Here is a 543,385-nt window from a genome sequence, read left to right as displayed (position 1 = left end):
ACTCTGCTTGCTGTCAGTTAAGTCTCTCCATTAGTTACCTCTACCATTATGGATTCATTTTAAGATCCAGACTTCAATATACATAACTTTAAATCACTAACATCCTTCATGGCTCTGTGATTTGCTGGTTCCATATGTAGCCTCTTGGCCCATTGTGTTGGCACAGGTTCAACTCTTGTTCTTCCTTTGGGTTATGGTTTCCTCGCTTTGATGGGGGGTTGGGAGGGGAAGAAGAGGGAGAGAGCAAGACAGGGATGGTGAGACAGAAGGTAAGTGATGGTAGAGAGGGAAGGGATGGGAGGAAAGGAGAAGAGCACAAGGAAAAGTAGAAATAATACGAAGAGAGAAACAGCTTAAAATAAATTAGAAAAAGTAAAGAAGCAGAAAGAGGAAAACAGTGAGAGGTGTTGTCATGAGCAGCTATCCCCACCTTGCTGCTTGTGGCAGTGCTGGGATGCTGTGGAGTGGGAGGAGAGGGCTGATACAGCCTTTCCCAAGCTCCTGGAGTGGCAATGCCAGCCTGCCGCTCATCCCAGTGTCAGGCTGCCCTCGTCCCCTTGCAAGCAGGTTCAGTCTGTGCCTGAACTTTATAATTAAGCTCGCTGAGATTTTGCTTGGGGTCTGGGCTGACAGCTGTATTGAATTTTGGTTTATTGTGTGATTTATCAGGGCCATCGATGGGTGTTTGGATGATTTAGTGCTGCAAAAATACCTTGGAATGCAATGCACAGCAATATCTGCATTATTAATAACAATAATAATAAAGATAAATGTCCCTCCTCAGAGCTTGCAATGGCTGTGCCACTCAATTTAACATTTTAACAGTGGCATGTGGCCTCTCCATGGCACCTGGTAGCGTCTGATGGATTTGAGCAGGCAAAGAAAAGATTATTTGTCAAACACTCTGCCTCAACTGTACAGTATTTTGAAAGCTCCAGGTCAGAGCAGCCTGAGCTGCATTCCTGTCCCTGACATCCATCGAGACTGAACTTTGTCATGTTATTAAGCTGTCAGCAGTGCTGGGGTGTTATTTGGATTTCTGGTGGGAACTCCTTGCACATGCTTGGGGTGCTCTAGTGGGATTATATCAACACCATTGTAAAACACACACAAATGAACTGTGCTGTAATTACCACATGAAGACCTCACTTGGCTGGGTTAATCAGCAGAGAATGGAAATACCAGATAAACACAAATGGCCCACCAGGATGTTTATTTCAGGGGCAACAATGCCATTGTTTCCTAGGAGACCAGCCTGATTCTGGGGCTCCTCTGTCAGCCAAACCACTGACTGCTCATCTGTGCCATGGAGGAGCAACATGGAGCTCTGCTCCACCCTCTGCACCAGCACCCAACAGACCAGCAGGACCAGGGCTGGGAAGAGTAGAGTGACCAGAGTATTTACAGGTATTCCAAATATCTGTGATGCTTGATTAAAATAAAATAAAAGTTTTCTCTACACCCTTGCACCAGTTCCACTCAAAATCTGCTTTGCATGAGAGTCCTGTGCCCACAAGGTAGGACAGAGGCTGCTTTCTGCCCACCCCTCCTCACGATGCTCTCTGAAGTGGAAGGGGCAATTATGGCTTTATCAGTTCCAGCTGCCTGTCGGGAAGGGAAGGCTTGGGAAAAGCAGTTGTCTAGGGTGGCTTGTTATGTTGCTCACCATTCAACAAATCACATTTTAACATACTTCTACGATTTGCTTTTTTGGGAGAGACACAACCTGAATTAAATTGACTGCACTTCCCAGTGCCACAAGTCACAGTGGCCAAGTGGGACCTTGGTAGCACCAACCACCCTGGACAGTGCAGAGATTGTCCCTCCTTTCTCTGCCCAGTATGCTGGTCTTGTTTTACCTACAGAGCCCCTGGGGTCTGTGACCAACACTATGGAGGTTGGTTTGCTAAGCAAATACTGAGCTGCTGGAAAATGTCCTTGTCCCAGCTGTTTGCTACAACTTCCACAACTCTGTCCACGAGTTTAGGGGTTTCCTGAGCACTCCTTGACTCAAGGATGGTGTTTATCCAGAGTATTTTGCATGAGCAGTGAGAACCTGTCTGGCTCTGTCAGGAGGTGATGGCAGAGCACATGGTTAATCCCTTCCTCTGAAAAAACTACAGGAAAGCATAAGGGATGGTGGCAAATAATCCATGGGTAACGCCAGCAAGCTTTGAAAGAGGTTTTCCACACAGTCTGACATCCTGTCATAGTAATAGCAATAAAATAATGAAAATATATGACACTATATGCAAATAATATAGTAAGTTCTTGAAGCCACTTGCTACTCCCATGACTTTGCAATCCAAATGAAATAAAGATTTCATGCTGGAACCTCTATTTGCAGAGAGACAATTGTCCAGAGATGTTCACTCATCACTCAAATGGTCAGGTTAATAGTTCTTCTGCCAGATACCATATGAAGAACAGGACCCTCAGTCCCTTCCCATTCCTGGCTCACAGGAGGGTTTTCTCCTCCACAGAAAGGAAGGAGAGGGGAAAAGGTGGTGGCTGTGTCAAGAGAAACCTAGGCGCAGTGAGCTAGGGTGACACAGTCAGAGCCAAAGAGAATGATGTTTCCTTACGGCCTTTTTTGGCATCTGCTGGTTCTCCAGGAAAAAATGACCATGCTCTGACCATTTTCAGACCATGCTCTGTAAACCTCCTCTCTGAGTCCCCAAGTGCTCCATTATTTCTGGGACCATGTAGGACACCAGACACTGAATAACCGTGATAATCTCATTGCCATTTCTTCCTTCCTGACGTTTGCCACATCTCCCTGTGCCATGTTCCCTTTTAGCTCTTGATCTCCCATCTCATGCCGAGGGTTGAGGTCCACCATGCATTGGGGCTAAATAATGCAATTGATAAATAACACTGACCAAGAAGCCCTTATCCCTTCAGTGCCACCACCACTGCAGCAGCCTGTGGTGGTTTAGTCCCAGCCAGCTGCTGAGCACTGTGCAGGCATTCGCTCAATCCCCCAGTGGGGTGGGGGAGAGAATCGGAAGGGTAAAGTGAGAAAACTTGTGGGTTAAGAAATAGATTCATTGGTAAATAAAAACCCATGCACACAAACAAAACAAACCAAGGAATTCATTAACCATTTCCCATGGGCAGGCAGGTGTTCAGCCATCCCAGGAAAGCAGGCCTCCATCACATGTAACAGTGATTGAGAAGACAAATGCTGTCATTCCAAACATTCAGCCTTCCTTCTTTCTTCTGAAACAGGATGCCTTATGATCTGGGATATCCCTTGGATCAGTTGGGGTCAGCTGTCCCAGCTGTGTCCCCTCACAATTCCTTGTGCACCCCCAGTCTCCTCACTGGTGGGGTAGGGTGAGGAGCAGAAAAAGCCTTGGCTGTTGTGTAAGCCCTGCCCAGCAATAACAAAAACAACCCTGTGTTGTCAACGCTGTTTCCAGCACAAACCCAAAACAGCCCCATCCTAGCTACTGTGAAGAAAATTAACTCTATCCCAGCTGAAACCAACACACAGCCAAAGGGATGGACATTGCAGGTCTGCTCCTGCTCCTGCTTTTATCCACTCTGTAACAAGGCCAGGGAAATCCTGATGTCGTCGCTGAGTGTGGTCCATCACCTGCAGAGACCTAGTCAGGAACATCTTGCTGCACAGGTGACTTGAGGTCCCAGGGGAACAGCTAAATGCTATCGTCACGTTCCAAAAATTTGAATGCACAGCTCATAGATCTTGTATGTGTGGCTCCCAGTTAAAAGATCTTCTGAGCAGTGTGTATCCAAGATGAAAACATTTTTCAGCCCAAAGGAAATTCCCACTAAAAAACGTAATCCTGTCAAAATTTTCCAAATAAAATTTCTGGTTTGGACATGCACTCAAAACCCCACCAAAACAGTTAATCTTCATTTACTAACCAGGATACTAAAGTTGGATATCTCGTTGAAATTCAGCATTTGGAAATTAAATTACATTTTTAAGTGAAACAGCATCTCGAAAGGAATTGTTCCTTCCAGGGCACCAGAATAGGCTATGTTTGGTTGACAGTTGTCACCTGCTTGCTTTACTCATTTGCTGTCCTCTGGCATGTGGCAAACATCTTTTGTGTCTCAGCAATATTGTGGCCAGCAGGACCAGGGAAGTGACTCAGTCCCTCTGTGCTGGGCAGTGGTGAGACCACACCTTGAATCCTGGGTTCAGTTTTGGGCCCCTCATGATGAGAAAGACATTGAGGGGCTCGAGCATGCCCAGAGAACGGAACGGAGCTGGGGAAGGGTCTGGAGCACAAGTCTGATGAGGAGCAGCTGAGGGAGCTGGGAGGCTCAGCCTGGAGAAAAGGAGGCTCAGGGGGAACCCTCTTGCTCTCTACAGTCACGTGAAGAGAGATTGTGGAGAACTGAGTGTTGGTCTCTTCACCCAAATAACAAGCAAGAAGATTAGGGGAAATGGAAAGTTGCTTCAGGGGCGGTTTGGATATTAGGAAAATTTTCTTCACAGAAGGGGTTGTGAAACATTGGAACAGACTGCCCAGGGTAGTGGTGGAGTAACCATTCCTGGAGGTATTTAAAAGATGTATAGATGTGACACCTTGGGACGTGGTTTAGTGGTGGCATTGGCAGGGTTGGGTTAATGGTTGGACTTGACCTGAAAGGTCTTTTCCAACTTAAACACTTATTCTATGACTCTGTGGTAAATGATTACTGTTTTGGTCTCAGAGGGGTGGGCACAGGTAGGCCACAGCTTTGTTTTGGACGTGATAAAAGCTGGCCAGATGCAGCTTGGATCACATATTTTGTTTCTTTGACTGCCGCCTGAAAAAATGCATGAGCACATAGTTATCCTTAAATCCATGATTGAAGTCAAGGGGATTATGTGGTCTGTTATTTGGGATAGAGTTTAACATGTGCTTTAAGAGGTGCTCATTTGGTGTAGTGAATAGGAGCATTTCCACAGAACTTAGAGAGAGAGGTTCATGTAAATAAAAAAAAAAGTCAAGATCATGTGAAAGGTCAGTGTCACTGGACAGGGGTGACACAGCAAGAGAAGCACCTTCAAATAACTTCCTCCTCTGAACAGCACTGACCAGCACCTTCAAAAGTAGTTCCTTTAAAGTCCCCACAGCTGGGTGCTAAAAATTAGAGAAAAATAAATTATTAGGGATATTTGAAACATAAAGATATGTAGACAACAGAATTTTGAATAATGAGGAGTCATGGGGTGATGAATTGTTCACTATATAACCCATGTTTTCCTTGTGGTTTTATGAAATGTTTTAAGCAGGAAAATAAGAAAGTAAACACCTCTGCTCCCAGTATTCTTGAGAGTTGCATGTTTCATATCCTGCAGTACCAAGATTTCTTGTTTGGTACTTGCTTTATCTTTGCCATCAGTCAAGATCTCTGGCAGCCTCAGAAGGAAAGACATTGCATATTGTATTCCTCATAGCTGCAAAACCAAAGGATTTCAGAGAAAATGCAGAGCTCACTTGTGAAAGAGGGTTGAAAGTGTTCCCCCACAAAAGAGAAAGTATTGTGACATTTGAAAGATTATTCTTCCTGGGACTCAAGGTTTTTACCAGTGATCTGCATCTGTAGCCTTTCCCAAAATACTCTGTCATCAAATGATTCAATGTCATCATCAAAGAATTTTTGGCTACTGACTTTCCTTAAATAATAGTTGAGAAGTTTAATGAAAGGAAAGGTCTGCATAGATTTCTTCCTAAATTGGATGAAATCCTGCCTTTTTTCTTTTTCTTTTTGGTAATATTTCTGCTCAGAGAAAATTATAGCCTCTGGTGCCAGTGATGTGCTCTGTATGATTTGTTTATTACAGCAGTTTTAACTGGAACCATGGGTGAGGGAGTATCATTATAAAATTCTTGATACCCCTCATATATTTGTGCAAACATAGTTGTGGGCACCGAAGGCAGTGGTGGAGATGCCAGTTTCAAAGCATTCTCTCCTTGTTTTAAAAATGTGGTGCATGCCCACATGCTCTCTAGGCAGGGAGAAACCCAGGTCCTGGTTCATACCGGACGTCTGACCCTGTGTGTCCAACCCCACCTGGGGTGAAGTTGGATTTCTGCAGCTGCCTCTCCAGCTGAGCCGTGGCTTGGTGGTGGTACCCAGTGGTCAACCCCTTCCTGGTGTTTGCCATCAGGAGCATCCTGAGGAGCTGTGTGGCTTCTCACAGAATGGCAGCCTGGAGTGGTACGAACCCAGAGTTGCTGCAGTTTGTAGTAAAAACCTCTTGGCCGTGTAGGTTACACACATGCAGTGGTTGAGAGGAACAGGTCGTTACCCAACTTTGTGAATAGCAAGTGTTGGGTCCCAGAGAGTGGAAAATTCATGCCATGTCTGCAGTACCAGTGAATAGGAGCTCTGAAAAAAAGGCCTGCTGGTCCTTTCTTTGCAATTCTCTGTATTTCTTTATTTACTACTTTCTAGCACTGAATTGCTTCTGACTCCCTGCAGGACTTCAAGAGGTGACAGCTGTGGAGGAGGTAAACAAGAAATTGTTTGAAATGCAAGGGCCTGGGTTTTCTAAAGATCCAGGAGCTGGGTTTCTTGCCATTTGGTGTCTACAGTCTCGAGCAGATTTTCCAATTAATTCAGCCAGCAGCTCTGGATGTCTCCCACCAGGACACTGGTATCCCACTCTGCAAAAAGCTTGAATCACAAAGATGTTAAACTGTCTTAGAAACCTGGCACCAGTGAATCACAGGTCTGCTAATTTATTTGTATTACTTTGTTATCAAGCCCTGGAACAGCCTGGCCAGGGAAGTGGTGGAGTCCTGGAGAGGTTTAAAAGACATATTGATGTAGTGCTGGTGGACATAGTTTGGCAGTGCTGGGTTAATGGCTGGATTTGATGATCTTAGAGGTTTTCTTCAACCTAAATGATTCTATGATTCTATGAATCATGAGGATCACTTAGTTAATGGAGATGCAGAGCAGGAGGGAACTGAGATGTTTATTTCTCTTTAGGAACTGCCATATCAGTAAGGGCTGTGTGGCCTCTGCAGAGGCCTGTGAGCCTGTCAAGATGAGGGCTTACACCACAACCTTGGAGTGGGCTTGTCCTCATCTAAGGTTGGCTACCTCAGAGCAAGGTGTCTCTGCCATCAGTGGTGTGAGATGAGCACCCCCACAAAGCTGTTTGCTTTTCTGGTTGTGGACACATCCCTCTAGGATGGGAGGAACAGTGTTCTTTTCCAGAGGACCATCTCAGACCATGCATTTAGCTTTATGATGGATGAAATCAAGTGAGAATTATCTCATGTGCACACAAATGGGACTAGGGGTGGCCTGAACTGAAGTACTGGGCTTGCACACTTTGCTGGATCGGGCAGTCAGCAGCTGTTACAACCAGCCCCCAGGAATATCTGTACTTCCACTGACTGAAACACCCCTCTGAAGGGGACAAATTCTGCTCCAGCCCCACAAAAGCTCCTCTCATTGCAGTGCCATAGGCCAGTGACTAGGCAATAACTGAGAACACATTTGTCCCTCCAGGGGCAGAGGCAGCTGCCAGCAAAATGTGATGAGTAGGAGGCAAACCAGGCAAGAGCCATAGACATCCTCCACTGGAGCCAGGAGCTCATACTGATCTCTCTGCAAATCAGGGCTGAGCCAGATGAAAGCTGTCAAGTGACAAACCTGTGTGGTGTGAGATTGTTTTGGTCTACAACTGAGGAGAGGAATACTCTGTAGTCTACAAGACCCTCCTGGGCAGCACCAAGACAAATTTTTCTTTCATCAGCACAACTGGGATTAATATGAATTAGTTCTTGTGTAAAAAAAGAAAAAAATTCACTCTGTACATTTTCCCTTTTCTCTCCTTCCCCCACACCCTGAATATGCATTAAAATTGAGTCCTGAGCTCTGTACTGCAGCAATGACAACTTACAGTGCACATGCTGGGAGTGTTTGGGAAATGTTTATATGGCAGGGTCATCTGATACAAAGAGGAGATGGGGAGATGGAACAAAACTCTCACGAAAGGCAGGAAATCAATAAAAGATTGGTCACTCAACCATGGGATAAATATAGAACAAATTAGTGAGTAAATACCTTGTTGACTCCAGGCGTCCTGTTAGGAGGGATTCTGACAGCAAAATGTAGATGTAGACCACAGTGTCTTGGGAAGCAAGAATGGGTTTGGTTGCTTTGGTTGATCCATATTTTTATGTTGCTGCTGCTATTGTTTTTTGGGGTGTTTTTTTTGTTGTTGTTTTGTTTTGGGGTGGTTTCTTTGGTTTGTTGTTTTTGTGGGTTTTTTGGTTGGTTGGTTGGTTTTTTTTTTTTTTTTGGTTTATTTTTTGTTTTTTTTAGTGAGAGATGCAGTGTCTTCACCTATGTTTACAGATTAAACAGTGCCAAGAACCATTTCATGTGCAGCCCCTTGGTTGTCTATGCTGTTAAACTGCCTGAATTTCCCCCAACATGCTTCTGGCCTGATCCCAGCAGGGCCCAGTTGTGAGCTGGGAGCTAGCAGAGAGCTCAAACTGTTCCCAGTAGCAGTTCAGATGCAGCATGCCACTTTTGGGGAGTATTTAGCAGTGTGGACATGGACATCCAGGAAAGCATTGCTACCATGTTTATGTACTAGTATAGGTGCAGTCGGTGTGTTTCTGTTCAAAATAAAGTAAAATATTTAACCATATATCCATCACAAACAACTACTGGCAGATTTCTGTATGTAGCAGGGTGGGAATCCATGGGACAGGAAAGCACCAGAGTCCTGCAGTCCTGCACCTTCCCTTGGGTGGCTCTGCTGCATGTCCAGTTTCCATGTGAGCTGAGCTACTGCTGTAAAATGGCAGGAAATGGCAAATTTCCTCACTTTTTTTGTTGGATATATCTTTGTCACTTTAATAAGCTGAATTAGCTGAGCAAAAAGTGAGCAAAGAAGGCTAGGACAAGAGTTACAGGGCTGGGGGTGAAGGAGAGAGGGCAGGGATCCAGCACAGGAGGGATTTCCAAGGGTCTCAGTGGGACTTGAGCCTGGGCCATCAATATCTCTTTGATGCTGGTGAGATCCCACAGACAGGCTTACACACCTTCCTCACCTGGGACTCGCCATCTGAGAGGCTCATTTTGTTGTGTTTTGGCTCTTTTCTTCCATCTCGCAACTTATATAATATTCCCATCCCCCTTCTGTTCTCTGTTGTGTCTCTTTTCCCATGTTTTCACAGGGAACGTGTATTCCGTGAGTGTTCAGTCTTGCACATGTGTTGCTCATGCCAAGAATGAACCATTCCGTATCAGGAACAGTCATTAATGGGTCAGGGAGTAGTTAAAAGATATTAATAGTAAATCCTGGCATTTGGCAGTGAGTGTTCAAAATCCTTGCATGCATATAATTCGTAGCAACAGCCTCAGACTCACCCACGTGAAGAAACCAAGTTTTCGTACAATACAAAACTCCCTATTCTGAGGTTGCATCCTATTTATTTTAAGGGATTTTCTGTTCTGAAAGTCCAATTATATAAAAAAATAAAGGTAGGAAAAATGCCTATTGTCTGCTGTCTCATAGCCATTTCTTATCACAATAAGGATAGGGAAAGATAAGCACTTTCCATGAGAAGTGACCAATTTGATGAAAAAATACTGGAAAGGGAAAAACAAAGTAAGTCAACCGAACACATAGGCCTTATTCAACAAAAAACTAGGAATGAACAAAACCAGGAAAATTACTATAAACTTAAAAAAAAAAAATCTATAAAAAGAGGGTTTAAAATCAAAGGAGAAAAAAAAAAATGTCTTAATTCCCTTTCAAACAGCCCCCAGTCCACTATTTTGCAGAGTTTTAGTCCTTTAGGGAATTCTTGAAAATTCAAATTAGACTTACAGGCATGTTTATGAATGTTGAATATCGTTTCTGTTTAAGAATCTGCTAAATAAACAGAGCTGGTTAATTTTACTGTACTGCCTTGTGTTGATAATACTTCAGGATATATTAATGCTTAAGAATAAGGGACCTGAGGCACAGAGAAACATTAATAAAACAAGTACTTAAATACAGAATATCTAGACTATATCTCCAGCTCCTTCACTGATGAAATATCCATGGGACAATACCACCTACTTAAATTTACATAGTGTTTAAGGAAACATCTTTTAAAGGAAAGTAGATGGAAAGTCACTGTTTTCCTCTTCTGCACTCGAGGTAAGTATTTGACTCCTGGCAGAAGCTGAACAAGTTAAAGTAAATGAATACAACTGTGCACAGTGGGAACAGCACGGCAGTTAATTAACTTTCATAACCCATGAACTGTTGTCACTTATGGATTCAGTTGAAAAAGAGGTATTTTTCTTTGGCCAAGATTTGAATTCTTCAAATTGAAGATTTGAAGAAAATGAATATTCTTCCAAAAAAATTTCAAAAATTTTGAAATGTGGACAATGTCAGTCCAAATGTGGACTTACGGGACTCAGTCGCTTAGGGGAATTTGATCACTTAGGAAGGTCAAAATATCATTCAGAGTCTTTTACTGTTACTTCATGGATCTTGCTCTACCCAGGAGGTCCTACCTTCTTCCTATCCTTGTTGATAGTTCCATCCACACCAGCCATTATTTTTATGAAATAAATGCTTTTAATGAGCTTAGTGTCTTTGTGATATGGATCCTCCAATGGAAGGTTGTGCATCCTGATTTTCTGTGTGTGTGAGGGAAAAAAGCCCCATGAATTGATGTTCAGCATGAACACCAACAGATGTTAAAGATGCAGTAGCAGGGACAACTTGGCCTTGGACACTTCCAGGGAAGAGGCAGCCACAGCTTCTCTGAGTAACCTGTGTCAGGGCCTTACCACCCTCACAGTAACGAACATCTTCCAAACATCTAATCTAAATCTTTTTCTTTTAGTTTAAAGCCATTCCCCCTTGTCCTCTCACTATATTTCCAATTAAAAAGCCACTCTCCCTCTTTTTTCAGGCTCCCTCCAAGGACAGAAAAGCTCCAATGGGATCTCCCCATAGCCTTTTCTTCTCTGTGTTGAGCACTCACAGGAGGGAAGAGTATGGTCCATCCCCGCCCAACCTACTTTCAGTGGCTCCATATTCACACCTCTCAAAAAAGGGTGGAATTAAAAGTTTTGGGAAGTGCGTTGTCTGCAGAGAGCGCGCGGTGCTCTACAATGCCCAGCGCCTGTGGTTCTGGCAGCAGAGGAGCTGACTGCTGCACTTTCACCAGCAGATCACTTAAGGCAATGGAGAATTCAATTCAGGGGGAATTCAGGGAAATTGCTTTTTTAATAACAGGGCAGGAGTTTTCACCCACCTCTTTCACCCTAGCCTGAGTGCTGCAGAGAGTAGTTATCTGTATGAATTGGCTTCCTCAGCCAGTCTGAGTCATTTTTCTGAGTCTTAAGTTTTAAGGGATTCTTTGTGGCCACACATTGACTCTGGTTTCATCCCTGGCATTTCTACAGGAAACTCAGTTGCACAGTTTTGGTGTCAGACTCAGCAAAACAGCCCTAGACTGAGTGGGAAGAGTTGGACCCTCTGGGAGAACGGAGACAGCAAGAAGAGGCAGGGTGAGGAGAGACTGCCCCGCTGCCCTTGTTATTCTAGTTCTGTGGATAACCAGAAGGTTACGGCCTTCAGCACTTCTGCCAGTCAGAGCTATTTTTGATTAAATAAAAAGCCAGGAAGTTTTTAATATGGGCAAACCAATAATGGATTGTGTCACTGGCAAGTTCTAAAAATTATAATGCTGAGTCTTTGTTAAAAGACAGAACAATTTGCCTATGCTTTTCTTTCTTTTTTTTTTTTTTTTTAAAATCTTATATTTTGTTGTTTTAGATTCATTCATGGGTTCAAACATTAAAAAGTATCTTTCTTGATAAACACATTACCTATAAACTTGTGTAGAAGCTGACAACCTGGTCTGGGACACTAGTACAACTCAGACTTTTATGCATAAACTGAGTATGGTCAGCAATATGTTCCACACTAAATGACATTGTCCTGCTATTACAGTGTGTTTATATCTTGCTGTGTGCTCCAAAAACTCCACAAGAAATCTGAATATATGTGGTAGTGATCAGTGATCAAATACGAATTAGCTGGAAGATGTGTAAGGAATCAGCTCAATAGAAAGAAATATTGAATGCACTGAGAAAAAATTATGTGTTTGGCTGCAAGGAGGCTACTAGATCAGTTTTTTTCAAGAATTATGCTTGTCACTAAGCATTTCTTAAGAATGAGCACATTTAATATGGTCAAGAGGCTGTTGATTTCCCAATCTTCTCTTGTGAGACTCCACCTGGAGTGCTGCATCCGGATCTGGGGCCCTCAATACAAGACGAACGTGGACCTCATGGAATGAGTCCAGAAGAAGCCACTAGGCTGATCACAGGGCTGGAGCACCTTTTCTATGAAGACAAGCTGAGAGACTTGGGGCTGTTCAGCCTGGAGAAGGGAAGGCTCCAAAGAGACCTTAGAGCCTCTTCCAGCACCTAAGTGTGGTGGCCTATTAACCCCCTAATTTTGTATGTTCCCCCTGTTCCCTGCCCTAGCCCTGGCCACTCCCTCGATTTCTCCCTATTGTTCTGTACCCCAACCCCGCCCAGGGACCGCCCCTGGGCCCTTGACAAAACCACCCCGCACCCAGACCACGCTGTCTCTCTACGTCTGAACATCGTGGGTATAAGGTGTGATGAAAGCCATCTCAAACCCTCATGAGGGACCCTTCTCTACCTTCTTTACCATCCAGTGTGTTGTAACGCTGCTGGCTGCTGCAGCCAGATCACAGGGCTGTCCGAAATGGGCTCTGGGATGCGATTAATCACGTGGCCCCAGGAAACCCTCGCTGAGCTTTCAGGCCACAGCAGCCTGCTAGGCAGAGTCCAGTGGTTACAACATAAAGGAGCCTACAAGAGAGCTTGAGAGGGACTTTTCACAAGGACATGGAGTGATAGGACAAGGGGGAATGGCTTTAAGCTGAAGAAGGGTATGTTTAGATTAGATATTGGAAAGAAATTCTGAGGGAGGTGAGGCTCTGGAACAGGTTCCCAGGCAGGCTGTAAATGCCCCATCCCTGGATGTGTTCAAAGCCAGGTTGGATGGGGCTTTGGACAACCTGGTCTAGTGGAAGGTGTCCCTGCCCATGGCAGGGGCTCAGAACTGAACGGTGTCTCAGTTGTCTTCCAGCCCAAATCCTCCTATGGTTCCATGATTCTATGTTTTGCTGATGTCACAAAGAGAAGGGTTACTGTGAAGGGAGATCTGGTATCCTGAGGGTGAGAAAAGCAGAAATAGTATGATTTCCAGCAGAGAAAAACACAAGTATTTCACTTCAGAATTATTAATGAGAATTTTTTGCTTTAATATCAGTCATCAGCTGGAAGCCACTGAGATGTGAAAGGCATTAGTTTATTAGCTGATAGCACATTTATTCGGAGCTGCCAATGCATTGGACTCAGAATAGCACAAAAGTCTTCCCAAAATGGAACATGTCCCCAACAAGGAAGATGTTTACCACTGCTGGAAAAGATCTGCAACATTGCCTAATTCCTGGGTCCCTGCTGTTGTGTGGTCAAGCCTGAGCAAACCAACCCTGTGCAATCAGACTCAGGGGTTTCACTAAAGGGACCTGGTTGGGGTGCAAACAAAGCCTCACCACATTTGCACAAAACCTTCTCCAAGCCAAATTGGCTTTCACCTGGCACATAATTGGATCTGAAGTACCTCCTGCAGAGCTGTGAAAACAAATATCTTTGTAGGCTCCTCTCCATTAACACCTGGAGATATGGCAGCACTTTTTCAGTGCTGCTGCCATGCAGCTGCCCAGGACCATGTGCCAGCAGCCTCTTCTGAAACATCTGATACCAGTCACACTCTGAGACGAGGCCATGGTATTTCCAGTTTGGCAGCCTGGCAATTCTTGTTTCGCTGGGAACTGGCAACTGCCCACATATGCTGAGCCACTGTATAAGAATCCATAATTAATGTCACATTTGCTCTACCATCAGTCTAGACACATTTGTCTAAACTATTGTTTTTAAAAAAGAAACAAAAATATAAAAAATGTCAATCCCCAACAGACAGAGAGTAGAGAGTAAATAAAGCCTGGCAGGCTCTTTTGCCTTTGATCACTTTTGCTACATTCCTAGTTGTCTTTTGAAAGAGTCTGGCACATATTTGAAAAAACGATTTCCTTTATCCTTTTTGACTTTACAGTTGCCCTGCATTAGTTGGCATCACATAACAGAAATGCTGTTGGAGTTAAATAAAGTAGACACCATGTTCAAGGTTTAAGAGAGCTATGTTGTATATTATTTGGGCACCTTTTGCTGTTGTGTTTCCACATTTTCGTCAGCCTAAAAATGTCCAGAAAGGTTCAGAAATAGCTTCAGTTATCTCTGAAGTTTAATCATTTGTGAAGTGCTATACTGAAGGAATAACGTTACAGAGGCTTTTGGTTAAGAAGTATATCATTAAACATCCAGATGAAAGCACAGGAAAACAGTCAATTTATAGGATCCTGATTTGATATCTTGCTTTATAGCACATGGTGATTTGTTCCCTAAAAATGCCAGTAAACATATAGTTTCTTAATACATGATGCTGTTTTCTAATAAAAAAAAGAAATCTTTCTTTCTTTTTCTTTTTTTTTCTTTCTTTCTCCTTTCTTTCTTTCTCCTTTCTTTCTCTTTCTTTCTTTCTTTCTTTCTTTCTTTCTTTCTTTCTTTCTTTCTTTCTTTCTTTCTTTCTTTCTTCTCTCTTTCTCTCTCTCCCTCCCTTCCTTCCTCCCTTCCTTCCTTCCTTCCTTCCTTCCTTCCTTCCTTCCTTCCTTCCTTCCTTCCTTCCTTCCTTCCTTCCTTCCTCCCTCCCTCCCTCCCTCCCTTCCTTCCTTCCTCCCTCCCTCCCTTCCTCCCTTCCTCCCTTCCTTCCTTCCTTCCTTCCTTCCTTCCTTCCTTCCTTCCTTCCTTCCTTCCTTCCTTCCTTCCTTCCTTCCTTCCTTCCTTCCTTCCTTCCTTCCTCCCTCCCTCCCTCCCTCCCTTCCTTCCTTCCTCTTTTTTTCTCTCTCTCTCCCCCCTCCCCTTTTCCCCATACCCTCTCTCTCATCTCACTCAATTTCAGTCCTCTAAAGCTGTGTGGATAGCTTAAATCACTCAAGTAGGTTTCCTTAGAATTTAGTGGAGTATGACATCCTACCTGTTACTTTGCAGTTGCCTCTTAGGGTGGAATAAGGAACACTCCTCTCCATCTCTTATATAGGGAACACAGTGAAGTTACTTAGGGGCCACCTTAATTCATAATTTCAGGTGTCTACATATGTCAATATCCACCAGTGAATTACTTGTCTTGACTCCCACTATAGTCAAAACCTTATTGATCTGGTTAGTGGAACCTTGGGCAAGGAACATCTGACCAGATGTGGGCATCTACAGCCAGATGAACCTCACTGACTACTGGGATGAAACCTCCAATGACTAAAACACAGGTCAGATGCCCAGCACACGTCTAAATGTGTCCTGAAAGCACTTTGGACATGATTCATCCCACCCTTCATGCCTAACTGTGGTACTGATCTGTCACTCTGGAGCAATGACTCCTCTTGCTGTTTTAGCTGTTTGCCAAACGTTATGTGATCTGCAAAAGTTGCCTGCAGTGAATTTCTTTCTTGAGATGGATGAGTTAGAATGACCTCAAACACATTCTTTAGAGATCCTATCTACTTATTTATAGCATTTCAAAGTTCTTATCAACATGATATCACCGGAGAAGGCTTTTAACTGGAGACAGAGGAGAGCTGCCTTTTGGGTTTAATGCATCCAAGCATTTATGCCACCCTCATTCACATAGTTTCTGAGCATTTAACAAAAGGATGCAAACAGTCTGTATATGTGCTGTCTCCAGGTTTTGTCTCCTCTGACAAGAAATACAGCTCTAGAAAGCTGTCCACACAGCTCTCATAACCATACTCCTGTAAATACATGGTAGAATTATTATTGGATTAAAGAGAAGGATACACCAACATCAAGTGTCTTGCTAAAACCTGTCTTGAAGTGACAATAAGGCAAATCATGTAAAATTAGGGGAAAATCTGTTGTAAGCAAAGGTTGTGCCTGTTTTTCATGGCCAATTATTTTTATTTTGCTATGTGATGACAGCCTTTCTATATTTCTGTCTGAGTGAAAGGAGTTTAGAAAATAAACTATTATAACAGAAATTTTAATAACTGTCAAGGTGAAGGAAGAAAAGTCAGAAGAGTGAGTGAATGGCAAGAAGCAGTATGCAGAGGTAACATCTTCCTGATTCAAATAGTCTAGACCACACCTAAAGAGGTCAGTTGGAATAAATTAGTTTTTCCCTATTAAAGTAGATATTTTAATAAAAGCAATGATTCAGTTCTGTTCAAAATTTGTATTTTGACTGGTGAGCTCAGATTTCTTTAGACTCAAAGTCTGTTTGTAGATTTTTGAGGCATTTTTTGGGGTAAAACACCCTCAGTGTGGGTGCAGTATCATATAACTGTTGCACGTGTTTGACATTGCTTTTACACCATCTTTCCAAAAGCAGAGCTCAGAGAGTGTGCTGAAAGGCCAGGGCCTATCTTTTAAATCTCAGTACAACAGAAACCTACTGCTGTACACAACTTTCATCCTGGAATTTAAGCATGTCCCCACTCTTCTACCTCATGCAGACACATGTGCTCTGTACTCCTATTCCCTTTCCCTGAGTGAACATCAGCAATCAAACAATGACCTGCAAGGAATGAGACACACAATTAGCAGTGAAATACAAAACAGCTGGTGCAGCTGAATAGCTGTTATTCTGAGCACATGAACCTGAAAAGATACTGTTTAGCTCATAAGACAAACAAAATTTCCTTTCTGTTTGATCTCTGAGACCATCTACCATCAGGAGCTGTCCATTTTCATTTAGTCTTTCTGATGCCAGGGCCGACAGTGCAGGGTTATAAACAAAGAGCAGAAAGTATCACTTTCCTTGTTAATTTGACAGTAAACAGTACTAATTTGACCATGCAGCTGTTTATTGATACCGCCTCCCCAACAATTTGATATACAAAACAGTAGCCAGTGTGCTGATACTGCACATAATGTTCAAGGGGCCAGAATGGGCACAATCTCTTGCTGTAAAGCAGACGTCAGGAGGGACTCCCATTGTGCATTTGACTTTGTGGCAGGGAAGGCCATGGAAATCAAAGAATCATGGAATCACAGAATGGTTTGTGTTGGAGGTGACTTTAAGATCATCTTGTTCCAATCTCCTGCCATGGTCAGGTCATCTTCCACTAGACCATGTTGCTCCAAGCCCCGTCCAACCTGGCCTTGGACATTTCCATGGATGGGGAAGCCACAGCTTCTCTGGGCAACAAATGTAAAAAAATGCATTACTGGGAACAAGATGAGCAATTTTTTCTTCATGGGTGTCTTCAAGATGGTGTTTCCAGAAGCATTTCTTATTAGTCTCTGATTTCTATGAGGTCAATGAGAACAACCATCTGCTGCTGTAGCATCTGCTCAACGTGCTTGCAATGGCATGACGCTGAAAATAGGTCTTAAATGTTTGTTTGTAATACATTCTTCGTATTAAGAGATGAAATGCTGTATTACATGAAATAGTAACTGGTGACACCTACAAATAGTAGTATCTTCATGCCTTTTTATTTCCCCACCCAAACTTATGTCCCACCTTTTTTCATTCATGCTTGTGGTTTTGACCTGCAGCTGCCAAATGCTGAGAGAGATCATCAGCTTCTCCAGGGACAGGAAGGGAGAAATTCCACGGCAGTGCCATCTTACTGGTTTTATTTCTCAAGAATAGTCTAGACATGGCTTTTATTTGTGTGGCCAGAGTCCTGTGACACACAGCCAGGATATAAAGTGTCCTGCTGAAAAACTGATGCCCCCATCCAGAGAATACTGAACCTACACAAGCCTAAGCAAACAACATCAGCTGTCATATTTGAGAGGAAAGTATAGCAAAAACAAAGTTAAGATTTTTTCTTGTCCCATTTGCATGATTTTTAACAAGAGCTTCTCGCTTTTGCCTTTTGTTATACCTATTTTTTTTTAATTCTTCCTGGGAGTGATGACTGATGTTCTATCGGCTTTTTGGATGAAGGATTGTTTTAAAGATTGTAGTGAATGTTTGGAAGAATTCATACTACTTGATTATGCCAAGTTTTGATTGGATCACTCTGACTTGGCAGAGATGGTGATATCAGCTTTGATTTTTATTTTAAATCACTATTACCCAATTTTCAAATTCAATAGTTTATTAATTAAAAATACATGTATGATTTTCATTGGGCTGAAAGGGAATTTAAGTATATATATAATATTCTTTTGTGCATTGGCAATTCTAGGTGTAGCAGAGGGAGATGAAAACTGCTTGCCACCAAATTCACAGAAATTGGAGGAACAGTATGGTTGTACCATCAGAAATACTATGGCTCCACTTGCTTTGGGATTTTACAAAGAAATTGAATTTTAAAAAAAGTGTTTAGTGTCCATATATTCCTCCTAGGATATAAATAAATATCTAAGTATTTGATATTACATGCTGACACTCTTTTTGATTCTCACTGCATGCAAAATCAGAAGCTGCACATATCTGTGGTGCTCACAGCTGCCTCATGACAGGTAGCTGCTGAGATGTTCCTGGGTTCTGTTGGGTCAGGATATTAAAATGTCACCTCTTGTGACATAGCTGGGCAGAACTGCCGGTTCTCAGGGTGGTGGAATGTTTGCAAACAAGTGGGGATGAACCTTGCACTATACACACCCTGGGCATGGTTTCAATAGTGCTGTAAAATCTACAAGTGCTGCTGGGAATTGTTTTTCCATGTGGGCCTGAAAAATGTCTTCTTTTCACTGAGCTCAAGCAAGCTTACCTTAGCTGGGAAATGTGCTTCCTTCCTCTTCTGGGGTTTGCAGCCATACTCAGTAAAGAATTCTGTGTCCAGCATATCCTGAACTGGCATGAAATCATAGAATCATGGAAACACAGAATGGTTTGGGTTGGAAGGGACCTTAAAGATCATCTCATTCCAGCCCTCCTGCCATGGACAGGGACACCTTCCACTAGACCAGATTGCTCCAAGCTACATCCAACCTGGCCTTGAACACTTCCACAGCTTCTCTGGGCAACCTGTGCCAGGGCCTCACCACCCTCACATAAAGGATTTCTTCTTAATATCCATTCAAACCCTGACCTCTTTCAGTTTAAAGCCATTCCCCCTTGTCCTATCACTACCTATCCTTGTAAAAAGTTCCTCTTAGACTTTCACTTGGCACCACCAAGTTAATTTTGTGGTTTTGTGTTTTCCCTATATGATACCACAACTTCAACAAGGGAGCTATGTCTGAAAGGCAGAAAGTGGCCTACAGCCACAAGCTTGCTCCAGTGCTGCTGACTTGCTCTTTCATATCACTTTGTGTGTCGTTTTGCATCTGCTGGGCTGAGGTAAGGGGCAGTACCAGAAAAGCCATAATGTGGCTGTGGGTGGTCTGGTGTTAAATCTAAATAAATCACTTGTGGACCACAGTTAATAAAAGCCAGCCTGAAAAAGTGGCACAGCACTTCTCTGAGGCAGTTGCAGAACAGCCCTTGCACATCCCTTTCCCCTTGTTTTTCTTCTGTGTACATTGGCCCCTCTGTTGGCTCCAGACATGAAGACCAGTGCTTGCACTTGGTGAACCTGGCTTGGGTTTGCTCTCTCTCCAAGTTTTCATAGAAGCCAAGGCCTCTTGAAGGTCTTAAAGATCTTTGCCAATGATAAATGACATGCTTTGTTTCAGTACTTTGTTGTCTTGAGCCCGGAACACAGTTTGCAGGTTTCTTGAGTTCCTGTAGATGGCAACTGCAGGACAGTTGTCCTTGGCTCTAAAATAACATCTAAATGGTGAGATTTAAGCTCAGGGAGCCAGGAACAGGAAGGGTCCTCCCAATTGAAACTAATTGGATCCATGCTCCGATATCCGTGCCTGTTTCTAAAAGGGTATAATGATTCCAGCCAGACTGTTTGCTCAGTGTCAGTCTGAATTTAACTTTATGCTACTTTGCTTTATTTTAATTTGACATTATTTTCATGTTTATTTTACCTAATAAGTGAATCATTTAGCTATAAAAGACTCGTTTTGGAGGGTTAAGGGTGGAATCTGGAATGGGTGAAGCTTGGAATAACCACTGACCTGCTCGATTATGCCGGAGTAGGGCATGAGCAATGATGTCACGTCAGGGAGCCAAGCCAGACACGTAGGGGTGAGCAGGCCTGCCATTCTCGCTTCCTCGTCATTGGAAATGTCAGTAGACTTGCTTGAAGGACAGATATGGTTGAGTTTGTGATAAAGACACACTGAACTCTTCACCAATCAGAACACATCGATGTTATTGTTGAATTTTACTTTGGCGAATGGATTCTAAGAGAAAACTAATGGCATTTGTACCACAAAAATACCATTTCACTCAATCTGCAATATCATGATACAAATTAAATATGAGGGGTACACAGTATGTGATTCAAAAAGTGTACTGTGAAACCAGGAAACTGTTTTTGAGAACTGGGCTCTTTCATAATTTCTCAGACTATCTCCCAATGTAAGTTGTCAGTTCTTTAACAGTGAATTGATCTATTCCTGATTTATGCTGTTCTGAAGGTATAATTTAGTAAAAGATACATTAATTGATATTAATAGAGGGAATTGTTTCCTTTGTTCTCACTTGAGGTGGGATTTATCTTGTATAACTTTAGAAAGCTACAGTGAGGATGCTCACCCAGGCATCTATTGTAAGCAAAGGAAAGAAACAGGATCCCTTGGGGATTGCTTAATCTAGTGTGGTTTTATTATCTATATCTGGAAGAGATACATCATGGATTTAAAATACATCTCCCCCTGAGAGAGCTGGGGTGGTTCTGCTGAGAGAAGAGAAGGCCCCAACTTACTGTGGCCTTTCAATATCTAAAGAGGGCTAATATGAATAATGGAGAAAGACTTTTTATCAGTGCCTGTAGTGTGTCACTACAAGGGTCAATGGTTTTAAACTGAAAGAAGGGAGATTTAGATTGGAAATAAGGAAGAACTTTTTTGTGATGAAGGTGGTGAGACCCTGGGTTGGTCTGGATGGTCTTTGAAGGTCTTTTCCAACCCAAACAATTCCATGTTTCTATCGCTGTGACTATAGAGTCCAGAGCGACTGCTTCTATGCAGAAGAGTATACCTGTAGTCATATGAACTTGGTTCTTGTGGTCTAAACCTGAAGATTTGGAAATAATGTTGTCTGACCCACATCTTGACTGGACAAATCATAACTTTAATGTAACTACCTGTATTTTCTGGAAAAGCATCCGTTGCTGGTATGGAGATCTTCTGCACTGTTTGAACTATTTATTTCTAGAGCTATACTTCCATTTTTACCTGCCAAAACATCTCTTGTTGGACTGGGAGGAGGTTGCTGACTGATCCAATTCACTTGGTTATGAGGCTTAGTCTTCATTTATTATTTAGCCACCTGGAAAACTTTGTGCAATCTGAAAACTTTATGAACAGCAATATTTATACTTGTTCTCAGAACAACGATCAAAGCACTGGATGCCATGACACAATACCAATTCCTGTAGGAGCCCAGAGGGGGTACCAAATTAAAAACTAATTTCCTGTTGACAGTCCTATTTCTGAGATCTCTTAGCTCATGATTTTTTAATTCATTTTACTTATATGCTGTTGAGACTGTGCAAAGTTCACGGTTGCAGAAGAATGGCGATGCAGTCAACTGACCTTGCAAAAGCCTATGTACCTCATATATCTCAGAAGATATTTTTATAGACCAAATGTGTTGGTTCAAAATAGAATCAGGTTAATTTGAACTTACTGAGCAGCCCTAATTACATATTATTTCTAAATTCTTTGCTTATTGAATCACTCTTCTCCATTCCTTTAATTTTGCCATGAATTAAGTCACATCAGTCAGCTATCTGCATTATCTCACTTTTCTGTCTTGGAAAACTTGTATATGAATTTTAATCTTCTGGAATTCTGAGCTTCTATGGTTATTAAAAGTAAGTATGAACCCATCAAAATCTCTCTCAGGTAGTTTTTAGGTGCAAATGACCAAGATCTATTGAATTAAATTGTTAATTTCTCAGATTGCCAGAGCGTGTTTCTTGAAGACAGTTAGGCTGGAATCCAAACTCTCTTCCCACCTACAAACTATAGGCACCTGAGCTCAAGGAGAACCTCTGTATATGAGTCTCATGCAAGCCTTGGCTGAAACACGTGACATGAGTTGCTGTTAACAGCATGCAACACTTCTTGTACTGGAAGGAAGATGATGCAAGATCAATATGATTTGAGGAATGACTGACCATGAGATTGAACTCCCGGAAAAAGGACTGCACAAAAAGACCAAGTAACTGATGTGCACAAATCCATATCCTGACCATCTTTTTCCTGTTATTCTTACCTCTCAAGTGCTGCATACTGAAATCCTTTTGTGGACCAAGTAGCAGAAGGGCAAGTTCTGACCTCATTAATACCAATTCAAGCCCACAAAAGCCATTAGGATTGGAACACTCCCACTGGCTTCTACTTTTAGCCCAATGCTGATGCTTTTCTGCTTATGCAAAACCTCATTGATGAGATTTGGGATAACCAAAACCAAATGTGACTGATTTAAGAGAATGATGGTGTTGTGGTCAAGGCACTGGAGTTGGGTATTGGAGACATAAATTCAATTTCTGATCATCTCATGGTTTTGCTGTTTGATCATGGATAAGTGGCACTGTAAGAGTAATACAGTAATGGATGCTACACAGGGGGCTTGGCTAGCTCTGGATCATATTTTAACTGAGATAATGAGGATCTAAGCCAGCTATTTTCATTTCACAACTGTTACAGGCTTGACAGAGAATTTCTTTGCGCTGAAAAGGAGTTACTCAAAGGATAAAGAGGTAAAGAATAGAAAGTATTAGAGCACAAGTCTTGTCAGTACATGATACCTGAGTAATAAAGAGTTGATGAATGTTTAGTCATTCATAAACATCTTTCTTGCAAACATTTTTTTACACTGTTCTTCCATATTAATAGAAATACACTATCTTGAGGAAAAAAAAAAAAGATTTTGCTACAAGATTCATTCTGTTGAGCTGGAAAACAGCCATATAATTTTCTTGTTATTAAGCAACGTTGTTTTCTTATTGACAGGGAAATAAGGCTTTGTGCAATTGTACAACCTGTATCAAATAAAATGAGTTGGGCAGACTTGTCTAAAGTTGTCTTGGGCTCTCACCCTCTCTCCACCACAGTAATCTGATCCTGCAAAATTTCACAATGAGTTTTTGGCAGTTGTTCCCCTAAGGTCCATGACTCTTCCGATAAAATCCTAGGCACTGATCAGAAAAAACCCCTTCAAAGCTAGAGAGAGCACATTATTACAGTGGTTGACATAATGTCATCTGGAGGAAGACATTACCACTCAAAATTAACCATGGCTGTGTGGTGAGCACTGTGGCTTCTCCTGACTTCAAAGCTCAACATGGTAGTTAACAGATGACAATACCCACTTCCTTGGGCCTTACTGAATTTACTTACTGGTCTTCTTGAAAATTGTCTTCCCTACCACATGAGCGACCAAAAAAGTAAACCTCCACAGAAACAAAAGGTCATTAGCATCTGTACAATGGAGTCAAATGTGCCCATGTTTCTACGGGGCTTTGATGTGTGTGAACAAGTGCTGACTCCAGAGTTTGTAAATTTGGTATAATGTGTCCCTAAATACTTTTAATGAAGTTTTTGGACATAGTGAGGACATGAAATCTGAGATCAGATATTTTGCAGGTCAAACAAAAGCATACCTCTGCTTGTGCTAGTCCACATATTTAGGAGCTTTTGTCTATTTGTGTCTGTCTTGCTGTTCTTCAGTCTGTTCATCCAGGGAATCATTAAATGCCCACATACTTAATTTGACTCCTGATGTTTTTCTGCTGTGTGTTGAGCAGCTGTATTTGAGTCTGTCTAGGGTAGAAGGATGGAATTAGGTATCCTCAGAAGTAGGAAGGAGACTGGGAGAGGTGAGAGAGGAAGGGGAAGAAGGAATGAGCCCTGGTTTTGTGCTCACTGCAGTCTGGATGACTCCCAGCATTTCTATTGCTCATTATTCCTTTGAAGTCAGTAAATGTCTGTGAAAATTACTGCTGAAGTTTTCTCACCTCCACATAACTCTGGTAGAAGAGGACAGTTTACTCTCACTGCTGCTTTCTCTTTTATCTTTAATAGAGGTTGGTCCACAGACTGCGTCAATAGAGCCCAGTCCTTCCCACGTGAATGTTGGCATGGTGGCACCTGATGAGCCATGAAGGGGGAAGATAAAATGGTTTTTTTTTGATACCTAGGATATTATTTTGAAAATAAATAAATAAATAATCCAACCAACCTGAAAGAACATTTTATAGTTGTAGAATCAAGCACTTAAAAGCTGGTAAGTGCCAGAATTAAGGGTGTCAATCAAGCTCCAAACATTGCCTTCTGGCACTGTAAATTATGATAGTCTTTAGTTATCTAATCATATACATTTTTCCTCAAGGCTTCTAGTAATTTTTTCCTCAAGGCTTCAAGGTCCCTAGTAATGCACATGTAATAATACGGAGCAGAAAAAGAAATGGAAGATTTGCTTATTAAGTTTGCATCAAATGAAGCATGGCTGAGTACAGAAGTGGAGCTGCAAAAAGAAGGAGCTAATAGCTGTAAAAGGGGAGTTAAACCACTAATTTTGAGATCATAAATTTTTGCCAATTATTATGATGTCTTCTTCGTCTCTGTATCTGGAGAAGCGTTGACTCAGATTATAACTAACCATCTGAGCAGTCATCACTTTGATAAAGTGGTTCCTCTGAGGCATTGCAGATTCTAGCTGGTTGTGAAACCATAAATGCAATCTTCACACACATTCAAATTCAGATTTATAGAGATGTACCAGAATTGCTCTTGCACCTTTACTGTTTTGACTGAAACGATACTGATACACGATTAAACCTTTCAAAGGTCTTGTCCAGCAAACTGAGAAGTCCTTCAAATTTCTGTAATCTCATTCATTCCTCTCTTGCTGATAGAAGAAAAAAAGTTAGAATTTCTAATTTTGAAGGCATTTTATTATGGACAGTCAAGGAAAGCTGTATTCTGACACATACAAATCATGGACATAGTGGTCTTCTTGACCTGTCCCAAAGCAAGCACACTCATGGTAGAACTGGTGATCTCTGCCTAAGCTCTGCTGAAGAAGATTCAACTCAAAGATTACCTAAGCAAAATGTCTATAGCATCTCTTCAGTCTCTTTATATCATTAAACACCTCTGGTCTCACCATTATCAGGAAGGAGGTGAAACATGATTTCACTTGTATCGACTCAAAAACTGGTCTTATATCCATCCCACCATAACATCCAGCAGAACAAGGCTGATTTGGCAGCACATCTGGAACAGTTGGTAATGCACTGCAAAGGTCAGTTTACCCTTCAGTCATCACTTAGGTCTGCAGTAGAAAGAGACCCGGTATTTAGTCCCCCTGCCTGTACAAACCAACCCCAATGCCCCTGCTCCTAATGAAAATGGCAGTCAGGGAATGATGATGCTGCTGGCCGTCTCATCTTGCATGTGTGCAGGGGCTAAAGATAGGAAAAGAATAAAGTCTAGTTTCTTCTGTTTTGAAGCCTGCTTTGTAACCTTAGTGATGTCTTTCCAATGTAGTTTTACGTGTCTGCACGTGACATATCAGAATTAGAGGAATATTAAGTCAGGAAGTCTGGAACAGACTTCATGAAGATGTTGAGGACATGAACATCATCCATGTTGTTCTTGACATTTTTGCATGTTCTAAAAAACATCCTGTAATGACAAAATCAAATTCCTAATCGATATATTTTCTCAGCTTTAAGAAGTTTATTCTCTTGTCAAATCTAAATTGTTCTTGTTGAATTTCGAGCTTATTGTTTCTTGTTTTTTTTCCCTTGCTCCATGTCTGCACCTTGTGTGTCCAAGCTCATAAAAATTCTGAACCGTCCAAAGCAAAGGTTTTAATTTCTTGGTCTCCCAAAGAAGGTTTTAACTTCAGTTATGTATCCCTGTCTAGGAAGATATGGTTTAAAGTAATTGGATTTTCACTTTCATCTTTGAATATTTTTTTGGTTTAACCTGGTTTTCTTGGTTGAAGCTCTAGAGGAAGCTTTGGTATTTTCCAGCTGTGGAAGAGCTTATTCTACTCAGTGACTCCAAGATCAGCCCTGTACAGCCTGGTGAGGAGTTGCTCTTGAGGTGAGGGAATGGTGCTTTAGTCCTCTCCCAATTACCAGGAGTCATTTTTGAACACCTCTGTTCCCTATGGATCTCAACAGGCAAGTCTATCTCACATGGTATCCAACCATAAAATCTTTTACCTTTACTATTAGAAAGGACTTCAGACATTGTGCCTTCTTGTGGCGAGAGATACTTACCTAGAAAGCTACTGTAGTGAAATTCAAAGTGAATCTAGCCATCTGCCACCCTATGTCACAACTACATATAATAAATGTGTTCCCTTTGAGATTTACTGAGAAATTTCAATTATGTGCATATAAAATTTTATGACATTTCAGACAGGTTTTTTCAGTTCTGCCTACTGTCTCCATTTTAAAAAATGCTTTTTCATTGCTTGATAGGTTTTCTTCTCTTTTTTTTTCATTTTACATCTAATAACATTACTGAAAAGTGATGTGAAATAGATAAATCTGTCAGTTTCCTCTTTCATTCTCAGACTCAAACACGTATGAACCAGAGGACGTGCATGAAGTGAAGGAGATGGAAAGAAAATTTAGAAAATCATGTGCATGCCCTTTTTTACTTCTGTGGTGAATGAAAACCTGAAGTCCTGAAGTACCAGAGTCCTACAAGACTTGCAAGGCCGGCACACTGCTGCCAAGAACATGCTGTCATTTGTGGCTCCTCACACTTCCTTGACCACAAGAGAGCCTGGAGACGGGAATCCACCACTGAGGCTTTGAAAAAGCTGCATTAGGTTATTGAGCAACTGGATTCATGAAACTCTTCTTGTTATCCTATTTGTGGTGTCTCTCAGCTTTGCAGCCCATAGCCAAATGCCAGTTTCGGACAGCATTTTTACCTAGGATAGTGTACGTTTTCACACTAGATGGTCTGGTGTCTGTGTTATTCCAGACACAAATTAGCTGGGAAAAATGGATATTGCATACAAACGCATGCATACATCCTTCTGTTCTTCAAGAGCTTTAGGTCACAAAGGCAAGCAATAAATTAGGAAAAACCACAGTTTAGGTAGCTTTTGTAGTCTCAGTTTTCTTTCCATGTGCAGAAGATGTATGGAGGTATTTAAAACGTGTAGACTTGGTGACATGGTTAAGTGATGGGCTTGTCAGAGCTGGGTTAATCATTGAATTCAAGGTTCTTAGAGATTTTTCCAACCTAAACAATTCTGCAATTCTGTAGTGTCTCAAATTAAATGGTCATATCCTGTCTCTTCCCAATTATCTTGGTTTCATTCAGTGCTCAGGATCAGAAGTCTCAAGACCCAGGAGATGCCATGTGGCAGTACCATAACTTGTGTGAGGATGTTGGGAAATGGAGTAAGGGACTACAGGGGCAGAAAAGAGAGGTGTAAAAGAAAAGATTTCAGCAAGAGAGGCATCTGCTCTCTTGCTGAAATCCCTGCTCTTGGTGCTGGGAACACTTGTGCTTACATCTCCCTTTGTAATTAGAATAACTTTCAGCTGACAGCACAAAAAGCTTGCACAGAAAGTTCATTTTTCCTTTAAAAACTAAATTGCCAACTTCTATAATTGTGGGAAAAGCCTTAACAGACAACCCTTTTCCCTTGCCCTACATATACCCACACAGCTGATGCTTTACCAATCTCCCTCCCCAGAAACCTCCCTCATGCTGCTCAACTCCAGCAGGAGGAGCAATGGGAGCACACGAGAAGCATCCCGTCTCCCAGCTCCCCCAGCATTACCAGCACCCCTTCCACAGCCAAGAGCAGCAAATTATCTAGAAACTCGTATTTGGTTCAGGGCTGGAGGAAACTCCAAAGCTGTTAAACTTGAAAAAAAAGTCTCTGTGGAGTGTGTGCAACCTCAGAGTTCCCAAAGGCTCATTTCATAGGATAATTTCACTGGGTAATTTCACCGGAGTAGGTTTTCGCAGGAAAAGGCATGTCTCTGACAGTAGGGTAAGCCCCTTGCTGAATTCCAAATCCCTGCTCCGGAGAAGAGGGATAGTAGAATTTTTTAATGAAACACCTATTTAGATTCTGTTGTGTTTTAGACTGTGAGACAATGGAACTTTTTTCCTTGGGCTTTCTTTGGAAACAGGTGAACCGCATTTATAAAATTTCAGCCCAAATGGTTAAATTCACAAAGTTATGAAGATGTATAAAAGGAGTGTCATAATGGGATGAAGTACAGACTTCGCTTACTGTAGACCAGGATATGAAAGGCTCATATAGGACAGTGTTCTCTGAATAATGGTATGGAGTTAAGGTCTCTTAATGCAGTTCTGCAGAGGGCTGTGCTCCTGCCAGCTTCCTCCCAGTGCTGTCACAGAGGGCATGTCCCACAGCAAGTGGCATTAAAGGAGGGCTAGAGTTTCTTTGTTCACCTGTCCTCCCCCCTGTTAAGTAGATTCCTGGATAGATACAGCTGTACCCTTAAAAGGGGATTGGCAGCATTTAGAAATGACACACATTAGACTCTTTGCTATTTAGCAGTGCCAGGAGGAAGGATTTGTGGCAAATTGAGGGAATACTGCTGATGGTGCCCTGGAGGCACCTCCAAAGTTAGGTGGGAGGTAATTCAGGGATTTGGATCTTAGAAGGATAGTGAGGACAAGCTAAGCACACAAAACCTTTTGTGGCACTGGGCCCCAACAGCTGTGCAATGAAGAATATTGTTAAAAATCACAGAATGGTTTGGGTTTGGAAGGGATCTTAAATATAATCCAGTTCCAATCTCCCTGCCATGGACAGGGACACCTTCCACTAGGTTGCTCCAAGCCCCATCCAACCTGGCCTTGGACACTTCCAGGGATGGGGAATCCATAGCTTCTCTGGGCAATCTGTGCCAGGACCTCACCACCTTCAAAGGGAAGAATTTCTTCCTTACACATAATCAAAATCTCTCTTCTTTTAGTTCAAAACTATTTCCCCTTGTCCTATCACTATTTGCATCTTTCCCTCTTTTTAGTAAGTCCCCTTTAAAAATGGGACATTTGAACTGGAAACCACCCTTAAGAAAGCCAAGAGAAAGGTCTTGAAAAACTCTAGAGAAAGCCAAGCTGTCAGAAAGTAAGAACAAACACTGGTGTTGTCCTCCTGGATTTCCGGTGGTGTGTTTCGGGGTGGAGCAGTGCCATGCAGATGACACATCCATCCACAATCTTGGCACTGAGCACAGCAAGAGATCCGCGCATCCGTGACGGAGGGTGGTCCAAAGTGCATGGCTCTCACGCTTCAGCAAGTACACTGCTAATCACCTCGATGGCCACAGAGGCAGAGGTCAGATGGTCATCAATTATCCAGAGATTCCTGAGGCTGGAAAGGGCTGACGGGGTTGAGGTTGAAGAATGCACTGCGACTCTTTTGCCCTGCTCCACCAGGAAAATAGCAAGACTGGCTTGGTACCAGCCACTGTGAAATGGCAGGACATTCTTGTTGTTGGCTCCATCATAATTTGCTTTGGGAATATTTTGGACACCCCTCTTCTTTGTTGGGCAGGGGAGGAGGAAGTGTTTGAACCTTTAAACCCAGTGTGTCTAGCTCTGTTCCTATTTATTGCTGTGTGACAGAGTGAAGGCAACACTTGAGCTTAGGACATGAGTAGAGCTGGTTGAGTGTTTCATTGATAATTGCTTTTATTAATTTATCTGTCTAAATGGTTTGTGCCAATATGTTGTGTTTCCCTATTTCACTATCTCTGAAGAACAACAGTTCTTGGGATGGTTAAGCAGTTTAGAAAAGGTGAATTGACTGCACAAGTGATATTGCTCCATTAAAAAAATCTATCCTGCTTTCTTTTCACCTGCTTTTTTCTCTCACACAGCTTTGGGCAAAAAACAATATTCCATTAACAACTAACTGCTTTCTTTTTAGCAACCAGCCTGAGTCCTTTATATAACACATACAAGATATGTACCAACAGATATTATACATAAAATATTGAAAGGGCATTGGAGTATATAAAGACATGAATTCAGAATCTGCTGGTCCAAAATGTGGATTTAGCATCATCAAGAAGGCAGTCTGGTGTGCAGGGTGTTCAGATCTTTGACTGTGAGTCCTAATGCCAGAAGTTTCACCTCTCTGTGCCTCGAGTTATTATCCTATAAACTGGAGTTAATTTTACTTGTCACTTTGTAAAATACTTTGAGGAATATTGGCCAAAATTACCATCTAGGAAAAAAGTGTTATTAATATTATTAGGACTGATGACACAAAGTTAAGCTGTTCCAATTTTATCCAATGGCCAAACACACGCTCCAGTTTTACAAATTACAGTGTGGGCTATCCAATTTCATGAGCAGCACACTTGCCACTCGGTGCCACAGCTTTATACCTCTGGCTCCACAGTTAACATGAACTCAGTATAATCACCATAGAATTTATGTCAATTTTGTGGAAATGTTATGATTATTCACAGCTGAGACTTCAAAGGCACTTTAAAGCACTTCACAGCCATAGAGTTTCCTGTCATGAGTCTCAGGAGATCTACCTGCTGCACTCGCCACCAAGCCTGGAAATCTGCCCACTGAGCTTCAAGCTGTGCCCACACAGGGAGCCTAGCTCCTGCATTTATGGGAGTGAATCTGGGACAGGAACATTCACCTCTGCTTCCATTAATTGGCTCAAACGTGAAATTTTCTGGGTCTGTGCAGAGATGGACAGGGGATTGTCCATAGCTGAAGTAAAAAAACAAAAGGAGGCTCTTTGGACTATCAGTCTAGGATTATATTTTATTCAATAATGTAAACAAGCACAAATCCCCAAAAATCTGGGAACAGAACCTTTGCTAAACCTCTGCACTGAAACTCAGCCTGTGCCAGGTGCTCACTGGGTCACTTACCTGGTCTGTGCTGGCTGCTTCATGGTGTTCCTGAGAAGCACTGTAGGAAATGACACTCCAAAATTGGGATTTTTGGGAATGAAGAACCCATGGACATGATCTATGCTGTGCCATCTGCTCTTAGGACCAGAGAAAGGGCTTGACCCCATTTAATTAATATTTTAGTAAATATAGCTGTTCTGAGCAGGATCCTTTGGCCTGTCTTGTAATGTGTATCTTTAAAAAGCCATTTCCAGGATGGGAAAATCAGAAAATTGCCTAAAATTAGCAAAATAACTGAAAACAATACAGAGAGTTGTCTCTCATGTGGATGCAAGTCATGCTTTTAGAACCAGAAATATCATCATTAATATCTAGTCAATCACCTTTCCTACAGTAACTAAAATTTCTGCACACGCACTCTTGAGATTGAATGACAAATATTTTTGTTAATTTGTTGTCAGAAATGAGAGCTTTTATAATTATTATTATAGATGTGGTGCTTAGGGACATAATTTAGTGGTGCACTTGACGTTGCTGGGTTAATGGTTGGACTTGATTATCTTAAAGGGTGAGTAAAATGGGCTGAGAACCCCTAGGACATTTTACAAAATGTTTCAAAACAAAGGCAGTGCACATAAAATAATGAATCATATAAGATATATATAATTTAAGTAAAACACTTTATGTTTGAGCAGTAACTATCTGCTTTTGATACCATTTTACCACCTATATGAGAAAAAAAGTGAGATTCTGTTGTGTGGGAACTTGTTTAAAGTCTCAAAATAATCTTTTTTTTCTTTTCCATGGCGAGGGAATGAGAGATCTGAGTCAAAAATCAAGGTCTTCTTATGCTGCATGTTGTACAGAAAGAGAGGAAGAAGGAAGCTCTGATGATGAGAGATAACTGTCTGGAGAGATGAGATTATGGGCACTAAAATGCAAGTACTGTTTTCCTGACATTGTAAAAGGGGAACTAACAGCTACATGCATCATGCAGAGGTTTGAATATCAGGTTTATCTGAGATGAGAAACTTCCAGCTTGGAAAGAAGTCTATTCCAAGGATCATAGGCCTCTGTAGCCTCTCCAGTATCATCTGGTCTTATGTTGGAAGGTACAGGCATCAAGACGACCTTGTGGTTACACAGCTTTGATGCAAAAATGGCCACGGGCAGGGTTATCATCTTGTGGGTTTGAGGTTGACTTCCAGTTCTGGTCCATCACTCTGCTTTCACCTTCCTGTGGTGGAGAGGTGCTGGGCTCAGTTTCCTTTTTTCCTTCCAAGAGTTTGCTCAGTGCTCCCTGCTGGCTGCTGCTTCTCCCTGGGGTGTTTGAAACTGAGGGCGCTGCTCCAGAAACGAAATGGAGCAACCACCTTCTGGTCTGAAATCTATCTGAAAACTGAGCTCCACGTTGCCAGGGATTGCGCTCCCCCTCCGCTTGGAGGAAGCTCGTCTGCAGCACTGAGGCCTGAGGCTCACAAGTGTCAGACGGCTCCTGCTTACCTGACACGTCAGGGTGCAACTCAGGAGCCTCCAGAGCAGAAAGCCACACCAGGAGTTGCAATAACTCATATCCTCTGTGGGTTGATGGAAAGAGGACCTGAAACTCAGGTGCGCCAGGGTCTTGCACCAGCCACACACTCTTTCTCAGCGCCAAATTTTGGTCCTCATGCATCACTGGAGGTTTTGCATGAGAATTAAGGTTTGGTTTATTAAGCAAATAAAATTTCTACCTCGTGTCAGGTCTTCACCTGCATTTTTTTACCTTTTTTTAGCAGTGAAATGGTGGTTTATGCATTTGCAGCTGAATAAGGCCATGAGATTAGGTAAGCACAATAATAAAGGGTTATGGAAATGCACTAACCACAACTCAAAGCCACCGTGTAGGAGAATGCACATGGTTGGGAGTTAGGTTTATGAGAAATAAAAATCTGAATGATGCTGTGCTTGAGAGTCATGGGCCTTGTGTTTTCTTAATGCCAGAAGTGATTTATTTCTTGTAAACAGCTTTGCTCAATTGGGGCATCCAGTTACTACAGACCTTGTTTGGTATAAAAACTAACGGCATAGAAAAATATTGCTCTAGCAAGGTTTAACTGGTTGTCAACCCAAACATGTGGCTGAACATGAATTCCACTGCTTGAAATATCCTCTGGTCACTCAGCAACATCTTAATGTGAAGAGGAGATTATAGTCAGCGTTCCCATTGAGCCGTGACTCAGAGGTACTGTATGGAAAGAGGATATTTCCAGCAAAAGCTTGATACGGAAACTAAACACAGTGCTGGAAATCTTCCTTCTCATTGAAGAAAAAGATATGTGAAAGGCTAGCTCTTCTGAAGTGGAAGTTTGGCTGCTGCTGGGAACGTTATGAAAATACACATTACATGCCTGGTTCCTCATATATAACTGTGTTTCACAGCACGTTTCATCACCCACCTTTGCCCTTCCTCTTTTAATTCAGAAAAGGCGCAGGAAGAGACCTTACTTCTCAACAAAAATAAGTGAAAAACCTTGGAAAGGTGACATTTTTGCTAAGCAGGAACTCTGATAAGTTGAAATGGTGTCGTTTTGCTTGTGTTGCATAAAAGCTGGCTATTAACATACCTTAGATACTTTGAGAGGTATGGAAATGTTTAAAAAAAACATGGACTGAAGAGATTGGCCTCAGTGAAATTTACATTAAAAAACCCAAGGAGACACTTAAATATTCATAGTTTCCATTTCTAATCTTTTTCCACGTTAGTTTCCTGACATACATAATTCTCAGCTATGTTTGTGAGATGCCCGGCATCCCGAGGTCAGATGCATATTTCTTGTTGGGATCCAGATTGGTTATTTTAAATGTTCTGTTCCTGTACAGGCTTGCACACAAGAGTAACTAAAATGATCAAGACTATGTGCAGTTTTAAAGCCAGCCACATAACCATGAATATTTATATTTTCAAAAAGATAGAGATATATATATATATACACATACACACGTGTGTTTGCAGGATTGTGTGATATAGAATTTAGGGGAGAAAAATAAAAGTACCACTGAGTATTAATACTTGGTTGATGGGGGTAGGGGGAAATAAGGTGGAGCCAGGCTCATGTCAGTGGAGCCCAGTAAATGAAGAAAAGGCAGTGGGCACACACTGAAACTCAGAAAATTCCACTTAAACATAAGAGAAACCTTTTCCACTGTGTGAGTGGTCAGACATAGAAACGGGTTTCCAGGGAGGTTGTGGAGTTTCCATCCCTGGATGTATCCAAAACCCAACTGGACAGAGTCTTGAGCAACTCGCTGTAGGTGACCTTGCTCTGAGCAGGGGCCTGGATTGGGCAATCTTCAGAGGTGCCTTCTAGACCAAGCAGTTCTGTGATTTTGCAATTCTGTTGAAGAGAACACAATTACTTGGATTTATCTGAAGAATGATTTCCTCAGTTGCTTAACTTCATTAAAACCCATAAAAGTTTATAGAGAAATTAAGTGATGGCCTGTGTTCCAAAATAAATCTGCTCTACTCATACATAAGATTGCTTTAAAATCAGTTCTTTGGTTTAGGTCCTTAGGTATATTTGGTAATTTTATGCAAAAGTAATGAATTTCACAGGTTTATCATTCAGTTTGTTAAAAAGTTCTTTCCTCTCGTGTTTGGAAAAACTGTTTCCATTTTCTTTATTCTTTTAGTTCTTCCACTATGAGGGAGAATACATAGCAAAACTTTGCTTTGTTTATTATCTCACATATCTTCTCATGGAATTGTACCTATGCAAAACCAGCATGTGACAAATTTCATTAGCGCTGGAATAAAGGTTGGAGAAAATAGGGTGAAGTAGTCTAAAAGGTTATGCAAAGAGTACCCAGGTAACAGCCTTTTGCTGAAAGGGTTGTCCATTAGCATTTTTTTTAGTATATTTCTCTTCACTTGACAATTTTCCAGTTTTCTTTGTGCAGTGATTCAGTTCCTAGCAGAGAATGGCCTGGGTCCAGTTATGACACTGGCCTTAGAAATGATTTGCCATGAGAATCTGAGCTGAATCTCACAACTAAGAACAAAGCTTATGGACATTCAAATCCTGAACTGGATATGAATTTTGTGGTTGGGGTTGTCTGAAATATTTGTTGCTGTCGCAGGAGAGCTGGACCTCACTGTTCATGCTGCATAGACTGCATTAAAAGTGGCTTCTTCCTTTAAAAAGCCAAGAGTCTTAAAAAACCCCACTCTTCTGCATTCAAAAGCCAACCGTTCATCAGAATAGTCTGAGACTATCCACCCCTGTGGTGTACCAATGCAGTAGGAGTGTCTGGTGTCTGGAGCTGGAATAAATCATCCAGCGGGATAGAACTGACCACTGGCCACCCACTGGATGAGGATAAGCCAACAGATAGCCCTGGAGTAAAAGTCACTGAGGCATTGCTGGTCACTATGATAAGGACTGGGATAAGATTTTTTTTTTTTCAAGTTGGTCATCTTTAGACAGTGTGGCAAAGGAGGTGTTTAAGAAGGGAACCACAGTAATGGAAATAGGGAAAGTTTAGGGATATTTATGGTAAACTTCTTACAAACTTAAGGGGAAAAAAGGTGTGAATATATTAGGAAAAAATACCAAATAAATAACAAAGATTAAATTCACAGGCAGTTCAGAGCCTCTACTTCCTACCAGGCAAAGAGGTGCATTGAAATGATGCTGACTCTTGGAGAACTGTAATTTGATTTGTTGTGCTGCAGTTCAGTGGAGAATCCAGGCTCTGGTTACTGTAGCACTAAAGATCCTCTTACTGCTGCCGTAAACAGGAACCTCTTCCAAGTACAGATAAGCAGCAGAGGATGTAATATTGAATTATTCTGCCAGTCTAGAGGTGACCCTTCTGCAGCATGCTTGGGGCCCACATGTGCATGGCAATGCAGTGAGGTATTTCCCACTGCTGCTTTCACTGTGTCTTTTCTGTGGCTGGGAGGGGGCTTTGGTCCTCAGGGCTATCAGATGGGTGTTTCTCCTGAGCACTACATTTATTTTAAGAAGTAAATATCACTGGGCCAATGTGTGCACTTAGCCTTGATGAAGTCATTAATGTGGTTTCCAGCATACTCTTCATAAAATTCATGGCAGCACTTAATTGTTACCATGTTCTTCCTCCTCACAGGCTCTTATATTAATAAGAAAAAACGCTGAAAAGCCTAATAAGCTACACACAGTAGAGGAATGCTTGAAATGCTGTTAGCTGGTCACATCACCAGAGACATGCAGGCCAGTTGTCAAACAGGGGATTATGTGTTACTTAAGGCACTGAGTAACAGCACAGCCAGAGAGGTTCTCCCTGTTCTCCTGACCCAAATGATGCCAGCATGATGGCTGGGTGGGGAGAGGGGAGGGATGCTGCTTATTTATTCTTAGAGTTCTGTCACCTTTTTGGTTGGCAACTCCTGTGATGCTGAGCTGGGTGCTCACTGAAGAAGACAACTCTGATATTCTCCTAGGAAAAAGTAGAATGGTCCCACCAGGGACAGCTTTTCTTCCTGAGAATTTCTGTGTGATGTTTCTGAACTTACATTTCTGCAAAGAGCCGGGACAATGCCTGGGTTCTGCCCAATCTGCTTAATTTGGGGCTTTCTTTTGGGAAAAGGGAAAAAAGGAAGTAGGACGTTAACTAGCTATTGGATGGATCAAATCATTTCAGGTATTTTTTCCTTTGAAGAGTTGCATTTATCTCACTTTAACTCTTTAAAAGTTATATTTCTTTGCTAAACAAGTTGTTTATTCTCTTGTATGGTTAGCACCTTCACAGTTCATCAATCCCCCCCTGTTTAGGGATATGTTATCCCTCAGTAATCTCTGCCTACTCCTGACCTTAAAGGTCTTTCCCAACCTAATGCTTCTAACATTCTAATCTCTCTCTGACCTTTTTCCCCTGAGTTCAGAAAGAATCTCAATGGCTTGCCTAGGTTAGGTCACTAATTTTTGGAGAGCCAAACTGGAGATGAATCCCACTGCCTGTGATCAAATCCCAGCTCCTCAGCTGCTACCTGGCCCCAGGCAGCATTGCCAGGAGGAGCTGTGCTGTGCAGGGTGGCAGTGCCTTGCACTTGCAGTCCTGTTCCTCTAACCCAAGTCTCCAGAGAAAGTCTGAGCAGTGACTCTGCACACACATCAGCATTTCAAGGGCATTGCCTTGATACCACACCCAGTGAGAACAAGATCTTTTGCTTTGTAGGCATATCACAACGCAGTGAGGTCAGGGGAGTTACAACAAGCAGGCATCCAACCTCAAGTACCTAATTTAGGCCAACACAGAGGTTGCTGGAGGATGTGGTCAGGGAGCCAGGAACCTCCTCCAGCTGGGTTAGCTGGCCTGTGCTGCAGAGTGGACTGATGGGTGCACAACTCAAACTACCGGGATGGGTTTTCTTTGAGCCAGTCTTTCACACTGGCCTGGAGTTTTGGCTCTGTGGATGGTCTGGTGCTTAATGACTGAGGGACTTGCCACTCTCAGCTGCCAAAATTGTTTGGTCCACTACTGGCTTGGGAAGCACCTGGGTGTGCATAACACAGTGTACCACCACTAGACAAGACTGGAAACGTGCTTTCTCACCCACCATGGTGGGTGAAACAAGCTGCAAGCAGAGCATAACTGTCCTGAGCAGGATTTAACCAGAAGTTGGTGAATGGGATCTTCGATTTGAAGTTCTCTGGTTTTAGCAGAACCAGGAAACAAACCTCCTTTGTTCCCATCTTCCTCTAGAAACTGACATTCAAAGCTTAGCAAGAAGCATCGACAAAATATTTGAGGGCTAAATGTATCACCATCTGGAATGGGACTGCCAGAAAAAGAGCAAGAGAAAGACTCCTTTTTCACATGTAACTTGTTTAATAAAAATAAAATTCCTCTTGCGTTTCTGACATGGCACTGTAACCACTCTACCCTAACTCGCTTTGTCATGCTCAGATCTATGAAGTAAGAGGAAATTATGGAAATTTATCATGTCTGGGTTCTCAGGATTGATTATGACTCGCTGCTTTTATCTTCCAAACAGTCACTAAATCTAATTGCCTTGTTGTAATGGATTAACCCCTGTGGTCCACAGTAGCATTTATATTGTGTTCAAAGAGACTGTTACAGAGTTAGGGTACTTTTTTTCAGCAATATACTTTCATAACATGTAGGTGCTCTATGGACATAACTCACCCTTTGTGGGTCTTGGGGGTCTAATTGGCTCATTGTTCTGCCTTTCCGCAGGGGATGAATTTCACATCACATTGGGAGCAAGTATAGATGGGTCAAAGGGCCTTCCACAGCATAACCATTTCTTTTAAATTACAATGCAAGCAGATTTTGAAATCCTGTTTCAAACATCAGCATCTGTATTGTAATCAAAAACATTCCCTTGCTGATATTTGCGGGATTAGTATTATTATTAGTCATTGTGCCTCAGCCCCTGGGGAACCTGAACTCTGGGGTCAGGTCCCCAGTTAGGAGCTGCATAAATACAGAACCTGTGTTAATAAAGTTCCCACTTAAGCTGTCTTACACTGTGTTTGCCAAGGGCTAATGGCTCATACACAGGCCCTCCTGGTCACTCAGCAGGTCCTGGTGACTCTCCAAGTGTTGGTAACGAGGTCTTGTAGGTGTGAGGCAAGGAACGAGAGGTGGCTGTGGACAGCCTTGGTGGGGTAAGGTGACAGCTGCTCCTCAGTGTGACAATCAGCCATCAAGGTGTGCTGGCATACTAAATCCTGACCAGTATCTTTGGAGGCGCAATAGGAGGACGGTGATGTAAGAGAGGTGTGAAATGCAGTAAAAATTAAAAGCAAGTGAAAAATTCAGAGGTAAGAAGGACAGGATCTGCAAAGGTATCAGGCGGCAAAGGGCTGCCAGTGCTAAGGGAGGAACACACATGTCCCTGTTTGTATCAGAAAGAAGGAAGGAGAGAGCTCTGAGACAGAAAGGAAACAAAAGAAATGGCACTAAAAACCAGAGGAAGGTGATGCTGCAACTTTGAAAGCACTAGTGAGACCTGACTTGGAGAAAGTTCAAGAAGAAAGGAACTCAAAAGTGGAGATAGTGAGGCAAAAGTGAGGCACAGGAAAACTGCACTGAATGGTTTGGTAATATTATGATGTAGAGTTGTCTGGAAATAGCTAAAAAATATTTAGCTAGAATGCCAGCAAAATTACAGGAAGATGTACTGGGTAAGAGGAAAATCATCCAAGTCTTGGGCTCCCTGAGAGTCTCTGTACCCAACAAGGGTGATAGAGAAGCAGCTGAGGATGAGTTCCATTTGTAGGAGGTAGGGTAGACATGAAAAGGGAGAGGAGACACCAAAGGAAAGGGTAGGAGTGAGGAAGCTGGGGCAGAACCAACCATCACCAAAGCAGAGACCAGCAAGAGAGATGCTCAGGAGAGTATGGAGCAGGAATCTGGCAAGGGATGTCAGGAGAGAGGTTCGACATTGAGATATGCATTTGTAAAACCCCCTAATAATGAGACTTGAATCAGGTTTGAGGCTCATAAAATGACTTTTAAAGGAATAATTTTGGATTCATTCTGAAGTGAATGGGAAGCACTTGTGATCCAGGCTCCCCAGTCAGTAAATCTAATCTAACACATTTCATCACACCAGACACGATCGCAATCTCAGATCAGTGTAAGTGAATGTTTTATAGCTTCAAGCAAAAGAATAGAGCATGTGAACAAATGTCTTTAAATTGCTTGCTTTAAAGAAGGGCAAATTGTCTGATACATTTTTGTGGGTGCACAATTGCCAATATTATTAGTTTTATTTGACTTTTTACAATGTACGCTTAATTAAAATTATTATGGAAATTCTTGTCTTAGCCATTAGCAAAATAATTGCTTTTAGAGATCTCATTCATTCTCAAGTAGGTTTTATGTCCTGTTTGTCATACTGATAAGTGTTTAAATGAGTTGCTTCACAAAAATTGTCATTGGAAAATGGAATCTATTTGAAGTCTGTTAAATGAAAATACTTTTTAATTACAGAAATTGCTATGAAATGCTTTCCTGCTGTCTGTACAGCTTGAACAGCACAGTTTAGGTCGTGCTGAAATGGCTCAAGATGAACTTTTTTTTCACCCCTGAGCTTGGTACAATGGTTTCCAGAGGTTAGTTCAGGAGACTGAATTGCTGATCACTCACTCGACATATTCTGACCCATGTTTAACTCCGATATTTTCCCACTGTAGCAAGTCACGAGGATTCACACGAGCAGGCTGAGATTCCTGTGTCTAGGGATATGCTATTACTGTGGGTAAAACCATGACATCTTTGCAAACAACAAACCTTTCTTATCTGGGATGAGCTTAACTGTACTACTCAGAATCTGTATTGCAGAATAATTTATAGCAGTTCATTGGGACACAAGCTGATACAGAGAAGGAAAACAACATTTGTACATTTTTGTGCACAGTTTCTGCAGGGAGCTGTCGCCTTGGTTAACTGTTTCACTGCCTTTTAAGGCAATTTGTTAATGAGTGTAGACCGCAGAAATTTGCCTGTTAGGAATGTAAATTCACTGCTGCTTTCCCTATGCACATATTTTTATGCAAGCTAAGGTACTTCTGGATGTTTCTGTGGTGTGCTTCAGCAGCCATATTTTGAATAGCACTGCCACCTTGGTTTCAATTCTGTCTAGTGGTGGTGAGTTCCCCAAGTTAATTGTTCATAGAGGTTTTTGGGACGGTGCTAGCCATGCTTGAGAAATCTTTCTCTTCAGAGCCCAGGCAAAGGGCTTGTGGCTTCTCCACAGCCTCCCTAGAGAGAGCCCGGAGCCCTGTTCCAACACTTTCAGGTGTGCTCCCACAGTGAAAGTGTTCACATGCAAACCCACGAGCTCATGGCCTGAGGACCTGACCTTCTCCTTGGCACGTGGCCACAATATTGTTTCATGAACTTATGCATGTGTGTGGGTTTCTGCATGTCACATGTAGAAGGCTGATTCCAGTGAAGAGAGTAAGAATATTAACAAAAAAAATCAATAATGAAACAGAACAACAACATTACCAAAAAAGCCCCATCGAAACAAAACAAATGACTACTCTCAAAATGAATTTGACACCAAAAATCTTCTCTCATGTTCAGACTTTTGCAGAAGGCCCAGCCACTGGCAAGATGAGGATTTAAACAACAAACTAAACAGTACAGTATTGTATTTATGAGGGAACAACATGACAGACTCTATTTGGGTTTTATACCAAAAGCTTAACCTTTTGCAGTCTGTGGGTTTGAGCTGCACTAACAAGAAGCAATTACTGCGGTGGATTATATTTTGCTTACGGTGTATGGCCCCAGGCTTCTCAGTGTGGCTTCTCTCAGAGCTGGCACACAATAGCAGGGGTATACGCCAAAGCTGCTCTCACTTCTCCAAGACAATGAATCAGAAAGGGCTGTGGTGTTTTAATCAGAACGTTTTTTTTCCTAGGCTGGGAGTCCATTGCTTTCTTAGAAACCAGGCAGACATAGCAGTCCCTCCTGCTCTCTCTTCTGTTCCCTCATAGATAGCTCACTGGAGGCATATGAACACATTTTGGCTGAGCAGTATGATGGATGAGGAGCCTGGTGGCATACAAAGTGCAATTTTCTTTATTTAGATGTCTGCACCTCTCCCGTAGAGAGAGGATTACAAGGATGGGCAGAGAAATCCTTCCTTTCATGCTGGTTGTTGGCTCCCAAGATGTCTCAACACAGAAAACAGCTCCAAGCACAGATTTAGGGAAAGAATAAAGGCCAGAGTTGACAGAAGTTCAGATTCAACAAGTTATTAAGAGCTGCTAAGTGTGTCTGGGCTCCTCACTTTCCCTTGCAGTCTCAGGGTTGACTGGGTGCCCTGAGATTTCATGATCTTCTGTCAACAATTAGCCAGAAAATTAAAACTCATAAGAGCGTAACAGCATGTCTTTACATGGCAGGGAAGTCTGCTTCCATGCCAAGAAACAGAACTGGGGATTCTGTGGGAACATTGCCATTTGGAGGCACCTGCCATAAAACTATTTATATGCACATGGATGTGTGTGTGCATGTACCTGGCTCTGTGCATTCGTGCAAGTGTGTGTAGGTGCACACATCTACCCATAAGGGGATATGCTTGATACATTTGAGGCAAAACAATGTATTTCTTCTCCAAATTTTACCTTTGTTCAGTTTTTGCAATGCCCTCAGGTGATTTGTTCAACAAATGTTTAAAAACAATTCCCTTGTGTTTGGCTTCATTTCATGGATTGATCATGACCACAAGGTCTGAGCTAATATTCCACCACCTCAAAGAGAGGTTTTCCATTGGAGATACTGCCTAAAGACTAAGGGGACTGGAATGTCAATAATCTGATTGTTGAATGGGTGCACATACATAACGTGGAGTCACAGCTCCTCATTCAGCAGCAACAGCATAGGTGAAAAAATAAATAGAAGCTTGAATTGTTTTCATGGAGATAAAATCAGTTTAAACAGCTGGAATATTCACTATAGTTCAGGTCTATCCTAAGACTTCTCTTCTTGGAAAATTAGTTTCTTTAATAAAATATAAGTGCTATGTGCAGGCTGCAGGCTAATAATTCACAAAAATATGTAACCAGTAAGTCCTTTCTCATTTTTCTGGCTTCCATGATTCCCTTGGAATTATTCCATATTAATGATTACTTATTAAACAATTTTCACAAATTATTCTGAACTCTCTGGTCAGTCATGGCCAGGCTTTTCAATGGGAGTGCCCATAATGTACCCAGTTCAGTGCATCTCTTTCCATACATTTGTACACTTTTTCCTACATCAAATATTCTGCTATGAAAATGTATCTTTAGGGTTTTTTTGGACGGTTTAGTTTTTTTTTCTGTTATTGTTAGTACCTTTGCTTAGCACAACAGTAAGTGTTGTAATGGCAGTGCACATGCTCCTGCAACCTTCACCTGTTTTACCCTGCCTGGTGCAGAGGAAATTCAATTAATCACAGATTTCTCCATGGCCAGGGAGCATCAAAGACTGGTGTAGCTCAAATGCTACACTTGTGGCAGAGGCTGGATCCCAATACCTGTGCTTTTGCCTATTCAAACAGGAGCATTTTCAGCTTCACTGAATCACAGCCCTTTTTAGGAAAGTATATGTTTTATTATAGTTAATTTTATGGCCCTGAAGATGAGCAGTTGCTATTTTGTGGATCTAAAAAGGCAATGGATCTGCATTTATAGCTTGTAGCTGCCTTTTTTCCTGCAATCTTAGAGGAAAATAAGAGCTCTTGTAATTTAGCTGGGAAGACACTGCTCCACAGGGGGAAAAAATCAAGTACATGTTGATGCCTAAACCTAAATTATTTTGTACACAGAAGGCAGGGCCCAGCCAACTCCCCATCTAGAAGCTGTAAGGCAGCTCACTGGGGAGAGCCCTGACCTGCTGGCTGACAGGTTTGGAGCTGTCTAAAGGCTTGAGATGAGGAGGTCAAAGCCAAACTTGGAGGAGGCTGAGTGAGCAGGCACAGGACTCTATGGATCCCTGGGAGTTTTCACTGATGGGAGCAGAGGGAGATGTGTTCATATGTGGTGGCTAAAGTAGGAAAGTGAACACATTCCATGGACAATGAATGTGAACAGGAATATATGGAAGATACCTTCAGGAGCTGCTTCAGGTTTATTGTCTTCTTAAAAATTGTTCTTTCATTTTTTTCTCCCAGACCAGGTTTTCTAGCCATTCTCCCATCCTCAGGGGAGTTTCTCTGCTGTCCTGGTCACTGTATGTTCTTCCCTAAGAGAGGTGTCAGAACTGGATTCTGTAATCAGCTGGGAACATACTGATACTGAAGAGAGCAGGAGGGGTTTCATTGCCTTGTGTTTGCCTTTTCTCAACAGCATGACAGCATTGATGCACCTTCACTCAGCCTCTGATCCACTGTAATGCCTTGACACTTTTCAGTAAAATTTCCAGTCCTCATCTTGTACTTGTACAGTTGATTATTCATCCTTCAATCTGGAATTTTGCATGTGCTGCTATGTGTTCTTTCAGACAATTTCTCCACTTTGTTCAGTTTATCCTGATCCAAATCCATTCCATACTGAAAGTGCAAGACCAGACGCCTCTGCAAGAGGCAGACGCCTCTGTAGGTTTTACCTACCCAAACCTTGATTTTCATGGAGAAGGTAGAAGAATTACTGAGTTCAACTGCACTGAACAACCATCATGGTTTCCTTAAAGAAATGCAGAGAGTTCAGCTGAAGACTGAATGAGTGTTGAGGGTGCAGAACAATTTAGAGCTGTACATTCTTCTGGACTGACAAATACTGCAAGAGAATGCACAAGAGCAAGATACCTCTGGGCATCTTCTCTTGTTTCTCTCTCTACCCACAAACACTGCCATTAAGTGACCAGATGGGTCCAGAACTTCATTTTGTGTCAAGATCTACCAGATTACAGCAGCTGAGCCTCCAGATTCCTCAGTGTCGCAAATCTGAAGCCTTTCACATAAACAAAGTTGAGCTGGAAACTGAATTTCTTCATGAAAACCCACAGAAGTGCCAGGGGTGATGTGGTCAGGATTTTTTTTCTTTATATGTCAGAAAGGATTAGGAAGGTCACTTTGTATAATAAAGTGGAAAATTTTCACCTGCAATATTCTTCCTGGTCTGATCCTAATATACCTTGTATCATCCAATAAAAAAAAAATTAAAGTGATAGTGGGAGTATTTAGAGGGAAAAAAAAGCTCCAATTTGGAAGTGAAATGAAAACTTCAAGTAAATGCTTAAGAGTGTTACATGTAATCCTGAGAAACTTTCTATGAAATCTTCAGAATTTTTAGAAACCTGTTGATTCCTTATAGCAAGTGCTTAATGTAAAGTTATGAACATTAGTGTAAATAGGGCCTTTTAATGGTAAAAAACCCCAGCTACAAAAAAATTTACTATAATATATTTATACATGTATTTGTGTATTTCATAAATGGTTCACTGTAACATGCAAATTCCTTGGCTCTCAACACAGCTCTACACAGATGGTGAACTTTAGTCAGTTTAATAAGTGCAACACTTCATGTCCCATCCTTTTATCTTTCACCTTTCTCTGCTGTTTCCCTCCCATCTTTTCTGCCAGCTACTCCACAAAGAAGCCTGGGAATGACTCTAAGGCAGTCTCCTCAAATCACTTAATATTCCTACTATGAAGACAGCCTGAATTCAAAGGGTCCATGTGAGAGACGGGCAGATCTTTATTTCTCCCTTGGCAGTTCTTTTATGCTGATAAATCGCAGTTTGCTCTGCACGTTTCAGTTCAGAGGGAAGATCTGCACAGGCTGACAGCATTAACAGCCTTCTCAAGCGGTCAAACCCCCTTTCACCTCATTTGGGGCATCACATACGTGAGCTGTATGTATCCTGCATCAACTTTTAAACTAGAACCATGCAACTTACTTCAAATTTTAACACCATAATCATAGGATCACAGAATGTTTTGGGTCAAAAGGAACCTTAAAGACCACCTAGTTCCACCTCATGTCATGGGCTGGAACACCTTCCACTAGACCAGGTTGCTCCTGTTCAACCTGGCCTTGGACACTTCCAGGGATGGGGCATCTCCACAACTTCTCTGTCAAACCTATTTCAGTGCCTCACCACCCTCAGCTGTGTCAAGGCACCACAACCGTGTGCTTTTTCTGCAAAGGTTAGGTCCATGGCTTCATAGATGTTCAAGGCTGGAATCTACCACAGTAGATTAATTTAGTCAGTAGGTTTAAGGACAGAAAGGTGATGAAGACATTTAATATGGAGATGCATCTATCTGATTATCCAAACGAGCCTGGCTAAATACTCCAGTAATTTTTGTTCGATAAAGCCATAATTTGGTTATAATAGATCTTTGACAATTTTATAGCGCCTTGAAAAGTTCCTCAGGTGAATATTTCATTGCTTTCCTTGTAGTTTGTAATTATGAATAATCACTTCCATTGTCATATTTATATTTGTAATTTTTAGGGCTTCCATTCCCATTATCCCTTTCTCTGATTGATTAAAGACCAATTGTATGCTGAGGCTTTCCACCTTGACAGCATTTTCACAGACTCTAGTTGCATCACTGCTCAATTATCATCGTGATAAACTCCATGGACTGAAGAATTTTGACTGAGATTGAATTTCTCACTGAAAGCCATGTCTAGTAATTTATTTGCCTTCCAATTTTTCAAAATTTATTTAAATATGAAGTCACTAGGAACTTATGTAGGAAATATTCCATAATTTTGTGATCTAATCTCATGCAGAAAACTTTAACTTCACCTGTCAGACCAAGCTGGAATCTTATCTCGTTTCTAATATTAGTAATAGAAAAATGAATCTGTTTTGCTCTCTGCTGCCAAGGAAAGTTAGAAACAGAAACAGGCATAGGCTATAAGCTGTGTTTGGATTTGGATGCAAACCTTCATATGGCCTAAACTAATGGATGGAGAAGTTACTTGGAGTCATCTGATCGCTGGTCCACCTCCACTGAGGCTTCTGGAACTGCTATAGAGCTGGAGGTGAAAGTCAATGAGATAAATATGTCTAACCACTGCTAGCCTGAGTGAGGCATCTGCCTGTTTCCCCTGCCCCGAGGAGACCTTTGTATTAGTAAGCAATTTCTGTTTAGAGAAATAAATTTGTCTCATTGCCATTTTTTCTTCTTCTTTTTACAATAGCCTTGGGTATATTTTCCTTTTTCTTTCACAAATGGGTCCAACTCCTTTTATTTTACTCCCCTGATTTCAATAGCCTGATTACTACCAGTTGTTTGGTACTCTAACATGTGTATTGTTTTATTCCATATGCTTTATTGAGCATGGGTTTTGGACTCTGGGTTTTGTCTGGGACTGACCAGCAGAAGGAAAGGAAAGAAGGTCTGTTAGTTTATGATGAAAAGATGAAATTTCCAAGTGCTCTGGGTTTTGTTTAAAAATATGCTCCCTCCCACGTGTGAAATTTACGTTAAATTTAAAACCAAAGTCAAAAAGGAAAGATAGCAAACCAGTTTCTTTTATTATTTCCTTTGCAATATTGATTTTCTTTTCTTCTTTCTCTACTTCATGTTACTCCCACAGATGCTCAGTGCAATGGGAGACTCATAACATCTACTGATCCTTTTATTTGCCTTATTGCAAAGAAGTGCACAGTGAGCGAGGTGGTAACCCTAATTCCTGCCCTTTCTTTTCTACTATCCTCAGTGAAAAATGTCTATTTCATATTTCCCAATCAGATGTGGTATTTCCCTGCTTTTGGATCACTGTTTCTGTCAGTGAACAGGACAGGAACTCAATGAAATTAATAAATACTCCCCAACTGAAAAGACGGCTGTTCCTGCTTCATTATGACAAAAATTCCTTAAATTACATGCTGAAATTTGACTAAAAGTGACAAAGGTTGCAGAAGGAGTTATGAGGCCTGGTTCATGCAACTACATAATGCCCAGGAATGTGACTTTCCACCAGTTTCTCTATCTCTTTGCTTTCAGGTTCCATAAGGACACAGCCTGAACCATTTCACCCCAGAGTTCCTATTTTAATTTTTCTTGGTTTTATTTTTCAACAGACTGTCTGGTCTAAACCCCCCTCCAGTCACTCTCTCCTTGTCTTACTTGACAGGAGTAACTATTTTTTCTGTGATCTGTACTTGCAAGTGGATAAAGTATTTTCTTGACACTTCCAGAGAAATCCAGCTTGAAGGGCAACCTGTGGCATGGAAAATGTTCAGATAAATATTCAGGGACAAATAAACACAGGATCCTATGATGAAAAATACCATGCAGCATTAAGGCAGGCAGAACAACTCTAAAAAACAGAAGTTAGAATCTGCTTTATAGGTCTTATGGAAGACAAGGTACATCTGACAGTAGTTCACAAGGTGATGTTAGGTCATAGGTCGGACTCGATGATCTCAAAGGTCTTTTCCAACCTAGTTGATTCTGCAGTCTTCATGAAATGCTGTACCCCTTCTTCCTTAATATCTCTTCCACTACTGCCAGAAAGATACTCGAAAGGCCCCTGGGTGGTCCCCCTCCAATTACCCTCTTGGCCAGCCTAAAATCCAATCTAGCTGTAGAAAGCTAAGAGGAACTCAAAACTCATGGACAAACTGAGACATGATCCTGTCCAAGGTGGATTTTCAAATGCCAGAAGTCAACAAGTCTGTGACAACTGCTGTGAAGCCAGTCTGGGGCTAATCTGCTTTAGGGGCTAATCTACTTTAGGTACTTTGAGAGATACTCTGGTGATATGCCCCAGCATAACACCCTGACACTGATAGGCAGATTTTTATAAATGATGAGAGCTACATGCTGCCCTAAGGTTAGCAGAAGTACAACATGCTCAGTTTTATTGATGTTGTGTTACTTTTCTTTTCTTTTCCAGCAATGAATGCTGTTTAAATTACAGTAGAAACCTCCACCAGCCCTGATAATACGGGCAGGGGATAAACCTGGCTTGTATCTCTGAGTAATATATATCCTTTACCCCAACACTGCAAGATATTAGCTCAAGGCTTGTCAGCCTTTTGGGTTTTAATTAATGAAGTTCTTCTTAAGGACATTTTTTTCATCACTTGCTCTATTCCAACACGTTTCTTTCATTTGAAACCTGCGTGTTCTGCCAAGCAGGCCCACAATGTCAGAAGGGGAGGGAGTGCCTGTCTAAACTACAGTCGTCTCTCTGTTCAACTTGATTCAATTTAGTAGAATTTCACTTTGTTGGATGACAAGATGCTGTATTTTGACATTTGCCTGTTTATGCTAAAGTAGAGGAATAATAAAATCAGTTTGGCATCTGGCTTGCTCTATCTGTAGCTTTTACTTAAGAATGATAATTCTTTTTTTTTTTTGACTGACATTACTGTTTAGTTTCTGATTTTTTGTGTTGGACTGTTCACCCGTGAGCTTGTTGACTTTTGTTTTGGTTGGGGTTTTGTTGGTTTTGTTGTTAAATAAAAGCTTTCCTAACAAACAGGCATTCTCTTCCTCGAACACACTCTTCCTCAGCTGCAAATCTAAAAAAAAGGAGACAGCTCTGTAAAAGGGAAGGAATTTCTTGTACATTTTTTTTCCTTTAAAACTTATTGGAAAAAGTAAAAGGCAACAACCAAAGAAAAAATGTCTTGAGTTTTAGAGCAACAAATGATGAGGCTGTGAGTAAGAGGCATGCTGTTACCGAGGCAGAATCCCCTCATGGCTTTGGTATGAAGCTGGGGTGGTGCTGGACTGGCAGACTCTGGGATGGTATGTTTGTTTTTATGTTGGGGTCCCCACCATAATGCATGACCACCTTCCAGGAGCCCACCGAGAGACAAGAATGACGTTTGTCATCTGCTCTGTGTCACCCCTTCCCCAGGAGACATAGGTGTGCAATCGGGGATTTTGCTTTCCCAAGGAATATTTTCAAGTCCCATGTCAGAAGAGGTACCACAGAGGGAGAGGTCTTGCATTTCACCAGAGGACAGTGAGTTTTGTTCATTAGTTCCTGAGGAAATTAATTCCACAATTCATCCCAGGAAATAAGAAATCTTACTCCTTACCCTTATTGCAAAAACTTCACTTGAGCCAGGAAAGTTGTTTTTTGAATAGGGAACCCTAAGAACACCAAAGCCCTGAAAGTCACACCTGACAGGATGCACTAACAGCAATCATTTTCCTTCCTCCCCAGACCAATATTTCTGGCAGAAAAATGACACAGCCTTTGATCTCAAGCAGGCCCTGGAACGTAACACTCTACATTGAACCTCATCACAGCATTTGCAATCCCAATGCAGTTTGTGAGCTGAACCACAGAGAACTTGTGTCAGAACATTTCTGTCATCCTCTCTACCTGAAGGTGGGAGGATTTTGAGAAGGAAGATTTAGTGACACTGGTCCTAGGCTTAATTCAAAGCAAGACCTGCCTGATAAATTAAGGTATCCACAGGGTAGAACCCAGAAAGATGGACTGTTGAGGAGCTATGCTGCTCTCTCCCTACATCCCTTACCTGGACAACCAGAGCATTGGCCCGGACCCCGAGGCTCGAATAGGGCCCTGCTCTTCAGTCTAAGGCATTGGCTGTAGTCTCAGTTGTTCCAGTGGGAACCAAGCTTTGTCTTGTACAGAAAAAGAATGATTTCAAGGCATTTCTGCAATTCTATCCCTGTGTTATTTATGTCCAAGGTTGTCTTGGATGTTGATCTTTCTTCTGGGACTTTCTGAAGAATGTGTCTCTGTGTTGATGTACATCAAAAAAAACCAAACAAAAAACCAAATCAAAAGCAAAGTAGAAAAGCCACATTTAAACCCTTTGATCAATAACATGCTTTATTTCTAAAAAAAAAAACAAATATTTTTTGTTATCTGTATATTAGTTCCACTGCAAAACTGGCTTTTGGGTGCCTTCTGAACAAAGTAGTTTGTCACAGTCCTAATTAATTATGGCCACCACAAATCTCAATCCATGCCTGGGTGCCCTGTTGTCCCAGCTCTCATCGCAAGGTTTTCTTTCAAGCTGAGCACTCAGCTACAGCCCTGTCACACAGAGGGAGGACAAGCAATGGTCTCCTGCTTGTTTTCATGCCAGCCATGAGGAGGTCCCACCCTCCATCCCCAGCTCTGCTCTAAATTATCTTTCTCTGCAGCCAGGTATAGCTCTGCCCCATGGCTCAGTGTTAAAGCCCTTAACAGGATGGTGGCTGCTACAAACTGTAATGGGAGCCTATAATTTCTTAAATATATCACCTATCTTTATTGAGCCCAGCATTAGAATCTCTTTAAATTTGTGCCTAGTTGTCATTTGAGTAGTTTGCCTTTTTGTAGATGCATTTTTCCCAAGAATTATGAGCATAAAGCAATTTTAAGCTCTGACTTCATGCTCAGCTCTCTCAGGGATGTCAGAATGGAGAGCATTGCCTGGGTCAAAGAATCTACTCCCCTGTAAGAAAGATGTAACAGATGCTAAGCCTTGGAGGTCCCCCAAGGGCCTTTTCTCTGCACAAATCCAAACATCGTTGACTACATTGCCCAACACACAGAAAAAAAAAGTTAAAAATTAGATCTATAGAGCAAGAAAGCAAAACAACCTTAAAACTGTAGCGTTGCACATGATGAGCCCAGAACAGACTCAAGTCATCACCACTGATTTTGGCACCTTCAATTGCAGGTCACTGGCCAGGTGAATCCACCCAATGCACAAAATTGTTGCAAATCTAATATGGAGAAGATTTTCCTGGCCCTGATGAGTGTTTTAAGTGTGAACACAGGAGCAAAAAGAAGTCAAGAGGGAAGCAGTACTGCACCCGACATCATGTCCCATGTCAGAGTGCAGCCAATCTGTGATGAATCTGAGAAAAATAGGGAAAAAAATACCCACCAAAAATCAGCAGCCAAGTTGTTCATCAAAGGTGGGAAAAAAAGTCTTCCTGGCCTCTCTAGGCCTCCAGTGGAAACCCTGAAGCATGGAATTAATTAAATACAAAGAAACATAATTAATTTAATTAAATACAGTCCTTTTAGAAAGGGTTGCTCTGATTAATGCCTGCTTCTGCAAACGTTTCTGAATATATTTAGTCCCATTCCCAAAGACAACATTTGCAGGATCTTGATTAGAGAAGCTAAGAGCTCACAAGTGTAAGTGCAAGTGGATGCTTTGCACTTATGGTGTGAAAACAGACACAAGAAGTAAGTTTTAAACAACATAGAGATCAAAACATCCCTTGGTTTAATATCTGCTGGGGTCAGGAGGCACCATTCAGATCACCTAGACTGACTCCCTGCATAATACCAACCACAAAACCTCACCATGTGATTCTCACATTAGGTCCATCAGACTCTGATCCACCCAGATCCTGCCATCCATTTCCATAACACAACATTTGGTGGGGCTTTTTGATACATTGATTTCACCCTCTGATAGCACTTGGCGGTTGCTGAGCTCAAATTCATTAAGTCAAACCATTTCCTAATTAAGTGGCAGACCTTATCATATCACTGGTCTTAATCAGTTCCCACACAACAAAACCCATTAAATAAAACATCCCAGCTGAAAGCTTCGGAAATGGGTCTCAGTCACCCCCGACAGAGTATGGGAAACTAAGGCTCAGAGACTGATAGTTTGTTACCATTTTGTGGTCATGTATTCCAGGATTTAGTAGAGGTGCTGCATTTTCTAACCTTCAAAAATTTGGTAGAAATGGCTGTTCTTTATGTTTTTCCCTGACAGGTGTCTTAGAGAGATGTTTTCCTGAAGACTGTAACTCTTACTTGGAGAGCTGTGTTAAGTTTTATGGAAGACTGATCAGCTTGTCACTTGTTTTGTGAATTTCAGATTTTAATATTCCTAGGTTGTCTCCTCAACACAGCTGACATGCATCATCTGCTGCTCTCAGAACTTACAGTCCTCTGCATCACCAGTCACAGGGCCAAGAAAGTTGTCTCCATGTCAGATTCGTCCATGAGTTTGGGTGTTGTTATTTTAGCTGTTGCAAACAGTGAATATTACTGGAGCAGAATTCTTAGCATTTCCCCAGTTCAACACACTTAACACCAAGAATGCTTGGAATTCTTTCCTTCTTAGAATGGGATTAATAAAGGTTTAAAGAATGAGTATTGTCATTCTGTGGAAATACTGACAGTTTTATCAAAAGTTTACTTCGATGTGAGAGACACTATAGATATGAGGAGACTTGTGATTTTTATCTCAAGTTTATATTTTTTGTGCTAATTAATCTTTTTATTTTATCATAGTCAGAAGTAAAGCAAAGTTAATAACCTCTACCTCCAGATAGGAAGCAGATGCAGGAGATCTTAGCTGCTCTTTCCAAGGCCTGTTACGAGTTTTGGCTCAAATGTCAACATGAGTCAACGTTTTACTTTTAGTGACAGGTTGGTTTAGTCTCCTATTTAGTATTGGTTGAAACACTGCAAATCCCTCTTTTTGGGGGGAAAAACACTGCCTCCTTAACAGAAAGTTGTTCTAAAAGCCTTAGTGACATTTTCCAAAGAATTTTGTGTGTTTTCTCCCCATTTCCTTGAAACTGCAGTGAGAAGGAATTTTATCATCAAAGTGAGCAGAACTGGCAAGGCATGAATGAACACAAACCAAAGAGGCTCCCGGTCGTGCCTGTCTTTGATGAGATCCATACCCTGCACCTTCGCCCTGTCTGTGGGGAGATCCCAGCTGTCATGAGAGTGTTCTGCAGATTTCAATTCCCATCCAGATCTTAAAGAAGTGACTAGAACTTGCCTGGATTCATACAGTTCATTGGGTCACTTCTATGAAATCCTTCAATCTTTTCTCTTTCTTTGCTAAAGGTTTTTTTTTGTTTCCTACTGGCCATATGAGCAGCTGTTGTTGTAGGAGTACTAATGCTCACACAAGTACTTTAGCAGCAGGGCACTAACTCGAGCTAGGCACATACAATTCTTTGGCAAAAAAAAGAAATTAAAAAATGCAATTAAACAGCTAGGAAATTGTCCAGAGAAATAGGAAAGTGCAGGTTCAAATCTTAATTGTGAAGTAGGCAGAGCATGGATTTCAGCACAGCTTTTGCACTGCTCAAGCAATAGCTGTGAGCACTGGACAGACATTGGTTGCCTTCACCTATTTGTGATCAAAAGGGACACACTTCTTCAAAGCACTTACATTTTTGAAGAGGCAGGTCTTGCTGATGAAAAAGATACTTGCTTAAAGTGGATCAACCAAAAATCGCGGTTGATCAGTCAAATCCTTGACATAACCTCTTGGCAGTGGGGCAAGGACTGGTGCCTTTAACCAGCCTATACTGTGCTTGTCTCACCTGAACTAAGGTGGTAACTTCTCCAGGTATTACCTCCAGGTACCAAACACATAACATAATAACAACAGGCTCTAGAAACACCAGCTGGACCATTGTAACCTTTCTGAGACATCCACATTTACAGGATGTAACTACTGTGTAGTTACTACTGAGGCGTGGAGAGATGTAGACTTCTGTCAGGTGGACTCAGATGTGTGAACACCACAACAACACAAATTATTCCCAGCTATAAGCTAAAGCAAATTCCCTTACCCACATTTCTCCCTAGCTATATTTCATTATCTGCTGACTCCCTGATGCCAAAGGCAATTTTTTGCATATCTGCCTCTGCTATCTTGTTTCACTTTCCACTCCCTCCAAATGAGTACCAAATACTGAACCCTGCTGTTCTTAATTCTGGCGTACCTGGGGCTTCTTTCTGTTTCATTTGTTCCAAAAGGACCTGGCAAATGGTGTAGAAGAACTATTTAATCAGTCAGCCTTTCCTATGCATGTGACTACAGGGACAAGGATTTTTTGGGCTGAGTCACCAAGTCCAACCTGAGCTGAGGATCTTCCATTGACATGGATGGGGAAGGAGATATGAGTGTGCCAAGTGTCCTTTCAGTCGATGCAGGGTGTACTTGGAATAGACTCTGACATCATTTGCCTGCCCAAAGCCTTGAAGTTTCAGTGCCTGAGATCAGAGACAGGATTAAAAGAAAAGAGAAGTCATTTTCCCTCTAGCTGTTAAAATCCCACATAAACTTTCAGGTTACAGGAAAAGCATCCTGTTCCTCTGCTGAATTTGATCAATCCTTATTCTTTTTCCAGAACTTCTAGATTTAAGTGAATTGTCTTCCTGGGTTTAAAAACAAAACAAAACAGAAAGCAGGACACAGATGTGACATGGGGCATTCATTGCACAGAACATTGCAGGGACCATGACGTACTCTTTCACATAGACACTGGAAACATCATATTTATACCCAGACTTTGTCAACAGGATGGCAAGACCTTAATTTTGAACTACAATGTCCAATCTATATGATCACAGCAGAGTGGTGAACACTATTTGCCTTTGCTATAAATTCAGAGGCTTCTCTACACAGGGCTTCTCTGTGAAGCAAATTCAGGTGTGAGTTTACAGCACACACCTCCTTTTGCACTGCCATCTCGTCCAGACACAGTTCACACAAATAAGTGTGGATCTGGTTGTTTTACTGAACTGGGCACTAGGAAGAGACTTTAAAATCCCCAAAGGCTTTGAACAGCTGTAATGCTTGTGCATACAAACTGCCTCGGGTTAGGCACCTCACTCCATTTATGCCAATGAAAACCTGTTCCAAAATCTCAACTCTATCCCTCCTGAATTCTGTGCTTTTTGAAGACAATGGAAACATGGGATAAACTGGACATATAATATAGGGTTGCAGTAAAGACTGTACTGGGATTAGAAACTTGACATGCTTATTCTATATAAATAAAAATCAGATTTGCCATTGAATTGGCTGTGGTGAAAATGCAGGAAAGCTTCTGAGAATATTTGGAAGTTTTCCCTCACTAATATATAGAAAGCAGATACTGATTCCTAAATAATTACTGAGACAAGAGGTACTTTTCAGCTGGAAAGCACAAAGCATCTGACTGCAAATATGATACATGGGAAGAATGACTCACATACAAAAGGGGGTGATTTAAAATGGAATTATTTACTCTTGAAAGTGTCTGTTTATGGGATGACTTGAATGAAATATTGAAACTAAGGATTATAATGCATTTACGCAAGGCAGGAGGTTCAAGGACAGACGTTTGAGGGAAGAAAGGAAAGTATTACATAGGGGAGGGAAAGTGTTGTATTACTACTAGAAAATGGACTTGAAGTCCAGAGAACAAATAATGACTGTGTTTGCTAAGGCCTTGCACTGCTAATACTGTATGTAGCTGTCTTTTGGGTAAAGAGATTTTTTTTGCTCCATCTCAATTCCCACTCTACCAAGTCAGAAATATAATAATTCTCTGTTTTCTAGGGTCATTGTGAGGTTTAATCCATCAGTTTTTGTAAGCACATCCTGAATGCCTCAGATGACATCAGCATAAAAATTGAAGGAGGCATTGTTTTAGGCAAAGAATAAATAGCCAGGAAGGATTTTGGTTCAAAGGATTTGGAGGCAAATAGTATGAGCATCCTTATGCAAAATTTAGATGACTTCACTGCTGATGATAAGGGAGTATTCAATTGTTTTACTCTTGAGAGCAATCAATATGTTAGAGGAAGACAGGACTTTTTTTTTTTAATCAGAAAACTGTTCTGGGTCAGTATTATAAATGAGAGTTAATTTTTTATAACATTTGAATTTTAAAAAAGAGAGGCTGCCTTTCTCTAGCTGAAAATGTTCAAAGTATTATAGAGATGACAAGATCAGCATCAAGATATTGCAGACCCAAAGCACCTGGCTCCTGGTCCCAGTCCTACACAACCTTGTGTCCAGCTTGAATACACATTTTTTCCATGACTTCCAATGGACAACAGCTTCCAAAATCATATTTTCCTTCTTACAGTTGGTGGAGAAGGTATTTAATTTATGGCAAGGGTTTTGCAAAAGGATAAGCCTTTAGAGGCAATACAGAAGCTAAAGGCAGTGGGTCTGAGATGCTCTTTCTTATTTTAAATTACAGCATCTTTCATCTCTGGCTATGGTTGGATCTCATTTTCCCTCTTGGTCTTCCTTGTATCTGTTAAAGTATTAAACAAATCAAAATAGTAAATATTAACAAATCACAGGGGCTGACATATCTTAAAGACATTGAGCACTAGGGAAAAATTTATTTCTATGATAAAATACTGCATGACTAGCAAAAGCATTACAAGTTCCTCCAGAGAATTCCTCTAAGTCTACTTCAGAGAGACAGTAGCATCTGTAGTGATCGCTGCCCTATCCCTGGAAGTGTTCAGGGCCAGGTTGTATGGGCCTTTGAGCAATCTCATCTAGTGGAATGTGTCCCTGCCCATGGCAGGGGGTTGGAACAAGGTCCTTCCAACCCAAACCATTCTGTGATTCTGAGATTCCATCTCTCTCAGCTCCTAGTTGGGGTTTCATTTGTACAGGTATTACATAGGTATGTTCATCCTACCCATATGATGTGTTTAATGTAGGTATTCTCCTTCATTGTTTCCTAAATCATCTATAAAAGAGAAATAATGTGTTGACAGCATCAGGAAGCCCAATCTAACTACCTACATACCTCACCTTGCAGTCTTGAGAGTCAGGTGAGATGGTCCGGACCCATGTGCTTAGGTTTAATAAAATTCTCACAAAGCTGGATCTGTTCTTTTAGGGCCTGATCCCATGACCAATAAAGTCAGTGGAAAATGCCTGCACTGACTTAAAAGCACAATCCCAAAGCCAGCAGGATCTAGAGCCAATACCTAAGGCAAAACATGGGGCATCAAAGTGATGCTTATGAAAAACAGCAACTGAACACCTCTAAGGTTTAGGAAGCCACTCTAGGTGAGGTTCATTTTGGGGTAGTACATTCTGCAGGATTTATTTCTTTTGAAATGCTGTTTCAATGTTTTCTGCTCTGTCCTGAAGGATATAGGGGATTCCTGCAACATGCTGTGAGAGCAGCCAAGGAAGACTTTGGTTAATCCTTCTGCCTTGTGGTATGTGTCCCAAAGATTAGGCTTTTCAATCCAAAGGAGTGTATGGAAAAAAGTTCTGCAAATGTGAGGAAAAAAATCACTCTCATCTTTATTTCTTGAGATGATGTGTCATAGTCTTTCTAGTTAAAGTGCTTTCACTAGCAATCTGCTAAGGAAAGTATGAAATTAGAATATTAAAAAGCAGAAATTAGACATTTTCCTTTTCAGATACATATTAAACAGTCAAACTTAATTAGTTTCAAAATAAATGCTAAGTATAATCTACCAGTACTGCATCCAAAATGAAAAGAAAGCAGGGAAAAGATCTGCAGCGCAATGTGTTTGGCATCCACCCTGCTCCTCAGAGTCACTCCTCACAACTGTTCAGGGCAGGACATCTCTTTGTGTTTGCACAGTAATCAGTCACTCCAATATGCAAGCAGTCCTCAAGAAGAGAGGAATTTCATTTATGGCATGAACTCCAGGTCACACAGAAAAGGACCATGTTTGGTTCATCCAAGGAACATAGATACCAATGTTCAACTAAGGCATATCTACGGATATATATACACAGCACTAAAGTCACATCCTGTTTAATATTATAGAAATGCATTGCCTTTTGCATTCTATACTTCTGCCAAGGTCTGCAAAAATCATGGGCTATGCTGTCATGGTTTTGTCCTGGCTTGTGGGCTGAATCTTCTTTGTCCTTGTTATATTGACTTTGCTGCTGCAGCACAATGAAATTTTCAAGTGTTCTCTATGTAATAAGTTGAATTTTCAAGAAGAGAGACTGAAGGAATAAGCAATGTAATTTAAGACGTGAACAGTATTATCAAGGAGCTAAAACTTTTATTCTCAACTGGAATATTTTAATGGAAAAGGTCTCTTAAAGGGGAAGGAAATACAATCCTTAGTCTTCATATAAAATTGTTATTCAGCATAGTGGGGATTTTAAGAAATGAATATTATCTTCTGCTAAACCCCTCATGTTATTTTATACCCTAGCTGATATCATACCGGTCCATATAATTGGCTGAATGGTATGAAAACTTGCAGAGAAGAAATTTTTGAATCAAAGATACTTAAAAGTACAATACAATAACTCAGAGGATGACCAATTAAAAGTTAAGGAAGACTATTGTGGAAAAAAGAGTATTTTAATCAAGTCACATGTTAAGAGTATAAGAATGTTCTTACAGCTCTGCTCTATATTTACAGTGCTCTAGTAAACACATTACACCTTATTCCCCACTCAAAATTGTAAAAGGATGGAAGGAGCCTTGGAAAGTCATCTAGTCTATTGTGAGAAACCATCCTTAGGTAAGTGATAGCTGTATTATTCCCAGAAAATGCTTGTTTTACCTGTTCTTGAACACCTCCAGTGCTGGAGATTCCACAGTCTTGCAAAACAATCCATCTCAGTACAGTACTTAATTACATTTATGTTTACATTTTTCCCCACAGGCTATCTTAAATCTTTCTTGTTTCAATTTAAATCTATTACTTCTTGTTCTACCTGTACTAGGATGTAAGGATATTTTATTCCCTTCCTCTTTACTCTTAATTCACATATGTGAAGAACAGTATCATATCTCCATTTTCTCTAAAGAAAAGTCTACATAATCCTAATTCCTTCCACTTGCAGGTCATGTTTTCTAGCCTTTTTACTGTTCTTGTTGGACTTTTGTGTGTCTTCTGTCACTGGACTACATCTCTCTTAAATTGAACAGTGTAATTCAATTTAAATTTCGCCAAACCAAGTGGAGCAGGAGTATATCATATTTCATTAATAGGATTCCCTACTGTCCTTGTCAAATAGTATCCTATTTTTTACCAGTCATTTCTTTATTTTATGAAAATTATTTTAATTCTACTCTGGTCCCTGAATATAGTTTCAGAATTCACTTTTGGATGCGTGCATAATTTATCAACCTTGTGCTTAATGAGTTTTCTCTCTCCTCTATCACCAATTAATTCATGATGGGGTTGAATATTACCACAGCAGACTACTACAAAACTCTGCTCTTGACATATTTCTTGGTAGAGAGTGTAGTATTGGCAGCCTTTAGCTTCTCAGCAATTTCTCCTCTCCCATTTTTTATCCCTTTGACTTGATCCAAAGAATAGTGTTTAGAACAATATCAAAAGCTTATTAGAGGCAAGATAAAACATCTATGCTTCTCCCTTATCCAAAAGGTCTGTTGCTGTGCCAGAAAAAGAGTTTAGTTTGGTTTGGCAAGATTTCTTCCAAAAAAAATCCACAACAGCAATTTTAGCTCTCGTGCTGTTTCACAGGCGCTGTAATTCCCACTTAACAACTCTGGCCCACAGAGTCACCTCGTTTTAGGATGTGATGCAAATACCTTGATTTGCAGAACAAGGTCCTGAAGAGCGTGGTTTCCTGCCCCCACCTTATCTACCTGGGCTGTAGCAGTGTTGGCAGACTGGAAGCCTCTGTATTCTCCTTATTTGTCTACAGATGATGATATGGACATTGTTTCGATACCAGCCACAGTCCAATCTCTGAATCCCAAATGTGGTATTAAAAAACCAGTATTTTTAAAGTTTATTTTCTGCTTTTCACCTACGCCTCAGTGATGTAGGGTTGTAAGTAACATCTGTGCAATATTGTAGCCCCAGCAGCTGACCTGGGTTATGCATCTTGTTTGGTGCTGTGAACAAGGTGGCTCCTGTCCCTGGTCCCACCCCAGGAGCACCAGCTGTGGGGTTTTCTGCACTGGCCTCTGCAGAGCTGCAGGCAGAGCTGCAGTTGCTCAGCTGGACAGGAACCAGATTTGAAAGCTGAGCAGCTTTGATAGATCCCAAAGTGTGCTGAAAATGCTGGGCAGGGGTCAGAGACCCCCTTGCTCTTTGGGATCAGAGCTGCTTCAACCATGCCAGAGTCCTGCTGTCTGTGAAAGGCCGTGCTGACAAACTCACTTTGTAATGCATATTCCAGCACTGGCTGCACCTTCTCTTTGGACAGGAAAAAGAATCTGTACCCATTATTTTAGTATATTTTAGAATCATAGAATCCTAGAACAGTTTGGGATGGAAGGGACCTTAAACTCATCTTGTTCCGACCACCTGTCCTGGGCAGAGACACCTTCCACTCAAAGCTCCATCCAACCTGGTCTTGAACACTTCCAGGGATGGGGCATCCACAGCTTCTCTGCCCAACCTGTGCCAGTATCTCACAAATCTCACAGTAAATAATTTCTTCCCAATAGCTCATCTAAATTTACACTCTTTCAGTTTAAAGCCATATGTAACAGGTCTATTTAAAGCTCTTTTTCCAATGTTACCTTTCTGTGTCCCTAAAATTCCTTTTAGGCAACCAAACAAGTGTTAAAATCTTTTGGTTTTTTCCCTAGTAAGTGAAGATAGTAAAGGGAAATAGGACTTACATTGCAGTGTGATTTCCAGCCCCGGTCTTCAGTAAGTTGCCCTACAACATGCAACTGCTGGAGTGTGGGAGAGATTGAGCTATTGGGATAACCCCGTGTGGTTGACAGGAAAAGGAGAAAGCAGAGGAAGACAGCCCAACTATCCTGAAGATATGTGCAAACCGTGATATTCTTGGATTTAACCTGTATTTAATGAACACACCCTAAAAGTCTGTGTAACCCACCGCAAACCCACCACAATAAGCCACTTCTTTCCAAATATCTTGACCCAAAATCCCCAAAGAGCCACCAGTTACTTATCACATACTTTAGAAAGCAGAAAGTACCCTCCAAAAGTCCTTAGGAGGCAGAGAAGCCAATAGGTCCCAGACGTCCCAATTGCTTCCCTGCAGAATAACCTCGACTGGGTGCTCAGATGGCTCTGGAGTAGTAATTTTAGGTCTCTTGGCACCAGTGTAGGAAGGCAGCTGCCTGTCACATGCAAGGTAGAGGATCTTCACCTGGGAGCTTGCAAACTGTAAGTAAATCAGGAGGCTACACTGCCACAAAGACACTGTGCAATGTGTCTCTTTACTCAGCATTATTGCTGAAATAACTTCCACTCTTTGTATTTCACATTCTCACCTCATATATTACTGCTTGACTTGCCAACAAAGCCCAGGAACAGGAAGATGAGAAGTTTCTGTCCATTATGAAATGGCTACAGAGGTGGGTCTGTATTAAACTTCTTATTAACCCTGGGACTCCTCCTGTTTAATTCTCAGAATGTAAAAAACAGAGAAGATTTAGTTCACGGTACATTTGCGATAAAGCTCAGACTATACAAATAAGCATCTTGCTGCAACTGCAAGTAGAGGCAAGTTCCAGAAAGAGAAAAAAACCAGTCTGATGCATGTCATCTTGTGGTTTTTTTGCTAGATTAATGAAAAGCCCACACAGCATAATTATGTTTACAATAAGCTTACAGGAGTTTTCCCACAAGGTAGAGTCATAGAGGGATCAGGTTAAACCAATTATTTAACCTTTACAGAGCTAAACTTGCAAGTGTTTCAGAGCTAAGGAAAATGGACTATTTTATTGGTTGCTTACAACCATGTATTAGTGGGGTCTTTTTTTTTTTTATTCCATTACTTTGCAGGAGCACATCCTGGCAGATTCAATTCAGATGACTGGGAAACAAATTGTTTGGTGCCTAGATGACTTAAATATTCCACTGCTAGAACAAATTTTCTCTTTGCTACCATGAATGATTCTCCTCACAAATAATCTAACAGTCTAGTAGGGCTCTTCACAGAACGTGGCATCCAGATTGAGAGGTTTTAATGACAGAGAGACCAAATAAATCATTGAGCTCCACTGGAAGATATTGCATTCACTTACATCAAGATTTCCTTTTCTGGAGCTGGTCTTGAGGGCTTGAAGCAAGTGGGCAATGGTGGGAAGCACCGAAAAGAAAACAATGTAGTATCATTTATCAGGCCTTTTGCAATGTCAGCTCTCCATTGTTCTTGCTTAAAAAAACCGTACTTCTTGGCTTTCCTAATGCATCAGAGAGACATGCAGTTGTTCTGGTTTAGACATTAGTACTAGTTTTATTTATTCCAGTTCCAGTGGGCAAAAATCAAGTAAACCTGATTAATTCAGTGGTCTACCTATGGTTTTTCCAAAGGATATTGCAATCTATGATATAGTAGAGCTTGAGAAACACAGATGTAACACCCTAGGGAATAAATTCTATGGATGTTGTTGACAAAGGATCTAGATAAATGATCTCCCAACTAGTACAAGGCAAAATCAATTTTTTTTTTGTTTGCTTCAATTTGAAAATGTGGGGGGAAAAAAATCATTACTGCTCAAAATTCCAATACTTTGGCAAACTGCATCATGGGGAAAATATTCAGAACACTTGATGTGTTTAATCTGAATTTGGGAATGTCTTATTTTTCACTGAGATAAAAAAAAGGGATTTTGTAACAAATTTTCATTTCTGTCACAAAATACCAAATGAGTTCTTTAAAAAATGCTTTCTAACCCCCACCTGATTACCAGCCAGCTGCAGCCAACAACGTGCTTTACACATCCAATAATAATCAGCTGGCATATGAGAAGAATGTAAATGAAATTAATATCCAAATGGTCAACCTGGGGCTCTCCAGTTACTCACTCCAAAGCCATTCCCAGGTGACTCCCATACTGGCACTGCACACAGGGTTGGGAAAGCCAACCCCCTGGCTGCAGAGAAATCCATCATGGGCACCCCAGCCTGTGCTAGGATTGAGCACCCTGTTCAGAAATGAGCAACAGGACCCCACAGGGAGATGTTAACCTTTTCCACCTGCAAATACCTCCTGGCACTCCTCTGCTCCCTGCTCTGTCTGCTGTGTGTAGGGTAGGTCTCATTGGTATGGTGATTTTGGCAGGCAGCTGATGGGGTAAGGGAGGTGCCACACCTGGGCGTGCGTGGACTGATCCTTCCTCCATGTCCTACAGGAGGTGACGTTTGCTCTTTAGAAGGAATCCTAGTGGCAACAACAAATGAGCCCCTGACATACCTTAGAGCTACCTGGCCAGGCATCAAAAAGTACTTAAATTTCTCATTGGCTTTTGCACAGTTTAAACAAGATAATGCCTTGAAAATCTCAAAAACAAGGTCAAACATTTTCAGTCACAGCATTTCCAATTCAGCAACTCAGCTCATATTTGAGCAGCAAAGATGTGTAATTTTCCAGTTGTGCTACTCAAACGTGGGGGAATCGTAATCTTTTCACACCTCTGAAAATTAAACCAATTATCTGGAAACCATAAAGGAATTGGCTGACTCAAGGTCTCATCCAGGAGTGGGAGTGGGAATAGATGTAGTAGAGATATGAGGTTTTTCATTGCATATACTCCTATCAACATTTTAACCAGAGAATTCAAAGTATCACAAAGTCAAGCAGAGATACTGAATCACCTGATAAATGGATCACCTTTTCTGATTCGTCTGCGTTGCTTCAAGCAAGCAAAGCACAGGTAAAAGATAACTTCTGGTGACATGTCATCTCTCAGGTTACGTCCTTGTTCCTAATAACAGGAAAACTTATAAACATTCTCTGTCACAATAACATTTAGGATTGTGCAACAAATACTATTAAAACACTCTAATTTCCAATTATTTGTGACTTGCCCAAGATTCTGTGTTGGGACTGAAATTTTCCATCTTGGTTGTTAGTTTATATTTGATTTTTTTTTAGCCTTTTTGGAGGGGAGAAATTTAGGGTGAAATAGCCATTTGCAAGAAGACTAAATTATTTTTTGGCATTATGTTCTGGACACAACTGCCTTTGATTTCTAATGGGAATCTCAACTTTTACAGCTGGATGGCTGCTATGGTTGAGATGAGTCTTTTGAATTCCCTGTGAGAATCTGCCCAAATTTGGCAAAGTTTCAGGCTTTTGAAAAACCACAATTCACACAGTTTTAAAGACGTTAAGCAACCTCTCCAAAGCCTTCTTCTGCCCAATTCTTCTGTTATCTCAAGTAAAGAAGTCCAAGAGGGTGCTAGAGAGGCTCCAGCCCTGCTGATGGCCTGTGTGGGTGCCAGGACCATAATTCCTTTCAGCCAAGTCAATTAACCAAGTTAATTTGGTTTCTTAAAATCCTAGGAAATAAACCAATAAATGTTAACTGCAGGATGATGCAAAGATTAGGAATCACTGAATTTTAATGGACTTGGGCAACTTCAGTTTGGTTTCTTGTGTCTAAGTGGTGTCCATGCAAATTTTATTGGCTTGAGGACTTCCTGCATTTTCCCACAGCCCTCTGCCTCACTCAGGGCAGGGAGGGTCTGCTCTGGGACCTGACATCCTGAATGAAGGAGACATTTTCAGTCCTGCTCTCTCAGTGCTTTCAAAGCACAAAAAGGGTGAGAGACTAGAAAATGAAGGTTGCAAGACAAGAATGGATGGTCTCTTTGATAAATTACTTGAATTGGATTCACTTATCCTGGTGTTTGTTTAACCCATCTTTGGTCACTGAAGCCAGAGTCTTCCTACAAGCCATTAACTTTGCATTTCTCATCTTCCAGGTATCTGATAAGATCGTGGATTCTGACTTGCAGCAGCAACTGTCATTCCCAGCTGCAGCCAAGATAAGGGCATGTGTCTCATACTGCATTCCCCTAAATCCCATTTTCCATCCCCCTGTTCTTTGCTTCTCTGACAGACCAGCAAGGATGGGACCCCCTCCTCTGTTTTGGGAAGAGAGGAGTGAATGTTTGTGAGTCCCTTGGATCCTGTGGTGATGAGCCCCACAGGAGAAGCCACAAGGAAATTAATAATTCTGTCTTCAGAATGAGGTTTTTACTGTAAATAAGGCCTGGGGTCACACTTCAGATAATAAGCAGAGAACAAAATATTGTATTAGGAGAGCACCATCCACTCTGAATGAGGTGGTGGAAAACATACTAGATGTTCATTTAATTAAAGACTTATATAATTCATACACACAAGGAAAATGATTTAAGGTTCATTTTTGAGTTAAGAATTGATTTGCAACCTTAATAATGCTCTTTTAAAACAGTGTGTGGGTGGCATGTGTGTTTGTTATAGCCTGCCAGCCAGGTAATTCAAGGAAAGAGGGAAGCTTTGAGCTTTCAGCCCCTGGTCATTTCTTATGGATAATTCACTACCTGCACATCCTTCCTGGAAGCTGCTACATGTATGTTACTGATGGCTTATAAAAACAAAACAAAACCAAACCAGAAAGATGTAATGCAATATTTATTTAAAATCCCTGTTTTGGGAAATCATTGAATCATGTCTGTCTTGAGGCATTGTGGTTCCTTTTCTAAATACTTCTTACTGAAGATATTTCATCATAAAACAACCAGTCTTAGGGCTACCCGTTCCAGGGCCAGGGAAGAATTATTTGAAAAGCAACTTTCAGCCTTTCAAAATTAGAAATTCTTTGTTAGAACACCTTTTATTTTCTTTAAGATCAAAAGCACACTTTGTTTGAGAACATCAGTTATTATTTCAAGGGATTTAAAATACTTGTCCTGGGTAGACTAGTGTGGATCACTGGGGTTTTACCTGTGAGGGTGGGGTTTATTTTAATTATGACAGCAGGCACCTGGAGTCTGTCAGGGCTTTTGCCTGAACCCAGCTGCATCTGTCATTCTGAATGCACTTCCCCTTCAGATGTGGTCAGACACTATAGGAACAGAAAATTGATGCTGCACTGTGAAGCTGACATGCTGGGAAGGTTTCTTGGCTGGAAATAGCTGGATCCCAATTTAGAGACACTTATAGGGACTGTAACATGGATCAGAAAGCTCAGGATTTAACCGTTGAGGACATTTGGGGACAGGGCTGAGGGAAGTAGAGGTGGAAACCCTGACTGAAGGATTAAAGCCCTGCTTGTGTCACAGAAGGGAAGGGTCAGATCAATGCCACCAGAATGGGACTGCTTAAAATGAGCATATTTGGCCAATATCTGCTAGCACAGGTCTCCAATTATCATCCCCTGTATCATGTGCTCTGTAGCATCTGCACAGTTCCAAGACACTATGGGGTAGAGACAGGCAGCTGGGGCAGTAACAAAGCAGTGGATCTTACCATTCCCTATTCCTGTAATTATTAACTGTGCACATTTAGATGAAGAAAATCCCCAAGAGGCACAAATCAAGAGGATCTCTTGTGTAAGTGTCTGGAAGCCAATGAAATGAAACATATTTTCACTAGCAGTCAATCAGCTTGGGGACGGGAGAGGATTGGGGCTGTTTTGGGCTTTGCAACAATTGGTGCCTCATGTCAAGCACCTACATCTCTTTTGTGAACATCTAAAATTGACAAAGATGAGGATTCAGCAGAAGTCACTAAAATTCAAGATCTGATCCTACAACCTTTGACTTTATCCACCCAGGGCTGTATAATTTGCTCTACCAGGAAATTAACACTTTCTTGCCTTAGTGATGCAGCTTGAGCTGTGCTGAAAAAAAATATTTTCTACTGACAAATACAAGAGTCAGAAGGAACTTTAATGAGAGGAAGAAGCTGACTTCACACCACACACAAAGTGCCCCCAGATCCAAGAGCTCAGTCTTCTGGCTTTCTGGAGGAGGGGCAGGGGGGGAAATTCTAACCCTCCCTGCCCACTCATTCTTGTCTCTTTTCTTCTTTTTTGCCTCTCTCTTTTCCTCTTACTAAATAAAAGATGAGTTTGCTTTCCTTAACCTCACAGGAGACTTTAAAATTATCTTAAAATTCCACCAAAAGGACTGTAAACATATCTCTCCCTGGGCTTTAATTAGTAGAAAAAGCTGTGCAACCACCACATGTGTATTTAAAGCAATCTAATAGCCATTGCCATGATGAAGTTTAACAAGCCTGTTTTTGCCTGAAAAAGAGAAGGGGTCTGGACAACACCTTCGCTGTCAAAAAAATAGCCAGTGAAGGCAATAAAAATTTCCTCTGTTGCCAGCTCATCAGTTCTTATTTAACCACCCAATGCAACAAAAGCTTAATGCAAAAATGTGCTGCAATCTTCCTCTATCCCTCCCTCCCTCTTCTGCTCTCACTCTTCCTCTCTCTGTCTCTCTCTGGGATTGGCTTATTTAAAAACTGTATTTCTGCCTAGGCATTCAAAAATGCTGAATGCCTCAAGCAAACTAGTAGAATAAGCATGTTTCTCTACTGTTTCTTGGCAGGGTCCACTGCCTGAGTCCTGCTTTAAATTAAAGCACATGTGGCTTGAGTTTAGCATTATCATGAAAATGAAATTACCACTTTAGAAAAGTCAAGTTATTTTGGAAGTGAAAACTGCAGGTCAGAGCCCACCAAAATTCCAAAACCTTGCTCAAAAAATGTCTTGTTGAAGGTTCAGAGCTGCTGCCGTGGACAGTGCATCCTTTTGGATCCTGATTTAGAGTCTTCCCCTTCATGTTTTCCTACATTTGTTACATGCTCTTGGGAAAACCTTACAGACCTTGGCTCTGTCACTGGCTCCCTCTGCAGCTCCTCCCTTGGAAAGGGGAGAGACAAAAAAGTTATCTATCAGAAATCAGCTGCATTGTCCTGAGGCTCATCCTACTGTTTTGAAGTGCCTTTGAAAATTGCCCTGGCACTGGTAAACAAAATGAAGCCGTGTTGAAGTGCTGCTTGTTTGCTCAGCTAAACCCTCTCTGTACTATTACACTAATTTTCTTGCCATCGGATGAGGGTTGTGTGGAGAGGAGGTAGGAGCCCAACACTCTCACAGCTTGGAATGAATTCTCCTGTGCTGTTTTACATGCCCAGAAATTTCAGTAGGTGGTAAATCTCATCTACAACATGGTGGTTTGAACAGGATTTGGGGTTTACATCTGTGTGCATATGTAAAGCTGTATTTTACCTGTAACATAATATTTAGGTTAACTAGTTTGTTTTTTTTTTTTCTCTTCTGGGCTTGTTATCACACAAAACTAGATAAATCAAATCAAAAAACTGACAGGTCAAGTCCCATTGCTGCTATTGAGAAGTGGGTATTGACTTGTCATGTTGTGGTAGTAATGAGCCATCTAGAAGCTGTCACTTGCCAGAACCTGAACTCTACCAAATGAGTGGATTGTTAAAGAAATATCATCAGATGGGCTTGATTCTTCTACTCCACAACACTGTTTTTTACTTTATTGCAGTTCCACTGGCTTTGGTGAAGTGAAGCCAGTCTCTGGGATTTTTGGGAAAAAGGAGGAGTCAACCATCAACATGCCAAATATTGCAGCTGAGTTGGAATGGCCAGCATGTTGTATAATCCTGTGGAAACATGTACAGTGATTGTGCAAAAGGAGCTGATGATCTGGCTGAGAAATCATGCTACAATAACTCATCCTGTTTCCTACACACACAAGTATGGACACTCACACACTCAGAGCAAAACCTGTGTCTGGAAGAAAAGAATTCTTCAGCCAAAACTTCAGAGATGTTTGGAAGGACAGGAGAATGGTGAGTGCCAAGAGAATTTTCCCCAAGCTAAGAATTAGTAACATTGCCTTCCCTGTTAAAGTTTGCCAACATGACTGGAATTGAGGGTGAAGTGACTACTGATGTTCAGAGAATTTGAATCAAGCCTTTCATGGAACATTTAGAATCAAATCAAAACGAATAGAAGAAAAGAGAATAGAATAGAATAGTTCAGCTGGAAGGGGTCTACAATGATCCTTTAGTCCAACTGTAAAGACCTTTAGTAGGTACCTACTCCTAACTTTAAGTCAGCCCACCTACAGCCTGAAGAGCTGGAGTTTGGCCAAAGGTCTACTATGATTTGGGAAGTAGTCATGAGCAGAGCCTCAGGTCCAAGTTTTTTTGTGTTGCACTGTCAGGTAACACCATTGTTCTCATCAGGTGATGCACAGGGGGCCAAGGGATTGGTCCTGATGCTCCTGTAGACCTACCTTCAGACACATTCCTTTTTTTCTCCTATCTCTATCTATTCCAGGATTATTCATAAGAGCAATCATGACCAGGCTTTCCAAGCCATCACAATGAGTGGAAGGGGGATTTTGCTTCTCTGGAGAGATCCAGGACAAGAGGTATGGTTTTGTCAGTCACAGTACCTCAGGGCCTGGGGGTGAGGAGGAAGGGACATTGATAGTTTGGGGTAGAGGACATGAATTCAATTCCACCAAGTGCAGCAGCAGCTCGGGGTCAGCAGCAGGCTGGAAAGGGACTGACTGAGGTCAGAGGGTCTGTGGAAAAGTCTTGATGGGCAAGTGGATTGTAGTGGATGTGGCAACCAACCCCACACTCAAACAAATCACTGCTGTACTTAATTTTGATCAGACCCTATGGAAAAACACCTCTTCAGTGAGGGGTTTAGATGACGGGTCATTTAGGCAGGGTGAGGATTGCCAGGGACTGAGGATGCAGCTGCCTGTGGTGGGCTCTGAAACGGCAGGGGGTTGGTTTGTGGGGAAGGGAACACAAGAAGCACAGTTTCATGAGGCAACAGGGATGAGTACAAGGTAAGGAAGAGACCAGAGGTTCACCACATGTCTTCCCTCCATCTCCCTGCCTGAGTATTGTTAATCGAACTTTGTGCTCAAGATCTGCTGCTGCTATTCCTGTAATTAATCCATATGGGACCCTTCCAACTCGAGATATTTTGTGATACTCTGACTCTACCCCAACATGTCTCCATCCTCTCACACATGATTATCCCCTCCCATCCCATGTGCCAGAATACCCTATAGTCAGTTGAACACACTCTGTACTCATTATGTCGTTTTCTAACACAGAGGTCAGTTCCAGGTAGGTGTCACAGGTCTCTTACTGCCAACAGAGAGCTCCTATCAATGCTCATAGGATACAAAATGTGCAGCAAGTGGACATCTCTGCTCAGGTGTGCTTCCAACCAAGTACCAGTCTTCTGCAACAAACAAATAAATTAGTTTTAAGAAAGAGGCTTAAGTTTTATATCTGAATATATGATTTTTCACAGGTAAAGTGAGGCATCTGGTGAAAAAAAAGTAGTTCTCAGTGCTCATCAGCAATAAGAGGCTCTAAACAGGCTATTGTCAATTCAGGAGAGAGTTCCTGGAGTCACTCTTTGAAAATATGAGCAGCGGTATCAGCAGTCCAAAACGTAAACAGAGATAGACAATTAGTTAGCAAAGACTAAACTATAAATCAGAAAAATCACATTTTAATTACATGCATGTCCCTTGAGCTCATTTCTTGAAAACTGTGCAGATCTGCACACAACAGGGGATCAGGAATGGTGAAAAGAAGAGTGATCAATGATGATCAGATGTATGTATGATATGGTATCTGCAAAAAGAGAAGTTGAAAAAGAGACAGCTGGCAGAGGCTTGTAGAAATGGAGTGTTATGGAGAAAGTAAACAGAAACATTTGCTTTCCATTTTGTAGAGGATAGGAAGTGGAGAACACCACCATCAGTCTCCAGGTTTAGATCAAAAAGAAGTATATTTTTATCAAAAATGTAATTAGGCAGAGGAACACATTGTTGTAGGCTTATACAGAAGCCAGAAGTGTGAATGAGCTTAAGGTGAGATTCAAAAATCCAGGAATAATAATAGGTGTACTGGTGAACAGACTGTAGCCTCTAACCCCAAAAAAACCCTCTGCTGAACAGTGTGTGGGACAATGAGTGGGCACACTACAAAAACTCCTTCTATTTTCATCTGCTTATCATGAGCTTTACCATTACTCTAGCACAGAAATTATGAGGGAGGATCTCCTTTAATATCATTATGCCTGGGTTGGTGCATTCGGGATTAGTGTGGAAAGCCCCACACTTGAATCCTCTCCTTGGCTTTCAACCCAGACCTTTTTTTTCCTTCCTGCAGAGTGCTGTGTATCTGCTGACCCATCCTCTTCCCTGAGTGCATCTGCACCATTGTGTTGGCTCGTGTCTCAAGTTTGTGCAGGACCCCAAACTCTCTGATCATCAGTGCCAGTGTTAAGCTCATTTTCTGACTCTCATCTTCATTGAGCTAACTGGCTCTCCAGGCAGAGCAAATTTAGAAATCCAGGAGCGGAAAAGTAGGTGAGAGATGATCTTGTCTAGTGGTTAGCACATGCATTTCAAACACCCACTGCCAGTTCTGCCCCATGTATACCAGGAATAGGTATCAATTTATTTTCCTATAATACAGACTCATAGAACATAAACATGAGAAATATTTGTGTTATATATTATTTCTTAAGTACATGTCTAATGAGAAGAGTAATAAACCTGAGGGAGGGCAAGAGTGGGAAATTCTGTCTGAATATCTTGTAGACCTTTTCTGCATCAAAATGAGGTGGTTCCACTTTGGATTCCCATTACAGATTATATAAAATGTCACTAAAACTAAAATAGACCCTAAACAGCCACACTGAGAGGCAGAACTTCAGCCTTACTTCCTTCTCCCACACTGACCTGACTCAAACTTCAAAGGGGCCCCTAAAGCCAGAAGAAGGGAATCACTCATCTGGGGAGAGTTAAGTTTTAGGCTGCCACATGAATGTAGCTCATTGCCCAAAGACCTTGATGGTGTTCTAGAAGATTCTAGAAAGTAAGATGTCTGCCAGGATGTGGTAGAGGTTCAGATTAAGACATGTAAATGAAGATGAATACCTGAAAGCTGATCTCTAAGCTCCAGGTGTAGTTCATGGAGTTCTAGCTGGCGGAGCTAGAGAGGTCTTTACACTGATTCAGCTGACCAGATTTAAGTGTCCTAATCTGCAAATTGCCTCCCATCCTGGCTTCCTGTAGCAGTGAGAATCTACATTTCTGAAGGGAATATATCTTTCTAACATTAGATTTACAGTAAGACTCTCAAGGATCTAAATTTTTTTTTTTTAGACCTTAAAAAATTACCAATTCCTTTACAGATCTCTTTCTCTCTCTCCTCTCTGTCTCTCTGTAATTCCCCTGTTTTAACAAGGTGACAAGGTTACTTCTTTTTTCTATAGGATATGGTGAAGATAAATATAGCAAAGGTTTTTAAACTTTCACACACTGTAGTTCACCACAAAATACTTTAAGTGGATATATGCTAAGTAAATAAAGTGTATAGCAGTTCTCATTTACAAAGATAAGAAAAAGATTGTTTCAAATTTTTTATGTATGGCCCAGAATTCCACTGCCCTATCTCCATACTTATTGTGAAAGTGTGAGAAAGAAATATGTGTTTAAAGATTCCAGTATCTGTTATTTGGTTAATATCCTACAAGTATTTAAATGAGTCATTTGATGGCTCTGCACTTCATGATTGGTTTAGCTATTTAACATACTTTATTGCTTCTGTGATTTATTGCCTGATGAGGACACTCAAGAAAGTCTGAGAATCTCTTTGGGGTTTATTGAACTGGTACATATTTTATGCTGATTTCAAATAAATCAATGTCTATTACAGCATAAAAAATGGGAACATTGGAAAGAACATTGAAGAGAACTATTTCCGGAGCTTTGTGTTCTGCTTCATGCATAAAGCATGAGGGCTTCATTAACATGGAAGTATGTGCATGTGAACCTTTGGGTCTTTATTAATCATTTTGTGACTAATACATGGAGCTCAATGATTCCCATAAGCTTCCCTAAAAGAAACCATAATGTACACACTGTGTGAGATGGTTCCCCAAAGGAGCATGTAACTGTCTCAGACACTGCATGTAGGAATCCCTTGATAGATGTGCTGTTCAGTATGTCCTTCCCTGCCCTACTCATTGCTTTTCAAACAAGACCATCAAGAAATAAAGCAGAGCATCACCAGTCCTCGTTTTGTTCAGCTGGCACCTTGGTTGTTCACAGCCCTCAGGAGTTCTGTCATTGATTAAATGAGAGCAGGTCTGAATCAGAAAAAATCCCCAACTATGTAAGTTTATTGACCCTGTGACATAAGTGCTCGTATGGATGGAGTTGAGGTTTCAGGATGATTAAATCACAACTCCCTTGGCAGTTATCTGTGGGCTGTGAGGTCTTCTCTGTGCACCATCCTGAGGCTGGAGAAAAACAAGACTCCTCGAATGTCTAGTTTGTGCTAAATGAGAATAGTGGGATAAACTAGAAAAGCATTCTCCCAATGTTTCCTAGGGTGGTCATTCCCAGTAGAGGACTAGAACGAAAATGTCATGATAGTGCTGAATGTTCTTTCAAGAAGTCTTTTGTGGTCTCTTCCAGTCTTGTGCCCTCTGCAAATTTAATATATCTACTCTCTGCTTCATTGACTGACCTTTGTGGAAACCGCTAGACAAGTTATATTTTCTGATTTTGGCAGATTCCTACCTACTCAATGGATACAATAATTCGGTCAGTTTTTCACCTGAACTAATTTCACCTGAACTGTGTCTTTAGCTTGCTTATGAGAACAATGTGTGAAAAGACATCAATTGTGAAATCCTTCAACTTTCCCAAAAAAGAAAGACCTGTTTTCCTCTTTTGAAAAAATACTAGATTGGTTTATTCTTGGCAAATACCAGCTGCTACTCATGTCCTTAGTATTTTCCAGGTGTAATAATTTGTTCACTTGTTCATTCCAGAATTTTTCTGGGACTAAAATATAAACTGACTGGCCTACGGTTCCTTGGCTTGTTTTCTTGCCTCTTTTTATAATGGACACTATTTCCAATTCCAGTTTTTCACCTTTCCGCCAAAGGCTTGTCAAAGATAATTGCTAACACTTGTAAGTCTGCTTTGCTCTGTTCTTCCAGGCTGTGTCTGTTTCTGCAAGCACTGTGCTGCAAAAGCAGTGGATCAGTCATAAGAAACACTTACTCTCAGTGACCACACTCTACTTGTTTGTTTTTTTCGTCAGACTGGCTCTGGTTTGGTCCCAGGGACTTCATGCCTGTTAGCAGCTACCAATTAACACTCCCAAAGTGTGTCTTCCTGTTTAGTTTCATTCTGAGGTCTAAGCCTGTCTGGAAAGAAAAGCAGAGCACATTAAATGGGGCTGATTAGGAGATCGTCTATAACAGTACATTCCCCAGACAAACTCAAGGGATGTGAAGCTGCACTCTCAGCACCCTAGACCAGAGTTCATCAGTCTCAACCAATCGGAGAGCAAATAAATCATGGAACTACTCATTGTTTGTGATGTTGATCATTTTAGGCCTTTAAATGAAAACTTATTGGAAAAGGTGTTAAATGTATCCTTGTGTCAGCATCATCTGACAATAGTCCTTCCTCTGCTGGTAAAAGGCCAGCTATCCTTGGTTCTCTTCTTACTGCTGATGAATCTGTAGAAGGATTTCTTCGTACACTGTATGTTTATTGAAACTTTAATCCTATTTTGTGTTTTGACTTCCCTGAGTTTATTCCCTCATGCATTTCTCCTCTTCCCATATACTCATCCTGGTAATCTGCCTCCTGTATCCACTTCCACTTCTTGTGCTTGAGATTCCAAGGGCTCAAGCTTTAGCCAAGCAGCCTCCTGTGCTTCCTGTTGCTCCCCTGCACAGGTTAAGACATAATTTCAGAGCATAAGTTTGGGCACTATGACCTCTTAAGATCTCCTGAGAGGACAGGCCGAGAGAGCTGGGGTTGATCAGCCTGGAGCAAGGAGACCTTATTGTGGCCCTGCAGTATTTAAAGTGGGCTTTTTAGAAAGTTGGGGACATACTTTTTATCAGGGCTTGTTGTGATAGGACAAAGGGTAATGGTTCTAAACTGAAGGAAGGTTGATTTAGATTAGGTATAAGGAAGAATTTTTTTACAATGAGGTTGAGGAAACACTGGCACAGTATTGGAGTTGGTGGATGCCCCATCCGTGGAAACATTCAAGGTCAGGTTGGAAAGGGCTCAGAGCAACCTGATCTAGTGGAAGGTGAGCCCTTCATGGCAGGGGCATTGGAGTAGATGACCTTTAAAGATCCCTTCCAATCCAAACTATTCTGTGATTCATGATTCTGTAATCCCTTCCAGCCCTTTATTTACATGATGATATGACGTTTTTCTTTGTGATGCCATAGCAATAATTTATAAATATTGCTGGAACATTGCTCCTTGGAGAACCACAATCTATTCCAGTAAGACTGTTGCTTCCATGCACAAGGAAGGAAGAAGAAGAACATGACCTTTGTCCAGTCCTGAAACCAAAGACTATCCAGGTTTTTCAGGTCATTTAGGAAGCAGGTAGGATGGCACATACAGCCACAAAGCTCTATGTGCAGAACAGCACTTCATAGCAGGTCGTGAATAGACATGATAGAAATTTAACAACTGGTCTGGCTGAAGATTAAAATTTCTATGAGTCAACAGACTGGCTTTTAACCAGAGGCAGTCATGTCTAGCATCCTGCAGGAGTTGAAAACCTACTGTAGCCTTGTAAGTATCCAAAATGTTATGCAAAAGCAGAGACTTTTTTTGGTGGTGCTCTGTGTGTTTGGTTTTTTCTCTTTTCTTTTTCTTTTTTTCGCACAGAAGTTGTTCTGAGGACACAAAGTTCTCATCCAGAATCAGAAGTCATGGCTTGTGTTACAAGAATACAGGAGAACTGGCAAGAAACATGGAGCCCATGAAAACAAACTAGCAGCACAATGGATTTGTAATATTTAATCAAATTCTTGATGATCACAAATCTTGCAACACATTCCAAAACTACTAAAAGTGCTATACAGAAAGCAGCTGAGCCAATATGTAAAGCCTTTTTAATTTAACAGGACCCATTTTTTATAGTATCCAGGATATGTTTCTGGCTTTCCTACTTGTCACATGATCTCCTGTCCAGATGTGCTGGTGTATATCTAGTAGTGGACCAGCCAAACCACAGCTCTTTCCTCCTGCTTGTAGCATGTCACTGTAATTCAACCATACTTCTCCCAGCTACAGAAGCACTACATTAATATGTGGTATAACAACAATAACACAGGAGGGGATAAAGCTAACCATAACTTTAACTATGTATCTAAAAATAATAATAATAATGGAATGACCCTATTCAAAGAGGTTAATTTGTGTGCAGGATATAAAATCCAAATATGCAGTTGTTTTGCAAACTCCCCATTTTTCTCACCTGCAACAGAGCATTTGTGCTGAGGAGAAGATTTCCTTCAGTTTTCTACAGGAAATTAGGCTCCCCCTTTGTTTAGATCCCACAGATTGTACTGTATGCTCATGGGCAGCCGGCTCAGGTCTCCGACATTTTTGCTGCTTTTTTTTCTCTCAGTGGTGGCTGCCACGCAGAACAGAAGGAGAAGGGAATTCCAGGCTTGTGGGTTAATTATTAACACGGTTAAGCCTGGCAGCATGCTCAGAATTAGAAAGGAAAAGCCTCAGGGCTGATTCTTCCCTCACGTTCACAGGATAACCCCACTGGGCTGACTTCGACCTCCCAAGGCAAGGGCCATATCCACACTCCCCCATGGAAAGTTAGTGGGATTCTTATGAATGGCTCCATTAGGAGGTGGGTGGGCTGGATGCCAAAGAAATCAGTGGAGTTGCTTCTGATTTACACGGGGATAAGCATGTGGGTGTATTAAATCCGTAATCCTCGCCTCCACCGCAGCCAGGAACTCAGCAGCTGGGTGGTGCAAAGTGCCACAGAGAACCCTCCAGTGTCACAAAACACCAAGGGCCACATCCATGTCAAACAGCCTTGGGGGTGCTGATTCAGGGGCATGGCAGGCATCTGAGGAGATGATGAAAAGTGGGCTCAGCCAACTCAGTCCTAAACAGTGATTTCAGCTCCTGTGCTTGCGCAGTCTCCACCATTCCAGGATCCCAGGACATCATCTTGTAGATCATTACTGTGCCTCTGGAAGGTGGAGTGATGTTATTTTAAAGAAAATGAGGTCCAGGCTCTTCCTGCCTTGCCTGGCATGTGCATCTTAGGTGGCAGAGGAGTCTAAATGAATGAGACATCGCCTGCAGCCAGCACAGAAAGGAGGCCACCAAGACCTCACTGCCTTCTGAAGGTGACCTAGAGCTACTATGCTAATTTATGTCCCTTAATTTAGATGGCCTGGCTCCAGCCCAGAAATACAATGGGCATATTTTAAGGGTAGTGAAGCATTTCTTGAGGAAGAGTTAAGTACCTGATTCCTGCTGAAAACAGGAAATGATGAGTCAAACCCATTTGGGTGATGTGTTAAAGCTCAGTGATCATTTCTTCACTTTTGCAGAACTGCCTGCCTATTATCTGGCTTTGTCTTGGAGGTGTCCTTGGCATACTGGGAGGCTGAACAGAGTTCCCTGGATGTCACCCTCACCAGTGACCTGTCCTTGCATGATCACAAAAGACAACCAGTGGCTCCCACCACTGCTGGGCCCAGAATTAACCCCATGGTACAAAAACTCCCCTTCCTGAGCCTGAGTCAGTCTGGCACCTCTCTGGCTTTGGTGACCTCTCCACTCCAGGTCTTATTTCTGAAGCTGTCCTGACATGGATTTGAGCTGCTGCCTACTGGGCCAAGGAACAGTAACATTGGAAAAGCTCTGTGTGTCCATTTCCCCACTAATACAAATGACACCTTACTCCCAAAGGAAAAGATAAACCTCTGCAAACCAGGGACCAAAGACTTTCTAAGCCCCATATATCCCAGAAATACACATTGATACCCACACATCATCTGCCTGCTTCATTTAATCCTCTCCTCTCCTCTCCTCTCCTCCCCTCCCCTCCCCTCCCCTCCCTTTTATCATTACCTCTTCACCTTTCCTGACTGACCTCCATCTGATACCTTAGTTCTTGATTACCAATAAGTTCCTGCCTGAGCACTGATAAGAGAATATTTATTTCTCTGTTTTCCTGTTAGGAGGAGTGTTCTTAACAGGGATTTTTTCTAAAAGAGGAAAAAAAAAAAAAAGACAACAACTAGATAAAACAACAACTAGATATTTTGTTTGGTTGGTTTTTGTTTGTTTGTTTGTTTTTGTGAAGTGACTGACATTTAGACACCTCCTGGTTCCCATTTATTCCCTTAATAAAACAAATTTAAAGAGTCTTTCACCCACCACACAACATTAAACTTCAAGAAGGAAGGGGATTGACTGCTTTTATTATTTCATAATTTTTTTCTAGCGTGGCCAGGCAGTTAGTGCTGAGAGGATGTGTGTAAATATACAGTATAATCACATTACAAATCACTGCCAAACAGAGCAGACGCAGACTAAAGGATGTCTGCAATCAGAAAAGGGATTGCAGAGTGGGTTCCTGCCATCCCAGAATCAATGTGAAGGTATTTTCAACTTGAATTTACAATAATTTTTATGGGAAGGTGACACCTTTAAGGTCAATGCATCCCTGCCACTGTGCTGGCACAGTTATCCCTATCTAGCTGGTAAATTCATAGAATCACAGAATATGCTGAGCTGGAAGGGACCCATCAGGATCATCGAGTGCAACTCCTTGTCCCACAAAGGACACCTCAAGAGTCACACGCTGTGCCTGAGAGAATTGTCCAAGCACTTCTTGAACTCCATCAGGGTTGGTTCTATGATCACTGCCCTGGGGAGCCTGTTCCAGTGCCCAACCACCCTCTGAGTGAAGAACCTTTTACTGATATCCAAACTAAACCTCCTCTGACTCAGCTCCAGCCATTCCCTCGAGTCTTGTGATAGGTCACAAGAGTGAAGAGATCAGTGTCTGTCTGTCTGCTGTCCCTTGTGAGGATGTTGAAGACCACAGTGAGGTCTCCTCAGTCTCCTCTAGGCTGAGCAGACTAACTGACCTCAGCTGCTTCTCATGTGACTTCCGCTCCAGAGCCTTCACCATCTTTGTGGCCTCCTTTGGAGGTTTAAACTGTATTGATAAAGAAACCTTTATTGTTGCATAAATTACAGAATGAACACTACCCTGGGAATGTAAACTGAGGCAAATTCTACCTTGTGCATTGCCAAATCAGAATTTAAGTTCCTAAATCAGTCATGAATTTGATGCCTTCTCTGTAGGAGAATCACAGAATGGTTTGGGTTGGAAGGGACCTTAAAGATCATCGTGTTCCAACCCTCTGCCATGGGCAGGGACACCTTCCACTAGATCAGGATGTTTAGATCCCCATCCAACCTGGCCTTGAGCACTCCCAGAGAAACCGTGGAGTTATCTGGATATGGCCAGGGCCGTACCTGGGTCATGAGGGAACACTGAGCTCTCCCAGCAAATCATCTTGGTTTCCTCTTGGTTTCACCCACTTCAGCAAACATGAGATAAAGTATCAGCGTTACCAGTAAATGATTGTTATTTGCACAAGGAAAAACCCTGCAATGCACTGTACCGACGCCATTGTTTGCTCAGCTCTAGATGGCAGAGAGTTAGACAAAAACAAATACAGACACCCCAAAAGCACATCAATATCTGTCTTGTTATCACATTTACATGCTTTTGAAGAAAGTTTATAGCGCAAAAAGACATTTTCCACTCTACCTTTCTTCTCAGACACAATGGATTTTTTAAGTGATGGGAGTCAGATGGTTATTCATGATTATTTAATGATTTAAACACAATTTGAACTCACCATAAGTTCTTGCCTCAATTCTCAGTGCTAAAACCAGTCTTGACTCTGTGCCTAGCCATCTTATTCTAGACTTCTTTACATGGAACTATGATGCCTATAATCAGTATGCTATACCCATGGAAGCACGTCTCTGGTCTAGCAAGGCTTCCTGAAGCCTGTTTTAATATCTCAGTTCATCTGAACCATCTGTATTCTCAGTTGGTTCATGTAAAAGGCAGCTGAAATGGAGATATGAGCAGTTCAGATGCACAGAGCACATCTGGTTTCAGGTGCCAGTGAAGAATTTGTCATTGAGAGCCAAGGCCATGATAAAAGATCTCTCTTGCTACATAACAAATACTTCATAGAAATAGTTAAAAATGGAGTTCTTTCCCCAGAGAAGTCATGGTCCAAAATAGGGTGTCCATCATGAATGTACATTATGGGCAATGTACAGGGAAAAGGGACAGTGGGTAATAACTTTTGAGACCCTGAATGTGTCTTTATTCATAATTTGTGAAGAAACTGGAATTAAGGCTATTTTTGCATGACTGGGATAAGGGAAGGCAGCCTTTTCTGAGATTTTAGGAGGTCTTCAGCTCTGCAGAGAAGGGTGTCTTGATACAGCCGGGCTGGGAATAAGGTCGAAGCTGGGAAATGGCGTCAGCGAAAGCCTAGATGTTGCTGTCATCTGCAGCTGCTTTGGTGAGATGAGGAGGTTACTTCAGAAAGAAAGCCAAAGACCTTCCTGTAGAAGTTGAAGATGATTTCTTCAGCTGTGATTTTTATTAGGATACCATTTGGTCATGAATCTAGACAAAGCAAACATTTTATAAATTTGATCTAACAAAGTTACCTCTCATAAACACAGAAATAAACTCTCAGTGTGTTCCCATTTCCCTTCTCATTCACATCCTCACCTCACTCTCTGCTCCAGCTCCACCCCAGACGATCTCACTGGATGATGCTCAAATCACAGCATCTTTCTGACAGTGGGACACAGATAGAGATGCCTTCTCCTGGCAAAGCAGGCCCCTGTAAAAAATGCTGCTTTTGTCACCATTATTTTCATTTCCTAGATCCTCTTAGTTTATAAAAGGCAAGATGGGCTCTAAAGGTATTTCAAAGACAACAGTCCTTCAGAGGTATTTCCTCATGCAGCATGAAGGATAGATCCAGCAAGGGTGTGAAGGTGTTTCAAAGGGATCGAAGCAAGGAAGTTATGTAAGGCAGGGAAAAGGATACCCCTGCAGGCTCCCTGGCTGTTCCCTGAAATTGCCAGAGACTGCAATCAGAGGGAGACATCTTAGTACATGGTTTGAGAATAATTTATAAAACTTGATTTACTCCTTTTAATTTTTTTTCCTATAGCTCAAACTATTTATGTGTTGTGATAAATGATCAACCAGTGTCTCAAAGTGACCTGCAAAATTACACAGGCTGGACTGGCCAGGCTTTCTGAAGTGCTGAGTCTGTTTTGTTTGATCACATGGTTCAGACCCAGAAATGAGAAAAACAAGACCAAGATCCCAGACCTGCCACAGTTTTGACTTCTGCAAGCCTTTGCTCTCTGCAAGTTGTAAGACATGGGGGAATTGTGGCTGCCGGCAGCTGATGCTCTGTTTTACCAATCCAACACAGTAACCAGCAGCCCTGGCCAGTTTGTTTTTCTGTTTGTTGAAATCCTATCTGCCCAAGCTTCTGAAAGATGTTTTTAAAGGATTTTAACAAAGGCCTTTCGCATGGGAGTAATTTTGTATTTTGTGGGCATCATCACATACAGAGGTATTTTCTTGATTAAGTGTAAGTTTTATTAAGCTCTCTCACTAAATTTTATTCCTTCTTCTTCCCCACATTTTTTTTTCCTCTGTGATCTCACTTTAGATTACTAATGCAGCCAGATGCATCCTGGATAATTTGGCTTCGTGCAAAGTGTCGTTTCCCTGTGATCTCTCTGTTGATACAGTTGTTGCTACAGTTCAACATTATCCAATCATTGAACCAGAACCAAATCACATCTCTGCATTTGTGAAGGACAATTCTGCCATGAAGTGTCATCATGTGCAAGAATGGCTCCATTGTACTCGGTAGATACCCTGCTCTGATTTTGATGACATTCCCAGTTCCCTTCAGGCATGCCCTTGTGATGCTGGCCAAACCTGGCTGGAAAAATCTTCCCTGGCACAAGCATGGTTTGAGGAACTCAGTCCCACTGACTATTAAGGGTGCTCAGAGCTTTACTGATACATTGACAGAGGGTCCAAGTAAAAAAGAATTTTTAAAAAGTGAAATGGATTTGTCATCATGGTGTGATTAAAAAGAAAACATAGTCAGAGGGGAAGTGAAAAGTTTAGGAAGTGTTAATATCATGGTATGGCATGGAGTTTCAGTAGGAATCAAGAGATTCATGCTGTTGCATACAGGTGGACCACAAGCATGCCATCAGTTCTGACTCACATCTGCAGTGATCCATGTCTTATGTCAGAGGTTTTACCACTTGTGGTGAATAGAACAGTTGATACTGCAGTGAAGCGACGGCACAGTTTTTAAATGGCTCTTTCTTCCCTCCTCACTGTACAGCATGGATTTGTCTGCAGCAAAAACACATGTTCTTTTAATTGAGTTCAAAGTGGGAAAGGAACCAGCAAAGGTTTAAATTACAAGTGGAAAGAGAAGAGTTTGCAAAGAGAGGCCAATTTCATGAACCACTCTCCCAAATCTCCCACTCCCTTAAAAAAAAGTTCAAGTTTTTCTTGCCCCAGACTCTGCAAAGTTCAGCCCTTCCTAATTTAATCACTTAAACTCTGGTAAACTGCAAACTCCAGCATACTCACAGCTTTCTGTAGATAGTTATCACATCTCCCTCAGCCCTTGTTTAGCCAAGCTGCATACACAACATTCTTTTAATCCTTGTAAAATCAAGGCAAACCAAGCTATCAGTTTTGAATGTACACAGAAATGCATCTTCTCCCAAATCTATCAGTGACCCACAAACATTTATTAGCTGCCTTAGCCATCTACATAAATCCAGTAGAGGGAGGCATTACACAGATGCGGTTCTACAGCTGAGGAACTATCTCCAGATATTTGGGGTCAATAAATTGAGGCAAGGTCACAAACAACCAAAGCTCTGTCTGCTATAGTGGCCAGGTCGATGTGGAAAAGAGAGGAAGTCTGTAAAAGAAGGGGAAACATACTTCCCAGGATGGCAAAAATTAATCTCCGAGTGCTCAAGGTGTTTGAGAGATAGATGAAATTACCCTGAAGGCAGGTCACTAGGGGAGAAATAATCTTTGATTTAGATGTTCCAGAAAATATGTGAAATAAAGCTTTTCCACAAAATCCATGCATGAAATCTGAAGTGTCTCATGTTGATTTAGCAACTGTATTATATGAGATGCAACCCATGTAAATCCACATGTTATTTTCTCATCCATTCAGCAGAGGCCTTAAAAAACCCCCAAAACATAGCCTTGTTACTTATTTTGACTGTTCTTATTTCTACTCTACCAGTTTAGTCGCAGCTGTGGTAGCAGGAAAAGTTGTTATAAACACAGGACACTTACCCTGCAACTTGTATGCTCCTATCGGGAGCCCACGGAATCAAGTTCTCATTATGAACTCTATTTTCACCTCCCACATTGCGAACACTAAAGTAGGGGGAAAAAAAAATGCTTCTGGCTTGTAAAAATATAGGATTTCTTCCTTAGGAGAAATGAATTGAAAACTAATTTTCAAGGAAGCAAAACTTTCTATCAGCAGTACTGTTATTTCTTATTATTGGTTTGAATGGCTTTAGCACCTGGAACGTTCATCTGTGCTGAGGATTGTGCATTGCTGCCTGCTGCAGGCTAATCCAGGGGAAAAAATCCCGCTCTACATCAGCAAAGGAAAGGAGCATGGTTTGCTCCCATTTTACAGATGGAGACCTGGTAAAAGAAGATTTTGAGGCACTTGTCCGTGTTTATTCTTCCAGCAATGCAACCCAGATCTCTTGAATTTGAGTCCAATACTTTAACCACAAAGCCATCCTCTCTCCAGTTTCAGTGTTTAATTAATGATGATGATGTCTGCAGCTTCCTCTTATCAAGCCATCCTTTCATCAATGATGGTATTGTGGTTATTTCCCTGCCATGTGTGTGGCTGTCTTCCAGTTATTTTACCAGCTCCTGAAACCATGTTCACAAGTAGAATTTGCTAATATTTCCCAAGTCCCTTCTAAATGTGAAGCTGAACTCTGCTTTCAGTGCACACTAATTTTATGCTACTGATGCATGTAAAGCAGTGATGGTAAAACCTCCTGGGATACATGGATTAGCTGAGGTTTCCAACACCATCTGTGCTGCCACCTGAAGTGTGAGGTATGGTTCTTTCTTCCTACCACCAGTTAAGCACCTTAAATGGTTTTACCAAGGAATTTGAACATAATTTAAATGGCCTGTGAATATCATTAAAATGGTCCTTCATGCCATTTCTGGTTGAATTGGGAAAAAAATGTCACTTGGTCCTGGAGGTTTCTCAGATGTGGGGGGCTTCAGATTTTGTCCCCTATTATGGCAAGTTCCCTTATTCCATGGTTCCATTGAAGGGTTTATTTGCCACCTGCACCACTTTCCTCTTGTTAAAACAGGACTAGGGTCATGATTACACAGACCTGACTCAGGACCAGTTGTAGATCCTTCCATCAGCTCTGCATCAAGCTGAATGAACTATACAGAATGTCAGCAACATTATTTTTACTGTTCTTTTCTGGAGGTGATCAAAAGATATGATGCTATTGTAAGTGGCTTTGTTTCATTATCCACCTTATCTTGCTTTAGCTGACCTTTTCTTGGATAATCTGCAGTCTGGGGATCTGGTAAGATCATGCTTCTGTCAGGCAGTTGGATTATAGGGTTGCTGTAAATCCTTCTAACTGAAATAGTTCTATTCTATTCTATTCTATTCTATTCCATTCCATTCTATCACTTCTTGGTGAAATTAAAAATAAAATGATCAAGCTTCATTCCCACTTGTGATAAGAGGTGAGTTTGTAGGAATGCTTTAGCTTGTAGCTGACACTAACTCCAACTGCATCGCCAGGATGTTATTCTCCATGTTCTGTAATCAAAAAGAAGCAGAAGAGGATTTAAAATTATTGAGTGAAGTCTCCACAGCTACTGTACAAATAAATAAAACAGGCCAGGACTCGAGCCCAGTGGAAGATCCCACAATGGCACAGTTCAACTCACCTCCAGAGCAGGGTGGCTGCATCCAAACAGTCTGTTGGGAGACATCCTTGATCCACACCAAGAACAAGACCTAAATGCTCCTTAGCATGATGCTAGGTGGCCTGGACAGAAGTACTTCCAGGTTATACACTAACAATTTATCAGTCTGAAAAGTCATATGCCAGGGCTTGTGCCCATTCCCTGGCTCTTTCCACTTTAAGATTAAATCAACCATGATCCAGGAGGATCTGTTTTATTGTCCACTGATGGTTAGTTTGGGCAGCTAACTCAAATGGAGCCATATGGACAATGTGGATTGCTGGATTAATGCCTGGCTTACAGGTGGAGTGGAAGCAGCAAAATGTGTGATAACAACAATAAACCAAGGTGGGGAGAAGTGAAGAAAGGGGGCAAGCTGCATCCTATGGAGACATTTGTCCTCTGGAAGTGTTTGGATCCATTCTGAGATATCCTGGCCAAGATAGTGGGAAATCCAGTGTTTTCTTTATCAACTCACCACTAGTAGGTTTTTTCCCTGAATTAATGCCATTTAATTATTAGATTCTATGTTTATGAATGGGAAATACTGGCTAGGGTACCTGTGGGAAGTGTTTGGTTTCTTAAGGTTTCTGGGCTATTTTTTCTGAGCAATTTTGTGTTGTAATTTTAAGAAAAAATTTAGGTACTCAGTTTGGCCTTCATTACTGCCAGCAACACCTGGCAGGCTGGTTACACATACAGAAAATCTCATCTGTCATTAGTAAAATTCAATTGTGCAGTCCATGCTGGGGCAGAATTCCCACCCAAGCCACTATAAAACCCTCAGAAACAAGGAAGACTGAACCGGAATCTTATTTTGTTCAGGTTCATCTCTTATTATGTTTTGGTTTTCATCCCTTTTGACAGAAAATAAAATTCACTGTAGTTGACCATTTGAGCATCAGCCTTTGTCTAGGTCTGAGACTGGCACACACCCAATGTTTCAATCAAAGCCAGAAGACTAAAGGAGAGGGAGAGAAAGTGCAATCCTTGTAAAGACTCTGTCATCCAATTTTGCAATATTCCAGAGAAGGAAAAAGTTACTTACAGACCCCCATGGTTACCAGCTTATACCTTGAAGCATGAAATTTTATTACCTTTCTCCTCTAACTGGTCATCAAATAATCCTACTGGTTTTTAACTCCTCTTCTACAGAATGATTCCATCTGTCTTGCTTTGTTCTTCATATGTTTTTTGCACTTTCTTTTGCATCTGTTAAGAGTCCCAGTTTAGCCTTAATGCACTGCTTTTTAGCACTGCTCATAACACTCAGACATGCATTAATTGATCTTTGGACATGCTCTCCTTCCCTATCTGCTTCACTGATTTGTTCCGTTTAATTTCATCCAACACATCTCGCATCATATTGTGCTGTAATTTCCTCTGCTGAAGTTCAGCATCCTTTGTGTTTAACTCCTGGGTCTCTCCATAGTTCTAATTACAAACCTGGAGGATTTAGTTGGAATTTTAATGGCAATATAATAGTAAGCCTAGAGCCAAAACAAGTACTCCATATTTTGGAACTGCCATGAACTGAGAGGCAGACCAGGCAGCAAGCTTTAAGCACAAATGTGCAAAAAACATTTACGGAGACTTAACTTAAATTCCTTCTTTTCTCCTTGACCAACTCATTTTATTAGGGAAGGTTTAATTTGTTAAATTGAAATGCTCAGACATTTTAAAGAGAAAAGACTCCAAAAATGTAGTGTGTATTTCATGCCAAAATGTTATTCCAGAGTTTGCCACCCATTTGTGTTTCAGTAGAAATACTTGCCTCCCACTCCTTGGCACTGGCTCAAAACTCTTTTTCTCAAAGGAGGTGCTGAAAAAGCATCTGAGTATTAATTTGTCTTTTGTGGGAGGTTTTAGTGTTGTTATAAATCACTATAAATCACAAATCAGGCTTTAAATGGGAGACTTCATAAGCCGCTCTCACTGCGTAAGGCTGTGAAAATGAAAAGCTTAAAGCAAATGTTATCTCGATGTGTTGTATTTAAATTGCCTCTAGCAGACTTGGTGGCCTGGTTTTGCCAGTGTCTGACCTGCTCTTCCAAATGGCAAAGAGAAGTGTGGTGGGCAGCTCCTCCGACAGTGATGAACGTGATTCAAAGCTCTGTTTGTCAAATTAAGCTTCTTCAAGTCCTACTTTAGAATTTGTTAAACTGACTTTTCTCGAAGGGTCTCATATCTTTGCAAGTATTACTGGTAACTTACCCAGAGCACAATCTGATTTTAAGATCTTAAACAACAAGACAGCACTTCTTGTTCTGATAAAAAAAGTGTGATTCCATACGTACGGTTCTGAGTATTTCAAAACCCCAGCCAGAAACTTAGTAACACCCTATATTTACATGACATTTTTCATTCTGAGGTATTTCTCTGAGTCTGGTACACCAACCATGTGTAGGTAATTATCAGTAATCATCGCTAATTATTTTTACAATTCTTTTTCCATTTTGGCATCAACTTTGAAACGGCAGCTTAACATGAGCTCATCTAAACGTAGACTTTGTGAAGACAACATTTCTGAATAGGAGCTGTATAGGGAGTCCAACGAGACAAAGCGTTCCAAGTTGGAGCGTGGCCAGGACACCAAAGTCATTGCTAGAAGTCATGGGATCTTTAATGCCCACAAAGTGGTCAGGACCTCCACTGAGTTTTATGAGTGTAATGTCTCACCCGAAGAACAACTTCTTCAGCAGCACAGTACCCCATTGTACTGCACTGGACTCGTTCATGTGCAAGGAGAAGAGTCCCATTCACTGAACTCCTCATGCTGGCCCGTCTGGCTGACCAGACTGTCTTAGTGTGTCTTCCAGCCCAGCAGACCACCTGTCTTGGCTCACCACATGTGGCTGGGTGCCAGTGGGAGATGGCAAAGCTCTCAGCTGTCTCAGATAAAGACATTTTTGGGCCCTCATGGGATTTGTCCATCTCTCCTGAATTTTTTTTATACCTTCGTGCTTCATCTCAACAGTTTGCAAAGTAGAGGGGAGTCCAAACAAGGGCTGGAATGCTCTTCCTTTGGGTCTACAGCAGCCAGGGTTGGTATCCCAGCGCTCCAGGTGGTCCAGTGATAATAGGCTACTGAGAAAACTCAATGAATCCAACATGTCCTAACACTGCCGAGGCCAAACTGTCTTTTACCACATGGGGCCATACTTCAGGTGACTTAAATACACTTGAAAAGCTGTTGAAATTGCAACTGCTTTCCCACCTTTTCTGGTAACGCAAATCCATCTCTTTCTGTCAATGTGTGGACCCTGCTGTGAGTTTAGCCAAGCAATGCTGAACAGGCACAATTTCCATAGGACGAGAACACAGTGCAGCCCAGCATAGGTTAAAACACGTTTTTTTCAGTTTCCTTTGCTATTTAGAGTTAGCCACAGGACCCTGCTGCCTGATCCTGTGGCTTTTGAGCACTTCTCCAGCTTCATCAAACAGCCTTACAACAGCTCTGTGCAGAAAAGAGGAAGACAAATTGAAACCTTTAGGTATGTGATGAATCTGTAGAGTTGTTTTAGGATGTCAAAGCAACTGCAATAATTATGGGACCAAATTCACCACAGACAGTTCAACTCACTTTCCCAAGTCACTGCTCACGTAGCTTATCTGTGCACAGCATCTGTTGGTGGGACGAGGAGTGAAGGCTGGGCCATCGTTTTCTGCAAAGGAAAAGGTGAAAGATTACCTCATTATTTAAATAAAAACAGTTTTTAAAGATTCTCTGGGGGATTACACAAAGGCTAGAGGCCTGTGTACATAACTGAGTTCTCACTGACACCCAGCCAGAGACAGGTCCTGGGAGCATGAATATCTGAGTAGCTACAGCTAAGATTCTAAGGAAGTTTCAGGCTAAAAAGGTGTGGACAGTAGATGAAGTAGAAAAACAAGCAGATTGGAGGCTAGCTTGGTCTGAAACTGGATTTTAGATATCTAAAACCTACTGGGGTCTGGATTAAAACTGACCCAATCCTACCCAAAGAACATAAACATCATAAAACATGGGTGGATCTGGCTTAGCAGGCATTGCTTCCAGATAAGGTCTGGAAATCACAGAGAATCATCTGAACATGAGCTAACCATGATGCAACACAAAGAATAGACTCAGAGCCTAGATTTAAATAAGAAAATTGTGAGTAAGAATAGAAAGTGTACTTACTGTGGTTCAAGACATGATAGAAAACTTGCAGGTTGCCTTGGCTTTTTGTGTCTGGATCTGGTCTCCAGCCTTCCACAGTGAAATAGAATTTCAAGAAAGAATCATGTGTGACATGTGATTAGCTTTTAAGACCTGTGATGGAACTTCTTCACTGGAAAATTAAAACATTTGGGTACTATTTTTTTCAAAGAAAATCCTTACCTCAAATACAGGTCTGAATTAGAAGGACTACTAAAAACTCAAGGGGCACTCTAAGCTGTAGAGATAATTGCAGATTTCCATGCCTCCAAAGTCCATGGAAAAGGGAAGGCTTGGGTTTCCTTCTGTCAGACGACCATACAGAAGTTATGCACTACTATGAAAAAGAGAATTCTTAGTATGAAAATGGGTTTCTTCCTTATGCACACTGTCAGTGGTATGAAAACAGGGCCAAAATTATGTTTTTGCAACATCAACTGAACATCCATGCTGCATGTTATTCATTTATTCAGGCATTTGGAAAGAAATCCGGATAGCTCGTAGGAAGGAGGATGTAGAGGATAGAGAGAAGAAGGAAGGGAAGGAGGACAGTAAAATATTGTTGATTTTAATTTTTGCTATGGTTTGTTAATTTTGGCATGTGGGAGGTGGAATAGCTCCTGGCTTTTCTTTTATTGTGATTATACTTTTTAATGTTGGCAAACACACCTGGAGCTGACAATAGGCATTTTTCAGTAGCAAATAGTTATGAATAAAACTAAAAATAAAATAATGAAGCTAAACAGAAAACTGAGTGTGTGGTTATCTTAAAGTGACACCCTAAGGCCTTACTGTTGTACTCTCAAACTGCATAAGCCTGTCACCCTGGCAACAAACAGATAAAAGAACAAAGACATATATTTACCTCTTGGAAGGGAGGAAACCATTTGTAGGGCTAATTCCTGTGGTCTTTCTGCAGGTAGAAGTCCTGAGCAGTTTTATCTGAGTAAGATCTAAGTAAAGACATCAGGGTTTGGCCAGCCATTATATCCTGATTCTGTTCTTTCTTCTACCACTTAAAAAACAAGTCAAAATAAATGCCTATGAAATTATGACTGCCTGAAATAAGGTACAGGAAGTAAGAGTGTAAAATAAGGAATGCTTTTGGGTGATAAATATGTTCTTGAATGGTACATATCAACTAAATTCTGACATATACTACATGTTCAGAGATACAACACTGAGGCTACTGTTTTTAATTCCATAAACTTATGTCTTTATAAGAAGTATTTGTATAATAGTTGTCTATACTTTTATTCATATATTCATGCACATGCTAACATACACAAGCATGCACATTAATAAAATGTCGTTCCTCAGAGGCGAAGGCGTCTTTGCTTAAGGATTTTCAAAGGCAAAAAACTCTGTGTTTAACCCATAGACAGATTCGAAACCAATTTCAAAGACCACATTGTCTTTCACATTGGTTTGTTAAAATCTATGGGTCTCAGTTGGTTATTTCATGGTTGTAACTCAAAAACCAAGACAAAACTGAGTGCATATACTCATTGATTTGGAAGCTGTCCCAGACTTGATGAGTATAAAAGATGAAAGCCACTTTTCTTCTTGCTTTCTCTCAGATTACTATTTCTACAAAAATTCCAGATTCACTCATATGTCCCAGAGATGTGGGGGCACTTCATCTCAAAAGACCCACGTTGCATGGGCTGTGGCAGTGGGGAAGAGGTGGGTATCTTCTCTGTGAATCTTTGGTTAGAAGTTACAACTATGAGAATAGTGGACAAATGCAAACTACCAACTTCTGATGCTATGTTAGCTGTCTTTTCCCAGTGTGCAGGCTGTCACGATTTCATGGTTTCAGTCATTGCTTCAGCAAATAATTCTGGATATGAAAAAAGGAATTACAGTGACATTGGAGATGGAAGCTAGTCTTTTACTGGAAGACTCTCATATACTTAGTCTTCTAAGTTTGGGAGGGTCTTATACAAGACAGAAAATGTGCCTGAATACACATTGTTAAAGATAAATTTGAAAGTTATTTTACTCATGTTCGAACAAAAAAATATTTAATATGTGGTTTATTTCCTTAGAATGGATTTTATTTCATTAGAGCTGAGTAACAGCAGTGGTTAGGTTTCTGTGAAGACAATAAATTTCAGAATTTTGGAGCTCCTGAGAAGTGGGCACTCATATTTTTGATATTTATTACTTTTCCTTAGGAAATTAATCCTGAAGAAAGAGTCTCTGATTCTGAGCAATATCCTGAAGAGCTCTATCTTCACATTCATTATTAGCAGGTGGCATCTGGCTCAAGACCATAGGAGAAGAATTTAGCAGGTGGTCTTGTGAGGTGACTCATATCACTTCTGCTTTCTGCTCATAAGAAGAAGTGAGGGAGGTTCAGCAGAAGAGCAGCTCCTACCAGGAGGGGCTGTGCCAACAGGAAGCAGTACCAGTGCCTCAGTGGGTGGCACACTCTCCATCTGAGCTGGTGCTGCTCCCAGTCATCACCCCAACTGATGGTAGGAGAAGTTGAGAGGTAAAGATAGCATCTTTCAGACACAGGAGACAGATAATAAACTGAGTTCTCATGATCTGTTTTCCTCTCATTATGATTTTTCATCTTATTTTACTGTTAATTTTGGAAACTGCGGCTTCCTAGACTTAGCAGTCACTGACAAAATCAAGTCTAACTACAGGAGCCTACCAGGCTACGCTGTGAACAGCACAGAATCACAGAATGCTTTGGGTCAAAAGGGACCTTAAAGATCACCTCCTTCCACCCCCCTGCCATGGGCAGGGACACCTTCCACAACTTCCAGGTTGTTCCAAGGCCCATCCAACCTTGCCTTGGACACTTCCAGGAATGTGGTGGCCACAGCTTTTCTGGGCAACCTGTTCAGTGTCTCAGCCGTATTGCAGTAAAGAATTTCTTCCTAAATCTGTTCTAAGTTGACTCTCTTTAAGTTTAAAGCCGTTACTCCTTGTACTGTCACTACATGCCCTTGTAAAAATCTTCAGCTAGACCAGGTTGCTCAGAATCCTGTCCAACCTGACCTTGAATGCTTCCAGGGACAAGACATTTACCACTTCTCTGGGCAAGCTTTTTCCAGATATCCAGATATTCCTTTCTATTCAAGAGGCCTCTTCTCTGTATCATGACTATTTACGTATATATACACACCACAATGGAAAAATAAAAATATACCCTTCAGAGCCTTGTTGAGATCTCTTACAAGGAGGAGATCATATTGAAATGTGTCTTTTGTCTTGCCCTTTTATTCCATTATTGGACTTGTAATACTTAAAGGGGGCTTTAAAGAAAGATGGGGGCAGTAGCAATACAAGGGGTAATGGTTTATAAATAAAAGAGGGCAGGTTCAAATTAGATATAAGAAAAAAATTTTTTATGAGGCAGCTGGTGAAACACTGAACAGACTGCCCAGAGAGGTGGTGGAGGCCCTGTCCCTGGAAACACTGAAGATCAGGTTGGACAGGGCTCTGAGCAACCTAGTCTGGGTTAAGATGTCCCTGTTCATTGCAGGAGGACTGGACTGGATGACCTTTAAAAATTCCCTCCAACCCCAACTATTCTAATAATTCAGTAATTGCCACTGTAGAGACAAATCCTCCATGTTCACTGAAATTTCTGCTTTAAAGAAATGTAAATGAAGAAACTACAAAGAGAGAGGGCGATCCCTCTGATTTCCAAGAAATACCAAGAACCTGTCAGATAATTTTCTCTGTCGTGTAGAGACAGACCTCCAGGCAGCACAAATTTCCATTGCTTCCTAGAAATCAACAAAACCATGGTGATTCTACATCATAGCTTTCTATAGTAATGAATGAGATATTTAAATAAATTCAGAATACCTTTATCCAATGTAAATTTGATTTGATACCTTGACTTTGGTGTAAAAACAATAATTATAGCCAAAGCTATGGACCAAATATTTGATTATGCCTTTCAGTCATTAAAGGTGCTCTAGAAAGAAATCTCTAAAAATAGAAATATTCTTCTAGAGAGGAGTGAGTGTAAAAAAAGCCTAAAGATGAAGCTGAAGCTGATGAAATAGATCTTTCTTTGCATGAGCACAATACAAAATATTCAGATTTTATATATATATAAAAGAATTACTGTCCTGGAATAGCTCCAAACTGTTTTTTCTTTCCAGGATGGATATCTGGGATATTTTTGTTCACATCTTGATAGTTTTTATTGGGCGATAATTTATAGGCCAGCTGATGTCAGCATAATCAGAGTTTAGTACAATTTCTTCTTCTTTTTCTTCAGCACTGCTGTATTTATTGGTCTGTTAAGTTTCATTTCAGTGAGGTGCAGCCTGAGCCAACAGAACATAACTTTGAAAAACTCCCACAAACAGGGTCTCTCCCTGCACTTTATACTCCCCCTCATGCTTCATATTCTCATAATATATTAAAGGATTCTAGTGTCACCTTCCAAGAAATATCCAACTTTTTCTCATAAATAATTTTTAGCAGTTTTGACTTTTCTAAATATTTGTGGGTTTTATTTTTTTTTTTTATTCCCACTTTGTCTGACAAAATGACAAGTTCAGGGGCAAAGCCTGATTGACTGCCCCACATTAGACATTTCACAATTGTCTAAGCATAGTTCAGATGTCACAAAACCCAGCCAAGAGGCCTCTATGGAGTTCAGCAGGTTATCATTTTCCTACTGTTTGATTTGTGGTTACTCTGCTTCAGTAACTGTAAAGAAATTAGTTCCCGGCTAGACAGGAACTGGTAAAACGAAAGTGGTGTTGATAGAGGTGTTACTGATGTGGACAGGTTTTTTTTCCCCTGTAAGTGATATTTGTCCTGTCTTGTCCCAGTATGTTTTCTAAAGTCATTACTTCTACTGACTCCATTGGCTTTTTTTTTTTTTTAACACATAGAAGTAATCACTTTGTCTAGAAGCTTTTTTCAGGCATTTCTTCTTTGCATTTTCATATCTATTTTTATGGTCTGCAGTCAGGTCCCAGTGAATACAGAGCTGATTTGCCCTTCTCTTCCCTGAAGCTGTTCTTTCATTGTTAGATGTCCCTGCATTCATGCACATACCTCGCACAGAGAGGAAATAGATGTGAACTGAGACTGCAGAGATAAAAACTGCTGAGGCTGACGAAAAGAAAAACTAAATCCAGCTTGCAAAAATGAAGTCTGTGTCAGAAAGTTACACAGCTCCTCCAGCTTCATTCATGGTACACTGAATTTGTCTTATAACATAACTATTATTTTTTCAAAACATGTGTTTTCAGGGCCATATTTAAACTAAGAATAAATACAGGTTTTCCAGCAAAGGCACAGGAAAAAAAAGGCCTTTCATTATCTTGCCTATATTTTCAACCAATTCCTGCTCAAACAATAAATAAGCCAAAGAGAGAGGTATTTTTCTCTTCTATGGAAAAGTTGATATTTTTATTTTTTTTTAAGGAGATAAAAATACTCAGACACAAAGATCACTGTAGTTGGGCATATTAAACCATTCTTCTGAGAGGAAAAGAAAATCAGCTCCCCAAGTTATTACAAGAGTTCTTTTCATTTACTCTAATTAGTTAAAATTTGAAAAGACAGCCGGCTTTTAAATCAAAACAGAACAAAACAAAACAAGAAACCATTATGATATTTCTTTTAAAAAATTATAAAAGATGCCATTTGGAGTATGAGCATTTGGAAAGTTTGGGTGAACTTGTAATGAAACTGGCCCTTCCTGCAGAAGTCTATGGCTGTTAGTGAATCAATTTTTTGATTTTTAAGAAGATTTATACAAAAACTTTGAGGAACTCTACCAGAAGATCACTGATGTTTAAACATACAGGATTCAAGGATAAGAAGAATAACTCTTCCTCATTATTGGGAATCACATTTGCTTTGACTGAAGTAAACCCTTTAACAGCATTCAACTATTCCTTGGCTCATCCAGTCCAGTTCAGTCTGGAAAATGAGGACATGAGAGTTGCATCGTAAGCTGGTTTGGCACCTGAAGTTCACCTTGTTGCTCTGAAGTCTCCTGGTTTGGTTCTGGGTGTCTGCTACTGTGACAGCTGTCACATGGGCATCACCAGGTGCTCAGAAATTCCACCTCTGTGTCAGGTTTCTGTGTAGCTTGAGCTTGTCTCTGAAGCAACTCAGTGATTTCTGAGAATGAAAAGCTTTCCCATATAAGACGAAGAAATCATGGGGAAAAAAAGGCAAAGAAAAGTGAAGTTGAAGAATGAAAAAGTCCAGTTAAAAATGACCTGTGTTCATGAACCCTCTGGTCCCTGGGTAGCCAAAGGTCCCAGCAAGAGCAACCTATGCCTGGTGGACCTCAGTGAAGAAGCCTGGAGGTCAGAGCTCTGGTGTCCTTTGCATCCTGAGGACTGGCTTTGTGGGAAATGCTCCCAAGCAGCACTGATGTGGCGGAGAGCAGGAGTCATATACTCTACACTGTACCCTTGCAATGATTGAGTCAGAGAAATTAGAGATGGAAAATGCACTTAGGTCACTTGGTCCATTCCCCAACTGTTTAAAGGTTGCCCCCTACAATGTGTTCTTCATTGCTTTGTCTAGTCAGCTTCCCCCTTTTCCCTGGGGGGAACCATTTCATGTAGTAATAGACCTCGTTGTTAGGAAAATTTTCCTGATGCGCAGCCTAAATTTTCCTTGGCTCACGTTCATCCCACTACTTCAGTTAAAACCTCCTAGTCAGCTCTTAACTTCTCTCCACCTCAGGCCCTTTTCTTCCATCAGAGGAAACAAATGAGTCTGATCGAGTAAAGCCCTGTGTGTTTAAAAAATAATGACATCCTTACCTCCCAAGAGTGATAGTCAATACAGAATTAACATTAAATGTGCAAATAGCCTTATTTTATATGGAAGAAATGAATAAGCCCCTGGAAGCTTTAATCACGTGTCTGTTGGCATGGCTTGAAAAGTCCAATGTCTACCACCATTTACTAAAACACATGGAGCCAGGTCCCACCTGGAACAGATCAGACTGGCCTGGTTGGTCAATCCAAGCTCTAAGTCCCATGGAAATTTATATCACCTAAAGGTCTGTGAGTTCCCTTCCCAGTCAAGGTTGGGAATAGAGCCATATGCCACCTCACTGGTGACATGTGTCATGGACCGTGGGACACCAGACTGGTATCACCAACACTTTCACTACTTTGAAGAATCTGGGAGAAACTGTGGGGTTTGGATTTCCACTCACAGATAGCCAAGTTAGCCTAAGAATCCACTGTACTCTCCTAGCAGAACCACATGAGTATCTGATGTTTTGATTCTGCTGACAGGGAGAAAAAAAGTCATTTTCTATTGACCCAAAATAAATACTGTCAAAATAATTTGAGGAAATGGGTAAAGTAGCAATGCAGAAGAAGCTAAATGCTTCAATTATTTCTTGAGCTACTGGTGTGGCTTGATATCTTTAATAAAATAAATATTAAGAAACAGAAACAGTCTTTGGCATTTTTCAGGCTTTTTCAGGAGCCTCTTATTTTTGTTTTGTGACAAAACCAATTTGTTGCCATCACCATGAATCACCAAGGGCTTCAGCTGGTGGAAATCCACAATTTTCTGTTCAAAATGTGCTTTGAATTATAGTTGTAAGTAGTAAGCTCTTCATGAAGGCTTTTCCAGTAAGACCTTTCTCTGAATAAAATGAGATTTCAGCCAAAGTTCAAGATAAATGGGAAATCCAGGCTAGTGGTAGATGAGAACGATGTGGATCAAATCAGATGTTGACATTATACGATGTACAGCAAGTGTCTGGGAACCACTTCCACAAGAAAAAGCAGTAGTGAGAAGTTACTGTTTCAGCCTGGCTTATTTTAGAGAGCCTGGAACAGAACCCAGCAAGGGGTTGTGGTGCACTTCTGTCTTCAACTTCTACATCACTGAATTCCTCTTTGTTGAGAGGAAGATTTCGGTTTCATGATATCGCTTGTTATTAATAACTACCTTCTGCTGTTACAGTGTTTAAAATCCCTTTCCATGCTAAGCTTTGAATGATGGGAGAACAAAAACATATTCCTTGCTCTGGAAAGGTACAGGTTAGGTGCAAAATGGCAGGGGAGCAGAGAGCAATCAGGATTACAGAGGAGCAGATGGATACCTTCACTCAGTGCTGCAGTTCTGGCACAGGAGAAAGGACAGTCTCATCCTTTAATGCCAGGTTGGATGGGGCTCTGAGCAACCTGGTCTCATGGAAGGTGTCCCTGCCCATGACAGGGGATTGGAACTGGATGATCTTTAAGGTCTCTTCCAAGCCAAACCATTCTGTGATTCTATGACATCTGAAAGTCCAGAGTACATTACCTTTATTTCCTGTAAGACCAGAACTGACTGTCTCATGTCCTATAGCCTCTTTATGGCTAAGCCAAGAGCAGAGTTTCAGTGTCTGTCAAGAGGAAGAAAAACTGCATGTGGGAGATGACCAGAAACACCTGAGCAAATACAAAATATGGTGGTTTTTAACTTTTTAAAGCAGTCTCCCGGCTCAGCCATGACTTGGAAAGACCCTTGTCCAGTTTTATTCAGCATTGTGCACTTTGGGAACAGTGCTGCCTGCCTGCGTTCCTCTGGCACAGTGGGCTCCACAGCTAGCTGGGGCTGGGCAGACCCTGCATTTCTATTGCATCCTTGGGTGATTTGAGCAGAGGTTCCCCAGCCCATGGGATGAATGTGGTGTATGTGCCTTTGGTCCCTGGATGGGTGACTCAGTTGTCCCCTCCCAAGCATTGCCATGCACCAGAATAACCACTGCACACATAACCCAGGACAGGGACAGTCAGGGCCACAGGATACCCTTGCCCACACTGGTGGCATAGCATCTTTTATCCTGTGGCATCCAAAGAGGATCTCCCACCAGGCTGGCAGCTGTGGACTCAGGATACGGCCCTGTGGTTATGAGTGCAGCCAGTCCCTGGCACAGGTGTCCTGGTTAGTTGTTCACAGACTGAAACAAATTGAACAGAAACCCAAAGAACTCTGCAAAATGCTGTAGTGAAAGGTCTGGAAGGAAGCTGGAGGCATAGACCCTATGGCTTTGTGGGTAGACGTGGGTGTCCACAGGGGCATCTGGCAGAGGGTACCTGCTTTGTGCTTCCCAGACAGAGCTGAGATGGAAAACGGTCTTGTCTGGAGGAGGGAGCTCAATCCCAGGCTCTGAGCTGCCAGCTCGCAGCTGGGCTAATGGGAAGGAATGCACTCCCCAGCAATGTTTCTTTATAAATTATTTTTACTGGGAGATTTGAGTGTCGTTACAGTGAATGTGTGTACAAATATTGGAAGAACAATGTGTGCTAGAGAAAACAAAGTGAAAAACCACCCGGCTTCCTATTTCTCCTGTGTAAACCTGTGATTTCTCCCACCTTCTTGAATTGCAGTCTAATACAATATTGTACAGCCTGCTGCCTCCTTAAATAATTCCTGCTGGAGTAGCAGACACTGAGTACATCACTCAAACCCCATGAAGTTGTTTTGCTTTCAGTTCCACATCCTGAGGACTTAATTTTCTGGGAGAATGGAATGATCTGGATGTTCCTCTGGGTGCTCTCCTGGCACAGGATAACTCCTGGCATGGGTCTGGAGCTGGATATTTTGTGGGGGCTTCCAGTTTTACTGTCAGTCCTATTCTCTTGAGCTCCCATTTCCCCTCTTCCAGTTCCTCACACTTCTATTGTGATTGAAATAAATGTGATATATTATTGTTTCACTGGTTTAAAATGAACTGCAATTACCAACAGAGGATTTATTTCATTTACTTCCAGTCACCTAGAAGTCAAAAATCTGGCTTACATGAGCCATCTATAGTCTGGGGAGAGGGATGGGCATTGCCAGAAGTCAAATGCCTTCCCACCTATTTTAAACACCTTTTTTAGGTTGAGATGAACAGCAAGTTGAAAACCCATGCCTGTAGAGGAACTACAAAACCAAGGTTTAGATGATTCAGGTGTGGTGACTTGAAACCCACCCTCAATGTTTGCTCAGGAGGAAACTGTGAAAGATGGGATCAGTGTGTTTGGGATTTTGATGGAAGGGCCACAAGGGGTTGTGTTGGTCACAATGCTGACTCTTAACAACCTGGCCTCCAGCCTTTAAATTTTCTCATCCATAGTGTTTCAGGGTTTTTTAGTAGAAAAGGAAAGCAGCATCTGTCAATTTTAAAATAAATCTTGCCCTATAAATTCCTGCCTTGGAAAATAACAAGGCTGTGGAAGAGGAAGAAGAAAGCGAGACTGAAGATGTCACAAGAGAGAGAAAGCCAGCAGGGGAGTTTTAATATTTTAACAGCCCCTGGAGTGTAAGATGAGGTTATTTCTACACAGGACTTTGAACATTCACTAAGGCACTGTAACTTTCAGCCCCTCCCCTCACACTTTGAGCTGAATCAAAATGAATAATTTAGAGAAGAAAGTCTCTTGAACTCTTTTCCATGGGTTATGTGTCTCTGTGGCATAGGAGCAACCCGGACTTATCATTTCCACAGGGGCTGGGGAACTGTGGGGACACAGTGCCAGCTCTACTGAGGTTTCTGCCTTTCTTCAGCCATTCTGCTGTCACTTTCAGGAGCTTTAGGAGACTTTTTTGTTGTAAGCTGCACTCCAGCTTTTGACTGGCAGCATAGCACGTGTGGAACAGCAGCTCAAGGGTGCCAGTAAAGCTACTGAGCACACAGAGAGTGGCAATGGGGCTGCTAGAACCAAGTTGGATGAAAGTCAAGAAGGGCAAACAAGACCTGAAACAGAGTAAAACTCTTGCCAGAAAAGTGATGCAGTCAGAGCAACCACTTGTTTCTTGCAGTGTTTAAGTGGTTTAAATTGAGGGAGTAATTCCCAAGGGACATGAGTGTTGAACACATCGAGTAGAGAATAATGCACTTTGCTGAACGAGGTGCCCATGGGCAGGAGTCCTCTTAGCATGGCAGTGAAGCCCTTTTGTGCCATGGTGAGGCTGTGCAGATGTATCTGAGCTGGGTTTTTACTCACATGGGCTGGGCACAAACCCTGCAGGAGACCCTGCAGATGGGGACCTGTGGCATTAGAAGAGCCCTGGCTGGGCTCAGGGTGGCTCAGGGTGCAGGAACTGCCCCTGTCCACAGACAGCCTCTGTCTGCCTCACTGGCCCCACAGCCAGTTGCTGTGCCCTGTGGGAGCCAGCAGTGGTTACCAAGTCAATCCAAAAGCTGCTACTCCTGGCTACAGGCTCAGGTTCTGCTTTGTTGTCAGTGTGCCACAGGACCAGACAGCTCAGAGTCTAGACTGCAAAGGTGTTCAGCATCTAATATCTTTGGCTATGAGACCACAGAAATCTCGTTCCTTTAGGAAGAGGCTCAGGAATAGCACTTTTCCCTCCCTGCCAGCTGGATTACACTCATAGCATCTTTGAGAATGAAGAACACTGCCTTTGCAGCTGAATATAGGCAACTTTTTCAGGCTTTTTATGGATTTGCGTGCCATGGAAACTGTTCCCAAATCCCTTAGACACCTAAATGAAGTCAGTTCTAACCTTGGTTGATAAAGCATCAGTAAGACTTTCTGAACCTATGGCTGCGTGTCTTGCACAGATCTAGAAAACACCACTGATATTTTCATCAGCGTTAGGCCATGAAAGATTACTATTGGGAAACAGCAGGATCAAGCAAGCAAAACTATTAACAGTGGGGAATACGGTATTTATTTACTACTTATGTGAAGTTGAAAGAGGGAAAGATGGTAAAATTGGAAATAATTCCTTTTAATTTTTTTTTAATAATAGAGCTTTCCCCTTTCTTTCCTGGCCTATATTTTATAATGAAAGGAGGAAAAGTGATAAATTTCTCTTTATTTTCGCTTTTTTATTCTAAGGGAACTGCAATGGACAAATCAAAAGCCATAATGTTTTAAAGATACTCCTTATATCTCTTTTAGTTGAAACACATATTTAAACACAAACTTAAAAGGTAGTGTAGGGCATCTATCAAATATCTGGGTTTTTTTCACCTTTTTGCTAAACATAGCAGAGGAAAAAGTCTGATCAGGCTAGAAAAAACCCCATGATTGAGCAGGACAATTCCTTTGTCTTTCAGGCACAGACTCAAAAGTATGGATAGGTTTATATATAAATACATATGCAGTAACCAAAGCCTCAAATTCAAATACACCTGAGCTTTGGGGAAGTTTGTATATTGATTTAATCTTTGTGGCTTAGGCTCATCTGTAACAGAAATATTTGCAAATAGACTGAATACTTCCTCTTTAATCTTATCTAGCGATCTCTCTGTTTGTCTGAGATTTTCCTAGAGATGGCCTCAGATCCTGATATCTGAGGCCTGCGTAGCTAAATTAAGGCGAGATCATACACAGCTTCACAGAGACCTTTATTTTCTTCTGTTTGCCATGAGCATGTGTTTCATTTTAATTCACTGGGATGAAAGGCAGAGCAGCAGCATAGCCTGGCTCAGCCACCACTGGGCCTGTGCTTGGCCCACCTTCAGGAAAAAAATATTTTGACTGGTGGTTCATAAAATCATAGAATGATTTGGCTTGGAAGGGACCTTAAAGATCAGGGACACTGTGGACGTGGACAACCTGGTCTGGTTGTTTGCACTATGGGCAGACCAGTTTGCACTATGGGCTGAGATGCACAGAAAAAGCTCTGCAAGAGCTGTTCTTTCCAGGGACTCTCCCAGAGCTCCGAGCACATCCCAACCTTCATCTCCCTGCTCTGGTGCCTCCACCTGTCCAATGGTACCTCACCAGCTGCTCTACAGGTCAAACACCTGGGAGGAGCAAATCCTGGATTAATGTACAAGAGATCTTTCTCCATCTACAAAGAGGATTGTTTAAGGTTTCACACCTTCAATGCCACCTTTAGGCAAACTGCTGCACCTTGGCAATAGGGAAAAGATGGTGAAATGTTGGGATTTATCCATGTGCGCCTGGCTAATTGTTGTAAATTAGCTTGGCCTATTTATGCCCAGGCACCACTGGCAAATAAGACAGATTGACTTGAGCTAAGCACCTTCAGTTCTCACCTCTCTTGGAGGGCAGGAGGTGGATGAGGCTGTTTGGTGGCTGTTCAGCCCCAGTGCTGCTTAGACAACTATGCTGCTTTGTATTCTGAACAATTTATCATGATGTGTACCTGCGCTGGTAATTACAATTACCCCTGAGATTTAGTGCATTGGGAAGGGCTCCAATTTCAACAGAGCTGTGCCATGCAGCATGGATGGGGAGGGACAGGGAAATTTTTCAAAGTTTCATTGTGTCCTTTGCTTTCTGTGTCCCCTCACATTGCCCAGAGTGGTTTTGTCACCTCCTCAAGCATTTTCTCATGGGTAACTTCTCACCACTTCAGATTCCCAGCATTTTCTGTGTGAGACCTCACCAGCTCCTACCAGTGTTTATGTGGTTAACGGGTGAGAGGAGGGGAGCGAGTGCATCTGAAAGGAACATGAGAAATATAAACAATTTTATTAACAAGAAAGACCACAAAACTATTTTTTAATATATGCAGCCATTTACAAGGGGCAAACAAACAAACAGAAAAACCCACTGGGGAGACGCGGTCGGTGTCTGCAACTGCAGCGAACCCACTCTGATGGTGTGGGCAAGTTTGGGGAGGGTCCCTTTCCTCTGGGCAACACCATTCCCTGTGAAACCTGGCACTAAGGAGGGGAGGTGCCACTAGCATCCTGCTGGGGTGCCAGGGATGATGCCAGCTGGGTCAGGGCTCGGGCAATGGTGGAGAGGTGGCTGTTCATGGTCCGCAGCTCCGCCAGGATGTCGCTCACATTCGCCGACGCCTCGGAGCCCACGGGCACAGCCTGGGCAGCTGGCGGTGGGGAAGCAGGCCCCGGAGCACTGTTTCCCATAAGTGCTGCCTGAGGATTTTCCTCATGGGAGGGGGGTGGGGCTGGGCTGCTGCAAGGCTTCATGCCTTCCAGGGAGCCTGTGCTTATGGGTGGCTGGTCTTCCTCCTTGCCTTGAATGGTGGCGAGCGTTGCCGAGGCGAGGAAGGGCAGCCAGTTGATGAGGTGGGTGGCACCACTGGGTGGGACAACCGGCAGATAAATCCCAGGGTGCAGGGATGGAGTAGAGGCAGGTGGGGCAGGAAGAGAAGGAAGTCCAGGGTGAACAGTGGCAGCAGGAGTGGATGTTGATGGTGAAATAGGAGGTGGTTTTGGATGTAAGGCTGCAACACACGTGCGTAATGGGGGTGAAAGTGATGCGGTACCAGTGTCAGAGGAACAGGAGGGTGATGCTGGAGCTGTGAAAGGTCCAGGTTCTTCAGAAGTTGGTGGTGAAGTGGCAGCAGGTGGAGCATCAGGAGTGCAAGGATCTGAATCTGCAAGGAAGATACATCATGAGCCTTGATTCACAGATGTACTTACGTACAGGCTGTTGCCTGCTGTCCCCTCAATGGGACCAAGCCTTCCTTGATGAAAGGGGAAATTTCATCAGCTGGCAGTGATACTCTCTGTAGGCCCATTAGAAAAGAACAGATGTAATCTAAAACAAGAGCCTATTGTAGGTAAGCATGAACTAAATATTATAAAACTAAATTATCTTTCCACTCTCATTCTTCATAAAGCTTCTGGACAGGCCTGAACATTTTTCTGGTTGGCATCTCATAGCTATGAATCAGCTGGTAAGTTACCTACTGTGTTTTCCTGGCCAGTCATGGAACCATGGTAATGTTCTAAGTGACTCAGATGTCCTGTGGAGGTGGGAGAGCTGGATGGCTTCTGCCAGAGCTAAAGTTAATTGCTACTTTACAGGGGGTCTCAGTTTTCAACATTTTGGTTTGAACAGACAGCTCAACACCAAACACAATAAGAGCTACCTGGTGGCCTAGACCCTTCAATATTTTCTTTTAATGTGTGGAAATGTGGCAGTGTTCACACAATCAAACTTTGATGTAATACCTGCCTAGATCCCTTCAGCAACTTCAGATATGAAAATCAAAAAAGAAGAGATAGAAAGAAATTGTTGACACTGGGCATCCAAGCCTGACATTTGTGCCCTCTTGGAAGTAGTTCAGTAGAACTCATTCGATGTCCACTAAGGTCATTAGAAACATTCTTTCTTGGACTAAGTCCATCAGATGCAGCATAGGAAGAAAGAGCAGCCTCTGGAGGATATACAAGGGCTTGGAGAGCCACATGATGGTCCAAGGTGCTCTACTCATCATGCCCAGTTGTTAAATACCTTGTGGTAAGGATGATCCTACTTTTATAATAATTCTGAAAGCCAGAAATATAATAGAAAATTTTACCTTTTCAACAGCCTCAAAGATCTGCATAAGTGGAATTACTATACCACGCTGTACATCTTTATTTTAGCACTGAGAACACATTATACAAAAGGTGGTGAGATGCTACAGGAGTGGTCAGTGTAAGACAGATGGATTTTAAAACTACTTTTGCTGCAATTAAGTGCAAATTTTAAGGCAGTGCTGTGGATACAAAGACACAAATTAATAAATTTATCTAGGTTAAAACAACCTAGAGAAAGCCAAGTGCTGAGGTGTTAACACTATGCTGTTATTATTTCTGGCATCTAAAAAATCTGATGTGAGAAATCCACTTTCATTACTGGCTGCTTTGGTGTTCCAGATAGCAAACTAAAATTCTGACTCAAAACCAAAGGTTTTCCCCTGTCATTCCTAATACCAAACCAGTTGGACATGCAGCCAGAAAAAGTCCATCTTTGTCTCACATGGGACTACTATGTTGTTCCTAACCAGACACATATGTTGCTTGGAGAGGATTATGACACAAAACTCAGGCTGCCTTTATGTCCCTGAGATTTTTATGGAGACTTACGGCAGGTTCCTTGAAATGGTTTCCTTCCTTTGTGTATTGGCTTTCTTCCCAATGTGAAGTCCCTGCCTACACAGGCACTCGATCCCTGTCCACTGGAGGTGGGCTGAGAATCCTGGATTTTGGGCTTCCAAAGTGCTATTGATTCACCTTTGGTTTTTCAAAACAAAAACAAAAATAAAGCACAGCTCAAATACTGGTTCCTTTTCCATCCAAACCACCAAAGTTTGCAAGGACTGAGATGAAAGTTTCAGGTTTGGCTGTGCAGTGGTGTTAACCAGAAGTGTTTATGATCCATATATAGCATGGCTAATCCCTGTCCACATTGCCTGAGCAAACCAAATTAAGTGTAATATTTTTCCATACATTAGAGAGCAGAGGAAGCTTGACAAACCTTGATGTAATCTGGTTTAGCACCATGGCAAATAACTGTCAAAAACGATTCTTAAATGGCCAAAGAGATACTGGGGTTGATACGCAAAGAGTAGCAAATAATACAGACAAAAATAGAGGCAAAAGTCTGGATACCCAAGGCTCTTCCATTTGGCTGAAACCTTTCCAAACAGTGTGGTTTCCCTATCAGAAGCCACAGCTTTGTCATCCCCCCAATCCCTATTTAAGATTTATTTATGTCATGCAGCTTTTAACACAACTTGCTCAGCTTGATCAGGCTCCTGTACTTCTATCTAAGAAATTCCACATGGGTGTCTGGACACCTCCACATGGATCCTGGTGTATCCAGGATGTGTTGGAGCTGTTGCAATGCTCAGATCATAGAACCCAGAGTGATTGATGGTTGGGATGGGTCTGACCCAGCTGTTCAGCACCCAAAGACTGCAGAATCACAGCATCACTGAGGCTGGGAGGGACTCCTGCAGACTGTCCAGTCACAAACCCTGCCCAAAGCAGTGTCAACAATTTTTTCTCCATGGTCAGAATCGCTGGAGTGTGTTTAAGAAAGCCCAGTTATATGGGAGGTCTGAGTAGGAAGAAGCATGGAGCAAGCAACTACAGTTGTGTATGAGATATAACAGGATTTCTCTTTATTTCCTTCCTCTCTAATGCTGGTTTTTCTTCTCTCATTGCAACTCATCACAACTTTAATGTTTGATGATTTTCACTTTTTTTGTACAGCCGTCACAGAAAGAGTCTTAACTGGAGCATCCAGGTGCACTATCACTGGTGGGGGTGTTCAATCCACATCTAGACAGAGCTGGAGCTAATTGGGGTTGGATGGATGCCTGCAGAGAAGAGAGATGTTGAACACAGGGTGCTCAGACTAGTGCAGCTACCTTCCCTAAAGGTATCAGCCCACCTGTGCCTGGTGAGTCAGCATCCTCCAGAACACCCAGTCTACAGAAGCTGGGTGGATGCTGTAACCTACTCCCACATGCAAAGACTGACTGTTCAAGGCAGGCTTGTAGCTTAGAAGAAAATTTATATCACCAACTGGGGAAGTTAATACAGGACTCAGAAAACCTGGGTTGGGATCAAATTCATGCTAAACTAAAAATGCTTGGTGAAGAAATTCCTTGGAAGTCCCTGCATTTTCTATGTTGCATATAGAGGGAAAGCCCCCTAAATGAAGGCTTAGACACATAAGATGTACCTCTCTGAGCAGCCTCAAGAGTCACTTCTTTTATATTGAGTGCACAGGCAGCTTTGCCTCATACTTCAGGAGGATTATTTTACTGAGATGGGATTCCAGTCACAAAATCACAGAATATCCAGAGCTGGAAGGGACCTACAAGGCTCATTGAGTACAAATCCTGATCCTGTACAGGTCCACCCCAAAAATCACACCATATATCTGAGAGTGTGTTGTAGGTTTTTTTTGAGCTCTGTCAGGCTTGGGGCTGTGACCACTTTCCTGGGGAGTCTGTTCCAGTGCCCAACCACTCTCTGGGTGAAGAAACCTTTCCTAATATCTAACCTAAATCTCCCCGATACAGCTTCATGCCATTCCCTCGGATCACCTTTAGCTTATCTACACAGTCACTTCCCAAGCCTTTCTTTGCAGCCAGTGGATTAAATAGGTCTATCATCACTATTGCCTGAATGAGAGAGGTTTGTCCTCATCACTTGGCTGGGAATAATTTTGGATAACTAACTTGAATGTGGATGTCATGATCTGAAAATGCCTACATTGCAAAAGAGAACTATACCAGTGCATAAAAATGACCGCCCATCTTAAAAACATTCCCTACCTTCCTTATCTACTGTGGATCTCCCAAAGGGAAAGCCATTGTACATCCTTGTGTTACCTATTTGAAAGCAGGAGGAACTTCTGCTCTGCCACCTCCAAGAGGATCTCAGGGTGTCCAAAACTCATGGGACTGTAAATAGGGCAGGTAATTCACTAATGAGAGGAATCAGACGAGTACCTCCAGGAGAGGATTTCCTGGTACTTGTCGTGCTCATGATGATGGATGTGACCAAAAGATTAATGGTCTTCCCTGTGAGAATGGCAAACTAAAGTTATTTTAAATGCATTCAGCTGTATGAGATGATCACATATTTAACTTTAGAGGCAGCCTTGGCTATCTAAGCTGCTTTTGTTTGACTACTGATTTTATCTGCCTTGCAGCCAAATTGCTGTAAACTCTGATTCCTTAGTCTTTTGTCAGCTAACAAGGGAAAGGTCTGTGAAGAAGAATTCTTGAGGGAAAAGAAGGAGCATGACTTTCCACGGATTCAGCTCATCTAACATTAGCCCTTTAGCTGGCATCTAGCATGAGACAGTTGTCTTGGCTCCAGTCAAGAAAGAAACACCTCTGGGGTAAAGCCATTCCAAACTATCAAGTCCCTAAGTGGGGTGAAGGATCATGCTCTGAAGTGTCCCTCCCCTCCCAGAACTTCTGGTAAGAGTAAGTCAGCTACCTTAGATGGGCTTCTAAATGGCTCAAGTTGGGTGAGCTGGATTCCTCACTTTATTTGTAGATGTAGCAAGTAATTTCACAGAATCACAGATTGGATCAGGCTGGAAAGGACCACGGTGGATCATCTTGTCCATGCCCCCTGCTCAAGCAGGGTCATCCCAGAGCACAGGATTGTGTCCAGACGTTCCTGGAATATCCCCAATAAGGCAGAATCCCCACCCTCTCTGGGCAATCTGTTCAGTGCTTGGTCCCTGCACAGGACAGAAATTCTGCCTCATGGCCAGGTGGAGTTTCCTGGGCACCAGTTTCTGCTCGCTGCCTCTTGTCCTTTTTCTGAGCCCCACAGAGCAGAGCCTGGTTCAGTCCTCTTGGGATTGCCAATTTCCTATCAAATCTCAAGAGCAGATGGTTAATGCTGGCTCTGTGTTCCCTTGGAAAGCACAAAACCATGTAGATAGGGTTTAAGACACAGGAGAATAGAACCTGAAGCCCCCAGAGTGCTTCAAGGAATCAGCTTGTGGTTGAGAAGGTGATAATCTTTCAAGTGAGTCAGGACCAAAAAGCAGTCTATTTCAATAGTGCCAGTCCTTTTTTTATTTATTCAAATAACCAGTACTTCAAGGGGGCTTATAGAAGTGAGGAAGAACAACTTTTAAAAAGGGAAGATAATGATAGAATAAAGGGGAATGATTTTAAACTAAAAGAAGGGGGATTCAGACGAGACATCAGAAGAAATTTTTTATTCAGAGGGTAGTGAGGCACTGGAACAGTTTGCTCAGAGAAAATGTGCCTTCCCTGGAAGTGTTCAAGGCCTGGTTGCATGGGGCTTTGAGCAACCTGGTCTGGTGGAAGGTGTCCCTGCAATGAACAGAGAGGTTGGAACGAGACAGTCTTTAACCTTCCTTCCATCCCAAACTGTTCCATGATCCTATGATACTGTGATTCAATGATAAGGGTATTGAGATGCTGAAATGAGCCTCTTTGGTGAGACAGTGACCTGCAGGAGGCCTCTGTGCCCTGTCCTTTCTGCTCAGGTTTGTGCAGCTGCTCTAAAGCTGTCGGTGTCTGTGTGCGTGCCCACGGGACTGAGTGCGTGCACGCTCCCCCTGCATTTCGCAGCTGCTTCCCAAGAAAGTCTAAATATACTCCTGCCTCCGCTTTCTGGTGAGAAGTGAAACTCAAGTCCCAACAGCTTGTGGTAAATGAAAGCCCAAGAGCAGCATGTGCGTCACTGAGGGCGGTGCTGCCTTTGCAAGGAGAAAATCCATCTTTGGGATCTGAATCTGAAGCCAACCCTCCTGCGCTGCTCAGGTTTGATTCAGACGGAGTGACATTGCTTCCCACTGCCAGGCTGAGTGAAGCTTAGAAGGGTTTTAAGCAAGATTAGAAGGGATTAAGTCACCATCTTGGGTGAAGAGGCCACCAGACATTACAGTGGAGTAGGTCTGAACAGAAGCATCAGTGTGAGCACTCCAGGATTGGTGTTTGCATACATGTGATTTCAGAAGCTGAATTTGGCTCTAGATATTATTTTGGCTCTAGTCTAACCTTTAATTAATTAATATAAACTAACTCTGAACACTCACTTGCTTTTGGGTGAGCTGCTTAGAAGTGCACAGAAAATTCATAAAAAAGTTAGGCAAGCTTATTGTTAATTATTTTTTATATAAAGCAAATAACATCTGTGTCCTACGAACCTGCTTCTCTCTTAGTAGGTAGAAAAATACCAAAATATTTTATATATTGAGATGCTGCTGCCTTTAATGACAGAAGTGTTTTTATGTAATTAAACATGCCTGTTCAAGTCAGGAGTTTTGTGCAAAATATTGATTTGAAAAGAAAAATAGATCAGAGTATTCCAAATCAACCCTATTCCTCTGGTTTATGGCTTCTGCATTAAAATTATTTTTAAAGGGGTTTTGCAAATAATTGCAAATAATTGTAGGTTACGAGAACAATGCTGTAATGGAGCACGTGGCAAAGTCTTCCAGAGTCCATGACATTTCACCAAAAATACCCCAACTCTGTCTCTGTGCTGTCAAACTGGTTGAGTCATTTCAGCAAGGCTTCTTCCTCTGGCCTCTTGCTTTTTAAGCAGACTAATAACAATCCATCTACTCTACAGATTTTAATTCACTTAAAAGTTTTTCTGACTTCATAAACTTGTGCATCTCTTTGGAATTTGTTTCTTTTTTTTTTTAATTGTGGTCTGTTTTGGGGTCTGTTTCTCTTCTTTCAGGTACAGTACACCAGGCTTAGCTGGACTGAGCTTTATGTGACTAATCCCATTATGACTCCTGTGGAGTTGTGCTCTTTCAAAATTTCTTGAGTAATAGTCTGTTATGAGTACATACTTATTCCCATGTCATGCGAACAAATTTGTTCTCACAGTTTGTCATGGGCCATCTGCTTTTTCATCTTTGTCCCTGGCTTAATTTCAGTGAGATTTTATTCACTTCCTGACAAAATGTGTGTTTTTACACTCATTTGGGACCAGATTTTCCAGGAACCTGAGGTCCTTCTTTGACACCTAAGGGACAGAGCCAGACATTTTGAAGTGCTCTGAAGCTCCTGTTATTTCTGAAAACAGAAGAGTCCCTAATGATGCCCTGACATCTCAGTGTGGGGAGGGAATGGGAAAAGAGGAGGTAAGCACGTTGGAGAGGTAATATTGCTGGGCAACAGGCAATTCCTCATGACAGTGCTCATTGCCTAACATATTTTTCCTGGTGTGCTCAAAGCCCTGCACAGATGAGTCCCACACTGGCTGCACTTTTTGGGGGCCAGAATGAAGCACATAAAAAATGAAATGGCTTGATGGAAGTCCATCATGGAGCCAGGAGCAAAGGCCACTTTCATCTTCCCCATCAACCAGCATTGCCAATGCAGCCCTCTGATGGCTCCTTTGCCCTCTACTTCTATTAATGCAACTTCTCTCCCCTTTGCAGCACAGAAAAAAAAGCACAGCAGAAAAATCTGTTGTGCCTAAGGAGACTGCCAGCCCAGCCCTCCCATGACCATGCAAGAACATCTTCTCCACCCACATGTGCTCCCTTCCCAGCAACTTATAGAGGATGGCAAAGTCACTTAGGAGACTTTTTAGGTCCTCTGAAACTAAAATAAGACTGACAACTACTTCTGGAGAGCCAAAAGAAACAGGAAGGAGAAGAAAGTAGTATAATTGTTCAGACCACTTTGTCCAGACTGCCTTGTATTTTGCCTCTGTCAGTAAATGCTGCCTCCAAGGAGGTATCAAAAAATCTTCAGTAACAGCTATACCATAGTCCATTGCAGGAAATTTTCCTCATGTTCCATTAATGAATCAGGTTTTTGGCCCAGGACAGATGTTTACACTATCAACAATCACCTTTGATGAAGGCCAACAGATTTGATTTAAGATCAGGCTCAAAATGGACTGCAACTGCATGGACTGCAGCTGAAAGAGCTTGTGTGTAATTACATCTCTGGATCTGGCTATTAGCTACACGAAAGGGTTTTTCCTGTTTTGAAACAGACAGCTTTTCCAACACGTGTAATTCTTCTGAGAGTCTTGTTTTCTTTCCTTAATAAGTACTATTGTCTTTCTAAATGTCCCTATTATGGTCTTATTGGCATTGTAAACATCCCATGTTTTTTTATTATTTTTCTTTTTCCTGTTTCTTTTTTTCTTTTTCTTCTTCTTTTTTTTTTTTCTCATCCTTTGGCAAGGTTTTGGCAATTAAATCCTACAGCAGTGAGTTTCTCAGGTTAGTTTTGCATTGTGTGAGGAAGTTTTTCCATTTATGCAGCAAATTTTTGATGCTGATCAGCCAGGAACATTTTCTCTAAAACCACCTGTGTGCCTACTCTTTGTGGCTTTCCCAATTGCACTTCCTGCCACATATGGCCCTAGAATAAGTCCATGATCCCATGACATCAGCAGGTACTAAGAGGTACAAAAGAGATTTGACAGGATGTGTATCTTTTACCTTTAAACAAAAGGATCATAGAAATCATTAAGGTAAGAAAAGACCTCTAAGATCATCAAGTCCAACCATTAACCTAATAGTGACAGGTCCACCACTAAATCTTCTCCCCAGCTGCCACATCTACACATTTTTTGAATGTTTCCAGGGATGAAGATTCCACCACATCCCTGGGCAATGTTCCAATGATTGACAACCCTTTCAGTGAATAAATTTTTCTTAATGTCCAATCTAAACCTCCCCTGGCACAACTTGAGGCTGTTTCCTCTCATCTTATTCCTTGTTACCTGGAAGAGGAGGCCAACCCTCACTTGGTTACAACCTATTTCAGATTGTTGTAGAGAATGAGAAGGTCCCCTCTGAGCCTCCTTTTCTCCAGGCTGAGCCTCACCAGCTCCCTCGGCTGTTCCTCATCAGGCTTGTGTTCCAGATCCTTCACCAGCTCTGTTGTTCTTCCGTGGACACACTCCAGTATCTCAGGATGAGGCAACCAGGAACACTTATAGAAACAAATCTTGATGGTCCAGATATTTTAAGTTTATTTTTCTTTGCTGGTTTGAGATTGGTTTAATTTCTTTACATATATTCTCTGAAGGCTTCAAAGCAGATTCAGATGTTAATTAACCAAAGATAGTTATATTTTCCTGCTGGTTTTTTTTCCAGGAAAAATATGAGACACACCATGCAATCTTATGGTTTTAGTAGCCAGTGAGTCAAGTCTGGAAATTTGGTTCACATGAGTCAACGAGATTTCAGGTTCCTACAGAGAGTCCAGCAAGGACAATGTCCAGCCAGCAGTGGATAGGCCTCTTTTGCAGACACCATATGGCTTTTCTTGGGCTGATTCATGAAACAAACTGCATCCAGGCTGGGTTACCTTGAATCTCTTCCATGCTGTGCTTTTTGATGGTTTGTCTCTCTCAAAGGCTTGTCACAGCTGTGTTCCCCACTGACACACAGGAACTATGTATTTTCCTGGGTATTTACCATCCAACTGCCCCAGCACAGGGATTCTGCTGAGCATTAGAGTCTACATAGCAGAGCAGTGGTCTAGCAGTCCTTATCTTGTACTATCTCTCAAGCTGTGGAAACTCACTACTTAAATGGAAGAGACAGTGAAAAAGAGAGCAGAAAGTCCCCTCTCCCACCTTAGGTTCTTTAGAGCAGAACCAAGGTTGTTGGTTCTCCTTAGCGAGGAACTTTTACGTGGAACAAAGGCTGAGTAGGAGGCCATGATTAGACACATCACAAAAGACTGTCTCTGCAAGATGAGCTTGGCTGTTGCTCTGCCTAAGAGTTTGCAGGCCAAAACCTGTTTGTCAAGCTAAAAGTGGACACCTTGACTATACAATAAAGAGCCCCTCAGTGATCTGAGGATGACAAGGGAATGATCTTGCCACAAATATGCAAGAAAAGTAGGAACTAACTCATATAATTGATTAAATTTTCATATATTTCCCAGCATGTTTCACCCCAGAGGCATGGTGCCATTTTTAGGAAAATAATCTTGTAACGAAAATCCCCTGAAACTGCACAGCCTGAGGTGATTTTTATCGTCTTCATACACCAAGGAACCACAGAGACCATATCTTTTCTGCTGAGTTAATCTGGGTGGGAGACAGCCATATCTGAACACCTGAGTTATGCCAGTCTGGACATGAATTATTTCCCTGAATGACCCTACTGCTCCTTTGCTGTTTGTGAACTTTCCTGAGTGTACCAGGAGTTTCAGACTGGAGGAGGAATATCTCATATTTTTTTGTGCTTAGATACTCTGCTTTCCCAATCTCTTGAGACAGATGTGGGAGAACTTGTTTACTCCAAGGAAAGGCTTTCAGGAAAGCCCTGAAAGATTCAACTCACTCGTGATCAAATCTGAGTCCTTACTGCAAAAAGGATGAGTGCCAACCCATGGCCAGACCCAGGCTGCTTATCCCCTCTGCAGAGCTCCCAGCCTGAACTGAAACTACTTCCCAAGCCTGAAAGAAGTTTGAAATGCCCATGGAGTCAATGCCTTGGAGATGTACCTTTTATCCTCTTTCACTTCAACTGCTCAATATGCCCAGGCAGTTGTGGCAGGCATCATGGAAATGCTGTCTTCACAAAGACATTTTGTCTCCAATAACATTTTCATTTTACACCCAAGTCTAGCCGGAGGTGAATTCTTTTGTTTATTGAAGAGCCACAGCTCCTTTGGAACAAAATGTTCTCCTGTAAGCCGGGTGAGACGCTGGTTTTATTGAAGAACAGTCCTGCAGACCAAGACAATGCTGTACTTCACTACCCCTTTTGAATTACTACTCTGTCATTTCCCAGAGGAGCATGATCGGCTGACCACTAAACTCTGCTTTAAGATCTTATGCCCGATCTAAATGAGACAGAATGAAGCCCTGGAGAGATTTCAACCCTTGCTTTGTTGAAACAACATTGCTTTGTTTGGAATGCATTTGCCTTTGTACTGGGGAATGAAAATGTAACCCAGTGCCCAGTTTTGAAATACATAAATACAACACTTTTGGTAACGTAACATATATAAAGACAGCCATAGCATATGCTTTTTCTTACACTTCCTTTTTCTTGGGGATCTTCAACCAGTTTTGAAACCATCAAAGCCTGAGCTCTGTAACATCTCAGTGGAGGATGAACATATCATGTCTGTGTTTCAGGCTAGCATGGTGACCCAGTTAGGAAATCTGTAGCAGACATGAAATGAAATCCAGACCTGTGCTTGCAACAATGAACTTAGCCTTCCCCTGTGCCCAGTTGGATTACACAAGCCAGGAGCCACCCAAAAGTTCATGACACCCACTCACATCTCCAGTCAGTGGTCACCACCATTTGGCTCCCAGGTCTTTCCTGGGCTTTACTGTAATACCCTTAGATTATGAAGAGATTTAGAGTTATGATCCAAATCATCCAACCCAGGTTGAGTCCTGGAAACAACTGAGACAGTTGGACTTTTTCCTACTCCTTTCTACAAATTCACTGTTACTTCAGTGCATCTTGGGGCAGAAATTTCATGAATGCAGGCCCTTGCTGCACCATTAACTGGTGGATGAAACCACACCATCAGCAGCTGTGGAACAGCAGTCAGAGAATTTGAGGGGTGTTGCTTGTGACAAGAACAAAAGAACTAGACTAGGAGGTTCCGAGTTCCTCATCCCTCCATCCTTCCCACAATGTGTCCTCCCGAATAACTAAGTGGAGGAGGCATTTGCCCTCTCTGAGAGCAAACAAACCTGTCAGTCCTGCCCAAACAGAGGTGCTCTGTCTCTCTGAGTCCATGTCCTTTGATCACCATGGGCACCAACTCCTGTCTGATATTTTGGGCTGTGCAGGGTGGGCTTGTTCGCTCGCTGGGCGGAGCGAAACACCTTGTCAGGACAGGAAGGAGTGATTCAGCCACTCCTCACTCTGAGTCAATATTTACCCAGAGGCTCTGGGTTTGGGGGAGGGATGGTCTCTCTCCAGGGTCACATTCCCACCCTCCTGAGTGAGGTGGCTGGAGCCACCAGTCTAAGAGGGTGCTAGCAACCTTCTCCTGGGAGCTCAACTGCTTTTTCTAGGCTGTCTTTGGATGCAAACTGGCATGCTGTGGCTATGTCTCTTTTTCTTCTAATTGTAGTCTGAAGCTTTCCTTAATGGGACAGAGAAGTCTTTGAGACTGGAAATGTGCTTTTCTCTTTGTTTCTGGTAAGACATAACACTGTCCTCATGGGACCGCACTCCAACAGGGATATTTTAGTTCTGCCTGGCTCCACTTCTTGCTGGCCCGCGGTCTGATTGCTGTTTGTCACTGGGACTGCAAGCGCTGGGGAACAGAGACGGCCCTCACTGCAGCTGCTCTAGTAGGCTGGAGCCCTGAATTTGGCTGGGCTTCCCAAGCATTTCCACGAGGCAAATAGTAACATTTCAGCTGGACACTGTATTTCTTGCTAACATTCCTAAGGGGCCGTGTTGTGCTGCCTTTGCCTTTTCTCCAAGTTAGATGCATTGCTAGATTTCACCCCGGGGTTTGTTGTGTCCTGCTGGTGGATGATTATATTCCTCTATTTGAGACATTGAAGATGAAAGAGCAGATGGAGATACCCTTTTGCTTGGACCCTGATGTGATTTTGTGAAGATGTTGAATATGTCCCATCCTTAAGAACTTGGTCTCTTTTATACTGGTGTAAAACAGGAATAATCCCATTGGCACCAGTGTCATTTACACCAGCGTAATCATGGGAGAAGGAGAAGAAATAGGCCTGCAGGGATTTTTTGTTTCTTTGGGGGGAACCATGCTGACTGTAAAACCACAGCAAAATTATTTTTAAATGAGAAAAATTTCTTTAAGACAGATCAGCCTCTTAAAAAGAGAGACAAATGGAATGAAACTCTGCAGTTCAGAAAGTCCTGCGGTATTTGGGAAATGGGGCAGTTTGCTGTAAAGGGAGGAGTAAACAGCCAAAGCCAGGAGAGCTGCAAAAAGAGAAAGACCCAGAAAATGAAGCTGCTTATGAATTACATTATCAAAATTTCTCAGAGCACAAGAGATGAGCTTGTAAAGGCAAGTTTGTTCTCAGCACATGCGTGGAAAAATGTAAACCTCAGTAAGAACCACTGAGTAAACCTGAGAAAAGAAAATGACTGTGCCTGGAAATGTTTAGGGGATGGTGTTTGTCAATTAATGAACTGAGAGGCCACCGTTTGCAGTTCACTACACAGCAAAGGCATCTACAAACTAAGCCCAAAGAAAGAGATTTTTTCTTTTTCCCCAGTAAGAGGAATGCAGGGACACTTTGCTCTGTGTTTCATCTACAACTCATTTTTTTCTTTCCTAAAACATGGTGATTATTGAGAAGAGAAAGTTTGCTCCAAGTGGCTGGGCAAGGGGTTATGATTACTCACACCACCAGGTTCCCATTTGCCTTCAGGTTTGTTGATTTTGATGACAAGCCTTTACCACTCAGTTTCTCAGTTGTGTCAGCAGCTTCCCCCAACAGCCCAGTGATGCTTTTTGTGTTAGGCTGTGCAGACAGGAGAGCAGCTCCAGCCAAAAAGCACACATCGAGTTCATACTCCCTACTGTAAGAAACCTTGGAGTATGTCTAAGTTTGGATCCAGCCTCATGGTTTGGACTCATCTCTAATAGAAATACGTAGATATCTCCAAAAACGTATTTAAATGGGAAGAGGAAGTTTTCCAAGGACACAGTACATGTACCTTGTTAGGGAACAGCTCTTCTCCAGGCCAAGAAGCTTCTTTCTGTTCTGGGGAAAACACTTGCTTTATGTACAGAACTGCCTTAAAAAGGGAAGGGAGGGGGATTCTGGCAGCATTGGGAATCTTCAGCATGCTGAAAGGAAGAAATGCCAAAGGGTCGGCTGCCTTGTAAAAGGAGGGCTGCTTGATTAACTTTATGGAAAGAAACTGAGCTGTAAAAAGACAGCATTTTGTGTTTAACACAGACTGCAAGCTGGGAGCACAGCCAGCTGGGTAGCCTAAGCTATCCCAGGACTATCAGGAGACCAAGGTCAGAAGGAGCCTGGATGTTACCAGGAATGCAATGAGAGACAGGCTGGTGAAGGGGGGATGTGGAGGAGCCAAGGTGCAGTTGCTGAAATTCATAAATGACTCAACAAGGAAACAAATTCATGTAGGATCCTGACTTGCAAGGGAAAGCATTAAGTCTTGCAAGGAAAAAAAACAAAACAAACCAACACAAAACCATAGTCTGTCCATCTATACCTCTGTTCCATAGGCTTAACGGAATCGTCACGGAGGAAAGAAGCCCATTTCAAGACCAGCATTTCTGCTCAATCTTTCTGGGCCTTGGGAAAGTGGTTACGCCACTGGAAATGACCAGAAGAACCCCAAACCATCCCTGCATGGCTCACACTATGGCTAATGCTTTCACTGTAACAGCAGTAGAGGTTTGGACAGAATTACACAGTCCAACACACTCTGTACAACATCAGACAGAGGTACTGCACTTGGCCAGTCCTTGTGACATTATAATTAGACACAGGGCTTGAATCAGTCTCCAAATGTGCTGTGAGTCAGTTGAGATGTGCCCACCAACATTGTCATTATCTTGAAAGTTGTCATTTATGAAAAAATCCAAGCACTGCAATCTTCAGGGCATTCACAATTTAGGGGAGTGAATACCCCAAATTTGGTACTAATATCTGCTCTCCAAGGCCTGAAGTCAGTAAATTGTTTAAAAACATAGCTGGAAGACACAGATTTTTGGGAGCTGCACCTGTGAAAAAGCAGGCTGAAGTTGAGCATTCCAGAATAGAGACGGACATTAATTTTTAGGAGATTTGAAATGAGCACATGACCCCAATTGAAGCATCCCTAACTTGTCATTAATAAAAAATAACTGAAGGTCCGTGTCTATCTCTGACTAGAATGTCTCTGATCAGAGAAGAAAAGTTAATGTGTCACAGGACAAAAACAAACAACCAGACAGCAAACAAAAATCTCAAAGAGGAAACTGCTCAAAGTGATTTAAAAATACGTGACTGCACCAGGACAGTTGCCAGTGAAACCAAGCATTTTAGGGTAAGATCTGCCAATCCTGCTGAGCACCCCATGTATTACAGCTCCCTTTGTCATGTTGCTGGAATATTCCCTGAACAGCAGCATGAGTTAAAAGTGAGTTTTGAATTGTCATCTGAAATGTCCTGGTTCAAACTTTCCAGCTTCTTATTCCAGGTCTAGCAAATCTTTGGGTTTGATCCTTCTCAGTGCAAGCAGGTGCATCAGCATTTGGCCTTTGCACTTCTTTATCCTGAATTTTTCCTCCCCATTTGAACCCTCAACTCCAACTGTTTTATGGACAAATTTGCAAGCACAGTTTTACTAACTTCTGCCAATATAGAATCTACACAGGAGATAAGGGGAGCATGCATTCCCTCTTCTGCTATTAAATTAGATTCATTTAGCAAACTTGCAAGTCAACTTAAATGCTTTGTAAAATCTTTGAAAAGATAGATTTTTATCCACTGTACAGTAGGAGTGTGATCAGCTCTTAAAGTAACAAATTTTAAGAAAATCCTAAGAGATGTGTTGGTCAAAGGTGGACCCAAACAATTATCTCAGCATCAGCAACCTGAAACAGTGGCGCTTCAAGGTTGTGGGGACTAGTTTCTCCACTTCCCAATGCTGTTGATATTCCTTACAATTCTATCATGATCTACTGATTGATAAATAGCTCCAGGGCCATACTTAGCCATCAACTACACTTACAAGTTCAAAAACTGTGCAAGAAAATCAGAGAGGTCAAATTCAACCAAGAGTCAATGAGACTGAGAGTAGCATTTGGCTGCAAAATGAAAGCAAAACATTTCCCTGATGCATAGGACATAGTGCATTGCCCAGGATTCCTTCTCCCTGAAGAAGGAATGTGTGTTTCCATGAGTTTGAAAAAAAACTCAATTACATCTCTCTGATAAGGTGGAAATGCAGAAAGGTCTCTATGTTGGTTCACCTGTATTTTCTACAGATTTAAAAAAAATCCTAAAATCTGCTGCTAATACTCTACTTTGTTATAACAGAACCTCCTGCCCACTTGGAGTACACTTAACTATGATACATCATGGAATTATAGAATTATAGAAGAGTTGGAGTTGAAATGGGCCTTTTAAAGGTCATCTGGTCCAATCCCCCTGCAATGAGCAGGGACATCCTCACTAGATGAGGTTGCTCAGAGCCCTGTCCAACCTGACCTTGAATGCTTCAGAGATGGGATGATGTTCATGTTATTTCACAGAAGAAATAAGATGTAGTATCCATTTCTTCTGAAAGAAATAATGAGGCTGATAGGTGGGAAATCTTGAGGTATTGTACACTTCAGTGCTTAAAAAGCAGATAAAAAGAGAGTCAGCAACTCAGATTTTAATTCCTGGCTGTCTAATTGATTTGGTTGGATGGTCTTGTGTATCTCCATTGCAGTCAGAGTCCTCAAGCCACTAAGAGCTTTGTCTGAATGAGAATGAGGATTTCCTTCGTAATTTTGCTGTCTTCCAAATTCTTCCTTACAAATACAGTAAGGATAATTCTTCCCTCCCACTGATATGGCAATTCTTAACCATGTTTGTTAAACTCATTACAAGTTTTGGATGAAAGGTGTTAGAGGGGTGCAAAACAGATTTGACACCTTTTTTCTATAGAGGGCTTTTGAGGTTTCCTGTGATTGTCCATGTTTTAGAAGATTAGTCAGCTTTTCTACAGGATTATGCAAAGTGAAAACCTGCAGCAGCAGGAGGTTAGGATTAGTGACCCAGAAGGTCCTTCCAGTCCTGTGGAGGATTTTCCAAGCTGTACCAAAGAAGTTAAAGCCTACTTGTGTGGTCTGAACTTAACACCTTCAATACACAACCCTGTTGAAATTTTTTGTTGCATCCTTTTAGCAGGGTGGAAGCAGGGCCAGGACTGGGCCTCTGTGTGAAGTTAAGAGAAAGCACCTGCCACAACAACGATGGAGAGCACCATACGAGCTTACTGAGAGCTCAGGAAATGGGAGAGGTCAAGAAACACCTAAAGAGACACAAACAGCCTCATCTCTCTGGCCTTGAAATGCCACCTCTAGAAGCACCACTTGGGTTACCACTGCCCAGGCAGTCCTGGACCTCCTTTCTGAAACCCACCAGCAGCTGGCAGCAGTTGTGACTGTGGTTTTGTGGTGCAGACACCTGTCCATGTGAAACTAATCTGGGACCACCGAGCTCATTTTCTTGTGGCAATTTACCAGCTTCCCATATGGTAATAATTTTTGACAGGCATTGTCTTGGGCTGGAATAAAATCAGTGATCCAGTGATGGAAGCTGCTTTGGTCATGCTCTTAGCCAAGATTGTGTTTTACCTCACTGGAAGGTGGGCAGTGGTGTTGCTTTCCCATGTTGGGGAAGGTATGTGTTAGAAGTTAACTCAGTCTCAACCCCCCACACCTCCAAGCCTTTATGAGGAAACCAACAGTTTCTGGTGTTCAAATGTGCTTTTCCAGCCAAAATGTCAACCGCATGCCACCTCCAAGGCGGCCACAGTTCAGTGGTTGCACATCAGAGCCACTGGTCCATATTTATAAAGTGCTTTGATATCCCAGATGAAAGGACAGTATATAAATGCCCCATTCATTTAGGTGACATACAGTAGCAGCAAACAGAAAAATCGTTACCCACAGGTTTACAAAGGCGTATTCCTGTTTATTAATTGAAGACCACATAAAGAATGCTTGGTTAAAGAGTTCCTCTTGGAGTGGACATTTCAGTGCTGGTCCAGCGAATGAAAATAGTCTGCATGGGCAAATGTCATAAACATCAAGTTTGAACAACTCAAAACAAAATTCTCCTTAAAAATGCAGAAAAATCTTTTTAGATGGAACTATCCTTGTGCCTACAGACCTGGGAGTGTGCCAGGTCAGGACTACAGTGAAATTATTATCCTAGAGAAAAATAATCTAAGTTAGAAAAGGAATAATCGTTACAGTGTGAGCATAAGCTGTTCTACAGGTTAGTATCTGTCGTATTAAGCCACCTATGGGTTCACCAGTTCTCTCTCTTTTATGCATATAATGGAGTCTTTGGATTTCTAGACTTGTATTCCTCACTTCTTCCTCTATGTATCTTTGAGATACATGACCCCATTGCTTCATTTGGAAAATTATGTTAAATAAAATCTTTTCTGCCTGTCATCCCAGTACTCAATTCAAGTGCTCAGCAGATACCCTTCACAGTTCCTGGGAGCATGCAGAGTCTTTCATATATCATAACCATAAAAATAAATAAATTACAAAGCAGAAAGGAGATAAGGCACAGGTTTAGGCTGCCTTTTGAAGATTTATTAAAACAAACTGATATTTCTTATAATGTGCATGTAACCAGAATATATAATTGACAATGATAATCATTAACAGGTACTAATGTTATTTCAGAACAGAGGATGGAACGAGACAGACTAAACCTCCATGCATGCAGTAGAGGAAATCCAAACTGTGATAATTAAATACAAATAAAGCCTCGGGGCAAAAATTCCTGGTCTCTCTAAGATAAGAGAAATGTATTTCTACCATCTATAGTTCATTTATTTCTCTTGAAGACTCTAATTTGTTTTTAAGCTAATAGATCAAACATTCTTGTCACAGATCGTGCAACTGTCTCAAATATGTGAGAAGTACCCGCCAGGCAAGGACCACCAGCAATTTTTATGATTTCTTTACACTACAAATATTTGGCAGAACTGAAATCACCCAATAAAATAAACCTGCGGATTCATCTGCAGTTTTAGACTCTCTCCAAGTATTTTTTGGACTTCTTCCCAAAATAACTGATGCTCATGATATTCCAATATCAAATGAAAATACGTCCTAATTTTCATGTCTCACTACCACCATCTGTTATTAAAGAGAAAGTCGTCTTTTTCCTAGTGGGCCAGGTGGTTTGGAGACACCCATGTGGCCATAAGCAGAGCTCTCATCCAGCAGCTCTTCTGGTCCTCCACATTGCTGGGTTGGTGGGATTTGGACATAACAAAGGGCAAAGCCATGGAGCACTGTTGGTGGAATATAATTTCGTCCAGTACCAGCATCATCTGCCAACTGGTTCCCAAGGAGCACCACGTCTCCCCACCTCTCCAGGGGAGAGGAAGATGGAATTTAATTGTGTGCAAGAATGGCTTAAGGGAAAGGTTCAGTGTCCTCTTTGGGAAAGCCTTTGGCAAAAAGGAATAGATCAAAAATACCATGCTTGAAAACTCAGCTGTACTGACATGGCAGAGGTCTTCAATGAAAGCCACTCAGCAGTACACAAATGTTGCAGTTACTTCTGTGAGGTTCAGATTAGCTGTCTGACACTTCAGAAAGTCAGGCACTGAGCTTTGTAGACATTCAGCCCTTCTTAACATGCTGCAAGAAAAAAAGTGAAGTCTTTCTCCTCCAAAGATGAATTAAGTTATAAACCACCCCAACCTTCTTCCTCTACTGCTGTGTTTGACAACCAAACCACATCACCGCTTATTCACTCCACCAAGGCATCCCAGAGAGCCATTCCTAAACAGCTGATGCTGCTCTTCCCCATTCCTGCAGATATTTTTCTTTCCAGACATCTCGAGCTGTAGTTTTAGCAAGTGCTACTTGCAGTATGTCTTGTAAATCCTACAAACCACTATAAAATCACACAGTGTCAAGTTTACATGTTTTTTGTTTCCACCAGTCTCTCAGCTGTACAGTGCCTTGTAAGCATTCATTTTTAGGGTCATCACCCACTCTGATTTTTGTAAAACTCTCCAATTTTACAAGGTTTGTCTCACACTATGCTAGACTAGCTGGCAGCTGGCTAATATTGCCTAGGTGGTGGAAGACAAACCTCTTTATTAGTGTAATGCTGAATTCAAACATTGCTGTTTCCATGGATTGAAATCACATCCTTTTAGATATAGTAGTGTAGCAAGTAGAGCCACTGAGAGATTTCCATTTTATTTGTTTCTTTTTTAATACCAAGTTTGTTTTTTACAGAGACAGAGTTGCCCCCAGGAAAAGCTTGATTTTCCTGAATTGTTTCCATTTTCCATCAGGAAAGCTGAAACAAAGCGTTTAACTCAGGGTCAACGTGATCCGAAAATTGTTCAGGTCAGGTCTAAACAAATTAAAACTCTTGTAGGTCAAGTCAGCCTGACATGGATCTGCTTTAGCAGGAGTTACACATACATGTTGGGATCTGCATATCTGTTGTGAAGCAATGGAGATTCTCTCCAACAGGGAAGCCCAGCCAGCAAGAAAACAACAGGAAGAAACTTCACAAGGTGAATGGAGAAAAACTGTAAATATAGCTGAGTGTTGAAACTGCCCAAAACCCCAAAATATTTCAAAATACTTCCCACATTCACAATAAAAGATGTTTCTACAAATACCTCATTGTACTGTAAGTTTCCAACAGTTCAGCTTGGGACCCAAGTCCAACGAATGATTAAAGGCAGGACACAAATCTAGTTCTTTGTAGGGACATGTCTGCTCAGAGACATAAAACTATTTTGTTAACTGGCAGGGAATACTGGATCATGGTGGGATTTGCTCTGTTTCATAATTCCATATGTATTATATGATAGTGTACACTATCATCCCCATCCCATAGACAGGAAACAGGGACTGTGTGAGCACTGATACACGAGCAATACAGCAAACAGTGAGAGGACATTGGAGAGTCTCTAGCTATTGAAACTAAAAACCAATCAAGAAAAACTCCCTTTGAGGTAAGCTGTCTTCCAGGACAAGACCACAAAGGCACCACATGAATCTACAAAGTAGAAAATTAAAAATAAAAAATGAAATACATTGGTCTTCCCAAAATGTGTGGTCAATCTGTGAGGGTTGTGCAGTGAGATGCTGTACAAGAGAAAGCTTTTCATGAGGTCAAAAAGCCCATTGATCAGTTATTGACAGCTTTTGTAGACAGGGGATGAAGAAGATGGGGAGCAATTTTTAAAACCAGGGTGTTATTCATGATCCTCTTTGGCTGAACAAGGATCCCTTCAGAGAGGGGAAGGCTGTGTGAGAATCCCATCTCTCTAGATCTGCCCAGTCTCACCACGTCTGTGCTGTTCTTGACCCAGGCTGCCAGCAGACCATTGAGTCTTTCTTGTTCTCAATCTGTGATCCGTTTTAGCTGCTACTCTTGATTTTTCATTACAGATCTGTTGATGGCTGTAGGGGGCTGGGAGAGGGGATGTGTTGAGGCCTGGGCAGCAAATGTTCTGCAGACACATCTGAGCTTACCACCAGTGTACATTTGCCTGTGATATGGAGGACTGGATGTGATGACCAAAACACTCTCTGCTAAATTCGTGTTTCTACTCTCATGACCTCACAAATGCAGTATCATTCACAAAGGTCCACACCAGGAAAATACTTGCCAAAAAAGGGCCCTTCTCAGGCCTGGCTAAATGCTGAAGGACCTACTTCCTAGGGGATGTTGTTTTTCAGGAAAAAATCTCACTGTTCCCTCATCTACTGTCTACACAAGCTGTCTGTGTTTTCCTCCCCATGTGACTCAAATAATATATAACAGAAGTTTGACTCTACTGTGTGCAAAAGCAAATGGTTTTATGATAGAGGAAGAACTCAGCCATGAAGGCACAGTGTAGAAACACATAAAGAACTGAGGAAAGCTGAAGTACAGAAAGGGACATTATGAGCTGAGTACCCTGCAGGTCCAGAACAAAGCAAGCCTACACATTTCAAAATGACATCCCTGTTCCTCTACTGGGTTTTGAGGAACATCATTTATTTCAGTGCCAACACCAAGTCAGCTTTTCTCCACGACACAGACATCACAGGTGGAAATGCATCCACCAAGAGCCCATCTGGACCAGCTCACTGAAGACTGGTCTCCTGCAGATTATCTGAATAGACAAAAGCTGGTGAGGGGGAGTTGTGTTAAGTCTCATATCCTCGACACAGCTCCAGTAACCCACTCACCATCGGGTTAAGCTCCTATTGAACATGAGCAGAGCTCCTTACATGTTGTGCAACACAATGGAAAATTGAGACCATACCATAGATGAGGACATAGGAGTTACGTGGTTTGCCTGAGGCCACACAGTGAGTCAGCGGCTAAATTATAAACTTGGGAGTCCCTGGCTCCAAGTCACTTATTCAATCTATGCTGCCTCTAAGGCATATTACATTGGGGGTATTGTATGGAAATGACATTAACTTTAAAGAGCAGTGTACAGTAGAAACAAGCAAAATAAGAGGGCTTTATTGTGGGCTGATTTAAAAAAAAATATGAAAAAAAGTGACATGAGCAGTTTTGCAAGCATACAGTGTAAATTAATTTTGCACAATTTGATTTTGAAACCACCCTCCTGGATTAAAAACCTAAACACCAAGTTTCATCTCATAATCGACCCTTCTTTTCCACGCTTCTTTTTTTTTTTCTTTTTCTGGCAATTCTGTTAACCCCTGAAAATAGTGGTTTAATATGGAAATGCTGACAGCTCCTTAAAGTAGAGCATCACATTTGCAACACTGTAATTATGCCTACTTCAAAATGCTCCAAAGAAAACAAGATTTTCCTGTTCAAACAAATCTTGAATGGCTTTAGCCTCAGAATTAAATCATTCAGACCAAAAAGGACTGTGTTAAACATGCTGAACCAGGGCTGTACCAAGGAGATGTGGAAAGAGATAAATGCAAACTGATTTTACAGTATTTACGTAATTAGAGCCACATCTCTGCGTTTCTCTATTGAATGAGTAAAGACCAGATTAACCTTATTATTATGATGTTTATTTGATTGACTTAGGAATTCCATCTGGATAAAAGAGAGCCTAGATGTCTTTCTCCATGCATGCCCAGCGTGAAGCCAATCAACATGCCTCTCTAAGTAACAAATTTGGTTTATGTCATCTATCAGCAAGATACTGTAATATTGGACATAGCTTTAGTTCAATGGATGACTGCTCCTTAAAGACCATGCAGCTTAGAGGTTTCCATCCTGCATTTTTAAATCCCCACAGAAAATTACTTGTCAGATTTTCCACTCTTGTGAAGAGGGTGGTAAGGAAATCTGTGGTGCAGAACTTGTGCGTGGCACATTTAAACAAGAACGCGACCAATAGCTCAGCACTGCCTTTTCGGTGGAGGATGTTTGCCTGTTTTGCAAGACTTCCTTGCATCTCTTTTCTGCCCTGTAGAATAAAGGCAAAGATATGAGAAGATACAGGATTCCTGTGCCAGTGATGAGAGAGCAAGAGAAAACAGAAAGGTTTCCTCCACTGCTCATAACTTTGATTGTTAGGACTGCTTCATGCAAATTTTCCTTCCTAACAATATTTACTATATCTCCATTTAGCGCAAGTAATGTTAGAGTAAAAATCAGGAGGAATTTGTTGTCAGTCTCATTGCATTTATATGGGGAAAAATGTTTGGGTTAATAGAAAATCCCTGCTGATGGATTCTTATTTCCTTTGAAAAGCTCTCCCACCAGTTAATCGAAAACCACTGTCAAGGACCTTCTCCTTGTAGGAACCCTCAGTTTCCAGACAAGAGGATAACACAGCAAGCTGAGGCTGAGACAGGTTGGATTAATTTTCCAGCTTTGTGTAACCAAGACAGACCCACACAGTCAATCTTTACCATCTCCAACCAGCAAAACAAAAAATTTATTCTCCATTTCGTATAGGTCTTGTTTACTCAGGTTGCCATCATTTCTGGGCAGAGTCCTCTTTTGACTACATGCAGGTATAACATGGAGAGTTCAGGCTGCTCAGAGCAACTCAGGGGTGAGCAACTAATCCAAAGAGTCACAGAGTCATGGAAGCACAGGATGGGTCAGGTTGGAAGGGACCACAGTGGGTCATCTGGCCCAACATCCCTGCTCAAACAGGGTCATACTAGACCACATGGCACAGGACTGTGTCCAGGCAGTTCTGGAATATCCCCAGTGAGGGAAACTTCACACCCTCTCTGGGCAATCTGGCCAGTTGAATCTGACCAAGAATATTTCTGTCATCAAAGTGGCCATCTTTTAACTGTAAATGGACATACTGAAAATGTTTCTTTTTTATCTGATTTCCCACTTCTTGCTGTAATAGACACACAGGAATTTGTCATCAGGCTGCAATCTGACACGGCTGGGGTACAGGAGACTCTGCCTGTTATCTCACTGGTACCACACAGACTTGCTCTTGACTTCCTCCTGCACGTTATCAAAACAGACTCCAACTTGTGCTTTGCTTTTCTGTTGGGAAAAGATTGTGCAACCTCCAACACTCACCCAGAAACCCTTCCCCCACAGGGAAGGAAGCCTCCAGCCAAACGAAAGCTTTGATATTAAGAGCACAGTGATGTGTAAACTCATAATAATGCGCTTGGATGGCAGCTCTCCTTCAGGAAAACAACAAAACAAAACACTCCTAATTAAGGTATTGGCTCAGAGGAGGTACCGAGTCCAAAATTATTTTGACTCCATATGGAATTTATACGGAATGCAACATGCTATAAAACACCAGCGCACCCAGATGTGGATGTTCCCCAGCTGTCTGTCTGCCTCCTTTGATGGCAAGCTATAAAGATCCTTCCCAACACAGCCATCTCTGCAGGAAGCAAGAGGTGACTCCACCATGCTCTCATATCAAATTGAGCAGTGGAAGGGAAATTTTAGAAAGAGAAGGTTTAAGTTTACAAATGTAAGTTGCTCTCAGCTTTATTTTCTGTGTGTTCACAACAGTGGGCTCTTGGAATTGATGACACTTGTGGGTCCCTTCCAGCTCAAAATATTCTGTGATTATGTAGTTCATCCCAAACTCAGGGAAGGGCCACACAATGCCAAGGGAAACTTTTGGGAAGCACAGCCTGGGGCTCCCCAGGGTTTCTGCTTGGGACTGTGGATTCAGATGTTATTTTTCCCTGCAGCTGTTGGGGGCAGTAGACAATCAATCCTGGGTTTCTGTAATCTGTATGACCTGGGTGTGGATCACATATAGTCCTGATGCCAAACAGAATTGCAAGCCACCTGGCATGTCTGGGAATAAAGGCAAAATGTAAGACCTGCCTTGAGAAATGGCTGTTTTGGTGGTCCTTGAGACTATCATGCTCCTGATCTGGGCCAAATTCTGCTATCATAAATTGCAATATGATGTAGCAAATGCCAATTGATTTTGGCTAGAATTTTCCCATTTTCAAGCCATGAGTATACTTATTTTAGATGTAGCTGAATTTCCAAACAAGTTGCAGGAAATGAGTAGTTTAAGTCTGAGAGTCAGGAAAACAGATTTTCTTTGGACAGAGGCAGGAGGCAGATTACAGGCAGAGGCCAGAAAGACAAAATTTTGTAGGTTTTTTTTACACTAATGGTTACCAAAGATCATGTTTTACCCAAACAATCCACTCTACAGCCATAGGCATGCTGGGCACTGTTAATACCACAGCATGTGCTGAGGTGCATGTTGGGTTGCGTGGTGTGGGAAGGCCACAGCAGTACTTGGAAATAAATGATCTTTAAGGTCCCTTCCAATCCCAGCCATTCTGTGATTCTATGATGTGAAGCAGGAGCAAGAGGCTGGGTTCAATCCGTGCATCAGCCATTAATTATTTCACATTTTACCCATCGTAGGATTCCCTTGTCCGCACTGATACCTCATAACTTTTAAATCATCCAGAAGCCCAAAAGCAGAACCTCCACCTTAGGCCCCAGAAATGAAGAGCCTTGTCTTCACCATGAACCCTCAGTAATCCATGGGGAGGGGGGCAGCATCCTAGTGGACAACTTAACACAAAATCTGAAGGGGTCAGAAAAAGCAGCTTCATGGTCCACTGCTGAAGGACACCAGGCAACTCCATAAAAAAATTTCTCTGGAAGAGTGGTTGGACATTGGAATAAGTTGCCCAGGGAGGTGGTAGAGTCACTGTCTCTGGAATTTTTCAAGAGATGTGGCACTTGGGGATGTGGCTTAGGGGGGGATTATGGTGGTGCTGGGTTGACAGTTGGACTGGATGATCTTTAAGGTCTCTTCCACCCTTGATGGTTTAGTCATTATGTGATTCTGTTCATGATGTTTCAGGTGCTGCTTCTTACAGCCAGCGAGCTTAACACAATGAACAGTGAAGATCTGCAGTGCAGCTGTAGAAGGCTGTAGTACATGTGAGAGTCAGTGGGAAGAAATATGAACATTTAGGGTACAATTCACCTTTCCTAAAAGAAATGGTTAAAATAACTCAGGCTTTGTGAAATTTTCATGGTTTTTAGGAAGCATTAAATCCGTGTGCCTTGCCCTGACCTTCTGCACTCATTTCTGTTTTAAGGATCAGGGATGGGTTTTTTATTTTTATCTCTAGGCTACTCTTATTCTGAAAAGTGAGTGCTCTGTGGCATACTGGTCCCCAGTGTGCCATACTGGGGACCTGCCAGAACAGCTCCAGCTGCCTTCTGGCCTGGGTTGGGACAGGGAGGTGGCTGGTGCACACCAGAGTCTTTTCCCATATGGGACTTCACCATGGTCAGGTAATTGTAGATGTCTGGTACAACAGGTGCCAGAATACTCCTTTAATAAATTGCTAGGAATTAATTATTAATTGATAAGAATAAGAGTAATGAGGAATGCCCAGTAGATAAATGGATAAGCCTTGATCCTGAAAATACATGCTCACATGCATAATTATGTGCACTTAGCAGTCCTCCTGCAGTGCTCTGAGAACATCAGAATGGGCTGCTCCAGTTCCCATTGGCTGTAGAATGGACAGGACACTCCTCATCCCACACAGGAAGTGACCTGTGTTCCTGGGTGTATTGGGACCAGGCCCCCTGCCAGACTGTACCTCAGATATACCCCTTTTCAGTGGCAAAAATGGAGTTCTGTGGGGGCCAGATGCCCAAATCAGGATTTTATTAGTTAACGGGACATGGTTCAAGATTTTCACATCCTGCAGCTTCCCAGGTTCCACTGACCTGTGTGATGCCTTGAGGATCGGCCGTTTCTCAGGAGATTTAACAGGGATTAGTGGTTCCCATGCTGGAGCTATAAACACAGTCCTGCCAATCACTTCACCCTCCCTATTCATGCCAGGAGAATAATACAAGGTCCTGCTCACTTTCCTATTAAATTTCACATTCTCATTTAGAATATTTTTCCTTTTTGAAAGATCATCAAGGGATAAGCAGATAGGGGATTATTTTAGCAACTGAGCTCCAATATTGGACCATTTACATTGCTTGTTTCTCACTGGCCTTCTTGTTTACAACAGACTGAAATGGTTAATACAAATTAGTAACATATGATATACCTAGATGTTTCATACAGTAGCCATATTTTTTTCCCCTGTAATTATCAGGTTACTACAAACAGCACTGAAATGGTTGAATATCTGTATCAGAGAACTTTGAGGAGTAGAGAGATCTGACTGAAGGAAAATACTCTAACAAAGGTTTTACTGTACAGGCAGTTGCCCTCTGACACTAACACAGCTCCTTATAGCTTAAGATTTTTAATGATGGGTTTGTGAGCAGGGCTAAGGAAAGCTCCAGCCTGGAGAACTAGTATTGTAGGGAAGCTCACAGGGTGGTTTCTCTGTTCCACCCTGGAGGTAGCTGCATTTTCACTCAGTGACTAAGTGGATGATACGTATTCAGGGCTAGATGGGTTTATTTTTCACTCTTACAATGTCAGAGCAATTCCTCAACCTGTAGTGGAGGAACCGGAGAGTACAGGAGACAAAGTGTCTCACAGTGGGTAAAGGACTTTTCTCTTGACTTAGTGAATACCTATAATGATATGTAGATGTATATGCTGCAGCTTGGTCCTTTTCTGCTAAACAGGATATCTTCATAATTCTTCCTCAGACCTCAGGATGGTGACAAGATGGATGAGGGATGTGAGAACTTTTTGTGAGTTAAATGTACCCATCCTCTTATTCTCCCAGATTGCATAATAATCGGCATTTAAAAGAAAATCAAAACAAAATAAACCAAAAATCTCTCACATACTACAGTGTCTGAGGGGTGTTTGTGTAAGTGGAGGATGTGATGGATTCATGGATTCCATCGCTCTTTTTCCTTATGCCTCACGTTGCCAGATGGTTGAGAGCAACCTAGATGGGCTCCAGCATGAGAAGACAACATTTCCACAAGGAATAATGCTGCTGGCCAAGTGTACAACCAGTTCTCCTGCAAATTAGGGGCCAAAGTAGAAACGGTCATATGTTTTCATTACAAAAAGCAGGAACTCCTGGCTTGTACCAGCTCTGCAGCATTGACAGAGAATTCCCTGGGAGAGGCAGCTTGTTGGAGCCACATTTCTTGCATGCACACACTTATCCATCTTATAATCAATACCAAGTTGCCACTTCAAATAATTTCATTCACATTTTCAGAGCTTCCCAGCATGAAGGATTTCTTGGGAACAGCAGGCAATGACCCCCGTGCTTGCACTGTACTTGGAATCTCAGCAAGTGCTTTTGCAGCATCTCTTCCCCACGGGACTAAGCTCTTATTGGTGAGGGATGTTTGCTCTTGAATGAGTACATGCAGGACAGATTTCCAGCTTCCTGCAACTCCCTTTATAATTAATCACACCCTAGAGGTCTGCACACATGTCAACATCCTGCTGAATGGGTGACTGCAATGGCCACACACTTTTAAGACCCTTCAGCACAAATCACTTTAGGAGAAGACTTGATATTTAGTAATATTTTTGTTTGGTTAGTTCCACCTTAGGATTCCTACAGTGTTTCTAAGTCCTCCTTTGGCAAATACCCACTTCCACGTGTCACTGCCTATTGATTTCCATTTGCCCCAATTGGCACAAATATTACAGGTGTCAGAAATGGTACCTACTACTTAATTGCACTGAGTGAAAGGAATAGGAGTGGTACTGCTGCAAATTCATTATCTTGTTTGGATTTTTTATATAGAAAAAGTCTTTGTCTCCCTACCTATTCATATAGTTTAGTTAGAATTGTTCTTCTTCACATTTCTCTGCTCTTGGTGTCAAAATTAGCATCAGAGAAGCTTTGGTTTGTTTACCTTCCCAGCAGAGGTGTAGAAGGGTTGAGGAGAGAGGACAGGAACATGACATGGACCAACACTGCTCCCTGACTATGAAGACTCTGGACTGGGTGGTCTGGAAGATGCCCTCCAGGTCTGTGTTTCTGTGAAGAGCGAGCTATAAAGACATTTTTCTACTTCTGGGCTTTACTCACAGATAAAGGCTGGTAGTAAGGGCTCGAAGTGCTGTACAAAGTCAGACCTACAAGAACGGACAAGCCCTTGTACCAGGGCAAGATACCTTTGGATTTACTCTTCAAACTAAAATTGCCTTTTTCCACCACTTCATAAAGTACAGCCATTGCCTAGTCACTCTTAACCATCACTGGTCGCTCTTTTAGAACATCAGTGGGGTTTTTTTCAGATCTCTAACCCTCCTATTAAATAACTGTATTTTGGATTATTCGTCTCAGAATTATTAGTTTGCCTTTTCCCAGACAGAATCTCATTCTGTTTCCTGCTCATATTTCTAACCCCTGGTTCCATTTGCGTTATTTCTCTGTCTTCACTTGGTTTACAGTTCTTTCCAGCACAGTGTCATGTGCAGATCTAGTTAATGTACTTGGTTACACCTCCTTCCAGACCATTAATAAAAGTATTAAATAATGTTGCTGCTAGTACAAATCCATGAAGCACCCTGCTGTTCACCTCCATCATCCTCAAGACCACAGCCATCCATCATGAGCACCATTTATCACGGGCAAACACACTTTGCAAGCTAAAGCTGTTCTGTTTGAATTGCGCTGCCAGCTCTGGGTGAGGAAGAAGGGAAGAAATGTCAAGTGTTAGTGGTGGAAGGAGGTGGAACAAGGGCTGATGGTGTTGCTCAAAGCCACTCCTTATCAAGGAATCCAAATGGGCCAATGGAGAGAAAAGTGATCTCTCTCTGCATCCTGCAATGTCCTGTAGCAGAGGTTTGCCTGATGCACTGGTCTGGCAGTGCCAGAGACCACATATTTGAGGGAGGAACTATATATTATCCCAAGAGTTGCTCCACCAGCCAGTGCACAACAGGAATAGCAGTCATTGGCAGAGGGGAGATACTCTTTGTTCCCACATAACTATTTCCAGTAAGAAATAATCCCCTATCCAGACATGAACTAAAACAAGGTGAATTTCAGAGCCCCTCTCTGTTGCTGGGATTTCTAATGAGCTGGTAAAGCTGAATACCAAAAAATCCTGGGCTCAAACAGGAAACCGACTTGGGCTTCTGTCATTTCTGGGCATCTACACTGAGAAGAAGGTTGGAAGGAAGGCAGGAGAGGTTCTTTCCATCCAGGACCTTAGGAAAGCAACATATTCCCCCTGTGCTTGTCTAGATGTGTGGCATGTACAGTAATGTAAGTGTTGCCACACCAAATTTGAGACCTGAGGTCCAAGAAGCTCAAAATCCTGACTCAGAGAGTGGACAGTATCATGTACCTCTGGGATGGGGTGATGTTCTCCTGAAGCACACAGAACTGGCACAACCCCTGTGAGCTGCCCCAGTCCTCCTTGTAGGGATTCAAGAGACTTCAAAAAGCAAGACTATTTTAATCCCTGAAGCATGAGGTGTAGTAGTTTTTCAAACTGTTTGATACAGATGCAAGATCTCTGGATTCACTGACCAAACCACAGAAATGTCCCAACCTCGTGTGTAGGATAACAAGCCCCCAGATGTCCTGACAAAGCCAGTGGGAACAATGGAGGTTAAGCAAGTGAGAAAATCCCATCCAATGATAACACATGTAAACTGGAATGGCTGCTCCGGCTGACCACTTAGTTGACATCTTGACTCCTGCAGATCAGTTTCTATTAGAGGGAACTTTTCTGTTTCTCGAGTGTAATCCTGTTGAGCTAAGAAATGGGCCTAAAAAATCCTGTTTCATTGAATGCAGTAGAAAAACAAGGAAAAGAAACCATCTGTTTTGCTTTGAATTACCCAAACCTGTTCCTGTAGTGATTTCTGTGTCCCCATCAAGAAATCATTTAACAAATACAAGTGAAATAAAGAAGTGTATTAGGTAATGGAATTAGGTAACGGAAGTTCACTTTGTCTGGACAACAGGTAGCAAAAAGCACTTAAAGAGAATACAAAGTGAAATTATACTTGAGTGTACGCACATCTTTAGCTCTTAAATTGAATACACTGACAAAATTTTAAGGGAATTGGCTCAGCAGCTTACCAAAGCACTGGGAGTTCAGTTTTGAACAGTTATAGAAAATAGAAGTTGTAGGACATTTGTAGGTGGAAATAGGAGAGAAGAATATTGTAATTATTGTGTGTTTTTAATTAAAAATAGCAGTTTGGACAACTTATTCTTCACTGCTCAGATACTGTAATTATGGTTATAATAAGCAAGTCTGAACAGAAAAGCAAAAGAGAAGGATAGGTAGCAGAGCCTAAGGTTGAAAAAGGGATAATAAAAATATGAGCTATAGAGAATATGGTTTCAGACAGAGAACAAGAGACAATTTCTTCACTAAAACTTCAGAATTGCTGAGTACAGAGCTACAGAGACTAGAGTAGATATAATGAATTTTAGCACAACAATTTCAAAGAAATAGATCATTTATCACAAAGTTTCTTGCAGCAGGTCAGATTCTTGAGTTCACACATGCACTCCTTGAACCAGTCCTTGTTTCTTTCCCAGTGTCAGGCCATCTGTCTGTTTGCAGATCACGTGCTGTGATAACATCAGGTCCCAGGGACTGGTGTGCCATACTACTTCCACTTCACTTTATCCCACACATGAAGGAAGTGGGATTCATCCTCTGGAGTCTGCATGGAGATTTTGTGCATCCCAGAATGGTGCTTTTGATGGCTCAGTGCTTTGGGATTGGGCACAATGGCTTAATAATAAAATAATAATTTTTGTCTTCAAATACTTTCTTTGCTCACAGTGCTGAGCAACAATTAAAAAAAAAAAAAAAAAGGTTTCTTTCATAATTTTAGGTATTGAAACTGCCTTTGAGAGAAAAGTGTTAAGTCCGATGTGCTGCCCAGATTCCAGAGGCTCCTTCACCTGCCTGACAACTGCTTCCATCTGCCTGATGATTAAACGTGCCAAGGGAGCAAGCCACTCACTCAGCCCACGCTGGGGTGCTGAAACATCGAGTGCCAAGAGCAGAGAGAAACATTTTGTCTTGTTTTTTGCATAATACAAGGTTGTGGCTATGGTTTGTTGGTGCTGCTATTGGTGATGGGCACAACAGCTCTTCAGGAGTGAAACTGCTGTGGAATTTAGATGCAAAAGTGTTTGTTTGCATTAGGACAGACACCAGGGCTGGGCAGGCAGGGCAAAATGAGTAAGCACTTCCTGTGTTTTCTAGTGTTTTTCTCTGTTTTAACAGGCCAGTACACAGGTGTGACAAACAACAGTGTTTTAACCACTGGCAAAAGGAACCATTCCCTGCTGCCCATCTGCCAGGAGTATGGTTTTCTTCCACACTAAAGTGTTTGCAGAATGTGAATGCTTTGTGCAGGGAATCATGGATGAGTCCACTTCTTAATTCAGGTCACGCAAAGTGGGATACAGATGTGTGTGGAAGGGCCCATGCAATTGTGTGAAGAGGAGAGAAGGTAAAATAGCATCTCCTAAAGCCAGAAGAAAATCACTGCTGTCCTCTAGCAAGGAAGCAGGGAAGCCAGGGACACCCTAACCATCCAAAATGAAAAGGTTGTTCAGACAGAAAGGTTGTATCCTGTTCAATCAACAGCCCAACAAGAAGAAATTTGATTTCTTTAATCAGAAACCTGCCTGGACCTTTTCTCGCTTTTAGGAAATGTCGGGAAGGGTGTGAACACACAGTCTAATACAGAATTTCCTGTTCTTTTCTTTGTTCCTGGCTTCTTTTGGCAAAAGGCAGGGTTAAAATTATAAACTGAGACACACCAAAATCCTACACTGTCTTGAGCAGCTGCAGCTGGCTTGCACTAGTGTGCATACAAATTCTCATTTGCACAACTCCCATTGAATTCACTGTGACTGTTCAGGAAAATCCATTAACAATGCATAAGATGCAAGATCTGGCTGCTGTGTAGGGTGTTTGCTCCAGCATGTTCCAGAAAGAGTTACACAAGGTTATTTACAAATACACATTATAATTTCTAATCTTAAGGTATACTGCCTTTGAAGTTTCAGAAGCTGCACAGGACCAGATCCAGAATTATGTGGGCACCTAATTCCCATTTAGATCCCAATTGATATAACTGGAGCTCAGTGCCTGGGTGCTACTAGGGTATGAACCTTAAAAGTAGTATTATAAATTTCATAGTAACAAATCATAGAATCACAGAATGAGAGAGTCATTAAAGTTGGAAAAGCCCTCTAAGATCATCAAGTCCAACCATTAACCCAGCCCTGTCAATCTACCACTAAACCATGTCCCCAGGTGAAACATCTAAATAACTTTTTAATATCTCCAGGGATGCTGACCTTTCCCTGCACAGTCTGTGCCAGTGCCTGACCACCCTTTTCATGAGCACATTTTCCCTAATATCCAATTTAAACCTCTCCTGGTGCAATATGACACCATTTTCTCTTACCTATTGCTTGTTACCTGGAAGCAGAGCCTGACCTCCGCCTGGCTGCACTCTTCTGTCAGGGAGTTGTAGAGACTGATAAAGTCATCCCTGAGCCTGCTTTTCTCTAGGCTGAGCCCCCACCAGCTCCCTCAGCAGTTTTTGGTGCTCCAGACACACCACCAGCTCCATTGCCCTTTTCTGGACATGCTGGTAGTGTAAATGTCATCTCACTGCAGTGCAATCTTTATCCCCAGTCATCTTAGACCATTTTTTCAGATAGTGGAGAGAAGCTGGCAATTCCCAATTTACCTTATCCTAAAACAGATAATTTTCTACACTAGGCAGGAAATTCCATCCAAAAGTGTTTGCTTTATTCCACAGAGTATTCAGGCAGCCTGGGATGACCAGCTCAGCTGTGCCCACCTGGGTACAGCCTCAACCTAACATTTCCAGTTTCATATCAACTCAGGACAGAAAAGCTAGTTTTGGGGGAGCAACGATATCTTTAAACAGCTTGTAAAAAAAATACAACACAAAAGGGTCCCAGAGTTATGTTTGTGTAAATGCAAGCGTATGTTTCTGCATTTGTTTTCATATTAATGTTATTTTAGTATCTATTTCATTACTAGCATTCGAAAGGACTTAACAATACACTGATAGTGCACATTACAGTCCTCCCACATGAATTGTTTCTGAACACAACGATAATGCTCTTCCAGCACCATATGCATCAGAAGTATTTATTCATTTGCCTTCATGGGAATATAAGGCAAAGCCTATTAAATCAATAGCTATGCAGAGGGTTTTGTTTTTCCATTAAGTCTCCAAAATAAAACTGACAAACTGATTAAATGGATCACATCTTGCAGTTCCCAAAGTCTGCTTTATGGGCTGGTCCATCATATTAATCAAAAGCTGAGCCAGAGGAAAACATTGATCAAACTCTTTTAGAAAGTAATAGAGTCAGACCCTTCAGTGGTGTAAAGAGGAATAACTCAGTATCTCTATCTCAGTTTATACTGGCTGGATGTCTAGTCCATAAGCTTTATGCTGACAGCTTTTTTTTTTAAAAAATCTGTGTACTAGACACTACGTATTTTCACTTTCCTATTCACATTGTAGTAAAAGATTTAGACAGCAAGTTCTTTGAGGCAAAGATTTCCCCAGCTGTCTACCACAGGCTGTGTGAATATGTAACATCCATACATTGGAGGAGATGGAGGTTTTCCCACTCCCAAAAGGGTCATTCTTGCTGAAGAGTCCCTGCACCTGTTTTCCATTGTGCTCCCAGCACAATGCGCTCTGCGACCGTAAAAACACAACTCTGGGCTCCTCAGAGTGAAACTCTGCATCAAAGCTGTGGCCTGGGAGGAATTTCCCAGGAGTCACAATGACGGGGCTTTTTTTCTCTTCCTTTGTGGTAAGTGGCATGGTCTGCTTCAAGGATCACCTGAGATTTTGCTGATCTCACCAGCTCACAGCACCTGTGTTCGCCCACGACCCCTGGCTATTCCAGATCACAGGGCATTTCCCCAAAGCCTAAAATATAGAATATAACCCACAAATGCAATGCAACAACAGGAAGAAAATAAGAGACGCAAGAAGTCTAAAGTACCTACAATAGGTAGAAACTAGCTTTCATGCCATCTCATCAAACAGGGTATCTATGTCCCTGCTGTGCCTGTTATCTATAAAACCATAAGCACAGAGTCACAGAATGGTTTGGGCTGAAAGGGACCTTAAAGTTCATCGAGGTCCAATCCCGATTCCACAGGAAGGGACACCCTTCCACTAGACCAGGTCATACTGGAAGTGCTGGCTGGGACCTGGCAGGTCACAGGTGAGGGCAGCAGCCAAGTGGGGGATAGCAGCAAGGTGAGATAAGATCCTTGTCACCTTGACTGCACATTGAATTTCAGGATGCATGTAGCCTCATGCAGAAAGCCAAATTAATTACTCAAAAGGGTCCTGTGAGTAGTTTTCCATAAACTGGTGCTTATTCTCTTATCTCAGCACAATAGGATTCATCCAGCACAATAATTAGGAAGACAGATTCCCCTTGTAAACATTTTCTGCACTCGTGTATATTTTTTTCCCTGTGGGACCATTAGCAACAGAGCAGTAAATCTACAAGATATATTCCCCATATGAGCACGAGTCTCTGTAGTTTGCTACGTTACAAGAAATATAATTAGGACTCCTTCACCTGACAGATTAATGAGTTGAACAGCAAAGGCCAGATAGCAGTAAATTAAACACCTAAACACTGTGATCTCCGCATGTAATGTAATAGTGAAATAATACATCTTTTGTAATGGCCTTGGCCATTTCAACATATAAATTCCTTATAACATATCAGTTTTATGGTACTTTTTTATTGTATGTTGGTATAAATATTTATACTTTTAGCTTGCCTTGCCAGTAAATATTTAGCATTTTGTTTTAAATGGTGACAGCCTCGGGTTCGTCCACACAAAATGTTGCATGGATTTGTCATGTGAATGCATTTAATGAGCCACTGAGAACGTGCATTTGGCAATAATCACCTTTTAGAAGAACTAACAAATGCTCAACAAGCTGCTTGTTAAAGACAGAGCTTCCGATGTGGTGAGAACACAGACGTCTGTCCTGAGGCCAGCCCGTGTGATTAGATCAGATTAACACGCGCTTGGGGAGGAAAGAATAAAAGACAATGAAGAAACACATCTCTGCTAAAGTGTTTAATCCTGTTTCAACAAGAAGTAACGGGATTATGCGATTTTAGAGGAAAATTAAATAATAAAAGCCTTGATCGAGTAATTTTGTACTTACAATGAGGTTTTTGTCTATTGATGCTGTTAGCAAAACTTAACTATTTTATTTAGTATTAGATACAGAATTCTTGTTGTCTGTAGAAATTAGGAAGAAAAAACGGTTATGGCTTAATTTTCATCATAATGATGCCAAAAGAACGAAGTAAGAGCAAGTGAGAGGTGAAAAACAGAGACAAAAAGTTGATTTCTTACATCTTTTAATATTCCCCAATATCTCAAGATTTAGGTGTAAAATGAGATGCAACAATCTGACTCAGAGGATGATCAACAGCAAAGTGGCGTAATATGGCTATAACAATAACAATAACAATAATAATAATAATGAACTTGCTTGTAGCACTCAGCTTTTCAGTCCTCATCTTTCAGAGCAACCCAAAGAGACCCCGCTGCGGTCACGCTCTGTGTGGGCAAGCTCTCCGCAAACACATACTCCAGCAACTCATTAGCTATTTTGATTTCCTCGGGGTGGGATTCATCTCACCTGATTAGCCATCCCCACGCCAGTAGTCTGCACAGACCCCCGTCTTCAGGCTCCCCACCAGCCACAGGAGAGCCAAGTACCACCGGAGAGTGATTTGTTTTGCCCGAAGACAGAGTGAACGCCCCCAAGAAGGTGCCTCCATGTCCCCAGGGTCGTTAGTGGAAGGCCGAGTGATGGTTTTAGACCAGACACCTTGGCTTTAGACAGCTCTGGTTAAGTGAGAGAAACCCTACCCTGCGTGTGGGAGCTGATCCTGCTTCCCTGTGCGGCCACATTGTTCTGCTCAACAAAAGGGTCTTTCTTTGGGGTGAGGCTCAGAATGGATGCCCCAATGAAGGGAGGCCAGGAGCACTTCCACTGGAAATTGTTTAAGGAGAAAGACCTTTTCCAGATTTCTCAAGGCAAAAAAAGTTCCCTTCAAACTTCTCTAAAAAAAACCCCAAACTCAAGGTCAGCATTTAATTTCCCATCCACTCAGAGCCAGGTACTTTAGAGGCCTGACAGCCCCAAGGGCTCCATGAGAAAAAAGTGAATTGATGTTCCTCCACATACAAAGTTTCATGGTTTACTGAGGTTTTCATGCATATGGTGACAGTGTGTGTTGAGTAGATGCACAGCAAAGCAGTTCTTCCAACCCTGCTGATACTTTTACCATTGATCACAGAATTAAAATACAGCAATTCTAGTAAAAAGTGGGGGGGTTGCACTTGCAATTGATTTGGGTTGGAAGAAACCTTTTAAAAGGTCATCTAGTCCAAGCTCCTTGCCATGGGCAGGGATATCTTCCACTAGATCAGGCGGTTCAGAGCCCCATCCAACCTGGCCTGGAACATTTCTAGGGATGGGGCATCCATCACTTCTCTGGGCAACACTCAACACCGTAATTGTAAAATAATTTCTTCCTTATATCTAGTCTGAATCAACTCTCTTTCAGTTTAGAACCATTATCCCTTGTTTTATTTCTACAGCCCCTGCTAAAAAATCTGTTCCCATATTTCTTATAAGCCCTCCAGGTAATGAAAGGCTGCAATAAGCTCTTCTCTTTTCCAGGCTGAACAACCTCAGTTCTCTCAGACTGTTCTCACAGGAGAGGTGTTCCATTCCTCTGACCATTTTCTTGGCCTTCCTCTCAGCCAGCTCTGACAGGACAATGTCCTTCTTGTGCTGGGATTCCTGGGCTGGAAGCAGCACTACAGGTGGGAAAATGCCAGTGAAGAGGGACTACCTTTGAAAGTGCCAGTGGAGAGGGACAATTAAAGCACACATGATAAGTTTTTGTGTGTTTTTTAATATTTGGGGCATGAACTTCAGAGGACTGTTCCTGCCATGCATTTGGAGCCCATGAAGCATTGTAGAAATGCTTTGCAGGAATGTGAGGGTGTGGGAAGCGAATAGCTCAGAGTTGAATCCTTTTCGGTTCAGGGATGGATGTGCCCCCATTCCTCACAGAGCGAGGCACTGCACAGCCTCCTGGGTATTTGCAACACCCTTTAAGCTGTAATTGGTACTTTGCTTAAACCCAGAATTCCACTTTTGGAGGTGTTTAGGTGCCTGCTGAGGTTGTCTAGTACAGAAAACACCTGTCTCCCTTTGATGCCACTTGGGTTAGTTCCCCACCTCCACTAATACTGGGTTCTGAGGGCAGCCCAAGGGAAGTGGGTTCCTGTTCCTGCTGTGGGAAGCTCACTAACCATGAGCTGAACCATCTGCTGGAGCCCTCCCAGAGCCAGCAACCACCACACCACAGGCCAGAAGCTGTAAATGGGGGGTGAAAGGGGCCCCAAAGCCCTAGGAAGTGGGGAGAGGAGAGAAAAGCAAAACTGAAAGAGAAGCCCATCGTATCTGTGAGTGTTGGGGTTAGATATCTGTAAGCAAGCAGGTCTCCTGAGGAACCCCTCAGGCAGGCAATGCTGGTGGGATGGGGGCACCCTGCAGCCTAGGGGTGCTCCTGGGGCTGTGGCAATGCCATGCCCTGGTGTTCCTCCTCAGCGGAATGGCAGTAGGGATGCATCCAGAGGGATTTAAAGACTCCATGCCACATCTGGGGGTGCTGCCTCAGAGACACCACAGCAGCTTGCACCGCAGTGCTCTTCTGCTCATTGGCACCAGCAATGTTTTCTGAGTGAAGTGGTTGGAAAAGGATTAGACTATCCTTAGAAAAGAGCAGTGTGGCCACCAAACAGGACAGCACCACATCCCTCGCCTGCACCCATGCCCTGCAGAATCTGCAACAAGCATCCTCTGCACAAAGTTCATTGGACTCTCCCCCCAGACAAACAGGGGCAATTTTTATTGCTATGACTGATCTATATAAGGCTGGCTTTAAAAACAGTCTCTTTATCTAGCTGCTAAAAGAGCAAAGGGTGACCACCAGCATTTTAACAATCCTGAAAAACCAGGAGTAGATGGAGTGGGATTTATTCAGCATTTTGCTGAGATTTTGTGAAATAAAACCAACCAATCCCTGGACAGAGGTATAAGGGCTGCCCTCACCAGCAGCTTCTGGAGACCAACCCTGCAAAACCCTGAGCAGCTCAGGTTGTGCTCTTCTCCCCTTTGATGCCGGGATGTTCACAGATTGTGGTGGCGGGGGGAGAACATGTGAGACCAAAGGGATCTGTTTTGTCTGTGTCCGCGTGGGCGACCGGCGGCGACCGTGGGTTTCGGTTTGTGTGAGCCCGGCTGATGTCGGGCCCTGCTGGCGTAGAGGCTCTGCAGGAGCGTGGGTGGCACAGAGTGCCTGTGTGTGACAGACTGTGTGGGTTTGTGCGGCTGTGCTACAGGCGAGCTTGTCTGCGAGCATGTCCCGTAAATGCTTCTACTGTTAAAGGGAACCGTTTCATAACACCAAGAAAAAAGTAAATAATAATAATACGCATTGTCTGCTGAGGCTGCAGGCTGGTGCCTGGGTGCTCCCCAGCCCAGACCGTGCTGCTGCAGAGGCAGAACATTCCCCAGCTATAAAGATGACCAGAACGTGCAGTTGTTTCTCCCCAAACCAAAAGCTTGTGCTTTGAAACAAGAAGCACTTTGTTGTATCATCTCAGCTTCTGACCTCAGACAGCTTTAAAGCAAATTAGTTAGTGTCCCTTTTTTCTTTTTTTAATGAAAAAAATAAAAAAATCATCCCATCCTCATTTCCATGAACGTGAAGAAGAATAAATTTTCCCCACTTATGCCCGCTGTCATTTTCATGTAAATGTCAAAGCCAAGAGGGTTCCTTGGATGTGTGTTAGCACAATTGATGGGTGAAGTCAAACTTACTTCTCCTGGGCCTGAGGGCAATAAAACCTCTGCTGGCTCTGCTGAGCAAGGGGAAAGGGAGGAAATCTTTAATTTCACAGTGTGCCCAGCTGTTGGAATGGGATTGAGATGATTAAGAATGGCAACACCTCTGAGATGCAAGTGGGCATAGCAAGATTTTCAGGGACGGCTTATCCCCAGTTTACCCTCACAATGCTGGCCCTTTTATTCACCATGAACACTGGGAAACCGAGTTAAGCCGTAGGAGCTAATGCAGATCACTGAAAACCCAAGCAGTGAAATATGCCTCATTAATCAGCCTATCTCTGTCTCCGTATGATCTACACGATAGGGATGAATATTAACTTCCTTTGAAGAAAATAAAGAGAAGCAGCCACATGTTTTACCTGGCAAACGTATGCAGGGGTGATTCATTCCAAGAACACTCTGAAAAATCCCCACCTCACTTTTACCTCTAGGAAATTCCCTTTTCATGGGAATGAAAATCGCAGCTCCCACGCCCACAGATCGCAGGGCTTTGGCACTTCGAAAGGCAAGAGATGCTTCACCACAGCCTTGCTCATTGACATCTCTCTGCAATGAGCAAAGCATCAGCAATGCTTTCCCCTAACCAGATCACGTATATTTTTTTTAACCAGCACATTTTTATGGTGGGTTTAAACAGCTTCCTATGCTCCTGTTGTTGCTTTTAATTTTTTTCATGATTTTGGGTGAAACCCCTGCAGGGGGATGAAAAAAAAATAAAAAGAGAGAAAGAATAAATAAATAATGAAGAAAATGTTTCTCTTTCCCTCTCAATGTCAGGAATGTATGGAAAGCTTTAGGCTGCAGCAGTATTTTGACACTGCACACAGTATTGCTCCCCTCCCCTATTCCTTTGAGGTTCATCTTTCAGACCACAGCTCTGTTCCGCTGCCAACTCGTTGGAAGTGTTTAGTGACTGGAGAACTGTTGCCTGCTCTCTTCAGAACTTCACACTTCATTTTTCCAGATCCCTGCGAGCAGCAGCAAATATTTCACCAGCCTGGTTTGCTGGCTACCACCATAAATCAGACTTAGGACCCAAAAAAATATCCAGGCCTGTCAAGGCATTAAGCTTTTATTTTCAGGCTGGATCCAGTGGTAAATGAGGGCTTGTATTTTCATTTAAAACTGTAAAGGGATTTTAAGGATTGTCGTTGGACAATGGCCAGATTCAAAAGATACAATGCAGAGTGTAGCTGGTTAGAGGAGATTTGAAAAATCTTAAGTATGAAAAATGGCTTTTCTTAAAGGTTTTTCAATGAAATGTGAAGCCAGACTTGAATTTCATAAAGGCTTTGGCACACGCTGTTTATGAGGAAATCAATTGGGAAAAGGAAGAGGATGATGCTCCTGAGCATTTGAGCAGGTATTTGTCCCTGCCCGCGCCTTCAGATTCACCAGGATGAGACTCCCTGCAGATATGATAGGCACAACAGCTAGGAAAAATGTGTGTAATGCTTATTGCCTTGATATGAATCGCTTAAAAAATTAGAAATAAAATAGGAACCTGTATAACACTGTGGATTTGGGGATGTTTGCAAGGCAAAGATGCTCAGGAAACTTGCTCTTCACTGCCCAGGCCAGAATTAGGTTGCAGTAGGGTTTTTATAACAGCCTCTTGAAGCAAACAACCCCAATCCCTCAGTCTGCTCTTCATTATCCTAAAGAAGCAATGAATAGGAACGAGGTGGGGAGCCGAGCAGTGGGGCTGGACTGCCAGCATTGTCATAGCCCTGCTCCACGGCCTCGCGCTGCTGCGGTTCAGCGAGCTGGGAGCTGTGTACAAACTGTCTCCTTTTTGCATGATAATAATGACCAGACCCGTTTACACAGTTTAGCTTTAAAACATGCCACAAAGCTCCAGGCAGGGCAAGGTGAACATCGGCAGAAATTACCAACGGAGGCACTGACATGCATCCCGTGCCTCTGTTTCCCTCACATCTGAGGAACCTGGAGAAGACTTGGGGCAGACAAAGTCATGATGAGTGGAAATGTTGCTTTTCCTCACTGCTCCCATCCCAGACTACCTTCTGACGTGGGGAGAGCAGAAGGCTGCGTATCTTTGCTGCATATTCCCAGGATTATCCAAAGCAGGTGGGTTTGGTATTCCTGCCCTGGAGGGAGAGTTGTGTCTTTCCCCATGGCAAGGTGTTTTAAGGACAAGCTGGTTGACTCTTTCTTGATGACATAGCTATACAAAACTGTCACTAACTCAGACCTATTTGGGGTTCTTTTTTCCCCACTGGGCAAGTATCCTGTCTCAACATTAGCCTACACCATCCTATTTTTCAGTTCCTGAGATGGCAACTCTGGCTCCTGGTCCCAAATAAACTGAGGATAAGACACCAGCTTTTGCATATGGTGCCTCTCTGTTCCCCTTAGTACCTGTGGCATGGCTAAAGATGAGCACTGGCATTCACAAATATCAGCTGCTCAACCCCCAGAAATGCCTTTCCTTTGGGAAATGTCAGCATCCTGCCCATGGTGTGGGCAGGAAAGGTTGAAATGTGTAGGGGAGTGATGGTGGCTTAACAAATCACCTCTCTGCCAGCTGAGCCTCCGTAACTGTCTGTGCATGTGCCCCTGGGCCACCTTGGAGGGGAATTAATGGGATTTAGCATGTTAACCTGAATTAATGTGAATTCATTTAGTCAATTAATTCACTGAGGGTTGAGGCTGTGTCTCCTTGCCATACAAGCCAGGGCGGATGGAAGCACACTCAGGGATCATTCCTGTCCGCCAGCCAGCCGTGAATGGGAAGGGTTGTGCTGCCAGCACCAGATTGCATATCTGAGCCATCCCTCTGCACGACCAGGGTTACACAGAGATGGGCCCTGAAGAGCAGCTCCACAGAGACATTTCAGTAACTAAGGAATTGCCATGGGATGTCAGTCCCCAGATACTTTTGAAGAGGTAAACCTTGATATATCAGGGTTGGATGAAGTTTTGGCATACTCTGGCTATAGGCATATTCTGAGAGCTCTTTTTTTCTTCAAAGATTCATAAAATGAGGGCAAAAGCATTGAAGTCATAGGAGAAAAGCCATGACAGAGCTGTTCCCAGCCCTTGTTCCATTTTTTCTCAAGGAACTGACTCCCAAGCAGATGGCACGTCTGAGATAAACTACATTATTTTAGATTCCTTTACAGAGCAAAGATGCTGCTCTCTGCAGTCACAGGAGAAGGTCCTTAGGGTGCTTTTTTCGTATTCTGGCTCGAGGCAAGGGGTCTCTGGAGATCCCCCACCTCCCACAGAGAGCCAGGGGCATTCCCCGCCACAGGCATTGCAGTTCCCCCAATAAATACCAGGGCTTCCCAAGGTCCCATTGCCTTGTCTCCCATGGCTGTGTCTAATCTGAATGGTTTCCTTTTACACTTCCCCACCAGTGCCCGTATTCTGCTCTGCTTATTGCTCACTACCTGTCTCACAAAATTTCCCACCTCCTCTGACCTTGCTACCGCTGCGTCTTGGGTGTTCTGCATTTGAGGCTGCTTCAGCAGTAGGCTCCAAGTCAATTAATTTTCCAAATCGCAGCTAACTCAGCAAGGCATTCATGAGTGGCAAGGTGGGGAGGCCAGCCGTACACCAGGGAAAAAAAAAAGTTTAGTTCCCCCATTTAGCCTGGTGTGTAGCAGGGGTGGCCAGGAACCGGTGCTGGCTGTGAAGCAGGATAATTTTCCAGGTATGTCAAGAGTGCAGCCACCATGCTCAGAGCAAAACAGAAACAAAAGCACCAGTCCTTTCCCCCGTGGCAGGATCAGACCCCCAGCAAAATTACTTCCTATACATGAAGCTGACATAAGACTCCACACTTCCAGGCAAATAAACACCTTTTCATTTCAGTGGCTATCTGACACGGGTGGAACAGAGGGCAGGGAAAAACTTATGTCTCCTTTGTATTTTTAATAGCTATGAACACACTGCTGGCATTTAAGAAACGCGCTTGTTAATAAGTGATGAGCATTAAAGGGCAGCTTGGTGGTTAAGGTTAGAGACCAGCTCCATCTTTGCCTCTGCTGCAGCCTCCTGGGGTGATCCAGGGACAACTCCCCACAGGGTGGGCTGTGGGGGTAGCTCCAACTGCATCTTTGCCATCCCAAGTGTACACCTTGGCCTCCCAACACCCTGGGAGCAGGTGGCTCCTTGCAGCACAGGGCATGGGGACATGGTCCCCAAAACACCATCAGTGCCTGGGGTAAGCAAGCACACACAGGTACAGATGTGGAGGTGAAAGATCACACCATTCTTTGGCCTGCAGCAACTTTTTCGTGTGCCCACACTCCCAGATGAGCATTGGTGTGGTTGTGGCACAGGCGGTGCATCCACACTGCTTTGCACAGGTCAGAGCCACAGTGAAGATGTGACCACTGCTGTCACACTGGGAAGCTACGACCTGAATCAAGAAACCTGCAAACACTACATTTTTGAGGTCAATGCCTCATCTTCACAATGTTCAACCTCATTAACTTTCCTGGAGCCGGTTTGGTCCGACCATGCTGCTGTGTGTTGGTGTGCAGACACTTTCATCCACCTCCGTTCCTCTCCCTTCAATAATGTTAATGCCTCTCTCCTCCCTACGAGATGGGCTGCAAAGATAAATACATCACAGATTGGGAAGCATGCAGACACGCTGAGGATAGGGTGCAGCTAAATGCTTTGGAAGGATAACAAAATGAATACACTTGGCCACAGAAAAAAAAAGGGACCAGGGCCCATTCTTTGGACAGAAGGCCAACAGGCATGGTGTGACCACGCCCACCATATTCAGTTTAGCCTCCAAATCACAGTGATCATATCCAAACTGCCCAATGGGAACAGTCCCTGGCCTGTCCAGCCTCCTGAGCTGTGCCAAGAATTTTGTGGGAGAGCCCTGGCCAAAAGCTTGCCCAGGCCTCTCCTAACGATTCTGTCAGGGCAAGTCCATGCTAATAACAATAATCTGTGTGTCCATTGAATTGTTTAATTTATTCATATAAATGTCCCCTTTCAGACTGGCTTTCACTATTGAGGTTCCTTTTCTTTGGATAACATCTTCATTGTCATCTTTTCATTGCCCATCACTGCTCTGTGCTATGGACATTTGCAAGAAAATGCAACTTTGTGCTCATATGGCATCAATTATTTCTTTTAATCTCTGCCTTCTCTCCCAGATGGACCGCCTCTTTTCCCCTTCTCCTCACCTCCTTCCCTAAGGATCTAAGGAAAACAAGAGTGATTTTCAGTAGAGGATCTGAGACCTGTGCACAGGTTTGCTCCACCTGATCATGATGAGGTGGGTATAAAACCAGAAGAATTGAGGTCTGCTTTGAGGAAGTGGCAAAAGTCTGTACTATTGCAGCCCGAGGCAGTGGTAAGGAGCTTTAACTCTGCCCATCTGATTTTGGGAGCCTCAGCACTGAACCAGTTCACAGCCCAGACCCAGAGGAAGCCAGATCCTTCACACCTGCCCCATCCACATCATTGTCACAGACCCCAGGTGGCTTGGGCAGGGACAAGACAAATTTTAACCTTATTTGCTCCTATTTTCAACATTGCAGAAAGTGTAAATGAGGTTGAGAGCTGGAATTCTGTTTTGTCTTAATTTTCTCTGAAATTGGTCTGCTTGTTGAATGTAAATGCATTGAGTTCCTTTCACATGTCCTGAGCTAGACACACTGGTATAAATGTTTGATTTGAAAGAATTTCCAGTTGATTTCTGGGATGGGATGGCATTGGTCAGCAGTTTTTCATAATACTAGGAAGCCCTAAGGTAAAGGCAGACCTAGAACTGGAAAAAAATCCCATGAAAATGTCTTCCTCTCAGAAACTGTGGTTCAAATAGACTTTCACTTTTTAAAATTCCTCTGACAAGACTTTGAGGAAAAAAAAGACACTCTACTGAAACAAAAGAATTTCTATCAGAAATGCCTCTTTCCTAAGGCAAAATAGAAGAATTTTATGTCATATTACATCTGCTCTTTTCTTTATAATGTATTTGGGTAACTGATTTCCTAATGCCTAATGGTATAAATATAACACGGCAGAGAGATTAAGTCATTTGATACTATGGCAAGATGTCAAATAAGACCTGGTGTAAGTAGATAAAATAGCCTATTTCTTAATTGTCTATAATTTATTTATTTATTTCTTAAAATAAACATTAGAAGCAGCTGTTAGCACAAACAACAGTTTATCTTATTCCTTAAATCAAATTCTACCCTTTTGGTGATATCATACAACAATTTGACTCTGACATGTAGTATTGGCATTTCCTGCTAAATGGAAATAATAAGAGCATGGTTTTTGCTGAGCACTTCCTCCACACACACTTAGACACGTGTTTCTCCTCCTACCTCCCTACTGTCTGTAATCACTGCCCTGATGAAGTGTGACCAATCCAGAAAAAAAATACAGTGTGGGATGGTGGGCTCAATGGAAAATCATAACTTATTTTCCAACCAGCAAAATCCTTTTCCTTCCTGCTCTTTGATAAACCATGGTTTGTGTTTTCTTCAGAAGCCTTGACAATGGCAGACTGTGCCTTTTCATCACTCAAGTGCTTTTGCTTTCGGTCTCTCTGCTATAAATAAGAAAGTCTTTGTGCTGGCCCTTTTGGATCACAGGCACGACCCATGGAGGACACTCCAGCCTTTCCATGCTTCCCGGTGGTTCTCCCGCGAGAAAGCAGCCACACAAACAAACAGGCTGCTCTGTTTGGACTTTCTCCGAAGTCGCAATTTCTTCCACTAAATGTTTACGCATTCCAAAGCTGAGTGACTGGCCTTGCATCTTGGAACTCAGTGCTGGGGATTTGCGTTGCTTTCAGGAAGACTTGGAGATGTGTATTTAATGGCTTCAGTTAACAAGTTAATTAGCATGCACTTTTTTTTTTGTTTTTCTTAAGCTTCTGCTAAAATCAAAACACAGCTAGCATTTATTTTGGTGCTAATGGGAACATTTTCATAAGCTCCACATTTAGAGCCAGTAGAAGGATCCTGGCTCAGCACATTTTCAAAAGAAGGGCTTGATCCAAAGCTCTTTACAAAGTCATTTTCCCTCTGTTTCAGTAAGTTTGGAATCAGCTGCTCACTTTAGGTGTAAACTGCAGAAGAGAGGGCAATCTCCCACTTAGGGTCCCCAGTGTCCTCAAGCCTGACCTTGAGGGTCTGTCTCTAGGATTCAAAGTCAACAATACCCTTAATGGTACCTTCAGTCCCTGATATCCCAGAACTGGATTATGTGCTGGGCACGCGCAACAGGCTGAGAGGAGAGGAAGCTCCTGAGAATCCTGATGCCTGGTCATGACTGGCTTGGCCCAAGACTGAACCACAGAGCAAGAGGAAAACAATCTGTTCTTCGCAAGTGTCTTCCCTGCCTGGCCAACCTCATCAGTTACTCATCTCTGAAGCTTCTACCCGCCTTGCTTTTATTTCTCTTTCAGCTCAGCCTGTTTCTCTTCTACTTTTTTTTTTTTTTTTTTTTGGTACAAATGAACTAAATTCTCCAAACTCATCTGCATTGCTATCAGACATTGTTCTTTTAGAAAATCTTGGCATCATTTCTGAAGTTTCTCTATGTACACTTTCCTCTTCTTGTATTTCCGTCATCCAGGTATCATCACTCAATAACCGTACTGAGGCTGTAATGCTTTTCACATGGAAGGAATTGTGTTTTATTGATGGCAAATGTTGTAATGCACTTTCATGTCAAGATGAAAATCCGAAAAAGAAACTTTTTATAGTGTATGCTACATGAAACCTCTACGCTGAACCAGGCTGGAGAGAGAGTATGTTCCAGTACACATATGCTATGACTATATATAGTAAATTAAACAGTCTTGGCATGCAGGAATGGGCATAAGAACATATTCATGCTGCAAAATTTTTAGCATGGGCACAGTCAAGTAGCACTCTCCCAAGCCAATTTCAGGCACAGATCATATGTTAGCAAAGCCAAGAACACTCTGAATAGGCATTTTGGATGTGACTGTTCCCTTCTAGGGGCTCAGGGTGCTTAGTGTTGTGAACTAATGGAAGAAAAGCCAAGTGGCTTCAGGACAAGAGTGTGAACCCAGGCACTGCTTGGTTCATGCAACCACCATGATCAAACCTACAATGGACATCTTGGGGATGTCATTCTCCAAACTGCCACCTGATTTCTGTGGTCACAGTAGGAACCAGACTCTGTGTGGGTCATTTTGATGATGGTTTTATTTGCAAAGGGATGCCTGGCGAAACCCCTGCACCTCACAGAGGGCGGATTGGAGCAACCTGCTTCCAGAGAGGGAACAAATGCTTGGTGTGCAGTGGGAGAGGAAATGGGAGAGGAAAGCCAGAGCCTACATGTCCACGGCTGGGTTCTTAACCCAGGGACAAATCAGGATAACACTACCAAAAAACTCCAATAAGCAAACAAAAAATCTGCAAGTAAAACAAGACAATTTTTGGTGGAGACTGTGGGAATCAGTGTTTGCAGCATTTGGAGGTTGGAGAAAATGCAAGGTCAGACTGGAGGCAGAACCAGCTGTGAGAGTTTGCTGGTTCCCCAAAATCAGAGAATTATCCCTTCCAGAATCTCCACCAGCACCGCCTCAGCTCATTTCTGAGCACAGATGGAGGCAAATTTTTCCTGGAAGGCACACGCACTACCCTGGGTGGTGGACATCTGGGTGTGTGGCACAGCCAGCCCATACAGACACCTGCTTGGCATTAAGGATCTGAGTACATGACACAGCTGGGGACAGCAGAGCCTCTTGGTAGTCATTACCCCACCTCCAGTGGGACTCTTTGCACAGCTGGTTGATGCCCTTCCTCTCACTGCTGATGGAAACACACAGCCTGACAAGAGCCCTTGGGTGTGTGCCACATGCACTCCAGCCGTGGCTGTTACTACTGCCAGCACTTGACTCTTTTTCTGGTTATTTTTTAGGTTCCCTCACTCTGGAGGTGGTGTGGCTGAAATGCAGAAGGCTCATCCTCAGATTGTTTTTGTCTCACTTCATACCCTGCTGCCACCTGCCATTGGATCCCCTCCAATTCCACCAAAATGAGTGAGAGTTAAAATCCTGGAGTGATTTTAGCCCCATGGGAGCAGGAAGGTCTGGACACCTCTTCAGAAAAGCTTGTTGGGTGGTTTCCAACTTTGTGTGGTGTTTTTTTTTTTTTTTTTTTTTTTTTTGCTAAGGCAAATTGTTTAGCTACACTTTGGGAAAGTATCCAAGTCTATGGCTCCTTGCCTGAAGGAGCCTTGAAGCTTTTTCAAGGTTGAATTGTCTCCTCAGCTCAGTCACCATGTGTGCAGTGATGTTGTGAATTTGCATCTGATTTATGTACTGGAGAAACAAGATTACCACACATCCCAAACACAGGAGAAATGGCCTTCTCCTTTTTTCTTATTTGACTCTTGGAGCTTTTTTCTGTTTGCCACTAAGAGAAAAACTGGAAAACTCAACTCAAAGCCCAGCAGCTAGTGGGTCAGGTCTCAGGTGTTGCTCACTCCTGTTAGTCACTGAGACCAATTCAAAGGCTTTCACTATTAATAGTTATATTAACTCCTGTGCCAGTGCATGGACCTGACAATATTTTGCAAAAAAACCACTTTTCTGTTCAAAAATGTAGTGCTCTCACTGATTTTGTGCACAACCATGAATTTAAAGAACTGAAAAATTCAGACTTCCACACCCAAAACCATTTTCCAGCCATGAGGTGTATGAAATCTGCTGGCAAACTGGCTCCAGGGACACAGGTTTTTGCACCTCTTCATGATCCAGATACCAGGGCAGATGCTTCTGAGCTTCCTTTGCAGGCAGGAAGGAGAAATATCTTTTTAGAGTATGTCCTCCTAAAGTGGGCAACTCAGCTGGTTCAGATAAAAGCACTACTTTCCCTCTATTGACTCTAAAGGGAGCAAACATAGGGTAGGTGAGATAACCCCTATCCTACCTCTTTGGGCTTCAGCACTGGTCTATTTGCAGATGTTCTTCTCAAAGATCTCATGCCCACCTTGGGGTGGATTTTGGGTGGGACGGCTGATATGTGTATTCATTAATTAGCCAGGTCCTGAAAAGATTCACACCTGGCAAAACCAAGATGGAAATGCACTCCTGCCTCTTTCCAACGACACATCACTGTTGGTACATCTGCTTTCTTTCCACTTTATTTTCTTCCAGGCTTCATAACTCTCACTCTCCTTTCTGCTACCCAGCATCAGGTGTGAATGCTCCCACTCGCTCAGCTGGAAGGGAAAAATCAGATTTATACAAGCTCAGCTTTGCTAAGGCAAATGAGCTCTGTGAGTTTGGAGGTCAGTGCACCAGGGTGGGGGTCCAGGTAGATGTCAAAATTGCAAAGGACAGGCCAAAATAAGCCCAAACTGTGCAAACACCTGGACAGACAATCCTGATAAGGGAAAAGCCTTCTGCAAACTAGCAGCAGAGCCAGGAGGAAAGATCTGCTCTCACTCTATATTATTTTCCTGTCTAGAAGTCTGGGCTACAGGAAAACCCTTCAGAAAATAGCCAAACATATGTTGCTGTCAGTTATTTTTTGTTGACGGAAAAAGAGAGCTCAAACTTTTCTCTGAAAACACCTCCCGCTCAGGGTTCCTGGAAGAGGCTGAAGTCTCTGGTTTCTACCGTGGCTGCCTCTTACTGAGGGCTCAGGGTCATGCATGATTCCAGTTTTAGCTCTGGTCTGCAGAAGATCTGAGGCATAACCCCAGAAGTAAAACAGGGTGCGTATGGATGCGCAACGTGGCTGTCACTGGTCCAGGAGTATCATGTTCCCAAGGATATGGAAAGTGGGAACTCGAATTGTTTTAAATGGAGCATCTTCCTATCTTGCTTCCACACTGCTGAGAATTCTCTTTTAAAATCTCAATTTTCTCCTTTTCTGGTTTCTAGGGCTTGAATGAGAAGAGTCATCCTCTCCTATTTTTTAGATGTTTATGTTCAACTTCCTGAGTTTATTCACAGAGCAACAAGCCTGCCTTTAAAAATCAGGGCCAAATCTAGGTCAAATCTGATAAACATTTCATCCTTTGCTCTGCAGACTCAGAGGGCTCAGGCACTTGTCTGTGTCACTGCAGGTCAATGACTGACACCATATCACCAACAGGCCATGAAGGCCAAGCCCCAAAGGTGAGGCCAAAGACTTTAGCTTGAAACCTCTTTCTCTGGGTTTTCAGCAAATGCATTTTATGTCACATTTGCCAACAGTCACCATTTGAGTTGCAGTATTTCAGTGTTCATGAGACCAAAGATTCTTCACAAGCTCTTAGCTTTCTACCCAAGAACATTTCTAGAAGTATTTAAGAAGGGACTGCAGCACAGCATGTCTTGGGTGTTCTCTTTGCTGTGCAATAAAGGTGCCATCCAAACCAATGCCTGGACAGAAACATCTCTGCTAAGTGGGGAGATGTCATCATGAAATGTGTTCAGTCATTCAGGAATTCTGAAATTACTGAGCTTCACTGACTGACCATGTGACTGAAAAGCTACAGACAAACATTGCCTTTGTGTCACACAGCACAATCCCAGCAGTTCTGCCTCATACCAAAGGGGGCTGCAAATTAAAGTTAGATGCTCCCAAAAGTCCAAGATAAATACTTAAACTGAAAGAAGACTCTTTCAAAATTACTCACTTTGTCTATCCTGGGCTTCATGTTCACAGAGCTCCCTATCCATGGAACAGCTCCACGTGGCAGTGGCTGCTCACAGGAGTTGCTCGTACACGAGTCAAACAAAGCAGCTGCAGGATCATAGAACCATAGAATCATTAAGGTTGGAAGAGGCCTCCAAGTACATTGAGTCCAATCATTAACTCAGTTCTGCTAACTCACCACTACACCATGTCTTTCAGCACTACATCTACAAATCTTTTAAATCTCTCCAGGGATGGTGACCCTTCCACCTCCAGGAGTAGCCTGCTGCAATGCTTGACTATGTTTTCAGTGAAGATATTTTTCCCAATATTCAATCTAATCCTCCCCTGGCACAACTTGAGGTCATTTCCTCTCATCCTGGCCCTTGTAATTTGGGAGAAAAGAGTAAGCCCCACTTGGCTACAATCTCCTTTCAGGGACTTATAAAGAGAAAAAGGTCCATCCTGAGGCTCCTTTTCTCCGGGCTAAACACCCCCAAGTCCCTGGACTTGTGCTCCAGACCCTTCCCCAGCTCTGCTGCCCTTCTCTGGACACTGTCCAGGCCCTCAATGTCTTTCTCACATGAGGGGTACAAAACTGAACACAGGATTCGAGGTATGGCCGCACCAGTGCCCTGTGCAGAAGGACAGTCCCTGTGCTGGTCCTGCTGCCACACGACTGCTGGTACAAGCCAGGGGCCATTGGCCTTCTTGGCCACCTGGGCACACTGCAATCAGGATGTGACAGCCCAGAAAAGGTCAGAAAAAATTAAATGCAAATAATGAAACTAGATTCATGTGGTTCAGCCCTTTTCCTCTGTGCTCTTCAGCATATTTGCAACACTACGGTGATGGCTGATAAGAAAACAGGGGGTCAAAGTGTCAAGAAAACAGGGGTTGTTTCCTTTCTATTAAATATGAAAAGCAACATCTCCCAGCTTTCTCACAGCTCAGCCCAACCCAGAGAGTGGCTAAACTTTATTCAGGTGCAACTGAGAGATGCTGGCTTCACAACATCAGTAAAACAACACATCACACCCATTAATATGTTTCAAAGCCTGGGACACCTCTTTTTCCCCAGATGCTTTTCTGCCTTGAGCAACAGCCCATGCACCATTTCTTTCACTCCAGGAAAAAAAAAAAACCAAAACCAAACCACTTATCAGTAATGATCAATGCACCAGTTATGTCTTTGTAAGAAGAAGACAAATGCAAGATGAATTTGGGAACTGAAATTATTAACTGTACCAGATAGCAATCATTATGGATACAATAGAAACACTGTTTTTATGGCACTTAATCTTTTCCCTCATCTCTCCCACTGCAAAGTCTCCCTCTGCTCAACTATCTGTCTCAGATAATTTAGAAGATTACAGGAAACTTAGAGCAATTTTTCCCAGTTTCTCCAAGTTGGGTTTTTAAAAAATTATTTATTTCTAGTCTTAAAAATTACTTGGCCAAGAACTTGTGATTTTTTCCAGCTGTGTTGGATGGTCTAGCAAAGATATTGCTTTGTCTATCTTATATCCAGTGGATTGATCTCTAGCACCAGCACTGGAATTACAGAGGGGCAGTGGGATATGTTCCATCTTGAATGACCAAAGCACTGACTAAAGAAGAAGTCTTCCTCCATCTTCTGAAGGCTTCAAAACTATATGAAAACCTCCAGTCCAATCACACACACAATTTTGGGACCAGGGAGGATGCTCTATCTGGGGGTCTGCACACAGGGGCATCTCGCAGCACTGAGCAACAAAGACTAAAGAAATTTACAACTGTCAGCATTGCCACTACTTAATTATCCAGATGACCTTCAAATCCAGAGGCCAAAATTCTTGGTTTTCCTAGGAAACAGAAATCCTTTCTGCACAGAGAATGGGTTTTCCCATGCCAAACCAGAGGCAAATCCCACCTTTTCACTGGCATTCTCTCATCTTCTGTTTTCCTTGGGAGAGCCAATTTGCCCTGACTCACACACAGAGCTCCATAAACACGCCCAGGTACAAGATGCTGATCTGGTCACATGCAAAGAAAGCAAAGATCCCCAAAGCCTAAAGGTGCATTTTCGAGTTCTTCTCCCAGTAAAGAAGCTGGAATTTTATGTTCCCCTTTGAGTATAATGTAATACAACAATAGTGCACAAATACAAATATCAGAAAAATAAAACCCCTCAATAAACTACTGGCCCTAACTTTAAATCTCAGGGAGTTAGCTCCTGACTTAGGGAGATCAGCTTTGAGGACATCTTTGGCCAAACTATTTTCTCTTGGTCATCTGCAGAGTGGGGGATATCCCTTCCAACATCCAGCTTCAGTTTCTGAATTAACAGTCTGTGTAACACTTCTTGTATAGTCTGTGAAGCCTTTTAATGACAATTCAGGCATTAAGTTCCTGCTTTAGGAACGACTTAGCCATTGTCCCTAGCCCTTGACTCACTGGGAGCTATGAGGAGTCATCAGGTGAGAAAGTCAAAAGCCATGGCATTCAAGGCTCTGCTTCTCACTGCTACCTTTGCCTCAAACATCCAGATGGCTTTTATGGCTACAAAAGGAAAACCAGCAGGATTCAATTCTACCATTTATTACCTGAAGCAAGTCATTCTTTTGTATATCCTGCTAATAATGTTTTTTAAACCTTTACTATGAACCTAAAGAGGGCAAAGTAGATTGCACATCTACAGCAGCTGTGGCAGAAAAAAGAAATTCTCAAACTGCAACCCTCCTTTTCCTTTTAATTTGGATTGGTATTGACCTGCTAAGGAGAAATATGTTTACTGACAAAGAATAGACCTTCTCTGGAAAAATGGCATCACAGCCTTTCAATTCTTTGAAATTTTCCTCATCACAAATATTAACAAATGAGTACATATTTTATGAAGAAATACTGATTTCTTAACAACAGCGGTAAAGCAGCCAAAAACCCTTGGAAGAAAAGCAGTAACTGCATTTTAAGCTATAAAAAAAGAAACTAAATAAACCAGGAACTGCAGGATTCATGGCAAGATCAGCTCCCTTGTTCCATACATACTTTTACCCATTTCTGATACTATTTCCTATTGAATAATATTGACTCAACAAGGCGGCAAATACAGAGGAAAAATCATATTCATACTCACATTCATATCCCATATTTTCCCCAGTGCCTATCTAAAGCATTACACAACTTTTATTAAGTACCCACCCGTTCTGGACCCTTGAGAAGAGAGTGAGTTTAAGAAAACACTCTCAGAAGTGAACTCCTTCTCATTCTGGGAGACAGCTGTAAACTTGGTTACCCCTTTCTCGTATTGCACGTGGATGTGGGTGTGTTTCTGAGCTTCACATCTTCCGTCTCTGAGGTTTGTTTTCTTATTTGCAGTTGTTGTGGCAAAGAAACACTAAAGAAATGACTTTGACACCTCATTTGCAAGGCCTGAGTTCTGAGGCCGTTCTCATCTTTAGCACCAAACCTTTGCAAATTCAGTATTATCCTTGTCTCTGTTGGGTGCACCTTTTCACATGTCTCCAGGACCAAGGGTCACCAGCCAGACTGCTACAATTTTGCCTGATTTTGGTCCCCAACCCCATTGTGAGGCTGAAAGGATGCAAGAGAATGGGAGAAGCCCTGCAGGTACCAGTGATGAGGTCAGTTATACAGCTGGGGAAGGGATGGATCCCTTCATGCAGCTCCTTTGGGATTATAATTAAAATACTTTAACATGGCAGTAACTGAAATGCCAAAGGGCCAATAGTGACATTAAATCTGGCAGCAACTTCAGCAAATCTACACTTCCTCAAAGTACAAACTGGATCAGATTTTAGCTTTGCTTTTTGCTGAGTCAAATCTAAGATCTGCACATTGACCCTATGCATTCAACACCTTCTTGGGGAGCTGGAAGAGAGGGTGCCTTCAGGGCCCTACTACTTTCAATGTAAAGCCAGGATCTGAGCATGGTGATTTGCATCTGAGATGACTTTTTTATGGTGTGCATTAATTTATTCATCTTCACCAGGGTTTCACCCCTCAGCCGCACAGCAATGGATGCAAGTCCCCAGTAACCCCACCCGTACAGCCTTGGGGAGGTGTCATCTCCTGCACACCAAGGTCAGTTCAAGTACCAGTGGTTTGTGTTTTCCTGTCTCTTGGTTGTCACACTGCAGATGACCTAAATTATCTCTCTCTATTTTAAATTTTCTCCAGATGGTGAGACATGATACAGGCAGGTGTCTCTAAGCAGGAGAACATGCCCTCACCCATGAGTGGAGGATCCTTTTTCCATCCTTCACCACAGGTGCTGCTGACATAGCATCGGCACTAGGTCTGTCCCTCTGTGCCACACACACCTGGCTTTGTAAATCCACAATAATCAGGTGATGCTGCAGTACATGAACACATTATCTGTTAGTATTTTCTGGCATGGAGGAGCTCATGAGCTGCTCCAGGGCAGATGCCCACAATAAAATGCCAGTCTTGACATGACCATTGCCAGAATAATATACTTTATAAACAAAAGCAGTGCACAGAAAAAATAAAAATGTCCCTGTGCCCTGTAAAATGGAACAATCAAAATGAGTTCCTCGTTGGAAACCTATGAAAGTAGCAGCTGGGGGGATCCTCTTGGTCAGGCAGATACAAGGAGGTTTAAAACAGCACGTACCAAACCTTCCCTCGTTGGCAAGGAAAGGGGTTGCACAAGTTCTTCAGAAACATCTTTATCTGCAGTCATTAGGCAGCAATCCTAAACATTGAATGTGTTCTTCCCATCGTTTCACAATAGGTTTTTTTCTAGTTTCTAGGAACTGTTTTCAAAGACTGCCACTCAGAAACTGAGAAAAATGTGTGGCCATGATACATAGGCCAAGATACAATTCTTTTTCTTGGGCATTGCCCAATTGCAGAAATACAAAACATCATGTCACTGTGTACTCTACTTTTCTCTAACACTTTTTATCCAGTACCTGTAAGCACATTACAAACATGAGTGATTTTACTATGATTTCAAAGATCCCTGCCCAGAAGGAAAAACAGTTTCTGTGCTGAACATAAGGAAATGAGGATTGAATGAGCAGCGTGAGGAAGGGCACAGGTATCTTCCTTAATGCCCAATACAATGCCTTGTGAAACCCCAATCCCATCTTTATCTAGTACTTTGAATTGATGTCTTCCAGGGAAATAAAAAATACTGAGAACAAAAACAGGGCAGAGGAGAAAGTACAAAAAAAGATGGAACAAAAATGGCATTTTAAACCACTGGCCCCAACTCAGCATGGAACTATTTTCTATTGCAAGGAGCAAGTCAAACAAATTCCTCGTTGAATTGGTATTTTCTATAGCTCCCCAAAAGCTGTGACTTTTGCAGCTCTTTAAAACAGAGGGTGAGATCCCTGCCATCACTGCTCCAAATCCCCGGACAGTGCAGGAATTGCTGCTCCACACATGGCAACCGAGCAGCAAAGGGACAGAAGCACAGGCTGGATTTTCAGTCCCGACTTTTAAGATCCAGCTGCCAAGTGGCGTTGCAAAGACAGACCTCTGGAGATTTCTCATAATTTTTTTGGCTTATTTTCCTGGTGTGTTCATCTTAACAGCAATCAGCTGTTTTCCTCACTTTTACAGTATTTGCAGAAGAGACTTTAGCATCTGGCCTGGCTATTATTAAAAGATCAGAGCATCCTGCTCTTTTAGAAGAACATCACTACTGGTAATAAATGGACAAAGATCCTTTGCATCCAGGTTTGTTGAGATCTGTCTGGATTATTTGGGCTTTTTATCCCTTCTGCTGCAGCCTGTCCTTCCTATTTCCTCACGTTTGCCAACCAGCCTCACACATCCTGGAGCAGGGATAAAAACTGTGTTTGCCTGGAAGAAGCTGTCTCAGAGGGTTTGGACGTAGCAGCATCATTTTCAGCTACCAAGGACTTCTTTGGAAATCAAAAAGTAAACAAGCTGTGAGGGGTTGAGCAGCTGCCCTAGTGTTCATGCTTTGATTTTATATTTAATAGTGCCCTAAAGTCACAGCCTGGAGTAATAATCACAGCACCTTTCAGTACCTAAAGGGGCTCTCAGAGAGCTGGAGAGGGACTTTGGGCAAGAGCATGGAGTGACAGGACAAGGGGGAATGGCCTCACACTGCCAGAGGGTGGGGTTAGATGGGATATTAAGAACAGATTCCTTGCTGTGGAACAAGATGATCTTTAAGGTCTCTTCCAACCTGAACCATTCTGTGATTCTATGAATACACCTGAAGGGGAAAGGAGAGGTCGCTAAGCACTGGAGCCCTACAGATGTGCAACAAGATTTTAAACCTTTATTGCACCTTGTGTGCCCAAAGTCAGAGGCAGGGACAAACCAAAACCCTAATGCAGATGCTGGGGAAAAAGTCACCAACTGCACTTTGGAAGGTTGGAGGTGGACATCAGGAGAAGCTTGGAGATAGAATGCTCCACTAAAGCCCTGGCTTTATCTCCATGTTTAGAAGATACCAAGACTTGCTGGGCACAGCCCTGCTGAGAGGACCTGGTGGCTGCGGTCCTGCATCGAGCCTCTCTTGAACCAGGAGACCAACGGAGACTCCTTCACTTCACTCAGCCAGCACTTCAGTGACCCTTCATTGATTACACCCACACTTATGGGTAGGAAAATGCTGCGTCCAAAACCACAGGACTATTAATAGAGGGACTTCAGCTGATCTCTCCTGGCGTAATCACCATCTGAATTTGGCCTCGTGGCAAACATTAATCACTGGCAAGTTGCTGTGGTGTATCAACGTTAACATGGGTTGTTTGCTTTTCTCTAAGTGTTGGGACATCCCACAAGACCCAGCTGCTCATCCCGAGCGAGCTGCCGGGAGGGAGCAGCCAAGGGCTGCCTCCACGGATTGCAGAGATCTCTGCTTTTCTTCCTGCCCCACCACAAACCCTGAGTAAATCTGTTGAGGCAGCACAACTTGGGCCTTAGCTCCACATTGTTATTTGACCAGATCAGCAGTCCAGAAACTGGGTCATTTTTTCTAAACATGTGGTTTAGAAACGTGCTGTTTCAAAGGACACTATCCAATGGTGTGAGACCAAACACTGGATTTGTAGTAAAAAAAGCTAAACAACAACAACAGCAACAACCAAAGTTCAAAGTTCTCTGTAAACATGGAGCCCATAGGATACCCCGAGAAAGTAGGGAAATAACAAATTCCCTGATCTATATTTAGGGAAACTGAGGCATTAAAAGAGGAGTCCGAAGCTGTCTGGAGAATCACGGATGATGCTGAAATTTCTCAGCTACAGAAGTAAAACTAATTTGTCTCATATTTAGAAGTTCTTACAAATACACCTATAGGGATTTTTTAAACTCCCACACAACTGGAGTAGGGAAATTCATGTCTGCTTGCTATATAGGTAATGCCGTCAACATTCGAAATGCAGGTTGCATCTACACTAAGTAACATATGCAATAAATGTGCACAGGAGTAGCAGGGCAGGCCTGAGAACTTCAATTTTAAATTGTGTTGTACTTCCCAAGTTATTTGTTTGCACTTCATCAGATCCCCAGAAGCTTTTGGAAGTTTGGGCTTTGCTCTCTTTCTATCACGTGGTCTTATCTGTTACTGGCACCAACAGTTTCGTATTCCCAGAGGCGTAAATGCTGAGAGTCCCCCCTCCAAAGCCATACAATTATCACAAAGAGTCCTCATGGGAATATCTCCACACATCCCAGACTGACATTACATTAGTAGATCTAAAGGGAAAAGATAATCACAGAAGGCCCGAGCTAAATATTTAATTTCTTGCTTTAAGCTTGTGCTAAAACTTTTCTTCAAGGTGTTGAGTAGAAATGCTCAATGTGCTCCCAGAATTTTATCTGTCACAGTTGCTCCTATCACCTGTCCAAGGATTATAGATTTCTAACAGATTGGTTTATAATTTTTAACCCATCCAACAAATGTTTCTGGTGAATAACGCTTTTGGGCTGTCCTCTGCAAGTATTCATCTGAGTGGTGAGTGCCTGAGCTGGACACCCTCACTGCACCCTTACCCAATACATGATCTACTGTGACCCCCCACATGCTGCAGAACATTGGTCATCTGTTAGAGATTTCCCAGAGGAAGAATTTCACCCCAAAACATTAGTACATTTCCTCCTAATCATGCAGAAGGTAACTAGGCAGTTCATGTCAATCCTTGAATATATAACTGAGGCTATTTCCTTCTTTTCCCCAATAAACAGCTTGATGAATGTTTTATTTGGTGTCAGAACAGGGCTTGGTGCTAAACCATAAAGTCAGACCCTGCTCCTTCTCACCCCCACCTCTCCCAAAGAGCTTGTTTTAGGCACAAAAAAGGCTGATTTAGGCCTGTGGCTGCTCTGAGCCTTTCCAGTGCTGCTCACAGCCACAGGAAATTAAAAAGTTAAAACCGAGGCCAGCAGGGAGAGGCAGTGTAGGACTGCATGGGACCAGCAAGCCCAGACTCCAGTGATCCAGAGTTGATGCTCAACCCTCACAAACTAAACCCAAGAAGCTATTTATTGACACCAAAAGATGGGGAAAACAACAGTCACCACCCCTTGCAGGAAACATATCTAACTGTAGTCTCCTAAAGTAGTTTGAGTTTTATCTACCCCCACCACTCCACGTCTCTGTACAGGGCTGTCCTCCATGTTCACCACTGGTGGTCACTTTGCCTCCAGAGTGGTTGATTTTTTTGCTAAGGTGAAAGAGTTGCCTTCTTAAGCTGCAGGGTAAATGAATCAAAAAATCAAAAAAAACATCCCCCGAATGAAGTTCAGTGGGAACTACTGTACTGAATCAGAGGGATGGTTTAGCTGTATCAGCCCTTGTGCTGACCATGTCTGCTGTAGATATCCCAGAGAAATGTGCAGAAACCAATAAAAATTGATCTTTAAGGTCTCTTTCAACCCAAACCATTCTATGATTATATGAAAAGAGAGATCACTGTGACCCCTCAAGAACCTGCCTATGTATGAATTTAATCTCGTCCAACCTCTTTATTCAGATTTCATTTAGCTGAATATGTGTTCTCCATACATTCACACAAGCAGTTTTTATCTCAGACAACATCCTGTAGCAGGCAGCTCCCAGCCTGCCTCACAAGGCCATGGGATAATTTGGAAAGGATAATGAGAGGCCTCCAGATAAACCTCCTGCTCAAGCAGCCTCAACTTGGAGATCAGATCAGGTTGTTCCATGCTTTACCAGTTGGGTCCTGTAAATCTTCCGGAACAGAAGTGCCACAATCTCCCATGGCCCCTGTTCCAGCACTTCACCATATAAAATGGAGAAAATTTTTTTATTTCCATTGATGAGAATATGGATTAAGTGACCCTAAAAGCAAGACTATAATGAGGGTGCCTCTGGGCTCTGAGTAGCTGAGACAGGTTAATCTGTGTGCCAGAGGGCAGCAGAAATTCTTAGCATTAATGCTTGTAGCATGAGTCCCCCACAAAACAATTTCTATAGTAACTACACCACAGAGCATTGGTTGGTTTGCTTGGTTCCTCACTGTTGGATCAAGCTTCCCTACAATCAGGACTCAGATTTTGAGCTGGAATGAAAGACCCCTCAAGCTTTAACCACCACACAAGAAATGTGTAGATCCATGATAAAGCCAACAAGATCTCACAAAATCAGTATCAGTGACATTTAAACTTCAGAGCCAAAGGTTTCTCAAAACAATCAGAACCTCACACCTCTCTGTGCTACTATTTCACAGACTCAAGAAATAGCTAAAAAGGTTAAGAACTTACTATGAAACCAGGCACAAGCTTGCAAACAACCCCTGTCCTCTCCTCCTGCAGACAGCCTTGGGTGAACTTAACCTCACCTTCATTAGCTGCCTCTCCTCCTACACCTGACACTAAGCTGGAGGAAAAAGCAAAGACTGACTCCCTCAGTCCCCTCCCAATCCATATATCTTTTGCTGTTTGAAAACTATTCTCGCCTCAGGCCATGCAAATCACAAGATTATCTGTAACTGCATTCCTCAGGTCTGACCAGGAAGAGGTGGGGATAGTTCAACCCCCATTATGAAAAAGCATCATAAATCCCAATCCCTCCCTCCCAATTTAGAAATCTATCCAAGTTTTCCCTGGGAATGTCCCAGCTAAAGCCAGTTGTTTGGTTCCTGAATTAACGAAATAGCAAGATGAACAGAGCAGTTTGCACACTAAGAAACACAGGTTTCAATAATTTGCAGACTCAGGAAAAGAAGTGACATTTGAGATCAGATTTAGAAGGTGTCTTTCACCACCCAACGGCCTGGAAACTTGCTTTTTATACTTAGTTGAAAACTCAAGTGTTGCAGAAATTGATGGGTAAGCCACAGATGGGCCAGTCCCATGTCCTACCATGTGCTCGCTTTACCCTGCCTGGTGCCAAGAGGAGACAAGGAAGAAAAAGAAGCATAGAAGAACATTAACAAAAAAAAAAAAAGCCATTTTATTGAAAATGAAATTAAAACTTCAAATTAATATTACAATCATGAGAAAATGCCAAACAATTCAATTTACAGTTGCAACATACAATACAAATAGTCCCTTTGAAGTTGAAGTAAACTCATCCACAATCATCGTCTGTGGCATAAAGCAGAGTGTGTTTGTACAATATGTGCATGAAAAGCAAATCTTGGGTGACAGCATTTGAAAAAATAAAAAATTAAAGCTTGTATTTACACAAAATGCTACAAATATTTTGTTCCAGCGGAAATTCAAGATTGGTAAAGCATATTTAACAATAAAAAAAAAATTGGAATGTCACTCATATTACCTAAAGTTACTGTAAAAGTATGGTCTTGGCTGATATACTTAAAAGTACTGCATTAAAAAAAAAGCAAAGAGTTATCTGTAAACATGGAAGTAAACAAACATCTAAAAAAAGTTCTCAGAAAATGTTAAACTGAAATGCATTCTATTTAAAAACAACAAGAAATTCAGGGGGGCAGAGAATGGGGCTTCTTTGAGCTCATGGCTGATCCAGGTTCAATTATTGCTTTTGCTCATGGCTTGCTGCTGCTGCAGCCCAGCACAGGGCTGAGCCTTGCTTTGCTCAGGGTGAAAGTGCAAAATTCTCCCCTCTCCAGATGGTACTTGTGGAAACTGGCAAATCTTTGCTCAGGGGACTTCTGGCAACAAAGGTTCAATGCTAAGAAAGATGCAGCAGCTGGGCTTTTAAAGGAATTGATAAACACCACGTGAGTGATGCTGTCGGATAAAAAATTTGCTTTACTCTTCTGTCCCAACCCACTGCACCTGATCTGGTTACCCTTAGGAGGAGGGAGAGGAGGATTTAATCCTCCATTCAGCAAAAGGGACATTGTGCCTGTTGTGCTGGAAGTAAGTCTTTGGTAGGATAAGAGAGCTGGAAGGTAAAAAAGGCTATTTTTTTCTTTAAATCTATGACCAGTGCCGAAGATTGCCACTGCCCGAAGGGAAGGGCTGTCGTACCTTTGAGAAAATTCCATTCTGCAATGCCAAGCACCTCACAAAAGCTCAGATAAATTGATATGATTCACTACATAGCACCGGTTGAGTCTGACTATCTGATTCAAGAGTATTTCCAAGTGAACTCAAAAGCATTTTCTGAAAGCTTTGATGAGCCTCTCTGCCTCAGCCTGTACGACTCCCTCCATGACCAGCCTGATGTACTGGGACAGATTTTCTGAAGGCACCAGGAGGGTTCAGGAGCATGGGGGTCTACTGAAAGTCAAGGGGCTGGTGCTCCTCTGTCCACAGGTACTTAGAAATCCTTTCCTCCTTATCTCAAGCAGGCAGAGCCAGGTCAGACGAGGGCATGGATTGACTGGATCAGGCACGTGTGCCTCGACTGGGCGGAGAAAACATTTTCAACGTTTGTCCCTAAAGGTCCAGTTGAAAAACCACGGGGACACAAACAGAGCCCTGTTTTGGTATTGGGCAAAACAAAAGTCTGGTCTGTGCTGGATTTATCCAGAAACAAAAACCAAGTGCTTGAATTTTACAACAAAGTCTAAAGGAAAAGAAAAAAGAAAATCTGGGTTGCTGCCTGCAGCCACTCTTAACAACATTTCAACACAAAAGCACCCTAAAAATTACTTAATATGCATACAGTAAACCTTAAAAAGCCCTTCTCAGCAATAACAAATAATGTACAAATATAGTACCTTTTATTAAATAGGAAACAGCTTGCACTGGCAGTACATCTCTTTTTCTCTTGCTTACTAAACAAAAAACAAAACTGAAATGTGTAACCAGACACTGGCTTTTTAAGTGCTGCTGAGACTAACAAACATTACTTTACAGTTACAAATAAATGGACAGTGGTATGCTTCAAGCTACCACAAACCAACAATAAATAGAATCAATTACAGCTTCCATCTTTGAAGGAAAACTAAGTATTAGAAGAAAAACAAAGTGTCTTACTTATACTTTAAGCATACTTGGTATACAACCTTTAGAAGGCTAAGACTTTATTAATTTATTATTTTTAAGAGCACGTCATCACGCAGATTGGAGAGATGTACCATGCTAATGGCAGCTCGTTTAACAGCTTCGCTGTTAACGAGCAGTGAGGGTGGTGTCCGGCTCTGTGTGGCTGTGCCCAACATTGATTTACTGCCATGCTTGGAGGTAGCCAAAGATCACCCAAGGAGCAGCTTGGAGGAGGCTGCAGACAGTGGTGACTGAGGGAATGGAAGGAAGGAGCTTTGGCCAAGCCCACAGGCACGTGCTGAACATCCCACTAAGCCAGGCTTAACACCTGCCTGGGGAGAGCATGGGGAGGATGGCTCAGCTCCCACCACATCCAGCAGATGCTATGTTACCTCCCTGCTTGCCATGGCAGCCCTGGGCTGGGCAAAACTGGGGCCTCTCTGGGGGGTAGTTTGGCCACAGACAGGTTGGGGTTTGTGTGCAACCTGCTCTCCTTGTATCACACCTGGGAGCCCCAGGGTGGCTTTGAAGGTGAGTTTATGTCTTCAGCGTGGGCAGAGGTGAGTTTTGCAGCCCTTGTGCTTGTTTCTCTAACACAGCAACAGCCACATCAGCTTTAGAGCCACCACCGCATCCACATGGCTCCCGCATTTAATGCTAATGGGTGGTGACTCGCTACCAGGCAGTTTCTGTCTCAAGTTTGAAACCTTTTAATTCCACCAAGTGGGCTGAAATTGCAAGGGGAGGGGAAAATGTTTCACCATTTCTCCCTTAATCCCATTTCTGAGATATTTAACACGTCATCATTTGCAAAATACGGGCTTTGAAATGGTTTTGATTTTTCTTTGGGAAAAAAAAAAACCCTGTCGACATCCAAATTATGCTGTCAAAATAGACTATTTTAAAAATGAATCTTTTCAAATTTTGAAGTTCTGAGAAAAATCCTTGGAGAAGAAGAAATTAGGGGAAGGGTGGAAAGTATTTCATCCTTCCTACCATTTTTCCAGTGTCTCCACAACTACTGATTAAAAGGCAAGACTGTGTTGAAGGCAACCAGACAGCTAATAAAAATATTTTAAACACAATATTTCCTTCATAAGTTATATAAAAAGATCCTACATCCAAAATCATTTGATGTGGATGCATTTGGGTTGGGTTTGTTGTTTTTAAGTCACATTGTAAACTGGTTCACACTGGAACTGCTTTTCAGAGTTCAGGGTAAAGGTCTGAGGTTTACACTATTGCAGAAATGTAAAAAGTAAAAAAAAAAAATAAAACAAAAAACACTTTTAGAGACCGAAGTCAATATATCATTACATTAAGAAACGTTTAAAGGGTCCAGATGTCATTAAATAATTATAAATATTCTTTTAAAGTTATATGATGATTCATGTTAGCAAGCAACCTCAAATTTTACACATTTATAATTTAAAAAAAAATAAAAAAAGAACATAGCCGAACACAAATACTATGTATACCATTTTGGCTCTAGTAATATATATTGCCATTCTCATATTTTGCATAAGTAATAACATTTTGTTTTTTTGTTTTACAAGGTTTTGGTTGTTATTTTTGGTTTTTGGCTAATCGAAGGCAAAACGAACGGATACAAAAGCAAAAAGAAAACCCCGGGGTTGGCTCACCTAACTTGAAAACTCATTCTCTTTAAGAACCCAAAAACAAACCAAAAAAGCAATGAACACAGAGAAATTCCAACCATTATCCGCAGCAAGGCTCGGACAGAATATTTTGGGACAGCTGTTTTCATCTGAATGGATCATAGCAAAATGGAAGCAACTTGCTCTTTGTTTTCCTTTTTATGTGCGCCAATACAAACCAGGTGAATTGCACTACAGGTGTGGAGAGGGTCCCATACGTTGTATGATTGCAACTGTATCTGGAGTTCATGGTTAGTTTTGGTTTTTTATTAAAATAAAAGGGAATGCAGCCTTTGCCTTGCATCACCATGTTTCTCCTGATAGCCGGGGAGTCCGTTCTCTCCTCGTTGGCAAAAGTACTCACTAGTTATTACAAAACTCTAGGAAAAAAAAAAAAGAAGGAAAGAATTCCAAAAAAAAAAAAGAGGGGGTGATTTTTGTGTGTGTGTGTGTGTATGTGTGTAGAAAGTACATTTTAAATATAAAACAAGGTAAAATGGTTCCAAGGGGAAAAAAAAGAAAATATGTGCTTTGATTCACATAATCTGAAACATGGGTTGTGGTGTGTTGGTAACTCTTGTGTTATTTATGGCCATTATCATCCCATCTACACAGTCGCACATATTGGTAAAATCTGGTGTTTTTAAAAAAAATAAAACAAAAACCAGGCACTTCGTAGTTAGTCGACCGTTTGGTGGTTTGGTTTTTTTTTTGGCTTGCGGAGGTTGGGCCGGCTACGGAAGAAATCTCAGTACGGCCTCCAAACAGACTCATCCATCCTGCCACTAGAATTCAAGACGGTTGGGGAGCTGCTGTGGCTGCCATCCGCCTCCACCCCGTCACTCTGGGTGGGCAAGTTAGGGTTTAGCAGCGTGCTGCCGTTGGACGTGGTGGTGCACGGCGGGAGCATCCTGGAAGGGGAGCGGTCCCCTCCCGGCACCATGGGGAACTGGTATGATCCTGATGAAGTGCCATAGTAGAGATATGGAGTGCTGCTGGTCTGGAAAGGTCCACTTTGGTTTTGGGAAGAGCCGGGGTAGGGTGGTGGTAGGTAGGTGTGGTAGTGAGTGGTTGCGGACATACCCAGTGACATGCCTGAGGTGACTGGCGGTGTATAGGTAAAGGTGGCTGGATAGTGCATTCGTGGGTTGGAGAAGCGGCTCTCAGTGAGGGATGAAATGCTTGTGAACTGCCTGGGATCTGAAAATGGGCCCAGCTCTGAAGCACCTAAAAAATTATAACAAAAGACGGGGGAAAACAATTCTGTAAATACCATTTTTTGTATCACGTGACGATAGAATTTTATTTTTCTAAGATAACCCACTTCTTTTGGCCCCCAAGAGAACAGCAGATCATATCAAGCAATACATTGCAAGGAACAGTGTTATACATCTATCTTTTAGAAGCGCTGGGCCAAACTCATCCCTGGTCTAACTCCACTGATGCCAATGGAGGGAGCAGCATTGCCAACCTGAAGTGTTCAAAGGTCATGAGTCAGGTTAGGAAAAAAAAAATCTCAAAAATCAAGAGATTGAAAAAGAGCCAAAAAAACAAAGGGAAAAAAAGATGTCTAAAATCAAGAGAGTAAAAAAGAGCCAAAAAAAGAAAGGTGGACTTGGAGTTGATTTGCCTTCCAGTTTCAGAGTTTTGAGGGTTGTGTGTCTCTGTTTTTTTTCTAGAGCCTCTTGAGAAACTCAGGACTGGTTGCACATGAAAGCTGAGATTCCCACCTCAGCACAGGCTGTCAGGAGCTGGGATTTCCAGAAAAGCAGAAATCTCTGTGCAACTTGTAATAAATCTCCAAGAGCTGGCAACATCGAGTTAACTGCACCACTGACACCAGGGGAGTTACACTGGGGGAGACTAAGACCCACTTCTTGCTTTAAATCAATTTATTTAGGTGAGAATCCACTCAGCTGATTCCTTTGGCTAAAAAACACTGTTTGCTCATCCGAAGGACCTACAAGGCCATTGAGCTGATAGCAAAGATGCAGATTTTACTCTTCAGAGCAGTCGATGGAAAATTACAAGCCCAACACTCTTTTGGCCATTGAAAAAGAATTTGTTTTCATATGTAGTCTCTGCAGTCTGGTTGAAAAAAAAAAGACCACACAGTTTATGACTACTGTGAACGTCTGGATGGTAACACTATGAATTGGAGTCTAACGCAAAACAGGGATGGGTAAACTCATTTTGCCTAATTTCTAATCCCACATCAAACACCCAAAGCTTTGGAGCAGAACTGGAAAGCAAACCTTAGCTTGGTGATGTGCTTAGGAGACTGTGGGATGGACAGGAGTAGAAGACAAAGATGGTGAAATCTTGTACTGAGAGCCAGAAGAGTGGAAAACAAAGAGGGTGTGGGAAAAGGACAGGGGAAAAGAGGGAAAGCCTAATGAAGAAGTACAGAGTAGGAGGAGGCAAATGCGATGGCCAGTATGCAGCAGACACATATACAGATATTTATAGAGAGCTGGAAAGAGCAAGGTACAAATAAAAGGGGAAAATTATGAAATCAAATGGACCCTCCCTGCACTTCCCAGCTGACACTCCTACAGCTTTACAGCCCTTCAGATCCAAGGGTTCACTCACCTCTTTGTCAGTCTGCTGAATCTGACTTAAGGGAAAATACGGCATCTTCTAGATGCCAAACTGACATGCTAAACACTGAAACACTCTGTGTATCCTCAGTTTAAGACGAAGCAATGATTTTCCTTGCAGACAGGCTTCAGATCTGACCTGCTGACATTGCTGTGTAAAAGGAAGGTCTCTCCAGCCCTTCTGTTCCTTGTCCACTCTGCTATAAGCAACAGACTCAACAGCCCCTGCCACCTTGTGTGGCACATTTTGGGATTTAGATCACTATTCTCGCTTGTTCTCCCAGGTCAGTGAACTCATGCCTACAATGATATCTAAAAGCAGCAGCAGGGCAAAGCTCAGGCACAGTTTGGGTTCAGGCTGGAGGACCTGGGCCACACCCAGTCAAGCCTCCAAATCAGCCTGAAACCTAGGGGTTACAATACTCCATCTCTACCAATATTGAGCACAGAGCTTTAAGTGGGCAGTAAAAGCCCATTCTAAACTCTGATGACAATGTGATTACTATTGTCTTTATCTGGGACTGAATCAGTGACCTACAGGTGAATGGGTCTGTCTCCATCATCAACCCCTCCAACCGCAGCACCCTGGAATGTAATATAACTTGTACCTTTACAGCAAACACTCTACTGCTTAATGCAACTTCTTTCATTCCCAACTGCAAACAATAGCCAGAGGCAATACCACCCAGATTCAAAGCTGTAATTTTGGAACACTATCCTTTATATTGTGAACAGGTCTGATATATATCTGGAAATATAAGGTTAGAACATAATTTCCTCAGCTGCTCAAAATACTGACTTTCAATCTGCTACTGCTTATTCTCTTTTTTTTTTTTTATTTATTGTTATTGCAACTCTCCCAGCATGAACAGAGTTGCTCTTAGTTTACCCTGATAGAAGCTAAACAAGACTTTTACAATCAAAGGTGGAATTGATGTCAGCGTACAGGTGTAGAAAAATATCGGTATTTTCGGTTTCTTTGCAACCAATATTTTTTCCTTAATACAAAGCTCTCCACACAGTTTTACACATTAAAAGGCAATCTCCCTTTCAGAGCTAGATCCAAATATTATCTGCATGGGTGCTGCCAAGAGATCATGTCTGTGTGGAATGACTGGGAATATGCACACCACACATAGGCAACTCAAATGTGGGGCTGCAGATCTCCTTATGTACCCTAGTAAATCCACACTCATTTGTTTTTGCTGTTGCTTGTAAAGCACAATCCTATTTACCCAAAGGCCAAACAACCATAACCCTGTCTTATCTCACTCATGGCTGTGCCTGCACAGCTCCTGCACACTCACTTCTTCAACTCCCCTTTTGCCCAAGTGCCTTTTGCTGTCTCCATAACTCCCTGCACACGGCTGTGATTTGTTCCCAGCCTTATTGGATCTCCATTGTGTAAAAATATTTTTAAAGATCAGAAAAAGTTCTCTGAGATGCCTGTTCTAAAGTCTCATTTCTAAGGGAAACGTACTAAAAAGTCAGCTCTAAACCTCAGCTTCTTGCCACCCTCAATGCTGTTCAATCTTGCTGATGCATTTTCACCCTCCTCCTCCTCCTTTCTCTGTGCTACCTCCTTATGTTAAGGTTGATTTTGCTTCTAACTTGGAAATCCCAGATGCCTGTTCATTTATACATGTTTAGCTCTGTGCTGGGCTGGGAAGATAAATAGTCCTACCAGGTATGGCACCCATCTTGTATATCTAGCAGTGCACAAACAGTGATGTGGATCAGCAATATAGTAACATGACAGTGCAAGTGTACAATTCATTATATAATAATTATAATATTATAATAATTTATTTATTCCTCTCCCCAGGAGGATTAAAAAATTATGCTAATTTTTCCTCCGTCAGAGCAAGAAAACCATTTGCATCTGTGAATTCCCACTCTCGCGATAGCTCGCACTAAATGGGTGAAGCACAGACCCTCTGCCCTATGTTGTGGCCACCACATTGCAAGACAACACTTGTATAAAGAGAAGAGACTTTATTTTGTGCCACCAGAAAGAGAGACATGCCAAAGAGCACAGTAAGTGGTCTTCTCCCATGTAGTCTCATCAGCTGACTGGGCTTAACAATAACAAATAAAATTTTAAAAGGTGTATTTTTGAAAAAAACCAAAACACTTTACATCTGAATGAGTCCAGGTTAAACTATTTTTAAATTTTCCAGGTAGATTCCTCCCTAACATAGCCCAGCACTCCAGTTTTCTGAGACCTATATGTTTAGAACAGAAAAGTGGTCGTGTTAATATGCCAATATATATGCTAACATCCCAGATTCAAGAATACTGCTCCAGTGTGTTTCATATTTAGAATAAGAACAATTAAAATTCCATGTGGTTTCACTTATTTTGATGCAGAAGCCTCATTAAAAACCCTAGATCTGGGCATTTGCCAGCAGCCAGCTCAAATAATTTTGCATTTGTGCTTAAAACCCAATTTTACCTGTTGCAGCTTTGCAGCTCTACCATTTACAGCTGCCTGTGTGCCATGATCATTTCTCTTTTGCAGTTTACAGATGCCAGCTAGTGCCAATTAATGCTCAGGTCTCAATCAATAAGCTGTGCTTGTGGTTTGCAGAAAATCAGGCAACAAATTTCTGTCAGGTTTACAGCACTTTGGCCAATTGTTCCCAATTATTAAAGATCATAATGTACTGTGGACAGATTAACTCCTTGTAGGTACAGCCAGCTGACATCTACTTTAAAGAGTTACAGGATATTTTTTATAGCTTAAAAATATTGCAATTTGTTTCGTTATTTAATGCTATAACATTAACAAAAAAAGTCCCCTTGGCTTATTGCATATGTTTCATAGGGAAATTTCTAGCCCATCAAGTCAATGCAGAATTGTTTGATGCATGAAACCAGAGTGATGCTGTATTCACTGAACAGTCTGTCTCAAGGAAATTCAGCAACTTAAATTTATTTACCAGTAGCTAAATGATTCCCTTGTGTTTTGGGGAACTTCAGTGTTAAGACATTTGCTGTAGTTGAAACTAGATTTGGTGGGGTTTTGTTCAACAGTTCAATTCAGGCTGGGACATTGTACTAATTGACCTATTAAAATTGTTTTTTCCTTCCCCAACATCTATGTCTCTGAATTATAAGTGCAGCCTGGATTACTTACAGCTGATAATATCGCCTTGGATGAAACATGCCACACACTTCACATGATGAGATGATTTCAGTCTCTTACAGCTTTGCCAAACTTTAAACGTTCTGGCTCAAATTGTCCATGCTGGGCGTCTGTCTCAGGCTAAATTTTGATTTATGCATTTATTTGTTTTTAAAATTTCAGCTGAAATTCTTCTGCTGGGAAAAATATATTGTTTTACCAATCTTAAACTCTGAGGAGCCTTCCTTTGAAAAGCTGTACCAGTTCCATGCTTTGAAGTAAGGACTTGAACTTTGGAATAGGAGTGGTTTTTGTGTGAGAGATGTTGCCATGAAAATCCAGCCAAATATGAACAAATCATAAGCACTCTGACTAAAAATGGGCAGAAGAGTCTGTGGCCCTACAAAGACACTTGTCTAGAGACTAGAATGAAATCCAGGAGTCACAAATCCTAGCATTTTTTGTGCAAGCATTGCTAAAACACAGGGACATTGCCACCTGTCCCCAAGCCAGCCTAAAAAAGGATCAGTCCATCGATGGCTCCATTCTTTGGGATGGCAGAGCCTGAGCGAAAGGAGACCATGTGGGTGTTCATATAATATCGCAAAGTAAAATTTGGGAACATGGGGTTATTTGGGGTTTGATATTTTTAGAAATCTGAGAAACTATAAACACAACCGGAGGCAAACAAGGGGATATTATTAAGGTTACCATGTGAAGAGTGAGAAACTTTGGAAACACCAGCATTCAAGTTATTTCTCCAAATGCACTATGACAAAGCATTCAGCTACACAAGATGCTATTCCTTTCTTATTAACCTGCCCAAGCTGGCCACCTCAGGAGATATATCCGAGTTGAGGAATAGAGAAGACCATTGTCTGTACATCCCCCAGATCCACTGCTCCAAGAAATCAGAAGGGGTGAAGTGAGCAAGGCGAGAGAGACCTAATTATTTTATATGGATTTTATATGTATTTGTGCCACATGGCTCCTACATGACTCAATTGAAATGTCTCCAAATCCCATTTTCACTTCCCTCATTTTCTGTGTGCAGCAAAGATGTTGGCTTCTGATTTGCACGTGTGCTAAATACTCCCAGCTGCAGCTGAAGCCAATGGGATCACAGGTCTGAACATAAGGCTACAGACAGAACAGAAATTGTGCTGTAGGTGACACAGAGACGGTGCACTGAACGACACGAGACCTTAGGGTCAGTCTCATTTCTCTTTCTAAAGTGGATCCTTTTTTTTTTGGGATATTGCACTGCAGTGAACTGTACACAAATGCTATGGCAGAAATATTAGAGAAAAGCCAAGCAAGAAATTAAGGATTCCTTCTTCAGAGCAGCACTTAATGCTCTGCAATAAGCAAGGCCTGAGGAAATGCAAAGAACAAGAAGCAAAATATTGAAGAGCTGCTCATTAAGTTAGCACTGTCCATCCTGTGCACTGAATGAGACAGGAATCCCGTGGGAAAAGTATCATGTGATCCTGTAATTAAAATTTGTAATATAATGCATAAGCAGAATGAGGCTGATTTAAAGTTGCACAGGCAATGTTGGTACTGAAATTTTCTAATTTCTGAGCTCCTGGTTTCGCCAGTCTTAAGGATTCTTTGCAGTGTGTTTTAATGGGGTGGTGATTATTTTCTAGCTGGATCTCTTTGGGTTTTCCCCCAGCATCCTTCTGTATCAGGGGGACAGTGTTACTTAGCTCTTCATTTTGTTAAATTCTTGTTCCCTGTGTCTGCTAATAAGTGTTTATTGAATCACACACAGCATGATCTTTCTTCTTTCTTCCAGGCAAGCCTTTGGCTGTCCAAAGCTGCTGTTCCACCTTCCCTCTGTATGCCACTGTAGAATGGAGCCTGGGACAGCAATTCCTAGGGATCCCAAAACACCTCCTCCTGTATCTAATCCTCACTGTACATATTAAGTCCTGATCCCACAACCTGCGCTGGTGCTGGCGCTCAGCTTCGGGCCGGACCTCAGGGACATTCCTCCCACACATCTAGCAGTGAGTGTCTACGTGCTGGGAGGGCCACGCAGCACCACAGAAATAATGCACTGGGTTTCTCCCTCTCTGGTTTACTTTCCGGATGAGCATGTGTCATCTGGATGTTTGGAACAATTTATCATAGATAATGGTATGTTTTGAAATGGTCTTTTCCCTCCCTTTAGTTCAGAAGAAAAGAAAAAGTAAAAAAGCATTTGACATTATTTTTTTTTCTCAATTCCCCCGCCCCAGCTCACCCCAAGAAGGTCTCCTGGCAAACAATAGCTGCAGAAAAGGCGTGAACTGGTGCCCCCTCCTCTTTTCTTCACCTCAACAAGGTGTTAACTTCAAGGCCTAGCTGGGACCATTTAAACTGCAACATTATTAAGCACAGCAGTCTCACAAAAGTCAGAGGGAGGAAGGAACACTTTAACCCTTTCAGAGCCTTACACACAACAGGCAAGACCATAATTCCAGTGCATCCCTTCTCACAGTCCCTCAGTACCCCAGTTCACACGATAAACTGCACACTGGTGCCTCCTGGTATTTAGGTAACAGGTCTTTGGCACCTAAAATACCACGGATTAATTTGCAGATAGATGTTTTCACTGAATTTATGGCACTGCACCTAAGCCCTTTGCTGGGAGAAACACCCCATAAATAACATAGTTAGCAGTGACCATTAAAGTAACAGTTGTGCAAATAAAGGAGAGCATTTCTCAAGCAGAGATATTATATTGCTTAACAGCAAAATTGGGGTCTCTTTGCATTTCTTCAGCCCGGGCTCTGTCATTACCTGTCCTGCTCTCTCAATCGGACTTTTCTGCTGCATTAAGCTGCTTTCCTTCTAAGGCACTGAGGTCTTGCTGGGTGACATTACACGCTAAAACACAAGTGGCTGCTCACCGCACCCCCAGAGACAGCTCATCTAAAATTTAGGGAATATCAACAGGTAGAAAAATGTAGAAACCAACCCCTCCTAGATGGACTGTTGGGAACAGAAATGAAGCTGTGGAAGCTTCAGCCATCACAGTCTCATTTATAGACGTTGCCTCACTTATACAGGATTCATAATCTTTCCTAATGAGAACCACAGGAGGGGGACAAATGGTCACATTACAGAAATAGGTCCTGGGCTGGTGGTTATGACCTACCACCCGTGGATGCCTGTTGACCTGGTGTGATGGGGAGCCTCTGAACTTCTCAGCCTTTGCTATCTTATCTCAGTGACTCCAGTCTGGAGCTGTCACGGGTGATAGGGGTGTAAAGGAACTGGCAGTGTATCAAAAGCCCCCTGCTTGTTTAAAGTCTCAGGCCATCTACGAGCTACATGGGAACCAAAAAGTAAATAAAGTTTCCTGGAAATAAGTCCAGGAGCTCTGCAACACCACATGGCACAAATACACACACAGGAGCGCAGTGCTCTCCCTTCACTTTTCCCCAACTTTTCCTGCTTGAATTTTAGCTGTCACTGCTTTTCGCCAGCCGAAAGGCATCAGCAGGAACACTTGAGGCTTTTCTTGGAGAACAACCTCAGACTTTTGTATACAGCAAGGGGGTGAAACCGCAGGGCTGCGGAGCAGGCACGGTGATGGTGAGCAGAGGGGCAGGAATCCTGAATAAATCCAGTGAATGGGAAGATAATATACATCATGGCTCACAGGCTACTTTATTCCTTCTTTTGCTTTTTTTTCTTCTTTTCAGAAAAATGTGCCTTAACTGTCCAGTATAAATATTTGTTTCCAATGTTGTCATGAATTGTACTTTTCCACTGCATGCTACTAACTCAGAAATACCATCTGATCCTCAAGCAGACACAAAGGAACTATGTTTTGCAGGGACAGGGAAGGGGGGAAGCCCTTGGCATTGCTCTGTTATTTCACCCTTTAAACCCTTCCTTTTCCCTCCCCATCCAAATTCTCCTTTCGCATCTCATTCAGCTAATGGACATCTCTCCCGAGGACAGAGAATTCCTTGCTGGTTCTTGATTGAGAGTTTTTAAGAAGCCGGGAAGGAAGATATTCTTTGAAACTGGATCTACTGTAGGATGGGAGCCAGCACACAGGACACCGTGTCTTTCAGAGAGGGCCACACACAGTGCCACTCCAGTCATATGACTTCTCTGTCACATCCTGAAGCCATTTCCAGCTCGTGTGCGAGTTTGTACTCCCATTTAGAAAAGGATGGGATATATTGGGAACACACATATGGAAACACTTTCAGGGAATCAGTTTCCATGAAATCCATAATAAGCCAAGTGGCTTCAGATGTGGCAGTGTGCCTCAGATTAGCCAAAAAAAAAAAAAAAAAAAAGAAAAGAAAAAAAAAGGGAAAAAAAAAAGAGAGGGGAAAAAGAAGGAAAATTCTACCCTTTCAGTCCTTGTTTCAGTTTCAAGGGAGAAAAAAAAGAAAAAAAAGAAAATTAAAACCAACTAATGACTTATGGCTACCAAAACAGAGGGTCACAAAATAATACAAGAGCACTCCTCCTCCCCCAACTAAGGACACTGCTATCAGCATTCCTGCAGCTCCCAGAAAGCTCTTCTGGCATCTGCCAAGCTCACATGGGATCGGCAGAGCCATGGCCCTGCCTGTGCCAGCCTGTGTGGGTTGGGCAGGTGCCCACTGTCTGGTAACCTGTGCGAGCAATTTTTTCCTTCCCTTACAAATTTTCCTTCCTTTCCTTTCCTTCCTGCTCTTCCAAAAACTGCAACTTGGTGCTAAACTGTCCATTTAGTAAATCTCCCAGAAAATGCTGGATTCAGGAGGGGATGGGGTTGGCTGTACCCAGGCCATACTAAAAGCAGGGTCTATGGTGGGATGGTGTATTTGGTTTGCCAGGTGGTGGATATCACCTGCCTGCTGTGCTTGGAACTAGAGCTCAGGAGCAACTCCCAGGTGCCCTCACTGATGGGTACCAAAGATCAGGAACAATCCTGAACAGCACAGAAAAGGACTGGAGGCCACCTCAGTGCCAGGCAGGAGGGAAGAACCCAGCTCATCTGAGCTACTGTGGTGCTGGAATAATCTTTGCATGGCTGAGGAAGTGGGAAGAAGTACGGATCAAGTGGCAGGAGTTCAAATGGGAACTGGAGAGATGCTATGTGCATCTCTGCGACAGCTACCTGCCTTTTTATCACGGGAAAATAACCAGGAATTTGGCTGCTAATTGGGGCTGTATCCTACAAACCCTACTTTTCCTGACAAACAAATGACTCCACAAATTGTCCCTCTGTTTCCAATAGGGTTATTTGTGGTAGGAGGGACCACCCAACATGAGAGGATCAGGCCCTCCACTCCCTCACTCTGCCGCTTGCTTCAACCTTCCACAGCCAAATCTGAGCACAAAAAAAGACCCACGAACTGCAAAGGCTTTTCCTCACTGCTGCTGGAAAAGCCCTGGACTAGAACGGCTGTGGAAAGGTCTCGTGTGCTATTAATACGATGCTCCTCCTGGCTTCCGCTGCCGAAATGGGGATTTGCCATTTCTTTCTCAGGCTGGCTCTTTCCACTCAAGCCCCGGCACAGTAACTAACTGAAAACTTCTGCATCAAGGAGAAGGTCTCTTTTAAAGTTTGGCTTGGCTTTGCTTTCAAAGGGTTGTCTGTATATTTTAGAATATGTAGAACTTGCCTTTGATTTAAACCTTGCTCTTAACAATAGACAAGAGACTATTTCTCTACTGAGCGATTTAAACAAAAACAAACATATTTTGGTTACTCGGCCTTGTTCTCAAAACACTCTGTTTTCTTTTTTTCCCAGAGAAAAATCAAACCCTACAAATCGTTGCACTTCTGGCCAAAAAAACTTAAATTCACAAATGTAGATAATCCATTTTTTTTTCCCTGAACAATATTGTACACAGAGAAAGAAGAGCACCTCCCCCGCCCCCAGACATCCATAAAACATGAAACCCCCTCATCTAAACAATTAAAACCATACTTTTCTCCTCCAAAATAATGTCTCCCTTCAAAGAACATTTTCAGCCTTGGTCCCTGTCCACAAGCAGGGCCATGATGTTGATTTTTAATCCTCCCCGGCACGAAGTCCCGTGTCCCCAGAGGGTAAACAGCCGCACCTCGTCCTGCGGAGGCAGCGGAAAGCGCTGCTTGTGTTCGGAGCCGGGGCTGTGCAGGAGCAGCCGCTCCGACGGGATGAGGGCACTTGGCCCATGGAACTTCTGACTACTGGAGAAAGAAGAGGGGAGATACCAGGGTGGCATTTCCATCTTAGGTTAAGGATTTTAGCAGCAGGCGCAACAATGCTGTTGGAGTGAAAGCAGCGGAAAATAACTCACCCAGCGATGGCCAGAGTTTTTTCCCTTACAGTGAGAACACGTTTCCCCCAAGTAACACAAACAATAGTAACATTGGGCCCTGTGATAAAATGGTCAAACATGTCAGCGTGACTCAAGACCCGCTGTCCAAGGAAATTTGAGGAGGCTCAGGGTGAGAGGGAGCCCTGTGGGGAGAGCCATGGGTGAACACCAAGCCAAATTCTGCTCCCATGTCATGGGGCAGAGTGAGAACAGCTCGGGGATGTCACAACCCTTGGCCTGGCAGGAGTGAAGCTGTGGCTCTCAAGCCACAGAGCAGGACTTGCCACCATCACTGTGAGCTTCAGGAAGATGGAGGAAAACCTTGCACAGAACTGCTGGGTTGTTTTCACTGGAGCTCCTGCTCTCATAGCTAAGAGTCAAAAATACTGAGTGGTGTAAAGACCTACAGAGGTTTTCAGTGCATGGATTTAGGCTCTCAGTGCCTGTTTATATATCAAGCTGCCACAAAATTCAGAAGAACACAGCTAAACATAGCTGTAAAGCAGGGCTAGAGGCACTGTGTCCCTTCTTATATTCACTTTAGCAACTTACAATTTTCAATCTAATTTAATAAAAGCTGTGTAAATCCCTCTGTATATTTTTTTTCATTACTTTCAGACCTAACCTGAGCTTCCTACTAAGTTAAGGCAAACTACTGTAAGCAAAGTTTCAATCCATTATAAGATGGTCTACACAGCATACCCATTCATCAGCTGAGCTAAAGCTTAAACCAGCCCAACTCTGAACACCTCTAAATAAATGCTTCTTCTCCATGGTGTAAAGTCTGAATATGGGTTTTATCCTCCCAGGAAGGTGGTGATGAGAAAAAGAAACAGACTTGAGTCTGTAACAGCTCACATCATAAACATACTCGAGGCTGTTTGATGTACAGCCTCTTAGGTTATACCACCAGCATCTCTTTAGACCATCAACAGAGATTTATCTCAGATATAGTATCTTGGAGTTTAAGTTCAGATTATCAGTAGTAATTAGAAATAGAAAGCCCACTTAACCATTAAAGCTGTTACAAGGGAAAATGTGATACAATGCTTTCTGGCTTTTGCTATTGATTTATTTTGTGAATCTGGGCAAATAATTTGATTTTTCCTGTGTAAATTGGCTTACTATACAATGGATATTTCAATACTTTGTGTTAGCCAAGTGACAAAATTAGTAGTACAGTTTAGAAAATACTGTGAAATCCTTTGTTGGAAAATGTTGTAAAGTTACAGACATTAAAGGTACAACCCAACAGACATTTTTTTAGAAGCTATTCAATGGGTGAAGACACAGAAAAAGTGGAAGTCAGACAAAGACTTGAAATAAATTTTCAGATGTGATCCCAATTTCTGAGATAAAAAAGATGCATATAAAGTCAGCCTGAATTATCACCTTCAGTTGTCTTCATCTGCTTGAGAAAGCAGCAGCAGAATTGCTTTAAACCAAACCTCCAGCGCATCTGCAGTGCAGGCTGGTGAGAACAGGAGCTGGCCTGGCTGAGCACCAGGTGCCGGCTCCAGCCCCACCGCGGCTGGAATGGCTTCCTCCATGGGCAAGCAGCCTGTCCAAAAAACAGCTCCAAACCAGTCTGGCCCACCTACGTGGGCCAGGCCAAATGAGGAACTGGTTGGGTTTGGACTACCCTTAAACCCAGCTTCCTATCTAATTTTGGAATCGAATACAGTGGCTCCCAATTCAACTCTGCTGCTGCTTAGATCCTCCCTATGCTCCTCTTCACCCATAAAAAAGAAAACAACATGGGTTGGCTTTTAGCAGGAATCAAAATGAAAACAAGAACAAAAAATCCCTTTAGAGGGAGATATTTGAGAGAGGAAGAGGGAAGAAAGGGGGAAGAGAGGTGCCTTTTTCCCATTGCCAGGATTCCTCTGTGGCTCCTCCGGCCATGCCAGCATCCACATCACAGTTCCCGGGGACTTCCTCTGAGCAGCTTCTGTGAGATGGCTCTTCCAATGAGCCATTTCATCTTGGTCTTATGTTGTGGAGATTTAGGGTCAGCAGCCCTCGTGGTGTTTTTGAGGCGCTTGCTTCGCTTCCTATTTGGCCAGCCAGTCACCTTTGCAGAAGGTCTATTTTTCGGTGGTCCGTCCCTAGACTGGATCCCATGCCTTGCAATTTTCACCCTTGAGGGTATCTAAAGGTTTATGATTTTTTTCACAGATGTCTCTATACTTTCCCTCTTTCAAGACTGACAAACCCTATCCGGTTCTAGTCTTTTAACTGCACTCAAATTAGCTATTTCAACTTTAATTAATTTTTTTGGCTGGGATGCCTTCTTTGGGACATAGTTTTATTTTTGTTTTCAGTGGCAACAACACACATAACTAGCTGGCTCCACTCAACAGGAATGATCTGCAGATGTTTGATCCTATTTCTCTACACAGGAGCACAGATCATATGATCTCACAAGGTCCCTGTCAGTCCTATAAGACTATGACACTACAGATCCATAGGAAATATAATTGATCCAGCAGCTCCTCTGGGGTAATTCCCGCCTACCTAAGTTTAAGCAGATTAACAGAGCTGTGTCAACAGATATTAAATACAGTGATCCAGATAGAAACCCACAGCAATACATATTCTGGTTTTGCACTTCAGGGGAACTGAGTGACCACTTTTGGCCAAGCTGAGAAGGTGATGGGTCCTGGATGGTCCCTTGGCCTAACCTGACCGACACCGTTTTCTTCTTATTACGAGCTGTGACAAGCAGCTTTGTCCTTTCTTTCCTGCTTGTCCTGAAGCCTGGAAGGAGGTGAAGAGCCACAGATCTACCTCAGTACCCTTCTTATAATTTCATTCTTGCACTGCCTTCTGACCCACACTCAGTACTACAGGGTCTAGTAAGACTGCAGCCACTTCTACCACCTCTCTGGTTCCCTTCATGTTATAATTTCCTCCTGTACTCCATTGCATATCTTGTAACCAGCTCTACTGTATCTAAGAGTGCAAATTCTTAGGGGACAGGCTGATTTCTCTTTTTTCCTTCTCCTCTTTTACTGTATAGTCCTTAGCACAAGGGGGGTGCGACCTCCAGACACCGTCACAATAAAAACACTGTCAGCAGCCTGCGGTGATTCCAGCAGAGGTCCATTAGCTATTCCCGAATATAACCATTACTTTGATCACTGAACTGCACCGCCTGCAGGAGCCAAACCTGGATGCTCCAGCTAAAGCCAAAAACCTCAACTGATGCTTTGACAAGGGGACTGATCTCCAGTTTGTAGAAATTTTTCAGTCCCGAGTTCAGATTTCAACACAACACAAAACATCATTTCAGTGCAAAATTAAATATGGCAAGCTGTGTTTTTACAGACATCTATCCAATAAAAATGATGTGCCTCATAGATTTGGTCCTGTACCTGTGCTTCAAACTGGTTTTCCAAGCAAGCCCATTGTGCAGCCTAATTATATAAACTTAACCAAGGTGGGCATACCTTTAGCTGCTGGCTTTATAATATTCTGCCAATTCTAAACAGTACCTGTTTAATAGGAAAGGGCATTAAAAAGCAATGATGCCTATGGATCAGACAGTGATAGCTCAGTGAAGCATTAAAAATAACAAGTGGAAACCACACGTGGCATCACTAGAGCTTGTGTAGGGGCTTTTCATCTCAGCTAAATGAAAGAGGCTTTGTGGGTGTTGCTCCTAACCTGAGCATACCACCTTTCACTGCTCACTGCCAGAGATTTGTGATGTTAAGAGATGGAAAGATTTCCATGAGATTCCCTACCTCTCAATTTTGCTTTCAGAATTGATCCTTGGTTTAAATCCTTCAGGCTGTTTTCTCTCCTGGTGCTCCCCTTCTCTCAGCATGGTTGCTCCTCTTTCTCACACAAGCTCAAGGAGGCTTCCTCTAGCTGCCTATCCCAGCAATCCCAAATTACAAAATAACATTACAGCAAACACTCATGGCTACCACAGGATGAAAGATCAAATGGATGATTAGAGAGACCTTTGGGAACGACTGGGAAGTTTGGAGATTACATGGCCCAGACAGGGCTGAGTATGCAGCACATGGACTCTTCTCCTCCTCCAAATATACCTTTAAACCACCACAAAATCCCCTGCATTAAGTGTATGATACCTCTTTTGCCAGAACTAAACTTCTTCACACAATGACAGCATTGCCTGATCCAAGTAATCCCAAGGGATTAACACAGTTTCAACTCTCTATTCGCAAATTTGCCTGTGGAATAATAAGGATTGTGGAGAGCAAAGAGGCTGCACTGGCTGGGTGTCTGCTCCCCAACGGGGCCACAGCATCAGCTCTGAGCTTTGCTTTTGACAGTGCAAATGCAAAATAAACCTGGGGGAAAAAACCCCCGCGACTATAGTTGTGTTTCTTACAATGAAAGATTAAACAGTGCAGGAAAACTAAGGGAGAACCTGCATTCCACTGTTTTATTCCTGTACCTCCATCTAGGGTGGTGTGTGAGAAATTAAATTAATTTTGTTAGGACTTTGCAATTGGGAAATACAAAGGCAGAAAAATTCCTAAAGGAATTGCAGAAGCACACAAAGTCAGTGAAAAATGCTTTCCCAGTGCGTTTTTTCAGGTGAGTTGGAAAAGTAGAGTGCCATTAGTAATTCAACCAAAAATAACACCTTTTCAGTGGATACGGTAGGAGTTTGGCTGATTAGGAAACGGAACTTCCATGATTTGATAGATTATAGTGAACCCACAGCAAACTGAATTGACCAAAATATTTTTTCACAATCCCTCTTCAGACTCCTAGCAAGTCAAATCAGTTCTGTGCCACACCAGCCAGTTCCCTGTGGCTTCTGCCACCTCCCTGAGATCCACCACAGCCACCTCCTGTCCTACCCACCTCTCTGTACCTGTCACCAACACAGGAACCCACATGAACCTCAGAAATCAAAATTGGTGTTATGTTCTGGCAGACAAAGTAATAGTAAAGTTGTAGCAAGTTCAAATGAGTGGAAACTAAGACAAATTCAGACTGGTAATAAGATCCACATTTCAAAGTGAGATTAATTAGCATCTGTAACCAAAGGCTGTAGTGGGTTCTGCTTCCCTGGAAATTTTTAAATGAAGACCAACTGAGTTTTTGGGCTTGCTTCTTTTCTCAAAGGTTGCCCTCAAGTTTAAATGAGAGCTAATTTGGGGAAATCTTACACCTGGGTTCAAAGGAGATGTTCACATGGGCTTCAGTGTACAATAATTGATGAATTTATACATCCGTGGAGATGTGCTTCTGTCAAGTTATTCTTCCTTGTGCCTCACAGATGAAGCTTCACCATTGCTAAAAATCCTCACGCTCCACAAAAACTCCTTGGACACAGCAGCACCATCAGGCGCTGTGTGGGTACAGGGTTGGGTTCTCCCTGAGGGGCCGCTTCACCACCTGCACACTGCACCTGGGGTCATGGGGAAACTGTCCCAAGCTCAGGAAGGCATCTCCTGCTTTTGATCCCTTCCCTCACTCTCTTTTGAGTCAGTCTGAAAGCAAATATTAAGAGATTTCCAGATTAGTGTCCCCAGATACACTCCCTTTATGCATATGAAATAGTTCCTTCTCCCTTAATAACATCCTTCGTGAGCCATGTGAAGGTATGCTCCCTCATTTTATCTCATCCATCTTCCTCTCCTTCGCTGCCGACGTTGTTTGCTTTTGTACAACCACAGAAAAACTGAGCCACTTGCATGGCTCTTGCCTTCCCTTTTGGTCACCAGTATCAGCCCAGTATCACCAGTATCAAAGCTTTTTGAAATCTGACAGCCAAGCTGGCAGGACACCAGGTTCTTTTCTGCTAAAACATCCATCAAGAGGGGAGGAGATTCGGTCATGTGTAAAATGGGGCCAACAACCGTCACTAAACCACTTCAAAAAGGTGTTTTTGAAGCTCTGCTGGGCTCTAACACTCCCTTGCTGACCAAATTCAGTGTGGTCAAATTCTGCGTGTCCAGAAATGAGAAGAAATTTCACTGAAAACCAAGGCAGCTCCAGCTTCTACCAGCAGCAGTCTTGTCCCCTTGAATTGTATTTTTTAGGGTAAAATTTGCAGAATTTAAACCATTCAGCTCCTGAAGGGCATATGATACTCCTTTACCTTACCTTCCGCCAAACACAGTTGCAGTCTGAGAAGGACCAAATTCTCCTGCATTTTATGGAACCATTTAATAAATACAGATCAGCCAATTAATCAAACCCAATTCAATGCAACAAAGATGCAAGGCCACAAAGACTTAAGGGCAACATCATAGAATCACTGAATGGTTTGGGTTGGAAAGGGCCTTTTAAGGGTCATTTAGTCCAACCCTCCTGCCATGGGCAGCGACATCTTCAACTAGATCAGGTTGCTCAGAATTCCATTCAACCTGGCCTTGAATGTTTCCAGAAGTGGGTCATCCACCACCTTACTGGGCAGCCTGTGCCAGTATTTCACCGTCCTCACAGTGGTGATTTCTTCATGTCTGATCTAAATCAACTCTTTCAGTTTAAAGCCATTCCCCTCTTGCACTGTCACTCCATACTCTTGTCAGAAGTCCCTCCCCAGCTTCCTTGTGGGCCTGTTAGGGGAGGGAGGTAAATAACTGAACCTGACCACCCTGTATGCACCAGAGAGCTTCTTCACACATGAAGATCCATTTCCTCTCCACATCAGCACACATGTGATCCTGCCTCAGCTGCCATCACTGGCTCCATCCTAGGTAAAAAATTAACAGCAATTCCACAAAGGGAATGGAGAAATCATCAAACGCCTTTGCAGAAAGATGAAACAAAGAGCTCGATCCCACAGCCTTCCTGTTAGAGGCTTATTGACTTTATTGGGAACACACATCTAGGTAGTGGCTCAGTATCTGGCCCTTTGGAAGTCTGGAATTGAGGACCCGGTTGCCCCACTAACAATTAGCATTCTGTTTACAAAACCCAGCAGAGTCAGTAAGAATAATCATTACAAAACATGCTCAGACTGTGATTCCGGTTTAAGTTAATATAATTTTAATGAGTTCTTCAGAAAAAGCCTGGCACTTATGGAAAATTTCCTTAATTAATATCAGACCCTAAATTAGTAATAAAAAAAAGCCCTGAATATCATTTGGTCTCAAGCTGGAACTAAAGTATGTTTTGGCATCATTACTAACTGTTAGCAGCAAGTTCTGGAAACAGATGCAAATCTTGATATGTGTCCTAAATATAAAACACATTGCAAAAAAAGCTCAGATAAAAATATATCTATACATCCACATATATTTGAGTGTGCTATTTCCTGCCTGTATCAGCAACAAATTTATTCCATTTCAAAACATTCCACTTGTTTCTTTTCAGTATTTTTAAAAATCCCTTATTTCAGGAATAAAACTCCTTCCCTCTGCCTTCATTCTTCCTGTTTATTTCCTCTCCCAACAGCCGTTTTAAGTAAATGAAAAGGGCTTAAAGACACACATTGTAACATTCAAACATCTGAAAATCAGCCCGCTTGTTTTACCACCTAAATATGGGCATAGGTGCCTAATTTGAGGCCACCCACACTAGAAAAATTTGAGGTAGGGATCATGCAACGCATCTTCTGGACAATTACTCCAATGAGAGATTCAACCCAGTGGAGAGGCTGCTACTGAAAGCCCACAGAAGAGTGCCAAGGTGCTGAGATTCCCAGGTGGCACCAAGTGGGCAGGAGACTAAAAATGGAAAATCTGCGGTAAACAAAATAAATAGAGCCACTGAAAAATAAAGAAAAAAAAAAAAAAAAAGGAAGGCAAGTTACAAGTTTAGGGAAGGCAGCAAAATGAGTGGGTTGTTTCTGAAGACCTGAGCTCCCCCAAGCTCTTTACTTCGCCTTGACTCAGTTTCACCTCGCAGGGAAAGCATTGAACATTAGCGAGGGGAAACGGAGACAGAGACAACCTTGAGTCTTTCAGCTTCCATTTAATTAAAAAAAAAAAGAAGAAGAAGACAGAGTGAAAATTGTTATAGTCACCAAGAAAAACATCTCAGCATAGCGAGTGCACCAGAAACCAAGCTGGCTTCTTGGGTTTGCCAAGAGCCTGAGACAATATTGCTGAAGCGTGAACTGCTCATTCATTGCAGGGGCTGCTCACATCAGGGCCATGCTGGCAATAGCCACAGCATTAACTGTTTCTCTGCTTCCCAGAGCACACAAAGAAGAAAGGAATTGTATTTTGAAGACAGCACTAATGCCTTCTCTTATGAAAGGTCCTGTCCTGAAATGTGCTTATTGCCCACAATATTTAATCAAGTTAACAGGAATTAAGGGATGAAAGCATAGCTACTTCCATGGACACAGTTTCTACTTAGTTGCTATAAGGTTTTCTGAGCTCCTTAGGAGAAGAAACAACTTTTATTTCTAAAAGTTGTTTCAAAGACCAAATTCCTCCCTAAAGGAAAAATCCTTGTTACAAAAATCATGTGAGTACATGACGCTAGCGAAATCCAAGGTAATTCAGATATAGGGTGAGAAACCCAAAATGATAACCAGTACAAGACCCCAAGAAAAATAAAAGCCCATCACAGTCAGCCTCTTTCTCATTGACATACAAACACTAAATCCAGAGGTTCAGCTGGAGCTGCTTCCATTACATGTGGTTTTTTATTACATGATTTTTCTGCTAACAAGAATGAAAATCAAATTGTGTAAAATAACAGTATTGCCCCTGATTAGGGCATGGCTGGCTTTACATTTATACTTGCCAGCCATCAGTGAGCTGGGGGAACACGAAGATTTCTTAAATTTTAATTTGTGATGAGAGTCCAGGATGGCCCAAAATATTGTGGTGATTTATCTACAGAGTGAGACGAATTAATGGGAAAGTTTGGCCATACACGAACTAGCAAACAGGGTCAGGGCATATTCTCTGGCTCTCAATCCAGTCAGGATGGTCTGGCCACAGATGTAATGTTAAATCCTGGCTCCATAACGGGGTCGCTGACTCTGAGCCGCCCACAGGAACAGGTTCAGGACTCTGCTCATTTCCAAACCACAGTTGGGACCTGTTTGTGACCATGCTGGCCAACCCCACTCAAAACCAGCCTTGCTGACAGTTTAACAGTACTGATATTTAACAGTCCAGCCCTACCACTGTGTAATTTATTGGTGAAGACACCACTTTCTGGCCATTTTAGTTCAGAGGGAGAGGTCTGCAGACTTTTGTTTAGGGGCTGATCCCAGCATCTCCCTCATCTACCTCAACATGCCCCTACTCAATGACACCGTAAATATAAAGACAGCAAAGTCCACCCTGCATGCTGTGGGGACTCCAGCTAGCGGGACAGCAGTCTCTGGGCATGGTGGCGCATCCCCAACTGATAAATATCTAGGAAGAACGCAAGCCCAGGGCTGGAAAAGGCAGGTTTGGTGATTTGTCCTACTATTTAGATTCAGTTTTAATTTTCTCATTTGTCATATGGCATCTGTCAGACACAGACAGGATCTTCCACAGTCAGCACTGAATGTGTTTGTGGTACACCTGCAGGACAGGTCCTCCAGCATCTGAAGATCTTCACCCTGCAAGTCTCTCTCAAAGGTGAAGCAAAGAGACTCGTGTTTAGGCAGAAGGGGGAGTAGGTCCAGGAAAAGTGTAGAGGAAGATAAAGCCTTCCCATCTTCCCCTTCTCAGGATTCTCAACAAAATTAAAATCAAGCTCAAACCCTGCAACAGCGGAGAAGGTCGAGGTCAGGGTGAGGTAGGGTTAAACCAGGACTAGAGTGTAATTAGGCTGTGATATGCATATGTTTACGGGACAGTTAAATTGTCTCTTAAATCACCTCAGCAAAGGCAGACTATCAGATCATACGTGCCTGTACTTGAACTACTCACCTAGGTTCGCTTCAGAGACAAACAGGCTCTTCCCAGGCACTGCCAAGGACCAGCACAGAGCACCTGCAGACCCGTCAAGTCCTGAAAATGCCAGTTTGTCCCCACTGACTCAAAAGGGAGTTGAAGGTGAGTGTCTCAGGAATGAATGTCTGCCCTGGGGACATCTATACCCACCCCTCCTTCACCTGCCTGGGAGCAGCCCTCTTGTGACTGCAAGAACAATTCGACCTGTACTCCCTGCCCTGAATCTTCCATGTGGGGAGGACTTGCTGGATCAGCCCCAAAGTGTTATGTAAAATGGCTGTGATGTGTATATTTATATGAATCATATACATTAATTACATAATAGTCACCCATGCTCCCCATCCCACATGCACTTTGGTTATGCATAGGACACAAAGACTGAGTGCATTCACTATGAACCATGAAATAAGACTACATCCCTCAGGCAAAGTCTCTCTAAAATGACCCTTTTCTTATATTCCCATGGCTTCCACTACAATATTATTTAATTAAGAATATTAACGTGCTGGGCCACCAACTTTCACTGTCTTCTGGGGAAGTCAGAGCAGACAGACATTTTAATAAAACATGGGGAATCCTGCTCTTTTTATGACTGAGTTGGAATATTAAGGTAAGGCAATTTCATGGCATCATAAACTTGTTTTTTTTTTTTTGTTCTTGATATGAATGTGAAACTTCTGGACCAGAGAGATCATGGGTTCAAAAGCTGCATGTGTGATGCCAGATAATCTTTTTTTTGCTTTGCTTTTCAGCTCATGCTGTTGAGCACTGCTCAAATACCTGGGACATATCATTATTTGTTGCAGAGCAGTGCAAACAGAGCACTGATCCCCATTTGGAGAACAGAAGATGAACGCTTGCAGTTTGGCAGCCACGGGCACACATGTGCACGTGCCTGCAGCACGCATGCAAACCTGCCAGTTGTGCAAAGCAATCATTCAAGACACTGACACAACCAGTTCAGCTGCATTGCAGCAGCTGTCCGAGGAACTCCTTGGGGTTGCAGCCTGCTGCCCTTTTCTCCTCTCCCATGGGATGAGGAACTGCATGCACTGCTACGGCAGTGGCCGATCACCTCCTGTCCTGCAGCCCCAAGCCTCTTCTGATGCTCAGCCTAATCTGGGGTTGAAACATAGGCAACCTCATGACCAAGAATCATCGGGTCCAACCCAGCAGCACCATGTTCAACATTAAACTGTGTCCCTAAGGGCCACATCCATGTGCCTTTTGGATACTTCCAGGGATGGTGACTCCACCACTTCCGTGGACAGCCTCTTCCAATGCCTGACCACCATTTCAGTGAAGAATTTTTTCCTAATATCCAATCCAAACATCCTCTGGTGCCACTTGAGGCCATTTTCTGTCATTCTGTCACTTGTGACTTGGGAGAAGAGCCCGATCCCCACCTGGCTGCCCCTCCTGTCAGGGAGTTGTAGAGAGTAAGAAAGTTCCCCCTGAGCCTCCTTTTCTCCAGGCTGAGCCCCCCCAGCTGCTCCTCACCAGACTTGTGCTCCACCCCCTTCCCCAGCTCCATTCCCTTTTCTGGACACACTCCAGCCCCTCAATGTCCTTCCTGGATTGAGGGGCCCAAAACTGAGCACAGGATTTGGGGTGTGGCCTCAGCAGGGCCCAGCACAGCGGACAGTCACTGTCCTAGTCCTGCCGCCACACTACTGCTGATACAGGCCAGGTGCCATTGGCCTCCTTGGCCACCTGGGCACACTGCTGGCTCACGTATCCATCCCAAGATGGGGAAGAACATCACCTCTTTGGCCATAGGATGAGTGTGTTTTTGGTCAAAGGAAAATGCTTAAAAGTAGCTCTTGAGGGCTGCCAGTGACAATAAAATCAGGAGCCACTTTTGCTTTATTGGATGGAATATTTTCAACATCTGGGTGAGAACAACTTTAGCAGTTGTCCAGGTAAAGCCATGGAGGCTTGTGGAAAGGCTGGGTGATGTGAAATCAGGGCAGATAGGAAGTTCTATGCCTGTAGGTGTGACAGCCAAGGCCTAAGGGGGAGGTTTTGCTCATTTTTCCTCCTGCATGATGTTAAGCAACAGGCAGTAAATATGGCATTCATTAAAATGACCTTGTATACTTTTAACAGCCTCGATAATCAGATTTCTGCCACTGTATCGGAAAGCGACATTTTTACTCAAGGCCTTATAAAACTCTAATTTCTCCCTCATGCTTTAGAGACGCCTGAAGTTTGCTAAGGATTTTAGTGTTTCTTAGCAGTCATTTTCTACCCTCTTCAAAGTTCTGGTCTCTTCCTAAATACACATTAAGTAACTGAGTGGAGATTTGCATTTCTTTGACTGTGAGGGATAAACTGTTTGCTGTACGGGGCAACTTAAAACTTGCATTTCTCTCTCTCTTTCGACATGGGAGGGGTTGGATGCTGCCCTCCCCCCGTGTGGCACTGCCAGTGAAATCCTTGAGAGGCACTGTCAGGCTTGCAGCTGGGACTGCAATGTGCCTCCTTGCATCCTGAGCATCTGAGCGGGTCCTTTAGTCAGGAATGCCGCTCTCTAGTTCTGAGTAGAGCATTTCTATTCTGAATTTCTATTTCTGTCAGCAAACACTGCACATGACCTCTGGCACTTGTGGAAGATCAAAGCCCCCTTTTTCACTCTTGAACCTAACTGGAAGCAAGATCCCCACACTGGGAAAAGGTCAGGGCATTGCAGAGGCATCGCTCGAGCCCTGGAAAGATGAAGGACAAGAAGCACGAAGGCAACTGGCCATAGAGCACGGCAGGAAAGTTCAGTCCACGGCCACACAATGTACACAGCCAGGTCTTTTAGTCACTCTGCCTGTGCCCACATGCCAGGCACTCACGTCTGAATACACACAGACAAGCAAGGGCTGCAGGGCAAGCATGCAGCGTGCAGCTGCCAGGTCCCAGCCGAGCCTCTCCTGCAGGTATTGCCACAGGCACGATTGCAAAAATAACCCATTTGACAACACAGACCATCAGGAGGCTCTGACTCAAAGAGAACCTGTTTCGGGCCAAACAAAGCATTTCCTCAGCATCAAGATGATCGGGTTTTTGACCCAAGTCAGGGCATTGCATGGAGAGCCCGCAGGAACCTGCTCCAAAACCCCCCAGCCCTCAGCCCACGTGGAGATCTTTGGCATCTCCGTGAAGGCAGAGTGCACGAGGGCTGCAGAGGGGTTTGCAGCTGTTTGAGAAATAACGCTTCCCTCCTCCAAGATGAAAGGAATCAAGGAGTCTACGCTAATCAAATCCTCCGTGCCTGCTGGCTGCAGTTCAGCTTGACAGGGATGCAGCTCAGTGGAGTGATCAACATTTCCAGTGTTGTGAGCTTGGTGGAAGGGGAAAACACGACAGCAAGAAATTCACCTGGCTGGGAGTCAAACAGGTGTATGGCAGCAGCATCCAAGATTATAATAATATCTTGCAAACATGCAAAAAATAGATGTAATAAGACTGATTCTTTGGTTTTCATTAATGAATCATAAAGGCTCTCTTTATATTACACATGGTTTTTTGGCATACGCTGCTAATATTTCCACACTTGCAAGGTTGGAGTTTTAATACTGAGCCTCCCTCCCCTAAGGTTCCTCATTTTTGGCAAGAGGTACAAGGTGACTGTGTGCCATGACAGGCTCTCTCTTACTTTGGGGCAATCAGATTACTTTACACAGATGGTTTTATCACTGACACCATTAGAGGTGAATTGTGCAATATATAAATGTGCATTTGTTTGGTAAAAAAAAAGTCTCAGTTCCTCACTGCTGTCTTGTCTATGTTCCTAAATGTATTTCCTCTCTCCTGCATCATTCCAAAACACAATTTGTCCAATCTTTACCTTAAAGTGACTCAGCTTGTTTCTGATAGGCATCTTAAGTACATATTAACTAAGGAAACAGGCTTTCTTGAGCTACTGGATTGAAATGCAGGAGAATGAACCTCAGCCTTAACTACTGAAGAAATAAAGGCATCTATTTGTCAGGATGCCTAACAACACACACACCACAAAAGTAAAGCACCAACAAATAGAGAGTATAACATTTACGTTAAAACACAGAATCACAGAATAGTTTGGGTTGGAAGGGACCTTAAGATCATCTTGTTCCAACCCCCTGCCATGGGCAGGGACACCTTCCACTAGACCAAGTTGCTCCAAGCCCCATCCAACCTGGCCTTGAACACTTCCAGGGATAGGGCAGCCACAGCTTTTCTGGGCAACCTGTGCCAGTACATAATTACATGCAAGTAAACATCCTTTTGTAGGGGAAATAAAAAAAAAAACCAAACCAAAACCTAGAGAATTTGTTCAAAGAATCATGTTCACAATTTAAAAATAATCTGATCTGAAATGGATTTAAAGTCATTCGAGAGATACATGCTCAGAGCAACATAGCAGCTCTTCCATGTTGAAAAAAAAGGGATTTTGAATCCTGCCTGCAGTGCAGGAACCCTGGTACCACTGCTGAGGTTTGCTCTCCTTGCCAAGGTTTGTCTGAGGCCACGGAGGCAGCTGCTGCCAGTCCTGTTCCTCTCTGCATAATTGTTTTAGGCAAAACAGAGTCTTTACCTGAGAGGCGTCTGGGCACATCGGTAATGGCTGGAAGTCCTGTGCCTCGAGTGGAGGACAGGGGAGTTGTGGAGTGAATGGACGGTGAAGTCATCTGGCTCAAGTAGGATGGGTAAGACTGGTCATAGGACCATGGCGGGGATGACTGCGCCTGCCTGGGGTCTAGGGGGAAAAAAATCAAAAAAAAAAAAAGAAAAAGAGAAAATTTTTTTAAAAGGAAGAAAAATTTTAAGGTATCAACAGCCTAATTGAAAGAAGTGGGATTACTGAACATACACACATCAGTGCTATGAGGAATGAGAATGCAATGAAACACAACTTGCTCCTCAACGACTCAACCCTTTCAAGTCTCTCTCTGTACTTTTCCCTCCTCAGAATAATTTCTGTGGGAAATGAACAGACCAGAGAGCAGGGTTTTAAAAATCTAGAAGTTGTGCTGCAAACTCCTGGTGTCTCTCTTCCAACATGTTATAGCAAGAGTTGCCAGTCCTCAAAGAATCAGAAAGAGAAGCAGACAGCAAGGATGAGCCCCAGGTCTGATCTTAGGAAGTGGACTTCATGGAATCATAGAATCATTAAGGTTGGAAAAGTCCTCTAAGACCATTGAGTCCAACCATTAACCCAGCACTGCCAGGTCCACCACTAAACCATGTCCCTAAGCTCCACAGCTACATGTTTTTTGAACACTTCCAAGGATAGCGACTCCACCACTTCCCTGGGCAGCCTGTTCCAAAGCCTGAACAACTTCTGAGTGAAGAAAATTTTCATAAGATCCAATCTATATCTCCCTGGCACACCCAAAGGCTGTTTCCTTCAGAGGTGGGGAGACTCTACAGTCAGCACTCGGCACAGCTGTCAAGCTGTTATCCAGTTCAAACATCACACAATACTGTTTTCAGTGCTGAAAATACTAGCCAAGGAGAAAAATGTCATTATTCTTATCAGCATCCATCAAAAAATGTCACATTTGGATGCTGGCCCAATTACCTACAGTCCCCTCAATTACAAAATATGAAACCAAATGGTTTGGTATAACTATCGGAAGCTAATGATAACTTTTGATGTATTTGCAACATCAAAATGATTTTAAGGAGGAAACGATTTTAAGGATAAACACAGCTTAATTTTTGCTGAAGCACTGGTGGAAAGAGACCTAGATTTGCTCACTTATGTTTGGATTTATAAACTATTTACTCTCAGTTAATATCTGATGATAAAGATGCCACTGAATACCTCATAAATTATGATTTTTATTTCTTTACATCAATAAAAGCAATACACTTTCAACCCCAAAGTTTGTTTTGGGCACTGCACAATAAACAGAAAACTATCTCTGAACCAGCTCATAGAAATTGTAGAACATCCCTTCAAATCCTGCCCAGTATTTTCAGGGAAGCACACCAAGCCCATTCAGTTTGGAGAACCTGCTCTATCAAAACACTGTGCTAAAGCCCTGCTTTGAAGACAGCAATGTGACAGCCACATGTCATAAGAAAAGGCTCTTTTTCAGGAAATTCAACTTTTTTTTTCTTTTTTTAACTCCTTTCCCTGCTTTTCCACACAGCAAAACCTTGTAGCTTCAGCTACTTCTTGTTTATTATTTCTCTTCAGACATGATTTGTTTGAAGAGATGTCTGGAAAGCAGATACTTCCTTGAAGCAAAATAACCATATAGATATATATAAAAAAAACAACCTTCCAACTTAATTTTAAGAGGATTTTCCTGGAGTTTGCCATGTATATTAGAGCTGAGTAATATAAATGGTTAACATAAACTTCTCAGAAATCCAAAGGACACTTGATCATTAAATGTAATGAACTTCTTTGTTTTAACAATTTCAAGGCCAGGGTTGTATAGATTGGCACAGGTTCAAATCTGACTGACTGCTCATTGTTACATCTGATATTGACATATTTCTCTGCCTCATTCCACTACGATAATTCACCATTCAGTCAATGGTAAATGATCTTCAACTGGGAACAGAAAGCCTAGGCTAGCTGGGAAAACAATCTTAAAATTAATGGTGTGTTAGGAGCACAATCTCAAATCCAAGATCCTTCAAACTCCAGGAGCTTTTCAATCTCTACTTCTGAATCGAAAACAGAGTCCCTTGAAGTTTTAGGTTTAGGTCAACTCCAATGCTAGGAGGAAATAACATAGCAGGTAAAGACTGGGAAAAAAATCATAGCAGAGGATATTTTTACATAAGTTTGGTCTAAGATGGTGGAAATTTCAGAAAAAGACGTGCCTTTCTGGAGGCTCATGGCACTCCTGCTAGTGCAATCCTCATGGCACAAGAAGTCCTTGAGCACCTCTGGCACTCTAATCACTTTGAATACCCATGCTAGACTTGGTTTTACACTTAACACCCTTAATCCAACAACTGTGAATGTCTGTGTGGACACAAGAATGACAAATAGCAAAAAGTGGTTTTTCTAAGGCTCATGGGCTATTTCAAAACAGTATCACATACTGCACTGTGAGAAGCAGGATAAGGGGCTGGATGGACCATCACTTGACCCCAAAACATATCATATATTCTTGCAACAGCTACCTTAAATACATCAGTCTTCCCGGGGAATAGGAAATAATGAAGAGGAAAATCTTTAACCAAATTGAACATTAGATGATTCATCAGAGCTCAGTGACTGAGGAGAAGGTCACAGTATGTCAGGCCAGAGGGTTACTACAATTCCTCCACACAAAGGCATGGCTGAGGTCATGGTCGAGGCAGGGTGGGAAATCTTGCCCAGGGGCTGACTGTCTTGAGATATTTTTGACCCGTTAGGCAACCGGAAAGTGAAGATACAAGTTTTACCAGATCCCAGAGCAAATGCCCTAAAGCCAACCCTTGCTGCCTGGTGGCGGTCAAGGTTTGCATGGATGTGAGAGAAGAGGGTGGTTAAACACCATCACCTTGCCAAGTCAAAGGTGACCTGTGAGCCCACAGGGCAAACATCACTGCTCAGCAGCATTGCCCAATCCGCAGTGAAAAATGCCACGAGGAAGAGCCCAAAGCTGCCTCCAATAGGCCCTGAAGGTAGACATCCTGTTCCTGTGGCACCCTCTGGTCCCACCAGGAGATGGTCTTTGCAATGGTGCTAAAGCAGTGACTTCAGCCACTGAGACTCACCATACCATCTCTTCTGGTCCCACACACAACCAAACATCCTGGGGGAAGGAGGGTGCTGGAGGCATGATAGGGATGTACCAGCTGCCACAACAGTGCTTCCAGGGCAGATCCACATGGATACTTCTGAGGCAAACATGATGAGGCCCTTAGGAGGGTCACCTCCTCCTTGCTCTGGCCCAGAAGGGGTGGGATGACTATTTAACACATACTATTGGGGAAGAAGCTATGAGGTGATTTGTGAGAGGTTTTTCTTGGCCTCCTACACCACAGACCAGCTTCCCTACTGGCTCTGGCTGGTGGGCTCCCATGTGTCCACAGGGACCCAAAACACCACATGCTCTGCAGGCACGGCACATCTTCCCCATCACAAAAAGCCCAGAACAGATGAGAAACCTTAAAGTGCTGAGGCAGAGTGCATGTGGATTCCTCCCTAAAGGAATCCCTCCAAAACAAGGAAAAATACTTAATATAAAAATAAAATGAACTGCCCAGGAGAAAGCCCCCCACATTTCCATATTGCAGACATAGGGAAGGGCTAACAGAGCATTCAACTACAGTGAAGAAGTCAGAGGGCCACTCTGAGCTGGCATTTGCACTCGAACACTTTGGAGTGATTACTAAGAGCAGTCCTCCTTTTGTAAACATTTCTGTTATGCCTGCGTGGGTGTGAGGGGAAGTGCAGCTCTCAGCGTATTCCTTCACAGCAGGCATATCGTGGGTATGCTGAGACAGCCTGGGCACAGTTCAGCTGAAACAAATCAGCTGGGCGAGGCCTAAACTAATGCGCAAACAGTTCCATCCTGTTTGCACTTCCAGGTGAACCTCAACAAAGCAGGAAATACTGAGTATTGCATATTATTTTGTGTCTAGGTTTTGCTGTCACATTTATAGTCACAGGAGATATGCAGGTTTCTTGACCTTTATTGTCTCTGACTGATTATGTCAAATGGACTGTGGATATTGATGCTTAATGGACAATAAGAGTCCTTAAAAATTAGTCCAAGATTAGATGCACCACATAAAACTAAAATTAAAAAGGAAAGAATGAAAAAGCCTGTCTAGTGACCCATTCTCCCACCACTGACATTGGCTCTCCAGTATCACAACTTCTCTTCTTCCAGCAGAAATCATCATAGGATCACACAACTGTTTGGGTCAGAAGGGACCTTAAAGATCATCTAGTTCCAATCCCCCTGACATGGGGAGGGACACCTTCCATGTTCTGAAGTGTCAATGGAGAGAAGAAAAAACCTGCAAATATCCCCAAAGAACAAGTTTTTCCAATACTTTGGCATTGGACTGTGAAGCACACTAATTTTCTATAGGAGAAAAACCAATTCCCCGTTTTCCAAGCTGAGTTACATGACCAGAGCAAGATCACAGGCTGGCAGCTCCTCAGTGTACTGTCTATAACACCCAGACATCACATGCATCATACTCTCATTTAAACCCAGCCATCAGCTCTAGTGCTGGTTGCTGCTGGTTGGATTAGTGCTACTGCCAACAGTAAAAAACAAACTGTCTGGAGCTATCTTTGGTAAACACTTAGAGCAAATATCCTCACTTCTGATCTTAACAAAGCCAAGATGACTTTCTGCATGAGTAACCCAACTATTGTTGTAACACCAACCCCCTCAGCAAAACAACAACAGCAAAATGCAACTTTTTTCTCTTCTCTAACTCTTTCATGGGTATCTTTGAAAGCCCAGGGCTTCATCTGAATTGTCCAGTTCAATCAACAAAGTCAAATCCAGTGGGGTTACACCCCAATGTACAGAAAAGTAATTGAGACCAGATTTTGGCCTGAAGAAGCTCTAAGCCCATTTCTCCTCCCATCCCTCCAACAGTCACATTTTTGAAATACAAAAAAAAAGATCAACTCAACAAATCATGCCAGGAGGGCAGCTAAGTTTTAAAAGGGGGATGGGGGAAATAAAGTTAAAAGAATAATAGGAGGGACACAAGCTTTATGAAATTGAGGTCCACAATGGCAACTTGCCAGTCAACCAGAGGATGCAAACAATTTGCATAAAATAGAGCAGGCTGCAGATTCAGTTTACACTGTCCCTGAATCAGTCCCTGTCTGCCAGTGAAGATGTATCCCCTCTCTACCTTCCTTAAGCCAGCTTTGAAGACCTTAGATCTGCTTAAAAAATGATAAGAAATGGAAGCGTAACAACCCTGAAGTGCGTGGAGAGGGGGAAGAGGAAACGGGGGAAAAAAAGGTTTCACAGGACCTGCCTTTGAGGGCTGTTATTTCAGTGATGAAAGTCACAGGTTGCCTATAGATCAGCCAGTGCCACATTGGTGATGGAGCATGAAACCTCACTTAACTCCCACTTTGCTTTCCCTGCAGCCCAGGCGATGGGGTCCTCACACCGACCACATTCCTGCCATTACACCCACAGCTTTTCCCGGCCTACAGAAGCTAATCCTCACCAGTTGCATCTTAGAAAAACAAGTTTTTGTTGTCTCATACTGGAACACTGATGCAACAGCTCAGTGTCTGAACAGGAATGCAATTGGATACTTGAGCAAGTTGCATGAGCCCGTTAGGGAAAGGGGAAAAAAATAAAAAAGCAAATATACCAGTAACCAAATGTGAATGGACAGGATTCCTGATTTATGGGCAGCAAGCAGGGTTCAAATTGGATGTGCACTGCCTCAGCAAAGGCAGCTGCTTATTGGACCATTTGTTTTTTAATCACCCTTCGATGTAGCTTTTGCTGAATCCTAGTTAAAATGCCATGTTGAATAAGGCAAACTCTGTGCCTTGTCCTGCCACAGCCCGGTCCTGTGGTAGGTTAAGGACTGAGCTGTGATTTGTTCAACCTGTACTCTGATACTTCAGGAAAATAAACACAACCTAGACAGAGAAAAGAAATATAAGAGTGAACCCCAAAGTGCTGAGTTCTTTCAGACTCAGGTGTGGGTCAGCCAGGCTTTAAATAATATGTCTGTTTAATCATGCAATAGTTATGCAAGACCTCTAGTGGAATAAAGCAAAACGTTTATGTGCTTACTAGCAATAATATGGATTTTGTGTAGGAAACCAGTATTTACTGTTCAAGTTATTAGGAATTCATTATTTCCCTAAATAATAACTAGGTAAAGAGATAATGAAATCACAGCATTTCTAAAGGAATGCTTGGTTAATTCCAATAAAGGTAATAAAAAAATCCTGTTTTTCAGAGAAGCGTCTATTCCCCTTTTAATGCATACCCAAGGCAGTGCTTATGTCAAGAAGCCAGTGGCATTCTGAGTATTCCACCACAGCACAGAAACTGGTGTCAGAGCACAGCCCAAACACCTCACTCCCCACCACCACACCAAACAGGGGGATGTTCAGCAATTTCTCACTCAACACCTGATCAAAGTGTGCCTTGTCCATGGCATCACCTTTGTCTCTCACTGACATGGTTTGTGTAGCGAAGAGTATCCATTCATCCCACAAGAAGAATCCCAGAATAGGGACTGCCTGCAAAAAAGCATCCCAGCACTTTGGTGGAACATCAGAGCATGCTGAGCTTTACAGATTACAGTCAAGGTCTCAAAGAGCACCAAAAAGCCTGGTGGGAAGCTAGTGCAATTCCCAGAGCTTGCATCCATGTAACATGCTCACATCAATCAACTTTTTAAATGGGATGGCCACCAGAGAGCAAATGGAGAGCTGGCTGTTGGACTTTTCTAAACTGAGGAGGAGGCAAGGGTGAGAAATAACATCACAAATACTGCATCAGACCATTTATTCACTACAGACTCCTCACCATTTTGGGCGAAATGAGAGCAATTTGGGATTCTAATGTATCGCATGACCTTGAGTTTATCCAACAATAAAAGCACGTAATCCATGAGAGATGGGAAATCCAGCCTGCCTCCCTTGGCTCAGCTCACTTCCCTCTGCCCTACCAGCACTGCATCTTCCCTCTCTTGATGAAGTCTCAGCTGGTGCTTTGAACTGCTGACTTAAATTTGCAGAGAAGGCAGGGAATGCCACACAGCTTTGTTTCCAGTCAGGCTTATTGAAAGCTCATCTGAAGTTTTCACCTCCCAGATCTGTAAATGCTGCTGCTGCCTCATAACGAGGCAGAGAAGTAGTCTATTAATCAAAGCCAGCAGAACATTTTCTACAGGAGGCATTTATGTGAAGGAGAGCAGCATATGAGGTTACACTTAGTTAGGAAGAAAATTACAAGGGGATCTCAGTTCTTGTGCTTCAGGGCATAAGCTGATCGCCAGATGGGGTCAGGAAGAATTTCACCCTCTTTCGTTCCTAGATATAGTGTTGCACAATAGGTAAACTATGGAGGCACAAGGAAGAAGGAAAAAAAAAACCTGCTTACAGCCTGGATTTCCCCCCTGCTTTCTTGGGAACTATGTCTACAAATACTGCCAGACAGAAGAATTGGTTAGAAAAAAATACTGTGTTTTAGTTCGGCAGCTCTTACCCAGAAAATGGTATGCACAAGAACCCTGAATTCACATGTCCAATGAACAAAACACGAAGCCTGGCCAAAGAAACTGGAAGCTGGGGGGCAGAAAGTACCATGTAATGGGTACAATCAACATATTTAATATATTATAAACATTTTAGTTAGACTTCTAGATCTCGGAGAACTTTGCCACAGCTCATGGGAACAATTTTTTTGTTGCAATTCCTTGAGTGCTTTGGGTTCAAACTAAATCACTTACTTCTCTTTCTTACTGCAAATTAATAAACTGGTTAAACTTAAAAAAAGAAGGAAAAGAAAGAAGAAGAAAGCCACAACACTTTGTTAAAACCGCTAAGTTTCAGCTGGTATCATGTCAAAACCACTTGAAACATGAAACTAGAAATCTTCCTAGGTTGACTCAAAGACTATGTCTCTACTAGGAGTGCTTTACCAGGAAAGGAATGCTGGTGTATAATACTGGCAAAGGCCTCTGCTGTGGATGCAACTGTAGCAGCAGAATTGAGTATTAAATTGGTCTAGGGAATTGAGCCAAGAGCTTTGTTGACAGACTTGCATCTAGGTGAAGTTCTCCAACAGTACTAACAATTGGTCAGGGGTAACACCTCTTCACATCCTGGATAGACACAAACATGTCAGCACAAATTTAGAATCTAGAAATGCCCAAAGTTAGGTAGAAGTTGCTTTGAAATTATTTTGAAAAATTTAACCAGCTCTGACTTCAGAAAAAAAACAACATTGGTTTATTTTGTAGGCTTCACAGTTTTGCTGCAAACTTCTGGCATAGCTGCAGTTAAACATCTTATTTCAGCCTTCTAATCTGTGACACATGGTGGGTTCTTTATGATTTCTCTCAGCACAATGAAATCTGTCTCTCAGCATGCAATCATAAATGTTGCATACAACCCTCATGAGCAACCTTTGGAGATTTCTCCATAACCCAGTTCATTTATTGTAACCGTGGTCAGCACTGGTGGTGGAAGGAAACCACCATGTGAGAAGATTGTATTATTATCCCAATAAAAAGACCATTAAGTGCTGGCTGCTTCCCTTAACATGAGTGCAAAATAACAAGGCTGAATAAAAATGTTCATTCTATTATACTCTAATATGTACTATCGCAACACGGAGAAGGCAGAGCAGCATGGCATTTAGAATTTCACCAGATCCCTACCCAAATGACCTGGATTGACTATTTTAGATTTATGGCAAAAAGATATTAAAAAAAAAAAAAAAAAAAGACATTTTCAGCTTCAAGCACTATAGCAAAATCCACTTCCCACCTAGCTTTGCTTGGAGAACATCCCCCACTTTGTAACAGCCTCTTTGACTGCAGCTGAGACACAAATATCCATAAGCAATTACTACCAATGCCTGTGCAAGTCAAACCTATGGTTCTATCTCTTACCTGTAATCTGACTCTGTCCTTGTGGATTAAAAGGACTTGGTGCAGAGTTCAGAGAGGGCCGTGGGCTCTGGGTCGGGACCCCTACTCTCATACTGGGATGAGGAATGCGCCCTAAATCACTGAGGCGTTCAGAGAACAAACTAGGTTTAGAGTCATCAAGCTTCTGTCTGTGCCCTGGAAACAGCAAATCATAAAATAAAAGCGTTAATAACAAGATTTAGTAATTTAACACATCCCCAAAAAACCCCAAAGTGGTCTTTAAGGACCTGTTATTAGATTTAATGGATCTTCAGGTATCTCAGTTACCCCCAATAACACAGAAACATTGTGAGGGGCTTGTGTTTTGGACATGGTTGCACTGGTGAAAGCCTTATCGAGCACAACTGTGCCCATACAGGGGTAACATGTTACAATTTGGATCAAAATAAGCACTTCTCAGGACACCCACACAAGGTCTTTTTTTGTCTTTTTTTGTCTTTTTTTTTTCTTTTGCTGCTTTAACTACCCAGGGTAGTTAGAGAGGCAAATTTTCCCTTCCAGAAGCAAGCCTCATATGTACATACAACTTATCAACTGGGACAATTACTCCGTGCCTGGTTTATATGTTGTGGATTTTTGCTAAGAAAATGCAAGCTTTTCTTCTCCCCTTATTTTTTTTTTTTCTTTAACTCTGTCATAGTCAGTCATTAGCTTTCATTCCTCCGTGAGATTTTCCAAAAAGTAAATAGTCCCTGTCAGTTGAGAAGAGCAGCACACAAGGAAAGCCTCCAAGGCTGCTGGCCAGGACTGGGCCCTACACACCCTTGCATGGTCAGCCTTCCTCAGTGCTCCTACTGCAATCACTCAAAACAAGCCAGCTGCCCCTGGACATATTTGGAACACTCATTTAGGGGTGTCTTGCTGTCACAATATAAAGGGGAAAAACAGCAAAAGCAGCAGAATGCCCCCAATGGTCCTGCTCATGTTGTCATTGAGTTGTATCAAGAGCAAAGGCTTTGCTTCTCTAATGGTTGTATTTTTACTCCTAGGTTTAATTTCTTTCCAAAGGAAGCTCCTTGTCCAATGATGCTCTCGAATGTGAGGCGCAGAAGGTGTTATTTCTATCATTCAGCACACAGAGAAACAGGCATGTATAGAGATTAAGGACAGGACTAATTTTACTTAACTTCAGCCATTCATAAATCAGGCATCTAGTCTAAACTCTTCTAATGTAGATTTCCTCTTTGGTTAATGGAAAGAAATAGCTACTTCCAGAGGGCAATTCATCTCATTTGTCTCTGACACTTGCCTTAAAATGGCATGATTCACCTCCTGAATTTACTTTCTCTTCCTTCTCTGATCAGAGAGGGAGCACACATGACTGGTTTAATTAGACACCCTCACCATTAGTCAACGTTAAATGGAATGAAGCTTACCCTAAGTTACAGATCAAGGTCACACAAAAAGCCTCTGGCAGAGCTGAAAGGGGGCCCTTGACTGCAACCCAGAACCACATCTGCCTCCATCCCTCTAAGCAGTGCAGGGCCACTGGCACAAGCAATAACTGGATAGGATATCTTAATGCTTTTAACAATAGGAAGGGTCCCTGGTAAGGTTTGGGCTTGAACCCTTCCAAATAATCACCAGTGGCTTGAGATAATCCATGTTGTCCCTCAGTGTGAACACAGCCATCTGTCTGGAGCCTACAATGGTTCAGCTCTGCAGGCATGAGAAGATTGTCCCATTAGTCTTTGGGCCATAGAACCAATTCCAACACTGTTTAATTTATTTTAGAAGCAGAAATGAGGCCACCAAATCTTGGGATTGAACTATCAGGCTGCCACTGCTAAAAAAAATGTTTTTTAGTAGTAATTCTCACCAGAGTACTGAGTACATGGGTTCACACCATCTAATTGGTACCACAGTGCCAACATGACACATAGGCAATGCAATATCCAAACTAAATAAATCCAAACTGGATTCAGAGAAATCATAGCTCTAGACAGAGAAGGATTCAGGTTGGGAGATGAGGGGAAACTTGATGAAATTTAACTTTGGAGAAACTTCTCTAGCAATTTAAAAAAATTTGTTAGTTGGCCCATAATTTGGTGCTTTGAAGTCTGGGTTTTCTCCCCTGTAATGACTCAGTCTAAAAGCATGGGGTAGGCAGGAGCCTTCTCCTTAAGGAGAAGGTGCTGCTCCATGTTAGAGCTGACATGCGTGGCTACTCTCTTCAGAAGGAAGGCATCAATCACTTTAAATGGGGATTGATTTTCGGTGGGCTTGTAAAAACTCCATAATAGCAGCTTAATTAACAGGGTCACATCCAAGCTATACTCCTTAGCATTATATTCTCAATCTATTTAAACTAAAACTTGTAGAAACTGGATGCTGCTAAATCTGAAGAAACTACATTCACATACACATGCAGTCAGTATTCTCTTGGGATTTCTCCATCTTCTTTTGCTCCACAATTTTTATGTATTTGCTTTTCTCTTTGCCAGTCATATTTTCCACTCTGTTTTTTAAGGGCATCTCCTTCCCCTCCCTTTTTCTGTTCTGCTCATTCCTAATCATGCTTTTGCAAATTGAGCAACCTGGTCTAGTGGAAGATGTCCCTGCCCATGGCAGGGGATTGGAACGAGATGATCTTTAAGGCCCCTTTCAACCCAAACCATTCTGGGATTCTGTGAAATTCAAGAGGGCACAAAATAAGGCAAACATCATCAGCCCATCTCTGGTCTCACACATCAAGGTTGATTTTAGCTGCAAATGAATCCAACCCCAAAGTGAATCTTATTTAGAATTTTTGTAGAAAAAACCCTGTGCTATGTTCATATAATACCCTTTATAACTAAAGAATCACTAACAAACTAGTGTACAATCTATTTCAACTGTCTTCAGAAAACTCAATGAACACTTATTATAGGTTACCACCACTACTGCACTAACCTGTGCCAGATAACCCCCATCCTTGTTTTCATCATGTCCTGTTTGGTCATACTTTATTTTTGAAAAGAAGTAAAATTTTTTAAAATTTTAATTGTTAGAAATGTTAGTTAGCTTTGTTAGAAAAGAGTTTATACTTAATTACATGTATTATAGCAGAGCTCTGGATAGCAGAGCACTTTAGGATAGGCAGGAGGAAAAAAAGGAAAAAAAAAAGAAGAGGGGAAAAAAAGGAGAAGGGGGGTACAGAAAGAAGAAAAAAGATTTCCACATCTGGTTGAATTGAAATGATCTATAGATGTGTGAGTTTGGGTGTTACCACTCTCCCCCCTTCCCCTCCCCCAAAAAAAAAATAGGGAAAAGAGAGCTCTATGCACATCTGGAAGACCCCAGGCATCAATGGAACTGCAAGTCCCCAGAAACCAGCAAGGGGCCAAATCAAGACTTGCCTTCCCCTTCTGGACATTTAAAATTTAGAGTTGTAACATGGAGTCATGTTGTGACAAAGGGATCCACAGAAGGAGCTACAGTCCCCCAGTGAAATGTCCCAGGGAGACAAGATGACATCACAGCTTTGCACACTATGGGTTACTCTGCTATGATAAAGGCTCAGACGTGTTCACACTGAAAGTAAGCAGGAAACTCAACAAAACCTTTGTATTCAGGAGGTGCTCACAAAGGCGTGTGGGCAACTTAAATAAATCTCCTGCCTTGATTTCTGTGCAGAAGAAAAAAATCCTGTTAAGTATGGAGGAGCCATGAAGTATGGGCTGAAAACACTCAAAAAATACCTTCTGAGTAGCACATAAGCAGCAGCAATGAAATATGTGATACATGTTTAAAACTCATTCCACAAGCTGCTTTTCATCTCTCATTGATATATGTGCCCGTTGACAGAGAAATTCCTGATCCCAGGGGAGTGTGCTAAGAAAGGCTGTATTCCTCAGTCTCAGTACTGAGGCATAATTTTATTTCAGGAAAAAAGATTAGGGTAGCAAGTGTGGATAGCTGAGGGACAATCCATGATCTGCTGCAGCAGTGAGTACATTAAAAAGCAATATAAAAACTATGTGAAGAGTAGAATAAAATAGTGTTACAGCTATCCCAATGCCTGCAACACTGCATTTAGTGCCTGTTGCTCTGTTACAGAGATGAATTTGTAGAATGGATTGGGCTTAGAGGGAAAAAAAATGCTTATGGACATAAACAGTCTTGGATGTGAAATGTGGTCAAAAAAAATGGAAGCTGACCCATGAATCTCTGACTAAGGATGAGACCCAATGGCCACTGGAACAGATCAGGTCACAGGTGAGAAGATGGGAAAGAAATTAGAAAAATTGAGAGTTCATAGCCAATAGCTAAACAAGCTGTTCTTATTTGTCTGCTGGCAGAGTACAAAACAAGCTGGATATCAGAAATCCAGTGCTCACTCCAAAATAACAGGAAATATTCTGATCTTTCACCACTACTCAGCTGTTTCAAGCCAAACACCAACCTGAGTATAAGTTTCTGGAGACAGAAGCATTGTCATTAATCCTCTCCAGTGCCAATTTTGGCCATTTTACATGAATTAAACCAGAAAACAGTACTGAGAGAGTGCAATAAGGTCATGAAAACTGCAGCCAGCCAGTCAGTGCCTGTGCTGCTGCTTCTGCTCGCCAGCCCAGCACAGCCTCAGAACATGTTCATGTGGCCCAGGGAAGCTGATGTTCAATTATCACATCCCAGGCATGGCAGAAGATGTGAGGAGTCTTCATCTCCAGCTTAATCATTTCAGTTTAAACTAAGCAAAGGACTGTCTCCCAGATCAAAGCAAGGCAATCTCGAATCTGCTGGATGTGGTAACCGGGAAGGGACGTGAGCTCGTCTCTCATCACTGAACTTCCACCGCTCTGCTGGAGAAGGCAAGATGTAAATCGGGCTGTGGAAGAGGCTGACTTGCAGAATGTAAATGTGGTGTTGATGCTTGAAGATTTTTACCTCCTCAGGGAGGAGGAGTGTGCATTTTTATCTTTCAGCTTGTGGGTGTGGAACTGAAAACTAATCAGATTATGCTACACGTGGCCCTGCCAGATGCTGACACTCAGGGACTCCCTTTCTTTGTACCGTGTACACCACCCACCAGCTTTTTTGTGTGGTTTTTTTTTTTTCCTGGTACCAAGGAGATCTGGTTACCAGATTTTCAGCAGATGCTTTTATGACTCTCCACTGGGTTAGCTATTTTCAGTCATCACCCAGCTCTATCTTTTTCTGGTTTTGCCTTAACAAGGAGAAGTATCGTGGGAGTCAGATGACTCCACAAAAAGAGCCAAGGGAAGGCAGAAAGGTCATGGCAGTAAGAGCCTGGGTTGTCACCTGCTGGAGGCACATTTTCTGGGACATCCCAAGCAGAATGGAGGATGATGACCCATTGAGAAATGCCAGCATGGCTTCTGTTTGCTCTATGTCAGGAGTGCACTCTGTACCAGATAGTGAAGTTCAGAGTCATTCCGTGGAGTGCCTACAGCTGGAAAAGGCAAACAAAATTCTTTGAACACCAGGGCTAGTAAGCAAGGATTTCTACAGCTCTGGATTCAGTGAACCCAATGGAAAATGGAGTTTCCTTCAGGTTAACGGGTGGCAGAAAGAAGAAGAATCACCTAGTTCATGACCTGTGACTTTGTAGCCTGTGCACCTCTGCCTCTTGACTCCAAGAGAAACACAAGAGAGATCAAGAACCCAAATTTTGATTATTCCCACTGTTCTCCAAAGGTGAAGTGCTCTAAAAAGGTAAAGAGTGGGCACATTTTTTCCTACTAACCCTGTATATCTTTGAGACAAACACTCTGATTTGTCTCTTTTAACACTGGAACACCAGCAGCATTCTAGTGTACATTCTAGTGTGTACACTTCTGCATACACATTGTAGAAGACAATTTCACACCACAAAAAATACAAGCTACTTGTCCTCTGAATTTCATCACAAATTCTCCCTAAATTGTCTTTGCAGGCCTACCTGCATTTCATCCCATTTGGTCCCATGGATGAGGTGTAACTGGAAGATACTGATATGGGCTGGGATGAATTCAGCTACAGGCTGATAAAGCTGAAGTCAAGGGACCCACATTTATGCCAGGAAAGGACTTGAGACCTGAGCCTAAGGCTTCCTAGCAGCTGTTATGCAGGGACTGAATAATGCTGAGCATTCAGCATGAAGCAAACATATTCATTGTTCTGTTACAAATTTCAGACAATACTTTACTGCAGCAAGATGTCACTCCAAAGTAGTGTCAGTCTAGCCACTGGAGGTAAAAATAAGGGAGCCATAAACCAGAAGCACAGAAGATTCACATCAGCACTTTGCAAGGAAAAAAATCTCCGAAGAAAGTCATGAGGGTCCCTCTTGTGTCCCTTGTCTTGCGACAAATAGCCATCCAGGGCTGGTTTCTCCCCACCCAGTCCTACTGAATGCAACCAATCCAAAGTTCAAGGGAAAAAACCCAAAACACAAGAGCCAAACAATTTTTGCCCAGGAAAGGGGAAAGCTTGGAACCCTTCCAGTCTCTTGGGTAAAGAGACAATTATGAGAAGAAAAATATAATCCACCCAAGAGACATAATTACATAATTAGGCCATAAGCTGTGCATAGGAAAGGTTCTTATAGTTCATAGAACAAGGAGCTACATAGGTGCAGTAACTGTAGTTAATTCACTCAATGGAGAAAAAAAAAAAGTTTGTTTTTTAAATAGCTGAGGGCACCAGTTTGCATTAGACTGGGAGGTTATTCTCCCGACTGTACACAGAGCCCTGTTAGTGACAACAGGAGTCACTCAGGCGCAGGCAGAAAACAAGCCCCTGTCTCTTTTTGTTCGTAAAAAAGGCAATTTTTTTTACCCAAAGCAGCTGAGGCCAGTACCTGAAACAACTGCAGAGAAATGGAAATAAATAAAGACAGGGGAATGCATTCGGTGGAGGGGCTCGGTTCCTATGAAACAGATCTAATGTGTATCCATTTGCAAAAATCCTAATGAGCTCCTCTTCCCTGACCACAGGTATGGGTCCAAAAGAGCCAGATCTAGATCCTGGGGGAAACAGTGACATTGCCATCTTCCCAGAGCTGTGGCTCCTACCCAGGGTGAGCCAAGGCAGGGGGAGGTTGGAACCTCAGCGCTGAGGCCAAGCCTGTGGAGCACCTCTGGTGTTGATCATCTCCCCACTGATTTACTGGGAACAAAGGGAATGTCCTCTCAGCTCATCCCGTGGGCAGCCTGCCCAGCATAGGACAAAAAGAGCAGGTTGGCAGGAGGAAGGGACAGGAAGGGTGAGAAGAAATGACCCGTGGGGGTGTAACCTGTGCCTCTTAGCACCCATTGGAATGACTAAATCTTTTGAGGATACAAAGTGTGTTTTAAAATTCAGCTGGGGGCTGTGAAGAGCATGGATCCAGCTGAAAGATAGACCCAGAGGTCGGGGGTTTTCAGCAAACTGCAACAGCTGCAAAGGAGCCTCCTGCTCACTGAATTTCTCTATACAGAGTTGAAAAATGCCTCCTTGGAGCAGGGCTCCAGGCTGCTCATCTGTCAGACAAGGGACTGATGGGGGCAGGTGTCAGGGGCCGAGCTGGCCAGACACTGCACAGGGAAAGGTGTGTTAAAGCAGAAAAATCAGAAGATTTAACAAATGAAACCGAAATGGTGCTTTGAGAAAAAGGACAGGCTGAGCCAGAAAGAGCTTGAGTGGGTTTGCCCTTGCACCATTTTCCTCCTACCCTCCAACTCATCCCAGCGTTGCAGCCCGCTGCTCTGACCCTGTACTCCAGGTGGATGAGCCAGGTCTCCCCTTGCTGCAGTGCTGGCATTGTTCCTTTCTCTTTTCTTTTTGAAAAGCTTTTGAATTCTGATTAGGATTTTGAAGCTTGTTCTGCAAAGTTGAGCAACACCCCATAGGAGTATCAGCCCAAACTGGCCAGGTCAGGGAAGGAGCAGGTGGGACCCCCTTGTGCCACGATGCTCTGCCTCCACCTTTATCCATCCTTCATGAACATAAAGGAATCTGTGTTCATGTGTGCCAGGAAACCATCTAAACATTGCTGGCATGGCCTCTTGGAGACATTAAAGACAACTCATATAAACAGAGACTGTCACGCAAGTCTTGGTCCCTGCCTTAGCTCCCTTTGCATGCTGGTATCTGTTACACTCTCCCCCTCCTCCTCCCCCTTTTTTTAGCAGAAACAGGGATGAGGGAGAGCAAGGGCAGTCCCGAAAAGCTCAAGAGCTCCTCATTCTGATTTATCATCCACATGAACCCAGAAAAATCTTTGAGGAGTAAGGTCTTCTCCTCCAAAAAGCTAGCTATCCTGCAAAGATCCCACCAATTTTTGGTGCTTCCTTGCTGCAGCACCAGGCAGTAAAGATCATAGTGAAGAAGGGGGCAAAGGTGGAGAGAGAAAAAAAATGTCCTTGAGATGGCTTCCCTCCAGCTGGCAGGAGGGGATGGTTTTCTCAACACTTTCAAAACCTGATTACTTTAAGAGAATGAGAAGCAGGGGGATGATGTAAACACTGCCATTAAACCAGACTTAAGGCGCTTAGTTTAAATCTGGTGTAGAGCTCTCCGATGCTGCTCAGCTCTCTAGAAATCATTAGGTGCATTTTCATTTTTGGTTTTGTTTTACACCCCCAAAACCAGGAGCGCACTGCACACTGAACGCTGCGGTTACAGAGGGAATTCAGGCATGGAAGACACAACAGTTAAGCAATAATGGATGGATGTGTGTGTGTTTGCTCTCTATCTTTCAACAGATTGTTTTGCTGTGTTAGAAAACTACTGTGTTTATATCCATGCAGCAGTTTTTAAGCAGACTGTTTAAACTTGAATAAAGCGGGATATTTCTAAAATAACCTTGCTAATACAATTCAGATGGCTAAAGAAACCTGAAAACGTGGTTAAAAAATAAAAAAAGATGCCATTTCAATCTACACTGGTGGGTAACATGATCTAAACTCTGAAAGAAAACAGTCTTTACAAGTTCAGCTTGAAGGATTATCTTGTGTATCAGCACCCTCTGTGGCAGAGTAGCATTTATCCACGTATCCACCCATGTTAATGCTGTTGCACAATTTACTACAGCTGTGATAGACAGATAATTGCTTTATCCACCCAAGTGTAATAAACGGAGTCTACTATGTTAATCCTTGTGTTCTTATTGTCGGCAAATGCCAAGTAAGGGAGAGACGTACACTGAAAACTCCGTCCTCTCCTTCCAAAACTACTGGAGTTTACTCACCCTCAGACCTGTTAAAGTGTTCTTATTGCATTCCACTCCCCTGCTTGCAGAGCCAAGTATTTTGAGTAGTATCAAGATATTGTTATATAAAGGGCACCTACACTCAGGCTATATGGAGTCAGAAGCCAGGATGTAGCAGCCTTTAGGGAAAAAAAACCACCCAACCAACCACCCTCAAACATCTTTTCCTACTCAGTAAGTAAAACAGGCCAAGTATTTTCTGTTCCTGGGCATAGCACAGAAAGTAATTACCTGTCCTTCTAAAACTGGACATCTATTCAGTTTGTGTGGAGTCTGTCTGACTGTTGAAAAATGTCATTTAGCTGCTGGCCCATCAGTGTTTTCCACAAAAATCTATAAAGATTTTTTATTTTGAATGTCAAAAACAGGCGTATCCTTTAAAAGTTTTACAGATTCCTGGCGGCTCCATGAGCTTAGGTTTGTGGCATCAAGTTTGTAATGACAGTTTGATGGATGTCTCCCTTTCTTCCTCCTGAAAGGTATAAGGAATTGGTGGTTTCCCAACAAAAATTACACTTAACACTATTCTTTGCTCTTTTTTTTCCTTTCAAGTGTGTAAAGAGTCTGGTGCTGCTGGCAATGAGTGGGTTATTGGGGCAACTTTCATGCTGCAGGAGGGATTCAACTTTCTGTGTACTCAGAGCTCTTGCACAAGCACCTACACGATGTGCAAGTTCTGAAGAAGGACAGCCTTAAGCAGCACATAAACACTGTAGCTGGGCTTAAGAGAAGAAATGTTGGCCCGAAGATGCTGCCAACAATCCTGCAGGTGAGTCGCAGTTTTTAACCCCTTGTTACGCTCCACCTTTCCCTGCCAATGCAGCAGGGGCATTTCCGGCTCAGTTGAGGGCTGAGATGGATTAACCTCTGCTTTCAGGTCTTTATGAGAAGGAAAAAGCATAGGTTTAGATTAGATATTATGAAGAAATTATTTGCTGTGGGGGTGGTGAGATACTAGAAAAGGTTGCCCAGAGAAGCTGTGGCTGCCTCATCCCTGGAAGTGTTCAAAACCAGGGCTTGGGACAACCTGGTCTAGTGGAAGGTGTTCCTGCCCATGGCAGGGTGCTGGAGCAAGATGGTCTTTAAGGTCCCTTCCAGCCCATTCAGCCATAGAGGATGAATGGATGGGGGTTAGGTGTTACAAGGTTGCCTGCTGACTATCACTACTGATATTGAAATGGAAAGTGTTTTATGCATCTTCAGCCAATTAATAGCTAATACTTTCTTTAATAACTTGGATGATGCAATAGAAAGCATGATTATAAAATCTTTAGATGATGTCCAGTAGGATGGAGCCTTCCAGACTTGGAGAAATGGGTCAGAATTCAGAACAAACTTAGCATGGAAGAGAAATTGTACTTGACACATCATTAGTAAGATGACATGCAAGTAAGAATTAAGTGCTTTGTGTTACACTTTGGAGCAAGAAGCCAAATGCACCACAATGACAAACCTATTAACCAGCAGCACTGCAGAGGGAGATCTGGGGGTGGTGGGGAGTTGCAAGTTCAATGTGAGTGAATAATGGCATTTTGGTTTTTTTCAAAAAAGTGAAGTAAATTCATTTCTGGGAAAGACTAACGGTCATGTTGTACAAAAGACATAGAAGGTATCTATTACAGGCTGCTCAGAAGTGGTGAGACATCAGCTGGACTGCTTTATCCAGGGTGGGACACCACCCTCTAAGAAAGATGCAGACAGATGAGAGAGAATCCAGAGAGGAGCAACGGGAGCGATAACAGATTTAGAAAGCATGAGCAACATGGAAAAGTTGAAGGAAATGCATTTGTTTAGTCTAGAAAAGAGACAAGCAGGAAAGGACATGATAAGAATAAAGTGTTTTCTACAGAAAATGATAATCAATTGATCTCTGTGTCAGCTGAGAACAGCACAAGAAAAAGCTGCCTTCAGCTGAGGTAGAGGAGATTTAAGAGATTAATGTACAGTATTAGCAAACTCCTTTTTAAGTATAAAGGAAAAAAACCCCACAAACTCCAGACTTGGTAAGTAAGTGGAAGGCTCAGTACTGGAGGATTTAAAAATTTGGACAGATGTCAGTGATGATCTAAGTATATCTAATACTTCCTCTAAGGAAAAATGGACTAGGTCGCCTGAGGTTTCTTTTAGCCCTACTGTTCTGGGGCTGAGTGATTGTCTATGCTTGGTGAAGTCACGTACACAATACTTGGAACATGAGTACATGCAGTCAGCAGCTCCTGCTAACTGAGGGCCTGATGCTGCAAAGAGCTCAGGACCTCGAGCTGCCATGAAAGGGCACAGCAAAATGCAGGCAGTGTCTGCTCAGATATTCCTGACTACAGAGAAACCATGGGGGTTTGGAAATGCTGGTCTTAAACCCTCTGTGCCATGGTTTCCTACAGCTCTAACTTCAGAATAATTATCATTTCTTTGCCTCACAGTGGACATTACAAGATTGATTTCACCATTAATATAGAGAGCAGAACTCTGAGGTTCCACTATAGTTTTTGAGGGAGACACAATGAAGTAAAACTAGAATTTCACACTCAGTTCTTGAGAGTATTCCTGCAACCCCCAGCAAAGGTCCAGATCCTAATCCATGATTGGTTTTGGTTGTTACTTTCTTATTTGTGTGTCTGCTGGTCACTCAAAGACAGATGGTCCCACAGAGAGTAGCCCTGGCCATTCTCTTGTTAAAACTTCTCTCCATGCCAGTGTGAAGAACAAGAGACACCAAAATGACAAACTTCTTGGGGAAAACACCCAAACAATAAACGCAGAAGGAAAGGTTTTGGACAAGCTATGTCTTCTAGGAGAGTGTAGGGAACTCCTTAATGCAGTGGGCTATAAAATCCTGGGATTTTCCAACAAGACAGCCTCATTACTTACATTATTTCTTCCTGAAAGTGCTTAATTCAAAATTATCTCTGTTGGGTTTTTCTGGCGGGGTTGGTTTTTTTTTTTTTTGTTTGGGTTTTGGGGTTTTTTTGGTGTTTTTTTTTTTGTTGTTTGTTTTTGTTTTTGGTTTTTTTTGGTTTTTTTTTTTTTTTTTTTTGGTTTGTTTTTGGTTTTTTTGTTTTTTTTTTTTTGGATGGAAAAGAAAGTAAAGCTCCATTCTGCTGTGAGCTACACAAACCCAAATCCCATCCTTGCTACAGAAGCTCCATCCCTGCATACATTCATCTCACACCAACCCCCTGAGCCCTAAGGATGGCTGCCTCTACCCCAGACCAGCTGTTTATTAGCATCATGCCCAAAAATCCTGAGATGCACATTGCTGGCCAAAGTTAAGCCTGTCCTTATGGGCTCTGCAGGTCGCTAATTCAGTGTCTCAGACAGGTGTTCAACCTGCTCAGGGGCGATCCTACAAAATCCCCAGGGGGGCAGAAGGGAGGGGAGTGACACAACTGTATTCGGCCGAGAGGAATGTGAGATTTTTGTGAAGGGCTCTGGCAGGGGGCCGACCCTTCTGCCGACAGTCGTTAAAGTTTGTTTAGTGACAGGGAGCCTCCCATGAACTTAAAAACAATAGGAAAACAGAGTTCTGGAGAATAAATCTCACCCCCTGCCCCGGTTGCCTGCGCGTTTGGCTACCAGAAGGTAACAAATCCCCAGGAATGCGGGCGGTGGGGGGATGCGCCTGTGAGGCGGAGCTGGAGGGTAGCCAACACAAGCAGCGGGTGATGCCATTCACAGAGCGGAGAACGGCGTGGATGAACACCGGGAAAAGCCTGGGAAAGGCTGCGGCTACTGCAGGAAAGATGTGCCCTCTGACAGCTCTGGCTGCTCCTGCAGGGAGCTCCTCAGGAGCTCATCCCACAGAAGCCCCAAGTACCTCTTCTACTGCTCCCAGCCATATGAGATCAAGTAGAAAATGGGGGTGTCCTCAAAGCATGGCAGAGGAGATCAATCCAAGAAGGACCTGGGTTTTATTTATGAATTCACGAGTCTCCCTTGCCCACACACCAGGGGAACTCAGAGAGTAATAACTTTTGGTCACCGGACAGGACACAGCATATGAAACAAGGAAACCACTGACTTGTCACCAGGCCCCTGACCTGCACAATCCTCCCCCAACTGGATTTTTGAAAGTAGATTATAGCTCACAGGTGTTACTTTGACCCTGCTGTAACTACTTCAGTATCTTACTGATAAACAGGATTCTGCTTGGGCATGACTGGAAAGGGACTTTAGATGAGGGTCTGGAGTGATAGGACAAAGGGGAATGGCTTTAAACTGAAAGAGAGGAGATTTAGATTGTATTTTAGGAAGAAATTCTTTCCTATGAGAGTGGTAAGGCCCTGGCACAGGTTGCCCAGAGAAGCTGTGACTGCCCCATCCCTGGAAGTGTCCAAGGCCAGGTTGGACAAGGCTTGGAGAAACCTGGGATAGTGGAAAGTGTCCCTGCCCATGGCAGAGTGTTGGAATGAGATGATCTTTAAGGTCCCTTCCAACCCAAACCAGTCTGTGATTCTATGACGCTGTGGGTGCAATCTTCTGGAAAAAATGGAAAATCCAAGAAACAGAAGCTGTAAATGCCTAGTTATAAAAGACACAAGTTGTCCAAATGTGCTGCTGTGTAGCTGGTGGCTTTCAAAGATGTACATTAGCGCATACAGCCATATACATATATATATATATATATGCACTTCCAACTTGGAAAGATGTTACAACATATTGGATCATCACTGGCAGGTGTTCTGAATAATTTCTATTTTATTAATATTTTGGTGGGACATTAAGTTTGGACACCCACTACAGAGCACCAGTGGAAACCATCCCTGCAATGCAAGAGTGGCAAGGATATTTTATTCTGCTCTCCTAAAGCAGGCAGAAATAACATTGAAGTACTTAAATTCTGGAAATACTCATCATCCCCTTGCTATTAATATCACCTCAATAGCCCGTTCTATTTAAAGCAAGTTTCTTTCTTTGGCTTTTATTGTGCGGGTGGCAAATCCTCATTTAATTCAGAGGATAAAAATGTATGAGCCTACAATTGGAAAAATGGGATTGTCTGGGGCCCAAGACATCTGCCAGAGCCATGAACAGAGGCTTTGCCACCATCTTCAGTGGGAGACAGCCTGGCCCTAAAGACTTTACAGCTTGTACAGATTCGAATTTTAGTATTTGCTTTGTTTTTAATGTCATATGACTCATTTTAAGGAATAATATAACTGCTTCCACTGTAATGGTTACAGTTTTGTCTCTGCAGGGCCAAAACTTGATCCTCAGTTATGGAATTTAGACACGAGCTCTCTAGACTACCTTTTAGCCCCACTGTTTGCTTTTTTTACACAAAGAAAATAAGGCACACTCCAGCCATTGGATTAGAGGACAACACTCATATAGGAGAGTTTCCTTCTTCTTTAAGTTCAACCCTGATTATTTTATTCCATCAAAGAATGTCAGAAAATAGAACGCAAAGTGCTCTTCCCTTTTGTCCAAGAAAAGTAAAGCAAGCAGCCCTGGTGATGTTGAAGAAATTGGATATCTTCTAGTGGTGCCTTGCCTTGGTTTTTTTAATAAGCAAAACTCATCTGTCTTAACCAATTTAAATGAAGTAAAAAGGCAACAACAGAAAAGACGGATGGAAAACTTTTTCCAGCTTCAACACAAACTCTGAGGAAGTCAAAGCTTAAAAAAAGAAAGATATTTTTTCACTAAAAGTCTGCAGAGAGCTCAGCACTATGAAAAAGGAAGAAATCTGGTTTTTAACTCTTCTCCAGGTAGGATGGATCATTCCTTGTCCTTTCATTCCAGCTTCCCACAGGGCCCATGGGATTATTCTCCTTTTGGCAGCAGAAGGGAGTTTGGCTGTCAGTGTTCCTATCCTTGACCAGTTTTGATACAAATATAAGTTATTCCTCCCTTGACAAAAGATTCCACATGCTAACAATCCCCTTTCATCAAAGGACCAACATTAAATTACACTGAATCCAATTTCTAATCTCTGACGGATTTAGATGGCCAAACTACTGCTAAGGGTTATCTGCCATCAAGTCTAACCCCCAGCAACTGGCAGCATTTCTGACATGACACTGGTTTAAAATTACATGTCTTGTGAGATACACCCCCTTCTTCATGATACTGATATTTCATGGCATCATTTGGACAGGACATCCATCCCTACCCTCACTCTCTTACCAGGTGTGGGGGTAATTTGCTTCCAAAACATCATTTGGATTTGAGACTGAAAAGTCTTTTTTCCTGTTTTGCTTTTTTGTGATAAAGTTTCTTGATAGCATCTAAGAATGGCTGGTATTACTGTTTTGCTGACATTTTGATTATGTTTCTTGCTTTCTTGTTGATTGGGATATAAAACCTCACTAAAATAAATAGATGCACACTGTGGCTGGTGAACTTAAAGTGAAGGTCACAGCTTGTTCACTCGGCAGTTAAGACAACTGAACCGCTACCAAACTCTGAGATTTTCACTCCTTGGCATTTACAGAATCACAGAATCAACTCGGTTGGAAAAGACCTTTGAGATCATTGAGTCCAAACTATGGCCTAACACCACCTTGTCTACTAGACCATGACACTAAGTGCCACATCCAGTCTTTCCTTAAACACCTTGAGGAGCGGTGATTCAATCACCTCCCTGGGCAGCCCATTCCAATGCCCAATCACCCTTTCTGTGAAGAAATGCTTCCTAATGTCCAGCCTACACCTCCCCCGGCACAGCTTAAGACTGTGTCCTCTTGTCCTGTCTCTGGTTGCCTGGGAGAAAAGACTGATCCCCACCTGGCTGCACCCTCCTGTCAGATGGTTGTAGAGAGCAATAAGGTTCCCCCTGAACCTCCTTTTCTCCAGACTGAGCCCCTCCACCTCCCTCAGCTGCTCCTCACAGGACTTGAGCTCCAAGGTGCACTGTAATTAAAACCTGCCCTTTGCATTTCACTTTGCATGTGCATTAAGTGCCTCATTTAAAGCCAGGTAACATCCTTTCCATTGCCTATGGTCTCTGAAAGTCTGTTGCTTATCCCAAATTTAAGCATAACTCATTCTGATGGCGTTTCTCAGTTATGCAGGATTGCTGTGTACACATGAAGGTACATTCCTTCCATGGCTCTAATTTTGTTCCAAGGCAGCCCCAATTCTTGCTGCTTCAGTACACTGAAAGGAAGAGTACGTGTGTGTGTGTGTGTGTGTGTGTATGCAAACAAACACACCAGCACCCTCACACATGCTAAAAATGACATTTTTGTGTCTGCTCACAAGGAAAAAGAAGGATTAATTATGCACAAACATAGCAATTTTCTCCAGCTCTGCCTAGAGATGTGAAAGAGAAGTGGCCCTGTACTCACGTCTCTTCTGAGAATTCTGCCATATGGTTTTAACAGAGGTTTATTTCCTGCAGCAAGAGAGGGCTGCAGATTCTCAATCCAACCAAAATAATTATGCAGACAATTTCACTCCATTACTTGCAGTGGAACCCAAGCTGTGTGGTCCTCACATGCTTGCTGACACCTTTAAAGAGACATTAAACCATTTTTACATAAAATTCCCTTAATGGGTGGGATGTAGGATGAATTTCCTGGAAGATTAGCACCTGTCGTGTTGCATAAGGCTTGCCTCTGACTGCTGCATGAATTCCTTCGGTTGATAGACAGCAAAAATGTGATTGAAGCCTCCAGAATACAGAAAAGAATCAACCATATCTTTATGGAGGGAAATTTGTCCCCTTGTTGAGATTTCCTACACAATTTTTTTACCTCCTACATTTGACCCTGAAATAGCACAGGACATAAGTACAATTGGGTGCCCCACATCAAGTACAAGGAAATGGAAATATGGTTTTAAATTTCAGTGTTGGGTTGTGCTACAAGCACAACGCAGAGACTTTTCTGAGAATGTTTTTTTCAGAGCCACCCTGGGCTGCAGATCTTTTCCCTCAACTAGCCAGATCACAGTATAAAACTTCCAATCCTTCAATCAACAGTGGGTAAAGAATCCAGGGAAAATGAAACTGCTTTCACTCGAAACAATAAAATGTGTATTAAAATATCACCTATCCAACTCTGAATGTAACGTACAGGAATACTGTAAAAACAGGGATGTTAACCAAGACACACAGTGATTAAAGAACATTTTAAAGGGAGAAGGGAGACCACCCTTAAAGCATGGAAATATCCTTTTTGGACAAAAATGCAATCTGGTTGGGGGTTTTTTTTGCTTTTTTTTTTTTGGGCAACTGTGTCTGATTTTAGTTACAGTAGCTCGTTTATGGAATTAGCAAACATATTACATTTCAGACAAGCAAATCCAATTAAATCAGAAGAAAGCACACACATACTTTTAGCATGCCAATCCGTCTATGGTGTCAGAAAGACACAATTCCAGGCAGCAAGGGGGGTGAAGGAAGGGGAGAAAGTTTTCCACAGGATTGCAGGATTTTTCATAATGTAAAATGCTGATTGCCTCAGATCAAAAAGGTAAATGCAAAGAAAAAATCAGCCAGGGCAATGAGAATAGAGCAGAAATCAGGTATATACCAGCAGCAAACCACAGGGTATGACTGAATGGTGCAGGGCATTGTTTTCTTGATGGTTGGCAAATCTTGGTGCAGCTAGAGGCCAATGCACAAGCACCTTCCTGCCCTGGGCACGGGAGCTCTGCAACGGTTAATGGCACACGCTGCGCGTGTGTGGCCCCGAGCAGCGAGGAAACCCAGCAGGAAACATGGTTCTAATCTTTTTCTAGTGGCAATTTCAACATTATGCTACAGATAAATTATGGTAATGTAAATAAAAAAATCCATTTCTCAGTTCCTCGGCTTGGTGCCTGCAACTACCTCAGGTTTCTGCGGGTGGGATGGGCAGAGGACACTCTGCTGAGGGGCAGAGGTTTTGTCTCAGCTCTTGATGGTGCCCTATACAGGGCAGCCTCCCCTCTGCTTTCCCTTCCATGTTCTATCCCTTTGTGTTGTAAGCTCTGGGGAATTTTCTCCCATTTCAAGTCTGGGGAACATGGTACTGAAAAATCCCCTCCTAGCCTTGGAGTCACAGAATCACAGAATGGTTTAACTTGGAAGAGACCTTGAAAATCACCTAGTTCCACCCCCTCTGCCATGGGCAGGGACACCTGCTACTAAACCAGGTTGCTCCAAGCCTCATCCAACATGGTCTTGAACACTTCCAGGGATGGGGCAGCCATAGCTTCTTGGGCAACCTGTGCCAGGGCCTCACTACCTTCTGAGTAAAGAATTTCTTCCTAACATGTAGTCTACATCTCCTCTCTTTCAGTATAAAACTGTTCTCCCTTGTCCTATCACTATCTGTGTAAAATAATCCCTCTCCCTCTTTTTTATAACCCCCCTTTAAATACTAGGTTGCAGTAAAGTTTCCCTGGAGCCTTCTCTTCTCCAAGATGAACAACTCATCCTGTCCTCACAGCAGAAGTGCTCCAGCCCTCTGAGTGGCCTCCTTTGGACCTGCTCCAACAGGTCCATGGTGTGGACCCCAGAGCTGGATGCAGTATTCGAGGAGGTGTCTCACAAGAGCAGAGTAGGGAGGCAGAATCCCCTCTCACCTACTGCCCAGTCCTCCCCAGGACACAGTTGGGCTACTGGGATCAGAGTCCACACTGTTGGCTCATGTCCAGCTCTTTGTCCACCAGAGTCACACGCCTTACTACAAAGCTATTGCACCTCTGATAAAATTACAGAAGTGTACTGACCATTATCAAACTGCCCTTACTAATACAACCAAATAAGGTTGGTTTGTTAAGCTCAGACTTTCTAGGTCCCACATCTGAGCAAAATGCTCTGACTGAGCCTTTCAACACTGCAAAGAACCACTGAAGACGTCAGCGATGGCATTGTCTTTCTGTGACACACTAAAAAAAGCTACAAATGCATTTTGATCCAAGCTGGATTTAACAATGCTCTCTCCCCCCCAAATCCTCTGTTTTCAAAACAAAACCGAAATTTCAGGCCAACGTTTCCTGTGGTGATCGTTGTGGTTAAACACTATTTGTCAGTTTTTCATGCTTGATAAGGTCTCTCAGCTCTGTGGCGGAAGAATTGCTGTCAACTGAGCTGTGGAAACTGGAGACAGAGGTTTCACCCAGCAGGAATGACCAGATCCAGTTCTCCTCTGAGTTTATGGCAAAACTCCCACTTCAAGAGAAGCAAGATTTAGGCTGATACAGCTATTCCAGCTATTGGCCTTTGGTTTTGTGGGGAGAAGGGCAGCAGCTTATGTTATTCACCAAAACAGGAGGAAAATGTTCAAAAGGATAAGAGTGCCGGGGTTTGGCCAGCTGCACCTACTCTTCACACTACACACCACAGATGTCTAAAGTGGATCTTGGGGGAATTACCCATCGTGGTTTTGAGGTTTTAAGGAAGGACAAAAAAAAAAAAGAAAAAAAAAGGACAGGAAAAGTGCACTCAAACACTGATTCACTCTATAAATTGATATAACTTTCCGACAGGTTAATTGAAAGTTCAGAGATGCAACCTAGTTTATCAAGATGCAGCTCTGCTTTGAAATCATTTAGCCAAAAAGGTACCCTTCTAACAATAACCATTCTATGAGTCTATGAAATATCACCTTCTTCCTTAAGACAATTCTAGCTCTCCAAAAGCATTACTTACTAATTTTGGAGTATTATGACTTCATGTATTTAACGCACTTTCTTCCAGTCTGACATAGAGAACTAAGACCAAACCTGCACAGAAACCTACTCAATAGGCAAGACCATGACTATCTAAGGAAATTCAGTCTTAGTTTGGCAAAAAACAAACACCAGTGATGTAAAAACCACAGCAAGAATTGTTGTCCTCACCAATGAATCACATCAGGTAATTTGGGGACTTTGCATGGAAGTCAGAAACTCATCAATCAGATCAAAACGTGCTAATCACATGAAGCAGCAGTGAAAACTCCCCTGTGTAAGGTTGTACTGGCTGGCATTCACTGCCCAACATGAACATGCTGGTGAAAGTACAATGAGATCTCTGACCACAAACGATAACAGCCTTAGCTTTTTGCCATGTCCTGGAGGCAAAACTCTGGAAAATGCCAGTGATCCGTCTGCTTTTTTATAAATGGCACAGACTGTTGGTTCCTTATCTTGATGGGGATTTCCACTCACCCTGGTTCTTTAAGATGGAACCTCTAAAGCTTTTTTCCCATACTTGCACACACTGGATGCCTGTTTACCTGAGTACTATATGAAGGTTTGGACTTTCTTGTCCGTGTCAGTGGGAAGAAACTGTATTAAAGACATAGAGTCACAGAATGGTTTGTAGAAGAGACCTTAAAGATCCTCTTGTTCCAATCCCCTGCCATGGGCAGGGACACCTCCCACTATCCCAGGTTGCTCCAAGCCCCATCCAAGCTGGCCTTGGACACTTCCAGGGATGGGGCATCCACAGCTTCTCTGTGCCAGGGCCTCCCCACCCTCACAGTGAAGAATTTCTTCCTACATCACAGAACCACAGAATCACAGAATAATCTGAGTTGGAAGGGACCCACAAGCATCGAGTCCAACTCGTGGCCCTGCACAGGACCACCTCCAAGAGTCACACCATGTGCTAAGAGTATGGTCCAAATGCTTCTGGAACTCTGTAATGAACTACATGGCTCGTAGCAAAATGGGTAATAATTCTGGAAGGCCAAAATCCTCTCAAGAAGGGAAAGGTGTTTATCTGCTCTGTACTGGGGTCTACAGAAAATTATCAGCACAGAAAAAAACAATTTAATGGAACATTTTTTCAACTAATCTTGAAAGGATGGGCTTGTTAAATATCAGTCTCTTCCATCAGCACTGCTCCGAATTTATTGGTAGGTTCTAGAGCACTCTAGGTTCTGCTCTGTCCCATGTCTTAGAAATGACTGAACTTAAATCAGTGTGATGAAAATGATCATTCAAAACATGCTGGATTCTTGGCTTTTAATGAATCAGCTAAGAGAGAAACAATTTATCAGCTAGCAGCACAAATAAATAATATTCACACATTCCTTTTCCTGCCTTCTTCTCCATTTGATTCCTTACAAACTAATCCATTTTTTTTCTTCCTCTATTTTATTTTCTGGTGGCTTCCTGCAGAAAACAAACCAACAGAGACCAGAAACACTGCTTCTTTAATGTCTTTCATTCATCTCAATTTTCTTGTCTTCCTCTCATTTACTAACCTTTCACTGCCCTACCCATAAGAGCACTAGACATTTAAGCCTACTTTCTCAAAAATTACAATTTTAGTAATTTGCTGGGCTTCTTTGTGAACTGTAAGCATTTAGAGATGGGAATATGGGGACATTAGTTACTTCTTGGCTGTACCAGGTACTCTTTATGGTTGCACCCTGGCCAACAGATGTGGAGCAGCAGGAGAGAATTCCCCATTTCCACATTTTTTTCTTCAATGTGAAGGTTTTCTACACAATTTGAGTGAACAGGAGGGATGTTCTGGACAGTAACACAGAGAGGAACACACCTGGCATCCCAAATTACTCCCATGTGTTCACTGTTGCTAATGAACGATGAGGTTAGCAAATATGAGGAGCTCCATTTCAGAAATATTTATATAGGCAGCATAGAGAAGTGACAGAAAATTAAGCTATTAATTACAAAAAACAACAAAAAAGGTCACTGCAATACTGTGAGCCACAGTGAAAGGGGATTTCACAGTGACCGCGCTGGTACCTTGCATTTAGAAATGCATCGAGCCAAACTTTTCACAAACAGCTTGACGATTTATTACTGTCTGTAATGTAGAAATGAAGTGGCCAAATACTGGCTAAAAAAAAAAAAAAAATTCTCATTAATGTCAGGCTTCAGGACTCCAGATTAAAACAGCCTGGAGGCTTTCTGCCCTCTAATAGATCTCAATTATTTTCCCCCCGTGAGGGAGAAATGACCAACAAGGCCTTGAAGCAGCAGGTTTATGGCCAGTACACTGTCAACTTTTCCAAGAAAAGCTTCTGTTTTCAGAGATTTCTGACACTGTTGTAGAGCTCACTCAGACTAAAATTTTTCTTTGCCTAACAAACTCTATAAATTTTTAAATAACGCTTTAAAAAATAAATCTTGTTTAGGCACTCAGCTAATGGGAAATTACTTTTTTGGAGCTCACTTTCCATTCCCAAAGCAGAAGCTGATCTAAGCAAGATGTTTAATGGAAACCTGGTCAGTGTTCACTCCACAGTCCCAGCTATCCATCAGACAGCTCGGACGTTCCCTCAGCCTGGGGGGGTAGCAGTCCAGCACAGTCAGGGCTGTGTTCACGTGGCCTCTCCAGGCTGCAGCTGTGCCAGCTGCTGGGGTTATCACACCCTGCCTCTCACTCACTCATCCTCCACCACAGCTACTGCTGATTTGGAGCAGGACTCTGCTAAGCCAGCTCATTTTGACTGATGCTGATTAGAGGAGCACTGGGGAATGGTATGATACCGATGAGAAGAGCTCTGGGGACTGTTGTCCTCCACAGACAGCACAGCTGTGGCTGGAAGGGAACACCCAAGCAGCCCTCAGGTCCCCCAGCCCCAGGGATTCCTCCTGCCTGAGGCTGGGCAAGGCAGAGGAATCCTCTGCCCCCGCACAGATTTATTGTCACACCAATCTACAGGGCTCACAAATTTCCCAATTTTCCTGGAGACCTGAAGTGGGGACTCTGAGGCACTTATGGCAGATGCCTCTTCCATGACACCCTCTGCCTTTCCTGTTGTATCTGCAGTAGGTTCCAATGTCAGCTTCTCCCACTGGGCATGGCCTTGACAAATCCTGAATGCAAAGTCCACCTGAGCTCAGGAAGGAGCTGGCCTACCTTCCTGTCTTTTTTCCTCCCTTACAAACTTCTCATCTTAATCCACAGGAAAAAGTTGGGAGATTCCCCATGGACATGCATGTTTATAACCAACCATGGACCGCCCATATTTACATAAAATAAGAGCCAAATGTCATTAGGGACACCAAGAATCACTACAGGGACAGACACCACCTGCTAGACGACCACAGAGTAAAGGAAATACCCTGAGGATTATGAGTTAAGGAACTGGAAATCCTGACTGTTCAAAGGGGCTGCAGAAAGGGCAGAAAGCCATGGTAGGGGGCCTGGAACTAGATACCTTTAAGGTTGCTTCCAACCCAAACAATCCCATGAATGGAAATTCTAAGTGGAAAACCCAAACTCACTACTTTCTCAAATCCCTTGTCTAAGGAGGTCATAACCTGCTAAGGAAGAACAGCTTAAAGGTATGTTGCTATAAATCCAGAGGTACAAGTTTAGATAACTCACTCGGAGGTGAAACAACTGAATGAGTTCTCATTCACACCAGAAGTCAGGATCCAGGCCCACAGTCTGCCCTCACACACAGAGCTCATGATCCTGCTTGTTGCCTATGCCCTGGAGAAGTGTTGCAACTTCACCCTCCTTAGCAAGCAAAAGAGGCCACAGGGGATTTAAAAGCAATTTTCTTAAATCAGCTCTAGGTTGTTCTATACTAAATATTATAGTCTGTGGGAATTATGGAGTTGAAGGTAACCAAATGCAAGCTATTTTTCTGTATCCAGAATATCTAAGCAGTAAAGACTGGTAAAATTTAGATTCTAAAATACCTGTCAAAGTGCCTCTAAAAAAGCTCTCCCCAACCAGACTGAGAAATAAAATAATTTCTGTTTCAAATGAGACCCTCAAAACTCCCTTATCTGTGAGGAACAGTGTTGTGGGCTGCATAGAGAACTAACAAACTGCGTTTATGCAAACAACAAACCCAGGGATTAAGGGGATTCAGCAGGTATGGTAATACAGGTCTAAAAATGTCAATTTTTGCTTGGCAATTGCCAGTATAGGACCGTACAGACACACAGCCACTTCCCAGGGTGGAGTGGGTTACCAGGTCCCGATCCTGGATGCTGAAGATCTGCACATGTACTCCCTGCCTTGGTGAACGTGCAGTGATTCTACTTATCTTAAGCCTCTTTTATTGAGGGCTAAGCTAAATCAAATCAACTTACATTTAGGGGGGGGCCAAGAACACCTACCAGGCAGCTGCTATAGCTCAGCCGACACAGGAACACAGACATCCCCTGTAACTTGATCGTGCAACTAAGCCCTGAAATTTTCTTGGTATGGACGCAACTGGAAGCTGAAATTAAGTGCAATTTCAGGTCTACCTTCTTGAAGAGTGAAGTGGGGCACAGGTCTAGTGTTAACACTTCACAGTAGGGCAAATTCCATGCATACATACCAAAGCTATAATGATTCTGTAAGTTAAATATAATATAAACAGCTTTGTTTGTGTTGAAATATTTGAACATCTATCTACAGGGTTGAGAGTCTGAATAAAAGAAGCACACTACTGCACAGGAATGAAAGGATGATAATCATGGAATGGACAACAAAAACAGGTGACAGGCTGTTTCATAAGCACGCTGTACTATTATGTATGTATGTGCATATGTAGGCAAATAACATAATAAAAGAAAATGCAAAAAACTATAAAACACCAATAAGAAAAATTTAAATGTTAAAAGTCTGTCTCATTGAATAAGTGAGACTGTGGTTGGAAGTACAGCAAGAGACATTTATACTAGTCTTCAACATTTCAACTCTCTTTGCAACACAAAAACCAGGAAAAAATGGTGCTCTCATGAAAAGGACAAATTCAAACTGCAGAGAGTGCTCCTCCCCATCAGACTGGGTATTCATTATTATTTCACATATGCTGTGTCTAAAAAGATATAAAAATATGTCAGGGTGGTGTGCATCCTTTTAATTCTGCATATACTCAGCTTGTTGTTCCATCAAGCTCTGGATCAAAGGTTTTCTTTATGTGCAGGTGTGAAAGGTGTGTACAAATGAAGGAGTATCTCCCTGGCTATTCAGTCTGTAGGAGTACATGAAAGAACCCAATTATGACAACCCAGGTGATTCATTTTTACTCTCAACTAGGATTCCTGGGCCACAGAGCTGCTTCTTCCCTCTTTGAACGCCCAAGACTCACAATGACTTCTGCAGGGTGCAAGTGATCTGTTTAAATTTACGAATTTTTTCATTTCAGGTGGGGAAATTGCCTTCCGCAACAGTGTGAGGTTTGCCAAGGTCCATGCCCTCCCAGCTCCATATGGCAAAGACTTCAGGCAGATATTCTGGCCCATAGTCTCAAGGCTGGGGTTAAACAAGCAGTTTGTTCCCCTCTTACATAAGCACCGAAAGACAATACTACATTCGAGCTCATAAAAATATTTTAATTGGTGATGATTTCCAGACAACTATGTCAAAATTAACTCAGAGTTGATGCCCACTTGCTAAAATTTCATTCATCTGGGTTCAAATTATTTGCTTAAAAGAAGAAACATTTCCTTTTATACACACTTTGGTTTCAACCTCCAAAACCATTGCTAGAAATTAGTCCCAACCACCCAGTCAGCTGCCTCAGAAACCAAGCTCAAATGCATCACTTTAATGACATCAATAACAAATACACAACTTTAAACCCTATTGTGAACAGTGGCATACCAAGAAGCATGTGTAGCTGTCATCTCGTTAGTCACTAGAAAAACACCAATGAAACCAAAAGAGCCTAACCATGACAAATTATTCAAGAGTTTAACCTGAGACATTAATGAGTGCTAAATAGCTTGTTTTCATGCTTGCTTAAGGAGATTTGTTTAAAATCCCACCAACCTCCCCTGAATGTCGCTTGGTGAAGCCGTTCATTCTTGTCAAGCTGGTTTTCCTATTCCAGCTAAAACAGCAGGTTGCAAATGTTTGGTTAAGGATGGCTGCCTTCCCCACCCCTCAAGACACGCGTGCGCCAAGGCAGCCGCACTGGCTGTGGAGCTTCCTCCCCTTGGCTGCACAAAAGCAGCTGATTCATTTCCCCAAAGTCACAAAACTTTCAGTTGATAAAAGCTTGTGCACCTGAGCACTGTCATTTGACAGTCAGTGGTATGAGACAAATGCAAAAAGAATATCTATCCATCCAGGAGTTTCAACTTTCCAGACTTTCTATCTTGTCTGGTTTTCACCTCTCCAGGCTGTAAAGCTCCTAAGGAGGCACTACAAGAGCCTGGTACCTGCCATTCTCTGAAAGCAGCACCAGGTATTTAACTCAGATTAAGGCTGATTTAATGGCAGATTTGCTCCTGCAAGCCACCTTTACCTCCAGCAATGCCTTCAAGGAGTTCAAGGAATTAAGATCTGGAGCCTAAGAAAACTACATTGTTTGCAATGTGGAGCAGCAGCGTATGATGAGAACTCACAGCTAACAGAAGAGGAAAAACAAAACCCATTTCTTCCCATCTAAGAAATGAAAAATATATATGTAAAGATGTTTCCATTTATGAAAGGAAAGTGAAGCTTTCTGACTCATATTGTGAGGTACTTTGGATGGGAATATGCCTTAAAAACACAGCTTGAGTAAACAAACACCTTGCTCTTCACCATGTTCTCATATTCATGTCATTCCTAGAGTAGGGTAGTGTCATTATTCATATTTCACACAGAACTGAGGCCAAGAGAAAGAGGTACCCAGTTTCCTCTGATATCAGCAAGTTTGGAAGGATTTTCAAATGCACTAACGTCACAAAGACATCAGAGATGACAGATGACAGACCTAAAGGACTCACATCCAAATGTGTCAGCCACTGAACCACCCTGCCTTACTCATGTGGCCAGGGAGAGCTGGTTTTCCAAATTTCCTGACATGAGCTTAAGGGATAGAAAAATAGCAAAGGGTAGGATCATTTTTTTCTTTTTAAAAAGAAACATTTATTCTAACAAAGAGTCTTTATGCTGATGGTTCAAATATGCTAACATTGCATTTTGCTACATACAGCCTAAATCATCATTCCAACAAGACCTGAGCAGGCTTCCAAAACAGGAGCAGTCTCAGATGCACTCCAAAAGAGTGTGTTGTGCTCCAATGTAAAACTGTTCTTCAGTCCATATGGGAGATCTCAAGCATTTGCTGAGTCTGGCTTTACATTTAATCGAATTTATGTTGGAGAAATCCTTTTATTTTGACCAGTACGACTTTTATGCCAATTTTTTTTTTTTTTTTATTTTGAAATTTGGGCCAAATTTCCCTTTCCTCTTTGAAGAGATGACCAAGTAGACACAATTGTTCCATGTTGCATATGGGCCCTAAAACCTAATCTCTCCCCAAACTTGTATCCTTATAAAAATGTAAAGCCTTCCCATAGCTATGAGTTGTTCTGCATACTGAACGTCAATTAAGTGAGGGATTTTGGAATTTTTTTAAGAACTCGTAAAGTTGGGTAATTTTCAGCGTGGATTCTGGAACCGAAGCTCAGGACACGCTGAACTAATTTTAAAATGTAAATGTAAAAAAGATACGACCCATAAGTGACAAATTAAAGGGGGAACGTGAGCGGCTTTCAGAGCACACTGCCCTCCACCACTGAGAGCTTGCACAGCCCAGCTACTCCGGGCTCAGCGTCTTCTGGCAGCATCAGACAATAAAAAACGCATAAACTCGCGGCACAGGGTAAAGCTACTGTGTCTGACATAGCAGTAACACAGGGGCCCAGGGAGGTGACTGAACCCTGGCTCCCAGCTGCATCAATCCCTGTTTTAATCACCCTCCTGACAGCGCTTCTCTTTCAGCTCTCAAGCTGCTTGGCTCCCAAGGATGGGAACACCGTGAGAGTAAAAGACATGGGGAAAAGCTTAAATGAAGTTGTAGTAGTGAGGGGAATAAAACTGACTGTGAAAGTGCCTTTTGCTCAGCATTCAAATCTGTCTCCAAAGAAAATTTGTTTTAACTTAATAAAAACCCAGAACACTCATCACTGAGTCCCATTCCAGCAAATGGTTAAGGAGTCAACAAGGAAAACACTCCGTGCAGCCCCATTTCAGGGGGCAGATTCAAATAAGAGAGTGTGTGTTTCACAGAGGAGGGAAAGATTTCTGTGCAGGAGCACATCTCAGGTATAACTTGCAAGACTGCCAACAGTGTTCTGAGCAGCTTTCAAACCTGTTCAAACTTTGGTTGCTGGTTTTAAATGGACCCAACACCTTGGGTCAAGCATTGGAACAGGATGCCCAGGAAAGTGGTGAGATCACCGTTCCTGGAAGCGTTCGAAAAACATATGGACATGGCACTTGGGGACATAGCTTGGGGGTGGGCCTAGCAGTGCTGGGTTAACCACTGGACTTCATAATCTTAGAGGTCTTTTCCAATTTTAATGGTTCTGTGATTCTTCAGCAGTTCTGAGTCATGTAAAAGAGGAGAAGGTAACAAGAAGTAAGTGTTTTTTCGCTGGCTGACATCAGACTACCTGAACTCCCCCAGACAGTGCCCCTGTGTCACCTTCACCCAGTCCATTTTTGCAGAAGGACCAGTAATTCGTCCCGGATTTTACAGGGCTCCATACCCTTGCCAGGAGGTTCTTAGGATAGTGAAGAGCCTTCCTTCCCATTTCCACAGTCAGTGACTCCAGCTGCAGCTCAGCAATGCGATTGGGTCTGGATTGTACCCACCATGAGGCTTGGATGGTGCCTGGCACAGGCTGTGGCTGCCTCTCTCCTGAGCTGAAGGGGACTCAGGCAGGGTGCAAAGCCAACCCAGGGAGCTTTCAGAGTAGAGTTTGGGGAGGTTTTATCAATGCTTATTTCCTGTGGTTGTGGTTCCTAACACTTGGGGGTGTTTTGCCTAAAAATACTCCTTTTCAGCAGCAGCACTGCCCTCACTGGCTTTCTCAGTGAGGCAAAGGGGCACCAAGGTGCAGGAGGGTTGGCAGTGAGGAGGCTCTTCACCGTGAGCATGTTGAAGAGTCCCAAAATACAGCCCAAACCCCTCTAGGCTCACACCCCATGTGTGTATGTGTGTGTTACAGCCTGCAGTTCCTGTGCAGACTGTGCCAATTCAGTTGGAGAGTACGCACCCCAAATTACCCCTCTGGAGAGGCTGAGGGTGGGGAAGCAGAGCCCTGCCAAGTGCTGGTGCCCGGGGCCACGCTGCCTTCTAACCCACAACGCCTCCAGAGGCCCTGCCGGCTGCTGTAGTCCCAGTTTCATCTTCTACAAATGTTGTTGCCTCCTCCAGCACGTCCCCAGTGCACAGGCAGGAATCACATCCTGCTCTCCAGGGCTGCTGGAGATGGCACCTCACTCATCCCCTGCCTGTCACCAACCTGGCCTGTTGACTCCAGAGCTGCCCACGAGGAGCCCCTGCCAGCTGCCAACCTAATTTCCTATGCAGGATTTCTACTGAAGCTCGTGAATTATTTTTCAATTCAAATTAGTAACACATTAGATCAAATATGTTAGAGTTGGAGCTGGTAGAACAGCCTATCATTCCAGTTACCCAACACTTCCCATTACAAAACCCAATTTTCAGTTGCTCCCAACTTCACTGAACTTTGACTATTTGTGTTCCATTTTTCTTGCATGAGCATGGAACATGCTTCTTCAATTTCAACCAAAATGCTGTGACATTCCTGGAAATGAGTTAGCTCAGGGAAAACGTAGCACCTCGAAAAACATTTTTGGCAATCTTTTCTTGAAGGAGCTTTTTTGTCACTCTATTTTGGAGTGGAGTTCTGAAACTTGGCTCAGCAGATTGGCTCTTTTTTCCAGAACCCCCACGGAAATCCATCCAGACTTGGTAAAATTATGCAACTTTGAAAACTAAAATTTCATCGAATAAAAATTCCTTAGATTTTATCAGTTAAAAGCTTTGTTTACAGCTTGGCAAAGGTAGCTGATGGCTGACCCAGATTTATGCTTCTGCCACACAGTTTTTTGTAGTGACTACAGTTAAGTTGCTTAAAACAAGGTGTTCTTAGATCATACTCTCTGTGTGAAAAATAAGAGTGAGTGGGTGTATTCCATCCCACGGGATATTGCTGCCCTATGGATAAACTAGCACATGCTGCTACAGTAAAGGACTTTTTCTGTCTCTCACACACAACAGGCATGGGTTAAAGCCACACTGACAATCCACTGGCATGTCCCAGTTCCGAGTGCTCAGATGTGGACTTTTCCTACTGTAATTTTCGTCTGAAGCATATGCATAAAGTAAGACCCAGAGCTAGAGGTACCTGTTCTATAATTAAAAAAAAAATCTATTTGTTTTATGTCAAAAAAGTTATTATTTATCTGATGTGTAAGTACCCCTTTGTCACAAACCTTAAATCTACTGGTTATTCCCTTTTACAACAAGTCACCAGAGAAAAACAGCTCTCATTTTAATTTGCATGGCATGTATGCAATTAGTGAGGTGTTTACTTTGCATCCCACATGGATGTAAACACAGTTCCCAAAAAACTTCCTTCATCTTTGAGCTGAGACTAAGGAACAGTCACTGTTATCTGGATTTTGGAAGCACCAAGTCCTTCCTGCTCTCTCCTGTAATAAAGACAATCTCTACAAGCCAACTGCTATCAAGTTTCTCTTTTGCTGCCATCTTTCAGGAATAGAAAATAATAAGAAGAGTGAAACTAATAACACAGATCAGTAAGCCTGAACAGATGCAAAGCACAGACCCTGCCTAAATACTGAGCTGGAGTATCCTTGGTGTGCTGCAGTTCTGCTGCCCTGATTCCCAGGGAAGTTTATGGCTGTGTTCACACCGCGGGCAATGAATATTGCTGTGTGAGCTTTCTTCAGGGCACTCACAGACATACCCTGGGCTCACCCCTGCACAGCAGAAGATAAAGGCTAATTAAACTGTCTGACTCTGCCGTGAAGCTGATGAGGATCACGTATAAGAGCCAGACTGCTGCTGAGCTGCAGGGAACACAGATTTTGGGAGAGCCCATCAGCATGGGGAATGATGTTTTAAAGCAGGGCAGACACTTCTGCACTGAGTGCCTGGAGTTTTAACCAAGCAGGCACAGAAGTGGAAAACATAAAAGTTATAAACCGCACAGTGGTTATTTATGTCTAACAAGGAGGGGTTCAACAACACCCTAAACTGTAATGAGTTTTGGAGAGCAGTCCTTCAGCGTGGCTGTTGAGAAAGCAGGCACTAAGCTCCCTTTTAAAAGGTTTAAATAACAATAAAAAAAGGAGTATGAAGAAGTTCTTCAGAGCTGTGTGCTACTGCAGTTGCTGGTAAGCCAGGTAGTTTGCTTAAACCCAGCTCAAGCACCTGCAGAGCACCCAGTGCCAGTCCCGTGGTCTGGGCTGCCTCGTGTCCCCTCTCCCCCACTCACCCCCACTGACACCTACAGAGGCTTAGGGTGGGATAAACCAGCTTCTAACTCACACTTACATTTCCTTCCTTGACCACAGTGGACAGGAGGTGAGTCATTGAGACACAACATCAAGCTTTCAGGCAGCTATAGTTAAGGAGAACCAATCCACCCAGCATCTCTGAAAATGTTACCCATATGTCCCTTTACAAAAAGAATTTTCATTTGGACTGCTTAGCTGATGAAGTGAAACACTGAATTATTTACATTCACAGCTCTATTGCTGAACCCTCTTCTGTAGTCAACACTTCTGTCTACAGAGGTGATGATTTTACTGGCAGCACTGGTTTTACAAACTATTGTTCAAAGACATCAAAAATGGCCAAAAGTGTGAGGGGACCCATAGCCCAGATCATCATAGCCAAAAAGTGTTCAATGTGAAAGAAAAAATCTTTTCCACCAGTCTAGAGTCTATGGTGATAAGAGACCCGAGGAATGAAAAACTAAATTATTGAATTAAATTATTCTTGATTTAATCGGTATCCTAGAAATGTGGAACCAACTCTATTAAACTTCACATGTCTACAGTGCTTTATAAATTCACTAGATAACTGAATTAATTGAAGCATGTTGTTTTATAAGAATCTGAAACTGGGTCCTTGATTACATATGTACACATGCAAAAAACCCCCAAAAAGTATTCCATGTGTAATTCCCTCTGTACTGCTAACCTGTGGCTAGTATCACACATTTTGCATTGTATTTCCAGGTCTCTATTCCTTTCCAGCTTCCATAATGCTGAGAAACACAGGCCTGAATTTCCAAACCACCAAAAATGATTGTGAACACCATCCCTTTTCAATTAATATTCTCTGGAATTTAGTACAATCTCCTTTTTATTACAATCATTTAAAATTGGGTTTCTTTGCAAATCTAATCTGTGATTTAACATATAGAAACAAAAACAGGCCTGGGACTATAATGATGCCTGCATGTGCCTGCTTCTTTCCAAGAAAAAGCTGCACCAATGTGAAACTGCTGTATATAATTGTCTACTTGTCTCATGATATCTGAAGTGATCCTCTGGAATAAAATGACTTAGATCCCTGTGACTAGCAAATTAAAGTAGAGATACAAGAGCTGGACTCATCCATTTCTTCCCCAGCACATTTCTGTGGTGCTTCAGAGGTGGTGATTTTCCTGTTGAGCTCTAAGAGCAATGAAACAAAACACCCCCAAGTGCCTCTGACTGCACTGACACTGAAGACCATGTCTACTGCTGCAGGAATGCAAGAATGAGAAAGTGCATGAGGATTTAAGGAAGCAGACAACTAATTGGCATTACTCACATGGATTACAGACAGGCAGGAAGCAGATTCTGCACTTGTAAGCACCCTGATTAATACCTCCTTTGGCACCCTGAATTTAAACGAGCAGGGCTACTAAAGAAGCAGGGCATTATGAAGTGGGAGTAAAGTTCACAAAATGCAGTGGGAGAGTTTGAAGAGGGATGGAAGCATTAAACATTTATGCTGGCAATAATCAGGTGAAAGGGTTTGTCTTCCCACGCTGTGGGAAAGATTACATCTCAGAACCACAGGAGAATGGGCAGCATGTTAAGTTTGGATAAGGGAGGAACAATTAATACGTTCTGTCGTGAAGAAGAAACATTGGAATCATGAAGTACTTCTCAGTGTTAGGAAAATCTTCAAATGTGTTCCCCAATATACTTCACCTTTAGGCGATACCTGTAAAGTGTATTGTCACCTTTGTAATGTTTCTTATGTAGCTGCAACTGCAGTTTGAGAATCTTACTTTGCCTACAGCTAAATAACCTGAGTTTTAATCTCAGCAGTTCACACAACCCAAGCTGAGTGGGGCCTGAGCAGTACCTGACTGCTGAAATCCTGCAGGAGGTGATAATGATGCCTTAGTAGATAGCATCATTTTTAAGGTATGGGTACACTGCACTCATTATGGCAGCTGTAGAGACACTTCAAAGTCAGCTTTAAACAATTCCTTACACTGTCAGAAAAGCAGCAGGAACTGTTCACCGTTCAACACCAGATAAAGCTCCCACCCAAGAAGGTGAGTGAACACTGGGTTAATCCAACGCTGAGCTCCTGCTCCCTGTGATTGCACCCTGGACTACCTGTTTTACACCTAACTCGGGCTGTCTGAGCTTCACAGCTTAATACACTTTGGGACTATAATATCTCCTAATCTCATCTGATTCCAGCCATCTCAAAACCAGGGTGCCTAGTCTAGGCTAGTCATCAAGCCTCCATTTAGTACCAATGGAAAGGGATGAGAGTCCAAAGGGCACTTCATTGCTCTCTAAGATAAGCATTAACATATGAATCACTCTCTGCAAGGGCCTGTGTCTCTTCATTCACTTCAGAGGAAACCTACTCTACATGTCTAATTTTTGGAGAGCTGAAAGCCACCTTCAGCCCACAGTGAGCCACTATTGTGCTGAGTAAGCTGGTCTACTGTAGATGAGATTTATAAAAGGGGATCTGAGAAAATACAGGCAATAAGGAACCCAGTTCTTCATCTGAGAAGGATTCTGGTGTCCCAAACATACTGCAGCATGAGATCATTACTCAGTTTCTTTCCCTGAAGTTTCAATTAAGTATGATATTCATCCTCATTTCCTCTTCTGCATTCCTTGTCTGGTTAAATCAGCATCTGTGTTTCACGTCTGGGATGACCACATTTCAGAGGAGAATGAATTTTATATGGGGAATAAAAAATAAATTTTATAAAAACTTTAATCAGAAATTTGGAATAGACAGTAAGCAAGTGCAACCTAAGTACTTCACTTACACTATTCTGATGCAGTGTCTCCCAAATATATTCATTCTGGTCCCTATTTCCCAAACCACTTTGGAAAGTAAAGGGAGAGGTGTAAGAGGTGATACACTGAAGATTGAGAAAAAAATGCTGAATGCATTTCAAAAGTGACAATAACCAAGAGTTCTCTTGGGAGAAAACTATGGAACAAAATCATCTGTGGAAAGCTACTCTTATGGCCTTTTTTAATACCATCTTCCTCCACAGTACCTACATGGAGTAGAGTCACATAGTTACAAGTCACTGCCCCTGGAGGTGTTTAAGGAAAGACTGGATGTGGCACTCAGTGCCATGGTCTGGCTAACATGGACCTGGTTGCTCATAGGCTGGACTCAATGATCTCAGAGGTCTTTCCCAACATAATTGACTCTGTGACTGTGAAATGGTCACCCCTTTTCCTCTCCTAATCAAGCCCTGTGGGGATACAGAATGAAATCACTTCCACTGTTACTTCATTTGTTTGGTTATAGCCCCTTTTCCCCATCTATATATTAAATGGAGACTATGAGCTATTCAGGGCAAAACTCTCTTATCATACAACTAAGCAACATAACTACATAGAGGGGCCATGATTTTATTTGTAGCTTGGAGGGACACTTTGAATACAAAGAGCAATAGCTGCAATATGAAAGAATCACTGTGATGGTCAAATTACATGCCAAATGTACTAGGAATAGATTTGCTTGGAAGCAAGTATTCCCTCTACAATGGCATGGAAACAATCTGTTCTGTTGACAAATACAAAGCAAGACTGCACTGCTGTTGGTGAGGACATCTTATGGAATAGTTTTATGCTCAGACTTGTGCATCTGCTTTACATAATCTCGTCACCGTAACAGTGAATACATGGTCACTTTGTCACCTCTCTAGGCAGCAGTGTCCTCCTATGCAGAGAGCCCAGTGTTGTCACACAGGTTGCTGAGATTTCAGAACTACAGTGCATGATTTCAAACCATGAGTGAACTCAGTAGTTTTGCTTTTGATTCACTCTACGCACTACATCAATAGAAAAAAAGTCATAAACACCAGAAATGATTTTGTCTCACAGTCTGCTTCTCAGACAATGAGATTTTATGCATGAGCCCCTCTCTAGCCACAGTGGAAGAAATAAGAACTGACTGGTCCTTGAGATGCAACTACCACCCCAAGAGCCCCAGGTCACCTTGCCACAGCAGCATGCATCACAGAATCAGAGAATCATGGAATCAGAGAATCATAGAATAGTTTGGGTTAGAGAGGACCTTAAAGATCATCTGGTTCCAATCCCCCTGCCATGGGCAGAGAGACTTTCCAGTATCCACTTTCCACTGGTTCCTCCAAGCCCCATCCAAGCTGGCCTTGAACACTTCCAGGGCTGCAGCAGCCACAGCTTCTCTGGACAACCTGTGCCTGTGCCTCACTACTGGTTGAAGTAACCGTAAGGAGCCCTGCTCTGTGGGTTGCACACTCATCTCAAAAGTAAACCTAAACCACTGGCATATGAAATGTCTGTCACCTTTGGTGGGAAACACTTGAATCATCCCACCAGCTTCTTACAATCTCCGGGAACGCTCAGGAGCTCCAGTCCCCAACTAGGACAGTTCTGTGAAATTACACATTTGTAAAAAATAAACCAGCAGCAAATGATGGTGAGTGAAACTGTGTCGTGACTTTTATGCTGCAGTAAGGACCTGGTGTTGTACCACTGGAAATAGAAACACTGCAACTCCTTACTGGGGACCTGGTGATAAGGAAGTCAGGTCTCAGCCTGTAAATGGACTGTGTTCATGCTGAAATACACTAATGATGATCACAGAAAAGAACCTAAACCTCATGGCATGGCCCTGCTGAACATTTCTCTGGCTGTACAATCACATTTTGCCTCGTTTCTTACAAAGGAGCATTAGAGTGCATAAATTAAACACTACAAAGTCATTTAGAGCAACTTTGGAAACCCAGACTGCCCACTCTGCCTTCCTCTGCTCCCACAGTAGCTGGGATAAATCCGGACCTACCCAGCCAACCTCAGTAGAGATCTGTCACTCTGAAAGACACCAGAGAGAGCCACAGATTTTCTAACTTTGGTTTGGATGAAACCCCAAGACTCGCTCATCACATCTCGGGGTATTTAGCATTGACTTTAATGAAAAACCTCCCCGTGCCAAACCACATGCAGATGCAAACTGACGCCTTCGGTGTCTGCAACGCATCGCCCGAAAAAGCTGCGCTGCTCCGTTCAGTCAGAGGTAGATGCACGAAGTAGGGACCTGCCTGTAAAATTTCCTCTTGTTCTGCAAAGTCCCTCTCTCTCTCTCTCTCTCCGCACTGCCCCAATTTACCACAGTGAAAAAAACCCCCACAGTCAAACAAATATATTCTTGGGAAGGAAGGGGGGCTGGTAGAGTGGTTTTTGAAGGCAGGCCAGAGACTATTCAAAACGGGGGACACACATAGTGGTTTAACTGCTGTGATAATTCTGCATAAAGAGATGTTAAGGCTCTAGCTCCTTGCTGTAGCATGCCATGTGTCCCTGAATAAAATTACTGCCATGCAGGCTGTTAGCAGAGGAATGCGTAAACAGACAATGTATCCTTGCATCAGTTCCACAAAATGTTGCACAACACAAATGCCTCTCGATGTGTCATTTCCTGCTTGGCCACCAGCCCAGCTCCTGACAGGCAGTCAAAAAAAAAAAAAAAAAAAGAAAAGAAAGAAAAAGAAAAAACAAAAAAAAGAAAAAAAGAAAAAAAAAAAAGAAAAAAAAGAAAAAAAAGAAAGAAAAGGAAAAAAAAAAGAAGAAGAAAAAAGAAAAGTTAAAAAAAGGAAGGCAAACTGAAAGATTTAAAGCTGTTCTACTCCAAAGCACATTCCACTCGACTCAGACTTATCCCTCCACCCTCTCTGCCTTTGAAAGAAAAGAGGGAGAACTTCCTAAAAACTGTTATGGTTTTAAGTCAAGGAATCTCAAAAATCTCAATCACTTATCTGTGTTTTATAAGCCAGGTCGGCCAAACAGTTAATGTGGGGGCTGAGCAGAACCCCTGGCTGGCTCTCGCTGCCTTCCGCAGCGTGCACAGACAAAAAGGCGATGTGATGTTTGCTCATACCTTTCATCACGTGTGCACCTTGCAAGCTGTGGCAGCAGAGAAACGCTCGGGAGCTGAATGAGACAGAGCAGTTTTCTCCCCCTGAAAAGCTTCAGCTCAAAGCTCAGAGCTGCTTTTCCATTCACACTAATAAAGAAAGTTGGGGTCGTTGACTTTGGAGCCTGCCTTTGACTAGAGACAAACTAAAGTTTTTGGAAGTCAGGAAAAATATAAAAATATATAGACTTCTCCTCCCTCCTTCCTCATGATTTCCCCCATGACTGGGTTTGTCCCAAAAGCAGCCAGAAAGGAGGATGTATGTGCCTCCTATTCTAAAGGTACCACTATGGAAGGGCAAATCATTATTTCTGTAGCTGCAATGAGGAAAGGCAAAGGCATAAAAGGGGGGCTTAGGTAAAGATTTGGGTGGTTTCTTTGCTCTGCTTTTTTCTCCTTCGACTTCCTTTACAGTAATCTCTGGCTATCTGTCGGTCAGTTATGACCTCATGACAACTTCTCTGGAAAACTTCTGTCCGCCCTCCCAGCTGGAAGGCAGCTCTGCTGGCTAAGATGTGTGTATGGCAGAGGTTTTGTACTGCATATGAGGAGAGAAAAATATCTGCAGGATTTCCTAATCATTCCCAAAGATCTTATACAACCCCATCTCTAGACTGCATCACTCAGAGTGCAAAGCACTGTCTCAACCCAGCTCAGAAACTGTGTGACACAGTAGATGTCCCTGGACAGTAATCTAGATAGACTGCAAGAGATTAGGTAAAATTAAATAAGTCTTTTCTGAGAAAAAAATCATCAGAAGACCTTTTCTCATATAGAAACGGGCAAGTTTTCCTAACAGAGCAACCTGACATCACTGTCTCTATTAAAATATTTTCAAATAATAACAGACAGGCAAGGCAGCAAGCTTCTACAAGCAGATGTTTAATACGACTAAATGGCACTTACATTTAAGAACCCGACTTTCTGAAGTGCTGGGCATCCAAAACACCAACTGGAGTCCCTGCATGCCACGACTGTTCAGCACTCCTGAAGTCAGGCTCTAAATGACTGTAATGTCTGTCATGGCTTTGCTGCTGCTCCTGCTGCTGCTGGGAACCTCACAGCTTTCGTTTGCTCAAGTCAACTTGCCAACAGAAGGTCAGAGTGCCTTGCCTATAAACAAGCCTTACAAATTCACGATCTAAAGCATGATGTCATGTCTTAAAATGATAAGCTGGCAACAAAGTAAATGACATTTTGTAAAGATGTGCATAATTTTATGTTTACACTCCTTAGAATGAAGGTTCTAATAAGTCACTGGTTGTGTTCCTTTAAAGGGAAGTTTTATAACTGAGATGAATCACAACTGCAAAAGATCAAAGTTAGAAAACATCAATGATGCCATGGGGTACTTTTTAATCTTGTAATGAATGATGATCATGTGCTCTTATGAAGTTGCTCCAACTGCCAACGCCAGATGTGTATATTAAGAAAAAAGTTGTTTGTGATGTGACAGCTCTGGTTGAGCTGCCAGAGAGAGGAAAACTAGGATAACATGCTTGAAATGTTGAAGTGAAATACAGCTCCTGGCAGAGAGGGGCACTATTTGCCGATACATAATTTTTTAAGACAAACACATTTGCTATCAGAGCTGCTCCTTGAATTCCTTATTGCCCCTAATCACCTAATTTTCCTTATGCAACATAAATGCCAGATACATTCATTGAATGATTATTACCAAACTAAGGAATCTACACAAGTGCAGGGACTCTAAGAAGGAAACAAAACTTCATTGAAACTCCCAGAACTCACTGGAGCTACTCGTTCCCTACAAATTCAAGTTTAATAATGAGTCATTCCAGAGATGTATCAGAATGACTTGAAAGTACCAGATTGCAGTTTTACACCAAAACATTAAAATACAAATGGACATTCAAGCTGAAATTTTACTTTCTTAAAAAAAAAAAACAAACTAGAAAAAAAAAATGAAAGAAAAGATGAAGAAGGACACAATAACTCCAGTAGGCTATAAGAACTCCGGCACTGAGCATTCCTAGACTCAGCTATTCAAAGAGACCAGCAGACAGGTATCACATACAGAGGCCTTTCAGGTCTAAAGTAAAAAATTCTAGCAGAACTTGGAGATCTTGTTAAATTCTGTGAACACAGACTCACTTTAAATACACCAATCACCAAAAGATCCCCATGCCAGCAGGGTCCCTCTCTGTGCTGCACAGGGTAATCCATACTACTCCACACACATCACTTTCAAACCTCTCTGCTCTTTCACCACGGTTGTGTCCTCTGCTGGGAGATTTCCTCTTTTGCAGATGCCTCAATACATGGAAGCAGCGTCCAGATGGGAATGGCTAAATGATATATAACTTATTCCCTGATTTTTACTCCATGAATGCAGCTTCCCCAGTGTCTTCCAAGTAAGTTACATGGAGCACCAGCTGCAAGTGAAAATTAAAAATGGGAACTAATTCACAGAGAGAAGACAGAACAAAAATGCCCCTGCTGTGATATCAGGACACCTCAGCTGTGAGAAGGTAGCACCACAAGTATGTACCTAATGAAATGTATCCAGAGCTGTTTTGCTTTTTCTTAGCTGTTCTTCAAGGTGAAACTCTACAGCCCGGACAGTTCTTACAGGGAGCATTTCAGTTCCCACCTCGGTGTAAGAGGAGGTGACTCTGCAGCGTATATTGGCACGAGAAACACTTAACTGCGTGAATTCTGTCTGCATCTTTCTACTTCTCTCTTTGTGGTATTTTAAACAAAACACCATGAAAGCTCCTTGAAGGTCTCATTTGTATGTGCAGATCAAAGACAAAATAATTATTTGAGATGCTACCATTATAGGGATTCTTTTAATGTGGTTATTCATAAAATAATTCTTAATCTCTAAGTGTAATTTAAATAACGCTATACCTGGCTAATCCAATCAATTTAGAAAGAGTAATTTCTAGTTAGATTAAGAAAAATCTCCAGAACTGGCTCATCAGTGATACCCATATGATGTGAGACTGGTTACCAGCTAAATGTGCTAGACAGAGAGACAGCCAGATAAATCCTGATGGATTAACAACACTTGGCTGTATCTAAAAATAAGTGCTACCCATAAAACTGCTAGAACATGACAAAACACAATTGTCATAAAAGTATAGCCATTGCAAAATACATAAATCACGGCAAATAGATTCTTAGGGAGCTTGCATGGCTAAGAGATAAATGTGCTGAGTTAAAATCTGCTGGACTATGTTTAAAAAATATGTATTTTCTGTGCACAAATAAGAAACAAAGACCATGCTGTTGATATACTGCTTTTTTTATCTTTCTCTGGCCCCTGGGGGTCTACGATGAGTCCATAGCTGAAAACCAACTTCAGGTATGATGAGATTAACCAGGTGCATTAATTATCTGATGGCAAAAGAATTTAAGGGCAAACAAAAAGGCACTATATTATATATTTTCTCTCTATGCTAGGACTGATCCTGAAAGATCAGGATCCTGTTTTGCTCTAAATGTCTTCAGTTGGAAGCTTACAGGAGTTCAGAGAATGCAGCACATTGCAGGATTGTATCTACTATGTCTAAATCAGATTATATATAAATACAGAGAATTTAGTTCTCATTTGCTCTGGCAGATAATGTATCAAAAACTTGATGTGAATGAGAATCCGGTTTGGGATTGCCCAAATTCAGCCAAGCACTTAAGTGAGTTTTTAATGCAAGTACGTGTGTGGTCCAATAGACTCCAAATTAAGCATGCACTCACATATTTTACTGAGCAAAACCCAGTGTTTGACAAAGATATACATATTTCATTTACAGGTCTCTGTTAAATAAAATTAGGCAGGAATAAGAGCAGAGAGAAGAATATAATACTCACTTCTTGGCTCTCTTGGCCCATCCACTGTAACCTTTATTGCTCTGTGGTATGTAGCGACTTGGGGGGGATTTGTCAGGACAGTTATTGTCAGAGTAAAGCTCTTCCCTACCAAGGGAAAAAACAACAAGGAATGAGTGATTACAACATGAAAACAGTGACATGCATGTTCAGTAAAGAATCAGTTTAAAATTATTCCCTGTCGTTACCACAATCGTGAAAATTAAAAACATAACTGACCATAGGAGTTTTCCTCCCCTTCAGTTTTACTCTATGTGAGGAATACGTCCATGTGTTGACAATCTAAATGTTTCTTATTTAATAATGGGTCATCATACAATGACAGAACAAAAGTGATTCACTGCTGAGGACAAGCCAAATTCTTTGCTGCATTGAAAGTGGTGTAAATCCAAAGCAAGTCAGATAATTTAAAAATTTACTCCAGTTTCGCAGCTGTGTGACAGAGCAGAATGTGACCACATGTTATTTACTTCACACAGTTTTATCATTTCATTTGTTTGACTCGACTACAATAAAATGAGGAGAGAATATATTTTCCTCCTGGGAGATGGTTTAACAGGGAGTCAGTGTCTCTGTCCTGCATATGCCAGGGCTAATATGATGATATCATTATTATGGAACACGCCTTTTTTCCCCCTACACATATTCCATCTATGAAATACCAAGAAAGCCCCCAACTTTCCTGTGAGGGTGAGAAATGTCTGTGCATGTATGTTGCTATTGTCAGTCTGCATTGTTGGTTTTTTTTGTTGTTGTTTTTTTTTTTACTTTTCAAAGCTTGAATTCAGGCAGAGATTGCACAAGATCATCCACAGCCTTCAGCTGAATGAAAACGTTAAAAAGAAATAAATAAAGGGAGCTGCCTGCATCTGAGCACACATTCTCACAGGCGCTGGCCCCCGTTTGGGAGACTCACTGACAGTTGTAATCTGTTAGATATGCAACGGTTACTCATGTCAGATAGTCAAAACTGAAAACTGTTTCAAGACAGGAAAAGGTGGGCGTACAACAGTGACTCAATAAAACAGTCAGCAATCTTTGGCCTTCATGCTCATTTAAGCTACTACTTTACCAGACACTTAAAGCTCCTTTTTTCACCCCCCCTCCTCCTTGGGTGTATTTGTGCATTTTTGCTGCTAGGGCTTTTCCTCTTGCTGAACTCTGAAGGCATTCAATCAAGGCACAAATCTTAAACGATATGTAACAGCACAAACTTAAGGCAGTTTTTTCGGGCCTAATAAAGAACAGCTTATATATAAGGCCTAATACAGAACAGAGCTTTGGCTGTCAAATACAGTAATTGGTCTTTCTTTCTGGTCCAAGTCATATATCCCCCAAACCTGCCTGAGACATGCATCATTTATTATCAAGAGTGCAACTTCAAACTGTCTTGGCTATAATTTTCATGAACTAGAATGTGACATGGAGTTTTTTTTTTAGGAAATATAACTGTCATTTAGAGTGAAATGATTTTCCAGGTGAAGCTGTGCTCCAGCTGTGCCCAGCTCTCTGGGAGAGGTAGGTTAGAGGGAAGGTCAGGACCCTGGCAAATAGAATTATAGAATGGTTTGGGTTGGAAGGGACCTTAAAAATCATCATGTTCCACCCCCCTGCCATGAGAAGACACCTTCCACTATCCCAGGTTGCTCCAAGCCCCGTCTAACCTGGCCTTGGACACTTCCAGGGATGGAGCACCCACAGCTCCTCTGGGCAACCCATGTCAGTGATTCACCACCCACACAGGGAAGAATTTCTTCATAATATCCCATCTAAACCTGCCCTCTGTCAGTTTAAGCATGCAAAATCTCAAGAGGCTGAATTCTGTCACAGTGGCAAGGCTGAAGGTGGCTTTTCCCATTTTCACTGGGAAATGGATTATTTCTTAAATCATCACAGGAGCAGAGTTAGGTGCATTTAGGACATCCAGTCTTTGTCCAGTTCTGCCCACCTGCTGTCCCAGAGGTGAACTGTGTGTCCTGCCAGCACAGGGCATGGGCAGCCTTCACACACACAGCAGCAGCTCTACAGTGTTTCCACACTGCTTGTTTAGGGCTGAGAAGTGTCTGTGCCTTTTACCCCTCTCCAAAGAGGAATTCAGCCACTGCACGAATATAGTTCTCCAGGCTCAGGTTTAAGGCTTCCTTTGGCACCAGCTTACCATGTCAAAAAGTTCTGATTCTCAAATTGTATGCTGTTGATGTTCATATCACAGTAATGCATAGAAGATCAGTAGAATATTACTGGTAACAAAGGTACTAAAGGGGCTTTTCCATACACTTTTGAATGAAGCATTTGGCCTTCCATGCTATTGTACTCTTTATACACCAAATCCCTATGAAAGTCTATTATGGCAAAAAAACCCCAACTCATATACTATCTGTAAGATGCTCTAAAATCATTCTGTACAAAAGCACTGCAAGATTTCTTACACTAAATATATCTCAACAGGATACAGTGGCCAGAAAAAAAAATGCATTCCTTAATAAAAAGAGCTACATTTGGACCTCACCAGTGAGAATTTCTGAACTGTCACCTCTCAGCCAGCCTGAGCTGAAGAGGTAAGCAGCTAATTTGAGAGGAAAACTGGTTTTGTTCCCTAACTGGTATTTTACAAACTGAAGTGTGGATAAAGTAACACCAACGAAGCCCCCTCACACTCCATAAACCACAGAGCCTTTCATTGTGGGGAGCTGCACGGCCCTGCCAGGGCACTCCAGAGCTTTCAAGAGATGATTTACATATTACTGGATTAAGAATGAAATAAATTTTTAAGGTCCCCAGTTCCAGTGATGCTGAGACCTTCCACAGCTATTTCACAGATATCCCTCCTCAGCTACAAAAATCCTTTAATGCACTTTTTATCACCTTTCTTTATTGCCTTTAGTCATTTCAACTATCCACTTTCAGAGGCTACAGACTAATTGTAGCTCTCTTTTATTAAATTCCCCAGCCAAGCAGTCATCTGGCACTATTGCTTCAGTGTGTCTAAACTGTGCATTCTTTGTTATTCACACATGTGAGCTGAGCTGACACAGAGGAGGACGAGATGGACATATGCTGAAGCACAAGGCAAACTCCAGAAATGAGCTTGAAAGGAGACTCGGCAGCTTGTGTGTGTGTGTTGCATATTTTTTCAGTTAGATGCTAATGTGATTAAAGTATCAGGACACAACAAAATTAAGGTTATGATCCTGTGCTTATTGAAGACAGGAATTCTTTCTTCTCTGCGCTGTGGATCGGGCTTGTAAAAGTGAGCTACTGCCTGAAAACCACATACAAACAACTGCTGCATTCGCATCAAGCACTCCGGTTACTTATTCTTATGAATCCAAAAAAGGTGTTTAAGAGAAATTATGCAAACAGAAACGTGAAGCTTCTGTCAGGCAAACAAAATGAATATGTATGAAAATCAAGTTTCTCCATTGAGCCATGGGAAGCAAGTAAAAACGTGGGAGAGGAGGTGAAGTGGTAAGTTGATGATTCAGACTTCACAATCAAATTTTGAGATACAGAGATCAAAGCACAAGCTGCTTAGAAAGATGTAAATCTCAAGTTAGGAACAGGTGTGGATTAGTTTCTTGCCACCGAAAAATGATTTCTTTATTACTTTATTTTTTCCTGTTCTACTTCAGGACTTGTATTTACCGATATTTGTCTATGTAAGGAGCTTTCTCACTTCTGTTTGCAACTACTGATTTCTTTTCCTGCTATTTTAAGCAGAGTTCTAAAAATCTATCATTAATGATAACTCCTTCTCCTTCTCTCCTTCTCTCTCTCTCTCCCTCTCTGTTCTAAGTCTGGAAGACAAGTCTGGACCAATTTCTCCATCCTGCCTCTGGCAGGAGAATGCAGCATTTCAGATCCTCCACCGAGTCCCGGCTGCTTCAAAGGAAAAGCCCTACTTTCTTCCGTTAAGATCATAAGAAATATAGGGGGAGGGGGTCAGCTCTGTTTGGACATAATTACACTTCATCAAAAGAAGCTTTCTTCATCTTCCATGCGTGAAAAGTCTGCAAGCAGTTAAGTCTGTCTTTTTTCTTCCCTTTTTTTTTTTCTCCTTTTTTTTTTTTTTAAATATAAAAATTGCTATTTGGGAAACTAGCCAAAACTCAGAAAGCCAATATAGTAAAACAGTGCACACCCTTTGTTTTTCTTTGAAGTCTCTTAAATAAATATGTTGAGGGTTTGAAAAGTATACTATCACTTTTCCATAGATTCTACCCAGATTGATCAGAGAAAAAGTCTATTCCAAGTCTGCTACATAAAAATATAAACTAAACTACTGGAACCAAATTTTAGGAGCTTTGTGTTTGTGTCTGTATCTGTATCTACTGAGGCTTTAGGCTGTCTATTTAATTTCCTATGCTTTAATAAAGAGTACATATCACAGGTTTGAAATTAAATTCACAGATCAGAGGTAGTGCACCACATTTCAGTCCTTTTCCACCATTTCTGAAAGGCTGATACACTACTGAACTTTTACGGTAAGTCAACAGCAGTGACAGAGCCAGAGAACTTTCAAATCTAATCCATCAGCAGAATAACAAAGCAAACTGACTTTTTAAAGAAAAGAAGACAAATGGAAGAGATAGGTAACTCCTTACTCACAAGAGGAATAAGCTCCATATTTATATTGTATTACTGTTGGTAAAGTTATTCTGTCTCTCAAGTTATTCTCTATTATCAATACTTTTTAAATTCTAAAATGATAAAGAGAATTTTTGGCTAGGTCATTAAAATAAAGAATAGTCACTGTAAGTCATACTTATGGACTCACTTTCACAAAGTACTTGTAAAAATGTGCTGACTGATTTAGATTATCTGGGCCTCTGTCATATGTTTAATCTTTTTGGGACAAAAACTCCTTCCTTAAGATGAACTGCAACTGCTTTCTAAAGAATATTACTGTATTTGCTTTATTGCTAATTTCCCAGCACAAATATTCTGCTTCTTTTGCTTTGGTTTGTCCCATGCAGGGCTAATTTATAAAAAAATTAATAATTACTTCTAATACATAAACGAAAAAAATATGTAGGTTGAATCAATGACTGATACAACATCACTCTGAAGACTCCTGCAACAAAAACTGCAGGGCCAGCTTCCTTCGAGTTATCCTTTCAATCATTACCTGAAGTTTGAAAGCTGCTGTGAGACCCTTAAAGAGGAATTCTTGCAAATTTGCAATGATTACAAAAGATTTCTATAAGTGCAGTGCAGTTTTCAGATTATAGGAAGCTCCTAAAGAGCTGGAAGACAATGACAGCACTCTACAACTTAAAAAAAAAATTAAAAAAAAAAATTTGAAAGTTACCCTGTCATTTAAAGTAAAGGTTAAATTTAGTTCAAGCCCAAGCTTACCAGTAATTCATAAAAAGTCAACCAGCTTACTAAAAAGAAAAGTGGGGGTGATTTTCACAGATTATCAACAGTTTGATTTAAAGGGCGGAGAAGCCACTAGCAAGCTTTCCACCAACAGCTGTTAAGCCTTGAAAGATTTAAGTCCCTAAAGAATACAACCTATAGAACATGTGATATGCAAAATCCCCCTAATTACAGGTCTTCTACAGCAACTTCAGAAGCAGTCTACTGCTAAAGGGAATTCTCCACCTCTCACTGCCATGGCCCGAAACACACTCCCCCGACTCTGAATAACCTGGATCACAGATATTCCCTTTTCCTTCCACCCTTCCTGTGTCATTCAAAAAGGGAAGCAGGTACTCCGTGAATCATTTTTCAAAACCTCTGTCTGATAAAAAACTACAGAGAATCCTAACTTGATTTGTGCTGAAGTTTGACAATAAAATATGTGTACATCACTCCAAAACAAAAGCTGACAACCTGAACAGCCTGGCCTAGTGGAAGGTGTTCCTGCCTAGAGCAAGGCGTTGGAATGAGATGAGCTTTAAGGTCCCTTACAAACCAAACTTTTCTGTGATTCTATGAACAACGGATTTATGGGTTAATCAGTATTTCATTTCAAAGTAAGTTTGACATCTAGGCATTGTTTTTCATGTCATTACGGACAGGTAAAAGGCAGCGGCCTACCTCTTCCACTTCTGCCCACAAATCGTAAGTCATTAAATCTGGCCACCTGGTTCTTCATCACGGCAGAAGCGTTTCGCAGCTCTGCAGAGTAGTTCTCATCGTTTCCAGCCATGACGGTCACCACCGTCCCATCGGGCACTTCTCCTAAGGCTACCACCTGTGAAAATGGGGAGACAATCATGACCAGTGAAGCCACACTTTGGAGGTGTGTGTTTCCCTCCCAGCTCTGCCGGCTGCCACGCTTGTGAAGAAACTCTGTGGTGAGGAGTCTGGTACTTGCTGTGCACAGAACAAAGTGCCACATCAAACACAGAAACATCGTGTGTTGTCTCCGTTTCTCAGAGCTTCTTCATTGTTGCATTTCTTCAGAAATGTTCAACATCCTTATGTCAAGTGCACACTTTAATGCTTTCTAAAGGCCAACTTTGTTCTTAACAAGCAGGGAGCAGTGAGAGAACACAAGGCAATGCTCGTATCCGTAAATTATGCACAGGAAAGCATTTAAAATGAAAAGTTAGTATTAGCAGCCTTATCGCCCAGATTCAGTTCAGCTCTGCTCGTGCCCACCACCCTGACCCCTGAGCTCCTGAGACTTCAAGCCAGAGAGAACCCTGCATCCACCCAACCCAGGAGTGGCACTCAGGGCATCAGCAGGCAAAGCTCTACGCCCAACATGCTCTGCAATGGAGCACTTTATGGCTGGAATTCAAACTCCTCATGTGCAATATAAAACAAAGCTATATTTCCTTGCAGGCATGTAAATTTTCATAGTGCTTGCAAGAGTCGCATGTGGTTAGTGCTGATACCTCTCTCAAATTCCAGGATGGGTGAACAGAAGATATCAAAGTATTTCATTTCTCCTTATGTTCCAGCTACCTGATAGTCTCCCTTTTATGCTTCGGTGGTTGTGTAGTACTCCAACATCTGATTAAATAAATGTCATGGAGGAGACAGCTGCTGATTTGAAAACAGCAGGAATACCTACAGTGTTAGTGCACCGTGGCTTTTTAAAGCAAAATAAAGTTAAACAGAAATGCTAAGTTACTAGGAAGAAAATATACACACAGGGCAAAAAAGTCCACAAAAGTATTAATAAAAAAACTTCCTTTTCCCCAGTTGGCTAATTCTGATGCTGAAAATAAATTTATAACAAGAAGAGATTCAGAAATATTGCATGGCTGAGCCAGAACTTGAAAAAATATCTTGAGATACAAAGTCTCTCCCCTTGCAGTTACAGCCAATTTACATGGTCAAATATGAGTTTTTATATCATTCAGAGTAATTTATTCTGTCTCTTGAAATATATATTACATTTTGTCATACGGCCTTCCTGAGATGTCTTTTCCATAAATAAAACTAATAATTGCAGGTGATATTAATTCAGTGGAAAGAATGAGGAGTTCTGGGTACATAGGGAGAGCATTATGTGGTCCAGTGAACTGTACAATGTTTCTCTAAAACAATTAAAAGGAATTAAAATCATATAGAAAAAGGCCATATTACTGAAAACTATAGCTTATTTTAAAAAAATATTGAAGAGAAAGAAGCAAGCAAAGATTAAAAGCTGTTTGAAAAGAATTTACCTGCTTTTCTTTTTTTACATAAAATACCAGGTAATACCACCCAAAACTAAAAGCTAAGTTTTGCCACAAATTACTGTGAGGTCTTCATGTATCAAACAAAGATTTTACTTTAAAGTCATATGAAAGTCCCTGAACACAAAACCAGAGGAACCACCGTTGTGGCTAAGATCTGAGGTCCCAATAACTCTCTACCTTGGGTCTGGCAGCAACCAGGTCTGACAGCTTCAAAGCCAGGTGTAAGGAATAATAAATAATAATCAAATAACAAATAATAATCTGGTGAACAGATTACAGAGCTGACTAACCATTAACAAATGGACACTGGCTTAAACTGTGAAGCATGGGGCTTGAGACTACTTATAAACCACTCCCTTCCCAGTCTGCAGCAGGCCATGTTATCTCTGGATAGTCTTGTCGTGCCCATCAGCGTCCCAGGGAGTTGCACCCTACGCTTTTTATACCTCACAAAACAACAACAACAAATCACATTAAGTCCAGAAATGCAAAGCACCTGAGAGCACAGCAGGAAGCACACGGCTGCCAGGGGTCTGGGAAGAGGGAACAAGGCACCTGAAGCCTCAGCTCACCTCTTTCTCCCCAGGTACCCACAGAGCATGGACAGGCAGCGCCATCACAGCTCCATCTCAGTCCCAAACCCAGGTACAGCTTTTAACACCTGCCAGGAGGGAGCAAAATCCCTTAAAAGGCTCCCCTCTGTCCTCTGTTGCTTTTCAGAGCTTTCCTCCCTGCCCTTTCCACTCGATGTCAGTTCAATTTGTCAGCTTAGCCATCAGCCCAGAGCTGCACGTGCTGCTGCCATCGCTGGGTGATTGTAGCTGATCGAGAGCTGCATCCTTACTGAGAAGCCTTGGATGCAGCATCACTGTTCATCTCCTTCAGAGAGCACCAAAGGACAAGACAAACTGAAATCAGAGGTGAAAATAAAACCTTTGGCTCATAAAATAAAGGCCTATAACACGGGAAGATCCCTTGCCACGCAATAGGAGTAAAGGCTTATTCTTTTCATAATTTGATACTTTCTTGCCACAAAATAGCCTAAGACTATTGCACAGGTACATAGTAGCACTCAGTAGAAAAAAGCTTCGCAAAACAAGTCTGAAACCTGGAGAAATACACGTCACTTTGAGAATTTTCAAAAGTAATCATACATACTGAAAGACTGCTGGCATAAACCCTGATTTGGCAATTTTAAGCCATGTATCAATGCAAAATTAATTACATATTCTTAGAAAGATGATTGTAAATGCACTGTGAAATGAGTATGGACTGTGTTAAAAATTAAAGATTAGAAGTAGAAGCAGTGCACATTCCTTACCTACTCCTTAATACTCAGTATCTCTACTATTTCAAAAACTTTATTTTCCGTATTAAGCTCCCTACACATTTTGATGATTAAAGGTAGATTTTGCTCTTTTATTTTTTTTTCTTTCAACTAGAGCTCAAAAAAGCACACGAAGCCCCAAAATAAAACCAAACCAATTCTTACGAGTTGAAAATAACTATGTGTTTTTTGCATAACACAATTCTGGTTAGGCAACCTGTTCGCCCAGTTTCGGTCCAGTGGGATTTGAACTGGCCAAAGTATGTAGCCTGAAGACGGAAGTTATAAGCACAAAGCAAAACTCATATACAACAGCAGGTACTCAGACTTTTCTGCAGAGTAAAATGCTTGTCTGAAAAAAAAAAAAAAAGGCCAACACTAGTGTACATGCTAACTAGTTCCTCTCAAACATTGATATCTGCCACTTCAACAGCTTTCTTGTGAAACACTGAATTCAAACAGCCTCTGAGTGTAAAATCTTCTGTACTGAGAATGCTTTTTCCAGACATTGCCAAAAGAGCATCTGATACTATTAAAAATATTTCAGTGTTCTGTAACTTAAAACAGAGTAACTGATTCGCGCTACTTTTTGTTTCAAAATCTACATCTGGGCTGACAATTTATACAGCAGGTTTCAGCTTGAAGCTATTTAAAACAGCTGAGTTATAAACTCCAAAAATTGGGGTTTGGAGGGAAATGCTGACAGACCCTGAACTACTGTGGTGCTACTGGGGAGATGTCTTAGCCTCCACATCCCGTTTATTCCCCTGCCTTTAAGTCCACTAAGACTCTGCTGCTATTAGCATCACACAGAAGTCACTTCTAACCTCTAACGTGGCAATCTGGGTCTTTATGACTTGCAGTAAAAACTCACACAGAGGGGCCAAATTCTGATGACTCAACTCAAATAAAGTAGTGCTGGCTATTGAGATTAAGAAGTGAATATGATTTGGACCTGGGTGCCCAATATCCATTTATTTTATGCTGGAATATTAATAGCTAGAGCTGTATTAATAGGTACTCATCTAATACTCTTCCCCACAAAACCAGTCTGCATTAACAATCTCGTTAGTGAGCACACGACAGGGACTCCCTTCCCAGTGTGTGCAAATATTAATACTTAAAATTCAAACCTAATGCTAAGCCAACACTATTTCAAAAAATTATAATCAAATCCAGCACTGTTTATAACATACTTCCTCTCCTGCATATGATTTATATCTGTTTTTTTAAATTAAAACAGTGCTATATCCAGCGTACATTTTCGCTCGAGATCGCTGCGAGAGAATTATGACACACTTAACACACCACTCAAAACATTATCATCAACATATTATTTATTGCCAATAAAACTTCACAAAGTGTGTTGTCTGTGAGCTATTTCTTTTTCAAGTTATTGTTTAGCTGAGATTTCTATAGCTCAAATCTGTCTCTTTTTTCCCTTTCAGAGCTGATTCCCATTCTGTTGTAACACAGTCAAATGTTTCACTGTATGATACATGCAGCTCCTTTGGTCTAAAACTACTGGGCAGCTGCATGCAAGTTGCATTTGAAAAATCAAATAATTATTTTTTTAATGGTCAAAAATATTTCAAGTGAGTTTCAAATTAATTTACAGGTAAAGAAGGGCATATATAATTTTGGCATATTTTAAAAAGTGTGTGTGGCACATGAAAACACAGCTGCACCCACGGTAGTGGGTGCAAGGGGTAACGTGTGCCTCTTATGCATCCCAAAATCGGTCAGATCTGCACCGCCCTGTCAGCAATCAAGCACAGGACCCACATATAATGCACATATAAATACATATATATGAACACAAAAAGAGTGGGAAACAGTCTAAATCCTTTGTCTACCCTTTTATCACATGTAAGCATTCTCATTATAATAATATTCTAAATACTTTAATGTTTAGTTTAGATCTTTCCCTTATTCTAATGAGCTGCGACCTCATCCTTTGAATTGCTGTGAGGTAGGAGAAGGCTCAGACACCTCAGACGAGAACAGCAACGTGACCACGAGAATGCAACAGCTCCCGCGCCCCTGCTTTAAAGAGTAACTACAACACCAACTTAATGTAGCACTCAAATTATAATCACAATTCTCTGAAAGCTCCTCCTCTTTACCCTGCAGCCCCTCTGAACCAGAACCACTGTGATCCACACCTAGAGAGACTCTGAGTGCCACACCAAGCCACGAAGTCAAAAGACACCCCATTTTCCTGCCATTTCTGCTCAGTCCGACCATCATGTCCTGCACAAGGAAGCCCTGTGCAAAGGGCTCCTCCTGCAATTCCAGCTGCTCCAAGCTGTTGCCACACACAAGAGCACTTTAGCCAAGCCTCACCTGCACACCCGTAACATCTTCAAAGCAAAGCTCCATCTTTATCACCCTCACTTTACCAGGAGCTCATTTAACCACTTTTACTATTTCTTCCCGGACAAACGGCCATGATAACATGGCTGGCAGTCGGGAAACACCAGAACAAGGCGATGTTCTGGAACACACTGGATGAGACTGCTTCCAAACTTTCCTGTCTTTTCAGGGATTTCCAGGTGTGTTATTTTTCACAGGAAAATGTGGGTATGTTGAGATCTTCGCAGGGCCACCCCACCTAACTCTGACCCGTGCCCTGCTCGGGAAGGCACTTAGGAACACCCCAGCCATTGCCCTCTCCCTATCAAAGGCCACGGGAGGGGAAACTCCAGGGGGAATACTTGGAAATATAGCTAGGGGAGGAAAAGGCCTTGCTTTAAAGCATGCAATTATTGTTGTTGTTATTACAGATTTTTTCTAAAATCGTTTCCTCTCATTAGCGCGCCGTGGGGATGGAGACAGAAAATTAAAAGCAGCATCCCCGGTGCAGAGCGGGGTGGGATTTATTATGGAAATGTGCGACCCTGCCAAGGAGAGCGTGTCTGGGCAGCAACTTCCTCGGTTGTCCACCAGGAGAAGTGAAGGGGCCCCGTGTCCCCCCCTCCAAGTGCTCTGTGTCCCCCTTCCCAGCCCCATCTCTGTCCGGGCGGTTGGAGGCCAAAGCCCTGATCCCACTCTGCCACTCAGCCTGACCTTCGGGCTCCAGTCGCCCCCCGCACTCTTCAGAGCCACCTCAAATCCCCCAGTCCCACTACCGGCAGTGGGAGGAAGGGGCATCCCCGTCGGTCAGGGACTGGTTTCTCGAGGTGGGGGAGTGCCACACTGAACTACGGCCCAGGGCTGAATCCCTCCTTCCTCAGGGAGGGAAAGCAGATTAAAAAAAAAACCACCAAAAAACACAGGGAGAAGGGCTGTGGGAAGTAGGGGGTGTCTCCCAGGGGGATGCTGAGGGGGGCACAGGGTGCCCCTGGGCTGCGAGGAGAACACGCCGGCAGTGCCCCGCGGAGATGGAGATAACGGGATGGCTCCGGGGGTGCGGGCCGTGCAGGGGGGCGGGCAGAGCATGGGGGGGCACCGGGGGCCCAGCAAGGGTAAGCGGGGCAGAGCTGGTGTACGGCGGGCACAGGAAGCGCAGCAGGACGGGGGGCACGGGAACCACTGCAGGACCGGGAGCGGGGGGTGAGAGGCACTGCGGGGGCTGCACCCCGAGACATCGCGGGATGGGGGCACCGGAGGCACAGCAGGGCAGTGACAGGACACAGAAGCCACTGCAAAACTTGAACGCTTGTGGGGGGGGAGGGAATACAGGAGTCATTGCAGGACTGGGGGGGGGTCAGAGAAGCCCCCCGGGCCGCGGGGGCACAGGAGGCGTTGCAGGATGAGGGTGCACGGGGAGGCATTGCAGGGCTGGGGGCGTGAGGGGGGTGAGGAGACACTGCAGCCCGGGGACCACCGGAGACATTTGCCGCGGGGGAAGGAGGCCGGGGGGACACAGAAGCCCCTGCGGGCCGGTGGGGCACTGAGATGCTGCAGGAGGGCAGGCGGGAAGGCACAGAAATCCCTACGGCCCGGGGGAGGACACAAAACTCCCTGCGGGCCGGGGGGCACAGAAGGCACTGAAGGACGGGACTGGGGGGGGTGGAACTGCGGGACACACACTGAGAAATCCCTCCGGGCCGGGGAAGAAGCTCCTGCATGACGGGGAACACCGGAGACACTGTGGGCCGGGGGGAGGCACAGAAGCCCCTGCGGGAAGAAGCGCAGGGGACGCGGGGGGAGCATCCCGGGCCGGGGCGGCTGCGGGAGGGGGGTGTCTCACCTTGAACGCCACCGGGAGGGTCTTGTTGCAGCGCCAGTGCGAGGGCAGGACGGAGCAGAGGAAGTTGGGGCTGTCGGTGCGGACCAGCTCGGCGGGGTGGTCAGCGATGATCTCCACCATGGTGCGGTTATCGTGGGGGCGCAGCCGAGGCACGGCGGCCGCCGCGTCCTGTTGCTGCTGCTGCTGCTGCTGCTGCTGGGCTACCACCACTGGGCTGACCTCGCTCATCTTGCCGGGCTGCAGGCTGCTGGAGGGGGGGCTGAACCTCCGGCTGGTGCTGGGATCTACGGGAATACGCATCACAACAGCCACAAGTTAGCGAATTGGGGGGCGGGGGGGGGGGGAGCGGTAGGGGGATCGCTGGTAGAGGAGGCGTGTAGTGGGGGGTGGGGGTTGTAAAAAAAAAAAATCTAGCAAAAAAAGGGGTGAATGAAAAGTGGAGGGGTGAGGATAAGGGGCAAAAAAGCAAATCAGACAAAAAATAGAAAAAACAAGAGGAGCGGATTAAACGCACGAGAAAAAAAAATATCTCAGTCTGTTTTTGTTTTGTTTTGTTTTGTTTTTTTTAAAGAAAGATGGACGGGGCGAGGGGTGATGCCGGTCTGGGGGCGCCTGCAGCCTGGAGCAGCGAGGAGGCAGAGGCTGGCGGTGGGTCCGGGGCTGCCCCTCTCAGCACAGCCCGGCTGGAAACTGCATGGTCCCGGCTTCTGCCCAGCTGCAAAGCGCTGCTGCTTCTCCTCCTCCTTCCTTCCTTCCTTCTCGCACAGTCTCTGCTCTTTTCCCTCCTTCTAGCCACCGCTTCTTCCCTCAAGTGCTCAAGTTTCTTTCCTTTTTTCCTTCCCTCCCTCCCCGTCTTCTTTTCCTTTTCGGATTTTCCGAAGATTGTCTTGGGAGAAGTAGAACTCGCTGCTGGTTCAGCTTCCTGGGCTGCTGCTGCTGGTGGCCGCCAGAATTGTAGCGTAACTCAGCCCCGGAGAGGAGCGGGGGGGTTCAGGGGAACGTCCCGGTTTCCTCCGAAGAAATCTTCCTCCTCCGGACACACACACAGAAAGAAAAAAAAAAAAAAAAAAAAAAAAGAAAAAAAAAAAAGGAGCAAACAAAAAGCCTCGCTGGGACAGAGGCGAGGAGCCGCTGGGTTCCCCCGCTTATTGCCTTTGGCTTCAGGAAGCGGGAACTCGGGAAGGGGCTTGGGAAGAGTGGCTCCCCCCCTCCAAAAAAAAGGCGCTCCCGAAGCGATTTCAGCGCGGAAACAAAGTTACTGGGGTTGTTGGGGTGAAGAGGAAAGTCACAGGGCTGATAATTAAGAGACTTTTTAGCTAGTTCCTTTCGGAGGATCAGGGCTTAAGAAAAGTTGAACTTTCGGATTCCCAGGGAAAAAAAAAATCATAATTGAGAAAAAAACAATCAACACAACAATAAAACCCCTCCTTAGGCTGATTTTTAAAATATGACCAAGCAAATTCTAGGAAAAGGCAGCCTTGGTGCAGCCCGGTCCTTCACATGAAGTCGCTGCTGGATCCAAGTCCGTTGAGTTGAATAGGCGAAGAAAAATCTTGCTTTTTTTTTCCGCCCTTGATGAACAACAGCAGCAAAAAAAAAATCATTAAAATGTCGCTTTGTTTGAGTTATTTTTCTTTCTGGAAAATCGGGTTAAAAATAATAATTATGAAAAAAAGCAACCAAAAGTTACAAACTTCTTTTGGGTCCCAAGAAGTTGAGGTCGGGGAAGATGAAGGAGCCGGAAAAAAAATAACAAACCCACGCCACAGTTTTTTTGTCCTGAATGTGGTTTTTGGAGGCTGGGATTTCTAATGATTAGGTTTTTGTGGTTTATATATACAGGACTCTCTGGCTAAGGCGATCATTATGCTGATGAGAGTCAGCAGCACGTGGTGCTTCAGTCCTCAGACTTCTGCAGCCTTCAAAATAAATAAACCAGTGTGCATCCCCCCCAGGAGGAGAAACTCTCACCCACGGGGAGGGGGACGGGGAAGTGGGGTAGCAGGAGATGGTCTCCGATCTCCACTTCTCTCCGGGTTTTTTCCATTAACACTTTTGGGCTTGTTTGTTAAAAAAAAAAAAAAAAAAGGCATGAAAAATCTTGTTTGCAAAAAAAAAAAAAAAAGTTAGAATAATCTGGTGCCAAAGGGTTTTTTGCTAAGTCTCCGGTAGTCTAAAGCCTAAACCATTTCCTTGAATGAATGAAAGCTATAAAACCCCCTTCAGACTATTAAGGTAAAGGGAGTCTGGTTTGTTTTCTCCCTTAAAAAAAAAAAAAAAAAAAAGGGCAGATCTTATTAAAAACCATTTACATACCCAATGGCATGAAAGTGTCACCGCCTCCCCGCGCAGATAACAGCCTATCACAACCCGCCCTCTAATTTCTAAGGCTTTACTCCGACTTGCTACTTCCACCTTCTTGTAAAAAGTCGGCGCTGCGTGTGTGCTCCTTGCTCGCCGCCTGTGTGTGATTCGGGGCGCTGTGTGTGTGTCTGTCTGCGCTGGGGGGTGCGGGGGATGTGGCCCTTGCCGGAGCCGTTCCGAGCCCCAAGCCCGGCGCCCCGACCCAGCCGGGTTTGTCCCGCCGGACCCTGCGCCGAAAGCCGGGCGGAGCTGCCCCGGCGGAGCTGCCCCGCGTACAGGACCTCGGGGTGCCCGTGTGCGGCTGCTGGTGCTGGGGACTCCTCCGGAGCTGTTTCCGCACCTGCGGAGCCTCCGCGCCCTCCTCCCGCCGAGCGGCAGCGCTGCCCCCGCGCCTTCCTGCCCCGCCACCCGCAATTTCTGCCCCCGGGGCAAACCCCGGCTGTGCCCGGCGAAGGTGCGTGCAGAGGCGGCGGCGGCTCCTGCCCCGCTCGGCGCCGGAGCAGAGAGCAGCCCGCAAGCTCCGCCGATCGGTCACAGGGGAGAGCTCTCGCTCCGCGCACCGCGGCTGCGGCTGCCGCCCCCGCTCCGCGCCCGCCGGGCTCCCACCCAGCCCGGCTCCGCAGCCATCCCTCCATCCATCCCTCCATCCCTCCCTCCGCTCCGCGGCTTTCCCACGCTTCCCGCGGGGAGCGGCACCCCCGACCCACTGCCTCGCAGGGATCTGTGCCCTCCGCTTTCTTATTTCCGTTCTTTCCCCAACATTTTTCCTCTTTTTTTTTTTCTTTTCTTTTTTTTTTTTTTTCCTGTTTTTTTTCTTTTTCTGGTTTTTTTCCTTTTCTTCTCCTGGCCCAAGGCTGGAAGGGCTCTGGAAGTTTTCTATCCCGTTGAGAAAACGCCATCCATGTGGATAACGCTGCAAACTCCTCCTGAACTCGCCATGCTCTTCCCGACAACCACAGGGATCTGCTTTTCCCCAAAAGCGGCCGCAGGCGTTTCCAAGGCACAATTACTCATCACCTATACCGATTAGTATATATGCAGATCTGGTTTGCTGTGGTTGTGATACAGAAAATGCATTTTTCCATACTTATTTTGGCAAAATATTTATGTCCATAGATTCTTTTCGCTTCTTCCCCCCATTCTTTAGCTGGCTTTAAGACATTCCCTAAGAGCCATACCAAAGGCACTAGAAAGAAGGCAAGGAGTTGTTTTATATCCAAATGCTACATAAGCCTGACAATCATGATTTATTTCATTTCAAACAAGAAGATACGTTTCCACTTTTAATTAGTCACACTAAAAATTTTACAGTCACCTCTCTTCCTACTAAAATAAAATAAAAAGTTAATTAGGATAAACTAAAATAAGTCATTGGAAGCTACCAGTTTAAGGTCACTTAAAATAGTCCAGGGTTATTTATAATGTCGAAATAAAATTTTCCACTGAGCACCCTAACAAAGTTTCAGGTATCTGGCACAGCTGAATTTCAGTCTCCGTGCAAAAATATCTTTCTGCTGAACATTTACACATTTAACAGGAACTTACTACAGTCTGGAACAGATCACAGCTCAGAGCTCTAGAATTTTATTTAAATGGTTATGGACAAATTAATAAAAGTACCAGTAATGTTTATGGACCTGCATAAAAGCTGGATGGGATTTTTCAGAAGAAGTCATTCATGTTATGATATATATAATCTGGAACATTGGCTTGGATTTGGCTGGAATGGAGAGCAATCCTGCTGCTCGGCTTTCCTCGGGTTTTATTTCAGAACTTCTCGGAATTTTAGCACTGGTTGCAAAATGGGTCATATTTTAAGATCTTAGAGAATTGTAGGAGGTTGGTGAAAAAATGTGCTTGCGCTGCAAGTTATATCTTAACAAACACCGTCAGATTCACTTTACAGTATTGGATTTTCACCACTATGGCTGTGCTTGCTGCAATTTAAATTGTCTTTTAGCTTTTTCACTTTTAACTGTGTTATGAATACAGCCATAATCAGACTGCTTTTGGACAAAAAGGTAATGTTTTAAGGAGCACTAAGTTTATTTACCATCACATTTCTAAAACACAGGCCCAGCACGCTCCTGTTGTAAGTACTGGGTGCTCAAGATGAAAAATAATTATCAGATATGAGAGATTCTAACCTAGATGATGTTCCCTAAATAAATAGTTTTGATGCCAGTTCCTTGGGCTGGAATGTGCTGCAAATACGATGAATACATAATTTATTTTGAGCCTCTCTGTGTATGTAAATAGCCTTTGTGAAACAGGAATAAATGAATGGGTTCACTGAGTTTGTTATGGTATTTGATATTTTTAGCCAGAGCGACTGCAGCAATGTCAGCAATTATTACTATAGTGAAAGAATTGCCAATATTCTTGTTTCCAACATCTACCTTCCCGAAGTTTTTTATTCACTCGTGAAAGTGTGCATCGAGCCAAAATATGTGAACTTAAGTAAACTTAATGCTAGAGCAGGTTTTGCCCGAACTTCCATTCATTTCAGTAGGGGCAAGATAAGCTCCAGTGTCTCTTGGCAGCGCTTTACTTTCACTTTGGTTGGAAGTTGACTGTTTGCCCAGCTATTCTTTGCTTTTTTCTTAAGTATGACAAATAGTAACCCTAGATTAGCACGTTATTTGGTCTGCTAAGTAGGCGTGTGGTAATGAGTTCTGTAACTGCAGCATTCTTACTCAGACTATGGACTACTATGGTTTGTTTAACTACTGTGTCCCTGTCCCACTGACTTACAGCCCAGATAAAAGAAAATTCTTTGTGTCCTGAAATTAGTTGAAAGCATTTAATATTTCAGCACCATGCACTGCTTTTTAGCATTTATAGTCCTTGATACGTACAAAAGCATAAAGGTTTGAAAGACAGGCTAGAAAATGATTACATAAACAAAAAATGAACTGGAGGATATTACTTTTCCCCCAGTATTTTCAGGAGAAAGTGAGGACTGAGAGCTGCGACTCTTGTGTTCTGTCTCAGGATTTGATGCTGAATGCTCTGGGACCTCAGACAAGACTTTTAGCAAGCTTTCTTTCTGTATAAAATGAGGTCCTAACTATTACCACATATCTATTGAGATAGAAAAATATATGTTAAATTCTCAGAGGTTCAAAGATGAGCAGGGCTTGGCATCGAGTAATACCAGGAAAAAAATTTGGAAATCTGGTAGGAAACTTGCCCTGTCCCTGCTGAAAAACTGATGGCTTTTCCAGGGCACGCAGCGAAACATGGGCTATACAAACAACAAAGTAAACAATTGCTGCTTCTGTATTTTTCCTAACTGATGAATATACAGAAAGAAAGCTTGCTAAAAGTTCACATATTTTCTGCTTCTCTAATAAGCAGGGACTGCAAGCCTAGGTGTGGGTCGTGCTGCAGAGTTCTCCTGTTTCCCTCCCTGTCTGCAGCCTCTTATGCCCCAGTGTGATTGCATGTATTTCAGAAAGGTTTAAAGCAGCAAATGACCATGTCATCATCATCACAACGAGGCAGAACGTCGGCCTACTTGTCATCTTCTATGGCCTTTGAAAGAGAAAGTATGACCTGTGCTTTCTGGCACTAAAAACCTGAACATATAGTAGGATTAGAAAAATGTATGGCCTGTCTTTCTCAAATGATTTTTTTTTTTTTATTGCAAAATGTAAACTAAAAATTAGCTGTAGGAAGTTGTTAGGATCCTCATAAGTTAGGGACAAACTGTCATTTTTCATGGCAAACCCAAATTTGTTCCTTTCCATTAATCCTCCGCCCAACTTCTGTTTAACTAATTTCAGAGTGAGGAAAAAGTTTCCTCCTTGGATGAATTCAGATGAAATCAGTATGTTGTTTTAGAGATATATAGGCTGAAAAATGAGAACTTAAATTTATTTTATTTCCTTATTTCAGCATATGTAAAAGTAGCATGAGCCAGAAACTTCATGGTTGTTCTTTCTGTTGACCTTAGTGAAAACTGGTTCTTTTGACTAACTGTGGGGAAAGAGGGTGGTATAACTGTAATTAAAAAGGGTTTATACATTTGGAACTTTGCAGAGTCCCTGAATTTTGCATGCTGTTTTTTTAAGAGTCTAATGAAGTGCTCTCTGGCCAGATACAAGCTCCATAAAGCTCATACAGGAGATACTACAAGACGTTAAGTCAGTCTTGAGTGGGAGAAGGGTTTTTAGTGTTTCTAACCACAAACACAGCACCAGATCCTTGCATTTACTCTCTCAGTGTTGTAATGGTGACGATTCCCACTGTAAATTTATTTTCAATAGCATGGATGGCAGGACAAAATTTCTTTGTTAGTAACACAAGACTTGAAGCTGAAGTATTAGAAAAACACTGAATAGTGATAGGCTTGTTCTAAAATGGATGAAAACGGAGAACTATGAAAGAGATGGCGGACTCTACAGGAGTGAACTAGAAGAAAGCATACGGTAATGGCAAATGTAGAATAAGCATAATGGGCAAAGCAAACCAATGCTTTGAGGATCATAAAAACGTCTTTTGCCTTTTCTTTCCTGAAAATTCACTCAGGCCAGACCAGGGCATCAAGAACAATTATATTTATGGTGTGTCATAATGTAATCCTGAAAATGCCGAGCATCCTGCTTACATCTTAGAAGAAGTATGTGTGTGCCCCACATCAGGTGTGGCCTTCGGGCCTTGGGTGTGGGGGCAGAACACAATCAATCCCTTGAGTGTTGTGGAATTGGCAGCCAAGTCAAAGGAGACAACAGTGCCAGTCCAAAACCAAGCTATAAGGGCAGGTGACAAAACATTAGACATCACAGGAATGATTCTGTCTAGTAACAGAAGACAAAGACCTGGCAGAAAAATATTAAAGGTGAAGCTGCCAGGAGTATCTGCAGTTAAGCTTGTCTACCACTTTCCAGTATAAGACCTTGTTTTCACTCACATAAATGTTGCCAATTTTCAGCTGTTCAGGATGAGCTTTTCAATCCTGAGTCTGCCTCAAGCTGAATTTTTTGGAAACCTGCAGCAGAAATACTTTTGCTGCTCCTAAGATCGGCATTAAGAGAAAACACATTGTTTCACAACATTTTAAGATCTCATCCCAATATCTATTTCAGAGCTGGGATGGGAAGTTTTACTGAGTAGGAGAGGAACAAGGAGGAAAAAGCAGGTAAGTTCCTTTTGTTGTCCCTGACCAAAAGGATCCACCCGAACTTGGCCGAGTTAGAAGCTGCTGAAAATTGTTGAGGTTTTCCTCGCGCATGCTCAGTACAGATTGTGGAGCTGGCAGCTGGATTCTGCAAAGCCTCCATAGCAGCACTGGGCTTGCTAGACTGGATTGGATCTGTAGTCAGTCCAGTCTGACCAATATTGTCCCTGACAGCAGGCTGCACTGTTTTAGAGAAGAGGATAAGAAACTCTTGAGTCAGCAGATAGAGATGGGATCTATTCCTCCTTTAAGGTCTCATCCTAGTTAATAGTAGCTTATAAAAAATATAATCAGAATGACTGTCAGCAGTTCAGTTTTAAATTGTGTCTTTTAGAAGTCTATAATTCAACCATAAAAATTCCTTACAGGCTGAAATCTGGCTTATACTCTTAGTTCAGAAGTCACAGTTCTCCAAAGATTTTTTTTCAGTAGTCTGTTTTGAAGTGATAGAAAAAATAGTTATGTACAAATTCTGGACATTTCTTTCACAACACACCTCATCATTCAGTTATGATAAGCCTGATAAGTTTTAAACTATTTGTTTCAAATACTGGTCAGGCCCTAGAAGGATCAAGAATAATTAAAATCTTCACCATTAACACTAGACATTCAAATGTGAATAAGGTTCTCTGATCTTGGGATATTAGGAGCATTACGATGTTAGGAACTTATGTGATGTAATACCAAAACCTGTTAGGCTAGTTTTCCTTATAAATATTTATATAATTTATTAAATGCACATATTGAAAAGCAAGGGAGAATCCTTCTGTCTTCTCATAGCAAAACTCATCATGAAGACAGTCACTTAGATGTTCTCCTATTTGAAATATAAGAAGAACGACATAACCTGGAAGTATGCAGGACAAACAAGCAAGAGGTCCTCAGAAGGGGCAAAGCAGATGCAAAACCTTTCTTGGAAGACCACAGCAGCTCTCATTACTACCAAGCTTCCCTTTGTAGTGGAGAAGATAGAGAAGCTCTTCCCATCCCTGGAATGCTTTCAAAGATACTGTGCTTGGCACCCTGAGGTTAGCGTGATTTTTGAGCAGATAAAAGCCCCTTACATGAAAAGGCAGATCCCACCTTCTTTTTTTTTTACTTTTTTTTTCCTTTTTTTTAAACCTTGGTAAAAAAAGAAAGAAAATCCTTATTCTGTCTGCAGTTCCACTGATTTCACTGGTAGCCTTCATGGAATAAGGGGCTGCTTCACCTAAGAGAAGCAGAGGCAAGACTTTAGCTAACTTGCTGCTTCCAGTTACTCACCTTATCCTTTCATATTTCCATGTATAAATGTCCATCATGGTAAAGAACATGTCAAGTCTTTCAGCTCATTATTTCCACTACATTTTAGAGAGATGGAATAATTTATATTTTTAGGCACGAAAAAAGGTCTTTCACTGTTTTTGACAATTGAAGAACATGGACTGAGGGAAGCAGAGGAAAGTTCTATTTACTAAACACCACATGTAGATTACCACTGATAGTTTTTCTAAGGAAATTTATGACCTGAGTGGAGTAAATAAACTCCCTTTTTGGTAAAGAATCTGCAGCCAATCATTCATGCTTGCTTAGAGACGTTACTGTTCATGTTGCTTTTATGTGGAAGCCTACAGTAAAGGGTGATGTTATGTCTAAAATAGACAGTTGGCAGCTAAAAAAGAAAAGAAAAAGCTATTTCTAACATTACTTATCATGAGATTCTTGCTAGATTATGGCACATTCACTCTGGTTCAGGAAAGAAAGAAAAGGTAATGACAGGACAATTATAATTCTTGTAACTAATATGTTATCTTCATGCACGCACTTGCATGCCCAGCTCCATTTACTGGCAAGTTACGGCATTTTACACATCTGAAATAAACAGAGAGCTCTCAGTGTGTTCAGAATGTTTAGTAAGTCTGAAAGTTGTTTGCTCTGTATCTCAGAGTAAATGAGAATGGGACAGACACTTCGGTTCTCCTGGCTGCCCACCCTGTATTCCCATAATGCTTCCATGCTCCCCTTCCTCTCCCCATTTTATGTTCTGAGTCCAGTAGAGACATAACTATGTAAGGCAATCAGGAACACTAAGTGAGAAGAAGAAGAAGTAAGAAGGAGGTACAGATAATGTTTTCAGAAATATTTGTTTCTCATGTACAAGTAACTCCATGGCTTTGAGCTCTACCTCTCTTGATTTACACTGGTGTGAAAGGGGAACTGGGCTGTTATTAAGTCTACCTGATTTAATAGATGCACACAATGTGTTGCTTATTTTCTTCTACCACATGTGAAATTATCAATACAGACTTCAGTAATTCCACATTCCAGAACAAAAGTATTCTGAATTTAAAATGAATAAGTGCCTTTCTGAGTGATGATCCCTTGTCCTTAACTCACCCCAGTGCACTTCAGCATGTGGGTTCTGTAACATTGCTGGGGCTTTGCCTTCTCTAGAAGAACTCCCTGTTTTTGATGAGGGGTGTCTAAAATAGTTTTCTGCCCTCAGATCCACTCAAGTACTAGTAGAAGTAGTTGCCTCACTGGTATGGACAAGGTCAGCTAAGTTCACTGCTTACCATAGCAAACCATGCCTTGTTGAGGGCTCATGGGATAACTTGCCTGTGTAGGATTTGCCTCAGAGTGTACAGAAGAATTTGTTACAATAGATGTTGAACTCACTGACTTTGTCCACACTGGATGAGCAGTTGTTTTCAACAGTGCTCCAAGATGTGTGGAGAGTGGGCAGGCATTTTGACAGCAGTTGTCAAAAACACGTTGTTTCTCTGGGGTAGGTACCTGCCTACCATAATATCCATGCTCTAAAAGGCCAGATTCAGTAAGCCTGGGATAGTGCAAAGTCCTCTCTGACAGCACAGCCTGCAACTTTCTGTGCTGGTGTACACTTGCAGGATGTCAGATGATGAGCAGGACTTTTAATGTACAGTCCCTTATCATCTACATCAATACAGAATTGAAGGCCACAAGCCAATTGCCGAAGATTATGCTAATTTAAAGAACAATTAGTGGAAGAAAATACCCATGCTATAAGTAAGTGATCAAAGCTCTCACCATGTGAGGCTGCTGACATAATAAATAAAGCTGAATCTTGCAAGTCCTTCACACACTATATGCTTTTCTGAGCCCATGTGAAAAAATATAAGAAATTTTTTTGCCAAGCCCAACTGGGTTGGGTATCTTTACCTCTTAGATGTTCATTAATAATTGACCAGTTCCATGGAAACATCATAAAAGAAGTGGATGGTAGCAGAGATTTGCTTTTTCTATGTTATTTATTTTGCAATTATGCAAAGAATAAGCTGGCATATGAGGAAGGAAACTGAAGCAGAAGTTATTTTTCAAATGGATAAAAGAAAATGCTATTTGTACAGAACAACTTCTAGTTGACCTTTGCAATAAATGCCATAAAATACTATTTTGGCCACAAATAGAACAACATTTTTAGAAGGATTAATGTTTAATCTGTCTGTCTGTCTGTCTATCTGTGCAGGATTTTAGAAAGAATGGAGGAAGCTAGTAGTCCACTTTCACTTATAATTGCATCTGTAAAACTTTAAAACTGTGCAAGATCTTTCTCTGCTGTGCTGGATGCCATTAGCATTAGCACATTACCACAGAAAAGGAATCAAAGGTAGACGGTGGACTTCATAAGAAATCTTCCAAAAGCCTTCTATCCCTCAAAAACTTTAATTCCCAACAAGATCCTGGCTCTCACAAAACCCATTAAAATATATGAACTGTTCAGTAGGCTCACAGAGTTGATAACAGTCTGACTATTTTTTGATAACGATAAAATCCAGAACTATATTAGATTGGAGAGAGCAATTTTTGAGGAATTTTGAAACCCTGGAGGAATTTTAGAGGGGTCAATCACTACACTTATACTTGGGGGATTTTTTCTTTTTTTTGAGATGGTTTTTTTTTTTGGTCATTGTCTCTTTTTTTTTTATTTTGGCATTGGTACAGGTTTCTATCACGCCGCATATCCAGTCACACAATATTGCTTGAGTACCATGCAGTCATTCCATGCCTTTTCCGGCCCTGGATGTTAGGTGAACGTGAGCCTTAAAAAATAAAATGGATACTAAAAAATCTAAACACTTTACAAATACTTTTAAAGGGAGGGATAAGAGAGGTAGCAAGCATCGGGAAAGAATCTCTCCAGATTCAAGAGCTCTGTATTGGCAATTTGCAGACATTTCCTAGTAAAAATGCTTTAGCTGATCCCAGCTGTAATACTGGATCCTTGGAAAGGTTGACTGGGTATGTCTTTTGGCTGATCTGAACACACTGCCTATAGTTCAACATCAACATCCTGACTTTTATATAATTCAAAATCCATATCTAAATCATTAGTGTAAATGTATTTTAAAATGGCTCTGTATTTTCTATCATGATACTAAGTTGACACTGGCAGAATGGAAATTGGAGAGAAGCTGTGAAGAAATAAAAAAGTATCCTGCTCTGGTTCTCAGCAACAGGAATGACCAAAGCTGCCAGAGAAGCACCTTATACAAAAGGAAGACTGACTAGGCAAGAGGTAAGAATATTCTCTGGACCACTGTTGAAAGCAGTACTTCTTATCCAAAAGAAAGATGGAAATATGTAATTGTACCCTTCCTTTAAAACCAGGTCTTGCTGCTTTCCTGTGTGTTACAGATCACACGTTATTTTACATTGGAAGCTTGGTGCTAAAATCTAAAACCTAAGGGCCAAGTTCTGCCCTTAGATACACATGCACCAGTCCAATGAGCTCAAAGAGAGCTGTGTTCATATGTTTAGCAGTAGAATTTGGCCCTAAATATTTAAATATTTATTCAGAGAAAAAAAAAAAAAATCTTCTCTGATATATTTGTATCTCGTATCTAATGTACACAGGTTACCACCACTGGGCACCCACCCTGAGAAATAAGAAGTGTTAGAGAACCATAAACTCAGTATTTTACCTGCTCAGCATGGTCAAATAACATTAATTTGCTTCAGAACATTAAGGAAATTAAATCTTTAGCAACCTGTGGCTGATGTTATTTATTCTGCAGTCCAGTAGTAATTTGATGCAAATTGCTGGTGCTATTCCTACATCTCAGGAAAGTACTGTTTTGAATGGACTGATTCTGGAAACTTTCATTATATGACTATGCAATCCAGAAAGAACTAATGTCCTCTGTTTATATTTTTTCTGCAGAGGAAAGCTCAGTGTTCTGGCTAATTCTCACTTATCTTCCAAAGGTTTATAACTGGAATCCAAAATAATCTAACCATGTAATTTGGAAATGAGGATCCTGAGGATCCCACCTGTTCTCCATGGCAAATGACCCAGATGTGTTTTTGCTACGAAGGATTCTGAAACCTGCAAATTTTCCTCTAGCACCATAATGCTCCAATTTGTATATCTAATATAAGTGAAAAGTAACTATATGTAACTGCTGTTTTCCTTGGACAAATGACAGCCAGAGGAGAGCTGAGTTCCAGGTTCAGACACCTAAATTTGGTTGTCTAAAAGTAACTGTTTATATTTATACTAGCTATTTAAGCTCCCATGGTATTCAATAGTGACCTAAGACTCAATTCACTTGCCTAAAATTAAGCTTCTAATGCCATAACAGCTGCCTTGGGCTACCTAAAAAATCACCACGGAGCTGGCACATCTGAGTCAGGACCTGTGTGAGGTGCTTTGGAAAGGCAAGTGGAGGGAGACAACATAGCTCAGAGGACTTGACATGGATAACTGAGTGCAGCCCTCACAAATGCAGTCAGTGGCTTCTACAGAGCAAATCTAATGGACAAACATAGATGTCTGCTTTTGGAGGAACTGCTTTCTTGCCAGCGTTGACCATGGGCTTCCATTGAAACCTACTCCTGATATTGTAGCTGCCAGAATACATCCCGGTTTTAGTGTGATCACTACGCTTCCAGTTCAGTTGGGCTTAAGCTACTCTGGTTGTGCATTTTGTGCAGTACAGCAGTTTCAGTGAAATGCTGGCAGGCAGGTCAGCCAGAGTGATGGGCAGGTGTGATTACAGGGGTGGTGAGTCTCTCTTTATGTTGTGCTTCAGAGAGTTCCTTGAGATCCATCTGGACATTTAGCGAACACTGCTACCTGCCACTTATCTAGAGGAGTCTCTGGCTACTAAGTGCTGGCTCTTTAGATTGCTTGGGAGAATTGGAGCTTTGTCTGCTCTTTACTGCTCTCATCTATAGGTGACAAGGATATCCAGCATACTGCCAGAGTGCTCTTTTCAAAGCTGCATGGATTTTTGGGCACAGTCAGATTTGTAAGAAAGATTCTGCACCAAAGCTCATTTTCTGTTTTTAGAGCCTTTTGTCTGGAGTTCTCTAACCATAGAAGTCACCCTTGAATATCTCTGGCTATAGAGGTGCAATGCATGATGATGCCAAAATGCCATGACCCTTGCGGGAAGAAGGTAAGAACAAAAACATCTGTGGACTTGTTAAATTCATTAACAGTCATGGCCAGTTGGGCCTTCTACCCAGGTCTTGCCTCAGCACTAACAAGGTGAGTTAACAGTGATCCAGGACCAAAAAATTCTTTGCTGCTACAAATCGTGATTTTGGTTTGCTCTGGTCGTTATCTTGGTTGAGATCAAACCTCAAGCATTACTTCAGATAACATACACAATTATTAGCATAAGCTTCCTTGATTTGTGTGGAAACTCCCAGCCTCATTTGTGAAAGCCATGGTTTTGAAAAGGGCACAGCAAATAAGCACTATTTAAGGTACAGTCTCATTTAGGGCAGCTGATTGGCCAGGCTGGAGGAGTGGCTGCAAAAAGGGTCCCTCTAAAGTAGTTTTTCTTCAAGTGCATTGATTCAGATCAGTCAGAAACAAAACTCTGCTTTTATCTTGTTTTATATTTAATTCTGCTGCTTTAATATGCTGCTTACTTAAGGGTGTGCCTACGGGGCTGGCTTCTGGTTAATACACCTGCAAAATGGCTACTACAGATCAAAGGTCTTGGTCACAACTGGATTACACAACACAAAGTTCTGTCCTCAAGATCACGCTGCTACCTAATTCTGTCTCTCCAGGTCTTTAATTTCCAGGCATTGGAATTGCCTCAAATCCATTTTGGCATGGAATACATAATTATTTTCATATTGTGCTAGTCTACTCTCCTGCTTTCATCCCCACGAGCCAGGAGTGAATAAGAGTTGGCAACTTCATACTCAACTATTATATTGCAGAGTACACCTTAATCAGCACCCTAATAAATAGCACGCCCAATTAATTGGGACATTGGCCAGCAAGCCAATTCCTTTCCCTGAGCTTCAGTGTCTGTAAATGATGGATAAATAGCATTCTTGCTGTTGTCTGTGAGCATATTTGTTGTAATTAACAGGCATGAGTTGGTGTTTGCTGGCATGTGTTTCCTCAGTAGCTCTGCTCACTTTTTAGTAGGCTCCCTGTTTCCATACAGTTACTAAAAGTAAATAAAGAACAGATTTCCCTTTCAGTGTTTGCTTAAATCAAGGCAGTCCTTTTGTATTTAAAAAAAAAAAAAGTAATCTATCCCTTACATTCCTATATGGTTTTGACAATTAAAAGTAGTAATTTAATTAGCACGTTTCTGTTTTGATTAGTCCAGTGAAGAGGCCTTTGCCACACCATGGAATAATTTATAATAAAGGGAGAGATTTCTGCTGCAGGTCTCTAATGCTACTTTTTTTGACCAGGGATTGCACGGTGGTTTGCTTTAAAGTGGTATTTCCTTGAGGGAGATCCACAGAAGTACAATCTATTTTCATAAACTGGTATATGTTATGCTTTACTGTAGGCATGTGACAGTTTCTCTTATTTGGACATCCTTTGCCAAAAAAATAAATAAAAATGAACACAGCAAACTTTTCTAATCCCTGCATTCCTCACAGATTGCTTTAATGGCGACTGAAAAAACTATTGGAAGTAAATGAATATGAAAAAGGAAATGGTACTGGGGAAATCTCAACAAGGGATCTTAAAAACCAGGATGGCTATGGATCAACACAGGGTAGAAACATCCGTGTAATTAAAGGAGAACATAATTTGTGGGTTATCTGAAAAAAATTGTCTGGGTTGGCATTTACTTTGACTTGTTGGCAGGAGGAAAAGAAACCGCCCTGTACCACTGCATAAGGTTCCTTATTAGTTGTGGCTTCTGCAGAGGCTCCGTCTCCTCTTTGGAACATGGAGGATTTCTTTCATTACATAATCTGGAATTTTTTTTTTTTTTTAATAGATTGAATTTTTTTTCTCCTGTGTGTGCAAATTCTCTTTGCCCCAATGCTTCTATACTGAGGTTATTATGCCGAAGGAATGCAAGCGTCTAGAGTAACAATGGTTCATTTTCCTTTAATGACTTTGTCGACAGGATGGAGACATTTTTGTGGTGTGATGAATTCACTCAGTCTCCCGTTGTGTTTTCTCCACATGCTTTGGAAACTCTCTCTCTCTCCGAGAATTGTGGCCATCCACTCCAGCAAGAACTTCATTACTTTATATTCATTGTATTTAAATGACACCCCAGTGGTACTGACCTCCTGGGATGTTTGATGTAAATTATATGCTATGTAGGGGGAAAATAAAATCGTTTTCTGACTTTTTATGTTCTGCAGAGAAATAAAAAGTGAAAACAAATGACAGAGAAAATCAGGCCTATTCAAAGTGAAACTTTGTAAGCATTATGGTTTGAGCAGACTCCAGTTTGTAAAAGTGCTGAGACAGTTCATAATGACCTCATGATCTGAAAGGTGACCTGAGAAAGGGAAACAATTTTGTATGTGACCTTTTTTGGTTCTGTATAATACATAACAAAAACTTGATCGTGTTTTTTTTCCCTCTTTGCAAGTATTGTGAGAATACAGACTCAAGCAGGAAGCAGCCTCTGCACTTTTACCAGCTAGACAAAGGCACAGTGCTAGAAGGGACACCTCAGTGCTCTTTCCTCCTGTCTTCTAGCAGATTTTCTTGTTTTGACTTCAGATTTCATAGCCCATAGGTATCTGTCTTGTTCAATTATTCTGCCAAGAGTTATCACCTATAGAAGTGGCAACGGGGGAGGGGGGGAGGAATGTTCTCTCATCAACCCAGATCATCACTGGGCAGGAACTTCAATCCCTTATGAACTGGTAACCTTTCACTGCAGGCTAAAGGGTTCTGCACAGCAACACAATTTGTCAGGAAATGTTTCTGTCAGTGCTTTTCAGGCACTTACCAAGTCACACTGCCTCTATCCAAGCTCCTGGAAGTTATGTAGCTCACACTGGACATGCTTAACCATATTATCCCAGTAATTCCTGTATTAAAATTACCATATGGAACTGGCATAGTAATTTCTCTATTTTTTCTACATTTTTATATTAGTCTGTCCTACCAATTCTGAGATATATAAAGATACGCATAGAAATGTCAGCAGTATGCTGCCTTGCCTCCCTCAGTTTAATGTAAGGTTTTGACAAATCACAGAATTTGGCTAAAAACTTGACGCGCCTTGAGTTGTTCTGCAGTACCTTTCATAACTTGACGGAATGTTTTGATTCTTCTTTTGGCCAGGAAAATGCTTATCAATAATCCTGCTTTGACTGGGGTTGCCCAGATATTTTAAAATGGGTAACAGGAAGCAACAGTTCAGGCCATCCTCCTCGCAGCAATGACTTAAGACTTTGCTGTGCAGGCAAGAATCAGCAGCATGAGGCCTCTCATTCTCCAGGATAATATCTTGGTGTTTTGCCCTGTTGCTGTCAGTGCTTGGGCTGGTATCAGCTTTACTTTCATAATCATAAGCAGCAGCAGCAGAAGGGAGAAGGGCTGGCAGCACTCGTCAGCGAGTCACAGAATCACCTCGTCTTTCTGAGGCTGATGTGGGAGGTGGGAACAGGGAGGAAGCAATGCAGAAGGGACTGACAGAGTGTTTATATGAAGTAGCAAGAAGGACGGGGAGTGAGTGGTAGCCAAAAAAAAAAAAAGTAAGGGTAGCAGAAGTCAGCTGCGGGAAAAAGAAAATAAGATGACTTTCTAATAAACTGGAATTCAGATGGCCCCTAGAGTGTTAAGATTATTGCAGTGGTTGCCAGAGCTTTCTTCTTCCTCCTTTTCTTATCCAGACCCCCAAAGAAGTAAAATGCAGAGATTTACATAAAATTACAAAGTCTCTAAGCTGTCAGTTTCTTAGAATGAATCCTTGTAAAATGATACGAATCCTGCTTGGTGTGTAGGCAGGAATTTGAATTAAAAAGGGACTAAGGAGGGCAAAGTAAAAGACAGAGCATAACTTTTGAAGTTATACACCCCACAAACTTTTGAGAAAAGTAAGATTTTTTTCAAAGCACTAATTGTTACTCCATTTACCATTGGTTGGTCCCATTTATTAGTTCCACTTTATAGCATGGCACACATCAGCCTGTCTCCTAACAAATCTGCATGTGATGAGCGGAACGACCAAACTAAACTCACAGAAAACTACTGTTAGGAGGTGTCCAAGGAAGAAAAGGTTGAAAGGAGAAAGGAAGCATTAAAAGAAAGGAAAGGTGGGTTAATGCTCCAGTGACTTGCCCAGTCATGTCCTTCCCCATCAACCTGATGAGTTGGCAGGATTTAGGAAGAGGAAAGCCACCATTGCCAGGAATCAGAGGAAAACATGGGTATGTAACCATGCCAGTGCACTGAATCAGCACAGCAAAGAACAGAATATTTCAGCTGAAAGAGACCTACAACAATCATCCAGTCCAACTGCCTGACCATGTCAGGGCTGACCCAAAGTTAAAGCACGACCGAAGTTAAAGCATAATGACATTGCCCCAATGCCTCTTATACACTGAGAGACGCAGAGCATCAACCACCTCTCCATAAGCCTGTTTCAGTGTCTGACCACCCTCTCAGTAACGAGATGCTTCCTAATGTCCAGCCTAAACCTCCCTGGCATCAGTCATGGTTGAAGTAGTACAACTGATACTGCTGTAGTAAGGATCCACCGGTATTTCCAAGGGTAAAGACAAACACAGGTTGCTGTTGCTTGCACTGTGTTGGTTTTGAACACCTATACAAGGCTGTGGCTGCAGAGATGAGGGAGTGCTGGCACCTGTACTGAGGCCAGACACCTGTGTACACCCACACCTCCCTGCTGCCAGGGGATGCAGCTGTCACTCCCCAAAATCCCCTGGCTTTTTGGACTCATAGCAGCCCTGGGGCCCCTTCTCGCTGCCCTTCAGCAACGCCTGGCACTGAGGGGGAAGGAAAAGGTGGCGATGGCCCATCAGGCAGTGCCTTCAACACCATCCCTGGAGGTATTTAAGACTGGATGTGGCATTGAGGGACACGGTCTGGCTGACAAGGTGGTGACTGGACATAGGTTGGACTCGACAGTATCAGAGGTCTTCTCCAACCTAATTGATTGTGTGGTTCACAGAATCCCAGAACTGTTAGGGTTAGAAGCGACCTTTGGAGACCATCCAGTCCAACCCCTCTGCCAAGGCAGGATCACCTGGAGCAGGTGACACAGGGACGCGTCCAGGTGGGTTTGGAATATCTCCAGATAGGGACAATCTACAAAATCCCTGGGCAGCCTGCTCCAGTGCTCCGCCACCCTCAACGTAAAGAAGTTCTTCCTCATGTCTAGGTGGAACTTATTGTGTTTCATTTCATGGCCACTGCTCCTCGTCCTGTCGCTGGGCACCAGTGTAAAGAACCTGGCACCATCCTCCTGGCAACCGCCTTTGAGACATTCACACCCATTAACCCCTGGCGATTCTGCGAGCGGCGAGCCGAGGGGCGCGGCGGCGGCGAGAGGCGGGAGGCGGGCGGCGAGAAGCGAGAGGCGGGAGAAGCGGCGGCAGCTCCGCCTGGCCCCGGCTCCTCCCCGCGCCCTGGGAGGTGCCGCCTCCCCCGCCTCCATCTGCGGGGCGGCCGCTGTGGCGGAACCGGCTCCTCCCCGGCGCGGGCGGCGCCATTTTACCCCCCCCTCCCTCAGCGGCCGTGGCGGCGGTGGCGGGTGGGGGAACAGCGCGAAGCTGCCGCTGCTTTTCCGTCCCCCTCGTTTCTCGCCTCGGTCCAGGCAGCGCGTGGAGGGGAAGGACCGAGGTTCAGTGCCTGCCCCTCGCTTTTCCCTCTCGGCTGTCCGCACACGGGGTGGGGGGACCGGGCACCACAAGCTGCTCCCACCCTCCTTCCATCCTTCCTCCCCTGCACATCTCAGCCTCCTCCTCCTCATCCATCCATCCATCCCCAGGGGTGAGCCTTTGAGTGAGTCACCAGAGAGGGCACGCAATTAGAGAGTGTGTTGCTATTAATTAACTTACTGAGGCTGCTCGTTGTTGGGGCCTTCAGGAGCGTTAACGGGGCGGCTCCTGCCCGCGGTACCTGCGGGGCGGGGGCGCGGGGGGGCCCGGGGGCGCGGGGTTTGCTGGTGGCCTTCAGTGTTACATTGGACCCTGCCCTGTTCGTTTTGTCGTCTCGCAACTAATCTAGACGGTGTTCTTAGGACTTCTTCTTCCTTTTTTTTTTTTTTTTAATCTTTAATTTTTTAAAAATATTCTTTAAAATTACGTGACAGCGTCCAGGCTTTGGCCTGCAGTACACTGTATACTGCTGGGTGTTGTTAATTTCTTCGTGTCACTCTGATGTTGTGAAATGTGACTAGTTTGTAAATTTCCTCTGGAGGAAAGGGATTTAATTTATTCTGCCCGAACAGGTGTGGTGATTCCCTAGCTGGAATCCTGTGATATTCCCTAGCTGGAATCCTATGCATTTGGCTACTCTTCCTTGATGAGAAATTTTAGATACATACATCGATACCCTAAGTTGATGTAATTCCTGATATGCCAGAATGTTCACATAAGGTCTATAGTGTTCCTTATAGAAAGTATTAATCCTTACAGAAATTTCTAGTAAATGCTAAAAGCCAAGGACTGACAGTCCAGAATAATGTTTCTCTGTGTTAGCTGTCAGTGATTTTTCCACTTAGAATATTTTTATACTTCCTGTGTACAGATCGACTGCTTCTAAGTTCCTAGAAATTACACAAATGGATGTTTTGCAGTCAATGACTGCAAAGTACGTATACATGCAAAATATATATTACTGTGTTTGTGAAATGGGAGCAGGAACCTGATGTTGCAGACAATGCAGGTTTGCTGTATGGTATTAGTGTTAATGATTTATTGTGAGACATTTGATTTCCTACAAGTGAATGTGTTTCAAGGTTTACAGCCGTGTTGGTGTTACGCTAAAATTTTCTTTTGAAGTCTTTGATGTAACTCCCACATCATTCTCTTTCTTGGTACAGGCCTCGCTTTCCCTTTGGCTTAAGGCAGCCGTGCTTACTTGGCAGGATGCACCCACCCTCTCTCCCTTTTTGCATATCTTTCTTCACTGTTGGCCAGATCCAAGTGGTATGGAAAGCAGTGTCAGTCCTTTTGTTAACTTTGGTGGACTTTACACAGGCTCCTATTTGCATGTTACTAATATACAAATCACATTTTTTTTATTTTGGTGCCTTTCTATCCTGTGTATTGTTGCTGTGTAGGAGGGAATGTTGATGGTAAAAGTAGCTTTTCCAACTGTAACAGGATAAATTTATGTTTTTTTGAAAGCCTTATCTCTGCTTGTGAAAGTTTGAAAAAGTTGGATACAGAGCTTCTTAGCTGCGATGATTCTGAAGAAAAGTTTGAGGTCTTAACCCTAATATACTAAAACAGCAGGAGGAAAAACTAAAAGTTGTGTCTCTGAGAAGTAAACAAGAAATCATTTAGTGACATTTAACTTGTGATTTTTGAATCAATCGATTTGAAGATATTACTTAAGGTTTCACAGGATTCTGTTGTCTTTAGAGCCTCTGACTGTCATAACCAGCAGAATTACTCTCCTAGGCTCAGTTCTGGGTAGCACAGGATGGAGCTGTTTCAGAGTTGATTAGTCAATTAGTAACTTGTCAGCATAAGCAAGCTGTAATTTAGCAAGCTACAAGTGTTTTAAGAATTGCCTACATGTAACAGCGTAGAACAACAGTGAACATTGTTCACGTTGTTACTGCTCTTCTGATGTGATACCCTCCAGCAGTGAGACCAGCTAGACAGTGTCTTTCTAGGTCATCACTGCAAGGGTGTTCTAAGGCATGAGGCCAAACCCAGGCAGTGTAATTATACCATAGAAACAAATTGAGTTAATGCTCTTGTTGCAATTGTGAAATAGCCAAATGTGTAGATACACAAGCATGTAAAGAAAAGGAAATTAGGTAGGCCTATGTTCTCATGGAGCCAGGCAGTGGTGACTCAGTTACAAGCTTATCTGGAGCTGATCAAAAAACGTTCCTGTCAGAGGTACTGAAAATGGTATTGAATTGATCTGCAGTCTGTGTTTCAGATACTTGGCATTTGTAGTGTTACGTGGAGTCGTTATTAATTTTAAGTAATCTTAGTAAGTGTTCTTTTGCAAGCTATCACAGGTGAAATGTCTATTTATAAATAGTCTTTGTCTTCTCTTTACCCCTGTATTTTGCGTGTGTTTGAAGTATTGTGTTTGATTGCAATCAGACTTTTGCAGAGTCAGCTGCAAAGTTTCTAGTTCACCCAGCTCCTTAAACCATCACAGAAGTAGCAGTAATGGAAAAAAGAGGCCAAGAGTTTGTTTGGAAGAGGTGATTTCCAATAGACTTTGCTGAAATGTAAGCTTGTTTACTTGAAATGCCACTCAGGCATATGATTTTTAAAAGCACTTAGCACTGACGATCTCTACTGATAATTGTTCTGATTTGCCTGAGAGATGCTGGCAAGAGTTAAGCCCAGTACTGAGGTATACCTGGGAGAAATGCATATTTTTGAGTAAACAAGAATGCATTTTAGCAGGAACTTACTGGATATAATCTGTGACTATGCGATCTCTGAAAAGATCTGAATGTTACTGATATACTGTTAGACCTACTTCTAAATAGCTAATATTCATGCTTCTACCTTATATTAAGGCCATGGCTGTTTTTGCTGTAGTTTTCCGTGTATTAGGGTGTTGCGTAGATGAACAACAATAGAAGTAGACATTTTCTCCTCCAGAGAATTTGTACTTATGGTGGCAAGCACTGATTTCTGAAAGAGTAACAGCCCCACAACAAGAATTGGAGAATTTTTTTATAATCTTAGCTATGTATTTGGCCACTCATTTTTGATGAGGAATTTTAGATACATATGTTGATGCCATAACTTGATGGTATTCCTGATATGCCAGAATATTCAATTAAGGTCAGGGTGTAACTATATTATGAAATGATTTTAGTTGTATTTCAAATAGTGAATCAAACACAGCTCAGGGTGATATGAGAGGAGAAGGGTTGATATAATCAGTGTGATAGGTTGGGAAAGATGCCATTTTGAAAGGAGACGAAGGCAGGTGAAGGTTTAGAGACAGAAGTGCAAGGAAAATACAGTTTAAAGCTAATGATAACTTGGTTATGCTTCACAGAAAATCTGTGTTTCTGTTAGTAAACCCTTAAATTTTAATTTACTTTAAATAGAACTAAAGGCAAACCAGGACCCATACTCACTAATGGAGTTGCTTGCTGGCCAGTGAGCAGTAAAATATATTGACAGAGCTAACCTGACCTCTGCATATTAATACAGGAATGCTTTACTCATCAGAAAAAGCAAAATACTGAGCAAGTCACAATTTGGGGCTTGTTCATCCTTGCATGCTGGAATCAAGCATGCAAGTTCCTGATGACTTGGAAGCTTTTTTTTTTTTTATCACCAGACCTGTGAGCACACCTTGTGTTTTCTTCACTGAAAATTGTCAGTGGTTCCCACAGGAAGGTCATGGCCATGGACTTGCATCTCTATATAATTATTAAATAATTGGTGTGGAAGGTTTGTAATTCTAATGTATTAAGAAAAAACAATTGCTAGTTGAAATAAATTCAGAGTCAGATTCTGAAAGCTGTGGAAACTTTTCTGTTAGTTTTGGGTTGTTTGGTCTTTACACTGTTTTCTTAAAGTATTTTTAGGAAGGAAGGAAAAAATAATTTGTGCTTAATTTGCAGTGCTGTTAATGGCCACTGTGGCACAAAGCTCTGCAAAAGAGTGTGTGCATTCAGTCCAGAGGGAGGAGGGTGTATATATTAGATTCATTTTGCCTGCTTCCATGTTAAAAACAAAGGCTGGGGTTAGGGAAGGACAGAGCTCTGATTAGACTGGAGTTGGAAACTCTGACAAGTGTTTGTGACCACCTCCAGATGGGGAGGCAGAGCTCTTGTGTAAAATTATTCTCTATATTTTCCAGTCTCAGATCAAACAGTCACATCTGTATATTAGTATTCTTTCAGTAGTCCAGACCATTCTGGAGTATTGGTCTGGTTCAGAAGAGGCTTAAAGTAACTGTCATGTCTAACTTGGGAATGGACAAATAATAGCTTCAAGTATGAGGACATGCAGAGTCATTTCGAGTACACAGTGGAGTCAGAAGGTTTTTTTTTAGTCTGAGGTTGCTTTAGTGACTTTTCTTTCCTTGCTAAGTCATTGAGAGAGTTGTGCTTGTTTACTGCTTTCATGTAAGGTCTTCAGTAAAAGTAATGCACAAAGATACTCTATGAGATGCAGAAATGAACGTGAAGGATTATTTTATCTTCCGGGATGTTGAACAGGACAGTTCTAAAGATAAAATCATTAGGATGCATGTTATTCTTTGGATGAAAATCTACACCTATATGTATTAGAAAATTTGTTTTACCTGTTATCAGTCATGCATGTTTCTTCTCTAACTTCTACATGGGAATGAATGACTGAATTGCCTTTTAAACGGACAGGGGGAAATGATGTTCAGTTGTATTCCTTGTATTCGTGTGGGCTTTCTAAGCATGTTCTGTTCCAAGAGAGTGTCATGGTTAAAGATGAGATGCTTATTTGTGTGGGTGGTGAAAGCTGGGCTGTGCATTGACAGCTATAAGATGAATTTTTCTTTCTGGTATTCAGTTTAAAATAAAACTATCCTAAGAATCTGGTCTATCAAGTAATAAATGGAAGCAGCAGCAGCAGATGTAATGTGTTATTCTTAGAATGAACAGTGCCTGCATTCTGCGAAGTATTTGTGATACTTTGTTAATTAATTAAAAATGAAAGAAAGCTGAGATGGCAGCCTGAGCTTTGAACAATATTCTTGTGTGCAGACCCAGTGCAGATGTGTCACTGCCTGCTCACAGATTGCTTCTAATCCTGTATTTGGTCTGACTGTTCCCTGAAAGTTTGTGCCTTTGCTTTATCTGCTTGGCTTTTTAAGATGCTGTGCTTAGAGAATATGGAAGTTATTCATCCTATTTCCTGTAAACAAAAACATTTCTTAATTGTGGCCCAAAAAGCTGATAGTTTTTGACCTGAACAGGTTAGAGGATGATAAAGTAATTTCATTTTATACTATCAGTCATTATTTTGTTATAAATCCTAGATCACGCATGCACTGTGCTTATCTGAGACCCTTTAGAGTGTTTCTAGTTCCAGCCTGCTTGAACAGCTCAAGAGTACTTAAGGACTTCACGCTTAGTGTTTTAATTTTCAGTTATTGTGTGCTACTGGTAGAGTGGGTGATAAGCAAAACAATATATGTACTCTTGCATTTGGTTATGGGATATTGGGGTTTTTTTTAACTTTCTCTTATTTTTCATTGTTTTGAGCATACACTCAGAAAGCCAGTCTTGCATGTGTTCAGCAGGGTTATGGGTGTGTTTTTGTTTTTTAAAAGAAGTTCAGTAACAAAAATATGTTATTTCCTGTAGTTAATTAAGTTCTTACATCTCCAGTCCTAAAAGACTTATCATATACCCTCTTGTCACTGGTGAGGCCATGAAATACTCAGCGGTAACAGACTAGTTAATCTAATTACTCTGAAACAGAGGGTGTGAAAACAAAAGGATTAATTTTAATTTTGTGTTAATTCATAGTTATATTGGCTTTTCTTTTCTTCCTGTTTTGTTTGAGTTTATATAAATGAAAATTTGTCAGTCTTTAAATTTTTGCATGGTTTCAGGTTATATGCAAAATGTATTTATGAAAAGATTGATGTGATAACCACGTTAGATGTATGCTTGATGAATTAAATCATTGTAATGGTAACTTCTCTGTGTTAAGTGTAAAAGGTTTTGCAGGGACACTGCCATTTTTTGGTAATCCTGCACCTTCTTTAGTGTATAACAGAGACATCAGATAAAATCTCTGCGAATCCACTTTTGTTTTAAACTAACCCAGTGCAGACTTATGTATTTTTTTTACTTTTGGTGAAGTGAAAATTGTATTACTATTAACATTTGCTCTTCCTGAGTGAGTTTAGATCAGCTGTCAGGCAGTCTGTTAGAGGACTGTTCTGTAGTGACTGTTTGGATGCATCTTTCTCCTAGATCTTCGTATGACATTTCAGCAGTGGGGATTGGTGAAAGTATCTGAGTAGTATTTCAAAAGCCTTGACTGAGTCTCTGTTATTCAGCCTGGAGAAGGGGAGATCTCACAGCACCTTCCACTACCTAGAGGGGCTCCAAGAGAGCTGGAGAGGGTGTGCAGTGATGGGACTAGGGGGAATGGCTTTAAGCTGAAAGCAGGGAGATTTAGATTAGATAAAGAGAAGAAGCTCTTTGCTGTGAGGGTGGTGAGGCACTGGAACAGAGGAGCTGTGTCAGCCCTCCTCTGGAAGTGTTCATGGCCAGCTTGGATGGGGCCCTCAGCAAGCTGGTCTGATGGAAAGTGTCCCTGCACCTGGCAGGGGATTGGACTGAGATGAGTTTTAAGATACCCTCTAAGACAAACCATTCTGGGATATGATTTTATATATATATATTTGTATTTAAATATAGTATGGGATATTGCCTAAGTGTATAACCCTTCTATCAAATTCAAGTTTTAGGGGCAGTGGAATTCCAATTTTTATGTCTCTCAGCTGGATCTTGAATAAATACGTGGGTTATACAGATCACTTACTGATTTTAGAAAAGTCAGTGTAAGTTAATATTGCTTGGTAATTTCAGAATGGATATGGATATGAAGGAGGGTTATGGGTTATGAAACAGAAATCTGCCCAGGTATATTACTGTGGTGAGAGAGATGGACCTAAACTTGATAAAAAGTGACTTAAAATTTGTTTCCCTCAACTGATAACTTTTGTTCTGCTGATTCATATGGCACAAGTGTTTTCTGTTATGACTCTTCAATGTAAAAGACATAGAGATTACAGTAGATGCTTTTAAACATTTATATGTGATAATATATACCTTTTAATGTGTGTTTTTTACTATACATTTGATTGCAATGTTTTACTGATGAGAAGAGAATTTATAAAAACTGGACCTACTTGGGTACGAACTCATAATTACCAGTCCAAATAGTGTTAATCAGAAGTTATCTTCTTGCTAGAGTTCATGATTAAAATGCAGCACATTGAAATAATCTGTGACCTAATCTGAACATCTGAATTCATTTTGTAGAATATGGCAAACAGCTGCATTTCAGTTTGGAGCTAAAACAAATACAGTATATCGACCCATTGAAGATCACTGTAGGCTTTTCAGTTCCATGATAGCTGTACTTATTGAAGAAAATTGATTTGAGAGTGCTTCTGCTTTTGAATGATCCTTTTTTTTTTTTTTTTTTTTAATGTCCGGAAGAAAGGAAATAGAACATACGGAGGATGGGACTTTGATGTGTAAAGACGTTAATTATCTAGACCATCAAACAAAATGTGGGCTGTGGAAGTAATTATTGTTAAGGGTCTGATGAAGCCTGACAAGCTGTTGGTTTTTTATGTCAAGAAAATGCTGTACACCTGCTTGATTTGAAAGTTAAATCACTTGGTTGCAATAGGAAGACCCAAGTTTTTAGTGAAGCAGTAGCTGATAAGCTTTCAGCTCTCAAACCACTGAGATGTACAGCCCTTCAAGTTTTTTTAATTAAACTGTTCTTGTCCCCTTGGAGGGCAGGAACCTAAAGGAGGTTTTGCTCTAGAATAGGACATGCATGAATCACAGGTCTTATGCTGTGAGGAGGCAACTGTGGAACTGACCCCATGGTTTTTGGGAATTTTGGGAGAATGCTTCATAAATTAGCAGAACAGAACCTCATGGATAAAGCACATTGTCTGTTATGGATGTTCAAAGAAAATACTTATATGCTTCAAGTGATGTAATTAGTTTTAAAAAACTCTAAATTAAAAAAAAAACTTTGAGTGTTACTTTTTAATGAATACAGTGTTAATTCTCTATTTAGGAGTATTGGTACTGTGGTATTGGATATGAATATATAGCTACTAAAATTAAGCATACTTAGTCCCAATTAAATGATGAACAACAAAATACATATACATTTCTGAATCTTTAGGCTGTTTCTGCTAAGGTGGATACCATGGCAGCTTCCTCTTAACTCCCATGGATATACAGAGCTTTCCTATAAATACTGGCACCTTTCTATGTTACAGAGGGTTTTAACTTGTTTTTTCTTTTTTAAGCTCACTAATTTGAGTGTTTAGGTTAGATGACTCTGGTAACTGCTGATTATGGCAGGATCCTGACAACACTTTAGCCTTGTGTGTAACTAACTGTGATTAAAATCAGACTTGAGTGGGAGCAAACTTGTGATTCAAGTTACACATGTGCATAAGTGCTTGCAGGATGGGGAACTAAATTAGAATCTGCCTGAAGATGAACTGAAGTCTGATAATCTACATGAAAGCATTAATAGAAAAATTAAACTTATGACACCAAGTTGGGTGGGGTAGGGAGGCTGTACAAAGGGATCTGGACAGGCTGGATCAATTGACCAAGGCCAGTTGTGTGAGGTTCAACACGTTCAAGTGCTGGGTGCTGTACCTAAATCACGATAAGCTCGTGCAGTGCTGCAGACTGGGGCAGAGTGGCTGAAAAGCTGCTCAGTAGAAAAGGACCTGGGGGTGCTGGTCAACAGCAGCTGAATGTGAGCCAGCTGTGCCCAGGTGGCCAAGAGGGCCAGTGGTACCTGGCTTGTACCAGCAACAGTGTGGCCAGCAGGACCAGGGCAGTGATTTTCCCCCTGTGCTCAGCACTGCTGGGGCCACACCTCGGGTGCTGTGTTCAGTTTTGGGCCCCTCAGTCCAGGAAGGACATTGAGGGGCTGGAGAGTGTCCAGAGAAGGGAACGGAGCTGGGGAGGGGTCTGGAGCTCAAGTCTGGTGAGGAGCAGCTGGGGGGGCTCAGCCTGGAGGAGAGGAGGCTTGCGGGGGAAAATGTCACTCTTTACAGCTCCCTGACAGGAGGAGAAAGCCAGGTGGGGGTCGGACTCTTCTCTTGTGTACAAAGCCATAGGAGAAGAGGAAACAGCCTCAGGTTGTGCCAAGGGAGGTTTTGGATACTGGGAAAAGCTTCTTCACAGAAAGGGTGGTCAAACACTGGAACAGGCTGCCCTGGGAAGTGGTGGCATAGATTTCTATTCTAGAAAACAATCTTATCCTTTGAATTTTAAAGTAGAGAAAGGAAGGATCTCTTATAGCACAGCAAAATATATCGACATACAGCTTTTATTGTTGCTGCTACTAATGGTGCAAGAAATGAGCAGTACAACTCAATTGTTACTAGTGTGCAACAAACTAGAAGACTAAGAAATATAGCGGCAATATGTCCTGTTTATCGGGGGACTTACATAGTATGCAGTTTTTTTTATTAATTTTTTTGAAGGGAAAAATGAAACTCCCTTTTACATACAGAGTTTTCCATAATTAAATTTTGCTTATTCAGTCCCTCATGAAATTAATTTTTTTTTAAATTAAACAGTTCAAAGCCATTTGACTTGCATATTATTAAAGATGAAAATGTAGATTTATTAATTACTTCATAGAATAAGAGTAAAATTGTCCTGGGTTTGCTTTGGAGTTCTTGAATGAAAAATTTATATAGAAAAGCTGAAAAATACTTCGTATAAAGACAGTACCTTCAGTGCTATGAGTATTATGATGGTGGTCAGGTCTCACTCTTTCTAATGCATTTTTGTTTTAAGAATTTAAGTAGTGTGTGTGTGAAGGGGGTGTTTAATGAAGGAAGTTTCTGATCTCTGTGCTCATCAAGTTTTAGCTGGCTCTTTCCAAGAATCTCTTTTACTCCTCTTAGCTTTGTTGGAGATGGTGCGGATGTGATTTACTGGTGGTTAGGATATGCAGGAATATAAGAGGATGATCGGACAGCAGAGATTCTGGCGTCTATGAATACCATCTATTCCGGAATAGTGGTGTTTTTATCTTAATGCTTTTCCACTAGTACTTTTTAGGGTACTTCTAAATAATATTTTAGAATTAGTGTGTGTTTCCAATACTTAGGTTACAGTAAACATCAACTCAAGTTTTCTAGTGCCTCACATAGGCTTCTTTTTTGCATGCAGAATCTTTACTTGCCATGTTACTCCAAATATCTTTTCTTCCTTTTAAATACATAGTGTGAAGCATACATGTGCTCTCTTGGAAATGGAATACAAGTATTGTAAAGTGCTGTTATTTCTCTGTTTACCCAGATGAGCAGCACTGTGGCCAGCCCGATGTCAGCAGTTCCCTCTTCAAGCAGTGGAAGAAAATCAACAAGCTTTACACCTGAATTGCAGAGTATGATGTGAGTAATCAGTCAAAATATCTGGTAGTATCTGCATTGTGTATTCATCTTTTAGCTGATTTCTTAGAATGTGTGAATAAGGGTGATGGGGGAAAGAAGAGCAGGTACTAGTAATGGAGCTGTTAGTGTTTTACTTCTGATTTGTAAAACATTTAGAGATGATTTGAGTAAATAAAACCCACATCTTCTACTGAGAGCTAATACTGCTGAGTAAAGAAATATATTTTTAATATATACTTTAGAAATCTTTAGAGTCCTGTATTTCTCAGCCCTTCATCAAAGAAAGCTAAGCTTCCAGTTGCCATATATACTTTTAAAATAAATACTTTCTATTAACATCCTTCAGTGCTAATACAGAGAGATAGACTGCTGAGATCATAATATTGCTGATGAAATTATGATATGGAATGCTTGTAAATAATTTTTTGACAGACAGGAAGTAAAGTTGTTAAAAAAATAAGTTACTTATTCTTTTAAATGAACAGGGGATTCTTAGAAACCCAGTTCCAAGCTGTGGTATTATATCATTTTGTAATTTGGTGGTGAGAGTAAAGCTGTGTTGCTTTTAGTCATGTGTTGTGGATTTACCTTCACTGTTCTCTAAAAATTTCTCGCCTGAATTGCTACATGGGCAGTAGATACATAAGGAGTTACTTGTCTCCATTAAATTCTACAAAGAGTTCTCTTTGCAAAAGTGAAAGATGCAATTTGTTTTCAGTTAAATGTCCTTAGGAGACCACTAGATCGTTGTCAGGTGGATCATGAGATAGCTTCCACTGGAGTATTTTTCAGTATAATGTAAATAAGATATAGTTTTTTCTTGTGCATTGAATATTCTAATGTTGATGAGTACATTGTTACAGGCCCAGTGTTCTACTGTATTGAGTTCTCTTTGGATAGAAAAATATTACTGCTCTCTCTCCTTCAAGAGAATTCTGTTTGCTAATTGTTCACATCTCTTAAGGTCATCTATGCTGAAAAATACAACTGTTGTTCTTGGTTGAAAAAAATAACTCTTAACTGTGTTTAAAAAATGAAACAGCAGCCCTGAACTTCAGAGTCAAATCCTGCGCATCAGTTTGGATCAGTATCTGGGGCGCCTGCATTTTATTGGATTGTGGACTTCCTGATAAAGTGTTTTGAAACTCCCCTTCCCCGCCAGTGTACACACGATTCTGTCAGAATGTAGAAGTTATTGTTGGCCATACAAATGGAAGGAATAGACATTTTCCTTTTGCTTCAGAACTGGTGCAGTTATCCTTTGAAAGCTGTGCAAACAGATCATCTGTGCTCCAGAGTAACATATTTCACAGCTTCATTAAACTGGTAGGAACTGAGGAAATTCCTGGACTGCAATGAGCACATTAAAACTTAAATTTTTATTGTTTGCTGGGACAGAAAAAAAAGGAGACTCTTGAAAATGATAGAGTGCCAGGGATGAACCATGCAGAAAAAAGGACAACTGTTTCCTTTGGCTTGGGCCATAAAATGAAGTTATGCCTTTAAAAGAACTTTCTGTGCTTTGACAGAAGCTGACGTTTTTTATAAACGATGTGATTTAGGAAGTTACAGATTCTCCTGTTTAGGCGATTTATAACAAAATCCTGCTGACATCTTAAGATCCTGGGAAATAGCAAAGATTGGAGCAATACAGTGCAAAAAAGGTAACGTCTTCTTAAAGAAAAGAAAATAGAGGCTATCTCTGCATGGTTTGGTATTGTGGAGAAGCCTATTTGCTATGGATTTCATGGAGTAATGTGAAGAATAACTTCAACTTGCCCTGCCTTTCTCAACAAAATGTGTGCAGCAAGACTATGAACTCGCGAGAAATAAGTCATATAGAGACATTAAGTGCTAATCCAGAATGTCATGTGGTAGTTTGTGTTGATATTAAAAATAGGCTGTTGGATTTTAGGGATTTAGAAGGCAGAAGGAAGAGAGAGAAACTGTATTTTTGGAGTAGAATATCAAATCCTGTTGTAAACCAGTGGCAAGATCTGGAAATCTCTGGATAAGAATATCTCATGGTCTGAAGGTGGTATAACTTGCAGCACAGAAGTGTTGAGCCAGTGTTTGATTCCATGGAATGCTTAAATTTACATGTAACATTAAGCTTGTGAGTAATCACATTTAAGGTGAGGAGGTTATTCATATGCTACATCTGTTACATACACTACACCTGTTTTTGAACCACAGCATTTTAAGGGAATAAGCTGAATCCTGTTGTAGAATTGTGTTTTTAAGATAAGCTCAGAAGGGTTTTTCTGATTTATTTGAGAAGGCAAGAAATGTATAGGAGTCTTGAAATCATAAAGTACTGCAAAAAGAGCTGTCTTAAGATGTGTACAAGTTTTTCATTGTATACATTGATATTTTACTAATGAAATGATTCTGTTTTTCCATTAAGAATATTTAAGATATGTCCTTGGATTTGAAGAAATTTTTGTGTTTGTTGAGAAAAGAATCTGGTTTGTATGTTGCCTACATAGTACTGTGTAATTGGTGATAGTGCATGTGCTGATTTCCTTAAGACGAATGCTTCTTAATCAGATTGTCACAGATCTCCCAAACACAAGTCAATTTGCAGTGCACTACCTTTTGCATGGTTATATTTAGCTTTTAATTGTTAAGACCTTGGAATTAAATTATATTTATCTTATACTAGTTTAGAAGAGCAAAGTGCTATATGGAGCTTGCTTTGGTTTCTACATCCTTTATTTGTATTTGGATTTTTTATTATGGTACCATGGATTGTACAGGAGTAGGTGTTAATAATTTAAAAAAGAGTTTTCAGCACATCTAGTGCATTTTGCTGAGGTTTGTTTTACTTAATTTCGTTTGGCTGATCTACAACCTGTTTCCAAACTAACTGCTCATGGGCTGCATTTAAATTACAGTTCTGCCCAGTAGATTCACAACCACGCTGATTTTACCGTAGCCATTAAAATTCATAGTTTGGTAGAGATCATCTATTTTCTAATATAAGCACTACTTACAGAGTGAATTCCTGGAGACCCTGACAGTCTAAAGACTTATGCTGAGCAATTTGCAGCTATAGTGGGAGGTTTTTATCCCCTGCTCAGTAAAATGTCTTGACTTCTCAAAGCTATTTTAGCTATTTACGAAAATACTAATTACTGTGATCTGAAGTTCCTTAATTAGTCCTTGTAGAAAGCTTCATACCAAAAATCAAAATTTGATGGTACAACACTATAAGGTTTTAATGGTGGAAGTAGTGAAGAAAACTATGTTTTAATTGTGTTTAGTTAAGTCTTTCTGGTTATCTACTGTATTTACAGTAGTTAGTATTAAAACAATAATATCCATTGCTATGATATCAAATTTAATACTGCTCCTAATTGGTTGTGTCTTTTCAGACATTGAAAATGTGTCCAGGTATTTCAAATGCAATTCTTACTCAACTTCTTCCAGCTTGTAGCTTACACTCACCTCTGATACACTTCAGTGTTGTGTTAGTGTGTAATAGAGATACTATAAATTCTTCACATTCCCTTTTTGTTTATGAATATATTATTTTTAATGTATTTTTTCCTTTTTTAGCATTTAGCAAATTATGGGAGAAACTGGGTAAGAACTGGGGCCAGTTCTTAAACCTTTATTTCATTAAAACTCTTTGAACTTGTCTCCCTGACTCTTGGGATATTTACATGATCCCTGTTATTAAACATTTGAATGGTTTTGTAATGTTGTCAATAATATTTCTCATTTCAGACTGGGTAATAAAGAGTGGTTCTAGACCTCTGGTCACTCAAGGAGTATCTAGAATGAACATATTTTTATTTCAGGCTTGCCAACACTGCATGATATATTTTTTTTTCCCCTATATATAGCATGAGCTATAAAATCTACTCTTTATTGCCTGTTGCATCCTTGCGCACTTGTCAATCAAATAAATTATCTTTTGGGGTTCTGCTTATTTAGGATTTCTCATCCATTCTGAGATGACAACATCTTTAGGAATATAATTCTAAATTTTTGAATGTGAAATGAAATAACAGAGGAAGCGTGGTCTCTGAACTGATATGTTGTCCCGTTGGATAACCTCTGCTGACGTGACTTGGATTACAATTTGTTCACCCCATAATCCTTGGAAGATCTCACTGATTTCTTCTAGTATTTGATGCCAAATTTATTTTCATATCCAGAAATGAAAATTCTGTTTGATAACAACATTGCTTATGTATGGTAAAATAGTTTTCTTATCAGAGTGTTCAGGGAACTTGTTGCTCAGTGCTGAAGAAATGCCCACTTCATGTAGCAGTAAAGAAATCCTGTGATTCAGGAGCTGTGCTTTGCTAGACTGGCTTGTGTTTGTGTGTTAATCCAGTTGTGAATGTCCTTATAAGTATCCCCCAAATACTTTTGAGTCACTCACATTACATGCTAACTAAAAAAAAGTACACAATATGCATTTCGTGCTGTTTACAGGACATAATTTAATGTTGAACATTTTACCTAAAGAGTTTCATTATGACTTAAGATAACTTCTAAAATACATTCTCTCTCTGATTTCTAGGTATTGTACAAAATCTTTGCCATTCTTGCTAGCTGTTAGGGTCAGCTGGCTACTTGGTTTTTGATAAACATTGAATTTTGTTATTCTAGTCTTCAAAACACAAATGGCTTTTTTATCTCTCTTTGTGACAATGGGTTTTGTTGCTGCTAAGTCCAGTTTGCATTTGTTAAACTGTGTCCTTGATTATTTTGTGGTTTTATTATTTTTCCAGTACACCTAAATGTGTCAGCTTGACTCATCCTGTGAGGCAGATACAAATATGGGGACTGCCATTTCCCTCCTGCCAGGTTCCTCATGAGGTTTCACCTCATTCCAGGTTCAGTTCTTCCCCAGGAAAAAGAGTTTTTAGAGAGTTGGCTTTCATATGTCTTAGGTTTCATGGAAAGCTGAGCTCATGCAGACCTTGATTCTACTTGAAACAAGTAAATGATTATAGAGACTAGGAAGTTATGCTGAATAGACAGTTTAGATTATTGTTTTTAATAAAATGGTCCAGAATTTATCTAGCATGGAATGAGTGTGTGCTTGAGCTGAATGTTAATAATTATGTATTATATCACACTGTATGATGAGATATTGTAGTACTCGGACAACCCTGCTGTGACTGTTACCTTAAGGCTTCTTTTGGTTGTGTGTTTATCCATCTTTGCTTTGACGTTGATCAGTAAAATCATCTGACTTCAGATAGTTCGTTTGGAATGATGGTGGAAGAAAACATCAGTAATGACCTGGCTGAGGGAGTTCTTTGGTTAACCAAACTGTAATTTGGGACTGTAAAGAATTTCTCTATTCTGTCCCATACTTGTTTACCATATTTGAACCCAGAATTGTGCTGAGATTGCACTGTTTAAAAATAAATAACTAGTTTAGCCTACTGAGCCGAAACCCTTCCCTGCAAAGATGCAAAGAGCACTTTTCCCCCCTTGGGCAGAGACGATGGAAGGGCAGTGGCAGCAGATGTGGTACGTGGTTATCAGATCATGTGTGGCTGTTCCTGTCTACCTCATTAAATACATGAGGCAAGAGTGGCATGGGATAGAAAACGAGGGGCAGAACTAAGTTTTCCTTTTATAGGTAGGATGGAATACAGGAAGGAAATTCATTAGAGAGAAATTACTACAGCTTATTCTGATGCGGATGTGGTATTTTTAAGCTTTTAAAGGCAGAGTCTCTTTGCACAGCACTTAGCTCAACAGAATTTTGCTGAGGAGGCCTGATAGGGTTTGCAGAACTGGTAATAAAAGATGTAAGAGCTGAAATGGAGTGAGTTTCAGAAAAGCTATTTGAAAATTCATTTTTCAGGCTTCCACATTTCTGTACTGCATTTAAAGTGTAGTTATTTTAGACCTCCCTTTTCCAATACTGCAGTTTCATTTTACCTTTTAGTAGCAGAGTTCACTTGAAGTACAACCTGAACTTGACCTTATTAGTGTCAAACAGTCTGAAATACACTCATTTTATCTCTTGCTTCTTTCTCTTTGTTGTTGCTGAATATCCTGTCCCTACTTATGAAAGAGCAAGAGGTGACGGAGGATCTTAATTAACATATGGAGTAGTACCCACATAGAGCAAAGAAATTGTTGAGCGTCTATACAGACTTATGAAGGAACGTTTCTGTGACTAATTTCAAAATTACATTTGTACTCAGCCTGGAAAAGAAACACGAGAAGGATGTTTTTATGAGGGAAGACTGGAGATATTAATCTGGGTAACAGCTTTTTCTATAAACAAAATTAGCTGAAGTTTAGCATTAGTCTGGGTTATGTGTATCTTGTGTTTCTGCTCTACTAGTACTTTATTTTTCTCTTGTCAGTTCAAAGTTAATGTAAGTTTTGCAGTTCATTTGTGAAATCAGTTTTGCTAAGTATGAGAACAGTTTCTCTAAGGGTACTGTGTGCTCTGTTCTACTCAGTTTGTTCTGAGTTGGATACAGCTTCTCAAGCTTCCTGTGTTTGAAATTTTGTTTTGAATTGAAATATTTTAAGATATATGGTTCCAGGATTTTGAGCTTAGATTCCTGAAACTTTCTGGTTTCAGGTTTTGACAGGTTGCTTTAAGGTATCATCAAGTACCTAAGTAAAAGATTATAAAATTTGGAAATTACTTACCATACTTGAGTGAAGACATATATATTGTAACCAAATACTGATTAAGCCATAAATTAATATGATAATTAAATTCAGCATTTTTTTTTCCGTTTTTATTTCTCCGGTGTAATAAATTGCAGTACATTAGTTCTAACAGACTGAACCTGAAAAATCCAGTTTAGCTGTAACTGTGACCAGAACTGGCAGATGCTGCTGAAGTCTTTAAACTGCAGCTTCTTGCATCATTTGCAGTCTGTTTGTTTTAGTCACATTTAATTTGATACTACAGATTGTATGTGTTGGTGTGCAGTATTGTTACAAGACATTATTCATCTGTACAGAAGAGCAGCAAGGTGGACATTATAGCTGTACTTGTGTTTTTCATTCTTCTGAAGTCATTCTGCCCCATGGAATTATTTCAGGTTGGATTAGGTAATTAATTGGAAATGTACAGTTAGAATGTCTGTAGGTGACCAGAGTTAGAAGAAGGAAAGTGGAGGTTGCTCTGTGTCCTGGGTGTCTATATTGGAGCAACTTCCTCGTCTAGGAGCTATTTCTGGCTCATTTAGCTCTTAGCTCTGTGGCATTGGAGGTCACTGCTTGTCTTTTTTTTTTTTTTTTAATTATATACATTTTTACTTTTTTCCCCTAAAGCACAAAAGCTGTATAATCCTCCCCAGGTGTTGCTGGGGTGATGCTGAAGTCTGTCCCCATGATACGTGCCCATTTCTTCGGAGGTGCCTGACAGCCCTGAGCAGTTACAGAAATGTGCTTGTTTTTCTCTATCATTGCGAGTTCAACATAGTAATTTAGACTATGACGTTCTCCCTAAATTGGTCTGGAAGGTGATTCGTTTATCCTTGAATCCCACACTGGCTCTGGGACTTAGAATGAACCAGCTAAATAATGGTAGATGGAGTATTTCTCCCCCTGCATAGGTTCTAGTACTTTATGAGTATATAACATCATCGATTTTCTTTTTTTTTTTTTTTTTTTTAATGTAAATGTATAAATAGCTTTATTGTACTCTTAATTTTCATCAGGTTAATCTACTTACTCCTCTATTTGACTTTGTTACATGTATAATAAATATGTAAAAAAATCTATATAATATACTGTGTATTAAATGTCACTGTCTCTTTATATTATGAAGTTTAATTTTAAATTCCATAGACCAGTATTTGATCTTTTCATGTGTTACTGTATGACCTTTTCTAATGACACATGAAGGCATTGCAGTGACTAGAAGGGAGCCCATCCTCCCCTCGACAGCTCCTAGGGCTGTGAAGTAACTGAATAGTGTTTCTTTTAGCTTGACTCTAGAAATGGTAAATAATAGCTTCAGAGTTGTGATAAAACTGGATGGCAGAAATGGCCAAGTGTCGAAGTGGGAAGTGGGTGGAGAAGGGACAAGGAGGAGAATGGTCTAATGGTACGTGCTAATTCATTATATAAAATAATATTGGCTGTTTCTTTAAGATGTTAACAACGATGAGCTGGTTTTAGTTTCAAAACACATTACCAAGGACATGTAGTTTGTGACTAAAGTTCTTTTTGCTTTTGTAGAAAATGCTGAGCAAACAACTTACGTGCTCTCCTGACTTGGTGGCTTCTTTTCCTTCAGTTTTCAGACAGAAGGCTCTAAGGACTTTCTGGTGTTAAAAAGAAGCAGCTTCTGACCTAATGTACCCTTCTCTGAACGATAATGTTTCTTTGTTACTTATTTTTAGCTCAGATTGTTTTTCTCCCCTTTCCCCCAACATGATTTGTACAACCTTTAGAAAATTGAGTAGTTGTGGTTTTGAATCATCCTCTGTTTCTAGACTGAATGAGTATTTCTGAAGAAGCACAGGATTGCTTGTGAGTGGGCCTTTTTCTTACTTAAAAAGGCAACAGCCATGACAGTTTCACCCCCTGGAAAAAAACCAGAAAATCTGTAGACCCTAATAGACTGCACTGTGACCCTGAAAAGGACAGCGTGTTAAGTACTTATTTAATTTTGTACCAATGGTATATTGCTAGCAGATGTCTTTTGTTTTGTTTTTACTATGATTCAGAGCCATTTGGATAAAACATTTTGAGGGAGTATATTTTGGTCCTGAAATAAAGGATGACTATCCATTTAGAAACTGCAGTAATACTTCATTGTGTATCAGTCTATATTTGACTCCTTGTTTGGGTGTAAAGCCTTTAGCATATCAAGTACAAGTCTAAGTATTGTTATCTTGCTGTGCTTTTGGTGAAGCACAGCAAGATAGCATGAACAGCTGATGTGTAAATACTGATTTAAAAAAGCCTTACAGGAATAAATTTGAATTCCACAAAGTATAAATAAATGTGTTTGGCTGTTTTAAGTGTGGGAGAAAACTAATGAATTTGATGGCAAATTATTTTTTTCCTATTAAAGTAGTTAATACTTGTGTGTTATAAAAGATCCCTGTTAATTCTGCAAATAAGGTAGCTCCATTCTAAACCAATCTTGTAGTTTTTATATTCTGAATTACTCACAGGAAATCAAAAACCTGAGGGGGTCAGCCTGTGCTGCTTTGTGTGCTTATATTCTATGGATTTTCATTTAAATGGGTACATACACACTTGTTTCCAATGCTTGCCAGTATTCCTGCACCAGTTAAATAATAATCCCATAGAATGGAATCATAGAAAAATTAAGGTTGGAAGAGATGTCTGGAGGTCATTTGGTCCAACCTACCAGATTCAGACCTTAGGTCTCATTGCTCCACAACTGTGTGAGAAAAATGTGCTTTTATTTTATAGTCTACCTGGTTTAACTGCTATAGCTACAGTACTAGACTGCTTTTTCCAATATAGCCAAGCTACTGTAATTACTTTGGAAATACTTTTAAATGTAGACTAGACCTTAATATTAAGCAGCGTCTAAAATTACTAAATAAAATTAGTTTTATTTTCTGGAAAGTCCCTTTCACTAGCCAAGTTAAGAGGAGAAAATACGCAGTCTTTATGGAAGGTATGTATCAATGTGGTTTAATATGTGACTCCGTACCTATGACTACTTTTTATGTTAGACTGCAAAGCTCCTGCTATTATGTATTTGAAAATGTAGACATTAGAATGATTCTGCATATTTCTCTGAAAAAAATGATGTAATGTTAAATACATCTTCTCCCCCCCCCCACCCCCTTTCTCCTAACAAGCACTCTTATCTGTTTCCCCCTTCCCCTAACAAGCACTCTCTTATCTGTTTCTAATTTTTTGGAGAAACTGCACAAAAGAGATAATTATTATTGTACAGACCTGCTTCTCAGTTATGATAGAATGTTTTGTGTTACTGTTAAAACCAGAGTATGTTTTATATGGCCAGTACAGTGCAAAAGGTTACTATGAAAGAATTTTCTAAAGTAAGGAGTTTGAGCAAATCCGGAGACTTGTTAAAGTATTGGAAAGGATGAAAAAATACCCCTCTATTCCTCTCTTTTTTTAGGAAAATAAGGTATTCATGTTTTCTTTAAAATAAATTTTATCTATTTCTTTCTCTGCATGCGTGTATAGATAGGCTTATATACAAGCATAACATTTTGCTGACTTCCAGTTAATATGAATCTACTTGACTATCTGGGAGAAAACATGGGAATAAATATGTTAGGAGGCAGGAAGAGGGTGATCTGTGAAAATACATTTTCTTAACATTCTTCTACTCCTCTACTGTTTAATGAATTCAGTGTTTTGTTCCTCTCTTCGTAACTTCCAATTGAATGTGTATGTGTATAGTTGGCAGATTCATTACAATCAGACCTTTCTCCTACATTTTATCTAATAATTTGGTAAGGCAGTTCAGTCAATAGCAGTGAAGGCAGACAAATAACTTCATCTCTTTATTTAGAGTCTCAGTAATTCCAATTTTGCTTTTGATAGTGAACAGATCAGTTGTGGAAATCAAAATCTGTGTAGGTCTGAAACACTTACTACAAATGATGCCATTAAATTTAGCTGTATGTAAATTTGCTTTAAAAACTGTAGAGGTATAAATGCTGATTGTCATTGAATGGGATGTACTAGGAGAGCTGCAGAAATAGTATTGGTCCTGGACTAGGCCCTTCTAGGTCTGTTTGTCCTGACTGTGGTGGAATTGCAAGGAAATAGCCCTATGCAGTGAATACTGAAAATCTACTCAACTGAACCAGCTTTAATACAAGTTAAACAGGGCTCGATGCATATCTGGTGACTTCAAGAGAAAGGCTCTGTAGAGGTTGGCAAACTTCTCTATTCTCTGTTTCCCTGTTAAATGCCAGTTTTATTCCTTCAAGAATGAAACTCTCTTTTTGGAAAGCAATATATTAAAACAAGCTCTGCCTGTGAGTTTGCACTGGCAGGATCTCCCACTCTGCCTGCCCAGGTACGTTCACATACTGCTGCAGTTGTGTGCCCAGTGCTGACTTTAAAGTGACGACTCAGTATCTGTTGTGTCCTGTTATGGTTCAGATGACTGAAAAGATAAGTGATCAAGTTATAGAAGGAGAGATGAAACTCTAGGGGTTCTTTCTAATGAATTATAGAATTATTTTTGAAAAAGCAGTGCAGTGTTTGAATAATCAAGTCAAGTATTTTTCTGGAGCCAGGATTACGATGGCAATATTTATCTTTGAATTCTTAAGACAGATAAAAATCAAAAGCCCAAACCACCAGCTATTTTTCTTTAATGTTTATATTAATCCAGAAAAATAGACCAAAATTTTGAAAATGGCTTATTTAAACACAGATTGATTGAACTGTTTAAGAGGCATTTAATTTCTTTCATAAAAAGACTTCTCTGTGTAGTGACATACAGTTTCAGGGAAAATTATTAATTGATTTATCATTATGATCCTGTTGAAACAGGGAAGTCGTAACACTTTTTTTGCGATTGCAACACTCAATTGCAAATTAGGGCCCTGGGCAGAAATTCCTGGACACCATTTAGTTTTAAATGAAGCCCTTTGTCTTCTCATCTGTTTTAATAAAGCTTTTTCTAGTCTGATTGAAGTAGGTGATAGTGAAATGTGTTTGATATCTGTAAGGATGTCTGATTTTTCTGTTGGCAACACTGTTTCCTCCATTCACACACAAGTGAAGATAGTTGTCTTAATAAAAATAAAGTAGGAATTAGACTTCTTTTTGTATTATCCTTTGCTACATGTAAGCTTGCCATGTGGCTTTCCATGTGTGCCACATGTTTCTTGTATAAGCATCTACTATTAAAGACAAGTGTTGGTAGCTCTATCACTAACAGTTCACATGCCCTACACTGAAAAGCCAACATCCTCTCCAGCTGATGAGAGCTGTTGCTGCTATTTTGGTAGCCTTTTGTTGCTTTAAATGTGGAGTGATGAAAGCATGAAGAACAGCTGCTGCTACTTTAATCCTATAAGAGAGGTAATATTCATGTGTTTTTATTTGTGGTCGGTGAAAGACTCATTTCTTTCTTGTTGGAGCTGGAAACAAAGGTGTTGGGGATATTTTAGTGCTGATTGTAAGAATATACCTGCCACTTCTGGAGTTGAGAAATTCAAAAAGTAGTCCACCTATTATAGTCAAGGGTGGAAAAAAATTTATTGCAGTGAGTTTTAAACTTCAAAAGGCTTTCAGTGTGTTTGGACTGAAGGAATAAGTGTCAGCACACTTTTAAACCTCTGTAATTCAAGTTTTGCCTAGTAGAGTAGTTAAAATTTATATTACTGAAGTTATTCTGATATGCTTGCTTATAATTCATGCAACAACGTGTGTAAGTGGTCTTTATTTTTTGCCAGATGGAAAGGTCAAACATTTTTTCCTAAGGGTATTCATGGGTTTCATCAATATGTCTCAGTTCTGGTCTCTTGAGACTATTGGTAGAAGGAAATGTGTGATTGTCTTCATACCTTCTTAACCTTAGGACTTGGCATGATCAATCTTGGATTAAGAATTTGAGTCACTTCTTCTACATCTTGGTCAGGACCTCTACCCTAAAGTCACTCACTTGATTTATCATCCAAAGTAAGGTGGCCTAAATTCAAATCTACTTAGGATTGAAACACTAGAAAGCAGTTTACCTGTAAAGCTGTCAGTTTTCAGTAATCTGAGCTAGTTTGGGAAAATTTATAAAGGATAGTCCTTTACCAAAAATGAAGCACACTTTTTTTAGGAGTTTTAAAATTTATCTGAGCCAGAACACACCACTTTGCAGCAATGACCATTAGTTGAGTCTTGTAGCCATTTTTGCCATCTGACTGTAAAAAAAAAAAAACCCAGCCGTGAACATAACTTCCTAGTTAGTTAAACTGACAGTTCAGTTGTTATCTGTTACTGAAGCAGGACTGGACCTACCAAGTAATTCAGTTGAGGTTTTGAATTTTCTTTTTCAGTCATGTGTTATGTTAAAAAAACAAACAAAAAACCCCCCCAGTGTATTCTTAGAACTAGGATGTGCAATTTTTAATTTTTATATTTATATTTCCCTATCCTTTTTGTTTGTGGAATCAGTGTTTATGAGCTCTAAAACTTGACTGAAGTTATCTTGCAGACATTTAAATATTACTCTCAATAGGCAAAAAAAATAATAGTGGAACTGATTCCTATTCTTGTTTGACTTGTTTGAAAACTAGTGGTTCAACTCAAACTTGGGTCTTTTCCAACCTAAATGATTCCATGACTTTTGTTGCAATTTCAAATTAAAAATGAGTTGTTACCAAATTCAGTAATAAAAACTGGAAGCATTTTATATGTACTTTGCATCGAGAGAACACTGTGTGAGCTGATTATTTGGATTATTTTAGATTTTGAAAAGGATACTAGCATTGACTTTGCTGGGAATGAGATACAAATAACTGTGCATTTACTTAAGCATTTTGCTGCATTAAGGCCTCTTTCTTTATAAATAAAACCTGTCACTGAAACTTAGAGATAACAAGACTCATACTTGTTATTGCCAGATTTTGGGCATGCAGACAGATTCCCTGTAGGTTAACTGGGATGTGAGCTCGTACTGGCTTGTTCACTCTGTCATGCTTGCATTTATACCTGCTTTTTCCCATACTAAATGGAAAGTTGTTCATTCCTTTTTCATTCAAGGATATTATAACCAACTAAAGAATAAATGTCTTTACCTGAGCACATCCTCCAGAGCATCTTGAGTCACTGCAAGGTTTCCATCCTAAATTTTCATGTGGGAAGTTGATTATGTACCAAAGCCCTTACCTTTATCAGTGAGTGTTACTTGTTAGTCACTGAATACAAGAGGTGTAGGACTTGGTGGGAGCTCAAAGAATCCACTTATTCCTGTCTGAGTCACTGGGGCAGGATTCTGTAGTACTGAAACCTTCCTGACAGCCAGCTGTCTCATCTGCTCCAAACTCTCCGGTGAAGGAGATTTTTGGGCAATTTCCACAGAACACTTTGTTTTTGGATAGTTACCCTTTTGTTCCTCTAGAGAAATGATGGCTGTGTAAAATTGACTTTGTGTTGTACAAGACTATAAACAGAGTAGGACCAATGAGTGACTCTGAATATAATGTAAAAATAGATTGAATGTGGAGGATGTATTTTATCGCTTCCTAATAGTTTAAAAAGAAAAAAGTAAGTATCTCAAGATGCAGAAAGGCTTTAGAAGATACATAGGTAGGGTTCAGATGTAACAGGCACTCAGATAATCCAAGATAGGAGGTCCTATTGTGGCATACATGGCACAGTTGAAATCTGCCATGAGATACTGCACTCCTTTGCTTCTGATTTGTTTTTGTCTTTCACCACAATACTGAGGAAGGAAGAGTTGGTCACCATTCACTTTATGGTGACTTACTCAGTTCCTTCAACCTTTTCATATTGATCATGGTTTCTAAAACTGTTGCTAACATCTTCTCTGCCAAAAATTCTGTGTTTTGGAATTTTCCACCCCCTCCCCCCCACCTTCTCCCTTGAAAGGTGGTGTCCAAAAGAAAATAAAAATTCTTTTTGAGCTCTCATTATTGGGATAGGCAGAAACCATGTACTTATTTCTGTATATGGCAGGCCTGATAGTATCTGTGAGAATGAACTGAACAGCTGCCACCAGTTTGATATGTAATTATTCTTAATTAATCAATTTTGGTTGTCTTTTCACCTTGCTACACTGAATGTTCATGGGGTTGACTGTTTCAGCCTGTTCATAGTCTTAGGTCTGGCGGTGGTTTCAGTGAAGAGTGTTGGTGTATGAGGACCAGATGCAGGACAATACTTTGCATACCATGTAAGCTCTGCTTTTAGAAAGCTGGCTGAGAAAGAACACAGTAATCAACTCTTTTTGTTCAGAATCCTGTATGGTGCTGTTGCTACAACCAAGTCAGTTACTGAGCCTTTGAAATGTTTTACATTTTTTGTTGCAGCCCAAACCAGTTTTTTAGTTGAAATACCTTTTTGATCCAACCCAAAATAAGGGAACAGCTATATTTGGTGATGGCACAATTGTTAGCATTGCTTTTCTCAGGTTTAAAATATGCTTACATAAAGAAAATGGAAGCATTTTTCTGACAATATTTGCTAAGCATTTTCCCAGCATGAACCAAAATTACCAAGTCCTGATGTTGTGAGTCATAAGTATAACTTTTTAATATTAATTTTTTTTAGAACAGTCTTCTCAAATGTCCATCAAAATAAATTAACCTTGGAGACAACTTTACTTTGGGCTAAAACAAACAGATACTCAGCAAGGCTGAAGTGATGATGCCATTTATAAACATTCTGCTATTGTGACTGATCTGTGTTCTCTTGTAAAGGTCACACCTATGGATCGGTATTTTGTGGTAGGCACTAAACAAATGTATGACAAAACCATAATCTTCAGAATTCCTGTAAAAGAAGTGAGGGATTCAGGGTTTGTTCTTAAGATGTTTAGAATTTTCAGGTGGCTCTGGCTTCCATGTGGGACCAGGACCTTTAAAAGGCATACCAGATAGCCATTGCCATGTGAAAATCAGACAGTTGCAAAATCTTCAGTAAGGTGCTCATATTCTTTTTGATGATTTTTGAAAGTAGAAGAATCAGATTTATGATCATAATACCTTCAAATGAGTTTGGAATCAGCTTCTTGTGGGAGCTATGTCCTGTTCTATCAGAAAATAGATGTGGGACAGTAGACAAGTGTGATGATGCTGAGAAGTACCCTTAAAAGAGAAGACCAATGTCCAAGAACTGGCATTTGAAAACGGGGCCATACCTATGCTTATTTTCAAGACATGAGACTGAAAAGATCAGAAGTATGAGATGGATGACAGAATGCTAAAAGGCAAGTTTGCCAGAGTCAAAATACTTGGCTGTGAAATGGCATTCTCCTACTACTTTTACCATTAGTAAATGTGTGAGAATCTTTAAACCAAAAAAATTTACAGGGAAATGTGAAAGAATTATTAGAATTGCCATGGAAACAAGCTGTATTACATGAATTACACATTGCCAAAACGTGTGCATTACCTGATCCTTAGTGCTTCTACCACTCTGAGCCTCTGTGCATGTTACCAATGACAAGTAGTTTCTGGTGCTCCTCTCTTTGATGTGTAATCCCAGTCTAAACTAGATTTTCCTATGTGTACAGTTTTCCTGCTAGAGTCCCTTATAAAACAGCCTTGCAAAAATATGTTCCCAGAGCCTGCTGTCTCCTGACTTTGTTTTCCCTTATTCCAAACACTGAAATCAAGTTAGAGGTTCCTGAAGTATCACAGTTGCTTCTCTAATAGCATGCAGGCTTGAGTACTCAAGTATACTGGTTTTTACAGACATGTATGGATACATGCTTGTGTATATATAAATCTGTAATGAAGTGAAAATCTGGAGGCAGTTTTTCTGTGTAGACAGAGTTAGTCAGAGAGCTGCCACAGAGGGCAGAGCTCCTGAAGGTGAATGTGCACAAGTTCTGTTCCATCAGAGCAGAGCGAAAGGTTCCCTATGTGACTTCTTGGAAAAGCTGTGGATCTCCCCTGTTAGGACATTTGTTAGCAGTCAGGAAAGGAAAGAGTTTACAGGTTGAGAGCATGAAGTTAGTTTTCCACCATCTGACCTTTCTCACATACTAGCACAGAGCAGCTTTTCTGCAGCATCAAAAGATGTTATTGTTTGTCAGAATAACTCTGCTAATAAACCCTCTTGTACAAACGTATCTATTATGTTATAAAAAGAAGTGTGCTACTATAAGCAGTTGTATTGGTGTAACTGCATTTAAACTATGATGTGGTGCCTTCTTCCATCATCACTATCTGTAAAAATATGCATTTCTAACACATTCCACTGCTTTCCAGCATTACCTGTCTCCTTCCTTAAGGTGCACCGTAACAGCAAGTGACAAAAGTTCTGTAACGTGCCAGTGGAAGAGGGATACAGCTCTGGCCACCAGGCTGTTAGTTACAAAGATTTTGTCATGTGTATCATCCAAAGTTTTTTGTTTTTTTTTTTATTCTAGAATCTGTAAGTTTTTGTGTTTTCCTCTTGTTCCAAGAACTGTTACTCTACATGTAATAGAACTGAAATCAAGTAAGTATGATCTGACATGCATCAATGAACTTTCTGGGATCTGGTCGGGAGTTATTATTTATTCATGGATGTTGTCCCTGGTCTGTGTGTGGTAACTGGCTGAATGCTCTCAGGCTATGGTAGTACAGAAAAAACTGGGTCTGCATGAATGCAGGCACTTACCTGGTCACATTCATCATGTGCACTATGAATGAAGGTAGAACTATGCTGCAGTTGGAGAAATCACTGTGCACCTCACAGTAAAGGCTTGATTTCATCTGGTTAAGGAAGTGTAAGGCTCATGCCAGGGGATATTTTATGTGTGGATGTTGTGCATTTTGGATATGGATTCATCTTTAGAATATTTCTTAGAAAAAGTGGATGAAGAAACAAACAGTGATGTAGAGCTTTGTAATCAAATTAGTGATGTAATAATCAAAAGCCAAACTCTTATTGAAAAAAGATCAAACCAATCTGAGAATTTGCAGATACATGTTTTTTCCATATGCCATACATTAATTACAGTTCACAGCTTTGATGTACTAACTTGTCCACCTTATGTGTGTAGATAGGCACTTATCTCCCTAAGGAATTGTTCTTTCTTTCTTTGTAGGATTGATTCATATTTCTTTGTGGATGAGAAGAATATCAGTGATGTCTAGACATTGTTGGTTCCAGAAAAAATGTAGAACTAAATTTTCCTAAACTTGGTGATTTGTGTTACAGCATATTGCCTGCTAAAACTGTGCCTGGCTGGGGTTCTTGTTGTTGTGAAGAATAACATACTAGAATTTCATGCTAGGAGCTATTTCTGTTTGTTTCTGCTTGAGTTTTGTTTTTGTTGTTTTTTCTTTTTTTTGACCAAACACCTCTCACATAATTTTCTTTATAAGAAGTGTAACTAATGTGTTTTGTAACATAAACGTATTTGCTGTTGTTTGACTGACTCCTCAGTCACTGTATCCACTTCTGCTTTACACTAAAGTTTACCATCATGAGCAGCTCGGAACAGTTTACTTTCTGAAAAACAAGTGACTCCTGGTAATGCTCAAGTGTGGTTTGTAACATTCCAAAACCAGCAAATACTAAAATACACTATTTTTTCCAACCTGAGCTTCAAAATAATAGAATATGGATCTGGCATCGAGAAATACTGGTTTGAAATGTGTATGAAGTAGATTTCTGATGAAGAGGGAATTTGAGAAATACTTCTTTAAGAATTCTGGTGAGATATACAAACCACCTTCTGTAAGCTCTCTGAACATAACTAACATGCTGCTCAGTTTATTCAAAAAGGACTGTAAATTCTGGAAGTTTTAACTTGATATGTTTGCAGGTAACATGATTGATGTGTAACTCTAGAATGAAAGGAGTATTTAGAGTCTTGGCTATCAGTTCACTAGTTCTTATTCCTTAAACAAAGACAGGTCAGATATTAGTCTTGTCCTCTGTAAGTGTTAGTTTCTGGCTTCATCCTATGAATACAGACATATGTAAACTCAGAAAATACTCTAACACTTCAATGTCTATCGATTACTAGATTGGGAAAAGCAGAATAGTGGAGGGGGGCTAGCCTATCTGTCACAAGATTTTTTTTTCATAACTTCTCAGAGGTATATCATATTATAAATGCATTAGAAATGTTTTGCTCTGAGGATATGTAGCATTCCTATAAAGGTTAAATCAATAAAAATGATTTGGCCACATTCCTAAGCATGGCTAGAACAGGTAGCCCGTTGTTTAAGGTACCCTTGAATTTCTGGATCAGATTATTATGGTGCAGCAAAAAGGCTTACTAAAGGCTTCTTACTGTCTGCAGACGTTCTGTGTTTCTATGTGAAGATATCGTCAGCCTAAAAAAACCTTCAGATTTTCTTTGCTACTGAAAAAAAGAGCATTTTTATGTGTAGAGGTCTTAAATATTGTGCTGTGTATGCTGTAAGTTTTAAAGGAAGTTTTGCAACAAGAAGGGGTGAAGACACATCAGTAATTGGTTACAACCAGGTATGTAAAGAAGAGAAAGAGACATCTTTTAAATCAGTGTTGGGACTAGTAAAATTGCTGCCCATTTAAGTATCTTTATTAGTTTGTTTAGATTATTCTTCTTTTATGCATATCTGCTCAAGGGGAATAGCCATTATATGATGTATATTTACTATATCTAGCCAGTTCAGTGAGCAAGTAAGATTATGAAATGTAATGGTAGAAGTCTTCAAACAACTGTTAGTTCAAATTTGTCTAACTTTATACAAAACTGATAAAAATTTAGTAGCTATTAAATAGTGTTTATTCCATATATCTGGTTGATTTAGTGGACAGAGCTGAAGTCTGACAGTAGACTGTTTTTATAGATTTAGTGCATTTTAAAATCTTTCAGGCACGTTGAAGAGCTACTGTATATTATTGTTACAAGGCAGATTTGTGTCTTACGGTGAGTGCATGTGCTATGCATCTGCACTCCTGACATTTTTATATAGGTTTTATGGAGCACAAGCTTACTGTAAGAACATGTCACTAAGATTAGAGTTCAGATTCTCTGGGTATTTTAAATTTATTTCAGTCAGTCTCACTGTGCCCTTTAAGAATGCTGGAACTAAAAATCAGTGCCTTTTTATCTTTGTTTTTTCCTTTTTAATTTTTTTTTTTGTTTGTTTGAGACAGATTATATTATTTTTGAATTATATCATAAAATGTGAAATCATGAAGAGTAATTCTGATGATAAAGCACAAAGCCCACACTACTGATAACTGGGACTTTATGTCTCAAGATGTTTTTCAGTTGTGAAAATTTGATCAGTGAATTAACCGCACATCCGGCTACACACGTCTTTGATCGGAATTGGAACATTCCAGCTCGTGTGTATGTCTATGTGAGCTGCTCCTTCGAGTAGGGTTTACACATGTGCATTACACATGTGCCTTGAAATTAGTTGCTAAATTAATATTATAATTCAAAGTAATAAAATTATACTCTTTCAAGCCTTTTTGTACCTAATGAGTATTATTATAATTTATCTTTTCATCTGGGCAAGCTCAAGTCTTCATTTATTTTAAGATGGATTAATACACAGGTAGCTCAGCTGTAATTAAGATTTTGCTTTTGCTTTTAAAGGTAGTATTAAAATTTTACTTTAATGAACATAGAACCCCAAATTATTACAAGGTCGTGACTGAGTTAATTGCCATCCAGAATAACAGAGAATGATTTTTAGCTCCTTTTCCTGAAACACTCTAAAATGAAAAGTTGTTCTAATATTTGCATATGCAATATACAGTGGTGCACTAGAATGAAACTGCTCTTGCTCCAGTATGAAAATGATTTGCACTGTGGAAGATAACTTTCTTCCCATTTGATGCTAAATTTATTATTTTTTTTTTTTTGTTACTTAGATGTTATTTTTTTTATCCACAGATGACTGCACTTTTTCTGAATGTTGGTTTCTTTAATAAAATATCAGTATAAAGAGTGTAACTTCTGAATTTGTTTTAGTGTTTCTGTTTATGCCGTTTAATCTGAAAAGGGGAAATGAAAATATACTGAATAGGAAGAAAAATATAGCACTTAGTTTTTGAATGTACAGAGTTGGATATAAGAGGGGTGGGAAGGAAGCAAAGTGAATGCCCTTTATGCAGAAAATCCTTTTGGGGAAAAGAGAACATTTTTACTGGTGTACACTAAGGTACGGCGCCTAAGTAAATAGTTGCTGCTTTCTGGTCCTGTCAGTTTTGAATAAACCATTCATTGTTATGGCTTGGTTATTCCACAAATACCCAAACGCCGCGGAGTTAAACTTTGATACCACTGATTGGAAAAATGCAGATGATGAACTCTTTTAGTGTGAATTTATATGGATGGTCTTACTTAGAGGAAATAAGTTTTGCAGATTGTGTTAGGAAGTAAATATACTGCGGGCTGTAAGTACTCTGTCACAAAGCTGCTCCTGTGCTTGGGTATTGTACAATGGCTGGTAGAATTAATTCATCAAACTCTTGTTAATACAGAGTCACTAAGCTAGACCAGATGTGTCCCTTCAGTGTTACAGAGCAAATGTGACACTTCTTTTTTTCCTAAAAGCTTTCTATTTAAAGGTGAAGGATTCACAGTTGAATAGATGATGCATTTGAGTGCAAGTTACTCCTGGAATTTGTACAGAAAATGCTGCAAGGACATAAATATCATGGCAGTTCAGTATTATGGCTCACTTGAAAGGCTTTTGGAGACATGTTAAATTAAAATAACAAATTCTGACACGGTCCTCAGAATTTTTAATTTCTTTTTTTTTAAGTCATATCTTAAAATGCCTTTTAGTTTCCATTGAATCCTGTTTAATTAATGTAAAATTATTCTTGCTGATCCTACATGAAGGTTTGTGCTCATAGTAAATTATTGATGTATTATAGTGTTAATACAAAAATACAGTTGTGGAGTATTATCAGCTCTCAGGAGAGCAGCTCTGCATTTGTATCAGGGATCTGTCCATGCCAATGTGGTGTGCCTTTTTTTGTGAGCCCCTTCAGTGGAAATATATTGCACTGTGTCAAAAACACCAGCTGACCTACAAATAAGACTACTTTGCCTAAATGTATATTTTCACTTTGAAAGTTGAAGTGAGTTAAGAGTGGCCAGTCGGATGCCCACAAAAGCAGTTTCTTTTGTAATGGGTCTATGGGAAGAAGCAAAAGGGTATGAAGGGACTGACTCGAGACCTCTCTCTCATAAATTTTACCAAGTATTCTAAAACCAGTACTTCTGGCATCAGTTATTTCACTAACAAGCAAGCACTAACATTTACAGTATATGTAGAACACTGTGATAGCATTAATAAACACAAGTTTTAAAAAATATTAAGACAGGACCCTGGCAAGTTCCTCCACCGCCTATTAGCAAGATGCATGAAGAGTGGCAAATGTTTTTTGGGTACTGCTGACAAATCTGAATGCAATATCACATAGTCCTTTACAGCTTCAGTGCTAGGGTGGAATATATTGTACCGATAGAGAAGTCTTCTAAATTTATACTATTGCTAGTTTGACTTTTTTAACATGAATTACACAATTTTAGAAGTATGAGTTAGCAGGAATTAGAGGTTTGAACTGTATACATGTATGAATTTGTGCATACACAGCTCATTAACATTTCTTAAAAGAAAGAATACCCTGTTCTAGTACCACACATGGATACATTAAAATATTGTGTGTTTTTAACGCTGTCTTTTCTGATTTGTATTTATATGAATTACAGGACTTTTGAGGGATTAACACTATCTGGTAGTCAATGCACTTAGGTGTAATTATTTATCTATATTGTTTTTCCTTAATGAAAAAATAAGCAACCCTTTCTTTTGCTTGTGTGTATAGGGTCATATATATTAAATGTATCTGACAGAGAAATTCAGTTCAGTAATTACTAATGACTTGTAATATCCCCCTGCTCCGATTTGTTACAGCAGAGCCACTGCAGGCAGCATATGGTGCTTGATGTATGTGTGTGTATGTGCATATAGATGCAAATGCATCTTATTAGTGTTAATTTTCATTGTGATCAAGGCCAGGTTCTTTTCCTCTGAACAGTATTATATTATGTAACTGGCAGTGGCTCTGTCTGTTTCAGTAAACCACAGAGTAGATTTAGATCTAAGATATCTGACCATGAGGGATAAGTAAACAATGGTTTGGCACACTTACGGTTCAAATAAATTCTGGGGAAAATAAATGTATGTAAGGTCATCAGCTTTTATCTTTCCTTAATCAAGAAAATGAATGATAATAAATTTTAAGTCAGTATGAAATGCTAGCAATTCTGATTAAATATAATACGTGAAATAGGCTGTCTATCAGAAATACAGTAATCATATTTGAATGAATTCCTGCCAAAAATTTTTGCCATGGGGTTTTTAGCTATAACATATTAAAACTATTGTTAATTCCAAGCTGCCTGACCTTAATGAATATGGCATTTTTAAGAGACAAACAGCAGAAGAAACTGTTTCTACCCTTTGTTGTAAAAATAAAGGCAGTTTTATTAGAGATGAAAAAATATTAAGGGAAATGATTATGAATACAGTGGATGTTATACAAAAATACTTTTTAAAGCACCCTGTGTACATAAAGGAGAATGTAGCTTTTTTCCTTTAATTTTTTGCTATCCTAAAATTAATTTTTATAAATAAAACATTTAATAAGGAGTAGGTTGTGCAAAGTAATTTAATTGCTCTGATTAAAATGACTTCAGCAGTTCAAGGGAGTCAGGAGAAAACCTACGGAGTTTAGTTTTCCCTCCTGGGGCAAGTTCCTACATGAAATAGGAAACTTAAAACTACACGAAGAAGGCTAGAACAGTACACAGTATGGTAACAAGCAGAATAAAAAATATATACAGGAAACAGATGCATGAATTATGGAAATTTTTTTTATTGGAAGTGTTAAACTGTTTTACGATACAGTAACCTGAATTTATTTTGTCTTTGTGCTCATCTTTAAAATATTCTCTTTAGGGTGTGCTTTTCAGTATGTTAAGTGGCAGGTCTTATATTTATTTGTAGAAGAGAGCATGTTTATGTAAGGAAACGTGCTCTTAGATTTAGGCTTTATTAACTTAAAAACAAAAACACTTGAGAGCAGAAGATAGACCTCCTTAGCCTGTTTCCCAGAAGACTTTAGAAGGCAGTTTGGAATGAAGATATCTAATAGAAATGAAAGCTATTGTATGTAATGTGAGCACAAATTAATTTTGTTGATAAGAGTAGATACTTGTGGGGGTTCTGTGGTGGAGGAGGTGGATGTTTTTCTGCATTTTGTGGGTGACTTTTGTCTCCAGATGAAAATCTGTGGTTAATTCCTAAGTCTGGCAAAATTTCCAAGGAAAATATCATTGAAATGGCACACAGTCTATTAATTTAGTTCTGAGTATGCTTATCAGAATAAATGTTGCATTTATTGCATTTAGGCAAATTCATTTTTTATCTTGAAAATAACAGTTTTATGTTGTTGCAGTTTCTTAACTGCTTGTATGAAACTTGGATTCTCTCAGTGCTGAAGTTAAGACCCTAAAATGCTTCAGGTTTTACCATCTTAAACTCACTATTTATCTTGAGGCTGCCTTAATTAAAATATTATATACTCTAGGGCATATTAAATACGGCAATTTATTGTAATTCTTATTAATGGAGTGTATTTAATGAGTTTTCAGAACCAACTCTTTCACCTACAACACACAATATTGATTTTTATTGGATACATAGAGGGAAACATGTAGATGGTCTGATTTTCAGGAGGTGCCCAGCACTGACAGCTGCCCTTGGCTCCTGTTGTATCCAAGCAGGAGGAACGCTGGTGCTCAGCACCTTTGAAGCTTGGCAAGCACGGGATAATTCCTCCTTTCCCTTTCTCCTTTAATTTCCACAGGAGTGTGCTGGACTCAAGAATAAAATAATGCCAGATTCTGGTTGTATCTTCAGCTTTTTGCATTAAGTTAGAGTTTTAGAGAGTGTTTCTTAGTTGTTATCCATGTTGTTCTTTGATGGTGTCTGCCACAAGGTGTGACAGTCTGTAAATACATTTATAATCTGTCTATCTTGTCTCTAACTGCCTAGTTAGCATCTCTTGCCAGAATTATTAGCTTCTTTATTTTTCCCTTTTTACTTAAATGGATGCAGTATTAGATGCTTGTTATTTACTTAAGGCTGCTGTTTCTTGTTATTCATAAAAAGGTACAACTCTCTTTTGAAAACAGTCGGGAAAATAAAGGTATAAGGTGCAATTTTAAGATTAATATTAGTCTGACTGTGACCAAGAAATCACACAGCTTGAGAGGAATTTCAGTATTATTGTTATACTCTTAATGTGGGGTGGCAGAGCCTTTAAATATTTCTGGTAGAGTAGTTAATACAGGATGGAAGTTTGATATTTGTACAGTTTGTAAAGGAATTTGAGGTGTTACCCTATTTTGACTTCAGTTTTCAAGTATGCACTGGTGCATCATTAATCATAGGAAATGCAAAAATAAATAATATAGTCCCTTTGGATTTTTCATGTGAATACTTACCTTTTCCTTTTTTTGTATATACAGTTGAGGTATTTAGGTAACCCCTAACCTTTTGCTTCAACAAGGAGGTACAGTATAAAAATATTACCACAGTCTTCATATGAGCAGTTCTCTCTAAGAAAACCTCTAGATGAATATTTATTGAAAAAAAGTGAAGTTGCAATACAGAATGACTTAGCTTGGCCTGAACATTATATTTTAGACCACCAGTGAATAAAATTAAAAGCACATGGATTTTGAATAACTAGAAAAGGTTGTAATTGATTAGCACTGCATGAAAGTATTGAAGTGGAGTGAGTTTTGATTTGTGAATGGTCCTATTCAATAGAGATAATCCTGTACGTTTGATAAAATCTTAGTGCCTCAGTGCCCCTAATGATACAGGATTTTTTTTTTCTCTCCCAGTTTATTTAAACATCAGATACTCTGATATTCTCCTAACAAACTGGAACATTTTGATATTACTGAATTTTACATTGGTGTAGTTGATTTAAACAATGTTGGCTATTAATAGTTCATTTGAGACAGCTAATTAAGCAGTCAGTGCATTTTGCTGCCTACAAACCCTGTAAGTGGTGAAGTGCAATCCTGCAGGGTTTGGAGCTTTCAGACACCAACAACCTCCCTGTGAAGCTGTAGCTTTCTTAATGCACATTGAGAATACTCATTCCTGAACAGTTTTCAGTACTATTTTTTTTAATCCTGGTATTTTAAACTTATTTTATGCAAAGAGTAGTGATTCCTGAGATTTTGTTTAGCATTCACAATAGTATGAATATGGTAAACAGAGCTAGAACATACAGAAAACTTTTGCTTTCTATACACAGATAATGTAAAAGGATTTGTTTCTCTTTATCAGTACCCTAATTAAAATAAAAAAAAACCCCTTAAGATTCCCTACTAAATAGTAAAGCAGTTGAGAATTGAAATTTACAAAAGGTATAAGATTTTTTGATGAAGAAGATATTGAGGAGTATTTTAAAATAAGCGGAGTAATGTTTTTTGTTGTTAACTTGAAGACTTTAGATTTACTATATCTTTATTGGGATCAACTTCCAGAAATCACATGTGAAATGATTGAATTATCAGCTAAACTGAGATCCTATTTCCTTTTTTCAGTGAAATCCTCCTATAAAGATGCATAGAATATAGTTGAAAATACCTTTATCTATTTTAAAATTGTAATTGTTGTTGGAGGCATTTCAGAAGGATTTCAGTCTCTGAAATACTTTGAGTAAACAATGTTTCCCAAATTTTATAATAAATATGCTGTTTGGTTTGGGGTTTTTTTTGCGGAGTGTTTATTTTGAGCCTTTTTTTTTTCCTTCAAACGCTATGGATGTGAATATGATAGCCTTTGCTGGTTGAAATGAATCCGCTTCGATTTAAAAGCTTGAGAAGGTTTACACAGGCTTGATGCAGTCAAAACCTGTGTATAACTGGCACAAGGTAGTTATAATAATAATTCTATTATATATTATATATATTATAATAATAATCAGGATGTGAAACTCAGAACGTAGTTGATTGAAGTGTACTAAATTGGAAAGGAATATGTATGTTTGCATGAACTAGGAAAGGATCCTTCCTCTTTGCTACTCTTGTTTTTCCCTTTCATGTGAAGTTGAAAACACACAGACAAAAATGAGTGGAATAAAAACTTTCAGGAATATGGTTAATAGCACAGATTAGCGACCATGCGAGTTAATCATAGCGCTGTTTTCCTGCCCTGTTATGACTTGTCATTATACTTCATCAGTTCAGTCTTGAAGAGAAACAATTAAATTCAACAGTCCTGAAAGGAATAAGGTAGAGATGGGAAGAGAAGGGCAGTACAGAAAGGAAGAACAGATTGTGCATTCTGAGGTGCTGCTGCATCATTGAATGGCAAATTCATGACAATAACTTGGGTGTTATGGCTTTTTTAAAAAATAAATTCTGCCCTCTTTTTATAAAAATGGGTTTTCTAAAATTTGGTTTTAACTCAGGATACACTGCTAACACATTGACAGAGCTGATGAGATTTTGTAGTCCCTTGCATCTATTGTTTGTGTCCAAAGTGAAATTCAGGTATCCAACCTTATTTAGTGAAGTTCAGGAAAGGTATTAAGCACAGTATCACAGTACTTCCCACTGGCTTTAGGAATTATCAGAAGTAGGTGAATTAAGCAGTCAGACTCGGTGTTTTGATAATTTTAGCCAACTAAATTTCTTCTAATCTCTTTTGGAAGTAAAAGCAAAAGAAAGTCCCTATACATGTAAACTGTATTTCCTGTTGTAAACACTGGGATAATGTGGTCTGGCTATGCTTCTGCTGTGCTTTGCTCAGACACCAGCTTGGGTAGAAAAGCGGCTTTGCCGGGTCTGTGTTTGCATTTCAGCTCAGTGTTCGGGGTATTACAGCTGCATGGCCAGCCACAGGTCATGTTATCTCTTCCGGTATCTATAGGTCATATATTAAATTGGTCACCCTCCTGCAAGAAGCAGTTTCTTAATTTCTGTTTCTGTACCCAGTCTCAGAGCTTATTCATGTGCTTAACCGGGAGCCAGTCAAAGCCTGTGAAGTAGGAGGGGTAAAAGGCACCCCAGTCATCAGTTCACTACAATAATGGGATGTATGCACTGGAAATGGTTCTAGCATTGTTGTTTTTCATAGAAGGGGGGGCAAGGGAGGAAAAGAAGTAGGTTTAGCCATGGTCCCACCATAATTTCAACATGATGGACACCATTAAGAAAATCTTGTAAGTTTTCACAATTTTTTTTTCCTAGAGCTTTCAGAATTTTCAGTTTGTCTGCCTGATCTGCCTCAGTAAAAGATGCTTTGAAAAAATTTTGTGACTGTACTTCTTGCGACTCATCAAGTGTAACTAGAATAAAGCATTTTCCAATACACTTTAAAATACAGCTTCATTTTACTTGCAGATAAATCACTTCAGGTTATATTTGATTCTGTTTAGTATTTGGGAGTGAGGTGCTTTCTACTGATTTTAAGTCTGTATCTGAGAGGATGAAGCTTTTCAAAGTAAGCAAAGATAGAGGTGCAATTTTATAGTGTATTTATGATTTTTATGAACATTTATAGGTACAGTGCAGATAAGTAATTACCTCAGTATATACATATATGATTTCTTAAAGGAATCTGTGTTTACAGTTCAGAATATTGAAGTAAATATTTGGCAGTGCTCTTCTACAGAGTTTTTTGCATCCCACTTTCAATTAAACTTAAAATTCAGCAGCATGTTAGATCATGTATTTTTTATTTCATAGCTTAATATTTTAATGCATGAATGTTTTGCCTTGTTTGTAATAAGTGTAATGAGAAGAATTTGCTTTTACAATTGAATATATTATCAAACAAGCTTTGCTGTGAAATGAGGGCAACTGAGGACTAGAAAACTGCGGATTTACACTGGTAACTTCATCTGAGATACATACTTAAAAATAAGATGCCTGGAACAATGATAGGGCAGTTTTGGGTAGGACAGGCTGCAATATGCTACAAACTACTCATTTTCATCAGGTTTAGAGAGCAAGCAGTCTGAACTCCTGTCTTTTACAGTATCTTTCATTAACCAGCCATGGTGGATACATCTAAAAGTGTTACCGGAGTTCTTAATGAGATTTTCTGTGCTGCTGCTGATTAACTCACTGATTACTTTATCTTTTGCCCCAAGATAATATTAAACATTTTCCTAGATCCCATCAGACTCTTTCAAATTCATGCAGCTACACCTTGACCCCTGTGACAGCTGAGCACACCTGCTGTCAAACACTAAGGACTAAGCCACCGACTTCCCTTTGCTCAGCTTGCCAGCTAAAAAATTTGTTCTTAAATCTGCAGAAGTTATTTACAGTTTCTTTCCCCCCAGAAAACCCCAAACAACCAGGTATATTATTTTAACATCCTAAAATCCCATTCAGCATTTTTTTGCTTAGGTAACTACGACCAGCATTGTTCAAAGTAAGAAAACTCTCGACAGCGGAAAACAGAAGCTCAAATATTGCAGCACTTACCCCAAAAGAAGTTTTGCTGACATGGTGTCACTGAACTGAACAGGCTGTTTGATGCCATAGTCCCTCTCGGTTCACGCAGAGCTTTCACCTTCTGGTGTAAATACTTCTTGGATCTTCAAACTGAAAACACAAACCATAGCCAAACCTTGTTTTAGTTTTACTGTGTCCCTGGATTGCATAGACTCTATAGTTGGTTTTTTCCAAAAAATTGTGTAGTGCTGGTAACATGTGAAAAGCAAGGAAACAAAACAAAAAAAAAAGGGAATGAGCAAATATTTGAAGGACCTACTATTACTGCATAGACTGTGGTTAGAGAGCACTTACTGACTCTGTTGGTCTCAGTGGCTGGTAGTGACCTGCGGAGATTAACCATTTAAAAACCAGAGACTTCTTTGCTGTCCTCCTGGAGAAAGTTTGCACCGCACTTGTGGTTCTGTGGTTGTTTGTGAGGCGAATGAAGCATTCACACAATCCAAAAAAGCAAAAGCTTTAAAACTCCTTTTTTTTGCAAGCACTGTTACTGGAGCGAGCGAGTCATGTGGCTGTGACATCAGAGGACTCCAAGTAGGACTGCCTACACTGTGGCTTTTTCTTTCTCTCTCTCTCTTTTTTTTCTTTTTCTTTTTTTTTTCCTTTTTAAAATTTTTAAAATTTTTTTTTTGTATTTTGACAAAAGGCCCGTGGTAAGGCCCTTCCTGGCATCCAGAGGGATATAGCTTTTTAATTTTTGTGACTCATGAGGCTTTGGAGAGTGTACAAAATGCTTTAAGAGCCCAAACTTCTGTACAGTTAAAGCATATGGACAGCAGAACTTTATTTGTACTCTCAGTTCAGGTTCCCCCCCACTCTTCTTCCCCCTCCTTTTTTTTTTTTTCTTTTTTTTTCCCTTCCTATTCCTTCTCCCTCCTTTATTATTGTGTCTGTGGAAAAGTGAGCAAAATTGGCACAAGTGGCTGTGTGAAATTCTGAACAACAGCGATGATTTACAATAATTTACATCTTTGGATTGTATCACGATCTTGGGTCTGCTTTGTATTTGCTGGGTGGCTGGATTCCTTCTGTTTTACTTTTTCTCCTTGTCGTCTTATACTTGTGAATCTGTAACTCATTGTAAGAAACTTTACCTTTCGTAAGGTCTAGTAGCAGGCTGCTTGTTGGGGTTGTGTTTTTCACTGTAATTGGCTGTCACAGAAGTGTTAGTCTGGGGATTCCTTTGCAAATCTTAAATCATGTCTGCCTTGCTTTACATGTCTTCAAAACTACTTGGCAGTTTTATGTGATGCAAATTAAGGGCAATTATGTTTCTTTTATATTTGGGGCAAAATATGTCATTTGGATATCATAACTGGTTGTGTGCTGCAGCCTGGGAGTGATGCTTTGGAATACCGGCATTGGGAGGACTTAACATGGACGTTGTGTAACAGAGTGAGCTGGGAGGGTTGGGGGGTTTTGGTTGTGCTTGCATTAATTCCTTATTATAGTTTTGGTGTTTAAGGGAAATAGAACAGTCTTAAACTTTTGGGGAGACTATAAATAACTTCATTCACCAGTTAATGTTAACACTTAGTTTTAAAATGAAACATAAATTTGATGCATATGTAAGATTCAGATACTTAATATCATCTGTGTGCATGTGTGTGTGATGTTTTTTTATATACTTAGCATATTGTAACTTTGGCTTTGATTGCATAACATAAGCCCTGACTGTACCGGTACGGAATGGGTTAACAAAAGCAGTATTTTTTTGTTTATAATAGAGGCTTTGAAATAAATTGCAAAATGCTGTGTGTAGTAAGGAATAATGTGCACAGACAGCGTGTATTAGTAGTCTTGATTTGCTCACTCAGATTCAGAACAAAATTGGAAACATCTTTGAGAAAGTATCTCATTTTTTGCCTCTTTGGACATTATATCTAGAACTTTTCATATTATCCTGATTGTACCACAGATGCACTGTAGTTTTAAGTTTTAGCTGAGTGAGTTTAAATTATTTTCCTTTTTTTGTTTTTGTCTTTTTTTTTGGGGCAGCAGACGAACTGTGTAAAACACTTTCTAGATATCGTTCAGCTTTTCTTTGCAAAATAAAATACATATTTTTGAAGCTACCATCCCTCCTTTTTTATTTTCCTCTTTGTCCTGAGCTTTCTCAGTTAGAAATTGGTCAGGAATGGTGTGATATGAATAGCTAAAGGTGTGAGTGGGAGAGCAGGTTCTCTGTTTTGTGGGGATGGGAAAAATGAGAAAGGATTTTTCAGTGAAAATAGATTGTTTTGATTTTTGTTATAAAATTATCAAAAAACCATAAACCCTTGTTCATAAAAACTTCATTCATAATAAGTATTGTAAGGTAAACTGCATTGTTCTTTATTCAATACTTTGAGGGTTATTACATGTTGCCAAACTTACAGAATTCTACCATAAAATGAAAAAGGAATATTCTGCAAAAAACCTATTCCACTTAAAAGTAAGGGTGATATTTAATTCTCCTATTCATAGATTGCTTTTATTATTTATGTTTTCTCTGTATGGTTAAGAGCATCAATGAAAAAATCCTAAGTGTATAAAAATAATGGAAAGAATACTAATCTTTTCATATACAGATTGTATTTCTATGCATTAAAGTTTTAATAAACTTGTGATGCAGCAAAAGTTTTTGGAGGTTTCTGCCTCTTATTTGGGGAACTCTTAAATTGTAAGCTTAGAGTTTTCAACGACTCTTACACATTGAAGGTATTTATCGACTTCTATTTGATGGTAGGTAGGCACAGTATTTTAAAATAATAGATAACTTGTCTTGGTCTTATACTTGTTTCCATTCATATGGAAAATGGTGTTTGATTTTCAAAACTCTGCACTTTATTTTTAGTCATATCTTTAGTATTAGAATATTGAACTTCCTACAGAAGTCTGATATAAAAATTTATTGCATTGAAATGCTGTGCTCAATCTTTCTCCAGAATGGCTTTTTCATGCTTTCACTTGTGTATGCAGAGTTATTCTCTAACTTTGTTGCTCTGCTTTGATCTGATACCTTTAAGAACCATTTTTTTACTTTTTCACCTCTTCAAATCCAGAGCACTACAAAGAAGTCTTCATCTAGTAAAGCAAAAGCCATTAAAACCAGAAAGCCAAATACTGTAACTGAGTAATCAAGATGTAACTTGTAAAAACTGTCACTGATAAAAATGCAGTTTTTTTTGTATAGAAACATTATAAAGCCAAACTTTGAGACTAAATACCTGTGAAACTGGTGGCTTCTTTTGGTATAGTTTGCACTTCTGATGAAGCAGATGCAAGAATCCTGAAAATCCACTGTGTAAACCAGTGTCTTGATTGTAGACTAATGCTTGACAGGCTCTTGTTTAAAAGGTAGATCTACAAAAATGGAAGTTCCCTTCCAAGTTCCACAGGGGATACTTTGAGTCCCAATTACACTTACAAAGGAAGTACTATGCTAAGGAATTTCTCTGGTAAACTATGAGCTTGATCTTTGATGACAAATGAAATCTAAAAGTCAGTTGTAATGCAACACTGAAAGATAATTACATCTTTCACTGTTCTTGAAATGTGTTTTGGAACTTTTAAGCTATGCTTTATTTCCAAACATTTTGCCTTATGTCACTCAAAAGTTCATCCAGTGTATAAACAGTGTGATACCCTGCTGAAAGTTTATTTGTACTTAAATGTTTGTTTCTGTGCTACAACTGGAATGATATAAATACTCTGCTTAGAGCAGTGTGATGACAAACTTGTTAGATTGCATTTACTTACAAGTTTTACAATATATACTATAACAAGATGCTGATTTTTATGATTCAGAAAGTCCTGGTGCAGTTTCCTCAGATGCAGGTATTCACTGTAGGTATTGTTAACGTATCTGTTCCACTGGAGCAGTTTTTTTTTCTTTAAGTGAAACTTCTTCCCTTGGCTCTGTTTTTCAAACTGAGGACTAATTATAATTTTTAGAGGAAGAGAACTGTGTTTTCTGATGGTTCATAGCCAATACACTTAAAATACTGTTTGATTTAAAATACTTGCATGTTTTGGGAAGCTTTTGTTGTTAGACTTGGGTATTTTGTAGACTTCTCATTTCCATCATCTCTGCAATAGTAGAGCATGCTGATGCCACTTTATACTAAACTTTTAAAGCAAAAAACAAAAACTGCCTGTTGATTAAAAAATTTGCAACAGCAAGGTTATTTCAGCATTCCTTCATTTTAAAATGGTACTTATTGCTAGAGTAGCAATGAGCATCTGAGTGTTACTGCTGCCTTTCTCTGTCTCAGAACCTTTTTCTGGCTAAGATACGGTTTGAAGTGGATGGTGCCTGGGACCACTAAAGGTAGAGGGGGAAAAAGTACTGTTACATTTCTAGGGTAAATAAGTGTTGTCTGTTTTTTCTACAGTGCAATCAGGCTACCGAAGATCACATTAAACCTTAAACTGAATTGTTGTTTAAATTAAAAAGATGGTCATCTCTTAACCAGTGAGTACATCATGTAATAGCAAGTAGTCAAAAATTGTTTTCATTCACTTTGAGTTGCCAGTTCTCTCACTTTTTCATAGCATAGCAAAGTTATTCTCCAGTGAAATAATCTAACCCCTGATCAGGCATTGAATAAGGGGCTGCATCTTAATGGTCAGATGTGTCTCATCTTGATTCTTCCTGTTCAGACAAGCATTACTTTCCTTGTGTTCCTGTATCTTTTAGACTGCCCAGAAACTGAGAAAAAAGTCCTTTTGTTTAGATGCACCCATTCTAAACAGTCAATATATGGTGTTTAAGATCATCCTAACCTCCTAGCTATTTTCTCCTGTCAGTATTTTTTCTTTTTTTTTTAAAAGTCAACTTGCAGAAAATATGGGAAACTTGTCTCATATAACAGCTGAGGATGTGGCTAGGTTAAGGCAGGAAACTGCTACCCACAATGCAATGTTACATACACTACCACTTAATAAAATTTATTTCAAACATGCTACTGACAAAACCAAAGAAAAATAATATCCTAACTATGCTAGTTAGTACACTAAATATATCTAGGGAAAAGTGAAAGTAATCTCTCTAGAGCCTTTCCTGCTTCTAGGATACAATGCTACTAGTAGTTAAATCAGAGCAGATCTCAGCAGTTAAAAGCAGTGACCTATTTTTAGAAAATATTCATATTTCTCTGGAAATTAGTGATTATGTGCTTTTTTAATAACAGTCAAAGTTATTTTATACAGACAGAATTCAGATAAGTTCTCTTCATTTTTCTGGTTGGCAAAATATCCTCTCAGGCCATTTTAAAACTGGCAACTTTTCGTCCTTCATCCCATTTTCACTGAATCTTACCTTTACTGTAGCCAAGCAGCCTTTTACCTCTCCTTACCACTTTTAATCTATTTGTAGGTTGGTGTGAAAATATTTTCCATGTCACACGTATGAAAGGAACTGAAAAGAGGAAAATTCACCTTCCTAACCCCTGAAGATTTAGGGGTTCTAGTTGTTTCATTTGATTGCCTGCAATTTGAAGAGTCTAGTAATTTGGGAGAGGTAAATAATTAAGTTGAATTCTAATATGAATTTAATAGACTCAAATTTTCTGTGAATATTTCCAAATATCAGACAGAGATACGTATGAGGTCATGGATGCTGCTGTGCCATAAATGTCTTGAAAATCTTGTTCTGGATATATTCTTGTTTCTGTTTGTCTTTAAATGCATGTATTTTAAGGGTGATCCTCTTACAGAACATTTTTGAAGCGCTTGCCTCTCTAGTTAGAGAACACTTATCAAGAACAGCTGCTGTAGTGCTGTGGATCCTATCCATGGACTCATGGTGGTCTGCTGAACAACGTTCTTCAAGTTTGACAGGTGAGACAGAGACTCTCCAGTGCCACTGCTTTTGGATGAATCTAGCTGTGGTTGGAGAAAGTGCATCTTGCCAAAATATATGGGTAAGACCACACACAGTCTTTAAAATAGTTATTGTAAGCTTATTTTTAGGCAGTATATGTCTTGACAGTTCTTTTATTTGCATGCCAGTTTCACTGCTGCTTATAGATTTTTCATTTATTTTAGTAATGGCAATTGCAGATTTAGATCTATGTTTGTAAAGCTTTTGCACAACATTTACACTGGAAAAATACAGACTTGCTACTTTCAAACCTCAGTCAAGATTAGAGAACAGATTTCAAAAACTATTAAGGCAGAGTATTTACGCTCTTCAGATTTGGTGTCATTGTTTTTATATTCAACCCCATTTTCAGGGGCATAGTTCAGCAATAAAAATTTGCTTCTGGTTTTAAAGTTATACCAATTTTAGTAGCTTCTGTGCTTGTATAAGTCTGCAGCAATGTAGATTTAGGACATGAAATTAGTTCAGTAAGTAATAAAAACGAAATGTTTTTTTTTTAAATTGCATACTTATTAAATACTGAATCTAGAATCTGTATTTTATATATGTTATAACTCCTGAACAGTATTTTTCATGTATATTTTAATATGTGGAATATTCTTTGCATTCTAAGTGCCTGCTTCCGCAGTTGGCTTCATAATGTGTATTTAAAATATTGTATATTTAACTGACAGTGTAGAAGGGGGTTGCACCCTGTAGAATTTCTGAGTAAACAATACCCATTTGCTAACTTTCAGAGCAGATGTTTTTTAAATACCCCAAGAGAAATTAAATATAATACTGGAAAGGAATATCATAAACCATTCATTGGGTAGTGATGCTTAAAAGTTATGGATTCAGAACGACATGTTTTTTTCCCTAGTTCTGTACTTTCCAGATTATCTTGCATAATTAATGCATGACTATTTCTCAACAAAACATTACTCATTTTTTATTAGTTAGCATTGCATAGGACCGTTGTTTATAGCACTGGACTTTACAGACAATTAAGGAAATAGTCCCTGCCCTGAGGAATATACAATTAAATATATGCAGCCAGCCATTTAAGAAAAGTATGAAAAAGAGGGAGGGGAAAAACCCCATTATAATGAACAGCAGTAAAAAATAAGTGAAGAACTTCATGGGGAAGGGAGAGTAGTTAGTTGTAATTTTATTATTAACTTTCTCCACATATTCTACTATGAAGTGTTTTAGTTATTTGTGTGCAATTAGCTGGTCTTGTTTTCTGCTTGAACTTGAGCATGATGGCTGATCATCATGGTTGCTTCTCTGTTTTTTGAAAAACCCAACCAACAAACCAAACCCAACCCCAAAACATTTCCTTATGCAGTGATTGCACGGGGAATACTTCTCTGCTGTTTATGATGCTTGCTTAAGTTTGAGATCCTCAGTCCTGTAAACAGTATTTCTTAGGAAAAAAAAAGAAAAAGCAAAATCAGGTACTTTCATCCTTTCTCCTGTTTCTCTTCATATGTTTTTTCCCCTTTTTTTTTTTTTTTAAGTATTTAATACCTGGATTTGCTACTTTTTCACAGCTTGTCAACAGTCTAAGCTTTCCCTTGTAATTAAAATGTATTGTGGTTTTCTGTTGGAGAAGAGATCTGAAGATCATTTATGAGAAAAGAGAGTTGAAAAGAGGTTGAGAAGGGAATGGAAAGAATAAAATTGGAAGAAAGAGAGTTAAAAAGAAAATCTTGTTTTTTAATGAGATTTGTTTTTAACAGTATGGCTCCCATTTTGTAGTGAAGGAATACTGAAGGTGAGGAGAAATGAAGACATTGGAACAGGATGAAAAGCAAGAAGATGCAGCCCTTTTCATGGGGACAGTAAACAGAGGAGAAAGTTGCCCTCTGGTCTCCAAGGCCATGTGAACCCCAGTTTGTTCTGAAAGAGCCAGTTCAGAAGTGCCTGGTTGTGCTCAGTGTGTTGTTGAGCTCATTTGGAGGGAATTGGGCTGTCTGTGCATAGTACTTAAAATGGCCTGTGGAGGTGTGCCTGAAGAATACTAGAACTTGAGGGATGTTGAGAAGAGTATGGGAGATGTTGGTATGGGATTTCCAGTTCCTGATGTGTTGTCTTGGAGAGCTGGTTGATTTTTCACTTCAGGAGGAAAAAGCAGGCAGCATTTATAGACAGGTCTGTTCAATGTTGTCCAGATAAGCAGGTGTCAGTTCTTTTTAATACACATTTTTTGTCATGCTCAAAGTAAGAGACTGCTTAGTAACTGAAGGGTGGTAACGGAGAAGAAAAATAAAAGTGGATTGCAAGCGTTCCTTTCACTCATACCTCTTCCTCCTCTGACCTTCCAACCCCAAAAGTGAGGAAGCCAAGCTGTTTTTAGAGAGACCCTGTGGTTTGGTTGCCAGAATCCAGGGCTTTAGTTTGTAAGATAAATAATGCAAGCTTTGAGGAAATATTCTGTGTGTATAGGATAGTATATATGTTGCTTGTTAATACTTAATTATTTTATCACTTTAACCATTTACTTCTGTTTTCTTTAGATAGATAAATAACTTGTTTTAAAAAGATAAATCACTGTGTATACTTGTTGGCTCTAAATGAATCTACTGACAGTTGGGTAAAAAGGGTTCTTTTAACTTGGAGATCCAGCCCATAATCAAAGTGAATTGTTATGTTTCCATTTAAGAACTCATGTTCTGGGTCTGCATTTAGTATGAGGGATCAGAGGTGCTAAGTAGGATGAAATTCTGTGTTTTGGCACAAAGTGATGCAGATGGACAGCCCAGAGACAGTTGGTTATTGCCTATTTGAGGACAGGCTGTAGCTATAAATGGGCACTTGGCACCCAAATAGCTTTTGGAGCTGAATGGCCAAACTCCCTGTTAGTGAGTGGAATAGGAGTATGTTGGAACAGGAACACTAAAAACTGGTGTCGTTGGAAAATTCTGCAGTGCAGTCACAAATTGATCCAGACTGAAAAATAAATAGTGTTTGCTTGTATTTTCTAAATTCTCTCCTGCAATCATTCTGCTTCTGGAGTGGTGCTTCAGTTGTTCCTGGCCTGAAAAGACTTTGGAATCAAGGTTATCACTGTCTGAAGAATCAAAGAAATCTCTGTATTTCATGTACCTGCATATCAAAGATCATGCTAATTGGTTAATATTTGTGTGGAATAATTTGGGCATGGCATTTTAAAGAAGCCTTTTTTTTAGGTGTGTGGAATCTGCATTCTAGATTATTTCCTATAATTTATTTTGTACTAAAATCCATTGGATGAGGTTGGCTGTAAGAGTTCTGTCCTCTGTGACACTCGTCTCCTTTGGATTCCATAGTCTGTAATTGTGATGCCAGAGCAGCTCCTTGTAGCCAGACTCTTTGTGTATTTTGGGAACCCATGGGGATGTAAGGCTTGATGCTACCAGACCGTTTTTTAAGCTCAAGCAGTGCTCTGGGCAGTTGCTGCTTTGCCAAAACCGATGCTGAAGGAAATGTGGCTTTTCGTGAGCCAGAGTTCATTCCCATGACATGGGCTTTGGGGTTGGGGCTCTCAGAAATAACTGTAATCTCTGAAAAGTGTAAAATGTAAAACATTTATCTTTCACAGTTTGTGTCCCTATATCTACATAGGCAGAGTATGTCTAATTTTAAAAAGAAACTTCAGTAATTGGGATTTGGGAATAGTGCAGAATATTCAATTTATTTTGTCATCGTTATCCTACTCATTTGGTAAAATTACTAATTGTCCTTTCTTCAAAGTATTTTAAATTACTTTTATATTTTTTTTATGAACATCTAAATGTTTTCTTGAGTTTTAAGTCCAGTTTTGCCCAGTGTGGGTTTGAAGCAGCTTTGCAGCTGAATGTTTATATTTCAGTTTCGGGAAAAATGATACCAGTCTGTTCAGAAATGGAGTATTTGCAGTAGTAAGTGGCATCTTTACAAACTAAACATAATGATCAAAGAGCTGAAGAAATAACAAATTTAGTTGTCTTTTGGACAAAATTACAATGAAATAGCCTTTGGTTTGTCATTTAGCTTCAGCATGATTTATTTTTCTTCTCTTTTAATTGAAGAACAAATCCAATTCGTAACTGAATGCAATTCAATCTTCTCATTTTCTGATGTGGGTAGAAAATATCTGTTTTATCTGTTTATAGGAGCTACAGTAATCCAAGCTTTATTTTTCCTTTTGAATAATTGAAATAAACTTAAAGAGCCAGACATTATTATGCCCAGTTTTTTAGAATTCATGAATTTTAGAGAACAGTTACTTTCTGAGTGCTTTTCTGTTCTGCTCTCATCAGTAGCTCTTCCTAGACTGGACATGTGATGGATACACAGTGAAAATAATAAAGGTTTTCTACAAGATTGCCTAATTGTTTAGAGGTAAAATCTGAAGAACTTGCAAATAGAACTATTTCCAGCTGATTGAGTGGGTTTGGTCTTTTCCTTATTTGTTTTGTTTTCTTTTGTTTGCTTGTTTTTCCTTGTATTTGAGTTCCTCTGCTAAAACAGTAAGCTTAGCTAAACTCTACACTGGAAGAATAAATTGATGAAGTTAGCACAGAAAATCTACAATTAGGTTTTCCAGTGACTCTCCTTACAGTCCTACTGTATTTGGTACATTACAATAGTCTTAATTGATTGCAATTTTTTTTGCCATCTCTAGAACTCCCGACTCACTCTTTGCATGGAAGGAATGCTGTTCACTTCAGAGTGGTTACTCAGAGATTTTCTTGTTACTGATTGCTCATTCCATGGCTGTTTGCCATCTTTCCTGCACAGTATTCAAACTCTAGTATGAAGAATTACTAACTTTCATGTGCTCTTCTGGCACATGTCACACTATGAGAATACTTAACCAATGTTAATTACTTTCTTCTCTTCACAGTACTCTTGGGAGAAATATGTTTCTCTCTGTGTCAGATATATAGTTTGGTTGGGGGTATGCAGAGAATAAAATTTAAAAAGTAAAAGACGAATATAACCCAAAACTTCAGTCCATTCTCCAGCTGGGGGGTACTTTTTGTGAAAATGCTTAGCTTTTTCTCTACATCTTTTTAAGTTTAACTAGTTCATTTTGTCAATGATGGATGTGTGAACTGGTAAAATCCAGTACTGTCATTTAAAACAAGGAGTGGACAATTTTTGATCACCTCTGAAAGGGGGCACAGTTAAGTGGAGTGTTCTGGTCTACTGTGATGTTTCTATATTCTTGTACATAGATGAGCTTCATTGCTTGTGTTTTCCAAACATAAAATTGGCAATTTGGAACTAAGAATGTCCCCGTTTCTGATCAAGAGCCTGTGCAAGCTTTTATAGATTCCAGTGGAGACCAGATTTCATCACAGTACTGGAAATGATTGATTGAGGCTACAAGTCTCCTGCATGTGAATACCAGGGTCTTTATGTGGCCTTAACTCCTGATGCATTTACCATGTAGTAGTTGGGTAACTTCCTGTTGAAAATACATGGTTTTGTTCAGCTCTTCATGTGCCCACAGTCTTATTTAAGTCATTGTTATACTATCTCCACTTTGGGTAAAGGTAAAAGAAAAACCAATCAAGAAACTGTGTTGATAGAAACAGGCCTTCTGTAACATTAATAAATAAAGGCCTTCGTTAGGCGTCTAAACTTAGAATCATAGAAATGTCAATCCAAGCTCTGACCAGTGATTTGGTGTTTTTTGTTGGCTTTGGGTAGTCACTTGAACTTGGCACGCGTCTGTCCTGGCTTGATTATTCCCTTCATTTACCATAAATCAGGAGTGATTATGCTGAAGTTACTGCAATTTTATGAAAGTAAGAGTGGTAAAAAAGCAGAGAGAATGCTTTAGTGGTAAAGGGCTGTAATCTGATGCTTGAGAGGTGACATCAGGCTCCTGTTTGAACCTTCAGGCCTTGAGGTAAATTGTTCTGTCCTTCAGTTGGTCATCTGTAAAAAGTTTTGTTTTTTTCTTAAACATCAACAAATTTATTTTTGAAGGCTGTTCAGATGACACTTATGAGGGTCATAGGAGTATCAATATTAACTAAGTTTGCTGTGTTTGAAAAAAATTTTTAATCTCCTGTAACTCTGAGAAATAAAGAAGGCTGGCCTGATACTTTGCCATGAAAGTGAAGATTTATTCAAATAGTTGAAATGCAAAGTAATACTATGATTTTTTTATTTTGTCCACCAATCAGCATTGAAGAACATTTGTTTTGTAGAGTATTAGCATCTTTCAATTGGTTTAAACCCCTTGATGGAATCTGCTACAAATTTTCTCATGCCAGGTTTTCTGCTGCATTTCTTCCTACTATCAAACTTAATATCCTGGGAAATGCTTGAGTTAGCTGAAGAAATTGCTAGTGGCTGTGGTACTGTTGTATTTGTGGATTTATGTTGCTACTGAGCCTGTATCTCTGGGGAGTTTTTCAAATTTCAGAAGGGTGCAGAACATAAGCAAGTGCTCTACTTAATCTTGTCGATTAAACATCACCACGGAGTCACCAGAGTACAGTCACTGCCTGTCCCTCATGCCTCTCTCAGTATAATTCATTTCTTTGTTAAAAAAAAGAAATCAGGGCACTTACAAATCTTGTGTAAAACTAGACATTTCAACCGAGATCAACATTTTGTTGTTCAAAACAGGGTAACAGCTGTGACTTTGTAAGCTACTGTTAGTGGTTTTTAGAAGCTAATTTGTCAGCTCGCTGGCACGCTGAGCTCATTTGCCGAAAGAAGTTGATGTCATCTCCCATATCGTTCTTTGTCAGAGCTCAGCGTCTCCTCTGCTTTAACCAGTGAATCCCAAATAGAAAATTACAGACCAGGGCTGTTTGCCAGTGGCATTAGTTTTCTGTTTATGTAACTGCAATTTAGAGCTTTCATGACTAAACACAAAATTCAGTTGTCATGTGAGAGTTGATCACCCCTTTTTTCTGTATCCTCTGTCCATGATATGTGGCTCCTTTCTGTGTGCTTTGAATTAAAAAAAATGTGAAGAGAAGAAATGTTTATTATTTTCAAGTATTGCTACTTAATTTATTCAAACAGTATTCAGTGTGGTTTATTACTGCTTGTTCTTCATCTAGCATAAAGTAAGGACTTATTTAATGACTAGGCTATTGACTAAAAATAAGGTTCTTGGAAGAATGAGTGAATGTCTAAATAAGTGATTATCAATTAAATATCAATACAGGACATTGTTTCAACACAAAATTGTTTATAATTACTGTTGAATATCCTTGTCAAACTGAAAACCCATGTATTTTCAGGTTCTGTCTTACTGCTAAGAAGTAATTGCAACATTGTCAGGGAATTTGGTGGAACCCCAGTAGTTTTCATCTTCTGATAAATCACTTAGTGGCTTTTTAGTAGTTTAGTAGCCTCAGTGTCTCAGTAACTTTACAATATGTACTGAGATATAAAGAAGAGATCCTTTTTTGGAAGATAGCAGCCAAATAAAAGCTGAGAAATTTGAGGGTAGAAATAGTTAATTTTTGCACTAGAGCAAAGTCACTTGCAAGATCTACCAAAGATCTTTGTAGAATCATAAAATCTCCTGAGTTGAAAGGGACTACAAGCATCCTCAGGTCCAATTCCTGGCCCTGCACAGGACAGCCCCAAGAAAACCTCACTTACCCATCCTGGAGAAGCCAGAAAGCTGATGGCAAAGTTATTTAGAGTAGTGAAATGATTGTGTGGAGTCACCCAAGGATTGCACAGAATTGAGTGGGTGACAAAACAGGTGAAATCCATTGCTGATAAACCCATGTGAACTCTGTGCTGTTTATTTTGATAAAAAAAGAGTCATACTGGAGAGCTCTGAAAGCTTGGTGGGTGAGGCTTAGCGGTTGTCAAAAATAGATTGCATTTAAGAGGAATTGAGAGTATCATAGCAAAATGGTGTTACTAGTTGTTCTGCTGTTGTGTTCACCCAGTTATTAAAAACAATATTCTAGAACTGAATGAATTCTGTACAAGGAGCAGAAACTAAACTGGCAGGGTGCTAAAAGCTTGGGAAGACACAACTGGGAGGGGAATGTGATAGAAATCTGGAATTATGAGCAATGCAGAGAAAGTGAATGGAAACAATTATTTCCCTTTTTCACAACAAAAACTAGGGGCAGCTAATTAAATTATCAGATGGCAGACTTAAAATGAATACAAGGAAGTAGTTTTTTAACAGTGCATAATTAAAGTGTTGAATTCATCAACAAGGCAGTGAAGAAGCCAAAAATTACTGTATCTTAAAAAGGATTAAGAGAAGATCATGGAGGTGAAGTTTATCTACAGCTATAAAACACAGTTGACTAGTCATAACCTCAGGCAACACTTTAGGTCTGTTGTTGACAAAACCAAGGAGGGGTTATTCCTAAGGATTCAGTACTGGCCTTTATGGAGAGAACTTGATCTCTGTGCAGATCCCTGTTCTGGAGAGTTTGTGTATAGATAAGCTGATGACAGCACTGAGATTATAGTCTACATACTGTGTACCACAGTATTACCGTGGGGAAAAAGTCACCAAATCTTCAAAGATTTGATCTAAGTGCGTAAATGAGTAAAGTGCTGTAAAATTAGGATACAGGAACTTAAGAACTTTAATTGCTTATGCCTGTAAAGGTAAGTGGGCTATGCTTCTGTGGAAGTATTTTCAAAAGTATATAACCTCGGTAGTATTCACTGGCTTTGTAATTTATTGATGATCCACACATTGATTTTTCACTGTGAGTTTTAACAACAGTAAGGTTGTTTCATTTTATCACTCTACTTAGTCACTCTGAGGTTTTCTGATTTCCCCATTTAAACTCATCTTTATTTTGGTACCATTTTTAAGCCTTTTTTGTTTGATGATCCAGTTCTTCTTTTTAATGATTTTGCCTGATCTTTCTGAAAGAATTGGCCTATTGAAAGCTGTATGTCTACTTTCAATAGCTGAATGTGTCATAAAAGTGAGGATTCATATGCCAGGAATTACTACTTCAGAAAGTCTGGAAAATGCTAGTTTTAAATTATCTGTATGTCGATCTTATCACAGAGTCATGGAATGGTTTGGGTTGGAAGGGACCTTAAAGATCGTCCTGTTCCACCCACTGCCATGGGCAGGGACATCTTCCACTAGACCAGGTTGCTCCAAGCCCTGTCCAGTCTGGCCTTGGGCACTTCCACGCATGGGGCAGCCACAGCTTCTCTGGGCAACCTGTGCCAGTCCTTTTCTGAAGGAAACAGCCCCATTGAAAGGTGTATGAATACCCAGGGTATTAAGGCAACTAAAATTCTATTAATTTGTCTAAAATGACTAACTTTGGGGAAAGATTAATTTGTATATTTAGTGTATCCTTTTTTTTTTTTCCCCTAAAAGTGTGGTTTGATGAATCTCTTTGGGCATAAATTTGGATCCATGTCATCCTTAAGTAGGAAAAAAAATTAAGCTTTAAGGTGTGCTTAATAACAAAAAAACTCCAGTAGCATTTCAAAATATAACATTGTAGATGATAATTTATAATGTCTTAACATGCTGGACAGACAAAATGTACTGAAATCATAATGTACGCATCTGTTATTAAACACTAATTTGAGATTTTTCTTTTCTTTTGGTTTTGCTTCCAGTATTTATCATCTTAAATTTCAACCACACACCTTTATATATGCCTGAGGGTGAACTTCATACATCCCTTTATGGAGTAGAAACACAGAAAATTATCACATTGCCACCTGGACTGATTTATCCTCATTGTCACAGATTTATAATGATCACATTCAAACACTTAGTATTTTCTTTGTCAGATGTTTCAACACATTTAACTAGTACATCAGAACTTTTTTTTGACAGATTGATTGGTGCAAATATATCTAATCTCATCTAAAGCATAATCAGAACTCACTTCAAAAACGTTGGTGCCATGTTTGGGGATTGCAGAAGGACCACACATATTGTCAGTAGTTCTTTAATGGTTGCATGAAACACAGACGTGTTTTCCCTGAGTCTTGATTATTTCCAGAGTTAGTAGGTAAAAGTTTTTAACTTCCCCTTCCTCTTTCTCATCCATTAAAGAGTAGTAGTTTTGTGGTCTGACTGATTCCTGCATCAACAGGTGATTATGTAAAAGCCTCACCTCTGTCAGTTGCTAACGAGGTGCTTGAGCTGCTTTTCCTTTCTGTTGTTCTTAGATTAAAAATGGAATATCTGTAGTAAGACAGGCATACCTTTAGGGTTTTCCTCCTCCCCCTGCCTGTGAATGATCCCATCCTTGAAGAAGTTTTTTTTTCTTTTTTTTTTTTTCTTTTTCCTTCAAGTGACATGGCAAATTCAGCTCAGCACAAATGTGTTTTTATATTTTGATAAGTGACTCTCCAGGGCTGGATAGTAGGGTGAAATTTTTGTTGTATGACCACCTGCTTACTCATTGTACATGCATGCTTACCTGTGAAGGTGGTGGAGGAGGACATTTGAAATGAAATTATTTTTTTCTGGTTAAAAAGGAAAATTACATTTATTTCAATGTGTAGACTCTATGGACTTTTTCAGTGTCTGATGTTACTGTAGTACTATGAACTAATAGCAAACATAACCCTCTCTTAAACAGCAAATTAATTTTGATTTTGCCAGAATGTTTGCTACATTTTTCATTTGCTTAATTGTTGTAGCAGTGTGAATATTTTGAAAGGATGTAAAACTGAAACCACTTTATCCAGATGTGCCTGCTGATTGCTGGAAAAGCCTGGAGTATGGGTTCAGCCAGACAATTAGCATAATACTGGCATATGTGGAGCATCATTAGTAGTTCCAAATAAGCGTCATGCAAATATGTGTTTGGGGTTTTTCTCCCTAGAAGTAGCAAGTAAATAACTTTGTTAAAATGTAAGCAAAGTCTTTAATTGGGAGGAATTTGTCTTATTATTACAAACCCATATTGAGTCTCTTGTTCATGTATTTCACTATTTTGCAGGACCAGAACTGGTTACTTAGAAACTATTAAGAATTGTGCAAGGGGACAGCTGTGCAATAGCCAGCTCAAATGAGGGGAAAAAATCCACCTGACCATCAGTCAGTGATTTAAGTTTCTGACATACAAACACATTTAATAAGTTATATATAACAGGAATTTAGGAGTTCTTTAATTCAACTCTGTGAAATCTTTCTGCTTTCCGTCAGGGCCATGGCATACAGCTGATGTGCAACAATACCGTATTGCATGGTTTTGATGCTCTCACCAAAAGATCTTGCAGTGGCAGAGGGAATACTTCTGTAACACTTTGACTTACGGCCTTTCCATCTCATGTTGACTCAATTATTTGGTATTTTATCCACCACACAGTTGTTTCACATTGATATCGACAAGGAGAGATTTGCTCTTAATGCCTGTGCTGTTTTCAGTGATTGAGCATACCCACAGATCAATGGATTTTGCTGTGAATTCCAAGAGAAATTTCTTGTGTGTAAGAGCAAAACTGAGTGCAGTCTTTCCACGGGATGAAGAGGAACTTGTAGTGTGTTTTGCCTCTGAACCCTTCTGTTACTCAGAATATTTTAACCTCATAGAGTTGGATAGAGTTTTAAAAACACTGGGGCAGTTCTAGTTACAAAACCTTTTGAGTCTGTTGCTGAGGGCTGCTCACTGCCTTCAGTTCCAGGACAGTGGATGTCTGAACCTTGTTGGTTCTCGTTACAGTATTCCCTGGACCAGAGGATGGGTCTTGTTAAAGCCGATGTCCCTCCTCAGTGGTAAATCTCTCAGTGATGGCAGAAACTTCTGTTGTAACTCCTAAGTACATTTTATTTCTGGTGTTAACCAGGCATGAATCTCCTCTTCCTGTTCACTTGTGTCTGAATAGTTGTTGTAAGAGGGATTCATTTCATTAACTTCACATTTCTGCTTGTCAGCGTATGCACCTGAGCGAGTAAGCGTAACCTTCTTTCCATAGCTAGCAGTGAGAAACCAGCAATTTTAGGTGGTGATTCCCTTGAAAAGAAGGGTCTAAGTCAGATGAATCGTAACACATTTCTCTCCACTGCCTTGGAAGGAAGCAGAGGCTGACTCAGACACAGATATTTCTCCCCCCACCCAGAAACATCACCCACAGTGTCTGTGTTTCACACTCAAACTGATGGAGAGCAGGGCCAGGAAGTGCAGTTTGGTACTTGGATGTTACCATCAGACTTTTTGCCATAAATGTGTGTACTTGTCACACAGTGTTTGTCTCTGGGGCAGGTTTAAAGTACTTTTTCCACTGTTTTGTGTGAATGGTGCAAAATAATGTTACTGACTTCCAAGTTTCTCTTCTAAGCTGTGTAGCTGGACCTTAATCTCAGATATGCTTGGTTTTTTCTTCTTTTTAAATGTGCTGACTTAATTTTTCTTAGAGTACAACCACTTCTCTTACAGTTTAATTAAAATTGACTGTATTCTTCTGTTACATTTCCATACCATGCTTGTATTATTGAAGCTTCTTAAATAAATACAGCTAAGAATTTTAAATTTTGTTAGGGTAATCTGTGTCATCTTTTTCCTTTGATAATTAAAAAAACCCCCAAAGAAATGAAAATAATCCATCAGTCAGTTCTAAGGCCTTAGGACATTAATCATGTTTCATCTCTGAAGCAGATCCTGCAGTCACTTTTGTAAATGAGCATCTTTGCTTGTGGAAGCAATTCAGGGAGGCTTGGCTGGGGAAGGAATGTCTCCTGAGCTATTACAAATGTAAGAGCAGCCCATTGAAGATACGCTTGCCCCAAGAGAGAAACTATACCTGACTTCCAGCACTTCTTGGGTTTACTGGAACTTCTGATTTTGTGATCAGGCCCTTAAGTTTTTGAAATCTTTGGGGAGTCTAATATTAGTGATGATATTAGTGATTGCAGCTTCAGTTTAACTGAGTTCTGAGCTAAGGAAATAGCTTACCTTTCCTCGTAAGCCTATCCTTTCTTTCTGGCTGTGGATGGTATGCTCCCCCTTGCCCAAGCTTGTGATTTAGATGTCATCTTTGATTTCTCAAAGATTTACCTCAGAGCAATTATGGCATATCTTGCTGCTAAACAATTTGCAAGATAACAGTATTTTCTTCAAACTTTTAAGTCAAAGTTTAATGTCTTGTGATTTATTTTAATTAACTCTGAAAGAAGTTGATTATTTTAGATTATTTTTTTCTTTGGCATGTGAACTCCTTTGGAAATGTGTCTGCACAGTTTCTTTTTACTCTGTGACTGGGGCATGTAAGTAATCTGTGATAATGAAAATTAAAGGCCATTCCAAGAAGAATGAGAATAGTTTGTAAAATAAAATGCATGATCTAAATTAATTTTTGTGGGCAGAGAATAGTTAGGATGAGACATTCTTTTAATGCAGATACTTATTTTTTCTGAGTTACTACTTCAAGTTGATTTTCATTGGCATTGAATTATTGTCCTCAGTAGCAATTGAAACAGTGAATATATTCTCACGTATGTTGCTTTTAGAAAGTTTATTTTTTCTGAGAAGTAGAAAATAGGTGATGTTAAACATTTTCTCATTTCAGGTTGAAGTAAAATAAAAATAAAAGCAAATCTGAGCTCTTAAACTTTGAATAATATTGTTTAAAAGCAGAAAATTCATATTGGGACAACTCTATAATCAGCAGAGCTGCCTTCTTTTTAATGGAAAGGCTCTGTGTGTCCTGCTCAACCAAAGCTGAGAGCAATCACTACAGTCTGTGCTGCTTAAAAGGATGGTTTTCTTTCTTTCCTTTTTTTTTTTTTCCTCCTCTAAAGAGGAGGTTCATGTGGACTGAATTCCCTTTTACAAAATGGGCATGTTTCCCAGGAAAAACATGATACTTCACTAATCAGGATGGAGCCTTATCCTGCAATGGGACCTACATTTTGGTCTTTTCACCACATCATTGCTGTTTTCTACATGGACAAAAATAGATATAGAGTAAACCAACCCAAAAAGTCAATTATAGGGTTTTATAGTGATGTACTGTGAAAAATTTGGTCATGTTTTTCATTATACAGAATGTTCTTTCCGAAGACATAAACAGAAAAAAAGCACATATGTTTGATTTTAAAAATAACTGTGCTTAGCTGTTTAAAAATGCTGGAGACATTTTGGATAGTTCTAAATGATCAGCATCATAATTATACGATAAAACTTCTGTGTAAAGAACTATCTGGTTTATAATTATTTAACTGTTGGGATTTTGGGCTTCAAGAGATACACTTTGAAAAAATTTCTCATACATATCTGAAAAGTCTGACTTATTCATCTTCCTCTCCTCTCTAATCAGGAAGTAACTGTTAAATCTGTGATGTCAGTTTAGGGGGAATGATTTAATTTAAAAAGTATTAACATGTGAAAGAAATATTGGAATGAATGAAAACAATTTGGTCCACTGACATTTAAACCAGTCATTATCCTAGGAAAGCGTAGTACAGGAGAAATGCTGAGGTAATAACTACAATTACAGAATCAAAGCAATAAAAAAATTAATATATAATAATAGAATTATAAATGAAAACCACATTTTTTCAGTTGTGGGTGCCTGAAGTTCAAGAGATAAATCTGTATTTGGATATCCACAGAAATGTGGTAAGACTTCCAGAGGTGTGGAGCTCTCATGGCAAATTGTAAATGCTCAGCACTTCTGCAAATGAGACCAAGTCCATTTAGGTTTCTAAATATGGGCACTAATATTTGAAAAATCAGAATTATAGATGTTGAGAGTTATATGAATGAGAATAACTACTTTCTGAAGAAAAGATGCTGTTGGGTTTTTTAGATAGCTTAATTTGTTACATTTAATTCTTGCTAAATTAAGAATCCTTGAATTATAGAATGGTTTGGGTTGGAAGGGACCTTAAAGACCATCAAGTTCCAACCCTCTGCCGTGAGCAAGGGCACCTTCCACTAGACCAGGTCGCTCCAAGCCTCGTCCAACTTGGCTTTGAACAAAGGGATGGGGCAGACAAAACTTCTCAACCCACTACATAGACCTATTCCATTGTCTCACCACCCTCACAATTAAGGAATTTCTTCCTAATGTACAATCTAAATTTTGCCTCCTTCAGCTTCACTCCATACCCTCGTAAAATGTCGCTCCCCAGCGTTCTTACAGACCCCCTTTAGGTACTGGAAGATACTTTAAGGTCTCTCTGAATCCTTTTAGATTGAGTAATTCAGTTTCTAGTTAATGTACTGGCAACTTTAGAAACCTTTATTTATATGTATATTGCTAATATGTTTTCCTACTAAATTTACTTGTTTTGCTTCACACTGAAACTATGTATGTTGTTGCTTCCTTAGTTTTATATGAAAATACCCTTCAATCCTATGCTTTAAAATTTATAAAAATTGCTGTTTCTCGAGATTTTTACATATGCTGAAACCATCAAATGTATAATTTAATAATAGAGATACTACTAAGTTGGTTACTAATTTTTAATGATTTCTAAGCAGTCTGTTTCCTGTTTGCAAATACTTTGTGTTTCCAGTACAGTGACTGCAGTCAGACATCCTGTTGCTTGTGTAGTGCCCTCGTACTCCTCGCCAGTCTGTATCATCTCTTATTTCTCCACAGAATGCAGAACTTGTCACACCTTTTCATTGCCATTATTTATGAAAAGTACTTTCATTAGGATATTGAGTCATCTCCTGATGTTTTTTGCCAAGCTGGAAAAGATGGATTCTCTTTCTTTTGCTTTATTTTCTAGTGACTAACTTATTTCTCCTATCTGTTCAAAATGGATTTTTGAGCTGGGACTGGGATAATGATTTTAATATCTATGGCATGAATGGGGCATAGAGAAGTGAAATAACTTTCCACTCTTACAGCTGGTGACCACAAACATTTTTGGCTTACTATGGTAGAGGGCACTCCTTATAAACTGAATTATCTGCTCTAAATCTTCTGTTCAGTGTTACCTGTTTTGCAGGTATGGTGTATATTTTTCTCTGAAACATTTAGCTCCACTTTGAGATCTATATCCAACTGATTTTATTTGAATGGACTCCTCTTTTCCAGGTAATCCACATTGTATTAAATGACTTTCTTGTCCTGGGTGATGCAGGAGCAGCAGCATCTCATTACTGGGGCAGTGTGGACGTGGGGGAAGGTCAGGGAGTGAGCAGCTGTGTGTGTGTTTAGCTGCCAGCTGGGACCAACCTACCACATCTTCAGGTTTTCCAGTCTCCCAACTTTTAACCCTTGGCAAAGGCTGAAACAGGTGCGTAGATGTGTGTAGATGAAACAGGGTGAGAATGAGGACGGCAGAGGCTGGTGGGAGAATGCAAGAATGGAAAGGAAGGCTGTATGGAAAGGAAGAGGTGGATTAAATATCAAGGGAAAAGAAGGTGAAAAAAGAGAGGTGAAGAAGGAAGTTCTAAGAGCAGCCATTTCTCATTTTGCCTCATTTCTCAGCAAAACCAGACCAGAATGTAATGAGGCCTTAGTTGAAGCATTCCTCAAAACTCTGATGTGAACAAAGATACTGGAAGAAACTCCTGTTCTTCTTTTCACTAGGCTAAGTTGTCTCAGAAGTAGAACTGCATGAGAGGTCCTCGGGGTCAAGGTGGTGCAGGAATTCCAAAGACAAAGTAAATTATTCAGATGTATGCCCATATGTATCGCTTCTGGGCTTAATGGAATCAAATTGTGGTTACAATAAAGGGAACTTTGTTTACATTCTCTGGATCCATTTTATGTAGTTAAATCTAAGTAATGTTTCTTCTTAGGGATCATCACATACTTTAAACCAGAGCCCAGAAATGGAATGCAACAGAAAAAGAGAGTGTGATTAAAGTATCTGTGAAATGCACTGTTAAGTCTGCAGTCAACTCCTTTAAATTTCTGTAAAAATCACAGCTGCATTCACTAATACTATAAGTTAGTTAGCCTGGCCACCCGCCTTAATATCAAACTTTCTGTCAGAAAAAGATTTAATTTTCAGATTTCTTGTTGCTGGAGAAGGTCAACAAATCTGTTGGTGTTGGTTTTTTTTTGTTCATGGAAATAAATGTATTTCTTTGTGATCAGAAAGTAGGCTTCAGGCAGTGTACAGCATAAAATTAAATTATTCCATTTTTATTTCGTACAAGTGAGAGGATGCTTTCTGATGCTGCATTTGAACAGGATGAGACATTATTGTTTAGAGATGATTACCTTTGTTTCTGGCTCTTTAAAATATTTTGTTCTTAACATAATGAAAGGTTGTGTCTATAGGTTAGCATGGAAATGAATTTCAGATTGACACTTCCAGGTACGTGTACTCACATTTTTGTGTAAAGGCATGTGATGACTATTAATGTTAATGGAATATTCAAGCAAAAGCAAGGGGCAAACCAAGCTCTTAGAGAAGACATTTGGGGTGGCCTCTTGCTGTGAGGACAATGTTGTAGAGATAAAACTCTTGAAGTGTGAAAAAGGACTCTCTAAGCGTGGCTTTCTTTTCTTTTCTGTAGGGAATTACTCTCTTCTGATGCTTCCTGAGAAACATAATCTTCAGGCATCACCTCCTCCAGTATTTTCTGAACATCAGGTTTTTTTTGGACTTATTTTGAAATTCCTTTATAAAGCCCAAAATAGTTCTTGTAACTTGTTTTCTAGTTTGGGTAATCCTTGGCTTTATAAGTAGATGCTGTGTATTAGCACTACTGGCCTTGTTTTAGTCTGACACCTTAGCCTCAGAACTCAGAGGAGTCTGGAGAAGGAGATACTCATCTGATCCAGCGACCAGCAGCATGTTCCCTGAAACATACCTCTTTCTGGGGATAGCTGCATTGGCCAAGTACCATCAGACTGTAAACAGAACTGTTTGGGAAGTTAAATAAATTTGGAGTAACCTGTGAGTTACAGCTAATTTTTCACTGATGACAAGCTCTATAGAAATTTGTTGAGATCAATTTGGCCATGAAGTTGCTGTTCACCTCCTTTCAGAGCAGTGTGGGTTATGGTAGCAGAAAGCATTTTCATCCCCAGATACTGCACTGAAAATACAGTCCTTCAATTAATATTATGAGTTTCTTCCTTCATTTGAGTTTTTATTCTGAGATGCTGCTTGGTGCATCTCAATGTTTGTTAACTTTGTTAATTTGCCTTTACCTGGCAGATTTTGATGCTGGTTGTAGCATTCTGAAGTTCAGCAAACACTAGGACTGTTTTATGGTAGGGATTTTTTACTGCTGTGGTAATCTTTAATCTTTAGTGATTAATTATGGAGGGATTGGAAGAGAATTAAGTTGGTGCACGGATAGAAATTTGCTTTTCCTTTGGCTATGATTTAAAGTTTCAGAATTGCTTATCTGTTCCTTAGGTTGTTTGCCAGTGAATGACCTTATGCTTGATAAGGAACTGGCCCATGAATAGTACTATGGATCAATTAATGGTGGCACCTTTTGGTGCTAGCATCAGATGCTCAAAATGTCTATTATGACTTGATTTGAGTAAAACTCAGATAACATCTCAGGTGAATAAATAGAATAACGTCTTGAATATTGCAAGGAAGAAATCAACTGAATGAGTTACATGCAGGAATGGAAGACAAGAAGAAAAGTGCCTCTAAGACTTTTTGGACGACCTATGATATTTTAGAAGCAAGGGACAGACCAAGAAAAAGTGAAGCTCATCCTTCTGTTATTATGTTCACAGTGTGTATCATTGTATTTCTTCTAATCTGGACACTTTCATCTTTCTCTGTGCCTGATGAATGTTTTCAGTTTATTCACTTGGGGAATGATCTGGTTTCCTTGAATGTTATCTGGGCAATGGCTTTGACTCCATGATTTTCCAAGGACTACCCAGTCTTTGTTTTCCACGGAGGTCTGAAATAATCTGTATTCAGTCTATTTGTTGTATTTGAAAATGGAAGCAAGCTTGCTGGACATGTTCTGTTTTGGAATGTTTTTTTGTGATTTTTCTGATGATTCTAAGTCATTTAGTTCTGAATGAAACAGTGGAAAGGCACATGATTGTTTCTACTCAATTTTCATTCCTTCTGCAGTATCTGTGAAGTGCAAGTTAATTGACAGCCAAACCCTTGGAGGCCAGTTGGTGACTACTGGCTTTGTAACACATTGATTAGGGAAAAACGAGCTTGAGGGAAGGACAAAAACCTGCAAAGAAGTAATTCTTAGGTCTCAGCAGAATAAGGAGCTTCCAATTCCATCTTTAGGTTTCCTTCAGACTTTTTGTTTTCATAAACCAAACAATCACAGCCACAAATTATTTCTTTACTACTAGGATGTTGCCAAAATGTTAACTATACAAAATCCATACTAAAAAATGGCGAAGTTTGTATGTGTGGTATCTGTATCTCTGGACCAACAGCAACATGGATTGGTGATTTTAGAGTAGGCAGATCTATGGGTCAATGCAGTGGATTTCGAATGCAGAATTTGGAGAGAAAAAAATCACTTATATAAAGAACAGTATAAACTGCTGAGATTTATCTGACATACCAAGAAACACTTTTTGATCTTTGATATTTCAGGATTACCAGGTTAAGAAAAAGGAATGAGCTTTTCCTTGTAAAGCAGATGTATCTTTGTGTTGTCCCAAAATGGTACTGCCAGTTGATGTTAGTGTTTTTCCATTTGGTTTTCTGCATTCATAGGTGAAACTTTTTGGGTTAACTGTTGCCCTAACACTTTCAGAAAGTTTATGGCGGTAGTTGCTGCTAATTTCAGGAAGGCAGTATTAAATATTTATATTTATCCTGAAGAGCTTTTGATCCCAGCTCCATCCCACTCCATCTCTGAAGCCAGCATTTTTCTCCCGTCTGTATCAACAGTCCCAGCTTCTTAGAAGTTGGAGATCATAAATAAGTATTTAAAGATATCTGAAATCTATTTAGTTCCACAGATTCCTCTCTATTACCCGCCTGCATGCCACACACATACATGCAGAGGCAGAGCTTGGTGGCCCCATAAAAACTCAATATTGACCCTAAGGCCCTCTGAAAATCTGCTTTGAAATCCTGGTTTTATTTTCTTCAAGTTTTTAATGGGTAAAGTTCATATTCACAAGTATTTAAAAGGTGTGGATCAGCACCTTATTTGCAGTGTTATTTAAAGACCTTGGTGTTCTCAAATCTGCTCTGATGGGTTTTTTTTTTTTTCCATTGGGATAATTATAGTGGGATTTTTTTGTTTAATCGAAAAGTATTTCTTTGTCCTTATGCCTAAATCTTGAAAATTCCCAGGAGAGAAATTTTCACATTCTGGAGTTTAGGACAGAGTTTTGCAAGACGCCTGTGTTTGGCTATTTCCATCTTAATAAGAAGGGCTTTATGTCTACTAAACCACTATTTCTACATTTTTATGGAATTGGGCAGTGCCCAGTTCCATAAAAAGCCATTGTACCATAGCTGCAGCAGCAGCGTTTCTGCAGATCTGCTACATGATGGAGTTTGTAGTCATAGTAAAAGAAGTTAAAAATTGAATACAGAAACTTCAGGAAAAATATCTTTTCTTGGATGTGAAGAAAACCTATAACTGGCTTGGTTTGTTTATGTGATTTAACTGCAGTGTTTTTCACAGTCACGTTCCATCTCAGACTGAGAAGATAAGGACAAAATTGCCTACTTGAAACTGTGAATTATTTCAGTATTTTCTGAATCACTATTGAAATACTTGAAGTGTATTTGTGTTTATGTAAATTGTTGCTTTACGTTCAGCATAGCAACCTGAAGCTTATATCTGCGGGTTAAGGGTTTCTCTTTCCCCCATCATTTACCAGCTTCTTGTGTTTATACTGCTTTTATCCTGAATATTTTTGCTATGAATTAAGTGATAAAAAAGGATTTTGTGGTTCTATTTCAATGCTGGGAAGTGGTAGTCAGGTAGAGCTTGGTGTTTTAGTAGTCCCTTTCACATCTGTCAAATCAAAACTCTTCAGTGCTTAAAAACCTAAACTAGCATAGATAACTACCAATATTGCTGAATTATGTGCTCAACTTTGAGCAATACAGAAGATATTTAAAACTCATATAAAATAAATTTCTTTCTGAATAATCTAAATATTTTTGAGATGTTTTGAACTTTTCAATAGAAATTAGAGGAATTAATATGAAAAAAAAATGAGTGATTCTTCTTCAACACTTTTGTGTTCACTTTATAGTCCCCAGAAGAACGTCACTCTATGGACAGAAACTGCTCATGTATCAATGTAGTGGTTTTAAAAATGTAACAAAAATTAGTCTGCTAAGACTAATTTGTTATTTTGCAGGATTTTTGTACATTACATGTGTAATTTTGCAAGAAAGAAATTCCTGTAAAATCTGTTTTATTGAAGTTGGTTTCCTTAAAAAAAAGTTTTTGATCTGGTTTTATAAATGGTGTTAGGTATAAATGCAAGGACTGAAACATACGAGGGTTTCAGGAAGATTTTGGATTTGAAGCACTACTTAATAGTGTTTTAAATCCTCCATGTGAATTTATCTGCAAGTCTGTAGCAAAGTACAGGCTCAGATAAAGTCAGAGTTGCTGTAGGGAGGATTGGCTGTGTTTGGTTCATATCCATGTCCTGGGAGTGGTCTGTTACACCTCTGGTGGATCCATGTGTATTGTGGTGAGACCTGAGAAGGAGCTGGGCTTTCCAGGAGCTCTGGACAGGGAATGGTCTCCATATGGCCCTGCACAGCTTAGACACCTTCAGTGTGTTCACTGATTTGCCATCTGTTTTAGAGCATGCTGGACACCTGAGCTCCAGGCAGAAATTGCAGACTTGGGGCAGAGTGTGTTTGCATCAGGAACCAAATACATATTGCTGAAGATAGTTTAGTTTCTTAACTTCATTATATTTTTCCACTGAATTCTACAACTTTGGTTTTTTTTTAAGGATCATCATTTCAGGATCTTTTAAATATTGTTTACTGGAAGAAATAACAGAAATGAACTCATTTTTCATGCCTTAACTTTGTGTGGTCTTTTTTATTAACAAAGGCTGATACTGAATGCCAATTTCTTGTTTTAAAAAAACCCACCAAATTCAAACATGCACTTGGTGAAAGATAGATTATCACACATAGGTTAATTTTTTATTTCTGCTTCTTGAGATGATATCAGACAGACCTGCTATAGCAGTTAGCCTGGAGAAAGTTATGGATATTTGCTGAAATGCTCCATGGGGTTGGGTTGTGATTTTTGTTGGGATTTTTTTTTGTTGTGTTTTTGTTGGGTTTTTTGTTCAGTTTTTTTAAACTTACAATCATCTGACCATTGCTAGTTTTTCAATTTAGAGAAGATGGAATGCATTTTTTTGATCATGTATTTTTTTTCTGAGATATGAATATATTTTCCTGCATATAACAACATGTAGCCATGCCAACATTCTTAAAGAATTGGAGGGCATGTAATAAACTTTGGTCATTCTGGTGAATTTACTGGGTGTTTCTGTCAACTTAATTGTTGCAAATCTGGGAGGAGAAACTGATGAAGATAAAAGGACAGCTTTTATGTATTTATGTCATTAGAGTGGGAGCGATACATTCCTACATTTTTATGTTCATCTGCACTTTCTAAGTTTCGAGAATGCTGCTGTTAAACAGAGCAAGGCTGTGTAAAGTTATTTTAGGTTTTCTAGATCCAAGATGAGCTAGCACCAAATGTGCTGTGGTTTTGTTCCCTCTCATTTTCTTCATAGGTAGTTGATAAATATTGTTGCTAATCGATGGAATTACAGCATTAGGAAAAATCAGAACACCTTTTAAATACATGAGAGGTGTATTTCTTACTCCATTACTTTAACTGGAGGTATATACAGATATTTGGTTAAATAGGGCTTCCTTGGGGCCTGGTGGGTTATTGCAATACTTGCAGATGAAAATAATGATTTTGTGCATTTGAATCCCACCATTTTTACAGCATGTGCAAGTGGGATCACAAAGAAGTTGAAGTTGGGAAGAATCTCCAGTGGTCATCTGGCTCAACCAGCCTGTTCCAAGCAGGGTTAGCTACAGCGAGTTTCTCAGGATTGTGTCCAGTCGTGTTTTTTAATAAGGATGGACGTTACATCCTTAGCAACCTTCTAGAGAAGTTGACCACCCTCAAAGTAAAGATCTATTTTCCTTATGTTTAAATGAAATTTCCTATATTTCAGTCCAGGCCCATTGTGTCACCCGATGGCTCCAGCTGGGCTTTGGCTTGTTGATTGAGCAATATCTCTCTATTCCTCCTGGGTTGCCTGTCCCTCCTTCCCGCTCTCCTGTGCTTTGGACAACCTGGTCTACTGGAAGGTGCCCATGGCAGGAGGATTGGAATGAGATGATCTTAAAGGTCCCAAGTCATTCTATGATTCTATGCTTCCTGCCTTTCTTTTCATTAAGTTAGGAGCTCCTTGCTCATCCAAATAGGTTTTCTGCCTCCTTTGCTTCATTAGCTGCTGGTTGAGATGGGCCATTCTTGAGCTTGGAAGAAGGAGGTCAGTCAGCTCTCCTGGACACCTCATCTCTCTGGGTCTGTACACCTTAGATACCTCTGTGCCTTTTGATCTTGAAAAAAGTCTGTGGTCATTGTCCTCACATTCTGTTTTTTGTCCCCAACATATTTTTAGTGTTTCAGTTATAATTGGCAAGGTTTAAGCTTTCCTTTAGTTTTTTTTTTTTTTTCCAATCACAAATCAGTTTTGTCTTGTTAAATTCATATTGTAAAACTAATGCTGTTTCCCAAGCCTTGGGGATATCCTGCCTGGGTAATTACAGATTTATACTGCAGCTATGCAGACGTGATTGTTACCAATAGTCTGAATAATTGCACTGCTTGGCTGGTTTGTGGTCAGGCACTGTCTCATACCTTGGTGTGGAACAGTTAAAATAAAAAATAAAGCAGAAAATTGCTGAAATGCTCATAAGCAATGCTCCTGATTGGCAGTTTTGTTTCCTATAGTTGTGCAGGTATGATAAGATTTAGTTGACAGTAAATCCTGCAAGGCAAAAACTCCTGGATTTCATCTTCATTACTGGAAAGATGACGATGTGAAAGGAACATGATACAGCTACATTGATAATTTGGAAGAAATTATTTTCCACCCCTTTTAGAAATTCTGATTCAGATAAAAAGAGGTAAATACAGAGCAGCATATGCTATGTTTGAAGTTAGTTCTGATTAAGAAACTACTTGGGAATAGAACTGATGATTAGATGAACATTAACATTTTTTATTGCCTTATATTGTTTAAGGCTTTTTCTTATTTTTACGAAATGACCCAATTTTTTCACCCATGCTTCTGACAGAACTTGACTTCATGGGCTTAGACCTGGATGTTGTTCCTGTGTTGTGTTCTCCTCTTCCCCAGCTGTGACTCTGTGTAATGATCCATCACCAACACATGCCTGGAAAGCTTTAACTTTTGATATTTCCTTCACAGTCAGAAACTTTGTGAATATAGGGAATTTATGGTAGTTGGAAGTAGGATTAATACTGATTAGGAAAGCTGTTGACTGTTAGTATGTAATATCAAATTTTTTCATTGATGATTTTTATTTATAAATAATACTTGAGTGACATTTCAACTGAGGTAATTTCTATGATGGGATAAATGTGTTTTGGAACATCATCTGTTTCCATGTAAATCATATGTTTAAATCCCAGTTAGTACTGTGCTTACTGGCTAGGCAGGTAGTCACATCTCACTGTGGCCAGGAGAGAAATGGTGTTCCCAGTGTGGGAGAGTTAGTGATAAAAGCAAAGTTAAAATGCCTTTCTAATAGAAGTGGGGGTTATTAAATAATTGAATAGAGTGGAGATGTTCAAAGAGAGAGGCAAAGGAACAAATACAAGCCCAAAATCTTGGGATTTTTATGAACTGTTGCTTGACCATATAAATGGAGAGAAGCCTTTGGAGCAAAAATAAGAAGCATTTATATGCTCATCTTTCCTTTCTTTTTGGTTCCTCTGTTTATTTAATTTTCAGGTTTCCTTCCTGTATTTAGTTTCTGCGGGGTAAATGGTAAACGCCCATGGATCCTGTTGCTGTAGGTCTCATGATCATGATGAGATCGACACCAGTAATGAGCAGTGCCCAGTGTCCTGGTTATGTTGCTCTCAGGATATTGGGATGTCCATTCAAAGGATATTGAGTGTTTTCCCACTTCTCTGCACAGTTTAGTGCTGAAACAAACAGTGCAGAAACTAATATGAGAAGTTTGTGATGGCTAGGATTATCCATTCAAACTTTCTTGGAGGTTCAGGATGGTGGGGAGAATACTTGGATCCAAAACATTGCCAGAAAATGTGGCACTGTGGAAACTCAGATCTGAAAATCATTATGTGATAAGGGAGAGAAATGGGGTTAAGAATGAGAAGAGGAAAGGTAAGTTAGTCACTGTGCAGCTTCAGTAACTTAGAGTCATCTTAATTCTGGAATTGTTTCAGTCTCATGGAAAACAGTCCTTTATTATTTTTCAAGCATTTGCTTTTTGTAGTGGATCCTGTCGTTGTAGGTCTACCAAGAGCAACAGAAGGACCTTTATTTACGAACTTCTGTAAGATGTTTCATGTTTATATCTCTTATTGTTACAGAGTTTACCCTTGGTAAGGGAATTCACTGTTTCTAAAGAGGATTTGAGGAAGGGAAATGGAGATGGAAAATGGTTTCATAGATAATCAGGAAGGAAAGACAGCAGCTAATAAACTAAATGTGATGGTCATGTGAAAATAAATGTAGTAACAAGTAGCCATCTTTTAATCTTCATTTTTGTGGTGTTATACTAGCCAGTGTTTTAAAAGTAATGTGAAAATCTCAGTTACACATGAATATTTAACTGATATGTGAGCTCTAAAGCTCTGGTTTGTGATTTCTCTCCAAAAATGGTACTTTGAAAGAAAGTATTCTGAAGTGGCAGCTCCCAAATATGAGTTGAAGCTTAAAATGTTTTTCTTTGCCCTTAGTGGTGTTTTCTCATCAGCTTTATATATATCATTAGTTGTTTTTGCTAGGGTTAATTCAATTTAACTTCGGGAGAGAACAGTTCTCTCAGAAATAACAGCCACTTTCTCAGGGCTCGATTTTTCCCTTATTTTAAAAGCAATTTTAAGATTCTATGACATGTTGATGCCACGTGAGAGCAGAGACTGCTGTTTTGCAGGTTCATGTGAGCACAAGGGAGAGGCTAAATGAGGTCAATCACATCAACATGCTGTAGTTGGCATAACTTGCTCTACAAGTATGGAGATTAAGGAGAAATAATTTAGGTTAGACTAAATGTGAATCGGGTTTTATTTTTCAGTCTCTTGCTTTTAAACGCTATATTGATACAATGGAGCACTAACCTATCCTTTATTGACAGTTTTTCTAATATATGGAAGGATTATTGTATTTAATATGAAGAAGTCCATTTAAAGTATTTTTTCAGAACTGGAGTGTAAATACTGTGAGCTGTTGGCATTGGAATTAATTCCTTGTTTGACTCTGTAGCAGCTTTCTGACCTGCACAGTGTCATGCTCTCGAGGTGATGCTCCTTCAGCCCACCTTTACCTCGCTCATCCCTGCCAGGTGGGTATCAGCATCTAGGGCATTTGCAGGGTGCTGCAGTGCTGTCACTTCTTGTTTGCCCACAGCTGAGGCACACGATCATGCACTGAAGGAAAGGTGTCACTTTGGTATCTTTTCCAGCCATTGATATCACACCATAGTCCTTTCCTGGCAGTCAGGTACACATGAATTCGGTGGGTGGGTGTCCTAATCTGGGTGTTGTGATGTGCTGGCACATGTTTTATAGACTTCACAGCATGGCTGGTGTCAGAAGGGAACTCTGGAGAAGCTTCACCTGGACCAGATTTTACAGGATCGTGTCCAGGCAAGTTTTGACTATCTCCAGAGGAGACTCCACAGCCTCTCTGGGCAGTCTGTTCTAGTGCTCTGTCACCTGCAAAGACGTTTTTCCTCATATTCACGTGGAACCTCCTGTGTTGCACTTTTTGCTTTTGTCCCTTTTCCTGTTGCTGGGCACCTCTGAGGGCAGTCTGGCCCCATCCTCTTGATACCTGCCCTTAAAGAAGTATTTTTGCTCTTTCTTCCCATCTATATGGGAAAGAAGCTCATATCTGTAAGGATCCTAGATTAGGAATTTTGAGCTGGCAGATGCATGTGTAATCCTCAAAGGTCACTTTCTGGGATCTGCTGGCTTTTGTTTTTTAACACTAGAGCACCCTTTAAAATTGAGCAATGTATTTCACTCAAATTCATAAGATGCTCACTGCAGTTGAGTTTATTTAGTAAATAGAAGATTCAATAGTGTATTGCAAATAGAGTTGGGAAGCATTTTAACAAATTGGGTTACAGTATAAAAAGGTTTTTGATGCTGCTTTATTAGGTTTGATTACCTTTGTGTCAGCTTCCAAAACAACTTTAACATTTTTTATTTGTATAGTGTACTAGATTCTTCAAATGCTCAGTAAAGTATTTACCTAAAGTAATAAATGTAAAATTAAAATTTTGTTTGAGGAGGGAGGGCTCTGGTTTTGTGCTTTCATTTAAACAATTTTTTCATGCAGTAATTCAAAACTCAGTGTTTTTAGGACATTTGAGAACCTTAGCCAGTTTCCTTGCATTACTTGGGTATCAGACTGGGAGACCTAAAGATTTCTTGCGACAATGAGCTTCAAATCTGATCTGTAAATTTTATCTGTATTAATGAAAACATATTCCACAAAATTGGAAAATGTATGTGAATCAGGTTTAAAACTTGGCTTCAGTGCTTTCATAATTTGTTTTAAAAAGATGATAAATACAAGGGAAATACTAAATTACCAGACAAAACATAATGATAAATTAGCTTAAGTGTGCTAAACTAAATCAAACACTGACTTATTCCTGTTTAGAAATACCACTAAATACCATAAAACAGTAGTGACCAATTGCACAATTTTGGGAAAGCCTGCCAACTAGCTTACACCTTGTGGAAAAAATTATACTTTAATTATAGGTTTTAATCCTACCTTAAAAGGTAGGATTAGGAATTTAAAGCTTTATTTCTGAGGGATCTACACTAAGACTGTTAAACTTTGTACGGGGATCAGACCAAAGCTTCATTTGAACTGTTATCATTTCTGGTACTGGCTAACAGTGGACCTCAAGGAAGGAATGTAAGAAAAGGGGAAAAATATAAGGATACTTCCACAGGATGCTTTCCTAACCTCTAGCTATGCGTAGTCCAGACTTCCTGAGCTAGAGCTGTCTTTGTTTTTAGTAGCTGTCAGTGAATGTTTCTTCAGTGAGTTTACCCAGCTGCTGTTTGAACCTATCTAAAATTTGAGGAGTAGCTTGCAGCAAGCCCTTTAATTCTGTAGGTCTTCTCTTCCTGCTTATACAGTATGGCTTGTAACACTTATAAAAATTCCATGATCTTTGGATGGGGGGAATGGTTAGAAAAGCTAATGGGTTTTATCTGTAATTTCTGTAGGACAGTCTAGGAACAGCAGTTGGTCTGTTTGGTGTGTGATAAATAAAGCAACTAGAAGTTGAGTGGGACCAAAAAAAAGAAATCAATTTTGCCTTGTCCTGCATCAGTGGCTGATGAGTTGTAGAATTCCAGTCAAATTATGTCACTTTTCCATGAGTGTAATATCCTGGTACTGACTCTTAGTGTGTTAGTGCTGGGGAGTGTTTTCTGAACTAGGACTGACTCATGCCCACCTGATTTGAGCAGAGTAAGTGCATAACTTCCTACTCTTGTTAACGTAGATATGACTTTATTTCTCCTTTTTTTACAATGAAAAGGTCATCAAGCTCACACTGAGTAGGTTAAATCTAGAGAAATATACTCTGACAACTATGGATGAAAGTGTTCTGAGAGCTACTTAGTCTTTTTTGCACTGTGTGGAGAAACTACAGTGTGGCTCTGAGGGCCATCTTACAGGTATTTTAAATTATGCAAATCACATCAGCACTTGACTCATGTTTTTAAAAATTGGAGGATGCTGGCAGTAAGCCAAGAAAAAGAATTTAATACTTTACACTTAGAATATGTTCTGCTTACCTTCTTATTGTATAAATTCCCTAAAAATACCTGTAATGCTCTAAAGCTCAGTGTTTATTTTCAAAATGCAGTTAGCATAAGAAAATGTATCCTTTTAACCTGTTCCTTAAACCCCATGTGCACACAAAAAGTACCACAAAGTAAAATCTTTGACCAATGCCTTATAAAATTGTTCAGTGCCCATCTACTTCCCCAAATGAAATTTTAGATGCTGTCTTACCACGGGTTGGCTGTATGGAATTTGGCTGAGTTTTGAGCAAGTTAAGTTAATGCTAATCACTTGTGTGTCATAGAATTCCATTAACTTTGAAGACAATGAAATGATTTTCTAACTGACTGAGTTAAAGGTTTAGTATATATGCCAAGAGCAGAAGCTTTTGGATACAAACTGGCTTTTTTTTTCCGTAGCAGAACTTTCGAATTTTTATTTTTAAAGAAGTGAAATAGGGCCTCTCACAAACTTCATCCAGTCACCTGGGCTAGTGGAGGGTGTCCCTGCCCTTGGCAGGATGTTGGAACTGGATGGATCTGTAAGGCTGCTTCCAACCCAAGCCATTCTGTGCTTCTATGTAAACTCTAATCTTCAATCTAAGATTCAAGATAGTAATTTAATTAATTTATCGCCTGCTCTATTGGATGACACTTGTTTTAAGTGAAATAATAGAATTTTCTTTTTCAGCAGAGTATTTAGTATGGAGGCCAGAAAAACCTACAAGAAAACAGAATTTGAAGTGCTTTGTCATTTAGTAGGAATGGCTGCATAAAATGCACAATGGAAGAGCAACAAACTGCCAACTGTGTGAGTGTCAGGCCTTTGGACTGCTATGAGCAATGGGTTTCTAAGTCTTGTACCTTTATAAGCTTTTTTTCCTTTCATTCTTGGACAGCAGACATGGTAATTAAAACGGAAAGGAATAAATTGATTCCTGGGGCATTGCCGTTAATGAATTTGGGAATAAGAGTCTCAATACTTCTTTGCTTGCTTTTAAATAGTTCTAGGATCCTTAAAAAAATCCATAAAAAACTTCAGAAGTAATGAATGGCCTTTCATTTTTACATGCAGCTGCATTAGATTATGTGATAGGTGATAATTTCTTGGCTCTAAAGATTCCAAAATTGGTCATGATTTATGCACGCAGTAGTTCTTTGCCTTGAGATTAGCAAGTGTGTTTATTATTTTTATTTTGGAAAAAAATCGTAAATGGATTTTTATACTATGTTAAAAGAGCATCGGTTTTGCAAAATGAAGCATAAAAATTAGGAAATAATACAGTAAAGGTTATCTCTGTGGCTGTGATTTATAACCTTGTGCAGTTGAAGAATGACCTGGCACTAATTACTGCTTCTATTTTGTGGGGATGATGCCCTGGAAAGCTGGAGCAGTTCCTTAGCACTGATAATTCCATCTCACTGACTGACTTACCCAGACATCAGGCCTTTGCTAAGGCCATTTATGGGATCAGTTGCACTGTTGATAAGCTCGATATGTGGCTTTCCTCTCTCCAAGGATTTTGTGAATTATCTTCAAGCAGTCAGTTACTGGCATCATGTTTCATGTAGTCCTGCCAAATCTGGCACGTTAAATTAGTGTTGTGCCAAACAGTGAAACGCACTTGTTCTTATTATCTCATAGCGTGCAAACAGTGAGGATTTATTCTAGTTCTCCAGACTGAACTTTTGCCAGAAAGAGCTACCAAGAATAATGATGGGAATGCGATTTTTTTTTTTTTTTAAGGAACAATGCTGCCCTTCTTGTATCTGACTTGTCATCTCTCCCACTTTCCAACTTCAGAAAACTACCTTTCATTCTGGTAATATTTAATACCTAGTATTTAATACTTAAATACTTGTGCAGATAGATGTGCCACTGACTATTTTACTATTTCAGTCCCAGTGTTGGTGGTAGGGGTCTTCCACGTGCCTGTTCCAGTTTTGGTAGTGCTTGGTTATTTTTCTCTGCTTGGCGTCCATTGACAAGAATCACCATCCATGGCCACAGCAAATTTGTCTAAAGCAGAAGAGTTCTTCCATTGCAAAGACAGACTGGTTTGGCAAAGCCTGTCCCAAATTCTCTGCTAACTGGAATCCATAACCCTGATTCTTTCTGATGGGGACAAACATAAAAGAAATAATGGTTTGTCTATGTTTACCACGCCACTGATTAAGATGCTCTGTTGTATCAGGTGAAAACCACAAATGAAGATGCAGAATTCATATTTATGTAAACTAGGGGCCTTCAGTCCTTCTGTACATGATAGAACCCTCTGGGGATTTGCTGTCTTGTTGTAAATGGTCAGCGTTCTCAATATTTGAATGAAAATTCCTGTTTGTGATCGTCACATCTTATCACACGCTCTCTAGAAATGTTTATATTGTGCAGTAAAACTGTTGAGGACTTGCTACAAAACTTTAAGCTTGATTGAATTTTCTAACCAGACAGAGTTTATTTGAAAAAAATCCGAATAAAAGATCCTTTCTTGCAATGCTTCCCTTTGAAGGCTGTGTAAAATTTGTTTTGCTTACTTCAGAGGCTTTATTTAGCATAGCTTGATTACGTTTTTCCATTCTTTTTGTACTGGCTGTTAAAGACCATTATATTTTATACATATCAACATGTTGGTTTTTAAAGGCTTATTCAAAATTTCCATTCTTGGATCGTTATCTGGAAAACCATTGCTACATTTCAGTTATTTACATTTTCCTATTCCTTAAAATTTGGCATTCAATAAAGTCTTAACTAACCTGTAAATAGTCTCCATCAGGATATTTGGAAACCACCCTGTAAGCACTTTCAAGCTTTCTGTTCATTCTGGTAGTCTGAGATAATCAAGAGTGCTACTTTTATTTTTATAGTACTGTTGCCTGTTTCTAGGCAGGACTTTAAGTGGATAATAGTACACCACAGGTTGTTAGTTTTTCCCCTTAAGACTCTGAACACAGGAGCATGTTGGTCAATAGCTGAGGGAAAGACCTCTTTCACCGAATTTTGTGTGTGGTGAATTTAAGACAGAGATGATATCCTAAAGTAAGAGATTTTTCTTTCCTAAAATGCTTCCACCTTAAAACGTGAAATGAATCTTGCTCATGAATTGTGTGTTGATGTTTGGTTTTGAATGTATAGTTCCCTCCATGACAGAAATGGAGAGGGGAGAGTTTTATATAGGACTTGGATGTTCTATAGACAGCAGGTTGTTTTGATTAAGTATTTCATTAAGCAAACACTTCAGTGATCTGAAATAAGTTTTTATTTCAGCAAGTTTACCACAAAGTGAGGATGAGTATAAATACCTGCTTGGAGTGAAAGTCAATTGTTAATAGTCTTGATCTGTTGGTTTTTTGTAACCAATTAAATAAATCATCATTGGCAGACTTGAGAAAATGACAAGTGAAAAATGAATTATGGCAAGTTTGCTTCTGTAAAACATTAGAAAGGAAATGCTCCCCATTTTCAATGCATTAATGCCCTGTCATGGCTGAAAGCTAAATATTCGTAGTATTTTTAAATGTGGAGATCTTTTGTGACACCTGCACTTCTAGTGGATTTATTGAGGTCATTTTCCTATTAAGGAAAATAGAGAATTTTTTTCATTGTAGCTTATTTTTTTTGACACTTACAGGCATAGAGACAATGCTGACAAAAACAGGGTATCTTTACATACTTTCTGAGGGGCTTGGCCAGTCCAGAAAACCATACGTGATCTATAGTAGTAGAACTGTGGTTTTGGTGTATTTTAATGGGTACTGCAGGTAATATAAGGGATTTCTGTGTATTAGAAAACCAATTCTAAAATAGAAACATATTTTTATGGGCTTAAAATTTAAATAAAATTATCCATTTGCATATAGTTAGTATAATATTGTTACAGGAAATGTATATAGCTGGAGAAGAAAATAAATATAGTCCTAACTTTCAAATTGCAAGTCTAAACAAAGAAAAAGAAGCTGTCTGCCTACGTGCAGTTAAAGTATTAGTAAACTCCAACTTTGGTGTATTTTGTAGTACACTTACAAGTACCATATTTTGGAAACAATTAGTATCCAGTATATATAATATGGATGTATTTTGTTTCATAGCACTATGTAAATCTATAACAAAATTTGAGTACTTAATTTAGGCATTAAAAATAGCTGAAGAATATTATTAAATATTGTAACAGGCATGTATATCGTATGCTAGAATTAGAGCTTGCTAAAGACTTCTTGTTTAATCATAGTGTGTATAAGATAATTTGATCTCTAGTATCTTCATGCTACCCTTCAATTTTACTTGTTTGCTCCTGTCACATAGAGGTTTGTATTTAATGTAATACATAGACTTTAACATTGGAGAAATAAAGATTGCTATACAGTATGGACCATTAAGTGCTTGGTATCCTGTGAAAATGAAGGAAGATAAAGCGTGATTACAACAGTCAGTGAAATTGTGGTTCTCCAAGAACTTTATTTCTACATAATTAAATAAATGTAGATGGAGGAACACAAGTATTTTGTGAAACAGAGAAATGTTCCAAGATGTGCAGCCCAAAAGAAAGGATGGCTTTTGAAGTGCTAGGAAGCAGCAAAAAGGTGAGGAGCATGTATATTTCTAAGCATAGTTCTTAGGGAATTTAAATTTCTTTTGTTGTCCTAGCTGTAATACCTACAGGCTGCTGCTGAAAATAATTAGACAGGTAACAAGATGTGATTACTTTCTGATATTAACAAATCTGCTTCTTTTACAGCTATTCTCATCTACATGTCTGTCCTCTTTTATGAGTGTTTCCTGCTATGATTTATTCTAAGCCTCTGTTTGCCTTTGTGCTTGTTTGAGCTTGCTGTTGTAGCCCCTCAGCCCAGAAGGTGTATCCTGGGCTGCTCCAAAAGCACTGTGGGCAGGAGGACAAGAGAGGGATTCTGCTCCTCCAGTCCACCTGGAGTGCTGTGTGCGGCTCTGGGCTCCTCAGCACAGACAGACATGGACATGCTGGAACAAGTCCAGAAGAGGCCACCAAGATGCTCAGAGGGCTGGAGCACCTCTCCTTTCAAGACAGGATGAGAGAATTGGGGGTGTTCAGACTGGAGTAGAGAAGGCTCCAGAGAAACCTTACTTTGTGGCCTTTCAGTATTTAAAGGGGGCTAATAAGAAAGATGAGAACAGACTTTAGTTAGGCCTCTTATGATAGCGCAAGGGGTAGTGGTTTTAAACTAAAAAAGTTGATTTCGATTGGATATAAGGAGGAAGATTTACATAATGAGAGTGGTGAGGCCCTAGCACAGGCTGTTCAGAGAATTTCTGGATGCCCCATCCTTGTAAGTGTTTGGGCTTGGAGGATTCTGATCTAGTAAAAGGTATCCTGGGGAGTGGGACTAGAAAGAGATGACCTTTAAAATCCCTTCCATTCCAAACCATTCTATGATTCCATGACTAAAAGCTCCTTTCCAACCCCAACCATTCTGATTTTATGATTCCTTTAAGTCCTTATGTTCTTACTCTAATAGAAAAAAAATCAATACTTGGAGATGCTGTTTTAGGTCTCTCATGTAACAGCTTTTCAACTTTGTATATTCTACATATGGTACATCTACCTATGTAGAATTATTTCAATGTACTTTGAGGTTGATCTGCCTGACATAATTAAAATGCATATAATAGCTACAGATTTTAATTTCACTTGTAATTAAATTTCATGATAACATTCCAGTACTTTCAGTGAAGATTCCAATAAAAAGTGAGAAATGGTTTATGTCGCCCTCATGTTAATGTCACTTTCATGAATGGCTTTTTCTACTCATATTTCAGGCTCTTGGATGTTATCAATTAGGACTTTTTAATAAAACACATTTATGAACTACCATTTGCTTAAATTGTTAAGACTATTTCTTAAAATATTTTTATTTTTTTGCCACACAGCCTGTGTGTGGTCAGAAAGTTTTTAGGTTGTTGTAGGAAATACTTTACATGCTTCTAAACTCCCATGTACTTGGGTGATTATTGAGTGGCCAGATACTGTCACCCTGAGCCGTGCTGCTCATTTATACTTAGCATTAGTGATTGAAATCTCTTCCTGTTGTTAAATGATCTCATTATATTGACATTTTTCTGGTTTACAGAGACTTAGTTTTTTAGGTTTATAAAGCTTCTTGCAGTGTGTTCTTGTCATTCTTAAATTTGTTAAAGTACAGAAAAATTATGTTAAGTTGTATGGTTGGCAATATGGTTTCCATTCATCTTTTTGCAACATCTTTTTATCAGCCATATTTTTCAAGTGATCAGCAGGGTTCATAAAAATATTGCACTGCTATTTAGGACAGCATTAAATCAGATTGGTATTTAAAATACTTTTTTTTCCTCCTTGTATGTCTGTAGTCTGAAAACCAAGCTGAAAAGACCTCGGCTTGCCTGCGTACTCTGCTCACTGCTAGGATGGATGTGGATGGTCTGGGGTACCTTGGTTGGTATTTGAATGACCCAGTTTTCACTGGAGGACAGATATATTGGTTTCTCAAACACTGTCAGATTTGTGGTAGGATCTTCTTTATGGTGTATGATGTAGGGGTTTCAGTTTAGCAAATGTTGAGATATTTTTATATCTAAACCTCTTCAGTAAGGTGAGGATTATCCTTTTCTACTAGTTTTGAGCCCCAGAATAAAGTTTGAAAAGAAAACAAAATAAAAAGTCTAGATACTATCATGATTTTCATAGAGCATTCTGTCTTACACCTTTGGTTATTTATTGGTGCTACTCATGTAGTCATTAAAAATAGTTAACTATTGTCCAGAACAGGTGATAAAACCTAAGCGGAGTTATCTGTTTGCCTTTCACAGGAAGTGTAACACTCCATGGGTTGGAGATTGCAATTTCTCAGTCTTGCTGAATCATCTGTACTTGGCCTTCCAAAATAAAATTTTTTAAATTATTTTTGTGAACAGACAGTTTGAACCTAAAGGTATTGTGCAGGAGTTCTCATTGTAATTGTGAGGTGAGAATGGACTATGGAAGGAAGTGATAAAAAATGAAGTACTGGAGAAAGAGTAGGACAGAAGGAAGGTGTTGAGCAGGAGGAAATAAGTAGCAAGTTTTTGTAGGAGCATAGTAACAGTGTGAGAGTCAATTGTAGAAAATTTGGATGTGAAGGTGAGTGTAAATCATTGGGAAATCTTTTGCTGAAAAGTTGCAATACCTGTGGTGCTTTGAAGTGATAGAAGTGTACAATGGTTTCATCAGCACTTGTAAAGCTTGGATGAAGAGAACCAGCCAGAAAAATATAAGGAGTTTAGGTGGAAAATGAACTGCATATGGTTTGCTAGTAGGGATAAAGACAGATGGATTTTGGAATATACAAGTTGTTGCTATGCTCTATTAGAAATGAAGGTAGAGCATTTCAAATTGCAGCTGGCTTTATAGTTGATGTTTATTTGTAATGGCAAGACAACCGAGTGTGCAAGTAAGAAGGTTTCCATTAATGGCCTTCATAGAGAATGCTTAAGGCAGAAAACAGGAAGTGTCAATGTATCTGAACTTACGGACTTCATTAATGAAAAATTAAGCCCAGTATTAGATAGCATTTAATCAGCCTGAACTGAGATTTGGACACTGAAATCCACCTAAGGCTCAGACAGCAAAAAGTCCTATAAGCTTTTGAAGACTACCTGGTCTTTCATATAAGTTATATAGTTTATCATCCCCTGTGGAAATTTAGGTTGAATGATGATCAGAGGTCCCTTCCAACTCAAATTGTGCTGTAGTTGTATTTAGTTTGATGGTTTATAGCATACTTAGCTTCACTTCCTTAATATATGCTCAAAAATGCCTGTTCTGGAAAGTGGGCATCTGTCTCCCATCTGTCTCCTACCTACAAACAGGTTTAGGAAGAGACACTTGAGTTCTGCCCCTGTATTCCAGATAAAAGTTAAATGTAGAACAGACTATTTTGTTAATAATGCCCATTTGTTTCAGAGTGCCCTCATGGAATTCTGGGAGGAGTTGCAGCCTGAACTGCAGCCAGCTGGATGGGTCTTGCATCTCAGGGATTTGGAATGCATCCACAGAATGGTGATGAGGCTCCAGGGGCTGTTAATGATTGCTCTGTTCCTTGATCCTATTGAGCTGGACCAAGCTGCCACCAGGGACAGAAGTCCTTGGTACCAAAATGAGAACCTGACTCTTCATGGCATGCGTGTTTGTGGAGAAATTACGGAATTTTGGAGTTGTGGTACCTATTCATAGGGCTCTTTTTTATCCAGCTGTGGTTTGAAAGTGAGTATACTTAGGTTTGGTAGGAGGTGGTTTGGAACCAGTTTGTACCGCCCTGCCAGAATGTTCTGAACATCTATGGTGGCATGGGTTGGGAATAGTATTATCTTACTGGTGTGGAATCATCAGAGGAAAGAAAATTATTAGAGGCAAAGATAGGATAAATTTAATGGGCTGGTGTGACACTGGAGGACAAGAGGCTACTGTGAAGAATAAAGATTTTTTTTTTTTTGGTGGTTTAATTCTCTATAGAGTACCGGCTCCTTCTAAAAGCTGCTCTGTTGTTGTTAACTCAAATTTCTTTTGAGATGCTACAATTTAAAAATCATTGGGTAGTGTGTTTCATAGTCAAACATACTGTAATTAATGCTTTTAGTCTGATTTGTAACAGCATGTATTTTTCATTTAATTTTAAAAGTTTACCTTGTGCATGATATCTCTTTTTTCCTTTTCTCTTTAAAAAACATGTTTCATTTAGTGTCTGCAGATCATTCTTCAGTGTTGACTATGTGAAATCTTACTGTGATTTGAATTGTGGCATCATAAATGAAAATACTGAGAGGTTACCAATTCTATTTTCCTGCCTGGTCAATGTACTGCCGAGAAAGTAAAACAAATTTAACAAATATAGAAATTTAAAATGCATAGGTTTCTGAGTTGTTAACATAATTTTTGAATGTGAGTGTTCAAGTTGAGACCTTCTCTTCAGTATATTGATGTTGGAAAATGAAGAGACTGTGTGGTGACTGAATTTCCATTGACACTTTTTTTGCCATTTCTAGCAGTACTTACTTTAAACATTGAACGTTTTGCCCCTGTTATTTCAACTGTTCCTTGAAAATGGCCATTTCAAATCAATATTAAAGCTACATGTCTCATGCTGGCCTGTCACGTGATAATGTCATTTATTTTCACTTTTAAAGTTGCTGATCACAGTGGAAAATAACTTTAAATACATTTTTAGCTATTTTATTATATCTGTAGGTATTTTTACAGCTTAACTCTCTTAAGAGGTGCAAAAGAAGAAACTGATTTTCAAGTACTCTATTCTTTGCTTTCAAGTACTATTTTTTCTTTTGCTATTTATTTAAATAATAATGTTTAGCTCAGAAACGCTACTTCTGGATTTCATGTATTTGTTGATAAAAAGCATTTAAATTAGGCTTTATAACAAAGCTAGTTATTTTTGTTTCATAATAAAAACTTAGTTTAAAGATGGATTATGAATAGAGTCCATACAGATCCAAATTAAAAAATATGATAGTTACAATTTTATTTTTGTAGCTCATGGAAGAGAAAAATGTTTAGTGACTATTACAAGATAGTCAATCAGCATTAAGATGTAGCTTTTCTTTCAGTTATTTAACTGTGAATTTATATATTAATTAAATATCATAATTTAGTAAATTGTAGGGGATTATTGGAAGCTTAAAATTATTGGAAAAAAAAGGCTCCTTCTTGGAGTAACTCCTTAGAATTTCAGTGTTTAAGCAGTGTGGAATTTTCAGTGATTTGACTTCATTTAATTTATACCAGCAAAGTACCCATGAAATAATTTTTAATAAATCAAATTCAAACATGTGCTGGAACATTTGCCAAGATTATAGTGTAGTATGAACTACTGCTACCTTAGACATAATGCTAAAATTCAGAAAAGAAATTTTACATTATTTTTATTACAGTAGGAAAATATTTTTGTGGAAAATTAGTACTTAAGCAGCCTATTTTTCATTTTCTACAAATGTTGTCATGAGGAAGAGATGTAGACTCACTGATCCTTCCATCATTCACCCGTTCTCACCCTTTCTCCTCACGGAAATTGATGCCACCTTAGGTTATTCTTACAGAATTCCAAGTATTAAATGCTATTGCATGGGTACTGTGTGTCAAAAGCTGTTGATTCTGTTTCTGAAAGGAGTATAGTTACTCTAAATACTATTTTATTGGAAATATATGAAGCTGAATATCTGAAAGCACTGTTTGGGTATTAGGCTGGTTTTGTTTTGGATTCTGAGAGGCAGGATCCTTCTGTTACTCCAAATGCAACTGGACAAAAGTCACTACCTAATACATAGTCCCGTGTTCTTAACAGCAACTTAACGTGTGTTGCCTAAAAGTTATGCAGAAAGTGGCATGGTTAACTGAAATTAGAAACAAATTTAGCAAATAAAATTTTATAAAGATTCTATGGGTGCAATATCAGAAACAGGATGGACTGATGAAATAATTTTTAAAATGAGATTCTCCAGTCACAATATAGTAACAAACATTTGTTAAAGTTGTAACATTACTGAACTTAGTAAATAGTCATGTAAATTTTTCAAATCAGAAATCAAAGGACTGAAGTGACTTCAAGCAGCTGCAGCTGTTTGGGGGAGTGTCCTTTGGTGCAGCTGAGAAGCAGCACAGGAGTGTGTATGGAATAGCTGAGGAAGCAGCTCTGTTATTTTAGAGTTAATCTGAAAATAAGGTCACTTTGGAAATAATTTTATTCTTGTGCTTTAATCAGTTTTTGGGTTGTTGTTGTTTTTTTTTTTTTTTTGGTAGGCTAGAGGTGTAAATAATATGAAATTAATAATATTTTAAGAATTAAAATAAGCATCTAATATATATAAGAAGCTCTAGTAAAAATCACTATGTGGGTCTGCATCTTTTAATATTTCTTGGGGTTGGCTATTATACTTTACATGCTTTAATGTGCTGTAGTTCAAACATTATTTTCCTTCTTATTATAAAATTTTTAAAATGGCTTTTGGAATAAGAATTTTTGATACAAAGCAGAATGTCAGAACAGCGGAACCAGGACTTCTTTGAAATCGGAAGGCAATAAAGCTGCTTTTTGGGCAGTTGATTCCTCCTCTGGGGTTTCTGAGAGGCTGGGTGCTGAGAGTAGGCATTTTTAGTCTGAGCACAGTGAACTCAAACAACTTTCAGAGTAAATTGTGCACGCTGAGGTATGGGAGGAATAGTTCATTTTCCATTGTGAACTGCCAGGCAAGTCAAATTCCGAAAGAAGAATGTTATTAGTTACATGTAATTTTAAAGCAGTCTGAAAAACAGCAGCACATCTACATGATCTAGATATGGATTTGATTGTGAGCAGTGTCCTTTTCTGAACAGAATTAAACCAAGAACCTGTAATCTGTTGTAAGTTCAGCTCAAGGCAGCTTGCTAGAAGCTAAATAACATTAATGTTTTAGTTGGAGCTTGTGTAGAAGAGGTATTATTTTAAACAAAAATGAAGTCTACGGCTATCTGGTTGTGAATGTCTCTCAATTACAGTGGCGTCCGTGGATCTTGGATCTGAATGAAGATTTGGCTAGAAATTCTCCACATCCTTAGTCTGTGTTTTCCTCTGAATAAGAAACAGCATGTGTGAATTACATTTGCTATAATCCGCTCCATACAGGAGGCTAAAAATTTCTGTGAAAAATGATTATGCACGGTTGAAAACAATTTGGATTGAGGCGGATAGATGCCTTTTTAGTTTAGCTAGTTAGGAGTTAGAGGTATTTTGAGAAGTACTGCTGAGTGGCCAACATTTTAATGTTTAGCTAAACACAAACCTATGAATACGAAGTAACTCTGCCGTTGCAGACAATCACATTCCATCGGTGGTGTAACTTCCTGCATTTAACCGAACATGAAACATTATTCAGTGAAAAGGAAAAATACTCTTTTTCCTGAGTGTGCTACCCAAGCAATTAGAATGAATTGCTACTACTGTAAAGTGGGGAGTTACTGAATGAGATAATCTGTATTTAAGCTTTCCATAATACAAGCCTACGGAATAAAAACATGTTCTCTTCTGCATCAACTTAAAATATTTTTACAGTTGTACCTACCAGGTTTATGAAGAGGCTTCTCCTGCCTTCACAAAAACGGAACATTTTTGTGTGTTATGGAAATAAATTTCAGTTTAACTGCTGAAAGTGCTGCGATGCTCACAGCGTTTTGGAAGGAGTTACGAGCTCCAGAGACATACCCAGGTCCTCACTTCCCAGTTTCAGTCAAAACAAAGAAACTTTTTCCCATTGCTGCATGTATATGAAAACTACCAAATTGAAATTATGGCTGCAGGGTCTTTTTCAGGGGAAAAGATAGAGCTCAGTGAAAAATTATCTGTTTGTAAAACTTCTGAACTATGAGTAGTTTTGTAAAATGCAACAACACGAGTAACTTCCAATATATTACTGATAGACTGGAGTCAGAGTATAGTTAAGACACAAAATTAATACTACATATTTAGTGCCTCATGTCCAGTTTCTTGTTCTGTAGGATATGCTCTGACTTTAATGTGGAAATTCAGTCAAGTATTATAATTAAAAACGGCATTTTCTTGGTTTATCATTTGGAACTGAGAGAAGGGACAGACTGCATCTTGTAGAGGATAAGTTATATTCTGTATGCACAAAGTTTAGCTTAGTTTTCTTTTAAAAATATACATTATGAATAAACTAATGGAATTATACTGTGTTCATAATGCCTATTAAAAAAGATTAAAAGAAGTGAATTTGTCTTCATTCATATGGAACCACTTAAGGGAAAGGTGAAATCCAGTTTGTATATGTCCAGTTTGGGTTGTTAGCTGAAGAGAATCCTGCAAGAAGAGAAAGCACTATTTATCTTCAGATTTTAATTCATGCAGAAATGTTCCTTCTCAGATGTTCCTTTTGAATTAAAAAGGCTAAATTGCAGCTTTGACTGCAATTATCGGTACATCTTGGCTACTGCATCAATGGAGGCTGTCATGGGTGAGAGACCACTATCTAAGAATTGGAAAATCTGTTGTGAATAAATCCTACACAAACTCCTGTAAAAGAAACGCAGAGAAAAAAATATTCATCCTAGTGAAAAAATACAACTTTTGAGGTGCTTTTTCCCTGTCTCCCAGCAAATTAAAGAGGTCAAACTGCTGGCAGCTTGTAAAACAGAAACAGTTAGCCCATGGCCTCACATAAAAATGCAGCAAGTTATTGCTTATATCCCACCTTTGCATTTAAACCAAGAACTAGCTGCTGTTTGTATTTTTAAAAATAGAAGTCTGTTTACTTTGATTAAGCAATCTTGTGAGCTGCAAATATTTTTGACCCTCCCACACCTTTCCCATATATATATATTTTTTTTTGTCCTGGGTAGAAGTAATGAATCTCATGGATTGTATCTGGACTGTCAGTGGGATATAATATAATTTACTTTACTGACTGATTCCCTTCCAGACGTCTACATGGTTTGAAAACTGGATTATGGTGTTTAAGATACAAACTGTCTGCCCTTACTTGTCACAGAAAAATACTTGTCAGTTAAGCCACAAACTCATATAAATAAGACTTTGGTCTTAGAGCAACATATTTCTTAACAGATCTTTGAAAGTATGAGTTCAAAAACTCAGTTTTTGCAGAAGTTCTGAGTTATATAAGCTTTATATGCCTAATAGGAGAAAGTGGGTTTTGGGTTTTTTCAATGGTATTTGAGAAGACAAATAAGGAAAATGGGAGATGTGTTACATACTTCATTAATGAAAGAACAACTCTAGCCTAACAGAGAAGTAAGAAATGAGTAAATGTATGAGGGATTAGTTGAGTACAGATTTTAATAATAAGCAACATCGTTCCTAGTATTTAATCGAAGTAGAGTTTACTTAACATGTACTACATTAAAGCTGTGACTTTTCAATAATATAAAATACTGTCATACCTTATCTAGGAATTTCTCTAAGTGTTTCATAAAACCAGACAGAAATATTACAGTTAAGTGATTGCATGTCTTTATCACTCTTCTCTTTTATTTTTAAATGCTAACTTCTATTTGATTAGAACTGATCTATACCTTCACATTGCATTAGGCATTAAATTTGCCCTGCAATTTCTACCAGTCTCAAGGAAGCAAAAAAACCAGTTTGCTGACCATACCAACATTTTAACAAAATACTTATTTCAGAGTGTTTCTGCTACTGCATTTATTCCATGTCTCCATGGCACTCCTTCCTGTGTGGCAGAAAGATGCCTATGATTAAAAACCCAAAATAATCAGTCAAACGTTAGTTTTGCTTCATCCTGTGAAATATTCCTTGTCATTCACATTGGATACTCCAGCATGTTTTTACTGACCTATAAAGTACGTGATTCAACCTCACTTAGGACATTTTTTGTGTTTCTTAAATGATCTAAACCAGCAGAAATACTTCCATTTGTTAATCTAAATAACCCAGCCATAGTGTCAGGAAAACTTGGATCAGCACTGTTGCCTGCATTAAGGTTCCTTGACCTGCTGTGGGTCCTCTGGTTCAGTAGCTCTGCCACACTCCAACCATTTTCATTGGTATTTCCCATATGAAGAGATGTCCTGAATAACAGCTGGTTACATCCACAGCTGGGCTGTGGAATGCTCAGTATTGGATCTCTACAGAGAACTCTTGAGCTTGGGGCTCTTGGGATGTTGAAAGTTTTTCTGGCAGCTCAGAGAATCTGTAGGTGACACCTCTTGGTGCCCCAGGACCAGGGAGGGAGATTAAAATGGTTACCTTGATTAAAACAAAGATAATATTAAAAGAAAGTGAGGCAAGGCATCTGCTGTATGAGGAACAGGACTGTGTTAAAGCAAAGACCATATATTAAGTTGCTGGACCAGAAGAGATTGTTTGCAGCAGAACATTTCCCTCCATGACATGAGGGAATAACCCAGGATTTTGGTTTAACCCTGGATTCTTACAATTTTTTTGCTGTAAGTGATTATTCGAAAGCTGGAGAGTACATGGAAGCAGTGAGGCATGGATTGGTGGGGCAAGGACCACGCTTTGGTGGATGAGGGAGGTGAAACCGAGATGGGAAGACAATGGCATGGCACCAGGGCCTTGTTGGCCAGCTGGGACAGAGAGCATTGACAGAGGAGAAAATACACGTCATCTTAAGACAAGCAGCCTATCTTCAGACTGACATTTCCAAAGTTATGAATGCAGGCTTTCGTGACTCTAAATGTTGTTTAATGCAGTTTTTCTGTGTTGTTTTATTTGTTTGTGTTGTGGTAGTGCCCAAAGAGCCCAGTCATGGTCACAGTGGCTTTATGCAGATGGGAAGACAGACCCTGTTCCACAAGGTTTGGACCCTGAGCCCTGGCATGGACCAAATGTTACGTGCGAAAGTAGTTCCTTTTTGAGAAGAGGGTGGGTGAACTTGCATGGCTCAAATTGAGCAAAATCTGACGAATTAGCAGGGGTTTGTCCCTAAGAACGAGCTGAACTTCAATCCTGGGAGCTGTGCCAGTAAATTCTAACGGGCTTCTCCTTGTTTGCTGTTACAGACCTGTGGTGGCTTTGAAGGACTGGAGCCCAAATTGTTCTGCATCCGAATTTGCTAGTGAAGAAGAGCTTTTTCATTTTTAGGATAGCATCTTGTTAAAATTAGGAAATACATGCCTGCTGCCTGTTGTTAGTGGCAGTGCTGTTTCCTGTCATACATCACTAATACCGGGACTGCACGTTCGAGTGCATCAAATTAAGGAAATAATTTATTATGTAGAAGTTGCGGCGATGTTCAGCACCAAAGATGCAACGTATGAATTTCATTTATTCAGCCTTTTCACATTTAGCTGCAGAACTGTCCTGCTGCATCCCAAAAATCTGCTCAGGAAATTTTGAAAAGTGTTCAAGGAAAACTATACAGCTTACTTTCTTAAACTGTAAATATTGCTGACAGATATTGCATCCGGAGAAAGGACCAATTCCTGGCTTTAAGCAGGCATATTGCTGGAAGCCAAATGTCTGATGATTGCTATGCAAATTAAGATTTTTCTTGACTTTTTTTTATTGTTTAGGGTGATTTGAAGGAAGTAATTGAATTAAATATTTTTCTTCTTTAAAAGAAAAAAAAATCAAACAATACTTCAGCTTAAAAAAAATGTATGTTTTTCGTTAAGAAAACCCCCTAGAAAATGGACTGCAACAGCCAATAGTTGCACTGGTTCTACACCATATTTTCTCCCCAGCTTTCCACTAAGAAATAAGGCAGACTTGGAACGTTTTCTTCATTTTGTGATACTTCCAGTGGCATCCCACTTCTTTACTCTTCTGCTGTGTTATTTCTTCTAAATAATATTTTTACAGTTAAGATAAAGATTTGGTGCTTGCTATGTACATGCTAATATTGTTTTGTGTGAGTTGTATAAATTTTTGCACACTGCAGATTGAGTGTATAATTTATTTAAATACAGCTTGTAGGCTAAAACATTTCCTTGTTCAGTACATTATGGTTAGAAACATCAAACATCTTCTCTGGGTTCTGTGGGCTTAGGTCGTATCTTTTACTATCTCAAATATTTTTTTATAACGTACAAGGTTGTGGTTTACAAATGCAATTCCTCCTTTAAACTCATATTAACAGATGAGTAAACCATTGATTCTGTGTTAAGCTTATTTTTTGTGTACCTTAGCCCTGAAGATGACCTTCAAGGAAACCATTTATTTAAATATTATTCTTAATGTAAGTGCAAAAGGCACTTAAATTCAGAACAGGTTGATATTAGTAAGCTGGATGGAGTGCTGCTTTAAAAAGAAATGAAATGATTGCTTTATATAAATGCAGTCAAACATTTATTAGTACTCTTGCCATTATTTGCATCTCTCAAATAATTTTTTTTCCTTTAAAGTCTGTGCATAATTTTGCAAAACGCTTTTGGGTGTCAGGTGCAGTTAACCACATCACAGTATTCCAGTTCTATATTTACAGCAGGAATTTTCCTAGTTAAAATTATACTTTGCAAACAGTTTAAATTTTAAACTAATATTTTTCTTCTAATGAGCAGTTGGGAAAGTTTTCCATCACAAAGCATAATATCCAATGAAAAATACCTGTGTAACACAATGTTTCAAGAAAAGCAATTGCCAAGTGTCCCTGCTGCTCCCCTGAAGCAAAGAAATTGCTAATACTACAGATTATTCTATAGAAATGTAGTGTGATGTGCACATCAGCTTATTCTTAGTTAATTAAGAAAAGATTCTGTAATTTATTTTTATTTATACAGTACATAATTTTTGTTTGAAAATATTAGATAGCTTTAAAAAAAAAAGCTAGCCTTCATAGATCAACACTAAAAAATAAAATAGAACATGTAAGGCCCTCTTGATATAAAATATCTTCAGGTTAGGCTAAATAGCAGCGATAAATGCCAATTGGTGATGTAATTTTAAATTGATTTAAACCAAGAGTACAAAATTGCTGTGGTGCCTTCTCAAAATAAGGGTTGTGACCTGTCCCCGTGGCTGCAGCCAGGAGCCTTCAGAGGCTCATTATCCCAATTTCACTGTTGTTCCCTCATGAGCCTTCAGCTCCAAGCCTGCGAATTCTTACTTGTGTCACATAGCAGTGGGAAATTCTGTACAAGAGCACTTTTACCCATTTCCAGGTTTTTTGGGGCTGAAAAAAATTATTCCGGGTCTGCTTTAATCACAGTATCCTACTGACTGTCAGAAACATGCAGTATTTCCTATCTAGTAAATTGGAAAGAGGAATTATTACCAAGTCAACAGCAAAAATATATCTAAGAGAGTATTTAACATGTAGTTTTCGTCTAGTGTGTCATGGCCTGTTGGACAAATTTTTATTTCCTAACCTGGCTGGGACTGTTGTATTTCCAGCTTATTTTTTTGTATGATGTACATAACAAAATTGTGCAAATATGTACATATATGTCTGTGATTCACTCAGGGTTATTAGGAAATACACAAAATGTCCAGTCAGGGAAAAATTCAGAACGACATGGAACTGATTTAAAAACAAATATATAATAAGTAAATACAAATGGGTAGAAGTTTTACATATAAATATATAAAAGTAAATATATGCCCATACTGCCTCCAAACTGCAAATTGTGTGGTTAATAAAGCTTGTAGTATGTTACCTCTGTACCAGAAGAAGTTCATCCCAAACTGAGTTGTATATATCCCAAAACAAGTTGTATTTAGTTTTAGCTTATGTTTTTGCATGCAAGGGAAAGAAAAGATAAAATATTTTTTCTCTCCATCCTTTATCCTTTTGTAAAACATACACACTTAAATTTTTTTTTTTGATGTGAACTCATGGATTGCTGATATTATTATTATTATTATTATTATTATTATATTTTTAAGCCTGTTGCATCGGAAAGGTTCAGGTTTCTAATGTTAAGCCACTGATAGAAACAGTCTATTGCTGTGGATGATATTTGATCAAAAGGAGCTATTACCTGTTTCTACTTTTAGTTGCATTTATGTCAGGATAAAATAGTTCACAAATACCACTTGACATAGGTATTTTTCTTAGTGAGCTCACTTGAATTTACACAAGCCAGGGCTGGAATCTCAGCCCTAGTGACTTTAAACTCCCATCAAATTCCGTGGGATTCAGAATTCTTTCAAGAAGTGTACTTCAGGCGAAAAAATATTGACATTTCCTTCAGGTTTCCAGACTTTTGATGTTCATTTAAAAAAAGTGTAATCACATTTGCTAACATATCTACTGTTACTTTTACCTAGATGATACTTTGTCATTATGTGCTGTGTTTCTTGAAAGAAATCCATGTAAAAAATAGGATATTATTGGACTACTTTAGCTTTTAATAGGAGTGTGTGCATAAAGCTTCAAATCTGCAAAAGTAGAATTGTGAAGGGTTGGATTATTTTGAAATGACCTGTGAAAATAGGGGGTGGGAAAGAATAATTTGGACATCTCATTTGCTGATTGCCATTAAAATAGTTTTGTCCAAAGGTAAAGTGCCTTAGAGTATTTGAAATGAAACACACTAATGCAAGAGGATATCTAAGGTGAAAGATGTTTGTGTAATGCTAAACATAACCAAAGAAGCTGTGGTTTGAGCAAAGGTACCATGCTCTATTTTATCAAGTGCCAGAAATTGCATAATGAAAGTCTTTCAGTTAAAAAAAAAATATAAGTAAAGAAAACACAAAAATGCCACCCAGCTGGTAGAGATCTTCCTAATTTTTACCTGATTGTATTTCTGAAGAAATATGGCAGGGCCCTCGTAAATTTTCAACATGAACTGCATTTTTGTTGCCAATTTCCATATCCTTTTAAAAGTGCTGAAGCGTGCATTTGCTATTTATGTTTGCAGTAGACTGAGTACACTTTTACTATTTGTGGTTTCAGAAATTGGAAACAACCAAACAGTGGTGCTATGGTCTAAAAAAATAAATTTTAAACAGCTGTGGGACAGTATTTTTAGAATGGTAGGAGTCCTTCTGAAGACAGACTGGTAACTGTGTCTCTGTGCACAGGAGAGCTGCAGAGGGGGTGGCGAAATCCGAATTGTGTTCACTTCACACCTTTGGCTGCATTGTGTGGGATAATCAGACTCTGGGACAAACAGAGTTCCTTGCAGGGATAACCTCATCCCTGTATTTTTATGCTACTCCTATGGATATTTGAGTGACTTTAAACAGTTCTTGAATCATATTGTGTATATCCAGTTAACTATTCCTTAGAAATGTTATACAAGATAAGATTATAGTTAGTTATCTATCTGTAGAGGTAATAAAAGGTTGTAGAAGCTAGAAAATCAGTGTTTTAATTCTTGTTAAAATTGGCATGCCAGTTCTATTTGTTCCCTAAAATGTATCCTGTATAGTGAATTATTTATCCAACTATAGCAATGTTTAATACTTTTAGTAATTTGATTAAAATAGATACGTGTAATTTCTTTGCCACTTGAATGGTGAATGTGGTCCTGCCACAGATGATACTAAGCTGCTCTTTGAATATAGTGCTCTGAAAACAACTGGTCATTCCTGTTTTTGTTAGTTTACAAAAAAAACCTTTTAATATTTTTCTATTGCAACATTTCAGAAATAGCAGAAGTTTTGCTTTTACTCAACCCAAGTAATTAATTAAATTACATAAGTAGGTTAGATTATAAACATGGAAAGGATCCAAAATGGTCACATGCTTTAACCCTCTGTGTAAGTGTGTCCTTGTAATGTGGCAGATCCTTTGTGGAGGGTGATGAATTTGGTAACTTAAATGATAATGTGTACCATGGTTTACTAATTTACTTCATTGCTACTTTTGATTTTAGCTGCAGCCAGTTGTTGATCCTAGAGCTTTTGATCTAGTCTTTCATTGATGTTAAGTGTAATTACTTAATACAAGTTTAAAATCAAAGGAATTCTGACTTACAACAGGTTTTTAAAGTTCAACTCTTTCTAGAGCTCAAATTATAACTATGTAACTATTTTGAATGTTGCAAAATCTTTGTCCAAAGAACAGAAGAAATACAGTTATGCTTCCAATCTCAGCAATATGATTGAGTTCTGTTCCTGTCATTGTGCTGTGCTGGGTTCTGGGAGCACTTTGTGCCCTCATCTTGAAGCCTCATGCATTATTTACTTTTTTGTCTGTAGTCCTGAGTCATGTAGAGCTGTTGGCTTTTGGATCCAACCTTCCTGCTTTGATTTCAGGTGACTATCATAGGATGGTTTGGGTTGAAAGAGACCTTAGAGATCATTTTGTCCAACCCCCTACCATGGGTAGGGACACCTTCCACTGGACCAGGCTGCTCCAAGCCCCGTCCAGCCTGGCCTTGGACACTCCCAGGGGTGGATGTTTGCATTTTGATGTGAGTTCTACTTAAATAATTTATCTGAACATGTGATCTTTTTGTTGTGCTTTAGGATCCACCAGTAAATATTATCTGTAGTAGTTTTTGCAGCATAATTATATTTATTTATACATATAGCAAGTAGTGATTGTGTTGCAATGGCCATGTGCATGATTACACTCAGTCAAGAATAAAATTAATACGACAGTTATTCTCTGCGGTTGTGAATTACCTTACTGTAACAAAGTACAAAATACTGTAATTTTAAAAAATAAATATATGCCCTTATTTTTAAATGTGCAGGTCAATTTAATATTAGTTTCAAATTCAGACTATGAATGGCACTTCATCTCAGGTCCAGGAAATACACTGTGTGTTTGATGACTATTTGCTGTCCGTACAAGATGAAAGGATCTGTTAATTTTTTTTACTTTTTCTATTTAGGAAGTAGAGGAAGATACAGTACTCCCTCATTTGAGTTACAGCCCTTTGATGAAATTACTTTTCTGAAAAGTTTCCCTGAGTACTTCCTTGAAGGAAACAACTCTATGTTCAAAAGTGTTTTAAGTAGAAAGGGATAAACTGTGAGTAAGGTTAGGTAGTGTTTTGCTTCCATCATAGTTTTCTTACCCACATCACTGCAACACTGATAAAATAGTATTTCTTTCTACATGGCCTTCAGACAGTGCATGTATTTTTTGCATCTTCTGCCTATTGAAGAACTCTTCTGCCAAAAATAGTATTTTAGACATAAGCTTGAGAGTTTTGTGTTAAATTTGATTTTTTTAATGAACCTTCTGATTCAGGTGCATAAATCCTTATTATTGTCCCCAAATTATTAAAATTAAAAAAGCCTTCAGTTTTTTAAAATATGTGTTACCTATCACAAGATAATCTATGTATGTATGTATATCTATGCGAATACATATATGCATGCTACTGAGATGTAAATAATTTTAAATGAAAGGTGTTGTAACAGTACATTAGAAATAAAATGTAAGGAATGTTTTAATTAAAAAAGGATATAAATTATTCACACATAGAAATTAAATAATAAAAAGGCTCCATAAAACTTTCTTGATAGTAGTTAATATCAAAAATGGTTTTCCAGAAAAATAAAAACCATATTTAGTATCAAGTAGATATTTCGTGTACCAGCCTTAGAGCTGGTTTTGACAAAATGTTTTGCTGCCTTTTCACAAAGTTGTGTTAATGCAATTTTCATGACCTTTTAGTAGTCGAATATAAAAATATAGATTTTGAGGAGATTAATTTCAGAACAGCTGTGTTTTGGCTGCTCTTTGAATTATGTTAATTTGTACTCAGACTTGAATGCCAAAATCCAGACATTCTTGAATTCTGTGGACTGACAACTCAAGTTGGATCTTGAGTTAAAAACATCTTCTAAAAATAGCAATGCTCCTCCTGTCTGAAAGGAATAGCTGTTAATTGATACTTTAAGAAAACAATTCTAACTGTATTTTTCAGTAAAATGGTATAGGCCCCAGTTTAGAAAAAAAAAAAATTAAATTGAATGTACTTAAATATAATAAAACAAACTTTTCTGTTGATATGGCATTCCTGTTGTGTTATGCTCTACTTGACAAGGTTTGATTCATCTTTTACTCTGTGAAAATCTGATTGTTTTATCATGTCACTGCTTCAAAAGAAAGATTTACACTAACTCAGCAGAAATTCAAGTACTGTTTACATAATACATTCTCTACTCCTGATTAAAATTGCCAGTTAGTTGCATAGCTCATATTTAGATTTCTGTCAGAGAAAATTGGTATCTTAATAGGATGCGTATATTTTAGATTAATGTGTGAATATCAGTCATTATTCAAGGTAATGCTTATGACAAACGGATTTTATCCCATAGTTACAGATGAGGCAGAACTTTAGCAGTTTGCCAAATGTATGACAGCAACCCTTTACTTGGATTAGGTGTTAAAATTTGACTCCCTGTGTTTGCCAATGAGATGTTATGATCCTGTAACTCAGCTCATCTGCCTTGGTCTGGGTCTGCCTTCAGCTGAAGCACAAAGCTGACCCCTACTTCTCTCTTTGTAAAGATCAGCGTTGTTGCAGTGACTGAAAATTGATTATCCCATAATATGTTATATTCACATGATTTTCAGTATTGAAGCAAACCTTATCCTAAATCCTGGTTTCTGTCCCAAGACATCTAGTTAATTGTTTCTCTTTGAGAGAATCTTAAGTTTGGATCTAACAAGTCATGGTGATCTCAAAGTGGACCTTGTTTGTGCATGTGTTCTGTGATCTGTGGTGTGACTTTTGTCCTATTCAAATGGGCACGTTTGGAAATGTGTTTATTCTTGGCACAATCTGATGAATGCTGATCTGTAGGTGAGTTAGTCACAATTTTTTAAGGTTTCTTAAGGGCCCTATGTTGGTCCCTACTCATTAAATACAAAATATTCTATGAAGTCAATAAACTTATCTCTAAATTCTGAAAGGTATTTAAGAATCATTTTAATCTTGCATCTTAGACAGGGTCTCAGCTTTAGGACCTCAGTTAGATACACCATCGTTTCTTCTGGAAGGAGTGCTGTTTTCTTTGGTCCAGAGGACTTCCTCTTTAAATTTCTGAGCTTTGACCGGTTAAAATGTCTTTGTGTGGTCTGATGCCTGAGGGTTTGGGGAAAAAAAAGAAAAAAAGGTTTGCCCTTTTTTTTTTTTTTTTTTTTTCATAGAAATAGCAACTGTAGACATCCCTTTTCCATTCCCATCTTTTTAGTTACTTGTAATTTTTAGCCAGATACTTGGTCATAAATGGGAATTTCAGGATCATTTTTCATAGCAAGCAATTCTTCGTGGCTTAAATAAGTATGATAAAAGCAAAAATGAGAGAAACTTTTAAAGCAGAGCAGTGTTTCTATAGATACATCAGAGCCTTGTTTTAACGTTTCAGACCAAATTGTAATTTGATTTGTGATTAGATTAGGTGGGATATGGTCCTGTCTTCCTCAGTTCTAAAAGGCAAATGAACCAACCTCCTTGCCTAGCTCTCTCTTCTCCGAACACTCCAAACATCTCACTGGTGAACACCCCTGAGCACAGCTTGTTGTTTGGTACTGGAGTGCAGGAGCAGAAATCATGGAATCATTTAGCTTGGAAAAAACCTTTAAATCCCCAAGTCCAGCCTCTAACCCAGCACTGCCAACTTTGTCACTAATGTCCCCAAGTGCCTTGTGCAGGCTCCTGACCCTGCCCCCACTTCCCATGGTGACCAGGCCACAGCCTTACACAAGCGGTAATTGATGCGCTGAGATAATTAGGTAGTGACAGAAGACAAGATGGTATTTTCAGAATTGCTGGTGATTATTGATGTAATTTTGAGTAGATCTCTCAGCTGTGCTTGTCACAGTTTGCCTATATCTCTAAAGTAACCTTACATGTATATGAAAAAATTACAAGGTGTGTGACACTCATGGTTTATTACTTACAGAAAACATCAAAGTGTGGTTAAGGGACATAATTATTTACTTTTATTATTGAATGTTGAAATTCTTTCATGCAGGATGGTTGTAACTAAGGTTTTCCATTCTGGTGGGGTGTGCTAGGAGGTGGAGATTATGCAGCTACACTGTCTTGCTAATGGCAACTATGATCACTGACATATTTTAATCATGCGAAGGAGACAGGGTAGCACTTGGAAAGGTGCAAATATTGGGTCTTGCTCTGGATATCTGAGAAGATCTCTATGGCAACAGATACTGCTGGGCACTAGAGCTGACAAGATGGGAATCCATTTTATCTGCTTTGTAGCAGTGATGGTTTTAACCAGAATGTTATTGAGGGTGAAAAATAAGAAAAGAATGGTTACATAGCAGTAGTGTAGAAGGAGTCTTAAGAATTGTTTGTGATTTTATACTGAATTTAGGGTTTTTCTGCATCCCCTGATAGCCTTACTAATGAGTCACATGGCCCATTTCCAAAACGGAAATAAATTAGGTGACTTGAGTGATCATTGAGTACTTACAGAGATTGATTTAGGTGAAGCAGCGTTTGTATGGAGAGGTGATTTATTGTAGAAACATAGCTGGTTACAAGTGAGAAGCTTTTGAGTGTTTAAGTTCTTCTTCAGGCCTTCTCTGGGTGATGAGACATGATGAGTGATGCAGGTTATGGGCTGAAGATAAAGGTCTCCTTGAAGAACTGTTCTGAGTTTATCAGTCTGGGATCAGGCACGTGAGCAAGAAATTTCTATTCTTCTTTTCTCCTTTTCTCCCTCTAAAAATTTTGGTGCTCTAATATTTTTCATTCCTTCAGGCTGCAGCAATCTTTATGGATCCGCATCTACAAGAGGAACCTCAAAAAAATCGTTACCATAAACTATTATGAAAAGTTGGTCCAAATCTACATCTCTGAACTTCTAAATTTCACGGGCTCTTTAGGGCAGCTCTCAGAGCTGAGGCTCCTGTGCTGCTCTGGTTGTGGTTGTGTGCCTGGAACAGCTCACCAGCACTTTCTTTATGACCCTCCCCTAAGACCGTGGCTTTGCTTCCTACCCTGCCACCATTCCAATTTGTGCTGCTTTCCCTGCTCAGGAGGAGTTCTGCTTTCACAGCAGCGATTTGCTCCAGATACGGAAATGGATCTGAGATGGCTGATGTGTGGGAGCTTCAACAGAGTCATTTGTTGCCACCCTTGCAGCAATGAGAACCAATAAGGATGGTTGTGGACAAGCTGGGAAATTTTGTATTTTGTTGCATATGGGCATTTGATCAGGAAAATAACCTCGAGCAATATTTTGTATTTTTATGTTTTTTTATGATTATACCTCTACTAGAATTTATTTAATTAATACTTCTAGTATCTGTGAGATTTTATGAAAATGCAGTTCAAAACTTGACTCCTTGAAAGTCTTGCAATGACTTCTGAAATAGTCCAGGGAAAAACTTGCTTTGCTGGCCAGAGATCAGCAGCCTTAGTAACTGTTGCTTTAAAACACATTAACAGAGGAAGAACAGGGAGATTAGCACTAAACTGGGCACAAATAACAGTTTTATCTTTGTAAGGATTGCCCTGCTTAGGTAAAGTTTAATACAAAAGTGTTGCCACTTTGAAATTTGGAATGGTCACCCACTGCTGGGGATAGACAGAGTCATTTCCAGGCAACCACTGCACCACCAAGAGTACATCAGCACATCTCTGTAAGTATGGGTTTGCTTTGGTTGATGACACAGGTTCTTGATGAAAGAGTTTACTTAGAGAAGAAAGTGTCACTTCAAAGAAAAAATATAAATACATTTAAAATACATTTAAATTTAAATATACAGTGAGATGAAAATGTACAGAGATGATGGATCTCAAACAACAGCATTGGAAATGGTATTTGAAAAAAGATAATTCTTGAAGCTGGGGGCAGACACTGTTTTTGAGGAATACAAAAATGTCACCTCTGTAGTAAATCACACCTATGATATCACTCCCAAACTTCATTGCTCACCATTATGATTTATTTTTATATCTTCTGTTTACAAAAAAGTACACAGATTATTGATTGGTTTTTAGAACCTTAATGGCTCTCTGTGTTCTTTAAAATAGTGTCTTCATCAGAAAAGGAAATTGAATCTGACTTTCAGTCAACCTTTTTACTGCATTTTGTATGTGAACTTTTCCACTGAGGGTGCTCAAGTATTGGAGATGGTATAGAACCTCCCCCTTTGATTTGTGAACCTGTGATATTTATTAAGTAGGAGTTTGCAATTAAGGAGTTTATAAGACGCAACTGCGTGGGAGGAGTGAATTGCCCTGTGTCAGTGCTGGTGTCTCTCATGGGCAGCAGTGCAATGTGTGCAGTTCTATTGCCAGTGATCAACTGCGAGGAGTCTGATGAGCTCTTCTGTTCCTGTGAGCAATTATCCATCAAAAACTCTTTTGCTGAAAACAGGAGTGTGAAAAAGGCCACTAAAAATCTTATTGGTTCTGCATGGTGTATGTTTGGCAAAAGAAAAATATTCTGGAAAATGGATATTATTTGCAGTTTATTCTGTTTTCCTTATTTTTACATGGTTGTTAAAAAAAAAATCATTTAATTTTACAGTACTTATACTATTGCTCACCTTTAATAAGTGATTTCCTTATTAAAAAAATGCAATTGAAATATTAGATACAATCATTACTATTTCCTATTAATTTTTTTAAAGAAGGGAAATTATTTTCAGTACATAACCTTTTCAGTAAGAGATGGTAGCTGCCAAGACTTGTGAATTAAAAAAAAAAACCCTCTCTATAATGACAGACAGGCAATATAAAAATAAGAATAGTAGCATCATTTAGAAACTGCAGAATTCATAATAGTTCACTCATAAGCTGGTTTAGTTGAAATAATACTGAAATCCTGTGCAGTATACTTCGAACTTTGGAAATTTGTGAAAATCAAACAATTAAATGTAGGATTAGGGTTTGTAATAAAGACACAAATTTGGCTTGGTTTTCTACACCAGCATTTCCATAGCCTCGGTGCTGAAAAGGAATCAATTATTTTATCAGTAGTTGTTTTTCAGATAATTTATCTTTTTCAGATAATTTTCAACCTCTCAGTTGAGTTCTAAGAAATGCTGAAATCCTCTCTTCCCCAGGGAAGAAGAAGCACGACGCAGAAAGGCCCAAAAAGCTGTTCATTACTGAAGCTAAATTACAGGCAACAGGAAAACCCACCATAATTCACTTACATATGCAAAAAGTTTTGTTTTCACCACCTAAAATAATATTTTTAGTTTCCAGTTCTGCTATGCTCTGCAAAACCCACCAATTTTGCTCTCATCTATTTTGTAGAAATGCTTTACATCAAGACTTATGTTTATAGAAATCTTATTTTAGAGTAGATTGAAAGTGCATACTTGGATATGTGAATTTGCTCTCCTTTTGTTCATTTGGCTTAGAACATTTGTCCTATGCTGCAAATGTAAAATTAATAAATTTTAAGTATACCAAGAACTGAATTTATGCTAACCGGGTCATTCCTGGTAAGGGAAGCAAAGCTTAGCACAGGGATAAGTAACTAACAGGCCTATACAGTTTATTATTTAAAAGTAAAACCACAGACAAACAAATCTTCATATTTATTTAGATTTAGCTGCAACATTTTTAGCATCAAATAGTTGGGGTTTTTTACGTGCAGCTTTTCAAATTAATTTCTACAAGTATTTCCAATTCCTAGTAAGTTCTGATTTTCAAGCTCAAATGAATGTTCTTCCAAACCTTCAGTTTAAAAAGAAAATTTTTAAAAATTAGGCTGGATAGGAACTGATAGATGTAATTTCTAGTGTGTACTTCTGCCAAGGAGAAGTCTCAATCTTGAAAGATTTTACAGCTTCTCTGAAGGCAAATATAAAAGTGAAAGGCCTATAGAGGCCAAGTAAGAAAGTTACTTGATAACATGAAACAAATCAATGCATTTAATTGTTGTTATTATTAAATTATTATTTGCTCTCTGACCCAAAAGACCTAAGTAAAATAAAATTCAACTTTCTTTGATTTCCTGAATGGTTTGGAAACTGATTCTTTGACTGTGTAACAAAGCGTGACACTTTGCCACATTTTGTTTTTGCAAGGAAGTTAACAAAATACTATGTATTTTTCAGTAAAATGTGTGAGAGCTGACAGAATTTGCCACCTTGAAAACTATTTTTGGCAACTTCTGTTTATAGCCTTTGAAATAAGAACTAATAACATACTTTATTTACAAAAGTTCTTTTATCTTCTTAGATACAAAAGTATCTACAAAAGTTCTGTCAATCAAGACAATTAATAGCAGATTTCTTGCTACGTACTTGCCCTGTGCATTAGTGACTGAAGGAAGATACAATTCTACCTGTTTATAGCAGGGATTTTAATTTTTTTGTCTTCTTAGGAGCAAAGAACTAAATTCAGAAGTTACAGAACAGTTAAAAATCAGCAACTTCAGTAGCAGACAAGTTTAACTTTGCAGAAGATTATGTGATGTCATTTTTCAAGCTAGGTATGAAGAATAATTTATAATCACTCATTAGTGCTCCTAATAGTAAACTTCACTGACGGATGAAAGGATGGAAGGCGATTTCATTGGTATTTCCCTTTTTAAATACCCTTTTATCATTCATAGACGCTCGAAGTCATCTTGTCTCTTAGCTGTGTGAGCAGAATTTCATGACAAGAATAAAAGATCATCTCATTCCAACCCCCTGCCAGGCAGGGACACCTTCAACTATCCCAAGTTGCTCCAATCCCCATCCACGCTGACCTTGGACATTTCCAGGGATGGGACATCCACAGCTTCTCTGGGCCACCTGTGCCAGGGCCTCACCACCCTCACAGGGAAGAATTTCTCCTTCATATCTAATGTAAACCGTCTCTCTTTCAGTTTGAAGCCATTCCCCCTTGTCCTATCACTCCAGGCCCTTGTCCAAAGTCTCTCCCCAGCTTTCTTGGAGCCCCTTTAGGCACTGAAAGATGCTCTAAGGTCACAATGGATTTTTTTCTCTCCATGCCGAACAATCCAAACTCTCTCAGCCTGTCCTAATAGGAGAGGGGTTCCATCCCTTCATTCCTCTTCATGGCCTTCTCTGGCCTTACTCCAGAGCATCACTGAGTTTTAAGAATGTGTAGAGATTGAGAAGTGACACTGTGAAGTGATCATTTGTCTTAATTGAATCTATGGTGAAGCAGAGTAGGCAAAACTTGTGCCTTTACCTCCCTTGACAGTTGCCCTTTTCAAATTTGATGGTGAGGGCTGCGGAAGGAGCTGCTCATTTTTTTGCATTGCCATTGTTGTAGGAAAGGCCAGGAAGGATGTAGTAATTTTATTATTTAAAAACACTATCCAAATTTTGAGGATATCCACCTGACATTGGTGAATTTAAAGCACTTTGTCACCCTTGTGAAAAGTTCTCCCAGGTGCCTGCCAGCCTGCGGCTTAGGATGTGGGATATGAGGCAGGGGAAGCAGGCAGGGTATGCAAAATGGGCAGGCGCTGGGGCTGCCTGTTGTCACCCTGTGGTCCTTGCATACATTTTGGGTGAGTGACCTCTGTGTCATCCTCTGGTGACATGGCAACTCAATATTGTCAGTGCTGTTGGTGGCCAAAAGTAAATTTTCTAGGCCAGGTTATAAGAGAAAGTGTAAAGCCTTGGTTTTGATGCATTTCTAGAGGTCTTTCATCAGATTTTGTCTTATGACAAAAGGTATGAACAAGAGGTATGAACCTCTTGTTTTTGGTGCTTTTTCTTTCAAATATGAGGTAGTTGTCTCTCAACAGTCTCTCATTAACAATTAATGAGTAGTAACTGTTGTATTACAAATGGAATATGATTCTTCAACATCTTCAAATAGCTTTTACTAAAATTTTAGTAATTTTTTTTCCAGAATACAAGATAATATAGGGCAAATTTTTTTGTAGATATCTAGTCACTTGCCATTTCAGCAGTTTGACATTTGAAGGCAGTTTTATTCTGATCACTCTGTTCCTCAGTGGTTACTCTTTACTGAAGTGTTTGAGTGAAAGAACTTGAATGTATTAAGGAAAAGACTGCTCTTTGTCCTCTTCAGGATGTAAACCTCTTAATGATCCTAAAAAGGTTTTGAGCATTTGTAGTGCCATGTACATGGGATTTTTTCACCATATGCCATGATTTGTGGAGTAGATGCTTAAGAAAACAGTCAAATTTCTGAACAGTGTTTAAAGTGAAAAGGGAGGAAGGTTGAAATATGAATGGAAAAGGAAAAAGGAAGATGATGAGTTTTGCATTGCCTGAGAGCTGACTTTGAAAAGTTTCATCCGTGCAGGCAGTGTGAGCCCTGCTGGCTGACTGATTGCCGTCTGAGTCCCAGCAGGTGCAAGGGGGTATTTTGGTGACAGGATTAGAGCCTGTAGCTCTGGCTGGCACACAAAGAGCTTTCCAGTGGCATTTCCCACTTCCTTTCCCAAACTACAAATTTTCTCCTGCATTTCCTGAGAGGGCAGCACAGGCTTCTTGTCTCACCCCCAGTGATACCATTACCTAAATACCGTGTTACAACTCATGTATTTTAGCAATGAGCATTCTGCACATGATCACATGTGCCTCCACGTGGGTTTCCCTTTGCAAAAGCTATGTTGTAAAGCGAAACAAACATTTTGAATAATCTTGGGAGTCTTCAGAAAGCTGAAAGGGACAGGGGGAGCTTCCTATGCTGAGTAAAGATCAAGCACACACAAATGGTCTTCAGGGCATATTTATTTAGTGTGTTCTTCACTGAGGACTTTGAAAGAAATTTTACAAGAACTTTTAACGTCTCCCCTGAATTGTATTTGCTGCAAAGCTTTATAACAGTGCCCGCTCCTTCCTGGTACTCCAGCAGAGCTCAGGCCTGTGGGTTGTCAGTGTGTTTCCTCTGGTGAAGTGATTATAGGCATTTACACTCTGTATTGAATATCTGTTCTTTATGGCTTTGGTCAACAAGTTGGGATGGTTCTTTTACAACGTTTTGCAGTGCCAGGCATGGGAACAAGGTGCTCATATGTTATAAACTCAAAATGATACAGTACTTTGTGCCAAGGCTTAGTTTGTTAGGGCTTGTTGGTTTCTCATGTTGAGCTTTTCAACTCGTAGTACGTGAAAGCCTCCCAGATATTCTAAACACCCTGGATCTCTGTCGAGATGCTAATGAGACAGTAGTTAAGAGATTAAAGGCCTTTGGAGTGTACCAGCTGGATGAAAACCAAGTCAGGAGAGGAGCTAAACAGTCCCCTTTGTATCCTCATCTAACCTGATTTGATTTTGCCTGTTGTAAAGGTCTGTGTGATATTTGGAGCTCATGCCTGCCTTGCTCCTGATAAGCATGAGAAGCCACAACAGTGGCTGCAAAACTTCAAACTGCAAAACTTCAATAAGCGAGACGGGTTTTTTCTCCTCCCTGTATTCATTTCTGTAAAGTATATTTTTGGCAATGTTTAATGATGGTTTCTGTGATTCTGCATTTTCGAATTTAGATTAATGCCACTTTTCCAGTTTTTCTGAGTTGTATACAAACTTCTAACACTGAAGTATGACTACAGAAAGTTTATACATATTTTAATAAGTCTTGATTTATATATGCATGGATTGAAGTTGCAGTGGAGGTCATACTCTTGCTAACATGAGTTGATGTATTTTCAAACTGAGTATATTTTTTGAGTTGTAAAATCTCATCCATCTTAGAGTGCAAGCGCTGAGATCAGTAGTATCTGAAGTGACTGACTTAAGGGGTTCCCTTGATGTTTAGAATAGCTGATGCAATTTAGGAAAGCAAACTTAAAGATATAAGATAACTGAGTTTGGAAGAAATGGGAAGTAGAGGAAGAATTTTTTTAGAATTATTGCTATGCCAGCTAAAACTCAGTATAACCAGTTTCATTGTTTGCCACAAGCATAATCTGTAATGATTTTTTTCTTTTTTAAGTTTATATGTGAAAGCTTTAATTGGTGATTCAAAACATTTTTTTAATGAACTGAAATTTCATGATTCCCCACATTCAACATGACAGTCCATGCCAATCTTTTCTTTGGGTTTTCAGTCTTTACTTGTGTGGCTGTTCCATTAATTGGAATATAAGAATGTGATAGAAATACAGGGGTGTGATTGTATATTAATTGTGCTTGCACATTTATCAATCTCACCAGCAGTTCTCTTGTGGCTTTTTAGTTGGTGAAAAGCCATCTGAACTCGTATAACCGTATTTCCTACATAGTGTTTTCCCAAGCAAAGTGCCCCTGCTTGTCTTATTATGCAAAGAAATTCAGAATTAAAATTGCATGTAAGGACAGTAAAGACTAGATGCTCTTAGTTTTTGTCAAGTGTAGTAGCTTAAAGTATAAGTAACAGACTAATTACATGAGATTTATTTTGACTCAAAAGTAATGGTAGGGATAGTAGCAGATCTTGATCGTTTGATGGCTGGACTCATGTGAACTGTCTGTGTTTTAATCTAAATACTCCTGTCTGGCTTTTGGGAATAGGGGGGTATTGTAAAAACAGTGGCTGGAGTGATTCCAAATCATATATAATTTCTTTTTAGTCTCACACTGTGGGTTTTTTTTGAAATAGAATGTCAGAAGGTGCTTGGCCACCATTAACATGGACTGTTAAGGTCTGTAATCTTAAGCAGAAAAAGAGTTTGAAATCAGTGTCCAATTCTCATACTGTAGAGGTCTAAAATCCTTTTGGAGTTTGTGCAGCCTAAAGATCTGATCATTTCACCCTGATATTGACCCTACTCATACTGGTCAACTGAGTCGCTGTCAGGATTCCAGTGGCTCCATTGACTGAACCTCTTGATGAGTCACAAGATCTCCCACAAGTAGGATGGATACTGATTGGAAACTGAAGCAAGGTAAATTAATACTGAAATCAGAGCATATTTTTAACAGTGAGATAGTCAATGGAATAGTTTAACAGAGAGAAGCAGTGGTGGGCTCTTCATCTGCTTAACTTTTGTAGTCAAATATATCTAAGTCTTTATGAAGCAAAGCTCAAAAATTGGCACCTGTGATTATGGGTTGAAATTTCTGTGAAATTTCTCTCTACCAGCTGGAGGTTAGGGTGTTAGCTAGAAGTGTTCCTGATTTTCAGGAAAGATTTCTCGTCTTTCTGTCTTATCCATGTTATCTAAAAAGAGGCAGGGTAATTATGAAGGCCACAACTTTATGGTGCAGGGTGTTTTTTTTGTTTTTTTTTTTTTTTTTTGTTTGTTTGTTTGTTTTGGTTTTTTTTTGTTTTTTTTTGGGGGGGATTTTTTTGTTTTTGTTTTGGGGGAACAGTTTCAATATTATGAATAATCTGGGCAAGGAGATCAAGTGCACCCCCAGCAGGTTCGCAGATAACTCATGTTGGGTGGGAGTGCTGATCTTCTGGGGGGCAAGAAGGCTCTACAGAAGGATCTAGACAGGCTGGATCAATGGGCTGAGGCCAATTGTATGAGGTTCAACAAAACCAAGTGTTGGGTCCTGCCCGTAGGTTACAACAACCTCCTGCAGCACTAAAGGCTGAGACAGAGTGGCTGGAAAGTGCCCGGTGGAAAAGGACCTGGGTGTGCTGGTGACAGTGGCTGAACATGGCCCAGGTGTGCCCAGGTGGCCAAGAAGGCCAATGGCACCTGGGCTGTACCAGCAATAGTGTGGCAGCAGGACCAAGGCAGTGACCATACTCCTATGGCGGTGGGCACTGCTGAGGCTGCACCTCAAATCCTGTGTTCAGTTTTGGGTCCCTCATGACAAGACAGACATTGAGGGGCTGGAGCGTGTCCAGGGAAGGGCAACAGAGCTGGGGAAGGGTCTGGAGCACAAGTCTGATGAGGAGCAGCTGAGGGAGGTGGGGGTACTCAGCCTGGAGAAAAGAAGGCTCAGGGAGGACCTTCTTGCTCTCCACAGTCCCCTGACAGGAGGGGCAGCCAGGTGGGGGTTGGTCTGTTCAACCAGGTAACAAGTGATAGGACAAGAGGAACTGGCCTCAAGTTATGCCAGGGGAGATTTAGATTGGATAACAGGAAAAGTTTTTTCACAGAAAGGGTGGTCAAGCATTGAAACACACTGCCCAGGGAAGTGATTGAATCACCATCCCTGGGGGATTTAAAAGATGTGTAGATGCGGCATTTGGAGACGTGGTTTAGTGGTGGGCTTGGCAGTGCTGGGTTAATGGTTGGACTAAATGTTCCAACCTAAATGGTTCTGTGATTCTAAATGATGCCAGCAAGAGGATGACAGTAACCTTGTTAGTACCATAAAAATTTATATCAAACCATGGAAAGGTTTGAAGATTAGAAGAAATAACTCCTTCATATGGAGGCTCCATTCAGATGTAGGTGTTCACATAACTCCATTAGAGAATTTCTCTGTAACCCTCAACTGTAAAGATAAACCACAGCATTTTATAGTGTTCTGTCTTTGACAAGCCCATAAAAGAATCATGGTTTTGTCAGTGCAGAGTGTGGGAGGTTGTCTGCTTTCTGATACTGTTAAAGCTTGCAATTTTTGGCAGATACCTGTTTATTTTTGTAAGCACCCCATTTCCCTACAAAGCCTTTTGAGCTTCCCTTGCTTGGTCAGCAACTCAATCATTGTCTTAGAAGTGAAACTCCAGGTCTCCCATTCCATCCCCTCCCAAACAGGAGCAGAAAACCTCCTGTTGTCATTTGGTGAAGTGTCTGCAATACCAATAGCTCAAATCTTGACATTGCTTTGTGATAACATGAGCTCTGTAATGTTGCATAATGCACTTTTCCTTCACCCTCTCCTTGCCTGAGCTTCTATTTCCCTAGCTGGGTTTAGAGAAAAAGGATGCCAGGATTTGGATGGAAAACTTACTGATATAAATCAGGAGCTGGAGAACTTGGGGAACTGCATCTTTTTATTTTCCCTTTCATCCTGTAAGATAAGATGTTCGTTTACTCTTGTGCCTTCTGGTTTCAGTTAATTTGAATACTTGCATCCAATTGATGTTTAAGCAGATAGTTTTCTGTAGAAGAGGAGGACCTACTTGTATAATGTGGAGATCTTTCTACTTCCATAAAAAAAGGCTTTGGGAGCTGTGGTTTACATACACAAGCCATTCACACACATGCAGGAAGTTTTCTTGACTTTTGCTAACGACAGTAAAGTCAATGTAATTAGAGAATAAATGATTCGTTGTAAATATTTAGTGAACCGTGACTAAGCACCTTTTAATAGAAAGTGTCAGTGTTTTTTAGTTCCAGAGACTAGACTGTTTCTGAATAGTTATATTTTATAAGGTACTTTGTCATAGCTTGTGAGATATTTACAGCAAATCTCTTTTTAGTAATTTTTTTTTTTCATTAAAAAAACTCATGAGAATTTCGTGCACATACAAAGCAGGCTCATGGTCACACAGTATGTCCCTGAAAACAGTTTTCCATGCAGTTTGCATTTCCTTCTATCTTAATGGGCTGGGGTTTTAAGACTGGTGTTATTCCATACCTACCTTTGTAGATAATGCCTTTATGGGTAAGGAGAGGGAAAAAAAGAGACAGAAATGTTCATGTACTTCTAAAAACATATTTTTGCTCCCTACTTTCCTTTAACTGTCTGGACAGATGCCAGAAAAAGTTCCTACCAGTCAGGAGATACATATACAAGTCAGTGGGGTTATTTTGAAAAGAAAGAAAGAAACACCCCACCTTATTATTTTTGTTGCTTAATTCTTAAGCATTATGGTCTGCTCCCTGTCAAAGTGATGGAAGAACAGCAGCCATTAGATGATGATTAAGCTTCTGGGGAAGAGAAGGGAGGAAAACCCTCGTACATGGAAGTGATTTTTCCATCCAGTTTTATGCAATTTTGTGTTCTATTCTGTCAGCCACTGATGAGCAAATTTAGTATCCGTAAATCCTTCTTAAGCTGAGGTTTAGGAAGACCCTCAGTTGCAAAGTCTTGGAAAGAGATTCAGAGAGACTGCTCTACTGAAATCTTACAGACATCTAAAGCCAATAAGGGATTTGTTGTTTTCCAGGCATCAGGCAAAAGCTCTTGAGAATTGTAAAAAATTACGCCTGCCTTATGTGGAGGAGCAGGGAGACATAAGGAGCCTGAACCCCACTGCATTTCGGAGGGAGGCAAGGACACCTTTGAATACATAAAATCCCTGTCTCCAGGGACTGTTTTCCTAAATAAGAGTCACCCATTCATGAGCATCACTGCTAGTTAGCAGAATTCAGAAGCTGAATAGTTTAATTTGTAACTTCTCAAATATTTAGTTTTTTTTTTTTTTCTCAAAGGTAATACAAACCATGCTTGCATGGTTAGGGACTGACTGCTCTCAGCTGGACCTTCACGAGCAAATTGAAGTCAGTGTAGTTTCATGGATAATTAAATAAGAATGAAAGTTTTAAAAGTATAAAAAGAGACTTTTCTTTGTTCAGCAAATGTTCACCATTTAATATTTTTATATAGTATTATTTAAATTGTCTCCAACTGATTTGATGAGTCTCTTTTGCTTAGTCAAAGGCAAGATGAAAGTAAGTAAATATGAATTAAGACAGTGGAGGCTAAGAGGAAAATTTATTTAAATACTAGAAACTTCTCAATTTTTTTTTCAAAAATAAATGCTAAAATAGCACAATTCTGCTAGGTCATGGCCAAATGTATTTTGGAAGACATTTTTCTGCTTTTTAGATTGGCAAGTTAACTTTACAGCCATTTGTACTTTACCTCCAGGTGCTAAGATTTTAAAGAAATATATGAATTGCAAAAACCAAGGTCAGAAATGTCACATATTTTTAAATCCCATTTATACCTTGTTTATGTCTGTTTTGTAAGGCTAAAAAGTACAACTTGTTGGTTTGTTCCTTCCTTCTCAGTGATAACAACAAATGTGTCAGCAGAATTTTCTGAAAAAAGAGAAATTAAATTGTTCGTTTCAGTGAATGGAGAAATGGAGGTGTTAAGACCATGGCTCTTGGGTGGGTTTCCCCCACCTCCTAAGAAGGACATTGTGCTTCTCCTCCCGTGCCCAGCAGAAGGACCACCTCTTCTCCCCCTGGCAGCCGAGTATCACTTCTGCTGCCATCCCTGGTAACCACACTAATTGCTTACATGGAAAAGGAGTATTAGGAAAATATTAAGTGAGGCTAAAAATACATCAAATATGATATAGCAGCTGGAAACAGGGAAAGCCAGTGCCTTCCACTGGCCAGATCTCCACGGACCACCAGCAAAGTGCTCGTGGGGCCGCTGCAGCCATGGACCACATAACGTGCATTGGAACATTCATATCAAGTATCACCTCCCGCTTTTTACCTTGACCTCAGAAGACTTCCCTGGCAAGGGATAAACAATAAACTTACATAGTGTGCCCGAGAGACTTGGGCTCTAAATAAATTCCGTTTGATGCCACACATTTCCGAAGAAGCAGAGCTTCCCTAGACCACACAGATCCCGGCCACGAGCACCATTGCTGGGCCTGTGAATGATGCCAAGTTGCAGCTCTAAGAAGCAACGACTGTGCCTGGATATAGAAGCACAAGTCAGGGTGTTTTAAAGAGGAAAAATACCAGGGAATAGCTCAGTGTTATTGTGACTGCCCCCACTGTGGCACCTGGGGTATCCCGGAATGCAGCTCGTGCTTTTTCCTCTCTGAAACTGAAAGGAAGGGGATGAGGAGTGTTCAATAACTGCAGAATGGAGACATTAATTACTTTCCTGTAACAGATTGTTCTGATACCAAAAATTACATTTAATTTTGCCTCTGTAGAGTGTGATTCAGTGAAACCACAGCTTCTTGTGGAGAATTTGGTCTTTCCTGGAGTCCAGTCTTTGCTTCCGTGGCTCCTAAGGAGGAAGAGGGAAGATGGGGTGCTGAACGTCATTCCCTTAAGGATGTCAACTCCTCACTTTTGTCCATAGAGATTAATTCTTGTTTTGGAAGTTTGGTTCTTTTTAAAAGCTGCTTGACACTCAGCATCTGTGGGTTTTGTTTAGGATGCTCATGTACTTAATCTTTTCAAGAATTTTTTTCTTCTGCAGTCATAGAAATGTGCAATAAGTAATTGAAAGTATTATTTGGAATGACTTTTGGACTGTGGGATGGGTTTTTTTTTAATTTATTTTGTCTGGTTTATCTGTTTTGATAAATAAGGAAATTAGGATTTTACCTGTTATCATTTCATATTGTGTTTTTCAGATACAGACAAGAAAGCAAAATGCAGTATTCATGATAATTATTTATTTTAACTCATATAGTGGGCATAATGCTGGATGAACTGTGTATTAAGAAAACTAAAAAAAAAAAGGCCCAAACAAAAAGCTGCAACTTTTTAAATGCCTGTATTTCATTGCTGATTTTGCTTCTACTTGAGCAGCCTGAAATTTTTAAGTTAATAATTCATTAATATTAATCCAATCAGTCTGTAATACAATAGTAAATTCTCTCCAGATTTTCAGTTATTTAAGTCTAAATGCTTGTCAATAAATACCAAGTCATTCATGTTTTGCCTGAATGAGCACAGCTCATGTTTGTCTTCTTTTTAATTGAGAAATCTCGAAAAGGACTGTTTTTTTAAAGGCAAATTTAGATGGATGCCAACTTGTGTTTTACATCAATCCCTTTTGAATTACCAGCAATAAAGTGAAATAATTAACTGTGAATTTCTTCCCTGGGACGTTCTTTTGAGCCCTGCAAGAGTGCCACTTGTCCCCATTTTTTTGTCTTTTATTCTTGACTCACGTCAAACTTGGACTACAACTTCACGTACTTCTTTTTAGTGTTCTTGTATTATTATTAAACAGTTAATATTTGGTACTTTCGATTTTGCTTCTTTACTTCGTAAGCAAAATGCTTTTCATATATTTGAGCTTTAAATTTTTAGTGAAGGTTGTGAAGTGCTCTCGCCTCAGTCCTAATTTGCTTACGTGAAAATATTTCAAAAGCCCAGATATTGACATCTTCTCCTTCCTGCTTTCCACTGAGACACTTCTCAATGAAAAAAAGAAAAACAATTTACTTTGAGAAACCCAAGAAAGCTGTTTCTTATTTCCTTTTCTTCATCCCTGCACTCGGAGTGATTATTTAATAATTTTAGTGCACAGGGGGTTAGTGCAACCTATTGCTTCTGTGTTTGTTCCCTTCTTGAAGTCATGGGAGGAAGCTGGGGTGAAAGCAGAGAGGGAAACCATCTGCACTTTCCTTTGGACATAGGGGAAAACAAGGTTGATCTATGGATTGTGTATACAGGAATATCTTTGGTCAGTATGCCCATTTGGTTTGGGTTTTTTTTTGTTTTGTTTGGGGTTTTTGTTTGTTTGTTTGTTTGTTTGTTTTTGGGGGCTTTTTTTTTGTGTTTTGTTTTGTTTGTTTCTTTTTTAATATCACATGTATTTATTTTTAAAATGTAGTTGTGGCAGTAACAAAATGAGAAAAATAACTTGTGTTTTTAATGAGACATTAGTTGTCTAAGTGATGATTTAGTGTCTGCTCAGTCTAGCTGCTAGACAGCTCATTTTGGACAAAATAAAAAACCGAAGTGTAATTAGTAGACACGGATGTGGTCATCTTCCAAAGTCCTTGCTTTTGTTTTTGTAACAAGTAGATCAAGACTAGGGTGACTGTAAAACATCAATATTTTATAAAACTCCTCTTTTCTTGTTCCAAAAATTCTGCCAAATTGTACTTAAATGAAGTCTTCGGAGGAAAAAGCCTGTAAGAGTTCTTTACTATAAATACATTTTTGTGATTTTAAGAAGAATGGGGTATTTGTAATGGATTGAGCCAGAGCTTCTCTGCTCTGTGTTATCTTTATAATGTTTGCCATAAAGTGCTTCCAGGCGACATCTTGACTTCTGTAATTTTTTTCTTCCTTTTCGTTGGTGCCTGGAACAGATTATTGTGGGTTATAACATTTTAAAACATCTAAGTAATCCATTTGAAAGCAGGAAAAAGAGCACACCATTGATATGAAATTGCTCTGACTTTCCAGAAAAGATTTTATCAGAGAACTTCCAGTTTCTTACTCTAGGGAGAAGGTTACATAGTTTGATTTCTGAAATAAAGTACATTTTTAAAGCATTGTCCTATCCAGTAAAATTGATGTATCTTATGGTAGAATTTTACTCTCAGAAAAACAAGAGTATTGGTTTGTTCAGTACTTCCTGAAGTTAAACCTAAATTAAATCCAACTCTTTGAAAGAATTATTCTATATTTTAATTATTGTGCATCTTTTCTTCTTAATGGATGTATTTTATCTGTGTCTAATGGGGAAATAGTTTCTATTTTTGGTCACAGGTTCACTAGTAACACAGAGAACCTCTGTAAGGGCTCACAGTGGGTTTGATTTTTGGTGACTGGGGGGGTTGTGGTGCTTTGTTGCTGTAGAAGGCAGGAACTGCTCTGCCCCCAGTTATCTGTAATTTAGAGCACAGATTTCCAAGCTAGGATCTCTGAATACTGTTGATCCAAAAGTTGTAATAAATATTTTAAAGTGGTTTTGTTAATATATATAATAGATTTTTAAAATGTAAATGTAGAATACTGTATTAATTTCATAGTTGGTTTTTACAGTGTTCATGATAAATGCTGATATTTTTAAGCCTCTTTTGGTATCAAATATTTCCATATTTTTGAGATAGGTCATGTTTTTTGACACCTTCTTCTATTTTTCCCGACTATTACAGTGAGTACAGCAACACCTCTCTCACACAAGTACTGCAAAGAGGAATACTGAAAATACAGGCTCCCTACATACATGGGTGGACTTTTCATAGCATTTTGTTTTACTATTAAAATTAAATTTAATTTGCTAATTTACTATTAAAATAACTCTAATTTGCAAAGCCTGATTTGTCAGTAGAGCACTTGTTACCCCCCTGGCAATGGGAGGCCCAGGGGGAAAACTTTCTTTTCCTGACACTGACCACAGTGGACAAGTTGCTTCCCTTCTCCAGGCACTGACTTCAGGAAGGGTAGTAAAATATGAAAACTGATGTTATAAAACACGTTCCCATCTGATAAGGAAGTGTGTTGTTTGAGAATTGGATATAATTATCATCATTCAACACCCACACATCTCATTCATAAAATTGTGACATGAATTTTTAAAACAATGAAAAATGGCCTTGATGTTTTGGAGAATATAAAAAAGAATAATATTATTTCTCTAAAAATTATCATAAAACATTCATCCTCATTTATGTTTTGTATCTTGTGGATTAGTTTAAATTGTCTTGTGGTTTTAATCTAGATTTAAAATAGCAAGGGATTTCCACATTTGGTTAACACTTATAATGTATATATACAGTGAAATGATGTTTTGACTTCCTACTCTCCTCATCACTTTTTTGGCCCTGTCCTCTTGAGAGCAGACTGAGAATTCATCTCCCTTGGCTTTGTTAAACTCCAGTTGTGCTTGGGTATTTTGTTGAGATGAACTTTTTCCTAGAGCAGAAGTGACTGATCATAGTCTAGTCTGCATGGTCGAGAAAGACAGTTGTCTCATTTGTTTCCTGAAAAACTGAAACCCTTTGTGAATGAGCAAATGGAACATATTATGCTATACAACTGGAATAAATTATATCTTTTTCCTTGGCCAGTCAAAAGGATTTGTAAAATTAATTTACGTTTAAGGCACTTAACTGTTAGAGTTTGGTATATTTTGATGAGTACACAATGGCACTGAAAAGGGGTCTTGCCACAGTTTTGCGTTGGGACAAATCTTCAGATTTTCAGCAGTTAGAAAGTGTTTGCTATAATATAAGAGAAAAAAACCCCAGAGGGTGAAGTCTGTTGTTTTTCATTAATAACAGGGCCTTTAAAAGCACCTACACGACATGACTGTCCAAATTCAAGCATTTATTTATTTTACAAAATCACACTGCTCCTCAGTCAATGAATATTGTACATCCCAGAGTTTAGAAAGAGTAACCAAGTTAGTTCAGTGAAGACCATATGTAGAAAGATTATTTTGCAGAGCTTTTAGCAAAGCTTAGAAAATTAGGTTTGGATGGAATTTATCTTTATTCACTCTGAAACATATATACCTATGAATAGTCTGTTAAAAGTAGACCTCTATAGCATCTTGCATCAAAATTGACAACATTTTGCATATTGACCATGGGGGAGGAAGAAGTACTTAAAAAACCTTTTACTCAAATGTATCTTCTAGGTTATGTTTTTATATACAAAAAATCATTTTTCATGTCTTAACAGTAGTCATAAAAGTTTAAGTATAGGTAATCTTACTACACTTTCTGCTTGAAATCAGACTTTAATTTACATATTTACTCTCCCAGTGACATAATATACAGGATTCTGCTTTGATTTTATGTATGATATTGCTTCTGAAGAGAAGTCATGGCAACGGCAGGAAGTTTATTTCTGAGGTGTGGAAGGAAGAAAATTCCATTTCTGCCCCCAAAATGAACAAGAAGGAGGACCTGGGAAATGACAGACCAGTCATCCTCACCCTGACCCTTAGGCAAGTCATTCTAGAAATCATTTCTGAGCCTGTTAAGGATTTGAAAGTGATTTGGAGTTGTCAGATTGATGAAAGGGAAATTGTATGTGACCAACCTGACAGCTGTCTATGATGAAATAACAGTGCACTGTATGAAGGATGAGCAGGGAGTGCTGTTTGCCTTGACTTGGGCAAGGCTTTGGTCACTGTCTCCTGTAACATCTTCTTGTGCAAGCTGATGAAATAGATAAAGGGATGGACAGAGGGCTCTGTTCACAGGGTTGGTACCAGCAGCATGAAGTCCCTCTGTAGATCCCAGGGGTTGATGCTGGGGTCAGCACTGTGTAATGTCTTTATTACTGACCTGGGTTATGGGACACGAGTGCACCCACAGCAGTTTGATGATGATACAAAACCAGGAGTGGCTGATGGACCCAATGGTTGTGCTGTCATTTGGAGGGACCTCACCAGGCTGGAGAAATGTTCCAACAGGAACCTCATGAAGCCCTGTAAAGGGGAATCCTAAGTTGTGCCTCAAGGGACGAATAACCCCAGGCACCAGAACAGGCTGGAACCAGCAGTGAAGGTGGACATGTGGCAGCTGTGTGCTCTTGGAGAGCAGCACACTGGGATGCATTAGGCAGGTGAGGGATGTGATCCTTCCCCTCTGCACTGGACAGACCCAGCTGGATCTCTGGGGCCACTGCTGGACTTACCAGTACAAGAGAGATATGGAAATACTAGAATAAGTCCAGTGAGGGGCCACTGAGATGCTTAAGGGACTGGAGCATCTCTCCTACAGGAGAGGCTTGTGAGAGCCAGGTCAGTTCATCCTGGAGAAGAGAAGGATCGGGGAGACGTTATCAATATGTGTAAGTACCTGATGGGAGGGGGTAAAGCAGACAGAGCCAGCCTTCCTTCGGTGGTGGCCAGTGACTGGACAGGAGCCACTGAGCACAGATTGCAATACAGGAAATTCCACTTAAAAATAAAGAAAACACTTTTTTACTGTGAGGGTGGCCAAATGGGTGGGAAATTTTTGCAGAGAAGTTGTGGGGTGTCCATCCTTGGAGAAGCCCAAAACTTGAGTGGCTGCAGCCCTGAGGAAATAATTTGAGCAGGGGAATTAACTGGGTATCTCCACATGTCCAACCTCAGCTGGTCTGTGATTCATGCAGTAGAAGTGATATAGTGGTATCTTCTTTTTTCCTATTTTTTCCTCTCTTCTGGCCTTCAAGACATTGATTGTGCAGGCATGAATATGAATTTATTAAGGAAAAAATTGGTTAGAAATTTCTTACTGCCTACTTGATAGTGTATTTAAAGAAACATTAACAAAAGTTGCCCTTTCTAAAGGGAAAATTTAGGATATGACTTAGTTTCCTCAAGTTATTGAAGCATTCAAAATCAACTTAAGCATATGATTCAGAACGTTCATGCTTAAAACACTTTGTTGAGTCAAAACAGAATGACCTCCCATGGAGTTGGGAGACTTCAGCATCTCTGAAATTTATCCCTGAGGATTTTGTGTTTTTCTTGATTTATGGTGGCGTCACTGAGGGCAGGGTTTGTCTTTTTGTGAGAAGAATTGGACTTTTCATTTGGCAGGATGTTAGGCATTGTTAATCCTGCTCCCTGGCAGACCTCACTGTTTAAAAACTCAGGGTGTAAACAAACGACTTTGATTTTCAGGTAAACAAAGTTGCTCTAACAAAGGTCTTGCCTTGTTTAGGTCTTAACTCAGGGGAACAACGATGAGTGGATGATGCTTTCCACCCTGGTGATTGAGAAGTATCTGCAGGGAACCATTAAGAAAGCATTATAAAGTTTTCAATAAGGTCAAAATAATTATTCATTATGAAGTCTCTTCCTGTTTTTAGAATTTTAATTATTATAAGCATCAGGGAAGCTTATTTCAGACTCCAGAGTTGCAGGTGATATACCGTAATAGGATGGGGTTTTATCTCTTTTAAAATTATTTTAATTCACATAATCATGATTTCCTTTTGTGTACTTGTTTAACATCACCAGACCCCTTCCCAGTTCTTGGCCAAGCTTAGTTTTTTGTGTTTCCTGCACTGAAGATTCTCTTCCTTCTGTGATGGTTACAGAGGGTTTTCGCTCTTGTTTTCAGATATTTTCCTTCTAATTTGTTCTAAATGCTCCTTTTCTAAATTTTATCCGTTTCCTTGTCAGTATGTACTTTTGAATAATTAAATGGTCTTATGTAATGTTTCTCTTCTTGTTTATGCTTTCTCAATATCTGCAGACATCATCACAGCTTAATTTTAGACTGAAAAAAAGCCCGATTTTGTATCTGATGTTTCAGGTCCTTCCTGTACTTGCCCTTCTCACTGCCATACACATTTGGGGAAACATGTCTTCCTTTAGCTGAGTTTCTTTTAGTAAAGATTCAAAAATTTAGTAATCAAATGCGTAGAGTTAATATTATAGTATTTAAATAAGGCAGTAGGATGTCTCCACGTGCTGAATAAATAGGTGGTAATTAGTTTTAGTAAATTCCTGTAGTGTCTCTAGTCTTTGTAGAAGCAGGAAAAAGGGAGTTACTGCTGTTCACATTATCTGGGTAGTGAGATACATTCCTCAGGTTTTAGACATGAAAATGTGTAAGTGTCCAGAGAAGTTTAGGTCTAAGAAAGGGATGTGCATGGTGTCCCTTCAGCAGTTAGAGAAGGCATCAGTAACACTGTCAAGCAGTAGAGAGATCCAGGAATACTCTGTCAGAAGGAATGGACAGACAGAAAAGACCTGGTAGAGGAAGTAGTGCTGAAAGAGTGGTTGAAGTCAATACAGATTAACTCAGCTTCATACGCAAAGCAAGGTAATTACTGTTACCCAATTAACTGAATGCACTATAGCCAATTATCTACACACCTACCCATATATCAAAGTAGATACACAAATTGCCTGGTCTGTGCAGCTGCAGATGTACAATCCTGATTTTTGTAATATCTGTATTAATATTGTTGTAGGTTTTTAATGCTTGTTTTTGTTGTAACTTAAATGTAATTTTTCTAAGCTATAAAGAGAAATCTGACATAGGTACAACTTGAAGTTTGGCTCTACATCTCAGATTTGCACTAAATCCTGGTAAAGGACCATACTCAGCATGTCATATAAAATCTCTGCATACTTAATTTCATTAATCCAAGCAGATAAATATATTAGCCATGAACTCTGATTGGAATCAAGATTACCTTTTCTTTCTAAAAGGGCTTTGGTGGAAGTTAACTGATGAGCAGATAAATATATAAATAGCAATATAAATTCCAGTGCTTTTTCAGGTAGTGCTGGTAGAACATGCTGGTTAGTTAACATAACTCAGTGCTTTGGATTGTTCCCTTTTTCCTTAAGCTTAGGCAATATAGCAAGCAAGATTATTTACTTTTTAAATTAATGTCTCAGTAAGTGTACAGACAGTATTAGGAAGAAGTGAAGTCTACAAAACAGCAACTTCACCTCTCTCTGATACAACGTATCTTAACATAAAATAGAAATGATTTTTGAGACCTTGTTATTTATCTCTCTTTCCCCTATTGAAATCATCCTTTTACTCAGGACAGTTTCTTCCTCCTGGATTTTGTTCTTTCCTCTTCTGCTCTCCGTACAATGTGTCCTCCTGTGCGTGTCTGATCAATTTTCTGGTTTGGCACAAGTCATCTCTTTCCTTTCAGTCTCTACTTCTGCCTAATTTGTTCAGCAGCAGCCATGGCAAAAAAAACCTAGAGACAGGAGTTATCTTTAGCTTTTGAGACTTTGAAAAAGGTACTATCCTTATGCAATTTTCTCTGGGATATCTGTTGCAATGACAGGCTCGTTCCCGTGCTCATCAGAGGAGACTCCTAATTTTTGGTCATCTAAGGGACCCGATCTCCATATTTTTATCTTTGTCTCAGAGTAAGCATCCTCTGGTACTAAAGTGAATTACTTCAACATATTGTATTACTGATTTTCCAAAGCTTCTTTTTACTGATTTTCAGTCATTTGCAGTGCTTATTCTTCAGGTGTTCAAACTGCTGGACGTTTTCTGGACATTTTTGTGGTCAGTACTGTAAAACTGTTTTGTTTTTTTTTTTGTCACCACCTGGCCGTCAGGTTTCCAATATTTCATGTATTTCAGAAATCACTTGCTTATAATTTGCTAACATCTCTGAGAATTAATATGCTGCATATTCCAAGTACAATTCTGCCAAACAGCTAAAAGAAGAGAAATTTACTGTGTGCTCTTAACAATACTGAGGAGATGTGAGCCCAGATATTGCTCAGTCCAAATATATCTAGTAGCTGATTTGTCCTCTGTGATTTTATGGGATCCTTGCCTGGTTTTAGATTCGTAACAGTGAATCAGCTGGTTCTGTATGTGATGAGCCCCCACACTTTGGACGTTGCTAAACCCAGTAGTCTCAAGCTCAGTCATTGTGCTGGAGGGCTCAGTCCTCACCTGCAGAGACACACAAAGCAAATGGGTCTCAAAAACAAGCCCCACAGCCTCCCCAGCAGCTGGTGTGGACCTCCTAGTCCCTCCAGTAGCCAACTCACAAACCCTCTGGTCTCTAATATGCAGCCCAGATGCATGTCCAGATTGTTGCGTGGATCTCAAACCTCCCATCCAGGTCGTGGGCTACATTCCCACATACACAGTGTGCACCCAGTCAGTGTCTCTGGCATCACAGGCACATGGATCCTTGTGATCAACAGTCCCAGTCTGGTTGTAGGCAGGAGCAAATAAATACTTCTGTGTTGAGGACAGAAGTATTTGCTTGCCCTATGGCAGTTTGGATCATGGAATCATAGATTTATTCAGCTTGGAAAAGACCTCTAACAGCATTGAGGTCTTTTGGTTGGTTAGTCCAACCACTAACCCAGCACTGCCAGGTCAGTCACCAAACCATGTCACTCAGAACCACTTCCACAGGTCTTTTAAATCTCTCCAGGACTGGTGATTCCACCACTGCCCTGAGCAGCGTGTTCCAGTGCTTGACAGCCCCTTCTGTGAAGAAAATTTTTCTAACACCCAGTCTAAATCTCCCCTGAAACAAGTTGAGGCCATTTCCTTGCATCCTGTCGCTTGTTACCTGGGAGCAGAGCCCGACCCCACCTGGCTGCACCCTCCTGTCAGGGGGTTGTGCAGAGCCAGAAGGTCCCCCCTGAGCCTCCTTTTCTTCAGTCTGAGCACCCCCACCTTCCTCAGCTGCTCCTCACCAGACTTGTGCTCCAGACCCTTCCCCAGCTCCCTTCCCTTCTCTGGACATGCTCCAGCCCCTCAATGTCTTTCTTCTCATGAGGGGCCCAGAACTGGACACAGCATTCGAGGTGTGGCCTCAGCAGTGCCCAGCGCAGAGGGACGGTCACTGCCTGGTCCTGCTGCCACACTTGCTGACACAAGCCAGGTGCCATTGGCCTTCTTGCCAACCTGGGCACACGCTCATCCTTTATGTAGAAAGAGAAAAGGAGAATTGTTAGGGATTTCTAGAAGAGAGAAAAAAAAAAAGCAGCAAACATTTCCCACCAGACTACCTGGCTGCTTTTATACTTTCCCTAGGCTGGATTCATCACGTTTATTTGAGGTGGTTAATTCTGAATGCATTGGGGCAGCCTTGTTATGGTGTGAACTCAGTAGAAGCCCCAGTGAGGGAAACTGTTTATTCTAGCTCAGTGCACTCCCAGCCACCCTGGTTATAGTTCCTTTCTGGCCAGGACAGCTTTTTGAGGCTGTGGAGGACGGGAGGTTGCAGCAGCTTTCTGTCTCCACAGTCTGCTCTCCTGGTGGTCTGGCCACCTGGAGAGCTCTGCATCGGGGTGTTTGAACCAAGCCTGTGCCGTGCCTGCCCCAGTACCTTTCTCAGGCATTTAAACCTCCAAAAATATAGCAAAAAGTGCTTTATCTATTTCTGTAGCTGCCCATTCTAAAGTTCTTACAAATGTCAGTCCCTGCACCATGAGCAGCAGTCAGACCTTAGCATGTGCCAAGTATGAGCGTGTGTTTACCCATAGTACCATGATACTTCATGTAGGCACTTAGTGGCTTGGACATTTACCCTTTTGAAGAGCCTGGAAACATCATTACAGGAACTTAAATAAATTAGAAATAGAAGCTAAAAGTAAACAATAAAAGCGCTGCTGCAGTCTTTTCTTTCTCCATGCTACTATTTTAATCCTCCTGTGAAAATCTGGGTAAGTTGATCCCCGCCTTGTAAAAATGTTTCCTTAAAACAGACAAACCTTTGAAATAGGATCTTCTAAGAAGGCTTTGTTATTGTATGACATGTCTAATGGGTTGATGCTTCTATTACCAGGACTGTCTTCCATAATACTTTACTGCTTTGATGCCCTGCTAACGTAGTATTTTGATATACTTCCTCTTCAGTATTTACCTGTAGAGAAACAGCTCTTTTTTTATTTTCAATGGAATTTTTATGCATTTCATAGGAAGACTTATTAATATGTGTAGTGAATGGAAGGTTCTTTAAAAGACTCTCATGAACCATAAAAGCAAAGCACATGTGAACTAAAATTCATAACTTATATTAAAGCGTCAGGTTCAGCTTCACTTCCCAGAAGCAAGGGCATCAAATTTGGGGGTCTTTTTTTTAAAGTGTTTTCTTTTAGTTCTTAAACTACTCTGTATTCTGCAAGTTGGGAAAATCTGAGCCATCTGACTCTTAGTTTAGTGTTTATTCTTTTGTGGAGAGGTACAATGCAAAAGTGAGGGAAAAAATGAAAGAGTTAAAGTAATAAGCTGCTTGTGCATTTCTAATTATTACCTCTGGTAGCAGAAAGATGTAAAAAAAGGCTGTGTTTGGTATCTTAAATAATGTTATCCTAGCAGCATGTTAGAATCAAGAAACATATCAAATGCTATACAAATACAATTAATGAATATAGAAGCTTTACTTTTATTTTAGTGTCTGAAAATCCCAGATCCATTGCAAAGAAAAAGGAAGCGTCTGTGGGTGGGTGTGGTGGGTTTTACTTTTTTTCTGAAACCACCATGCCAGTATCTAGTTTTCTGTGTGTGGGAAAGAAGCTGGCAGAAGTTACATGGGAAAACAGTGAAGGCAAACTGAGGTAGAAATAGCTTTGGAAGGTAGAAAGCATGGAAGTGAGGTAGGAAGAAAGTAGGTGCATCTGGAACTCGATTTTCTATAAAATCAAGTAGTGCCTTTGACTTTAACTCTTCTTCATGTCTCAGCATCAACTCTGGTCTATCACAGAATCACAGGATGGTTTGGGTTAGAAGGGACCTTAAAGATCATCTTGTTCCACCCTCTGCCATGGGCAGGGACACCTTCCTCTATCCCAGGTTGTTCAAAGCCCTGTCCAGTCTGGCCTTGGACACTTCCAGGGATAGGACAGCCACAGCTTCTCTGGGCAACCTGTACCAGGGCCTCACCACCCTCACAGGGAATAATTTCCTCCTAGTACCTGTTCTAAATCTATCTTCTTTCAGTTTGAAACCACTGCCCCTTATCCTGAGTGGTATTCTTTTGCATCAGAGTGGACCAAAAAGATTTGATATTTGTCTCCTCTTGGGTCAATGTGCTGCATCATGAATGCAACTCCTCTGCCCCTCCTGCCATTTGGGGAACTGTTAATTACTTGTGAGAGAGATTTCTGAACACAGACAGGGTGGGCAGCTCAGTGTGGAGGCAGCATCCTGCCTCAAAAACAGGTTTTCATTCTTGCACTTTTTTGTCTTTGAAAAAGAAACCCCAAATCCTTTAATTTGTACATTTGGGGTGCTGAGTAAAACTGTGAGCATGATAAACGTATGTCTAAGATGATGAGGCTGGAAACCAGGTGTTTACTACTGTCTTGAATAGTTGTTTTATTTTGTACTTAAAGCCTTAAAAAGAAAGAATAATTACTTTTAAAAATTAAAATACCAGCAGTTACGAATGAACAGTATATTATGTTTGTGATAACTCTTCTCTTTGGTTTTATATACCCTGTGTGTTTAAAAACAGCTATCAATTGTCATTTTCATTTATTTACAAACCTTACTGTTAAAAAAAAAATACTGGAGCTTTATCCTGTACGAGCACTTTTTTTGAATCTGTGATGGTTTAAATATTGTTTAATATTCCGATGTACTATGGCACTAAATATTTTTATTTTTATATGTATTTCTTATAGCATGTCCATGTATTTGCAGTTTATAAGATATTTGATAGTCTCTGGATGGATTGTTGTGCTGTGCTTATACTTCTAGGAAGTGCCTGACATTCTAATCCATGTACATGTGCAGCCCTGCATAATAGACAAAAAATTATCTGAGTTGTGTTCGTTTGAGAGATGTACAACATGTTACAAAACATAACTTTCTCTTTAAGATGCTGATAGTCCCAACAAGAGAGACAAATGATAGGGGACAAATACAGAGTGTAATTTCCTCATGCTATGACCAGTATAGTACAGTGGATTATGCTCACATTTTACCTGAGTAGTTCTTGTTGTTCTCTTACATGTATTAGGCTGATATTTATTTTTTAAAAAATTATTTATTATTTATTTATTATTAGAATTTCAAATGCTGTTTGCAGAACAATGGACATAATTTCATTATTAGATAAAGAAAAAGAAGCCTACTATAAAGCTCTTTAGTTGTTTATAGATAAAATATTGTTTTACTTATTTCAAGGTAGACTAATTCTTTCGTAAGTAAATAATTGATATATTCCGCCACCTATAAAGATCTGAGTCTTTCTTGTAAATAAATTTTCACTATTTTTGTAAGAATCTGTAGTGTCATTGTTGGCCTGTGCTACTTAATTTACAATTAATATATTTTACTGTACAAGTTTTTTGTATTTTAAAAACTCAACTTAGGAGGAGAGAATACATTTTATTTTCAAAAATGTTGAGGAAATACTAGAAAGCCCAGAAGTTGTCTTTCACTAGAATGAAGTAAGACTGGAGTAGCAGTTTTTTATTTTGCTATGCATGTAATGATCTTTTCAGTGAGCCACCATTGGGAAATTTTATGGGAAACGCTCAGGCTTTACCTGGTCTTTTTCTCATGGAATCATAAAATGGGTTGGGTTGAAAGGGACATTAAAGATCATCTAGAGAGGTGTGGTAAGAGAAGTTGCCATTGAAGACTGAGGCAAAAAAGATGTTGAGTATCTCAGTCTTCTCCTCATCTGCTGTTAGCATTTTACCAGCGTTGTTTATTGAGGGGATGGAGCGTGTACAAAAATGTTCCTACAGACTGGATTTTTGTCTGTTTCCTCAATCTTTCAGTTTTTCCCTGCCCATGCTTTAGTGTACGTTCTTGCAGCTCTTTTGTTCCACTAGTCATATGACTTTGGTTTATAATCCTTGCACCACGCTGAGTGATCCAGCATTTCTGTACATACAGCTGTATTAAGCGTGTTGTTATTATTCCTATTTTCTTCTTTTTATCTTTCGAGAGACCAATACTTTATTTCTTTTTAACTAATTTCCATAACCTTGCAATAAAACTCTGTCTTTCAGGTTTTCCTTGGGAGATGCTCGGAGGCCACTCCATGAAACTGCTATTCTGGTGGAAGATATTGTCCACACTCAGTTGATAAATTTGGTAAGAACATAACTGGCTGAATAATCTGCACTCTAAAACTTCTTCAATCCACATGATATTTTCATGAACAAATGACAAACAGATTGTCCAGGGTTTAGAAACAAATAAAACACAGAAACTGAGGGTGATGCTCTGGTCTCAGTGATCTGTAGAACCAGATGTGCAACCCCACCTAAGCCTGGGAAGAAAGCTGGTGGGTTTTTTTGTTAAAAACTTCAAGTTGTTAAAAAGAAAAGAACTGGCTATTCTTCTAAAGACTGCCTTGCTATCTTTTTTTTTTTTTAAATGTTCTATTATTTGCGTTAATGCATTATTTGCTTAGGATTTATGTCTTAATATTCCTTCTATGTGATGTTTTGATTTCTGTCAAAAAATAATGCAGAAATATGGAATATTTTATTAGACTGAAAGCCAATGAAAGTGTTACATAAATGAGGTTGTTTTGAATCACATCTGTCAGAAACAATTCTAAATTTGAACCTCTCTGTATTTTATTAAAGTTCAACAATTCCTCTTAAGAAATCAATCATGGTATTTTACACCATGGCATGAATTTGCCATCTGACAAATGACTGTACCTTTGTATAGAAAGGTATAATCTGACACGGCACCTGTAGGTTGGGAATCATGACAAGTGTGTTTTTCCTATTATAGTCTTAAAAAGACATGTAGATTTGGCTCTGAGGGACGTGGTTTATTGGTGGCCTTGGCAGTGCTGGGTTAATGGTTGGACTTGATGATCTCAGAGGTCTTTTCCAACCTTAATGATTCTGTGATTTGAATGAAATTTCCAGCATGTGTGGGAATGGATATTATATGGAACTAACATATATAGATTTTACTAATATATATTATAACTAATATTTACATCTGATGAGTGCTTGGATCAGCTAGAGCTTTGAGCTGCAAGTTCCTACACCTCTTCTTTGTAATGAGCCCTTTTAGCAATGACAAAGCTTTTAAAGTTTCAAGGTAGGTTCTGGTACTACGTTAACTAGAACTAAAAACTTCTGTAAAATGATGACATTCAGAATGGGATCCAGCACACATTATAAATATGTACGTGTGTATAAAATATATATTTTATATATATTTCTACATATTCATGCACATAATACATTTGATTTTTAAATAGAAATATACTAAAATTAGACTGCCCCTTGCCCATGGTTTGCCTGCAACAGGTGTTTTCCTTCAGCTTTGCACCTAATCCAGCAGCCATTCGGTAGTTTCCTGCACCTCAGCAAATGCCTTGGCATCCCTTCCAGCTCCAGGCAGTTTCTGCTCATACCTCTGCAGCCCAACAGTGTATCCCTGTCTCCACAGTCTCCTGGCATCTTTGTGGATTCTTTCCTTATTACACTCCTCTTGGGCTGTCGTGAACGTGCCCTGTGGCTCCTCGGAGGGGACAACGTCTCTCCCCTCTCTGCAGGTTTCCCACTGGTTAAACATGCTGCCCTGGGCATATATTTGTAGTCCTTATTCTCGCTTTAGTTCTGATAAAGTAACATTTTCTCTTTGCTAATGACCCCTGTAATTTATGCAAACCGATGGCTGCAGCTTCGCTCTTCCCTCAGCAGTAACGTGGTGGAGTCTGGGCTGTTCTGTCCCGCCGAGGCTTCGCTGAGCTGAGCATTACCAAGCCCTGCAGCTGAGAAAGTGCAACCTGTGGTCGTGTGGTCTTTGCACTTTAATCAAAGCCGGGAACTTACTCGGGGGCTGGACGTGACCCGGGGTTAACCCTGCGTGGGATGCAGCAGCTTGTAGGATTTCCTGACAGAAGGAAGAATGGGAACGGAGTGGCAGATAAACAGCTTTTCTAACCTTTCCCCTCCCAGCCCAAGACAGCACTTTATTTCTGAGGAAGTGAAAGTATCTTTAATAGCTCATTGCTTTGACCTCTGACATGCACATGCCGGAACTCTTAAATCAGTAGTGTTTTACGTGCCGCGGGCTTCTGATAGGGAATTTTGCACATTTGTCATCCTCAACTGCACATCCTTGTTGAGCTGTTCTGTGCAGTTACATGGAATTTTCTCTTTACATATAGGTGTCTTTGCTGGTATTTACCCAGTACTAGAAAAATGCTATTTTTATAATTGAATTTATAATTGGATTTATAATTGAAGCTGACTGCAGAAGTGAATTTATTGCTTACCACCTGGATTTTGTCATATTACTCATGTTAATGGACTATGCAGTTCTCACTATGTAATTTAATGATTTCTTGTTTAGTTCATGTCCATTTTTCCATCCATAATACAGGTAGAAGGCTAAACTGTAGAAATTACTTCTATGCCTGCAATAAAGCTGGCATGTTGCACACATCTTTCATAATAAGCATTTGTAAGAAGAGCTTGTTCTTGTTGATTAAGTCCAGGTTTGAGCCTCTGCATTAAAAAATAAGTTGCCAGCATGATTACCTTTGATTGGTTGACTTTTGATATCTCGCAGGTTTATAGTTCCAACTTCCTATTTTCAGAGTTGATCTGAACTCTATTAAATCAGGGTCTGGTTTGGACAGATTTAAACAGTCACTGCTTCAAACCACTATACACTTCATGAAGTCCGGCTGCTGTAGCAGATGAGTGCACTAACAAGGCAAAATCCTGGAAAGCAGACTTTTAAGAGTCTTCATCACATTTTATGATCAATTTTTGGATGTATTTTGAACAATATGCATACTGCTTTACATTAAGGGAAATTCTACTAGAAGTAGAGGAAATGAGCATCTCCAGAGGAAGATTCATGTCATCCTAAAATTACTTTTGGAGTTGAATGGGCTTGTATCTCTCAAGGAATTTATTTTCTCAGCTGACTAACAAAAGAATCCCTTGACAGGTGGCTTGGGTTTGAATATCTAGGAGATAGGCATGAAAGGTGAGAGATAAATTCCATCATATTTGTGTCATGAGTTTGAATTTTTTTATGCTTATATTGTAATTATTATAACTTTTGGTTTTTGTATATCAAGCAACAGAAAATCTTAAAACTCCTACACTAGAAAGTTCTGTAAATTTTTTGGTCAAGCATTATGTATTTGATAAGCGCAATGAATTTAAGTTTTAATTTGAAATCAAGTTCATTGTTGGCTGATAGTTTCTGGTAACAGATCTAAATGTTCATTTATAGGTAAATGTTTAAGGAATTTATAAATGCCTTCATGTTACCCTAAAACTGTACTTCTTTATATGTGCTAAGACTAGAGGTTCTAATCAAAGCTGTATTTTCTTTATGGTTAAGCACAAGCAGTACAAGGAAAGTTGTGCCTGCAAAAACAGTTCAACAGAGAGTGCAAAAAGGTGTTAATCAGAAGGGGACAAGCCTTTAAATTACCGACCATTTGAAGTGGAATGAGGCCTCTCTTATTTCATTCTTCCATCATATTCGATACACTGTCCATGTGCAGTGAGAAGGTTTTGAAACAGCATCTTCTATAATAATCTATTCATATCTATTCAGACCCTTAGAAGGGGAACTCAAAGATCCTCTTTTAGGACAAATGTAGATTATTCAGCACTTTGTGAAAACAAAACAAAACAAACACCAAAACAAAACACCCCCACCCCACCAAAAAAGCCCCCAAAACAAACAAAAAAAGAGCCTGTAAGTAAGAGGAATGGAATAGGAATTTTGCTCATCATTAAACTACCATTGAGAAGTTTGCTGTCAGGAGGAAATGTCCCTCTTTGCCTTCACCAGCTCTCTCCAGAATTTTTATCATGCTGGGCTGGTTCATAAGAAAATGCAAGCTAGATATTATTAGTATCTTCTCTTGATTGGGCCATAGGTCCTTGTTGATACTTCAAAGGCAAACATACAATAAAATCAGTATGCACTAATTAAATCAGAAACCCTGATAAGGAATTACATTCCTTGTGCTCTGACAATGTAGCAGCTGGGTGTTTGTTACCAGAATGAAATAGCAGCAGTTTAGGCACGCTGGGTATGGCAGGAGTAGTGCAGGCACCTGTTTTCACAGAATTTGGTTATTCAGTGTAGCACTAGATTTGAAGTTCAGTCCTTTACATTTTGTTTCAGAGATATCAGATGGCTTCTGGGAAGAGACTAGATTTATTTTTACAAAATGGAAGATATTTTAGCAAAAGGGCAGAGTTCAGCAAGGGAATAAGTAAATTACACATATGCACACCAAAAAATCCAGGTAAGTAACTTTGTCTGTCCATGAAAGAGTGGCTGCTGAGAGGGAGGGCCACAGCACATCACAACAGCCTTGGACTGCATGCTTTAAATGTTTTATCTCCTGTAATTCTTTGTAATGTGTGATAAGTCCTTATGGAGACTGTCATGAATGGTAGAATTCATGTTAATAGAATTGTGGTTTGCTCCCTGTCAGCCAGTGTGTGTCTGCTAGAAGATGGACTCTGATCTCTCCAACTGATGTCAAATGATTGAAGTCAGACCCAGTTGGTTGCCTTTTTTTTTAGAATTCAGTAGTGTCAACTTAAAGGAACCTCAGTTGCCCAAAATCATGTTGTACATGATATCTGTTGGGATTTCTTTCATCATTTACTTTTATCTTCCTATGGTATTTAATTTCATACAACTTGTGCTGCTACCTAATGCTATTAATATTCCATTCTTGCTTCCTTTGTAGGAGCATGATTTGGGTCCTGAGTTACATATATGCATAAATAAAAAATTTGAGTATACAAATGGATTTTTTTTTTCTTGTTTTTACTATTTGAAATAAATTATGTCTTACACACATAACATATTTAATTCAGAATCAGTCCTTTGGTCTCAACCAAAACACAAAGCACAGGTCAGCAGGTGAATAGTCTATACTGGAATATGTAGATTGTATTAAATTGCAGCAGTAATTCATAGGTAGAAAACTTACAGTGAGATGCAGAGATTCAGCAGTGTGCCAAGTCCTGAGTAAGTCTGTGGTAAACCCGTCCTGTGGAATATATTCCTTTTTGTAGTAAGAAGTTTAGTAAAGACTGGGTGGTCATTTGCCACTTTTTTCCTATGAAAAGCAATGGTGAAAATACAGAGACAAGCATAAGGATAAGTTTACTGATAGAAAATGCAAAGTTATTTATCATGAGCAGCATGAATTTTATGTTTTCAAAGGGCTGTATATTTTCTGGATCAACATGTTGTACTTTCTTCTCTTTCCAGCCCTATTCCTGCAGCTGTTATTCTTTTTATTGCTGTTTAAAACAAAAAGAGAAGGGAAAACTCACCTTCACTTGCTCTTTGAGAGAAAAAGACTATGACAGTGGGAGAGGCGAGTAGGAAAAATGGGGATTTAAACAGAAGCAAAGATAAAGCTTTCTTGGTCCTTTACAGGTTTTTGCTTGTACAGGTTTTTGATTTTTAAAAATCAAATCACAGTTGTTATTCATTCACAAACCAGATTAGTCACTTTAATGTATAACCTCACACAGCTCCAGGTTTGTTTACGACGTTTTTGAACTGTTAGACTTGTAACCTTTATATACATAATTGTAGCATTTCTGACATTCCTTTTAAAAAGGAAAGAATTGAAAGCAGCTCCTTCATGAGCAGGAATTGCCCACTGATAAAAACCAGCAGTGTGAAGCACTGTTCCCTCTTGATCCCAAAGTTACATGCAACTGTCACTTATGCCACCCCAGCAACGGGAAAAGTCCTTGTTTTATGAGTCTGTTTTAAAACAGTAATAAAGTTTCCTGTGCAGGACATTAATTATAGGGGTTATCAAAATAAGACAAACTAATATAATTTGTGATTGTACAAAATAAAGGAAGTCGAGGGTACCATAGGGACCTAATGAATCACAGGATGGAAACAATCTTCTGGCTAACTAAACATTCAGACTTTGTACTAAGTCACAGGGTGGATGTACAGCCCGGCAAACCGGAACACGCTGTGTGTTTACATGGATGGGATAAAGGGACTTCACAAAAACCATCTGGGAGAAATCCTTCCCCTATTCATCTGTTCTGCTGTAGAGTCAAATAAACAACATGCATACATTTGCAGCAAACACATGGCACACCTGCCCTGGAAGAAATCAAACTGGAAAATAAGTCTGTAGAATAAAAATTTCCCTGGGTACCAGCACTGTGTGTTTGTCTGCATTTCCCATGTGGGATAGAAAAGAAGAGATGGGGCTTTATCTCTAGCAAGTGGTTCTTAATTATTATCTGTGTATTTGCAGCATTTGAATGTGGTCAATATTTAGCTTTATATGATAGATTTATATGGTAATTCATATGAAAAGCCATGTCCTAAGTTTTCTACTTTTAACATTACCTCCCCCTTTTTCACCATATTCAGACCTATAGACTCTCAAGCACAGAATCTACTTCAGGAGATGATTCAGGAATCCCAGGTAGGGATTCTGGGTGTTCTCCATGTTTTCTCTTAAGATTGAGGATTTGATGACTTACTTAGTCAGGTTTTTTGGTTTTTTTTTTGCCATGGATCTCTGTGCAGGGTCAGCATATGCTATAAGACAGAGCTGCTGCTTTTTGTCTGGTCATGCAGAGATGCTGCTCAGCATCCAGTGGTGATGAATTTCACTGACCTTACAAGTGGAAAGACACTAAAATACTGTTATTAAAAACCTAAGTTATCAAATAGAAGGAAATGAATAATATTTACCTACAAAATTGTACCAATAGTGAAGAAAAAGATCCAAGCATTGACTAGAATGAATGGAAAACAAAAAGTCATCAATGTGGTTGGCTTGTAATACATATAATATATAAAGACTGAAGGTAGTGCAGGCAGCAATAATCCCAGTATTTCCTCATTTTCTGTTGTCAGTCAGGGCCTTTAAAAGCAATGTAGTGGATTTATATGTACTGGACATGTATAAGAATATATGTCTCTATATGTACAGGGTTGCTTTTTCCACCCTTCACATCAGATTCCTGTTTAGGCTGTTGGGCAAGAGGAATGAAATAGGTATGAAATTTCACTCGTGGGAGCTTTGGAATCTGTGGCATTCTTAAACATATCTGTACTCAATTCCCTTGGCTTGTGGGGCTCTTATAAAACAATTGATAAGGTGATCCCAGCCCGTGTTTCTAAAGCACAGATATATCCTTTATTTAATTTTTATGTAACATTTTAGGAAAATAGTAGAGATTAACAGCTGTTGAGGCCTTGGATGAGCTGAGTAGGGACAGTCAGTGTACGGATGCAGTGTCCAGGGTGTTTGGCTTCTTCTATTGATGTCACTTATTAACAGATCATGAAGTTAAGAAATTTAAGAGTAATCATTAGATTTTTATTGCTCGATATGATGCACTCTGGTTAATCAATATTTTGATTATAATTTTGAAAATCATAATTACATTCAAAGCTCCAGAAGTCAAACAGAAAACTGATACTCAGTTCATTCTTTCTTTAACTTCTTTGTTTGGTGTAAATAGACTATTTTAAGTATATGAAAATGTGTGTAAAGTCCATAACTGCACACCAAGTCCCATCTTCCCTAGTATTCTTATTATGGCAGAAATTAATAAATTAAATTGGAAGAATCAAAAACTTATAAGTGGTAAAACATAAAAGCAAACAAATATGACAAACACGTTTTTCTAAAGCTGAGCTAATGACGCCAGATCATCTTTTGTGTCAGAAGAGATAAATGGGCACTTCAAGGATGTGATTCTTGATGTCCTAAAGTAGTTATTTAGAATTCTGGCCATGCATTTAAAATCTGGACTTCTTAAGTGAACTGAGAGTGAGAGACATCTCACCTCTGAGGCTTCAGGCACTAGCTGTATTTTTGTTATAGATACTTTGTTTTTCATTGATTCTGAAAAAAAAAAGCAACCTGTAAACTTTAAGTTGCGAAAGACACAAACTGATTTATGGTTATCTGTGTCAGAAAAAGGGTAGTGTAAAATTCTGCATGATCTTTAAGTGTAACTCATAAACCTTAAAGGTCATCTCAGAGTGGTTAACAGAGCAAATTCATTGTAGTTTTTAAATCACCTTATCTGATTTCAAGCAAACCTGATAGTTTCAGGATGACTTTTTTTAGGAAGATTGGCTTGTTAACAGTGTTACGCAGTTACAAGGAAATGTGGTCACAGCTGCTTCTGGTTTCTTAGCTAATCCACCTGATTGGAAACAACAGGTTTTTGATATTTTTCCATTTCTTACACTGACACCTAGTGTTCAGAGGTCCTGAGTTTCTAATACTGCGCTTGGTTATTAATAGACAGCTGTTGATACTGAAGTTCTCCACCTTTGTCAACATCTTCCAGTTCTGTTCTTCTGCAAAAGAAAACAGTAGCTGAAGGCAAAGGTGTTACCATCATTCAAAACATTTTTATTTTGGAAATACAAATAGTGAACAACTACTGCAAAACTTGGCAGAAGGTATTTTACTTCTTGAAGCACTGCAAAATCTGTTTTCCTAAAATTTAAGTGCTTTAGTTTTGGCAAATGCAACCCTTTTGTGTCTGTAAGTGTCACTGGCCAAGAAAAACAGTAATAAAAGCAGAAACCCTTAGATCAGTATTTATTTAATTGTGGGAGATGTCAATGCTTTTTATTTCTGTGTTCTTTTATCTTCAAGCCACGAGTTCTACCTGATAGGAGTGTTGATGGCTGCATAGTCCTTGAGTAGACAGAAAACAACTTACACACAAAAACTTGCACACAGTCTTTTATCTCAGACTTTCAAATAAACGAAGCAAAGCAAGTATGGGCTGTAACCCATTCCTGACAAAGACGACAACTGAGAGTAAAATTAACTCTCTTCTTTACCTGTGATTTTGCTGTATGTTAGCAGAAGAACTTCATTGTTTAAGATACTATAATAAGAATTTTGCATGACTGAATCAAAAAGTATCAATGATTTCTTTTACTGATGGCTTCCATAGAAAAATGAAAGCTATTCAGGCACAGAAAACCCATATTAAACTTCACCTTGATTTGAGGATTCTTCCCTTTTTTGTTTTTATGACTTTTCTGGAAAATGCACCAAAAAGCCACCTTTACAGTGCCTTACCAGTCTCACAGTAAAGAATTTATTTCCTAATCTAAACCCACCTTCTGTCCATTTAAAGCCATTCCCTCATGTCCTATCACTACATGCTCAGACTGTCCATTTGGTTGTATCTTGAGTAAAGGCATTGTACCTCTGTGTGTGCACATGGCATATGAGGTACTTCACTACATTCTTGATTATCAGTAGTTGATATTCCTGTGAACCAGAGTCTGCTTATTGGAGAAATAATCAGTGACAATAGAGAGAAATGTTACTTGTAGGATACTATTTATTTGGCTTCTTTCAGGCATTGAAATGTGAGGGTGGTGAGGTTTCCCAGAGAAGCTGTGGCTGCCCCATCCCTGGAATTGTCCAAGGCCAGATTGGATGGGGCTTGGAGCAGCCTGAGATAGTGGAAGGTGTCTCTGCTCATGACAGGGGGTTAGAACTGTGTGATCTTTAAGGTCCCATCCAACCCAAACCATTTATTGTTTCTGTGATTTATTTTCAGGGTGTGGTGAATTTGGACCCAGAAGGGGGATTTTTGTCTAGTGGCTATAGATAATGCCTTGGGTGACCAGCTCAGATGTAGATGTCTATGTTTAGTCAGAGCTCCCACCTGAGAGAGAACTCCCCCAAGGCAGAAGTCTTGAAGCAATGCAGGAAAGAAAGGAAGAAAACAGGAATTTCTCTGATGGCAAAAGGAGATGTTAACAGTGTTAAAAGCAGAAGAAAAGTCAGAGAAAATAAAGACATACTGTAGGCCCAGGTTTCTGGCTAAGAAGAGGCACATAGTGTCCCAAAAATGAACAGTTTTAAGGGATGGGATTTATGAAAAGTCAGCTTGGAGCTGATCCAAGACAGAGTTAGAAGAGGGGAAGTCTGTGCATTAGCTGAAAACTGCATGGTCTATGTTTTTTAATAGATGAAGGGAAAGAAACAAATGGGAAAAGATTTGGAGAGACGGGCTGGATTGAGATACAGTTTCTTTAAAAGAGAGAATAGACTGAGGACATCTGTACAGTGAAGGAAAGTACCAGAGAGTAAAGAAAAATTGAAAACTAAGTAGGCAGGATATGATGCAGCTACTGAGGTGGGTCAGAGTTGGGAAAAAGGCCAGAGATTTATGGCAAGGGAAGGTGTTCAAGAAAAAAACTAAGAGCTGCTTTGTGGGAATGCTTATTTTCTCTCTTGTAGCAGAAGACTTATGGAGCTTGAAGTGGAACCCAAGTTGTGAATAAGGAACAGAAAGCCTGAGGTTCAGCAAGGAGTTGTTTAAAGAAGTGGGATAAAGGAAGATGAAAATAACCTTGTAGTGGAAAGAGTTTGGAAGAGTTTCCCATGACAGTTTCTCAAAATGTTCAGTAGCAAGAGAATGGGAATAATTGAAATTAGAGGCAGAGGGGTTTGAAAGAGAAACTGTGGCTGGTTCATTGGAGCCTGCAGAAGGTCTGGTCTGGAGAATGAGTTTGGGAAGTAGCTTTACAGGACATTAAGTGCTGATGACAGAGAAGTCATCAAGAAGTAGTAAATGGAGTGAGAGTCAGCAGATGTGTTACTTCCAAATTGAATCTCTGATGAGGCCAGAGAAATGAAGTGGATAATGATGGAACAGGTGGAACGTGGCTGTTGGTGTCTCCGTGAAGGAGAGCACAAGATGAGGAAGGAAGGGAGAGACAGATTCTACCTTTTAGAGAAGAATTCATGGTAACATGGAAAGTCCTGTGACAAATGCTTCTTCTGTGCAGTATCATACACATGGAGCTGTGAATGCTGGCATCCCTGCTCCATCACATACAAGCAAGCATGTATCTTAAATATAGATCAATAATGAGCACTTGTATAGTGATGCACAGCCTGATGCCAGTATATCATCTTCAATATATTCAGCAGATGTTGTTACTAACAACCATTCTCACAATACTCAACAGCTGCATTTTTTATCATCTCTAATTCTTGAGTGTGTTTTTACATTGTTTTCCATTTTTTGTCTTATGTTGTGCTATCATCATCTTCATTCCAAATTTGGGAAAGAGCTGGATCACTTTACTGATGAGAAATAAAAGTACAAAGAAGACTAAGTGGGTTTTCCCCAAGTCATGAAACAAATTAATGACAGAGCTGAAAATGTCAGCTGGTTGTAGTGAGAGGGAAGCTGTGCAAAGCTATTTTATATTGACGGTCTGTGTCTCAGCCAATTGGATTTTTATTCGTCAGTCCAAAGGTGTAATAACTTTTAGTGTAAGAGGAAGAAAAATACATCAAGGCTAATATATAATGGAGGACCTACTAGGGATATGCATAAATGCATATCCTGTTCCTTGTGTATACAAGCTTAATTGTGTCTCTTTTAATTTTGCTGTTTGATTCAACAGGATTGTCAGGTAATTGTCCTATTGAAAGTACAGAGGAGGATTAAAATTTCAAATACCTTTGTTAATCTCCTTTGGCTGTTAAAAGAAAAGATTTATTGGTATCAAATTTTATTGCATTCTTAAAATTTAGGGATTGATTGGCTGCTAGTTTAGCTTACTTGTCTCTTCCAGTTAGAAACCCAAACACAACAGAAGAGACATTGCATTGAAGCTGACGTGTAACAAGTGAGTGAAAGTTCACTTGGCTTTTTCTCTCAGCACCAGGTGCAAAAGTTGGCTAAAAGTGCTGTGGCAGGCAGTTATTTTAAAGCAGTTTCTGGTTTAGTGTTTTATCAAGCCCAGGAGTGAAATATTCTGCAACTACTGCAGTTTCACAAAGCTGCTTTTTAAGGTAGAACTCTGAATTGTTTCACTAATTAAAACGGCCCAGTACAAACATTAATCACACAGTAACCATTAATGGGAGGGGTTTGGGGATTTATGGAGGGCTGTAGATGATGTTTTAAAAGAATGGATCGTTTCTTTGTTTAATACACAATATGCTTGCAGTCTCTAACTATACCAGAAGTCCTTGAACTCTTCAGGAGTATTTGTGATTTTCTACATCCCCTCTTATAAATGCTGGAGGAGGTGTATTCATTTCTGGTGTAAAATGACTTTAACAGTGTCCCAGTTAGTGACTTGACTAGAGTAGCTTTTTTTTGAATAGCCGCTCCGTTGCCACCTTACATATGCTTTGAAATGCTAGTTCTCCAAACTGCAGCTTTCTCAGAGTAGAAGGTGGAGGCTTAATGATGACATAAGCTCCAGAAGTGTAAGGTTCAAGTGGTTTGCATGTGGGATTGCCAAATAACACGGGTTTGGTTTGTTTTCATTTTATTACACCGATTCTCCTCCCCACATGTCTTGGATTTCTGTGGTAGCCCCCTTGCTTTAGATTCTTGCTCCTTGTAACTAACCATTTTTATTAGTCATCCCACTAATACACAGTATTTTACTCAGCACCTGTTTCCTTCAAAGCCCTTTGCAATAATAACTGGTTAATCCTCACACTGGTTCTGAATTTCACTGTCATTCCTGTTCACAGGTGAAAAGTGAGCTCGATGATGTCCCTAAAATTGTGTAATGGCTCTGACACCTGTATTAGGACTTGGCCTACTCCATGTCCCCACTAACCAGGCTGATCCTTGGCCTCTCCACATACTGAGTTTGTGGCATGCCGGTTATAAATTGAGCATTTCCTTTTGGTTAATGACACATTTTTTACCCTGATTGCTCTGGAATTTCCATCCTGAACTTTGTGGAAGAACTATGCTGGAAGGAGCCTCAAGAGGTCATCTGAGCCATATCTCTGATCTCAAACTAATTTTGGCCTTTGTTCAGGAAAGCTCTTAAATATATACATATAAATGGGTGGGTATGTATGTGTGTATATACAATTATTTATTGAATTAAGCCCTATTTCTGGAAGAATTATAAATAACTGCCTAATCAAAGTTTGATGTAAACTAACAGCAATTGCTTTAAAATACATGCACAGAATATCATGACTGATATTGCTGTAGGAGGTAAAACAAAGAAATTTATACTGGGAAGGGCCATTATTGTTAAATCTAGTGTTGTGCCTTCGGGAAGTATTGCTTCCTTTATTTTTATTTTCCTTTTTTCCTTTCTTCTAATTGTTTTTTCCTGGTTTTTATGGACCTGTAGCAAGAAATCCATTCACTACCCCAAGTAAGGTGGTGATTTTGCTGCTATAATAAACCCTCAGCTAGTTTGACTATTCTTGGCCTGTCCATCTGAGAGCTACAACTTTATGGAAACAGAATGAAATAAAGTGTTCTCTAATATGTCACAAATCATAGTTAAAACTGGAAATCCAGTCTGACACTGTGGTCTTGATTTGTATGGTTTGCCTACCCCTTTTTGTTTCTGCAAGGCAGTGTATGTATTTGAAGGCTGGAGCTCCAGCCAGGATTTTCAGTCTTAAATATGAATTTTCTTCCTTTAACAGGTTTAAAGCAAGCCTTTCAGATTGCTCCAGTATAGCTTTTAGGACTTGAATTTCCTTTGTGTTCATTTTGGGCCTTTTCCAGTATTTATCCATACATTTGAAACTCCTTCAAATCTGTGAGTATGGGAGCAGTTACAATAGGAGGTGGTGGCATTTCTGTTATATTCCTGTTAGACTTGATTCAAATCCTGCCTGATTTTCAACTCAAGTGCTGCAAGCCTAAAATTCAGGCTCTTGCTCAAGCATTACAGGGTTCATGTCCAGCTCAGAAGTCTCTGTAATTACTGTGTCTGGCTGGAAAACAAGAATTCCATTTCCTGCAAAATTTAGAGATTTCGACATTTGCTTTATTTTTTCATCAGAACCCAACTAAAAGCTAATTTTTTAAAATTGTAAAATCTACTGAGATGAAGAGGAATCTTGTCTAGCTCATAGTCCTGTGTATAGGACAAGAGCCTTGGAGAGGAGAGACCAATATTCAAGTTTCTACTTGCTGGAGGAATATAAAGTTGAACCTGAGAGTCCCATATGCTGAGTGAGTGCCATAAAATAAGACTGTTGAATACATTTTTTGATGCTATTATTTTTCTATATGATCACTGAAATATTGCTCAGTACTTACATGCAAAATTGTTTGTTTCAAGGGATATGATTTTCTCAATAGAAAGAAAATACCTAATTTCGAGGTTCTATCCAGCACTCATGATTAAAGTATTAATATATTTCACACGTGCACTTAAAATAATCCTTAATAGTGATTATTTGTAGTTAAAAATTTCAGCTTAATTTTTATAAATCTGTTGCTTCAGCTATAGCTGCAGGGTCTCATAAAAGCTTGACTGCTTTGTGTTTATTCATTTTTAATGGTAGTGAATTCATATTAGTGGTGAACTTCATTATTTACAAAAAGTGATTTTAAATGTTTTGCAGGTTTAGCTCTGTTACATTATTATAATACAACACCAAACGTAGCCAAATGAACAAATCCAGCATTAGATATATCTGATCTAGTGAGGGAATTCTTTTTCCAGAGATCCCTTCCAACCCAAACCATTCTGTGATTATGTGAATTTAATTCTGAAAGGAACACCAAATGTTCTTTTTTTTTTAAAAAAACCCCCAAACTTCAAAGTCATTGGACTTGTTGCATTAATGCTACACATTTGCATCTTTTGTCACAATTCTCTGCTATATTGTTTCATAGAGTCATAGAACATCCTGAGTTGGAAGGGGCCCACGAGGGTTGTGAAGGTCCAACTGCTGGTGGGTTGTTGACATCCATTTTAAAAATTATGTCAATCTTCCCTGTTAGAATAAAGTCAGTATTGTAAAGTTTATTCTCTCCTATGCATTCTTATGAAGAGAAGACATTTTGTTTAATTTCAAAAACAAATACTGTCTTCTTCCAAACTCCAACTGCAGTTGCTAAACTTCCATCTATTTTTATGTCTGCAAAAATGCCCATACCAGTTGAGTTTTTGAGACTATTCCTGTCCACTTTGCGTGATTTGTGTGTTTGTTATTTGCTGTCTCTCAGCCTGGTGTGACAATGCCCTTTTTTTTGTGACTGTATGGTGGCAAACACTGCAATTCCATGACTCACCTGTGTCAGTAGCCTATTGCTGTATGCTAGAAATAACAAAAAACTGAATAATTATACAGCAAAAATGAATAATTTAGTGAAAAGGGGACTGACTGTATAATTTAATGTCTCTGAGGATAATAAAATTTCAAGTTAAGGACCTCAAATGACTCTAGGCCCTTGGTGGGATGTTTTGGTGTAACTATGATCCAATATAACTAAGCTGTCAAAGCTACTTCAGACTCTGTCTTGCAGGTCTATGTGTGTTTGAATCAGCAGCTCAGGGTCATGGAAGTGAAAAGTTTACACCTCACCATTATCCATTTTTTGTGTATAATGTGTTCTTGCAAAAATGAAAATGTATAAACACCTGTTTTGGGGAGCAGGATTGGGATATTCTTTGTTCATAGATTTAATTAGTTATTTTGCTCTTACCTGCAACTAGAGCTCCTGCAGCCCTTTTTATCCCATACACATAAGAGATGGGTAAGAGTTATGCCTAGTTGGATTTCCGTCTCAAATCGTTCTTCATCACATAATTTTGGGGGTGTTTTTTGGAGGTGGTGGGGTTTTTTATGAGCCGTTAGGCCCTCCAGCAGTTAATCTAACAAAGACTTAATGTTATACAGAAGTTATAGCTCTGGTGGATTTCTGGAGGATGGTTAAGGCAGAGTTTACATTTCATATTCTGAGGGAAATGTAGTGCCGTTCTGCCGCCGTATGCCGTGCATTTCATTAGCGCTGGAGACAGCAGGAGGCTATTTTGTGGAAATGTTTCTGTCACTGTCAGTAGAAACATGCCCGTCTGGTTGAAATATAGCCTGTGTCTTGCCAGTTCCCTGCTTCTAAGCAATTGCAGTAGGAGGATGTTAATCTTAACCTGTCACAAGCCATTTAAAATCCAAATTTTTATTAAACTTCCAAATGCTTCAGTAATACAAGTATGGGAAACAGGGCTGCGTTCATACGCAAGACTTGCTGCCCTTCTCAGAGGCAGGAAACACTTTAATTAGTGTTTATTAGTGCTTAGTAGTTAGATGTGCTGGAACTCCCAGCCAGGCTCTGCCAAGGCAAGCGATCCCTGTAAGGTAGGCAGGAGGCAGATTAGGAGAACTGGATTGTGGATCTTGTGTTGGTTTTGCTGACTGTAGACCAGGAATTTCATGCATTCAAGGAAAGTATCTATAGCATATTTGTTGTAGATATCCATGTCTTTTTGCAGCCACCCTGAACACAGCTGCTCTTATGGTGATGCCAGGATCATTGCTGGGAAGATCTTAATTGCCTGGTGGAAAATGTCGTTTTTTCTGTCCTTGGCTATTCTTTGAAAATATATTTATGTCAGAGGATTTTCCTGTGCTGCCATGTTCCTTTTTAGTTGTTTTTTGGTTTGTTTTTTTTTTTTGCTGTGCAGGCTTAGACTGATTGTTACAACTTGTGTTTGGTGGATGGGCAGTTGGAAAACTATTTGGAATTAGATACTTTATGTCCTGGTTGACAACAGAGGGTCTGCATATAGATGCCTCAGTTCCCTCCATGTTCCATTTGAGAGCCCCTGAGATGTTTATGGATGTGGGGTAAGTCCTTACACTGGACCTGGTCCTTGCCTGAGTTGTCTCTCTGGAGGGCTAAAGGAAGATTTTGTTTCCTTCCTTTGCTCAGGTCAACAGAGCAAAAGACTACAGCATGCACTCCTGCAAGCATCTCTGGAGTTCTCGGGGAATTTCAGGGCTTTTCCTTTTCTAAATCAGTAGTACCTGGACGAGGCATTGAGGTGATGATGTTCAGCAGATGGATCAAGTGCTGTAACACACAAAAATTACCACTTTACTGTGATGCCTCAGCTGGAGACCTCCTCTCTGAGTCACTGCTGCTGTTTACTCATGAGAGAAGAATGAATTTAAGGAGCTGGGATGTTTTACTGCTCCCTGCTAACCAGCATCCAGGCAAGGGAAGCTCATTCCTTGTTGCCAAGAAGGAAGTGCATGCTTCATTCATTGCAAGAGTGTCTTCCTGGTGAAATTGGTATATCCAGAGAAAATTCAGTATAGGATAGGACTGCAGGAATATTCTAGAGACCCAACAGCTGGGAAGTTGTACGATTTAACCAAAAGAAGAAGTTAAGAATTAAGATGCTATCACTACTGTATTTAGTATTTGCTAGAGCCCAGCAGTCAACATAAAGCTGTCCGAACCCAAGACGTTTTTATGCTGTATGTTTTGGGAGTTTTCCACAAGAAGTACTGCAGGCAAGCTGGAAAAGATGTGTCGTGGCACTGAATCCGAAATTACATTAGAAATGCTTTGCCAAGGTGCTTTTTCTTCACAGCATATCCCTTATGTTATTCCTTATTCCTTGCGTTAGTGAGCACGATGTTCAGGGAAAACATCCCATCTGGATAGCATTACCTGTAGGATGTGCAGCTTGTATGTATCTTCTGGAGGTTAGCTCTAATGTTAAACAAAGGAAGCTGATTAGAAACATCTGTAAAACATTTCCATAGTTCAGATTTTATACAGTGGGTATTGAATTACCTTGCACATGACTGCATGTCTGAACTAAAAATAATAAGGTAAATCTTTTCCTTTTATTAAAATTAGTATAATATTAATTTTATAGTTAAAGTACATTTAACTGTTTCCCTACTTGGCACTAGAATTTAATGCTGCTGACATCACTATGTATTTTACATGCCACTAAGAAATAATTGTTCATTTATTGATGCAGTATGCTACAATAAGCACATTTTAGGTGCAGTCAAAATATAAACATTAGATTGAAATACATTTTCTTATGTAAAAGTGTGGCATTTATTGAATGCTAAAGGAGAGACTTGCCAGCTAAATGTGTAATGTTTCTGACCATTAAATATATTATGTGAAATAGTTATATAGAATATATAAAATGATTGTAGTACTGCCCACTTAGGTATTATGTTGATTTATGAATTTGGTTAGAGTCCCTAGTAAATACCAAAATTGCTGATTCTAGGTCAGTATTTGTTAGGTTGGTAAATTTTATGGAGAGGAAGGATTTGTGCATCCCAAAATTGACAGAGAAAGGTGTTATTTATGTAGCTAGAGTGAGAATGCAATTGTAATTTCAGAGCTGAGCTGAAAAAGGTTATATACTTCATATTCTAAATTACCTTCTAAAATAGCTTATAAAGCTATGTGTATAACAATGGTAAATATTATTTAAAGATCTAAGAGTCTAATGCTCAAGATTTACTGTTCAATATCATAAGCAGAAAATTCTTACCTTTCCACAGTTCCCTGCAACAGCCTGACTCCAAGGCACGTATCAAAACAGAGAGAGGCAAACATTATTCTCTGGGAAAATATTTTGAAATTCAGCAAGTGTTTTGAAAACTATTATCATTATTGTTTATTGTAAGTGTTCTAAGATTGTGAAAATGAAGTGTTGCTCATAAATACCACGCAGGCTGAATGGCCAAGGGCAGTTCTCATCTCTAACACACAGACTCCTACCCAAAGCAGTTTCATCCAGTTTGAGTACTTGCTTTTATGATGTTTTTACCCAAGTTCATAGAAACTGCAAGTGGAACAAACACTATGGTATGTATATGCAGTTATTTTTATTCAAGGAGACTGGATAAACACAAAGACATTTTTTTAGAGCAGCATAACATGAACAGTTTCCATTTCATCAATTAGTGCCCTTATCCATCCTGAGAGGTGTCTGGTATCTTATCTGTGTGCTGAAAAGGCAATGAAGTGTTTTATCTTTTGAAAAATAAAAAGACATGTTGTGCCATGGTAGTGAAATTTGCAGTGTTTATCTCACTATCTCACTTGGGAATGTATGTTTCAGCACTGATAATGTGGCTCATTAAATAACTGAGAACAAATAATGCTCTATTTTAAATGGATCTTGAAACAAAATGTCGTGATCATTCCTTTTTCTCTCTGAAAGCTTAGTGTTTCTGCCTGTGTTATTGCACAAGGAGTTTGGAGTTGACTGATCTCGTAGCCTGAGAGGAAGTGAGGCTGCAGCTGCACATCCCCAGGTCCTGCCTGTCCCATTCTGTGATTAAGCACTAGATCCCTCCATCAGCTTGGTTTACCTGGTCTCATAATCTTGGAAGATTACTGAAGCACTAACAGGAGTGTAAGCAGATACTTATTTTTAAAAAATATGGTTGGCAAAGGTGTGATCAGATAGTTATTTCATCTTAGGATTGAAATTGTCTCACATTCTTGTCCTGTGAAGGCTTCAAAGGAAAGACTTTGGGGGTAGGTGAGGAAAAGCAATTTTCAGAGTGTTTGGAACTGTATCAGTTCACCAAGTGTGTGTCTCTGCTGTGTAAATGATATTCCCCATCACATGCTGTACTGGGTGATTACTTCAATAGGCGTTTTTATGGCCAAAACCAGCAGCCTGGGGCTCCTGTGTCTTTATCACCAACTGTACTCTATGAAGTACAAAGCTACAAAGTTTACTTGACAGTTTGAAGCCAGAGTAATTTACTTGTCTGAGACCTTAATGCAGCTCCTTGCAGTCCATCATCGCCGCTTGAACAGGAGGGATGTGCTTTAAAGCAGGAATTGGAGCCGTTTGCCAGACAGGGCTCCAAACCAAATTCGAGATGAAGAATTGCTGTTGCTGGGTTTGCTTACTTTGTAATTGCAATGCATTGGGGATACTAGAGGAACTGTTTTGGAATGTTGGAACACCTGTGTATGGCACAGCACCTTTATTTTAACAACCCTATAGGTGCTCATGCAGCAAATTATCACCCCAATGCATTCCCTTCATTTTGAGTTGAGTCTTTGCCAAAAAAAAGACTCAGCTGATAGAAAGCTGGCTGAGGCACAATTGATTTTGGATTAGAACCCTGAATTTAACAGCATGGGTCAATGGATGCTTTTTTTTTTCCTTTAAAGATGCCATGGTTACAAACCTGTTAAAACTGAATTAGTTTAAGTCCAGATTTTGTTTATCAGTTCTTTTGGAACTGGACTGGGCTATGTCCATGATGATTTGAAAATTTCTGTACTTGTCAGGCTGAAAATAATATTAAAATATTAATGTCTTTTTTTCTGTACATGAATTTCATATAATGCTTTAGCTGTAGAGGGGTTGCCTTATTTCTTTATTCATAGGGCATTTTTATCTGTTCCTTCCTGAACTGTATAGCAGCCATATCCCAGATAAATCTGACTGGGTAGTCTGGAGTCATTGCTCTATCTGTTTTTCAAAGAAAGCATCACTTATAAATCATGACTGCTAATTAAAATGAATAATGCTTTTAATTAAGAATAAAATCTGTGCAGGCCCCAACAGAGAAAAGATATTACACATACACCATGCTTCATTTTCACTGTAAGGTTTTTTTTTTTCACTTTTATTCCTCTGTCATTAAATTCCCCATTATGTTCACCCTCCTTGCCATTATCCCTGTTCATTATTTCTGGTTTGATTGACAATGTGATCTCTCATGATGCTTGACTGAGTGTTGGCTGATGAAAAGAAAAAACTTTAGGTTTGTCTCAAAATATTGCATTAAAATTCTCAGATTTTAAATTCTTAAGGTAGGATTTTCTGGCTTTATTTTCCTTGGAAAGTCTATATCTTTGGAACAATTGAATTCTTACAAAAGAACCACCAGCAAAACTATTTGAGCTATAATGGAGGGTGGAGGCAACTCGCCTGCCTATTGAAGTGCATCTTTCATCATCAGAACAATAGCTGGTTCTTTTCCCTTGTCAACTGACCATCTTTTTTCCTTCCATTAATTAGCTGAAGTCTTGAACAATTCATCCTTGGCCTTCCACTGCCTGTTCTGATAATCCCTCAGGATACTCAGGATAGGATGACAAATCACAAGAAAAAGCGTTCTGAGTTTTGTTGCTCAGCTGATGGGAAGGTGCTGTGTCTCCTACGTGTGGAGACAGAACCAGTTTCCTGAGGTTTGCACTGGGTTTTGTGATTTACTGATTGTGTAAGTGCACAAGTTACCCAAGTGCCTCTGGGCTGAATTTTGCTATCTTTGGAGAGGAATATTTCTATGTCTTTAGAACCATAAATAAAATCTAGACAAGTGCTAATTGGTAAGCATCCATGTAGGAGGAGACACCTAACAGATTTCTCCCACCAGTCTTGTCACTCACATGGCTGCTCAAGAGGCAGAAGGGGAGACATTGAGAACATAAGAAAAAAACCTCATTCCTTTTTCCTTTCATATGCCCAGTGTTACACAGAACTGCTGGGGGGAGCTTTTAGGAGAAGATATTGTAGGGAAAATACTGTTCGACTTCCAGCCCTCTGGCTGCTGCAGATGGAAACTTTGTAGATTTTGCTTCTGAATTCCAAACAATTATCCATTGGCATGTGCAAATACAGTTTTTTTCATAAGGCCAATCGACTACATCTGGTGGCTGATTTTTCTCAGGTATTGCAAAACCCTTTTTATGAGTGCAACATTTTATTCTTAAGAATAAAGATGTTTATAATTCTTCAAAAATGAATACAAAGGTTTTTAATGTTTACCCAAATATTGGGTTTTTTCACTTAAACAATACTAATAAAGTACTAACCTATTTCTGCTGCACTTTATCTCAAGTGTTCTAAAGGAGTCAAAATTATAGAAAGGAAATCAGACTTATGCTTAACTGCAGACATCCTTACCTCCACAGCCCATAATTTTAACAGATGACAGATGATCCTTTTTTGGGATGTCAGTTCAATGATTCATCATTCACATCTCTGCAGCTAGAGGTGGTGAAGATCTTGAGAAAATAAAATTGAAGATGGCAGTTATTTCTAAGAACCCAAGGAAGGTTTTGAGAACTTTCCAACCCATGCTGGTAAATGGAGGGATCTGGGATGTGTATCTGTGGGTGTAGTTTATTTCTGAGTACCAGATTTGCTGAATGTGCATTTGGTGACTCTTGATGGGGAAGGACGATGCAGAAAAAACTTCACATATAACTGAATGTGGGTGCATTGCTCACATATGGCATTGTCTTGGCAGTGAAAACTCATTGCCTGATTTATGAATTTTATCAGATAAAATATTGCATTACTGGTGGTATCTGTGTTGTCTTGAACTATGGCGATGTTCATTTTTGACTGAACTGACTGCAGGTAAATTATTTCTTTTCTGTGAATAACCTAAGAGAAATTAATTAATGTATAAACATGGCACTTAGTGACCATCAGGCCTGAATATTACGAGGTTTCCAAAGCAATAATTGTTACAAAGCTTGAAAAGAGATATTTCCTATATTTGAATGACACAAAAATATTTTGAAGTTTTCTTCAAAATACAGAAGGAAACCTCCTCTAGACCAGGGTTCAGTGCTCTGTGTAGCTGCCTGGAGTACACAGGAGGTTGATACTTAAGTTCCTGCCCAGATCAGGCCAGGGAATTTAACTCCAGATTTCGCGCACCTAGATGAGATCCATAAAACCTAATTCTCTTTTGTTTTGGTTTTTTTTTTCCTGTATGAATAGTTTCACTTTTTTTTGGTGAAGAATTGAGTGTCTGCTGTTGGCCAGCCGTGTATGATATGCTTTAAAAAAAAAAGAAAGTTTTTCCTGAAAAAAAAAAAAGGAAGTATTGTTACAAAGAGGAGTCCTTCAAAAAGAGAGTGAGAAAGACTTCCTATGTTTCATAGTCGGGTTTTGGCATTCAGTGGTGATGGCTGGTATCAATCTCTGATACGTATTTCCTCTAAAATAGTTTTGAAGAATGGATATTTTCAAAACAAAATGCATTTTGTCAGAAAATAGGTAGCAAATTCAGCTGATGTTACTTGTGGCCTTTCTGCTTCCATTTGGCAGTTGTGCATCTTCGTGGCAAAGATCTTGATTGTTGCAATTTTCCAGAGCATCACAAGCCCAGCTGTGAACAGGCACTGGTGTGATGCATGTGCTTATCCGTGGTGCTCCCATTCTGTATCAATTCACCAAAGCCTTGCGTTTGGCTTTACATTCCTTCTTACTGACATGTCCTAGAGAGAGATATCTCTTTGTAGATAATTCTGAATTGGAGGTCATAGAAGCAAAGAACATCCTGAGTTGGAAGAGACCCACCAAGATCATCGAGTCCAACTCCTGGCCTGGCACAGGACAACTGGAACAATCCCACCGTGTGCCTGAGAGCATTGTCCAAATATTTCTTGAACTCTGCCAGGCTGGGTGCTGGGATCACTTATCGGGAGAACCTGTTCCAGTGCCTGGCCACCCTCTGGGTGAAGAACCTTTTCTTGGTATCCAACTTAAACCTCCCCTGACTCAGTTCTGGCTGTTTCCTCGAGTTCTGTCATGGGTCACCACATCTTCTTCCCCTCATGACAATGTTGAAGACCACAGTGAGGTCTCCCCTCAGCCTCCTCCAGCCTGAACAAACCAAATCACCTCAGCTGCCCTTCATAAGGCTTCCCCTCCAGACCCTTCACCATCTCCATGTTCCTCCTCTGGATGCTCTTTAATAGCTGTACGTTGTTCTTTCATTGTGGCACCCAGAACTGCACAGGACTCCAGGTGAGGCCACAAAGATGATTGAGAATTGGTCATGCTAAAGCATTGGGAATATGTCCACTCCTCCTGAACGGATTGGAGATGGAGGTGCTTGAACGCACTAGCTGTGAGATTAAAAGAGTTAAGCATTATTTTACTGAAGAAATACTGCTGTTTCTCTAATAGAACTCACTTTCATTTATGCATCTCTGTGACTGGTTGTTTAACACTCAAAATTCAATGAATGCTGTGCGAGCTTTTCCTATTTTCTTGCCTTATTCTTTCCACCAGTGGGCAAGAGTGGTATATGTCATTTTTCCAGACTGCCATATTTCACACTTCAATTTAATTTGGCTGATAATGATTTGTTAAGCAAATATAAGTATGTAGAGCACAGGCTGGGTCTCACACATAAAGTGTTCAGGCACTTCAGCAGTTCCTTTAAAAGCCCACTCCAGCCTTATAAAAGCTGCAGGTGCAAAACAGTTTGCCTCTGTACTACTTGAACAGAAGATAAAGGTAATGTGGAACTTTATATTCAGTACAACTCTTTGACACGTATAACGTTGTAAGAAGGGGACTGGGTTGGTGGTTTCCATCAGAAATACATGTTCTCATGAATAGGCTTACTCTTACCCCATGAACTGCTAAAGAGAAAGGACAACTAACCATGGAATGCATCAAACCTGTGACAAATACTATGTGTTAGAAATGGAAAACATGGCTCTCCTTGTATTTGAAGTAAAGAACTGTTTTTGAGGCTCTTTTGATCTCTAGTCCTCTAACTATGAAGTGATTCTTCTCACAGTGGTTACATCATTTTTAAATCTTACTTTAAAGTGAAGGGTTCTTTTTTTCAACCCAAGGAGAAACACCATATTCTTCTAATCTTCGTCTCCCTCCACTATGTAATTCAATGTATCTTTCAACAGAATTTTCTTACTTTCTTTGGGCATCCCACAAACTTCTGTTCTTACCCTGTTTCCTTTTCATCAGTGGGCTTTCAAGCCTCATCTGCTTTCAAGGATTCAATATCATCTTAGCACTGGTGTTTTGAATATTTCTCTCTCCACTCTCAACTTGTCTATGCTTACTCAGGACTGCATTTTGGCACGTTTCCCTAGAAGTACTTTTTTATCCACTGAAATTCAGGAAGGACTAAACCAAGCTCCTTATCTTTTCCCTCTTAATCTGAGAGTTGCTTAAAGCCCTAATGTTCCCCAAGACCTTCTGCCCATTTTTTCTCTGTATCTCCCTTTTGTGCCATACCTAAACCATGCTGATTTTTAGAGTCACAGAATCATTAAGGTTGGAAAAGCCCTCTAAGATCATCGAGTCCAACTGTTAACCCAGCACTGCCAAGTCCACCACTCCACCATGTCCCTCAGTGCCACAGCCACTTGTTTTTGGATACTTCAGGGAGGTGATTCCACCACTTCTCTGGACAGGTTCCCCTTTATAAGTTTAGAGTAGGATTTGAACCTTTTGAAGTTCAAGGAGAATATTAGTGTTGTGATCAAAATTGTACTTTCAGCTCAACAATATTTAACATTTACTCTGCAACTGTGCTCTAATGTCTTGACAAAACCAGGAAAAAAAAAATAATAGCAAACCCCTTTTAAACTTGGATTAATTAATTATCTTGCTTATTTCTAACTTCATGGAACATTTATTAGATATTTGTAATGATTTTTCACTGAAGATTGGCTTTTTTCAAAAGTCATTATTTGAGTACATAAATTCCCCAGGCTTATGCCTGTTGAAGTAAGAAATTTATTTTTGTCTTGGCTAACTTGAAAATGACCAAGTTCATTTTTCTCACATATTCAAACCAGAACATTTTTCTTAAGTGAAATGGGGCGTAGAACATGGCAAAAGAAAGGCTAATTACAGAAAAACAATAGTAAGTGAGAAAGGGATTTATAGTAAAATATGCTTTTAGAAACTTTGCAGTACATTTTGAAAAGTAAAGAGTTTTAGAATGTTAAAAAACCCAACTTGATAGGACGTTTGAATTCAGCTGTCACAAATCCCATCACACATTGCTGGTTTTTTTCTCTAAAAAGCAGGAGTATGAAATTATACTGCATAGAGATCATGTTTTGCTAGCCAGCATTGGTGTTACTGGAAGAAATGTATGGAGGAAATGCTAAAAAATTTTGAGAATGTTGTAAAACACAGGTGAACTTTAGAAACTTAGTATCTCTGCTTTGTGGGAGCTTTGTGTTAGGAACTTGAAGAGCAAGAAGTGCGACTTAGGCTTGGTAATTTGTGCTGTGCTCATCTGCTCCTGAGCCTGGGCTGCCATTGATGTTCAGGCTGTGGTCCGGGCATTTTGTGGGGTGGATGGCAGCTAAAGATCCAGTGCTGATGTAAATTAGCACTTTAGATCAGGTTTGAATCCAGGTGGTGGAAGGAAAATGCACCACTCAGTTTTCCCTAATTTTGCTCACAGCTGAAACAGCCACTGATGTGGGAGGTGGGAACATGGATAGGAAAGAAAAGAGGACACATAAAATAAGTTTGAAGGGGGAGTACTGTGATTCCCTATTCCCTCATGGAAGTGAACACCTTTTAGATTATTTTCCATGACAGAGAGCTGAACTGTGGCACATTATTATTCTGGTTCAGATGGGTGGCGAGAATGGCACACTTGAAATTACAACATAAAATTGTAAACTAGCTGTTCCAGCACACTGCTGGCTACACCATTACTACAAAAAGTGAACTTGCACTAAAGCATAACTTCTCAGAAATAACACTTCTGTAAAATAATGGGGCAGAAAGTAAATACAAAAACGGAGTGCCAGGACAAGAAATCATTTCAGTCTTTAGCTCTGCTGAGACCAAGGGGATTCACTTTGTACTCAGTAAGAGTGAGTTCAAATGTTTTGCTCTTGCTGGTTTGTAGGAAGCCCATTCTGATCTAACTGTAAAGCCTAAAAATGAAAGTAGTATTTCTAGACTTACTTTAATACTTGGCATTTGCAGACTAGAAGCAGGAGTAAAGGGAAATTTTGAGAATGAAGACATTTATTTTCTAGGATACACGTACACATAATAGTATTGCAGCCAGAAATGCTATAGTATGCACGCAATGGATAATACATTACTAGTAGAACCTACTTATTGATATTTAGGTGTGGAATTTGTCACTTTCCATCTAAGATAATATTACTAATATGATCAGATGCACTGCTGTAGTCTGTAGATGATAGAATATAACACTATTTCTACTTAATTAAAAATCCTTTCACTTTAAGAGGCTATTAACAAAAGTCTGTTGATCTTTTAAGCATACAAATCCACTGAAATTAAGCTAGATTTTCAAACTAGAGACTATTTCATCCCATGTCTGAATATAACGTGTTTCAAAAGAATTTCCCATTACTGCTACAGCACTCAGCTTTGTTTGGCCAAATCTATCAAAAGATCCTTTAGCCTTGCTTTGACTTTGTTTAATAAAGTCTTCCAGAGAATAGATGTGCATCTTATATCACTATCATGATAGATGATGCATTTCCTGGAGCCACAGAATGTGAATTCTCTTGGTGATTTTGTTTGCATTGACTGGAAGCCTGAACTTCTACAACTGAGTGAAGGCTGAAGAAGTGAGGAGCACCCAGATGCATTTTCTGTGCACTGTGAGATGGGAAATCAGCAGTGCAAATTACCTTTTTATATCTAGTTTCTGACATTATATGTCATTTAACAGAACATTCAGTGCTCATCAACTGACATTAGATATCACTGATCTTACCATAGGACAATCAAAGGTGGACATCACAGAGTGCTTTTTAGAATTGTTTGCACAGATTGCCATTGTATTGATTAGGTTGCAGAGGATTGGAGGGAGATACCAAAAATACAGTCTGCTCCTGACATTGACAAGTTGTGGATAAAAGCTACAAGTATTCCCCACTGGGTCATACTCCAGACAAGGTCAAGTAGTGATGTGATGACCTAGAATCAGTAAAATGTAAAGTGATGGTAGATTAATTGATTTTTATTTCTGTGCATCAGGTATTAAATTAGAAAAATGGGGAGAATGTTCCTTATAAAGTACTCCCAGGCTATAAAAATGCCACTGCAATATATACTTTTTGTAGTGGTGTCTGTTTATTTACAACCTGAAATTTTTCCTGGTGTGGGGACCTCTGTCTCAGTTCTATCGTTTTTGCCACCAATTTCACTGGAAGCATCTCTGTAAAGGAGAAACACTCACTATGGTGCTGCCACCTCATGAGACACATCTTCTCTTTCATTCATTGGCTGATGCATTACAGTTTATTACATCTGTAAGTTATAAAGAGAAATCTATCTAAAGAGAATCTAAAAACTCCAATAGCCTTAAGTTTATTAACAATAGTAACTTGACTCTAAATCACTGTATACATGAATCCATTAAAAAGGCCTAGATTCTGGAGCAATTCTGTAAAACCTTGCGTTAGGTCTTTAGGATTTAGCTTACAAGATTTTAAGAAGGCAAATCTTAATAGATGAAATTCTGAAGTTAACTGTGAGGCATGAGCTCAACCAGTCTGCGTTTTATTGTTGGTTGCAGCATGTGGTGAGTACCCAGCACAGAGATACTCACATCTGTAACAAATAACCTTTTTTTTTTCTAAGTGAAGCTCAAACACATATTAGCACAACCTATTTATCTGAATGAACCAAGGCTGCAAATAATTAAAGAATCTACTCTGGGAATACTTACACCATCATGGAAACTGATTTTCATTCAAGTTGTATCAAAAGAAACCCCAATAACCTTGCTCAACTCATTTTACACACAACTGCCGTTCTTAGCCTCAATGCCTTGCTGTGACTAAGCCTGTTATTTTTATGCATTTATTTGTTCTTAGTGAAGGAGTTATCCTGTCCTACCTCTTGTTCTGTTCACACTGGGATGGCTGGGGTGAAGGAGCAGACCTTCTTTCTTTGGCCCCTTATTAACAGTGCCATTGCAGGCTTTTCCTCCTGATAGATACTGGGAGTATTGACAATTGTAGCAGCAGTTCAAAGATGTGGTTAGGTTGCTCTCACCTCCACCTGTGTTCTTTGTCTCTTGCAGAGCCCTCAGGTCCCGACTTTCTGTACTTTCACGTTGTTGACACACTATCTTTGATAAGAATTTTAATTTTGGTGTAGCAGTAGACAGGGAACCCTATTCCAAATAGAGGAGAGGGTGTCTGTTGGATGGGAACCTGTAGAAGCAGAAGTAATTTTCTCTACTCAAAAACTCTGTGAGAATATACAAAATGCAGTCAGGCCCCTGGAGATATCTGATCCAACCCACTCAAAGGAGGACTATCACCGGTACAGGATCTGCTCAGCCATGGCCTTGTCCAGCTCATGCTTTGGAAGCTCCACCAAAAATTTTTTCTCAGAGCCTCTCCTGTTTAACTGTTGCAGAACTGCTCTGTCCTCCCATGAGAAAAGTTTTCCTAACATCCTCCTTGATCCTTCCAAATTGCAATTTGTGGCTGTCATCCCTCATTAAATCATCTCACACTAACAAGAAGAATTTGGATCCATCATCTTCCTGATTGCTCTTCAATTATTTGTAGGCAGCAGCCTGTAATTATTTGATCGCTTTAGCTTCCCCAAACTTAGCTGATTTATTTGAATATTAGTGCCAGCAGACATTGTTCTGTTTACAGTTCATTCACATCTGAGATATCCAGATGACTGGAGTGCATTAAAATCTTTGAGTTTTATTTTCATTCAGTACAGTAGAAATAATTTTATCCAATGTATCTCTTCCATGGGTTGTCCTACCTTTGCTCCTGTTCTCAAAACATCAGTTCTTCTCAATGCTCAGTGAAAATTATTCTCCTGTTTTAGAACCATGTTTAGATTTTCCATCTCTATTTCATTCAGCACAGATTATCTTTCTTTATACTGGTTTATGTCTGAAGCCTCCTTTACTTTGCTTCTTAATTTGACTTGCAAACCTAATTAAGCCTTATTTTTGGCAGTCCTTTATTCCTATACTTCTTGACTTCTCATAGTGTGGCTTTCTTGCATGCTACAGATCTTATTCCTCCTCAAAAAGCCACTGATTGAAAAGTGACTTGTTATGAATACAAGAATTTACTTTTCTAGTATTCCAGGTGCAGGTTTTGAACTGCAAAGTAGTTACTGTGTTAGCATTGTTTATGCTACTGTCTCTTAGCTTTATATTAAAATGACACTGTTTGTAAAGCTTTATGGAGGTTTGAAGTTTAAATGTTTAGCTAGTTTTTGGTTTAAACGTCACTGAGAATTATGATTCTATATGATATAAGACTGGACCACTTACGCTAAATTAGAAGAGAAATTTATTGGGCACAGTTTTTATGGTTTGCATGTCTGCTAAATCACCTCTGCATTTCACAGCTTTAGGCTCTGGGGAATATTTATAGCTTTTGTTTAGGAGTGCATACAAGTTTAGATACAACAAACTCTGAAGTTAAGCTCAGTAGGAGTTTGGTTGGTGTGGGGTTTTTCTATATCTATTTCTGCATTATTTTGCAGCTGTTTCCTATTGCATGAGAAGAGAACCTTTAGCAGTGAAGGAGTGCTGCTAATTGGATGGGGAGGGAGGCAAACAAAGGCAAATGTCTTTGCCCATGTGCAGGGTGTGGTTCTGTGACTCCCTTGGCCTGTTTGTAAAGTGGATGTAGAACAGATATCACTGTCATGTGAACATGTAAAATTCACGTAGGTAACTTACTTTTTCCACAGTAAAGGAGCCAGCCTTGACAGCAATCCAAAAAGTGAGCGAACTGTATTAATGGACCATTTTGTCCTGATCCTGAAATCTTATCCTCTACTTTCTTGACCTGTTAAATCCCCTCAATAATCAATGTTCCTTCTAAAATTTTACCCAGCCTTCATCTTTTCTATGCTACATCTTGATCAAAACTCCACATTTTCCTTTGGATCACTCCTTCCTCATGTCCTTTAGAGAAGCCTCATCCACTCTGTCATTGTGAGGACAGAGATTTCTTTCCATCTTTGTGACACCTGTATTGGTTTGACTCACACTTGTTTTCACCCTTTTTGGTAAACATAGTTAACAGCTTGTGACTAATATTGGAGCTCACTTTCTTATAAATGCATGAGGGAAATGGAATTGTCCTATTGTTTTTCAGAAATGAAGGTACTTTTCCATTTATTTTTCATGTGTTTTGGTGGTTTTTTGTTTTGTGGTTTTTTTTTGTTTGTTGCACTTTACCCCCTCTATAAACACTGCAGAGAATATCTCTAATAATTAGAGAAGAATGTGCATTTTTCACCCCCTTTAAACTGTGCGCTTATGTAGAAACATAAAGATCTCTTCTTGTAGAAATCTGTGTTGCAGGTTTTTTTAGGAGCTAAACGATCAGAATCCTGGTGGTTGTGCTAAGGCTCAGTCTTTGCCATGGACAGAGTCACAGAATCAAGATGTTCTTTCCATCCTTGCTTTTTTGCCCTGAGACTCTCCTCTTGAAGATTTCAGTGATGTTTCTGTGTCTGTTGACCTGTAGTGCTGGCGCTTCCCTTTGTGCCTCCCAAGGGATCAAGCTAAAGGCTGGAAACACTAATTTTCCTCCTCCCCACTGGCATCACTGGCATTATCTTCTGACTCCTCTGGCACCAGTAATGGATATCCTGGCTTTGTGCTCAGCCTTTGTAACTTAGCACGTGAGCAGTTTCAGTGGAGCTGCATTTAATTACAAGATTGTACAGTTGTATTTGCAAAGCAGGGTTCTCCTCAGGGCAGGGGAAATTATTTGTCTTCTCTGCTTGGACCTGTTGCCAGTTTCCAGAGGTTTTTACAAAATACCAAGTACTTCCGTCCCTTGACATGAATCTGTGCTTCCTCTGTTTTATCAGACTCCTGGCTCAGTCAGCTGGTAGTGGTTTGGATTGACTGGACTGACTGTCTGCCAAAGCCTTTCCAGTTCATACCCAGTTAGAGAATGTGCGAGCTTAAATTATGAAGCATCGGTAGGTAAAATATTCAAAAATTCACTGTATGTGACCAGATACCTCCATAGCCAGTTCAAGTTCTGACAGTGCCCAATAACCTGAGTTTCAAGAGAAGAATAAGAAATACACACAACGTTCAATGAGGTTTATGGCCTATTTTCATATTTCGCTACATTCAACAGGTGAAATCCAGATGACTTCTACCCATTAAGAACAAGTAACCTCCTAAATTTGCCATTGAAGATTAAACTTCTTTAAATAATACAAGAGTAATGGGATTCTGTAATAGTTCACATGACTAAAAGGGCTTTTTTTATGACCACTTTCATAGACTGTTAGAAATTTGGAAGGAGACCGCAGACCAAATACTAGGAGGATGCCATGAAATTCTTTGATCTAGAAAATTTTTGCAAACAGATTTTTCTGTCTTGTTTCCTTTATCAGTCTCAAAATCTCTCTGCATCTTTCCCTAAAAACCTCTCATGTTTCATGCTCATCCCTTCCATGCCATCCATCCTGCACTCTTCAGAAGTTAACCAGTCTCTGAACCAGGAAATCAGTCTCTGCTGCCACCAGGACAACTTTTTTAAAGAAATGTCTGTCTCCCATACCACCCTTAGGCTTAGGAGGAGCTTTTCTGAACAACTTCAAAGATACTTTCCATTGTTTTTCAAATTATTTGTGAAATGCCCTCATATTTTAGTGTATTCTAATGTTGAGAAAAGATAGTATTTCCATGAAAGGTAATTTCAGAGCATCTCCACCCAAGTCAAAGTAAATTTAAATTATATGCAGGATCACAGCATTTGCACATTCATATCCCAGTTGTGGGCTGTTCATCAGTTGCCAGGTTATCTATTCCAAGATTTTAGAATTCAGTCTATCTGTTCATTAGAGTTTAAAGCCCTCCCAATTTTTTATGTCAAGAACATACTCAAGAAATAAAATGCTTTAACTATTCCAACAGTTGCATTCAATTTGAAGGATCTAGTAAACATTATGAAGCACAGCTAAGGGAAATCCCACATGGCTAATAAAGTTTTATAATAAAGTAATAGGAGATAAATGTTGAAGTTTTCATAATAGATTATCTAAATATCTCCAATGCAAAGCATTAAACAAATCAGGCCCAGAAGCTATTGTATAGTTTTTAAACTATCTTCAGAATCTGAATAAATGTAATAATTTTCAAACTATTGATGTTCTGGCAGAAATGTTACTACTTTTCCTCTCTATTGTTATCATGATTACTGTTCAGACTTTCAGAGTACATTTTATGTGTTTTTTATGTTAGCAAGATCTTTCTACCTCCCAGTAGTTTGATTTTAACCATTTTCACATTTTCATTAAAACTGTCTTTTAGTAAGAGGAAGTGTAGTAATTTATCCTTACAGGGATGTTGTGACTCAAACACTCCCTTCCCTTCCTGTTGCTTGATCCAATGTAATTAAATAATAGATTTCATTTCATAACTTTGCAGTAGCAATAAAGAGGAAATTATGTTCAGAAGGCATGTTTATTTTTTTTCCCCAGCCTTTTCATGGCTTAAAAGTGATTCTTTCTTTTCGTGCTAAAGTAATGTGAAGCAGCCTTTTCAAACTTATGTCCTTGGGAAATGAATGTTAATTAAAGAATGAACATTAAATAGGAGTTAGGAAATCGAGGCCTTTTTCAGACACAAATATCTGTTCAGATTTTACACTTATGCTCCTGCATGGTGCTTTCTTTTCTCTCTCTGAGCAAAGCTCCCTCCTTTTTGCTTTCTTTGATTTTCCCAAGACAAAATCTGTCACATCCATGCTATTACCTGTACAATTTACCTTGTTTGTTGTTTTTTTTTTTAAGCTCTGAGAATTATAATTCATACCAATGTGTAAGGAAATACAGCAAAGCAACACATACTTAGAAAAATTTGGATTTCCTTTCCTCATTTTTACAGGGAAGTGGGTATGCCTTGGACTAGGACTATTGTTTTCCCTCTATTTTTTCCTTTATGTTGGATTAGAAGATTCTTGGAAGAAAGTACTTACAGATTTAGGATTTTGGAACCATTTTGAAATGTCCTGGAAAGAGGTTTCTTGATATAAGAGAAAAAAATCATAGAACTGCCTGTATTGAGGTGCATTCTGATTATGCCTCATCCTCATTGACATTAAAGATTACAGGACAGGATGAGCCTTTCTCCAATGTACACTGCATATCTTGTTGTTGAAAAAGTATTAAAACTAAATGGTTTTGACTTTTTTTTTACTGATAATTTGGATACATCTTGCATGGTGACACCTGAGTATCAAAATTCTGAAGGCAATATAATGTACCTGAAGCCAAGACACCTGTGTGGTCTCTCTGGCATCCAAAACCATTTAAATCCATAGTCCTTTACATCTCTTATGTGTCTCACTATTTAATCTGAGAGATCCTACAGCATTTACTTGTAGTTCCCATCCAGACTGAGAAGCTCCCACTTGGTTGGTGTGTGCACTTGAGCAGATGAGAAAAAAAAAGTTCAAAGAAAGACCAACGTGAATCATTTCAGGTAAAATCTTTTAACATACAAAGTCTTCCATAAACCAGCATGGTATTTCCTAGCATGAACACGATGCATATCTCTCCAGGGCTGTGAAAATTTCTAGAGCTAAGAGAAGAATTATTATTTTTGTATTTTGTATTTTTGATGTTTGTATTTTTGTTTGAACCTGAATCCTTTTTTTCTCCTTTTGTCTCCAACTCTAAATCTTCAAAGCAGTGTCTTGCTTATGTTCTGAGATCTGATTTTTTAAAGTACGTTTTTATCCTTCATTGCACCACAGAGCAGAGCCTGGGCCCTGCCCTGAGCCCTCCCTGCAGACAGGAACAGACAGGGATGAGGGCCCCTCTCAGCTGTGTCTCCTCTTGAGGCTGAACAGCCCCAGCTCCCTCAGCCTTTCCTTGTCAGGGACATGCTCCAGTCCCTCCATCATCATTGTCACCCTGTGCCAGCTCTGCTCCAGGAGCTCCATGTCTCTCCTGTCCTGAGGAGCCCAACAGGAGCTCCTGAGGACTGTATACAGCACTTCAGATGCCCCTCACCGGGGCCAAGCAGAGGGGCAGGATCACCTCCCTGACCTGGTGGGAATGCTCTTCCAGATGCCCCCAGAACCACTGGCGTTGGCCACAGTGCACACAATGGCTCAGGGACAGTTAGTTGTCCCCCAGGACCCCCAGGTCTTTCTGTGCAGAGCTGCTTTCCAGAGGGTCAGTCCCAGCCTGTACCAGTTCCAGGGGTTTTTCCTCCTTCCTGCATTTGCCTTTGTTGAATTTCAGACAGTTGCTCTCTGGCCATCTCTCCAGCCTGTCAGGATCCCCTGTATGCAGAGCCCTAATGGTTGCCAGCTCTTCATAGCAATACTTCATTACCCTGAGGCTTCCTCTAAAAGCACTTTATCTCTGGGCTTGGAGTGGGTAAATACATGTCTTATTTTCCCTGTCTCAAACAGTGACACCTGATTCCAATTTGCTGTCATATGGAAAGGAAGAGTATTTATTTAGTGTTCTGGTGAAACTAATATAAGGCAATGATTATTTTCCTCTGTGAGCAATGTAAGGATACATGATTTAAACAAATGGTGCTCTCAACAGCAATGGGAGAAAGGAACCTGTTTATATTAGATGGTCTCTCAATCAACAGAGAACAGGGGTTTTTCTGCTTGCAGCCTTGGAAGCTGTGTAAGAATAATTGTGAGTGGTGGTTTCTTCTGGGATTTGAAACTAAAGGACAGGAAGCTGGGGGATAATGTAAACCTCTGCTGCTTTGCATGCCACAGTAATGTTAGAGAAAGAAAAGAAATAGAAATAATTGATGGATAGGAAATAAATCTGACTTAATAAACTAAATACTAAAAAATAATATTATCTTCAGTTCTTTAGAATAGTAAATTCTAATTGATTTTTTCTTTACTAAAAGAAATTTGAATGCACTTATTGATAAAAAGTTTGCATGTTCTTATTTTTTAAAAGTAACATTTAGTAGCATAAAGGCATTCAAAGATGTAACTTAGATGCAAATAGTAGTTATTGTTAAGATTCTCCACTTGTAATATTTATAGAGATACTGCTGTGAAAATGAAACAGCCCCTTGGGAATGTTTCAGTCCAAATCTACTTAGTTTTATTTTAATTTGGGCTAGATGACATTTAAAGGTCCCGTCCATGTCCAACTATTCAATGATTCTACAATAATTTCCTTCAAAATTTCATAATTTATATAGTTTAGATACAGGAAAATTTTATGTCAGTGATCTACAATGGAATGGTACCATTTATCTCAGTATTTAGAATATCCTGGCAATCCTAGAATAGGGACAGTAAGTGACAGAGGACATCTACACTCATTTCTGAAGTGAGGAGATCTGTTTGCAGAGGTTGGAAGGCTTTTGGCTGTGAGAATTTTTCAGTTTCAGGTTGGCTAATGAATCTTTCATATCTATAAAGTTCACACTTCACAAAGCTTTTTTTGCAGTCTCTTGCTCATTCTAAAGAACACTACTCCATCATTTCCACTTGAATGATATTTTTCAAGCTTGTTTTTCCTCCCTTGTAATAATAATAGGTGCAGTAGAAGTTTCCAAGTTTGTTTTCTTGCCTGCTGTTACCACCAGCAGTGGGACAGAACGTCAGCAGTGGCCATCCCCACTGACACTCCAAATCTTGAATTAACACTATGTAGCCAGTGAATAATTTGACCACGTTAAAACTGAGTTCAGTGAGTCTGAATACTTTTCTGTACCTAGAGACTTTATGGTTTTAATGGTGTTGGTATAAATTCACTTAGTTTGGTCAGTGTTACCTGCTATAAATGTCAGGTGTGCAATAGGGTTTCTTTTGTTTCCTGGAGAGTAGAAGAATTACAGCTATAAAATGCTGGTCCAAAATGTTGAGTTTGGAATTTGAATTGAAAGAAGGAAAAATAGGAAAAAGTCATGCCTGAAGCTTAAGTTGAAATGTAGTTATTGTTCATAAATGCATTAAATTCTTTTCCCTGTGTGACAGAAAATGGAAAAACAAGCTGTAATTTAAGAAGTTAAGCTTAAATTATTTATAAAGAAGAGATTTAGAAAAAAAATACTTTGTTTCAAGCTCATCTTTTGCAAAATAGAGGTATTACTTTCACTATTTACTTAGATTTTTTTTTCCTTAGCAAACTCTTTAATATAATTTTGAAGCAATCGTTCTCTCTCCAAAAGATGCAGAAAGTAACAGAACCCAGGAACATGGTGCATTTTCCTGTTGGCCCATTCCATTACACAGGCTGACTCCATGTAGTTTTCTAAAGGCTCTGTACATATTTCTGATTTTTTCCTTCTTTTTCTTTTGTATTTTTAGAAAGATCTTGTTCATAACATGAAAAACATCAACTCAAACAAGCTGTCCATGTTCTGCCTTTGCTGTTTTTTTCCCTATGAGTGTGTACCTTCTTTTGTTGCATTTTTTCTACTCTGATTGTGCTGAATATGTTGCTAAAAACATAAAGAACAAACTGAGAAAAACCCTCTGACCTTTTCTATGATTTGAAAAAGTAAGTGAGGTGTGAGTCCAACGAAGAGAGATGCTGATCTCTAGATTTATATTGAATGCTCACTTTAACAGATAGAAATATTAAGAAAATATATTCATTTCATCATAGTGATCTCTAGGGCTCTTGGATAGCAGTGGTGTGGTAAAAACCATCCAGGCTGAGGTGTGGGGCTTTTTTTTGGAGCTCCTGGGGCTGACTTTCACCCAATTTCAGTCTGAAGGCAGCTGAAGGAAGGGCTGTTTTCTCCCGTGACTGGAACATTCTGTGTTCTTAATTTTGTATCATCTGCTTGTTGCCCCTGACATTGAAACTATTGAGTATTGGACCTGTAAATGTGTTCTGTATGCCTGTGGAGGGAGGGAGTCCTTGTGTAACCTGCTTATTGCCAAAGATGTTTTTGAGGTAATTCTTCAGCTACAAGGAACTGGCTGCAGACTCCAGATCTCTGGGCTGCCTGAACTGGAAATCAGGAGAAGATGAGGTGAAGCAGTTGATCTTGCTTCAGGGACTTGAGAGTAAGGTTTTAATGAAGGGACAAATACAGTAAATTATGTCCTTGAAAACAAGCTCTCAGTAAATGCCAGGGACTGTGGGGTATGAACTCATATTTTCTTATTTTCATGATCTGTATGGACTGAGATTCACTGTATGTTAAGCGTAAGATAACTCCTCTTATCAGACTCTACAGCTCCCTGAAAGGAGGTTGAAGCCAGGTGGGGATTGATCTCTTCTCCCACATAGCAAGTGATAGGACAAGAGAAAATGGCCTCAAATTGTGCCAAAGTAGGTTTAGATTGGATATTAGGGAAAAATTTCTTCAGTGAAAGGGTGGTCAAACATTGGAACGGGCTGCACAGGGAAGTGGTGGAGTGACCGTCACTGGAGGGATTTAACAGATGTGTGGATGTGGTCCTTGGGGACATGGTTTAGTGGTGGCCTTGCAGTGCTGAGGGAGTGGTTGGACTTGATGATCTTAAAGGTGTTTTCCAACCTAAACAATTCTATGATTCCATGATTTTCTAAAGCCTCAAAATGTGACACAGAGCTTCATCTTCTTGAGGTCACACATAATCAAATGGTGTTATATTAAATGGTCTTCAGTAAAAAAATACTTACATTTGAAACTCAATACCTAATAAGAAGAAAATTGATTGTCTTTTAACCTGCAGATGGACATTTTCTGGTTTAGACAGCTTGTGATGATTCAGTCAGTCTGGTTAACCCTTGTGCAGTGATCTTGAATCATTACCTGTCGGAGTGCTCTAATGGACTCCAAAATGTAATTATCTCCCCAGGATGTGCTAAGTGCATAAAGCACATCTGTTGCTGCCTGTTCCGAGCTTCCCCTCCCCCTCCCAAAGACACGTGCTCCTGCCCATGTGCTCTGAGCTCCTTTGTTCCAAGCGCGGGCAAAAACCAAATGTAACTCAGACTCTTTAGCAGTGTCTGATTGGCCGCTCACCCTGGGTCCGCCCCCAGTCCTCCCCTTTCCCCTTCTCCGAATAAAGATGGTCGAGGGGAGGCTCTGTCTCTCTCTCAGCTCGGCTACTTTCCTGTGAACATCTCTGGTTGTCTGTCTCATTTGAAAGCTTCTAACTACAGGAAATTGAGTGAGCGGGGAGCTATATTTCTCCCTCTTTGCTTCTGCTGATGGTATTTGCTCTGCAGCTGATTCAGGTACCGATTTTAGAGCTACTAAAGTGCTACATCACCCTTGCTACCTCTCAAGGCTGCTCGAGGCTTTCTAAGGCATTGAAATACAAGCGCTAGCCGGTATAAAGCTGAAAAGATACCTTCCACGCACATCCCTGTGCTGACTTGTGGAAACAAATTCAGTGTTTTCCCTCTGTGTGTGTTAGAATGAGAAGTTCAGGTGTTAGCATTAGCATGTGAGATACTACATGGAAAGGTTGAAGTGAAAACCTCTTCTATTTAGTTGCCTTCATAAAAGTATGGAGATGCTCTGTGTGCAATGTATTTACACGACGTTCTCTTATCTCAGAATATTATTTGGTAATTTTATAGTTACGTCGTTTTTACCTAGAAAAGGTGAGAAAATAGGACATTTTAATGCATATTTAATAATGAAACAACCTTCCTGCCTCTGAAAAAAAATTCACCCAGGTGAACTATGATCTAATTTTCTTGTATAATGGAAACAAAATCGTAGCTCCTGCAGCATTATTCTTGGCTCCCAGCAGTTCCAAGGCATGCAAACATCACCACTCCAACTCCATCCTGCAGTTTAACTGGAAGGATTATGTCACAACACAGTATGTTTGTTTTCCAGCTTTTTGTCTGTTTGTCCATCAAGACGGTTTTGTAGAAGAAGTATCAGTGATTGTTGACTTTGGAGGTAGTGGAAGAAAAAATAATTATGGAAGAAAGAAAAAAGCAGACAGTCCCATTGAAGTAACTGTGCTTCTGTCACAGGAGAATGAATACTCCTTTCAACAAATCTATAATTTGCAGAAGTTGCAAAAAGAAAATAGCCGTAAGGTGACTGTTAACATACTTCAGTTCATCCTGCCAAGAAAGTTAACTTCATAAAGTCATTAAACCCGTGATTACATTTTAAAATATTATTCCCCAGCCATTTCTTCTTAAGCTTTAAAATACAGTTACTATATATACTACCTTCTTTGTAATGGGAAAAATTGTAAAATACACTTATTTTTCATAAACTCCTAATTATTAACAGAACTATTTGCGCTCCTATAGTTAAAATCATTTCAACACTTCCGTTATTTAAACTTCACTTTTAGGGGTTCATAATTCTGCTGTAATAAAAAAATATATTCAGACTCTGAGGTCTCAAATATTGTTTGCTGGTATTAGGGAGTTTAGCCTGTTTTTCTTAAAAAAGCTGAGTAATTTGGATTGTTTGCTGTTCTTCAATATCATCCCAAATATAATATTATGTAACGTGGACTTAACAACTTCAAAACTAAAAAAAATTAGGAGAAGACGAGTATGTTGGAACACTGCAGCCCCAAATTCTGTGACTGGTGCTGAGGCTTGGAGAAGGGAGATGGTGGGGAATTCTTGCCATAACTGCTCCGTCGCCATGTGGTAACCTCATATATGAAAAGTTCCTACAGCATTTATATCCCACCCATCATCTGGAGTCACGGGCAGTGCTGCTTCCCGAGTGAAACGCCCCCGTGCTCCCACTGCAGCCAGGGGTGAGGCACCTCCTGACTTCAGGGCTGTGGAGCTGAGAAGGGCTTCTCTGGAATGACAAATGCTCCGGGTGCTCGGAGATGGATCGGTTCTGTGGCACAGCTTCCTGAAATCCCCCTTCATCACGTAATGACTCAACAAGGCCTTCAGCTCTGGACATTAAGGAATCAGGGCTTATTGCATATTAATGGCAACTCTGGGACGGTCAAATAAGACAGTTTGTTATAATACTAATTATAGCAAAGCACTCACGTTGTGGTTTGAATGAGTCAATTATGTGTGTGTTAAACTATAAATACATCTTCCCCCCAGCCTCAGCTGTGTGGGACGTAATTTTTATTTAATTGCTTGGATACATATTTACCTGAGCATACCCCGGTTTCCCAGGTAAATATGTGTACCAATGTAGAACTCATTATGGTCTGTTTGGATAAATAATCCATATTTTATAACTGTACAGGAAGTAATTATTTTCGTACTTTGCTTTCTTTAAGCCAAAGAAATTAAATGCTGTGTGTCCGTTCCTTAAAATAAAATAGATGCAGAAGTCGAGGCAATATGAGAATAAAGTTTTCATTGTTTTGGTAGAAACTGAGGATATTATTCCAGATTTTGATCTCATGTTTAGCCCAGAATAACTCCATTAAAGTAAACAGTGTTATTCAGGATTTACTTAGATGCAAATGGGACGTGAATTTGGCCTTTGCTCTCCCTTCCTTCATTGCAAGGTGCCTGCAAGCAGCTCAAACACAATCTTTGCTATAAATGTCATTGTCACGTGCTTATCATTTGTAAGAAAAAGGTATTTCAGCTACACACAGAAATTAACATAGCTGAACTTTATGTCTTAGACAGTCATGGAATGGTTTGGATTGGAAGGGGCCAAGAGATCATCCTTATGAGTGTTCAGGAACTAGAGTGTGCTTTCCCTTTGGATATTTCTGTCATTGTTTTACATGATATTTGGGAAAGCTGTGTTGTGTTATCACCATGCTAAGGTCAGGTTTTTTAACACTTTTAAGCTCAGTGGGGCCAAAATCAGCCTTGGCATAAATCCATTAACTGCAATGGATTTACACCAGAGAGGGATATTGGCTCGTTCTTGGTAAATTTTTTTTTTATCCAACTCTTTATATTTTAAGTTAGAAACATAAGTAGCTTGTGTGCCCTCAAACTAATCAGAATAAGAAACAGTTTTGCTTATGCCAAAAAATAGAGCTATCGTTTTTCACATTCTTACATTTTTCAAGTGAGATTATGTTACTGTGACTTCTGAATTCCTGAAATCTCTCTGGTCTCAGTGACTGCAAGGGCCAAGAGAGGGTTCCAAGGGGAAAATCTGAACCTCTTCATGCAGATGTTTTGTATTGTGCGTACGAGATACAGTTAACGTTTTGTGTGCATGTGATTAGTGTGGAAAAAAATTAATGCAGTCCAGTATTATGATTTATGGACTGAATCTTTTGCCCACTGAACACTTGCCAAAATGAAAATTTTTCCCCCCCCTTTCCCCTTCTTTGGATATTAGAAACAGCTACTGTTTTTGTTGATCTTTTTAACTTCTGAATAGGCCTATTTCAAGTCATAGCAGCATGGGAGCTCAGATTAATAATATACTTATTCAGCCAGTGATACTGAGTGAAACCATTGCTAGTGTGAGTATGAAGGATAGGATTTCTTTAAATTATTTTCAGGTGCATTAATGCATTTCTAAAGAAGAATATAAAGATATTCAAGCATAAGTTAAATTGCTGTTTATTGATCACGTTACAGATGTGTATGAATTTTAATATCAAGAATTTTTGAAGGTTTCTCTTCTTTTGATGACTTTTGTGCTGTGCTCACTGTCAGTTTTCCATCAGAGAGTTAACTAGGCTAAGGGTAAAAAGCCTTAAAAATTAAATCTTGCTTTTTGGACAATGTTTTTTAATTTAGAGGGTAAAGTGCATTCCATGCTGTGAAGCATCCCTTCTATCTCAGTCAATATAGCATTATGTTTTACACTGAAAATGATTGTCCACAGAGGTGGTGAAATCCCCATCTCTGGAAAAATTAAAGGTCAGACTGGATGGGGCTCTGAGCAACCTGGTCTAGTTGAAGGTTCCTGCTCATTACAGGGGATTGGACTATATGACCTTTAAAATTTCCTTCCAACCCATTCTATGATTCCATGATCACCTGATGCCTGAATGAAAGGCTCGTGAGGTGAAAGGAGCAAATCTCATTGAGTCCTTTCGTATATTTGGGTTGAGCCTCATCAGCACAGCACTTTGATAAGTATCAGCTGTGCAGATAACCCAGGTTACAAGGATTCTAACCCTGTTCTGGTTTTGTGTGATCCATTTGTTTATAAAATACCACAATTTCATGCACCTACTGAAAGCTGATGTACTTAGTGCCTTACAAAGAGATTTTTGGTCTTTACAGTACAATTTGAGGCATTTGTGGCCTTTGGAGGCACTGTCACAATGAATGTGAGGGCAGTCCATTACTTCACACTCCTTTGGCCACCTCTTACCAATTTTTGTGTCATTCCTTGCTTAATCCCATCTTTATCACTTTCACAGCTGAATGGCCTGGTCTGCTCAATAAAGTTTTTCAATTTCTTCATTAATAGAGTCGGTGTTCCTATCAGTTAATTTTCTTTCTCCCAAATGAAATAAGAGCATGCCTAAAAAAGTTCTTCATGTAAATCTGGTTTGTACTAATGCTAAGTCAAGTAAGGGTAGAGTTTCTTTCAAAAAATACTTAGGTAAGCTGTTTAAAATTAATATTTGTTATTCTAAAAAATTGGGAGAGGGATCGGCCACCCTTCCACAGTTGCAGATAAAGTGCTATGGCAAGAATTTGGCATTTTTACATTGCCTGAGAGAATTATATGTTCATTTTCTGTGCTAAGAGAAGAAAAAAAAAAAAAAAACGGGCTGTAGGACTTTTTAAAAGCAGTCATTTTAAATATAAACAAAAAAGCTTTTGCTTGAGATTTGTCAAAGGTCTTTCAGGCTTTTCATAAAATTGTTATTCACTTCTTGGCGAGCAAGAGTTGAGTGAGTGACACCTTTGAGAGTCCCAGCTTGTGTTTTAGTGCACAGCTTGTATTTTGCTGTGGATGACCATGCAAAATATTAGCTGAATTTATTTGAAACAAACCCCAGTGAATAAAGTTTTTAACACTGAAAAAGCCATCCTAATTTATTCATTTATTTTAGTTGCAGCAAGCAGCTGAAGTTTCTCAGATGAGAGGAGCCCGAGTCATCTCAGCTGAAGATCTCCTGTTCTTAATGCGCAAAGATAAGGTACAGTAATTAGCCAGAAATTTCTTATTTAATGTAGTCAGCTGCTTATTATGTCTTCAAGTGCTTTCTTAACCTATGTAAAGGAATCCATCATCATGAATAGCTTTATTTAAAAGTATAGCTGCTCTGTATTTGATCGAGCACATTATAATCATTCTATAATATCTGAAATAATATTTGTTTATTTCCTGTTGCTTCAATTATCAATTGATTTCTTTTTCCACAAAGCTCTAGGGTGGATAATGTACCTTAGAGCTCAAAACAATTTCTTAATAAGTTATAAATATTGATCCCTATCTTTTATATCCCTTTAATTAAAACTCAATCATTCTGATTTCCCCCTGGTTATGAAGGGTGTGGATGTGACATTTGACGGTGTCGCCGTTACAGTTTTGTAATTTAGACTGTCTGTAAATCCTCTTTATTTTATTTTCTAGTATTTTTCCTGTGCTTTATCCCACTACAATCCCCAAATTTAGGACTGGCCTTGTTTTCTCTGGATAGTAGGTAGAGCAGGTCAACAAGGGAAAAAAATTAATTTTCTCTCCTCAAATTTAAAAATAATTAAAAAACTGTCAGCTGTTTTTAATTACGTTATTTATTCTTCCTTTATCTCCTTTTCTTCCTTTGTTTTTCTCTCACCATTTTCTTTACTCTTTGTTTTTCTTTCCTCATTCTAAAGGTGAAACCTAATGACCAAAACCATTTCAAAATTAAACCCCACTAAAAACGTGAAAATAAATTGCAGTTTCTTTATCTGATATGGGCCGTAAGACTGTACTCTAAACAGCAATTAATATGGAGTCAAAGTTCATGAAAATGTGCATTTCTAGGCAGTTTCCAAATTAAGCAAACATTTTGGAGTGCCCTAAAGAAGTCCAATTGATGAATTTCTCCTTTCTGAAAGTGAAACTCATTTCTGTCTCACAGCAAACTACCAAGGAGCTCAAATAAATATTTGATACAGATTTGCTACTGTACTGAGGTACTTTCTATATATGAATTTTCTGCAGAATTTAAAATTACAAATGTATTAAAAGTTATATTTACTGAGTAATGTGTTACATGTTTGTATGTTTGTGTGTTACAAAACTTATTAAATAAGAAATAACTATGTAATAGTCATTAATATAAATGTGTTCTTTTTCTCATAGAAGAAGCTTCGAAGGCTACTTAAATACATGTTTTTTCGAGACTACAAATCTAAAATTGTCAAAGGAATAGAAGAAGATGACCTCCTTGAAGGTAGAAAAAAAAGAAATTACTTAATTTGGGAGAGGCTTGATGTCTTGCAAAAGTGCTGAACAATTCAATGCAAAGTATTAATGTCTTGCTTGACAGAGACACAAAAACAATCTCCTTAAAGGAATTTTGTTGAAAATCTCTGCTCTTCAATTTGAAAAATTGTGAATATTTGCATCTACCATCCAGATGAACAGTAAGACTGTTTAATGTCAGAGCTCTGTTGAAGAAACTGGTGCTGATTAAAGGGCTTATTGATTTCAGCATCTGTATTTTAAATGCACCACCTGCAATTGAATGGACATTTATTAAATTATTATCAAAAGGTTTTGACATCATTTTTTAAAAAAAAACCCTTATAATCTGAAGTCACTGAGCACTAATATATGACTTGGGTGGTTTTTTCCAGTGTGGTTTAACTTTTTATACTTTGAATCTGTAGTTTAAATAATGGAAAACACTTTTGTTTCTGCATTCCATGAGGAAGTGACAGATTTTTTAACCAATGCATTTAAAGGAAAAGCTCTTTGAATTAAAATATATTAATTTATGCCATATAATTTCCTGGTTTAAAGTTTTGTTGATTTATATTGATACTAGAACTAACATTTCCTTGTAAAAAGTTAAAACTTATCATAGCAAATCTAAACCTTACCATACTGTTATAACATCTAGCAATGTCCATACACAACTTTTTGTATTTAACTTATTTCCTTTCTCAGAGCCTTTTATTATTTTTTTTCCCATACAATGAATTCTTTGTGTTTGGTTCCTCTGAGCGTCCACACTGATGCTAGGTAAACATTGTGCTTCTTGCTTTGACTTCATCAAGCTGTGAATAAGTTTTTGTCAGCTCATTTGAGATTTAATTTGCCTGTCGCATTTTATTTTCGTGTTTCGTGTGTGTAAGCAATCTGGCAGTACAGCTTCTTACCTGACAGCTTTGGGGTTTTAATACTTTAGCTTGTGTCACTACTTAAAGCAAATAAACGATTTTCCTAAGCTTTTTAGATGCTCATGAAATGCTTCCTAAATAGAGTTTATCCTGGAATTAAAAAATGTATTTTCTAGTGGGCTTTGGTAGTTAAAGCCATTAATTTGCTTTTGTGAATTTAATGCCTTTATAGCTACTCTGCTGTTTAGAACAACAGAGATCATCTTGCCAACATTCTGCAGGTTTTACTGCAGAGCAGTGGTCCATCACCTCTGGAATGCATCTTAATGCTCATGTTAGGGTTTGTGTGAGGCTGTAGGTAATGAGGATGTAGGTAATGAGGATGTTCTGCATGTGTTCAAGGAAGAACATTTCCTCAATACATTCTGCTCTATGACTCAAGTTCTTCCTACCAAAGAGGGGCTGTTTCCTCTACAGCTGTGTCCACTGTGGATTCTTTGGTGAGAAGTAATGATATATGGGCAGCAGATTAGTTTTCTCTAGATTACGAAAAACTACTTGCATGTACTGAAAAATACTAAAGATGATGTTTTGCTATTACTGCAGCAGAGCAGTGACATCAGCTTGTTCAGGTAGCACAGCTTGTGTGAGGGGGACAATAAGAACAGGCCTTTTCTGCTCAGTGCTGATTCTAAAACATGTCACTCTGAGAGACATCAACTGATGTTTGGAGAAACCAAATAAGTTAAGTTTGTTGTTCTTTGCTTGTCTTTGTGAAGACAAATTCAGCAATAACACCAACAAGCGGCAGAAGCTGGCCCAAGACTTTCTCAACTCCATTGACCAGACTGGAGAGCTCTTGGCCATGTTTGAAGATGACGAGATTGATGATGTCAAGCAGGAGCGGATGGAGGTAATTCCTTTCTTTTACTGATACCCAGCAGAGAAAACTGTGAAACATTTCATACATCATGCTGGTCTGATGCCTTTTTCATGCAGCATATTAAATCATTGTTGCATGTTTTTTCTTTTGCCCAGATGGTCTAAAGAAATCCTATTTCCATATTTTTGCTATTCCTTCAAATGTTTCCTGATATCTAAGCACACATGCTGAGAAGGAAGATTACAGAAGGGTAGTTATGGATCTTTCTGTCTGCTGTGTATTTGTATTTCCTTCCTGTTGAAAGAAAATTCTATTTATAAACTTTCCATGCACATTATTCATAACAGTATTTTCCTTTTTCATTATTTATCTCCTTAGCAAATTGTTTCAACAGCATTTGAGTACTCTTGATATAACACAGATTACAGATCAAATTAAAATATTCTGTGCAAACATGCTTGAGTATAAACTATTCTCTCTATCCTTTTGAGTCCTATTTTCTGGTCTATGCAGTTATGAAAAATTCTGTCTACATTACAGAATGCAGTGCCACATCACTCTCATAAAGCTAGGTGAGATCAAGAAGCAGTGTAGCTGTGTTAGCATGGAAGTCTGTGTTTTTGGCTAAATTTTCTGTGGGTGGGCAAGACTGCCCTGTTTTTGGTAATCTGGTCCACAGTGAATGCAGAGAACAGTCCTTGGCTGCTCCTTGTGCTCCATTGCTCAATTCTTCCTCATGTCTTCTGTTGGCAATGAGATGTCAAGGGAAAAACACTGCTGGGAGCACACTCACAATTCCGGACAGGTATAAGATCCAATTTCCATCCATTTTTAGACATCTGCAGAGTGGACATGACTCTTGTCAAGTTTGATATTTGTGGAGTGATTTCTATACCTTTTCAGTGCTGGAAGCTGAGGGCTTTGGTTTGAGTTTCCTTTCAATGATGAGGTGGCTCATGTATTTGGTAATACTTCTTTATTTAATATTTGGCTATTAGGGCTTCACTTTACTTTCAGTATTTCAAGGAAAATTCTAAGAAATAATGGATTTTTTATCCTGTTCTAGTTGTAATTCTACTTTCTTTCTCCTTAATGGAGCCTCTTTTCAGAACTGCAGCATTCCCAATCTGCTTTCTGCTCCTTTCTGCGCTGTAATGAGAAGAAATCAAAACCTAATGAAGAACCACTTCTCTCTAAGAATTTCATTAGAAATAGGTCCCATTTCCCCCCAGCTGAGAACTTGTGTCATTGAGCAGTTGTACCTGTACCACTGTTTGTATTTTGGAAACTGGTGGTTTCTTTTCTTCAACCTCTTATTTATTTATGCAAAATGTTATGTTTTGCATAAAGGCAGGCAAATCCTTTGAGCTTGTACACACAGAAATAGATAACAGCATTCTTCTGAATGAATGGATTATGTGCTTGACTTTGCAGTCTCTTCTGTTGTTCCAGTATAGTATTTTTCTGGTCTAAAGAACTACACAAGTTGGTAGAAGTATGAAGTTCTCTGTTGTAGACAATGGCAAATCTGAATCTGTGTTTGTCTGTCACGAAATGTGTGTCTGTAATCAAATATTTGCCTTTCATCTGACCATATGTTTTGGTTTTTATCATGGTAATTCGTGAACTCTAGTGTGTGTGTGTATTATACATAAAAAGTGATTCTTCTCTTTATTGCTTGAGTTTACTACATTTTGTGAACTCTTGATCTGTTTCCATGTTAAAAAAAAAAAAAAAAAATCAAGATCTTATTTTAGAATACATTCATGAACTGTATACAGGTATGAAGCCAGTATTATCTATTTTCTTTCTTATTAGTCTGTAATGACAAAACATGAAAGACTGTTTGAAACATGCTACTCAAAATGTTTAACATATTTTTAACTTTGTTTTGTTTGAGATGTTGTTGTCACTTTGAGGTGGGTGGAAAGGAATCAAAGACAGTAGGAAATGCGATCCATTCCTAAAGGAAGAGTTGTTAGTGGATGGGCTAATCTCCTGTATCACATTTTCTTTCTTCATTAGATTGTTTAATCCACACTAAATTCTGGAGGAAATCCAATAGACATTTTAACAAGGTTTTTTAGGGAATTAGTGTACTTAAATAATGAACTGCAATCTAAAGGCATTTTAGGTATCCTTTTAGCTATCAGTTACCTCAGAAATGTGTGGTTATCTTGGTTTGGACAACTGCAAATTTCAGTTTCACTTTGCCTTGGGCCAAAATCATGCTGAGCTGTCCAGAGTAGATGATAAACATGTATTTCTGATGTCATTATGGGCTAAACAGGATGTGATTGTTTAGCAGTATGGTTTCAGTTATGATACAAAATGCAAATATTTTTTATACTCATTCCTTTTAAAGCATTTCATAAAATTAAAGCTAAGCCTTCGTGTGATTGCCTGCAGTGCTCTGAGGTCCATTCCATATCTGCACCACAGAGAAGTCAGGAAAGCTCTGGGGCACTTCGGGACATTACGAAAGGAGAACAAACAATTCCGCACTTCTTTGACTGAAATACACCCACCAACACTGTCATATTAAAAGGAAAAGACACTCTTCTAGGATTGTCTATAGAATTTACTGGTGTGCCCCATGGTTTTAATTTGAAGCAAAGGGGCTGTCTCTGGAACAGTAAGACCAGCAATGTGCAAAGGGACATTGGTCCAGGGTGGAGTACTCTTCAAATACAGGGCAGAAATTCAGAAAAAATTCACACTACTTTGTCATAACACATGGTTGTACTATCAATACACTGTTATAAGATGACTTTTTATAAAAACGGTAATAATAACATTAAGTGATGGCAAACCAGCCAACTGTATTAGCAAAATCAAAAGAAGATAAAAACTGGAACAGCACCTCTGTCTCACTTCATACCAGTTCCTATCCTGCTCTCATGAGACAGCAGTGGAGCACCAGTGAAACGCTGCTCCTCAAAGTAAGAGCATTTATAGATGGAATAAATGATTCTCATTCCTGGATATAACTGAACTGTGCGTGTGAGGGAGAGATGGATCATAGAACTTGTCTTCATAATGTGTGCCAGTCTCTTGAGAATAACAAATGCAATAGCAATCTGCCCACACTCTTTTTATTGCACATGTTGGGCTGTGGAATATCCAGAGCTGGTGTTGCTCTGGAATTTGATTTCCCTTCCTTTGCCTATGACAGAATCCACAATAACTGACACCCTGCAAGAGGATGGCAATTTGGCTTTCCTCCGTCTCTTAAAAATCATTTAGAGAGGAGAGGTGGTATTCCTGTGGGGTATGGCTGAATTGGTGTGGCAAAAAGGCCCCTGTTCATTTAAAATCTTTTAATTTTTCCTTATTTTGTGGTTTGAGTAGAGATGGAGTTTTGGGTGCTTGTGTCCTTATGTTGCTTCTCTGAACCTCTCAGCTTCCTGACCATAGTTAAACCAATTGCAGGTTTGGCTGTGATTTTGTGAGTGGTAACTCCACTTCTGCTGTTTTTTTTCTGTGGGAACCACCATCAGATTCTCCATGTCAAGTCATTAAATCAAGTGTAGCTATTTAAAAACTTCAGTCAACATAATTGCAAAGCTAGCTTCTCTCTCATTCTGTAAATACCCATTTTTAATGATTTGTTTTAAAGCTTTAATGCCCCCCCCACCAAGAAAAAGTCTTCCCATCAGAAGTCTGGACTGGCACACAAAGGAATGCATAGAGCATCACGCTGTGAGTGCTCTGTTTCACTTCTGTTCCCATAGGATTAGGAGAAACACCATTCATCTGTCACTCTGACTGCTAGTTTGGGGATATATTTCCAACGCTCACATGTTATATGGCAATAATTCAGTTGCAGTAGCTACCATAATGCTTTCATAGTACATTGCAAGTTTGAATAAACAGTGGAGGGAAAATAACTTCCCTACAAGAATAGACTACCTTAAAGCAGGCTTGAAGCCAGCAAAATGGTAAAAACTAAGTTAAATTTCTACTTTCTGGTTCTTTTGCTGTGGGGCTGAAACTAGGTCTTTAAGGTCCCTTCTAACACAAACTATCCTGTGATTCTATGATTCTATGATTTAAGGTCTGTTGTCCTATGAATTGCATTAGGTATTTAAAAACGACAGATACCTATTTTTGTTCAAGGAAGTTCATTGTGGATGTCATTTTTTTTAGTGCTGCTCACCAGTATTCTTGTCTTAGTGGGAAATCTCTAAAGCTCACAGCAATGCAATGGGCCCTGTGTAAAATACAGTAGATTGTGATGAAGTGTATGTGGAAAATGTAGTGTAAAAAACTGCATATATTTTTTACATGTTTTTTTTTAATTACTCCTGTTTAATTTTGTCTTTGTTGAGACACAATTAATTTGTATTTGCACAAGACCCCTGAACACACCAAACTGCTCCTTGGGGTACAAGGAATCATGCTCTGGGAGTTCACTCTATTTGTCAGAAATAAGGTGGACTTGGGATATGTTATTAAACTAGACAGTGACCAAGAAGATTCCTTCCTGCTGGAGTATCATCATCAGCTTTTGAGTGATCACACTTTGACCTGAGCCAGGTCACGTTGTCCCAAACAATGTCCAGCTCTGGGGTCCTCAACACAGGAGAACAAGGACCTGTTGGAGCAATTCCAGAGGAGACCATGAAGATGCTCAGAGGGCTGGAGCACCTTTCCTGTGGAGTCAGGCTGGGAGAGCTGGGGGTGTCCAGCCTGGAGAAGAGAAGGCTCCAGGGAGACCTTAGAGCCCCTTCTTGTGCCTAAAGGGGCTTCAGGAGAGCTGGAGAGGGACTTTGGGAGTGCCAGGACAAGGGGGAATGGCTTTAAATTAAAGGAGGGTTGATTTAGATGAGACAAAAGGAAGTTTTTTGTAATGAGGGTGGTGAGGCACTGGCACAGGCTTCCCAGAAACATTGTGTGAGGCTGGACAGAGCAATCTGATCTGCTGGAAAATGTCCCTGTTCACTGCAGGGCAGAGGGACTAAGTGGTCTTTAAAGGTCCCTTCCAACCCGAAATATTCTATGACTGTGACCTCCTGGGAGTCAGCAGAGGCCAGGAGCTCTCCCCACCACATGGTTTGGATGCGGCCACTCTCTTAGGAGAGCATTAGCAGACAGAGGTTGCTCTGTGGTGATCGCCCTTGGACACAGGGCATGGGCTTGGGGTCTTTTAATTGAAAGAGTGAAAATTGGAGGGCATAAATCAGAAGTAAACAACTGTGAGCTCTTCTGTTCAGGATGGATCTGAAAGATGGTGTTGAAGTACTCAAATTCATTGTACTAATTTGGAAAAGATGTACAGAGAAAATAAGCAGGAAGTGATTTAGGAAGAGCTCTGAGACCGTTTAGTACCACTGTGCTCATTTCACTGGCCAAAATTATGCCAGTGTAAGTGTGGGGAGGTAGGGGGGTTATTACTCTTTAGGGTGTTCCTGCAGGGTGTATCAGTAACAAACTGAAATTTTATTTAAAGTGCATATGGAAAGTAGAGACAACACTCACTTAATAGAAACTGCACGCTGGAAGACAAACCAAGAAATTTTCTTTTGCTAAGCATTGATTCTTGGTGCGTGTCTCTTTTGCTCTCTAATTTTGATGATATACCTATTTTTCTTCTCAAATAATTATTTTTTACTTCCTTGCTGATATCAGATTCCTAATGACAGAATCTCTATTTTGGGACAGAATCTTTGGATTTAGTTGAGTGCTGGCTTCTGTTATCTCATAATATTGTGCCCAAATCTAATAAATTAGTAATTTTTAGAATCACAGTTTATTAACCTGAAACCTTCTTTCATTTTAACAGCTACACCTTATGAAAGAATGCCTCCTTGGGGAAGATTTGATAGTGTAATCCCTGTGGGGTTTTTGTGCTGTTCTTTACCAAACATTGTCAAATATAGGCAAAGGAATGCCAGTGGCAGGATATGGAAAGACAAGCCATGCCATTAAACCCCTTAAATCTTACATTCTTTGTGGACTAAATAATTGCAGCCCTAAATGGAAACCTAAGTATCATCCTCACCTGTGAGTCCTGGCCAAGTAAGATTAGAAAAGGGATTTATAGTGGCTAAATAATGTACGCAAAGAGGAATGGGAAAGTTCCTGCCCAAGGACATGAGATTCCTGGTACAGTGATGAAAACAAGACCAGGATCTCATTTTCCCACCCCCTTAAACTGTTTTGAGAGATCAGTTCATCACTTCCACAAGATGGGCTGAATTTCACTTAGTGCTACCTGCCTAAAAGTTTAAGCATCCCGGTAACGTAGGCTGGCTTCTGTACTCAGAAATGAGAGAGAAACAATCCAGGGACAAGTTCATTTCTAGATCAGAGGAAAAAAAAAGTTGGGTTTTTTTTAAATTGTTTTTTTATTATTCCTAGAAACATCTAAGTTACTTTTAAGTGTAGTTCATCAGATGTTAAGAAAAGTACTTCAAGTGCCTCTGGGATGGTTCTCTTTGGAGACTCAAGATCTGTGTGTGCTCTGGGACCTTGATGATACAAAAAAACCCCTGTAATGATGATACATAATAGAATTTAAGATCACACCAGCTCCCTCTGTGCTTGTTTGTGCTATACATAGATGCCAAGATTAAAAAGAACTTAGATGAAACATCAATTACCATAAAACCCTTTATTCTCTAGGCAGTGGGGTTTTTTCTTTCAATACTGCAAAATGGAAGTTAGGAGTGCAAATATAGAAGGAATTAATTCCACTGCATCAGTCCACCCAGTGTTTCCAGGTGAGTGCAAAGAGAGCACAACTGGTAGCAACTCAACTCTAAATTTGCTGTCTTGACATCAAAGTATTCGTAAGCATTATTTGGTATAAAAATAAGCCTGCTGGTACTAATGATATCTCTGATTACACGTTGTTTGGGAATGTTTAGGATAGTGGGAAAGCACTGTTTCTCTTGGGCAATGGTTGAATTGGTTAAAAGTAAATAGAAAATAAACAGATATGGCTGTAAATGTTGTGTCATTCTCTTTGGAATGGGAAAAAGCTCTTGAGTGGAAAACATTTCTTGTTACAGCCACTATCAATAGACTTTTTACGCTGCTAAATCTAAGATTGTTGGCTTTTTCTCACATTGGGGTTGCTTGCTATGGTTACATAAAGTGGCCTATTTGTTTGGGTCTTCAGTCCTGGGGTTTTTGAGCATTTTAGTGAATGTTGCTCATACTGCAAATTTAGGCAGCTTTGCTGGGAGGGCAAGGTGTAATTTGCTTTTCTGTCTTTTGGTTCTTTGAGTATTTTTTTGCCACTGTTTTCTTTCTCTGAGGAAGAGGAAGATTCAGGGTTGTTGTATTTTTGGCACCCAAGTGATTGTGTTTTAACTTAAATTTTGGAAGGAAACTTTATATATATATTATTTATATCTGTGATTAAATGTAGATGCACATGCTTATAAACAGTATTTCCATGGAGCATTTGATTAGGAGCCAAATACAAGACTAACAAAACATTTTTCTTCTGAGTGTATTTTGGTGTGTTTAACGTGTTATATATACTAATCACGCTGTATTGGTACTCTCAACAGAGTTATTTTTTATGTAAACTTCGGAGAATTGGGAACAAGGATTGATGCTGAAGTCTGACAAAGGTCCCATTGGTAGAAGATTATTGAAACTCCAGTTGCAATTTAAAGTAATTAAACAAATTTGTGCTGATAGCGATTTGTATTTTTGGGGTTGTGTAGAGATGCAATAATGCAAATCTTGTCTACAAGACAGGTTGTAACTCAGATACTTCGAGGAGGAAGTCTTTTTTTTCAGATCTTTGAACCTTTGTGTAGCAAATTGCTATCTTATAAGCTCCACTAAGCCTAGTATTGGAGTCCTTTCTGAATGAAGAAAAAATAACAACTTTTTATTTCTTACGGTAAAATGTTAAGCAGGTCTACACTGAGAAGAGTTCTGTCATCTTAAATTTTTCAGAAAGAATTCATCACTAGCATAAAACCATTTTCAAGGCTGTTTTGCACAGGATTCACAAAACTCAAAAACCCATGGAGTTGTAACACAAGTTAAAACGATGTAAGAATTTCAAGCACAGTATTACTCTGTACTATTCCCACTTCTTATTTGTTGCAAGGAAGAGATTTTCTGACACTGTTGTGAAGAGTGAGACTGAATCCTGGCACATAGACCCCATATTTTGGGAAGAAATCTTCACAACCACTTGCTTCTCTCACTCCCACCTGGAAAACTCCATAGGCAGGAGCATCTTGGGTTGTCAGCCACTGTGTGACCAAGCTTCAGTGTGCTCCTGAATTTTTCTTTCCTTCCATTTAAGATTTAAATCACAAAAAGCTTTCTGTGGAAGAAAATAATATGTTCTAACAAATGAAGACAATAGAGGAAGGCTCTCTATGGCATGCAGAAGAGGGGAGTTGAGGGTGTTCTTCTGTTTCAGCCGCTAAAGAAAAGAGGGATCTGAGGTGTAACAGGCAAGGTCCTGTGTTTAACAAAGAGGGGAGAACAGTCACAAACCAATATTAAGGAAACGATATTTTTTCTGCTTCATCCATAGGAGGCTGATGCAAGCCCCCCAGCCTAAGGCAGTGCCAGGCTCATTTATCTGAAAGTTCATTTATCTGCTGTTTCCAGACATCACAGGTATAGCAGAGAAGCCCTTTTGCCTCTCCTTACTCTGTTTATTCACTAAGGGAATAGCACTGACGTTCTCAGTATTAGACTCCAGCCAGGAATAAAACCTGGTTTGAATCAGGCCCATGGGTTAGCCCTGCAAATACCTCCTACAAAATGACTGAGAATCCTTTCCTTTCAAACTGGCATTTGCCCTCTAATAGCAGACTGAGCAAGCTGTGTGTCATCATAGCCTCTCCAGCCAGTCTGCAGCACACAGACAACATAGAGGAGCATTGGAAGTAGTTTTCAGGCTGCACTCCAGCTAAACATAGCCAAAATGAGCTCAGATCTATTGAATTGCACCACTTAAAGGGGGGAAAAAATCTATAGAGGGTTATTAAATACAAAGATGTTGTATTTGGTTAAAGAAGTGCTTGAGCCACAGATCCCTGGGTGCTGTATGACTATTGAGGAAAATAATTATCATAAATATCATTATTGTCTTCAAGTTATACTGATCATGCCTTGCTACTGTTGGAACCTGGGCAAAACAGAGATTTGTTCTGTCCCTCCTTTTGCATATTAATTCTTCTTTCCTCCATTTTTATATTTAATTCTTCTTTTTCTGCTTTTATTTTTGGTGTGGCATTTTGTTTTTTGTTTTTCCATCTGACCACGGGATTAGGCAGGACTAGTGCGGTTTTTTTCCTCAGAAATAAAGAGGTCAGTTTGGTTCCTGGGCTATATTGCTCATGATATTTGATTGAAATTACATAGTGTTTTGTGAACCTTAGTATTTGATTGAATTCAGAGAGGATTTAATGAACCTTTGTCATAGGCACTTAAGCAAAAAAAGGAGAATCACTTGATTTGCTCAATAGTCTCTATCTTCATATTGTCATCTTCCTCTGAGTAAATTCCAGACCAAAATCCAGCATTTCACAAGATCTGATTACCTATTACACAGATACTAAGGTCAAATGTTGTCATTTTTTGTTCATATTTGCAAAGCCACGAGAGACCAAACCTTCCCACCTGCATTCACACTCGGGTTCAGATCTCATGAGGAAGGTCAGAGGATCTGTTGCTAAGGTGAAGGTCACTATGGTAATCCAATAGTAAACACATTGTTTCCTAGGGAATGAGAATTACAAGCATTTTTTGTTTTAAAGCTCATTCTGATAGGACTTGTACCTACAAGCTAGACTTGTAACCTGGCAAGCTATCCCTAAAATAGGGTCTTATGGCAGATTTTTTTAATAGGGGATGTGATTTTAGTACTGAGAGTAAGAATAAGAACACAAGTTCAATGAAGAATACTCGGTATGCAGGTTAATGTGATTTTACTTTCATCAGCTTTCCATACAAACTAACAGGAAGGAACTCAAGCGAGCACAAGACATTTCAGAACCAGAGTAGTTACCTCCCCTTGTACTGCATTTTCTTGAAGCATTAACTGACAGAGGGGAGGTTAAGATTAGATATGGGGAAAAAAAGTTCTTTACTGTGAAGGTGGTGATACACTGGCACAGGTTGCCCAGAGAAGTTGTCCCCATCCCTGGCAGTGTCCAAGGCCGGGTTGGATGCTGCTCTGAGCCACCTGGTCTAGTGGACGATGTCTCTGCCCATGGCAGGGGGTCGGAACCAGATGATCTTAAAGTTCCCTTTCAACCCAAACCATTCTGTGATTCTCTTTATGCATTAAACTCAGACATGATTAGCTGCTGGATCTTATAAACTAAATAAAAGCAGTAATTCATAGCATGGCAGATAAATACTGAGTCATGATCCAGAGCAGAGAAATGTGTGGAAAGCAGGCCTGGCATTCACAAGGACCTTGTTGACAGGCTGGAGAAATGGGCTGACACGAAGGTCAGCAATAGTAAATGTGGATGCCGTAACCCCATGCAAGGGAATAGCTTGTGGGGCAGCCACGTGCTGGGCTGTGTCAGCAGGGGTTGCCAGCAGGTCAAGGGAAACAATGATTCCCCATTATCTGGCACTTGTGAAACCACATTTGGAATCTGTGGCCAGTTTTGTGCTCCCAAGCACAAGAAGGACTTTGAAATATTGAAGCAGAGGGTCACCAAGAAATATCGGGGGTACATATGATGAAAGACTGAGAGGCAAAAGCTTGCTCAGCCTGAAAAAGAGGAGGTAAAAGGGAAATTTCATTGCAAGTAATGACAGGAGGAAGTGGAGCCAGACCCTTCTTGGATGTGCATGGTAAAGGACAGAATTTGAACTGATGCCTAATAGGAAAAAATCAGTTCTGATCAAAGATTGAAACCGGTTGGTCAGAGAGGCTGAGGAAGTCTCCATCTTTGGAGGTATTCCAGACTTGGTTGGTCAAGGTGCTGAACCACTTGATCTAACTGAACCTCTTTTGAGCAGAGTCAAACTAGAGATCTCTGGAAGGCCCTAAAACTTTTCTGGTTTAACAACCAGTTTTTCTTTTCACTGTAAACAAGGATCCTGTGATCCTGCACTGAAGTTTCCCATTTCAGATATTCAAATGGCAGGTGGGGTAGAAATAGAAGAGGTTTTATAAAGCAAATAGATGATAAACCATCTCAGATTTCTAAAAACTGTTTAAAAATCTAGGTAGCATATAATTGGACTTTCCAGCTTCTGCACTTTCTGTAATCTGTAGCTGCTGGTATTTCCTGGAATAGATGTTTTATGTACATAAGGAACAGGGTTTTCTGTCTTTCATTTTGTCTCAGTTGCTGTGGTTTATTTTATCAATAGTGTTGCTTGCTGTATTCTTCCATAAGAATATGATCTGGCTGCTGTACAAAATTGCACTTGGGGGGCGCTTCACACATCTGCTGCAGCAAAAGAACCAGGAGCAGCAAGATTTAAGCATCCTAAGTGTCTGTTGAAATGGTAAAATACAGTTAAGCTCTGCATGTAGCAAAATGGGAGAGGCATCCATTCCCAGTCTGCCAGAAAAAGGACCCACAACGTTCCTACAGAACAGCACAGGTAACATGCTGCCATAGTTTATTCACTCAACCCAGAGCAGCATGATTCCATTTGGATCTTTAGCCCCTCAAACTTCCAGTTTTATCTCCTCTCTTCTTTCTTTCTATTCTCCCATCTTTGTAAAAATTGAGGATACCTAGTCAGGTATACACTTTTATTAAATGAGTCAGAAAAGGTTCTTTTAATTTGGAAAATCAGGAAAAACAGTAGCAGTTCTCATTTTCAGATAGTTACCTTACATAAAGTCCTTATGGAATGCCTGTGCAGAGTTTATTCTTACAGACATTCTTGTAATCAGCATTCAAGTCTTCTAATAATCTGGGATTTGCATTAAAATAACTTTAAAACATGACAAAAGTTAGTCATTGCTGCCACTTTGGCTTGACAAAGTACATCTAGAACTGGACCTAAATTTTGACAGAGGACTAGACTGTAATACTACCACTAGCAAAAACACTGAGTTTGCATAAAGAGGAAATTTTGGGTAATAATTTATGTGAATTCAGGAAGATCTTGGTCAACTAGGGGGCCACAGATGAACGTGTGGGTTTATGCATTCAGATGTAGCTCTTTTAACTTTTTGATGCAGGTAGTGGCAGGGTTTTGTCGTTTCTCTGGCATAAGGAAGGACACAGTATCTTCTTTGGTGTCTGTATCCTGTGTGCTGCACTCCTGGTGTGCTAAAAGACATTTCTACAAGAGCAATGGCAAGAAAGCAATGCAAAGTGGCCATACAAAAAAATCTACTGACACATATATTTTGTTCTCAGATAATTCCTTAACATCTTCTCCACACTCTGCTTTTGAGTGGCACATGTGAGGGGCAGGGACAGGGACTCCTTGGTAGCAGCATTTAAGTGCTGTTGAAACTTTGCCTCCGGAACTTCGGAAGCAATCATTAAATTTGGGTTTCCATTTGATCAAACGAAAGAAGGACGGGTAGTCTCTGTCAGAGGGCTGGATTTTATTTCCCAAGGCTAACAGCCTTTCCAGGACTTTGTCAGACCTACTGAGAGTTTTTTCTCCCATTGTCAGATGGTATTATTTAAAATCAGTTCATCCACTTGTGTGGGATCCATATCCTATATCATACAGCGACTCTGACAAGAAGATGCTTTTACTGGGAGTGTTATTCAAAGCACAGTTGATTTTCTCAGGCTGCAGACATCTGCAGAGTAAGCTTGTAGAACATCCAGCATCTGGTATCGAGCCCTCGCTCCTTACACAGACCATATCAAACAGTCTGGAAACAGAACACATTCCCTTACATCCGCTTGGAAATAATTTTTTTTGTGTTTATTGTAGATGTATTAGCTGTCAGCTCATATCATCAGCTAATTATTTTATATCTGAAAATTGCAATGGCATCCTCAGATGTACTAAAGTCAGGCAGATTTCCAGCTACTAATCACACCCTTCTTAAAAGGGGAGTTAACTCTCGACATACCTCAAGGCTGGGGATCTGATTGCTGGTTCCAGTGTTTCGAGGAACGCACTGGGGAGATGGCTCTTGTGCCTTGCCAGCCTTGGTAGCCTGAGCTGTGTTTAAGAGAGACAAAAATGCTGCAGAGGCATTAGCATCTTTGAGAAATGCTAAATTTCACTCTAAAAATATCAGAAAAACTCAGAAACCCTGAGAAATCCAAGATGCCACCAATGAAGAGTAATTTTTTTCCAGGATATGTGATGGCATGAGAGTCTATAGCAACTTCTAAGAGCACAGTCAAGTAATTGATGCTAGACCGTGCCTGTTCGTGTTGCTACACCTTTAATTCTAAATACACTTCAACCTTCCAAGCTATGCCTCAGAATCTTGGTATTAAAGATATTGTTCTTTGCATCCCAATGATGTTAAATTCTTAAATGTAATATTTTGAGCTGAAAACATTTTTTCCATTCTTCTGAGTAGGGCTATGTGACTTTTTAAAGTTTTCTTTTTTTAATAGATCTTTGATTCACTTTGGAACCCCTCCACCTCCCTAAAACTCCCTAATCCTTCATTTCAGTCAGCCTAAACCTCCAGGAAAATCTAAATAAAATGTGAGAAGTCTCCAGAAATGTGAACAGGTTTTGACATTTCAACAATTAAATTATTTTCATTTTCACATTACATTTACAAAGCTTGCAGTAGCCAGTAATAGGAATATCAATCTTAACTATGGCAAATATTTGATATTTCTGTAGCTGATTTTGAACAGGAGGTAAAGCCAAGGCTTTTTTCTCAGGAGGAACTCTTGCAAAGTTCTTGAATTCAAAGCTTTCTACCTTTTAAAGATCAACTGTAGCATAAAAGTAGAACCAAAAAAAAAATTCTTTCTATATGGTATTCCCTTCTGGAATTGACTAAATATTTTGCATGCTGCATTGAAAGGTGCTAACTCCTTTGGAAGGGATTCTTTTCACTGTAAACAATTTTAAGAATGCATGCAGGGCATTGTGTCCTGATGTTTATTTATGTAATAGACTGGTTGAATGAATATTATGTTCAAGAGCCATTATTAATGCAGCATAAAAAATAGTGTATCAGATACTGCAAATTAGGATGATGGAAACAAAATTTCCCTAAATTTGCCTTTTTTGTATATATATATCTGACAGTCTGAATACTCCTTATAAAGTCACTTTTAATTGATAATTAGAAATAAAACAGTGACTTCTCTCCTATGATGGGGCTCAGAGATGCTGTGCTGATTTAGAAAAACTGAAAATCCCAGCAGTTAATTTAACAGTTCATAATTAAATTTACAAATCAGGTTACATTTAAATGAATTATTTTAAAGTGATCTAAATTTATGTAATCCTACGGTGTACAATTACACTGAAGACTGGTGTTGTTGCTTTGAATTATTATCATATTATTATGGCAATTTAGAAATGTTTCAAGATATTTTCTAATTATGCATATGTCTCCAAATGAGTTAAAATTAGGCAAAGCTTTTTCTTAAATCATGGAGTCATAGATAGAATAAATAAATGGAATAGGACAAATTGTAGAATCATAAATAAATATTTTTAAATACTCTTAAGTAAATCAGAATATTCTACCTGAAATTTCATAATTACTTATAGTTGTGATATACTGGTAAAAGTTCTTTTTGTGGGTACGTGCAGCTAATACAAATTTAGATTTAGAAAAAGGAAAGTCCAATATACGTATATTTAGACAGTACATCAAAATCCTTACTTTTGGAACTATAACATCCCACATCCAGCTCAATTTATTAATTAGTACTACATTATTCAACATACTTGAGAATTTCAGAGGTCATTGTCATTCAGGTACTTTCTGAGGGATATGAAGGTCTGTCTTCACTGAATCAAATCTTGTTGCAAATTAAAGGATGTTTAAAATAATTGCACACATATATGGAACGATAGAAGTCTGCTGTAGGGTTTAGCTGAGGTAGTGTTAACATTAGCTCATTATATCAATATTTGTAAGATTCAGGTTCTCCAGGGTTGTTTCTTTGGAAAGCTGCATATACTCATTATCAGTTTAAACCATCAGCACAAGAACTGCCTTTGTCTTGGAAATATAAATAAAGACTTGTCAGTGGAAGATGAGGACTCTTTCCCACCTTACAAGTGAAGGGAATGTGTAACAAAGGCTGCAGAAGGCTGAAATTTCAGCTGAAGGTATTACTTTCATGGCTTGTCCAATACTAAAAAACTTTAAAATATTTCACAAAAATGTTAATTCTAATGTGTTGTTTTAAATTCTATATTACTTAAGCAAATATTTAAATATTATATTAGTTTTTCTGCATACTTGACATGAATATAATTCTACCTTCCTGCCAAGTATGTCAAAACCCAAATTCACTTTCATTTGCCAGGGTAAATGTTTATTTTGTTTTCCCACATAATGTGCTCTTTAAAGTGTCACCAGGATACCAAATCTGATGGTTTTTTAATAGAGACATGGTGGGGGTTTTTTGCTTTCGTTAGGAAACAGGATAAACTATCAGTAAAGCTTATGGTAATGAACCCATATACAGTAGATTCTCTTTGCTCTCCTTCCCCTCATCTCAGCACTTAAAAAAGAAGAAATTCCCATCAAAGCTATTGTCATGGTACCTCATTTTTTATAAATGCCTGAAGGGTCTGTAGTAGGAATGGGTGCTGGGGGGGCAGAGAGGAGACCAGGATATGCAGGACCATTTCTTCTGTCGAAGGTGAGCTGGGATGCCTCAGCGTGGCTCCCCAAAACAACTCCTTGGTTTGTTTTGCCATGCAATGGGTGAGATTATTTAAGAGAAAATTCTTTGGGAGGTCATATTAAAAAACTGCGGGTTTGCTGCTTTACTATTTATGTTACAGAACATCAGCCTATGTTTGCATAGTTTTTTACCAGTCAGTGAGTTTCACTTTGACTTTCATCCTCCAATCTTAACCAAACTCTCAAAACCTGTGTTCACAAACTAAAGTATTGAATTTTCTGCTTTTAAATGATATATCAGTAAAGTTTCATCTAAAAGTTTCAGTTCTGCTTCCAATGCAGAATGGAATGTAACTGGTTTAAGTATTGCTGTGAAAATTTTATGCATTTCAAAAAAAATTTTTTTTTTCAGTTTTCCCAGTGTTTTCTCCAAAGAAGGGAATGGGAATGTTTAGTAAGAGAACTCCTGTGGTGGCTTTGGATGGTGGGGATTGTTTTGAATTAATGACAGCATATGTTTCTTTGGTTTTATGTAAATGCTTAATAATTTTGTGGTATATTTATCAATGGGCATGGTATAAGGGACTAACTAAATAGATTGTTCCAAATTAGTCAAATTAGCTGATGGTTTAAATTAGCTTAATTCCAAATGCTAAATCATGTTGTTAAGCCCCAGAATCTTCATGTTTTGCTTTTCCTCTCTAACATTAGAAAGAGAAAAGAGAAAGTAGGGTAAAAAAAAAGAAGCATTTGCCAATTAAACTGCATTTGGGAAAATGGTCTTTTTATGATTCTATTTCTCATGTATATAGCGGAGATAATTCTCACAAGGCTACTATGAAGACAAATTTGATTGTATTTAAAGAAATTAAGAAACAATAATGAATAGCAGCATAGAATTTTTTGCATAGTTAAATAAATAACAATATTAAATAATACCATTAATTTTGACAAAGGAAATACTCACATTGGGCCAAGTTCTGTTCTCAGTGAATGGAGTCCGAGTTAAAATCAAAAACAGCATCATGCTTTTGTTCAAAGCCTGTCACTTCAGACAGCAATTTTTAGGGTCTCCTTTCCTTACTCTTCATACTTGGCACATTGTGAGGTTTGATTGTGCTTTTTTTCTCCCCCAGCCTGTGCAAGCTGGGAATACACAGCTATGGTGCATCATGGCATCACCACACACAAACTTTGCACATCACCACACACAAGCTTTGCACTACTTTAGGATCAATGCAAATTAACCATAACCTTTGAAATGAGCCTCAAATATTATTAATTCAGCCTTCATTTGCACTCGGCCATGCTCAGATGTCAAATTAGCAGCAGAACCCAGGTAGGAGTTCTGAATTTTGTGTCCAGTTCTTTTTCTGGTCAGGAAGTCTGGGTCGTTCAAAAGGCAGTGAGCAGCCAACTTTAGCTTGTGGATTTGAGACACATCTCTTAGCAATTGCTTTGAAAAATCAAAGAATCACCGAATGGTTTGGGTGGGAAGGGATCTTAAAGAACTTCTTGTTTCAACCCCCTGCCATGGGCAGGGCCACCTTCCACTATCCCAGGTTGCTCCAAGCCCCATCCAGCTTGGCCTTAAACACTTTCAGGGATGGGGCAGCGACAGCTTCTCTGGGAAGCCTGTGCCAGGGCCTCACCACCCTCACAACAAAGATTCTGTTCCCAATATCCCATCTAACTCTGCCCTCTGGCAGTAGGAAGCCGTTGCCCCTTGTCCTGTCCCTCCCAAGTCCCTCTCCAGCTTTCCTGGAGCCCCTTTAGGCACTGGCAGGAGCTCCAAGGTCTGCCTGGAGTCTTCTCAGGCTGGACAGCCCCAGCTCTCCCAGCCTGGCTCCATAGGAAAGGTGCTCCAGCCCTCTGAACATCTTCGTCTTCCTCTGGAACCATTCCAACAGCTCCACATTCTCCTTTTAGTGGGGACCTGCACATCTCAGGCAATGCACCCTGGTCACTGTTTTTCTAAGGGAAGCATTTCCTCTTTAGCTCAGTGTATGACTCACTTCTTCCCTGAATTTTGTGATGTGATTTTTATCTGGAGTTCCATGTCTTGCAATTATCAAATTAGAAAGGTTTTTCAAAGGACTAAAGCCCAAACCACAGAATTAAGAGTCAGTGGTGTAAATACCACAAGTTGAGAAATGTCTGTATGCTTCTGGTGTTAAGGAAGCAATGCATTTTTGAGTACCACTCTGTATTGTTCTCTGGTTACAGCAGACTCTACCAGACAAAATAAATCAGAGTAATTTTGCATTCTCCAGTCATATGCCAATGACAGAATGTATATGAGCATTTAGCACCATGTATTTTAGTTTTAATTAATTAATTTTAATGTTTTCCTTTAAGACATTAATTAATATACTTGCACAAATTCATCATAAAAGTTGATAGATTCTGATTTTTCATGGAAAATGACTGAGCTAAACTATTTTACTCATGTATTGTAGGTGTAACTTTAAATTGGGGGAGGTGTTTGTAGGATGGCACACTACAGCTATTGATATTAATGGAAGTTTTACAGGGGACACTACAGAGTCAGGGTTTCATCTCTAAGTTTTGAGAGCAAATCTAGACTTGGCAAGTGGATTGCTATACTGCACACCAAATTCCTTGTACATATAGCAAAAATTCTGTGTCTTTCTAATTTGTGTGTGTATGTTTTACCATTATTTTGAAAGTTAATATTTTTTTAAAAGTTTTTTCAAGAAGCAACCTGACTGAAAAAAAAACCCCATTAATTATAAACCTTTTTCATTTTCTGACTGAAAGAACATCACCTGCCAAGGATACCTGCATGGATATGCCTGTAGCATTATGTTGCTTGTGAATCTCCTGCACAGAATGGTAATTATTCTTGTTCAGGATGGTGCTATCCCAAAGAAAGGCAGGTACTGTGAGAATTGGCTGTTCCACTGACAATGGATACAAGACAAGTCTTTTTTATTCAAGGGAAGGGAAAAGACATAATTAGAATGATTAAAAATAAGACAACAGGATTCAAATGAATATGTATTGTTCATATGGTCGGAAACTTACTCTGCTTTCTGCCAGTCAAAATTTTCCCTAATCTTCTTATGATCCTCTTTTTAAAGTGAAGCTTCAGGAGGGCATTTCACAGTGTTTGTCAGCAGGCCTGATTCACAGAGTTAACCTTACAGGACAATGACTTTCATCACAATTGTTTCTTACTAGTATGTACCTTGGGTTCACTTCCCTTCCTTTTCAACATAGAGTAAGAGCAATGCTCCTGAGGACTTCTTCCTCCTTCATTTCTCATTTAACATTAGCAAAACTCTCAAAAGTCTTTTTAGAACCATATGTTGATGGTGTCTACTAACAGGTCAGCTTTACCATGATTTTTTTTTTTTTAAATTAGGTTTATTCTCCTATTTGAATTTACCAGTTAAAGCCAGTGAGTGAGATGGCTGATCCCCAGCTGTTCCCAAACTTCCCTAGTGCTCAGTTTAATAAACTGTAGTGGATGTGTTTGGTAAGAAATTGTGGCTGTAGAGTGAATTTTTCTGGCCATGTTATAGCTGGATGAATAGATAGAATATGTCTGGGAATTGAATTTCACTTAAACTGAGTATGTCTAGGATTGATTGCCAGGTCAACTTAGGGTTGAAACAACCCCTTTCACATCCTGCCATTCCATTTGGATCAGTAGGAGCGTGACTGGATCTCCCAGCTCTCTCCCACACCCAGGATGGTGAGGAAGTGTGTGAGGTGTGTTGTGCCTGTACTGCCTGGGCCAGCCTCCATCCAGGGCCGTAAACAGCCTTGGAGCAAAAGCCATTCCTTGAGTTTCTGGCCTTGAGTTTCTGGCCACACCAAACAGCATGTCAAGTAAAAGAAATATTTAAAAAATAGAGTGTGATGGCTGATTTTGACTGCCACTAAGAGAAAAAATATAAAGCTCAGTATGCAAAAGGGGCTGCTTTGCTTGTCTGTGTCTCCCATGCCTTGCAGTGATCCCTGTTTTGATGACTGCAAGATTTACTGGTGAGGTGCTAAAGCTGTTTATATGAACCTCATTAACAAATGGATACAGAGTCAGGGTAAGTTTTCAGAGGAATGCTATCCAGAAGATAAAAAGGTGTCCTCATATTAACATGGTATGTAAAGTTTTTCATGTACAGCCAGATGGAAACCACAGAAAAGTGCTACAATGTCCTCAACCAGAAAAGTGAAGGAAGTCAGTAGTCTTGATATATTAATATATCAATATATCCCACATAACTTTTTTCATTTGGTAGCATAGTTTATCCAAAATTATTTTATGTTTTTTGGAAAGCACTGATAGAAGATAGCCATAAATTTAACACATAGTTTTACAAAATTCATGATGGTACTTATTATAGAAGAAAAAAAATATTTTCCTGTAGAAATCAAAGGTATTCCATGAAATGGAAATGTTTCGTTTCCAGGTTCCTGCTCCACATTTCAGACTAGCAGTAATAAATTTAGACAAGGAATTTGGATATGATATGGAACTGGTTCAAATAAATACAGTATGTGTAGATTTTGCATATGTTCAAGGGCAAAGTATTACAGGGGCAGTGGGTCCCTATCACGAGGTCAGTTTTATTTATTCCTTAAGCAGTGAGATCATGACTGCTGGGAATTAATCCATTCATTTTGTTATTGTCTGTGCAATTTCATTTGCTTTCTTCCTTCATAATTCCCTTGAAATTTTTACATAATCTTAAATAGTTCTTCCAGCTCCCTTCCCCCTATTTATCTGCACATTGCTAGATTACATGTTTCATGGTTCCGGGGAGATGAATGGAGTTAACGTTCAGCTGGGCACAAAGCTGCCTTTGTTTATTCTTGCATTACTTGGAGATCAGAGCAGGAACCAAATTTACTGAGTCATTCTTTACTTTTGGCCCTTGCTTAGCCCTGAAATGGAAGTTGCCCTGTTGGTGGTGGTGGTGCTCACCCTTCACTCATCAAAGGAGGATTCATTTGGCATTTCTGAGGATGCCTGTGCTGTGCAGAGTAGACCTAATCCAGCATCCCTCAGGCTCCATTGCTGATGGCTACAGCTGATGAACTCCAGACAAATTCATAGATATCATTCATTTGACATTTTAAACACTGAGTTCAGGATGAAGTTGTTCACTGAAAGTGTCTAATGTCTTCTTTACTATAAAAGGACTTTAGATGACTAATTAGGTCTTCAGTTTTTCAAGTGAATTCCATCTTTTGTCTCTGGACAGAAATTCTGTAATAAAGAATTATAATTTTATTTTTAAAGTATATTTTAATTAATATTTAATACTTTTAATAATTCACTTTCTTTTTTCTTGTCGTTTACAGTTGTAGATCCTTAAAATCTGTGTAACAGTTGAGATTTTTAAGGTTTTAAGGTCTTAAACTCTGTTTATTGCAGGGAATGTTGCTAATAATACTGTGAAGAAAAAAGAAAAACTATTTTTACTGTGAAAATACATTAAAATTGAGTTCAGTTTGGGTCTACCAGAAAAAGACCTCATCTTTTCTTCTAATATTGGGAACTTTGTTCTAATCACATGAGCATTCAAAGCCTTTATTACATCAAAGGCCCCAAGTTTGCTATGCAGATTTGTTCAGCTTAATGGCTGCTGTAGAGTGTATGGTATGTTCTATAAGAGGTGGGTAAAAAAATCCCCTGGATGTGTGTACTTTATAGCCAAATCAAGTATTACATTACAAAACCTATTGATCTTTCCCCGAGTGGCATTTTTATTTTCTGTATAAAACTCTGAGTAAGCTTAAACTTTGAAAATGCTTACTCTTCAACCTCCCCCCTCCCCCCCCCCCTTTTTTTTTTTTGCTTACCAATTCAAGGGATTTTCAAAACAGTAAATACCTGTTTCCTCTATGTAACAGAAGTCTTCAGATAGTGATAATCCTCAGATAATGTCAATATTCAGAAGACTAAAAATGTATTTTCAGCATATTTGGTAAACACTTCAGTATTGAGCTACCTTGTTCTTGATTTCTCAGGTTTTATTTTTTTTTAATTGAGGTAATTTTTCACAAAATCACAGAATGTTTTGACTTGGAAGGGACTTAAAATATCATCTCATTCCAACACCTTGCCATGGGCAGGGACACCTTCCACTACCCCAGGTTGCTCCAAGCCCTGTCCAACCTGGCCTTGGACACTTCCAGGGATGGGGCAGCCACAGCTTCTCTGGGCAACCTGTGCCAGGGCCTCACCACCCTCACAGGGAGGAATTTCTTCCCAATATCCCATCTAACCCTTCACTCTGCCAATGTGAACCCATTCCCCCTTGTGCTGTCACTTCATCCCTCGTCCAAAGTCCCTCTCCAGCTCTCCTGGAGCCCCTTTAGGCACTTGAAGGGCCTCTAAGGTGTCCCTGGAGCCTTCTCTTCTCTGGAACACCCCCAGCTCTCCCAGCCAGGCTCCATAGGAAATGTGCTCCAGGCCTCTGAGCATCTCCATTGCCCTACAACCGCCCTACAATTTGGGCCTTGACCACCCTGCAGTTTTTTGTCCTCCTACCCCAGAGCTGTCAGGCACAGCACACAGTGCCCTGCCATTCTCTAGTCTAAATAAAAAATAAATTATTTAGCATTCTATGCTGGTGATATCAGCCCTTGCAAGGCAGCTCTGGTTTTTCCTGGGGTAGCCACCTGGCTCCTTTGAAGCCACGATAGGCCCACAATGAGAGTTCTTGAGCAGAGGGAATCAGGAAATCACACCACAGGATGAATATGTGAGCGGTTTGGGAAGCCAGCACCTTCATCCCAACATTGTTGCCAAGCACAGGGGTGTCCAGCTGTGCCACATACGTTTTTCAAATGTTCCAGCTTAGCAGCTCCTCGGCACATTTCCTCCAAACACGGAGCAGTCGGTGAGCAAGTTAACATTTGGCCTGCTGCCTTCTTCCCCCCACACAAAGAGCTTTGTATGTCAAGTGTGAAAGCTTCAAAATGGAATAAAAATAAGATTATTTTTCATCCTGGATGGCAGGTGACAATGTGCAACTCTTTACCTTTTTCTTTCCTTTCCCTATTTAGTTCTTTATGCTGAAAGAAAGATATAATGCAACACATTTTTTGGAAGACTAAGCAGACGTTTACGGTGCCAGGTCCTATCTACTGCATCCTTCAGCATGTTCCAAGGAAAGCATGCAAAGTATTTTAACTCTGCTGTACAGCACATAACTCAGCTTCTTAACTGCTTAGAGTGACTAGTACTACTAGAGAGGGAGTAAAAAACTATCTACTTTTAATTCTTTTGATAAACCAGCTGAGCAGTGTCATTGCTGCCATTTGTTGTATTTGCTTTCAAACTGAAGTTGCTTCAGGCTGGAGTTTCATTAGAGGTTTCACTATTTCTTCTTCATGTCAGAAAGATTCTCAGCAAAGTAGCATTTATTCTGATGAAAGAGGACTTCTGTCATGTTGGAGTGACTTGCTGCTCCCTCCAACAACAAAATTTGGAAAATTTCACTTGTATAAAGTTGAAGTTGTTTCTTAGTTTAAACATCCTGTGTAATTTCTTGTTTTCAAAAAAAATAGTTGAGAGGAAAAAAAAAAGCCAGCGCTGTGAAAAAGGATAAGTAGATCTCCTTTAGACCTACAGATAAAATTATTTCAACAAAATTTCTGTGACTTCCCCAACACTCAATCCCATTTTCTTTAAACTCTTTTGGTCTGAAGTCATGCTGTGTTCACAGTAATGTGCTCACTCTTTCTGCTCCTTTTTTATCACATGTAATTGATTCGTTTTGAGTTTATAAAATATACCTTAGGAGTGCAAAGGTAAGGGAACATTACATTTTTTCAAAGCAGGGATGGTGTAAGAGAAAAAAAAAAGTACTACTTGTGATCTTGAGAAGTGAAGAGGAAAAAGATGATCTGATATTGTGTTTGGGTTGGCGTTTCCTTAAAGATGACCCAGCTGTGCCACCCATCTGTTCATTTCTCCTGCATTTGCTGGTTATTTATGGACTATTCTAAAACTGGTAGGACTGAAGGAATGTCTGTCCTTATCCTTCAGACTGTGAGGTTGCATGCATGATGTGTGGGTTCTTTTGTTAAAATGAGTTAAGAAAAAAGTATAGTCCTGTTATTTATGACAAACACTTTTTTATTTGGTGGTGGTTTAGAGCATCACACAGGAATCCACCTTTAAGAAAGAATTATTTTAAAGAGAGAATTGAAGGAAAAAACCAATTATATTTCACATATTTAGGTAATTTTGCTAAATAAAAATACTCGTACAGAGAGAAATCAATTGAAAGTATTTATTTAGTATATAAGAACAACATTAAATCCAGTGTTTAGACAACTACTGTAGACAATTTGTAGAGAGAAATAAAGTCCCTATTGGAAAAATCCCTCAGCAGCACCTTTTTTTTAATAAACGTTTGACTCTTTCACTTATAAAGAAACTTGTAATACTTATAATGAAGCTTGTAGCCTTTGACAGTCTGCATTATCAGAGCTTTGTAGTTTATTTGCTGAGAGTAGCCATTGCTAAATCATTTAATTTAACATAACTGCTTTTGGGATTAATCTGGTTTTGTAGTTTCCATATTACATTATGGGATTCCTGTAAAAGTTAAAGTATCCTTGTCAAATTTCTACATGTTGGGTTTTTTTTATCATCTCAGATAGTACTTTGAAGCATAATTCCTCACATTACCATTTTGTTTCTCTATGCCTTCCTTGTTGTTTCAAGGGCTTTTAAATCCCTGGGATGGCTGGATGTGAAGGATAATAGCCAATGGCTTAACATATAGGTGGCAACAGGAAAAAAATAGGATTCATACCATCCTATAATCTATAAATTTATAGAATTTATACCATATTGCAAAAAACCCCAGCTTTTAAAATTATTTGAAGCAGTTCTCTCTTAAATATAAAAATTAAACCCCAAATTAGAGGCTTTTATAAAGCATAATTACACAAGGAATTTTAGGACTGCTGGTTTTAGGATGTATTACATGAGAAGTGTCCTGTGCTATCCAGAAGTTCTGATTAGATTATCTCTGTGATACCTTCAGTTTTTCAAAAGTATAGCTGAATTAATTCAGGGGCAAAGTTGAGTTCTGTAATGGGTTGAAGTTACAGGGTGGACTGTGAAAATTCTTTGTAAAGAAATACAAATTCAATCTCGACTTAACATCTTATTGGAATGGATTAACTGAAATTTTTTACTAATATGAAATGGCACCTCCCCAAAATGTAGTCAGGTTGCCAGAACCATGCATGGGAGAACTGGAAAATGCCTGAGTAGAACTGTTTTTCTAGTGTGATGACTAAAGGTCCAAATACAGTAGAAGTGGTTGACTGGGTAGATAAGAAAAGAAAGGACTACCCACGTGTGTTCCTGGTTACTTTGTGGTTTAGTTTACAGCTAATTTGAACATGTTGACTGTGAACCAGATCTCGTAAGTGATGGGTTGGATGGTTGTAGGAGAGTGACCTAAAAGGCAGAGAATAGAGGAAGAAACTGTGAATTTGAAGTACTAGTTTTATTTAATTGCTTTTCCCCCTGATTTGAGAGCTGATAAGGCCAAATGCAAGTTGTATAGCATAGAGACATATATATATGTCTCCAAATACAGTTACCAATAGCCCTTTTGTCTTCTATTAAATCAGATTGAAGAACTCTGCCATTTTGATTTCATCAGATGTAAAATTGTTCAAGGCGTTAGAGCAAAATTTGTGTCTCTGTGTGTGTGGTTTTTCCCTTGTTTTTTGTCCTTGGTGTGAGCACACCTGTGCTTTACATTCTTTGTGGATGGTTTCTTGAGCTGCACGGACTCAGTGCACAAGCACGGTCTTGGTGCCATCAGCCACTCCGGGCACCACTTTGTAGCTGTAGTGATAGTTCAGGTGTGATGATTTATTCATTGGATTACAGTTTGGAAGACACTTATATTCCTTTCCTTGTTGTTTAGAACAATCTGCTCGATTGAGAGATTGGACTAAGCTGTCTGCTTCTGACAGGGACAATCATTCTTTTTAATCTGACTACTGCTTCCTGCCTCTGTTATGTGAAGGATTTAATATCTTGTGGAGACCGTATCTTTACCTTGTGAAAATCACCCCTGCTCTGCTGAAGTAAACAGAGCTCAAGCACCTGCTCAGACCTAACCATGGACTTCAGTGCTGCTTCAATCATGATTCAATTACAGCATCCTGTGTATGTGGAGGGGAGGGTGTGCATAGTGTTTGTGGTTTCATAACTTGTCTCTTTTGAGATTCGTTTTTTTGGTTGGCACTGGACTCCGTGTGAAATATAGTCTTAAATGCAGTAGTGAACATTTGAAGATATTTTTTCTCCCACAAGCTCTAATTCAATCTAATTTCCTTTCTTTTACTGAGGTGTTCAGAAGTATAAAAGTGCAAGCATAAGTTAACAATGAAAAAACAAAGAAACAGACAGATGTACCACTTACTACTGTGTATTGAGCGTGAGAAGGGGCACTTCAATGCCTCTCTCTGTATGACACATCGGTGTGATGGAGTTTATTAATTTCACAGTTTAGACACACAGGTTCAGTTCTGCTTGGTGCAGAATGTGTTGGCCTCAGTCCAAGAGAACATTTGACTTGTATGGTCATCTGTAAACACAGGCACAGTACTCATATGCTTCAATTTAAATGTGCACCTCGGTCAGGGCAGCAGTGCTCAGCACCGCTCTCCTCTCAGCCCTCACCACTGGGCTGGGTGAGCATCATGCAGGCAGGTTTGGAAAATAGGAATTGACACTCTCCTCTGGGAAATTTAAGTCACAAGACTAATAACCCATCTGTGGTTTATATTTCTGCATCTTGACTTGTTCAATGCATGTTTAATTTGGGAGGGTTGCTTCAAGGTTGTGGCGAGGGCGCTTTGGTGCTATAATTTCTGTTGTGGAATGCAGTCTTGTTGGAATAAGGTACATCATGTACTTTTACTCTTTTGTCAGAGAGCAGAAAGACAAACACGAACCATGGACTCGGTCCAGTATGCAGAATTCTGTGAAAGTCGGCAATTGAGTTTTTGTAAGTATTATAATGGCTGCACTGTATTAAGATGTTTGATTATTATTTCATGTAATAGAGAGCACACCAGAACCTCATGTTTTTTGAAAGCACTTTTGTTTCATCTGCAATAATAAAACTTTAAATTCTTTGTGTAACTCCTGGGAACAGTTAATTTAGCACAGTTTCAGGCCATCAGGCAGAGTATTTTATTTGACTATTTACCAAGCTTTCTCTGTGCTCAAATGCTGAGCTGGTGGGGACGACTGCAAAGATAGATCTAGTGAGGAGTTAATGGATTAAAACCACACTTGCCTGAAGTCTGTCGTGGTGGTGCTAAAGTTGGCACACTAGCAAAGTTTCATGGCTGCAGGTTTTCTGGAATTCATCTAAAATTAGAGAAGAGCAGCAAGTTTTGCTTCTATTTCCCGATCCGCAGAGACACAAAGAACTTACTAAAGAGTCTTTTCTATTTTAAGCTGTAAGCTCCTGCTGTGGAATTTATTCACCATTAGCCAAGTTCATCAGTATACGCCATTCCAACACTAATAACATGATGACAGAATTAGGGCTTTACTAGCACTGAAAACCAACTTACTAGAAGTACTTGTGGGCCACAACTATAATGAGCTGTAAATTAATGGGCTTGATCATGTAGCAAAACATCATTACAGAAGCGGTTAAGTGATGACTAAGGTTTTAGGTCAAATGTCAGAGAAAGGGAGGTGAAGGAGCCAGTAAAAATCATGACAAAACAGCACATGATTCTACAACACAGACTTGAACACAGTGGTGTCTTTAAAGGAGAGACCTTATCTTGTTCTTCCTTTTAAATTCAAAGAAAGAGTGACTCATTTATGGCAAATAAATGACACATTTGAGATACTGTTCTCCATCAGCAAATGTCAGCAAATGTAGGAAAACATGTTTTGTAAGCATTTCTTTTCCTAATTCAATATGTTTTTTATGTTTAGTTATAATTTGGCATCACACATCTGTGAGCCATTAGAAAATGATACTTCAGATTAGGGTGACTTCAGGAAATGAGAGGTTTGTGATAAAGTCATTTTTAAACCCCCAAAATTGCCATCTGGAGACAGAACAAATAAAAATCTCAAATTTACAAAATAAAATTGAATGTTGCTGACCAGGAGATTGTGATCTATAAAAATATCTCAGTGCTATTTTCACAGTGTTTTTAAATGACCATGTCTATATGGTTCTTTTTCACTGACATTTAATGTCATTAAAGAACAAGAGAATTACAGTGGTTATAAAATAGTACCAAGAGAGACTTGGGCACAAATTCAATTGCACAAAATGAGCTCAATTAGACAGAACCTACTAAAGGCCATGCAGAACATTTGTTCAAAACTAACACTAGGCTATTTTTTACTTATTTATTCCAGTAAGAAATGATTGTATTACTGTGTTTAAAGAAGTATATTACTGTAATATAAGCCCATAAAAACTGTGTCACAAGAGAATAAACCTGGAAGAGACTTCAAAAAACCTGTTTAAAAATATATATATTAATAATCACAGCTCCAGATATTTCTGCACTTTTAAAGACAGGCAAAAGAAAAGGTCCCTCAAAGGATCAAGTACTACAGAACTGTAAATTTAAATTCTAGGGAACATTTTGTGATCATTTTGTGACCTTCACACTTCTCATACTTCTTTCGGTTCTTTTGTTTGTTTCTTTTTCTTTCTTTAGTGATGCATTGTTGCCTTCTCATTCCCTTGTAAATAAAAATAACCATTATTTTGACCTCTTTTTTGTTTAACACCTGACTTGTCTGTAGCTTTTTAATCTTGACTGAAAACTCTTTTTGAAGGAGTTGCATCTGTTTATTTCAGATGATTTTTCCACCTTGTGTTCATTTTGGTTGTTCTGTCTCACAAACAGCCCTCATTAAGAGCCTTAAGAGCTCCTTTCTGTCCACAGACTTCTGTGGTCATCTTGTCCACCACTGATCTAAGTAAGATCATCCTCTTTGCCCTCCTTTTACTCTCTAAGGAAATATTACATTTCATTGTCCCATATTTTTGTCTGCCCTTTTTCTGAACTGATCTCACCATTACCAGTGTGAAGTTCTTGTATGAATGTTGACTATTCATCTATCCTTATTTCTTTATATCCAAAGCAAACTTAAAAAACACTGTTCTACAAATAATTTTGGCTCACTTGTAAGCACTTCAGCCCTGTAAGGTTAACACCAGGACTTCCAAGTTCTTCTGTCCTTCATTTGTCTTTGCTGTTGTTAATACAATTATATCAGTTTTATCTGAACTCATATTTGTGTTGATTTCTTTTAGTGCTTTTTCTCATTCATCAGAGATGTGATGAAATAATTTTATTTATTTTACAGTAATATATTCTAAACCAGGTTTGTCCTGTCCACACTCCTCTGAGGTTGACCCTTCCTTATTCTGTAATCTCCTGTATCGTTGATTAACTTGTGTTTTTTCTATTTATTCCATGTACTTATGTGTCTCCAAAATGTATGAAATAACAGTCTTTTCCCACTGGTTCCATTTTGATAATTCCTTCTTTGGCCAATGAAATCACACTCACGCTAATTGGTTCACTTTGGCAGTATTTCTGCGACCCAAAAATATGGATTATTTTGGCCTACCTGTCATTAACTTTTCCTTTTGCCCTTATGGTTTTAACTGACAGCAAAGAAAGCATCCAAGTTCCGTGACTGGTTGGACTGTAGCAGTATGGAAATAAAGCCAAATGCAGTTGCAATGGAGATTTTGGCATATTTAGCATATGAGACTGTGGCCCAGGTAAGGGACTGATTGAACTCTGATGAAAATTAATTAATTACTCTTGGAGGTACTTCAGCCTCGGGGACTGGGTTGTAAACCCCTTCAAAACTGCAGTCACTCATTCAGCTCCCCAAGCTAACTGGATTCATGGAGTCAGAGTGGTTTGGGTTGGAAGGGGCCTTAAGGCTCCTCCAGTTCCAACCCTCAGCCATGGGCAGGGACACCTTCTGCTAGACCAGCTCAAAAATCCAGTCTGCCTTTCAATTTGCTGTGTGATAGATGTGTGCTGTACTGTGTTCATCCATCTCATACACAAATAGAAATGTTTTATAATGGCTGCAGAAGAGAGGGGGAGTCCAGCATGAACCTTTTTCAAGTCCAAGCTGAAACCACACACTTTGCTATGTGACCTTTGGCAGTGCAGTGAGGCTCATTCAATCCCATTGCACAACTGGATTAGAAAGAAGGATTTCCTGGAAAACAAAATGTTACCTTAGTGCCAAGCCAAGCCCTCTTGGGTAGATAGATTGCTCCATGTATTTACAGAAGTGGAAAAGAAAGGCTCTTGAGGTTGAAATGTGTGATTAATTTTATTTTATCTGAGAAACACTAAGAATATTCTGCCTCAACCCACAACCCTCACTCTCCCATTATTACAGTGACATTTTTAGTACCATGTCAGTAACCCCACCTGTTTTGCCCCTCCAGCTGGTGGACTTGGCTCTTTTGGTTAAACAGGACATGGCTCCCAAAGCTGGTGATCCATTCAGTCATGCCATATCTGCCACCTTCATACAGTACCACAACTCTACTGAGGTAAAACTTGCTTTTTCACATATTAATGCATTTTATGTTTTGCTTTGACATGTATTTTCTTCCAAAGTAGACATTATTGACTGTGGTGTTGATACAGACTTCTGTTATGGAGTTTATGAACTTTGAAATTATGTATTTAGATAGAAAGACATTAAATTATAGTTCTGGATGTTAAATTCTTAGCAGCATCTTTAGAATTAAATAAAAATCCTCTTTTCTTGGGTGAAAATTCCTTCTCTCTGTATTCAAGGCTGTATTGCAGATTTGGAGATTAAAGCTTTCAAAAGTGGCAAGTGCACTAAGTGCTGTGTTGCATGCATTGATATTGTGCAGGTATTATAGTAACTTCTAGAATGAGAAAACCAAATTCTGTGTTGCATCTCTTCCAACAGGAAATCTGAGAAGGAAATAATTGGGGTGGGGTTTATTTGTGACTTGATTATATTATGGCTGTTTGACATCTTGCTTTTACAGCCACATCTCTTAGGGCAATCTACGGGTGTGAAGACCAGTCTTGACTCCCCTGAGAACACACCACCCCCTACACCCACCCCCCCAGCATCAGCAGGGCAGCAACACCTTGGCAAAACCCCCTCAGGAGCCTTGGGGAACGGTGGAATTGGACAGGACTCCACTAAATCCAAACAAAGGAAAAGAAAAAAGGTATTTGGGGCACAATCCTGGCAGAAAAAAAATGGAAAAAGAAAGAACCTAAAACAACATCCTCAGGAAATCATCATAGAATCACAGAATGATTTGGGCTGGAAGGGACCTTAAAGATCATCTTGTTCCAAGCCCCTGCCCTGGGCAGGACACCTTCCACTATCCCAGGTTGCTCCAAGCCCCATCCGAGCTGGCCTTGGGACATTTCCAGGGATGGGGCAGCCACAGCTTCTCTGGGCACCCTGTGCCAGGGCCTGCCCACCCTCACAGTAAATAATGTGTCTCATCTTAAATATTCATTTTAACCTATATCATACATTAATGGCCATTTTTATTGTAGGGCCAAATGTGTGGTTTGATATTTTTTTCTATCAGAATTAGGCAAAATTTTCCAAATAATGTCTGCAAACTGAATTTTGTTAAAGTGATAACTGCTCCTTCTAAGATAACTTGCGCCTCTACAGGCACAGCAATAGCCACCACCCGAAGTCATCATCCCCTTCTCTGACAGGGGCAGCAAGCACAGATTTTAAGGGGCAAAACATAAGCAAAATAGGCAAAGAGGTGCTTGTGATTCTCCTGATCCCAGCAACCTTAGGTGGCTGCGGCCCTTGCCTTTAACAACTTTGCCTGACTTGCTTTATTTTTATACCAGTTGGTTCCATTCAAGCTAAATATTTGTTAACTGCATAAAACAGGGATGTCTCATATTCAGAGTGCGGAATATAAATGTTACAATTCTTGTTTGCTGTTGCAGAGTCTTGGTGTTCTATCTGAGAGGGATATATGTACCTAAAGCCCACAAGAGAAATCAGTGTGATTAAATAAACTGGATAGGAAGGCCTGTGCTGGTCACTTGGGGCTGTTTTGAAGAAATGTGATGGCAGTGCTCATTTTGCTGAAAAGCAATGGAGTGACTTGGGATTTTATCATGTGTTTTGTTATTAAAAAATACTTTTCAGGGTAAAACCAGTGATTTCTACAGTGATAAGGTAGAAAAAGATGTATTTTCTTCTTCTGGTGTCATAAGTGCTGTGGATAGTCCTGAAGTGTTCAACTTCCTCCCGTCCTTCTTATACTCTGGTTAGAAAGCTTTTAGTAAATCCTGGAAAGACTTCTGCTTTTCCCTCTTCTTTTTTTAAGTTATATTTGATTATATTTTGTTCCTGTGGCTGATTTTCATTATAATTCCTAGGAACAGAAATTTAGCTGGAGATGTAGTTTTTGATAGATTATATTTTACTGGTGCCCCGAGTTTATTTTAAGTTCTTAGCGTTTGACTAAATGCCCTTGAAAATAATTATATTCCAAAAAGTGCAGAGTTTTAATGAAATGTTACTATGACTTATTCAATTTTCTTAGGTATCTACTGCATAAAACTGAGGCATTGAGACAAACAAGTTAACTTGGTGAAAAATACTATTTTTAGGCCATGAAGGCCCAGTCCAGCAGAAAATATTCGAGTTTCATATTCCCTTTATTGATGTCAATCAGCAGAGGAAAAATCTGCCATCATGTTATGAATAATTCTATGTGTACTCATAGGCTCCAGTGGACTCAGCGCTCTTGAAAATAAAACATTTTGTAAAAAATATCCCAAGTTTGAGAGCATTAGGATATGATGTGAATGTATGAGGGGGCTGTGTATGTGTGTACATTAAACTTCAGTGTATAATTAAAGTTTTTTCTCCTTCTCAGTGCAGTCACTAATACAATTTGCATGAATTTATTGCCAAGCAGCCATCATTAGATAAGTCATCTGAATTCTGGCAAGCAGCTGTGTCTAGGTGCGTCTAGGTGGAGCCTAAACCAACATTTCAGGTTGGCTAGCAAGGAGCAAAGAGTAACTTTGTCTTTTAAAATCGCTGGAAAATTATTGTACAATCAGTGTGCCAGTAGCAGCGAATTCTTATTTTTACCCGTTTAGGGTCCAGAATCCAAAAAGTCATTTGAAATTTTAAAACTTTCCAGTTTGAAGTAATTTTTTTTTTTTTTTTTGCATCCTTCTAACACCGTTATGTCACGTTTCAGCTTCAAATTTCAATTTGATATTACTCATTGGTGATTTTGGTGTCAAATTGCTTTCCACTTCGGGTGCTTGTTCAATATTTTTCCCACCCCTTGACATCATAATAAGAGCCTGAAATGTTTTAAAAATAGTTTCTGTGGTTATTGCAGTATGACTTATATGACCCTTTCATTTTAGTTTGAAAATTTTCTTCTCTTTTCAATTGCAACATAGAGCAGCACTAGGTGAAATATTTAAGAGGACTAACATCGTGTTCTTTGGATCTCTTAAGCAAAGTTCATGTAACAGTCCTCTTTAATTTGTTAATAGCTTTTTTTCTCTGATGTAGTGTGTGGCAGCAATGATGTGTATCCTCAGGAAAAAAAAAAAGGTCCATTTTATAAAGGTTTATTTTCATACTTTATGCACTGTAGGTCTGTTGTGTGTTTTTGATTTAGTAACAATTTATGTGTTTTTCTGTTGCAGAGCACTGCAGCCTGTGGGATGGAGGCTCAAAGTGATGCCATCCAGCCCAGCCACATCAGAGAGGCCATTCGACGCTACGGCCACAAGATTGGCCCCCTTTCCCCATTCACAGTACGTAATAACAGAGTTATAAAAAGTTATATTTATAATCTTAAAGAACTCTGATTTTCAAGTGGTCAAATGAAGAAGCTTTGGAATTGTTGAGAGCAATTTGTGGTGACTGTAATTTTCTTTATAAAAGTGGCATAATTCTCTTGGGAAATAAAACTTAGTAATTTCTGTCTCTTTTTGGAAAGACAAAAAAAAAAAGTTTTTTTCCTTTTAAATATTATTTTCTTTCAATTACAAATTATGCTTTTTTGTTAGTGCTTGAATTTTCTGTTTTTCCAAAGTTTAGGTTTACAGTTATTTTAAATTATATGTATTCCAATATGGTGAAGAGCACTTTATATTCTAAAATTAGTTGTGTGTCAGATACTGCTCCTATTGGAAGTTGAACTCTCAAGTGACACATTTATGGTTGGGGAAAGAAGAGAATGGTTTTTTTAGACAACTTTGAACCTCCACTGAAATGTAATAGAACTGAGCTTGTGGTAAAACACTGATGGGTTCTGAGGTTTTGCCATCATTTTTTCTATGCAAATTGCAAACCCATTGTTCAGAGCAGCCAAGCAAATTCTTTATTTAATTTTCTCAGCTGATGAAAATGTGAAAGCAGTCCATCTCCAGTGTCATAAATTGGGGTCAATTTCTTCTCATCTGCTGTTCTGCGTGGCATAAATCCTGCTTACCTCAGAATATCTGCATTTAGAAAATAATAACTGTCAAAGAAATCATTATAGGAAAAACCAAACAAAATCCACCAAACAGGATCTCAGCTCCAAAAAATCAGGAAGAAATTTTCTGGTTTCTGAGAGATTTTAGGAAAGGAAATTTATTCTGAATTTGGATGAATTCATCTACATAAAAGTGGTACAGAAGTATATGATGGCCATAAATGTAAAGGAAATAGTGGGACTTCAGAAGCAAGGAACAAGAGAAAATAAGAGAAAATATGTATGTGAAGTTATAATTTTCCTAGTGCCAAAACTAATCAGTGCTTTTATAGATGGCAGTGAAGATTGATTTATTAATGATAGTCAATACACAATTGCAATGAATTGTCTTTACAATTTACTTTACTTCACCTTTCTCTTCTGCCACTCAAAAATGCTAGATTAATATCATGTAAAGTGTTGGATAGAATTTCCAGTCCCAAACAGAAAAATGTCTTTAGCAGAAGTTTGCTAAGAGATGTAGCTAAGAATATGGAAATAGCTTCTGAAAGCACAGAATGTATTTAATCTTATTTTAAAAAAGTAAAGAGCTCACATAAATAGCTGCAGAAAGGTGAATCTTCCTTCCCTGACCCTCACTAAAAGTGGTTTGACCAATTATTAACCAAAGTTCAATTTTTTTCTTCTACCACAAGGTATAATAAAATACTCTGGGTTGGGTTGGGGATTTTTTTATGTCCTCCACTCTCGTGAACTTCCCAAACAGTGCAACTGAACAATTTAATTTGTTAACATTACCTACAGTCAACGTGGTTGATGAGAGAAGCAGATCTTGTTCCCCCTGAACAAGCCAAGAATAAGAGGGAATCTTGGGTCAGCTTCTGGATGCCTACAGATGTTGTAGAGCTGTAATACAATTCTGCTTTTAATGAGAAAGCTCAGGAAAAGTATTTTGAGAGGTATTGCAGAGTCTGCATTTAGGTCCTTTCCCCTGTGAGTGCCCTCTTTGTCAGTTTTGGGGAGGGACCTGGCGATGACAACTGTCCATGCAGCAACCAGGACCTCTGTGTCTTAATTTGGCACAAATGTGGATGGAGCACTGAGTACCCTCTGCAATCTGCATTAATACAGACTTCCACAACAAATAGAATTTAATGATGGCCAGGTCTGGTGGCATGTGTGTAACCAAACCTGAGGAAATGGATTAGCAGAACTACTGCAGATTTTTATGTAATCAGGCATAGCCATTTCCTCAGATCTCAGCAGCATGAACTGTGTGACACAGCCTATGTAGGCAGTGCAAAACCTTGGTATAACATCAGAAGTCTGAGCTGCTCTCTGCAGTGTCTGAGGGGAAATTGTATCAGAAGGATCTAAACCCTTCCCTGAACTCTTTGAAGCAACTAAAAGGGCTATTTTTATGGATCAGTGTAATAACCAACAGACTGGCAGCTGTCAAGGGCCTGCTGCGTTCAGAAAGTTCATATCTGAATCCAAATCACCAGGGGATGGGTTTTCTAACTGGAAAAATTAAATTTAACAGTTGTGTTTTGCTACACAAGGATGGGTGATGTGGAAAGACAGCTGCCCATTGCATCCCAGCAGTTCTTATGGAAAGCCACTTTTTTAAAAAGACAGAGTTGAGGAGTGAAAAAGCTTCATGCTACTGAATACCTCAGTCCCATACAGAGAATTTAGACTTAATTTCTGTGTAAAAAGAAAATATAGGAGAATTTTATTTTTAAGAAAATACATATACTTTTGTTTTCTTAAGATAGTAAATATGTGTTTGTAAAGCACGAACAGTACTTTTTTTCACATCTTTCCCTTTTTTGCTGTTTCATCATGATTGTCACTCCCTTCTGATTTGGTGATAAGTGTTTCTAAGGAGTTGGTTTTGGAAAAAGAGTTAAGCTATACAATTTATTCTTTAGCAGCATTTGATGGATGTTGGTTTGGACGGAAACAACACTTTAAAAGTTTTATAATCATATGGTAAATGAGAACTAACATTAAACCAGTGAAAATGATCCGTTTGCATTTATTTTGACCTTAATAGCTATGTCAAAATGACTAACATAATTAGAGCATTTAGGTTTTGTCTCCAAGTGCAAGCCACAATGGAAAGCAGCAAGTGTACTCTGGATTCTTCTGCATTGTATCATGTCTAAGGTAGTTTAGACATATGTTTTGTCCAAATATTTTCTATTAATAGTATTGGATGGTGCTCAGTGTTTCCTACTTTAAAGCATGGTCTAGACTTTCAAAAATCAGAGAAATATTAAACAACAGCATCATGTAATTTTGCAAGACGGGAATGCGAAGTATGGAACTCTCCATCATATAGGATAATGCAATTCCATGTGCTGTACCTGTGTCTATTTCTGTGTGCATTTAATTTAAGGAAGTGCATAGTGAAAATGATACCCAGTCTTGACAATGTCTTTGGAGAAATTATTTTAAGTTATTGGAATTGATTGTATTTCAGACAGTTGGGGTAACAAATAATTCTTTAAGAGTATTTATTCTGTGAGCAAGATACAGTGCTTACCTGAAATCTTGATAGGAGCAGTTGTTAGCGGTGCATGAACAGTTTTTAAGCAGTACTTGTGACCACGAGTAGAGCTTTAGCAAAAAGGACAGCTGAGATCCTTTTCCCTGAAATGAAAAGCAAAGTGGTCAGCTACAACAGTGGAAGACCATAGGTGAAAACAAGGAAATGTTTCCAAAGCAGATTCTTCGTCTTTAGTTTATGCCAGCTCTGAAATGAAATGCTTTAGATGTTTGGTTAAGAGAACCTGAGTTCACAAATGTAAATTGTAATCCTGCACAGGCTCGTGGCAGACAGTGACCATTATTCAGCAGCCTGTGCATGTGTAAATGGGGTGTATTGAATGAACAGGGGTATAACCAACATTTCTTTCAGTATTTATGTTTTGGGGAGAATGTTCCTTCAGCCTCCCAGGCATTTCAGTATGAAAAGGCTTGCTAGTTTAAACCTTCTCTTGTTAAATATTTCAGTCTCATAAAAGTGCCTATGCAGCATAAAACAATGAATATTTACAAACCTGTGTTTATAGTACTGCCTGTGACATTCCCTGCACAAAGAACATGTAACAACCAGGGAATGTGATTTGGCAGAGATTTGGATTATTTGGGCCATATAGAGCTCTGCCTATACTCTTCGAGGTTCTTAAATAATAAATGCAAGTAGCCCATGTGGACTTCAGTAGGTTACATGTACGGGGTAATCATAGTTTCACAATCAAATTATATACTTAGTCAAGGTCTTTTACTTCTGATGTTTTTAAAGTGCTTGTTATTGATCCTGACTGAGCTCAGCTTTTATGCAAATGCTTAAATAAATTTCTGTGGTGAAAAACACTGAGGTTCATCACAGATCTTTAATAATGTCAATATAATAAATATGCTATTGACTCTATTAATTTCCCCTAGAAAACAAAATCTGTGGAATAGTAGCTGAAGACCTGGCAAAGTGAAGCTTATGAGAGACTAAACCAGCAGATTCAGGGGGTAGAAAGAAGAGAGGGAAACTTTTAAAATTCAAAGAATAGTGAGGCAGTGTGATACTTGTGGAAGAGGACATTTTGGAAAGCAAGTTTGGTTTAGGTGCCTTAAACTTCAAGAAAAGTTCAGCCTCACCGTTCACAGAGTCACAGAATGGGTCATTTGGAGGGGGCCACTGGAGGTCATCTGGTCCAAGCTCCCTGCTCAAGCAGGGTCCACCAGAGCACAGAGCACAGGGCCGTGTCCACATGGCTTTTGAGTATCTCCAGAGGAGACTCCACAACCTGGAATTGTCACCCAGAGGATTTGGTCTACAAATTAGTGCTCTTAACTTAAAGGAATTTCTTTTCGCATGTTTCAGGTCAAAGTAGTAGTGAGAAGAAGTTCTGGAATATAATCTTCAATAATTGCTTCAATAGACACAATGTGGGTACAGTACAGCTAAATTTTTCTAAAGCACTTGAATGATAAAAAGTTCTGAATGTTGTTTCCGAAAGAAATTAGTTACATGGAAACCAAATAAAAAATCTCTGATACTTAGAGTCCTGTAAAATACAGACTGCCTATATTGATATTCGGAATCAATTGATACTGATTTTGAAGGAGTCAGGATTTCATTCTTAATCACATCTCAAAAATGAAATGTATGTGTTTATGTCAAAAGGCATTTGAAAACTTTCCCTTCTGTTACACATTCAGTTTCTGATATAGAAAAAGTCAAATCAACATCTTCATGCTTTCTTCTCATTTTAAAAGCAAAAAAAAAGGCATTTTATTTCATTAAACAGTTACATACTTGTGATGTCTTTGTCTATATTTCAAGCTGTTGTGTGCAGTTATTTGTAATTCTGCAGTGTTAACACTGTGTATTTGAAAAAGATGAGTTATTATTCTATAAAACCAGTAGGAAGTCAAATCTCAGTTTGGAAATCTTGTTCCCTTCTCTCCCAACCCCCATCCCAAGGTTCCTCCTTTCAGATTTATGAAAGAAAACATTTCTTTCTGTAAAAGGTTTTTGTATGCCAGCATCTGGAAGTGTTTATTTCAGTGGCGTGTAATCTATCTGTGGATTTAGTTAGCACCAGACCCCCTTTTGTGTACTCCTGACTTAAAATTTTTATAAATGATCTTGTTGAATTTGTGCCAGTGTGCACATGGTTTGGCTGATTGCTGCATATATCCTTTACCTGCCAGTCACCTTTGATTTATATTCCTTCTCTTCTGCTTTTGCCTTCCAAAAATGGTGCCACTGAACTGTCCTCTAAATCATCTTATTGGATAAATTGCTCCAAGATGAGATGGCACAGTTTTGGCCAACTCCTTGACAGAAGGCATTCCTATAATCCATCGTCGCCTGCTCTGTGTAGGGCCATTCAAAAAAGAGAAGGAATAGGGGAAATGGGGCTCCCTCTTCGATCCAGCACTATTTCTTCCAGTGCTGCCCAGAAATGTAAAATGGGACATTTGATTTATATGGCTCTTAGTAGCTTCTGAAGACCCATAAATGATTGAGAATCTTTCACGTCTCCTCTCCTGAACTGAACTTCTTCATTAGATAAATTTAATCCTGATATTATGGTTAATAGGATTTTCTCCCAGAAAGATTAAAATGTAACAGAATAGCATATTCAAGAATATTTTAAAGCATTTCATTTGGAATAGATTATACAATATATATGAGAGTTCTTTCCATTATAAAAATCCCTGTTGGTTTCCTTAAGCTAAACAGCTAATACTCCTTCAGAGTAACAACAGTTCTGTAAGCTTTACTTAATGACATTACTAATTTGGAGAGTTTTATGAAGTTTCTTGGAGAAAAGCAGGTGGCTTGGCAATAATTTAAAAGGTTCCAAATTTGTGGTAGCAGTTTCAGGGGGTTTCATGTTTCTAAAGAGGGAGACCAAGCTGCATAATGCTTAAGAGTGTCTGACACAATGATGTATCATTTTGACTAAGTTTCCAGAAGTTCATTGGTCATTAAATGTGCTGCTTGACTTTATATTGCAGTTTCCCAGCTGTCCCTACTCGGGTAATCTTAATGCTCCAACAGAATTTATTAATGAGGGCATAAGCTTGCAGTACTGAGGAAGCAGTTAAGTTGCCCAGATGATTTTATTGAACAGGAACATAGATTTTTAGATAAGACAAAAATGTCATTGAAGTAGATTTGAAAAGAACTGGCTCCCTTTCTGCAGAGCACTGGGAAAGTATTTACAAGTGGTCTGGATAGTATTTGATATCCTGTGGGGATATTTAAAATTCTTGGATTGCACATACATCAGTGTCCTACTACACAACACAGTACATGAATTGTTGCAAGTGGCACGTGAGGCTTTCAGGCAGAGAAGATGTGGTTCTGTTGAGGCAGGAGACACTGGCATGGAATGACTCTGCTAATGCAGTTTGTACAGCCACACGGAGGGTTGTGCTCTGCTGTGTCACTGCCTGTTCAAACCTGTTATGCTGGAAGTACGGAACAAAACATGTCTTGCTCAACACAGGAGCTCACACTGCAAAATTTTATCATTTTTCATATTTAATGGTCAAAAAAATCTGTTTTGTCAAATAAATTTGCTAGCTCTGTTAGTGAGAAGGTAAGTGAATGATAAGGGTTGCAATCAGCTGAAGTTACCATATAAACATAAGCAACTCTTAATCTCATAAACCTTATATAATTATTTTTTTCTAACTGTATGGCCAGATTCAAATACATACTAGAGGCATTTCAAGCACAGTTTTACTGATGTAAGAGGATCTGAGGGTAAAAATATGTTACTTTCTAAAAGTGTATGTTCTTATGTGCCTCCTGAGAGGCTTAAAAAATCTTAGTATGGATGAGAATCTGACTTCTGGTACTTTGCTCAAGGCAATCTAACGTGTAATACATAAATATGTATTTCAAGGATAAGGTGAGAACTATAATTCTAGAGCAGATACTGGGACTAAAAGGTAACTTAATTAAGTGTACCAAGATATTTCACAAACATAAATATGTCCTTCTTCCATAATTTGCATTAATTTTTGTAAAGACAGTGGCATTGCATCCATACAGCAGGTACATTCTGGTACAAGGGTTAATAAATAGAAACTTGGTAGCTGAAGAATCCTAACAAAACTGAAGACTCTTAAAAGGAAAGTGTCTTTTTGTCTTTGCACAGAATAATAGTTCAGCTCCCTGCAGGATTCATGTTTTTGTGAATTTGTTAGATCATGGACAATACCATGTACTTACACCATCATGTAATGCAAGATCAGTTGTATTTTATACCATTCTTTCAGATTTTCCTTGAACATGAGTGTTCATTCATATTTTTCTCCTTGAAAGTTTTAAAAGTGCTTTATGAACTGGAGCTGCTCATAGTTCACTCTCAGTGCTGCTCTGAGCCAGCTCAGTCTGAGATGCAGCAGCTGTGAGTCAGCAGCAGAGCTGCCCAGCTCTGTAGCACAGGATGTGAGCTGTCTGGATGAAACATTATGAGAACTTTAGGATCATGTAATAAGGCTGTTTGACATGGAATTAACCTACAGCTGAAGAAAAATTGCATGAAACCTAATTTCTCATGAGCAGGATCTTCATTTTAGGTGCTGCTTGTACAACTGACTCTTGACAGACATGTCCTGTTGTACTGAGCTTGGATGGAAGGACAGGCTGGATGGGGCTTGGAGCAAACTGGTCTAGTGGCTGGTGACCCTGCCTGTGGAGTTGGAACTAGATCGTCTCAAAGGTCCCTTCCAACCCAAACCATTCTGGGATTTGATGATTCCGTGATAGAATCTTACCTGTGGACATCTCTGGCAGCCCTGACTTGTCACTGTGCAAATAAAGAATGTAAAACCTCTAGAATATCAGAGTAAATATGGAAAGGGGCAGATAATAATATGGGAACACCAAAACCAAGTGGAGATATTTTTTTATAACTCTTGCCATCTGTTATTTTCCATTTATTTGCTTGCTCTTGTTCCTTAAGTCCTATAATAATACTCAAACTCGAGTACTTGTTCAGCTTGGCATTGCACACAGGGGAAGACAAAGATTCCTGAATGTAAGCAGGGATTTTATGCTTTGTTTCACTCCATTTATCATGTCCCACTCAGTGAAGTGTCACTTCTCATTTAAATCTTTGATACCACTAATAACAAAAAAAGTTACTGGGCGTGCAGCAGTACAAATGATGTTTGATTGCCTTTGTTTGTGTCCCCTGTCCTGTCCATGCCCTGAGGCAAAGCTGCTCATTCTCCCCTCATCCTCTGATACACCTCCAGGCATCAGAAGGCAACAATGTGATTTGGTTGCTAGAAAATCTCTTTAACACCAAAGTTTTACTTTTCTCCAAACCAGACCCGTTTCAGGGAGCCCGGCTGCACGCTTGGTACTGCTTAGAAATATTTCTGTAGGAAAATCAAGTGAAAACACCAGTCTTCAGGCAACCAAACACATTTAATGAATTTTATTTTGGGGTTTCTATGTTCCTTCCCTGAGGTTTTGTATTATTCCAGCTTTCTGACTTTAGCTTCAAGGTTGCATAAACCTCAATTCAGCAAAGCAGTCATCTGCTTAATTTTTAAACTATACCTTCAGTCTGACAAAAGCATGTGCTAATTTGAGGCTTCTGGTATTATTAGTAATGTAAGTTTTGATATATCTGTTATTTCAGCTTTTTTTTTTTTAATGTGTTGCACATAGGAGAAAAGGAGAGAGGGATACTTGTAGGACATAAAATGGGATGAAATTAAGATCGGATTCTTTTTCTCACCTTGTAATGTTTGCCTCACTGGCAAGTTTTGGAAGATACTTAAAGACTTTAAACTTTAGTAGGATACAGCACTAGGTCAATATTTTGGTGTTAGTAGAACTAAGGAAAAAATCACAAAATTAAGGAAAATTCTAGAAAGACATATCAGACGTCAGAAAATGAGAACAATTAATCAAGTACCAGTCATGTTTTTAGTGCTGTGTGCTGCTGTACTTATATTTCTGACTGTGGTTTCCAGTTTAGGATTAAGCTTCAGCCAGAGTTTTCTGGTACATCTCTTGTATCTGCTATTCTACAGTGATAAAATTTCACAATCGAGATAGTTTTCTTGCTTTTAAACCAAGCCTCTTCCTCCCAGTTAAATCTCCCTGGATAATTCAGTTCCCTTCACAGCAATTAAATTCTTTAGTTACTTATTGATAGAAGTTACATCCTTTCCTCCATGACAGTCTCAGGAGAGGGGATATGAGGAGGGATTTTTCCTTGGTAAGACACCTTTCTGTCTCTGGGGGTATTTATATTAGTTAATATGCACATGGATGAAAATGTAAGATATTGGGCTTTCATAAAGACCCTGACCTTTTCTGCAAAGCCCTGAGAATGTGTATGAAATAAGTGGTTTCCTTCAGGCTTCAACTACAGAATGACTATGGAACCTGGAGTATACCTGAGTGGTTAAAAAATAACCAGTTCTGTTTTACTAATTTGGAATGAATTCCACAGCCAAGAGCTCTGCCTAAGAATTACATGCCTCTAATTTCACATCATTTAAATTCCAATAATGGTAGGAGAAAAATAAGAATAAGTAATAATAAGAAATAATAAGAAAAAAAAAGGCAAGAAGAAAAATTGCATGATAAATATTTGCATAGGGTTGCTAACACTGGCAGGTGGGGAAGAGGCTGATATCCAGCCTGGAGGAATTGTACTAATGCAGTATTCCCGGCTGTGTACTGGCACAGGTCAGTCTTAAAATGTGTTGATGTGCTGACAGGATTGTCATTTTTGATGGCAAAGAATTGGGACAACAGGAAAAAAATAAGACTCTCCAGAGATCCACATGTGTTAGTTTTACTGCAGAAGGTGCTAAAACTGCTGGAAGCAAGCGGTCTCCGTGCAGAATTATTGCAATGCAAACGGCCTGGAAGTGAGAAACAGTAATTTCATGAGGTAATTTTGTCAGTGGTGAAGGGTTTGGGTATTTTTTTTTCCTTGCAAGAAGGATAGGTTATTACTATTTACCATCAAGAAAACTCTAGTTCTAATTGGTGTTTAGATACGATGCTTAAATTACCCTAAGAAGATATAGTGTAGGTTTGGAGTGTGGATTAACTGCTTCTGAGAAAAAGCATTCAGCTGTTTCTGCATCTGTTAACAAGAAAGTGAAAACAATCTCACCATTGTGCATGGAGGGTTTTTTATTTTTTTGAAAAAAAGGAGCAGATGGTACAGGAGGAAGGTATATGCTTGTTGCCACGTTAGGAAGCTTGGGGTTTAATATCCCACGGGGTAGATGAGGCCCATCTTTGTCCACAATTTACTACAATAATATTTAGGTGATAAAAATAGTTAACTAGGTACAAAAGAGATAAATTAGATGGCTCAGCAAACAGATAAAAATTTAGTAATTATGGCTCTTTAGAACATGTTGAAAGCCATTCACGTGATCAAGGAATACTAATTTTGAGACATAATCTTATAGCCAGCTCCAAATTATCAGAAGTAAGGAGACATTTTGAATGCTTAACCTGAAACACGTAAAAGAATACAGGGATTTATTATAGTTTTTTAAAGGTGCATGATACCATTTCTTTAAAGTGGGATTTTTTATCTGGAGTCTCTCAACAGAAGTTAACCGTCATTTAACTTTAAGAAGGGGGGAAAACAATCTCATTAGTAATGCTTTTCAGTGTGAGAAAAGAGTCAAGAGTCAAGATCCAGGATTCCTCTGTATTTCTGTATTATTCATCTTACACAAGTGCAGAACAGAAATTAATGATGGCTCAATAGATTTTGCAATATAGAGACATGAAAAATACAAGATTTGATAAGATAAACAGAAGAGTGAAAGGAGATAGTGCTGTTTAGCTGGTGAGGAAGTGGTCTCAGTATACAAATTATCCAGTCAGTATGAGATTTTTTCCTGTACGAGTCACAGCATGGAAGAGTTTTAAGAATGAAGTGACAGTGGGTGATGATGTTCATCTGCTGTTTGATTTTTCCTACCAAAAAGATGCTGCGGGAGATGTGCTGGCTTGAATGTTTGGTGTGTGCACAGCAAAGAGTGGCAAATGAGGTGATCCAGGTTGGAATCTGACATCTGATGGGAGATGTGCTGCTGCATAGGAGGAGGATGTGTCATGAGGGGAAATGGAAAGCAGCTTCTAAAGCATGTGGCTAGAGGAAAATCAAAGTGATGGGTGGGAGAAATGAGCTTGGCAGGATCCTTATGACTTGGTACAAACAAGAAAATGTTGTTTTTCAAAGCTAGATTCCTCAGTGTTTCTGTGACTTCCACAGATTGGAATCTGGATAAAGGGTAAGGAAGGCTGTTGCGTGACACTAGGATTGTTATCTGGAAAGAAAAATATGAAAAGCAGCTGCAATCCTGGAGTGAACATAGTATCCAGTGTCAGAGATGATGCCCATGTTACACACCTTGATGGTGGTGGGGGGCACGAGGTTATTGACGAACAGAAATGGAGGATTTGGAGTCAGTGGGAGATGAGGAATTCTAGTTTATCCACATTCAGCCTGAGCTGGCAGCTTGACATGAGAGCTCTCAGAGGGACGTAAAAATCTAACTAGTCCTGAGTTATTCAGCCTGGAACCTTTATCGGTTGCACTTTAGGGTAAGAAACACTTACAGCCAAGTCTGTGAGCAAAGGTTACAATGCAGAGTATTATTTGCTTCCCCTAATTTATTACACACTTCCCAATTCATCAAAGCACAATTTCCTTTTAGGTGGCTGAAGCAAACCCTTATATTTCTTATTTTTTCATGGAAAGAATTAATTCCCAGCTTCATAAAGCTTATTTTCAAGAAATTGTGGGTTAAAAGTTTCTAGTAATGTCTTTTTCCAAAAAAAGTAATATTTCACTTTAAAGTGATGTGGCACTATTCAGCTGTCTGAAGTCAGCAGCAACTGTTTGGCTTTAGTGCTTACTGACATAAATCCCAAGAATAGCCCTAGATACTGGGAAGTTCTGCCTGTCACCATTATAACTGAGGCTGACTTTGTAGTACCAGTGTAAAGAGAATAAAGGGGGACCTTATCCCAATCTAAAACTCCCTTAAAGGAGGTTGTGGCCAGGTGGGGGTTGGGCTCTTCTCCCAGGTAACAAGTGACAGGACAAGAGGAAACGGCCTCAAGATACACCAGGGGAGATTTAGGTTGGACATTAGGAAAAATTCCTTTGCTGAAGGGGTCGTCAGGCATTGGAACAGGCTGCCCAGGGCAGTGGTGGAATCACCATCCCTGGAAGTGTTGAATAAATGTGTGGATGTGGCACTTGGGGACATGCTTTAGTGGTGAGTGCTTATTACTGAGTCCCCAACGGTTCTGTGGCTCACGTGCATGAGCACACGGACACAGGGATGGCTTCAGTAATATTGAGCCGATGGCAAGGAGTTGAGAAGGGTCCTTGCTTAGAGTTCCACAGAAAGCAGTTTATTGCTACAACTTGTGAAGGGTTCTAGAGGCAAATGACCCCGAGCACGGGACAGTTTGAGCTCAAGTACAGGGGTGTGGCTAACACCAAGAGCTGAACTGGGGTACAGTACCATAACCAAACAAGGCATCCTGGGAGAGGCTCCTTTCCCTCACCATAACCGCTAAGGCTTTGGCACCAGACACTGTCTTACCAAGAACTGTCTCTGTCTCTTGTACCACAGGTCAATTGGCCACCACAAGTGCTGGGTTAATGGCTGGACATGATGATCTCAGAGGTCTTTTCCAACCTAAATGATTCCAAGATTGTATGAATGAGGCTTTGCTGATTGCTCTGAGAAATCCCCTATGCTGCTGTATTTTCTGACATAGGCAGAGTGGCTGGAGCTCTGCATTCATAGTGAGTGTTGCAGGTTTGGAAAATTTACACTGCAAACTCTTCAACTTTCCATTTCTCCAAAAGTAGTTTATTCAGGGTCTAGTTTCCTTGTCAAATATTTTTGGAGTGAAGTTAATTGAGGATTGTAAAGTAATGAAGAGGACAAGGTAGTGACAAAGAGTTACTGAGTTACTGTGTGATAAATGAAGTGTAAGCAAGTTATTTTCATTCCAGAGGAGCCAGATGTGAAGTATTTCATCTGCAAATTAAGCAAACGGGCAACATTTACAGTCTCTGGGGCTGTATCTTGCAAAGTGGGGATTTTGAAAGAGTGTCCTGGAGTCTTGAGGAATCAGTTGAATGTGACAGAGCCAATCCAGTTCTGTAGCTGAAGGGGTTGACGCAGTCCTTGGGGAGGCAGGAAGGGGAGTAGGAAATAGAAGAGTTTTCTGCTGTACTGGGCCAAGCACAGCTAAAATGTGTGCTTGTGTTTTAGTGAGAACCCCAACAATTGGGTGAAGGACTAGAAAATACCACCATGGAGACAGGAGTTTATCAAACTGAAGAAAGTGTTGTGTAGCCAGTCATTAAGGACCCATAAAAATAAAAAGTCTCATGTCTTAGGGTTTTTCAGTCCTTTCATGCAAATCTGTATGGAAATTTAGGGGGGGATTCCTCTGGTTAGATATAAATATTTGTATCTGAGCACAGTGACAAACATCCGTGATCACAACTAGACAGGTTTCCCAGAGAAGCTGTGGCTGCCCCATCCCTGGAAGTGTTCAAGGCCAGGTTAGATGGGGCTCGGAGCAGCCTGGTCTAGTGGAAGGTGTCCCTGCCAGTGGCAGAGGTTGGACTGAGATGGTTTTTAAGGTCCCTTCCAATGCAAACCACTCCATGATTCTATGATTTCCTTTATAGTCAATTGAGAGGAACAAGCATTTCTGGACTGTAATTTATCTCTTCCTAGGGTGGCTGTTTAGGAGGGGTCAAATGGACCATGCTGTGGAAGTGCCTGTTTCTCTACCTTGACAGGATGATGTGTGTGAGAAGTCCTTCTAGTGCAGCTTGACATTTAAGCTAGGCAAATTCAAACTAGAAATAAGGCATATGTATTTATAACAACATAACTAAGTGCTGAAATAACTTAGCCAATGATTGTGACAGATTATCCATGACTGGAAAATTTAAAATCAAGAGGAGATGTTTTTGTAAAAGCCATGCTTAAGTTCAACCACAGCTATTGGTTCTGGAGAGCCAATTCAAGAAAATTGTGTGGGCTGTGTTATGAGCACAGTGAGGTTAGATGGTCCTTTCTATCCCCAAGAGCTATGAATCATCCTTTGCTGGTGCTTTGGTAAACTGTAAATGTGAAAATCCACTTTGAATGCAGGTCAGCAGCTTATTTGGTTTGAATTCCTGATGTTCACATTAATAGTTTCAAAGGAAATACTTCAAAATTTGCCTTCCTAAATATAGCAATTTCACTTCAGAGTTGCAATTTTGTGTTACACAACATAGTCTGATCTTTTTTTCTAAAAACATAAAAAATAAACACAACAATGTAACAAGTTTATAGAAAGTAGCTATTGATTTTGTAATTTTGACATTTGCTTTTAGAACTGAAGTTTTGATAATTATTTATTAGAACAGGTAGACTAGAAGGAAAAAAACCCAGCATTTTTCTTAAAAGCCAATGGAATAACCTTTTTTAGAACCCTCAGAAAGTTCAGATCATTATTTCTGTATGTAGTATCTCTATACTTTCTTATAAATATTCATATTACTCTTATATTATGAATAAAATGGGCTAAATACACAACCTTAATTAGAGTAGTGGAAATAACAAGTTATTTCCATTCTTTGAATGTCTTTGGCAAATTTCCATTGTGTCAACATAATTAAGATATATTAATATTAATCTAGTAAGTACTGTAACTTTACATAGTGGAAAAATAAAATAAAATGGACCATGAGAACATTTTTCAATATCAGTTTCAATTTTAATACTTTATATTCTTGTGAAAAGTTATAAAAATGTGTTATTAGTTTATTACCCCATTAAGAAAACAATGCAGCAACAGATGCTTGTTACCCCAATTTTCTCAGTCTATTTATGGGGATGTTTTATCAAAATGGGTCTTTTAAAAGTTATAAAGATGTAATACTCTCCTAAATTAGGTCATAAATGCCTAATGTGGAAAACTAATACATTTTATTATTTTTCAAGTATGGGTTTATGTATATTAAAATATGCAGCTGTTAGGAAGTCTGGAGTGTGTATAACAGAAACATATTGCATTACAAGATGTTAGTGTCTCTCTGAGTATGTACATTCTTTATGCACATACCCACACGAGTTTTTGGCACATGGAAGAGACTACACTAGCATTTTGGCTCAGTATTATTTTCTGATATACATTATTATTTTATGAATAGATGTAAATGCTGAATATACTGAGCACATACATGCATTTTTACTCTGTATTTGCCCAAATCCTGACAGCAGCCTCATACACAAATTGAGGAGGTAGATCGAAAGTGCAGGTATGAACAACATTCAGTTCCAACATCAGCAACTGTGTGCTGTGTTTCTGTACAAATGGTGGGAATTCCTGTACAAGGAGTAGTAACAAGATAATGTCTTAGTTTAAACCTCATTTTGTCTTCCATGCTAACCATGCTGGAATGGATTCCTAGTAGTGGAGGAGGAGGAGGAATTCAAGCACCTGCTTTTTTTGGTAGCATAGTGACCATGGCTGCTTTAGGAAATCACAGAATTCCAGGATGGGTCAGGTTGGAAGGGACCACAGTGGATCATCTCCTCCCACTTCCCTGCTCCAGCAGAATTACCCAGAGCACAGGGAACGGGACTGTGTCCGGACAGTTCTAGAATATCTCCAGTGAGGGAGACTCCACAGCCTCTCTGGGCAATCTGTTCAGGGCTCAGTCACTGCCCAGGACAGAAGTTCTGCCTCATGTCCAGGTGGAACTTGCTGGGCATCAGTTCCTGCCCGTTCCTCTTGTGCCATTGCTGGCCCCCATGGAGCAGAGCAGGAGCTCCATGTCCTGAGGACCCCAAAAATGGTACAACCAGAAGGATTTTTCCAACCTAAATGATTCTGTGATTCTGTGATTTGCAAAATTCCACATAATTTGAGGTGGACAGACCAGTTGTCAAAGATATTGCTGAACCTCAGAATTCATGCCTCCATTGATGGAAGGCTTTAATGGTCACAAAAACATGAGTAAACTGTAGACCAAATGTGTGCCAATGATGAGAGTGCACTGAATTAGTAGGGGCCTGTTTCCCACATGCACATACCCTTCCCTTAATAATTTATCTATATGGGAAATTCTATATATAGTATTTTGGTATAGAAGGGAGACAGGATTGTGGACTTTTTTGGTGTTTTATTCTAATTATTGTGGCATCATTTGACCATTTGTCTAAGTGGGCACATCCCTCAGCAACCTGCTCAGGTGAGACTAGATCATCTCTAGAGGGACCATCCAGCCCCAGTGAGATTCACAGTGCTGATGGGTGTTTATTTAGGGATTGTGTAAATTCAGGGTTTCTGTCTTCTCATCATTCCCTGGATTCAAGACCTGCATTACAAAGGCTTTGTAGACGTACCCATTATAGTCAAAATCATACTGTAGCATATTTGCCTCCCTTCTAACCATGTTAGGAATTGCACATGGAACCTCCATGCCATGTAGTTTTAATTAACCTAATTGGTCCCAGTAGCTGTGCTGCCAGCCACCAAAGTGTTGATAGGATTTCTCCGGAAGCTCAGCTAGTCTGTCATCATCTGGTCTCAAAATGTAGCAAAGATGATCCTCCCCTCCCAGAACTGTAGGTTTTTATGAAGCCTGAAATTCTAACCGATGTGCAAAAGGCTGAATTTGCTGTCATATTCTACTTTTCAACTTACTGGAGTGTCTTGGATGTCATTTATGTTTATGAAGTAGATTCTATAGAGGCAGCACAAAATATACCATGATTTCAATACCAGGGATCCATGGGCAGCAAGGAGTTTAGTTGGCCCTTCTGCAGGAGTTTGTGCATCAGAAAAGGTCAGTCAGAAAGGAGCCTTTACAAAACTGAAAGCTAGAGATGTGTTTTTCTGAGAGAGTTTCACAGGAAAATGAGCCTTTATAAAACTAAAAGCTGGGGACGTGTTTTTCTGAGAGGGTTTCATACGAGGTTGTTGTTCCTGGTGGCGAGATATGCCTGTTTTTGCCCTATACCCGATAACGTATCTTATGGACTGCGCCTTGTTGAGGCGCTTTCTTAATTTAGCACCGACTCCAAGTGTTCATAACAAAGTGGAGCAAGCCCTGGTAAACAGTTATTTTATGGCTTCAAGGTTATTTTTTGAGATACTACATCTGGAATTAAGTATTTCAGGACCAATTTGATTATCTGCTTGTCTCTTCTTTCTAAACCAAACTAAAAGGCTTTAATGCTTAGTTGTGCACTTTTCTGGGCAGAGTATTCATTAATAAAATATATCTGGTGTGTCTGGCTTTCCCAGAAAAATGGATTAAAAAAACCTAAAAATTATAATAATGACTTATTATTATTATTACTACTATTATTATTGATTGTATCTGAACATTGTTTTTCTCTGCTGCAAAGCCAGGTTAATTTTGGCCCTTTACAGTCTACTAATGCCAGTCCTAGGACTGTCAGAGGAGAATGCTGAAAATGGCACTTTCTGAGCTATGAGGTGTGGTGTTTATCCTGCAAAGGCACATGACCTCATCCAGAAACACATCCCCAGGTGGCTCAGAGAGGAGTGTCCCAAACTGGACCAGGCTGCAAGGGCCACCCAGTTGCTGTCGCCCAGCCCGAACCCAGGTGCCTGTGGCTGTCCCAGATGGCTGTTGATATAGGACAGCACTGCTGCAGCTCATTTAAATCTTATATGTGTTTTTAAATACAACAATATTTGGGGGTGGGTGAGTATTGTGGGATGCACTTGCAGAGAATGCAGTCCAGTGCCTCAACTTGAATACACTTTCATGGTGAGGTCTAGGCAAGATGGAAGGGCGCTTCTCTGAATCCTCATTATAGCCTCAGATTTTATAAATGTAATGATTTTGTCATCCTGCATATGAATGAAAGGTATTTGCTTTTCTGAACTGTACACTTTCCAGTTTGTAAGGAGTATAAATTCAGAACACTTCATAGTCTGGGACCTGAATTCCTCCTGTTTGTAAAAATAGATCTGTGCAGTTTTGTTTCCCTATGGGCAACTCCTGTCTTTAAGGTGCAGCAAGCTGGGAGAGCTGTTTGTAAAGTCTGGAATTACAGAGTAATGTAATGGTTTGGGATTGAAGGGACCTTAAAGATCATCTGGTTCCAACCCCCTGCCATGACAGGGACATCTTCCACTATCCCAGGTTGCTCCATGCCCTGTCCAATCTGACCTTGGACACTTCCAGGGATGGGGCAGTCACAGCTTGCCTGGGCAGCCTGTGCCAGGGCCTCACCACCCTCACAGGCAAGAATTTCTGTCTAATGCTTAAACTAAACCTGCTGTTTGTCAATCATTAAAAAGACAGGAACTACAATTCCAGGAGTTTCCATTAACAGTCTGATTTGCTGACAACTGGCTTGGTATTTAAAGGAAAACAGTAATAATGTATCATTTGAGGAATACGTTCATGATTAATCACTCTTTTTTTCAGCAAGCTTAACTTCATATGGCTAACAGGGTTCAAATAACATCTATAACCAAATAAATTGTGGAGTTTCATGTGGTTAAAATAAAGAAGTTCAGATTTTCCAGAACAAGGAGTTCGGATTTCATCTTGCCAAATGCAGGCATGTAGGACAGGGTGCTTTCAGAGCTGCACGTCCTTCTAAACAAGATATTTCTCAGCACTGACTGTAAGTGGAGGGGGGTGATTTAGCTCAGACTGAGAGATGTCTGTGGTCGAAACTAAAAAACATTAATTGATATCATTGCACATTAAATAAGTGAAAAAGATTTCAGGATGTCTTACTTTTATTTGATATAGAAGGTGATGTTAGCACTGTAAGGTCTTAGTGATAGGATTGCTAGATACAGTACAAATTTTGTTTTATGAAGGCTAAAATTAATAATTCAAGTAATTTTTATATTTAGAATACTTTTTTTTTGTTTGTTTCATATTTCAGTGTTGTTAGTCATCTGAAAAGTGAGTTTGGTATCCATTATGGCTCTGAATTTCCTTACCAATTTAATAACCCCATTTTTTTAATTACATGAATATATTTTCTTTCTTTCAATTGCAGTTACAGGAGCTCTCACTTATAAAAGTAATTAGTAAAAATACTTATAGATAAAAGTTGATTTTTTCTGTTTGGCCTTTCTGTCTCATATTAATAGTAACTGTTTGAACACTCTACATAGACAGAACATTTTGTTTCTAAGTATTTTGTATGGATTTTTAAATTTTTTTTATGCAATGTTATTGCATCCTACACCTTTAAATAAGTTATGTGTCAAGAATTATACAGAAAAATAGATAAAAATTAGATAGAAAAATTAGATAGTATGTTTTATGGGAATCCAATTCAGTGTCATGGATAGACAGATATTTACTTACAAGGCAAATACCCGAATACAGGAGAATGTGGTATTGGAAAATTCATGGTAGTGTTAGAGATTTCTCTCCTACCACAACAGGCCCTGATAAAAAGTTTGTTCCCATATATAACTGACCATATCCAAAGTAGCTGAATACTGTAAATAAAACTTATTAAATATGCAGCCAAACTCTGGGGTTTTATACACATAAGTATGACATTGTGTAATAGCTGTAAGACAATCCAGAGCATTTCCAAGGGATTATTGCACATCTCAGGTATTTCAACTCATCCAGCCTTTTGGCTTCATGCCTTAAAATGCTACCAGAGACATATTATAATTGTCCAGAAATGCCCTGCCTGTTGTGAATTACAGCTTAAACCAAAATATTCAGTACATTACACGTATACCCAAAATAGATGATTTAACCAGGTTATGTGATGCATATGTTTTAAAAAAAAAAAATCTAAATATGGAGTTCAATATGCTCTTCCACAAGCTGGAGAGAGAATTTGCCTACCCATCCAGATTAGCTCCAGAAAGTCCTTGGTAGTTTGGAATGTCATTTGCTTCTGTGTTTACTTGTCTTATTGTCATGATCTTTGACTTTTCTCTCTTTTCCCTTCTTTTTGGATTTGATTATTCAGCACGATGTTGCATCCTGGAAGTGCCTCTAATGCTTTGAGACACTCCAGTATGGGATGTGAATATAGCATTGAAGTGTAAAGAATGTCACTCATAGCATTCGAGACTGAACAGAGAAAATGGAAGAATAAATAATGACTAAAAGTCTACTACCATCACTGTGATATTTCTCTAAGTTACACTTCCCAGGAAGAGGTTTTCCTGTAACAGAACTCTATCTGATCTAAGTATTCATGTATTAACCTTTCTTAGAGATAGGATTAAATAGTTAATACAAAGATGACAAGGGGTCTGGAGCATCTCTTATGAGAAGAGACTGTAAGAGCTGGGCCTGATTGGTCTGGAGGAGAGAAGACTGGGAGGGGTTCTCAACAATCCATGTAAATGTCTCCAAGGAGGATGTCAGAGGATGGTGCCAGGCTCTTTTCAGTGGTGCCCAGTGACAGGATGGGGAGCAATGGGCATAAACTGAAACACAAGAAGTTTCACTTCGAACATGAGGAAGAACTTTCTCCTGTTGAGGGTGCCTGAGCACTGGTACAGCTGCCCAGGGATATTATGGAGTCTCCCTTTGCAAACATTCCAAAACACACCTGGATGAGTTCCTGTGTCACCTGCTCCAGGTGACCATGCCTTGGCAGGGGTATTGGACTGGGTGGTCTCCAGAGGACCCTCCTATCCCTAACAACTCTGTGATACTGTGAAATGTCATTATTTGTTTTTTTTCCCGTCTTGTCTTACATGAGAGATGAAATAGTAGATCCCTGTTTACCTTCTCTCTAACTTTTGCTGCTATTCCCTCTAAACTCTGCCATGCTGGGCTCTTCTCTGTCTCGTCCTGATGAACAGCTTTCTTAGCCCAATGTTTTTGTTGTTCCTGTCCTCATCAGCCCTGTGATAGTTTGCTCTGAATCAAGCAAAGCATTCCCCACTAGACAGGCTGAAGGAGTAGCCAGCAGCAAGGCACACCTTCTGTTGTTTCTTTTTCCTCAACTGCCTTGTTTTTGTCAGATAAAATTGCAAGCAAAAAGCAAATTACAGTGTTTTCTGATATTAACTGTAATATTATGTCTTCTGCCTTGTAGGCAGTTTAGCCCAAGCTGGCTGGCTGCCCGTCCCGAGGCGCAAGGACACTGCTTTCCAGGGAGGCTCTGTCAGATAAAGCCCTTAGCTTTTCTGGAAGTGAAGGCTATTTTTTCCCCGTTGTTAGTGAAACGAGACCTTATCAGCATAGAAACACAGCCTGCATGGCAACACAAAGATACCTGTTTTGCCTCACATTCGACTCCCGCACCAAAGCATATTTCTAGTGTGGCTATTAAAATAATAGCTTTTAAGGCAGAAAGTCTGCTGGCTCACACTGTGATTATTAGCTACTCAATTAGGACACTTCTCCAGCTATCTGGGCTGAGGTTTTTCAGAGGAGCTGACTGCATAAAGCTGTGTCTGTACCACGAGATTAACTGTGTCTGTGCTTTCTGACACTGAGGCTCACAAGCATGGCATGACCCATGCCCATATTATTACATTTTCTTATTCTCCCAAATAGGGTGGCCGTCTCCGGACTGCCTTTTGAGAATGGCTTCTGGCCTCCAAATATCTCTGAGCTGTGTCCTGGCATTGGGGAATGGTAGTTGCCCCAGGCCAAAAGCATTTCTGGGGCTAATAAAATAGTTTAAATGTAATGGGTTTTTGTGAGAGTCCAGGACTATTCTCTGAGAGTGTTTGAATTTGAAGTCAAGTCTTAATGTGTTGACTGCTCTAAAGCTGAAGTCTTAAACCCTGGCCCTCAGAGCAGCTGTGGAAATGGTTTCCTGGGCTTACTACATGCTGTTTGAGCTATGAAAAAAGGTGCCTTTGACTCAGTGGCTTTATGGGGTCAATTCTGTTTCATAAATAAGTCATTCTTAACTTCTGAAATATAGAAAGTCCAGTTGTCTTGAAGAACGGGCACGTCAGATCCTCTTCAGCAGCATTCAGTATCTGATGCATCTTGTTATATAGAATCACAGAATTGTTGTTGGAAAAGGCTTTAAGATCATCAAATCCAGCTGTCCACCTACCAGCATCACCATTTTCAACATTAAACCATGTCCTCAAGTGCCATAGCCACACATTTTTTGAAGACTTCCAGGGATGGTAATGGCACCACTTCCCTGAGGAGCCTGTTCCATAACCCTTTCTGTGAAGAATTTTTTCCTAATATCTAATCTAAACTTCTGGCACAACCTGAGTCCATTTCCACATGATGCTTATTAATAATAGTAGTTACTGCACACTGCAGGCATCAGGGCTGCTTAACTGAGGGTTGTCTGAACTGCAAATGTTGATGATACAATTTTTTTTTCCCATTTTGCTTTCCTGTAAGAACATCTTTTGTCTTCTTTAATTTCATTAAAGGCCAGGTTGGATGGGGCCCTGAGCAACTTGGTCTAGTGGAAGGTGTCCCTTCCCATGGCAGAGGGTTGGAAATAGATGACCTTTAAGGTCCCTCCCAACCCAAACCATTCTGTGATTCCATGAGTGGGAGGATTGAAGTCAAGACATGCTTTGAGATCTTCTGGTCAAACACTGTGCGGCTGCAGTGGATGTTCTTGTGTGCCCCAGTGTGGTCTGTATATTTGTTTTACGTTCCTGATGGTCAGAGACCTGGTCCAGAGCTCCTGTTGGTTTTTGATCCAGGCACTGGATATCTCTTGCATGGACTGGTATTGTTTTCACACAGTCCTTCTGTGGTCTGGATACCTACAATGAAGTCACAGCACTTGCTGTTTGACATCAAAGGCTGTCCCTGTGAGAATGAGCATAATGAGCAAATAACGACCTCATTGTGTGTGTAAGCAGGGAGAAGGCAAATTATGAAGCAGAACATTTTTCATTTACACAGGAGTGTTTTAATAACCAGCAGATTTTGGGAAAAGGGCTGGAAAAATAGTAAAAAGATAAATGTATTTATGTTTCAAAGTTGTGATTTTGTTAACAAGTACAAAAGTTCATTTTGACATATTAAAATAAAAAAAATACCCTCAAATTTTAGGCAGGATCCAGAGAAAGCTATCAGCATTCCCAGTCGATGCTTGTCATGATATTTTCTTTTTTTCTTTTCCCCCCAATCCTTCCGTGGTACTACTAATGTGAACCTCCTTAGCTGGACACTTGGAGCAGCCTGGTGTGATAGCTTTACCACAAAGGGCTTCTGTGTATTCCAGGAGTCAGGATATAGCACTCTTCTAACAGAAAATGCCCTGTAATGAAGGTGAAGCTCAGACATTATTTATTCCAAATACAGGATCTTTCCATCTGTGAGTTTATAGAGGCTGAGAAATTGTTGAATTTGGAGATTTGCAAATAGAAATTACAAGCTCAACTCTGAAAATATTCCCTCCTGGAAAACAAGTCATATTCCCTCTTGTGAGCATTATCCTCATGCAGCATTAGATTGGTACAGAAGGAATTTCTAAGGTGGACAGTTTTGCTCGTAAAGACACGGCACCGTCTGCTCCTGGAATGAAGCAGCCGATCCTGAGCTCGGGTACATGGAGAGAACAGACCATCACTTGTGTTTGAATTATGTGGAATAATTTTTGTGTGTTTCTTCACCAGGTCCACTTTTTAGGCTGCAGCAGGTTAAAGTTAGAGCTGTGCAAATTTTGAGAAGCCTACATCCAAATTAAGGCTGGCTTGCTTCCAGAAATGGCTGGAGCTGGCAAATTTAAATCATTTTCAAGTTGGAGCTGGGTTTTTTCTGGGTTTTATGTCATCACTTATGAGTTAAAACTGAGGAAAAACCTGGCTTGTGACCGATTTAACCTCTTTTTGCCTCCTGCCTTGGTCTAGAGTATTTTTTCTGTATGTGTGACTTGTTTGTTGAGAACTAACCACTGATGGGATTATACAGTGTGTCGGGTCTCTGGAATTGCCCTTCTAATAAAGCAGGGGATTTTAAAGCTTTTATTTTAAACTTTTACAGAGCATCAGTAGCTGATGTATCTAGGGGAAGGGTGTTCTTAACAGATGTTCTTAAAAATAAATTAATTTTCCACTCTATATTTTTATGTAATTCAGATATTGAATGACAATTTTAAAATTAACTGGCATTAGCAACACCCTGGGATGTGGCACTTCTGCTTCAGTAGTGAATTAAAAGTTTCTTAGCACATAGTTTTTCTGAATTATTCCTGTGGCAGGGGGGTAATTTATATACATGAGTTTACAGGTGAAATCACTCTTAAGCCCTAAATCAGTGCATAACTTTGTCCTTGCCCATGGCAGAGTGACTGGAACGAGATGATCTTAAAGGTTCTTTCCAACCCAAACCATGCTGTGATTTATGCATGTGAATGGTTATGAATGTGGATGGTTATTCTGAAGTGATCTGGGAAGCTCTGGAGAAGGTGCTGTGATCATATCATGGGGATCTGAGGAAGCAGTTTACTTCAGTAAAACACAGGTGCCTGGTTAGGACTTGACCTTTTGAAGAGCTGTCCAAACATTTACTCACTCTCACAACACCCTCATGAAGTAGAGGATAAATATTATCTCAGTTTTATGGACAAGAAGGTGAGCACCAAGAGAGTCGGGATTAAAATTTAGGAATTTGTGGCATGCAGTTGCTTGCTTAATCCATTAGACCATGGTGTTTGGTTTGTCAGTAGTCCCATCTTTTATAAACTGGACAAAACCAGTTTAAAATACCAACTAGTTTAGATAGGCAGGAATTCAGTTCTCCCTGCGTAAAACAGGGATGAAGCTATATCACATCATCATAGCCAAACTTGGGGATTTTTTCCATCTTTTTCCCTATGTGTCTTAAAGTGCTCTTGAAGGTGGTAGTGTACTCAGAAAACCTTCTGGAGGAAGGGCAGCTCAGAAAAAAAAGGATGATATTTCCCTGTTAAATTAAGTTGATCATCTCTTTAACCTTAATTTACCAAAGCACATTGTTAGGGAAGCAATGTTGTACCTGTAATTATCTTGGTGAACAGTGCTACTGTATTTGCATACAATGAATTCACATTTGTTTTATGCAGAGTAGAATTTATAAAGCATTTTTGTCATCTACGCCAAGTCCTTGGGATGTTTCATGTCACTCACCCATTGAAACACGGCTGAAAAGCACTGTAGAAATGACAAAGGCTGCCATCATTGTCTCTTTCAAACTGCAGTGGAACCGAAATGATACAGGACAAGAGGGCAAATGTTGAGAACTGGAAAGACAGAAAAACAGAGCAGCATGATATGTCAAACCACATTTTTAAGGCGCTTTTTACTATATTTCCATAAATGCATGAGGGAATTATGTTGCGAATACTTGAAACTGTTTATTTTCATTTTTGGCTTGATTTTCTAGCATTGAAAAAACCATGTCTAATGATCTTGAGTATTCTTAAAGAAAAAAGTTATATTTTACATAATGGTTTGCATGTGTGAGTTCCCTCTGGCAGGAGGGCTATAATTAGCCTGTCGTCTCTCAGAGAAGAGACTATCTGTCTTAAAGATGCAACAGTGAGTTTTGGCTGCTAGAGCTAGGAGCAGAACATTGTGATTTTGTTAAAAGATAAACATTATCCCTTTTCACTTATTCATCTTTCTCCTCTTCCTGCTTCTTTGGCTCAAAGTTAGCCTGGAGAAGCAAAGGACAGCTGAGCACAAACAGTTTCTTCCTTCCTCATTCAGCAAGGCATGGCGAAAGATCTTGGCTTCTTGACATCAATAACTTTGCTTCAACTCAACTTGGAACTGTTTGGGCAGCCTTTCAAAAATAAAAAGGTATGATAAAAGGGGACTGAACTTCCTGTTTTAGTCATAAAGTAGCAGATTCAGTTAATGCACACTTTCCTTTGGGATTGTGTGTGTACTGCCTGGGAGAGTCATAGAGTCGTTTCCATTGGAAAGGACCCCAAAAATAATCGAGTCCAACCAGGAGCTCAGCACTGTCAATCCATCACTAAACCATGTTCCTTAGTGCCACATCTACACATCTTTTAAAACTCTTCAGGATGGTGACTCCACCACAACCCTGGGCGGCTTGTTCCAGTACTTTGTACTTTCCATAAAGAAATTTTCCGTTATATCCAAGCTAAATCTCCCCTGGTGCAACTTGAGGCCATTGTCTTTTGTGCTGTCACTTATTACCTGAGAGCAGAGCCCAGCCCTCACCTGGCTCCACTCTCCTGTTGGGGAGTTGTAGAGAGTGAGAAGGTCCCCCTGAGCCTCCTTTTCTCCAGGCTGAGCCCTCCCAGCTCCTCAGCTGCTCTTCATCAGACTTGTGCTCCAGACCCTTCACCAGTGAGTTGAGGATGTGGAATATTATTCCTTTGCACAACGTTATTGTAGCTATTAAAAGACAATCAGCCAGAATGGGGTGGTGGCAGACAGTGTTGTGTGTTTCAGCCTTTTGCGGTCTCGTTACTAAAGGCGAGTAATTTTGGTAGAAAGTCTTTGCTGCTTTTGGGTATCCATGTGTGTCCTTGATCAGAGGAGGTGGAAGGAGAGAAGGAAAACTCAAAACCACCACAGAGTCAGAAAAATGTAACTGGTTTGAGCTGGCATAGATGTGCTGGTGTGTGTTAACTCTTGGTATTATCATGCCTGAGGTTTCATTTCCAGCATTAACAAAGAAAGCTGTAATGCAGGAGATGATCACACATGGCATCCTTCCAGGCCAACTGGTTGCATTAGCAGGGACTGGGTAAGAAGGTGAGCTTTCCAGTGGCAACAGGAGTATATTGAATTTCATTTTGAAGACTGCCATTACGTGTGCCAGTCCATCAGACAATGTGTTGATCTGCTGGTGAAAACGAACTGCAGTGGCAAGGACGTTTCTCCACTGGTAATGATCTATGGACCAGGATCCCTGAATGTCCCTGTTGTCAAATTCTTTGACTTGTGCCACATCCATTTATTCTTGAGCTTTCTTTGTAATCCTTCTGCTGCTGCTGTCCTTCTGTCCCTCTTCTGTGTTGTGTAATTAGTCTGAACAGTATAATTTTCTTTTCTTATTCCTTGCAACCTTTCCTTCTCCACCCCTCTGCTTTCCTGATACTTTTCTTTGCCAAATAGTCAGAGATTTCTCTCAGTTCTGAGTTCCTATGTAAGCTATAATTTTATTCTATTATGAGTGAGCACTGCTACTTGCAGGCCTGGAACTGATTACTGTTTGCATATATCCAGCATCACCAGCCAAAGAGTCAAAGACCAAAGAGACTTCTCGGAACCTTACAAGGGTTTTAAAATCACCTTGTTATTCTTTTCAGATTCCCCATTTTGTTGGGAATCTCTTTTTTCTTTCAGTTCTATATGTATTCAAAAGCCAAGATTATATTTTGAAAAGTTGTTGTAGATATTAATAACCTTCACAGACAGTCCAAAACCTAAAATCTCATTTTAAATTAGCACCTATTTCCTGTCTTGAATATCCAAAAAAGTCCTTGATTAGATCAGCATGAACTCTCTTTGCACTTTTCTGCAGTGTATTTCAGACTTGGGGATTGACAGACCTTTGCTGGGAGGCTGAGAGCAAAGCTTTTGTGTGTTTTGTCTTGGTACTTGGCCCTGGCTGGAACAAGTATTTTCATTGTTTTTTGAATATTTCAGTGCTTTATTTCTTCATCCCAGAAAGGAGAAATCCCAAAAATAAGAGAAATGAGAAATAGATCAATCATTTGGAAAGTTACAAATATTAGAAGAAAATAGAAGGTTTTTCTCTTTTAATAAAAAAGCTAATGAGAGGTTGTACTCTTCTGAAAACGCCAGCTGAAATTTCTAATAATTCCCTTTATAAATGTTCTATGCTACTATTGTGTTCTGAAAAGATGGGATAATTAGGAATTGAGATGTAAAAGGGGTCGTACTGGCCAATCTGATACCTCTTCTGCCTTTCAACTCTTGCAAAGAAATACTTACAGGAATTGTGACTTGAAAAATGGAGAAAACTGTGGTGGGCTAAGACTTACTTCTGCTGTGCCAATCACTTCCCTCAAGAGCTCCATAATAAATCTTGGTTTGCCATGGTCACTCATGCATTGGCTTTTATACTCTCCAGGAAGTTTCATCAGCAACAAAAAATAATATTTTGAAGTAGCCATTGATCTGTCCATCTTCTTGCTGCTCCGTGCTCATTTCTTGGTAGTTCCTGCCCCATGCAGAAACACTTATTGCTGAGAATGGCACTGCTGGTCTGGCAGCCACAAAAAACAACTTCCTTAAGTGGTCTTGTGTGGAATTGCATGTCTCATTTTAAGCCTCCTTTAGCACAAAATGCTTAATTGGCCTGTGTCTCTGGACTGGGTGAATGGATGCAAGTTCTGCAGATGTTACTTTGTCCTTCTTCCCTTGGACTGTATATTGAAAGCCATTGACTGGGAACAAAGAGTTAAAGCAACTACCCAAATTATCTCTAAAATTTGGTGGAATAGTCATTTCTGAATCATGAATTCTGTGATTTATTAGGTCAGATTTGTTGTTCTCTTTCCATGTCACTGGCTCCTGTTATCTTTTCCTGGTGGTTCTCCTAGAACCTTAGTTTTTGACCTGATCTTTTCAGGATGAGCCAGGTGAATTTGTCTACAATATTTGTTATTTCCTAGATGTAAGGATACCACTGAAAAAAAAAAAAAGAACTCTCTTGGCTGTAGTACCTTTTGATCACTGTCATTGTTCTTCAGATTATGGATTAATACCCAGCTATTGTTCAACTAAATCAATTCCACCTATTACTGTTCTTCTGAAATTATTTACTAAATCTTGATTTTCTGTTCTTACAGCTGCTGGCATGAGGTTCCTTAAAGTTGAGGGGAGTTAGGCTGTGACTGAGTGATCTGGTCTAGTGGAAGGTGTCCCTGCCCATGGCAGAGGGTTTGGAACTAGATGGTCTTTATGGTCCTTTCCAACCCAAACCATTCCATGATTCTGTGCTTTTGCCAGGAGTACAAATAGGAGCAGATGTGTAGAAGACAAATAGTTGGTGCTCACCCTCCATTCACACGATGAGCATTTCAGTGGGGTTTACTTTCTGTCTAGCACTAGGTCCTGTCTGGCCTCGTTGACTGAATGGCTGTTAGTGGTTGGAGTGCATCTTTTGATTTGCTTTTACCCAAAGAAAGACCAGGTAGCATGCTCTGAAATCATGCTACAGTACAAAATGATGGCAGTAAGTGAGAATGAATGGGAGATTTGTTTCAAAAGCACACCCCTGATCCAAACTAAAATGTTCCCATAGAGGGATCCTTTTGTACCTGACTCAGACACCTCAGTAAGTACAATAATGGGCTCATCTGGATCAGCTGCTACTTAAATATTTCTGTGCATGTGGCCAAAATGCTCCTTAGCATCGCACTTGGACATGCTCTTTTCACATTAACCTCACCATTATTGTGCAGACAGTTGCAATTGCTGTTCTTGTAACTTGTATTTATGTAGAAAAGTAATACCAGAGAATTCAACTTAGAAATAAGGCACAAGGCAATTAACAGTAGAACAAAGTACCAAGTGAAGTTCTGCATTGTCTAGTTCTTGATGACTCCAAGTGGAGGTCAAATGAATTTCTGGAAAATATGCTTTTGTTAAACTGGTTACTGGCCCAAAATAAGGGCAACTGGCTGAAATTCTGTGGTCTGTGGTATGCGGGAGGTCAGGCTAGATGATCTAATTTTCCCTTCAGACTTTAAACTGTATGATCTGAATGTGAACAACTCCCCTGATTACAGGACACTTCTGGCCTTTGAAATCTGCAGGATCAAGCTGTCAGTTACCAGCAAAGAACATTTGCTATTCTTCCATCAAATTAAGGAATTAATTTTAGGATATCACATTGTTGTGTCCTGCTTTATAATGTGTATAAGCAAGAAAAAAATCCCCACCACCTATAGCATGATTTAGATTTGGCCAACTGTGTATTGTAAACTTAGCCTTTGGTATTGCTTATCACAGCTGAGGTTCAAAATCAGAGCTGAAATAGGACTTGGTTTTACAGTTTCAGTGCCAGGAAGGTTAACGGGATATTGACAGCTTTAGGAATGAATAGTCAGGGAGGAAATTAGAGCAAACATGCATCAGGAGCCAGCACACAGCATGGCTGGTTTTAATAGAGGCGGCAGATCCTCTGTAGTAACGCCTCCACTAATAGTGGCATTATCACTGCTTCCAGATGGCGTCAACAGAAACACACAGAGCTTTTGCAGGGACCTATAATTTATCCTGATCCCTTCCTCCTCTGGATTCACCCAGAAGGAAGGCAAGTGGTACCACAGCCGACCCCAACTGTTTTCAACTGTTCTCTTTTTTTTTTTTTTTTGGCCAGGAAGTGTGGGGTGGAGCAGTATCACATCTGGGGGTCCCTGGAGCCCACCAACAGTGATTGCTCTGAGTCTTGATGGGATGGGAGCATCCATGGCTCTTCTTACCCACTTCCTTCTCACTTCACTCTGTCACTTGTATTGGGCTGGTCCATGCCCCAAATCAGAAGGCAGATTGCAGCTCCTTTACCCTCCTTTTTGATACTCAATCTGCCTCTTCATTTTTTCTTTTCATTGTTCAATCAACAGACAACCTGGTATAGTGGAAGGTGTCCCTGCCATGGCAAGGGCTTGCAATGAGATGAGCTTTAAGGTCCTTCCCAACACAAACCATTCTGTGATTCTATGATTTTATTACCTACGTGCATGTGCGTTCTCAATGAGTTTTACTCAGCCACTGCAAAATCATCATTACAGATAAAAACTTAGAAAACTAAGAAATAGGAGATGTTTCCAGCTGTATTCTTGACAAAGCATGTACCTTGAAAAAATTGATAAACTCTGTTAATCTTCACAGTAAATATGGGTTCAAACACTTTTGAGAAGTTGATAAATAAGGGCAGTCTCTTAAAGAAGAAAACTGCAGCAAAAAAATACTTTTCTTGTCTACTAATATAAAGATGCAGCACTGTGAAAAAGAATATCTCAAAATACACTCAGATGATGCAAGGTCCTTTTCAGAAAGTTCAGATCTTAATGTTTCTCGAAAGTAGGAGATACAGATGGCAATTCTAAAAAAATTCCTCTTTGCAAAATGCATTAAGAACTTTTGCACTTCTCAGTTTAAATCCCTGGGTTACTTCAGCAAACATATATGTTTAGAAAGGTATCTACTTTTCACATTTAAGTGAATAAAAAAGGAACAGCATGCATTACCAGTGTATTTCTTTGCCATGTCTGTCTTACACGTTTTGGAAGAAGAAGTGGGAAAAGAAAGAAGGATCCAGTTTATGCTAAGCTCTGTTTGGTTTTGAGCTGTTTGGGTATTTCCAAAAGCCAACTCTGGCGCCTTAAATTTTGCTTTCATCAAGAACATGGTAATTCAAAATAGTTAGCTGAGTTTTGGTTAGTGTAGCAGCAGGTCTCTTCATATTTTTTTTTCTTTTTTTGTAAGTAAACACCCATGATTTATGGAATATTTTGTTTCAATTATTTTGACTTTGCCTTTCACCTCTTTGACCTAGAAAGTCGACAGTGCTTTAATAACCAGTGTCCTTGTTAGAAACTTATTATGTGGCTCTTTCTGGAACAGCAAGTCAAGTATGTGGCATAGTATAAGGAATTTCAATGTAATTTGTTTAGAGAGGCTGTTGCTTGACAAACCTTCTCTGAACAGGCTACATGGTAAATGAGAAATTGGAAGTCTCAGGGCTGGGATGGATAATGGACAATAGATGCTTTCACTTCTGGTGCCTGTTCAAGTCCAATCTGTCAAAGACTGAAAATTGTTCCCTTTCCAGACTGGGCAAGTGGCCTGTGAGTAAGTGGTTGGTAGACTCTGCCTGGTGCCATAAAATTTGCCCACAAGACAAAAATGTCCCCCCGTTTGGCTTCCTGGCCCAGTCATTTCAAAAGCCAAAGCTGAAACTGCAGCTGCCTTCTCTTCCAGATCAGGATCAAGAGGTTTTACTGGTATCTTTTTATCTATCTGTTTATCTACTTATTTATTTATTTATTTGTTATATTTTGTTGTTCCCATTTTTTTGTCTGTAACACCTGTCGGAAATAGCACATGGAACACAGCAAAAAATGGTTGTTTTCTTGAGGATAAAAGAATTTCCTTCCCCAGCAGAGATCAGTGGTTCACAGAGGGCCAGGATCAATGATTCACCCCATCAACAGTGCACCTGCAGGAATAAATATCACCCCAAAACACATTCTGCTGCAATATCTCTTCATTAACTAAGGGCTCTGTGAGACTCAGTAATGTGTTTGCAGTTGAATCATGCCCAGCTAAAGACAAATGAAGGAAATATGGAGCAATTAAGTGATACTAAGTGACACCAATTTATCAAGAATAAATAAAAGTTTGGTGGTAAAAATGGCTTGCAAGTTCATCCAGTCTCAGCAAACCTCATGTCACCATTTCTGGGATAGAAAGCCCAGCCTTTCACCAGGAGAATGTTCCCACAAAGGTGAAGTGGTTTTGAGTAATTTCTTCAATGGACTTGACACCAGCAGGCTTCTCTGTGACGCCAAGGTGACAAGTGGCCTTTTTTTCTCTTTCTTTCTTACTTTTTTTTTCCCTTAAGCAAACTGAATAATTACAGGGAGAAAAAAAAGAAAGAGAAAAATACATGCTTTATTTATATTTAATATCCAAGATTGGACTTTAGCTTGTGGGAAGTATGAAAGCTCCCCCAAGCTTTTGAGGGCTCTGTTGTGCCCTGCGTACCAACCGCTGGCTGCACCAAGTTGATGTTTAGGGTTCTCCTGCTCCTATTCACAAACACTGAATTTTTCTCCTTTGTGGGCAATGTCCTCTTTTGTATTGCCAAAATTCTTTGTGTGTCCTGCAACAAGCAGTAGATCTGGTTTTCTACAGTTTCTGCAACAACTGCAGATATAGTTGTAGACCCCTAATGTGGCTAGAAGAGGATGAAGTAAATTTTGGATGGAATTATTTTAAGACACAGACACCCTTTGTTACTTTACAGAGGAGATGATGTTGGTAAGAGACAAGGACCTGCAGAAATCAGGTTGGAAAGAAAAACAGCAGACAGAGATAGGCTGGTCAAAAGTGAGTGGGAATGATGATTTATGGAAAGATGGGAGAATGGGCCAGAAACCAAGGGGTGGATAAGCTGAACTGAAGGGCAAAACCAGATAAATGGAAGGATAGATTTAATTAAACAGAGTAGAGTTGGTAATAAAGAGTTAGGAAAAAATACTGTTATGAAGAACAGGAAAAGGTGGACAGGAAAACATGATGAGAGAAAAAAAAGAAAATTGTTCCATTTATTGTGGAATATCTTGTCGTTTCTAATAAATGAGTTAATAGTGGTGCACATTTTAGAAAGCTGAGAAGGAAGTAATAATAAAAAAGCAAAGAAGAAGCATTTAAGTAGATACTAGTTAAGGTTTATTTCTTAGTCTATGTAAGGTTTTAGCCACATAGCTACTGGTGAAATAGCCAGCTAAGATCAGTAGTTGGCTTTCAAAATCTCAGCATTAGAGTTTATTTTGTAGAAATGTTAGTTATTATATTACTATTATGCAATAATATATCATAACGAATGGCAAAATATACCAACTAGTATGTATGTGTATTACTAATACTGATTGGCATGAAGAAACAATGGTCCACTATAATTAGACTAGCACAGACAGTTCCACGCCTTGTCTAAAACCAAAAGGATAGGGAAACAGGCAAAAAGGACTTTTTTTTTTTTTTCTGTATTACAAAATGTTCAAGCTCTTACTTATTCTTATTTTGAAGTTTACTTTTGAAATAAGATAACTTTGTGTTTTGGGAAAGGAGTGGCTGAGATTACGAAATGCCTTGATAACACATTAAACTCATAGAAAGTCACACCTGCATTTGACACTTGAGTGTTAGAATAGCTCCAGCATCCAAAAAAGTATTGAGATTTATGAACATCTTGAATACACCTAGGGTGATGAACTCCTTGGCAAAATATGGGGCAACAGGCCAATTCTTTACCCAATGGCTGTCTGTTTTCAAGACCTACCTATGAACCTGTGTTCATATGACATATGACTATGTCCCAGTGTCCAAAAAATAGGTCTTAGCCCCACTGAAGTGCCTCAGATTCTTCTTCCGTAAAAATCATGATCTTGCATTAGAAAGAATTTTTCTTCCCACCCATGAGAGTTTGAGGAAGAAGGTGTTGAGCCCATCAGTTCATGCAGGATGATAATCTGCAGTAATCTCTACTGATTTAATCTATCTTCTTCTCATCTTTTGGGCATCTGAATCCTAGTCTGGGTTCTCTTCGCCACTTACTCCAGGGTATTTGTGCTGTACACTGGTGAAACAGAAAGCTGAAGAGTCAAAATGCTGCCCATCAATGGGCTGCAATGGAGTGTATTCCTGCCCTGACAGTGAAAATTAGCTTCTTCCGTGGCAGTGCGTGCTGCTGGAGACTTCTGTGCGGTGTCATTTACAGCCATGTTGTCTTTGTAGATTCCTGCTATGATGTGAGAACACTGATGAGTGGAGGGGGAAGGGACCAACCTTCCCTTTACCATATGGGAAACACCTGTAATGGGCAGCAGAGCTCTCTCTAAAGAAATGTGTTGCCATTTCATAGTTTTTTTCAAAGTGTTATGTTGACAAAAGGTATCAACTTGAATTTTTACCAGCGTTGACTGTCCCAGCGTCTGGAGCCAGGCATTCACCGTAATGCCAAAGTATTCTTTTAAATGAGACAGTCAGTAATGTTTTAAACTGTCTCACCCAAAAAGAATGTAGCATCCACTGGAAAAGTATAGAGTAGTCTAAGTGCTCCAAAAATAAAACAAAAGGAACAATATCATGCCCTTTTATTGTGGCCCCTTAACTCTAGTCCTCTGAGAGCAGCGCTGATTGATGTCGGTGATGCAACCTAAAAATTAATGTCAATTACCCAAAACAAAATGCACATAAGTGACTTCAGGGTCTGATTTCAGTCCACAAAAGCCAGGAAATTCAGAGCTACTGGAGAGACGAAAACCTGGATTTCACATTCCCATCTTACCAACAGCCATTCTGCTGGAGGGGAAGAGGAGAAACAAAGGAAAAGGGAGTTACACCGTTAAAATAAATAATGTGATGCAGACAACTGTTGCAGTGGGGATCCTGCAACACGCATATATCAAACCAGGAGTCCCGTGGAAAGGAAATATATATGGACAGACAGATTCTTGATAGCTGTTTCAGAGAGATGTTTATTTCTCCAGCCGCATGGCCGGGGCTCTGCTGAGGAACTGTTCCAGTCACGGGACCAAGGGTCCTTCTGCCCGCGCAGGGAACACAAACCAACCAATGGGAACGAGGCTGAGCAGGGGCAGGGAAGCCCCGTGTCTGTGCCCTCAGGGCCCCTCTCCCAGGGCTACAGGCAGGGGAGGGACCCCAACACCTCACCCGTTTTATTTTAATAAAAGGAGAATGAAAACAACTGGATATACATAACAAGAACAGTTTCAAAACAAAACAAGCCACCCTCCTGAGTCTTTAAATGTCCAAACAGATTCTCTGGAACATCTTAGGGCTGACAGAAGGGAGACAGAATTCTCTGAGCATGCTTTGTGGGGAAACTGAGGCAGGAGAGGGTTTAACTTCTTCCCTCCCCCTTTTCATCCCCCACTCGGCATTGGAAAGGGATTTTTGGGGAAACAATTGGCAAAAGCATGGTTTTGTGAGGGAAACCATGGATGAAAAAACGGATTGGGAATACACTGGGGGTAATAGGACATAGGGTAAAAGGGAAAGGTGGGATTAGGAAAGGGAAACTGTAGGGGGGGCTTACAATGGAGATACTGTCTAACATGACTACGATTTTTTGCATATATACTGCCTTTTACAGGAACACCATCAGGCCCAGTGACCTGCGATGCTTGTAACCCTTTTCTCCCTAGTACAATATTAAATTCCACCACCTCTCCATCTCCCAAGCTTGGGATGCATTTTTCAGGGTTATTCTTTTTAATAGCAGTTCTATGCACGAATATGTCTTGCTGGTTGTCACACCTTGTTATAAAACCATAATTTTGCTTAACATTATACCATTTTACTATCCCTAAGATCTTAGTTACTATGATTTTTTCCTTTTTCCGAGTGTCTGCTGTTTTCTGTCTCGCTGCGTCTTTGCTCTCTCCTTCGGTCGCTCCCGTGTTGGAATTGTCGGGGCTGCTGGTGCCTGCGCGCTCTTCCCGGGGTCGCGTTCGGGGCTGCGCGGGCCGGGCCGTGCCGCTCAGTTCTCCGTGCGTCGCCTCCTCTGGTCGCAGCTTCGCTGCCGCTGTCGGGCGCTGCACCCACGTCTCGGCCGGGCCCCCGAGCGACGACTCCCCCGTGCCCTGCTCCGGCGCGCGTCTCGGCTGGGCGCGGCTCCGTTCCACCGCCGCCAGCCGCCGCCCGCACGCCGCCCCTCTCGGTCGGGCGTTCCCGGGGCTCGCTCCACCACGCGCTGCACAGGACCGGGCGGGCACCGCCGGGTCCCGCCGCTCCCGCCGCGCCTCGCTCCGCCACCGACACTGCGGCTCGCGTGGCTCCGCCCGCGCGCGGGAACTGCCTCGCTGCTGCTCGCAGAGCGCTCGGTGCACGTGGCCTGGGCCGCACGGTCCCTGCGCCACGCTTCCCTTCACCAGGACACAGCTGACATTGCTCAACAGTCTCGGTAACTAAATAATATTCACGAAAATATTCTTCCATCGGCATATATTTTGACTCCAATATTAACTGTGTCCAAACGGTTTTCCAAAAGCCCTTGGTAAGAATTAAATCCCAAGAAACATAGAAAAAGTTCTTAAACAACCATGCCAGGAAGTGTTTCAGTTCTTTTTGAGCTTGAATCAAGCTAAAATTTACAAATCGTTGTTCAAGAATCATTTTAAGTTTAAGATAAATGTCCATATGCGGCTCTGAGAGCCAAGAGTCTTCCCACGGTTCCTCCATAGTTTAGATACGGAATAGCAAAGCAAAACCAAGAAGAGGAATCCAAAGTTTCCAGGGTTTACTCACACAAATCAGTCGCTTAGGGATCGGGGATCGTTCTGCTCTCAAATCTCCACCATTTGTTGCAGTGGGGATCCTGCAACACGCATATATCAAACCAGGAGTCCCGTGGAAAGGAAATATATATGGACAGACAGATTCTTGATAGTTGTTTCAGAGATGTTTATTTCTCCAGTCGCATGGCCGGAGCTCTGCCCCGGAACTGTTCCAGTCACGGGACCAAGGGTCCTTCTGCCCGCGCAGGGAACACAAACCAACCAATGGGAACGAGGCTGAGCAGGGGCAGGAAACCCCGTGCCTGTGCCCTCAGGGCCCCTCTCCCAGGGCTACATGGCAGGGGAGGGACCCCAACAGACAACAGCTCTCTCTTTGCCGAAGCCTGGATCCACTGGGTCCCATTAGCGTTAAATCCAGGAACTGCAATGTGTTCTAGGTTTGGGGCTCAGTTACTTCCCTACCACTTTCTGCTTTTTAAAATATAAACTCTTTTATTGTTTTAGTTAACAATAACATTTAATGAGACCTAACTAATTCTTCATTTACAGTAATTATTTAGTGTTCTTGCATTTCCATCCACTGGAAGTGGGGATGTTGCTGTCAGCATGATTAGCCCATGCTATCTATTTAATGCAATAATTGCACATCCAAACGGGACTGACCTTGCACTCTCTGATAAATGAACATGCAGTAATCTAGATGTTCTGGTGTCAGCATGCACACAAATCAAAATGTTGTAACATCAAAGAAGTATGTATGAAAAAACTTCCATACAGGATTTAAATATTCCTCAATGTTATTAAAAAAATATGGGCTGTGATATCATGAAAAGCCCATGGTGGGGTCACAAGCGAGTAATCCATCTCCCTATTCCTAAACCCATATTTAGTGACTGAACAATGGCAACCAGCCAGAAGAATCTCGTGGCCTGGCCAGTTTGTTTTCAGAAGAGTATCACTTTTATAGATGTGCATATAAATGTGTGTCTGCTCTTAAACTGGATACAAGGGAAAAAGATGAGATGCGGTAAAGAAGAAACGAGAGTTTGATGTGATGGGTCAGACCACTGAGATATTGGTAATGGCATTGGTCTGTCCTTGCATTTCAAAATAAGTTTCATTTAAGTAACACGTGCCATAGGAAGTGACGTGAAATTAGATCTGTGGAGGGGGGTTATAGCATGAAGGTTCTGAGTCTGCTGAGTTATTTCAGTTGCTTCACAAAGTAGATATTATTTGTCCACCCCCCACCCACAACCGATCAGTCAGAAACTACCAAAAGGAATTTTTAGTCGGTTCTAGGAAGGACATTTTGGAAGCCTGCTATTCTCAACAACCATCCGGTGTCCCTGGGATAACCTATTTGGCCAAGATGCTAGGAAGGTAAGAATCAGATGGACAGAAAGACATTTAGAAAGATTAAAGATAACTTAAACTGCACGTTAGAGAGGCTTGAAGTCTATCTCCACTTGTGAACCAGCTTTTCCAGCATATGAATGTGGATATAATGTCATTTTAGAAGTATAATGTAACAAAAAGCCTGTTCTTCCTTGGGATCCCAATTTCCTTGATGCATTCTTGCAGATCATAACTTGCCAGCAGCTCTTTGAAAGTGCAACAAGGGCTCTCCTCTGTGCAGGCTGCCCAGTGCAGGAGCCTGTGAGGCTTTGGGCAGTGTTCCCACATTCCCAGTGTGCCACTGGCACGGTTTGTGCTCATCAGACCCTGCTAAACATTGGAAGGAGTTTGTCTGTCATGCAGGTAGGAAGTGCTGGGGAGAGCGGGACCAGGCCCTGCAGCATGAGTGGTGGCCAGGAGGGGACTGCCCTCTTCACATGTCCCAGCTCACTCCTTTATAAATGAAGCCATCCCCAAGTCCAGCTCTTCATGTGCTCAGCATATTTCAGCATTGAGATCGAATTGCAGCCTGTCAGGAGATAGTGAGCAGGGCCACTATCACCCAGACCCTGTCAGGATCTGGTATTTTTCACAATTCATGGAATCATTTAGGTTGGAAAAACCCTCTAAGATCGTTGAATCCAACCATTAACCCAGCACTGCCAAGCCCAGCACTAAAACCAGTCCCCAAGTGCCACATCTACACATTGACCACTTCATTCTTGTTACCTGTTTTTTCCTTCTTCTATTTGCTTTGCATATATTGAATAAATCAGTCATTCATACTACATTCTTTTCCAAATCCTCATACTACTTTCTTTTCCAAATCCTCTTTCAAGTCTGACTTGAATGGGATAAATGTGTCATTACTTTGCCGAGACTGGCCCAATAGTTAAATGGGTTGTGACTTAAAGGAGAAGCATCCTTCTGTGATTATCACCAATTACTGGTGAAGTGTTAACTGTTCAAGGGAATTAACTGCTCTGCTTTGTATTTTTTACAGGTGCATTGCATTCTTTGCATAAGGAGTAGAACATCCTGCATGTAATTAAAGAATAACCTTTAATTTCCTAAATTATAAATGCTTACCATCATCAAAAATCAAATATCTGTATCAATACATGTCTGGATTAAAGTTCAAATTAGGGATGGAGCTTTGTTTTGAAGGATGGGGGCATTTGGTTTTCATACTTAGTGAACCATTTTTTAAGTTTGGATTTGATACTGATTTTCAGAAGTCCAGGAGGGACCAGGAAACCTATTTTGATTCAGGGCTATTTCTAATATAAATGTCATAAAACCTGGTAGAGTATAATAATTTATTCTGCTGCTAAAATACTGGTTTAACTGGTTAAACTGCCTCAGCTCTTGGATTTTTTCTTCAGTGTGTTGCAGAAATACATGTGAAAGGTCGATTGGATGCCATTCTGCAGCCTAATCCTAGGTAATTTATTCTGTTTTACCTGAGAGAAAGGTCCAAATACATGTTTTTCTGGTTTTAATCAGTCCAACTACAATTGATTCAACTTTTGCCTGAATAAGGAGTGAGTAAAAACTGAGCAAGAGCCTCAAGATTTGGCTCTTATTCATTAACCTCAGGGCAGACTTCATTTTGTGTGATTTTTAAGCTATTAAAATGTTGGTTGGCTTCCATTTGAGCTCAAATTCCTAATATCACCAAATAATTATGTGTAGATGATGAAATGAAAAAACAGGCATGTAGTCTCCAAACACGTTTCAGTCTGGGTGGCTGAAATGGCTCATAACATTCAATGCATGAAAATGGGGTGGATTGAATAAATTAGCAGAATCACAAAAGGAAACCACTATAGGAAATAGTTTTACACGTGTAATCACTCCCGTACTCCAGTGAATGTGTCAATCTGTACTAAATAAATATATTTGTTTATAGACATGTTCTGTATTAGCTTCCACTCTTTCACAGCACTTTGCCAAACAAAATCCCACTAGAAGTAGGATGTTCGCACCCGAGTAGGAGTTTCTTGGATAAATATTTTTTCTATATTGAGACCAAAACCACTTCTACAAATTTCAGACTTTGATTGGAATAGTATATTTCTTTTGCCTTTTTTTTTTTTTTTTTTTTTTTTTTTGCCTTGTCTTTCCCCCCCCCCTCTTCCCATCTCCTTCACTGGCAGCCACTGATGCATTACCTTAATTCCTCTTGCCTCCCACTGCTCCGGTGCGCCGGCGCCCCGCTGCAGACAGAGCACATCAGTCAGGTCTGAGCAGGGCGAAAAGTGGCTGCACCCCAGTGCTGCCACCAGCAAAGGGCCTCGGAGCCTGAGAAAATTCCTCTCTTCACAGACCTGAGCTGTTGGTTGGGCTCTCTTTTCCACACTGAAGTGCTCTGTTGAATCAAAGGGACAGCAGAGGTGCTGTGCCCTCTGCAGAGTGTGTTTGCAGGATGCTTTCAGGAGGTGGGGGAGAAGTGTGTTGCAAAACATCATTAGATGCAACTTTTCATTACAATTTCACCACTTTTAAGGGGAAAAATGTAGGGGAATTGTCTTGTTTTACCCAAATAATTTAATTTCAAAGTAATACCCTCTCCTCCTATGCAAAAGCAGCCAATTTCGACATCCATTTCTGTACATCTGGTATTTTAGCCATTACAATGGAAGACAAAATGCAATGAAAATAATAATTATGGCATAGTATACAATGTATTCAAAGTGTCATGTATTAGCTCTGTAATCAAACAATCCTCAAGAAAAGGTTTCCAGTGAGTGATAGTATTTCTGTTTCAAAGGCAGGGGAAATTGAAGCACAGAGGCACTAAGTGGTTTGTCTGAGGCCACACAGCAAGTAAGTGTCAGGGCTGGGAGCAGAGCCCAGCCCTGGCTCTTGCCCTTGTACTCAGACGACTGTACCACACCATATTGTTTCCAAATAAATTTGCTCTTTAGCTGCTATGCTGAGCTCATGAGCAGTAGTGACACAGAGGGGGAATTTAACTTCTTTGGTTACTTCCTACAGAAAAAACCCTGAGCTTCTACAGCAGTAGAAGAAACCTTAAAAGGTCAAAAAAAATCATCTCTGGAGACAGGGAGCCATCCAGGTTGTTTGATGCTGAATTGCTCTCAGGTTGAAGCAGTTTTTATTGTTAGTGGTATATTTTCACATGGGAGTGCTGTGACTGTGCAGTGCCCTGAGTCATAAAGCAGAGGTTTCAGTGTCCAACCATACCTAAAGCCTCAAGACTTCCAGTTTTAATTTAGTTCTCAGACATAATGAAGTTGCCTCTGTACATTATTGCTGCCATACAGCTAAAGCAGCACGTTGAGGCACATCAGGAGAGGAGAGTTTGACCCTTGAGCAACTCAAGGCGTTTTGACCAGTTTGACGTGAGGCAGTAAAATTTTAAGTGAGCTAATTGCACTGCTCATGAGGAGATCAGGGACACTCAGGAACCACTGCATTTCCAGTGTGGTGAGGGGATTAAGCTTTCCCAATTATGCTGGATTCCAACAGGTCATATCCATCAAGGTCTGGTGCCTTGTGGACACCTGCTGTGTGCTTTTCCAGCAGCGTGTCCTGGGCAGACAGTTATGGGCCATTAGACCCACGGCAGGAGGAACTTGCTGGATTTTGACTTGCTCCACAGGAGAAGCAGCTGATGCTGTCCAGGGAGGAGTGGTGATGGAGCCCAGCTACAGGTTTTGCAGCCTGGGGGAAGGGATTTCTCTCCCTGACTGTGAATGAAGAGCAGCATGTAGTTGAAGTAGGGCTCAGAACAGAATTTCTATCAGTGTGCAAAGCAGCATCGCCTTTCCTTAACAATTAAAAAGGGTTTTTTGCTCTCAGACATATAAAGCCCATTAAAACTGGTGGCAGTGATGGGAAGGACTTTGTGAAAATATGTTTGTTTTGCAAAGCTGGCTGCCAAGTATTGTTTTATAGTTCTGTTTTTTCCTTCTTTCTCCTCTGTTTACAGTGCCCTCTGAGAGACTTAAAATGATCCCTCTCTCCCCACCAATTTTGTTCTTTTTTCTCTTGGCTGACACTGGTACCCCACTCCCACACCCCAGTTCTTGCTGCAACAGAAGCCATGATCCTTTTGCCTTGTTTTTCTTTCTTACAATACCAGCCCAGCCCTGAGAACAGCATTTGCTGGTTAACTGCAGCCTTGCAAATTTGGCCAAATACACTGGAGGACAGCAGTACAAGCCCTATGTTTTGTTCTCCATCCACTGGTGGTACTGCACGAGATGCCTGAGAAATTCATTTGTTTTCCAGTGATCCTACATTTCCATCAGCCTTGGGAATGTCATTTATCCCAGAAGCAGAGAAAAACAATAAAAAAGTTGGATGGTTGAGATCTAGATGATGTTCTTTAACAGACTTGGATGATATATCCTGGATATGTCCTATGCCTGTACACAGGAGCCCAGTTTTACACAATTATTTAAAAAGTTTATGCCACTGGCAGATAAAAGGTCAACCAAAGCCCAGAGGTGACTTTGCTGGGAGGCATTTTGTTGATGGGTGGTTTACTGGAGTAGTGCTTTTATCAGCAGGTGATATTTGTGGGCATCTAAGTGTTCTTGTGATCTTTGGCCCCTTCCTGAGGCAGGTACTCTTGGGATGGACACTGCTGCTGTCCCTGGTGTCTCACCAGGCTGAGGATTCAGGGAACAGACCTGAGGAATGCAGTTGTTGGTGTTTCTTACACCTAACTGAGGTTTCCTGGGGTCTAGCATAAGCACCAACAGGGTTGTGCTTCCAGAGGGGTTGTTACTGTATGGATAAATGGATGCTGTAGCTCTCAGCACATTGGTCTGGCCTCATCATAAATGAAATCCATGACCTTTCTTGGATACAGCAGGGCAGATCAGCCAGAGCATCATACAAGTTTGTAACATACTAAACCTGGGTGTCCACAGATACATATTTGGGGAGTGTTATTCGTTACTGACCATGTATAAGACATTACGTACAAAAAGCGCTCCCTCATCCTTTGAGTGGTATCAGACATCTGTGCTCTGGCTACTGATTAAAGATGGGTTTGTGGAACTAGAGCCTTCAGTGCTATTGTTTTAAATTGGAGGGAGAATTATCCATTATATTTCTTTTCTCATATGGATGCATTTTTAATAAAGAGAGTTTATATCCACACAAATTTATTTAAACTTAAACAGAAGCAACTAATTCTAAACAACACATGGATTTTCTTTTTCAAACAATGTTGCTTATACTTTGCCTCTTAAACTAATTATTATTTTAATCTCTAAATAAGCTGACACTTCTTTGCATGTGGTTTGTCTGTTCAGGCTGGGAAAAATTAGAGGAGTAACCTTTTAATCACAGGGGTTTTAATGTAGATGTTTTTATATACAAAGAGTTATGAATCTGTCCAGGGTGATGTGTTTGATATTATGGTGAGCTAATGAAAATTCAAAGTTAACATTCCCCAAATAAAATGGAAAGAAGACACAGGGAGAAAAGGAGCGGATTCAAAATTAGAGAATCTTGGGGGTTTATGGGTTCCAGGTTATTTGGAATGGAATGAAAGTTAATGCTACATCCTTTTTTCCATCCTGCCAGCCAGTGTCTGATCCAAGAATGTCTCTTATTTAAAGGGCAGGGCTCCCTCCACTGTTCTTAAATAAAGGCTCTGACTGGCTGAGATCCAACCCTCCCTGATTTTCACAGTAACACTGTAAGGCTGCATGAAGAGAATTACTTAATGGAAAGAAGTTTTGCATATGATTCCCCTATCATAAACCTGCTCAGGTCATATGGTTCGATTTACATTTATGCAAATGTCAGAGAATAGAGTAAAATTACCCAAAGCGGAAAGGACCGTGGCATGTCACAAACAAGATGTGCCTACTTGCATTTATGTTTGCTAATGAAGTTCAGCCAGGGCTTGCTCTTTGATTTGGATGTCTCTGTCTGCCATTCCACTTTATGCACTGTAATTAAGCCACTTGCCCACACACATACAAGAGGACATCAAGAAAGGGAGACTTCAAGTTTTATAAATGCTTTTCTGTAACTCACTTATACAGGGCCTATAATTCAGGATTTAATATCTCTAAGTGATACAACAGGCCTGCAGTGTGACATTGTGCTTAACTTTAATGCAAGCAGAACAAACTTAAACCAATGGAGGATTTGGCCCAATAAACTTTGGTGTGTTGGGTGCCCGCTGGAGATGTTTTACCCCAGACTTTCCAAATTTTATCCCAAATAAAAATTAGGCAGCCCACTCAAAAATCACAGCTGTTTCTTTCTCCTGCCAAAATTATTATTTCTCATCATGCTACAGCTGTGAAATTACGCACTAGTGTAAATTGTTAACTGGAAACCATTTCTAGCTGAGGTGCCTGTCCAGAAGTCTTGGTATTCTAATCTACTCCGTTCCCTGATTGAGGAGTACTCACACATCTTCATGTTTGGCTGGGACTTGTTTCTGTAAATCACAGAATCACAGACTGGTTTGGGTTGGAAGGACTTTAAAGATCATGCAGTTCCATCTCCCTGCCATTCTCAGGGACACCTTCCATCATCCCAGCTTGCTCCAGGCCCCATCCATCCTGGCCTTAAACACTTCCAGGGATGGGACAGCCACAGCTTCTCTGGGCAACCTGTGCCAGGGCCCCACCCCTCTCCCAGGGAAGAATTTATTCCTAATATCCAATCTAAACCTACTCTCTTTCATTTAAAGCCATTCTCCTAGTCCTAAATTGCTAATAAACACATGGTTATTTGTCCCTAAATTGGTCCTATAAACTCTTCAGTAAACTGTCCCATTTCATGGGACCTACTGTGAGGATAGGAGTTTTGCTGCCCTTCTCTTGGAGTGGTTGTTTTTCATCCTTCATAATGACACTGCCTTGGGCTACAACTACAGGAGAGAAATGGGACCAAAAAAAAGGGAGTAGAAACTGGATGATTTTTCATGAAATTTGAGGAGTTGCTTGGCCAAGGTCCCTTGTGCCATGCTGGCTTTTTAAGCTGTTAAGTTTTTCTTTCCTTCACCAAACTAAGGGCAAAGCAAGGTGTTGCTTTTAGGCGACTGACAGCAGTGAACAATGATCATCTTTTCTGCTTCACTGTACCTCCTTTCAGGTTGGAAAAAAGCCTGCCTTCATTTATTAAATAATGATAGTATTGCCAGAGAGGATCTTGTGTCAAAATCCGATGTGCTTTGATAACTTAAAGGAGCAACATTTCCAAGGGAGGATTCCTGTATAGAGGATGCCTGAGAAGCTGTGAGAAGGTTCTTCACAAGGTGCCTTCGTGGGGTAGAATCATAGAGTGGTTGGGGTTAGAAGAGGTGTTAAAGATCTGGTGCCAGCCCCGTGCCATGGGCAGGGATGGACCCACTGGATCAGGGTAGGACTCTGAAGTGAGAACTAAGCAGCAAAATCATCACAACTCTGTCCTAAATGGGAGCAAGTGGTAAGAGTGGCCTGGACAAGAGGAAGGTCATGTTTCTGCTTTCACATTGTCCCAGCCTGTGCAGCCTCTGGCTCTGGTTGGCAGCAATCTGTCCTTCCACCTTCAAGGAAGATGGAGAAGGGGAAAAAAATCTTGTCATGAAGCAGGAAGGAGCAAGGAAGAGTTTCTGTGAGAGCTAGATCAGCTAAGTAAGGTTAGATCAATGGTTCAGAGCATGGAAGCCATTCTGGGAAGGCAAACTGTGCAATTTGTGCCAAGTTAGGTGATCCCCCTGTCTAAAAGGTGGTCCCTTGACCACGCCTGCACATACTGGGTACAGCAAGAGGCTGACAGAACTTCAACCATAGCAGAAACTCAGCCCACAGCAGGAAAAGTCAAAGCACAGCCTGGTAGTAAATTTTAAGAGAGAACACACAGAAAATTTGGATGCAGTAGACACTTTTCCAAAAAGGGCTCCATGGGCTTATGTTATCTCTTGACAGCAAGACATATCCAGCAAAATGGATACAGCTATTTTAATCCCACATCAAGAGCCTGCATCATCCTCTATCTGTAATTCTGAGCCAAATAATCATATTTTAAAAAAAATAAAAATGCAGATGCTGCCAAAGTGGCATAAAGCACCCAGAAGTGTCATCCAAACCCTCTAAATTATCTCCAACCACATTAAATGTCTGCCACATACATCTAAACTCTTGCAAGGGCACATACACATGCGAGTTTTATGAAAAACATCTTGCTGTTTCTCTTACAATTCTTGGCATCTAAAGATCTGTCTTTCAGTATCACAAATTCAGCTGTATAGATCTTAAAGATATCTGGTATAACTCAGAAAGATGGGATGTCTGTAAAATACTTTTGCTCTGCATAAAAGCATCGTGGAGGTTAACCTTTGTTATCTAGTAATGTATCAAAATGAGAATGAAGTGTTATCTTGTTATGGAATGGGATGAATCAAACTCCCTCCTCTGAAATACTGATTTTCAAAACAGTTACCTTTATGCTGAGGTTGAAGGTATGGATGGTTTCTGGGTAAAATGGTTGAATTTATTGTTAAATTCCTTAATAAAATATACATATATCAGAATCACTTTGTCTGGCTTGGGAAGTAAAAATGTGTTGTTTTCATTATTGCTGAACTTCAGAATGGCTTCAGGAATTTTGTTGGTCCTTTCCAAAGAAAGTGAACTTCAGGCAGAGATTAAAGCAGAGGAAATTTCAGCCCAAGGGCAAATGTTTCTGAAAGTTTAAAGTATGTGAAATGGGGAGTGAAGTAGGAAATAGTTTTCAATCCTAACTATAGCCACACTAGTTATAATATATCACTAAATATAGACCAGTGGGTGTGCCCAACTCTCCAAAGGTGTTATCCTGCCTCCCCTGAAACTGGCTTCTGAAATGACCTTTGCAGGGATATAACTGACTATACAACACTGCCCATGTTGGAAAATGTTAAACTTCATTATTTCCCAGGTGAGCCCAGCCAAGCCCAACTTTGCTTCACAACCAAAATTCCTTTCACAAAATTCAACCTTTTACCTTTCATGTAGATCCAGCTTTGTACTCGGGATCATTTGTCTCCAAGCAAACTGCACAGTAGTCCTGAATATTTTGTTTATGTGTTAAAGGTTGTCACTTGGGTTATAAATCCCTGTGAAACTATCGGGGTCAAGCAGCTAAAAACATTATTTTTGCATCAACTTCCAAATGCCAGCCATAATGGTTTGGGCAAGCTGAACATCCAAACTGCCTTGGACTTGCTGCTTGTGGTTGTGGGAATATATTGGATCCTTTCAAAATTATTGGCTAGTCTGTTTTGGGCATTTCATGTTTGGGTATAGAGTCTTTGGATTTATTCTGTGTTTTGTTTGTGGTGATACTGTCATGTCTTGGCTGTATATCCCACAGCTGATGTTCTGCACTTTGACTTTCATGCCATATGCTGCTAGATCTCTACACTGAAGTGTGGTGTTAATGTAAAGGATGCTGTAATGAACATCTTGTACACATTTCCTTTTGCATATTCACTGTCTGTAAAATGTCTCTCTGAATACATCCTTGCTGGTTTTGAAATGATTTCTTTACAGTTCAGTATAAATGCTATTTATATCGAAAGTTGTTTGAGGTTATCCTTTACTCCTAATGTTACTCTAATTCTAGTTTAAGAGAGGAGAAATTGATCTGGCTGAAATTAATTAGGAAATTGGTAGAGCCACTAAAAATGGTGGTTATATATGGCACTTCCTAAGTGCTTGGACTGAGGATGTACAAAATAAATCTGACGAAGCACTAACTGTAATGAAATAGATGACTACATTTTCATTTTAAAAACAGGATGGCTGCTGAAGGTGAACCAAATAAAGCAAAACTATTTAAACTCCTTTGATTTTTTTAAAGATATTGTTAATATATTTAAAAAAAAAAAAGTATTTTTTAAACTGAGACTATCTCCTTACAATATAAGGTTTCCAGTGGCATTAAAAGGTATAGTGTCTTATATTGATTCAGAAAGAGCCGTTAAAAATGCGTGAAAGGTATTTTAGGGAGACAGTGTCACAAAATCTTTTAAAATTATTTTCTCAAGTGCCACTTAACTCCTGTGCTTCTTTACCATTAGAAGCACTTCATCCCAGGTTACAATATATGGGATATCAAATTATTTCCTACTGACCAGAGAGTCTCTGGAATAGTTTGGAGTAGTGGGGATTATACCAGTGTCTGTTTATATAACTTTGGACTCAGACTATAAATTAAGTTTGGAAAACTGCAGTTATTCAATAATTTATAGAGTATTTAGACAGTTTAGAAATGATTCTTGAACATGGTGAATAGAGAACACGTGCTTATAAAGGACAAGCAGATTCAGCATAATGATGTATTTTTGGCCTCAACTATTTTGCAGGCAATTAACAAAGTAGGATGTTACATTTTTGCCTATCTCTTGCTCTCCTGAAATAGAGTCACTAACCACTTGTTAACCACAGTGATTTTTTAATAGACAAAGTGGTTGCTTACAGCTTCCCTACCAGAAATGTTCAGATTAAACACCCTATTAGATTGCAGCTAGAATAGCCTACAAAACAGGAAGAAAGCCTTGCCTTTCTCTCTGCCTCCTTCCCCTGTTTAAGCTGATGTGATAATTCACTACAGATTTTCTCTTTCCCTGACAGAGTGCCTACCGCAGGAATGGGATGACTTTTCTCGCCTGCTGATGTGGATGTGGCTGCAGCAACAGGAAAGACAGTGTTATATTAAGGTGATTTTCTTTTCCCCTCCATGGAAGGAAAAAAAATACAAGCTCCAATGTCTGCATGTACCAGTGAGTGGGCTGGTTTGTTGTGACTATCTGCTGGCTGTCTCTGTCTCTTTTTCCAGCCCCCTCAATCGTTATTCTTGTTTACTAGCTGGAACATTTAGCTAATTAATGGCAGGATGTTTGGGATAGGGTGTAGGTGGACAAGAATGAAGCTCAGACAATGCTGGAGTTTGCAGGGGACTTCCTGACTGCCATGTCATTTTTATTTAAGTGTCTGGAAGTCTGTTCTCCGAAAGATGTTTTTTGGTAAAGCAGGATGGGGCAGGAAGAGGCCAGACAGATATAGACTGGGTTATGTTGGCTTATAAAGGTTATGTAGTTTTCCTTGCAATTTTTACAAAAGAAAAATTATTTCCCTCTATTTTCCACTAATTTCCACTTGTTTCTGTCAACTAATGTAAGTGTTCACACAGTATAACCCAGTTTAATCCAGTGAGGGGATTTTGGTGACAGCACTACCAAGTTTGGATGCAAAGATATTCAGAAAAAGTTCAGGTAAACTAAACTTTGCGAGTTAGAGACCTGACTTTTTGCAGACCCAAAGACGGGCTAAGTTCTCACCCCCAAATTCTCAATATTGGCATCTCCTAAGGCTTGAGTGATCATTGTCCAAAATGAAGGAACGCCTTTGCAGTGACTTGGCACTGGATTGGACCTCTATTTGGAAAAATACATTCTAAAGTATTTCAATAACTGCGTCTGTCTCAGTGGTTCTAGGCAAGGGCTTAGCGTTATGTACTTGCTCAGCGTTTGCTGCAGGAAGCAGATGTCCCTGTTGTTGACAAAGGCAGCACTGCTGTTGGATTTGGTTAAAGAAGAAACCAACTCTTTTTGACTTTTTTTTTTATATTTTAGCTAACGCTGTTTGTTTTCAAGATTTTTTTTTTAAATCTCAGTCCCTGTCTCTATGCTTGTTCCCGTCCCCTGCTCCTCCAGCCTTTGCTGGCCTCACAAACACATTCATTTCTTCCCATAAAAACTGTACAAATATAGAGCTAACCACGATGATGCTTGAGCAGAGAAAAGGACTCCTGCTTCAGCCCGTCACCAGGATCTGCTGGCACATCCTGCTGGTGTTCCTGTGGTACCCACAGGTCAGGGGTCTTCTTCACCTCAGGCTTGGAATCCAACTTAAGCCTCAAATTAATCCAGAACATTCAAGGGTTCGAGAGGAGAATATCAAAATATTAATTTTATATAGTGCAGCCATCCTCCTCCTTGGTGTTTAGTATGTGAGGTCTGAATTTTCACTCCCGCTCTATGCTCTTGTGGCCGTTTGTAGGTGGTTTTGTTGTCCTGCTCTCTTGGACCTGCTTGCAAAAACGTTAAATATATGTATATTTTTTAAATAAACAGAAAAATGACTTTTTGCAACCGAAATATTGTAAAAGTGAACATTACCGCTGCCATTCATAAATTGCTTTTCTCTTTTATCTGCTTCGTCTCCTGTTTTCTGGAAATTTTCTGTGTGTAAAGGACTAAAAGTAATGTGTACAATGTATTAAGTGAGGGAAGGGGGAAGTTTTCTGATGTTCCATCTGTGCTTCTTGGAATATATGATTAAACTTTTCTTTTTATCATCACTCTTTATTTTTGTTGGCATCCTTAATCTTTGAAAATTATATGCTTGCTGTAAACATCCAGACTTTTTTAAAAGGACACCAGCATTTATTGTATTTGGTTTCGATCTGCAGAGATGCAGACAGAAGAAACCGTTTCAGAGACTGGGTACTGGAATCAAAATTCCTTCTGTTGCTGTCTCTCTTCCAGATTTTACATTTTAAAATATGCATAAGCAGGAAAAATACTGGCACTTATTTTTTACTGGTCTACTTAAAGTCCCAGAGAATGAAGACTCAACATACATTTCTCTCAGAAATATGACAGATCATGTTTTTGTTGGTCTGCTGTGTGTTTGTCTATCTTGAACAGCCTGACAGGCAATTATTTATAAAATCTGGGTTTGCCCAGTAAACCCATATAATAACCTTTCACTTCTCTGCACAAGTCAGGGAGCTGAATTTAGAGTCAAACAACGTAGGTTATGTGTCCCCATCTTGTACTAACGCAGTTTATTCTTATTTTGGGAAGTAATCACTTTTTTTCCTCATCTTCAGAATTTTCTTAAAGTCTCTTTAAAACAAAAATGCAACCAGTAATACTCGTGCTGCACTTGGAGTGTGTCTTAGCACCACTTCCCATGCTGCAGAAGCAGAGATGTATGTTTAGGCTGGTACTACACTTTTTTATTATATATATAAAATTCAGCTTGAGATTCAGTTAATGGCTGCATATGAATAGCTTTACACTTCTGTAGTTTCAACTTGCAAATCATTTGTATTCTTAGCCAGGATTTATAGTTACTGAATCAGGTTATGTTGATTATTTCACATTAGTTACCTGAAGAAGGGGAACTTCAGTTTCAGTAGGAATATATGACTGCATAACGTTTAAGGGAGTGTGAGTTCTCTCCAGCTCAGTGCCTGAGCTGACCTGCCTCTGTGGTTACACTACCTGGTTTTTCAGTATTTATTCCAGCCATCCACAAAACAGGGATAATAATTCAGCTTGAAACTTGTCAGAGGTGAGGGAGCCACAACTCAAATTTCTAGTTAGGCTTCATCTTGTTTCCTGGCCTGTCCTCTGTCATTCTTTCCTCTGAGAAAATCCAACCCTGTAAAAGACTTCTGTCTTTGTCTGGAAATTGGGAGAAGCTGACAACAGTGCCCCGTATTTCTTCAGAGACACTCAGGACCCTCCAAAATGTGTCCCCCTGGGTTTTAAGGGCACACTCCTCTTTTTCAAGTGCCCATCTCACTGAGGGGGGAAATAAAAAAAGTGTGTTTTGGCATTTCTTGGGTGTGGATGAACCTTTGTGTTGCATTAAGGTTCTGCCATCAGCCAAGTGCAGATCTCATAAAATGGTTTATAGTTTCCCGTCCAACTCATAGAGAATGTTTCATAGTACATAAACACTTCTAATCATAAATTCAGAATAAATAGATAGTGACATTAGTCACAAGTCCAACCTCTAGCTGACATTTAAACAGTTACAGGGTTGGGGGTGTTTTTGCCTGAATGAATCATCTTGTCCAAAGCTGGGCTTCTTATACCTCCACTTTTTATACCTCTGCTATATATCTACCCTGTGCAGCAGTGCAGCCAGGGAAATGCAGTAGTGGCATGCATTAAATCCAGGTTTATTCAGAGGGCACGGAGCCAGCACAAAGCAGCGAAGCCATCCCTGAAGGAATTGAATGTAAATTTGATGGTTTAAATAAGGCCAGATGCCTAAAAAATTATTTTGAAAGCTGTATCTTTAATGTAGCTCTTAACTTTTTTCTTTTTCTGCTTAAGATAATGATGTTGCCTTTACAAAATAATAAGAAAAAATAGCTCTCATCTCTTGTGGGGAGACAAAAATCAGATACTTTGGCTTCTATAAATCACTGAAATCTTGGCAACTGAAAAAAAGTTTTAGAAGGCAGATGGCTGCAAATTTGAAGGAAACCTTCATATTTTACTGTTAAAAGCTTTTTAACTGTCTAGAGAGTTCTCTGAGACACTACATTAATAGTCATTCTCAGTAATCAAGCTCCACCATATTTATATACTATTTTTCTTAAACAAGATAGATTAGTAGTGAGACATGGAAAGATAAATAAGGAAAAAAAAGAACTAAAATTATAATAATACAGTTTCATTTTACATTTTATAGCTCTCTTCAATATTTGTGATTGATAATTCATCTTAATTCCTATCAGACAGAAATATTGGCACAAGAATCTTATACCAATATCTGTGTATTTCTGTATTTGTATTTTCATCCAGATGCTTTGCAGATTTTTCTTACTGTTTTGGTGAAGATGTGGTCTGTCAATCTTTGGTCCTTGTATGACTTTGATTACTGTAATATCTGAGTGCCTCATGGGTTTCCATGTGTTTATGCCTACAGCACAACTTTAAAATAGTGTGTTGTTATCTCCATTTCTTCTGGGGAAAGGCTGAGTGATGGGCCACATGTTGCAAAACCTGGGACGGTTCAGAAACCTGGATTTCTCAAATCCATAATGATGCTCTCAGTTCTGAAATACCTTCCCTCTGCAGTGAAAGCAGTAGGTGTGTCAGAGAGCACGTAACCCTGCAGGTTAGGGGAGAAAGGGGCAAAGGCCATATCCAACTGGATCCACAAGAGGAACTGGACATGGAAGAATGCAGCCACTCAATCTGGATCCGATCCAGGGCTCAAGGATTTGAAAACTTCTGGCTGAGATGTGCCATGGCCACTTGGTGACCTTGTGCAGAAACACGAATGGTAAGTTTTCACCAAAATATGGACTGTGGGACACCTTCCTTCCTCCAAACAATGCTGGATTTCTGCATCAGAAATCACTGTGAGGGGCATACTCATTACAAAAATCCTACTTTGGCAATGCCAGAGCATTCTTCCCTTTATCTCCTCCCAACCTGCCTTTGCAGAGTGCATCAGAGCACAAAGAAATGAGAGGAGAAACACAATTAAGACACGTAAATGCCCTCCTATAAATGGGGCAGCAGCTGTGATGGGTGTTGACAAAGTAAAATGTTAATTTTTAGTACATGAACTGGGTCTGAACCCAATAAAATGTCACTGCTGAAGTGTGGTGGCTGATCCTCATCCTGTAACCAGACCTGGAAGAAGAGAAAGTGTAAGGTATCAGAAGCTGTAGTGGGATTCGGATAGTCAGCAGTCAATAACTGGCTCAAACCAGTTTTGTTCTCATTTCCATAAGTATTTAATTAATCTGCAAAATAAAAAAAACTCCCAAGAAACTATTGCCTTTCTTGTGCTGACACGATTTCTTCAGATCTGCAAATGAAATGGCAGCAACTGCGTGTCAAGCTGAGGTGAAAACAAATCTGAAACGTTGCTCCAGAAGGAGAAGGAAGGTGTTTCAAGGAGAAAGGCTCCAGCTGAAAGGCTCCATCTGAGCTCCCTTGCTCAGATCATTGTGTATCTGCTGATCACCAGTGCCAAAATCTGCAACAAATTTTGTTGTCGCTTCAACTGAATGATTTTAGCAAACTAGACATGATCTGTCTAGTGTTCTCCATGTCAGCTTGCCCTTAATTTAGTATTTAAAGAATTTATACTGTGTTTTGGAATGGTATCAACATAGTCCTAAATTTTCGCTGCTCAGCAGATTTTGGTGTAGACAGAAAACAAATAAATGGAAATAATTATTAAGTAGTGCTTTGGGAACCTGGGAAAGGGTCTTTGTCAGTCAGTTTCTCCATGGAAGGTGCTGCTTTTATTCACCTTCTCTGGGATCATGGCAAAACTGATACATGGCTCCTGTAGGGCTTGAACTTGTCCAACAAACAGTTGAGGTCAACCTTGAGGTCTCGCTCAAACTCATGAGCATCCCACTTGTCTCCTCACTGTGTAAATCAGGCACAAGCCCAAGAGGAAAAACATGACAGATTCTTCCGCTGGAAGATCAAGAACCGCAACACTGAATATTCCAAGGTGAGGCAGAATAAAATAACCTTGGTCTGACTGGGCTCAGCAGCTGGTTGTTTGGTAAAATATTATTTTTTTATTTTTTTCCTGTTTGACAATTACATCATTATTTTTTACACAGTTTGGTGATCAGAACTTTGGCAGTGAAATAGTTAAGAACAGTTAATTCTCAAGTGTGGTCAACTTTCAGAGCCAGTACAGTGGTAAACAGCTCTCTGTCCTTCTGCAGCTGTTGTTTTTGACTAGCGGGTTAAAAACTTCTCAATTTTAAGGGCACATGTATTTTGGGGCAGAGTCTGAGTTGGTTGCTTTTATTCACAGTACCCAAATAAATAAGTGTAGCCATCTAAGCTAGTCCACCTTGCTCCATTGGCCACCCTTGCAGGTTTCAGTCTTCCCAAAGTTATGGTAGTGAAGGTAAAATTTGGTATAAGCAGCCAAACTTTTGAATTTTTGGCCAATGTCCAGACCTTCCCAGTTTTTACCACGACTGGTTTTTATAGGTGCTTTTTTTACAAGGTTGAAGTTGGGCTTGTAGATGATGCTGGATTCATTTTATTTTGTTGAGGCTTGTTTTATTTGCCCTTTGGTATGTAGTTGTGGTGCATGCTCTGAAGGAATTTTGCATCTTAGTTGGTTTCTTTGGTGGTCTTGAAGGAAGGGCAAAAATTAATGCAGCACTTAAAGAGCCTGTTATTAAAAATTTATTCATAGGTGAGCAGAAGGAGCAGAGAAAATGTATTAATTTATATGCATATATATTAAATAAATATTAATATATATGTCGTCATATTTTTCATGAAGACTGAATTCCAAACACCATCTCTGCTTTTTAAATCCAAAAGCAAACATAACCCTGTTCTGATACCTCCCTCTCTCTGCAATGAAAGTGGTTTATCCTTTTGTAAAGATCAAAGATTTTTACTTTGTGGAAGTAATTTGATTATAGCCTTGGTTTCTTTGCTGTCTGTCATTTTTCTCTTGCACAAAGTTTAATGTCACTCTGTGAATCTTTATGAAATTGTGAAACCTCCTGAAGTTTTAGAGAAAACATCTTTGACCGGTACAAAAAAGGAATTTTTGAATCTTCAAATTGCTGGGTTTTTTTTTTTTTTTTTTTTTTTTTGTTTGGTAATGTTTTGTTGGGGGGTTTTAAAGTCCAATAGAATATGGTTTGAGATGGAGAGATCTCAAAGAGCTGGGACAGAGTTGTCAGAACCAGACACTGCAGAGATACCTCTTTGTCCCTTAAATTTTTCTGAAATGTTCTTATATTTCACAATACATGAGTTGTGCTCTTGGCTGCCATTTCCTTCCTGCAGCCTCCCAAAGGTAAGTGGATTGTGCCCTCTGGGGGCTCTCCACTGCTTTAACTTAGATTTAAGTGTGGTGTGTTTTTTCCTTTATTTCTCTCATTCTTTCTTTCTTTTTCTCTTTCTTTCTTTAAGCTTTAAATGTCACATTGATTTTCCCCCTCTCCTTGTGTCTTATGAGGGAAGAAATTTATGGCCTTTTTACATCAGGAAGTCTAGCTTTTCCTGACGTTTTATTGCTTTGAATATTTGAAACATTTCAATCCCAGACAATAAATATTACATGATTATTGTTTTCATATGGATAGGCTATTTCCCCCTGTTTTTCCTGTCCAACATTTTACTAGCAAGTGACACCCAAAAATTTATGGATACTAAAACCATTACTATTTAGCTTTGCTGGGAAGGTCAGAAATAGTCCGTCAATTTGCATGTAATATATATCTATTTAAAAAAAAAAAAGGTTTAAATAATCTCATATGTTTTGAATCCATAGTGATACAAACTTACATCAGAAAAGAAGGTATACTGTTTTCCTTAAAAAAAGTACTCATGGGTCAAACCTTGTTTTCATTGAATTAAATGACAGCTCTTGAGGCTTAGGTGGGAAAAGCAGTGAGGCCCAATGGAGCATTTCCCAGATCAGCAACTGGTAGCCTGCAGGTGCACAGCTTGGGAGTTTGTGGAAGTTGGTGGGATGGTTTATTCCAGTCCCTAACTCAAAGTGTAGGTTTTCTGCTCACCCAGGTCAGTATCTTGTTGTTCTCATGGTAGAAAGGATTCCTTGCCAAGTGGAACCCATGAAACCTGGTCTGAGGTTACACTTTTTGATGCTCTATTTGGGGAAGGCAGCTGGCTCCTCACTGTGCATGGGGAGCAGCAGTTCTGCAGCACCAGCTGTGGCAGCTGAGTCCATCTGGCAGTCCCAGGTTTGATCTGACAACCAGCAGATAAAGCAGTGTAGGAAATCTCTGGTCAAGTGACTAAGGCCACTAAGATTAAAAGAGGCACAGGTTCTTCTCAGAAGCTCTAGATTGCCTAATTTTTTTTTTTTATATTGACAGTTTTTCATGGATACCATTCAGGACCCTGCTGCTTGTGTTCCCTTAACCATCACAGAATCACAGAATGGTTTGGGTTGGAATGGATCTCAAAGTTCATCCGGTTCCAAGCCCCTGCCATAGGCAGGGACACCTTCCAGTATCCCGGGTTGCTCCAAGCCCCATCCAACCTGACCTTGGACACTTCCAGGGATCCAGGGGTAGCCACAGCTTCTGTGGACAACTTGTGCCAGTGCCTCACCACTTCACAGGGGAAAATTTCTTCCTAATACCCCATCTAACTCTACCCTTTTTCTGTCCAAAACCATTCCTCATTGTCCTATCACTCCATGCACTTGTAAAAAGTCTCTCTTCAACTCTCTTGGAGCCCCTCTAGGCACTGGAAGGGGTTTTAAGTTCTCCCAGGAGCCTTCTCTTCTCCAGCCTGAACAACCCAAATTCCCTCAACCTGTTGAGAGAGTTATTATCATATTTCAATGATTTCGTATTGATCTAGATTGCAGAACTGGGTCCTAAATAACCAGTAGATCTCCCTCTTTCTGTCAGTTCCTGATCAATTGCTTCATCCACATTCAGTGGCTGTCTATATAGCTATGAGGAGAGAAATTCTACTGTGTTTCCAGAGGAGGAAAGCTGTCAGGTTGTGGGGACAATAAACCTAAATACATGTCTTTGGGACACAAGCTGGATCAGACCCCTCTCAGTCTGGCTAAAGGTTTGCTACAGGGATAAGAAGAAATACAAAACCTGTCAAAAATTTTCCACTGCAACAACATCCATGATCTGGTGGCTCTTTCTCTCCTTGCCTTGTGCAGACAAAGGGAGCCAGAGTCTAAATCCATTGAGAAAGAAACACTAGTAAGTACTTGTTTAAAGTCTTTTTTAAGTGTTGTTGTGTCTTTACCCTCTCTCCTGTCTCATCCTCTTTTGGGAATGTTGAAAATAACATTCAGCT

The 543,385-nt window shown here is 40.2% G+C and overlaps 2 protein-coding genes and 2 long non-coding RNA genes across 11 annotated transcripts; 2 read left to right on the top strand and 2 right to left on the bottom strand.

Annotated features, from left to right (window-relative positions):
* Positions 1 to 84,320: 84,320 nt before the first annotated feature.
* LOC125324160 lies at positions 84,321 to 92,124 on the bottom strand. The gene is made up of 4 exons (XR_007202838.1): positions 89,347 to 92,124; positions 89,146 to 89,214; positions 88,567 to 88,648; positions 84,321 to 88,440 (listed from the first exon to the last, which is right to left on the bottom strand). It is a non-coding gene; the product is annotated as an uncharacterized LOC125324160 (long non-coding RNA).
* Positions 92,125 to 102,568: 10,444 nt separating this feature from the next.
* Positions 102,569 to 318,559, bottom strand: RUNX2 (RUNX family transcription factor 2). Of its 5 annotated transcripts, XM_048297268.1 has the most exons (8): positions 318,400 to 318,559; positions 318,076 to 318,195; positions 258,811 to 259,094; positions 251,691 to 251,847; positions 245,628 to 245,732; positions 204,510 to 204,683; positions 195,517 to 195,678; positions 102,569 to 103,461 (listed from the first exon to the last, which is right to left on the bottom strand). In XM_048297268.1, the coding sequence occupies exons 2-8, from the start codon at positions 318,131 to 318,133 to the stop codon at positions 102,782 to 102,784; spliced, it is 1,620 nt and encodes a 539-aa protein (XP_048153225.1). In that variant the 5' UTR covers positions 318,134 to 318,195; positions 318,400 to 318,559; the 3' UTR covers positions 102,569 to 102,781. The 5 variants fall into 5 exon arrangements, with proteins under 5 accessions (XP_048153225.1, XP_048153226.1, XP_048153227.1 ...); XM_048297269.1 differs by lacking the exon at positions 204,510 to 204,683; XM_048297270.1 differs by lacking the exons at positions 102,569 to 103,461; positions 195,517 to 195,678 and adding an exon at positions 169,522 to 170,292 and having other exon boundaries at positions 318,400 to 318,553.
* On the top strand, positions 258,106 to 259,886 carry LOC125322907. The gene is made up of 3 exons (XR_007202269.1): positions 258,106 to 258,170; positions 258,842 to 259,124; positions 259,382 to 259,886. It is a non-coding gene; the product is annotated as an uncharacterized LOC125322907 (long non-coding RNA).
* On the top strand, positions 278,288 to 536,136 carry SUPT3H (SPT3 homolog, SAGA and STAGA complex component). Of its 4 annotated transcripts, none has more exons than XM_048297277.1 (12): positions 278,288 to 278,576; positions 288,832 to 288,926; positions 405,110 to 405,194; positions 448,520 to 448,606; positions 449,761 to 449,851; positions 451,523 to 451,656; positions 478,299 to 478,374; positions 481,037 to 481,149; positions 481,840 to 481,947; positions 482,422 to 482,610; positions 485,105 to 485,215; positions 534,408 to 536,136. In XM_048297277.1, exons 2-12 carry the CDS (start codon positions 288,832 to 288,834, stop codon positions 534,447 to 534,449), a joined length of 1,131 nt encoding a protein of 376 aa, XP_048153234.1. In that variant the 5' UTR covers positions 278,288 to 278,576; the 3' UTR covers positions 534,450 to 536,136. The 4 variants fall into 4 exon arrangements, with proteins under 4 accessions (XP_048153234.1, XP_048153232.1, XP_048153231.1 ...); XM_048297275.1 differs by having other exon boundaries at positions 278,338 to 278,588; XM_048297274.1 differs by having other exon boundaries at positions 278,338 to 278,620.
* Positions 536,137 to 543,385: the final 7,249 nt, after the last annotated feature.

Source organism: Corvus hawaiiensis, chromosome 3, assembly GCF_020740725.1.
Source record: "Corvus hawaiiensis isolate bCorHaw1 chromosome 3, bCorHaw1.pri.cur, whole genome shotgun sequence".
Taxonomy (NCBI): Eukaryota; Metazoa; Chordata; class Aves; order Passeriformes; family Corvidae; genus Corvus; species Corvus hawaiiensis.
This window is presented reverse-complemented; position numbering and strand designations above follow the sequence as displayed.

What these genes read in the sequence shown, in the direction of transcription:
- SUPT3H (XM_048297277.1), top strand. Translation starts at nt 288,832, where the DNA reads ATGAGCAGCACTGTGGCCAGCCCGATGTCAGCAGTTCCCTCTTCAAGC. An exon ending in TCTTAATGCGCAAAGATAAG is followed by an intron (nt 448,607 to 449,760) that starts GTACAGTAATTA and finishes TTTTTCTCATAG; the next exon opens with AAGAAGCTTCGAAGGCTACT. An exon ending in AACAAAGGAAAAGAAAAAAG is followed by an intron (nt 482,611 to 485,104) that starts GTATTTGGGGCA and finishes TTTCTGTTGCAG; the next exon opens with AGCACTGCAGCCTGTGGGAT.
- RUNX2 (XM_048297268.1), bottom strand. Translation starts at nt 318,133, where the DNA reads ATGGCATCAAACAGCCTGTTCAGTTCAGTGACACCATGTCAGCAAAAC. An exon ending in TGGGCCAAGAGAGCCAAGAA is followed by an intron (nt 204,684 to 245,627) that starts GTGAGTATTATA and finishes TGCTGTTTCCAG; the next exon opens with GGCACAGACAGAAGCTTGAT. An exon ending in AGGACAGAGTCAGATTACAG is followed by an intron (nt 195,679 to 204,509) that starts GTAAGAGATAGA and finishes TTTTCCCCCTAG; the next exon opens with ACCCCAGGCAGGCGCAGTCA.